The following is a 407,610-nucleotide window of genomic DNA, read 5'->3' as shown; positions in this document are numbered from 1 at the left end:
GAGCATACCATTAACCCCAACACTCAGAAGGCAAGGGCAGGCAGATAGACATGATGAGACTCCTGTCTCAAAAATAATTGTATACTTTTTTGTTGTGTGGGTTCTTTCGTGTATGTGAGTGATTTTGTGCCATGGTATACTTGTGGAGGTCCAAGAACAATCTTCTAGAAGGTTCTTTTCCTCTTAAGGCAGGATCTTCTTGCTGTTGCTGTGCTGTGTACTTCCTGGCAATTCCCCTGCCTCCATCTCCCATCTCATTTTTAGGAGATGTGTGACACCGCATCTGGCTTTTTATGAAGGAGCTTGAGCTCATGTTGTCAGGCTTCATGGCTGACACTTTTACTAATCTTATTAGCACTTGTTTTTGTTTATTTAAGACTGCATGTCACTGTGTAGCCAGGCTGAGATACATAGCTGAGGTATGGGACTCCCACAGGAGGCCACACCAGGCTATGTCAGGAAACTTTGTCTCAAAGGGGGTCAGAAAGTGAAAGAGGATAGAGATAAATCCACATTTTGGATTAGGGGATGTGGCTTTGTTGGAGGAGCTGTGTCACTGGGGTTGGCTTAGAGATTTCAAAAGCTCACTCCATTTCTGTTGGCTCTCTCTCTCTGCCTTTTGCTTGTGGATCAGATCTAAGCTCTCAGCTGCTGCTCTAGAGCCACTTCTGCCCGCCTGCTGCCATGCTGCTCAGAGTGGTGGTCGCGGATTCTAAACCTCTGAAACTGTAAACAAGCCCCTAATAAACTCTTCTTTAAGTTGCCTTGATCGTGGTGTCTCACAGCAACAGGAAAGTAACTACAACACAAATCCAGTGGCACAAAAGCAAAAGAGGACAGGTGAGACAGCTCATGAGGTAAAGTCCTGGCCATGCAAGCCTGGTGACCTGAGTCCAGTCTTTGGGACCTATGGTGGGAGGAGCAAGCTGACCCCTACGTGTTGTTCTCCACATTTAAACACACAGCCACACACGTAACACAATAATAAAAATCAAACTTTACTTTTGGACAGGTCTCACTGTTGCAGTCCTAGGTGGCTTGGTACTCACAGAGATCCACCTGCCTCTGCCTCCTGAGTGCTGGGATTAAAGGCATGTGCCACCATGCCTAGCAAAAAAAAAAAAATCAAGAGCTGTTTTTCTTTTAAATTTTTGTCTATTTCTGTGCTTATTTATGCATGCCATCAAAAAGCTGTTTAGTGATTGCTGTTCGGCACAAGCAGATGCTCAGCAACCACTTATAGCCAAGTGAATCTCTCCTGTGTCTAGTCTTTCCCTTCAGATTGTGAGAAAAGCTGGGTGTGGTGGAGCACGCCTGTGATCCCAGCACGCAGGAGGTCGAATCAGGCGGATCACTGTGAGTTTGAGGCCAGCCTGGTCTACAGAGTGAGTTTCAGAATAGCCAGGGCTACACAGAGAAACCCTATCTCAAAACAAATGAATACAATTGTGAGAAGAGGGTTTGGTTTTTGTTTCTGTTTTTTGTTTCCTATCAAGAGATGGTAAGCTCACAAACGGCCAATATTCCATACTCCCCACCCCCTTATAAAACTACTCTAGGAAAGGAATCCAAATTTCTTTACTCTCCTCTGCTTGGTTGAACTTTGTTTACAAAAAGCCTTGCTACAGTCGAAATACTTAATGACCCACAGTTGCAGCTGACCCTCTTTCTCTTCCTCTCCTTTTCTTTTTGAGGATTTTTTTTTTTGGTGTGGGGGGTGCGTTTCCAGACAGGGGTGTCCTGGACTCGATTTGTATGTAGACCAGGCTGTGTCTCTCAAGTACTGGGATTAAAGGCATGCTCCACCAGGCCCAGCTTTGAGGAATAGGAATATTTTTTTTTTCCTGAGACAGGGTTTCTCTGTGATAGCCCTGGCTGTCCTGAACTCTCTTTGTAGGCCTCCAGCTCCCAGAGATTTGCCTAACTCTGCCTCCCAGTATACTGGGATTACAGGTATACACCACTGGCTGGTTGAGGAATTTTTTTTTTAAAGATTTATTTATTTTATGTATATGAATGCTTATTATAGATGGTTGTGAGCCACCATGTGGTTGCTGGGAATTGAACTCAGGACCTCTGAAAGAACAGCCAGTGCTCTTAACTGCTGAGCCATCTCTCCAGCCCTGAGGATTCTTTTAAACCAGTCAATCTCAAAAGACTGTGGCTAAGCTCCCACAAGTGGAATAAGGCAGAGTCAGTCGCCACTTACATTTGAACAACACCAAGTGAACTTTCAGTTTAGGCTGTAACATACCCTTTTGCAAAAAAGAATTGGCTTGCCAGGTTACATTTCCTTTCTGATAAATCTCTTTGTGTAATGCTGACTATTCCATTCTAACAACATCAGCTAGCAGTGGCTATCAAATACTTAGGCTGACCAAAACACACTCCAAGCTGTCCCACAGCGCATTGGATAAACTAAGTGTTGCAGTTTCCTGGAAGTTTGTTCAAACCCTTCATCCTTGGGTTATTGTGTGCCCAAGGCAAGGTTCTGTTCACTGTTGTGGTCCTCTGGAACCCATAGTGGAAAAAGGCTGTCCATCTTTCAGACTGCCTGGGGGCAAGATGGAGGAACCCAGCCTGATTCAAGTAAAAAAAAAACATCTTGGATTGACAAAAATTGGATTTGAGTGGAGAGCAATTCTGACAATAATGAAAGTAATGCAAATGGAACACTCATACCAAACAGGGGTCTTTAATACAAACAAAGACCATGAAGGGTGAGGAACCTTCAGAGGAGTGCTGAGCCAGGCTCTCAGGACCCTAAACCTGAACCAGTGACACAGAAATCAACATATTTACATTAATACTTAAGTCCGAGGACAGTCTAAGACCTGAGATCCTTTCTGCTTCCTTTCTTCTTCGCAAACCCTTTTCACCTTCCATGTCTTTGATTCCTTCATCCTCCTTTTCCCTATTCCTTTCTTCCTTCCCTTCCTCCCACTCTCTTCATCACCCATGCATCTGCCCCTCTAGGTCCTGCCACAGTTCCTCCCTTCCACGGCCCCTCAAGCCCACCTCCCTCAGGTCTAGCTTCCAGGTTCAGGATGAGGCAAGAAATGTCCCTCAGCCCAGGGAGCACTTGTTGCTGTCCTTCTTGACAGACGTTTTCAGGTCAGTGCTTGAGGACTTGCTGTTGTTTCCCTAGAGCCAGGAAGGTAGAAGAATCAATTGTGTCAAAGCTGGCTGGAATAGGAGCTTATGAACTCAGGACAACCCCCTTAGTGAAATTGTGACATTGTTTCTCCTCCTCCTCAATTGTTTTCTTCCTTTCCTTTCTTTTCTTTCCTTTCTTTCTCTCTCTCTCTCTCTCTCTCTCTCTCTCTCCCTTCCTTCCTTTCTTTCAAATGAGATGGGGTTTCTCTGTGTAGCCCTGGCCGCCCTGGAACTCACTCTGTAGACCAGGCTGGCCTAGAACTCACAGAGATCTGCCTGCCTCTGCTTCCCCAGAAGCACTTTAATGCTGGCATTAAAGGTGTGTGCCATGGGCACGTATGTGTTTAGATAGAGCAGCTGAGGATGAACTTGAAGTCCTGGTCCCTCTGCCACCACCGATCAGTGCTGGGGACCATCTGTGCGCATCCCCACACCATCGTTCAGCTGCTTCAGTTCTTGGAGACACACACAGTGGTCCGTGGTCAGGTAGAACCGACTCACCGATCTCCTGCCTCCTGACTTGAGCAAGATGTCACGGGCCAGGGAACTGAAAGCCTAAAGGGGAAACGGGTTAGAACAGATTGAAGGAGCAGATAAATCTGTTAGTATTTTTATCTCCTGGAGAGTAGATCTCACCTCATCCACATTCATACTGGATTTGGCACTTGTCTCAAAAAATCGGATTCCGTACTCTTGAGCCAACTGTAGGGGCAAGGTGGGAAGGAAATAGCTGGTAAAGGGCAGAAGCCGCGCTCTCGGCAATCCCCCCGGCACTGCCCGCAACAAGCACAGCTGGCTTCTCACCTTGTCAGCCCTCTCTTTCTGCACCTTCCTCTTGGCCTCCATGTCACACTTGTTCCCCAGCAGGAGGCGCTCCACTCCAGCAGAGGCATTCTGAAGACAGGCCAGGAGAAGGAAAAACAAGTAAAAGTTGGGCTTGCATGTGGCCCACACCTGCAATTTCTGCACTTAACAACCTGAGGCAGAGCCAGGCATGGTGGCACATGCCTTTAACCTTGCATTCAGGAGGCAGAGGCAGGCGAATCTCTGTGAGTTTGAGGCCAGTCTGGTTCACAAAGTGAGTTCCAGAACAGCCAGGTGGTTATGCAGAGAAACCCTGTCTCGAAAGGAAAAAAAAAAGTCATTTTGGGGGGCTGGAGAGATGGCTGAACAGTTAAGAGCACTGACTGTTCATCCAAAGGATGAGGATTCAATTCCCAGCACCCACGTGGTAGCTCACAACTGTCTGTATCTCCAAGATCTGACATCCTCACACTGATGTCCATGCAGGTAAAACATCAATGCCCATGAAATAAAAATAACTAATGTATGTATGTATATATATATACATACATTTATATATATACATTATATATTATAATGTATATATACATTATAATAATGTATATAATATAATGTATATAATATAATAATGTATATAATAATATATAATATAGTGTGTGTATATATATATACATATATTGGACATACACGCGCAGACACACACACACACACACACACACACACACGTAGCTGAGGCAGAAGGATTACTGTGAGTTCAAGACCTGTTTGGGTTACACAAGTTTTACACTAGCTAGGGCTACAAAGTGAGACCATGTCTCAAGAAGAAGAAAAAAAGGAGGGTTTTGGGCTGGAGAGAAGGTTCAACAGTTAAGAGCACTGACTATTCTTCCAGAGGACCTGGGTCCAAATGGTGGCTCAAAACCATCTGTCCCAGAGGTCCACCATCCTCCTCTGACCTCTGAGAATACTAGGCAGGCACTGGTTCACAGATATACATGTAGGCAAAACACCCACATGTAAAATTAAGATAAATAAATTAAACTTGAACCCCACCCACTTTAGCACCCACCGTCCTCCAGGAGCTACTTTGTTCCCCGACTTCTTCTGGAGGCCTCTCACCTCTTTGATGCTTTTCATCCAGTTCTGAATGTTCTCGAAGGATTTCTCATCTGTGATGTCATATACTAGGATAATGCCCTGAGGGATAGCAAAGTTCACCTTGGATCACATTCTCACTTAGGTTTCTAGTGTCCTCTGGGTAACCCTCCAGGTCCTATCCACCAGTCTAAACACAGGCCATACATGGGGCTTTCTGCACACCGTGCCCTCCTTCTTTATCCCTGACCCTGAGCTTGTCACCCTCTGTCCTTGAGAAGCGAGCACTGTGGCCACGCCCAGACCCACACCTCATACCATGGCTCCGCGGTAATAGGCAGTAGTTATGGTCTTGAACCGTTCTTGGCCAGCTGTGTCCCTGAAACAAAAGCCTTCATAGAACGAAATAGAAGCAAGGGGTCTCCAAGGGAGAACGTCTCTTCCTAAGAACGCTGGGGGTGAGGGGTTCAAAGGAAGCAGGGTCAGGAAACAGTAGAGGGGAAAGGGACAAGGACGGTTGGGTTGGTACTCGGAGGCTCCGGCCTGGGAAACAGGATGTCTCTTGTTTACTCATAGATGCCAAGCACTGTCTGAAGTGTCACCTTATGTTCATCCTATCTAACCTCGCTGTATAAAAGTGAGGCATGTCTGACTGTCCCTGTTTTATAAATGAAACAAATGTGGGGAGGCTGGATAACTAACGAAGGTCAAGCAGAGGTCAAGTGGCGGTCCGGGGGCCTGCCGCAGCTTCTCTGTCACATCAGGATGCCCCAGTGAAAGCTCTGACACACTTAGAGCCCCCAGCCTTCCTAGCACAGTCAGGTCAGACCTCTGTATGTAACCTCCTGTGCTCGACAACTCTTTCAAAGTTATGATTATTATTATTTTGCATGTTTTTGAGACAGGGCCTCTCTACACAGCCCTGCTGTGCGGGAACACGCCACGCAGACCGGGCTGATCTCAGACTCCCAGAGCTCCACCTGCCTGTGCCTGCAGAGTGTGGGACTAACGGTGTGCACCACCCAGGTTGCTCTCTAAAGTTCAGAGAGAGCAAGAGGCTGGGAGTCAAAGCTGTAACTCTGCAACTTGTCTTTCAACCACTTAAGAGCCTGTTTCTACATCATAGCTCATTCATTTTCAAGTCCAGAGAATGCTCTGGGTGAGGAAAAAGACACAAACAGGCTGAAAGTGGGACACAGGAAGAGAAATGGAAGGACAGCTGATAGCTGTCTGAGCAAGACTGAATAAATTAGAAGAAGTACTGGATAGGGGGGATAAAGCAAATCAGACCAACATGGTGCAACATGCCTGTACATGTCTGTAAATCTCCAACACAGGAGACAGAAGCAGGGTTAGGAGCTCATAAAGGCCATCCTCAGCTACACAGGGGGTCCCAGGCCAGCCTGGGCTACATGACACTGTGTCTTAAGAGACAAAAACTATAACTGAGAAGAGAAGGAAGGAAGAAGAAATGAAGGGCGAGGGTGGGGTGGGAGGGTCCCGGAGCAGTCTGGACAGGCAGGCTAGCTTACTTACCAGACTTGCAGCTTGATTCTCTTCCCCTCTATTTCCACAGTGCGAATCTTGAAATCAATTCCTGGGGTGAGAGGTGTAACGACAGGTGAGCATGTATGCATTTGTGAAAATATGGTGGGGGAGAGCCAAGGCCGTGCCCAACAGGGCCTTGCTGGGTGTGTAAAATGAGAATTTTTCCAAAGCCTTATTCCTATGGCAAGCATACCGTTTTTTTCCTTAGACGTTCTGATGTTTTGGAAAGAGGTGGTGAAACTCTTCCGTGGATTTAAAAACATGCCAGCTGACAACTTTCATTGCGCTCTCACTTTCGTGGTCTTTCCCCCCTTCCCCCAACACACACATGCTACTGGCCCTCCGTCCACCCTGCCAGCCCTTCAGGGTAAAGAGGGTGGGAAAGGCAGCTGGCTAAGGGAGTCGGTATGAATTAACCAGCAGGCCAGGCTTCGAGCTGGCCTCCATCAGATTCCTCTGGAGAATTAGTTCTTCAGTGAGAAACAGTTTCTTTCCCGGTTGTCACCAGACAGGATTCTCAGTCAAGAGGGGAGGAAAGTTGAAGAGGGGAGAAGAAAAACATTCTCCTTACTGAAAGTCTAGGAACATCTCCCAGGCCTCTCGGGGTTCCCGAGAGAAGGGTGAGCGCAGAAGCTTACCCAGAGCCCCCAAAGTCTCACTGGCAGTATGCCCAGACACTCTGCAGGACCCTGTTGAGGGGAGGGAGGCTAGGAAGATGAGTCGAGGGTGGGGCGGATGCAGTTTGAAGCCCAGTGGGTCAGGAAGAGGCCGACGGAATTGGGAAGCAGGGAAAAGGAAAGTTAATCCCTAGAGTTAATCTAGGGAGTTTGGGTGGATGGAGTGAAGAAGGAAGTGGAGGGAAATGACAAGAGTCTGTGTGGATTTGGGGAGACTGGGGAGATAATACCGAGAAAGGGAGGGGTGGGGGGCAGCAGCTGGGGTCCCTGGTCTCAGAAAGGTCTGAAATGTTTTCTGGGACATTATGGGGGATGGGTCTGGGACAGGGGTCGAGAGACTGGAAGTTAGTGTCTTACTCTGGGTGGATCAAAAATTACGGTTCCTAGTCATTCAGGAGCCCGTGTAGGAGGGTGGGCGGGAGCAGGGGGTGGGTCTGGGGTCCGAGATCCAGCCAGCGGGCTCACCGATGGTGGAGATGTAGGTGCTGTTGAAGTTGTCCTCTGCAAAGCGAATGATCAGGCAGGTCTTGCCCACCCCCGAGTCCCCGATCAGCAGCAACTTGAAGAGGTGGTCGTAGGCTTTGGCCATGGCGGACACGGCGGACACTGGGGGCGCCGGGGGAGGGGTCGGGAAGGCTCCCACTGGTAGGCGGGATCGGAGGGCTAGCAGGCAGAAACTGCCGGAGTCCCAGCCAGGAAGTTTTGCCTCCCTCTCCGCCCAGGCCCCGGGAAAGAAGAGAGGCGGCCCTGCTTGCGGCTCCACCCCTCTCCTCCAGGGAAGAGGCCTGTCCAGCTCCCGCGGTCCTGACTCCCCGCACTTGGCGGGCCGGTCTCCCTGGCCCTTCCCGTTGCCTTTGCCCAGCCGTCTTTCCTCTCTTTCGACCAAAGCGGAATGGGGAATTTTAAAGAGATTAGAGGAAGAGGAAAAGAATTTTGCCAATAATGGTGGAGGTGGGGGGTGGCACTGAAAGCTGATAAAAAGCTGAGGCGTTTTCATGGGCTTTTGAGTTTATGATGAAAGACCTAGAAACTTAGTGTCAGCGCTTCATGACCTAAGTCTACTGATCCCAATTCCCTTTGAAAAGAAGCGGGTTGGGAGGTTAGTACGCTGGGTCCATCTGCCCCCTGGTGGGAATACAGTGAAAAATCGAAATAAAAATCAGCCTCACCAATTACACTCAAAACGCATACAGCCAATTGAGTCATGTTCTGGAGACGAGCTTGGAACTCAGTAGCTCAACCCGGCCTCCAAGTCCTGGTACTCCTCAAGTATGAACATTACAGATGGGAGCCACCGTGCCCAGCTTTCCACTTTTATCTACCTATTTTATTTACAAGTGTTTTGCCTGCGTGTGTCTATGCACTACAAGAGTAGAGTCCCTGCAGAGGCGACAAGAGAGCAAGGATCCCCTGAAACCTGAGCAACAGACTATCAAGAGGATGCTGCCTTATGGGCTCTGGGAATTGAACCCAGGCCCACGGCAAGAGCAGCCAGCTCATGTTTCAGTCCCATTGAAAGAAAGAAGGAAATAAAGGAAAAAAGGACGGAAGGAAGGAAGAAAGAAGAGATAAAGAAATTTTCTTTTTTCTTTTTCAAGACAGGGTTTCCCTGTGTAGCCTTGACTATTCTGTAGACCAGGCTAGCCTTGAACTCACAGTTATCCACCTGGCTTTGCCTCCCTGAGTGCTGGGATTACAGGTGTGCACTACCCCACCCCAAAAAGGTACTTTTCTAACAGGTGAGAAAGTGTCTTTGTTACTTTATTTCTGCCATAGTCTACGATTACATTTGTCCTTTCTCAAACACAATGTATCAGTTACCTTTGTTCTTCTGCAACAAAATACTTGACAAAAACAATGTATCAAAACAGGCTTGTTTTGGCTTACAGGTATAATCCATCGTGACAGTCTCAACATGGGGCGTCTGGTCACTTTTCATTCAAAATCAAAGGAAGGAATGCTGGCGCTCAGGTCATTTTCTCCTTTTCACTCAGGAGGCTGAAGGCTGCCACTCACTGTTTGGTAGGCTTTCCCACCTCGGTTGATACACTCGGAACTTCTCCAGACATGTCCAGAACACCACACAAACTAATGATTCAGTTTCTTTTATTAACTTATTACATTTATTTGTATTTGCCTGGGCATACACAGGGTGAAAGTGTGGAGGTCAGAGGACAAGCTGAGGATGTCCCAGCAAACTAACCCAGAGCCACCTTACCAGCTCAGTTCATTTGAGGACAGGTCTCTCTGGGTTGCCCAGATCCGTGTCAGATCATGTGACCACCTGGACTCAGCCTCCTCTAGAGCTACAACTACAGTCAGTCACGCACACGCGCCACTGTGCCTACCTCAGTACCCCACTCTGACTATTCTGGTTTATTTTATATTTTTAAACTAGAGCATTTATTTTATGACTGGTTGAAATCCTCAAGATGAAGCAGATGCTACAACAGCTGCCCTCTTGGGTTTAGATGTTCAGTGTCTGAATCTGCGAAAGACAGCATCTAAACCCAAGAGGGCAGCTGTTGTTCTTTTAATCACTCTGAAGGCCAAGTGTGGAGGCACAGAGGTGCTGTCCCCGTACACAGGAGTGAGGTGCACGTCAAGGTCAGCCTACTCCTGGTAGAGATTTCAGGCCAGCCAGGGTTACATGAGACCTAGTGATGGCTGGTAGTGACTGACAATTTGACAATCTGGGAAGATGGCACCTCCATCAGAATGGCCTGTGGGTATATTTGTGGGAGAATTTTCCACTTTTCTTTTTTTTTAATTATACAGGGTCTCTCTCTCTCTGTCTCTGTGTAGATTTATTGGTTGTTTTTTGAGACAGGGTTTCCCTATGTAGCCTTGGCTGTCTTGGTCTTGCTTTGTAGACCAGGCTGGCCTCAAACTCACAGGGATATGCCTGCTTCTGCCTCCCAGAGTGCTGGGATTACAAGCATGCATCACCACACCCAGACTCTATGTAGATTTATTTCTATGTGTGTGGCTACTTTATAATTGCATGCTTGTGTGTCATATGCACGCCAGGTGCCCTTCAGAGGCCAGAAGGTGTGGTAGCAATTTCCTGAAACTGGAGTTGATAACTCCATGTGAGCCTCTATGGTACTTAGCTACTATGTAGGTGCTCTGGAAGAGCAGCCAGGGCTGTTAATCTCAGAGCCATCTTTCTCCAGCCCCAGGTATTTTCCTGCTTGCTAACTGAGGTCAGAGGGCAACCCTGTGTGTGAGGTACCATCCCTAGCCAGGTGGGGCTGCTGTATAAGACAGGATGGGAGCTGAGTGTGAGCCTGGGAGAAAGGCAGCTTAGTTTCTGCTTCAACTTTCTGCCTTTAGTTCCCACAACAATGGGCTGTGAGGGGCATAGGAGAAGAAGAGGGAGGGAGGGTGGGATTGGGACAGGATGGGAGAGGGGGTTACAGCTGGGATACAAAGTGAATAAACTGTAATTAATAAAAATAAAAGTTAAAAAAATAATGGACTGTAACGTATAAACCAAATGAACCCATTTCCTCACCAAGTTGTTTTTGGCCAGGATATTCATCACAGCAACCAAAAGCAAACTAGAATGCACCCTCTCAAAATCAATGTTGGCGAGGGGTGGACAGTGTTAGAGTACACACCTTTAAATCCAGGGAATAAACTGACATGCCAGCTCCATGGTATTGTTCAGGGGAAAGTTTTATTGTAGATATGAGACAGAACAGCCAGGGGCATCTGGAAGAGTCCAGAGCAAAGAGAGGAACATGGCCAGGGCTATCTGTGAGAGAGGGAAGAACGATGTATCTACTCTAGATAGAGTACAGAGAAAATATCTAGAGAAAAGCAGGAGCAGAGCATAGAGAGAACACAGTGCGAACAGCCTGGTTATAGGAAGGATGAGTACAGCCAGGTGTGGTGGCTCACGCCTTTACCCCAGCACTCAGGGAGGCAGGGGTTCCAGACTGGTCTACAAAATGAGTCCAGCCAGCGCTGTACAGAGAAACCCTGTCTCAAAAAACCAAAAAAGGAGGAGGAGGAGAGTAGTTGGGGGAAGGAAGCCTGAGAGCTGGAGGGAGTTTAGGGTAGAGGAGGAGGTAAGAAAGGCTAGGATGCTAGGTTGGACTTTGAAATGTGTAATGGGTGCTTGTGATACTAAAGGAGCCTGGAGGCCATGAGGTCCCTGTGCCAGAGGTAAGGGAAATGGCTCCTTTTGGTAGAGGGAACCAGTTTTACTAGTTCCTGAGGAATGCTGGCTTTTAACTAACCACCAGAAACCCTTCTATAGTCCAGGTTGAGCTCATTTTTGGATATTTGGACTGCCTTATGGAGTCTGGGGAATCGGAGTTTCCTTTGGGCCTGATACTCAGCATTCTAGAGGCAGAGGCAGAAGGATCTCTTTGACTTCAAGGTCAGCCTAACCTATAATAACAAGTTCCAGGCCAACCAGGAATACACAGTGTTACCCTGTCTCAAATAAGTAAATAAGAATAAATAAGAACAGTGGACCTGTCAACATTCAGTCATAGATGGGGGACAGTTAAGGTCCATTGAGGAGAGCCAGCTCCTAACAAGACAGATGTTGGCAGTTGTTGGCTCCCTGGCAGAGAGGATGTTGTTGTTTTTAGTGGCACAGCTGCTGGTGAGGGACCTGAGTCCAGTGGACAGCTCTACAACCATGCCTCTCCTGGCAGTCCTGGTTAAACTCAGGCCACCAAAAAAAACCCCAAACCTGGCAGTGTTGGCACATGCCCTTAATCCCAGGCAGGGCCAGGTGGGTCTCTGTGAGTTCAAGGCCAGCCAGGTCTTCAGCTAGTTCCAGGGCAGCCAAGGATACACAAAGAAACCCTGTTTTGAAAAAAAACGAACTAACCAACCAACTAAAACCAAAAAACAAACCCCCAAAGCAAAACAAACAAAACAATCAACAACCAAAACTCAAAAGACATGACACTAAGGAAAGGAGCTAGTGGTGAGGGCAGCAGTTTGGAGAGAAGGCGGTGCATGTGTGAAAATAGTTATTTAAGAGAAGGCTGCTGCTCAGCGTGTTGGCTCTCGCTCTCAGGAAGCAGAGGCCTCCTGTGAGTTCGAAGCCAACCTGTTCTACATACTGGGTTCCAGGATAGCCAGGGCTCTGTAGAGAGACCCTGTCTCAGACAAAACAAAACAAAACTCAAAACTCAAAACAAACCAAGCAAACAAAAACCAAAACAGGAGTGCAGGGAGAAGCTGGTGACACGGCTCAGAGAGTGGACGAGGGCCTTTGCCACCGGGCCCAATGACTCAGGGCCCGCATGTTGGAAGGAGTGAGCTCACTCCTGAAAGTTATCCCCATATCGCCACACAGGCACTGTAGCAAGAGTGCACGTGTGTGTACAGATAGATTAATTAAAATGTAATAAAAGTTCAAAATTAATTTGTAAATTGGTAAATCACTTCAGTTTCATGATGGTTCTGATAAAAGCTCATGAATTCTCTTGTTCTCATCCTATTTTTTCTTGCGTCTGGCTGTTTAATTCCAAGCAATGTGTTCTCTTTGCTTTCTTCTCTGGTATTTTAGCCAGTACAACTCACTGCAACTTCATCTTACTTATCACATCTTCTTAGCTTCCAGAGCTTCAGCAAGGATGACTTTTACCCCTCTGTTATGCCAGACTCTTTCTGGACTTAGTTTTATTCATTTTTTATTTTCTTATTTTTGTTCAGTACTGGGACTCTTAACCCCTGACTTCATGAATGATAGGAAAGCCCTCCACCACCAATGCTACGTTCCTGGCCTCCCAAGATTTCTACTATTTGCATCACTGATTCTCAGAGAGTGAGGAGGGAATGATGACAACCAAAGCGTCCTCCTCCAGGACAATGAGCTGGGGCTAGAGAGATGGCTCAGCAGGGCTGATACTGCTTCTGCAGAGGACGTGAAAGTCCCCAGTGTCCACGCTGGGAACTTACCACCACCTGTAACTCAGCTGTATGGAATGAGAAGAGAGGCTTCTGGCCTCTTCCAACATCAGTACTCATGTGTCCCACATGGGTACATACAGACAATTTCTTAAAAGTGATAAAAATAAGAATCTTTGCCATGTCTTCTTGCCATATCGAGGCAGAAGATGATCAAATGGGACCTGTAGGCTTTGTTATCCTGAAGGAAAAGGATAAAGCAAGTTCCTGAATTCCCATGAGGAGTGTGCTGACAAAGGTTCACAAAGGAAAGCTATGTGCTTGCAGTTTTTGTTAATCTCAGTGATGTCATACTTTCACCATGTCGGATACCAAAGTAGTATCAATGAATATGGAATTGATAAAAATCTAGCCTTGGGAGTCAGTGAGAACTGTTTTTAGCATGTTATTCCTGGAACAGAGTAATTTCGGAGGGAATGACATTTAGGCTGAAATCTGAAAGACAAAGGGCCAATGTGCAAACAACTAGCAGAGAAGAATTCTTGGCTGAAGAAAGATAGTGTGAATGAAAACAAAAGACAGGGTGAAGCTCCAAGTAGAGCAGAGTTCCAACCTGTGACCTTTCACAGGGGTCATCTAAGACCACTGGAGAACACAGATACTTTCATTACAATTCACAACAAGTAGCAAAATTAGTTATGAAGTAGCAATGAAAATAATGTTATGGTTGGTGGGCACACAACATGAGGAAGTGTATTAAGGCAAGAGGTGAACCACTGGTGTAGAGTGTGGCCTACAAAGGACAAAGTCCTGGCTTAGATCCCTAACACTGCACCCTTCCCAGCACACACAATAGGTGTCGGAGCACACCTGTAACCTCAACATTGTCAAGTTGGAGGCAGAAAGACCAAGAGTTCAAGGTCAGCCTGGTACATGAGACACTACCTTTTTTTTTAGATCTGGCTGACCTGGCACTCTCTCTGTAGACCAAGCTAGCTTCAAACTCACAGACATCTGCCTGCTGCTACCTCGTGAATGCTGGGATTAAATGTGTGTACCACCACTGTCCCGGGCCAAGGCACTGTCTTTAAAACAGCCAGCCTGGTCTACAGAGCAGATTCCAGGACAGGCAGGGATACACAGAGAAAACTAGTCTTGACCCCCCCCACCCCCATTCTTGCTTTTGCTTGCAGGACAGGTCATAAATTGCAGATATACTACAAGTATTGTAAGAAATTATTTTCAGTCTATGGAGAGGAACAAATTTCATTTTTAAACCTAGAACTTACTTCCCAAGATAGCTTCACTATGTATATTGCAAACATGCCAAAATGATCCTGCTCAACCTTCATACACACATGAAGATAGGTACGCATTCACTTACGTTTGGACAATTTATTTGTTTGTTTTGAGACACTGGAATTCACAGATCTACCTGCCCCTGCCTCTGCCTCCCCAGTTCTGAAAATAAAGGTGCCACCATGTCTAGCTTGGGCAATTTAACTTCCCTGAGCAGCAACACAGGAATCTGAACAACGTGGTAACAGTTAACGGCAGCTTCATAGTTAATTAGCATACTTTTAATCTTGTTTTAATTTGGTTTTTAGATAAGTGATCTCTCTTCTTAGCTCTGACTCTCCTGATCTTAGATCAGGCTGGCTAGAACTCACAGTCCCCTCCAGCCTCTGTTTGCCAGAGTGCAGTGATAAAGGCATGACCAACCGTGTCCGAACTTAATTAATTAGCACGCTAAAAAATAATGCATATGTCAAGCACTGTATGGATATTTGATTTTATTCTTCAAAGGGAAAGTACAGAAAGAATACAAAATGGAGCTCTATTCATAGCACTGGAAAACAGCAGCAACATTAAAACAATGATAAACAGTACGGTCAGTTGCGGTGGAGCAAATATGAACAGGACTTTTTGTTTTGTTTTGTGACAGGGTCTCACTGACCTCAAATTTGCAATGGGGCCCAGGATGTTTTTGAACTTCTAATCCTCCCGCTTATCAGACTTCAAAGTGCTGGGGATTACAGCCTTGAGCCTCTGGCTGGTACCACCACTCCGCTGCCCTGGTGGACTCATGAAGCTGGGGTTTAAATCCAGCGCTTCGTGCGTCTATGCATGCACTCTACCAACGTAGCACACCCCAGGCTCCGCGCAAATACTTCATTTATAAACGTCGAGAACTGTTTAACAGGGTAAATTAAACCAACTGAAAAATGAACACGTCCTAGATAAAGCTCCTCGCCGGTGTTCACCTCCACTGTTCCCATTAGCTGTCGAAGCGTGGTCGGCAATTTAAAGTATCCATTTTTTTTCTTGACAGCAACTAAACCATGAACTCAACAGAGACACTGCTCTCTCACCACAGCTACGCATCCCCTTCCAGACCTTCTGAAAATGGCAGTCCGCAGCTCCTTCCACGGCATTCGAAGAGACGGCAGGACCTTCCCAAGATGGCGGAACAACACGCGCGCGTCACTTCCTGTTCCATACCCGATATAAGGAACAGGATTTCCGCTTTCGCTCCTTTCCGGCGGTGACGACCTCCCTACGAGAACATGCCTGTGAGTTGCTTGGTCCAGGTTTCGGGAGAGCCCTCGCTCTTGTCCGCACTTTGCACTCGCGCTAGTCACGGACCGTAGAGGGTCCGCATTTACGCCTCGCGTGTCTTAGGACAGTCACTCGGAAGCGCGGCGGCCTACCGGCCACCCGCTCGGCCGGGAACGGAGAGCAGATAAGATGGCGGCCCAGCTACGCAGACAGGGGCGGCGAGGGGCGAGTTGTCAGTGTGTTGCAGTGGGGACTGGTTTCCATCATCTCTCTTTACCGTTAGCATCTAAATCTCCATTTCTGCACCTTTTAGCTCGCAAAGGATCTCCTTCATCCCTCTCCAGAAGAGGAGAAGAGGAAACACAAGAAAAAGCGCCTGGTGCAGAGCCCCAATTCCTACTTTATGGATGTGAAATGCCCAGGTGAGGGAGTGGCTTGCTGGAGCGGGGAAAACACTGATTTAAGCAGTCGGGAAAAATTAGTGCTGAGTTGTAACTTGATTTTTTTTTTTTTTAATTAGAATTTAAATGAGATGTGTGAACATAACACATCTTGAAATAAATGCTTGAGTTAGTGGTACCGAAATGGTACTGTTTTGGTTAGGGAACATTAAAGGGATGGTAACTTGTAGAAAATGGAAATAAGTTAATTTTTTGTTGATTAATTTTTCTTTCAGGATGCTATAAAATCACCACGGTCTTTAGCCATGCACAAACGGTAGTATTGTGTGTTGGCTGCTCCACTGTTCTCTGTCAGCCTACTGGCGGAAAAGCAAGGCTGACAGAAGGTAAGTGTTCTTAATTTTGGAGCTTTTGCCTTTGGATCCTTTGGTAAAGAGATAATGTAGAAGCAAGCCTCAGGCTAGTAAAAGCTGCATTCCTGTTAAAGAGGTATGACTAATAGTTGTAGTGCTCTCAAAGCACTATTAGAGCTGGGGTGGGCTGCCTTTGTTAAATGGGTTTCTGGTTAGCGCCAGATATCTAGGAAGTGGTGAAAGGTACTTGTATAATTAGGAAGTAGCTAATAGAATTGAGAACAGATTGAGTATTGTGCAGATAAAGCAGGGCCAGTGGCAGGGTGATAACATTTGGACCTTTTTCTTCCAGGATGCTCCTTCAGGAGGAAGCAGCACTGAATGCGCCCGATTGAGGATGAGTGGGAGCCATCCCAATAAACACATTTTGGATATATAGTGTTTGTCTTGTTTAACTAGTAGGACGTTGTGTCTCAAGTAACCAGAAGAGTGGTCCTTTTGGGTCAAGTAAGTGGCCAGATATCCAAGAGTCCCTTAGGGGCTTATCTAGGTTCATTGGGCATATCTTTGGCTATAGTTTAAACTTGTGATACTGAGAATTAGTTGGGCTCTATTGCTCTCCTACTGTCCTCTTGGTAGGAACTGTTTTGAGGAAAGTACTTATTCTTAATAGGACATACTGTATCCTGCAGAGGTGTGTGACAGTAACTTCATTCAGGAAGTGGTGATAAAGAGCTTTAATTCCAGCACTTGAGAAGCAGAGGCATGCAGGTTCAGGACAGCCAGGTTTTTTTTTTGTTTGTTTGTTTGTTTTGTTTTTTAAATAATTGTATTTTATGTCCATTGGTGTGAGAGCATCAGACCACCTGGAACTGGAGTTACAGTTGGGAGCTTCCATGTGGGTGTTGGGAATTAAACCCGGGTCCTCTGGAAGAACAGACAGCGCTCTTAACCACTGATCCAGCTCCCAGGATTGCTGTTTTTCTGTGTTGTTGAGAACAGTGCCGTTTGCTTCAAGTTACGTAGCAGAGGATCCCTCCCAACTGATGGCCCTGTAGCTCACTATTCCAGCTTACACTGCCCTAGGAATAGAAACCCAGGGTTGGGGCAGTCTAGCTCCAGAAAAGTAGTCTTTACAACACATGTGATTTTTTTGTGTGTTTTATTTAAACCACTTAAGATCCTTTATTTACAGTTCAGAAACCTTGTTCTGGGGGTTAGTGTAGCGTTTGCTACTAGGCTTGTGCAGGATGGGTGTCTTGCAGTTACGGGGTGTGGCCATATTCGCGTTAGTGCTTTATACTCCATAGCCAGTGCTGCAGCCGGCTGTGCACTGGCGGTGGCTGTGGGCTCAGGAAGTGGGGGGAGCCTGTTGTGTAAGAGCCTACAAGGAAAGGGAAGATATAAAGGCAGGTAGGAACACACGCATCTGAAGTTTGAGTGAGGCCAGAGATTTTTACCTGGCTGAGCCGTCCCTAGAGTCGGTACGTAAACAACTGGAATAGTCTGTATCTTGTTGAGGAAGGCATTGTACGCTGGAAAAAAGGGATGCCACAAAAAGGTTTGTATTTTGATTGCAGGAAGGCCTTGAAGACTAAAGTCCATTCAAATAGGAGATTTAAGGGCCGGCGAGATGATTCAGCCAGCAGAGACCCTTGACAACAAGCCTGTCCTAAGCCCCAGAACCTGCATGGTGGAAGGAGAGGACAGACTACCCCGTGTTGTCTCTTCCACACTTGTGTCAGGGCATGTTTGTGCTTCCTCCCTGACCCAAGCAAGTGATTGATTGTAAGAAAAAAATAAATAAAATGAGATTTAAGTGTTAGTATAAAATAATGCTTCCAGTAAGTCTGCCTTCAAAAGACATTGTCTTCTATGTTAATACTAGTAATTTCCTAACCAGTATGCTAGAACTACAGCATATGTATGCTGTAGGTGTTACAAGTAACCTAGAGATTATTTAAGATGTGTAGATGGAAGTGGAAATGCTCAAGTGCTTGATTTATTTTTTGGTACTTCTGATGGGTCCTAGAACCAGCTTTCCCCATTTATTGGAGGTGACTGATAAGCAGATACTCATGAATTTTTTTTCAGCTTTTGGCTAAAAGTTTACATTTCGGAAATAGTGGTATCTTAGGTTGGTTGTGTGTCCCCCGTCCCCCCTCCCCCCCGACAGTTTTCCTGTATGTATCCCTGGCTGTTTACTATGACCATTTGTAGACCAGGCTAGCATCCTTAGCTTGTGAAAAGTCAAAACTACCATGCAGACTCCTTACCTAGAAAGATGAAAGCAGTTGATGCCAGCACAGCAAAGAGGGTAAACAGAAGGATCTGGTAAGAACCAACAAAATTCTTGAAGACACCTGAATCTTCGCAGTAATCTGCATTGCCATAACAGGATAATTATGTTAACATCCAGGATAGTGTTTTGAAAACCACCTAGGAGGGCTGCAATGATACTTTGTGCCTGGTCTTTAGTCCTAGCGCGAAGGCAGATGGATCTCTTGAGGTTCGAGGCTAGGCTGGTCTACGTGCTCTATGGTACCAGTAGTGACCCCTCACTAGGGGGATCTCAAGTTAGAGGACAGTCTATTTGACACTCTCACATACCCTGCTGCCTTACAAGTGGAGTTGAAAACCCAGCTCTTAGAAAATTGTTCTGATGTGATCCTGTTTGAATGAGTGTTATGTGCCTTTGTGGGTACCATGGAGTCAGATTGGGGTCATAGACTTATAGGGCAAGAGCCTTTTACCATCTTGCCAGTCTGTTGATTAAGTTTCTCTTAACTATCCTCAGCATGCCATATCTAGATAACATTCTTTCTGGTTTATGTCCTAACCATTTATAATAAAAGAGTGTAGGCTCATGACCTCCCCTCCTTCCTCCCATACATATTTACATATCCTAGATTGTCATATAGCCAAGAACAACCTTTTGATCCTTTTGTCTCTACCTTCAGTGCTGGGATTCTAGGCAGACCACTATGTCCAGTTCTATTGGGTGCTAGGAATTGTACCCAGAACTTTTAAGACAGGGTCTTTCAGCTGGGTGTGGTGGTGCATGATTGATTCTAGCACTGGAAGGCAGAGGCAGGCGGATATCTGAGCTTGAGGCCAGTCTGCTCTATAAAGCGGTCTAGGACAGCCAAGGCTACACAGAGAAACCCTGGCTGTCCTGAGTACTGGGATTAGAGAAATGCACCACCATGCTTGGACCCCTTGATTTTAAGCGTATTTGGTTCTTGATCTTACTCATTGTTGAAGGTACTATGAGTTGAGATAGCTGAGGGAAAATGTTTGAAGCATGAAGACCTGAGTGTTGGCTTTCTGAGAGGGTTTCTCTGAAGCTCTGGCTGCCCCAGACTCTGGACCACGTTGGCCTCTAATGCAGGAGATGCACGTCTATCTGCTTCCTAGTGCTGGGATTGAAAGTGCACCTCCACTGCCAGACCTGAGTTTTGTACACACAGCCCTCTTGGTTCCTGCTACATTCCAGCTGCACGCGTGCTTGTGATCCTTTTGCTGGGGAGTCAGAGGCAAGCTGCCTGACCAGCTAGGAACCACCCTAGAGTGCTCTGCTAGAGGCCAGTAAGAGCAGGTTGACAGTTGTGGAATGGCACTGAAGATGGACTGGTTCGGTACACACTCATATACTCTGTATATCCACACACGAATGACAAAAAATACTAGTTACCTTTGATCATGCACTTCTTTTGAAATATTTTCCAGATGAAGGTCCAAATAAAGTGAGCAGAATATCACCTGTGCCCATGTGTTCTGACTAGATATTGTGACCTAATACTTGATTTTTACAGGTTTTAATGCTTGTTCTGTATCAGGTATGTTCACATGCTTTAATGAATGAGCTGAAGATGGGGTTGGTATATACCTACAGTTGCAGCACTTAGGTGTGGGTCCTTAGAACATAAGGCTTTAAGGGCAGCTTCAGGGGAGGCCTTTCTGAAAACAAGCCTGGCAGAGTGTAGTAGTAGAGAGACAGGAGGGCCAGCCTGGTATGCATAGCAACTTCCAGACTGCAAAGCTTAGTGAGACTCAAACCTTTAGGAAAATACATTCCTTCCCCGTGTTGATTAAAAACAGTGCCCAGTGCTCACCTGTACCAGATACATCCCTTGCTCTGACTAACACGGCCTCATGTTGATTGGTGAGTGCACAGGAAACATTAATGAAGACGGGTGATGACATCTGCTGGAAGGCAGTGAAGTTGACTATTCTCACTAGGTAGATAGTCAGGCCTGTCATGAGGGTAGAGTGCTTATGGCCAGAGACTGCTAGAAATGGGGAGCTGGAGAAGACCTTGGAGAAAGGATAGAATACTTAGTTTGAAAGAAGATAAGGTAGTGTTGTCTCAATTCAGAATTTTCAAATTGAGCCAGCGAGCCTTAAGTCATCTATTCATTACTTCGGATGTATTAAAAAAGGGACAGGAGTCGTTGCTCTTCAAGCGTGAGGACATGTCTTTAATCCCTATCATTAGTAGGAGATGCTTGTGCTGCATGGCTTTCTTTTTTTTTTTTTTTTTATTGGTTTGGTTTTTTGAGACAGGTTTCTCCGTGTAGCCTTGGCTGTGCTGAACTCAATTTCTAGACCACAGAGATTGGCTTTCCTCTGCCTCCCAAGTGCTGGGATTACAGGCATGAGCACCATCGCACCCAGCCTGTGGTGTGTGCTAGCTTTAATCCCAGCAGAGGCAGTCGGACCTCGAGTCTAAGGCCAGCCTGCTCTACACTTGAGTTTCAGACAACCAGGGCTCTGTAGAGAAGCCCTGCTTTGAAATAAAGTAAAGGCTGCCTTTGCCAGTGTTTTGTATTGCTCTTGGGAGGTCCAGACAAGAGCATCCCTCAAGCAGGTTCAGTGGGGCCATTCCATAAAGCAAGGTGTCTTGGTGCACGCCTTTAATACTATCACTCAGGAGACAGGTAGGAGGAGGATGTCTGTGAGTCTGAGGGCAGCTTGGTCTGCATAGCAAGCTCTAGGACTATGTAGGTCCTGTTTCAAACTAAAAACAAGAGGTAAAGGGCTAGAGAGAATGCTCCACTGGTTATAGTCATGAGGACTGGAGTTTGGATATCCATGTATGTAACCCCAGCACTGAGGAATGCAGAGACAGAAGTTGGGGGCTTGTTCAAGAAAATGTCAGTTCCAGTTTTAGGAGGGGTCCCAGCTTCAAAGAGTATATGGTGGATCTGTGAGATGGTGTAGGTAAAGGTGTTTGTTGCCAAACCAAAGGACTTGAGTTCAAGGACTCATATGACAAAAAAATGACTCATACAAATTGTTCTCTGACTTCCGTATGTGAATGTGAGCATGGTGGCACACACTAGATCCCCATACTCCGGGGTAGAGGGGGTACATGTATGAGTTCCAGGCCTTGCAGGGCTAGATAGTGATTAAAAGGTATCCGGAGATGGGAACACACCTTTAATCCCAGCACTTGGGGGAGCATGAGGCAGGAGGAGCCAAGGCTACATAGATACTGTCTCAAAAGGGGGGGGGGAAGTGAGCAATTGAGGAAGGTCTCTGGCCTCCAGACTTGTGTGCATACAAAAGAATAAAATAATGTGAGCTAAAGGGCCAGAACATTTTCAAGTGTTATGTGGCCCAGGCTGGCTTTGAACTTAATTTGAAGCTACGGGTTGCTGAGTCTGGACTCTGGAGTTCTGATTCTTCGGCCTCGACTTCTGAGTGCTGGGGTTGGCACTGCATCCCCAGCCCTGGACTGAAAAAAGGTTTAAGGTGAGGGTATTCTTTGGAGTTGGTCTCATATAGCCCAGGTTGGTCTGCAATTCCCAGAAGTCCTGCTTTGGCCTCCTGGGTGTTGGGGTTTATGGCTCATGGCACCGTACCTACCTTTAGACTGGAAGTCTAATGTTTGTTTTTAAAAGAAGCATTTATGAGGCCAGAGAGATGGTTCAGCTGTTAAGAGCACTGGCTGCTCTTCCAGAGGAGCTGAGTTCAATCCCCAGCTCCCAACTGGCAGCTCACAGCTGTCACTCCAGTTTCAGGGGTTCTGACCCTCTCACACGGACACACAGACAAAACACCAATGCATATTGCAAGATCGTTAAATGACAAAAGTAGCATTAATGTTAACTGTCTAGACTGACTTGTACCTAACCTTGTGAAGAGAAGAGTTCATCATTTAGTCAGGATTTCCAGCAGTTGGTTGGAGAAATGGCTTAAAAGGTTAAGAGCATGTGCATACACAGAGACATAATCATAAATACGATTAAAAATAAAAACTTAGGCCTAAAAGTATTGTAAAGATTTTCCAGTGGTAATTTAAAAAGTTTATTTGTATGTATCTGTATGTGTGCATATGTGTGCAGGTGTCTACAGAGGCCGGAAGGCTTCAGATTCCCTGGAGCTGGAGATTGTGAGTCCTCTGAGGGAGGTCTGGAAGCCAAACTCGGGTCATCTGAAAACAGCCTGTGCTCCTAACTGCTCCAGACCCAGTGACAGCTTTAATTAGGTTACCCAGTAATATGTCCACCCTTGGAATGAGAGTGAAAAATCTTTTCAAATCTCTTGTCTCCTAGTCACACATGGTGGTACATATCCAGTGATCCCAGCCCTTGGAAAGTCGAGATAAGAGGTCTGGAAGTAAGCCAGGTGGTGGTGGCGCACGCCTTTAATCCCAGCATGTGGGAGGCAGAGGCAGGTGGATCTTTGTGAGTTCAAGGCCAGCCTGGTCTATAGGGAGAGTTTCAGGACAGCAGAGGCTACACAGAGCAACCCTGTCTCAATAAAAATACCTGGAATTCAAGGTGGTACACAGTTTGAGAGCAGCCTGGGTCACACTGTGTCTTAAACATAAAGCAGGACAAACTGAGAAGCAGGGGTGGGTTTTTCAGTTGGTGGAGTATTTGCCTTGCTGCACACTCAAGGCCCTGGGTTCAGTTCCCATCACTGATTAAACCCAGTGTATCAGCACACACCTTTTTCTGTGTAGCCTTCGCTGTCCTGGACTCACAGAGGTCCACCTGCTTCTGCCTCCCCAAGTGCTGGGATCACAGGCGTGCGCCACTGTGCCCAGCTGTCGACACACTTCTTAACTGCAGCACTTGGAAGACAGGCAGGAGGATCAGAATTTTGAGGTTCAGCTTGACTATGAATTTCACTACCAGCCCAAGGTAATGAGAGTCTGTTGGAAAAAGGTAACAAACCCCTACCCCAGGGCTGCTGTGCCTCAGACTTTCACACATACCTTTAGGCTCTCAAGTACTCTTTCCACTCCCAGGACTCTTAGCTCCCCCGTGTCTTTGTGGCTGAGAACCAACTCTGACTGATTCATGTAAAAGCCGGGGATGAAAGGAATGAGGATTCTTTGCATCCCATTCTTGCCACGTTCACTGACCAGAGTTGCCCACCCGTAGACTGAGGTGTCTGCCACACTGAGGACTTGGCGCAACTCCTCTGACTTCTGTCGAACCTCAATTAGGCAAACGTAGACCCCTAGAGAAGAAAAAAAAAAAAAAAAAAGGAAAGATTGAGCAGGAAGGCCCACAGACTCTATTGAGATAACACAGGTAAGTTGGTGATGGCACAGGCCTTTGATCCAGCAGAGAGGCAGAGGCAGGACTCTGAGTCGAGGACAGCCAGGGCTACACAGAGAAACCCTGACTCGAAACAAAAAAAGGAAAAAAGAAAAGATGTGAACTAAGTTTTGAGCATTCAGTACTATTGACTATTATGAGAAAAATACCAGAAAAAAAAGGGGGGGGGAGCTGTCCTGGGGAGAAAACCACAGACTCAACAGTGCTGTTCCCAGAAAGTCACCACTCAGTGAATATTAACAGTATGACACAAGCAGGTATGAAGTCTGAGGCAGAATGAAGGCGAAACCCTTTTGAGTGTGGTTCTGCCCCGCCTCTAGGACATGGTCTCTTTCCCTAGGCTTCACTAGGCTGCTGGCCTAGTGCCCCGCCTTAGAGGGAAAGTGCCAATCCATCTGCATCTTGTTCTGCTATTTTCTAAAGATCTATTCAGTGTCCAACAGTTTTCTGAATGAACCTTTTAGTGCTTGTTCATTACCCATACCATTCAAGCTGAGAGGCCTCAATTCAAGAGCTCAAATTGCATAGCATTATCCTGCTCATGCCTCCCCTCTTTTGCCTCCCTTTCTTTCTCTCTCTCTCCCCTTCTCCCTTCATCCCTCCACCCCCTTCTCCCTCTCTCACATAAACACAATCTTTTTTTTGACATTATACTGGGCCTACCACATTGCTAGATCACTCTATCACTGAGCAACCCCAGCTTTTTTACTTTTTATTTTGAACACCAACATCACTAGATTGCCCAGATAAACTCGATCTCACTCTGTAGACCAGGCAGACTGTAGATTTGTGATCCTTCTGCCACAACCTTCCAGTTAGCGGGATTAGAGGTTTATGCCACAAAGCCTAGCTAAATTTTCTCAGTTTAGGTTAGTTCATTTATATCAAGCCATCTGAATGTTAGCCTGTTTCTTTTTTATTTTTTTCTGTCCTCCCACCCCCTAGACAGGGTTTCTGTGTGTATCCTTGGCTGGCCTCAAACTCACAGAGATGGACCTGCCTCTGCCACCCCAAGTGCTGGGATCACAGGTGTCTGTCACTGCCCTGGCTTACTCTCTTTTTTGTTAATGATATTCCTCTGGAATATTAAAACACTGTGCTACATGTTGAATAATATACCTAAGCATGATGGTGCATGCCTTTAAACCCAGCTCTCAGGAAGCAGAATCAGGTGGATCTCTGTGAGTCTGAGGCCAGCCTGGTCTACATGGTAAGTTCCAGGCCATCCAGGGCTACATAGTGAGACCCTGTCTCAAAGCAAAATAAACAAACAATGAATGAGACACAATCTAACCTTTCAGAGAACAAGAACCAAAAAAAAAAAAAAAAAGTAAATTAGAGATAGAAAACAGCATTTTATAGGTGGCATATGTTGAAGGGCTGGAGAGGTGGCTCAGAGCACTGGCTGTTCTTCCAAAGGTCCTGAGTTCAATTCCCAGCAACCACACGGTGGCTTATAACCATCTATAAGGTGATCTGGTGCCCTCTTTGGCATGCAGGTGAACATGCAGGCAGAACACGGTTTATGTAATAAATAAATCTTTAAAAAGTTTGTTAAATAGGAGATACAGCTCAGTCGGAGTTTGCCCAGCATGCACAAAGCTCTAGGGCTGATCCCCAGCAATGCATGGTGGCATGGCTTGCAACCCTAGCTCTCTATAGGTGGAGATATCAATTCAAGGTCTCTTGTTTGAGGTCAGCCAAGCATGCATACCACCTCAAAACAAAACACAACCCTTCATCGAGTGGTTGAGAGAGGCTCCAGAGGTAGAGGAAACAAAAATGCAGTTCAACACGAGAGTGAACTGTAGAAACAGGACAAAAGAAAGCTACTGAGCTGCGGGACCCTACCTTTCTCCATGCTGAACGCTGAGTGGATATGAAAGACTTTACTTGCTGGTATGTCCAGTAAAGTATTACTGAACTGCACGTGGCATAGCATGAGGGTCTCAGGAAGAAGAACATTTGCAACAGCTGAAGCCTGACTCGGAGTACAGGACCCTGAGAAGCAAAGAGGGGTTAAATGACATTATGTAATGAACAGGGGTTTGTAAAAGGGAAAATTATGGGGATTAGAGAAATGGCTCGGTGGTTAAGAGTACTTTGTTGTTCTTGCAGAGGACCGGAGTTCAGGTCTAGCACCCACATTGGGCAGCTTACGACCATCTGAAACTCAGGCTCTAGAGTATTTGACATCCTGGAATGGCCTTTGAGGGAACCTGCATACATGGCAGGCACAGATACATGTAAATAAAAAAATCTTTAAAAACAAACCTAACATGTCTTTAATTCTAACACTGTGGAGGCAGAGGCCAAAGTTGAAGGCCAGACTGGTACACATGGTGAGTACTGGGCCAGCCTGGGTTATATAGTGAGACTTTGTCTCAGAAACAAAAATAAAAAACCAAACCCCATTAATCCAGGGACTAATCCAGGGTAGAGGTTTGCCTCAGCAGCACAATAGGATTCTTACTTACCTCGTATACACAGGACCCTGGCATTGCTATCCAGCACCACACACACAAACACACACACACACACACACACACACACACACACAGAATAAAATTCAAACTTTAATCCAGTGGTAATTTTTGAAATCTCATAGATTTCAGTTTATGTGCTAAGATGAAGTCAGGGCCAAAGAGATGGCTCAGCAGTTAAGAATACTCACTGCACTCAAGTTGAATTCCCAGCACCAGTGTCAAGCGTCTGGCCACCAAGGCACCGGCACTCACGTGCACATGCCCATACACTCAGAGGTTAAGAGCACTGGCTGCTCTTCCAGAGGACCTGGGTTCAATTCCAGCACCCACGTGGCAGCTCACAACTGTCTGCAACTCCAGTTCTGGGGGATCTCTACCCTAATAAAGACATATATGCAGGGAAAACACCAACGTACATAATATAAAAATAAATAAATTTAGAAAATAAAAATCTTTATAAAAACTGGAGTCAACTTTGACGTAAAAGGAAATGTTTTTGTCTTAGGTCTTTGAGGTAGGACCTTATATACAGCCCAGGGTGACACCACACTCACTGTAGAGCTGAGGATGACACTGAACATGCTGCAGTGCTTGTCTCTTAGCTTTTCTTTTTTTTAAAACAATGATTTTTGCCAGGCATGGGGTTACAGTCAGTTGTGAGATGTCATGTGGGTGCTGGGACTTGAACCTGTGTCCTCCAGTTAAGCAGCCAGTGCTCTTAACCTCTAAGCTATCGCTCCAGGTCATAGCTTAGCTTTCCACATGCTAGCATTACAGGCATGTGCTACTACGCACAGTCAGTAAAAGGAAACATTGATCCAAAGGAGTGAAATGGTTGAGGGCAGATAAGAAAGATGGCCATAATTATGAGGCCTGTGGAGAAATTCCTCACCTTTGAGGTTGACATTTTTGCCCGTGCTGATGAACAGTTTGAACACAGTTGCATTGGGGATGTTGGTGAGATAAGTTTTCAAGTCATAGCTGAGTGTTAATCTCGATGACGCATTGACTACCACCTGTCAGCAAACCAAAGGAAAAGCTGGATCTCCTTCATCATTACCCCTTGTGACTTATTCCAACCAAAAGTATCTATTTCATACAAATCCAAATAAAATTCTGATGTATTTGAGAAATACAAAATCTGTTTACTTGTAAAGATTTTTTTTTTTTTTTTTTTAATTTTGAGACAGCCATGAATCCCAGGCTGGCCTGAATCTCCCTTTATAGCCTAAGATAATCTTGAATTTCTGATCTTCCCACCTCTACCTCTACATGCCCAGTCTTGGGATTACAGGCATTACAGGCTTAATGGAACCCAGGACCTCCTGCATGTAAGTAAAACACTCTACATTCCCCAGCCCAGAACAAGTATTCTTCTTTTGTTTTCAGAAAAGGCCTCACACTGTAGCCTTGGCTGTCCTGGACCTTACTGTGCAGCCAAGGTTGTCCTTGAATTCTGGTTTCAGCAATCCTGTCTCAACCTCCTGTATGCTGGGATTCCAGGCATGGAGAACCATACTCACAATGGTCCACTTGACATGTATTTCATATGTGGGAATGTGGATGTATGCACGCCATTGCATGCCTATGGAGGTTAGAGGGCAGCTTTTCCAGAGTTGGTTCATTCCTTCCACCTTGCTTTGAGGCAGAGTCTCTCTTGTTTTTGCTGATAAGAGAGCATCTGGCAGATTCCTGACTCTGCTTCCTGTTTCACTAAAGGAGTGCTGGGGTTACAGGTGTGCATTACCACACCTGGCTTTTACATCAGTCCTGGGTTTTCTACTGAGCCATCTCCCAGCCCTCATACTGATCTTTCTTTCTCTCTTTTTCTTTTGGCTTGATGGACCCAGTGCCAAGAGCCATTCTGTTAAAGAAGTTCAATAGGCACATGGGCTTTTTAGAAAGACCCAGTATTTTGCAGAGTCTGTACTGTGATGCGCCCTCACTCTTGACACCTCATCCTTTCTGCATTGATGCTGTGTCTCTCAAAAGTCTGGCATGGTGTGAACCCTCACTTTATGGGTATTTATCCACTCTGTTTGAACAAACTTCCTGTGGGATCTTTGTGAGGATGCACTGCTGTTCAGATGAATTAATTTGTAATTATTAGAATTCCTGACTTGATTCAAACCATTTTAGAAGTTAAATTGTTTTAGAAGTTTATGGCTGCAATAAATACCTTTGTGAACCTCCACATACCTCACTAGGAGACAGGCTTGAGACAGATTTGTGGCTTCAGATAGCTTTCACTCAAAATGGCACCATGAATCCTGGTATACACCATAATTATAGGCAAGTTGGTTTAAACTTCCCATTAAACCCAAAATATAGTGGGGCTACCAAGAAATGTCTAAATTAAGTACAAACCTCAATGTCAAAATATACAAACTGTTCCATTGTAATTCCTTATATCTTGTCAGCTTACGGCATAATATACTATCATTCTAAATTTACTGTTTCTTGGAATGAAAGACAGATAAAACTATTGTCCTGAACTCACTATAAACTAAGAGCTAGCTGAAAAATGTGTAGCTTAGCTAGGTCAGTCTTAATTGAAAAGAGATCTAATTCTTGTAACTTCTTGGACCCTGTTAACCTTTAAGCCTTGTCAACCTTTGTCATTCTGAACTCATTAGGAACTTAGGCAGTGGGTACATAGATAAAAAAAAAAAAAAAAAAAAAAAAAAAAGTTTAGTTTTAAAACATGTAACTGGTTGTGTTTTAGAATTCATCTGTTTCTCTGTGTAGCCTTGGCTGTTCTGGACTCTCTTTGTAGAGTAGACTGGCCTCAAACTCAGAGATCCACCTGCCTCTGCCTCCCTGAGTGCTGAGTTAAAGGTGTGTGCCACCACACCTGGTTCATGATTAATTGCCTTTTTGACTATGAGGTAATTCCTTTTTTTTTTCTTTTTAAGATTTTATTTATTTACTTATTTTATGTACATGAATGTTCTATCTGCATGTACACTATACCTGCCCACCAGAAGAAGCCATCAGATCCTAGTATAGGTGGTTGTGAGCCACCATGTGGTTGCTGGGAATTGAACTCAGGACCTCTGGAAGAGCAGACAGTGCTCTTAGCCACTGAGCCATCCCTCCAGCCCTGGCAATTCCTTTTTTGAGTGCTTTGTCTCAGAAATTTAAAAGTTGTAACCAGACAATAAAGGTTGGTTGAAGCCCGCTGGAATTCACTTCATCCATGCATTGTAAATAGGTAACTATGTATATAGATAATGTATTTGCATGTAAATACTTCTGGCTGTCCTTTGTACATATGTTACATGAGTATATGTCAACTGTCTTCTGTATGTAAGGAGTTTTTTTTGTATTGTCCATTGACTGTGTGTATAAATATGTACTGGTCTATATGTCTGACTGTCTGTGTGTATGTATGGGCTGATAAAATGGAACTGGCAGCCTGAACTTGCTGCAGTTTCTCCAGAGGAGATGCTGGCTGAAATCAACATCACTGTCATATGTAAGCTTGTGGGAATTCATCTACCCTTTTGTCTTGAGTGTGTATGAGTGGTCATTGTTTACTTACTCTCCTCTTTCCTTTTTCTTAGTGATTCATAAATCAGTTAGTAGACTCAGAGCCTAATGGTATAATGTTCTTGTGGAATGTATACAATTTGCCCTTGTTAATTCAAATGCTACCCCACTATCTGGTTTCAAACCGGACATTGCATTGTGATGTTTATTCTAAGCATCACCTGTCTCAAGTTTGTGTAAACATGCCACCATTTGTTCTTGTATTGTCAATAAAACAACCAACCAATGCTGAGCAATAGAGAGACCAGGGTAGGACATCCTGGTTCGGAGGAGAGGAGAAAGAAGTGAGTGGGAGGGGCGTTTGGAGAAGAGAGATCTGAGAGGAGAGGACCTGGAAACACCAGGAGAGATGAACCAGACCTAAGATATGACTAACAGCAGGTATATGTGGGAAATCTGAATGGGAGGAAGCTCTGCCACTTGGAGGTTTAGGATGGAATAATTATTGCCCAGCATTGTGCTCTAAATAGAACCTAGTCTCTGTGTGGTAATTTGGGTATACAGCGGGTATGCTGCTGTTTAACTAAAAGACAAGTCAATAATAAATATTATAATCAACAATAGCCTAGCCATCAGTCTTCTAAGATAAGCAGGCCAAAGTTTACTTTAGCCTGTGAAATGCTCTGCATCAGCCTGCTCCCTTGAGGGAGCTAATCTCAAATTAAAGAGCCTCATTTTACAATCCCCTGCAGTTTTGTCTAGAAGTTGCTGCAGGAAAGTAGTAGTCCGTTTCAGTTTTCCTCAATAGCTGCAGTACAACCAGTCCTGAATCACTAGAGAAGGAATTCCGGGTTCTCTCCCCTCTTTCTTCTTCTTTCAATCATCTATCACGAACAGTTGCCTGAGCCATAAGCTTGTCGACCCAAGAGATAAAGCAAACACTGGATTTTACATCCCATCCCAGATTCTACCCAGGAGCCTGTCAAAGGTGAAACTTGAGCAACCCAGTTAATTTCTGAAGACATTTCCTTACAGTGGTGGCACAGGACAGGCAGAGGCAGCCAGGCTCTGCCCATGTTGCCCAAGTCTCTCAGGGTGGTAGTCGAAACAAGAATTTAAGTCTGGTCTGCAAAACAAGTCCAGGACAGCCAAGGGTACACAGGGAAACGCTATCTAGAGAAACCAAACCAAACCAACAAAACAAAGCAAAAAACCTGAAACAAAAATTTGGTGATATAAACATGGACTGCTCCTAGCCACCCCTCCAGTGACAGCGTCTGTCTGTACAACACTGTTGGTAGGAATCATCCACACCCTAGACTCACTTAGGAAAAGACAAGAAAAAGTGCTTGGCTGTAATTTCCAATATAATAAATACATTATTTTTGTGTGAAAAAATTTTGTGTGTGATCCTTGTGCAGGGGCCATGCTAGTCCTCTCTGGTCCCTCAGTTTTAGTGAAGGCACTACTGAACTGAGTGATCTCTTAAAACAGAATCAGGTTAGTCATACCTCTGGTAGGAATTCTAACTACTGATTATAAAAATGTCTTTTTTCTTTTGCTCTGCTTTTTAGGCGCTCGAGGCTGAAGCTTGGGCCTGTGCTAGCAGGTGTTCTAACACCGCAGTGTTTCCCCAGCCCGCTCACTGTCCTGCTGTCTGTTCAGCACGTGGACTTCCATTCTAGGATGCTTTCTGCGTGTACAGCCGGTGGACGCGGTCACTCAGTCCCTTCAGCCGTGGTGCAGTGAGAGGTACCTCTCACCTCTCGAAAGGTCCGCACCACTCCAGGGATGTCATGAAAAACGGTTGCAGTTCCTGGGCTCCTAGCCACTCCGACTCCAGTGACAGCGTCTGTCTGTACAACATTGTTGGTTGAAATCATCCACACACCAGGCTCACCTAGGAAAAGACAAGCCAGTGCTTGGCTGCAATTTTCAATATCAATTAATAAATTACTTTATTCAAAGTCTCAATCAGGAGGCACTTAAGACTCTCTTTGAGAATGTAGGTAGCTTTTCTGAATGTTAGCGTCCCCTTCAGCACCACATGAGCTAGTGAGGCAAAGAATATAACCGCTCTCTTTCTCTCTCTTTCTCTGTCTCTCTCTTCAGATTTTCAAGACAGGGTTTCTCTGTGTAGCCTTAGCTGCCATGAACTCACTTTGAGGACCAGGCTGGCCTCGAACTCACAGAGATCTGTCTGCCTTGCCTCCCAAGTGCTGGGATTGAAGGCATGCACCCCACTCCTGAGGTTAACTGTTCTTAGGAAAAACGAAAAGTACGCATAGGGAATGTATACTCATTAAAACTTCTTTAGAAGCAGGTCGGTGGTGGCACACACCTTTAATCCCAGCACTCCAGAGGCAAAGGCAGGCGGATCTCTTTTATTTCAAGGCCAGCCTGGTCTACAGAGTGAGTTCCAGGACAGTCTGTTACACAGAGAAACCCTGACTTGAAAAAAACCAACCAACCAACCAACCAACCAACCAAACAAACAAACAAAAAAACTTCTTTAGACCTTGCTAAGTGTGAATATACTTTGAGCTTCTATCACCAGGACAAAGGTAAGAAAGTGTAGATTGGATAAAGGCAGGGTTGGTTTGGTTTGGTTTAAATTGCACAGTGGCAAAAGAATGCCAAAGGAGCCAGACACAATGGCTCACCCCTGTAATCCCAGCACTCTGGGAGGCAGAGGCAGGTGGATCTCTGTGAGTTTGAGGCCAGCCTGGCCTACAAAGTGGTTCCAGGACAGCCAGAGCTACACAGAGAAACCCTGTCTCGAAAAATAAATGATAATTATTGTTTATTTAAACAATAATAAAAAAAAGAACGTCAAAGGTTAAGTTGTATTCCTAATCTTTTTTTTTTTTTTTCTTGAGACAGGGTTTCTTTATGTAGCCCTGGCTGTCCTAGAACATGCTCCATACACCAGGCTGGCCTTGACTTGAACTCAGAGATCCTTCTACCTCTGCCTCCCAAGTGCTGGGATTAAAGCTGTGTGCCACCATATCCAGCTTTCAATTTATTTTTATTTTTTATGTGTATTCTGCTTGCATGTATGTCTGTGTTATACGCATGGTTGGTGCCCTTGGAGGTCAGAAGATGGTACTGTTGGAGGTGATGGCACATGCCTTTAATTACAACCTGGTCTACAAATGGAGGCCCAGGACAGCCAGGGCTACACAGAGAAACGCTGTCTTAGAAATCCAACCAGCCAAAAAACAAACAACCAAAAACACAAAACAAAATCCCAAAGGAACCCAGAAGATGGCAATGGATTCCCTTGAACCCGAGTTATGGTTATGAGCCACCATGTGGGTGCTGGGAACACGAGAGTTGACTCTAGACACCCCAAGGCCAAGTTATCAGAACAAAGAGATTTATCTGTTACAGAGAGACAGAGCGCAGGGATAGAGAAACAAAGACAGCAGATAGATGAAAAGGAAGAAGGTGAAAGGAAGAAGGGGCAAGGGAGAGGGGAGAGGGATGTTTGTTGGGGCGGGGAGGTGGGGACAAAGGCAGCCTCTGGATAGAGAGGAGACAGACGCAGCACATAGAAAAATGGTAGACTATAATGGTCAAAGGGGAATCCCTGTGTTTGGTGAGGTATTTTATTTTATTATTTTAAGTTTTTAAAAAGTTTTTATTATTTTATTCACTTTACAAACCAGTTGTAGCCCCATTCCTCCTCCCCTCCCAGTCCCACCCTCCTTCCCCCATGGTGTTTCATTTTAATTGGGCATGTTAATTAGGTGAGCCAAAGTGGGCTTTTGTTTGTTGGACTTCAGTACTTTGAAAGCTAGACTTTGGTAGTTAACCTCAGGAGGAGGAAGTGTCCAAAGAAGGGAATAAACCTTGGTGGCTAGCTTTAGAAAAGTAATCTAAAAGTTTTGTTTGTTTGTTTGTTTGGTTGGTTTTTAATCAAGGCAGAGGGAAAGGGGGAGAAGAGCAAGGCCTGCCAATCTTCGCTATGTTTGCTGGGCTCCGGCCGGCCAGAATCCCTTCAAACTGAGCTTGGATCCTCTGGAGTAACAATGATTTTTTTTTTTTTCAACAAATGATCTTAACTGCTAAGCCATCTCTCCAGTCCCATTGCCATGTTTGAGAAAGGGTTTCATTGTATATCCCTGAATGGCCTAAAACTGGTATGTAGACCAGGTTAGCCTTGATATAGAGATCTGCCTGACTTTGCCCCTCAAATCCTGGGATTAACACTATACCTGACACCTACCGGATTTCTGATCCTGGCACATAGCCCTTCTGCTTCTTCATCCTTTGCAGTATTAACTTGGTTGTCTCTAAAAATTCCGGAAAGCAAAACTGAAGCTTTGCTTCTGGGGCCAGCGAGATGCTCAGCAAAGGTACTTGCTGTGATGACCTGAGTTAATTTCGAGAACCCACGAGGTGGGAGCAAAGAGAAAACTAACGTTCGAAAATTGTCCTCTGGTCTTCAGATGTATTTTATGATATATGCATGTCCCGCTCCCACTGACAAAGCTTCAAAATAAAGCTTGCTTCATCCAGTTGTGAAACTATAACTTTTATTACTGACTTTGAAGCAAGCTTCAGGCCTAGGATTACATGCTGATGACTGCATGCCAGCTCCAGGGCTGGATAATTTGATCACGGCTGATTAAAGCTCCCTCTGTAACCAGTATAAAATAATAACGTAAGGTTGTTAGAATCGGGTCTGATGTAGTCACACTTAACTTAGCACATATCTATCCTTCCCAGGAAGGAGGCCAAAGTTCTACAGCACCAGCCGGTCCCATGTGGATGGTTGCAGGAACCCTTCCCTGGGAAGACTCTGCTTCTAGGGCGCCAGTGATGAGAACTGCAATAGACGGGGCCCCTCCTCCAGTTCTCCTTGCACTGTGTATGCGCCCTAGCTCCTGCCGAGGCTGGGAGCGTGTGGGCAGAGCCACGGGCAGCCAACCGGAAGGTGCAGTTAGCTCACCTCTCCACCAGCAGTGGCCAGGGCTCACGTGGGGTGTGCCGGCATTCCCACGGATCTCGGGTGAACCATGGCTGCGTGCTTACAGACGGTGCTGCCTAACAGATCGCTGGGGCAGCATTACCGCTTTGCGACAAGCCGTCTGTAAAGCTGAAGAATTCACATTTTCTAGCCAGGGAGAAATTTATTTTTATTTTTGAATGCTAGGGATTGAACCCAAGGACTAATTTTCCTATCGTTTTTATTGAACTTAATAGAACTTCCTTCTAGCAGACATTTTTCGTTGATCAAGTGCTTGTTGCGCAAGACTGATGCCCCAAGTTTGATCCTCTGTATCCCCAGGGGAGGAAAGTTGGTCCTTTGAGACCAACTTGTGGAGTTGGTCCTTTCCAACTGACCTTCATTCACATGTGTGCTACGGCATGTCTCTCTCTCACACACACCATAATCTCACTGCAGTAATCTATCAGACACGGGCTTAGGCTTTGACTGCTGCTTCATAAAATAGCTTATATGCACTCGGTTCCTAGACTAAAGCCTCATTGCTTTTTTTTTCCCTTTTTCGTATTTCATCTTTTCTTATTATAACTTTAAATATTTTTAGACTTTGTATATGAATGTTTTCCTACATTGTATATGTGCACCATGTGTGTGCCTGTTGTCCAAGAAGGACAGAAGACAGAGTTACAGATGGTTATAAGCCATCATGTGGGTGTTGGGAATTGAACCCAAGTCCTTTTAAGAATAAGAAGTGGGGAGCTGGAGAGATGGCTCAGCGGTTAAGAGCACTGGCTGCTCTTCCAGAGGACCCGGGTTTATTTCCAGCACCCACACGGCAGCTCACAACCATGTGTAACACCAGTTCCAGGAGATCCGACACCCTCACATAGACATGCATGCAGGCAGAACACCAATTACATGAAATAAAAGTATTTAAAAAAGAATAAGAAGTGCTCTTAACCACAGAGCCATCTCTCTAGTCCAACTTTTATTTTTATTTTTATGTTTTTGTTTTGTTTGTTTTTTTTTTTTTTTTTTTGAGACAGGGTTTCTCTGTGTAGCACTGGCTGTCCTGGAACTTACTTTGAAAACCAGGCTCTGCTTCCTGAGTGCTGGGATTAAAGTCATGTGCCAGGGCTGGAGAGATGGCTCAGAGTTTAAGAGCACTGACTGTTCTTCCAAAGATCCTGAGTTCAATTCCCAGCAACCACATGGTGGCTCACAACCATCTATAATGGAATCTGGTGCCCTCTTGTGGCATGTAGGCATACATGCAGACACACTGTATGAATAATAAATAAATCTTAAAAAAAAAAAAAAAAGAAGAGCATTGTCTGTTCTTCCAAAGGTCCTGAGTTGAATTCCTAGTAACCACATGGTGGTTCATAACCATCTATAATGTGAACTGATTCCCTCTTCTGGCAGATGTGAATGCAGATAGAACACTCATATATATAAAATAAATAAATCTTCCTTAAAAAAAAAAAAAACTAGTCACGTACCACTGTGCCTGGCACGTTTATTATTTTGAACCTAGCAGTTACCATCCTTCAGAAGCCGGAATGATGACAAAGTACCCCGGATCGCCTGTATGTTATATAATATAAAGATGTGTTCAGTAGACAGTAAGTGCTACTAGTCAACTTCTAACTGGTTATTGAGGAAAATGGTCACTCAACTGAGAATTATCAGCTAATACACAAATTAACCAACATTTGGACCACTGAGATGGCTCAGCAGAAAACAGCTTCTGCTACCAAGCCTGGTGACTGAGTTCAATCCCTGGGATCCACGAGGCAGAAGAGGAAAATTAACTCCCTCAAACTGTTCTTGTCCCCCCACACAAATAAATAAAATGTCGATAAGAAATCAAAGAAGCTAGGTGTGGTGGTGCAGGCTTTTAATCCCAGCACTGGCAGGTCAGAAGCAGGTGGATCTTTGGGTTGGAAGCCAGCCTGGTCTACAGAGCAGGTGCCAGGGCAACACAGAGAAACCCTGCCTCAGAAGAAAAAAATCCTCTGCCTCCCTAGCGCTGGAATCAAAGGCATGCACCACCCCCAACTAACAGAACTGCCTTTTGTTTGGCTAAGGAGAAGTATACCCACCATGCTGATTGACGAGGTACGTGCTGAAGCAGATGACATCGCCCACAAAGGTAAGCTTGGTGTCTGGCTCAATGGCATGTTCTACAGCAACAGGAATATAATCTGCCATGCCAGGATGTCTTTGGTCCCAGAGCCCCACAATTGTCACCCCTTTGTTCACAGCCTGAGCCATATATGTATAGTTTCTGTTTCCTGGTCCAATCAGCAGCAAGTCATCTCTGAAAGCAGACGTGAAAGGCAGAGGTGCTGAAAAGGGCAGCTGAGCATGTAATTCAGTGGTGGGATGTTTAGTCAGCATGTAGAAAGCCTTGGCTGCCAGCAAAGAACAGGAACAGACAGTGTGGAGCTGGGTGTGGTGGCACACTCCTGTTTGCCCAGCATCTATGAGGCTAAGTTCCAAACTAGTCTGGGATATATGATAATTACCAGGCTAGCCAGAGCTACCAGACCCTATCTCAGACAGACAATTTCTGTAGAGAGATACTACCTAGGAAAAGGTTGAGGGAAGAGAAGACCCTACCACAAGTTTGTTTCCAAGTTTTTATTGTCCAGCTGGGCAGTGGTGGCTCACGCCTTTAATCCCAGCACTCAGGGAGGCAGAGGCAGATGGATCTCTGTGAGTTTGAGACCTGGCTGGTCTACAAGTGAGTTGGTTCCAGGACAGCCAGGGATACACAGAAAAACCCTGTCTTGAAACAAACAAACAAACAAAAAATTTTATTGTCTTTTTCTCTGTGTGTGAGGGTATGGACTACCTAAATGCTAGGACTGCAGGCACATCCGACTCTTCCTAATAAAATTTTGTTTGTTTAAAGACAGGGTCTCACTATGTAGCTCCAGCTGTCCTAGAACTTGCTATGCAGATCATGCTGGCTTTGATTCACAGAGACCTGCCTGCCTCTGACTTCTGAATGCTGGGATTAAAGGTTTTCCCCAGTACATCTGTTCACAGTAAGACTTTTTTTTTAAGTTTTATTTATTTATTTTGTATACAATGTTCTGCCTGCATATACACCTGCAACCAGAAGAGGACACCAGATCTCATTATAGATGGTTGTGAGCCACCATATGGTTGCTGGGAATTGAACTCAGGACCTCTGGAAGAGCAGCCAGTGCTCTTAACCCCTGAGCCATTTCTCCAGCCCCACAATAAGACTTTTTTGTCTTGTTTTGAGACAGTTTCATGTAGTATAAGCTAACTCAAACTCCTATGTAGCTGAGGATGTCACTGAATTCCTGATCCTTCTGCCTCCACCTCAACAGAACTGTGCTAGGATTACAAAACTGAGTCACAGCATATGGCTTGAGTAAAGGTATCTATTTTATTTTTAAAGATTTATTTATATATTACATATGAGTGCTCTATCTGCATGTACACATGCTTACCAGAAGGGGGCACCAGATCTTACTGTAGATGGTTGTGAGCCACCATGTGGTTGCTGGGAATTGAACTCAGGACCTCTGGAAGAGCAGCCAGAGCTCTTAAACTCTGAGTCATCTCTCCAGTCCCCTTTATCTTATTTTTAAAGCAAAATAAAATATTTATTAGGAAAAATAAGGAACAATTCCTGAGAGTATATGTGATTCCAAAGAAGGAATGCCCAGTAAAGATTTCTGATATTGCTAGTTAACTCCTTGTGCATATTTTGTAAATTAACACTTGAAGACTCAAAACCTGATGGAAACTTTCTTAATTAAAAGTATTCCTTTGGTTTTCAGACAGGGTATCTCTATAGAGCCCTAAGAAGGTCTTACAGGTCAGGCTGGCCTCAAACTCAGAGATCCAGCGTCTCTGCCACCTGAGTACCGGAATCAAAGACATTAGCCACCATGCCTGCTGGCAATACTCTCTTAAAAAATATTGTTATATGTGTGGGTATAGACACAGGGGCTGGAGAGCACTGGCTCTCCTGGAACTCGAGTTCCATGTGGTTGTGACTTCCCCATGTGGACACTGGGAACTAACCTCAGTTCTCCCCAATGCCATAAGCACTTGGAACTGCTCAGCCATCTGCATAATCCATTTTGGTTTTTTGGAGAGAGTTTCAGTTTGTAGCCCAGGCAGGCCTGGAACTGCCTGGATCTCATGGCAATCCTCCTCCGTCAGCCTTCTGAGTACTGTGATTACAGGCACCAAGTCCAACTGACAATACTCTTTTACTGGTTCTGGCTCCTTCTCTGTGTGTGTGTGTGTGCGGTTGTCGCTGAGAGTCAGACCAAGTGCCTTGGACATATTGGGAATATTCTACCCCTGAGCTATATTTTTAGTCATCCCTCAGCCCCCTGCACTCTAAAACAGGGTCACACTCTGTAGCCCATATCAGCCTGGAATTCATTGCTGTGCATGGAGCTCAGGCTTGCTTTGAGTCTGAGATTTTCTGTTCCTAATTGCACATGTACCACCACATATGGCTCATTATTATCATTTGGAGAAAAGAAATAAAGATCAGATTCCAAGTTCAGAGCGTGAGAGGTTCTGCTGAGAGTGCTGCAGAAGACTGACTTAGCCTGCGAGGGTCCCGTCTCGGTGCTAACACCCCTTTGACCTCCGTACCTGTTCAGTGCCATATAAAGCCGAGTATTGTGGGTGTGGAATTTCTCTCCAATGTTATTATAAAACTCAACAATAAAGGTGAGAGACATGCCCAAAGGAAAGGCTGACAGGGTCCTTCCTTGGGCTGTGTATAGCTTGGGGTAGCTGCTCAGTCGAAGGTATGTCACTGGTGCTACCTGTGGGAGACAGAACCCACGAGTACAGGCAATGCGGCACTGGGAAAAGAGCTGCTATCACACTCTAAGATCTGCAGGCAAGGCCTCAGGCCTCATGGGTGTGTGTGGAGCTCAGAGGACAGCCTGTTGCCCCCTGCCTTCCTGACTTGACCAGGCCTCCTCACTGCTACGTGAGCCAGGCTCCCAGGCCCTGGAGCTTTTGGAGTTTCTCCTGTCTCTCCTTCCCAGTTCTTGTAGGCCCACTGGCACTGCACTTAGCTCTTCTGTGGGTTCTGGGGATCTGAGCTTAGGCTTGTGCCTGTGCTGCTGCCCACTGAGCCATCTCCCCAGCCCCACTACTCCTTGGTAGGGAAGAGCTTTTGCATTGACATGCTCGTAGAAAGGAAATATGACAGCACAGGCCATGGCCACTTCATGAGTCCATCTGGCAGGTGAGGAGAGGTGTGCAGTTAGCCTATTCTCTGCAGAGCGCTTGGGGTCTGTCACCAAGTGACTGACTACCAGGACACTGTAGATTTCCCCATGGTATGAAGGCTACACTGCAGTAAGAGAAATACAATCTGATCCCAGCTTGTCCCTTCACAGCTTTGTGTAGTTCTGGGTCTCAGCCTCCTTCTCAGTTATATGCAGCCCATACAGTTCTTACAGGAGGTAATGCACAATAGCATGTGTGGTATCTGGGCTGAAATACAGTATATACCTAATGCCTAAAGGATTCATGTTAGGTTAACATGCCTCTGAGGTCCTTTCCACATTTGATCTGAGCCAGGAGGCCAACAAGAGTTCTGAGGTCCCTTTTCACCCTAAAATGTTTAATTTTACATCAAAGTCAGACATTTATTGACTTTTGAGGTACAGTCTCACTCTGTAGCCCATGCTGGCTTTGAACTTGTAGCAATCCTGTGCCTCAGCTTTCTGAGTGCCAGGATTAAAGTCACACACCACCAGACCCAGCCTCCACACCAGATGCTGACAGAAGCACGTCTCTACTCTGCTCTCAACCATCTCGCAAAGCTGCTGGGCCGATGGTTACACTGACACGGGGCTGATCCCTTTCATCAAGGGCACTACTGTCTGTTTTATCATGCTGCTTTGAGGCCACATCAGGATCTGCTCTGACAGGTTCATTTGTCTTGCAGAAAAGCTCCTAATTCTCAGGAGAGGACACACCTTCCAGGCCATGGCATTCCATCTGATTAAGTGTGTGAGGTGCTGGGGTCAGACAAGAGTTCCTGCATGCTCAGCAAGCACTCTACTTCTGAGCTAGATCCCGGGCCCCATCATTTACTGACTTAGTCCCTGACTCACCTGGACTCCAGTTACGGTTGTCTGATTGACTCCAAAAGGTTCTATAGAAGTGACTTCCAATACGGCAGTGCCCGCAATGGACCCAGATCTCAGGAGCCCTTCACCATCTTCCTCAATGACGGAGGAGTTAGGGAAACACTTGAGAACACGGGAACTTACAAAAGCTGCGCCTTCTCTAGGAGATAAACAGAGCAAGCAGGCAGTCCTGGGGACTGTCTGGTCAGAGGGAAGCAGGTAAAGGCTGACAAGGCTAAGATGATTTGTCTTACCTGTACTTCAGCATTGACGGCTAGGGAAAAGGATTGCCACGAGTTTGAAGCCAGCCAAGCCAGAGTGAACTCTAGGCTAGCTTGGGAAAACCTGTCTCAGAAGACTAAAAACTTAAGAAACAAACAGTGCACAGAGAATGCATCAGCTCATACAACTAGATACCCAGACATAAAAATATTTATTTTCATTTTATTGCTGTGTTCTTTTTGAGACAGGGTTTCTCTGTGGCCTTGGCTGCCCTGGACTCACAAGACTGGCCTCAAACTCAGAGATACACCTACCTCTGCCTCCCTGAGTGCCCAGCCATACATAAAAATTAACAAATAAACCAACTAAAAAAATAAAAACCTTGAGCAGGGCATGGTGGCCTTTAATCTCGGCACTCTGGAGGCAGAGGCAAAAGGAGCTCTGTGAATTTGAGGCCATCCTGGTCTACATAGCAAGCTCCAGGATATATAGAGAGACCTTTTAAAAAGAAATTAACCTTCCCCCAAAGTCATAAATTAAAAAAAAAAAAAAAATCACACACCAAAAGTAACCAGACCCAAAGATTATACAAGTGCGTTTTAAGGCAGGGTCTCACGTAGCCCAGGCTGGCTCACTGTGTAGCTGAAGACTGATGTGACACCTCCCAGTGCTGAGACTCAGGTGTGAGCCATTGTGCCTGGCTTTGGCTGTTTCCCCCTGGAGTCTCATGTACTCCAGGCTGACCTTAAACTCACTATGTAGGCAGAGATGACCTTAAATTCCTGATTTTCCTGTCTTATCTTAGTTAGGGTTTCTATTACTGTGATGAAACTCACCAAAAGCAGCTTGTGGAGGAAAAGGTTTGTTTGGCTTACACTTCCAGTAATAGTCCATCACTGAGGGAAATCAAGGCAGGAATTTAAGCGGGCCAGGAACCTAGAGGCAGGAGCTCATGCAGAAGCCATGGAGAGTGCTGCTTACTGGCTTGCTCTTCATGGCTTGTTCAGCTTGCTTTTTTATAGCACCTAGGACCACCAGCCCAGGGATGGCATCATTCCCAATAGGCTGGGCCCTCCCACATCAATCATTAAGTATGAAAACGCCCTACAGGCATGCCTACAGCCTGATTTTTATAGAGGCAATTTTTCAATTGAGGTTCCCCCCTCGAATGTGACTCTAGCTTGTGTCAACTTTATATAAGACTAGCCAGCGTGTGTGTTTACCTCCCGATGTGCTGTGCCTAGAAGCATATACCACTAACCCCAGGCCTATACTTTTCTCTTTAAAAATAAATCCTGTTGCATATTAGAAAGTTATTTGTTGGAATGATGTTTTTGTGCACTGTGTATTCAAATGCTGATTTCTGTTTTGGCAGAGATCTGGTCACAGGCCAGACTTTGGTATTGTCATTATTAAGAAGCATTTGTTTCAATGTGTAAATGTTTTTTTTTTTCTTCATCACCTTCTGATTGGTCAAAAGCTGGGCTGGAGAGTTTAGGCAGGACTTCCAGGCCCAGAGAGAGGGGGTCTCAGGTGGAGATGGGAGAGGGGAATGGGGATAGCCACCGGGACGTGGGTGAAGAAGCAGGTGCCAGGGTGAGACTAGGCTGGCAGGTAATTCCACGTGGCAGAGCGCAGGCCCATCGTTACAACAGCTGAGGTGCGCCCAACTGTAGTGCCTGAAGCTATTGTAAAGAAATATAAGGTCTCTGTGTCATTATTCGGAGCAAGGGCTGGCATAGAAAAACCAATGGTTGGGCTGGAGAGATGGCTCAGCCATTGAAGGCTAGGCTCACAATCCAAAAGGCCTACAGTTACAATTATTTGGACAAGATAACTGAAAACATATTTAAACAAACACTCATACATGAGTGATGTCCACAGCCTCAGGAGTCACAATAGTCCAGGAGAAAAGGTGACACCTGTGATTACAACACTTGGGGAGCTGGGGAGGAGGATTGCGACGTTGAGGTGCTGTCCCAAGCATGCATGGAAATCAAGCCTGGGCGCACACCATGCTCCTAGCACCAAGGAGGCAGCAGCTGGGACAGCAGGGGTCCCTCTGTTCCATAAGGGTTGAGGGACTCTATGGTCTCTGCCTCAGAAAACAAAAAGAAGGGCAGTTTCAGGCTTGTGAAATAGAAAATTGGACAAAAGTATTTGATTCAACAGCCTAGCTTGAGTTTGATCCTACAATCCCACCAGGGAAGGAGAGAATTGATTGCTGAAGGTTAAACTGTCCTCATATGCTCACTGTGGCATGTGCCGGACATACACACATACACATTTATACACTCACACATACACCCACACACTCATTCACAGACACTCTTACACACACATACTCTCACATGCACACATGTGCACTTACACTCATTCACACACACACACACACACATACACATGCATATACAAATCATAACAAGTAAACCTTTCAGTTATTTTTCTGTTGTATAATTATGTCACGTTTGAAAACATATTCACTTTAGAAAAGTCAATCAAGAGTAAATGATAGCTCTTTCCATGTGCAATTAAAAACATTAAAATGTGGGGTTTGTTTGTTTGTTTGTTTGTTTATTATTATTAGTTTTCTGAGACAGGGTTTCTCTGTGTAGCCCTAACTGGCTTGAACTCACTCTGTAGACCAGACTGGCCTTGAACTCACAGAGATCTGCCTGCCTCTGCCTCCCGAGTGCCCTATAAATGTTTTTAAAGTTATTGCTAATATGCGTGTGCAGGTGTGCACATGGCACCCTGCCGAGCTGGGTCCCATCCAAGCCGGATGGCACACCTCTTGCTTTTTCACTTTCCACGCTGACTGTCCCGCCAGGCCTAGCCTTCACTTCTGCGGGAGATGGTGGAGCCAGAGGACAGTTTTGTGGCCTGTGCTCCCGTGGCCTGCGGGCAGTGTTTATGCCTGACGCCTCTCCGGCCCTGGCACATCTTACTCAAGTTTCCTCAGTCTGGCCTGCTTCCCTTCCCTCCTCACACACCTGTTGGAGTGCAGCTTGAGCTGAGAATTCATCGGCATCAGGATCTGTTCAGGCTGGCAGTCTGAGTAGAAGAGCTGCAGTTTTTCAAACACCTACAGGGAGAAAAGAAGCGTTCCCTCCTTTCAGGGGAAGACAGCTTATGATAGTTATTCGGTGTGGGTGGAGCTCAGGACAACCAGCGGGGACTGTGAGTGGAACATGGAGCTACGGTCAACAGTCTGCCTGATTTCAAATTAGTCTAAACATTCCACAGCAGCCCTCCCTTCAACAAGCCGGGTACTTGGTACGTACTTGGTAGTCTACGACACAGAGGCCGTCAGATCCCCGTGAGTTTGAGGCGAGCCTGGTCTACATACAGTTCAGAACAGCCAGGGCTATGCAGAGAGACCTAGCTCCTAAAAGTAATATATTATTAAAACTATACATATATTCATTCAGGGCTTTAACGGCTCTATTCCTGAAGTACTGGCCATGTGGCAAATCCCACTGGCCGCAGCCTCTGTGGTAGACTAAAGCGTGAGAGCCAGTTTTAGTTCCGTTCACTGGACGGAGTGAGATCTGGGAGCAGAGCCTCTGCCGGAAGTCAGCAGAGGCCATCAGCTCTTCTGCTGCCCGCTCTACTGCCGCTTCCTCACTGCTCTACTGAATCAAAGAGTCAAAGGCAAAATAATTGGGGAAAGCTGGGCCTACTCAAATGATTGTCCTTCCTGATTGATTTGAACTTTTTTCCTTTTCCTTTTAGGTTTTTTTGTTTTGTTTTGTTTTGTTTTTCACTTATCTGTTGTGAGTATATGTGTGTGTGTGGCACGGAATGCACACATACACAAGTGCACCATTGTGTTTGTGTGGAGGTCAGAGAACACCTCTTTCTTTCTCTGTCTCTCCCTCTTTTTTCATTTTTCGAGACAGGGTCTCTCTGTGTATCAAAACCTGGCTGTACTGGACTTCACTTTGTAGACCAGGCTGGCCTCAAACTCACAGCGATCAATCTGCCTCTTCCTCTCTGAGTGCTAGGATTACAGGCGTGTGCTACCTCGGCTGGCCAGAGAACAGGTTTTGAGGGTGGGTTGAAGGTTCCCACCCCGCTGAGGTAGGGTTTCTCTTGTTCCACTCTAGGCACTGGCCCAGCTTCCAGACAATTGTGTCTTAATTGAGATGAACTGTCTCATCTCTTTCGGGGTACAAGGATCACAGATACGCACCACCATATCTGCCTTTTTTATGTGGGTTCCGGGAATCAAATGCCGGTTATCAGGCTTTTGCAGCAAGTACTCTCACCTTCTGAGCCTTCTTTCCATCCCCAGTGTGTCTTCAGGAATGCAGTGAATGCGTGTGTGAGAGCTTAGCTCCAGGTGGAGCCCAGAGACATACGCTCCCTGAGCTACAGAACCAGATTTAGGTGGGAGCTTACCAGGATCTGAATCTCATCCGACAGTTCCAGCACATTCCCCTCAAAGTGCCCAAAGGAGCTGTTCGTACTCCGGACTGTGACCTTGATCGTGGTCCTGCCAGCTGCTTTTGTGTGAACAACCATGGCAAAGTTGTGCTCGGCTGGGAGCTGGAGAAACACCTAGACGGTGGAGGGATGGGTTGGAAGCGCATCCCTGGGGACAGGGCTTGCTTCTCACAGGGAGGCCAAGGTTAACCTCCCAAGCAGCACATAAATGGGGAGTGGCTGGCAGATCTGTAGTTTCGGTGCTCAGGGGGCAGAGGTAGAAGGAACAAGAGTTCAAGGTAGCCAGTTGTGGGGGTACAGGCCTTTAATCCTATCACTTGGAGGCAGACACAAGTGGATCTCTGTGGGTTCCAGGTCAACCTGGTCTGTGCAGGGGTTTCCAGGACAGCCAGAGCTACATAAGAAAGAGACCTTATCTCAAAAAACAAAACAAACAAACAAACAAACAAACAAAAAGTCCAAGGTCGTTTTCCGTTCAGAGCTACAGCTGTAAGGTGTGGCATGCCTGTTGTTCTAGCACTTGGGAGGCTAAAGCATATGGACCATCACAGGATCCAGGCCAGCCTGGGCTACGTAAGTACAGACCAGCTTGTTCCTCTCCTCCCTGCCTTTCTGCTTTCCTCTTTCTCTCTTTTTTCCTCCTCCTTTCTTCCCATCCCTTCTCCCCCCTTTTCCCTTTCTCCTTCTTTTCTTCTCCTTTACTCTTATTTTTGAAACAGAATCTCTTTCTCTCTTTCTTAGTTATTTTCACTTTTATTTTATGAGTATGGGTGTTCTGCCTGCACACATGTCTGTGCTGTGTGTGGGCACTCCCTGTGCAGACCAGAAAAGGGCATCACATTTCCCGGACCTCCAGTTAGATGATTGTGGGCTGATACATGGGTGCTGGGCATCAAACCTGGCTCCTCTGGAACAGCAAGCAGTGCTCTGAACCACGGGGCCATCTCTCTACCCCCTCTAAACAAGCTCCCACATACCCCAGGTCAGTCTTGATTTTGCTATGAATTTCATGATGACCCTGAACTCTTGATTCTCTTGTCTCTTTTTGTTTTTGCTCATTTGTTCTTTCGTTCCTTTTTTTTTTTTTTTTAGAAACAGTCTCACTATGTTGTTCAAGTTAGCCTCATTCTCAATCGTCTTGCTTCAGACTCTTAAATTCTAGGATTACAAGTATGTTCTATGAAGGTTAGAGAGCTAACTTAGCAGTTAAGAGCACTGGCCGCTTTTCCAGAAGACCTGGGTTCATGGCAGCTCATACCTGTCTGTAACTCCAGTTCCAGAACTTCTGACACCCTCACACAGACATATATGAAGGCAGAACACCAATGTACAAAATTAATTTAATAATTATAATTTAATAACAATGCATACATTTTTAAAAATGTATATTAAACAACAGCAAAAACCCCAAGTATATTCTCTCACCCCTCATTTAAGAACTTGTTTTCTTCCTTCATCTCTCTCTTCCTATTCCCAGCAGCATAACCAGTCCTAGGGCAAGCCTGTGTGCTGGTCAGCCAGGGCTTCTAAGACTCCGGGTTTCCTTCTGTGTTAGCTCCAAGTCAGTTCAATCACCGGGAAAAATGGAAATGGCACAAGCAGCCTCTAAGATGAGTGCACACAGCACAGGATGAAACGGGCGAGAAGAAAGGCACCTTTCTGAAGGGCAGTGTTGGACTTCTTTGCCTTTTTCAGGCTTCAGTGTGAGGTGTGGGATGGGCATGAAAACCATTTTCAAAAATTTAAGTCTTTGTCTTTTTTTTTTAAGATTTTTAAAAATTTTGATGTATATGAATGCACTATTTATATGTACACCTGCAGGCCAGAAGAGGGCAATGGATCTCATTATAGATGGTTGTGAGCCACCATGTGGTTGCTGGGAGTTGAACTCAGGACCTCTGGAGGAGCAGCCAGTGCTCTTAACCTCTGAGCCGTCTTTCCAGCTCAGACCTTCTTTTTTATATTACTGAATTTTGAGAAAGGTATCTGTGTATAGCTCTGGCTGGCCTGAGATTTGCTGTGTAGCCCAGGCTAGACGAGAGCTCAGAATGCTGGAAATAAAGGCATGATGTACCACCAAGCCCAGTGCAGAGGGCCTCATGTTCTTCATGTGTGTTACCAAAGTGCTGTGGTTCTCGAGACACTAAAGTGAAGAAACCAGGCCAAGAAACGTCATCAGCAAACAAAACAGACTCTGGAAATTCTGATTCTCAGGTCTACAACAGAAAAGCTGATATTTACCGTCATTCCAGGTTGGATTTTAAGTCCTTGTGCAAAAATAAATTCAGGAAACAGAACACTTGTGTTACTGTTTTTGGTCTTTCACTTGAAGTACAAACAAACTCCATTTTTCCTGCTTCTGTTATAATTATTTTTAAATGATAAACTTTTACATTAATAAAATTATGTCAACTTTGGCCTAAGTAAGGAAAGAATAAGCAATTCATGAAAATCTTAGACAACGAAAAGATTCTGAAGGCAGGCCAGATATGATATTGTACCTGTAATCTCAGCACTCAGAAAGCAGAAGCAGGAGGACCACTGCAAGTCCAAGGCCAACCTGGTCCACATAGTGGGTTCCAGGACAGCCAGTACTAGACAGTAACACGCTGTCAAAAACAACGTGGCGGTGAAGGGCCAGAGAGAAGCAGCGAGGAACACTGGCTCTTGCAGAGAGCCTCAGCACACAGCTGCCAGAGGGGCCAGCTCCAGCGCCCTGAGGCTTCTTGCCTCCAAGGACACCTGCCTCATGCATCTCCCTCCCCCCGTAGTTAAAAAGTAAATCTTAGCACTCCCACGGCAATAGAATGAAAGATAGATTCGTACCTCTGAATGCCTGGGAACCAGGTCCAGCACGTCCCTTTTGCTCATGGACCAGTGGAAGGTGAGCATGGGCTTGGCATTGCTGAAGGAGAAAGGAGTCTGGGTGCTGGTCACCCCCATGACATAGACTGGCATCTGAAAAGAAAGTGTTGTGTTGTGCTGTGTGCCTTGCCTATCTAGCATTATCAGAACAGTGAGCCCACAACATGGCTCTCACACCAGCCTCAGAGTTGAGCATGATGGCACACACCTCTGAAGGATTATCTTGAGTTTTAGGCTAACTAGGTCTACATAAGACCGTGTATCAAGAAAACCACACCCGGGGCCGGAGAGATGGCTCAGAGGTTAAGAGCACTGTCTGCTCTTCCAGACGTCCTGAGTTCAACCCCAGCACCCACATGGGGGCTCACAACTGTAATAGGATCTGGTGCCTTCTTTTAGCCTCCAGGTACACATAGAGACTAATCATTGCATACATAATAAATAAATAAATCTAAAAGAAAGAAAGAAAACCACACACAAAAGGGCTAAAGAGACGGCTCAGACATAAGAACCCCTGGTGCTCTTCCAAAGGACCCCAGGTTCCATTCCCAGCACCCACACAGTGGCTCACAGCTGTCTGTAATTCCAGTTCCAGGGGATCCAATGCCCTCTTCTGGCCTCCACAGGCATTACGCATGCATGTGGAACACAGACATACATGTAGGAAAACACTGATACACATAAAATTAAAATAAATAAGTCTTTTTTTAAAAAGCATATTGGGGAGGAGGAGAGAGAAATGAAGAAGAACCCACGTGCACACTTGCTTTGTGTAACTGACCTCGGTGGCTGTGATGAGGCGAGTTGCAGCCGCGAGGATCCTAACAGCCCGGAGCTGGACAACTTCAACTTGGACTTCATCCTGCTCAGCAGGTGGAGAGCAAGCTTAGGTCGGGCAGTTTCTGTGGGCTGAAGAGAGGCTTACAAGAGCTCGTTACGTGGTTTCTCATGTTCAACAACAACAACAAAGCCTTAGGGTGTACGCTTGATCTTGTTCTTGTTTGTTTGGTGGTTTCTCTGTGTAGCTTGGCTGTCCTGGACTTGCTTTGTAGACCAGGCTGGCCTCGAATTCACAGAGCTCTGCCTGCTTCTGCCTAAAAAGGGCTGGGATTACAGGCGCGCGCCACACCACACCCAGCTTTGATTTTGTTCTTTAAAAATGTTTGAGAACAGGAACCACATCTCACAACAATACCAAGGGCTCCCTGGGTTCTCCACCAACGCCCGCCCACGCGATCTCTATACCAGATGAGGGGCATTAGAAGAACACTACTGGTCTGCTGGCACACTCATCGCCACCCCAGCGCAAGGGTGAGGCGGAGCACGGCGGGAGTACCTGGGAAAACACAATGACTTTGCCAGTGTCTTCGTTCACTGTCTGGATGGTGCCGTGGACCACAGCGGTGCCAACCACCTTCCCTGTGACTTGTCCCCTCCTGTTAACAGCAGCCACCGTCTGGTTGCTGACGGAGAAGTGAATGATGGACTGGGGCTGAGGGCCTCCTTCAGACATTATCTGGAATTTAAACACACAGTGAGTGCCTCGAACATAGCTAAGGAATCACATATCTTTTCTCGACATTTTTTCTTCAAGCAAGCTTGACACCCTCCGTTTCTTGGACAGCACACACCGCATCAACACAGTGTGTGTGTGGAAGAGATGTGTGCTGCAGATGAACTGCAGGACTCCCAAGGGTGTTTATGTCACATGCACTATGTGTCAGGGAATTTACTTTCTTTTCTATTAGACCCAGCTGTGCTGGGTGTACCGGAGAGACAGAGGCAAACCACGTTTTCTGCTTTAAAAGCACCTATATTATACTGGAGAGATGGCTAAGTGGTCACAAGTGCTAGTGGTGGCGCACACCTTTAATCCCAGTGCTCGGGAAGCAGAGGCAGGAGGGTCTCTGTGGCCAGCCTGGTGAGTTCCAAGACAGCCAGAGCTACACACAGAGAAACCCTGTCTCAAAAAACAAAAACAACAAAACAAAACAAAACAAAAAAAGGGCACTAGCTGCCCTTCTAGAGGACCAGGTTTGATTCCCAGAACCCACATAGCAGGAAGCTCACAATCCTCTGTAACTCCAGTTCCAGAGACGTGACGCCCTCTTCTGGCATCCCTGGGTATTTCACGTGGCGCACACACACACACACACACACACACACACACACACACACACACACACGGCAAAACACCCAGACACATAAAATACAATAAATCTCAAAACTGAAGAATCAGCTATATGCCGGGTAGTAGCGGTGAAGCACACCTTTAATCCCAGCACTCAGGGAGGCAGAGGCAGGTAGATCACGGGGAGTTTGAGGACAGCCTGGTCTACAAAACAAGTCCAGGACAAGCCAAGGCTGCACAGAGAAACCCTGTCTTGAAAAACAAAAAATAAAAACAAAAACAGAAATAAATCATCTATATCACTGATATAGATTGACACAGATCACAGCCATACATTTGCAAAGCCTGAGTTTTTAAGGTTTTGAGTTTGAGGTTAGCCTGGGCACTGTCGCAAAACCGAAACTAAGTGGTTGGAGTGATGGCTCAGCGGTTAGAGCACTTACTGCTTTTTCAGAGGACCTGTTTTCAATTCCCAGCACCCACAGGGCCACTCACAACTGTCTATAACTCCAGTTCCAGGGAATCAACACCCTCACACGTACATGTAGGCAAAGCACATAAAAGTAGCAAATAACTTGTTTTAAAAAACACAATTAAAAACCACAAGCCAGCCATAAGAAAGATCACCTGCATCATGTTGGTGGTAATCAGTGTCATTTTCTCAGGAACAAGTCTGAAGGGAGGAAACACCTGGAGGGAGACAAAGGGGAGCAGCAGTCAGTGTCAGCTCCGCTGCTCACAGCCTTATCCCCAGGAAAACTGCTCAGGGTGCACAGACAAGCAACACGGACATACACCTTTTGGTTTTATTTAGATCAGCAAAGCCATTCAGTCATGTTTAAGCAGCTCACTCTGCCTGCTCATTAAGATTGTATTTACAGGGCAAAAGGACGCGCCACCAAGACTGACAACCCAGGATTGATCACTCTTACCTCCACACACTGTCTGTGGCGTAAGTCCTCTCCCCCACACAAAATAAACAAAGTAAATGTAAAATAATTATTCTTGTAACTTCTTTGTTTTTTTAGCATAGAAAAAACAATGTATCTCATTCTCAGATGTGTATCACCCAGCTTTAAAAATGTAAACCTATGGGTCTGGAGACATGGCTCAGAAGTTAAGAGCATTGGCTGTTCTTCTGAAGGACCCACATGGTGGCTCACAACTGTCTGCAATTCCAGTTCCAGGGGATCCAACAGGCATGCAGAATACCAATCAATGCTTATGAAATAAAAATAAATAAATTATTAAAAAGGTAAAGGTGGCTAGGCGATAGTGGTGCATGCCTTAATCCCAGCACTCAGGGAGGCAGAGGCAGGTGGATCTCTGAGTTAGAGGCCAGCCTGGTCTACAAAATGGGTCCAGGACCGCCAAGGGTACACTGAGAAACCCTGTATCGGAAAACAAAACATAACAACACAACACAACAACAATAACAAAAAAGATGAAGATATGGCTGACAACCATCTTACTTTAGTTTTGGTCTTGTTTCATTTTTTGTTTTTTGTTTTTGTTTTTTCATGTTGGAGATAGAACCTAGGGTCTTATGAATGCTAGGCAAGCACTCTACCGCTGAACTAAACCTATTTCAGAGGCCAGAAGAGGCTGTCAGATCCCCTGAGATGGGAGTTATAGATGGTTATGAGTTCTGCTGTGGATGCTGGGACCTGTACCCAGGTCCTCTTGCAAGATCAACAAGTGCTCTTAATCACAGTGCCATTCTCTCCAGTCCTATAATAATCTTTTAATGGAATAAGAAATTACTTTGTACAAACATCACTGGATTGTTTAATTTACACGTCTTCATACTCACACATGTGTGCATACGTGCATGTTTGTGGAGGTCAGAGGTTAACTTTGGGTATCTTCTTGGCTCGTTCGTCACCTTATTTTTTTGAGGAAGAGTCTCTCATTGAGCTAGAGGAGCTAGCCAGCAAGTTCCAAGGACCGGCCTGTCTCTGACTCCCCAGCACTGCATGGCATGCCTGGCTTTTTATGTGCACACAGGGCATTAACCTCAGGTCCCCATGCCTGTGCTGCCATTTCCTCAGCCCGAAGAAGTTTCTCTCCTCTTGCCTAGCATGCATGAAGCCCTAGGGTTCAGTTCCTAGCACCATATACAACAGGATGTGGTAGTAGATGCCTGCACTCCCAGCACTCGGGATAATGAGTTCTAAGCCAGCTGGAGTACATGAGTACTACCTCAAAACAAACAAACAAGAAGCAAAAGAGAAAAGGCCAGTTGGGGGTGGTGAACTCCTTTAATTCCAGTAGAGGCTAAGGCAGAAGCAGGGGGATCTCTGTGAGTTTGAGGCTAGCCTGGTCTACAAAGCAAGTCCAGGACAGCCAAGGCTACACAGAGGAATCCTGTCTCAAAAAGACAAAAAAAAAAAAAAAAAAAAAAAAAAAAAAAAAACCAGAAGCAAAAATGTAGTATTATTTATTCATGTCAAAATATTAAAAGAAGACAGGCATGATGATGCATTTCTTTTTTTAAAAATGTATTTATTTATTATGTATGCAGTGTTCTGCCTGCATGTAGGCCTGCAGGCCAGATCTCATTATAGATGGTTAGGGGCCACCATGTGGTTACTGGGAGTTGAAGGACCTTTGGGAGAGCAGCTAGTGCTCTTATCCTCTGAGCCATCTCTGCAGCCCCCAATGATGCATTTCTTTAATCCAGGACTTGGAAGGCAGAAATAGGCAGATCTTTCTGAGTTCAAGGCCAGCCTAGTCTACACAGCGAGTTCCACGCCAGCCTGGGCTACAGAGTGAAACCCTGTCATAACTAACAAACATGGGAAGCCCTGGGAGCATTACTACGCACCTGTGGTTGTGTGCTCAGAGGGTTGAGGCAGGAGAATCACTGAAGTTAGAGACTCGAGGCCAAGACAGAGGGAGAGGGAGAGAAACTGGAGAGATGGCTCAGTGGTTAAGAGCACTGGCTGCTCTTAACCTGGGTTTGATTCCCAGCACACACGGCGGCTCCCACCTGTGTGTAACTCTAGCGTTTGACACTCTCTCCTGGCCTGTCTTTTGTAGCTTCTATGTGGTACACAGACGTACACACAGGCAAAACACTTACACACAGAGAAGTAAAAAGGCTGAGAGAAAGTGAATGTAAGAAAAAGGGAAGAGAATGTACTTTGTTTGCTTTTTGAAGCCAGGTCTCATGGTGAAGCTCTGGACTAGGCTGATCTCAAACTTGCAGGCTAATTTCAAACTTGATGCAATCCTCCTGCCTCTGCCTACTGAGTTCTGAGTTCACAGGCATATATGGCCACAAATGAAAATTTGATAATAGTAGAGTCACAGATTTTTCTATTCTGTTAATCAATTAATTAATTAATTTTAGTGAGTTTTGAGACAGCTCTGGCTGTCCTGGAACTTGCTATGTAGTCCAGGCTGGCTTCAAACTATGGAGATCTACCTGCCCCTGCTTCCTCAGTGCTAGGACTAAAGGTGTGTGCTACCATGTCTGGCTTATTAATTTGTTATTATTACTGTGTATGTGTATACACGTCCTATGTGTGGAGGTAATGAAGCTTTCATATCAAACACTCTACCAGCTTAGCCATCTCAGCAGCCCGTATGTATGTATGTTTATACGTGTCTGTGTGTTTATATGTATGTATATGTGTATAGATGATAGACAGTGTGTGTATGTGCCCACCTTGTACTGACATTTCTAAATCTTTAACTTTGTGCTTTCTAAATTTTCTGTAAGAACTGTATTCCATGTATTTATTTACTCTTAGGGGAAAGAAAACAGTTAACTTTAAATAGAAAAATCCCAAACAGGGCTTGAGATATGGCTCAGAGGTTAAGAGCACTGTCTGCTCTTCCAGAGGTCCTGAGTTCAAATCCCAACAGCCACACGGTGGCCCACAACCATCTGCAATGAGATCTGATGCCCTCTGCTGGCCTGCAGGTGTACATGCAGGCAGAAAACTGTATAATAATAAATAAATCTTAAAAAAAAAAGAAAAATCCCAAACAAAACATATCATGTATAAACGGAAAAGGACAAATGATGCTGAGGCGGAAGTGTGCTCACCTCAATGTGCCGAGGCGTTGATGTGAATTTTCTTCCCATCCTGTCTATGGCAGAGGCTACAAGTGTGGTTTGCCCAACAGTGACAGCACGGAGCATGTAGTTTTCAGAGTATTCATCCTGATCTTCCATTAATCTGCAAAGTTCCATGGGGTACTGGTGAGAAAGATCTGGCAGTTTTGCTTGTTTTTTTTTTTTAATTAATTTATTTTTATTTTATGTGCATTCAGTGTGAAGGTGTCAGATCCCTTGGAATTGGCATTACAGACAGTTGTGAACTGCCATGTAGGTGCTGGGAATTGAACCCGGGTCCTTTGGAAGAGCAGACAGCACTCTTAACCACTGAGCCATCTCTCCAGCCCCTGTTTGTTTTGTTTTGTTTTTCAGTTTTTCAAGGCAAGGTTTTTCTGTCCTGGACTCGCTTTGTCGACCAGGCTGGCCTCCAACTCAGAGATCCTCCTGCCTCTGCCTCCTGATGCTGGGATTAAAGTGTGCCCCACTAAGCCCTGCTAAGGTTTTGAGAAGGATCAGTAATTCATCTTTCTAAGATGCTTAATACGTTCTAACTCTGGCTAGAGGGACCTTCCAGAAAATTAATCTCCAGAGTCAAGACTAACTTCCTGCAATGACAAGTTTTTCTAAGGCTGAAAGGACTAAGTGAGGTAAAAAGAGTGACAAAATTGTGAATACCAAATCACTTAGCATTTTTTCTTCGTAGTTTGAGACAGGGTCTCATAGCACCTGGGATGGCCTTGAACTCACAACTCGGTCTCCACCTCCCAAGTGCTGGGATGACAGGTGTAAGCTACTGTGCCCATGGAATTTTTGTATATCTTCCTTTTCAAAGGAGAGTATCAAGAACATTTGTTAGTCAACAAAAATTTTAAAGGTCTTCCAGGCTTAGACATTCCCAGAAGATAACATCAAGGACAGTTTTAGAAAATAAAAATAGCAATGACATATTTTAGTGCTCAAACAGGCATTTAGGGACCCTGAATTTTTAATTTAATATTTAATTTTATGCTTTTATTTAATGTGTGTGTGTTGTAGTGGAACGTTTTGGTGTCTTTAACAGCTCAGTTACGTTATAAACATGTTTTGTTTTAATCCCAGGTATGGAATATGGGGCGGATTCAGACTGTCCATGGCAGCAACCTATACCCATCATGCTGGCTCTGAGGGGGGCTCTTTGCCAGTTGCAGAGAGTTTAATTCGAAGAACTCTGGAGAGGGAATAGAAGCCATAGCCCAGAGAAAGAAAGGGACTCCAAGGAAGAAAGCTGCTGAGGCTCCCACCTGCTGCTCCTAGTTGCTGTTGACGTAGTTTGACAAGAAGTTGGAGATCTCCAGAAATCAAGATTGCACTTGCCCCAAGGAACCCCACAACCTTAGCCAGCAGGAAGTAGCTAAAGAGAACTCTGCCCCTCTCCCCACAAACCTCTTTTCTCTCCTACATGCTGTTGGAGTGTTGGAAGGGATTGGGGTGGAGAAGGGAGAAAGAAGCATAAGAAATCAAAATAAAGCAGTTTTTAGAAAGTACACCAATGGGCTGGAGAGATGGCTCAGAGGTTAAGAGCACTGGCTTCTCTTCCAAAAGTCCTGAGTTCAATTCCCAGCAACCACATGGTGGTTCATAACCATCTACAGTGTGATCCTGGTGCCCTCTTCTGGTAGAATGCTTTGTAAATAATAAATAAATGATATTTGTTAAAAAAAAAAGTACAGCAACAAGTGGCACCCCATGTTGGGCGCCACCTATAGTGCTCGATTTTTAAACTGAGGTTCCTTAAAGCTTCTCCCTTCTAGCCCCCCAACCCTAGGTAGGAGAGAGAATGTTAATGGGGAGAGGGGGAGCAGACCCCTTTACTACTCTGGGCTGTTTAGGGTGGATGGGTTCCCCTGGGGCAAACACAGCAGGCTGTCTCCTCCAAGCCCCGTTGTGGAAATGTTTCTCTCCTTCCGTCTCTGGTCACTCCTAACTGCTACAGGCCGTGCACCAACACCACACATCACATTTCCTCTTTCTGGACTCTCATATTTATATCCTTCAGAGTCCTAGATGACGCCCCTCTCTGTACCAGCTGGCAAAGACCATGCCCCACAGAGGACAATTATCAGCTGTGGTCAATCTAAAGCCCAAACTAAAATCCCACACTTGGGATGAAACCAAAAACACATTTATGTGACATACTGAGTTTACAAAGAAACCAAAACTTCCATTACGATGGGTGTTTGGTTCACCTGCATGTCTGGGTTGTCACTGTGTGTCTGCTGTTCAAGGAAGCCAGAAGAGGGTGTTGGAACCCTTGGGACTGGAGTTAAAGATGGTTGTGAGCCACCAAGTAAGTTCTGGCAATCAAACCCAAGTTTTCTGGAAGAGCAGCCAGTGCCCTTACCCGATGAGCCGTCTCTCCAGCCCCACTTTTCTAGTTTCTGAGGGACTCCTATGTACTATAGGCTGGCCTTACACTGTGTTCTTTGTGCCTCAGCCTCCTGAATGCGGGGTTGCGGGTCGGGGTTACCTCAGCAACCAGCGTGAAGGAATACTTCCCAGAGACACTGACTGGGAAGACAGGATGGACTAAGTAAGCTACCGAAAGGACCAAAGAAAGAAACTGGACTAAACTAAGGAAGTTGAGCAGGCCACCGGGAGGGAGGCTCTCAGTATGCCAGCCTCAGAGACAGTAGTGAGGGGAACGTACCTCAGGGTTACGATGGCGGATGCCAGCTGCAGCCTGACGTCCATGTTTCTGAAGTACTTGTTCCGGAAAGGGTGTTTGGAAGAGCCAAGAACCCTCACGACCACTAACACAGTTTTGCCAATCTCAACCTATTAGTTAAAAAAAAAGGCAGCATGTAACAGATCCCACTAAGCAAGGGCAGCTAAGTCTGAGGGGCATGCCAGATGTTCCTGGTAGGCTTATGGTCATTTACCCTGAAGCTGTGTGTACTGTTTGTTTTTATTTCCCCTTGGATTCACTCCTTCCTTCCTTTCTTTTTAACCACACTTATTTATTTGTGTCTATGTGTGCATAATTGTACATACCATAATGAGGCAGGGAGGTCGGAGGATGACTGGCAGGAGTTAACCCTCTTCTTCTGCCTGAGATGTTGAGCTCAGGTCCACAGGCTTGGCAGTAGGCCCCCTTACCCTGGGAGCCATCTAGCTGTCTATCTCTGTCTCTGTCTGTCTGTCTGTCTCTCCTCTTCTCCCCTCCCCACTCTGTGGCCCAGGCTGGCCAGAAGCTCATTATGTAAAACAGGTTAGCTTTGAACTCAGAGCTCTGCCTGATTCTGCTTCTGTTGTGATTAAAGGCATATACCACCATGCCTGGCTCCTTCTTGGATATTTTAAAATTAAAATTTTTGTTAGCACTGCACCAGGCTTCTATTTGCCCTCCACGCTCCTTAGATTTTTTGAGTCAAGGTCTTCCAAGATAGCTTAGGGTGGCCACAATATCTTGATCTTGCTTCAGCCTCCTAAATGCTGGGCTTATAGGCACACATCACCATGCCTAGTTTAAGTGCTCTTTAACATTCTCTTTATCAGCTCTGAGTTAAGGATGACACTTAGCAATTGGGAGAATTGCTGAGACACGAAAACAGCATGGATTACACATAGTGAGCTCTAGGCTAGCCTGGGCTATACAGTGAGTGTCTCTATACAATAAATCAACCTAACCTTCTAAAAATACCCATTTCACTTATCTTAATTTTTACCGTTAATTAATTAATTAATATTAGAATGCTTTTTGCTGTGTGTAGAAGATGGTAGTTGTGGGTAGAGGATAGTAGAGGGGTGAGAAGGGTGAGGCTGGACAGTGGCTGAAGGGACCATTGAGAACAGCGCTCTTCAAAGACTGGTGTGTCAGGAACTCCAGCTGAGGAGACACTGCTAAGGGGAGTGCACAGTCTGCATCATTCCTGACATGAAAGGACTCTCTCACCTTATCAATAAGGTCCAACTCTACCTCTTGTATATCTGACACTTTGAGCTGGGCCGTTGCTGGACCCAGGAAAGCCAGGCACAGGTCGTACACTTCCAGGGTCAGAAATCCAGGATGTGCTGGAACTAACTAGAAGGAAGAAGCTGGTGTTTACTGCCAGGCAGAACCACAGATGGAAGCAGAGGTTAAGGAACTTGACATTTGGGGCTGGAGAGATGGCTCAGAGGTTAAGGGCACTGGCTGTTCTTCCAAAGGTCCCGAGTCCAATTCCCAGCAACCAAGTGGTGGCTCACAACCATCTACAGAGAGATTTGGTGCCCTCTTCTGGTGCACAGGCACACATGCAAGAAGAATGCTGTGTAAATAATAAATAAATAAATCTTTAAGGAACTTGAAATTCAGTAGCATCTAACATACATACATCTTAATTATCAGCAGAGAGCAGATCTCATGGGGAAAATCAAATACATGTGTGCTATTGTGGAGGTTTAAACAGATATGGCCCCCAAAGACTCATGTGTTGGGTGCTTGGCCCAGGGGGAGTGGCGCTCTTAGGAGGTGTGACCTTGTTGGAGCAGGTGTGGCCTTGCTGAAGGAAGTGTGTCACTGGGAGTGGGGGCTTTGAGGTCTCCTGTGCTCAAGCTAGGTCCAGTGTGAAAAGTCTCTTTTCTATGGATGTAGAACTTTGAGCTACCTCTCCAGTACCACGCCTGCCTGATTTCCACCATGCTTTCCCGCCATGATGATAATGGCCTAAACCCTGAACTGTAATGGAACGTTTTCCTTTATAAGAGCTGCCGTGGTCCTGGTGTCCCTTCAGAGCAATAAAACCCAAACTAGGACAGCTATGCTTGCAGGCGGTGGTGGGAATGGTTGGCAGACCCTTGGCTTCTGTCTTTGTACTGAAGCTAATGGTGACAGCACGCTCTGATCACCCTGTGTCTGCACCCTCCTGTCTCAGTCTTCACTTTTAAAAACAAGAGAGGTGGCTCAGTGATTAGGAGCACAGAAGGCCTTCCGGGGACCTCAGCTCAGTCCCCAGAAGACCTCAGCTCAGTCCCCAGCACCCATTTAGCATGGGTCACACTGCTTGTAACTCCAGCCCCGGGGATCACATGTCCTGCTCTGGCCCTGGTGTCCTCCTGGACTCATGTGCACAAACCTACACACTGAAACACATGTATACACATAATTTAAAAACTATTAATAAAATAAAACATATTTTTAAACACAAATATTGAAGGTAGGTATGGTATGCCTTTAGTGCCAGCACTAGCAAGGCAGAGGCAGGTGGATTTTTGTGAGTTCCAGGCCAGCCTAGTCTACATAGTGAGTTCCAAGAGAGCCAGGACTACACAGAGAAGCCCTGTCTTGGAAAAGCAAAAATCAAAGAACAACAACAAAGAACACATCAAGGGCTGGAGAGATAGCTCAGAGGTTAAGAGCACTGGCTGCTCTTCCAGAGGTCCTGAGTTCAACCCCAGCAACCACATGGTGGCTCACAACTGTCTGTAACTCCAGTTCCAGGGACTCCAACACCCTCATACAAACATAAATGCAGGCAAAATACCAACGCACATTAGAAAAAAAAAAAAGGAACACATCAAAAAGATTGTTCCCTGTAATCAAACTGGTTTCATTCTAGAAATGAACTGGCTTCATGTGCACAAGTTCATAAATGTCACACATTCCACATGGACTCAAAGACAGAAATCACATGATTATGTCAGTAGATGCGGAAAACACTTTTGACAAAATCCAACGTCCCCTCATGGCAACAGCTGTGATGTAAATTCTATTGGTAAATGGTTCTATGCTGTTTAAGCTTCAGAAGCCAGAGAAGTCCTGGAACTAGAGTTAGGAACAGCTGGGAGCCAACATGTGGGTGCTGGGAATTGAACCCAGGTCCTCTGGAAGAGCAGCCAGTGCTCTTAAGTACTGAGTTATCTCTCTAGACCCAAGGATAGGAACCTCTTAAGGGGGACCAACCCTAAGTTTCTAAAGAACATGCGTTTTGCCAAGAAGCACAGAAAAGGTGGAAGTCAGGCAAAGTATGGAAGGCAGTGGGTGGAGGTTCCAAGGCGTCGAGGCCCTTGCCAAACCTGAAGGGGCGAGTGCCCAACACCAAAGGGTCCCAACCACAAGCTCTGTCCAGTCCATTGACTTGTTTTACCATGTACTCAAAACATGAAAAATTGGGATTCCTGGTTACACAGCTAAGGGTCCAAGACTGTGCCAACCAAAGGCCAAGGCCCAAACCAAGACCGAGACACCTCCTGCTCCAGCCCAGGCTCCTGTAAAGACCCACAGTAAAGGGCTCTGTCTACCAATGTGAAGACTGATGGACTAGTATGAGCACTCTCTCATGGTTTGCAGGTAGCTAATGTGACCCCCACCCTATCCACAAGCACACAGCTTCCACATGGTTTGTGTCCTGTGCTATTTTCACAAATAAACTTGAGGCAGGAACTGTTAGAAATAAAACAAAACAACCTAGGAATATGTCTAACTAAGGAAGTTAAAGACCTCTAAAACACTGAAAGAGCCAGGCATGGTAGCACATACCTTTAATCCCAGCTCTTAGGAGGCAGAGGCAGAGGGGCAGAGGGGAAGAGGGGCAGAGGGGCAGAGGGGCAGGGTGTAGAGGGGAGGAGGGGCAGAGGGGCAGAGGCATAGAGGCGGAGAGGCGGCGGAGAGGCAGAGAAGAGGCAGAGGAGAGGCAGAGAGGCAGAGAGGCAGAGAGGAGAGGCAGAGGCCCTCTATTATAGCACTCCTGGGTAGTTACTCAAAGACCTCCAGGTCAGGGTCACAGACATGTGCACGTCCATATTTGCAGCAGCACAGCTAACAAAGCTGAACCAGTTTTGGAGTTCAGCAACAGGGGATGAAGAAAACATGCCATGTATACACAATGGATTTTTTTTTCAGCCATAAGGAAGAACAAAGTCATGTCTGCAGATGAATTTTAATTTAGAACATGGCTGCTCTGGCAAGAAATCACATCCAAAGACCTTCTAGGTCTGTGTGATCCAGCTAGAATACAAACACACCTTTAATCCATGAGGCAAGCAGATCTGAGTTCAAGGCCAGCCTGGGATAGAGCAAGTTTCAGGTAAAGAAAAGTTTAGGTCCAGGTGTGCTGGTATACACCTTTAATCCCAAACAATGAAGGTAAAGTTAGTTTGTAGAAGGACGCACCCATGTTTGAAAGTGATATTTAATTGAGTGGCAGAAACAGGATGAATCAGAGAAAGACTTGACAGAATAGAATACACCCAACTCTCCCGATAAGAGAAAGGAAAGGGAAGCTACTTAAGGGGCAATGAGAGAGAAAGAAAGAAAGAGAAAGAGAGAGAGAGAGAGAGAGAGAGAGGAGGGAGTTTTACCAGGACAATGATAGAGAAACAGGTTGCAGAGAGAGAGAACTCAGATAGAGACTGAATGAGCCAGAGAATGAGAAGGAGCCAGGAAGATTAGAGCAGATTGCTTGAGTTGGTTTGAGGCCAAGCAGAACAATTCAGGGGCCCAGAGAAAAGCCAGAATGAATAAGTCAGTTGAAAGAGGAGTTTCAGGCAGAACAGTTGAGTTGAACCAGCCAGTCCAGAGCTCAGTAAGCATAGGAAAGGGTGAATTTATTAAGCAGTACGTCTCAAAGGCTGAAGGCTAGATTATACAGAGGCCAGCCGCTTCCATGACTAGGCCCGGGTTAGCAGACAGTGGCAGTAATCCACGGAGACGACGGAAACAGGCAAGACAATGGGTGCATATGGAGACCTTCACCTAAAGGAGTCTCAGGAAGACAAAGACTGCGTGCTCCCTCTGTTTCTGAGGTCTAAGTTGTGTACACACATAGAATCTTTTTGTTTTCTTTTGTTTTGTTTTAAGACAGGGTTTCTCTGTGTAGCCCTGGCTGTCCTGGAGCTTCCTCTGTAGACCAGGCTGGGCTCAAAGTTGCAGATCCACCTGCCTCTGCTTTCTGAGTGCTGGGATTAAAGTGGTGCACCACCATCACCCGGCTAGAATCACGTATATATACCAAACCATCTCAGAGGCAAAGCAGGCACAGGAGGGGTAGGGCCAGGGGGAGGGGGGTACAGCGTACATTTGAACTGAAATGGCCATATGTGTAACACAATGCAAAGAAAAAAAGAGTGTCTCCAAGCTACAATACCAACACTCAGGAAGTGGAGTCAGAGGATCAGCGTTCAAGGTCAACCTTGGCTTCATAAGCTCCATGTCATCCTGGGCTACTGGAGACTATGTCTTAAAAATCTAGGGCCAGAAAGACAGCCCAGATGTAAGGGTGCTCGCTGACAGGGCTGACCGCCTGAGACTGACTCCTACAAACTGTCCTCTAACCTCCACTCAATGCACTGCAGCATGCACATTCAACGCGTACACACACCACACACAGAAACACACACTCATACACACAAACACACACGTACCACCACACACACACACACACACACACACACACACACACACACCATAAGTTAATACACAAACAAAAAGTGCTCTGACCTGAAACTGTCAGTTGAGAAGCTTCATCAACCTACCTGGACAGAGCTTTCTGATTCCATGTAAGTGATGGTGACAGTGTCTTGCTCACTGCTGTTGACCAGAAAGTAGCCAGATCCTTCCACAAGGTTAAATATTTCCTACAGAAAAGCCAGACAAACAATGCCGCATTCTTTCTGGTTTATGGACTAAGGTGATGACTTCTACCTAAATAAAGAACAGCGGACAGACAGACAACAGCATGTGAATTGCCGCAGGCTGACTCCAAATGATACTGCAATTCATCCTTCGTGCCGTGTGTGTGTGTGTGTGTGTCTGCATGTGTGTTTGATTTTTTAAAATAATTTATTTAATTTTATTTTATGTGTGTTGGTGTGAGGGTGTCAGACACTTGAAACTGGAGTTACAGACAGTTGAGAGCTGCTATGCGGGTGCTGGGAATTGAACCAGGGTCCTTTGGAAGAGCAGACAGTGCTCTTAACCACTGAGCCATTTCTCCAGCCCATGTGTTTGATTTTTTTAAAAATATTTATTTATAAGCTGGGCACAGTGGTGTACACCTTTAATTCCAGCACTCAGAGAGGCAGAGGCAGGAGGATCTCTGTGCGTTCAAGTCCAGCCTGGTCTACAAAAGTGAGTCCAGGACAGCCAGTGATACACAGGAAAACCCTGTCTCAAAAGACTAAAAATAAAAACATATATTATTATTTATTTATGTATTTTGTCTGCATACTGGAAGAGAGCATTGGATCCCATGAGACTAAAGTTATAGACGGTTGTGAGCAGCCATATGGGTGCTGGGACTTGAACTCGGGACTTCTGGAAAAGCCACCAGTGCTCTGAACCACACTGAGCCATCTCTACAGCAAGGTATTTGATTTTCAACAGCAGGTGAAGCATGTTGCTGCCTTACCACAGCAGTCTCCTGTGAGGGACCTGTGCACCTCACCTTCACGTCAGGATGGTTGTAGATGGTGGCATTCTCAGGCTGTATCGTGACGTCCTCTGCCAGGAGCAACTCCACCATCGCAGATCTTGGTGAGTTGGAAATGTTCTAGCCAGGGAGCGAGCAGAGCAGAACCTCTGACTCAGAAAGAGCATGCCAGCTAATGACTTAGAGAGCAGCTTTAAGCCTGAGTTAATTTCCATCTCTTCCTTTTTGTTCTCTTCCCTTCCTCCCCTTCTTTCTTTCCTTCTTTATTTTTATTAGTTCTTTGAGAATTTCATACATTTTTGATCCTATCCACCCCTCTCCCAACTCTCCCCAGACCCTCATGCTCACTCCACTTTGTGCTCTCTTTCTATCCCCCCCACCCCCCCAATCTGTCCGTCTCATTCTCTACCACCGAAGTTTTGAAATAGGATCTCACTAGCCCAGGTTAGAACTGCAGCCAGGTGCTGCCATGCCAGGCCCCAAACCTAGTTCCCACTCACGCCTGGGCTCTTCTTCCCTGCGTAGCCCACAAAGTTGACTCCGATGAGTACAGTCCCCTTTATCTGGTGCACTCTAAGGATCTGATGACCTAAAGCAGGAAGACACTGTAAGAAACTGTAATGCTCAGGGCAAAGAGACTCCAGAAATCTCAGGGTTGTCTCAGTTTTGTTTTTTTTTTCCAAATGGCATTTTATTGTGGAGAGAAAAATGCTGGAGGGGGAAATACACAAAAAATAGAACATTGGGTTTGTTCTGAACCTGCTAGGCGATTTTAAGCCAAAAATTGACCGCTTAGTTTCTTGTGAAATTGGGCCAGGCAAAACCTAAAATTCCTTCTTCCTGTAATGGCCTATAAATCCAAAAATGGGCTGAAAGCAAATACAGGAGGATATTTTTATGTGTAAAATTTCAATTTATAAACAGCAGTAAGAGAGGGACATTTTAGAAGGGGTTCTTTTTTAACATTATTTATTTTTTATTTTATGTGTATTGCTGTTTCGCCTGCAGGCATGTCTGTGCGAGGGTGTGGAAGTCCCTGGAACTGGAGTTGCAGGCAGTTTTGAGCTGCCATGTGGGTGCTGGGAAGTAAACCAGGGACCTCTGGAAGAGTAGACAGTGCTCTTAAGTGAGCCATCTCTCCTCCCCTGGGGCCGTTTCTTAGCTTCACTTATCTTCTAGGGAAGACCTGGCAGAGGAAGGCTCCAAACCTGCTTACAGCGTCAAAGCAGGGTATAAATAGGTGTGACATCAGCTGTTGTCACCCATCACCACTGTCCTCATCTTTATGTGAGCCTCAGGATTCCCCTCACCTCCTCCTTTGCATTTCCAGTAGCCTGTCTGTTGTGCATGATGCCCAGGGCTGGAGGACCTGACCCTCTGAACAAATCTTACCCACAAGCCTGCCTCAGCTGTTGCCGCTGAAGTAGTCACACATCTTCCTGTTTCTAACAAGTGACGGCATAGCTCCAAAACACAAAGACTTCATCGTCACCCTCAAACGCTAGAACCTTGCCAGCAGGAAATTTGTGAAGACATACAGCTGATTTAGCCAAAGTAAAGCGGGGTGGTGAAAGAACACACTGACCTGAGCCTGGCCAAGTGGCAGTAAGGGCCTACCAGGCCTCCAGTTTTCAGGATATGTATACATAGTCTTGGCCATCAAAGCAGAAAAAAGTATGTAGGACTATAGGTCCAGAGAACCACTTTGTGGAGTCAGTTCTCTCCTACCTTTCAGTGGGCTCTGTGAATCCAACTCAGGTCTCCAGGCTTCACCTGTAATTACTGAGGCATCTAGGTGGCTCAGGCCAGTGATCCTCCTGCCCCTACTTCCAAAGTGCTGAGGTTACAGATATGAGAGCCACCATGCTGTTTGTACAGTGCTAAGGATCGACTCCAGGGTGCCACACCCACGCCAGTGTCGCCATAGTAGCATAAGCTACAGGGCGGGGGATATGATTTCCCCGGAAATAATGCCCCCTGGAAGGTCCCTGGCAAACTCATCCCACTTGGAAAAGAGACGTGTTCTGAGATTTCTACGCTTCTTCAGTTGTGGCTCTGGGGCTGGAATAAGGAATTCTTTGATCTTTCCCTGTGACACCTAAAACAGCACAACTAACTTTATAAAGAAATTTATTATTAGTAGATTGTTAAAGACTTTAATAAAAATAAGTTTAAAGAAAGTAATGAATTAGATTTAGTATTAATAGGCATTAAGAATAGTAAAATAATAATAAGCTCCTTCTTAAGAAATAATAGCATGAGAGGTGCAGCTGGCGGGAGTTTCCCCCTCCCTTTAGTGCCTTGTTCCTAGAGAAGATCATAAATCTTGGGCAGGACATATGGGAGGAGGGTTAACAAAGGTGTAGTTAGATTTTGATATAGAGAGGGACTTTGGCAGGCATCTGACTTAGCTCCTGACTTTCCTCTTCATTGGTTAGCAATAATGAAATTATATTTGAGGTTTATTTTCCTTTGTTTGCTCTGATCAAAAAGTTTTTAGGCCAAGATTATTTGTGGGTACTGCTTTATGTTTGATTGTATTTTGAGTTAAAATGTAAACTTTGTATTCTTGGTAAAAGTCTGAATGTTCTGGGAAGTATGCCAATTTTAAGGTGCCTTTTGTGAAATCATTATAAAAATACTAGCTTGATTTCAGTAAAGTTGCAGCAGAGTCAAAACCATCAAGGTGTCTCTGTCTGTCAATTCTTCGCCGAAACCGTGTCTTCCTGTCTAAGCCTTGTTCTCCCGCGGACGACGGGAGCCCGACTGGGCCGGTCCGTGGCACCAGGGCTTCACGCGTAGTTAGAAAACACCACCAAATGGATAATGTTCCCAGCTACCCCCGCCCCCCTTCTCTTTCTCTCCCTTTCTACCAACCCCCTCTCCACTTCTCAATGCTGGGGATAGATCCCAGGGTCTCACACAAGCTATACACATGTTCTATCACCAAACAGCACTGTCAATCCTACCTATAAAAATCCTTTTCTATAAAAAAGCATAAACACGATAAAATTTAGAATCAAACAACTGCTCATAAGGAATCTGTGTGAACCAGTTAGCAAACATTTGCAAACTTTTTACGGTACCGTGCAACTGGGTCTGCCCACTGCCATCGTCTTTGGCCACCATCTCCATTGCCCTAGAATCTTCAAAGTGGGCTAGTGTCTCGTTGGAAGATTTCCATTCTAGTATCAATGAGCTGAAATTATCAAACTTCCTCCCGTGTTGATCAAATACTGCTAGTTCCAGGACAGAGTCCCTCAAGCTGGACACAGGAATCTGCATGAAAATAAAAGATAAACAATTAGGGCCATCAGGTCAACTCAGTAGATAAAGGCCTTGCCACAAAATCCTGGAATGGGTTCTGTCCCCGGAACTCACATAAAGGTGGAGGGAGAGAACCAACTTCACAAAGTTGTCTCTGACTTCCACACACAGACCATGACAAGCATGTGCATACATACACACACACAACACATGAACACATACAATAGTTAAGTTTTTAAAAACTCAGTAGGGGTGACAAGCTATCCTTGAAGCGGGGAATCATGTCTCGTCTCATCTTTCTCCTTTGACAGTTTTTAAACTTCACCTGGTCCAGCAGTTGTTAACATGTGGTGTCTATACTTTCTCTTCCCTTTCTTCCTCACAGTCAGGGGGTTGGAACAGGTTTTTGTTTGTTTGTTGTATTTTGTTTCCTGAATGATGTAGCCATCATGGCACTTTTCTCCCAACCCCCAAAAAAATTCCAAAGAAAGAGAACATTTTTCTATGTAAACAAACAAAATAATATTATTATACTTAAAAAATGTTTTTTAGCTTTATTTTTTGTTTTGCGTATGTCCCTGTGTGTATGCAGGTACTCACTGAGATTAGACAGTGTGCTGCTTTGAATAGGAATAGCGCCTATTCTTAATAGCCTCGGGTGTGTGGATACTTGGCCATAGGGAGTGGCACTGTTAGGAGGTGTGGCCTTGTTGGAGGAAGTGTGTCACTGGGGGTGGGCTTTTGCAGCCTCATATGCTTGCTCAAGCTACACCTAACGTGGCAGTCTCCTTCTGCTTCCTGTGAACCTAGTTGTAGAACTCTCAGCTCCTTCTCCATACCATGTCTGTCTGCGCACCATCAGGTTCCACCGTGGCGATAATAGACTAAATCTCCGAAACTGTAAGCCAGCCCCAATTAAATGTTTTCCTTTATAAGAGCTGCCGCGCTCATGGCGTCTCTTCACGGCGACGAAACCCTAACTAAGCTAGACATGGTCACTGGCTCTTCTGGAGCTGCAGTTACAGGTGGCTGTGAACTGCCTGATGTGGGTGTGGAAACCGAACTCAGTTCCTCTGAATGAGCAGCAACAACTCTTTTTTTTTTTTAAGTTTTATTTATTTTATGTATGAGTGTTTCATTTTCACGAATACCAGAAGAGGGAATCAGATTCCATTAAAGATGGTTGTAAGCCACCATGTGGTTGCTGGGAATTGAACTCAGGACCTCTGGAAGAGTAGCCAGTACTCTTTAACTGCTGAGCCATCTCTCCAGCCTGAGCAGCAACAACTCTTAATCAGTTATTTGTGGGTTTTAGAGTGCTTGTACTGCAAACAAAGGACCTGAATTCAGAGCCCCAGAACCTGCATAAAGCCTGTCATTCTCGCACCCTTGCAGTGACAGGAAAGAGAGACAAGACAATCCCTGAAGCTAGGAGGGCATCTATGCTACGGTAAAGAAGAATGTTTCAAACATGATGGATGGCAAGGGCTGATACCCATGGTTTTGCTTGGACCTCCCCTTCCACGCCCAAGCACACCTTCGGGCACATACACAAAGAAGAAAAGAAAAAGAGTGTTAACATTAATGTAATGTTATTAAGTACAGAGTCAATATCTCATTTTCTGAGAATAATCCCACAAATGTCTTTTACATCTTTTTAAGGCTTTTATTGATTTAATTTTTAAAAAATGCTTTCATGTTTGTTTATGTGTATTCATGTGTACCTAAGTGTGCATGAACCATGTGTGTGCAGGTGCCCAGAGAGGCCAGAAGAGGGTGCCAGAGTCCCTGGTGCTGGAGTTACAGGAGTGAGCCGTGGCTGTCCTCCAACTCAGAGATCTGTCTGTTTCTGCATCCCCAGTGCTGGGATTAAAATTGTGTTCTCCATTGTGGCCCTTTTCTTTTTTTCTTTTTTTTTTTTGTTTTGTTTTGTTTTTGTTTTGTTTGGTTTGGTTTTTTGTCGCTCCCTTGCCCTCTTACCCTCTTACTCTCTTGCTTTCCTGCTCTCTCCCCTTTCTCTGTTGGGGTGCCCCCTTTCTCTTCCCTATCACGTCTCTCTCTCTTCATCTCCATCCAATAAACCTCTTTCATATAAAATCTGTGCACATCATCATTTCATTGGTCCTAACAGGGACCAAGAGGTCTTGATTAAGCTGATGATGGTGCCAAGAAAGTTTATTAAGACACACAGCTTGTATATAGTATTTCTAGGAGTTGGGGTGGGGGAGAACAGCCAAGGTCAGCAGAGAGCTAAGCCAGACAGTGTTGGCCATGGATAACCATGGTCTAGCGGGAAGAGTCTGGTCCCCAGAAACTGCAACCTTGACTCCTTCAAGGCACTGGTCCCAGCTCTAGACCGGCCTTGCCAAGTCTACTCATGATCAGGGCCTCTGAGAAAGTCTTGGGTTGATCTGGCTCCTGATACTTGGTTCCCAGTTAGTGGAACTATTTGGGAAGGATTCAGAGGTATGGCCTTGTTGGAGGAAGTATGTCATTGGGGGTGGGGTAGAGCGCTGATGGTGCCATTCCCAGTGCTCCCATTCTGCTTCCTGTTTGCAGATCACGACGTAAGCTCTCAGCTCTTCCTGCCGCCATGCCTCTTTATGCCATCAAAATCCTTTCTGAATTACTTGATGATTTGTTCTTTGACCCATTGTATGAATGTTCCCTCACAGACCTGTTTAGAGATGTGTTTCTGCTGAGATTCTAAATCCTTTCAAGTAGGCTATTGCTATTGGTCATTACAGATCACAGCGGTCTCTGGCTGAGGGTTGTTTTGCATTACCTGGCTAGAAGTCATGGGTAGGCAAGAAGCTCTTCAAATGCTGGTCTCTAGTGCTTCATTCCCCTCAGGGGCTGATAGCTACACGTGAAAGGTGGCAAGGGACCCCTTCAATGTTACAGTTGCTGTGTTGGTGTTGGGTGTAGGCACACTTAGTCCCTGGGCTGCCTAGTTTTATGTCAACTTGACACAAGCTACAATCATTTGGGAGAAGGGATTCTCACTTGAGAAAATGCCTGTACTAAAACTTAGAATGCAGGAACAGAGTCATCTTCAGCTACATAGAAAATACGAAGAAAAAAAAAAGGAGGGGGAGCTGTGGTAGTAGACTCCTGTAATAGCAGCACTTAGGATGCTGAAGCAGGAGGCTTGCAAGTTTGAGGCTGGCTGTGTTCTGGAGAGGGATCCCGCCTCTGTGCCACTATGCCGGCTTTGTTCACCATCAGTCTTCATGGTGCATCTGCAGGAGAAGTGACTTTTCTGACTCAGTTAGGATGCTCACGAGAGAGCTGATAGGGAAGACGTTCATGAGAGACTCAGTTGGCTGCTGCCACAGTTCCCCAGCACAGTAAACAGCCAGGTCCCTAAATGTCCACAGTTGTAACTTAGTTACTAGCCCCAAAACCCGTCTGAGATGAGTAGCAAACACTCTCCCTTTGACAGACAGAAGCTGCATTTCAGATCCTGTATCCTGAAAGCATCTGACACAAAAGGGCCACGTGAATTAGAAGCACAGTCTGCACTTACCAGCTGCTTGTTGTACTGTGGCAGAGGACACGGCTGGGTGCCAGCTGCCACCTTATACACTGGTGTCACCGACATACTGGCAGGGTGGGCACAGATGAAACGCACCTGCACCGTTTCCACAGAGGGACTAGGGTTCAGGACACCGGGGTGATTCCCGATCCGTAGAGTGAGAACCTGTAGGGAAACATCAGTGAGTTATCTGTGTGCAGGCCTTTAATGTCTGGCGTGCCTAACCTAGTGTGTCACAGTTATTCTAACTCCGTTGCAGAGGAGCCCTTCTGGATATGATACTCAGACAAATACCTTAAAGGAATGTGCCATCCCCACTGTACACCAAATAATTGGATCTTTTAGATGGCAGAAAGCAATCAAGGCCCTTACACAATACACTTCAGGCTGGTCTCAAATCCGTAAGAGTTTTCCTGACTCAGCCTCCCAAGTCCTGAGATTCAGATATGAGCCACCACACCTGACTCGAGATGTTTCTATAACCACATCCACAACAGCCATTACTCTCAATAGCTAAAACGTAGAAGCAACCAAAGTGTTTATCCATGAATGAATTATGAACATTACATACACACATATACACAAACACACACACACATATATGAACACACACGCACTGGGATATTATGAAGCCTTCGAAAGCAAGAAAGCCAAGCACGATAGTATGCGCCTGTTATTCCAGCCCATTCCTTCTAAGGAAGGAATTCAAGATGAAACTTGGATCTAAAGTAGGTTGGAAGCCAGCCTGGTCTACCTGAGCTCCCATCTAAATAAGTAAATAATGCTTTTTAAGGAAGGAAATTCTGACATGGTACAACATGGGTGAAACTTGACAGCATTGTGCCAGCCATAAAAGAAAAAAATAGCTCATGATTTCATATACATGAGGTGCTTACATTAGTCCAAGTCACAGAAACAGACAGAAAAACAGTGGACGGCAAGGCCTAAGATGAGGTAGCTGTGTGGAGATGGCTTTTAATGGTTTGGGGCTTCCGTTCTGTAAGATGAGGGGATATACGGCTGTGGACTGAAGCATTAGTTCTGGGTTCTGTCCCCATGGCAGTGGCAAAGCACCCTGATAAAAACAAATTAAGGGAGAGAGGGATTGTTCGGCTCACAGTTGCAGGCGACAGTCCATCTCTCAGGGGACTTAGGGTGGCAGAAACTTGAAGCAGTTACATTAATTACATCCACAGTTGTGAGCAAAGCAGTGAACCCTTGTGTGTGGGCTAGCACTCAGCTAGCTTACTCCACCCCTTTTCCCTAATGTCGACAATTCTTCATTGAGACTTGTTATAAAAGAATGAAAATCCCAAACGTTCTATTTTACCAGATGCTGGGGAAAATCCTGCTAGCTCAGAAGGCAGAGAAAACACCCAGCTGGCCTTCTGTCTCTGCTCACCTCCTGATGAAAAAAGCCCAAAATGCTCACTAGCTTAGCTGACAGCCCAGGAGAAAAAAGGCCAAAAACAGAAGGCCAAAGACTTGCTAACTCAAAGCTCAAAAAGCTCAAAGAGCCAGAGAGCTAAAGCTCAAGAGCTAGAAAGCTAAAGCCCCTTCTACTTCTCCCGCTGTCTTAAATACCTTTCTCTCAAACTCCCTCCTTTCTAATAATCCCTGTCAGCTGGTTACTTGCTCTGCCTCTTGACCAGGGTTAACTTTATTAAATCCTGTGTACAGAAAGCTCTTGGATTAAAGGTGTGTGCTAGGGCTGAGCCACAACAAACAAAAGGCAGGTTTTTACTGTTCTCAGTCTTGGGGATCACAGCGGGATCAAATATCTTGCAACAAAGACTTTCCTCCTAGGTAATTCTCTGTTGAGTCATATCCACAATTCAAACTAACCACCACAGGGGCTAGACACATGGCTGAGCAGTGAGAAGTGCAGACTGCTTTTGCTGAGGCTACGAGTTCAGTTCCCAGAACATGTCAGGTGGCTCGAAGCCACCTATAACTGAAGCTTCAGGAGCTCTGAAACCGCCAGCTTCCGAGAGGGACCTGCACCCACCCATATTGACACCCACTGCACATTCCTTCTTAGAGGAAGGCTCACAAGACTTGGTGAACTCAATGACACTTACCAGGCCTGGGGCTGGGGAGACAGCTCAGTGGAGACAGCACTTGCTGTGCAAATGTGGGGGACTGGAGTTGGGATCTCTACAGCCTTCCTAAAAGCCAAAAAGGCATGACAGTCATCTGTAATCCCAGAGCTAGAGACGAGGGTCTCAGGAGCAAGTTGGCTAGCCAAACAAGCTGGGCTTAGCCAGCCCCAGGTTCAGTGAGAGACCTTGCCTCAATAAATAGGGTGGAGAGTGACTGAGGAAGATCCCCATGCCAACTTTGGGCTGCACAGGCACCTGCACAGGCACCTGCACGTGTGAGCTCACACATGTGAATACCCATTTATACATGGTACCACACGGGGGGCATATATGAGGAAGAAAACCAGGTTCAGAAAGCTTTGAAACTCACAAGGAAGTTATATGAGCCTGGCATGGTGGCACACACCTTCAACTCTCACTAGCTAGGCAGAGGCAGAGGCAGGTGGATCTCTGTGAGTTAGAGACCAGCCTGGTCTATACAAGGAGATCTGACACAGCCAAAGCTACACTGAGCAACCCTGTCTCAAAAAAAAAAAAAAAGAGTAAGTTAGTAAGTAAATTTCAAAAGTTAAAAACAAACAAAAACTGGAGACAGGGGCTGGAGAGATGGCTCAGTGGTTAAGACCATGGTGCTCACGTGTACGCACGCACGCACGCACACACACACACACACACACACACACGAAGGCAAACACACATACACATAAATAAAAACAACCCTTTTTTGGTTTTGTTTGCTTTGGTTTTGATTTCTCAAGACAGGGTGTTTCTGTGTCCCTTAGCTGTCCTGGACTCACTTTGTAGACCAGGCTGGCCTCAAACTCACAGAGATCCACCTGCCTCTGCCTCCCAAGCACTGGGATTAAAAATGAATCTTTAAAAAAAAAAAAAAAAAGAGTATTATACTGTGAGATCCTTCTAATAAGGTCTGAGTCTGGCATTTCCGGATCACCTCTGAGCTCTGTATAAAATGAGACTCCCTTTCCAGCTGGGTTCCCCCTCCACCTGACCTAGGACACCCAGATCCCCTCAGGAGCGTCACATAGCCCTCAGGGAGACTACAGGCCTTTCCTGACAAGAACCTTGTTCAGCAAGCACCCTGGGATTCCTGGAAACACCCACTCCATGCTCAGGAGATGTCTTGGTGTCTTGTCTTTCAACCAATAAGCTTTAACCATACCTGGAGTTCTTCCCCTACCTATGGGCTAATTAAGTACTGTTTTCCCCCTCTTATGGTGGGGGTGTGTTCTTACATGTAAATAAAGCATCCCTAGCACCTCAGGCCCCAGCAAATCAAACACTTTCACCCTTGAAATGCCTACCACTGCCCAAAGTTTCAAAGTCCTTAGTTTCACAAGAAATGAACGTGCTACTATCAGCTTTCTACAATGACCTTTTGATTCATCATTATTCTGGGGAAGGAAGGGCTCCCCTCCTGCCTGAAGAATTCACCAGGGGACTATTCACCAGGGGACTCCTAGTGCTTGGCTGCCGGCCAGCATAGCAGCTTGGCGCTCTGAGGAAGCAGCAGCCGGACCTGCGCCCCTGTGGAGCCTGCTTCTCGCCAGGTCTGCATTCTGGCCAGTCCCAGGCACCCTCTGCCATTAGCACAACAGCTTGACCTAAGAGCTGTAACTCTGCTTTGGAAGGCCGAGTTTCCATGGCCATCTGATACGAGCAGTCTCATTTTAAAAAACTAAATGTCGAAGGCAGAGGCAGGTGGATCCCTGTGAGTTCGAGACCAGCCTGGTCTACAAAGTGAGTCCAGGACAGCCAGGGCTACACAGAGAAGCTCTGTCTTGAAAGAGAGAGAGAGAGATAGAGAGACACAGAAAGAGATCGAGAGAGAGCACGTTAACTTTACCACAGTGGAAACTCATTTCCATACCCCAGTGAAACTGCGAGCCTTGCTTTGCACATGGATCTCTGCGTGCTCTAGCTACCCTGGAGAGAATCTGAACCCCAGACTCCCAGGTTCCACCCATTTTCTGAGCACAGTGCCTGGCCCTTCCCACTGGAGAGACACGCCTCAGGCGTGATGCTCAGACAGGCAGCAGCACCAGGGGAAGTGGAATGACATTATACTATTAGAAAAAAGTCTATTTTTTCTTACTTGTTCCCCTAACTGCAGGCACATGACTCGGTAGATATACTGGTTCTGCTTCCTCTTGGCTGGCAGCCGGACTTCGGTCACACTAATGTCCTCTGCCTTTTCCATACTCAGCTCCAAAAAAAATCGGGAAGGCTCCAAGATCCATGGATGAGGGCCCCCTTCAAATACCATTTCCTTCACAGAGTGCCATGTCACCAAGGCCACTTCCACGGGGTTTAGAGCCTGAAACAAATTCATCCCTATGTAGTTAGGAATTCTTTCATGCCTCCACCTTCCCCATGCCTGGATTGCCAGTGTGTCTTGCCATGCCTTTTAAAATAATATATTTGAAATGAGAATATAATTACATATTTCCCCCTCTGGTCTCTCCCTCCAAACCCTTCTATGTATCCCCCTTGCTCCCTTTCAAATTCATGACCTCTTTTTCTCTGTTGTGACACAGTTTATTTTTTTTCTTTGTTTGTTTTGTTTTGTTTTTCGAGACAGGGTTTTTCTGTGTAGTCTTGGCAGCCCTGGACTCTATTTGTAGATCAGGCTGGCCTCAACTCAGAGATCTGCCAGCCTCTGCCTCCCAGAGTGCTGGGGTTACAGGTGTGCACCACCGCACCCAGCAATTTTTATTGTTTTGATATTACAATCTTTTGAATTTATTTTTATTATTTGTTTATTTATTTTGAAACAGGTTCTCATTATGTAGCCTTGGTTGCCCTGGAGCTTGTTATGTAGACCAGGCTGGCCTGAAACACATAGAGACCCACCTACTTCAGATTTCTCAGTGCTGGGATTAAATGCATGTGCCATCAGATGTGGCTGAGATTATAATACAATTACATCATTTTCCTCCCTCCCCTTTCCTCCCTTTGGCACCACTCCTGTTCACTCTCCCTTGTTCTCTCTCCAATTCATGGCTTCCTCTTTGTTGTTACATACGTGTGTATGTGTATTCATATTCCTAAATACCTGTTCAGTCTGTATAAAGTTACCTGGATGTATGTTTTCAGGGCTGACCATTTGGCATTGAATAACTGTGCTGGATAGTTTTATAGCAACTTGACATAAACTAAAGTCATTTGAGAGAAGGAACCTCAATTAAGAAAATGCCTCCAGGCTAGGTGGTAGCTTCTAATACTAGCACTTGGGAGGCAGAGGCAGGTGGATCTCTGTGAGTTCAAGACCAGCCTGATCTACAGAGTGAGTTCCAGGACAATCAGGCTATACAGAGAAACCCTGTCTCAAAACAAGCAAGCAAGCAAACAAACCAACCAAAAACCAAAATCAACTAAACAAAAAGAAAGTGCCTCCATAAAATCAGGCTGCAGGAGGCCTGTCGGTGTTTTCTCAGTTGTTGATTGGTGTGAGAGGACCTTGCCCACTGTGGGTGGGGCCATCCATAGCTGTCAGAAAGTGTGCCCTTCCCCTGGAGAAGCCTATGTCTCCTACTCTAAACTTTCTTTGGTTGCCCGTAGTTCTCTGTCTAGGATTAAGGCTTCCCAAGCACTCCCCCTTAGCACATATACTAGTGTCATCCTCCTTTAGACAGCCATGTTGGTTGAGACTTTATGAACATGGCCAAAACAGTTTTATATGCAGCTGGGATTGAACCCTGGTCTTTGTTTACAGCTAGCAAGAACCCGCCTGCTCCACTAGTTCCCAGCTTCCTTCCCCAGAATTTTTAAATCAACTGTTCACCGTGTGTCTTTCATTAGTCTCAACCTTTTCTTTTTTCTAAGAGGCAACAGGTCAGGATTTGCCAGCAAGAAAGTACAGTTATTACTTTTAGTTTAAAAAAATATTCATTTTTATGTGCATTAGGTACCTGGCCCACATGCATGTCTGTATATTATGTGCGTGTCTGCTGTACCATGCTTGTAGTAGAAGACACAGAAAAGGACATCAGATCCCCTGGGGAGTAACAGACAGTTCGTCAAGGCACCATTTGGAGCTGGGAACCGGACCCAGGTCCTCTGCAAGAACAACAAGTACTCTAAGCTGTGAGCCATCTCTCCAGCCCCTCAGTTTTAAGTTCTGATGGAATTAAGACAGTAGATAGACCATACATGCTTTTATTTTGAACCATCTGTCATAATATTTGATGGACCAACCCGTATGGCCCCAAATAATGGCTGCTGTTCTAAAAATATATAAATGCATGGTGTGAATATGGCTGACTCCTCTTCTATAGGAGAGGAAGCTGCTGAGAGAGAGTTTTCTTCAAAAGGGACTCTGCTAGGAGTCTGTGTGGCTGGTGCCTACAGAGATATACACATAACACCAAAATTCAGATATTGCCATTAAGCAATGTACTTAATTTCCCACATCTTCTACCTCAGTATTAAAGACAAAAGGTAAGTATCTAAAGTTCGCTAATGCCGGAGAGACACAGTGCTGGTGGTCAGGTGGGGAGGTGGTTGTTTGCACAGGGAGCTTGCCTCCCGTGCACGAGGCCCTGTGTCCCCTCCCAGCAGAGCATGAGCTGAGTGTGGCTGAGTAAGTACTATTGTACTCCTGCACTTGTGAGGCAAAGGCAGGAGGGTCAGAACTTCAAGCTCATCCTTGGACAAGTGTCTAACTGAATGTCGGCGTGGTTTACATGAGACTCTGTCTCCAAAAAACAAAAGAAAACCAAACAAAAACATCCTGAATGAGTGTACCGAGGAAGCCTGAGGGATAAAGCCCGCTCCTGAGGCTTCCTGAGAGCTTAGATCTAACCTGAGACAACCTGAGTGAGAGCAGCTGTCGAGCACCCAGCCTTTCCCAGGCCTCCCGTGGGACAGCTCACCTGCAGAAGCTCATAAGCAGCGAAGGTGGCACTGCTCCACACGCGCTCCTCATGCCCAGTCACGCTGACTGTCACCACAGTGTGGCCTGGAGATGTGGCTGCTATGTGCACACTGGCACAGGAACAGTGCCTCGGTCCCAGTCTTTGAATACCTTTCAATCAAAAGACATGATTTCAGCCAGGCATGGTGATGTTCTCAGCACTTGGGAGGTGGTTGCAGAAGAATCAGCAGTTTAGAGCCAGCCCCAACTACAAAGCAACGTTAATGCAAGCCTGGGCTACAGGAAACCCCACTCCAACCACAAACAAACGAATGCCCACCCCAGAGCCCACCATAACTTCAGTAGAGTAATAAGAAGTCTATATTTAGTTTAAAGAAATTCGGATACAGGAACAGGATAAGTTTAACACATTGAAAGTATAACCTGGGGCTGGAGAAATGGCTCAGTAGTTAAGAGCTCTGACTGTTCTTCTAGAGGACCCAAGTTCGGTTCCCAGAACCCATGTATCCACTCGAAACCACTTCTAACTATAGCTCCTAAAAATCCAACACAGCTGGCCGCTGCAGGCACTGCAGCCATGCACGCACACCCGCATACTGGCATACACACAACGAAAAAGTATAAAAATACATTTGGCTGGGCATGATGGTGCACACCTTTAACCCACCACTTCAGAAGTTCAAGGCTAGCCTGGTCTGCATAGTAAGTTCCAGGCCAGCCAAAAGCTGGGATCTCAACAACAGGAAACAAAAAAATCTTAAATATAATAATCTTGTCTGGGTATGGTGCCATGTGCCTCTCATCTTAGCACTTGGCTTAAGCAGGAAGATTCCCACAAGCTCCAGGCCAGCCTGGGATACAGGGTGACATCCTGCCTTAAAACAAAACAAAACAAAACAAAACAAAGCAAAACAAAACATAGTACCTTGAGATTCCCACTAGGTTTCACTTTTTTCTATCAAGTTGATGCACACTCCCTCTGGAGCTCAGTGTTGGACTATTCATCTGTTCTCTACAGGCTCTGGGTTCAATTGCCCAGAAACAAACAGTAAAACCTTTCTTCTGATGATGACATTCATCATGCAAAACACAGTTCTATGTGCAGTGTGAACACAGGCTTGGGCACAGGCCCAGACACCAAGGGATGTGTAGGACAAAAAGGGAGAGTGATAATGCACGTAAACCCATGGAAAGCATTGACAATATTAACAGAAACCTAGAAACAGTCAAAGGGTACGGAGACAGGAAGAAGGGTTGTGGCTGGAGAAAACAGGCCTTGTTTGTTCTGAGACAGGATCTTGCTCTGTAGCCCGGTGGCCTGAATGGTTGTCCTGCTTTGACCTCCCTAGTGCCTGAACTACAGGAAGCTTTAGGGAGAGAACCTCAAGTGTAGGAAACAAGACGCACGGCAAAACACGCAGGAGGCATCAATGAACAGATGACAGAGGAAGAACTTAAGTGGTTGGTTTTGTTAGAGCCACATGAAGTCAAAGGAATGAAGTCATGGAAAGCAGATTGGGTTTTATCTATGTTAGGCGTGGGGACCAAGGAAAATGAATTTGTGGGGGGAAAAAAACCTCTTAAATTATTTTGGAATAAAAATATTAATTAAATGGGTTTGGTGGTTCACATCTATAATTTCAGATCTTGGGAAGCTGTGGGAGGACAGCCTGGGGTACACAGAGAGAGACTGCCTGTGACAGAGCCAGACAGGGAGAGCTGGAGCATGGCTCGGTGGTCCAGAGCACTGGCTTTTCTTCCAGAGGACTCAGGCTCCACTCCCGGCATCCATAGAGTGGAATGCAAGCCTCCATGCTCTAGTTCCAGGGGATCTGACGCCCTCTTCTGGCCTCCACAAGCACTGCACACACAGGTACATAGACGTGAGCAGGCAAAACATCCATACACAAATGATAATATATAATTAAAAACCACGGGGTTGGGCGGATGGCTTATCCAGTGAAGGCACCTGCTGCCAAGCTTGACAACTTAAATTCAATCTCTAGGGCTCACATGGTGGAGAGCGTTGTCCTCTGATCTCCACACACTTGCTATGGCGCACGTGCGCGCACACACACACACACACACACACACACACACACACACAAATAGTTAACAATGCACACAAACAAAAGTAATTTTGACATTCAGCTTCGAAAAGATCCATTTCGTAGCCATGGTTACCAGTCTAAGAAGTTAAAATGATGTTATCATACCCTACATAAGAGATGAGAGGGCCTAAAAGTTAGAGCTAAGAACAGAGGCGAGTAGAGAGCTGAGGGAATTATGTGCTGATGGACAGGGCAAGGGAGAAGTCCAAGCTGATGTCGCTCCTACAGAAACGAAAGAGTCAAACGAATTAATGTGGGAAAGTACTTACCGCAGAGACTAGCAAACACCGAATGCTACGAAACATTCCATGCGACTTCTGCATGATATTAGTGAAAATCAGTTGGGCTCAGAAATATGAACTTCAACAGCAGGAAGGATGCTGGTTTTCATAAAGGAAATGGTCATGTTTTCCTTTTCACTGGAAAAACGTACTGCCGTGACAAATAGTATGGCTGAGTTGGTAGAGTGCTTACTCTGCCCCCAGCACGGTGTAAACCGGGGATGGTAGGGCCTACTATCTCAGCCCTGAGGCAGGAAGACAAAAATTCACGGTCGTCCCTGGTCACAGAGCAAGCGCAAAGCCAGTCTGGGTTAAGTGAGGGTCTGTCTCAAAAAAGAAAAGGTGAATATACCGTCTCCTTTTGACTATGGCACACAGTCATGAAATGGCACTATGTTCCTCTTAAAGAATACGGTAGGGTGCCATGCAGTGGAAGAGCACGTGTCCAGCATGTCCACGTCCCTAGGATCAACCCTCACTCCTGGAAACAAAAGGATATCGATGAAAGAAAGAAAGAAAGAAAGAAAGAAAGAAAGAAAGAAAGAAAGAAAGGAAGGAAGGAAGGAAGGAAGGAAGGAAGGAAGGAAGGAAGGAAGGAAGGAAGAAAGGAAGAAAGAAAGAAAGAAAGAAAGAAAGAAAGAAAGAAAGAAAGAAAGAAAGAAAGAAAAAAGAAGAAAAGAAGCAGGGGCCCTGAAATGGAGGGCTGGAGGTGGATGGCTCAGCCACAGGGTTAGGAAGCTTAGCGTTGGGGATGGAGCGACGGCTCAGAAGATAAAGACTTCCCTCCAAGTGTGATGGTTCTCCCTGCAAACCCGTGACAGAGCCAGGCAGCAATGATGAGCACTTGGAATCCCAGCACCTGCGAAACAGGCAGAACCTAGCTAGCTAGCTGAGCTGGAGGCGGGGAGCTCTGGATTCCTCGAGAGACTGCTCTGACAAAGTCAACTCCAAATCCAGGCCACACATATGTGTGCATACATGCACTTTCATGTGAATATGAGTCACATATGCATACCACACACAAGGCACAACGTTCCCCCTGTGCTTTCTATATACATCTAAAATGAGAGTAGAGTGGACTCTGTTTCAAGGCAGTTGACAGAATATATAGAAGCTGGCCATGACAGCAGCCTTTCATGCCGGTTCTCAGGAGGCTCAGATAGGAATTATGTACTCAGGGTTATGAGTTCAAGGCCAGCCTTGGCTACATAGCAGGATCCTGTAGTGTGTGTGTGTGTGTGTGTGTGTGTGTGTGTGTGTGTGTGTGTGTAGAGAGAGAGAGAGAAAAAGAGGAGGAGAAGAAGGGAGGAAGAAGAATTAAACTACAGTAGTGGTTTGCCCATTATTAATTAAGAGATGAAAGGGGAAAATAAAGAGTTTAGCCTTGCCTTCTTTAAAAAGAGTGAAGACTCCTTGCTTGTCTGAGTTGAGATCCAGGGGTAAGTGAGAGCAGTCTGTAAAAGGGATAGCCTCTTTGGTCTCTGTATTGACATGATACATTGCAATGGGGACCTCAATAATGTGGCCAACTTCCGCATCAGCTTGAAATGGTAACAGTTCCATTCTGTTCAGCTTCATGACATATATCTTAAGGAAAAGCAATTAACCTTCAGGAAAGTCTTAGAAGAGACATTTAGACACATACATAATTATGTGCTGTGGGTATACATATGTAATAGGTACACAAATATGTACATTCTGCTGTGGTGGAGCATGCCCGATTTCAGCCCCCAGAAAGCTGAGGCCATATGATAGAGTCAAATTCATGCTGGGCTACACAGTGAGATCTTGTCTCAATAATCATATGTATATCCTCTCTCTATATTGTTATCTACATGTTTTACTTTGGTTCCTCTTTTCTTTCTTTCTTTCTCTTTCTTCCTCTTTCTTTCTTTCTTTCTTTCTTTCTTTCTTTCTTTCTCTCTCTCTCTTTCTCTCGGGGGTGGGTGGTAGTATTATGAGTTGAACCCAGATCCTTGTGCATACTAGGGAAGCACACTACCACCAAGCACAGTGTTTCTGTGTAGACCAGGCTGGCCTGGAACTCACTCTATAGACCAGACTGGCCTCTAACTCAGAGATCCACCTGCCTCTGCTTCCTGAGTGCTGGGATTTAAGGTGTGTGCCACCACTGCCGAACGAAGCCTGTCTTAGGTATCTATTGCTGGTATAAATACCATGATCAAAAGGGACTTGGAGAGAAAAGGGTTTATTTGGCTTACACTTGTAGGTAAAAGTTCATCATATAAAAAAGTCAGAGCAGGAACTTAAGCAGGGCTGCAAGTGGAGGCAGGAGCTGAAGCAGAGGCCAGGGAGGAAAACAGCTTACTGGCTTACTGGCCCTGGATTGTTCAGCTGGCTTTCTTATGGCACCTAGGACCGCCAGCCCAGGGACAGAGCCACCCACAATGGGCTGGGCCCTCCCACAGCCATCATTAATTAAGAAGAGCCCCACAGGCTTTCCCACAGACCAGGATGTTTATTTCTCAGTTGAGGTTCCCTCTTCTCAAATTCTAGCCTGTGTCAAGCTGAAAAAAAAAAATCCTAACCAGGACAATGCACAATCAGTGCTTAAGGTGCACAGGCTACACATCCACACATTCAACTGATTTAAGGTGCTTTGGGGAAAACATCTGTCCTGAACATGCACACTTCTTATGTTTGGCTCGAGGTAGGGTTTATGTAGCCCAGGCGGCCTTGAATTAACTATGTGGCTGAAGATAGTTTTGATAGTCCAGCCTCTGTCTCCTGAGTGCTGGGATCTCAGGTACACTTCTTGTCATGATTACTGAACAGGGAAGGATGGCTGGACACAGTGGCCCTGGCCTGGAATTTCAGCACTCAAGAGGTGGATGCAAGAGAGTTTCCATGAGCCTGAAGCCAACCTGGGCTACAGAGTGAGGTCCTGTGAAAACAAAAACAAGCCCATGAACAAAGCACAATACAGCAGAACAACCCACTGGCTGTGCAGTAGGAGTCAGTAATCTAGACCTTACTTAAGGTATGACTCACAGTGTTTCCCCCCTCCATTTCCCGAATTTCCTAGACACCTCGATGTCAGAACTAGCATCCTCCACACCATCCCCATAGCTTTATATCTTTTATTTCCTCTCTCCAAACACTCATCAAATCTTTAATCCTGCAATCCCAGCACTTGAGCTAAAGCAGGAGAATGGCAAAAAGTTTGAGGCCAGCCTGGGCACAGGTCTGTAATCCCAGCACTCAGGGAGGCAGAGGCAGGTACATCTCTGTGAGTTTGAGGCCAGTCTGATCTACAAAACAAGTCTAGGGGGCTGGAGAGATGGCTCAGTGGTTAAGAGCACTGTCTGCTCTTTCAGAGGTCCTGAGTTCAATTCCCAGCAACCACATGGTAGCTCACAACCATCTAAAATGTGATCTGATGCCCTCTCCTGGCCTGCAGGTGTACCTGCAAATAGAGGACTTATACATAAAACAAATAAGTAAACAAAGCAAGTCGGACAGCCAAGGCTACACAGGGAAACCCTGTCTCGAAACAAACAAACAAAAATACTGAAAGGAATGATGTCAGATTGGCCTGCAGGCAAATCTGTGGGGGTGCTTTCTTGATTACTGATTGATGTGGAAGTACCACTCCTGGGTAGGTGGTCCTGGGTTGTGTGAGGGGAATGATTTTTTTAAATATTTTATTTATTTATTATGTATACAATGTTCTATCTGCATATACACCTGCATGCCAGAAGAAGACACTAGATCTTATTACAGATGGTTGTGAGCCACCATGTGGTTGCTGGGAATTGAATTCAGGACCTCTGGAAGAGCAGGCAGTGCTCTTAACCTCTGAGCCATCTCTCCAGCCCAAGGGGAATGATTTTTAATAAGCCAGTCTGACTCCATTAAAGTCTTCAAAATTGGCTTCAGAATGAACAGGCCTGAGTTTCTGTTTCTCAGACTATGAAACTACAGTCCATGGAAACCAGATACAATGTGAAAACCAGAAACAATAACTTAGTAAAGTCCCCAATTGCTTTGTCTAATTAGTCAAAATGACACTTTGTTACCTGGGCACTTTCTGTTACCTGGACACACTGTGTTACCTGGACTTTCTGTGAATTCCCCTAACTGCAGAACCAATCACAAGTTCCTCATATCCCCTAGATCAGAACCAATGAATCAATGTAAAGATTACGCAACCACACTGGGAACCCCCGTCTTTAAATTGGGCCAGCAAGCTCACTTCAGGGTCGGGAATGATGGCTCCCGTGTGCTGAAAAGTTCTGCAGAATAGATGCTCCTTGTTTTTGCATACTACCTGAGTCTGAGGTCTTCCTTCAGCAATCCCCAGACCTAACATAAAAAAACAGGGTGTGTGAGCTTTGGGAAGGAAGCCAGGAGGTGATGCTCCTCCAAGGCCTCTGCTTCAGTTCCTGCCTTGAGGTCCTGCTCTGACTTCTGCCCACTATGGACTGTAATCAGTAAACTGAAATAACCCCTTTCTTTCCCAGCTGCTCTGGTCACGGTGTTTAGCACAGCAATGGAAACTTGGCTAGGACACGGCTGGACTGCTGTTTCAGCCTTCAGGCCATCACTGTTTACAAACCTACAGTGGCAGTGGCTAGCTTTTGCTCTTTAAAATAAGTACTATCACCATTATGGAATATAAAAGTACTTAGGTGTGATGGTGTGAACAGGTAAGGCCCCCACAGACTCAGGTGTTTGAATGCTTGGAGGTGTGGCCTCGTTGGAGGAAGTGTGTCACTGTGTGGGGGGGGGTGTGAGTTCCTTATGTTCAAGTTATGCTCAGTATGGTACACAGTCTCCCACTGCTGCCTGCAGATCCAGATGTAGAACTCTCAGCTCCTTCTCTAGCGCCATGTCTGCCTGCATGCTGCCACGCTTCCCAACACGGTGATAATGGACTGAACCCTGAAACTCTAAGCCAGCCCCAACCGGCCCCAGTTAAGTGTTTTCCTTTGTGAGAGTTGCTGTGGTCATGGTGTCTCTTCACGGCAATAGGACCCTAACTAGGACATTTCTAAGCACAAGCCTTGCCACACTAATAACCTGTTGAAGAAATATACAAATATATGTCTCTCTCTCTCTCTCTCTCCATATATATATATAGATTCCCCATTTTCTGTACCAGAAGCTACCAAATGCTGTGTTTGAAGCCAGAGAGAAAGTATTACTGTGAGTTCTCTGAACTGCCTACCCTGCAGCTATCTCTTGAAAGCAATGTCTGGAATATGTGAGTGAACAGGACTCCTGCTGAAACTCTATTTCTCCAAAGAGGCGAGGCCCTGCCATGGCTTCCGTTTGCTTTTCTCTATTGTCCCTAATAGTCACTCATCAGTCCGCCCACGAGGATTTTTCTCTTATCTGCCAAGAGTAGCTTTTAAATTTAGTTAATTAATGTTATTGATTTTTTTTTTTTTTGAGACAGGGTCTATTATGTAGCTTTGGCTCTTCTAGAACTTGCCATGTGGACCAGGCAGGCCTCAAACTCACTGAGTTATGGAATTAAAGGCGTGCTCCACCAAGCCCAGCTCACTTTTATTATTATTATTATTATTATTATTATTATCACTATTACTACTACTACTATGTGTGCATATGGTGTGTGTGTCAATGCCACGGACACGCGCCATAGTGTGCACGTGGAGGTGAGAAAACAGTTGTAGAGCTTTCTCCTGGAATGTGGGTTCCGGGGTTTGCCTGTCCAGGGCTTTCCAACCTGCTGAGTCAACTCACCGGCACATCAGTTAGACTGCATAATCTAAGTAGCAGTGAGCAGAGCACATGCTTGAAAGTACCTCACACGTCTTCCCTTGAGATATGACATAAGTTTTCATATTAATAAATCTTTCTACCTAGATTTTAGTTTCTTTAAGGCAGTGATGTCTGTAGAGGAGTTAATTCAGAACATGGATGCTCTGGCAGGAGATCACACCCAAAGACCTTCTAGATCTATCTGTTCCCACTGGAATACAGACACGCCTTTAATCCCAGGAGACGGAGCCATCAGAACTCTGAGTTCAAGGCCAGCCTGGTACAGAGCAAGTTTCAGGTAGAGAAAAGCTTAGATCCAGGCGTGGTGGTACGAACCTTTAATCCCAGCACTCAGGAGACAGAAACAAGCGCATCTCTGAGTTCTAGTCAGAGCTGTTCAGGCGGTTCAGGGGAGAGCAGTACAGTGGGGTTGAGTTTGTGGCAGCTCAGTTCGTGGAATTCAGAGGCAGCTCTTACTGGGAGAGTTTTACAGAGAGAGGCAAAAGAGAGAACGAGCTAGACATGGGTGAAGGCAGAATGAGCCGGAGAAGGAGAAGGAGCCAGAAGATTAGAACAGATTGCTAGAATTAGTTTGAGGCCAAGCAGAGCAATTCAGTGAGAAACTGAGAGAGAGCAGAATCAGTCAGCTTGGAGAGGAGTTTGAGTCAGAACAGCTGGTTGAAATGGCCATCCAAAGTTCAGAAAGAGCTAGAAAGAGTGAGCTTATTCAGCAGTAAGTCTCAGAGGCTAAAAAACATTCTAGGCCTTGATCAGATTGCACGGTGGCTAGAAGCTTCCGGCACTAGGTCAAGGTTAGTAGATGGAGGCAGTAAGGCTTCAAGATGACAATACCTCAGGTGAATAAAAATTACTTTAACAGATGTCTTGTATGGGGATCCTAACTAGGACTTCACTTATTTAGTACCTAGAGGCATTCAATAAACGGTCACTGTGTGATGGCCAAGTCACAAAGGGAAAAGCAGCATATGCCATAAAGTGGAGAAAAACAGAAAAAAATAGGTTTTTTTTGTTTTTTTTTTTTAATTCAGGCCTTGTTTTTTTGTTTGAAACAGCCCGAGGCTGACCAAAGTCCTAATCTTTCTGCTTTTAACTCCCAATTGCTGAGGTGACAGGTGTGTACCACCAAGACTGCCAACTATTCTTTTACAGGTAGATTAACTAGCCAAAATACAAGGCTAGTAATAAGGCTAGCATAAAAGCTAACCTAATTATCAATGGAAGCCACTGACGATTATGTGTACAGGGATCAACAAAGTGGCTCCGCAGATAAGAGCACCTGTGACAACCTGGTGACTCAGTTTAATCCCTGGTACTCAGGTGTGATGGCTAATTTTGGCTGTCAACTTGATACACCTGAAAAGACAGACCCTCAGTTGAAGAACTGCTTCTGAATTGTCCCACGGGCATGTCTGTGGGGCATTTTCTTGGTAGGTGGTTGACATGGAAGGGCCACGCCCACTGTGGGCAGTACAATCCCTAAGCAGGTGGGTGACGGTCTACGACCCGGAAGTGAAAATTAGCCCTTTCCTTTCCAAGTTGCTTTTGGTCAGGGTATTTATCATGGCAACAAAAAGTAAACTAGGACACAAGTGAAGGTGGAAGGAGAAAACTGACTTCACAAAGTCGTGCTCTAACCTCCACGTGGGTACCATGGCATGTGTGCCCATATTTATACATAATACAAACACAATGGTGATTTTCAAAAAGATGAAGGATACTGGCACTTGCCATGGAATACAAGCCTGTGACCTGAACTCCATTCCTGGAAGCCCTGTAAAGATGGAAGGAGAGGACCGACCCCACAAAGTTGTCTCCTGACCTTCACATGCACTGCCTGGCCCACACATCTCTGTCTACACACACTTCATATGCACACACAGTAATAAATACTAAAAAGAGTATGTACGGGGCTGGAGAGATGGCTCAGTGCTTAAGAGCACTGTCTGCTCTTCCAAAGGACCCAGGTTCAATTCCCAGCACCCACATGGCAGCTCACAACTGTCTGTAAGGCCAATTCCAAGGGATATGACACCTTCACACTAATGCACATAAAATAAAAATTAAATAAATTATTTAAAAAATATTATGTATATTTATACACATGGGAACATGGGCTCAATTGATAAAAAACTCGTCTCACAGGCAGAGGCAGACCTGTCTCTTTGATCTAGGCCAGCCTGGTCTATAAAGCAAGTTCCAGGACAGCAAGGGCTACACACAGAGAAACTCTGTCTCAACAAACAAACAAATGTGGGGACCTGAGTTTGGGTCCCCCAAACCCACATAAAAGCCAGGCACAGGGCTGGGTACCAGGGCCTTGCACAGCTAAGTGTTCTCAGCCCCTGAGTCACATCCCCAGCCAGGACCACACCATTTTACAAATGTGACAGCAAACACAGATGTCAAATACATGGCTCTTAAGCCAAGTAGAAGTCCATCCATACTCAGAAATTTTTAATGAAGATGTACTTCCTGGTTGAATTTTATAACATTTTAATTTAATTTACTTTTGTTTATTAAGACTGGGTTTCATGTAGTTGAAGATGATGCTGAGCTTCTGATTTTCCTGTCCTCTCCTCCTAAGTGCTGGATTTGAAGCCTGGCCTCCAGGCCCGGTTTTCTGGTGCAGAGGCTTGAACCCAGGCCTTTGTGCACAACAGAAAAGCTCTCTACCAACTCAGCCACATCCTCAGCTCTGCAGTCAAATTTTTAAATGCTCAAGTTGGATGTAGTTTCAAAAGTATTTCTGCACTTAAATTTAGAAATCACAGGGCTGGAGAGATGGCTCAACAGTTAAGAGCACTATCTGTTCTTGCAGAGGACCTGGGTTCAATATCCAGAAACCCTCATGGCAGCTCACAACTATCTGTAACTCCAGTTCCAGGTGAACAAATGCTCTCTGTGGCTTCCATGGATCCTAGGCACAAAAGTGGTGCACAGATACATGGAGGCAAGGCATTTGGACATATGGTTTTTAGACAAAAATAAGCAAAACTATACACAGCAGTGTCCCAGAGAGGTCCCATTTTCTCTGAAGAGACATTTACCTTAATTTCTCCAGATCGGAAAGGATTTTGTACATCTCGTGCCAAAACGGTGCTGTTTCCTCTCACCTGACCTGCGGTAACCACTCCTTTGGTGGTGACCATGGCCACCGTCTCATTAGAAGAAGTCCAGGTAAAGTTGCCACTACCTCCCTGTACCTGTGAAAAAAACCACAGCCTGGGATAAAGCGTTCTGGGAGGAAAGCAGAACGTAAGTGAAAAGGTGAAACTTGACTGGTGAGGTTGAGTTTAAAAAATAACACAACTATGTGACAGGTTATCTCTGCACATGATAAGAAACCGTGAATCTGCAGGGACGTTGAGAAGTGGGCAAGGGCAGCAATAGAGGGAGGTTAAGGAGCTGTCTCCCACAGAAGCTCACAGGGGCATCAGGACATTTGACAAAGTGTCATGAAACTCACAAGAAAACGACAGATGGCAGAGATGGAAAGCCCACCAAGTCTTAGGCTTGGCAGCCAGCAAACACTGAGTGATACCACTAAGCTGGCGATAAGGTGGTAAAAGGTGGTGATAAGTCTGGGGCTGGGGATGTGGCTCAGCCTGTAGAAGGAGCCCTGGGTTAGGTCCCCAGCACAGCATAAACCTGGTCTGGCACTGCAGGACTGTAACCCCACACTGAAGAGCTGAAGGAGAGGCAGAGGCTGCAGACTGAGTTCAAGGCCAGCCTGAGCCAAGTAACCTATTAGAGAAACTGATTGATTTTTGTGCCATTTCCGCTAGTAGAGGATACCATACCTGAACTTTGTAACGATTTAATATTCCCAGAGGATTATGGGGAAATGCCAGAAAGCTGGGTTTAAGCTGAATGGGAAAGTAAATCTTCACCTCCTGTTGGTGATTGATTTGACACGTTTTGAGCTGAGAACCATTGCCCTGTGGGGACAAGAGAAGATGGGTCAACACGGATTTCCTGAGACAGTTCCACTGACACTGAAAACATGAGCAAAATGAGGTATTGATGCAACCATCTTCTACTTCTGAAAGAAGAGAAGTGGGTGTGGTGGCACCCACTAACACAGGAGGGTCAGGAGTTCAAGGCCAGCTGAGGTTACCAGACAGGCTGTCTTTAAAGGGGGGAGAAAAAGGCCAGAAAAGTAGAAACCGGCAGATTTTTTTGTGTCTGCTTTCTACTGCCGTGTAAACACCTTGACCAAAACCAACATGGAGAGGAAAGGGTTTATTTCATCTTACAAGCTCACAGTCTACCCTGAAGGGAAGTCAGGGCAGGAGCTCAAGGCAGGAACACAGAAGCAGGAGCTGAAGCTGAGCTTCGGAGCAACGCTGCTTATCAGCTTGCGGCTTGCTCTCCGTGGCTTGCTCAGCTTGCCTTCTTACTCAAGCCAGGACCACCCACCCACGGATGGCACCATGAACAGACATGCTAATCAGTTAAACAATAAATACAAATTCTACAAAGCCTCAGTTCTTGCCTCTTCAACAGCACTGTGGCCACAGACAAGACTAACTCCAGGCTTCCAGTTAAGGTCTACACAGAAGCACATTTCTTTTTTTTTTTTTTTTTTTTTAGAAGCACATTTCTAGTATGGAAGTCATCAAAAGAAAAAAAATCTGCAAATACGCTGCTATCCATTTCCAGAGGTAAAAAACCAAATAAGCTAAAGTACTGGAAGGTAGGAATGTTGGCACAGGGCCGTGAGTTCAGCACTCAGGGGTCTGTAGGGGCAGGATTTTGAATTCAAGGCCAGCCTGGGATACATGAAGAGACTCTGGGTCAGAAAAACAAAGTTCGAAGTCAGGGACAGGGCTAAATGAATCAGCATGTTAACCATTTAGAATTTTTAGAATAAAAAAATTCCCTACGTGGGGCCGGAGGGCTGGCTGAGTTTGCGAGCTCTTTCAGAGAACCTGAGCTTGGCTCCCATTACCTCTGCCAGAAGTCCCACAGCTGCCTGCAGCTCCAGCTCTGGGCGTCCAGGGTGTTCCTCTGGCCTTGGAGGTCACCTGCAAACAGCTGCTCCCCACACCCACAATTTTAAAATCTTCTTTAAGCTCCCTGCGTGCACCTGAGGGCGCACGTTTCTTAAAGGAAGTGTGTGTTACATGCAGTGCGAGGATAGTCTGGAGAGATGCGCAATCCCAAGTGTGAAGTGAGCGAGGAAGGTGGTACCTCAGAGCAAGGCAGCCTGCCCGCCCTGCCACCTCCTAGGAAAAGACTCCTACCTTCAGAAGGCCAGAAGTCAGCGTTGCGTTTATCAGCACAACTCCGTCCTTCAGGGCTTTTACCACATGGTAAGATCCATTTGGAGAACTCAGCTGCCCTTCAAAGTACTCCTTCAGAAACTGGAATGTAATCTTGAGATTCTGGAATCAGTCCAATGGCAACATAACTCTGAGCACGTATTTTTCCCCTAAGACCATTTTAATGCCAAACCATTGATAAGACTGACGTTACGCAGTGGAGGGATGGAGACGTAAGAACAGGTTGGCATGTGTGCTGGGAGACAGATGGCTCAGTGGTTAAGAGACCTTGTTGCTCTTGTAGAAGACCCAATTAAAGTCTCAGTGCCCACAGAGCGGTTCACTCTAGCTCCGGGGATCCAAAAACCTCTGATCTCTGAGGGCACCCAACTCACATACACATAACTACATACACATAACTGAAAAGAAATAAACAGGAGCCAGGCAGTGACGGTATAGGCCTTTAGTTCCAGTATTTGTGAGCAGACGCAGGAGGATCTTTGAGTTTGAGGCCAACCTGGTCTATGGAGCGAGTTCCAGGACAGCTAAGGTTACACAGAGAAACCCTGTTCCCCCACACACACACTCAAAAAACCCACAAAAAACAAAAAGCAAAACAAACAAACAGGAGCCAGGAGAGATGGCTCAGCCCTCTGCTCGCCTAGAGAATCTCTTCAGTTGACACCCATGTGGCAGCTCACAACCACACGTAAGTCTACTTCCAGAGGATCCCACACCCTTTTCTGGCATCTACTGAGTATCAGGCATATTGAGGAAAACCATTTATACACATAAAATTAAAAATATATATTAAGCCAGGAGGTGGCAGCACATGCCTTTAATCCCAGAAGAGGCACATGGATTTCTATGAGTTCAAGGCCAGCCTGGTACACAGAGTGAGGTCCAAGACAACCAGGGCTAAGCAGAGAAACCCTGTCTCGAAAAACAAAAAACAGACAAAGAAACAACAACAAAAAATTATTTATTTATTTATTTATTTATTTATTTATTTTTGTTTTTTTGAGACAGGGTTTCCCTGTGTAGCCTTGGCTGTCCTGGACTTGCTTTGTAGACCAGGCTGGCCTTGAACTCACAGAGATCTGCCTGCCTCTGCCTTCCGGAGTGCTGGGATTACAGACATGAACCACCACACTTGTCAAATTAATTAATTTTAAAAAGAAGAAGAAGCAAAACTTTTGCTTTCCCTCATGGAAATCTTAGATTGGAAGAGATGTGATTTTGAAATAGTATTTTTTGAAAGATTCATCTATATGGGGAACAGAAATAAGTGAAACAGAAATTTGGGACAGCCCATGCCATTGCGTTAATGCTGGGTTCCTGATGATAAGCCCTGGCAGCCCTCGGCCAGGGCACACTTCCAACGCGATGTTCATGTGACTCTCGCCACCACAGAACTGTGGTGCGCATCTTTGTGGTAGATGGTGGGTCTGCAAAGGGAGGCTGTTCTCGGCTCTTTAACCCCTTCCTGCAATTCTCATCATATTATGACTTGGGTTTGGTGTGCCCCAGGGACAGCCCTAGTAAAGACTGGGAGTGAAGGAAAAGGGCTTTCTGCCACACAGAGGGCCCACGGCAGGAGCTGTCCACAGGGAAGCAAGACAAACAGGAGGATCGAGGGGTGGTTCTGCTGGGAGACTGTCTATCTTGCATGCTTCAGGCCCTGGACTGGATCCCTAGAAGCACATAAAACTGGACCCAGGGCACACATACTGTCATCCTTGCACTGTCCCAAGTAGAGACGGGAAGATTAGGAGTTCAAAGACATTGTCTGCTACAGAGCTACTTAAAAGTCCAGCGCGGGCTACGTGAGATCCTGTCTCAAACAGTGAAAGAAAATAGAACAAAAATCAAAGGAGAGACTCACGTCAGAAATATAGACCCTTGTGCTGCTTTTATCAAACACTTCGACCGTGATGACATACAGCTGCCCCACCTCTAGGCTCCACCGGCCTCCGGGGTGAACGGTGAGACCTGTGTCAAAGCAAAGAAAGGAGCAGGAGAATGACAGAGGCCAGCATCCCTCCCGAGAACTGGCAGCTACAAACGTGGGAAGCTGTGTGGAAAGCGCACTGGCTGGTGGGTGGAGATGGCTCTCAAAAGGGATCTCAGTTCTTTCCTTCAAACTGTGTCATTACTTACCATTCCAAAATGCTTGGTTGAATTATATTAAGTGTAAAGAAACATTGGCATATATGTGGAAAAGGACAAAGTACATTAGGCTCCTTCCTGGTTGCCCATTAAATCTGCTGTTTCTGCCTAAGGCCATTAACTTTTCTTGAATAATGTTTCTTTTTCTAAACTCAAGGACTGTATTACATAGATTATGGGATCATTTTATAACCTTGGTCCCCCCCTCCCACCCCTGCTTAGGTTTTGAGACAAGGTTTTATTGATCCTTCTGCTTAAGCTTGGGTTTTGTTTGTTTATTTAACATATTTTCAAAAATTTCTTCTTTCAGGCCAAGTGTGGTGTTTTGAATAGGAACGGCCACAACAGGCTCATATATTTGAATGCTTGGCCTTTAGGGAGTGTCCATACTTGACAGGGGTTAGGTGTGGCTTTGGTGGAAGAAGTGAATCACTGGGGGTGGGCTTTGGGGTGTCAAATGCTCAGGCCAGGGCCAGTGTCTCTCTTCCTGCTGCCTGTGGATCTGGAAGTAGATTCACCCCCCCACACCCAGCCGCCCCAGTAAGTTTCGAGCATGTCTTAGGCCCCAGTTAGCGGCTGTTTGAGAATAGTGTAGCCTTATTGGAGGAAGTGTGTCACTGAGGCAGGCTTCAGGGGCCTCCCACCTTCCTGAGTGCTCACTCTTGATTGCTCAGCTGCTGCTGCAGCACACGCCTGCCAGCTGCCATGCTCCCTGGTGTGACAATGGTGGCTCTCTGTCCCTCTGGAAATGCAAGCCCCAAATAAACCTTCCTTTTGTAGTTATGGTGTCTTGTCACAAAACAGACCCATCAAAGCTAGACATGGTGCTGCTCACCTTTGATCCAGCACTCAGAAGACAGAGGCGGGCAGATCTCAGAAGGGAGGGAGAGAAAGAGGAAAATAGGAAGGACGTCAAAGTCAGGTTGAATTCAAAGTCTCAAAATGAAGGGTGAAACTTTGCAGCCCTTTTATGTTTTACACATTCATTTTAGTGACTTCATTTAATGGATTCATTTAAATTATTCAGCTTTCTGAAAGCCATTATCTAAAATTACCTAAAAATCCAGGCTCTACAACACATATGGTAGAGTTTGGGAGTCCAGACACAAAGCGCATATGGACATCTTAATTTTTGCTTAAGGAAATTATCTGAGCCAGCATTGGGTACAGTAAGAAAGATGAGCCTCTGAAGAAAATAAATAAATGTGCAAACAAAACCACAGACAAAAAAGCCCATCTTTTATTTTCTTTAGAAAGTTAAAATTTAAATATTAACACTTCTCAGAAAAGCTTAAGGCAGGCCCAACAAGATGGCTCAGTCAGTAACGTGAGTACTGGCAAGACTGAAGAGCTAAGTTTGATCCCCAGGCTCACTAGTTAGAAAGAGAAAGCTGACTTCCACAAGTTTTCAGCTGAACTCCATACACACATACACATATTCACATAAACAAATGTAATAAAAATGTGAGGCTGGAGAGGTGTTCAGCCCTAAGAGCATTGGCTGCCCTTGCGGAGGACCTGGGTTCAGTTCTCAGCACCCACATGGCTCACAACTATCTGTAACTCCAGAACCAGAAAATCAGACACCCTCTTCTGGCCTCTTCAGGCAGTGGACACCATGGAACACACACACATGCAGATAAAACATCCACATGCACAGAGTTTCAAATTTGAGAAGAATGAAGTGGAAAGAAAATCATGTTCTGTGGTTTTAAAATTAATATAGCAGCAGAACCATTTTTTCAGATAAAGCCTTAGCGAGGAGCTCGACATGGAATGCAGGAAAACATGGGATTCAGGAGGAAGACAAGGACATTTGCCTGGAAGCAGGAATGCTGGGAGGCTTGGGAAGCAGGGCAGTCCTTGCCACCCAGCACCATGCCTGGAGCCGTGTAGCTTGACAATTGCTATAAATTGCAGCAAACAGTACCAGCTGCTTTTTCTTTGCCATTGAAATGCTTGTAGGAGCCACAGTGGTGGCTCTGTGGTCTGGAGCACTTGTTGCTCCTGCATGTGACCCAGGTTTGGTTCCCAGCACCCACATGGTGATCATAACCACCACAACTCCAGTTCCAAGGGATTCAATGCCCTTTCTGGCCTCCTCAGGCATCAGGCACATACTTGGTACACTTACATAGATATAGCAAAGCGTTCATACATATAATAAAACAAATACAGCTAAAATTTTTAAATACTTAGATATGCAGTAGCTAAAAATGATTAGTTCCTGAAAGAAACACAGATTTGTCCCATTATCAGGCCATCCATGATCTAATCAGGAGTACAATTCCTCTCAAAACTCTGTTGATAGAGAACTTGCCCAGCGTGTGCTCTGCCTGGTCCCATGCCCATTACTGAACAAGGCACAGTGTTCAGTACAGGAGAGAGTTCAAGGTCCACAGCACAAGTTTGAGGGAAGCCTAGTAATAGCAGGCCTAGTAAAAAAAAAAAATTAACGAATAAATAAATAAATAAATAGAATATATTAAAATAATGATATGTAAAAGCTACAAGGGATTAATGCAGATCAGTTTTAGAATGTGTTCGGTCCTCAGCACTGAGGAGCAAAAGTAGTCTGTCTTTTAGGTATATATTTAAGTAGGCTAGTGGCATAGGCCTGTAATTCTAGCATTCAGGAGGTGGAGGTAGGTGTATCTTAAGTACTTGGCTAGCCTGCCTGGGCTACTCAGTGAGTTCTAGGCCACTCCAGGCTATGCAGCAGGTTTTGTTGTTCAAAAAAACAAAACTACCAATTAAGCAAACAAAATTCAAAAAGGAAATTGCTCATTCACCCAAATGATGCATGTATGCAAATACGCATATTACGTATGCATGCGTAAGTGTGTGTGTGACCTGTGCACTAACTGGCAATAATTTGTACCTCTTCGCTATAGCAAATCCAAACACTGACTAGAGAACCGTCCAGCCTGAGCTGGCCTTGATATATGCTTGAATATAACAGCCATAAAATAAAAGCAGTAGAGGGAAGTTCAGAAGTGTGACATTCCCTTTGTCTTACAGGTAAAGACATACCAGACTGGCTTCTACACAAAGTTGTCGCTGCTACCAGAAGAGCGTGCACAGCCTCCTAACCCACGCTCCGCTGCTCCTCTCCGGTTCATTCCCTAGCAGCGAAGTTGCTGCCCTGCTCCGCTTCAGCTCAGCTTCCTTTAACTTACAGCCATTCGCAATTTTCTCTTAGCTTCTCTTGGGCTGGCGATGCAGATCAGCTGCTAGAAGGCTTGCCCAGCAAGATGAAACCCTGGGATCTGTTCCTGACACCATAAACCAAAACTGTGGTACCCACCTGCAACCACAGCACCTGGCTATCATCTGCTACACCATGAGTTTGAGGCCAGCCTGGGCTACACCAGACCTGGCTCAAAAAATAGTTCTCTTCACGTTGTTTACGGCTTCTTCTCTGCTTCTCTTTCTTGCATTTCAAAACTGAGCTGTTTTTACTGACAATGCTACTGGCTACTATTACAGGCTTTTAGTTTTCTTTTATTTTAAAATTATTTTTACTTTATTGCATGGGTGCCTGCATGTATAGTATGTCTGTGCACCATGCCTGTGCACAGTGCCTGAGGAGGCCAGACGAGATCATCAGATCACTCAAACCTGGAGTTATAGCTACCATGTAGATACAAGAATCGAACCTTGGTCCTCTGCAAGAGCAGCCAGTGCTTTTTTTTTTTTTTTTTTTAAGATTTATTTTATGTATCTGAGTGCTCTATCTGCATGTACACCTGCACACCAGAAGAGGGCATCAGATCCCATTATAAACGGTTGTGAGCTACCTTGTGGTTGCTGAGAATTGAACTCAGGACCTCTGGAAGAACAGACAGTGCTTTTAACCGCTGAGCCATCCCTTTGTTTTGTTTTCCATGACAGTCTTGCCATATAACAGTCCAGAATGGCTGATGGAACAGCAGTCTTTCTGACTTGGCCTCCATGATGCTAGGTGACTGGCACCACAACCAGCTCAGCCTTTCAAGCCTTTTTTGACTAGTTAGAAACTTGGCAGGGCTGGAGAGGTGGCTCAGAGGTTAAAAGACTGGCTGCTCTTCCAGAGGTTCTGAGTTCAATTCCCAGCATGGTGACTCACAACCATCTTTAATTATACGTAATAAAATTCAAAACAGGAAAAAGAAAAAAGAAACTTGGCATACCCCAGTCACAGTGGCACACTGCTGTAATCCCAGCACTTGGGGAGGAAGTGGCAGGTGGATCACCGTGAGTCTGAGGACAGCCTGGTCTACAAAGTGAGTCCAGGAGAGCCAAGGCTGCATAGAGAAACCCTGCTTTGAAAATCCGAAAAACCCAAAACAAACAAACAAACAGAAACAGAACTTGGCATACAAAAAAACCATTATCATAGAATTCTGCTAGGGAATCAGGGACCCACTGATGGTGCTCAGTAGACAAGCATTCAATGACTTAAATTTCTTCCATAGTTATGACATCCTAGACACCTTAAAATGACGAAAGGCTGAGTGTGCTGCCAAATGTAATCCTAGTATCCAAAAGGGTGATAAGAGAATTGCAAGAGGGTTACATAGTGAAGCCATGTCTCCAAAAGAAGATTGTGTGTGTGAGCCTGTGTGCTGAACTCAGGTCCTCATGAAGAGCAGCAAGTACTGTTAACTTCTGAGCTGTCTCTCCAGTGGAAACCCCCCCTACACATCAATCACTCTTAGTAAGGTGATTAATAACCATGCCTAGTGTGCTCAGAACAATTAGACTGGCCACTAAAACTTGAACAAAAGGATACTTTTGTGGACAAAGACAAGGTTAGTTTGGCCCAGCTGGAGAGCAGTCACCATGGCCGTTTTCTCATCCAGTAGAGCCACCTTTCCAGAAGGATGCCCTTTATCTGTAACTCTGTGGTCTTGCAGTTCTAACGTGTAATGTTCCAGGGGAAAATTCACCTCTGTAAGACACGAAAGGCAGACCCAGGTTAGAGCAGCAACCACTGCAGCCAGAGCGCTGGTCCAGCACTGTGTGAGAAGACAGGGCGTGGCTGTCGCAGGATAATGGATCTCATGGTGAACCTGAGACTGTGACCGGGAAAAACCTGTTTCTTGTTTGATGTGGCTCAGCCCTAACACACACATTTCATACAAGAACTTTCTATTTCTTGTAAACAGGTGATAATGGTGTGACTCGGCCCTAGCACACACCTTTAATCCAAGAGCTTTCTGTACACAGGATTTAATAGTTAACCCTAGGTCAAGAGGATTGAGGGACTAAGTAGAAAGGAAGGACTTTGAGAGAAGAGTATATAAGACAGTGTGGAGAAGAAGGGGGTTTTTTGCATTTGGTTTTTCCCTTCTGAGATGTGAGCTGAGTAGTAGGGTGCTTTCTCTGCCTCTCTGAGCTAGCAGGTTTTCACCCCAGCATCTGGCTCCTGAGTCTTTATTGGTAAAATTGAGCGATTGGGGCTTTCTTTCTTTAAAACAACACATTGGACCTGAAATCAATGGTAAGAGCTGTTTCTAATGCCTTTTCCCAATGGTGACTCTGTAGTCACTGGAGAAGAGGGATGTCATGACCCAAGCATTGACTTAGACACCTGAAAACCAGTGAGCTGCTGAGTGTGCTGCTGCACCCCGTGATCCCAGCAGAGGCAGGAAGATCAGGAGTTTGAGGCCAGCCTAGTTATCTGGGGACTTTAAGGTCAGCCTGAGTTTATCTGAGATACTGTCTCAAATGATGGCAACAGCCAGGCACGGTGGTGCATGCCTTTCATTGTCAAAGCAGTCTGGAGGCAGAGGCAGGTGGAGCTCTGTGAATTCAAGGTTAGCCTGGTCTACACATGCTTCCAGGACAGCCAGGGCTATAAACAGACGCGACCTAAGGGGGGAAACACACACATGAATAAAGAAAGAAAGAAACAAATAAAGGCAATGGTGGGGCTAAAGATAGGGCTCAGTGGTCAAGGTGTGCACTGCTCTTCCAGAGGACCGGAGTTCCGTGCCCAGCGCCCACATCAGATGACTCACAACCACCTGTTAATCCAGCTCCCAAGGGTCTACCACCCTCTCCAGGACTCTGTGGGCAACTGCACTCACACGTACACACAAGCACACACATGTAAACACAGTTAAGACTAAAATAACCTAGTGAGCTGGGTGCATGAGCACTAAGTAAGTATGGGAAGGACTAAGCGAATGGAGTTCATATAATTTGTTGGTGGGCTTGTGTAGCCCATAGGCTAGTAAGCTTAGCTAATGGGCTTATGGAGAAACAACTCTTTTTTTTTTTTTTTAAAGATTTATGTATTTATTACGTATACAGTATTCTGCCTGCATGTGTGCTAGCAGACCAGTAGAGGGCACCAGATCTCATTATGGATGGTTATGGGCCATCATGTGGTTGCTGGGAATTGAACTCAGGACCTTTAGGAAGAACAACAGTCAGTGCTCTTAACCTCTGAGCCATCTCTCCAGCCTGAGAAACAACTCTTGTTGAGAGCACCACAAAGGTCATCCCAGACCCTCTGAGAAACTCTCCACTCGCCCCATCAGCTGATAATTCTGGGCTGGTATCTTAACAGTGAAGGCAAGAATGCCAGTGTCTCCGGACCATAAGCATCATTAGCCAAGTGAAATAAAATCAATAAGCTCTTCAAAAATTGCAAACTCTGGGTACTTAGAAAGATAAACAAGTGGTTTTGCCTGTGGTGGGCGCAGCACAGGCAAAGGCTTTAAGGGGTGGGCCACGGGAAAAGCTAGGCCATCTTACCTGTCATTCTCCCTTGAATCATTTTTGCAACTCGGTATTTAATGTAGGCTCCCACTAAGAGATATGTATCGTGGGATGGTATGAGAAATATGTTCTCCAGAACAAGCAGCCGGATCAACGCTGCCGCCACCTTCTAAAAGACGAAAAGAAATTAAGCAAAAACCTCCTGCCTTGTTCAAAGCTTACTTTTTGTTGTTCGTTTTTGCTTTTACTTTTTGGGACGGGGTTTCTCTGTGTAGCCTTGGCTGTTCTGGAACTGTAGTAGCCTTGGCTGTTCTGTTCTGTAGTCCAGGCTGGCCTCGAACTCACAGAGGTCCCTCAGCCTCTGCCTCCCTGAGTGCTGGGATCAAAGGTGTGCGCCACCACCGGCAGGCAAGCTTACTTTTAATAAGCTAAAAAAATAGTTCTCACATTTATTTGTTTTGCATTGTGTGGGGACGTGACTGTCACAGGGCATGAGGGGAGGTCAGAGGACAATGTGCAGACGTCAGTTCTCTCCTCCCACTACGTGGCTTCCGGGGCTCAAGCACAGGCCGTCAGGCTGGGGTCGCAAACGCTCTTTCCCACGGAGAAATCTCACCAGCCCACTTTTCATAAGTTTAAAAAATGATTTCCTAATATTCACAAATCATTTCAGGTTAACCTGGAGGTGGTCACGGAAGCATCTGAGATGTTAATCAAAGGCTCTCCGGCTGCCCCTCTCTGTCTCCAGCTCCAGCTCTGCCCATGTCTCTGTCTCTCCGTTGCTTTCCTTTTCTCCCTCTCTCTTCAACTGACAGGCCCTGTTGTGCAGGTTAGCGCAAACAGGTAGCAGGTGCGAAAGCAAGACTCAATTATGTTCTTTTCTTTTTCTTCCTTCCTTTCATTCTTGTCTTCCTTCCTTCCTCCTCTCCCCCTCCCTTCCTCCCTTTCTTTCTTAAAATGTTTAAGATTTATTTTAGTTTTTTTTAATGTGTGTGTCAGTGAGCCATGTATGTGCCTGGTGTCTTTGGAGGCGAGAAGAAGGCGTTGGATCTCCTGAGAGTGAGACTGTGAACTGCATGTGGGTGCTAGGAATTGAACCTGAATCCTTTGGAGGAGCAGCGAGTGCTTTTAACTGCTGAGCCATCTCTCCATAATCAGGTTAAGGGCATCGCTAGGGAGCCTGCACAGTTGTTCTTTGGTCATGTAAGTTAAATGCTTCTCAAAGTCGATTGTTGTTCCTAACTGTATTTGTTAGCTAAAATCTGTAAGTACACTACAACAGGAAGCTGGGTAAAGTGTTACAAGTCTATAATCCCACAATTTAAGAGGCTGAGGCAGGAGGATCAGAAGTTTGAGGCCAGCTTGGGCTACAAAGAGGAACCCAGCTTTAAGAACAAAAGAGACCCCGAGCTGGGGAGATGATGGTCCCATCACTTCACTCCTTGCAAGACAAGCATGAGGTGGTGAGCTTGACAGGTGGATCCTCCAGGGACAACCTGGAGGATCAGCTGTGAGTGATCAGTTTGAGGCTCATTCAGTGAGCCTCAAAAAGTAAAGTGGGCAGCTCCTGGAGCGCAGCCAAGGTTGACCTCTGCTCTCCACAAACACATGTGCACACATATCAACAGAAAACTCCCACTAAAATAAAGAAATAAATGCAGAGTTGAGGATCTAGATACATGCATGTCATCTCAGCACTGAGGGGGTTGTGGTGGGAGGGTCCCTGTAAGCAGGAGGTCATCCTAGGCTACAAAGTGAATTCCAGGCTAGCCTACACTACAAAACCAGATCCTTTCTCAAAGTTGGGTGGTGGTGGCACATGCCTTTAACCCCAGGATTCCCAGGACTTGAGAGGCAGAGGCAGGCAGACCTCTGAGTGATAGGTCAGGCTGGTTTACAAAGTGAGTCCAGGACAGCCAGGGCTTCAAAGAGGAACCCTGTCTCAAAAACCAAAACAAAACAAATGTAAAAATAAGGGCTGGAGGTGGTTCAGTTGTTAAGCGCTTGCTGTACAAAATGAGGATCTAAATTCAATCCCCAGGACCCAAGTAAAACAGCTGGGCATGGTGGAATGCAAAGCTAGGGAATTAGACACAGGAGAATTTCTGGGCCTCGCTGGCCAGCCAACCTAGCCAACCCACTGAGCTCTAGGCTCAGTGAGAAAGACCCTATCTCAAAAATTAAGGTGGAGAAGCTGGGTGGTAGTGGTGCATGCCTTTAATCCCAGCACTCCAGAGGCAGCGGCCAGCCGGATCTATACAGAGCAAGTTCCAGGACAGCCAGGACTACACAGATAAAACTTGTCTCAAAAGAAAAAAAAAAAAAAAAAAGAAGAAAGAAAGAAAGAAAGAAAGAAAGGAAAGAAAGAAAGAAAGAAAGAAAGAAAGAAAGAAAGAAAGAAAGAAAGAAAGTAGAGCCAGGTGCAGTGGCACACACCTCTAATGCCAGTACTTGGGGAGGCAGAGGTAGGCTGACCTCTGGGAGTTTGAGGCCAACCTGGTCTACAAAGCAAGTCCAGGACAGCCACTACACAGAGAAACCCTGTCTCAAAAAACCAGGAAAAAAAAAAAAAAAAGGAGGATAAACAAATCTTTGATTAAATACAAGTACATCACAACAAAACTACGGATACAAAAGAGGTATGGTAAAGCTGTGAGATGGCCCAGTGAGTTAAAGGCTCCTGTCAAGCCAGCCTGGGGACCGCTCCAACCCACATACATGTGAACAGGGGGAGCGACTCCACCCCGCTGTCCTCTGAGCTTCGCAAGCACGTCACGGCCCGAGGCCACTAGTAAGTGAACGATACATTTAAAAATGTTTAAAACATAAGTTTGAAGAAAAAGAAGTTAAAGGCAAGTCACTCATAAGGGCTGGCAAATCAAAGGCAGGTGAGAAAGGCAAAGACTGTTCTTGAAAGATGCAGCACCCTTGTTAAAAATTAAGAAGAAGCAGGAGTCAACCGATATTCTCTTCGAGAGATTAGGAGGGAAGGGGGGGCAGGACATGGAGAGAGAGAGAGAAAAGGGAAGGGGATGGGGCACCCCAAGACAGAGAGAGACACACAGAGAGAGAGAAAGAGTAAGAGGGTAAGAGAGAGAAGTAAGAGAAAGTAAGAGAGAGACCACGTGTCGGGGTTGTCCCTTTAAGGGGCAAGGTAACCACGCCTTCCAGGTGTGGCCACCTGACTGGAGACACATGATGACATCATAGGTTGCTGGGTAACACAGGAGCAGGTTGTGTTCCAAAATACTAACAACCCCATGTTCCAAGTCCTTCTCACAGGTCTGGCATTTCCACTTGACCTTAAAAAAAAGTTGCGAACCGCAGTTTAGGGGAGACAGAGCATCTACACTTCTTCTGCGGTTCTTGTTTTCCGTGGGCTCTCGCTATGTAGGCCCAGAGTTCAGACTCGATATGCAGTCGACCAGCTACATTTCTGTTGTTGTTTTTGTTTTCAAGACAGGGTTTATCTGTGTAGACCAGGCTCGCCTCAAACTCAGAGATCCTCCTGCCTCAGCCTTCTGAGTGCTGGGATTACAGCATTGCGCCACCTCACCCTGCTGGCTGACCATCTGGATTTCTAAGATGGACCCAAGTTTAAAATGTGGGGGAGATAGCTCAGTCAGTAAAGTGCTGCTGCATTTGCATGAGGACCTAAATTTGACCCCCAGCATCTACATAAAAGCTGGGTACAGCCGCACACTTCCGTAATCCCAGTGCCGGAGAGGTGAAGACTGGAGGATCCCAGGAGCTCACAAGCTAGCCTGTACACTGGACAGGAGAGGCCTGGGCTCAATGACAGACCTGTCACAAAATAAGGTGGGGCACTCTCTTACTGTCTCCCTCTCACTCCCGGTTGTCATAAGTAAGCAGCCTTCTCCTTTAACACACTCTCCTGCTCCCATTTTCCCTCATCACAGGCTACAGAAATGAAGCAAGCTGACTGGAGACTGAAACCAATTTAACGGTGACCAAAATAAATGTTTCCTCTACTGAGAAATAAAAGGGGTTTGGATTGGTGTTCAGTGCTGCACTGGCTGGTTTGGGGGTTAACTTGACACAAGCTAGGATCATCAAAGAGGAAGGAGCCTCAGCTGAGGAAATGCCTCCATGAGATCCAGCTGTGAAGCTTTTCTCAATTAGTGAGCACTGGGGGAGGGCCCAGCCCATTGTGGGCGGTGCCATCCCTGGACGGATGGTGCTGGGTTCTATAAGAAGGCAGGCTGAGCATTCTAGGGGAAGCAAGCCAGTCAGCAGCACCCTCCATGGCCTCTGTATAGCTTCTGCCTCCAGGTTCTAGCCGTGCTTGAGTTCCTGTCCTACTTCCTCCAGTGATGGACTATGATCTGGAAGTGTAAGCCAAATAAACCCTTCCCTCCCCAACCTGCTTTTTGATCATGGTGTTTGTCGAAGCAATAGAACACTAAGACAAGTGGTTAAGAGTACTGGTAGCTTCTGCAGAGGACCTGGGTTCAATTCCCAGGAGTTCCTGGGCATCCAGGAGCATCTTCCAGCTTGCAAGAGCAGCAGGCACACACGTGGTGGGAGACACATGGACAGCCAAACACTCACACACCTAAAATAAAATTTTAAGTTTGAAGTAAGCTAAGCCTTGAGTGGGCTTGGTAGCGCATTTCTTTAATCCTAGCACTCAGGAGGCAAATGTTGGAGAAACTCTGAGTTTTGAGGCCAGTCTGTTGTCATAGTGAGCTCCAGGACAATAGAGAGAGACCGGTCTCCAAAAAGCCCCCAAAACTTACAAAATGCAGTTAGATTTTTTTTTTTTAAAGTCAGCAGATGGGGATAGCTCAGTGGTGAAGCACTGGCCTGCCCTTTGGAAGGCCTGGGTTTGCTCCTCAGCGTTACCTCACTCTTCAGCCCTGGTGGCACAGATAACCCTCCTGAGTGCTGGGATTAAGTGCCTGAGACACCACCACATTCTTGAACGGCTTTTTCTTTATCTTTTCATTTTGTTTTGGTGGTGGTGGTGGTGGTATTTATTAATTTCTGTGGTGAGGGGTTTGAGAAAGAGTTTCTCTGTATAGCTCTGGCTGTCCTGCAACTCACACTGTAGAACAGGCTGGCCTCCAACTCACAGCAATCCGCCTGCCTCTGCCTCCTGAGTGCTGGGCTCAAAGGTGAGCGCTGCCACCACCACGCAGCAAAATAACTTTTTCAAGCAAACGATTGCCTGTTGGCTCAAATAATAGCAGGCAGGGTTCTACTATATTCCCCAGGACGAGACTTCAGATGGCTATTTCTAGCACAGGCTGCTCACCTTGTAGAAGGGCTCATAAATGCGGACTTTTACCACAGCAGCTCCAGTTCTCATCCCAGATACCAGAATCACATCTCCTTGTCTCTCGTCTCTTTCCATCTCAGCTATGTAGTCAGGGGGAGAATATTCTGCTTCCGAGAATTTCAGAATCCTGGAGATACAAAGTCAGATTTGTGTCTAATAGGGCTAATGGTCTTCTAAACTTTGGTCTCTATGAAGCCTGTCTGTGTAGACAGCTCTGAAATACCTTTGCTTGCCTGTGAGCCTAAAACTGTCCCTTTCCCTCACTCAGCTCCCCCACCCCAGGGTTTCTCTGTGTAGCCCTGGCTGTCCTGGACTCACTTTGTAGAGCAGGCTGGCCTGGAACTCAGAGATCTTCCTGCCTCTGCCTCCCAGAGTGCTGGGATCAAAGGCATGCACCACCATGCCCAGCCACGAATTAAGTTTTTTAATTTCTGATTTCCAGAAGAACTAGCCCATGGCTAAGACTGCTATGGAACTACAGTTTGGGCTGTCTGTTATCTGTTCTTTGGTACTGAAAACAGAATCCTTTTTGTTGTTGATTTTATTTTATTTTAATATTTTAAGACGACCCCACTGTGTAGCCCTGGCTGGTCTGGAACTGACTAAATAAACCAAGTTGGTGTGGTAGTGCATGTCTTTGATCCCAGAACTTGGAGGCAGAGACAGGCAGATCTCTGTGAGTTTGAAGCCACACACACACACACACACACACACACACACACACACACACACACGGCTGTACTCACACATACACACACAAACTGACTTAGCTTTGACCTTAGAGATCAGCTTGCTTCTGCCTCCCAAATGCTGGGACTAAAGGTGCTTTCCTTTAGTCTAACACTCTAATTCAGCCTGAGCAGACAGCCTGACCTCAGAGATTCCCCAACAACTGCTCATCCTAACTCTCATGAAGAGTCCCACATTTATCTCCTGTCTTCTACTGAAGACATCTGCCCTAGTGAATATACTTATTTAAAAAAGGCCACACAGCAGGGTTATCAGGGTCCACACAGCTGGCTGAGGTCCAGTGTCACACAGGAACACTATTGTGGGCTTCTACCTTACCTGATCTTGCTTGATAGCTCTTCTCTTGCTGACTCCTTGTCCTGTGCAATGCTCCACTCAAACACCATGCCTGCCAGGGTACTAAATGTGTTTCCTGTAGAGAGCAAGTTAAAAGTCAGCAAGACAGAATCACATCTTCCAAAACATTCAAGTGTCTCCAACAAGAAAGGGAACTAACTAGAAAATAGTTTTAGGTATTTTTCTGTAACAACAGCACTTTTATTAATCAACTAAAACATACACTTGAGGAAGATCCTTACACAGACAATGTGAATGCTGTTCTACCAGGCTTTTTTTTTTTTTTTTGTGACCATGCTGGCCTCGAACTCAGAGATCCACCTGTCTCTGCCTCCCAAGTGCTACCACACCCAGACTTTTTCAAGTCTTAAAACCGAACCCAGTAGTCTTGGGCTACTGAGGTGGTTTAGTAAATGTAGGTGCTCACTGTGGAAGCCTGGCAGCCTGAGCTCCCTCCTGTAGCAGAGGTCAGAGGGCTGTCCTCTGACCTCCACATGAGTGCCACAGCACAGCACACATAGACAACCCAGTAAATAAAATTTCAAAGTCTGTATACTGAATAATTTACAAACACAATAGTGACGACTGGTTTTAATGTCACTTTATAGCATTAGGGTCTTAGAGTTAAAGCTACATAAAATCATCCTCAAGAAAGACTTAATAGCTTGGCAGCTGTGACGCACGCCTTTCAATGTCAGCTCTGGGAAGGCAGAGGCAGGCAGATCTCTGAGTTCAAGCCCAGCCTGGTCTACAGAGTGAGTTCCAGGACAGCCAGAACTACACAGTGAGACCCTCAAACAAACAAACAAATAAGTCAACCCTGCCTGCCATGCTTGAGGGCCTGAGTTTGAGCCCCAGCCATGTGATAGGAAGAGAGAACTGTTTCTGTTTCTGGATGGTCAACGTGAAGGAGCAGTGCTCTATTCTAGGCATGCTTTTTCTCAGATCATTTCTAGTCTCTTACCTTTTGCATCCAGGGCCCTCACCATAAGTTCCAGCGGGGCATCATCCACATACAGCTCCCGGGTTCGGGATACAATTTCAATGCTGTCTATCACATCTACCTTAACATCACAGCGTAGTTCATGGTCCGTCACTACAATGGAGCAGAAAGCTGCCTAGTTAAGTAAAACAGGGAAATGATTTATTAAAAGTCTCAGAAGGTTATAAAAAAATCTGGCAAGTGGGGTGCAGTAGTGTACACCTGTAATCCCAGCACTCAGGGAGGCAGAGGCAGAGGCAGAAGGATCTCTGTGAGTTCGAGGCCAACCTGGTCTACAAATGAATCCAGGACAGCCAAGGCTACACAGAGAAACCCTGTCTCAAAAAAAAAAAAATGAAGAATGAATGAATGAATACATAGATGAAAGTCTGGCAGCCAGAGCTATATAGAGAGACCATATCTCAGAAAAACAAAAAGGAGCTTCTGTTTTGTGAAATGGCTCTACGGGTAAATGTGCTGCCAGGTCTTGAGGATAAGAGAACAGAAGAGTGACTACTTTTTTTAAAGTGTTTTATATGTGTGTGGTCTTTTATCTGTATTTATGTCTGTGCACCGTGTTCATGCAGTGCCCAAGGAGGCCAGAAGAGAGCATCGGATCCCCTGGATGTGGAGTTATAGGGGGCTGTGAGCCACCATGCAGGTGCTGGGGGTTGAACCCAGGTCCTCTGGAGGAGCAGCCAGGGCTCTCCGCTTTTCTCAGGGCCAAAGAGCAGTAGGTTTTTCTTTGTTTTGGTTTTGGGTTTTTCGAGACAGGGTTTTGCCATGTAGCCCTGGCTGTCCTGGAACTCACTCTGTAGACCAGGCTGGCCTCAGAGATCCGCCTGCATCTCCCTCCTGAGTGCTGGGATCACAGGTGTGCACCACTGAGTCCCGGAGAGCAGTTTTTGGAGTTGGTTCTGGATGAGAGGCCTGCTAAGAGCTGTGTTTTAGCCACATCCCTGATTCTGTAGCTTTATTGTAGGATAACATCTCTTGTATGCCAAGTTTCTGACCAATCCAAAATGCCTGAACAACAAGGCTGCTTGCAGGGGCAAACACCTGGCATCACAGAGGCCAAGGCGGGAAGACTGCTTCACGGTCAGCCAGTCTGGGCTGCTGTATCGCAAGACCCTGTCACAAAAACAAAACCCAGAGCTGGATCTGTGTTATTCCTTGTCTTTTAAAGTAGCATTTTTTTCTTTTATCTTTTATAAAATTAGGGTAATAGGCTTTTTCTTTTTTGTTTTTTATTCAAGACAGGGTTCCTCTGTGTAGCCTCGGCTGTCCTCACCTGGGATTAAAGGTATACACCACCACTGCCTGGCTCCTGAAACTACTTTTGAAAATGTTTTATGTGCATGGGTGTTTGATCTTTGTGTGTATCTGTTGCAGGATATTTGATCCCATTGTGAGCCGCAAGTTTGTGAACTGTAAAAACCTGTTTCCAGTTGTGGAGCAGCTTAGCCCTCAAATACACCTTTAATCCAAGAACTTCCTTTTTCTTTCTTTCTTTCTTGTTATTTCTTTTTTTTTTTTTTTTTTTTTTTGGACACAGGGTTTCTTTGTGTAGCCTTGGCTGTCCTGGACTCACTTTCTAGACCAGGTTAGCCTGCCTCTATCTTCCCGAGTCCTGGGATTACAAGTGTGCACCACTGTGAGGCTCAATCCAAGAATTTTCTGTTTATTGTAACCAGAAGGTTGTGGTGTGGCTCAGCTCTAGCACACACCTTTACATAAAAAAGCTTTCTGAAAACAGGATTATATAAAGTTAACCCTAAGTCAAGAGGAAGAGCAAGCAAGCAGCTGATGGGGATTAAATAGGAAGGACAGACTTTGAGTTGAAGAGTGTTTAAGACAGCATGGAGTAAAAGAAGGGGCTTTTGGCTTTTGGCTTTTTCCCTCTGGGGCATGAGCTGAGTAGAAAGGCTTTTTCCTCTTGGGACATTGGCTGAGTCTGGTGGGTGCTTTCTCTTCCTCTCTGAGCTAGCAGGATTCACCCCAATATCTGGCACCTGAGTCTTCACTGGTAAAATCAAATGAGGAGATTTTACTGTTTTACAACAATATATGTCTGTGAACGATTTGCATACACTACCCTTGGGGGCCAGAACGGGGAAAAGATTCCCTAGAACTGGAGTTACAGAGGTTTTGACCAGACACTGAATCCTGGCTCTCTGAGCCACCTCCCCAGCCCCTGAAACTGCTTCTTATATTCACAAACAAGAGAATACATTATAGATAATGAAGGTCAGAATTTTAAAAAATTATTTCTTTCTCTCTCTTGGTGTGAGTGTACATGCATGCCATGCGAGGCATATGGATATCAGTAGACAATTTTGTGGCTCAATTCACTCCTTCCACCTTTACATGGGTTCCAGAGATCAAACCTAGGTCATCAGGCTTGGTGACAAGTACCTTTACCCATAAGCCATTTCACCAGCCCAGGTCTGTCTTTCGGAGCGCAAAAGTTGCAAACAAACAAAGTAAAAAAATCAAGAATGAGCCCAGATTAGAGTTAAAGCCATCACTATGAGTGCACATGCATTTTAATATATATGGATATATATATATAAACACACAGAGAAGTAAATGTAGAGATGTGTACACACAGGCTGGTGTGTGCTTGTTTCTCTCTTAGCTCTGTCCACTACCTTAGCACCAAGCACACCAGCATTTGTTTTCTAAATATAACTCTAGAGCTCAAAAAAAAAAAAAAAAAAAAAAAAAAAGGAAGTGCTATGCTGGGTCCATAGCTTAGTTGGTGGGGTATTGGACTAGCACAGAGGAAGCCCTGGGCTCAAACCCCAAAACTGCATAAGCACAGAATGGTAGTGCACATTTGTAATCCCTTCAGAGGTGGAGGCAAGAGGATCAGAAGTTCAGGTCGTGCACACTGACTCAGAGGCCAGACTTACCTTTAGAAAAAAAGCAAGGAAGTACAGTAGAAAATCACACAAATAAGGGCACATCCAAAGGCCATAGGAGCCAACCTGAAGGATACCACAAATATGTGGTCATGATGGTACACACTTTTAATCCCAGCACTCCAAAGGCACAGGACAGCCTGGTCTCCATAGTCAAGTCAGGCCAGCCACAGCTACATGGTAAGACCCTGCCTCAAGAAACAATAGCCACAAAACCCAAACGAACAAATCCTGTAACATACCCACTTCTCGAGCAAGAATAATACTGCTGAGACGTACAGGTTGGGTGGATTCAGAGACAAGAACAGCTCTTTGGGAACAAGAGGTACCATTTTCATATAAAGGCTCAATGGTAACTGCATCATGATGTGTGGAATGCCTGCCCCCCAAAAAAAAAAATAATGGTTAAGAACATATAATACATGGGTCAAGACAATACATGGAAGAAGTGTCTGTAAATCTCCTATGTTACATGTTGCTAGGACACAAGACCTAAAATGGAGACTGAGCAGAACCTTTTCCCAGTGAGCTCTGTGCAAAGATCTAAAATGTTACTGTATTTCTCCCACAATGTTTAAAGTAAGATTCATGCCAGGTGGTGGTGGCACATACTTTCAATCCCAGCATTGGAGAGGCAGAGGCAAGTGGATCTCTGAGTTTGGGACCAGCCTGGTCTACAGAGCAAATTCCAGGACAGCCAGGGCTGCACAGAGAAACAAAAATATAAGTAAATACACACAGTGTGGGATAACAGCATTGGGGCTGTTTGCAACAAGCTGTAAACCTAGAAGCTGAGCTGCTAAGATGGAAAGTTGCCTACATTCTGAGACCAAACAGAAATACAGAACCACACGCCTGTAATCCCAGGCAGATCACTGTGAGTTCGAGGCCAGCCTGCTCTACAAAGCAAGTCCAGGACAGCAAAGGCTACACAGAGAAACCCTGTCTCGAAAAATACCAATAAAAAAAAAATCATTATTAGCATCTTGGATGGATGGAAAGCTCTCAGAACGAGAATGATTCCCGAAGGATGAGCATCACCCGGGCTTATTCACAATAAGTTCCTTATACTTCATGAAACAAGAGTTGAAATTCTTGTACGCTGGGATAAAAACCTCACCGCTTCTTGTAGGAGGCAGGAAAGGGGCGGGGAGTAGCACCTAGCTGGAGGGCTTGCTGACCACGTGCAAAGCCCTTAGGATGAATGTTGGGTTATCTAAGGACGCCCTTTAGTTAACTCCCTCACGGATCAGGTAACCACATGACCTGCTACTGAGTTCTCTTTAATCAGGAAGAGCATCATCCCAGAGTTTACTGCCCAGGATCTTCCACTGAACCCCTGTACAGGGGGAGGGGCCCTCCAGTCACACGCGTGATGAATCGTGTCTTGTTACTCTGGTTTTGTCTTGCTGTCAGGGTCTTTTAACGTGGCTCTCATTTCACTCCATCAAATTAGGGAAAATAAACGCTGGAAGCGTCTGACACGGGGTGCTTTCCTGTGCCAGCAGCTGTTTACACTGACTAGCTGTCTCTCTGCTACTTACAGAGCCTCACAACTTAAGCTGTATCCCACCCACGGATGCCACGTCCGGGCCCCTCCAGACTGCGTGACCTTTTCCTCTTCGCTGTGGGGACAAGGTCGTGGGCTCTCTGCCCCGGGGCCCTCACCAGACGTAGCAGCCACGCTGGGCCTCCAGCAAGAAGGGCACCCGGCCTGGCTCCCGGCTGAAGGGCAGTAACACTTGTGGCACATTGAGTTTGTTGGCCAAGGTCCCAATCAAAAACAGGAAGTAGTGTGGAGTCAAGGAGAAAAGGAGCCCGAAGCCTTGAGGAAGAGGCGCCCCAGAGCCAACCATGGCGACCGCCTGGTCTCGGCTCCCACTCAATTCCACGTGGCCAGCACCAGCACCAACCAATCCTAAGCCACAGCGTCACGGGGGTGTCTTCTTGCTAGGAATTATGGGTACTTTCTAAATTCGTCAAAATGCTAATTTATGGAAATTTTGGGCACAGACTGAAAGGGTCACTTTACTGAATATTCAGTGGTAGACTTTTAACAGCAAAGAACCACATACAAAAGTCCAAAACAACTGGGCATCCCATTTCTCCTCCTGTTGTTTCTAGCGTTTGACTCCATTTTTACTTTTGTAATAAAACAGGGCAGAAAGACTGGGGTGAAACTCATGACTCGCATGTACAAAAGTCTAGGTTCAACCCTAATACTAAGAAACAAGTTACTTAATTTTAAAAATTGAAGTAATTTCCCTTCAGCATTAGTCTAGGGCATAAATAGGAAAAAAAAAAAAGTCCAATCTATAGGATAAACAGCTGTCCTTTGTAAAAGTAAATATGTTGTTCTTCTCTAGGAACCGAATTTATGTCCTGCTTTAAGACCACAATGCGGGAAACGCCAGACACTGGCCCCAGAAGCAACTTGGAAAGTCACTGTCTCATACAACACTACTTAGCAAAATAGTCCCTGGGAGCACTTGTTTTCTAGGGGTGTGGTGACCCATGGTAATCAGGAGCTAAGGCAGTGACACTCCCTGAGGTGCACCCACATAAAAACAGGCCACAGCCTGCCTCTCATCCCACGACACTGGGGAGGCAAGGACCAGGAGGGGTCTGAGTGCCAGCCAGTCTAGTGAGTTTGTGAACACTAAGTGCAACCGGACATCCTGCCTTAAAAAAAAAAAAAAAAAGTGAAAAGTGATCAAGAAAGACACCTGTTTCTGGGCCCCATGACCCCCCCCCAACAAAAACAATTCTAAATCTTTCCTCCAGGTATTCAAAAGAATCCTCAGGAGCATGAGCAACATCACATACTAAGGCGGCAGTCCATGGAGTTCATATGGTTGTACTGACGAATGTCCAGTCTGTTGGACATTACCTGACCACCACTCTATAGGGGATGGCATTACATCCGGACAAACTTCCACCCTACCTTTAAGATTCGGGTTTGCATGCTGAGTACATGTTGGCACAGTGCCACCGCATGACTGTGGCCGGCAGAGGCCGACCTGTGTCAGTCAGTCCTTTCACTGTGGACACCAGGATCAAACTCACATCTTCAGGCTCAGCTGGTTGGTCCCCTTCACCGGTCAGAGGAACTTTCTCTTTGCAGTCCAGGCTGCTCTGGAATTTATGCAGCCCAGAATGGCCTCAAATTTGTAGTATTCCCGTCTTTCCCAGGCCTCCCCACCCTTGCTGAAATTATGGTTTGAAGCCTGGCATACCCAGGGATTCAGCAGGAGCTAATCCTGCTGTTGTTGTCTTGTTCAAGAAATATTTTGAGCCAATGGTGGTATACACCTTTTAACCCCAGCAACCAAAAAAGAAAAAAGGATTTATTTTCTTTTTTTTGGTTTTTCAAGACAGGGTTTGTGTAACTCTGGTTGTTCTGGACTCAGAGATCCACCTGCCTCTGCCTCCCCAAGCGCTGGGATTACAGAAGTGTGCTACCACTCCAGGCTGAGCAGGAAACTTTAAAGCTGGGCATAGTAGCTTGTGCCTTTAATCCCAGCACTCGGAAAGCAGGTGCAGGTGGATCTGAGTGTAAGCCTGGTTTACATGTTAAGAACCTGGCCAGCCAGGGCTGCATACTATCTCAAACAAACAAACAAACCAAAAGCTAAATAATAATGCCTGCAAGTGTGTAGAAGCCAGAGGCGAAACTTGGATGCTTTCCTCAAATGCTTTCCACCTTAATTTTTTTAAAAAATTGAATTTTGCTGGGTGGTGGTGGTGGTGGTACACGCCTTTAATCCCAACACTCGAGAGGCAGAGGCAGGTGGATCTCTGAGTTTGAGGACAAAGAGCTACCCAGAGAAACCCAATCTCACAAATAAACTTTATTTTTCTTTTTGCACCAATTGTGGAGGTGAACACTTCTAATCTCAGCACTTGAGGAGCAGCAGAAGCAGGCAGAGCTCTTTTGAGTTTGAGGCCAGTCTGGTCTACACACTGAGTTCCAGACAGCCAGGCCTTTAGAGAAACCCTGTCTCATAAAACAAAAAACGAAAGAAAAAAAAATGTACTGAGTCTGTGCGTGAGCTTGCAGTTGAAGCGGACCACGTGTGCAGAAACCCTCAGGTGCCCTGGAACTGGAGTTACAATTGGCTGAGGCACAACTTGTGCTGGGAACTCTCTCCCTGCACCACCCCCTCTTTTGCATAAACAAGTGATCCTTGAGCCACCTGGGGCTGCTTGTTTTTCTAGACAGGGTTTCTCTGTATAGCACTGGCTGTCCTGAAACACTAGGTACTCAGAGATTACCTTGCCTCTGCCTGCTGGATTTAAAGTGTTTGACCTCACACATCCAACCAAGAGACAGGGTCCAGACTGAACTAACTGGCTGGCCAGTAAGCCCCAGGGATGCTCCCGTCTCACAGCAGGCTAGGGTGCTGGGACAACAGGTAATATGCTGTCCTTAGCTTCCCCCCACCCCCAAAGATTTATTTAAGCCAGGTGTGGTGGCTGACACTTGTAATCCCAGCACTCTGGGAGGCAGAGACAGGTGGATCGATGAGAGTTCGAGGCCAGCCTGGTCTACAGAGTTCCAGGACAGCCAGAATTACACAGTGAGAAACCCTGTCTTGAAAAAGAAAATTGTTTTTCAAAAAAAAAAATTACTTTTTTCTGATGCATGCACATCAGAGCACGTGATAGATGGTTGTGAGGCATCACGTGGTTGCTGGGACTTGAACTCAGGACCTCTGGAAGAACAGCCAGTGCTCTTAACCACTGAGCCACCTCTCCAGGCACATCCTTAGCTTCCTTATATGAGAGCTGGGTGAGCTCTTACCAAGGGCGCCACCTCCCAAACCCCACAGCCAGATTCTGAATCCATGTTTATTTTTTGTCTGCTTTCGATTTGTGCACTGTTTAATCCTGCTGTTGTCAACCACAGAGACTCTTAACCCTGGCTGTATAGCCCCTGTAAAGAAAGCACATTTTTGGTCTAATAAAGTCACGTAGGTCCGAGGGTGGAGGGACTGGTTCTTTATTCCAAAATGTCAATATTCAGTATCAAAACAGTTGCACTATGGGATTCTCTTCTTCCAGATGGAGAAGAATACAAACAAGCCAGGAAGCGGCAGGGTGTCGACCTAACAGGCCTGGAGGAACCACCTGAACATGGCGATTGGGTGGGGACACGAAAGATCAGCACACCAGCAGCCACAGACTGCAAGAATTTGGACAGGCAATGGGTTGGCCAAGGTAACCCAACCCCCCCCAAAAGCAAAATTTCAAAATAATATAAAATTTAAAAAGTTGTTTTTTTTGTTTTTTGTTTTTTTTTACATAAGCTATTCAAGATTTCTCCAGCACTGACTGACACAAAGCACAATGAGCTGGCACTTTAGAGACAGCAGCTTCAGGAAAGGGTGATGAGATGACTTTCCTGTGGCTAAATCAGTGGCACAAACATAATCTTCCTTCCCTTTCTCCCTCAGGGGTCACCTCAACACTAAGGGGCAACATGATGCATTTTGTGAGCAGCTGGAAAAGGGGTAGAGATGAGACAAGTCTGGGCTCACACCCAGGCTAAAGCAGCACACTTGCCTAACACCCACAGGGCCCTGGGAGCTGCGGGCATCTCAGACACCTCACCATCTTATTTGGTCACATCTGATGGAAAAGGTAAAAATAAAAACATGCGAAAAGTTGTTCACAGATATCAAAGCTGAAAACCTTCACAGCCCGGAACAGTTTTTTTGTTTTTGGCTAACTTCCTAGAATCCCCTGTTGTTTGGCTAGGCCTTGGTGCAGAGCACTGAGGTCTCCAACGGTGGAGTCTGTCTGGGTCTCAGCAAGGCAGGCCGGTTCCTGTGGTCCTCCTCTATGGAGGAGTCAGTATCCATTAGGCTGAAATGTCACCTTCCAACAGTGGAAGGACTGGGTTGCTGCTCCAAGCTGCAAAGTGCTGGGAATGTTACAAATGGTTGCTTAGACAAAAGTACTCAAATGTGCATGTCACAACTGCACTGAAGACACTCTGCATTGTGCTCACATTCCCTTAAATATTGTTCCCAAACATGTCAGCCCCTACAGCTGGAATTCTGGGAAGAGGCTGACACAGTTTTGTGAAAAAGACAGGAGGGGTAGAAAGGGTGGCAGGAGGGGAAAGCAGCCTTCAGTTAAAAAGATCAGCCCTCAGTTTCAAGGTCAGCTTCAGGCAGGCTGGCCTCTGGCGGAGTCAGGGTCAGAGGGAGGAGTAGCCATGGGGCGGGGGCTGGGGGTGCTCTACATCTCATTCAGGTCCAGCAGAGTCTGGTCCAGCATCCTTTGTGTACAGAGGTGTTCCTCTTTGGTGCACTTCAGCTTATCTAGTGGGAATAAAGAAGAGGAATTACACAATTTTCAAGCAATCCCCACCCTGAGCCTTGCTCCAGTTGCATGGAAGCTGCAGAAGCCAGCTACCGCAGCCCTGCGTTCTGTGGGCTCTCTGGCTTGCCAACTGAAGCCAAGGGAGTTTCTCTACTGCCTAGGGGAGGGAACTGGATTTAGCCATTTCCCCTCCTTCCAATAGGCAACCAAGAGACATTCAGCTTTCAGTCTCAAAAGGATCAGGCTGAAAGCATCTACTTTTTGACTCTGCCCACCTGAAATGCCACACTAGAGCGTGACCACTGCAGACAAAGGCAAACATCAAAATCTCAAGTAAAGAGCACAGGACAATCCTCCTGCAATAGGTATTTTTTCCACAAAGTGAAGGGGGCAGGAGTCCTCAGGTTTAAGTCAAGAATACTGCCCAGACACATTCTTGTAAGCAAAGCCCCACTGAGATTTTAGCAGAGTTATCAACAGAGCTGACCCGACAGTGACTTAAAACTAAACACAAAAGCAGCAAGAAGGAAAACTACCAGGCAGAAGGCCAGTGGTAAGACACCAAGCACTTCATCTGCTTAGACAGTGAACCACAGAGCTTCATCAGAACCCGAGTGATGGCAAACAGACCATCTCCACACTTCAGCATTCTTCCCACCCATTCCCACCCAGTCACAAAAGCCCAGCCCTGGGCCTGCAGATGGCGCACTTACAACACCTTGTCAAGCCAGTCTTTTTATTGTTAGAAAATATCCATGCAAGAGAGCAAACCCTACAGTTGGTGCACAGGTGAGAGGGCCGCAGCTAATGGCTTCCAAACTCCCCACTAAATCTCCCAGGCTCCTTCTTCATCACCCATCATCTCTTCTAGAATAGAAACAGCCATTGCAACTTCATGGGGGCCGCCAGGAAATCAACAGTATTCTAACTGCCCTCATCAGAAAGCAACCTGCTTAGGGCAAAACAGTATCTTTTAAAAAGGCAATCAATCAGCTTTTTGCTGGGGTCCAGGTCAGGAGTGTGGGTTTACTGGGCACCAGGGAGCCCTGCCCATCAGTCACACAGATCATGCAGCGTTAGCTTCAGCTCATTAGAAAGCAGGCGGTTTCGCTCAAGTTGGCTGTAGAGACGCTCTGCAGCGACAACAGAGAAGAGGGAAGAGGAAAGGAGAAACAGGAGGAGAGAGAGAAAAGGGGAGGTTAGTGGACAGCAGAGGCAAATGTGTCATTCAACTAGCTGGTCTACATAATGTGCACCACTCAGCAGCAGAGTGTGAGGGCCCAGAGCAAGAAGAGCCGGCCAGTTGGTGGGAAAACCAACAGAGGGATACAGCATGGAAGAATTTCAGCTGTAGGCGCATTCTGAGTGTGAAAAGACACTTCCTTCACAGTTATCTATGGCTGGGCTGAGACAGTCGCATGGCAGTACAGTGGACTTATAGGCAGTTAGCAATGAGGGTTCAGAAAAAGCAAAGGGCACACTATTTGAAACCATCTCACCCACTCAATCCTTCATTTCAAATGAAGTGTTACTGCAGTGCTGTACAGCAGACACCCTGAAGCTCTCCCCAATTCATGTTTAGGTTGCCCTTTATGTAAGAAACCATCTATCCGGGTCAGCAGCATACCCAGCAGTTAAAGGATACAAGCCAATTATGACTACTGTGAGGGTTAGAGAGGAGGCTCAGAGGTTAAGAGCACTAGTGCTCTCCCAAAGGACCTGGGTTCAATTCTAGCCCCAACACGGGAGCTCACAACCTGCTGTAACTCTAGTCCTAGGAAATTCAACGCCCTCTTCCAGCCTCAGGCACGAGGCACGCACGTGGTGTACAGACATACAGGCAAGCAAACACTCCCTCCCCCACCACCAGAAAATACAAAAACTCTATTAATTTAAGGAACATCATGCTGTCTCCTTGCCAAAGGTGATCACAGATTCCAGTCCAGGCCTGTGACCTATAGGAGAAGCTGGGGCTCATGAGAAAATTTTAGTTTTCTCTCTTGCTTTGAATATAAATGTCATGTCCACCACTATATATTTCAACCTTAAGAAAATCAAAGAAGGTGCTGGAGAGATGGCTCAGCAGTTAAGAGCACTGTCTGCTCTCCCAGAGGCCCTGAGTTTGATTTCCCCGGCAACCACATGGTGGCTCCCAACCATCTATACTAGGATCTGATGCCCTCTTCTGGCATGCAGGTGTCCATGCAGATAGAACACTCATAAATGAAATAAAAATAAGTCTGAAATAAAAATAAGTCTTCAAAGGACCTAGTTCTCATAGGCTACAGCTACTCATCAGTGGCTAGACTTGTTAGGTTTAAAAATAATCCCATGATACCAAGTTTTGTTTTGTTTTTCCTTATAACATTACTTAGATGTACATTAAACTCATGCTCAGGTCCACTGCCTTTATCTGCGTTTACAACTTAGAGCACATTTCAAGGAGAACATACTCCCCTCCCCCCAGCGAGAAAGATTCGTGCTCTGATGCTCTGGCTCAGCTCAAACCTGATCTTGCAGCTGTGGTCTCCCGAATGACTGTGACAACAGATGTGCACCACTCCACCCAGCTGTCGCTCACCTTATACCCAGAGATGCAGACAGGGAAGCAAAACTACTCTTGGTCCACCCCTACTATCAGCCCCTGAAGCTCAAGTTTATTTTGGTTATTTTTAATTTTTCTAAGACAGGCTCTCACTATATAGATCTGGCTGTCCTGGAACTCACTTTAGACGAGGTTGGCCTCAATCTGCCTGCCTCTGCCTCCTCAGCGCTGGGATTAAACGTGTGTACCAGCATGCCCGGCTTGAAGATCAAGTTCAACTTCCTATGTTTTTAGAGCCTTCTCTGAGTGTGGGTGCATATCCACATATAGAGATAGGGAGCTCAGAGGACGAGTAGGGATTGTTCGCCCCAGAGATCCAACCCAGGGCATCAGGCTTGGCAGCAGGCGACCACGGTGCTATCTTGCTGGCACTGACTACAGACAAATGGCCTAGCTAACGTTCTTGGTAAGTGGCACTGTCTCTCCTCTACCCCAGGGAAGAATATGGAAAACTGTACAGGGAGTCTGTTTTTCGAAGATTATGTATCGGGCTGGCTTCAAACTTGTGCGATCCTCCTGCCTCTGCCTTCCATGCCTCCATGACTGGCTACAGATGGGTTCTACTTTAACAGTGGCCAGAAGGTTCTGCAGGTATGTACTGGCTGGAACAACATGATTACATGCAGAGTCTTCCCCTGTCCTGTGACAGACGGGGAGTCTAAGCTAGTGGCCTGATGCCTGGCCTGGTTGAGTAGGAGACATTCTTGACCAACAGCAGGCACACAAACTCTCACCCCTCAACATATGTTGCTATGGATGTGTCTCATCCATATCCAACGTGGTTTTGTCCCCACACCGGTTTTAGGAAAGAAGGGTAGTACCCAGATCTTGTTCAACAGTCTGTTCCATTTAGAGAAATGATAAAGACTTTACCACTTAACAAAACCCCCAGTCGAAGCTCCCCTAAAGACTGCGGTTAGAAACCCAACTGCTCTCTGAGCCTGAGCTTCGAATGACTGAAATGTCGGTATTACATAGTATTAGTTCACGAAGGCCCTCCCTTCCCTGGGAAGCCCAAACAAGACTCCCTGGCTCACTCCAGCCATGCCCAGTTGAGGAGTTCTCTAGATAGGTCAGCAAGATAGCTCATGGTCACTTGCTGCTAAGCCTGATGCCCTGAGTTGGATCTCTGGGGCAAACCACTCCCTACGTGCCCTTTGACCTCCTATCTCTATATGTGGATATGCATGCTGCGCCTCACATTTGGCACCCACACACAATAAATTAAAAAAAAAAAAAAAATCCCAAGGAACTGTAGTATAGTCATGAAAAGAAGCTCCACCACTAGGTGACATCCGACCAAGCACAGTTGTTCCTCATTTCAACAACAGCAATGAGGGAAAAGAAACTCAGTTGGCTTTAGAGAGAAACACGCTAAGGAGCCAAGTGCTTTGCTCTGGTGTTGGCCCCAGCAATGAACACATACAGAAACAGGATGTGAAGCACAGAATTGAGAAGGACCTACCTGACACTAGTTCTCAAACTTCCCTGGGATAGTAGAAAGAGACCTACCAATAGGGTAAAGCAGAAGCCACGGAGAACGAGAAGCCACCTTTCCCTTTAGTCTGTTGCTCTTAACTCATTCTCTTTCCTTTGTAAACAACGCCACGGGTTGCTCCTCGAACCCTGTGCACACCAGGCAAACAGCCTACCGTTCAGCTATATCTAAGTCCCAGACTGCTTTCAGCTATTTACTTTGAGATAGGATCTCACTACATTCTCACCCTTGTGTTCTAACTCCTGTCCAATACCAAATGTCTTCAACTTTGCTGAGCAACAGCGTCATGGGACTACTTAAAGTCACATAACTATTTAAGACTGAATTCTAGCCTCACCACAGACATTTTCAACAGCCACAGAAACAAGTGACTCATACCAGACGTTACTCTACTGGGCACAACCACTTTAAAACATATTTACTGCTTTTCTTCTTTCACTAATGCTCTCCTGGCTCTTGAACGTTACCCCTTAACCCACCCTAATGCTCAACACATACCCTCAAACCGCTCAGCACTGGGAGCCCATCGCAGTTCCCTTCCCTCTCAATCTATCTGCTATCTATTCCTTCCATACTTCCAACTTCCTTCTATACTGCCCAACTAGGCTTTTCTCCTGATTTAACCTGTTCACACCTGCAGATGCTGGTTTTGTTTTCTTTTTTTTTTTTCAGGCTCTATGTAGCACAGGCTATCCTGGAACTAGCTATGTAGACTGGCCTCCTCTGCCCAAGTGCTGGGATTAAAGTTGTGTACCACCAAGGCCAACACCTGCAGATGTTCTTTATGGTTTTAAAGTGTTGGTGTAACTTAAAACTGCTTCCAATACCTCAGCATTCCAGATCTCTATCAGCCCCTCCGATTCCAGCCTCTGGATTTTGTTTTCACCTGCAAAACCTGTCAGTTTCTCAGACACATGCTTCTCTCGCTTCCCAAATCTCAAACCAGGACATTATTATGTCCCTACATCTTTAACACTGTCGCTTTCTTAGTCTCAAAGCCAGTAACCTAACTTCACTTCCATTTGCGTAGCTGTCAAAGTGTCATTTTACCAGACATGGCCGCACATGCCTCCCACACACCACTTTCAAGGCTGAAGTGAGGACTGCTGAGCCTTAAGTTAGCCTGGGCTACAATGTGAGACTCCAGCTCAGAAAACTAGCTAAACAGGTAAATCTGCAACCTAACCTCATATTTTCCAAAATACGGCATAGTCATGACTAGTAGTGTGCGCGGTACACGCAGTGTTATCTTGTGAACTTTAACTGGGATGTCTGCAACACGGGCTCAGCACAGTTGAGGATGTGTTCCCACTCCAGTGCACACATAAAACACACACACGTACTATTTTTTAATTGTAAAAAGATTATTCGTTTTGTTTTCTGAGACAGGGTTTCCTACATAGCCTTGACTGTCCTGGGAGTGGCTCTGTAGACCAGGTTGGCCTCAAACCCAGAGGCCATCTGTCTTTGCCTCTGTGCTGAGATTAGAAGTGCGCACACCACAGACCAGAAAAAGATGATGCTTTACAAGTTGATTTTTAAAGAATATCACTACACTGGCTGGCCCAGGACTGGATATGTGGACTGGACTGGCCTTGAACTCAGAAATCCATCCTCTGGGATTAAAGACATATACCACCCCCCCGGCCTTTTGATCAGGTCTTGCTGTGTAGTTCAGTGTGGCCTTAAACTTCTGATCTTCCTTCCCCAGTGTCCTGAATGCTGGGCACAGGCCTGCCCACCATGCCCAGATCCAACTTCTTGTCGCACACCTGCGCATAAACTACAGTGGCATCTCCACCACTTTTCAAACTCGAACAGAGCTTCCCAGGAGCACTTCAGCAACCATCGTGCCCCACGCCAACCGCCCTCATGGCTACTGTGTTTTTCTCTAGTTCTGCTTTTTTACCTTGTTTTTATTTAACTAGAATACTGAGTATCAACTATCTCAAACTGAATTCTGCTCATAAAAAGCCAAACCTGGGGCTGGTTATGTAGCTCAATGGTGTTTGCTTCAGCAAAATAAAGACAATGAACAAACCCCACCTAAACCAGGCAGAAGGAGGAATGCCATGAGCTCAAGGCCAGCTTGGGCACACACTGAGTTCTAGAATAGCCAGGGACAAGAGAGAACTGTCTTAAAAAGACAAAGAGCTCAAAAATTCCAATTTGGGGACCATCATGGAACCAGTGCCCCTCCCACTTAGCTCCCCAACCTTGACTATCTGCAGCTCACAGAGCAGCTTTAACTTTGTCCTTTAGATTCAGAGCAACCTGAGTGCAGGTGGCTCCTCAGCTGCATTCATGTCTACCAGGATAGGACAGTTAGAAAATATCAGTACCTGCAAATAAACCAACCTCTACCGAACCTCAGGGGCAGGAAGAAACACTATAGGTAGAAACTCAAGACTAGGGCAAACTTCTCTACCTAGCTGTATCTTTCCTTTCCTTTATTTTTTGGTTTTTCAAGACGGGGTTTCTGTGTAGCCATGGCTGTCCTGAAACTTGCCCTAGACCAGGCTGCCCTGGAACTCACAGAGATCCCAAACCACCCAAGCGCTGGGATTAAAAGGTGTGCACCACCACTGCCCGGCCAGCAATTTCTTAAACAAGATTTTATTTGTTTATTTTTTGTATATGAGTTGCTCTCTCTGCATGTACACCTGCACACCAGAAGAGGGTATTAGAGGGTATAGATGGCTGTGAGCTCCCATGTGGTTACTGGGATTTGAACTCGGAACCTCTAGAAGGGCAGACAGACTCTTAACCTCTGAGTCATCTATGCAGCCAAAATGACCCCTCTTTCCTTTCTTTCTTTGTGGTACTGGGGTTCAGACTAAGGGCCATGTTCTCTCCCTACAGCCCCATACCACATCCACAGCCCTGGATACTGAACAGAAAAGGCAAGTTTCAAATACACGCTGCTAAGAAACTGAAATACTACACAACATTTAGTTGTAATATCAAGTGTATCTGTTGTATAAACTCGAACAGCTCTGAAGTGTTGATATCCAAGAATTTTTCTAGTAGAAATTTAACAGTAAGTCATTACCCTCATGTTTGAACTATGTTTGACTGGTTGTTTTCATTTTTCCAATAATTTTTCGTGTTTTATATCTCATTAGAAACAAAGTTGAGGTAGCAGCCTTAAATAAGTGAGAAAGGTTTAAAGACCAAATGTCCATCTGATGAGAATTCAACCCACTAAGTTACACGGTTTTCTATGACTTGGGAGGATAGAATTGTTTAACTGTAAGGATGGATCCCACAGGCCCAGTGTGCTCAGAGGATGGAGTGTCTGAATCCCTGGCAAAGGACAGAACGCATTGACAACAACTCAGTATGGGGAAAAAGGCTTTAGGGAATGAAAATGCTCCAGGTAGACTATTTCAGAATTCAGAAGTAAAAGACTTAAGATGGTCTTAAAGGCTCGAGAAATAACTCTGGACTCCCTACCACGAGCAGCCTTTACTAGATCACCAGGCTGACAAGACTCCAATCAGCAAGTTTAAGTGTCAAGAAAAACACACACACAGAAGTAGCTTTGATTATACATTAGTCAGAAGAAGGGGAGCCTAACGCAGCTGTGCCCACATCACACTGGCAGGGCTCCTTCGTATGTGCACCAACAGCTTTGTCAACAACACAAATGCAGGAGGGCATAAGGCTTCTGGTAGCTTAACATTTTAATATGGGGTGAAAGCAAATATGTAAATTGCTTTGTGACCCCCCCCTCAAGCCTGCCCCCAGCCCTAAGGCTTTGGGAAACAGCCAGGCTGACCCAAATGGAATCCAGAGCGAGTAGGGTGTTGGGTTCCCCAAGGAAAGGGGGCAGATCCAGCACTGAGCAGAAACGGTGACAGTTTATCTGTATAAAAAAGGACACTCCAGGTGAGAAGGGCTGGCTCAACTGAGGCAGCAGCTTGAGAGGAAGGAAAAGGGGCAAAAGAGCAGCGGGAAAAAGAGAGCCAGACACTACAGGCTGCAACACTGGGCTGCTCCCAGGGTTAGCGCAAGGAAGCAGAGATTAGCATTAGGGATCAGATCCACAGCAAACAAATGAAGTCCCACAAAACTTTTGGTGCTGTTTACTGCTTGGCTTGCTTTGGGGCTCAGCTCAATTCTTAAACTGGCTGCTTCTCATCCCAGGGATGTCCCATTGTGAGCTTTAGTAGCAGGGCACAGATCAGGATCTCTCTCTCTCTCTCTCTCTCTCTCTCTCTCTCTGTGTCCTTGTTTGTTTTTTGAGACAGGGTCTCTCTCAGAAGCCCTGGCTATTCTGGAACTCACTTTGTAGTGAAGCCAGGCTGGCTTCATATTCAAGACATCCACCTGCCTATGGCAGGATCGAAGGTGAGCGCCAGCACACCTGCTGTGTTTTGCTTTTGAGACCCTGTCTTGCCATGCAGCATTAGCTGGCCTTAGCAGCTAGACTGTAAGGACTACCGCTGTGTGTCACCATACCTAGCTTTGAGAAACAAAAGTGAAAACTCAGTGCCAAGGAGAACTAGGCACAACGGCACGTGGTTGCAATCTTAGCAGTGGAGGGTGAGTCAGGACAATCTGGAGTTTGAGGTCACCATGGCTTACATAATTAGACCCTGTCAGAGCTCCATGGGAGAGTAAGAGAGGACACAAACTGCATCCAAGAGTAAACACCTCCCCAGGTTCTGCCAAACAAATAACCAGCACCAATGTTTCCCAGGCTGCACACTCTGCACCCTCACCCAGAGCCAGGGACCCCCCACTCAGCTGCCTGATAGTTACATAGAGGTCATGTCATTGAGGGCGTGGTCCAGCTCGTCGCTAATGGCCTTGTACTTCAGTTTCTGGGCATAAAGCTCGTCTGGACAGGCACAGGAACCACAAGGATAAAGTGAAAGGTATCAGAAGCAGATGAAGAGAGGGAGTCATTAGAAAATAGGAAAAATCTGTGTGAGTTCAAGGCCAACCTGGTCTAAAGTCCAGGACAGCCTGTCTCAAAAAAAAAAAAAAAAAAAAACAACAACAAAACAAACAAAGAGGAAAATAGGAAAAATGTAACTGTGGGTCTAACACCACGATGGGAAACAAAACAAAGCTTCTGGCAACTGTGACTGGCCATTTTCAGACTACTTTTCCCAATGGCCAACTGTACTTTCTAATGTCTCAAGTCAACTGTGGCAAGAACTGAGAACCTGAACATATGCCAGGCACCCGAGGACACCACTCCTGCACAGCCCAGAATCAGTGATAAAACTTACGGACGACAGAAAGAGAAAGCACACATGCGCGGTGACCAACTTCTGCCTAGTCAGCGTGATCAGTATTCACGGGCCCTGGGCTCTACAGGGCGCCTCCCCAAACCCTTTCAAAGAACATCCGGTCACCAAGAGCGTCTGTATCAAGGCAGTCCACGAGAAAAGACTTGTTTCCTTGTTAAGGTGGACAGACAAAACTGCCAGACTGCAAGAACAAGAAGGCCTGACGCTGTGCAACTGTGAGACGTGGTTACTATCTCCTGGAGCGGTGTCCCCCAACTTGAGTAAGAAGAAACAGCTCAAGCGGCCACAGGGTGACACACCGACTTCACTACCTTCTCAGCAGCGTGGCTTCCACTTTGACTCACAGACTCAAGAGTTGAGAAACTTAACATTACGAAATTGGGAGATAAATACAGCCATTAGATCTTTTTAGCGGAAAGGTGGCAGATTCTGGAAATAAGTGGCCTTATTAAAGGAAAAGATTAAAAATCCAACTCCACGGTTTGACCTACTTTCCCTCGATACAACACAGGGCAGGACACACCAAGTCACTACCAGTTCTCTGATGAACAGAGAAAAGGCTCAGGCTGGACGGGCAAGGCCTCCCTCCCGCACACACGCCATACCTTCCAAGTCATCAATGGTCTTTTCCAGCTTGGCTACCGATCTTTCAGCAAACTCAGCACGGGTCTCTGCCTGAGGAAATATAAGGCCAATCAGAATGAAAGATGGTTATTTCTTCCCCTCATGCCTGTAGGCCATTCAGAAGCAAGGCCAGCAAGGCAAATTACCAATGTAACATTAATGCTTTCTATCTCCCCACGTGTCAGCCCCTCAGCTCACCTCCTTGAGCTTATCAGTAAGAATCTTTATTTCTTCTTCATACTTGTCTTCTTTTTGAGAGTACTATTAAGAGAAGCAGAACACAAATGTCAGCGGAGAACCTGCAGAAAATCGTCATGTTACTCTTACATTGCTCATACACATTCTTTGATGGGGATTCAGTTTGGTTCTGGACTAAGAGCAAGGACCAGTTTTTGACAAAGGGTCCCAAGACCTAAACATTTCCAAATATAAAAATCGCAGAGTGAACTCCACTGGGACCCTCTTTTGCTTTTGTTAACAGACTTAACTTTTGACCTTACTCCTATCAACCCAAAGGGTTTTCTTTCTCCAACATCATCAGCAGAGATCCACAGTTAAAGCCCAATGATAGTAAGCGGCAGCCACCCGTCCTAACTACTGGGTGGATCGAGAGCTGGGGCTCTGCTTCCCCCAGCTGACTCTTCAGATTCTACAGAGCTCCTCTAACTGACCCGAGCACAGCAGCGTCAGCTCAATGAGCACACGACTGTAGGCCCCGGAGACCACAGAGTTAACTGAACCTAAGCCATGGAGGCAGACAGGAATTAGTACTAAACCTACACTCTGATGGACAAAGGTGGGAAGGAAGAGGACGATTTTCACTGGAGTATATGGAATGGGTATGCCTGTCATTAAGGGCAGGGCTGGGCCCAGGCCCCAAAGCCTGCCATCCTCACAAACCAGCCCTACCTTCTCCGCCTGAGCCTCAAGAGACTTGAGGTTGTTGGTGACATTCTTCAGCTCCTCCTCCAGCTCAGAACACTTACTGTGAATATTTTACATACCGCAGGAGAGGAAAGGGGAAAGAGGAAGAAATAAAAAAATAAAATAAAATAAAAATAAAAAAAAAAGGAGAGAGACACACAGATGTGAATTGAACCTATGTGTAGAGAGAGCTGGGCTGCAATCAGGGAAGAAAAGTTTCTGGGTAACCTGAGCAAGCATCAGCCCGGCCCCCTCTACCATGGCACATGTATGGCAGGGGCTGGACCCCCTGTGCTCAGAATGTTTTGCTCTGATAAAAAAAAAAAGAACACTTGAGAGAAATCACTCACTACCAGGAACAGGTTACAACTGCTCCTTGGGTGGTGGAGGTGGGGACAGATGCCCAACCCAAACAACCCCCCCAAATCACTGAAGGGAGGCAGAGGCCCTCTGGGGGAAGGCAGTGAAGCGATTAGGAAAGAAGAGATGAGAGATGCCAAGTGAGTGGAAAGGAATGGAGCATTCCATGGAGAAACGAGAAAGCACTCAACAAATCAACTGGTGGAGGGGAGGCAGCTGCAAAACCAAACCGAACTGAAAGAAAGCATACCACAGGCACGGAGCCTCTCCGTGGGCTTAATGGTTAGTACCTTTTCTTCAGCAGCACTCAGACACTTCAGGTTCTGGTCCATGAGTCTGATCTGCTCGTCCATCTCTCGGCAACGGCTGTTAGTGACAGTCACGGGAGTGGCACAAGCCAGGTTGTGGGGAAAAGGTTAAAAAAGGAAGAGCAAGAAAACAAGCCGCAAAATGGGGTGTGGGGTGGGTAAAAATAAACAAACAAACGGGAAGAAAACATCACCATGGTCATGATATGTCATGTCTGGAGGGAGGTGCAAGGAAAGCACAAACATACTCATCCATGCTGACTTTGTTACACAAGGCCAGGCTGGCACCAATGGGCAGCAGGTGATTTCTCTAAAGCCTTTGCTCTCAATTTCCCAGGCAGATTGGCAAAGTGGTAAAAACTGAGACCAGGTCTGAAGTCAGTACAGGCCAAGAAGGAAGAAATTCCAGGTGGAAGGACCCAATAGGATCTTCCAACTAGCTGTTTGCCATATTAGTCTCTATGTTCCCTCAATCTGAGAATCTTCCCGAGAATAAGCAAGCCTTGTTACCTGTTACTAGTCAAGATAAGAGAAAGCCCAAAGCCATTCTTAGAAGCTACCACCCTCCCGGGCCTGTTTAACAAGGTCGAAGGAATGCTGGTTTACTCGGATTAGTGCCCAAGCAGGAAGGATGGTCTGACAAGATCTGGAGACAAAATACTCACGACTCTGCCAGCTCGGCTCGTTCCTCCGTGCGTTCCAAGTCTCCTTCAATAATCACCAACTTCCGAGCCACCTAGAAGACAAGACCTTGGTACAGCTCAAGCAAGCAAGGGCAACAGCCCTTCATGGCAGTCTTTGCAGAGCCTCCACGTCACTGCAGAGGTGGCTCACCTCTTCATACTTCCTATCTGCCTCTTCTGCAATGTGCTTTGCTTCCTTTAGCTGGATTTCCTGGAGTTCCATCTTTTCTTCATCTTTTAGAGCCCGGTTTTCAATCACCTTCATACCTCTGCCAGAAACCGGATGAATACAGCAATGACTCTGAGGTCTGTATCAACTCCATTCTAAGAACTCAAAGTCACAGCCTTTAGAGTCCATTCCTGTTTGCCACCCAAATGGAAACTTGATAACACCCGAGTACATGCACCATTTAATTTAAAACATGGGCTAGGAATACAGCAGGTGTCTGGTATATGCAAGGCCCCAGTTCAATTCACACAGTACAAAATAGTACTAATATAAAATCACTACCATTTAAAAAGCAGATGTGGGGGCTAGGAGTGTAACTCGGTGGTAGAGGATGTGTCCAGCATAAGGTAGATGCCAGCTTCAATTTGCAAAAACAAAAACGGGTCTAGAACAGGATGTGGTGGCACAGGTCTGTAATCCCAACAACTTTGGAAAGTGGAGGCAGGAGGCTCAAGAGTTCAAAGCCAGTCTGGGCTACATGAGCTCACGCTTCAACAAAAAACCCAAACAAAACAAAAAAACAGGTCTAGAGAGAAATCTAGGTCAGAGCCACTATCAACTATTTTATTTGCAGTGCCAGGGATGGAACCCAGGGATGGAAGGAGAGTGATGCACCACTCAGCTACCCCACTGCCCAATTCTTTTGGAACTCACACGCCCTCGTGTCCCCCACATACCTCTCACTCTCATCAGCAGCCTTTTCTGCTTCCTCTAACTTCTGCAGAGCAGTGGCAAGGCGCTCCTGAGCACGGTCCAGCTCCTCTTCAACCAGCTGGATTCTGCGATTCAAGGAGGCCACCTCAGCTTCAGCCTTAAATCAATAGGAAAGGGAAACAATTGTGACAGCCCTGACTACTACGAAGAGGTTAGAGTCACACAGATCCTGTCTTGGCCCAAATGCTAAAAGATCTAACATACAGGAGTAGAAATCAACTTCCTTTTTTGCCATCTAAGAACTCCCATTTGTCCTACATGAAACGTTTTGTTCCTGCAAACCAATCTCATGTATCCCAAGCTGGCCACACAGTAACTCCCTGTGTTGGGATTACAGGTATGTACTGCAGTGTCCAGTTCATGCTGTTCCATGGATGGCACCCTGGGCTTCATACATGCTACACAGGTACTCTAATAACTGAGATGTACCCTCAGCCCTGAAGTGTGTTTGAAAATTCAGTTCCTTGTCCAGACAGTATTATCCTCTCTCTTCTGGACTCAATTCAAATTTCAGAACCTGGAAGAGTCAACAAAGCCAGGTGTGATGCCACAAACCTTCAATCCCAGCACACAGAAGGCAGAGGCAAGTGGGTCTCTTTGAGTCTGAGGCCAGCCTGGTCTACATGGTGAGATCCTGTCTCAAAAGCAGCTAGAGGGCTGGAGAGATGGCTCGGAAGTTAAGAGCACTGGCTGCTCTTTCCAGAGATCCTTAGTTCAACCCCCAGCAACCACATGGTGGCTCACAACCATCTATAATGAGATCTGGTGCCCTCTTCTGGTGTATAGGGTACACGCAGATAGAACACTGTATACATAATAAATAAATAAATCTTTAAGAACAGAAGTATGTGTCATTACTCAATAAATGACAGCTACTTCTAGCTTTCAACTCTAGATCCTCTGCTCCGGTCTTTACCTCCTGAGTGCTGGGACTATAAGCATATACCAGGCATTTAGTATTTCTATCATTTTATCATAATTCCTTCTATATTAACTAAATTTGCAGCTTAAGTTGTTAATCTTCTGATCACCTTACCCTAACACATCAGGAGGATGACCAACTAATGCCTTCCGGAATAGCTTTCCAGGCAAGGAAGCATAAGAATGCAAGATTGGGGTAACTGAGGCTGGAAAGATGGCTCAACAGCTAAAGGCGCCAGATGCCGAGCCTGAGACCCCAAATTCAATCCCTGGGACTCACATAGTAGACAGAGAACTGGTCCCCACAAGTTGATCTGACTACCACACATGCTCTGTTCATACACTCTTTAATTAAAAAAGAAAATAGACTGGGCTATCTTCCCCCCGCCCACCCTTGCAGTATTCCCTTACTGCCTTAACAAAGAATGCTATACTGTGATAATATGAAAACAAGCAAAGAAGAAACCTAGCCTCCACCTACTGCTATGCCTGTCTGTCTGAACTGCCTTTCTATTCCTCACAATCTCCTAAGCTTCACTGGACTTAGTACAATTCTGACAGTGATTTCTTCAGCTTCACAAACAATAAAGTACAAGCTCAATCCAAGTAAGTCACTAACTGGCTATGAGCAAGGAACAAACAGAAAGCTGTAGCTTGTGCACTGCCAGTCTACGGAAAGTGTCCTCATAGGTGTGATAGCACATGGCTACATGACATTCTGGAGACTGAGACATAGGGACCATGAGTTCAAGGCCAACACGGGTACACAGGGAGAGCCTATTTCAATAAACAAACAAGCCACCCCAAATTTAAGACCTCTGCTGCACATGGATGCATGCAGATGTTTCTATCCTGGTGAGCACTAGCTCTCCTTTCTAGCCCAGACTGTGCCTGGATTCTATTACCCTGGTTTCCTCTTAACAGGCAAGGGTGGTGGCAGCTGAAGAATCTGGGCCATTAGCCCTATGGGGAGGGATATAACCAGACAAGACTCCTGCTAACATTCAGGAACAAAAATTTCCACATACAAACACAGGAGATCAAAGAGACTGGGAAAGGAGGCAGGGGAGCGGGCTACAGGAAAAGAAGATTGACAAGTCTACACAAATTGACATTCCTAAGAAACCATTTGTGTCCCTAACTGTACCATTCAGAGCACCACAAAGACAAGCATTCTCCAGTTCTGTCTCTTCTAGGAAAACAGATGTCCCGGAGGATAATGCAGATTTATCCTCACAAACCCAACAAGGCCAACCAGTCCAGGGCAGGGCAGGGCAGGCCAGGCTATCAGGCAAGGCTACACACTCACAGTACTAGACAGTACTTACCCCTTCACATGCCTAAAACCCAAACACGAAAAATGCAGCTGGAGGTCGTTCAGCAGGTAAGAGCTACAAAGAATCAGGCTGATCCCCAGCCCCCACAGGGTGGTTCACAACTATCCATAATTCCAGTTTCAGAGGCTCCAAAGCTCTCTTCTGACTTCCATGGGCACCAGGCACATGTAGTTCACACACATACACTACACAGGCACAACATTCATATACATAAAATAAATAAATCTAAAGGGAAAAAAAAATCAAAGAAAAAGAAAATGCAGCTGGATCTGCAGGAAGCACTGAAATGTAAGCCCCCATCCAGCTCCAAGTTACCCAAACTGGAAAAAGATAACAGGCTATGGGGGCAGGGCAGTTTCCATGGCAACAAGCTGGCTCCCACACTTTCTCCTACAAAACAGCATTTACAATTGAATTCTTCACTAGGGTGAAAAAGGAGGAAGGGAAAATACATCTCGATGCTCTTGTAAGAGCAAGCCTGTGTTAAAACAAGAACTGCCAACTAAGGAGCCCCCGCAGAGGCTTCAGACAGAGCAGAGGGTGTTGGGTTCAGGACAGGAAGTTCTACTTCTTCCCCTAAAGCAGACCAGTTCTCTCTACAAGGAAACAAAAGGCTGCAAAATCAAGATCTGACACTCCCTTTAACTGAATATGGAAGACAGCTTACACATACCACGCAGGTCAGCAGGTCAGGTCAGCCTTTGTCAGGCCAGATTGATCCTGAGAAATATTACATTTTATGTTTTTCTTTCAGTTATACTACGTTTTACCTGAATGTCCAGTAGAGCCTGAAACTGGGAGGATACAGTGCTAGGTTTTCCGCTCAACAGTTAAGAGGATTCTCCATTGTTCAAGAGGCAAAATCCTGGTAGTGGAATGCAGCAGCCATTTGCTCACATTAAAAGATGGCCGACAGTAGCTTTGGCTATGACAGAAGTTTAGTCTAAATGCTCCATCGGGCTGTCCATATTGGCTCAGTGGGTAAGGGTGGTCTGTGTCCATCTATGCAAGCCTGACAAGCAGGGTTTTGATATCCTGAACCCATGTAATGGTGAGAATGGACTCCACAAAGCTGCACTCTGTCCTCTATGTGTGCTGACATCCTCATAGACACACAATATATGCATACTCAATAAGATTCCCCCCACACTTTTATTTTATTTTATTTTTTTTTTACTGTGGAAAGAGGCCCAAAGCGTACCACATCCCTTAATGTAAGATGCTGATGAGGAGCTGGTAGTCAGAGACAGAGCAGGGCCAAGGACAGAGGGGAGAAGTCTAAATCCGGCACTCTTCCCTGGGATTTCCCTTTTTAGATGAAAGTCACAGGTGTAATTCAAAGCAGAGATAGTACTAGAAAAGTCAGGCCTGTACTGAAGAGGGGAGCTGGGAGACTGTGTTTACACATGCCAGGGAGCTACTAGCGAGCTCTAGACTCTGTTCTCCAGGAATTTCACCGAGAGGGAGAAGGGCTGGAGACTGTAGGTATCTGCCCACTCCAGAGTCAATAAAGGTGGAGTCTAAGCAGAGGCACTTAGAGCAAAGGGCTGTTTGCTTCTCCTGTAGGAGCGTGCTCTGAAACAGGGGGGCAGAGAAAGGCAAGCAGCAGCCAAACCAATCCAAACCTCTACCACACAGAGGTCACAATGCTCGTTATGTGTCCACCAAATACAGGGACCTACGGCCAAACACCCTAGCCCCCTTCAGGGACCAAGAACTTGAGCTTAAGGCCAGAAACCCTGTTCAAAGGCCAGCCCCCTCAGTAGTACTTCCAATGTTTTAGGGTGGAACAAAATGAAAAATAAAAAAGACCATGGAAAACTTGGAGAGAAATCTTTTAAAGGGTAACATGAACCATTCACTTAAAATGGTTATAGCAGGGCTAGAGAGATGGCTCAGTAGGCAGGGCACTGGCAAGATTTTGGCTCCCAATACCTATACGGTGGGGATGGGGCGGCGAGTTCATAACTACCTGCAATCCAGCTCGAGGGTGTCTCACACACTCACACACACACAAGTAAATAAAATCAGTAATCAAAAAGAAATGTTCCAGTGGAGACCCTGGCATGGCAGTGAACATCAGGAGACAATTCCAGAGGCTGAAGCAGAAGGATCTCTTGAGTTCATCCATTCAAGGATGGCCTGGACAGGTATATGCATATATGTTACATATGCATTTATGGTAATACATCAGCAATAAACACATTTAAACTCTATACTGTCACCTGCTAAGTTTAGACAGAACAGGGTCAAGGGTGTAGGTCAGTGGTATAAAGCTTGTCCAGCATAAGGCCTTAGGTCTAATGCCAGCACCACTTAGGAAAACAAAGCAATAAAACTGTTTTACTAAATACAAAGGAAATTCCAAGCTAAAAGTAAGGCTTCACAGGGAGCTATACTATCAAAGGCCTGTCTCCAGCCAAGAACAGGATTGTCTGACCTGAGAACCTGCCTGTCAGCTTTGGTCTCATCTAGCGTGGATGTCCATACAAAGTAAGCAGAAAAAGATCAGACAGTCCACTAATATAGGAGCATAGGATTCCATCAGGTAGTGCTGGCAGGAGGAGCCTCCAAGACCCACATTCCACGGTGGCCCTAGAGCAGAGGCAGCCCAAGCATCCCCCTTCCCTCTGTGGCTCTTCAGAAGGGGCTCAAAGTTCAGAGTGCAGACAGTCAAAGGCTCACAAAGAAGACACTAGTTTCATCAATATTTAACTACCACCCTACTTCCCCATTCTGAGGACTTCCTCAGGAGACTTCGTGAAAAAGCACATGTGGTAAGCTCTGAACCTGTGAAAACACTCATCACACACAAGGAAGGAGCCAAATGTACCTATAAGGAAACTGACCAAATTCTGGGACAGACTGACACACCCCACCTTACCCTAAAACCAGTCCCAGGGCCCCACATTAAGCATCAGCCAATGACTCTGCAGCACATGGTCCATTCCTTCCACTGTACTCTCCATTTTTCCTTCTCAAGACTTCCTCATCTCTAGAACAATCTCACAAGAATTGATAAGGAGAAGCTGCAGGCTCGCCAGCAGTGGCCAAGCAAGCCTTTAATTCCAGCACTTGGGAGGCTTGGGCATACTGGGAATACAAAGGAACACCCTGTCTCAAAGCAACCATACTGGACGCCTAAGAAGGGTGAAGTTAAGATACGCTCTGACATCTCCATGCTCAGGTATAAAGTATTTTGATAATGTTAAAGGAAGGGAGCTGTGGTCTCCTTTTCCACTCACCCTTTTGGCCTCTCAAAAATATTATTCCCCAAATGAGCAGCAAAACGGAGGAAAAAAAAAAAGAAAGAAAAGAAAAGACACCAAAGGAAGAGCAATAAAGAACACCAACAGGCCACAAGAGTTCTTTTCATTAGGTCTTCCGTAGGAATCCATTCATCCCACCAACACTTTCAGTTGAACAAAAACCATTGTACTGAATAACCGAGAAAGCAGTCTCCCCAAAATCACCAGTGCCGCACACTAATGTTTCCATTCTCCACGGGGTTCAAACCAGTGAGGAACCTTGAGACTGACATGGCATCTGACTCTGCCATATACTCCCTTATCAGCCCTGCTTAAATGTTTTCCCTAAGTCAAATTTGCACTGCTCACTCTTCTGGCCTGAATCTGGCAGGCGTTCCTGCCTTCCAGGTCACGACAGGCGGAGTAAGTTTGCGAGCTCCGACATTCGCAAACCTCGGGAAGAGCATCATCTCCTCTCCCACTGCACAACTGAGGGGCGGAGGTACCAGTTAGTTATAAAAGGTCCCCACGCTCGAGGATGGGAGGTGGTGCTGTGGCCTCAAGCTCCGCCAGTGAGGGAGGGAACCGCGCTTCCTCTCAGCCAACTGCTGGCTCATTTCCTGAGCAGGAGGAGGGAGCGGAAAAGCTGCGAGCGGGCCAGGTCGGGGGCTTTCCGGCGGTTCCCACCTCCCACCCTCATTTTTCACAGGTTGGGTTCGGCCCCGCCCGAACCAGATCGGCATACACTTACTTTTACCCTTCTGGCCGGAAACCTCAAGAGAGAGCAAAGGATCCCCACCCTTCGCGGAGCAGTGGGGGAGGGAAAGGGCGCTGAGCCCCTCCCCTGGCCGCGCCCGGCTCCGAGGGACCGAATGAATGAGCGAAGGGAAAGGGCAGCCCGCGCCGCGCGGGGCTCGATGCTTTCCAGGGTCCAGCCTGCTCGCGCGAGCACCTACTTTCCTCTGTGCTCGCTAAGCCGGCCATCGTAATCGTGTCCCACCCAACCCCGGGGCTCCGTGTCTAGTCCGGGCCCCCAGGACGCCGAGCAGAGCCCCACAGCGGAGGGGCGCCTCGCCCTTCCCGGCTGCGCCTCGCCCTCCGTGCGTACCTGCTCCCTGGCCCGCCTCTCTCCCTCCACTTCCCGCTGGAGGCGCTCGGCCCTCTCCTCGGCATCATCCGCCTGCTGCTGCAGAACCTGGATCTTGCGCTTCACCGCCTCGATGGTGGTGATCCCGGCCATGGTGCCCACCCAGCTGCTTTCTGGAAATCGGGTCGCTACCTCCTCCGCTCGGCGGTGTAGCCGCTTCTCACCCTACTTCCGCCTGCTCCGCCCTGAAATACCGGAACTCACCCACCCGTCCGGATGTGACGCCACCGCCACCGCGCGTCCTCCCCCTGCCAAGCAGGCGGGAACGCAGTCCACTCGAGGGGCAGCGGGCAGAAAGTGAGGGGTGGAGCCTCGCAGTCGCCCTAGGCGACCACTCTCGGCGGTATTTCCTCAGACCAGTAAAGGGGGGCGGGGTTGGGTAAGGCTACCATAGTAACTGAGAGGCGTTTCGTGGGCTAGCCTCATCCACCCGGCTGCCTCCCAACAATGGTTGGCCCATTTACAAGTATGGTGCTATCCTTAACACTTCCGGAGTTGACCCCTCTCTTGTCAAGGGCCTTCCTACCACCGTGTCCTCTCCGCAATATAAAATATCCCACCTGTTTCCACTTCTGCTCAGTCTGTGACAAACTCCAAAACCAGATTCTGAGAAAAGCCGAAAAAAAACCTCTAGACTTCATCTTGCAAGGAGTCCCAGGGAACTCCTTTGAAAATCTCCTCAGAGCGCCGGTGGAGACTGCTCGGTTTTAGAGCAAGTAGCCTAGCACTCACCAAGCTCTGGGCTGGATCTCCAGGAACACATAAACTGGCAAAGTGGCTCCTATCTGTAATCTCAGTACTTGGGGGTGGAGACAGAAAGATCAGAAATCCAAGGTCATCCTTGGCTACATGGTGAATTCAAGGATAGTCTGAGCTACATAACACGCTGTCTCAAAACAAAACCAAAAATTGTTGAGCTAGGATCCCTCCCATTTCCTACTAGTTGATAAAGGAACTACGTGGTGAAAGAGACGGGCAAGTTGGCATTCTCTTAGGATCTGGTATGAACTTAAGTGTCTGTGCAGAATACCAGGCTTATCTCCTGTAGCTTTTGAGTCTGTATGCACAACCAGTTAACCTGGCAGCCCCTTTGAGCCTTTGGAATGATTTAGGACTTAATAATTTAATATTCAATTCATGTACAACCTCTTTCGTGGACAAGATATTTATGCTTCTATCAGGAAGAATTCCTTACTACGCTCCCCTTATGATCCTTCATGCAACAGCAAGATGTAAGTATCTGGAAAACGATTATGGAATTTAACCTCTAAACTGTTAGCGCTTTCATCTTTTAGCTTTTACTGACACTTCGGCTTTCAGGTACTCCAAGGAACTATCACATGAGCTAGGAACTACTTCTGCGGACGCTATTGTAAAAGAATTTCTGGAAGCACAACCGTAAAGTTTATTGTGTTTTTCTCTCTGCTTCTCTAGTTTTTGTTTAGTTAGCTTGTTTTTGTTTGTTTGTTTGTTTTTGTTTTTTATAGATGGTGTCTCAGGTAGTCCTGGCTGGCCTCTAACTGATTCTTGTAGCCCTAGTTGGTCTTAAGTTCTGGTCCCTTCTTTATCACCTGCCTAAGTATTGAAATTTCAGGTGTGAATTGTCACATCCTATCATTATTTCTCTGTATTTTTACTGCCTTCTCAGTAAGTAATAATGATAAATTCCTTTTTTAAATAAAAGTCTTCCCTTTCCTTGAGAAATAGGACATGGAGAGGACTTAGAACTAAGAATATTAACTTAGGGTTGGGGTTTAGCTCTGTGGAGTCTCTGGGTGCAGCAAAATAGTTCCTGCTCCCCATATCTGGTTCTGGTTCTCAGGATGTCCAAGGAGGGGGGAAAGACTGCTGAACAATGAGACTATTCAGAAGAAATAACTTGTTCAAACAATAATTTTCTCAGCAGTGTATCCTGCGCGCTTTGATTGCCGCCCACCTCCCCAGGAACTAAGGCAGAAGACAGAAGTTCTGGCACTCAGTACAACTGTCTTGATGGCGTAAATATTTTTTAAGTTTGCTTTGAGTAGGTCTCATCAGAGGAGTTGCTGGAGAGAATTCTGTCATCTGAGTGCTGACCAGCAGATGGCATTGTTGTACCTCCCTGTGCCCTTAGACCGCATCCCAGGCAAACCAAAGTGGAAACACGCTGCATTGCATTCCTGAGACCGGTCCCTTTGTACAGATAATCTCCTCTTGATCTAGGGAAGCAGAAGTTGACTCCTGAAGCATGATGAATTGGCAGCAAGGAGACCAACCAGTGCTATTGTTTTCCTGGTGGCCAACAATACAACGTAACAACAGGTGTCACTGTCATCTCTTCTTTGTCATCCCTCCCAGCACATGTTCCTAAAAAAGGATGTTGTGACTCTCACGCCTTGAGCCCTCTCCATTGCATTCCTCTTTCCTTTTGTCTCTCCCTAAACAGCTTCTGATTGCCTTGGATTAAGAGCATTTTATGGCTGAGAATGACCTGCTGCACAAGTATGAGGAACTGGATCAAGTTCCCCAACACCCACATAAAAGCCAGGTGTGGCTCTGTGCATCTCAGGAACAGGGGGATCCAGGACTTGCTGAGCAGCTAGCTAGCTCATCAAGGAGCTCTGGGTTCGGTGAGAGACCCCTTCTCAAAACACGAGGGGGAGAGCTACTGAGGTAGACCTAATGCCTACCTCTGCCTCTACACTCTCAGGCAAACATTCTCTGTGTGTCTCTCTCTCTCAAACACACACACATGCAAAGGGTTCTTAGACATTGTTGTACAAAAATGTAAATATATACTTTGCTACAACTTAAAATATAATAGTAGCTAAACTCTGGGAAGAAAAAAAAAACAGGATTAGATTGAACTTGCCATATCATTGCCCTTTCTTTGTTCAAGCAGTCCCCTAAAATTCTACACACTCAGGAAGGCTTCTAAGATAGCCAAAACTATCAGTGTAGACATGCAGTTATTGGTCCACTCACCCCATTTCCCCTATGTAGCTACATATTTTTTAACATCAAGATCAGAAGCTGAGCTGTCAGCCTTTCCGTATTAGACAAAACACCATCTCCACAAAGACGAACATACCATGATCTTCATTCTCTACTTTAATCTTAGCACCTTCATGGTTCACTCTTCCCAGTTCCTATGAACACCCTACTTCCTTTCTTCTACTCTTTGAAACAAAGGTGAGCAAGTTTTCAGTAATGGGGCCAAATAGAATTTCTGGCTTTACAGGTCATATGGACTGGACTCTGCAGCAATTATTTTATTGAACAGAGGAAACCACTAGACAATATATAAATGAAAGAGCATAAGTTTGTTCTAATAAAATTTTACTTAGAAAACCAGGCTGTGGCAGGCCTTAACCCACAGATGGTACTTTGAGAAAAGATGCCTTTCTTCCAGCTTCTGTCTCAACAAATTTCCCCCTCTTTTTTATTTTGTTTTGTTTGTTTGTTGTTTTGTTTTGTGTAGCCCTAGCTGTCCTGCATGGAACTCGCTAAGTAGACTAGGCTGGCCTCAATCTCCCAGCACTAGGGAGGCAAAGGCAGGTAGATCTCTGTGAGTTCAAGGCCAGCCCTGGTCTACAAATTAAGGTGCAAGACAGCCAGGGCTACGCAGAAAAAGCCTGTCTCAAAAACCCAAAATCTTGTAGATTTCAATATAAATACAAGGAAGCTTTTTGCTTTTTTTCAAACAAATATAGTGGAAAGAAGTGTGAGTGAGTGGTGTATGTGGGGGGGGGTGCGCTTGTCTGTAAAACTGATCCTAAACTGGGTGTGGTGATGCTCACCTGTAATCCCAGCACTCTGGAGACAGAGGCAGGCAGTTCTCTGTGAGTTCAAGGCCAGCCTGTCCTACAAATTGAGTCCTGGCCACACAGAGAAACCTTGCCTCCCTTGAAAAACAAAAACAAACACACAAACAAAAACAAAAAACCCACACACACAAAAAAACTGTTTCTAAGCTGACATTGGGCTAGTTGTTTGTGAAAGCATCTGTCCTCCTGCCTATGTATTTAGGACCATATCCATCTGCCCATCTGCACCTAAAAGCGAGGCTAAGCAAATCAAAGCAGGCCTTCAAGTACTTGCTCAGTTCTGGAGAGAACCTATTATTGTTTGTCTCGTTTTCCGACAATGGAGAGAGAGCAGTTCGTCCTGGACAGGCCTTTAGAATCTGTGGCTGTATTTATCAACAGTGGAGAGATAGCAGCTTGTCATAGACAGATGTTTAGAAACTGTGGCTGTGTTTAGTGCCTGTTGCCTGGTTTGCATCACTAATCTCTGGAGGTGCCTACTCTAGCACTCACTGTGCCTGAGCCTTTGAAGGCAGAGAAGAACCAAAGAGCAGAGCAGATGCCTTATGGCAAAGACCAAATGTGAGGGTCTAAAAGCATTTTTGAATGATCCACTCTATCCTTTAAGGTGCTTTCCAAAGCCAAATGCAACTTTGAACAACACCGGCTTCTATTTTTCTTCCTCACCTAGACGCGGAGAAATGCCTGTGTAATGGACATACCCTTTCTTGCTGTTAAGGTCTCAATGGGGTAGGTAAATGTAGTTTGAGGGGGTTAATCCCCGACACCCCAAATTAAAAAATAAAAAATAATGAATAAACAATCCTAAAACAATCCTTTTCTTAAAAACAAATGTCCTATATAGTCTCATTTCTCTTTGCAGCAAACATCAAGGTTGAAGGTGAAGGAAAGTGGGTGCTAACATGTGCTAGGAAGTGGGTAAAAGTGATTAATTTCAATTCCAAGAGGAAAAAGCCCTTAAAAATATGTAATTTTTTTTACATATTTTTTTTACAGGGACATAGAGTAATATGTGAGGATGCTTTCTTTGCCTGCTTCCCCGTTTCTCTTCTAGTTAACTCTTGATTCTTCACTGTTTTCCTATTATCAGGGTTTCCTGTAGTATCTCTATGGTATAAGGGCAGATGCCCACCTTGACCAGGATAAATAAACCCGTATAGGGACAGGGTCAATGTGACCTCCATTTTCTATTGTGAAACCTAAGCTGGCTTTGTTGGGTAAATGAGGGATGAGAAGCACCCTATTAATATACACATGCACATGCCAACCCTTGTGCACAAAAGCTAAGAATGTGGCATGGGGGGGGTTGGATACCTGATAGCATGCATCTAGACGTGGAGGGTTCTAGAAACATCATTAGATTACTGGGAAGAAGATTGATTATTACAGAAATGAGACTTCCATGTTTCTCTCTGTCTCTGTCTCTCTATCTCTCTTCTCTTTTTCTGTCTCCATCTCCCTCTCTCTTCAATGCTTGGCATATAATCCAGGGATGATTCATGCATGTTGGGAAAGCTTACTCCCACTGAACTATGCTCTCAGATTTAACATGCCTTTGAGTGAGAAAGTATATTCCAAAAGAAGAGCATGCCTATATATTGTTAAATGCAAAAGCATTATGTTGGCATATGTACCCATAGTATGAGCCGACAAGCAAGCCATCTTCCTGATACTCACATCAGCTGCCTTCTTCTCTGCTAGCTCCAGCTTCTCCTGGGCATCCTTTAAAGCTTCAGAATACTTGTCTAGCTCATCCTCGGTTCCTTTCAGCTTCTTCTGCATGGTTGCTAATTCATCTTCTAGCTGTAGGAGCCCGAAGAGTAACACACAAACACATAAACACAACCACATGTACTTGCATTCTAAAGACCTCTGAGCCTGGCCTTCATCTTAGCATCTCCCAAGAGAGACACACTTTTCTCCAGTCATGTTTCAGGCATTAGGCTGTGGCTTGACCGCAGACCCTATAATTTCTGGTCCTAACATGACAAAGTCATCTGGAATTTTCATCCAAGACTATTGGATGGTAAAGAAGATGTCAGTGATGCTACAGAAAAGAGAAAAAAAAAAGGAGCATGCTCTTCTTACCTTTTGCTCTAGAAGTGAAACAGTCTTCAAAAACATGGTCTAGTTCTACTTAAGCCTAGCAGGCACACTGTGGCACAGAGGAGGTCGCTGGCTTTCTCAGGGGTATACGGTCAGTCTATAGTAGATCCCCTAGAGCAGCGGTTCTCAACCTTCCTAGTGCTGAGACCCTTTAATACAGTTCCTCATATGGTAGGATCCCCAGCCAAAAAATTATTTTCATTGTTACTTCATAACCATAATTGTTATAAATTATAACATAAATATCTGTGTTTAAATATCATTCAATCCTGTGAATGAACATAAATATCATTCAATCCTGTAAAAGGATTGAATGACCCAAAGGGACCTCAACCCACAGGTTGAGAGGTTGAAGGTTGAGAACTGCTGCCCTACATGTTTTCTGCCCCTTTGTAGAGACTAAGGAGTTCCTCCCACCCAAAAAAAGAAAATGGTTTCTCTCTAGACAGGGTATCTCTGTATCTCTGGCTGCCCTGAAACTTAATATGTAGACCAGGCTGGCCTCTGCCTTCTGAGTGTTGGAATTAAAGGTGTGTGCCACCTCTGCCTGGCCCATCGCTGTCTTGTAACCTGCAAGTGAGGAAGACCAATGCCAGTGCCTACCTGTTTGCTCCTTTCTTCTGCCTGCTTCTGCTCAGCTTCAGCTTGCTCAGCCCGGTCCAGCACATTCTCCTTGTCTAACTTCAGCATCTGCATCTTTTTCTTGATGGCCTCCATCATGAGATGTGACTATTGGTGAGCTTACCCCTGGATACTAGAGAACTGGAGGCCAGGGCCAGAAAGGAAGGGCTGCCACCCAAGTCACTCAAAGTTCCCCAGGTTTGAACCTTTATCTGTGCTCACAGCTCCACCTCTTATTCCTAACATGGTCTTTCTAGCTCCCTCCCACCCCTTTCATTGTTCTCATGGGGGAACACAGGGTCAGACATGTTGATGGACTGACATCACCAGCAAGAAAAAAAAATCAAGGAACAGCTGAGGCTGATTTTAGACAATGGAAAGTGGGGGGGAGGGGGAGAAGGGGTGTTCTTCCTGACCTTGAAATTTTCCACTCGTTCTTGGCAGCATTGTGGGTCTTTCAAAAGTGGAGGGACAGAGGACGGGAGAACACTGAAATAGAGAGGGGTGCTTTGGCAAGTCTAGCCACCAGAGGCTCCTAGTTGTCTTCAGCTCTTATTTTCCCCTGGACCGTATTGGATATGGACCAAACTCTACTAGTTTCATCTTTTGATCCCTGGTATCTAAGGAGCATGGGCAACAGTGGAGAGGGGAGGCCATTCATGGTCCTTGACAATTCCTCCAGATTGACAGTTGGAATTACTGTGCTATTTTGGGATTTTCTAATTAGCAAAGAGACATCAGTCTGTAAGAGCCATAGGATAGAGTGGGCTTGGGATCTGAAAGGCCTAGGTCTTCAAGTGGGATAAGAAATAAGGGGGGTGGGTCACAGCACAAGATCATGTTTTCCCACAGTGATCTTAAAATATCAAAGTCAGTTGCTTTCTACTCCTCTTCAGCTGCTCCCTTTATAAACCCCTGCCCAGCCTACTGTCCACCATGCCATTATAATCATCACCACCAGCTCTGTTTTCCCCAGTGTAGTGCCAGCCATGTTCATAATTCCACTTGGAATCTTGCTATTGACAGGTGGCAATTGATCCCATGCACAGTTGCCATATACCCAACTATGCCAAAGGAGTGGACTCTGTTCAAGGTGACCGGAGCTAGCAGGGAAAATAGAAATGGTTCTAATTAGTTCATAATGTCAAGGATAGTTAGTGTCAAGGCTAAACCACAGCAATGTGGGAACTGAGTCAAGCGTCAGGGTGGGAGCAGGGCAGAGCCGTCTCACCCGTGAGAGCCTCCATGTTAAGAGCAGACTGCTACTAATAGACTGGGGAGGTGGACAGTCAGCTAACTGTTGGTAGAAAGCAAAGAAACCAAGCACCCCTGATCCAGAGACCAGTCAAGGAAAGGGGACTAAGGAACTAAAGAAAACCAAGGGAAGGAAATGGGTTAGTAGGAGCATAGAGAGGAGAAAAATCCAAGAACAAAAGAAGAAAAGGAAAAGCTATAAATCCTCTCTACTATAAGGGGCAAGACATATAAAAAATTGATCCCCAAATTTCAGCTTTCTCCCACTTGAGCCTTCCAGGTTATCATGGCCCCCATATACTTTCTTTCAGGAGAGTTGTGGAGAGAAATTTAGTTTAGGAAATATTGCAGACAAGCTCAGTGGTAGAGCACTACCACTGGTGCCTAGCATCTGTGATTGGGCTCAGTCACCAACATTTTAAGAACAAACAAACAAACAAACAAAGGAACAACAGACACTGGATATGACGGAGAATGTCTTTAAGTGCTCAGGAGGCAGAGGCAAAGGGATTCCTGTGAATTCAAGGCTAGTCTAGTCTACATAGTGAGTTCCTGGACCACCCAGGCTACATAGAGAGACCCTGTCTCAAAAACAAACACACAAACAAACAAAGACAGGCAAGAGTCTCAGAGTCCCAGAGTCTGAAAGATCAGAGGAGTTGATGCCAAATCTCCTCGCTGCTGTGAGAATGTTTGACATTTAGTTGGTTTCTAATTTAACAACCCAATATCAAACATATCACACAGAAGCAGGCAGGCAAGCTTTGGTAGTAATCTGCCTCTCTCCCCACTGTGAAGAAAGGTCAGAGGAGAGAAACCAGAGCCTAACCATGTACAGATGGAAACCCATCTTTTTCAAGGGCACTGACCCTTGGTCTTCCACTCCCCAAATATGGTCTTGCTTATCTGCCCTTCATGCCATCCCTGCCATAACCCCTCTTCTACTGTATCTGGTGTCTGCTGGATCATGTTTGCCTAAAGCAAGAACACTGGGCAGGGCTTCTTACCATTCCCCAAAGCTCTCATAAGAAGCTTCTTCTCCCTGTTGTGTGATGGTACTGGCTTCCAGAGGATCACCAGTGTCAGCAGCTCCTCAACAGCTTTGCCACCTTTCCTTCAGTGCCATCCCAGCTGTCCAGGGCTTTCCGGGGCTGGGAAGTAGGGTTAGGGGTTTGTCTCTTTTCTGCTGTCCCTTTCCAACCAAACTTCTAACCTTTCCAGATTTCTCTCATGAGACTGCTCAGTCTTCTTTGTGGACCCCAACATCATGGCTGCTAGTGCTATCAATAGGGGTCATGGGAAACTCCCAAAATGCTGCTGCTGCTTTTCACCATCTCCTGCCTTGTCTCCTCCTCCCCCGTCCGTCCTTTAGGCACCTCCTTCAAGTTACCTGGGTGTCCAGACAAGCAGGCTCCCAGCGTCTCCTGCCTGGCTGAATGGAAACTAAGGCTTTTAAATCAAGAACAAGAGGGAGCTGCCAGGAGGCAGCCCGCAACCCTCAGGACTCCCCTTCCCTTCTGCAGCTTTCTGTCACCAGAACTCCAGGGCTGGCTTCTCCAAGGCTCTTTCTTCACAAGGATTCAGCCTGGGTCTCTTGGGGTTTTTTCTCTTGGAGAGATTTGGGTCTGTTGAATGTCATTTGGGAGGCAGATATGTCACTCGTTGCGGCAGAAAGGAGCCTGAGTTATAGCTGCATGGAGGGTGGGGGTGATATGGAAGTGTAGGGTGGGCGGGTGGACACTATCAGTCCCCAGGCATATTCTGTGTGTCCTTGCTCCCAAATCCTGGCATCTCCCTCCCTCACACGCCAACTCCACAGTGACTTTGATCTAGATCAATAGCTTGTCCCTACAAGCAGCCAATTCCTATTGTGTGTGGCACTTGCCTTCCAGGGACTAATAAATGGACCTCAGCCCCAAGACAGGCACTTGTGGTATTGTCTTTTCTCTTTTGTAGTTCCTAAAGTCTCTCTGTCTATATAAAATATTCACATCCTTGTCCTCCATTTACCCCTACCTTCCCTTTTCAAGTTCTAATTTTTTTCTGAGCACCTTGGCCACGATGGGAAAACAGAAAAGGAAGAAGAGAGGCTGGAAAGAGACTAGCAAGAATGGAAGACTTGCTGGATGAGGTAGCTCACACTTTTAATTACAGCACTCGGGAGGCAGAGGCAGGAGGATCTCTGTGAGTTTGAGGCCAGCCTGGTCTGCATAGTGAGTTCAGGCAATCAGGGCTACACAGAGAAAAGCTGAATAAAAGGAACAAAAAACAAACATTAGTGTTCAGGGTACTATAGGAACAGAGGTGGTGCGGGAGGCGCAGCTCTCTAGGAAGACTTAGGATGGCACAATTAAAAAGAAGCATCACAGCTGGGCACAGTGGCACATGCCTATAATCCTAGCACTATGGAGGCAGAGTCAGGTGGATCTTTGTAAGTTTGAGGCCAGCCTGGTCTACAAAGTGAGTTCAGGACAGCCAAGGCTACACAGAGAAACCCTGTCTCGAAAAACAAACAAAAAAGAAGCATCACACTTGGTGAAAGCACATTAGCTCTCCTTTTTTTCTGTTTTCCTTTTTTAATGTTTTATTATACTTATATATGTGGGGTGTGTGTGTGTGTGTGTGTGTTGTGTGTGTGTGTGTTGTGTGTGTGTGTGTGTGTGTGGCTTAAAGGCCTGTACCACCACTGCCTGGCTACACTTTTATATGTTGTGTGTGTGGTGGTGTCATGGTGCCCATGCAAAGGTTAGAGGATAACTTCCAGGAATCTGTTCTATCCTGTATGTGGGTTCTTTAGATAAACTCAGGTCATCAGGCCAGGCAGCAAGTAACTTTACACACTGAGCCATCTCGCTGAACTTTGGAAGTGGTTTTTTTTTTTTTTTTTTCAGCTTTTACAAATAGGTCGAAGCCTTTCCGAGGTACAAGACCAGGGTATAACATGAGCTCCAGCAGCAGCAGCAGGGGCTGGAGGCGTACAATTGAGTGATGTGATGAGAGCACACAGAATTGACAGGGAAGGTCAGGGAAGATGGGTGCTATAGTGAGCCAACCTGCCAATAATGGAGCCAGCTCCAGCTCGGCACCAACAAGCCCTGAGGCAATAGGCCAGGCCAAGGTCAGAGATCCAGGCAGAGGGGACGCAGCAGTCAATGAGTCCAAATGAACAGAGGAGCGAAATCGTAGAGGTTGGTTATAAAGTGTGATGGCAATGGAAATAAGGAAAGAAAGCACCACTGTGTAGGGAGACAGCGTGATGGCTTCCTGTTTATATTAGGTATTATATTTGATTTCTTCTAGGTGTGTTATTTATTTCCCACAGTAACCCAAAAAGGTAGGGATTGTTTCCATTTTATAAATAAGCAACCAAAACTCAGACTTAATTTTTTTTTTTTAATTTTAAAAAATATTTTATGTGCATGGGTGTTTTGTCTGGTGTACCATGAACATGTCTGGTACCTGCCAAGGCCAGAAAAGGGCACTGGATCCTCTGGAACTGGTATTATAGACAATTGTGAGCAGCCATAGGGGTGCTAGGAATTGAATCTGGGTTCTCTGCGCTTAATCACTGAGCCTCTTTCTAGCAACCCCTCCCCCCACTCAGACTATGTCCATCATTCTCTTATCTCTAGGCCATATTACCTGTGAATAAGCAGGTGGCATGGAAGGCAGATCAGAAGGAAGCTTAAAAAGGTGAAGATGGCATAGACCAGACAGACCAGGAACAGACAGAAGGAATGAGAACTCAGTCAGCTTTGTTTGTCCTCATATCCAGGTGCTGTTAGTGGCTTCATTTCCTGCAAAGCTCATGCTAAGCATGTAATTGCTGTTGAAAGCCTGCTTTCCCCACCGGCCTGTGATCAGTTACTCACGACAAAAGATCAGGAAGCAGTGGTGATGAGGGCAGAGAGGGAAGAGTATGTGGTTAAAAACAAAAACAAAAACAAAACACCAACAACAAAACACCAAAAAAGAAAACAAAACAAAAAACCCAAAACAAACAAACAAAAAAACTCCCGACATTTGACTGGATGTGGGTTAGCCACAGGCCCACCAAGATGGGGCCTGGGTTACTGGGTTACAGCGAAATATAACGATATTTTAGGCTAATCGCTGCGATACTGGAGACGACCCTAGGAGGTGAGTCTGCCCTTTCCAGAAGAGGAAATAAGGTTTCCACACTGTGAACCTATACTGACCTGTGCTTTTCTCTTTCTACCCTGCTGTTTCTCCATGGTCTTCACGGGTGAGATGCGGAGGGGAAGGAGTTGCAGCAGCTGAAAGCTGAATGAAAAACACAGGCTTTTGTTGGGATGACATTGTTGGATTTCAGGCCCGGGACAAGCAGCCAAGGCGTCTAGTTAACATGTCAAAGGGGACCTGGCCTTTAGGTTCTCCAAGACCCTACCTTTTACAGGGCATGGTTGGCATACCTCACCCTCTATACTGAGCTATACTTACTATACGGGGCTTTCTCTCATCAGTCTCTTCAATATGTATTACAGACATTTTGGTTCTCTCTCTGCACGCGCTTTCTCTCCCTGCCTCCTGATTTTCTGTCTCCTTATTTGTATGGTGACTTCCCTGGCCTCCTGCCTTCGGGACCTGTGAACCAGCCTGGGAGCTGCCACCAATAAACTTGCATTTATATACTTTAATTTGCCTTGAATTGGCTCATTTCGTCGACCTGTTATCTGGTGCCGAGACTCGGAGGAGTCGAGACCCCAGTTTCTCTCCCCACCGGACACAACCAGCTTTGGACTCAGTAAGCCTTTCCCAGCTGCTGCCAAAAGGCACCTGGTGCTTCGGGTCTCCAGACCCCGGAGATCCCATGCCAAGAGTTGCGGTCACACAAGAGCAAGCCGGGTCGGGAACAAAGATAGTCTGTTCTGGGGAGCCTCAGCATGCAGAGACGTCTGACTTGTGGCCCCGCACTATGTGGCCCCCTCAGGCTTATGGGTGCTGCCCGCTGAGTCTTTCTTTGGGCTGGGAAAATGGACATCAATGGGTCTAAACTTTGGTTGCCAGACACCCCCAGGGGTGTCTGCTGCAAAATTCATCAAAATTGGGTTTCGAACGACTTCAGTCTGTATGCCATGAGTCCAGGTTTTTTTTTGTAAACTGCGCTCTTGTACCCTCTCCCTCTCCTTCATCCCGAGACAAATTCAGCAGCTGCGCTCTCGAGCTCCAAGTGTCGCTTAGCCCCTCCCTCCCATCCAATATGCAGCCCCGTAGTGGTGGATAGAGCAGCGTGGTTCCTTTAAATTGCCTGGGCTGGTCAATATCTTGACTATGGGATGAAGAAGATGGAGGCATGGCTTCGCCGTCATCCTCAGGGCAGCCACGTGGCTGGCAGGTAACTCTGCTATGGGGAAGACATACAGATTCACCACCATCTTAACCAGGGCTGCCAAATTCGTTCATGTACAAAAAGTACCTTGCTAACAGCCAAATTTTGTAATCGGTTTTAAAGACAGTATACTACTGTTAGAACTTGGTTTTGCCTTCTGAAAATTACGGTTGTGCTCTGTTGTCTTCATTCTTAAAAAAGACACTTTATACTTTTATTTATTCATTGTGGCACAAATGTTTATCGGGGGAGGGGGCACCTGTCCTTCTTGGCTGCTACCTTCCTTGTGGCTGCCAGCACGTTGCGCAGCTCCTTCCACTTCCTCCAGGAGCAGATGTGTGTGCCCACCTTCTTTTTGATGAACTTGAGTGCGTGCCTGTCGTCGGACACCAAGCAGCTCCGTGGCAGGCTGATCATAGCGCACGAAGCTGCTCACCTCCTTAACCATATCCTGCTCAAAGCCGGTGTGCTTGGGGAGGGGCCCATGATGCACCCGTGGCCCTTGTTGAGGTCCATGTCCATGGGACAGGGCAGGGCCATGGCTGCTGCTCTCCGAGGGGGCCACAACAGGAAGCATTACCTTACTTTAATATTACAAAATCTACTAAATTATTGCAAACTCTTAAGGATAATTAAGAAATGCAAATTGGTAGTCAGCCAGCTTATAAATGGTCATATCTTTTTTTTTTAAAAAAAGATTTATTTATTTATTACATATACAATGCTCTGCCTGCATGCCAGAAGAGGGTACCAGATCCCATTATAGATGGTTGTGAGCCACTATGTGGTTGCTGGGAATTGAACTCAGGACCTCTGGAAGAATAGCCAGGGCCCTTAACCTCTGAGCCATTTCCCCAGCCCCCTGATCATATCTTTTAATGTGTAAAGAAATATATTTGAAGTCATGCTAAGAACTGATGCAATTAGTGACAGGAAATTATTTAGCCTCCTGTTTTATGTTTGTAAGGTATAAAGCAAATAACTAAAAACAAAGATTTTTTAATTCATGTATGCTTGGTAGGTCCTGGCCCTCAAACCTGCCAGCAAATCTGCTGAATATGGCATTTAAGAGGGTGAAACTTGGGCTGGAGAGATGGCTCAGCCGTTAAAGGCTAGGCTCACAACCATAAATATAAGAGTTTGGTTCCGAGTACCCATGGCTGTCTCTCCAGCCACCTTTTTGTCCTACACCGCACCTGCGCGCACGGTCTACCGCTATCATAGAAAAACTACCCTAAAAACAAATAAATAAAATGAAAATAAAAGAAAAAAAGAGGGTTAAACTTATTACGTCAGACAGAGACTCCCCAATCCTCACGGTGACACTCCAACCTCTCCCCAGTGTCTCCAAGAAGATATGGCATAAGGACAAAGGACTCCACCTGGATTGTGGTACACTTACCACTGGGCAAGACTGCCCCAGTGCCTCACCCACTGCTAAGTCCTAGCCTGAACTGTGGACAAACAGGACACCTGGAAGGTTGATTGTCAGATGTTGTCTAAGACAAGGCGAGGTTGGTCTCTTTCCTGTTCCTCCTCCACAGAAAAAGCCTCTCATCTTCTGGGCCTGATGGCCAATGATGGCCTCTCCCTGCAGTGCCATGGAGACCATACAAGCCTCAGGTAACTGTTTAGGTAGTGGAATTTGGACTAGTCTCTGACATTTTAATTGATAACATAGGTCGTTGAGATTATAATTTCTTTTCAGGTCTCTGATGGGCTTGAAGACTAGACTAATGAAAGAAATAACTATTTACTATTTCCTTTATCTAAAGAAACTCACTTTACAGTGATTGCTCCCAGGAACCAACCACCTGTGTCTCATGGTGAATAATTTGAGAGGAAAAAGTGTGAAGTTTATGTAAGGTCTGAAGATATGAAAGCTTAAGTTATGAGGATCTAAGAAAGTGTCTGAGGGTCTAGGAAGGTGTTTCAAGGTTGGCAAATGCAAATATGAAGGTTGGAGGACATAAAAAAAAGACTTCAATGGTGATAAGAAAGTGATTTAAAATATACAGAAGGAATGAAAAAGTTTCTTCCCCTCACTATGTTACTGTTGTATTAAGACTGTTCAGAGTTTTGACTTAATCAATGGAGGTATGATAAATTATTAGTCTAGGGCTGGAGAGATGGCTCAGCGGTTAAGAGCACTGGCTGCTCTTCCAGAGGTTCTGAGTTCAATTCCGAACAGTCTATAATGGAATCTGATGCCCTCTTGTGGCCTGCAGGTGTACATGCAGATAAAGTGCTCATATACATAAGTAAATAAATAAAACAAGCAAAAAATTATTAGTTTAACTCTGGTAAAAACAGTCCATTATTTAGAACCACTATCATAATCACAAGCTCAAGATTTTACATTTTTCCCAAGCTTCTACTATGACACATTGCTCTTTCTACAATGTGGTTTTCTGTACAGATTACTAACATATCTAAAACTCATTTCTTTTTGTAAACTTAAAAACATCCTTGTAAGCTTTAGGGACCCCACTTGACTTTACCTCTCATGGGTCAATAGACTCCAGATGAGTACTGTCAATCTATAGCCTGTGTCCCTCCCCACCTGCCTATTCCTCAGGATCCCAACTGCCAAGATCAGGAACCTTTTCCCCTAAACTCCTTAACTTTATCTTCTGCCCCTAATATCTATGTTACAGCATCCTGCCTAGTCCAGCAGTTTCCTCAAAACCTGCACCCAGAACAGCTCTGAAGTGGCTACCCACAGGTGCCCCAGTCTAGCCTCAAAAACTGCTTCAACTGGGCCTTCACATCCCTAGCCCCCAATGGTCCTACAGAGCTTGGGAAACAGTCTGCCCTTCCTGGACTTAGCCAACATTCCAGCTTTTTGCAAACCCTCTCCCTCCATGTCATCAAGTAGTCAGAAAAGATTACATCGCCCTTATTAATTCATTATCAGCAAAAAGGCTGGAATGCTGTGTTTCAGACCTGGAACAATCTGTGAAGTGCCTACACACCAAAGTGAACCTGACCTCCAGGTGTCCCAGCATCCCTCAGTCCCTACCTATTATACCCCACCCACTATATTGAACTTTCTAGTCCAGCAGCGGGCTTCCTTTCACCAGTCTCTTCACTGTGTAATCTAGACATTTTGATTCTCTCTCTCTCCTCTCTGAAAGAACCCCTTTTCTCTGTCCCCCACATTTTTGCTTTTCTGTCTCCTAGTTTGCATGGTGACATCCCTGGCCTCCTTCCTTGGGGCCTGTGAACCATCCTATATTTTCCTATATTTTCTATATATATATAGAAAATCTATATATTTCCATCTATATATTTCCTATATTTTCCTATATATAAGTCCCTATATTTTCAGTTGTTGCTGTGCTGGTAGAACTAAGTGCTGGCAGATTGATTGTTTTTGCTCTCTCGGCTTTTTTTTTGTTTAAAACAAAGTTTTGTTTATTATGCATATGGTGTTCTGCCTGCATGACAGAAGAGGGCATCAGATCTCTTTACAGATGGTTGTGAGCTACCATGTGATGGCCGGGAATTGAACTCAGGACCTTTGGAAGAGCAGCCAGGGCTCTCAACCTATGAGCCATCTCTCCAGTCCCTGATATTGTCCTCTCAATAGCCCATTACAAGCCTTCTGTATATAAATGCTTGTCCTTCCTCACCTCAACAAAAGATGATTCTCTGAGATTATCATATTTAAAAACCAAGCTGGTGGGCTGAAGAAATGGCTCAGGGGTTACTGATAGATTAAAAAAAGCTGTATTATATAAATGCAGGTTTATTAGGAGTGGCAAAGGGGAAGGTAAATAAAAGGGGAGAAAAGCCTGAAGAGACAGAGACAGAGAAAGAAGGGGAAAGAGCAGAGGAGAAACAAGAGGGGTTGTGGGGAGAAAAACAGCAGAGAGAGAGAGAGAGAGAGAGAGAGAGAGAGAAAGAGAGAGGCAAGGGCAAGGGCAAAAGGGCCAGGAGAAAACAAAATGTCTGGACAATATAGCAAAGAGCCTCTGGTAGAGGGGAAGCCCTGCCCCTAGTCTGAGAGTAGGGTACGCCCGGTCTCTTAACCTAGCAGAGTGTTGGCTGCCCTTCCAGAGGACCAGGGTTCTATTCCCAGCATCTACATGGTGGCAGCTCACAGCTGTCTGGTAACTCCAACTGTAAGGATTTTTTGGTCTCTGTGGACACAAGGAATGCACATACTATACAGACATACATGCAGGCAAAATATTTATACAGATAAAAAAATTAAAAATATTTGCTAATCTTGGTAGCACATGCCTTTAATCTAGCACTCAAGTGGGCAGAGGCAGGTGGATTGCTGTGAGTTCAAGGCCAGCCTGGTCTCCAAAGTGAGTCCAGGACATTCAAGTTTATACAGACAAACTGTCTCACCAAACAAACAAACAAACAAACAAGCAAGCAAGCTGCTGTGGTGATGGTCGAGCAGCTCTTAATGCCAAAGAGAGAGATGCCCAGAGAGACAGATGTGCATTGTCCTGCTGCTGTTTGGTTCAGATTGGAATGTGGTTTTTTGCATAATAAAGAGCTGGCAGCTGAAGCTTTGGCACAAAGTAGGGGCAGAGACCCAGGCAGATGTGAACGGAGGCCGGAGAAGGAATGGAGCAGGGAGGTAGGCACTGAAACCTACGTGGAGGGAGGAAGTGCTGGAGAAGTCAGGTTAAGTCAGCAGCTAGTCAGCAGCTGGCTGAGAGACTGGCCCAGCAAAAGGCCAACAGCTTTAAACTATACACATGTTGCCATGTCCTTAGCAATTACACCTCAAGCAAGATCTGGGAAAGGCCTAAAATAGACTTTGATGAGACAAAGGCTTCAGATAGACTGGAAGGAGAAAGAATGAGTCTGAGCTTGGCAGTGGAGACAGCAACAAGAAGTGGAGGGAGGGAAAAGAGCCACCGGCACAGATGAGCGACCAGTGACTGTAATGATGAAAACTTAGAGATCAGACGTTCTGTCAGAGGGCATGCTCTCACAGCAGCCCAGTGCTCACAGTGAAATGAGCGGTCTCTCTGAATGTCATCTATTTTCTTGTGAACTTCAGGGGCATATGTTCAGTTGATACTTTCCAGGATTTGCAGTGTCAGGTATCTTGAGAATGGACATGTGTTTTCTAGCCCAAGCCCACCACTTGATACTTAACACCTGCTAAATTGCACATCCAATGCCCTGGGTAGGGGGAGGATGTTAAGAGTTTGGAATCCTCTCAATTTTATAGTGGGAAGAGTAGAAATTCAGGGCAATCTGCGGTTTCAAATAATGAGATGATTTTCATACATAAAATTCAGGCCTTCTGACACACAAGCACCACAGTTATCTACAGGTTAATAGCCATGTTCAAAGCTATTTGCCCACAGACTGAGAAAAGACCAGTGAAACTGAGATATGAAGTGCCCACAATCTAGGAAGTAAAATTATGGCAGCCAAGAATAAATCAAGACTCAAGGCGGAGAATAAATCCCATGGCCTATATCTGAACCTTTAAGAGCTCACTTTATTTGTTAAACCAAATCAGAGTTTTAAACCAGACATTGTGCATCCTTTCCCCTTATAGCAGTGCATATCGCACACTGACCACAAGATGTCACTCTTGCTTCCAGAGGCAACATTTGAGCTCAGAGATAATGAAAAAGTTTTAAGTCCCAGCATCAGGTATGTTTTGGGAAGCTCAAGGTAGAGACTGAAGGCTGGGTTGGCAGGCATGATGAGATGGAAGAGTGGTGTCTTGGCGGCTGTCAGAATCTTTCCTCATAAAAAGCTTTGCCCATCTGATTGAGTTCCTGCTGGTACTGTTGATGTTCCTTTTCAAACAGCTGGTTTAAGGCAGCTTGACGGACCTGGTAGGGAAGGCAGTAAAATGTATGGTGCTGGCTTCTTTAACATTCCTTCTCTGTCTGAATTCCCTGTCCCTGGACTTTGCTGGGACATAAAAGGGGGTCGTAAAAGAGTGAATCTAATTTCCCCTGGTACATTGCTGAGAATGTACCAGGAACTAGAAAAATCTGCTAGTACTCAAGAAACTAAGAGGTGACATTGCAATTGTCACCCAGGGGGAAGCTTAGGGTGTCACTGACTAAGCAAAGACTATGATTTCCACTGGCGATTGGAAATGCGTCACCTGCGCTTGATGGTAGGACATACTTATAATTCCAGCATATGGGAGGCTGAGACAGGATGTTTATAAGTTCCAGGCCACCTTGGGATGCAGAGCAAGACCTTGTCTTAAAAATAAATACATAAAGCTGGGCAAGGTGGTGCTCACCTGTAATCCCAGCCCTCGGGAAGGCAGAGGCAGGCAGATCTCTGTGAAATCAAGGCCAGCCTCATCTACAAAGCAAGTTTAAGACAACCAAGGCTACACAGAAAAACCCTGTCTTGAAACAGCCAACCAACCAACCAACCAACCAAAATACATAATGGGCTGAAAAGATGGCTCAGCAGTTAAGAGCATTGGCAGAGAATGTGGGTTCAATTCCCAGCACACATATGGTAGCTTACAACTGTAACTCCTGTTCCAAGGGATATGACACCTACACACAGACATATGCAGTCAAAAACCAATGCACATAAAATAATTTAAAAAATATTTCTGTGTACAGTGCTCTGACTGCACTGCTGAATGCCAGAAGATGGCACCATACCCTTTTATCGATTGTTATGAGTCACCACGTGGTGACTGAACTCAGGACCTCTGGAAGAACAGACAGTGCGGTTAACCACTGAGCCATTTCTCCAGACCAAAAATAATTTAAAAAATAGATAAAATTAAACCCTTGGCTGGGTTTGGTGGTGTATTTTAATCCCAGCATGCAGGAGTAAGAGGAAGGTAAAGCTCTGTATTCAGGGAGGCCAGCCTGGTCTACTTAGCAAGTTTCAGTAACCAAACCCAACTCAAAGAACCTAAGAAAACAAAGCTTCATTAAACCCAAAACTAAACAAAGTGCCATCTGCAAACAATGCAAAAATTTAAATAAATCACTTACTGAAAGAACTTTGACATTTGATGTTAATGTTCTGATAAAAGCATGAAGAAATCTGAGGCAGACAAAATGGGTACATCCCAAAGGAAAGGCTCTCTATGTCCCAGCCAGCAGAAACATGGCACAAGGCAGGGGGAAGCCTCCAGGCTGCCTCCTACAACTCACCATCAGAAGCTGTTTGTTGGACAGTGCTAATTCCTGTTTCACATCATTTTGCAGCCTTAGGGTAGCATATGTGTTTCTCCGTTCGTTCAATGTCATCTGCCACATACAATGATTCTGTAAATTCTGCCACCTGTCCCAGGTGTAGGGTGGGAATGAAATTCGTGAGTCAGTAGAGACCTTTATTAATGTGGTTGCTTTGTGACCAGACCTCTGCCACCGTCAAAAGATCACGATGTTCTTAAATGGGTAAGGAGAGCGGATTTATAGTATGCGAGTGCAGCTACTGAATCATCGTCACAAATGGACAGAGCTGTCAGCTGTTACAGTACACAGAAAAGAAGGCTTAAAGGTGTGTCCTCTAGGTCTGGGTCTCAGCAGCTCGATGCTCTACCTTTGCTATTTTTGTTTTTGGTTTTGAGACAGCATTTCTGTGTATAGACCTAGCTGTTATGGAACTCACTTTGTTGACCTGCCTGGCTCTGTATTCTGAGTGCTGGGATTAACGGCATGCACCACCACTGCCAAGCCAAAAAAAAAAAAAAAAAAATTTTTTTTTTCCAAGACAGGGTAGGCTTGGCTGTCCTGGACTTTGTCTGCCACCCCCAACTTTTAAATTAATTTAGTAGAAGTACTGTCTGCATGTACACCTACATGCCAGGTGGTATTAGACCCCTTTATAAATGGATGTAAGCCACCATGTGGTTACTGGGGATTGAACTCTCCCCCATCTTTTTTCATGTAGCCCAGAAGGGCTCCAAGTCACTTATGTAGCTAACCCTGAACCTCTGATGTTCTCCTGTATCTCCTGAATGCTGGGAAAGAAAAGAAAGGCTACGTATGCTAGGCAAGCAGTCTTTCAGTGAGCTGCTGTTCCTCAACTCCGTTTAAAAAGTTTCTCATTATATAGTATGGATTTTCTGGAATTATGTAGACTAGTCTGAGCTCAAACTCAAGAGACCCACCTGCCTCTGCCCTCTAGTGTTGAAATCAAATGCACATGCCATTACACTAGGTCTCCCTTTGGGGCTGTTTTGAGAGTGTATTAATCACAACACAGCCTAGGCTGGCCCCAGACTCATGTTTAGCCAAGTCCTGAGATTATAGGTATGAGTAGGTATGCGCTGCTTCTGCCAGCATTTTTTTTTTTTTTTAAAGCTTAGATTTGGAGATATAGCTAGCTGCTGGTGGAAGTTTCCATGCACAAAGCCATGCATTCAATACCCCAATGCAACTGAAATAAAAATCTTATTTCAGTTGTGAAATAAAAATCTTATTTCAGTTGTGATACACTTATTTCAGGGTGATACACACTTCAGTCTTTTGGGTATTCTGTCACTTGTTCACCAAATGTTGAAATACCTGTTACAAAGTTATTACAAAACCGGGCAAGAAACACATCAACATTCAAAAAAATAAAACCCCCATAAAACAGCAAAGGCTTCCCTCGCAGAGAATAGGAGCAGGAGCAAAATAAAACAAAGCTCATCAACTAGGTGATCAACTAGGTGATACCAGGCCCATCTCTGCTTGCTTCAAGAACAAGGCTGCTCCATGTTGTCCTTCTCAAGGAGTCCCCAAGGAGAGCAGATTTGGGCAGTGGGTCAGGCAGAGTAGAAAACACAAACTGATGGGAGGAGATGGAAACACAGGTTACCTGGTGACTATCTTCTTAAGTGCCACGGCTCTTTGTAAATTCTGCAAGAGAAGGGAGTTCTGTTGACCTCCTTGATTACTAGAATTACTAGCAGTGCCCACTTCTGAGGAATGAAGCAATTTCCCAAGGGAAGCAGGAAAATGCTACATTTCTCAGAACAGACGGGAGAAAATACAGGGGTTAGAGGAGACAGATGTAAACTGCTATCTGCTCTAGTAGTAGCTGCCCATTTCTGCTAACTCTCCCGCACCCTTCCAAGGGCCTTTTGCAGGAAAGCTGTACTCTGGGTAAAATCTTATCAGGGGAAACTCCTCCACCAACTTCCAACCCTCCTTCCAACTCTGCATACCTCTTCCACTTTTGTCATTTTTCCAAAGGACATATCTACAGAAATGCTTGCTAAGCCTGAGGACACTGAGAAGGCTCTCCTTTCTGTTTAGTTTGATCACCAAGGTTTCAGTAGTCATAGCAACATTTAGGAATCCAACAATGACCCTGGGTTCTGAGTTGACTGGTTACTTGGGCCTGCTGCCCTAGTACCGGAAGGAAATTCTGGTTCTTTAGCTTTCTGATAGTGACAAGACCAGGCTGTAAGTGTGAACCACACAAGTCCTTATTTCAGGATTTCTTCTGTAAGGGTTTCAGAGTATCTGTAGTCTAGATTCAGACACACAGTCCAACCAGTTTCTGGCAGCAAAGCTTTACACCCTATGTCCTGTAAGGCAAATGTAGACACAAATCAAAAGCCTGCTGTTCAAAGACCACTCTGAAGAAATGATTCATTTTCTTAATTAATTTTATTAAATAAATTGTAAACTGAGACTAAAATACTGACATCAGAGGAAACTACTTCTTGCTGTGTCTCACTATCTCAGCAGAGGTTATGCCAAGTACCAGAACACTCATTCTGACTTGTCATAATGGTATTGGGTGAAGGTGGGGACACATCCTCCCACTTCAGGAAAGTCATGTTCTCATATCAATACTGGTTTAAATGAGCACCAAAATTCCAGGGGACATTCTACCAGCTTACTCATTCCCTTTTCCTTATGAGGTCCTTGCCTGACTTTTCCACTAATCAAATCTGAGATCTCTAAACCCAAATATTTTGAGTGCAATGGGATAGATTTAGAAGACATCTCACCTCAATTTACACCTTTGGGACTAAACAGCATTGAACAGGGTAGGTGAATTACAGCCAAAAACAAAGGAAGATTTTCAAGGAAGCTCTGACAAACATTAAGAATGACATTTGAATTTAAATCCAGAAAAAGTGCTCCTTGGAGATAGAGGATCTTAGCCAACATAAGAAAGGGCTGGAAATGACCTCTCAGACCCAGCTCTGTGAGAACTCTGGACTCACAGAAGCTCTGGCCAATAAAGTCTGGGCCTCTGAGCCAGATATCCCGAATGCCGCACAGCTGGCTTCTGTGTAGCTCCATTACAGAGTACTCTCCAGTGTGTTATAGTTGTCCTTAAAGCTCTTCAGTTCGAGGAAGTGCTTAGGACGTTTGCTCTTCTGATTGGAGGGGAGGTATGTGACCTGGATGGTTGTTGGCGACATCTCAGGCGACTGGGTTAAGTCTTTGGCTGCTGACTGGTGTTGCCTCTGAGAGCTCCCAATTCGTGCTTTGACTCTGAAGAACACACAGCAGACATAGTTAGAATGAGAACTGGTAGGAAAGGGGCTGGAGACATGACTCTGGCTAAGAGCATGCACTGTTCCTCCAGAAGACCAGAGTTCAATTCCTGGCAGTCATGTCAGGCTTCTGTGAGTCTAGCTACAGGCCAGAACCTCTACAAATACTTACATGTAAGTAAAACAAGTGAAAAGTGAATCTTTTATTTTATTTTGTTTTGTTTTTTTTAGACATGGTTTCTCTGTGTAGCCTTGGCTGTCCTGGACTCAATTTGTAGACCAAGCTGGGCTCGAACTCAAAGATCCACCTGCCCCTATCTCCCAAGAGCTGGGATTACAGGCATGTGCCACCATGGCTGACTGAACAGTGAATCTTAAAATAAAAAACAAAAACCCCAGAATACAATTCAGAAATTACTCCACCCAATAAATGCAGCTAAAATAATCTCTGATTTTTCTTTAAGTTACTAAGCAAGGCAGGTAGCAAACACCTGTAATTTCAGAAGGCAGAAAGATCATCCCATTCAAGGCCAGTTTGGTCTAACCCAACCCCATGTACCACAAAACAAAATTCCCCACCTCCCAAAAGGCAAAAACCCAAAGAACTTATTACTAAAGCCATTTGGTAACTGAAAATTATCAGGGAAACCAGATTTTACTAAGTACTTATCTCTAGCATAATTCTTTTTTGGTGTGTGTTTTTGGGGGAGGGGGGGGAAAAAGGACAGAAAGGGTCTTACTATGGAGGCAAGGGTGTTCTCACACGAAGTGGGCCCTCACACCTGGTTACAGCTTTAATTGCGCTCCGCTTACAGAAATCTCTTAGCTTTGCTGACTGCCTTAACATGTGCATGCTGTAACATTCCCCGTCCAAAGAGAGGAAAATGAAGTATTACAAATAAAATCAAACTACTGAGTGCATAGCACGTTGGAAGACACAGAGCACTTGGTGACTTGCAAAGTCACTTACCAACACCCTATTATCTCCAGTATTATATAGTATCAGCTTTGCATGTTAAGAAACATAAGCCCAATAATTAACCTTTATGACATCATAAAGCTAGATTTAGTTATCAGATTTCAAAGCCTATATTCTTCCATTATTATCCATCAAACTTTTCTAGATACCAGTATTAAAAAAAAAAAAAAAGATAGAAAGATAGCCAAGTATGGTAGCATGTACCATTAAGACTCAAGATGGCCAAGGTAAGAGAATTACCTTGAATTTTAGGAACAAAACTGTATCTCAAGAGACCAAATCAAACAACAAAGTCTCTAATGAGATATACAGCAGATGTTTTCCCAGGCAGGGTTTTCTGGGCAGCTCTGGCTGTCCTGGGATTCACTGTGTAGACCAGGCTGGCCTTGAACTCACAGAAATCCACCTGCTGCTGTCTCCCGAGTGCTGGGATTGAAGGCTTGTGCCACCACCACCTGGCTCAGGCGATTTATCAGGCTTTCTGCCTAATTTCTTCCAAGATTTCTTCTTTGTGTCTATGTACCTGCAAGTTTATGTAGCCTGCACATGTGCAGAAACCTAAGACCCAGAAGGCAGTGCCACACTCCCTGGCCTGTGCATGTTTGGCAAGCATTCTACCACCTGTATCATCTCCTCAGGCCCTGGTAACTAACTCTGTATCGGCTTCCCCCTTTCAGTATGCATGTTCACTTACCTTTGCCTAAGTGGCATACTGAAACTATTTTAAAACATTCAGCAGTCAGATTCTTCTATAAACAAATACTCAAAAGCTATCTACTGATGTTCTTTCCTTAAAGACAGGGTTACATTGCTTTACATGGTTTAAAAAAAAAAATTGGGTGGAATTTTATTCTTATTTTTATCGGACCAAAGCACAAGAGGACCCTAGAACAGGAGTCCTTATGTGCTCAGAAACCACATTCCTTTGCTAGCTATAACATTTTTGACATTTTACCTTTTTTTTTTTTTAATTTAAAGATTTATTTATGTATGGGTGTTTTGATTGCATGTGTGTTGGCATATTATATACATGGCTGGTTCCTGTGGAGGTCAGAAGAGGGCATCAGACCCCATTGGAACTGGAGTAACATATGGTGTAAGATGTCATGTGGATGGTAGGGCTTGAACCCCAGTTGTCCGCAGGAGCAGCTAGTATTCTTAACACCTGAGCCATCTCTCCAGACCTTTTGTCTTACTTGCACTGGCCATCCAGGAACTTGCTCTGTAGAGTAGACCAGTCTGCTATCCAACTTACGGAGATTGGCCTGCCTCTGCTTACTGAGTGCTGGGATTAAAGACATGCACCATCATGCTCAGGCCAATTTGACATTTTGTGGAGTAGACACAAAACAAAATCCAATACTAAAATATGCATACAAAGTAGAAGTTTCTCTTACTAGCTTGTAGAGCAAATATCCTGGCAAGTTTTATGAGACCAGTATAGCACTTCTATATTCTTTTATACTTACTTTGCTTGATTATTTATTTAGAGACAGGGCATTGCTAGCCTAGAACTCGTGATTTTTTTTCCTTACTGTACTTCTATGTCTAACTAGCCCTCTTTGACACGCCCTACCATACTCACACAGTAGCCAGCTCACTCAAGGCCTCCTGATACCGCAAGTACTCGTTCTGGCCAAAAACCTTAGGAAACAGAAAGGAAAAATCAGCCTTTTTGTGTGGAGCATTCCATGCCTTTAGTTCTTTGAAGGAAATACTGACCTTCCAACTTACCCCTGTCCCATAGCGGGCTGTCTCATATCCATCCAGGAGAGTATCAATGAGGGCCTTGCGAACACCCTTAAAAGGAGTGCTAGTGTTTCGCAGATCTAGCAAGTAGGAGCGGAAATTCTTACCCATTAAAGAACAAGGGTGCCGGCCTTCAGCATGAAATGGGATCTCTGAGAAGAAAACAGCACAATGATAACTCTTTTCCCTGTTTTATTTTCTTGGTAATTTTCCAAACTTAGAAATAGCTCTAATTATCATCAAGAACTCCTGTATTCTGTAAAATTAGTATACACCAATAAAAACAGATTCTAGTAGAATTAAGCAGAGATAAACAGCTATGCCCACATAGTGATTTGGGTAGCTGAACAACTCTAAGCTTTATGTCAGTAACACATGTGTTCTGCTGTTGTACTGTTCTCCTAGGCCACCTTGGCTTTAAGATATAAGATAGGCACTCTTTCAATTAACCTAAGAACATGTAAGTAGTCACATAATGTGAAAAAAATATCCAGTAACTCTTGGGTTCAAGTGAAGAAGCAGACGCTACATTTCCCATACTGTTTTGTAGGAAACCAGTCATCATCACTCAACTTGTGAAACTGAAGGTCTCAAGAACCCCCACCCCCCCCGCCCCCAGACAGATCTTCTCTGAGCAGCAGCCCTGGCTGCCCTGGACCTCGACTCTGTAGAGCAGGCTCAAACTCTGAGATTCAAATTCTGAGACTCACCTGCCTCTGCCTCCAAGTGCTGGGATTAAAGTCGCACACCTCCACCAACTGGCTAAAAGAACTTAAAGATAAAATCAAATGCTGGTGTAGTGGCACATACCTAGAATCGCAACATTTGGGAGGCTAAGGCAGGAGGATGTTGAGTAAGGCCTGTTTGAGCTACAAAGCAAGAATCTGTGTCAAAAACAAAATAAAACTAAACATGCCAGGCTCAATGGCACATGCCTGTAATCCCAGCAGAGAAAGGCAGGAGGATCTCTGTGAGTTTTAGGCCAGCCTGGTCTACTAAGCCAGTCCAGGACATCCTAGGCTACACAGATAAAGCCTGTCTTCAAAACATCAAAACAAAAACAAACAAACAAACAAAAAGCCTACAATCCTAAGACAATACAACTCTCCGCCCCACACCCTCCAAAAAATAAAAATATAAACTGGGGTTAGAGAGGTCAGCAGCTACCAGCACTTGCAGTAGACCTGGGTTTAGAAGGTCACAGCTACCCGGAATACCAGGAGATCTGATAGTCTCTTTTGCCATCCTTCACACAAAATAGTACATATAAACCCAGGCAGGCACACACTACACAACAGCATAAAAATAGTAATTAAGGACAGAGTGTGGTGGTATACGCCTTTAATCCCAGTACTTGGAGGCAAAGGCAGGTGGAGCTCTGTGAGTTGAAGGTCTGCCAGGGTTAGTATCAAGACCCTGTCTTAAAAATAAAACAAAACAAGTTCCCCAAAATAGGAACTGAAAAGAAAGACACCATAAGCAGGGCCGGCTATGTAGTCCAGTTGTTTACATGCTTATTTAGCACACCAGAAGCTCTGGTTTTGACAGTTAGCACCAAATAAACTGGGTGTTGTAGCACAATGTCCACAATTTAGCATTTGGGAGGTAAAAGCAGGAGGCTTTGAAGCTCAAGTCTGTTCTTGGCTGTATGAGACCTTGTCTCTAAAAAAAAAAAAAAAAAAATTCAAAAACCCAAATCAATGTAATTCAGACTCTTGGGAGAACAAATAACTGCCAGGAAGTGGTAGCACTGGAAAAGTAGAGGCAGGAGGATCTCTGAGTGTGAGTCCAGCCTGGTCTACAGAGTGAGTTACAGGACAGACAAGGCTATCCAGAGAAACCCTGTCTCAAAAAACTAGAAAGAAAAGAAAGAAAGCAAACCAAGGTGATTTATCTCTGTTTTGAGACAGGATCTCTCTATGTAGCTAGCCTTGGCTGTCTTGGAATGCCATATGTAGATAAGGCTGACCTTTAACACAGCAATCTGCCTGCCTCAGACTCCTTCATTGTGGGATTAAAGGTGTGCATCGCTTCACCTGGATTCCCAAAGCGTTTCTTTCAGTATAGTACTCTCAAAACTCTAGGAAATTCCTTCTAGCCATAATGTGCAGAAGGACAAATCCTAACATTCCCTAGGTTTAGATTCTAGGGTGCACCTTATCAAGTAACTTACCAGAGGCACGGATGGCATCTAGAGCTTTCATCCTGTATAGATAGTTGTAGCAACCTGTTAAGAAAAAGACTAATTTCAGTGATTACTCTCAAAATACCCCAAGATTACAGGAAGTTAGTAAACTGGGTCCTTTTATCTGGCATATATACAGTAACTGAGGACTATGGAGGGTTGGTACAGGTGCAGAAACCTCTGGGATGTAGCTGGTCTTTGCTTGCTTTGTGGGTTTTTCTTTTTCCCCACGTTTCATACCTAACACTAGATAGGAGAGAAACTGATTCCTGAATCTAATTTCTTTTCTTTTGTTTTTTTCTTTGACCACAGCAACTAACAAACTATAAACAACCTCCTTAAATGACCAACAACAACTCACCCATGCTGCTTGAGGCTCTAGCATTTATAATTTATATACTGTCTGAAAAGTTCCCAGAATTCCAACTGTCACAACAATCACAGAAAATATCTGCATCTGGCAAAAACCCTGCTTCTGCTAGAGCACAAGGCAAATCATGGTCAGCTGCTGTAGACAGTTCAAAGTAGCCCCACACTCCAACACCAGGGATTAAAATGAAAGCACACTTTTATATTTGTGTTAAAAAAAAATTCCAGAATTCTTAAAAATGTTACCACATTGGGACTTGGTGAAACATCCTCCAAGAGCTTGCCACATACTTTGATTCCCCTGGGTTTCCAGCTGCAGTAGTCTGGTGTCATCATCTGCAAGGAGCTGGGGTTCATACTTGATATCCTGAACCCTGGACAGTCGAATGTCGATCTCCTCTTTCAAGTCCTGTGCATTCAGAGAGAATATACTGTAAATACCTTGTGTTCTGCTTCCCAGTAGACTGTAAAGGGGCCAGAGCATGTAAATGAAGATCAAACAGAGAAAAATCACAAACAGGTTTGGTATTCTCTAATATACACCTCTAAGGCATATCTCTCTCTCCCTTTTGATTTCTGAGACATGGTCTATGTATCTCTGGCTGCCCTGAAACTCTGTAGACCAGGCTGGCCTCAAACTCAGAGAGAACCATGGCTTCTACCTCTGGAGTACTGGGATTGGAGCGTGTCACATCACCTGGCTTTTCTCTTTACTTGTGTGTTTGCACGTGTGTACGTTGTACGTGCACCTTCGTGGTTATGCATACCTGCATCAGGTATCCTCCTCTAGCATTCACTCTTCCACCCACGGACTTGTGTTTTCTCACTGAGGATAGAAGGCAGCAAGACCCAGCAATCCTTTAGTCTCTACAACCTTCAAAGCTGGGGTTACAAGGGTACACAGGATCCCTGGTTTGTGTAACATGCGTTGTTCATCATGGATCAGAACTCTAGTCCCCCTGACTAGTCAGCAAGAGCTCTCAATCACTGAGCCATCTTTATCAGTCCCTAAACCAGATCTTTTAACTTGCCAGAATTTCTTTAGGCTGACAGTAGCATTATCTCTGATTTGAAATTAGACTAAAAAGAATCTTGGCTAACTATTATAAATAACGTCCTGAGTTAAAAACAAAACAAAACAAACAAACAAAAATACCAAGAGAAATCATAATCTACTCGCATGTTGTAGATTAGCATCTAGTCGCCTGTAATGATCTGGAGACTATTTCTTAAAGACTTTGAAGGCCAAAGCAGGAGGGTGGTTCCAAGTTCAAGGTCAGCCTGGGCTGACAGAGTAAATTACAATCCAGCCTGGGTTACAGAGTAAGACCTTGTTATGAAAAAGAAAAATGTGCTAAAAATTAGTTACTGTGCCAATTTTGATAAATTTAGAAGCAACCACTATTATAAGTTTGAATCTGTTCCAACTTAAGGGGATGCCAGATGCAAAAAAAAAAAAAAAAACCAAACCAAAACCAAAACCAAACCAAAACCAAAACTATTATAGGGCCAAGGAATAGGCAGCTATATATACAATCTCACACTCACTATATAATCTTCTATTTTCCCAAGTAGTTTTGTTTATACTTTCAGAACTTAGATTTTGCTGGGTGGTAGTGGTACACAGCTTTAATCCCAGCACTTAGGAGACAGAGGCAAACCCTGTGGGTTTGAGGCCAGCCTAGTCTACAGAGTGAGATCTAGAATAGCCAGGGATATACAGAGAAATCCTGCCTCAAAAAAAACCAAACCAAACCAAAACAAAACAAAACCAAAAACTAAAACCAAAACCAGCACCAACAAGCCCCCAAAGTTAGATTCTCTCTCTATGTATGTAATCAACTTTGACATCAAGTGGTCTAGACGCTACTAAATAGCTAAGCTTTAATTCATCATCACAGGCTAGAAACCAACCCCTACGTTCCTTTTATATGGCCACGTGGAAAGAGCACTGTGACCTTGCTGCCTACCGCACCCTCCTGCGGCCTTTCCGTTCTGTCAGAAGAAGCGAATGGGAAACATTTAATGAAATGCTATGCCTAGGAGTTAATGGGATGTGTGAGCTTTAGTTATCACCCATCTCTCACTGAACAACAGCGTATTGACCACCTCCTATGATAAGGACCTAGTATGAGCTATCACTGGGATATACCTCCAAATAAAGTGTGAGAAATCTTGAAATTTACAGTCTATTGTAAAAGAAAGTTTTAACCAATAGACAAACTATGCCAATGTTGTGATGAGAAATAAAGGTACCATAAGAATACAAAGAGGCTTGCATTAAAATATGTAATATATGCAGGGTATGGTGGTATATGCTTTCAATTTCAGCATTCAGGAGGCAGAGGCAGGTGGAACTCTTGAGTTCCAGGACAGCCAGGCTACACAGAGAAACCCCAAAACAAACAAAAAAACCCAAACCAAAACAAAAGCAAAAATATGTACTGTGCATTCCTCCCTTGAGGAAAAAACTTTTAAACTAAGATCTAATCTAAAGGAGCTGGGTATTTCCATGCACGCCTGTAATTCCAGCATTCAAGACACGGAGGTGGGACATACGGACTTCAATAACAAGGTTGGCTATGCAGTGAGTTCTAGGACAGTTTGGGCTACTGGAGACCCCTTGTTTCAAACAACCAAAAGGGAATGAATGAGGAAGCCAAATGAAGACCATTTTTGGTCAGTGACAGTAGGTGCAAAGTTATGAAATTCAATCAGTAGAGCCATGTTTATGTTGGTAATGGGGAGTCATAGAAAAGAAAATTGGTAAAGTCAGTTGATGTCTACAGGTGAAAGGCTGAAAAAGCAAAAGCATGACTGGGGATGGCAATGGGACATCAAGGGTTCTGATTCAGAACAGGGTATGTTATCTCAGGTGGTAGAATGCTTGCCTAGCATGCACCAGGCGCCTAGATTCAATCTCCTGCACCTTATAAAGCAGGAGTTGTAGTGCGTGCCCATAACCTATGTACTTGGGAGCTATAAGCAGGAAGATCAGCTCCACATAATGTTTATCTAGACGAAGAAGCAGGAGATCCTATCTGAAAAGTACTAACCACCAACAAAGGAAGTCAAAGATCGGGACAGAAGGCCAGCCAGTATAGCACAATTGGTAAATTCCAAGCTTAGTGGAGACCCCCCTTCCAAGACAGAACATGCCACCCCATGGCTTGCATTACAAACACACATACATATGTATCTAAACACATAAACACAAAAAGACTTTTGCTTATTTATATTAGGTTTGAGATGGCTATTTGAAATCTAAGTTTTTTTTTGTTTGTTTGTTTTGTTTTTCAAGATAGGGTTTGTGCAGCCCTGGCTGTCCTAGAACTCACTCTGCAGACCAGGCTGGCCTTTAAACTCACAGAGATCGGTCTGCCTCTGCCTCCTGAGGGCTGAGATTAAAGATGTGTGCCACCACTGCCCAGCCTTGAAACCTAGGTTTTAATGTCAGGTGGCAGTTATAAACCCCAACAGGTTTCTCATCTAAATAGTTTCCTTAAAGCCAAGAAAAGCACTAAAGAGAAAGTTTAGACACTGCTAGATTATTTATTACTTTCTATTTTGCTGTTTTGGTTTTTTAAGACAAGGTTTCTCTACGTAGTCTTGGCTGTCTTGAACTAGCTTTACAGACCCAGGAGAGGCTGGAACTCACAGAGATCTTCCTGAGTGTTAGGAATAAAGGTGTGCACTACCACACCTAGCATGATTATTTGCTTTTTAAATGTAGTCTGACGTGGCACATTTTTAAAGTAATCTCAGCACTTGTATGGTTCTGACAGAAGGACTGCTTTGAAGATACATGGTGAGAGAGCCATCTTAGGTTACAAAAGTGAGTTTAATATGTCTCAAAATATAGAACAAAGAACCATAACAAAATTAAAAGTTGTGAGGTAATTTCTTCTTCCTTAGGCTTGACGTGAAAGGTGGGATTATGCACAATTAATGTTTTTTCCTCTTTTTGTAGTGTCAGGGATCAAACCCAGAGTCTTTTGTTTTCAAGCCAGGGTTTTTCTGTGCAGCCCTGGCTGTCCTGGACTGTGGACCAGGCTGGCCTTAACTCTTAGCGATCTGCCTGCCTCTGCCCCCCAATAAAGTGTTGGGATTAACGGCGTGCACCACCTAGGCCAGCTCCAAATCCAGAGTCTTATGCATTCTAACACAACCGGCATCTTTAAAATTCTGGAAAGGCTACCATTCTTAGACCTATAGAGTAAAACTGTAATCATTCCCAATATCATGCTAAAATAAAGCAACATCAAACACTTGGTAATTTAAGATGGAGAAATATTTTATAGTTGAGTTCGTTTAGATCTTAAAGTACATGTTATGCAGCAAGAGTGAGCAAATGAGCCTCGTCCACAGGCAAATCTTGCTTAGTTTGTGAAGGGGAAAATTTAAGTAACTATATGAACAAAGTTATCTCCTTCTGCCAAAGAATCAAGTTTACCTTGCGCCCTAAGGACCTACCTTGGGGGCATTGTGTCCCACAGGGACGTGAGGTCCCCTTCTAGATTTCATTGCAAAGCGCATGATTTGTCTCTTCACAAAAATAAACAGCAGTACAAATACCTGCCCAAAAGATTAGAATCATCTTTAATAATAATAATTAAGTTGAAAAAAAAAAACTATGTTTATATTAGGCTTTCAGGGCTAAAACTTGGGCAAAACCTGGTCATTAAGGATGGGGGTGGGTCTAAGGCTGGTATCAAGGAGGCGTGATACCTGGGCTCCAGAACTTAAAGGAGGAATCTCAGGGGCGGGCAGCTTTGAATTTAAAGTTCTCGGCTGTCTACGGATACAAACCGAAAGGCCAGAAACAAGGCGAGTTAAGTGGCTGAGGGAAGGGCCCAGAAGGACGGTCTCTAACAGGGCAAAGGCTACAGCAGGAATGGAGTGGGGGATCTCCTCACCAGGCTCCCGTATGCCATCACAAGCACGACATTCACTCCGGACAGCCAGTTACTGCTAGACGCCATCGCCTCTCCGTGAAGGCCCGCTAGGATATTCCCGCCACGCTTGCGCGTCAGCCCAGGCTCGGCAGAAGCCGGGGCACCTAGGTTCCCCGGAGCTCTCCGGCCATTTCCATTTGGTTTTAGGGAAAAAAAACAAACTAGAGTCGGTCAGAAAACATGGTGGATGGGGGCGCTAGTCAGGCACAGAGCCCTCCCGCTCCACCCCCGCCACGTGACTCATGGCCGCAAAGGAATCTGGGAGTGCGGAGACGCGGAACTACGCCAGTAAGAGGAAGCAGAGGCCGTCTTGGAGTCACGTGATGGAGGCTGAGCCGTACGGGCGAGGGCGAGGGCGGGGCGGACGCGAGGAACTCCGGCGCTGTGTTTCGTGGCGGCGAGGCCGGCGCACGCTGACGTGCGCGGTCCTTTCACGTCACGTGCTGAGGGACGCAGGAAGGCAAGTGGGAGGGGGAAGGCGCGAGAGCGAGCGCGAGAGGGAAAAGGAGGGAGGGGGTGGGGTGGAGGGAATCTTATATCACGTGACAGGGGCGGCGCGGCCCGGGGTGTCAGTGTGGAGGAGACTGAGGTAAAGTTGGGAGCGCAGCGGCGTTGGCGGCGGCGGCGGCGGCAGCGGCAACGCGGCGGGGCCGGGTATTGTCCGCGGCCCCTTTAAATCCGCGATCCCCTTTTTAACCTCCCTCCTTCTCCTCTGTCCCGTCTGTAGTCCCCTCCCGCGGTAGGCCCCCCCACGCGTTGTTTCCCCACTGTACACCTTCCCTTCTAGGCTTGCGAGCTCGGGCGTCCAACCCCCCCCCTCGAGTTGGCCGCCGGGGGTTTTGTTTATAGTTGGGTTCGCGGCCTAGTGGGCCGCGCCAAAGCCGGGGCCTCGATTTGGGAGCGTGGCCGGGGCGGGGCTTGGGGCAGCCGGAGGGGGGGGCATGCGGCTAGAGCCTGAAGGGGGAGAGCGAGAAAGAGCGCGGGCGAGCGAGGCCTGGGCCCAGCCTGAGGTAGGGTTCTCCACTAGGGCCAGTGTCTATGGAGAAGGCCTCCTCCCTTCCTAGCCGTCTGTGGGCCTCTGGTCCGGATCCGGCCTGGTTTGGGGGCCGTGGGGGGGGGGTGCGATGGGGTGGAGCTGCCCCATACTCCCCCATGTGGCCCTCAGCTTGGAGTGCGGAGGATTAATTTGTTCCGGGTGGGAGGTAGAGAGGCGAATGGCCCCATGGGCTCTTGATGTGGCGCGGAGGGGGGTGAGTCTCCCATCCTCCGCGCGTGGGCTTCTGTCCTCTGTTCGTTTCCAGCCTCTTTGTCGGCTCCTCTTATTACCCTGCCTTCTTTCTTACCAACCCTGGTCGAGGAATATATTTTTGTTGCTGTCTTTGGCTTCCAGTTGTCTATACTGTAGTTTTGGGTATCCAAGCAATTACATTTTTTGGGAAGCTGGACATGGAGGCCCCCATGGCTTGCTACGCCTAAGGGACGTCACTAGATCACTGGGCATTTGTTCATTTTTCTCATAATGGAAATGGAATTCCAAATTTCTTGAGACCCTTCACCTGGCGGACAGCCCCTAAATTGCTTTTCAAAGTGATGTCACAAACAAGAGACTGCTTTCCACTATTCTTAAAATTTAGCAATTTCTGGTGTAGGTAGTTGTGGAAAGAAAAACACCACAGTTAAAAGGCGGTCTTGTTAACTATTTTTTGCCTTTGAGTCACTGATTATTAAATGGAGAAATCCTTTTTTGTCTCCACCTCCCATATTCTGTGTTGGGGATATCTGTTGTGACTTGCTGGGAGGGGATGTGGGTCACTTTGAAAACCAGCATTACCAGAGATCAAAATATTTAGATGTGTATCTGTTGATAAAACTGTTTTGTGGGTCCTACACCATTGTCTTTAATTATTAGATTCTCCCAATGCCTGTTTGTGTTGTGAATGGGAGACACTACTGTCGTGTGAAATAGTGATGGAAGGCTCAAATGTACTGCACCTCCCAAGTGTTTCTGACTGGAAAGGCTCCTAACAGAGTGAAGGTGGTTGGGATTGGGACACAGGACTTTTCAGTGAAGCATCTAGGGAAATTAGCTTCTCTGTTAGTTGTGGTAAGCCTTACCCATCCCAGTCCAACTTCAGAATGTCTGAATTGTTTCTTACAGTAGATTGTAAGCTCCCTGAGAGCAGCAACTAAGTCACAATGCTTTTGTATTTCCTGAAGTATTGGACACGCAGTAGATACTCAATAAATACTTATTGTTTATTTTTTTCAGTAAAATTTCTCTGGCTATTCTTTTAAGTAGCTGGCTCTCAAAAGGTAGTTAAGGGCATTTCTTTGTTGAAACCTATACTTGTTTCTCTAGTGTTCCTTTCTCATCCTACTTCCCTTAAGTACTTATGTTTTGTAAGAGTTAACAAACAAGGTCACACATTTCTACTGTATAACTCTGGGTATTTGTCTTTGTTTGCTATTAAAACACCACTAATTCTGTGTCCTTGAGTGGTTTGCCCAGATTATTTACTTTTGACCTGTTGCTCACTGTAACTAATTAGGGGTTAAAATTTTAGTTACACATTTCAGAGTATTTCCAAAGAAGGAAATGGAAGATAAAAGCAAGAATGATTGGAAGGATTTTTTTTTCTGGTTAATTATGTATTTTTAAATATGACTGTAATATATTTACAACTAACTTGAAAGATGTGCCATGAGGTACACAACCAGTCTTAACTTATATTTATGGCCTAATTCTTAAACATTGATATACATGGAGTAGAAACCATTCAGCATTTTTAAGCTACAGGAGTAGGTTGAGATTGATTACAGCCAGTTTTCCTTTCATCCCCCCCCCCCCCCCGCGCTCCCAACTATTGCTGCTTTGGATCCACCAGTACTTCGTTAAACAACACTTGTCCTTTTGTAAATTAAGTGTTGCTATGACTATAATGCTAGCTTGGGAAAGTAAACTAATACTATACAATTTACAGGTCTTTGTACATGTGTATAGGTACTGGTTAAAAATTAGTGCTTTGTCTTTTAAAATCCTTTTATTGGTGATAAGAGATGAAAAGTCTTTGTTCTTAATAACCACATCAAAAAAACAAAACAAAACAAAAAAAAAAAAAAACAAAGACCTGTGCGACCCATCAACACTTGTTGAAGGACTTCTACACAGGAATGTCCGATTTTTCAGTGCTATCTAAGAAACAGGTGAAGTGCATATCCCTAGTTAGTCCCTGCATGCTTCTTTAGAACTCTCCTGACCTCAAACTCCAGTGTCTGCTGGGCAGTCTAGAATTACCCTATATAATGTTTCGTTAGTGGAAAAAAAATGTAGAGAAGGAAAGTATAGATTTGTCTTTGGAAAAGAATAAAACCATGAAAAGTAACCTGCTTTTGAGCACTCTATCTTGATGATGAATGTTTTTGTTTATTCAAAGTAGCAGCTGAGATTACTTTATAACACAAAATGAAGAACTTGAATTTAGTAGAACAGTTATTTGGTAGAAAGGACAGAAAATATGTTCTAGTTTTGGGAAGGCTCCCGTGTTCTATGTTTCTTTAAGGAGTGAAGTCATCTTGCAAACAGTTTCAAATTTAAAGTCATTTCCTAGAAGCCCTTTGAAATAAAATTTATGATAGGTTCATTTGATTGGGGCCAGATTTGGGATTCTCTTTTTGTATTAAGGTGAGTGGTGCAGAGTAATTGCTATTCTGCTTTCTTGAAAGTGTGTATGAGACTGTAACAGCTGCAAAGGCAGTGTATTGCCATTAACTGTATAGGAAATGGATTCTGGGTAATCACTAGGGCTAATGCATGTCCTAGTAGAGTCATGAAGAGCTAAAACTGGAAAGAAAAGGCTAGTTATGAATTCTTGCCTTTTCCCAGGTAGTAGAAGTCACAGACAACTTGTCAAACAGTGTAGGGCAGGTAAGGTTATGACTGTTTCTAATGTGTAGTGGATATGTTTTTTTCCTTCTATCCCTGTTAAAGTTATGAACCTAGGTTCTTACCTGAGCCATGCCTATATTCTCCAATATTTTAAATTGCAATTTCTTTGGCTTAAAGGAGGCTTTCCCCTCTCCCCCCTCCCTTTTTTCCCTTCCTCTCTCTCCCTCTTTTCTCCCTCCATTCTTTCCTTCTTTCATTTCTGTCTATCTTTTGTGACAGGATCTTACTGTGTTGCCCAGGCTGGCCTCAAATTTATGATTCTCTCTGGTTAGCTTTCCAAGTGCTGGGATTACAGGTATGTTCTGTGCCCAACTCCTGGAAGGCATTTATTTTCCAGCGTTTGTTAATTGGCTTTCTTTTTGTCAGACACCAGATACTATAACATGTTTAGAAAGTGTTTTTAGTATTGATAATGATTTTGCTTATTTTTGAGATAACAGTAATCAGATTATGTTCCTAACATATTAGGAAAAAAAAATGTCACATAGGCCAGCACTTGGGAGGCAGAGGCAGGAGAATTGCCAAGAGTTTGAGGCCAGCCAAGGCTACATCGAGAGACTGTCTTCAAACAAACAAAAATTCATCACATTTGCTTTTATACATTTTTGGATGTAGGGTTTGATGACCTAGCCTAGGACCTTTATGCAAAGTGTATGTTTTATCACTGAGGCTTATGAATTAACAGCCATATTTATCACACTACAACAAAAAATGTTTCAGTGATACACACCTGTAGTCACAGCATTTGGGAAGTAGAGAATGATTAGGTTTTCAAGTTCCGCTTTGCTGCAGTGTGTGTTTGAGGTCAGCTCACACTAAAACCCAAAATAAATCTTAAAAGATTACTCTTGAGTTGAAAATGTAGTTCAGTGCTTGAGAGCTTGCCTATCACATATGAAGGTCCATGTTTGATTCCAGCACCAACAGAAAGAAATGAATGGTTTAAAAAAAAAAAAGTGGATTTCCTTTGTTCCTTTGACAGTAAAAAAAGTGATTGGTGGTAAAGTGTTGATAAAATAGAATTGAAAACATTTTATCTATGTCTAACGATCTCTTTTTTCTTCTTTAGTATTCTTTGTAAATACTGTTATTTGTATATACTGTAAATGATGACGTCGGTGGGCACTAACCGAGCCCGGGGAAACTGGGAACAACCTCAAAACCAAAACCAGACACAGCACAAGCAGAGGCCACAGGTAATGAATCTAGGGCTGTGAATCTATGAGTAATTATATCAAGCTGATAGTGGTTTCCATGCAGTGTAAAGCATTCTGTGCTTTGGAGTGCTGATTTAGGTTCCTTGTTAGCTATTCCTTGGCTCTTTAGTGTCAGGCCTGTCAGTGACACACTTTGACATAATGTGTTTACTTTTTTGTTTGTTTTTGTTTTATTTAGTTAGTTTTTCAAGACAGGGTTTTTCTGTGTAGCTCTGGCTGTCCTGGAACTTGCTTTGTAGACCAGGCTGGCCTTGAACTCACAGAGATGCAACTGCCTCTGCCTCCCAAGTGCTTGGAATTAAAGGTGCGTGCCACCACTGCCTGGCCACATGCTTATTTTTTTCTTGCTTAACATTGTGAGACTTAGGGCTTCATTTTGAATACTGTGCTAGGTATGTTGGTGTTTTCCTTCCAGATTCTGAGCTGATTGAACAGTACATTACTATTCTCTTTAGCCAATATTTGTTTTTCCTGAAAGATTTTAACTTAGCTCTTATTTTCTCCTAAGGTCTTGAGGCCTTACCTGAATTTCTTCCTTTCCAATGAGAAGCTGGCATCTTCACTGTAAACCTTCTAAATTAACAACTGAGACACCATAGAGCAGTGGTTCTCAACTTTCCTAATGCTATGACCCTTTCATATATAATTCATGTTGTGGTGACCCCCAACTATAAAATTATGTTTGTTGTTACTTCGTAACTGTAATTTTGATGTTGTTGTTACTATCTAATGTGCAGGATATCTGATATATAACCCCTGTGAAAGGGTTGTTCGATCCTCAAAGGGGTTAACTCATGTTAACCACTGCTGTAGAGCATCGCTAAGTTTTAGAGCAATAAATTAACCTTGGGTATTAAGTTTGATTTAGATGTGCTGTAAATCACAAATGTGTAACTAATGTTATGGGTATGAGTTAATTCCTTGAATGAAGCCCAGTGGCCCAGTATATCGAATACATAAGACTAGACTAATGGTTCCTGTATGTTTCTTCACTTTCTTTTTTAACTCTTTTCCTTCCCTTTTCTTTTTTCCTCTGGAGTCTTGGTTAGGTAGCCCTGGCTGGCCTGGTACTCACTGTGTAGGCTGACCGCAAACTTGGAATTTCTTGTGTGTCAGCATCTGTGTAAAGAATTTAGACTGCTATCTTCGTGGTCTGGTTGCTTTCTTTCTTTCTTACTCTTTCTTCTTTTTCTTTTGAGAAAAGGTTTCTCTGTTGCCCTGGCTGGCCTTGAACTCAGATCTCCCTGCCTCTGCCTCCTTCATGCTGGGAAAAAAAGGCTCCACCACTGCCCTTTATTAGTTTTTTAAATTTTTGTGGTGCTAAAAATTGACCCTACAGCTTTTAGTAGTCTGGGTAAAGATTTGATCAGTGGGCTGTCTCCCCAGCCTTGTTTTTATTTTTTATTTTTTTGAGACAGGGTTTCATAAAGCTGCCTAGACTGGCCTTGAATTAATTTTGTAGTCCAGGTCAGCCTTGAGCTTTCCATCTTCTTGCCTTCACCTCTCAAGTAGCAGGGATTACAGGCTTGGCTCACCAGACCAAGATGTTTTGAATTTTGTAGGGGAAGTTGCATTGCTGAAGACTAAACCTAGAGCTAGGCAAGTACCTTGCTATTGAGATTCATCTGCAGCCTACTGCTTTGGTCATTTTTTTTCTTTTCTTTTTTATAACAAAAAAGAGTTGGGTGGTACGAGATAAAAATCCATTACTTGGGTCCCTCTTGGTTAATTTCTTACCTCTTGATTGAGGTTTCTTGATCCTTTTTCAATTCCTAGGCCACTGCAGAGCAAATTCGACTTGCACAGATGATTTCGGACCATAATGATGCTGACTTTGAGGAGAAGGTGAAACAAGTGAGTATAACCTGGTTTTCTGTGAAACTCTCAGAATGAAAGCAGGATTCCATGTCATTAGTGCTTACATTGAATATAAGTGTACTGGGTAGGGAGATGGGTCAGTGGGGAAGAGTGTGTGAGGGCCTGAGTTGAGTCCGGTAAAGCCTGGAAGCCATACATAGAAGCATATATCTGTTATCCCAGTGCTCTCACTGTGAGATGGGTGATGGAGACAGGAGAATTCCAAGCCCCTTTATTTAGTGGTAGATAACAAAAGATAAACTTATCTCAAGGTAGAAATAAAGGACTGATACCAAGGCTGTCCTGTAAACTACTCCATGGTCTATGAAACATTCCTGCAGTATACACACACTCAACACCAGGAAAAGTAATCACATTCATTGAGAATTTAGATTGTTAAGTTGTGTTATATAGTGCATTCCTTTGGATAGTTACCTTGTCCAAAAAGTTTTATCTTAATCCTAACTTTTTTGTTTTGTGTATTTTTCTTCTGACACACCTAGAGTGTTGTGTGTACTAAATTCATACCATACCACTGGCCTATATCTTCAGTCCCTTAGATAGAGGAAGTTTGGAAATGATATATGGAACAGAGCCTTATATGTTTCAACGTGATTCTCCACTTGATACTTACTCTGAATATTTTTTACTTGGTCCCTAAAAATTTGCTTTTGTTAACATTTACTTATTAGGTCTGTTTTTTGTTTTTCTTGAGACAGGGTTTCTCTGTGTAGCCTTGGCTGTCCTGGACTCCTTTTGTAGACCAGGGTGGCCATGAACTCACAAAGATCTGCCTGCCTCTACCTCATGGAGTGCTGGGATCACAGCCTTGCACGGCCATTGCGCTCATCTACTTGGATGTGTTTATATGCTATGGTACTTGATGTGGAGACAACATGATAACTTGTGGGAGTTGGGTTTTCTCCTGCCATGTAGGTGCTAGGGATTGAGCTCAAGTTATCTGTCTTGGTGGCAAGTTCCTTTACTTGCTGAGCCGTCTCTTCAGTCTTTAAGTTTTGCTTTTGGAAGTACAATTATATTTTACATTTCTTGCTTTTTAAACTTGCTTCTTTTAAATGTAGTTGTTATCTCATTCCTTATCTGTTTTCCTCTTAGGTGTATAAAATTGCTTGTGGTTACTAATTTTTTTTTTTTTCAGTTGATTGACATCACAGGCAAAAACCAGGATGAATGTGTGATTGCTTTGCATGACTGCAATGGAGATGTCAACAGAGCCATCAATGTTCTCCTGGAAGGAAATCCAGACACGGTAGAGTGCTAATAAAGTTTTTTATGAGTGGGGTTCAGGGTTGGGAGGCTAGTAGTAATTTTAAAAACAGCCAGTGGGCAGATGGTCTTAAACAACATACTTTTTTTCTAAGTAGAATAAGAAGCAGCCATAGAGATTGTAGCAGGTTACAAATACTGTGCTTTATATATACACAGTCTCTTCATAAGAGTTTTACAGGGAAAGCAGGCGAAGTCAGTCTCTTCTCATTGGTCTGGAATAAGTTGTTCATTTTAGATGAATTCAAGGCTTGGAAGCTTGGGTTGCTTTGAACTAGAGATACTAATCAGTAAAGCCTTTTCTTGGTTTTTGTGCTGACAGGAAGTCACAGATTGCCAGCCTCTAAATTAAAAACATTCCTATATAATTATTATCTTTATATTAACATACTGTTTCATTGCTTGAACGTAGTTTTGTGCTAATTTAAAAAAAAAGAGCCTGTTTACATTCCTGGATTTGATAAAATATCTTAAAGGATCACTTGCCTTTGAATTAAGTCAATTGCCCTCATTTTTCTTTCCTTTTTACTAAGAATTCTTTTTCTGTGTTTGTCTTCTCTTCAACAACAGAACATTGCCTTATTACCTTTGTGAACAGATCATTTTGAAATCTTTTCACTCTACTGATCTTACACTGAGAATTTTTGATTGGAATACTGCTCATCCTTTAAGATACCAAGTTACGTTGTCATTGTGTTCTCTGCCCCCTTCACCCTCCCATATCTGGGAGACAGGGTTTCTGTGTGTAGCTCTGTTTGTCCTGAAACTCTGTAGAGCATGCTGACCTCAAACTCTGATTCAACTGCCTTTGCCTTCCAAATGCTGGGATTAAAGGTGTGTACCACCACCACCTGGCACAATGTATTTTATTTTAATTTTTATTTTTTATTTTTTTTCTGAGACAGGGTTTCTCTGTCTTGGCTGTCCTGGAATGTTTTTGTGGACCTAGCTGGCCTCTAACTCACAGAGCTCAGCCTGCATCTTCCTCCCCAAGTTTTGGGATTCCAGGAGTGTGTCACCATGCCTCGCTACCAATTTAAAGATTTTTAAAGATACCAACTGTCAGTAAACCACTAGAAGATTGTCAGTTTCCTTGGATGGTCGCAAATACTGGGGATATTTTTTTTTAAAGATTTATTTTATTTATTTATTACATATATAGTGTTCTTTCTGCTTGCACACTAGCAGAGGGCACCAGGGCACCAGATCTCATTATAAATGGTTATAAGCCAGCATGTAGTTGCTGGGAATTGAACTCAGAACCTCTGGAAGAACAGCCAGTGCTGTTAACCTCTGAGCCATTTGTCCAGCCCCAGGAATTTTTTTTTTAATTTATATTTATTATTGGACAATTTTATACATACGTAATATACTTTGGTCATATTTCCATTAGTTTTTCTTATCCCCTTCTGCCTCCTGCCAAAGTTATTTTCAACATGTCTCCCTCCTACTTTACTCCTTGTATGTGTAGCTTTAGTTAGCCTTACCATGTGTGAACATGGCTTAGGAGTTGCTTACTTAAGCAAGGGTAATTCTTCAGTGTCTATACCACTGAGCAAATAAGATCCCCCCACTTGCAGCAACCATTAACTACTTGTGTCTCCTTAGGCAGGGATGGAGCCTTATGAGCCCCTCTCCCATTCACAATGGAATGCTGATTTACCCTGTATTGTGCAAGGTTACTACTGCTGATAGGAGTTATTGGTGTACTTACCTCATCATATCTAGAAGACACTTTTTCAAGCTTTCATTCCTATCCTCTGGCTCTTAGATTGTTTTGTCTGGTTTTGTCATGTTCCCTGAGCCTTGGAAAAGGGTGTAGATGCCCTCCTTAGGACTAAGTACTCAAAAGTTACTTATTCTCAGCACTTTGACCATTTAATGAGTCTCCCTGTCAGCTGTTACCCACTACAAAAAGAAAGAAATGAACATGTGTTTAGAGGTTGATGTGATACATAAATCTAGCACTGGGGAGTCAGGTAGACAGTTTTCTATAGGTTTGTGGTCAGCTTGGTTTACATAGAAAGATCTAGGATAAGAGCTGTATGAGAGGGCTAGAGAGATGGCTCAGAGGTTAAGAGCACTGGATGATCTTCAAGACTTTCTGAGTTCAATTCCCAACACCACATGGTGGCCCACGACCATCTATAATGAGATCTGGTACTCTCTTCTGGCGTGCAGGCAGAATACTGTATATATATGTAATAAGGAAATAAACCTTTTTAAAAAAAGAGCTGTATGAAAAGACCCTGTCTAAAAAACAAAAAGTAAATATGTAGAAGGCAGTTTAATACCCTGTCCATTTAGCTGTTTTTTTTTTCTTTTCTCTTTCGTTCTTTCGTGTGTGTGTGTGTGTGTGTGTGTGTGTGTGAGAGAGAGAGAGAGAGAGAGAGAGAGATAGAGATAGAGATAGAGATATTCGATAGAAATCATAACTAGCCTAGGCTGGCCTCAACTCAAAACAGTCCTTCTGCCTTACCTCCTGAGAAATTAGTGTGTTTTTGTCTTAATTGTGTGTTAATATGTGTGGTGGAGTAGGTGCAAGTGTGAGGATGTGACACCAGAGGGCAACCCCCAATATTGTTCTCAGCCATTTATTTTCTATTTTTGAGAGAGGGGCTATTTTTGGGACCCAGGACTCGGTTAGGGCCACACTGGTGAGCCTGCAAGCCCCAGGGCTCTGCGTGTCTTCATCTCACCAGCACTAGGTTTACGAGTACATGTCTGGCTTTTTAATGTACATTCTGGGGATCAAACGCAGGTCTTCAGACTGTGTGGCAAGCACTTTAACTACTTGGTACAGCTCTAGGCCTATATGTTTACAGGAGTGAAATGTAAACCTCAGACTTGATATTCTCTTGCTTCAACCCTCCAGTGCTGGGATTACAAGTATATTCTACCAGGTCTGACCTAAACTTTTTGCCCTTGTTTGTGGGATACTCTTTATTATTTTATTTAAAAAAAAAAAAAAACTTACTGGCATAATGGCAGGTATCTTTAATCCCAGCACTTGGGGGGCAGAGGCAGGCAGACCTTTGAATTCATGGCCAGCCTGGTCTACAGAATCAATTCTAGGACAGCCAGGACTGTTAAACAGAGAAACCCTGGCTTGGAAAAACCAAACCAAAACTCACTGGTCTATTTTTTATTATGTTTATGTGATTTTTTTTTCCAAGGCAAGTGCCATTACCTTCTGAACTATCAACCTGTTGTCCTCATGCTTTTTAAAAGCTTTTACTATTTTTCTTTGTAGAACTTACATCTTATTTTTCTTATCTCATCTCTTGTGGCTTCTGTCTAGTACTACAAATCTAACTTCCCACTATATAAACAAAGAAAACAAGGTAGTGAATATAAGCTTAGGCCACATTTAAATCTTCTACTATAAACAAAGGCAGTGGGGATTCGGTACTGGCAGTGTTGAATGTTTTTTGTGGATGAGACTCACAGTGTTTAAGGACGATCATAGTAGTAATTCTTTCTCCTTATAGAACTTACTGGTGTCAGCAGCTAATACACACACCATAGATCTCTCTGTCTCTCTTGTGACAAGAGTTCTCTGCAGCTCTGACTGTCCTGGAAGTCATTCTGTAGACCACGCTGGCCTTGAACTCAGAGCTCCACCTGCATCTCCCCCTGAGTGCTGGGATTAAAGGCTCACACCTTAATGCCCAAACATTAACCTATACACCCAGGTTCCATATACTTAGAGTTTGAGGCCAGCTATGTCTATGTAGTAGATTCTAGGGTAGCCAGGATAACATTGTAAATTCTTGTTTTTTGTTTTTTTGTTTTGTTTTGTTTTTTAAAGAAAAAAACTAAGTAAAACTTTAAAGACCTATTAGAACTTGTTAGTCTAGTTTCCAGTACTCTGGTGCAGATTTAGCTGTAGGATTATTATGACTTATAAATGGAAGCTTCAGTGAGCATCGAATGGCATATCAACTGCACGGTTGGTACATATCAACATACAAGTGTTTTGGAAGAATGCATAGGGAGAAGCTGCTATGTTATAGGTTAATACTTGGCTTGGTAAAATTGCTATGTTACTTTATTTAAAAAACAAAACAGCTGGACGCTGTGGCTCATTCTTATAATCCTAGCACTCAGGGAGGCAGAGGCCAGTGGATCTCTGTGAGTTCAAGGCCAGCGTAGTCTACACCGTGAGTCTAGGACAGTCAAGGCTATATTCAAAGAAACTCTATCTTCAAAAACAAAAACAACTTTATGTGTATGGGTATTTTGCCTGCATGTATGTCTATATAATTTTCATGCCTGGGGTCCTTGGAGGCTAAGAGAATGAGACAGTACTTGGATTGAACCCAGGCCTTTATACTTGTATGTGTTCTATCTACTATTGAGAGCTTTGTACCCTCCAGCCCTATATTTAGTTTTAGTTTTAACTTAAAATCTTTGTTAAGATGTGCATGAGATTAATCATTTTCACCTGTTTTGGTATGTGCATACATGTAAAAGATAATTGTTTTCCTTCTTAATTTCTGGGTTTCGTAAAAGAATATGCTGTAAGGACAAATGCGGCTCACTCAGTTTACGTTCAATAGTAACATCTAGAAGCCTTCAGTTTTAAGTTTTGCTTAATGTGATAAGAAAGGAGCCCAAAGTAGTGTTTCAGGCCTTTAGTCCCAGCACTCAGGAGGCAGAAACAGATCTCTGAGTGAGAGGCTACCCTAGACTACATAGTAAGTTCCAGGCCAGTTATCGTGACATAGTGAGACCTTGTCTCAAAAAAGAATGTAAACTGTTGTGTGTTAATGAATCTTGAGGGTTCTGGGAATGTAGTTTATAGAGATCAGTCATTAGTTCTTAGACTAAAACACCTGAGCTGCTGAACGGCATAGAGTTTTTAGAAGTGATCCCTGCATCTGTTAGCCAGGCACAGTAGTAAACACCTGTTATCTTAGCTTCTGGAGCTAAGGCAGGGGAATTGGAAATTTGAGTGTAGCCTGTCTACTATAGGGAGACACCCCAAACCCTTACCTATAAAACAAAAATGCTTCAATTTTTGCAGCAGTAAGTATAAGGGTTGAAGTTCTATGTGTACTCTGCATTTAAACAGAAGTAAACTAAAAAATTTTTGTTCTTCTGTTTTTTGAGACAGTGTTACTCTGTGTAGAACTGGCTATTTTAGAACTTACTCTAGACCACACTGGCCTTTGAACTCACAGAGCTCCACCTTCCTATACATCCCAAGTGCTGGTATTAAAGGTGTGGGCCCCCGTTGCCCAGCTCAAAATTTCTTTCTTTCTTTCTTTATATTTAGTTATTTTGTTTGTCATGTACACCTGCATGCCAGAAGAGAGCACCAGATCTAATTATAAATGGTTGTGAGCCACCATGTGGTTACTGGGAATTGAACTCAGGACCTTTGGTAGTACAGGTAATGGCTCTTAACCTCTAAGCCATTCTCCAGCCCTCAAAATTTCTTAAACCATGCATCCTGAAAAAGTAGTTGTACCATTTTTCATCTTTAATGTACTAATTGTTATTCATATATACATGAGTGTTCTGTCTTTCTTTAGCATTCCTGGGAGATGGTTGGGAAGAAGAAAGGAGTCTCAGGACAGAAAGATGGTGGACAAACTGAATCTAATGAAGAAGGAAAAGAAAATCGAGACCGGGACAGAGACTATAGCCGGCGACGTGGTGGGCCACCACGACGGGGGAGAGGTGCCAGCCGTGGACGAGAGTGTATGCATGGGGCTTTATCAAAACCAGCTGTGGGTCAGTAATGTCTAGACTCCAGGGATGTGTCAGGACTCTGTTAGGGAGCACCCTGGAACTGTTATATTGCCTAAATCTTAACATCATCTGTAAAGATCTTGACAGTTTTTTGCATGTAGCCTTTCCTACAACAGTCACTTACACAGCATTAAACAACCATGTAGTCATTTTTAAATTTACTTCATGAGCTCTCTGTATGTCTCATCACAACATCACTCACCCCTGAATAACCTTCATGTTTCATCCTATCATGTCATGTTCTCTTAGCTTTGTCTCCCGGACAGTGTATTCAACATAATGTATACATTTCTGTCTATCCTAACTGACCTTGTTCTGCCTGTGTTTGTTCTGTATTTCAGTTCGGGGCCAGGAGAATGGATTGGATGGTACCAAGAGTGGAGGGCCTTCTGGAAGAGGCACAGACAGAGGCAGAAGAGGCCGTGGTAGAGGAAGAGGTGAAAGTTTTGAGGGGAAGTGATAAATAGCCATGAAAAAGTTACATTAGTAGAGCTGACAGGCAGATATGTAACAAAGTATATATTTGTGCTGGGTAGAATGGGAAAAAAGGGAGATGAATAACTTACTTGAAGATCTAGCAGTGAATGTGTATATATGTATGAGTGTATGTGGCAGGTGGAGCCTGAGGTCCACCTCAGGTGGCATTGTTCCCCAAGCACTTTTTATTTTATAGTTTTTGTTGCCTATCTTTAATCAAATTTTTTTTTCCAAGAAAAAGATTGCATGGTTATAAAAAATGAGTTTATAAATTCTATGTTACTCTTCTCCACTTCTTCCTTTTACTCATTTCCCTGACTTTGTTCAAAGTTTGTAAGATATGTTAAGGTATTTCGTTCATTTGTTAATATATATATATATATATATATATATATATAAAATTTTATTTTTATTTTTTTTCCCACATGTTGGGTAAGCACTCTGTCATTGAGGTACAACCCCAGAGGCCAATAGAGGCATTGGATCTAGACTTAGAATCACAGATAGCAGGATGTAGTAGTTTATTTAAGTTAATCCCAGTACTCTGAAGGTGGAGGCAAGTGGATTCCTTGAGTTTTATGCCAGCCTGGGCTATAGAGTGAGTTCTAAACCCTGTCTCAAAACAAAACAACAAAAAATAATCACAACTTATGAACCACTTTATAGGATCTGGGAACCAAACCCAGGTCTTCTCAAAGAGGTGGAAGCACCCTTAACCACTGAGCCATCTTGAGCCCCCTCATTTATATTATTTAATGCTAAAAGTGATATTGTAATAGACATCTTTATCCATAAATTTTATAAGCTATTATTTCTTTATATTTGTTTGTTTTTTGTTTTTTTAAGATAGGGCTTCTCTGTGTAACCCTAGCTGTCTTGGACTCACTTGTAGACCAGGCTGCCCTTGAATTCACAGAGATCTGCCTGCCTTTGCCTCCCATATGCTGGGATTAAAGCATGCATCACCAATGCCCAGCAAGAGATTATTTTTTTAGGATAGTATTTTAAAAAGTGGCTTATGATGGTCATGGTTTGAAGACTGTTTTTTTTTCTTATGGCACTGGTAGTGATGCTGGGGAATGGTAGGCAAATGTTTGTCACTGTATCACTTTGCAGCTCAAAGTTCATCCCTCCACTTCCTCCCTCAAGTTAAGAGATATAAGAACTTTTAATTGATTTTAATTTATTTTGTGTGCATATATGTGTGACACCTAGGTGGATGGCAGAGGACCTCTTTCCACCATGTGGGTCTTGAGATTTGAATTCCAGTCACTAGATTTGACAGCAGATATTTTTACCCCTTCAAGCCACCATCTCATTAGCCCTTTTGTTTTATGTTCATTTTCTTTTAAGGGTCTCACTCAGCAGCCCTAGCTATATAGACCAGCATGGCCTGGAACTCACAGAGATCTCCCTGCCTCTTCACGCGTGCTAGGATCAAAGATGTGTGCCATCATACCTTGCTATGTTACTTTACTAAGTAATTTCTGTAATAGCTTAAGCAGACCTACCAGTTATTTCAAGAAAGTGGAATTTTTTGGTAATTATGAAACAAATTATTATGAACTGTAAATTTTTTAATTCTGAAAACATTAAAAAATATCACACTAAAGAAATAAAGAGACATACTACTGGTAAGGAAAGAAAAAAAATTAAGTCTTTTTTTTTTTTTTTTAAAGCCACCTAGCTTTTTAAGCTTTTTATCAGTAAGATAACCACCAAAAATGCTTTGTGTAAAAAGTGAAAAAAACAAAACAAAAAACCCAAAGTAAAACCCTGAGATTGGAGAGATGGTTCAACCATTAAAGAGTATTCTTTCCCTGAGAATCCACTTAATGCCTCACAACCATCTGTAACTCCAGTGCTAAGAGATCTGATGCTTTCTTTGACCACCTCAAGTTTCTTCTGCACATATGTGATGGAGAAGTGGTGGTATGCCTTTAATCATGGGAGGTAGTGGCAGGTGGATCTCTGTGAATCTGAGGCTAGCCTATCTACATTGCAAGTTCTAGGTCAGCCAACGCTATATCGTGAGACTGTTTCCTAGGAACAATCAAATATGTAAAACTACTATTTAAGCAATCAAAAAACCCCTTAGGATGGTAGTACAGCTTAATCCCAGTGTTGGTCTGACATGCACAAGGCCCTGGGTTTTATGCTCTGCATTGAGGAGAAAGTCTGCAGTGTTTCGGCAAAACAAAAGTTAGAAGAGAAAAAGTACCAAATGTTCAAAATTTTTATTTCACTAAATTCACATTCATTGATAACGATGACAGTATGCCTTGCTGATCAGATTTTGGCCAAAGAATACAAACTGTGTTATACAGAGCAGTAAGAATGCTGAGGACAAGAGTAGTCTACGGCATCACTAAGAAGCTTTCCCCTGGACAGATCATCATAGGGTTTCAAAATTGCTTCTCTTAAGATCTTCAGTGCTGTCATCATTCACCCCTGGTTTTTTTTTCCCTGAATAGCATCAATCATGTTATCTCTTTAACTCACTACAGGAGAAATTTTAAGCAAAAAAAAAAGCCTTTGGTTTAAGAATTTCAAAACCTGTGAGATGAAATACTTTTGTCACTTGTTTCTTTGCTCTGGGAGTTTTGGCTCTAGTAGCCTTTGGTGGAACGGCCTTGTTTTAATTGCCCTCTTCAACTTTGGCTTTTCTTCTATTACTATTCCTTCTTAGGTAATTCCACTGTATATTCTGGGTAAATTTTTTTATGATGAGTTTGAAGATTTATTTGGGAAATTGTTCTTTACCTACATTTAGCAACATCAGGCGTATATTTATTCACAGTACTTTGTTGTTAGTAATGGATAGACTCCACAACCGAGGACTTGAATTAGGTAATTAACCTGTACTGTACATTCAGCCCCACTGGTTTTAGAATTGTCAGTAGCCATTTTATAAACCCAGGTAAAGGAACAGCTCCTACCAGCCAAAATGACACATGGAATTATTCTAGCTGTAGGAGTCCAAGAATCCATCTTGCCCCTCGTTTTTTTGAGAGAGTCTCATTAGCCTGGAACTCACCAGTGGTCTGTGTTTAGCTGGCCCAGGGATCTATCAAGTTGAATTTTTATGATTGAATATCACACACTTTATCTGAGCTACCTCCCTCCCCCATGACAGTTTCAGCAGCAAATAAACAGCTGATAACAGTATTGATTGTCCTGTGTTAGATTAACTGCTATGCTCCATGGGATTGAAAGAAGGGAAATTTGGCAGTAACACTTGCTATTCCAAAGATGCCTTGGCTGGCTAGGTGTTCAATGTCAACTTCTAAAATATCTCTCTTTTTCTGCAGGTAGCTCTGGTAGGCGAGGAGGAAGGTTTTCTGCTCAAGGAATGGGGTAGGTTTTACTGAAATTTTTTTTTTTTTTAAGTTTTTTACTCTGAGGATCAACAAAGAGAACCTTAGCTCAAATGAGATCAGAATGATTTATAAACTTCCTGTTTTGAACTGATCTCTGCTGTCTTTATAGCCAAAGCCAGCTTTAAGCTTACGGTTCTTTTGCCTCAGCCTTCCAAATGGTGCTATTATTTAGGTGTGCATTAGGACATCTGGCTGATTTGTAGGTTAGTTAGAAATTGTGTAAATTGTGTAGATTTGTGCTAATTTTTCAGAAAGAAACATTTACCTTCTGGATCATTTGTGCAATGTCATTTTACATTGGCTGATTTTAAAAAACATGAGATTATAGAATGGGTAGTGAGCTCTATTAGGAAGGAAATAATCAAGATTATGATTGTTTTGAGTTAATGTTTGCTGTGTCTGCTAATGAAGTTAGAATTTCTAAGGCTTCTCCCATAAACCCCCCCTTTTTTTTTAAAGAACCTTTAACCCAGCTGATTATGCAGAGCCAGCCAACACTGATGATAACTATGGCAATACCAGTGGCAATACATGGAACAACACTGGCCACTTTGAACCAGATGATGGAACGAGTGAGTGACTTTCTAAGAATTTTTTGTTTTTGGGCATGAGGTTGTGGAGTGAAAATCAGAATTTGTGTATAGTAGGCAAATGCTCTACCATTGGGATGTGTTCATTTCTGGAAATAACTGCATAAAGCATTTCTGTCATCTTATTTTAAGGTTGTACTTAGATTTAAAAACTGTAAGAGTAGTATTTAAGAAGAGATACAGAAGGTAATATAGGGATGACGATTTAATGTGTATCATGGTTTGCCATGAGTTTGTGAGCATATTTGGTGTACCAGTTCACTTGATCATTATTTTATGCAGTAGCCAAGTAGATATCATGTGTCCCAAGCTGGCTTTAAACTCACTATGTAACTGAGGATGACTTTGAATGAATGAACTGGTTCTCCTGCCTCTACCTGTCCAGGAATTATATATAGGTGCACACAGACCCCACATCTGGCTTTAAGATAAGCTTTATCATCACCATCTTAATGCTTAAGATTGAAAGAGAGATGAAATTACTAGTATTTGAATTCAGAACTATTTGACTCTAAAACTATATGTTCTTTGCATAATCCCATATGGATGCTTCTAGCACTGAGTGTATTTCCTATTCTATGTTAGGGTAGTTTCATCTTGTAAATATAATTAAATTAAACTGAGTAAGGTACTAGTCAAGATTAGCAGAGCCCAGAATTAGAGCTGACACTTGATTTGTTTTCTGATACTAAAATAGGCATGTCCTTCTTTTTAAGTTTCTTCAGACAGTGTTTCTCTGTGTAGCCTTGGCTGTCCTGGAACTCAGCTTTGTAGATCAGGCTGGCCTTGAAATCAGAGATCCACCTGCCGCTGCCTCTTTTGCACTGAAATTAAAGGTCTTTTTTTTAATTTTTGTTTTTTGATATATCTCAGTATTTTTTCAAGAGACTCACTGGAATTCTAGCTTTTTATTGAATAGTCTTCTTGGTGTTTGTCACTTGATGTAATGTTTATAGGATTTGAATAAAACCATTTTTGTTGGCTGTATCTAGGTATAGTGTAAATATTTAAGGATATGCTTAGGCTTATGGGATACAACAATATATCTTCAAGACTAAAAGCCAAGGTTCTTTTTTAATGAGAGCAGCATCAGAATCTGGAGTGTCTTCGTTTTTGTTTTGTTTTATTTTTCATGGGGATTGAACCAGAGCATTGTGCATGCTAAGCAAGAACTCTATTATCCTTAGGTCCTAGAGTGCTTTCCTTTTTTGTGATATCATTTCCTGTCTGAGCTGGCATTTGAGAGCTTGTGTGTTCTTTTTATAAAGAGGTTGGCTGGCTGACATGTTACCATTCAATTTTTCATATATATATATACATACATATACATATATATATACATACACATATATGTATATACATACATATGTATATATATGTATGTATATATATATGGTAAAACATATATATTAAAATGTGTTGTGTCATTTGCTTGCATGTATGTCTGTATACAACATGCCTGACTTTTGCCCGTGGAGGCCAGAAAAGGTTGTTTAGATCCCTTAGAACTGGAGATTGAATGGTTATTGACTGTTACGTGGAATTGAACCCTGGTCCTCTGGAGGAGGCCAGTGTTCTTAGCAACTGTGAGGTATCTCAAGCTCCCTCTGTTCTTTTAATTTTTAGTAGTTCTCATGGGTTAAGGCACGGAAATTGAACTGTGAAAAAAAAAATGTGGGCATCTTATTAAGTTTCTCTAGTCACTTGGCTATGAAATGAGGAATTTGTTTTGGTTTTTTTGTTGTTGTTGTTGTTTTTGTTTTTCAAGATAGGGTTTGTCTTTGTAGCGTTGTCTATCCTGCAACTCACTCTGTATACCAGACTGGCCTTGAACTCAGAAACCTGCCTGCCTCTGCCTCCCAAGTGCTGGGATTAAAGCTGTGCCACCACCGCCCAGCTGAAATGTTTTAACTTAATATGTTGTACAGATTTAAAAATTTGTTTTTTATTCCATTTTTTTTTGTGTTAGTTTTATAGAGGTAGTGGTAGCAGTCTCAATAAAAATAAGTTACTGGTTCTCACCTATAGTATAGTCTTAGTATAGTATAGTATAGACTATAGTATAGTCTTGGATATTTAACTTTTTAATCTTTTGAAGACAAGATAATGGAAGTTAAGGAATTAGCTTTTAGTTTAGAATAAAAACTTTGGGGTGGGTGTGAGGAGGTTGATTCCTAGACCTTATCTTTTGCTTTCTTTCTGTGGGGATGGGTTTGAGACAGGGACTGGGTTTCTGTGTATCTCTAGTTGTCCTGGAACTCGCTCAGTAGACCATTCTGGCCTCAACTCACAGATCCATTTGCCTCTGCCTCCCTAGTGCTAGAATTAAAAGTGTGTGCCACTACCGTCCAGCTTCCCTGCCCCACTCCCCATAGCTCTCTTAAATTAAGAATCTGGTTGGAAAAACAAGTACTGTTTTAATGATTAGAAAAGAGCAGATTTTAGAAGTCTGGAGTCACAAGTCGATGATGTGTGGCTAGAATGAAATGATAACATGATGCCACTGTTAACCTCTTTTGTGTGAAAGGATTGGTGATAGCTTCATGTGCTCCTGTTGTCAACTACATGATGTGACATACTTTTATGCATGATCTCTTTTATGTTTTCATAGAGCAAACTTCAAATTTCTTTTTTAATTTAAGAAATAATTCAAATCTACTCTTAAAATATCCACAGGTACAATGAGGTTTATGTATTGGGGGCAGATGTTCTCATTCACAAGCAAAATTTCACTGGTTGTTTTTTCTTTTCTTTTCTTTTTTGTTTCAGGACTTGATTTCATTGGGGTTGAGGGGTCAAATTATCCCCGAAAATTTGAGACTGCTCCTGGTATGATACATCCAGGTGCCTAATTGCCCCGGATATTTTTATAGATTTTTATGAATTGAAATATCTGTGGATATGTTATTTTCCCGTCTTTCTGCTTTTTTTCTTTCTACCTTTTTCATCTTCTGTGCCCACTTTTCCCTTCCCAAATTATATTCATTTAGTAAATATCTGGCATTTACATTTAGCTTTGTGCTGTGGGAATTCAAATCCTAATCTTTGAAGAACATTTTCATCTTATTGTTTCTGGCTTCCTTAGCCATGACCATACTTCTGGTACAGGAAACCATCAAACACAAGTATCCATAGCTTTCCTATCTTAATTCAGTTCACCAGAGGGGAGAAATAAAATTCTTGCACAAAGAGCCCAGGTTAGGTACCTTTTTACTTAGTTATAACTCCAGGAGTATATTAAGTGCTAACTCATTTAAGGTTCCCTTTATCAAGGATGAGGCAGATGTCAATGAGGAGTAAGAACAGAACCATAAGAGTGAGAAGATGTGATTTGTGACTTGTATTTCCATATAGAAGATAGTTTCTATTATTAAATGTTTTGAAAATATTAGGTGTTTTTGTACCTGTTAAACTATTTCATTTTGCTTTTTCTTTAATGAGATAAGATTTTAATATGTAGACCACTAGGTTGGCCTCAAAACTCTTGTGTGCGTGCATGTGTGTACACATCTTCATGTCTGTCTTGTGTAAATGCATGCACATGGAGCCTAGAGATCAACATTAGGTCTCTTCCTTAGTTTGTTGCCAACTTTTGTTCTCTGACTGCACCCTGAAGCTTACAAATTCAGGTAGACCAGCTGGTCAGCAAGCCCCTGTAATTCTTCTGTTCCTGCCTTCCTGGTGTTGGCATTAGTCTCATGCCTCTGTACTTGGTTTTGTTTTTATGCTGCTGGGAATCAAATCGAGGGTTTTGTGCATTCTAAGCAAGCCTGTTCCCACCAAGCCAAATACCTAATCTGTGCCCAAAAGCTTCTATGTGGATGTTGGGAATTGAACTCAGGTTCTCATTCTGTCATAGAAAGACCTTACTTACTGAACCATTTTTCCTTGCCCCATGCCCTCAAGTTTTTGATGTCTTTGTGTTACCTTTGAAGTACTAAGAGGAGGCATACTCAACCATTTGTTAATTCTTTCTTATTTTTACTTTAAAATTTTTATTTTATTGAGAGACAGTCTCACTATGTAGCCTTAGCTAGCCTGGAATTTGGATACAGACCAAGTTGCCCTGGAATTTAAAGAGATTCTCAACCTCCTAAGTCTGGCATTAAAGGCGTTTGCCACCATGCCCAGCAAACCCCTGTTAATTCTTATAGAAGCTTTCTTTAGATTAGCTAGAAGGATTCAAGAGTTACTCTTATACTATGAGTTTTAGAGTTTAAAAAAATGGGTAAGTTTCAGTTTCTGGTACAGGTAAATTCTGGCATTAGTGTTTTAGTAGAAGAGAAGAATCATATTTCTCAAAAATATGATTCCTCAAAAATGTACTTATGAGAGAGATTTCTGAATTTATTTGTGCTGGGACGAAAATTTTTGTGTTAGTGTTAGAGAGAATGTATAAAACTCTGGCTGTTCAGGCATAATGACTGGAGTTTGGGTCCACAGCCCCCATTTAAGAGCCACACAGATGTAGAGGCCTACCTATGACCCAGAACTTTGGAGAAGGAGATTGTATCTCCAGTGCAAGCTCATGGCTAGACTGCCCAAAGAAGATCAGCTTCAGTTGGAGCCAGGGACTCCAGTAAAACAGTGTTATAGATACCTAACATCAATACCAATGGAACCTCTTGGTTCCACATGCATTGTGCCTTCACATGTGAACATGCATAAATAACACAGAAAGATTGGGAGAGAGAATAGCGAAGTTGCCCAAGTAAATATCTGGAAGTGGGCTGATTGTGTATAGAACTTTCCTGTGCAAACTATTCCATCATAAAAGAGGAGGAAAATGATTTCCAATATGATCTGTGCGATGACCTTGGCCAGTCAGATTCCATAGTTTCTTTGAATAGGATTAGGGTAGTAGCTGTTGGTACATAATTGATTTTAATTTCATCTTGTATCTTTCAAAAGAACAGGTCTGTGCAGTGTTCTCTATACTTACTGGTTTAGACCAGTAACACGTATGAACTTAACCTGTGCTGGCTACTTTTTTATTCATTTATAATAGCAGATAGGTCCTTTGTTCTCTGTTCAGCTTTTAAGCCTTCTCATTCCCCTTTCACTAAACATGTGCCAACTTTTTATAGTTCTCTACCCCTGGTAGCATTTCTCTTCAGATTACCTTGAGTTTTGTTTTGTTTGTGTGTTTATTTTTATACAAAATAAATAGATGTAGCTTGCATGTTCTGGTTTGAATTACTTGCTACTATCTCATTAAATGATTGCTAAGACAAAGATACTGCATGACATGTTGAATCTTGGTGGGGAGGAGTGTTTTTTCCACTCCTGTTACAGCTCTAACCCAATTGAATGTGAAATCCTAATCTTGTTAAAGCCTGTTTACTTCAGTATTTCTAAAGAGTCTTCCCTATCTGAAGTCAACGAATTCTTTCTGATTGCTAAACTGTAATACTATTGCTTGTCAAAATGTTAATGCAGTAGGATTGTCTGAATGTGTTTTATAATGACATTTATTTTAAACCCCCCCACCCCAATTCCTAGGTGCATGGAGAACTGCAACAGAAGAGTGGGGAACTGAAGATTGGAATGAAGATGTAAGTATCCCTAGGCTCTTCCTTACCTAATATATTCTATTCCTAAGTTGTGTTTTGGAATAGAAAATGGAAATATTTCTACCTTTCAAAATGTACTGCTAAGATTCTGACTTAAAACTTTTACCTCCAAAATTAGTGTTGTTGTTGTTATATGATGGAGACTGGGCATCGATAGGACTCTGGGGAACCACTGTAGAAAGGGCAAGTGCAGGTGTAAGTCCACTACCTGATGGTCAGATTAACCCAGGAAGATAGAGTGGTTGGGTAGAGAATCAGTATTGCAGTTAGGACTAGGAACAAACCAAGTAGTAAAATACTTGCCTAATATGTGTGAGATCTTGCATTCAGATCCTATCAGTGCAGAAAAATTGGTTTTAGTTAAGCAGATAGTACGTAGTACATTGAGTAACCGCTGCTAATAGCATACAACCTTACTTGATATCATTATTTGATACTAAGTCCTATAATGAATTGACAGTGGATAGTTATGGTACCTAAGCTTTAAGATTACAATCCAGTTGGCTGTGAAACTTCTGTTTACCCAAACAATGTCCAGCTCCGCAATTGAAGTGACTATCCAGTTGGATATCTGCTAGCTTGACTCAACTTGGAAAACTTACAGATGGGTGGTTTGTAAGGAACTTTTTTGAGTATTACCTAAATAAAAAGAATTACCTGTTCAGACTCAGACTTTTACTGTGAATTGTGGTTTTCAGTGATTTTAGATATACTTACTTTTATATTTTAAATCTGCTTTCTTTTATATAGTTAGGTAAGGTAGCTTTGTCAGATTGTTTTGGTTGTCAGTCTTACATTTCTTAACTCCAGTACACCAACTTCATAGAGGGTGATTAATGAGTTTCTTTTATAGTTAAGCTAAACTGCTTTGTGAATATGAACAAATTCTACTTTCTGGAATTTGGTTTGTATTCATGAGGAGTATATTTGAAAAACAATGGGTTTTCTGTTTATTAGAGATTTTAATCAAGTAAAAGAAACAAACCTAATTCAATAAATAAAATAAACAATATATTTAGGAAGAAAATTTTTCCCCATAATTGGTTACCTAGTTAGATGCCTTGCAAGTATAATGTAGTCATTATTAACGCAAAACTCGGGTATAGTTAAAATTCCCGAAAAAAACATTACTTGACCAGCACTTGGACTTGAACTGCTCAATAGCCAGGAATTAACATTATTTATTTCTTCATCTGGTCATGCTTTTCCTTTCATTGAGGGAGAGAAAATGGTGGAATATCAATGTAGGAGGTAGGAGTTGGGATTTATAATGAGAAAACAGAAAGGAATTTCCTCAATAAATGTGACTAGCACAAAGATATCCTTCCTGTGATTTCAGCCTGTATATATATGGTATGACTTTTTGTTTGTGTTCCTTAGTTCTAGTTTTTGCTTGGATAAACCATTGAGCAGACTTGAGATCAACCCATTCAGGATTCTTCGGGATAGATAGTACATTTTTTAATAGAGTTTTTCTCTTTTCTTGGTTTTGAATTTACCTTACCTGTGGCAAATTTCTGTCTTTAACCTTTGTGATACCAGAGTAACTGATTCCTCTCTTTCCAGCTTTCTGAGACCAAGATCTTTACTGCCTCTAATGTGTCTTCAGTGCCTCTGCCTGCGGAGAATGTGACAATCACTGCTGGTCAGAGGCAAGTGTGTAATAAAACTGAGTGCCTTTTTAACATATAGGGATTCTCCATATAGCCCTGCCTGTCTTAGAACTTACTCTGTAGACCAGGCTAGCCTCAAACATAGGGTTCTCGGCTTCCCGAATGCTGGGATTAAAAGGGTGGCTTAGAACAGTTTTCAGTGTAAAAATAGTTCATATGCTGTAGTATTAAACTTGATTCATCCCTGAAATAATTTTAATTTATCTTTATGTGTGTATGCCACATATGTCTGTCTGGGTGCTTTTGGAGGCCAGAAAGGGGTGTAAGATCCTCTGAAGCTGTAAGTTGTTTTGAGCTTCAAGACATGGGTGTAGAGAGCTGAACTTGAGTCCTCCAAAAGAGCAGCAAGTGTTCTTACTTAAGTACTTAGTCATCTCTCTAGCCCCCAAACTAAAATAGTTTCTTAATTATATGGATCAGTTAGTCTTATAACCACAAGAGCTTAGGAATTTTTTTTTAAATAAACTTCTGAATTTTGCAACTCTGTTTAGTAGCTTATTATAATAATGGTCTTTATCTGTTCAGCCCATTCAGTACAGTCCAACATTCATATTCATGGGTTCTTCATTCACATAGTCAGCCGACCATAGTTTGAAAATGGTGATGTGGCTGTTCTTAGTGATGCACTCCTTTAATGCCAGCACTTGGGAGGCATAGGTAGGGTTGCCTGTGAGTTTAGGAGTCAGCCTTGTCTACACAGTGAGCTCTAGGACAGCCAGGACTATGAAGAGTCTTGCCACTAAAAAAAAAGCGTGAGCAGGAAATCACCAAGGTTACTTGATATGGCTGTGAGGAATTAAATCAGGCTGCTTGGAGAGGCCACGGCAAGATTGAGACTGTGACAATTTTATTGAGAGCAATCAGACTATACCTTTATCAGAAACAATGTAATGACAATTGCCAGGATCAATACAGTTGTAGTTGCCAGGACACAATGTTTACAAGCTATATAGAGCACATGAGGTAATGTCTAAGCCCATAACTACTAACGGAACATATAGAGAAACACAAAGCATTCTGCCTGAGAGACTGTATTGGTCTCTCAGAAAATGTAAGGCGCATAGTATGAGAAAGCTATGATGCATGCCTCTCAAAGCAGCTAGGTCAGGCCAACTCCATGGTTCTCTGCAGAGCCATATGTGTACTGAACATAAAAGTAATGTAAAGATGACTCAAGCTGTTGCAGAGAGCCCTACGTGGTGTCAACAAGCCTTTAATATCTGCATTCAGGAGGCAGGGGTAGACAGAACTCTCTGAGTTTAAAGCTAGTCAGGTCTACAGAATGTGTTCCGGGATAGCCAGGGCTACATACAGAAACCCTGTCTTGAAAAAAAACAGTCAAACAAAAAAAAAATATGTGATAACAGGGCTGGAGAGAGAACTGGCTCATTAGTTAAAAGTAATTGAGGGCCTGGGTTCAATTTGCAGCAACAACATGACAGCTTACAATATCTATAACTCTAGTTCCAAGGTTATCTTCCATCTTCTGCCCTTTGTGGGCACAAAGCATGCATATTCTACAGACAGACATTTATGTGTATGCAAAATAGTCATACACATAAATTAAGTGAATTAATTAAAAAGAGAGAAGTATAAAAGGAACATAATGTTAGGAATGTCATGACACTAAATACTTGTTATTCCTAACAGTTGTACAAGTCTGTGATAGTAATTCAGTGTTCAACAGTTTAGTTTGTAACTATCTGGAATTGATATAGACTAAAAAGCTGAGGTCTCTGCCCTCTAAAACAGCCTCTTCCTCAGAGCCTCTGGTCAAATTGCCAATTACAAACTCAGGATCCCATGATCTTCCTAAAGTTTGATAATTCACTGTAATGATTCAACTCAGTAAAGTGTTATAACTTGTTATTGCTGAATTATAATCTCAGAAATAGCCCAGTATGGAAATACACAGGGCAGTGAAAGAGAGAAAGTATGTGAATGTGTGTGTGTCTTGTGTAGTGGGGCAAACAAGCATTCTCCTCAGGCTCTTAGAAGCTCTCTATATCTGTTTTTTGGGTTGTTAGGTTTTTTTTGTTTTGTCTTGTTGAAACAGGGTTTCTCTGTGTAACCCTGGCTGTCCTGGAACTTGCTCTGTAGACCAGACTGTTCTCAAACTCAGAGACCCGCCCTCCTCGGCCTCCCAAATGCTGGGATTAAAGGTGTGTGTCACCACTGCCCAGCTTAGTTTTGAGTTTTTAATAGATGTTTAGCTAATGTAAGCATAATCTGCTAAACCATTGGCCATTGGTATTTTATTTGTTGGCTTGTTCTCCCTTGGGAATGGTTGGTACTGGGAGAAGCTGAATATTCTGTTTCTCCCTTGGTTTTAGTCTTTCTAGTGGTGGCATTCCTTACACTATGCCCTATCCTGAATCACTACTTGAGCATAAACTCAGGTGTCAGTGAAAGTCATTGTGAGTAACAGCACAGTATGTTGAATTTTTTTTTTTTTTTTCTTTTTGATGAGATGCTGGGAGTGAATTTAGGGCCTTGTGAATACTAGGCTTATACTGTAACACAAGTAACTCCATATTTTGTATCACAAGTAAAATTTTTTATAAGTTTAGAAAAAAACTTCTACAGCCTTCTTTGTTAAAAATCTATTTGAGGGTATTAGTAATCTAATATAAGGTCTTTTTGTAGTTTTGAGACAGGATTTTGCTATATAGGTCAGGCTGCCCTTGAACTTTAATGTAAGAAGTAGTCCTCTTACATTAGCCTTCTGAGTGCTGGAGATTGCAAGTTTGCACCAACATGCCCAGCAAAGTTTATGGTCTTATATCTTAGAAATTAGTTAAGTATTATGTATTAAAATTATAGTAATTTTATAGTAATTGGTAAGCAAGTTTAAACCTAGTATTTGGGAGACAGTAGCAGCTGGATCTTTTTGAGTTTAAGGCTAGTCAAAGCTACATAGTAAAACCTTATCTCAAAAAAAAAATTCTGAATATGTCATGGCCCATGCTTATAATATCAGCACTTGGGCCACTAAGGCAAGAGAATCAAATATAAGGCAAGTCTTGACTACATAATTAAACCCTGTTTTAAAGGGAGTAAGCCCTGAAGATTTTGTTTTATTAAATTAGTGCTATAATTAAATTAAATGTTTAACTGTTGTTATTATTAGTATCAGTGTAGTATTTCCCTGAATGCTGTGGTGGCTCTTAGACCGAAGTTATTTTGGTTAAGACTGTAGCATTGGGAAATTACCTTCATGTTGTTCGAATTATGATCTGAGGTGCTAAGATTCAGTCATTATTCATGAAGATCCATTTCTTTCTCAAACTAGAATTGACCTTGCTGTTCTGTTGGGGAAGACACCATCTTCAATGGAGAATGATTCATCTAATATGGATCCATCTCAGGCTCCTTCCCTGGCCCAGCCTCTGGTGTTCAGTAACTCGAAGCAGAATGCCATATCACAGACTGCTTCAGGGAATACATTTTCTCATCATAGTATGGTAAGTAGGGACCAAATCCTTAAACTAACTCCAGCAAACACATACATATGGTCTTTCCTTTTCAAGGACTGTTAGAGTCTCAATGTGTAGGCAGAGATCTGGCTACCTCTGGGATTGTAAACATGAGCACCATGCCCAGCTGCTTGGCTTATTTTCAGTTCTGAGATCATATACTTCATTCCCTAATCAAATAATCATTCCAGTATATATAAATATTTCAAGCGGAAGTTTCTGGGTTTGTTTGGATTTTTGAGATAGTCTTTCTGAGTAGGCAGGCTACCCTTAGACTCAATTTTAAAAGTCAGTCATGCTTCCATGTTATGGTGATCTTCCTATCCATTGGGTTCTGGAGCAGAACCTTGAAAAAAATGTGGTTTTATAGCCTGAAGGGGTTAATAAAAATAGAACAACAACGAAATTCATTGGTTTTTTTGAAGTTATTTTCCTTAGGGGATGAGAGAGAACAATAGGAAAGTAACAGTGTATTTTTATTTTTCTGCAAAAGGGTCAAGGCTTAAGGAACTTGATTGTTGATTGTACTAGTCGGAATCAGACTAAGAAACTTGGTTCTGATATTTCAGAAGGACAATGTAGTTTTAGTTTGGAAACTTGGAATTTAGAATAAATTATTTTTTTTTTAATTTAAAACATTTTCAAAAGTAGCCAAGGTTTATAGCAGGGGAAAGCTCCTTTGTCACCTATGAAAACACTTCATGGATAGAGATGATGTTGGGTAGTAGTATCTAACTCTAGGAGAACTTGCCTGAATTGTCTTATGGAATGAGGTATTATTTATTGACTATATATAGTGCTAAACACTTTCCTCCAGTGGTGTTAAATCTGTCAACAAGTTTGTATCTTTTTTGTAATCCTAACTAAACTGAGATACAGTTGTAGCAGTCTCCTATTTCTAGAAAATGCCTCATATCTTTACTTATACATTTGTAGACTAGCCTTTCAAAATCCTAAGGTCTTTCCAGATCTGCCCCTTGTTATATGTATTGTCTCTACTTGACCTGTAAATGGGAATGAGAGTATTTGCTTGTCTGTCTTATTAGATCTTAGGAAAATGAGTAAGGTTATAGATACCAGTAGTGGTTTTTTTGTTTTGATTTTTGTTTGTTTGTTTGTTTGTTTTTTGCTTTTTGCTTTTTGATTCAGCTTCTCTGTATGTAGCTCTGGCTGGCCTGAAACTCACTGCCTAGCCCAGATGGCTTCAAACTTGAAACAATTTTTATTCCTGGATGCTGAGATTATAGACATGTGCTCCATGTCCAGCCTAGTTTCTTTTTTTCTTTCACTGTTGCTTTAAAATTTTAATTACTGTGTCATGGTCTTAAATGTCTCATGGTGTTCTCAGACAAAGCAGGTTGTGTTGGCACATGCCAACACAACCTGCTTTGTATGGCGCTGTGGTGTGTGCTTGTCAAGCATTCATTTGAGCTATTCTCTTCTATGTTAATTTTTCAATTTTTCCCTAAAAATTTTTCCCTAAAAATTAATAACTGTTGTATGATAGGCATTAGTTTATTTTATTTCTGTATGCTGATGTCCAAGGAAGCTAGAATCTGGAATGTTAGGTCCCTTGGATCTGGAGTTTTTATTTCTGTGGGGTTTTATGTAAAATCTACATACTTACACATACTTTTTTTTTTCTTGGACAGTGTTGCCATATATATGCACAAACATCAGGCTAGTCTTGAACTTCATTTCAGATTTTGCTATAATTACAGATGTAGCACATGCCTGGCATTTTTCTGGGTCTTTAGTGCTTTGTACTTGAAGAATGATTAAGTACATTTTTTGAGGCCTGGAAGGATGGTTTAGCAGTGAAGAGTGCTTAATGTTCTTCCATAGGAACTAGAGTTCAGTTCTTAGCACCTGCAATAGCCAACTCACAGCTGCCTGTAACTCCAGTTCCAAAGGTTCAAATGCTCTCCCTTATCTTCTGTGGGCATCCACTCTGATGGTATTCACTTATTTACAAGTCAATACACATAGCTAAAAATAAAAATAGTTACTTTTCAGAAGAATTTGATAATAGTGTGAGGCCATTTCTATGCCATAGTTTCTTATTTTTAAATATACTTTTGAGAGTTTTCCTACATTTTAAAAAAATTATGTTTAATTATTGTTTGTAAGTTTGTATATGTACACATACCATTCCATCCGTGCAAGCATGTGTGGGACTAAAAGGACAACTTGTAGCATCCATGAGAGTCCTGGCAATCAAACAGGTCATCAGGCTTGCCATGGTAAGCACTGTACCAGTGGAGCCATCTCAGCAGCCAAACTTCTGAGATTTATAGAGATATAATTTGATGTGGAGAAGAAAACGTCTTTCCTTGTGTATCAGTCATTTATCTTTTTTCTTTTACAAAATACCTGAGTAAATCAACCTAATGGAGGAAAGTTATTTTGGCTTGTCATCTTAGAGAGTTCTATCTATGGTTAGTTGGCTTTGTCATGGGGATTGGAGAGAATTATTAAGATGAAAGTGTGCTTAGTGTTAGCATGCATTCATTTGTATACATAGAAAATCTTCCAAGTCATATGGACTTATTGTTGATCTCGTTTAAAATTTGGGATTGCTCTATAATTTCTCTTTCTTTCTGCTAGTTATTAACATTCAAATGAGTTTCCAGTTTTTTGTTGTTTTTTTTTTTTTTTTTTTTTTTGAGTGGTTTCATTTAAATTGATTTTGACTGTTTTGTTTTTGGGGGACAGGATTTCTCAGTGTAGCCCTAGCTATCTTATAACTTACTATGAGTGAGTTCGACCAGACCACCCTCGAACTCAGAGAGGTCCACCTGCCTCTGCCTCTCAAGTGCTGTGATTAAAGTCATGTGCCACCACCACCTGTCATTTTGTTTTGTAATGTTTTATTAACAGGAATTTACATAGTAGACTTTATGACATTTTTATACATGTATAATTCATTTGATATTATTTGTTCCCTTCCTCACCCTCTTAATCATCTCCTCCCCCCCCACGCGCCCTTTTTTGTTTTCTTATTTTGAGACCTAATCTCTATGTAGTTCTGGCTATGTATTGAAAGTCCCTATGTAGACCAGGCTGGGCTCAAACTCCCTGAGATCCTCCAGCCTCTGATTTGTGCCTCCTGCTTTAATGAAAGGTATGCCCACCATGCCCAGTGGTTTGTTTGTTTGTTTTTTGAGCCTGGATTACTCTTTTTAGCCCTGCTGTCTTACAACTGACTATATAGACCATGCTGTGTTACCCATGCTGGTCCCTGATGCCTCTGGGGGAACGGGAGGGGAGGTTGCTCCTCATCCCTTTTCCTGGCTCCTGTCCTTTTTTAACTAGTCCCTTTTGTGCTATTGTGTCTTTTTTACCACTCCCCAGTATAGGAACCTAATAGCATCCATACAGTTGTATAGTTCAGTATGACAGATTGATTCAGCAAAACAATAGTTCTCTCTCTTGTGCCTTCTGAACTCCCTGACAGCTGGCTTGTGACCAGGTTTATGGTTACCTTTCTTTTGTTCTTTTGGTTTTGTTTTGTTTTTGAATCAAGGTCTCATAGTCCAGGCTGGCCTTGAACTCACCATATAGCTAAGGTTGACCTTGGATTTTTTTTTTCCCCATTCCTTTTGTTTTCAAGACAGTGTCTCATTATATAGCCCAGGCTGGCCTGAAACTCACAGAGATCTGTGTCTGGCTTCCAAGTGCTGGGATTAAAGGCAACATGTGTCATCACACCTGAGGAGCTTGAACCTCTAATCTTCTATGTGTCTTAGCTTGCAAGTTTTAGTATTCCAGGCATGTGCTCAGTTCATACAGTGCTAGTGACCAGTTCCAGGTCTCTCTGTACTATAGTACCTAAGTTATAGACTTGGGTCACCTTCATCTTATTCTGATAATCATGTACTGGTTGCTTTGAAAATAATCATGTACTGGTTGCTTTGTAAGTTTGGAATATTCTCCTCTTAATAGAGGTTTGTCCCTATGGAACGAATAGTATTGATAGTTTTTAATGGCTCTCGTTCATTTGTTCATATGTATCTCACATTGGCTATAAGCTCATTATCTTCTTGCATCCCAGGTGATCAAATTTACTTTTATTTTCTTTGAGATGGGGTCTTGCCATGTAGTCCTTACTAGCCTTGAACTAATGTACCTTCTACCTCAAGTTTCTGAGTACCAGGATTTCAGACATGTACTGCCATGCTTGTCCTTAAATTTATTTCATAACTGACACGTGAACATATTAGTGAGGCGTATCATGCTTTTCTTTAAACCATGTGTGCTATATATATTGAAAATAAACTTCTACAACTTCATGATGTGTATGTACTACATTTATTCCTGTCAGATAGGAATTTTTCAAAAAAGACACAGATTTTGAATATAGGTTTGTGACTGTAGAATGTGTACTCATAACAACGCAACAAAGTTGGTCTGGGACAAGGCTGGTCTTAAACACCTCTTTAGTACCTAAGCCCATAGGCATTGGCTGTCCTTCTTTGCTTGAGAGTATCCCCCCAAGTTGTTGTTTTTTTAATTAATTTATTTTTATTTATTACAATTTATCCACTTTGTATCCCAGCTATAGCCCCCTCCCTTGCCCCTGAGAGAAATCTTTATTTGAATTGCCTTATTTATTATGTGGACTTTTGGTATATCTTTGTGAGTAAGCTAAACAGGTTTACTAGCCATGAACTTTTCTAATCTCTTTGTTGATCTGCAGGTGAGCATGTTGGGGAAAGGATTTGGCGATGTTGGGGAAGCTAAAGGTGGCAGTACAACAGGCTCCCAGTTCTTGGAGCAATTCAAGACTGCGCAGGCCCTTGCTCAACTGGCAGCTCAACATTCTCAATCTGGAAGCACCACCACCTCCTCTTGGGATATGGGCTCAACAACACAATCGCCATCACTGGTGCAGTATGGTAAGATGATAACTAACTTAAATCTTTTCCACATAAGTTGTTTGTTGTCTAGAAGGTAGCAGAGGACTACACAATATATTCTGGGTTCAGAAAGTTATAGAGTAATAACAATGTAAGGCTATATATCATTGAATTCAGCTTTTGTTTCTGTTTCCTTATTGATCTGGGATTTTTGAGAGAATTTTCTTTACATTCTGTGTGTTTGTGTGATGATGTCCTGGCTGATCTAGGACAGCCTGTGTAGACCAGGCTCTTCTTTGCCTTCTGAGTACTGGTATTAAATGCAGGCACCATGAAGACTCTCTACCTGGATAGGTGGTCTCTTGAATCTTACTCAGCTGAATAACCAGCAGTCCCTAAGGATCCTCCTGTATCTGCTGCCTCAGCACTAGGTTTACAGGCATGTGACACCATGCCCATCCTTTTTACTTGGATACTGGGAATCAAACTCAGGTCCATTGTTGTTATAAATGAAAAGGGGGCTGTTGGGCTATATATTAATTATTTTTATTGGCCCTATGATTATCACATTGGTATTATTTAACCCACTGTCACAATTAATTAATAAGACACAGACACCTGTTAATTGCCTATTACCTTAGGCTGGGCAGATATTTCACCTATGCTGTCTTAATAACCTTACTATCTATCTCCTGGCTCCCATCCAATGCCATCTGCCTTAACCATCTTTATCTGGGCTACCTTCCATCCATAATCTTATAAATATTTGCTTTTATTTTTCATCTTAGTGTTTTCTCTATCCACACCATCCTCAGAGTCCTTCCTTCTGGCCCATGTGGTTTCCTCCTCCTCCCTCTCTATCTATCTGTTTCCTGTGATTCTCTTGAACCCAAAGCCTGGGAACCATAGCCATGCCTACCTCGTTCTGCCCTGCCCAGGGTTTAGGCCTTTAATCAACCAATCTGGTATAATGACTTAAGCAGGTTTACACAACAAGGATAGGTTTATCCAGGCAGCAAGCAGATTTTGAGGGCCAGTAATTAGCATCAAAATAGAAGCACCAGACCAACCCCAACAGTCCACATACTTGCATAGCACTTTACTGACTTACCTAATTGTTCTTATATTTATCTTCAGTTTTGAAAGTAACATTTCTTTTGGTCTCATGGCCATGGCCATCTTAGAATTTTATACTTTAAACTTGGGTGGTTTATAAATGTCTGGCGAATATGTAATTACACAGGCAGGGCAGTGGTATTGACTTTTCTATTTTCCATTTGGGTTTTTTGAGACCAGGTTTGTCTGTAGCCTTGTCTATCCTGGAACTCACTTCATAGACTAGGCTGGCCTCTTGCCTCCCACTTCCTGGTTGATGATTTCATTACACTGCACTGAAGTATGGAAATTATTCAGTTGATTGTCACCTGTAGATGTGAAATGAGATTCTGTCCTAAAATGACCTGATTATGTGCAATTTGGGTGGCTTGATGGATTGTTGGGAGGGGGTGTGTGCAATGGAGCATATCTTAGTGCATTTGTTTCTGTGGTAAAGACATGACCAACAGTGAGTTGTAAAAGAGTTTAACTTGGTTTACATTTCCTGAGGGAAGCCAAGGTAGAAACTTGGAAGCTGGAACTAAAACAGAGATCATGGAGGGATGCTCTTGAGTGGCTTGCTGTCCATAGTTTAGTCGGTTTTCTTATACAGCCTTTCACATCAGTTATTAATCAAGAAAATACTGGCCAGAGTTGAGGCATACCTTTAAATCTCAGCATTCTAACACAGGCAGGTGGATTTCTATAAACTTAAGGCTAGGGCGGCATGGTGTACACTGAGAATTTTAATTAAGACATCCAGTGCTATAGTGGGACTGTCTCAAAAAGAAAAGGTAGGGGTGGGGAAGAAAGAGGAGAATATGCAGGGGCTGGAGAAAAAGCTCAGCAATAAAATAGTGGCTGTTCTTTCAAACACCCTGGGTTCACCCCACTTGGTGGGTCACAATAATAGGTAATTGCAGCCCCAGGGTCTCAGAAGGAATCAGGCACGTAATACACAGACATGCATGCATGCAAAACATCTGTGTGCATGAAACAAATGATTTTGTTTTTAAGAAAATGCCTGCTCTTACTGTCTACTCTTACTTTCCTTTCTTAATGTCCTCTCTTCCTCTCTCCACCTTGCTTTCTTTCCTGGGGGACCCCCACCATGTCTCTCTCTTTCCTTTTCCTCTCTATCTCTCCACCTCCATCCAATAAATCTCTTTCATATAAAAAAAAATAATAAGAAAATGCCCTAAAGACTTGCCACCAGTGAGTTTACCGGAGACATTTTCTCAACTGAGATTCTTCCCAGATAACTCTAGCTTGTGTTAAGTGAACAAAAATTTCAAGTGATAAGAATCTTTATTCACTGAGCCATTTATTTTGCTAGCTGGAGTTCTTGAATCCTAGTATTAGTATAGGACAATAATATTTTTTTGTAACTAATCAGTATCACTGGCTCATACTTACTGTGCTTCTTCTTGCAGATTTGAAGAGCGCAAATGATTCGACAGTGCATAGTCCTTTTACAAAGCGCCAGGCATTCACCCCATCTTCAACCATGATGGAGGTGTTCCTTCAGGAGAAGCCACCTGCAGTGGCTACCTCAACAGCTGCACCTCCCCCCCCCTCATCTCCTCTGCCAAGCAAATCCACCTCTGCTCCACAGATGTCTCCGGGATCGTCAGACAACCAGTCCTCCAGCCCTCAGCCTGCTCAGCAGAAACTGAAACAGCAAAGAAAGAAAACCTCCTTGACATCTAAGGTACTTGAACTTTTCAGGGAGATAATTGTTTAGGGCAGGGAGGTTATGGGATTTAAGGATAGATATTCTAAGTGTATATTTGGAAACTTAAAGTTGAAAGGAATAACTTTTTATTCTACAAAAAGATTGTATTAAACAATTACATTTTTCCCCACCTTTCTTTGTAGATTCCTGCTCTGGCTGTGGAGATGCCTGGCTCAGCAGATATCTCAGGGCTAAATCTGCAGTTTGGGGCATTGCAGTTTGGGTCAGAGCCTGTCCTTTCTGATTATGAGTCCACCCCCACCACGAGCGCCTCTTCAAGCCAGGCTCCTAGTAGTCTGTATACCAGCACGGCCAGGTAGAGGAATCAGAAGATCATTTTTGGTAGCTTAGTTTTGTGTTTATTTCTTCACTTCCTGGAGAGGTGGTTTATCTTTTTGACTGGATAAAAGTAGTCAATCATAGCATTTTGTTGTGTGCTTTTAAAGAAATATATGGTTACTAGATTTAGCTACGACTTTAAACATTTAGGTAAATGTTTAAACTTAGGTACTTCCAGAATATTCAGGCTTGGGTTTTTTTTGTTTGTTTTTTTATGTTTGCATGTATACACATGTGCAGACACACTTATGTATCTGAAAGCCAGTGGGCAATATCGTTTGTCTTTCTCAGTCACTCTCCACTTTATTTTTTTTTTTAACCAAGATTTCTCACTGAACCTGGAGCTCAACAGATGATTTTGGCTGTCCACTAAGCTCTAGAAAACCTTCTGTCTCCACTTCTTCATGTACTGAGATCTGAGATTATAGGTGTCTTCCTAGTTTTTTGTAGGTGCTTAATATCAGATCAGACTTTCATTGTTGGATGGCTAACTGAGCCATCTTTGTAGCTCCTTAAGCTTTATTTGGTTCTGAATGATATAATATAGTTCCTCTTACAGTCCCTTTGCATCTGCTGCAGTGAAAGAGCTTTATTTCAGGCCTTTGCTGTTGAACTGTGGATGTGAAAAAGAAAAAACATGAACTAAGGAAGCATTAATTTAAAAAAAATTATAACCATTAAAGGAAGTGAAAATAGCCTTTTCTATCTTCTTTGATAAGTAATCAAGGAACACCATCTTACACAAACAATCTTAGAGGAACTTCAGGGGGACACTTTTTTCCTTAATTTAAAACAATTAATTTAAATCTGGCTTTAGTCTAGATCAGACCAATTGAGTCATAAATGCCACTGGTGCATATAAAGATTTTATTTAAAAGGAAAATTTGGAGGGCAGTTGTGGTTCATAAAAGGGAATAGGGGAAGTATGTGAGATGAGAGCAGATGCTGTTACAGGAAGTAGTGACGATCTGCTATTGGAATAAAACATTTCAATTAAACTTTTTCTCTTTTGTTTTTAAGAAGAAAATTTCAATAAAGACAGGCTGGGCATGGTGGTGCAATCATTTAGTCCCAGCACTCAGGAGGCAGGTACATTTCTCTAAGTTCAAAGCTAGCCAGGACTACTATTGATAACCTGCCCAAAAAAGGGGCTGAAGAAATGACCTAGTGATTAAGTTCACTTGTTGTTCATGTAAAGGACCTGATTTTCAGCACCACATGTTGATTTCAACTATTACACAACCCCAGTTTCAGGGTACACATGACACACAGACATGCATGTGAGCAAAACACTGGTACACATAAATCTAAGAATTATTTTGTTTTTCTTTTTTTAAGATAGGGTTTCACTGTGTACCCCTTGCTGTCCTAAATCTCACTCTGTAAACTAGGCTGGCCTTGAATTTAGAGCTTTTCCTATATCTGGCTCCCAAGTGCTAGGAATAAAGGTTTGTGCCACCACAACCTGGCTAAGAATATTTTTAAAGTATAATAAAAATTTTTACCAATAGTCTTTGATAAGGTTGTCATGAGATCCTAGAACTTAAAATTTCCTAAGATGAGATTGATCAAAAGTTGACATTTTTGTGCCCGAGGTTCATATTATGAGGGCACCTGAGTTTTTTTGTCTCCCAAGTGTCTGATTTTGTGGGAATTTTCTCTTCTTGTCTTTGTTAAGTTTCTTCTTAGTTGAAATTATTTAATTTCAGTTGAAGATTGCTGCCATTTCCTAAGGTTTTTTTTTTTTTTTTTTTTTTTTTTCATTTCCCACAGTGAGTCTTCATCTACAGTTTCATCTAACCAGAGTCAAGAGTCTGGTTATCAGAGTGGCCCGATTCAGTCAACAACTTATACCTCCCAAAATAATGCTCAGGGCCCTCTATATGAACAGAGATCCACACAGACGCGGCGGTATCCCAGCTCCATCTCTTCATCACCCCAAAAGGATCTGACTCAGGCTAAGGTAGTAGCTTCATAATTCCCTGGGCCTTGGTTAGCAGAGTAGTGGGTAAAAGTCCCTTGAATATTATTATTTCACTTTTCTGGAAATGGTGCTACAGTCTTGGAGGTACCGACTGAGATGCTGACAAAGCACATTTTTGTGATTGGTAAACTAAGAGTTCTTTTCAGCAAATGTGGAGGATACTCAAGAGCCGGAACATTCCTTTTTCTTTGCAATAAAGATTTGTTGGTTATAGCAAAAACTGTCTCAAATACCTGTCCTTTCCTCATGGAAGATGTGATTACTAGACTTCAGCGTACATATATACTAGTAAATCTACCTTACTCTGGTAAAAGGGATAATGTATACCAAAAATGGTGTGGAGGATGGTCTAGCAGGATAGGTCTTTAGAATTTTTATTTTAAATTATTGGATGGGGCAGTGTCCATGTGCACATGCATGTTGTTGCCCTATGAAGCCAGAGCCATTAGATAATCCCTGGAGCTCGAGTTATAGAGGGTTGTGAGTTGTCCAGTATGTGTGATGGGGACTGAACTGAGGTCCCCTACAAGGTTAATACATGCTCTTAACAGTTGAGCCAAGTGACTCATGACATCTCTTACAAGTTTGTCTGTTCTTGCTCATTTTTTTTCCTTTTGCTCCAGAATGGTTTCAGTTCTGTGCAGGCCACGCAGTTACAGACCACGCAATCTGTTGAAGGTAAGTGTTTTCTAGGCTGCTTCTCAGTTTTAGTGGGTTTCCTCAAAGTGGAGTGTTTTGTTGTTTTTTTTTTATAAGATAGGGATGTGCTGTGTAGACCTCAAATTTACAAGAGAGGAGTACCCACTTCTGCCTCCCAAGTGTTGGGATTAAAGACATGTATTTGTTTTTGTGTTTGCTGATATGTGTACATGTATAATGTGTGTACCTGGTATTAGAATATGCCAGAAGAGAACACTTGATGCCGTAGAACTGGTGTTGCAGACAGTTGTGAGCTGCCAAGTAGGTGTGAGGAATGCAGCCTAGGTCCTCAGTAAGAGCAGCCTTTGTTAACCTCTGGGCCATTAATTTATAGAGAGTCTTGCTGTGACACAAACTGGTCTCAAGTACTTTAATTCAGCCTGACAAGTGCTGGGTTCATAATCAATGTACCACCATAGTTGGCTTTCACTGTATCTTTTGAGGATTATTTTTTTATACGTATGGGTATTGCCTGTGTGAATGTGTGCACCAAGTATGTGCCTAGTGCCTGTGAAGGCCAGTCGATGCTATGTGGGTTGTTGGAAATAGAACTTGGGTTCGCTGTAAGAATTGAGTGCTCTTAATTGCTGAGCCATCTCTCAGTCCTATATCATTTTTTTTTTTAAATACATACATTGGTGTTTTGCCTGCATTTATGTCAGTGTAAAGGCACCAGATCCTCTGGAATTGGAACACACATGCCATGTGGGTGCTGGTAATCAAACCCAGATCATCTGGAAGAACAGCCTTTACTCTTAACTGCTGAGCCATCTCTCTAGCCATCTTTGATTTTTTTGAAACACACTTTGACTCTATAGCCACAGCGTGTCTCAAAATCATGGTGATTATTCTATGTTCACCTCCCATGAGTTAGATTATAGGCGCCATACATAACAAAGTCTGTTTTATTTATATATATATATATACATATATATATATATATAGAAATCTAGTTTTAATTTTATTATTTTTTGAGTGTCTTGTGATTACAAACATGTGCATGCCACAGCTCTCATGGATGTCAGAGAACAACTTTTACAAGTCTGTCCTCATTTTCTACTGGGATACTGGAATTAGATGGTTTGTGTGGTGCTAAGAATGGAACCCAGGCCCGATTTATCATATGCAAGCACTGAGCTGTCTCCACAGTCTAGAATTTTTGTTAGTTTTTTAGGTTTTGTATTTTTGTTTTTCCTTTTCCTTAAAAATGGTAATTCCATTGTTTTCCTTCACTGGGCAAATGAAGTTTGTATTAACAACTTTTGTCAGTTTTTAAAAATTGTCATGGTATTGACTCCCACCAATTTTTTTTTTTTTTTGAGTAATTTTTCTTTATTCACAGACATTCCCTATTTTCTGATGAAGGGAAATCTTTTTCTCTCTCCAGGTGCTACAAGCTCTGCAGTGAAATCTGACTCACCTTCCACTTCTAATATACCCTCTCTCAATGAAACAGTACCTGCAGCTTCCTTATTGACGACAGCCAATCAGCATTCATCCTCCTTAAGTGGCTTGAGCCATAGTGAGGAGATTCCAAATACCACCACCACACAACACAGCAGGTGATTTGGGTGGAAAATTTAGGTTGGGATTGAGTGTTTCAATAACAGCTATCTGGCTTGGTCTTGATTGTTCTGCCTGTCAGAGATGACATTAGCCCAGCTTCTGTGGGAAGTGAAGACAAAGGAATCTTTCTGCTTTTAGAATCTTTTCTTGCTATGATTGTTCATGACCCTGAACACTAGCCATTGAATATGTCAATATGATCTCAGACATCTTGTTTCTGTGTTCTGGGTTTTGTTAGTTTGTTCTTTTTGTTGTGGTTCTTAATTGGAGCTCCAGGTCAGGTAACCATAGCATTGTGTTAATGGCAACTTTTTCTTCCTTACAGTGCGTTATCTACACAGCAGAATACCCTTTCTTCATCAACATCATCTGGGCGTACTTCAACATCCACTCTCTTGGTAAGTATGGTGCTTTCGAGGAAGTAATTCGTGATCTTAATATTTTAACCCCAAGATTGTCCCAAGTTATAATTGTTCTTTTGTTTCTTTGGTTGGTTTTCCATCTCTTTAGTCATGGTCTTGCTATGTAGCCGGTCTTGCTATGTCTGGCCTCTAACTCAGTGTAGACCAGGCTAACTTTGAATTCATGGAAAAGTTCCCCTTGTTTCTGTCTTTTTAGTGTTGGCATTACAGACATGGATTTAACACACCTGGAACAGCCAGTAAGGGATTTCTTGAAATTTTCTCTATGATGTAACTGAGGCTGTAGGAAAAGGAGTAAAAGGATATCGGGAAGCCAAAAGAATCCAGAACACTTCCGGAACAAAACTAAAAGTATCAGCCTGTTTCTTTTCACAGAAGAAAATATGTAGGGGCTTTATGTTCTCTGTAAATGCAAAAGAACATACACCTTTTTAAAACCTGGTATACTTGACAGGCAGTGGTGGAATCCCAGCACTTTCGAGGCAGAGGCAGGCAGATCTCTGAGTTCAAGTCCAGTCTGGTCTACAGAGTGAGTTCCAGGACACCCTGGAGTTCTCAAATCCTATCTCCAAAAAAGAAAGAAAGAGAGAAAGAAAAGGAGGAGTGAGAGTGATAGTGTACATCATTAACATTCATAAGGGCCCTGGATTAAATTCTTAAAACTATAAAAAAAGAAAATTTAAAAAGCCAGCAACAAAACAATGATAGAATGATCTCTGTTCTTAGCCTGGGAAATACTAAATGTATCTTTAAAATATTGTGAAGTAGGACATCTTTATCAAAGTGTCCAGATGAGAGCTCCAGGTCAAGGAATTACTTTACAGTTTGTAACTCCATTTGTGAGGTATTAAGCTGGGGTTACTTATGATTAGGTGTTAAGTTACAGGAGCCTATGAAAAGTTATGAGGGCTAAAGGATTTTTAGACGTCTCTCTCCAAAATTATTCAAATTTGTTTTAAAGTCAAAGCTGGTACTTTCTCCTAGTTCATGAATTGGTTGTGTGAGTTTTACTGTTAAAGTGTGGAAAGAAAGACTGTGATGAACTTTTTAGTTCTAAGCTTTTCCTCCTTACTAACCAGTGTTGTTAGTCCCTATGGAATTTGTCTTCATTTATTTTGCTGTTTTTCTAACAGGCTGATGATGGTCAGTGGGCAGTTGTGAGGAGCATGTAGCTAGTTCTTTTTATCTTAGCAGCAGGAATCCTGGCTGCCTTTTTATTTTTTTATTTTTATTCTTTTTTAAATTTTTTTATCTTTTGATTGATTGATTTTGGTTTTTTGAGACAGGGTTTCTCTGTGTAGCCTTGGCTGTCCTGGACTTGCTTTGTAGACCAGGCTGGCCTTGAACTCCAAGCAGTTGACCTGTGTCTGCCTCCTCGGGTGCTAGGATTGCAGGCATGTGCCACCACCCCCAGCTCCCTGGTTGTCTTTTTAAATTTCAGATTTTATGAGATCATGAATTGCTTATCTTTCCTGGCCTGTTGCTAATCATTGTTTCCCTCTATCTTCCACTGCTCCTCTTTGAAGCACACAAGTGTGGAGAGTGAGGCGAATCTCCATTCTTCCTCCAGCACTTTCTCTACCACGTCCAGCACTGTCTCTGCACCTCCTCCAGTTGTCAGTGTCTCCTCCAGTCTGAATAGTGGCAGTAGTCTGGGCCTTAGCCTGGGCAGCAACTCTACTGTCACAGCCTCAACTCGAAGCTCAGTTGCTACGACTTCAGGTACCTTTGCCTAAGTGGGTGGCATTCCTCTAGGATTGAGAAGACAATAAATTGTATAACAGCATAAAAATGTTCTGTTTTAGGAAAAGCTCCTCCCAACCTTCCTCCTGGAGTCCCGCCATTGTTGCCTAATCCATATATTATGGCTCCAGGGCTGTTACACGCCTACCCGGTAAGTGGGACTGAAGGCTCTTCTTTACAGAGCAAGGATGCTGGGACTCTTCCTTCTAGCTCTGGCTTCAGATGGAAGACAGTAATTAAAGCAGAATAAATGAGTGGTACCCACGTTTGGGCAAAAAGGTTTTTAATTTGTGTGTGCGTGTGTGTGCGCGCGAGCGCGCACGCGTGCACATGCTATGTGTAAGATAAGAGGATTTAGCGTTTTTCTCTCCTTTTCACCTCTATTCAGGTTCCAGTTAGGCTTGCATCATTGGGTAACAAGCACCTTCCTTTCTAAGCTATATAATACTAGCCAGTAAAAGCAGCAGTTTGTGTCTTTGTTTGCTTTTGTGAATCTGGGAGTTTTGTTTACAAATATGTCATATACACCATAGTGTGCTTGGTGCCTGTGAAGGCCAGCATTCGACCATGGTACTCAGATTACAGATATTTGTAGGTACCCCTGTATGAGTGCTGGGAATCAGATCTGGGTCTTCTTAACTTCTGAGATATCTCTCCTGGCCCCATCCTTCAAAATGTAATAGTTTTTGTAGAGGAAGAACTAAACTTAGACAAGGCCCTTTGCTGAGTATTTCTTCTGTGTAAAATACAATCTGGATATCGAGCATCAAAGGCAGAATACATAGTTTCTAGGTTATTTTCTATAGTGCTATTGATTCTCTACCACTGTGGATCTTTACTTTCTCTAACCTATTTAGAACTCAAATTTAGTACTACCTGAAAATAAATGACTGACAGTAGTAGTATTTTACCTGGCATTCCTTGTCACCTTCAAGTATTCAGTACCCACTAAAATGTAAAATATTAAAAATTTATTTTAAAACATATTTTTGCTGGGTGTATTGTCAAATGCCCTTAATCCTGCCACTTAGGAGGCAGTTGCAGGTATGTATCTATAAATTTGAGCCCAGCCTTATCTACTTAGAAAATTTCAGGACAGACAGAGCTAAGTAATAAGAGCTTGCCTCAAAAATTAATTAATAAAAATTTTAAGGGCCCCGTTTTCCTGGGCATTTCAGCACTTGGGAAGCAGAGGCAGGCAGATTTGAGTTCAAGACCAACCTGGTCTACAGAGTGAGTTCCAGCACAGTCAAGACTATACAGAGAAACCTATTTTGAAAACCAGATGTGGTGACATGTATTTAATCCCAGAGGAGGCAGAGGGAAGGCCAGCCTGGGTTACCCAAGTGAGTTTGTGTAGGCCACCTAAGCACTACACAGTGAGACCCTATCTCAAAATGACAAAACAAAAAAAGCCACCTATTCTTAGGGAAGAAGTTTAGATAATAGACAGATGGAATATCAAAATAGCAGTCTTAAAATATCCAAATAGCACTCTTTTGTCTTTTTAGGTAGGATCTCACTATGTAGCTGGCCTGGAACTCTCAGAGATTTTTCTTTGTTTCCTGAGAGTTGGGTTTAAAGGCATGGGCCTCCCAACTTGGCTTTTTTGTTTTGTTTTTGTTTTAATAACTTATTAGTTGGCAGGTCCATACATGTGTACATGTGTATAATACATTTTGATCATATCACCCTTCCATTCTTTTTTCCTTTCATTACTTCTTGAACTTCTTTCTTCCCAACACTTAATCATTTTTACATTGCATACTTTAATTTTTTTTTTTTTTTCCTCTTCTACTTGCATGAATCTTTTGCTGTGTTTATATATGTGCTCTTTGTGGTCAAAAGAGGACATCAAATCCCTTGGCACCACTCATGGTAATGAGTTGTTGTATAGCCTGAACTCATGTCCTTTGGGAACCAAACAAGTGCTCTTAATCACTGAGCCATCTCTATAGCCCCACATTTTGCATACTTTGAAAAAAAAAAATGTTAGGCGAGCACAGTGGCACATGCCCGTAATCTCCACACTCACAGAGTCTGAGGCAAGTGGATCTCTGTGAGATTGAGGCCAGCCTGGTCTACAAAGGTAGTCCAGGATAGCCAGGAGTACACAGAGAAGCACTGTCTTGGGGGAAAAAATAAGTTATTTCATGTGTATGAGTGTTTTGTTTGTGTACCGGATGTGTACTTGGTTCCTCTGTTGGGCAGAAAGGGGTCCTTGGGGACTAGAGTTATAGATAGGTGTACATCACCTTGTAAATGCTGGGAATCAACCCTGGGTCCTGGAAGAGTAGCCATTCCTCTTAACTGTTGATCCACCCCTCTAGCCCCCATACTTCATACTTTGTTTTCTCTGTGTAACAGGTCATACTGCATACTTTTTAACAGTAACACTTTTTACCTAGAAATATTGGGAAATAAGAATAAAATGTGAATTCTTCCAGGAAAGATAAATTTCAACCCAGGTTTTAAAGTCTTCAAGAGACAGTTGACTACTCAATACAAATTAAAGCTTACTGCTCATGGATTTGATTCTACCCATTCTTCCCTACTGTGCCCTGATGTCAGCCTTACTTTCCATGTTAAGAAAACAGAAAGAAATATTCTGCCTTGTTCTAAGAGGATTAATGTTCTTTTGAATTTTATCTTGCCTTTTGCTACCATCATGGCTAATTCCCATTAATATTGTTAAATGTCTGTTTGCAGCCACAAGTATATGGTTATGATGATTTACAGATGCTCCAGACAAGATTTCCATTGGTGAGTATATACAATAAAAATTTGGAAAAAGAACATTAAATTGAGGGTGGGGGACAGTGAGATAGGGTTTTGCTGTGTCCCAGTGGTCTTGAAACTTGCTCTGTAGACCAGGCTGGCCTCACACTCATAGAAATCCACACTCACAGACCTCTGTGTCTCAGCGCTGGAATTAAAGGTGTGTGCTACTACAACCTAACAAAAACATTAAAATTAATGTTGAAATCGGTTGTGTCTCAGGCCCATAATCCCAGCTTATGAGAAGTGGTAGCAGTAAAACCAGGAGTTCAAACATGCCTCAGCTACATAGTTTGTTCAAGGCCAGTTTAGGCTACATTAACTCCTTTCACAAAAGAAAAAAAGCTGAACAAAATCGATGGACTCTCAGATGTTCGATCAGTGTCATCTGGTTTTCCGTCTGTCTGCTTTTTTTTTCCATGTATATATTTGTATAAATACTAGGAACTGAATCAATATAGCAAAGTATATATTGCATAGCTGCAGCTCTAATGGTCTAAGAAAACTGTTACCATGCTTCCTATCAACATCAATTTCCTGTTCTATCTTATTATTGTTATTTGAGACCCTTCTGGTTGCACCTAGGACTTTATGCATGCTGGGTAGGTACTCTACTACTAAACTGTATTCTTACCCTTTTTTAATAATGGGGGAGGTATCCTACCATGGTTTTCAGGATATCTTCAAACTACTGGGCTTCATATTTCCCTGCTTCAAACAAACAAGCCAGGGGTAGTGATACATGCTTGTAGTCCTAAATACAAGCATGTATCACTACCCCTGGCTTGTTTGTTTGAATAAGGGGATCTCTATGTAGTCCTAGCTATGTATACTGGGTACTGGTATCAAAGGCATGCACCACCACACTCAACCTTTGTGGCTTTTCTTGATTCTCTTTGTTTTGTTTTGTTTCTCTGACTCTCCTCTTTTTATCTTTATTTACTGATGAGTTTTCCTGAATCCCCAGAATGGTATACTTTATGCCTACTCAGCTCATGGCCAGGTGATTTTGACAGTATTACTGGAATTAATGGGAGCTCTAGCCAGCTAATTCAGATAAGATATTTTCAATGTCCTAAGGTATTGGTGGTAGTGGTGGGTTTTTATTTTGCTTGTTTTTGTTTTTGGAGACAGTTTCTCTGTGTTTCTCTCTAGCTGTCTTGGAACTCCATTTGAGACCAGGCTAAACTCAAACTCACAGAGATCCACCTGCCTTTGCCTCCTGAGGGCTGTGATGAAAGGTGTGCTCCACAATGCCTGGTCAGTCTTAAGACTTTTATAGTGCCAGGGATCAAACGTAGGGCCTCTTGCACTTCAGGCAAATGCTGCACTTCTGAGCCTTAAGTTTCACTAACTTGCTTAGGGTGGTGTTGAAATCCCTTTGTATCTTAGGAAGGCCTAAGACTTGACTTGTGCCTCCAACTAGTTAGATTACAGGCCCAGCTTTTGTTGTTGGCCTTAGTGATTGTCTTGCTTCAGCCTTCCAAATCTTAAAGTGCTGGGATTTTGGGTAGCACCACTATACACAGCTTTTTGTTTTGAGACAGGAGCCTGGGTGTGGTGGCACATGCCTTTAAATCCAGCTCTCAGTCTACATAGCCACGACTAGGTAGCCTTGGCTAGCCTGGAATTCGATGTGTAGTTAGACTAGGCTGCTCTCAAACTTTGAAGATCCACCTGTGTTATGGATTTAAGCATGTTTTTGTTTTGGTCCCAGGTCAAAATGTTTTGGGACTGATTCAGATTGTCCACAACAGCAAACTATTTGCCTCGTGTGGGGTCTGAGAGGGCCTCTTTCCCAGCTACAGATATTTTAATTCTGAAGACCATGGAGAGGAAATAAAAGCCAGAGCACAGCAAGTGTTGGGAGCTCTGAGAAAGAAGACAGCTGTTGATGTTCCCCCTGCTGCTCCTGGTTACCATTGATATAGTTGGATGAAAAGTTGAGAGAAAGCCTGAAACGAAGATTGGACTTAACCCAAGGAACCAGTGATCCTAACCAGCAGGAAGTAGCTAAAGAGGACTCCGCCCCTTCTCTCCACTAACCTCCTTTCTCTTTTACCTGGTACTGGGGTGTTGGAAGGCATTTGGGTAGAGAAGGGAGGAAAAGGTATAAGAAACCAAAATAAAAGAGTGCTAACAAGTGGTGTCCCATATTGGGCTCCAATTGAAGGCACTGCTTTTTATACTATTTTGAGTTTCTTATGCCTCTTCTGTCTCTACCTCAATCCCTTCCAACACCCCAATACCGGGTAAAATAGAAAGGTTAGTGGGGAGAAGGGGTGAAGGGGTGGAGTTCTCTTTAGCTACTTCCCTGCTGGTTAGAATCAACAGGTTCCTTAGAGAAAATCAAATCTTCATTTCAGGATATCTCTGATTTCCTCTCCTCAAAGTGCATCAACAGCAGACAGGAGCGGTGGTGTGGGAGTATCAGCAGCTTTCTTCTTTCTCAGAACTCCCCTTTCTCTCTCTCTGGGCTCTGGCCTTTATTTGTTCTGAGAGTCCTCAGAATTAAATTATCTGCAGCTTACAAAGAGTCCCTTTCAGAGCCCACATGAGGCAAATAGTTTGCTGCTGTGGACCATCTGAATCAGCCCCCTATCATATACCTGCAATCAAAACAAAAACATACTTACATCTATAACACACTTGCCTCTGCCTCCAATGCAGTGTATATGCATGCAGGAGCCAGAGGAGGATAGTGAGTGTATCCTGCTACCACTCTGCCTTTCCACACGCAACCTTCCTTGCTACTGTTACGGTCATGCCATGACGATACCTACCTTTTTACATGGATGCTGAGATCAAAGTTGCAAGTACTCTCTGGCTCCACACTCAGCTTCTTAAGCGCTTGGACAGAAAGAAGAAACTGCTTTTTCAAAATTAGCTGTGAGGATCTATATAACATTAAACCTTTTGATCCTGCTAGACCTTAATGTGTACTTCAATGATCATATCCGTAGAACTTGTCTGACTACTCAGGGCCAGGTAGGTGGGACAGTGTATGAAAGATTAATTGGTTTTCATGTGAGCTCTAACCTGTGTAGTCAGTAACTGGGTAAATTGCAAAACACCAGCATTCTCCTGCTTCCTCTGATCTTGTAGTTTTCATGCTGGAGAATAAGTGGAATTTAATCTGTGCTCTTTTATTTTGGTTCTAGGATTACTACAGTATCCCGTTTCCCACACCCACCACTCCACTTACTGGGAGGGATGGTAGCCTGGCCAGCAACCCTTATTCTGGTAGGATTGGGATAGAGTTGAATATAGGGACATGTATTAGGATTGCAGGTAGAGATGTGATTAGTAGCAAGAAGGGTTCCATAATTAAGATTTTTGGCAGAATTGTGGGTGGTTTTTTTTTTTTCTCCCCACAACCCATTGGCATGGATATAATAAATCAAGGCTAGGAGAGTCATAATCTCATTACATATGTGCCTGTGACATCGTTTTCTTTTATATATCACTTTCTATCACATTATTTCCAGGCATTATGGTTCTGGGTTTTACCATGCTAAGCATATGCTAAGGACTATGAGCTAGATACCTAACTTTGGTGGGATTTTTTTGTTGTTGTTTATTTACTTATTTATTGGCTTGTCTCCACCTTCTCCCAGGAAGTATGATTGAACAGCCCTTCAGTATGCCCTGTACCACTTTACCCCATGTACAGTGACAGTCTCATTGCCTTGCTAGTCTTTAGATTTTTGTTTTTGCATGACTGATCAGTGTCTTATTTTCCCACAACTATTATTGTCCTTCAAGCCTTGGATTAGCAAGGGATAGCAAAAGAGGGTGGAATGGAGATGAAAGAAAACAAGTTGGCAGAGGAACACGGGGAGGTTTCATTCTGCGAGTCTCTTTGCACATTATAGTTTACAGCTAGTCCTTTTTGTCATAGGTGACCTCACCAAATTTGGCCGTGGGGATGCCTCCTCCCCAGCCCCAGCCACAACCTTGGCCCAACCCCAACAGAACCAGACGCAGACTCACCACACCACGCAGCAGACATTCCTGAACCCGGCGCTGCCTCCTGGCTACAGTTACACAAGCCTGCCATACTACACAGGGGTCCCGGGCCTCCCCAGCACCTTCCAGTATGGGCCTGCTGTGTTCCCTGTGAGTAACTGACTGGCTGTGGTCTCCTTGTTGTAAAGGATCCCAAATTCTGGATACCATCCTAGCTGCTTTCACTGCTATGTAACTCCTTAATAATACATGAGGATAACTTGTATATAACTTTTATCTTTGGCCCACTTCTGGCCTGAGAAGAAGGGTTAATGGGATTTTAATTAAGAGTAATGATTGGATGATATTAGTGTTAGCCAACAGAGGACTTAATATGCTGTATCTTTGCTGCCTGCTTCTTTCCCTGCAACCCATTGTCTATTTCCAAACCACTCTACTTGACTTCTTGGGTCAATTCTGAAAACATTAGTGTATCAGTTGCTTTTCTGTTATTTTAAAATACCATGACCAAAAGCTACTTAAAAAAGAAAAAGTTAATTTTTGGCTTACATTTTGAAGGGGGAAAGTCCATAATGGTGAGGTGCCAGGAGCAGGAAGTAGAGAGAACAGGAAGGTGGGGCAGGGCACAAACTCTTAAATGCTGTTCCACTGATATGCCTCCAAGCAGCAAGCGACCAAATACTTAAATACATGAGCATTTGGGTGGGCAGTTCTCATTCAATCACAGTCAGTAAGGATCACAGTTCACTGTTGAATCTGTGGCCAGGCTACCTTAGGATAAGTATCTACCTAAATCTGCAGTCTTTGGATTAAGACAAATGAGACAGATGCTGCTTATTCCTGTTTCATTCCATTTCTGTCCATTTTGCTCTTCAGGTGGCTCCTACCTCTTCCAAGCAGCATGGTGTGAATGTCAGTGTGAATGCCTCAGCCACCCCTTTCCAACAGCCAAGTGGATATGGGTCTCATGGGTACAACACTGGTAAGTTCTCTTTGGCCCTTGCTTAGTGCTCTGTGTGGGCTACTACTAGATGGGAGAAAGACTTGGTACTTGAAAGTCAGTGAGGATATGCTAACTCTCCACATACGACTATCATTGTTTGGCTGGCTGAGGTGTCTGAGGACAGTAACAGTGAAGAGCTTATGGTAGTACTTGTATCCTGTATTCACAGTGGGAATGCTCAAAGGGCATGTATTGGCTGGTCTGAGTTTGAGTGAGAAGTAAGACAGGGCCCCCAGGAAATCATTGAAGTGTCTTTGAGGGAAAATGATAGTATGCATGGCACTAAGAGTGGAAGAGTATTGAAGAGTTTCCTAATAACAGATTGTAAAGTAGGTTTGCCATAAGTGTGTTGTAGCACTACTTTTGTTACATGACTCCCCTTTTTAAATTCTCTATCTACAAGACCTACAGTGTGGAGAAAAATGAGTAGTCATGATCGGCTACTCATTAGAATGAGACTTGAGCCCTTAGGTTTCTTCATTTGTAGAGCTAGTCTTCTTCCAAAGTCCTATTGCACATTTGATGACAGGGAACAAAGTGTAGAGATTTTATGGACATGTGTAGCGTAGGTCCTTGCTTCTATACCTGATATCTGTGCTTTACTTTTGAAGGCTGTAAAAGTTTTGGCTTTGTAGGTGTTTTTTTTTTTTTTTTTTTAATGTTTTAATTTATGGGTTTTTGTTTGTTTGTTTGTTTGTTTGTTTGTTTTTATATTTTGAAACAGGGTCTCTCTATTTAGCCCTGTCTATCCTGGAATTCAATTTATAGACCAGGGTGATCTGGAATCCACAGAGATATGTCGGCCTCTGCCTCCAGAGTGCTAGGACTAAAGGTGTGCGCCTCCACATCTGCCTTGTTTGGTTTTTTTGTTTTGTATTGTTTTTGATACCAAGGTCTCTGTGAAGCACAGGCTTGCCTCAAATTTGTGGCAATCCTTTTGCCACTGTCTCCTGAGTACTGTAGTAATAGGTATACTATATCTGGCTCCAGGAGACACTGGAAACATCCCGTGTAATTTTTTTAATGACTTTTAGGTGAATCTGGGAGGTGGTTGCTGCCGTTGCTAGGGGTTACAGTTGAGGGTTACCTTTAACACTTTGCAGCCTTATTATTAACAGTTTGGGGGGACTTAGAGGGATCAACTAGTGCTCCTCACTATTTTATGGCTTTGGGTGGGTAAATAGCCAAGCTTCTTAGTAGTTGGAGAACTGAGCACAGAAGCCAACAAATAGGTTTAGGAATAGATAGGTGGAGATTTGAACCTTTAAGACTGGGTCATGATAACACATTTTAAAAATCTTGAAGAACCTCTTGAGAACTAATACCATACTTCTTAAGGCTACTGAGTAAGGCCTAGCCTAATTTTTAGTGGCTAGAGAGGTATAAGCTTTTGACTTGGAGTGGCTTCATCCCAAAATTTAGCATTAGGTTTAAGTACTGTGTGGTCCAGTTTCAAATATTTTTAAAGGTATGTGATTGACAACAGTTGGAAACTGACTCTGAAACTCTTAGCTTTTTACCTAAGATTTTAGAAATTTGCTATAGCAGCTTTTTGAGAATCCCCAGTTCCCAACCCCCAACAGAGGGCTCTTGTCATTCTGTTCCTCATCAACCTCTAAATTCATTTATCTTTATGTATTTGATTCCTTTTAGGAAGAAAATATCCACCCCCTTACAAGCATTTCTGGACGGCTGAGAGCTAATTTGGCCCAAGCCTGGGGGCTGTGTTTTGTGTGTGTGTATAAATTTGCACTGAAGTCTTGTTTCAGAAACCAGACCACTGAGGAGAGCCTGCTGAGCTGAGGCCATGGCCTGCGTGGCTTGGGGAAATGAGTTGGTGGATACCTTCTGGGCTTTTGAACTTGCCCCTCCCCATTTCCCTCTCCCCTATGTGTCTGACCCTGTCTTACCCATTTCGAGTTCGAGCGGTGCAGCACCTCCGAAGCATCAATGCACACACCTGCTGTTGCTTTTGATTTCTGGAAGGCATGTAGTTCCAACTTGTAACAAAATATTTGTAGTCTTCAATAAACTGTGGTATTTCTTTAGCTAACTCTGCGTTCTTTCCGTGCATGTCTTTCTGGACACTAGGAGCCAATGCTGTATTGTGGATAAAGGGTGGAGGGTGGCCTTTTTAATCAATCTCCAGTATAGCCAAAGAGCTGTTAGTGTTTCAGTATAGTGGTTTTAATTTGGGTGGAGGGAAAACAGCCTGTTTCCAGCCTATTGATTGGTTGGTAAAGCTATTTATAAATAAACAAAACAACAAAACTGATTTCTCATGCTCTTATGTCTTTACTTTTTCATGTAGATTATTTCTTTGCCTCTGATATAGGCTGAGGGGAAAGGACAAGAAGTTAGTGTCACGTCATGGTGAAAGGCAAAGGAGATGGTGTTCAAAGCTGTTGTTAGAGAAGTATCATCCAAGGCTTAATATCTACATCTGGTTCTCAAAGGCTGAGTGGCTGATTGATAGCTGACCAGGTCATTAAGGAGCACTTAGTTGATGACGCAGGCTCTGTGGAAACTGTGCTAGCCTGGAACATTGTTCATGGTCCTTTGATGACTTTTCAGAGATTGTGAATTATTAGTTATTTTTTATTCGTGGATGTAGCCAAAGATGTGTGGGACATGTTTGGTCAGACATTCTGGTGGAAATGTTGATTCCATGCACTCACTGACCAGTACACTGTCTGGTTTATAGCATAAATTTGAACAATTAGACCACCACCATTGGTTAACTGAAAACCAGATACTCAGCTTTCCTTTTGTAGTTCTTACACTTTGTGAAACCAATTTTCCAAGTTGCTACTATGTTAAGTAAGAGAAATGGTTTCTTGTTTCTTCTGCTTACCACCTACACTGTTTTTGTAATGATTTTTATATTATATAACTTGAGTTTGGTTAGGCAGGACATGTGGGCTAGGAAAAAGAGCAGAACTCTATAATTTGTGGATCTCTGGAATAACTAGGGAAAACAATACCTGATATATTTTAGGTTTTCTATTACATAGAGGCTATTATATCTACCATAGAGGATTCTCTCTTCCCGCCCCTGCATTTCTAGTTCTTTCTTTCTTCTATAAACAATTTTAAATCTCTGCACCTAAACTGTGTTTAGGTAAAAAAATGAAACAAGGTAGGAGTTTGTTAAAACTAAAGTTACTCCTTACTACCCAGGTGGAGGATCCAGTTAATTTCTCCCACCCTGTGTAAGCACAGTAGTTTCTCATTGGCAGAGGGCAACCAAACCAGCTGTATGCACTTATCTAGTAAAGATAAGTCGTTGTCTCTTTGGTTTTTATCTTAAAAATTAAGAATAACTTGGCTCGTTTCCCTTCCACATCAAACCTCTTACTAGCTTTAGCCCCCTTTCATAACTGAACTTAAAGTCATACCTGTTACCCGTTATTCTGTCAGGCATCTGAGAAAGAAGAAAAATCTCAGCTATCTCCAAAAGAGTGATTTATTGTTCCCTTTGTTTACCTTCCAAATAGCTAAGGCTTTGAAGATGGGGAAATATTTTTTCTTTATTTCTGTGGTTCTTCTCCCCGCCCCCCCAAACCCTCAGATTTTATTTATTCCTTCTGAAGGGCACTATCTTGACTTAGGATGTGGTGGAGTTTAATAGTTAAATTTTTTTTCCCCTTGGTGCTAGAGGTCAAGCTTTGGTCCTTCTGCTGGCTAGAAAAGGACTTAATTGCTGACTAAGTCTTTAACCCATAAAGGAAACCCCATCTATTGGAAGATTTTAAAGTGATTGTGAACTTAACTCCTAAAGACTGCCTTTGTTTGAAGCATTGGTTAGGAGGATTTTATTTCTGGAATTTGTATGGAAAATTGTGAGTGAATGGAGGATTCCTTGTGATTTTTACATTGTGATTAATACATTGCTTCTCAGAAAAAAAGCAAAACAAAACTCCATCTGAGTGCTCTCCAAATAAAAGAATAATGAAACTCTGGAAGCTTCTTTCTAAGAGCATAAGAATGTAGTTTTTCTGGTTTCCTTTTTATCTTTACAGGAACTAATAATAATGTCTTTTTTCAATTGTGAATTAAATCCTAGTAACTTATTTTTCACATTTTTCTTTAAAATGTCTCTAATGAGGTGCTAGCTGATCCCATGCCTTTTTCTGTACCCTCAGGAAGGAAGAGTGTAGTGGTAACATCTTGAGAATATATCAAAACATTATACTACACTACTCCAGGCTCCTTGAAATCAGTGTTAGGGAAGTTAGGTATGGATTGTAACTGTTACTTCATGGACAAGCTGATGTAATGAAAATGACATTGTTTAAGTTCTATATGGGCTGAGACTGTTCCTTACTATGTCCTCACCCCTCATATCACTAAAACTATAGAAGTAGAATTTCATTTTGTGTCAGCCCTTTAAGTCACAGGATATAAGCTTACTATTTTGACAGCCAGAAGAGTGAGACTAAGTGAACTGATACTAATAATAAATGCTCTGGGGACTGCACTGGACTGTTCTAAACACCATGGTGACCAGGATTTTGAACCACAAAAGTGTCTATAGAACAGAAAGAGCCAAATGGCCCAAGTCTTAAATGGCACAACCAAGTGGAGTCTGGGCAGACTGATTGACAATGAACACTAAATTTATTACATCCTTTTGCTTTGAAAGCATAAGCTACTGAGATTTTGCTAATGCTCCCTTGCTCCCCTCAAAAAGCAGCTCAGACGTATCTATAAAGGGCAAAAGAACTCTTGGCAGCATTTGTGTCATGAATTCTGACATCTCAAAACTGACGTAAAAGTAGAAAAAATATACTAAAATTCCTTTGCAGTGCCATAGCTAGAAAGGCTGCAGCCATCACTTTGTCCTAGGAACAGAGACTAGGCTGATAACAGAGCTAATCCTCTCTGTTTCCTCCTCCCCTAGGTGTATCAGTCACCTCCAGTAACACGGGCGTGCCAGATATCTCGGGTTCTGTGTACTCCAAAACCCAGGTAGGTGCCTGGTCTGGATGGAAGTAGAGATGGATGGAGTTAGTAGAGGTAGAGTTGAAGTTAGAACAACCCAGAAAAGTGTCAGGAATCTATCCTATCTTTTCTAAAATGAATTGTCTCTAGGTTTCAATTTTTGTAGGACTTTAAATTTAGTCCTCTGAGGGGGAAAAAAATGAGAAATGTTGAGGACAAGTATGGTAAATTGTAATGTGATGTCAGTGGCCCTGGCCCCTTGACCAACCAACTTCCTTCCTACCATTTTCATAACCTCACAGGAGAATATAGAAATGAAGGGAAACTAGTTAACTTCACTGTTTATAAGTCCATAACTAACAGTGGGAATGAAGTTATTTCTTCCTGAGTTATCTACAGGAATGTCTGTTGTCATTTTTTATGGCTCAACACCTTCCATGCTCAATATATCTCACTTTGTATTCATTTCTTCTAAAATATCTAAGGAGTTTTAATTTATACTAAACCATGAAGGGAGGAACGCCCAAACTAGTCAGCAAATGTCCCTATATTCACATGAAATTATTTTTATTTATTTTGAGGAAGGGTTTCATTTTATAGTCCTGGCTGACCTGGAACTTTTGTGTAGACCAGGCTAGTCCTAAACTCCAGAGATCCACCTGAGGCTAAGTGTTTGACTTGCTAGGGCTAAGACTTGAATATTGACCTGAAGTGTGCTACTGCTTTTAACCATGCTACTTTCTGAGGATATGAGGGGTTTTGGGTCAGAAAGTCCTAGGATTCTTTTGATGATTCCTTTTTACTATTTCTCCTATTATCCTGGGATAGCAGTCCTTTGAGAAGCAAGGGTTTCATTCCGGTACTCCTGCTGCCTCCTTCAACTTGCCTTCAGCCCTAGGAAGTGGAGGGCCCATCAATCCAGCCACAGCTGCTGCCTACCCACCTGCCCCCTTTATGCATATTCTGACCCCCCATCAGCAGCCACACTCTCAGATCCTTCACCATCACCTGCAGCAGGATGGCCAGGTAATAATAGCCTTTTCCTTTCCCTTCCTCTTCCTTCCTATCCCTTAAAACTACCTCCCTTTTCCTTTTCTTAACCTTCCTTACCACCACCTTCACCCAGCCCTCACCAGTGCCAGCCAGGGGCACACAGCACATACAGACACAAGCGCACATAACACAAGCATTTAGCAAAGGAAACATGAGAGAATGGGCCAGACTGAAACCCTTTTGTCCAGTTCCTTTGGTACCTTTCTCCTCCACCTCTCATGGCACAGTTGTCCTCATCCTGTCAGACCTGGGTCACACCTTCCCTTTTAACCTCTCCCAGCCTTCTCCCTTCCCTGACATTATAGATTTCCCTTCTAACTGTAGAGTTCTATTGTCAAAAGTTTGTCCCTTTATTTTCCATATATCCTGGTTCTGCCTCAGCTACCATATTTGCAGATGATTCTCTGTTGCCAGCGCCAGCAGGAGGAGCAGGTAATGAAACTGACTGATAATATGCTTGAACCAACTTTTTTAGTCCCCATTTCATCTCCACAGTCTCAGATAACTTGAAAAGCCTACCAAATCACAAATCGGGATACACAAACAGAAACACTATTCTAAGCTCTCTGGCCTCCCCATCCTCTCTCTTCTCCCCTCAACACCCTCTTTATCTTTCTACCCTTCCCCAACTCTGGAAAACATTTGGTTACCAGAATGGAAAAGATTCTTGGGGCAGCATCTGGAGCCTGATGCCTCAAGTCTTTCCTGTTTCATCTGAATTGGTTTCACATTAATGTGTGGTGGTGGGTGGATCTGAAGGGTGGTAAAAGAGACCTTTTAAGAGCTCCAACATAGGTGGTTGGGCAACTAGAAGAGGGCTTTTTTGCTCTCAAAGATAGCTTTTTATATTGCGGCAGCCATTGAGATGAGTGAAAATGTAATCACCTGTGATCACTCACTTTAAAGAGGCGAGGATTCTCATAGTTGACTTTTTTTAGACCACGGCATTGGATTGTGGGGAAGACAACTGAACAGGAATAGAACCAACTCACCATCTTATCTCCAAAGTTTTCTTGTCCACTTTTCATTTTTCCTCTATTTTAAGGTTAAAAAAAAAAAAAAAAAGTCACCTTGTAAAAGAGGCTATGTTGACCAAATTTTCTATGCTTGAAAAGTAAACTTCATAGTAGGTTCTAAGTAAAGGAAATGAGAGAGCATGACTATTTGCACATTTCCACTTGAAGATGTTACAGATTGGTCCCACTAACTAGACACCTTTTTCCTTCCCCATAACCTTCCCATTCCCCTGCAGACGGGCAGCGGGCAACGTAGCCAGACCAGCTCCATCCCGCAGAAGCCCCAGACCAACAAGTCTGCCTACAACAGCTACAGCTGGGGGGCCAACTGAGGCCCTGACCCTCTTCTCCCGGTCCCATCTTCTGAGAGGGCTTCTCAGCCTGGAAACTATGGAAACAGCATCAAAGAGAGAAAAGAATGTGGGGCGATTCCGATGCTCCACACCCCCAGCGGCCCATCCCACACCTCAGCTTCATGTCTTTCCCATTCCTATACCATCCCACCCTATTGTATGTATTATAGGATTTGTATTTTCTCCCTCCCCACCCCCCCCCTTCCTCTTATTCCTTCCTCTTTGCATTCAAGATTATGAAACTTTGCTGTGGGCCCTGCCTTTCATTCACTTCTTCCTGTTCACCCTGGTGGTGTATGGGTGAGGTGGGAAGGTGAAACCCCTCCCCCAAATATATATCAGCCCAACAGCCCTAAGTCTCCTCCTTTATTATTAGGAAAACCAAACCAAACCACACACACACACACACACACACACACACACACACACATATACACACAAACACACACACAAACACACACACACACAAATGGCGTCATAAATATGAACAGCATTGTCAGATGAATTAGTTGAAGTGTTTTTTTTTGTACTGTGTCCTCAAATTTAATGGATTAATGTGTCTTGTATATATATATACATATATATATATATATATATAAAAGGAGAAAAAAAACCAAACCTCTACCTTCAGCCTCTGCCCATTCTTGCTCCGTCTAGGATATCCTCACTCTCGTCGATGACCAGCTTGGTGAATAAGTATTCCCGTACCAACTGGGCCTCTTCTAGCAGGCTCGAAGGCTGTGGAATAAAGTGAAATCTTTGCCCTTTATGAACTCTCACCTTAATGTGCTAATAGAACCACTACAAACCTTCATTTCTTCTAGAAACTGTCTTCTGCAGCAAGTTTCAGGAAGAGAAGGGGGAAGGAGCTAAGGACATTTAAAAGAAAAAAAAAAGACAAGACTGGGATTCTAAGGATTTTAAAGGATTCTGAAGTCTGAAGCCAACATTAGCTGTTGGCTGACAACACTAAAGCTTAGGCCCTTTTCCCTTTGCAGAACTAGACGATAGTAGGTCTTGTTGCTTGGGTTTTGTTTTTGAGACAGTCTCACTGTATAACCCTGCTTGGCCTGGAACCTGGTATGGATACCAGGCTGGTCTCAAGTTCAGAGGTCTGTCTCTTGAGTGCTGAGGTAAAAGGTTCTCAGCACCACACCTTTCCTTGCCTGTTTTATATGGCTTAGAAATTTCCAATTTCTTGGAAAGGGGCTGATAATGGTACAGCTAGACCTGGGGTGAGGACATGGTGCAGTAAAAGATTTTGGACTTCATTACATGGAAAGAGGAGTTTCCTTTTTCTTTATAAGAGCCTGAGACTCAACATATTGCCAAGGATTCAGGAGACTCACTTTCAGCCTTCCAAAACTGCAAGTACCCTGGCTGGGATGGGAAGGGTGGGTGTGTATTTTGAGTCAGGGTCTCACTGTAGCTCTGTGGCTGGCCTGAAACTCATTGTGTGGACCAGGCTGGCCTCATACAGAGATCCACCTGCCACTGCCTCCAGACTGCTGGGATTAAGGATTTGCACCACCGTAACTGCACAGTCTTGGTTCTTGAGCAGCTTCTCTTCTTTCCTAGTCCACATGTCTTACTTTAGTTTAAAGCCTTTAAAAGAAAAAAGCGCAGATGTCTATGGTGTCAACTGCCTTTAATCCCAGCACTTGAGGAGGCCACCCTGGTCAACAAACGAGTTCCTGGACAGCCTACAAAAAGCCTGTGTCGAAAAAACAAAAGTTGAAAAAATGTTTATGGCCGAGACTACTTAAAGAGATTCCTAGCATTCCCGTGTCTTTATTCAGCAGTAGAGAATATCTACTATCCTATCACGCTGATGGCTAGGTAAAACACTTTCCAACTTATGTTGGACGTCAGTCACCTCAAGAAGTCTAGAAACAAAACACGCGGGGGTTGGGGAGGTTGTGCTGTTTTCTTAGCCTGGGGTGAAGCGGCCCTCCAGACAGGCCGCTCCCTCTGGCGGCTACCTGGGACCATCCCTGAGAGAAACGGAAACGCCCCTTGGGGGCTGTCAGACCCGCAGGAAGGAGAATCACCTAGATGAGATGTGATCCGTGATTCCGCACGCCCACCCTTACTCAAAACTGAAAGGTAGCTTATACAAGCTTCGTATCTGAGGAGCGCCGTCAACCCCGCCTCTTCCTCCTCCGGGTTACAGCCCTTTTACGACAGTGCAGTGTCGTGTGCTTGCTTTCCGGCAGCGAACGCTGAGCCCTGGCTGTATCCGTCAGCGCAGCGCAAATTGGGCATTTTCTCGTGTCTATGGGCTGCAGAACGTTAAAGTTTCTAGTGCCCCTACGGGAATGAGCTTCTTTGATCTTTTCCGAGGCTTTTTCGGCTTTCCTAGACCTCGGAGGTGAGAGTAGTTCTGGGCTGGACATAGGGAGGGGTATTCTGGGGGACGCTTTGCTCCTTCCTTTCCCGAAGCTCCCTACAATGCCTGCTTAGAGGACAGAAATCTCAGCCTTGAATCCTCACCCCGCCCCACTAACCAAAGTGGTGGTTAAGAGCACAGAAACGGTACCTTTTTCCAACTGGGGTGATGCAACAGGGACCTGGGCGGAGAAGACAATGGGGGTCTGAGGAAGAGGACCATGAGCAGGTCCTTGGGCAGTGGGCAAGGGGGGAGGAGGGGCTGAAGAAGAACCATGGGGCGTCTGTTGGGAGGTGCGGAGAGGCTCTGTTTAGAAACAATACAAAACACTAATAGATCATCGGCGTTGTTTTGAAGCCAGCTCTCCAGTTTTCTTCAGCTGGCCAGACCTCTGCCCTTGTCCCGTTTTGCTGCCCGTGGGTTGATTTTTTTATGGCTTAGACGGTGTTGAAATCCTCGTGGCTTATCTGCCTCCACTCCCAGCCACAGAGATCCTTTTTTTGGAGGGATGACTCGAGATGGTGACGATGATGATGATGATGATGACGAAGAGGAGGAAGGCAGAGGCACCCGGGGTCGAGAGAGCTATAGATTTGATGATTTTCAGCCACCGGAGGAATTCGGTTTCAGCTTCAGCCCCGGAGGAGGGATGCGGTTCCACGGCAACTTTGGCTTTGATGATCTAATACGAGATTTCAATAGCATCTTCAGCGAGATGGGGGCCTGGACCTTGCCTTCCCACTCTCCTGGTGTGTGGATTTCCCTGAGGGAGAAACTGAGGGTTTCTAGTGGGTTAGTGGGTAAAATAACAGACTTTGCATAGTGGGGAATGAATAGTGTGCAAAAATTGATTTCAAAAAGATTTAAAGTGTTTTAAGTTCTTTCCTATCCCAGCATCAACTACCAACTTTCTACAGAACTTCCAGGTCCTGAGTCAGAAACACCTGGTGAGAGACTGCGGGAGGGGCAGACATTGCGGGACTCAATGCTTAAGTACCCAGATAGTCATCAACCTAGGATCTTTGAGGGGGTCTTGGAGAATCATGCAAGACCTGAATCCCCCAAACCAGCTCCAGATTGGGGGTCCCAGGGACCTTTTCATAGGGTAAGTACTCTGTCTGCACCTGAAATGCAGTGACTAGAACTCCTACTGGAGTCTTTTAGAGTCAGAACTGTAGTCTCCCCAGTTAGTGCATTCATCTGGATTTTCTTTGTTGGGCATTTTGTTTTGAAACTTGGAACTCATTGTGTAGATTTAGAGATCTGCCTGCCTCTGCCTCTGGATGAAAGTGTGTGCTACCACACCTAACCTAAGATTTTTAAATTTTCTTTTATATGTATGAGTATTTTGCCTCCTTGTATGTCTGCACCACATGTACCTGGTGCCCACAGAGGTCAAAAAAGGACTTTGAATATTCTGGAACCCAAGTTACTATGGCTGTGAGCCACCCTGCTGTTGCTGGGAACTATGAACTATGGTCTTCTGCAAGAGTGACTCCTCCCCTCTCTTCCTGTTTTGTTTATGTATGTGTTTTGAGGCAGGGTCTCTCTGTAGCATTGGCTGACCTGGAACTTGCCATGTAGACCATGCTGGCCTCAAATTCAGGGATGTGCCTGACTATGCGTCTGAATTTGTTACCTGGGATTTTTGTTGTTTTTTTTAAATATTTGTTTGTGTATGTCTGTGTACCTGTTTGTGTATGTGCATATCATGTGGGTGCAGGTGGGTGCAGGTGCCCGCAGTGGTGAAGTATCGAATTCCCTGGACCTCTGAGCTGCCTGATGTCCTCTGGATGAGCAACAGCTGTTCTTAATTTTGAACCTATACACCATCTCTCCAGCCCTGTTGCTTCTGTTTTCTTTTTGTAGTACTGGAGCTAGAATGGAATACAAAGGGAAAATACAAAGGGAAATTTTTGTTGTTGTTTGGTAAAGTCCATATAAAACTAAGGAGGAAGGTGTGTGAACCCAAGCTTTCCAAATGAAAGTATTTCTGGGGTTTTGAAACTTAGGAGGAGTCTGGGGTCTCTGACCCTTTAAGTTTCAGATTGGAAAGTGTCATTTCATCGACTGTGTATGGCTTCTTCTACAGTTGGATGATATATGGCCTGTGACTCCCCATTCTAGAGCCAGAGAGGACAATGGTGAGTCTGGAGGGAGGGCATGTTTACCATGTCATTTTCTTGAAGACGTTTCTTCCTGACATACTTGTCCTATTTCTTCCACTCTCCTGGCTTTTCATCTCTCTGCCTTTCCCAGATCTTGACTCCCAGGTTTCGCAGGAAGGTCTTGGTCCACTTCTTCAGCCCCAGCCCAAAACATATTTCAAGAGCGTCTCTGTGACCAAGATCACTAAGCCAGATGGGGTGAGTTGAGCTAGAGCAGTTTAAAAACTGGCCAGAGAAGCCTTCTACGGGTTACTCATACTTTTAATCTCAGAAGGCAGAGGCAGGTAGATCTCTCTGAGTTCGAGGCCAGCCTGGGCTACAGAGTGAGTTCTAGGACAGCCAAGGATATACAGAGAAACCTTATCTTAGAAAACAAAACAAAACAAAACAAAAAAAAAGGAAAAAAAAAAAAAACCTGCCCAGATAATGCTCAACATAGCTCAACATAGTTGTGTTAAGAATATATTGGGGTGCTCGCCTCGGCAGCACATATATTAAAGTTGGAAAGAATATATTGGGTCTTCTCCTTGCAGACAGTGGAGGAGCATCGCACTGTAGTGGACAGTGAGGGCCAGAAAGAGACCACAGTGACCCATCAAGAAGCACCTGGCAGTTCCAGAAGTGGTAAGTTAAGAGTATGACTCAAAAGGGGCCATCTCTTAAGTCCTTGGGGAAAGAGCATGCCTTCCTTTTGATACTTTCTTCTGGGTTGTTTAGTCTGTCAATATATATGACTTTCTTCCTTAGATCCGGTGTCCCAAAGATCTTCAGCTTTGGATGATCCCTTTTCCATCTTGGATTTGCTCCTAGGACGTTGGTTTCGGTCCCGGTAGCCTTGTTAACCTTCAGAAGCCTTCAGGTTCTTTCCACTCCCTTCCCATTGCCCATTGCCTATAAGCTTAGCTTTTTCTGTCATCCTAGGGTCTTGAGTGTGTGAAACAATTAATTAAGCTTATGCAGTCTGTCATTCATCCAAACTGACCAATAAAGCCTTTATTTATGCTAAAGGTCTTAGTCTTGGTTTTGTCAAGGTTCTTCTGATTTCCAGACCCATCCAGAGTTTCCAAAATTTTCTTGGCTTACAATTTTATTTTGTGAGTGTACACCAGGGGTTGTATGCACATGTAGAGAAGTCGGAACAGTGTGTAGGAGTCCATTTTCTTCACAGTGTGGGTATGGGAATCCAGCTCAAACTCTCAAGCAGCAGATGTTTTTACCCACAGAGGCATCTCACCAGCCCTTCAATTATTTTTTTTCCATTTCCAAAATAAGATTTAATAAATGAGAGTTAGACATACACAAAAAATGATTTTTATTACTGAGGAAATAGAGATAATTACAGAAACATTTCTAGAAAAGGATATTTTAGTTTGCTGAAAGGTACCTTTATAAAAGTTGGGTGTGGTGGTGCATGCTTTTAATCCCAGCACTCAGGGAGGGAGAAGTCGGCAGATTGCTGTGAGGCCGGCCTGTTCAACAAAGCTAAGACTATACAGAGAAACCCTGTCTGTTGGTATAATGTTCTTGTGGGATGTATACAATTTACCCTTGTTCATTCGCATGCTGATTCTCTACCCCACTATCTGGTTTCAGTCAGGACATTACATTGTGATGCTAATTCTAAGCGTCACCTGTCTCGTTTGTGTAAACATGCCACCATTTGTTCTCTGTATTGCCAGTAAAACAACCAGCCAATGCTGAGCAATGGTCCAGAGGGAAGGAGAAAGAAGCAAGTGGGAGAAAGGCTGGGTGAGAGATCTGAGAGATGAGAACCTGGAAACATATCTAAGATATGACTAAAAGCAAGTATAATTTTGGAATGAATGGGAGGGAACTATGCGTGCTTGGAGGTTTAGGATGGAGTAACTATTGCCCAGCCTGTGTTCTAGGTTAATTAAATAAATCCTAGTCTCATGTGGTGATTTGTGTATACAGCTGGTTTAGGAATAACCACTGTTTTAAAGATAAAACAATAATAAATAGTAATAATCAGCAACATCTGTCTCAAAAAAAATCTATTTTTGCTTCTCTTGTTTGTTTTTGGTTGGTTGGTTTTGGTTTTGATTTTTAAGGCAGTTTCTCTGTGTAACAGCCCTGCCTGGCCTGGAACTTACAGAGATTCGTCTGTCTCCTGAGTGCTGGGATTAAAGGCATTTGTCATCTGGTTTAGATTTTTTTTTTTTTGAATGAAAAAAATCAAAAGTTTTTCTTTAAAAAAAAAAGTAATAATTTATAGCCCAGCTGTCTTCGAATTCACTATGTAGTTCCAGAACAGCCAGGGCCGCAAAGAGAAACCCTGTCTCAAAACAAAACAAAGCATAACAAGAGGTAGTAGTTTAAAGGATGGAGGGATGGAGAGATGGCTCAGAGATTAAGAGGTTTTGGGTTCAGGTCCCAGCAACCACTTGGTACCTCAAAGCCATCCGTAATGTGATCTGGCGCCCTCTTCTGGCCTACAGGCACATATGCAGGCAGAACACTGCATAATAAATGAAATCTTTTTTAAAAAGAGAGAGAGAGATAGTAGTTTAAAAAGAAAACTTTGTTGGGGTTGGGCAAGGTGGTAGTGCCTGTTAGGCAGATCTTTGAAGCCAACCCAGTCTACAAAGTTCCAGGGCTGCCAAGGCTACACAGAGAAACCCTGTTGCAAACAAACAGTCTGTTACTTTGTTTTCTTACATTTTTTGGTAATAAAGCTTATTTCTTTCTCTTAATATCTTTGGTTAGTATGCATTATTTTTTGTTTTTTAAATGTCTTCTAAACCAAGATTAAAACAATACTCTTCTGTGTTAGCTAGTTGTTTTTAAAGACACATGAGCCCGGTGGTGGTACAGGTCTTTGAGTCATGAACCTTGAATCTGAACCATGTTTCCAGACCTGATACATCTTTTATACTTGTACTTTTCCTTTTTTAGGTTTTTAAATTCTGGATTTGATCTTTATATATGGCATAACTGAAGAAACCAAGTTAATTTTTTCCCCATGTGGAAAAAAGTATATTGTTGATTATATAAATATTTACAAATATCTTACCTGGTGGCAATATGATGGTGTATGCCTTTAATCTCAATTTGGGAGGCAGAGAAGCACACATATGTGTGAGTTTGAGGCCAGCCGGATCTACATGGCCAGTTCCAGGACAGTCTAGAGCTACATAGAGAGACTGCCTCATAAAACAAATAAAAATATGCACGCAAACATGCAAACACACCTGGGGTCTTTTGGTTCAATAATTAATCCCCTTGTCTACTCTGTGCCTGTATCCCACATTTTTTACTATGTGCATGCCTGGTGCCTGCAAAGATCAGAGGTGGGCATGGGTTTCCTTGGAACTAGAGTTGTAAGCTACCATGGGTGCTAGAAAATGAACCCAGGTCATTAAAAGAGGGAGCAGTCAAAGCTCTAAACTACTAACTCATCTCTCCAACCATCTTTTATAAATTTTAAATATGATAGGGCCAGGTGTGATAGTGCCATCTATAATCCCAGGCACAAAGACAATTACTAAGTTTGAGACCAGCCTGGCCTGCAAAGTGAGACCCTGTCTCAAAAACAGAAATGCCATACTTTTGTTTAGTATTTCTTATTGTTCTGCTCCTCTAAATTTATATAAGAATACAACTGAGGGCTGGAGAGATGGCTCAGAGATTAAGAGCACTGTCTGCTCTTCCAGGGGTCCTGAATTCAATTCCCAGCAACCACATGGTGGTTCACAACCATCTATAATGAGATCTGGTGTCCTCTTCTGGTGTACTTGCAGACAGAACATTGTATACATAATAAATAAATCTTTAAGAAAAAATACAGTTGATGTTTTTTTTTTCAACTAGCCTTCACTGTTTAATCAGAAATAGATCACCAGATACATGAAGAAAAGCTTCTTACATAAGTAATGAATACTCATACAAACAGAACTTAGGAAAAGTTCACTATACAGAGTAAAACTTGGTGAGCAAACATGTCTATGGTTTTAGAAGGATAATGTATGAAAATGTCATAATAGAGCTGCCAGATTGTCTCAGTAGGTAAAGATTATGCCTGGCCATCTTAGTTCCATCTTCAGGACTCATGTGGTAGAAGACTGATTTCTATAAGTTGTTTTCTGACTTTTCTCTGTGACACATATGTATCCATAACATACACAACTATAATGTAATAAATAAATTAATATCATAATGATCCAATGAGATAGTTCAGCCAAAAAACAAAGCAAAAGCATTGAGGCTGACAACCGGAATTCAATTCCAGGACCCACATGGTGGAAGGAGAACCAACTCCCACAAGTCACCTTCTGACCTCTGCTGTATAGGCACCAAGGGGCTTCTCAGCCATGCAAGACTTGCTGGTTTTGCAAAGGCTCTGAGAATCCTTCAAAACAACCCCATAAATCCTCAGATAAAAATCACCGACAAAAGAATACTTGAGAGCCTTGGCACCATCCTCCGGAATTCATGCCAGATAAAATGGTTCTGCTGACCTCCTACATTTTACCTATAAGTATGTGAATGCCTACTGCAGGCAACCTGGTGCCCAGTGATCCTACCCTTACACCAAGACAAGAAGTCACATTCCCAGTGGCTCTTGCTAACATTTTGGGAGTATATGGGACTGCCCTCCTTCCCACTTCATTACATAGCCTGGAGCTACACACACACAGAAGCATCATCATCCAAATATAACAGTGCCCAAGAGGCCCATTGACTTAAACTGCAGGGGTATTCTGCTACAGCCCAGCTCAATTGCCCTCTTCCAGTGTACTCAGTAAAATAAGATTTCTAAAAAAAAATTAAAGCAAATAAAAATATCTGTCAACTGGGGCCTGGAGAGATGGCTCAGCAGTTAAGAGCACTCCTCTGGAAAACCTGGGTTCAATTCCCAGCACCCAGATGACAGCTCACAACTGTCTGTAATTCCTGTTCCAGGGGATCAATACTATCCGGCATGCATGTGCATGCAGGCAAAATACCCATACACATAAAAGAAATCTTTTTTTTTCAAGATTTATTTATTATTCATACAATATTCTGCCTGCATGTACACCTGCATGCCAGAAGATGGCATCAGATCCAGGTATCCCAGACCCCAGTGGTTGCTGGGAATTGAACTCAGGACCTCTGGAAGAGCAGTCAGTGCTCTTAACCTCTGAGCCATCTCTATGGCCCCATAAAATAAACTTTAAAAAAAAAATACCCATACACATAAAGTAAATCTTTACAAAAAATACCCTTACATATAAAATAAATCTTAAAAAAAAAAAAAAATACAACTGGGGCTGGAGAAATGGCTCACCGGCTAAGAACATTGGCTTCTCTTCCAGAGGATCTGGGGTCAATTCCCAGCAACCACATGGCAGCTCACAACTGTCTATAAACTCCAACTCCAGGGCACAGACATACATGAAGGCAAGACACTAGTCAGTGCTCATAAAATGAAAATAAATTTGTAAATACATAAACATCTATCAACTAAGAATGTTTTAACACTTGCCTTTGAGAATAAAAAGTACAAGCCGGGCATGGTGGTACATGCCTTTAATCCTAGTGTTTGGGAGGCAGAGGCAAATGGATCTTTGAGTTCGAGGCCAGCCTAGTCTACAGAGTGATTCCAGGACAGTCAACGCTACAGGGAGAAACCCTACCTTGGAACAAACAAAACACTAAAGAATCAAAGGAAAAATAAAAACTAAACAAAAAGAACATGCCAGGAGGCAGAGGCAGGCTGAGTTCAAGTCCTGCTTGGGCTACACAGAGAAACCCTCTCTATCTTAAATTAATAAACAAACAAACATGAATAAAAGCAGATTAGACATGCTTGACAAACATAAGCAATTTGTTGTAAACAGACCTGTGCTATAAGAAAGAAAAGCCAGACCATGGTAGCTCATGACTATAATCCCAGAATTTGGAGCCTGAGGTCAGATAATTACCAAGAGTTCAAGACTAACCTGGGCTACAGAATAAGTTCCAGGTCATACTGGGCTAAGTGAAATCCGGGGGGGGGGGGGAGAGAGAAAGAGAGAGAGAGAGAGAGAGAAGTAGCTGGGATGCAGTTTGGTTGGTACAGTGTGTGCCTAGCAAGTACAAAGCCCTAGTGAGGATGAATGCAGGGTTAGACTCAAGACCAGACTGCTACTGACGTTACAGTATCTTTAGCCATTTTTCCCAATGAACACTGACTCTCCTGCTAAAAGACTTGCAGGTACCAGGATTCCAGACACTAGGAAGCATGGTGTTAGCAGATAGACAGCTTTCTGGTCTGGGTTTCCTAGTAACCTATGATGCCGTCTTGTGCCACGGGCCAGGAGTGTGGCAGAAGTATCTGGCAGATGCAGTTCAGCTGTGCACAAGATATAAAAGGACCAACCAACCCATCAACTTGTCTCTCTGTCAGGGTGCCTCCCTCACCCCCATCTCTGTCTCTCTGTGTCTCTGCCCTCATCATTTACTCAGGCTCTAACTCTTCTGCTTCCCTTCCACCTAATAAAACTTTCATATCAGATGTTGTATATGCATGGCATTTTAAAATAAATACTAACACATGGGTGGTCCTGATTGACTAAATAAAACAAGCTAATGGAGAGATGAAGCTATATTATATAAATGCAGGTTTACTGGGAGCAGTGAGGGAGGAGAAGGGAAACCCCCACTAGGAAAGAGGAGGGAGAGAGACAGTGGGAAGGGGGGAAAGGTGGAGAAAGGGCACAAAAGGGCTACAGAACCAAGATGTCTGGTTACAGTGAAGGGCCTCTGGACGAGAATCCTTGCCCCTAGGTGGAGGGCAGAGTATGGCAGCCAGGCCCTGCAGCAGGTCTTTCCTGCCTCTACCCCTGTCCTTTGTCTGGGGATCAGAGAACCTGACTGTGCAGGTTTGTGCTGTGAGCCATGCTCCCCTTTCTCAGCTATTATAAAGGACTCCCACTCTGCAAACCAGCCCTGCTTTCTTTTCAAAGCACTCCTATGCTGTATTTTTCTGGTGCTGGGGCCTGCCATGTTGTTGTCTGTCTGTCCATAGCATTAATTACTTTTTTAAAAAGAGTGATTTATTTTAACTTTATGAGTGATTACCTGTATGTATGTACGTTACCATGTGTGTGCCTGGTGCTTGAAGAGGCCAGAAGAGGGTGTCAGTTCCACCATGAACATGCTAGGAATGGAACCTTGGTTCCCTGCCAGAGCCTTGTCTCCAGTAAAGACTCTTCTAACAATGTCTTCACTCCCAGCAATCCGTCTTGGTTTCCCCTCGAACCTTGAACCTGAGACCTTCCATGGTGACTCCCCACAGACCTCCCCACTTAAGGCTCTAAGGAGTTGCGTGTGTCCATGTGTAACGGGAGCTTTTATTCGCCTGCTTCAGTTGTCTCCGAGGCGTGCTGCCCCCGTCTGCTAACCTAGGCCTAGTCCTGGACGCTTCTAGCCTCTGTACAATCTAACCTAGGCCCAGAATGTTTTCAACCTCTGAGACTTACTGCTGAATAAACGCACTCTTTCTCGTTCTTTCTGATCTCTGGCTTGCTGGTTCAACTCAGCTGTTCTGGCTCAAACTCCTCTCCCAATCTGGCTTTTCTCTCAGCCTCTGGATTGTTCTGCTTGGCCTTAAACTAACTCCAGCAATCTTCTCTGATCTCCAGGATTCTCATTCTCTGGCTCATTTGGTCTTTACTTGAGTCTAGCTTGTTCTCTGTCAACCTCTCTGTAAATCTCTCTCTCTTTCTTCTCTCTCTGTCTTGTTTGTAAAACTTAAGGTGTCTCTGTATGTTTTTGAGCAAAAACAAAACAAAACTTTAAAATGCTTATATATAAACATACCTATGACAGTCATACACATGTATGTAGAGGAACTTTAACTCAGAACATGGCTGTTCTGGCAAGAGATCACATCCAAAGACCAACTACGTCTGTGTGATCTGACTGGAATATAAGCACGCCTTTAATCCAGGAGACAGAGGCAAGCAGATCTGAGTTCAAGACCAGCCAGGTATAGAGCAAGTTTCAGGTAAAGAAAAGCTTAGGTCCCGATCTGGTGGTACAGGCCTTTAATCCCAAATAATGAGGGCAAAGTTAGTTTGTAGAAGGAAGCACCCATGTTTGAAAGCAGTGTCTAATTGAGTGGCAGAGAAAGTGATGACTCAGAGAAAGAGACACCTTAAGTAATACAAACAAGTTTTAAATATATCCTCTCTCTCACAATGTATTTGGGCTAACTAAACTGTGAGGTGCAGTGTGACTCCCTGCTTCATGTATTTGTTAAGAGACTGAGGACCTGGACTGAACCGCACACACATTCTGCATAGATATACATGCAGGGAAAACATCCATATGTATAAGAAAGAAAAGATTTTAAAAAGCAGCTATAGATACAAAGTATACTTTTTGTAAAGGAGGCACTTTTTTTTTTTTTATGTACATTGGTATTTTGCATGTATGTAGTCTCTGTGAATGTGTAAGATCTTGGAGTTAAAGACAGTTGAGAGCTGCCGTGTGGGTGCTGGGAATTGAACATGGGTCCTCTGGAAGAACAGCCAATGCTCCTAACCACTGAGCCATCTCTCTCCAGGCTACCCTTTGTTTTTTTTTTTTTTTTTTTTTTTTTTTTTTTTAATTTTTGTTTGTTTGGTTTGGCTTTGTTTTTTGTTGTTGTTTTTTCTTTTTCAAGACAGGGTTTCTCTGTATAGCCTTGGCTGTCCTGGACACCTTTTGTAGGCGAGGTGGGCCTCAAACTCACAGAGATTCATCTGCCTCTGACTCCCTGAATGCTGAGATTACAGGCATGTGCCACCGTGCCTGGCTGCTTATTTTTGATTATTTTAAGACAGTGATCGTTTCTCTGTAGATCTGGCTGTCCTGGAACTCATTTTTGTAGACCAGGCTGGCCTTGAACTCAGAGATCCAACTGTTATGTCACCCAAGTGCTGGGATTAAAGGCCTAAGGGCATGTGCCACTACACCTGAGAAGAGAGGCACTCTTTTATTTATTTATTTATTTATTTATTTATTACAGTTTATTCACCTTGTATCCCTCCCCATCTGTCCCCTCCCAATCCCGCCCTTTCTCCCTCTTCTTCTCCTATGCCCCTAAGAGAGGCATTCTTAGGAAAGAAAAAAAAAAAAATCCTTACATGGAACTTTGTGAAATGATGATTGCAATACAGTTATAATTTAATTTTAATTTCTAGTGTCAAAATTGTGTAGCACTGATTTTCGGGTCACAATAAAGGATTCTCAAGACTTTTATCTGATGTTATTGATATTCACAAAAACTGGCTTAGAAAACAAGGGATTTTGTTTTATCCTTTTTCTAAGAAAGACCTTTAAAACCTGTGGTTAGAGCCAGGCGTGGTGGCACAGCCTTTAACCTCAGCATTCTTGGATTAAAAAAAAAAAAAAAAAAAAAAGAAAAAGAAAAACCTGTGGTTAGATTTCTCCAAATGGTGGATGTCTTTCTTTCTTTCTTTCTTTCTTTCTTTCTTTCTTTCTTTCTTTCTTTCTTTCTTTCTTTCCTTCCTTCCTTCCTTCCTTCCTTCCTTCCTTCCTTCCTTCCTTCCCTTCCTTCCTTTCTTTCTTTCTTTTTTTTCTTTCTTTCTTTCTTTCCAACCCCATCATCATGTTTTGCTGTTATTATTATTTTTGTTTTGTTTTGTTTTGTTTTGTTTGGGAGGTGGGGGAGGAGGATCAGCTAGAGAGGCTGGCTCAGCTGTTAAAAGCACTGGATGTTCTTGCAGAGGACCTGGTTAGGATTTCCAGCACCACATGGTGGCTCACAGCCATCTGTAAGTCTAGTTCCAGGGAATCCCATGCCTGTGGCCATCAGGCACACAAGTGATTTACATACATATGTGAAGGCAAAAACAAAACAAAACAAAAACAAACAAACAAACAAAAACGCCTTTTTATTTCCCCTCTGTGTAGCCCTGACTGTCCTAGGACTCAATTTATAGACCAGGCTGGCCTTGAACTCACAGAGATCTGTTTGCCTCTGCCTCCAGAGTGCTGGGATTAAAGGTATGTACCACCACTGCTCAGCCTCACATTTTTTTCTGTTTTTGTTTAGTTTTGTTTGTTTTTTGAGACAGGATTTTTCTGTGTAGTTCTGTCTGTCCTAGAGTCACGCTGTAGTTTGAGGCTGGCCTCAAACTCATAAAGATCTGCCTGCCTCTGCCTCTGTGGGTGTACAGGGTGTACCACTGCACCCAGCCACAAAAATTTTCTAGTTAAAAAGAAAAAAAGAAAGAAGGAAGGAAGGAAGGAAGGAAGGAAGGAAGGAAAGAAAGAAGGAAAGAAGGAAAGAAGGGAAGAAGGGAAGAAGGAAGGAAGGAAGTTGTTCCTCCCAGAAGAGGCTACAGGCCCAGAACATAGCTGTGACAAAGTAATCTCTTGAAGCATGTGGTCCAAGAAGATATTACAGAGATACCTGTAGGGAGCCCATATTGGAGCCTTTTACCAAACAGGGGACCACAGGGAAGGCTACACAGTGAGCACCCTCAATGAGGCCATTTGATGGGTCGCTTTCCCTCGGGGTCCAGGCTCAGCTGGCAGAATTGGAGCTCAGCAAAGACCAGGGCATCGGCATCTATAGAGACCCAGGGTGTGCCTTCCTAGCTGTTTGTGGCCACTGTGTGGATGGACACATCGTCCAGCAGTACACATCACCGAGAAACTGATCAACTTTTGGTCGACATCCTTCTTCCTTCCAAGATTGTAGCAACTCTCTGCAAAGGAAAAGAGTATGGGAAGGAATGTCAGTGGGGAGCAGACTCGATGATCAAGCAGTTAAGGTTGCTGCTAGGACTCTTCCCTCACAGCCGACAGAGGCCTGCCTGACCTGGGACTCGCTCCAGAGGGAATACATCTATAAAATCACCAGGAGGTAAAGAGCACAGAGTAGTTCAGAGAGAGAACAAAATCACTCTTCCCTGAAGCTAACCAGTGGGAAATTCCTAAAACACTTCACCAACCCATCTATCAAGGACAAACTAGGCCCATCAGATGGCCCAATACACTTTATAAGGAAAAAAAATTTTTTTTGAAAAGATTTATTTATTTTGTGTACATTGTTCTGCCTGCATGTACACTGTCAGGCCAGAAGAGGGCACCAGATCTCACTATAGATGGTTGTGAGCCACCACGTGGTTTTTGGAAATTGAACTCATGACCTTTGGAAGAGGAATCGGTGCTCTTAACCTCTGAGCCATCTCTCCATCCCCCAGGGGGAAAAAAAAATTTAAAGATCATCAAACAGTTGCCAGAGAAACAACTCCATTCGCATTAGTGTACTGGGAGGTACCAGGTGACAGACATAACCCACATGCCCAAGCCCAGGGACATAGGATACCTCCTGTATTAGGAGGCACTTTCACCATTGGTGCAAATGCTCCCCTGAAGAACAGAAAAAGCTTCAGAGGTTGCAAAGGCACTAGTGACTGAAATTACTCTCAGGTTTGGACTCCCCAAAGCTATAGAATGGCAGGCCCTTTCTGCAAGATGAGCATCATTCAAGGATACAGTATAATATACAATATAATCCATTACCTGACACCACAGTCCTCTGGGTGGGGGTGGATGAAAACTAGTGAGATCCTTAAGAGACATCTGGGAAGACAAAACCTTCCTTTCGTGGACTGTTTTGCCACCTGTAACTCGGCAATAAGCCAAGAACACCTGCCTCAGGTACACCTGCTTCAGCCCACATAAGTAGCCATCAGAGTGACCATTTCCCACTGATGATTTTCTTCTTGATAAGCTGCCACCCAGACATATAACAAACACTCCAGTGTCTGTGTAGTTCACCGAAATGTCCACCATTGTTCCATCTGGAGAGCAAGTAATGCTGGTCAATTCACCCTCTTCCCTCTAGAACCTACCTGGAGGGATCTTAAACCTGTGATGCCAGCTCCATCAACAGCTATCAGTCTGGAATGGAATCCTAGCTTCATCACTCTTGAGTAAAGCTTTGGAAGCCAAAAGAGGAGCCCAATAAGCTAGGTAGGGACAGATGTTGCTGTGGCCTCTTCAGGAGTTGAAGTCCCCTTTTGCGGCTGGAGACGTGATTCAGTGGAGACATTCCATTCTTGGGAAGTACAGGAGCTGGTTCTCAGAACTCAAGTAAGTGCAGTTCTGGAGGCTCTGAGGCCTCCACTCTCTGCAGGCACCTGCACTCCTCCTAAATGTGTGCATACTTCCTCCACAGATCCACACACATACTCACAATTTAACTTTTTCAATTACAATAAATAAAATGTAAAAGTTTTTAAAAGGAGAAAATTCCTCTTCAAAAAGAGAAACCGATAAGGGCTGGGAATATGGCTCAGTGAGCAGAGGACTGTAGTACCAAGCCTGGAGAGCTGAGTTCAATTCCCAGAAACCTACATGAAGGAAAGAGAGAACCAACTCCTACAAGTCATCTTTTGACCTCTGGACAAAAACTGTAGCATGTAAACACGCACACACAATTAAACAAGGAAGGAAGGTAACACAGGTAAGTTGGTTTACTCCTCTGTCACAATACACACCTCATATTCTGTCCTTGATGCTGGTTAGCTTTTTGTTTCTGCCTGCCTCTCCTCGGGATGAAAATATATTCCTGGAATAGTAAATGGCAATGGCTGGGTCTGTGAACCCATTCCCACTTCCAGCACTTTAGACTTTTAGGTCTATTGTCTCATCTTCAAGGGATGATTTGGAATTAATGACAACAGCACATTAATTAGACCAGAATTAGCTCCTCACCTTAAGCCACGGTGCTAGATGAGATGTTTTTCAACAGCCTATTAACTCAGTTTGAATCAAAGGGTGTGCCCAGGGATACACACATTTGATCCTAGCAATCAGAAGGCAGGGCTATACTGTAGAAACTGATAAAACCGTAGCCTAAACAATCATTGATATCAAGGTGGATATTTTCACATTTGGGATATGGCAGATGACCCCCTTATGTTGGGGACAGCAAAACCACGCTTGTTCAGAGTAACCCACATCTAATATGGGTACCTCCTGACTTATGGCAAAATATTGTTTCCCTTCATGCATCAGAATGGTTTGCTATAGTGGGTCCTGAGGCCAGGCATATATTGGGCAGTGTCTTCCTCAGTGTTTTGTTGTATGATGAGGCAGCAGGACTAAGGAAACTCTTATAAAAGAAAACATTTAATTTGTTGCTTGCTTTAAGTTTCAGAGAGTTAATCTGTTATCATTATGTCTGGGAGCATTGCACACACATGGCACTAGAGCAGTAACGGAGAGCTACATCCTGATTCACAGGCAGAGAGAGAGAGACTGGGGCTGGTCTGGTTTGGGATTTTAAAAGTGACACACAGCTGGGTGTAGTGGTGCCTGCATATGATCCCAGCACTCTGGGAGACAGAGGCAGGTGGATCTCTGTGAGTGTGAGGCCAGCCTGGTCTACAAATAGAGGCTAGGATAGCTAAGGCTACCCAGAGAAACCCTGTCTCAGGAAAAAAAAAAAAAAAAAAAAAAAAAAAAAGAGACTGACACACTTCCTCCAGCAAGGCCACACCCCTTAGTCCTTCCAGCCCTTTCATATAACCACTCTGTGGCGAGTAGGCATTTACATATGAGCCTATGGGGGTCATTCTCATTCAAACAACCACATCTCACTCCCCGGTTCCCATAGGCTTGTGTAGTGCTCCTGGACTGTGTTGGATGGAGCTTGTTCAAACCCCGAACATTTCAAATTTGAGATTTAAAATCTCATCCTGAGAAGGGAAGGTGTGGGACAAAGCTCTCTTATTTCCAAGTGACACAACCCCACGGTGGTTAAAGGGGGTCAGTCAGATGAGCTTGTCATCAGTTATCTTTCCTCTTGTAAATAGGGCGTTGCCAGCATCTTAGTCCCAGCCAATGAAACGCATTCATCCTCAAAACCCTCCCACTGTCCAAGGTTATAAGTCGCTGTTTCACATTAAACACACATGAGTTGTAGTACTGGGCAAAGAAAGGCCCCTTTTCTCCCCAAAGAATTCATCGCTGGAAGCCAACTTGGAACACTGCCCTTCACCCTTTTCTGCCCAGAGATGGATGATGCTAGGACGTTTCAGCCGAAAAGCGTGCACTCCCAACTCTGTGCCCAGCAGCCTTTCTGGGAGACTTGGACACAGGCTTGTAGCCATATCATAAGGAAAAAAAAAAAAAAAAAAAAAAAAAAGCAATCGGGGCTGGAGAGATGGCTCAGAGGAGAGAAACACTCGCTGTTCTTCCAGAGGTCCTGAGTTCAATTCCCAGCAACCACATGGTGGCTCACAACCATCTATAGTAAGATCTGGTGTGTAGGCAGAATGTCGTATAAATAATAAATCTTAAAAAAAAAAAATGCATTTAGTCCAACTTCGAAAGGCCCCATAGTCTATCTCAGTCTCAACACTTTAAAAGTTCGAAGTTGGGGACTGGAGAGATGGCTCAGTGGAAAAGAGCACTGTTTGCTCCTCCAAAGTAATCCGGATTCAATTCCCAGCAACTGCATAGCAGCTCACAACTGTCTGTAACGCCCATTCCAAGGGCTCTGACACCTTCACACTAATGCACATAAAATAAAGTTAAATAAATTATTTTTCAAAAAAGTTCAAAGTCTCTTTTGAGACTCCTGGCAATCCCTTAACTGAAACCCTGCTGTAAAATCAAAATAAAAAAGCAGATCACATACTTACAACATACAATGGCACAGGATATACATTACAATTCCAAAAGAGAGGAAAGGGACCTTGGAGAGGAAATATTGGACCAAAACAAGAACAAAAACCAGCAGAGCAAACTCCAGACTCTGCATCTCCATGTCTGATGTCAAAATGCTTTACAGATCAACTCCTTTCAGCTTTAAATACAACATCACTCTCTCTTTCTTGGGCTGGCTCCACTCCCTGTTAGCAGCTCTCCTTGGCAAGTAGCCCATGGGTCTGGCATCTCTAACATCCTGGAGTCTTCAAGACAAATCCAGGCTTCACCTTCACAGTTTCACACAATGGCCTGTCTGGGCCTCCCTGAGCTACATCTCTGACACACCCCTGGCCTCAGTGGTTTTCCTTAGTCATGGAGGGAGATTCCATACCCCCTTTTTTTCTATCCTTGACTCTAAAGCCAGAACCACATGACTGAAGCTGCCAAGTTCGGCTGCTTGCTGGGGCTGGAATATGGCCCCTTCATATGGACTTTTGGCAGCAGCTTTCTTTTGTAAATGGTTTCCTTCACTGCTTAAACTTTCCTTTAATTCCAACCAGGTGGTGGAGGTACATGCCTTGAAGGAGGCAGAGGCAGGAGGATCTCTGAGTTCGAGGCCATCCTGGTCTACAGAGTGAGTCCCAGGACAGCAGAGCTACACAGAGAAACCCTATCTTAAAAAAGCAAAATAAACAAATTTTTTTCCATTAATTCCTTTTCACAAGTTGGAAGCTTATCTGGGTGGGGTCTTACTCTGAAGTTACCATTTATTCTACTTAGTGGTGGGCTTTTCTTTAAACTTAATCTCCTTGAACTCTGGACTTGGCTCCATTACACTTCCTGGTGCTCTTTTTATCTTTAAACTGTACATTTTATATTTCTTTCTGTCCAGTTTGCTCCTTTTCATTATAAATCTGCATAAGAGTGATTATTACTAACCACAGGACAGAGCCAATACTAGGCTGTCTTGAAATCTCTTCTGCCAGCAGGATTAATTCAAAGGTCTTCACTTTAGCCTCAGCAGATTTTTAGGACAAGGGCAAAGAGCAACCACATTCTTTGTCAAAATATTACAAGAATGGCCTCTAGGCCACTTACAACATTCTCCTCTGAAACTATGGGGTCCACATTGCCTCAGCATCACTGATAATGCTCCTGCAAGGATGGACCATTGAGCCCAGCCACTTTTCTAGTCCCAAATCCCAAAGTCTTCCACATTCCTCTAACAAGAAGAATGGTCAGGCCTAGCAGAGAAATATGCCATTTCCTGGTACCAACTTCTGTCTTAGTCAGTGTTATAAATATATGAGCCTATCAAAACCACCATTGGAAGCCCCTAAATACACTAATCTTTGGTGCTGGCTACCACCCTCACCCCAGCATGGATTGGCAGATGTACTGTAGGATTTTCTTGGTGCAGAAAAGAGAAAGGTAAGTAAAACCTCCAGATCACCCTGCTACTTACCAATGTTAGAGCATTGCTGAACCCAAAGTGTTTACTACTGGCATGACCATACAGCTTCTGTTTTATCTCCTGCTACAGGTCTAGAGGTTGTGATTTGGCATATAGAAACTCTAACTAAGTAGACACAGTAATCTTTAAGTAACACAGCTCAAGAAATTTCCCTTCTTTTAAAAAATTTAGATTATTATTTATTTTATGTATGAATGTTGTGTCTTTGGGTATATATACATACATGCCTGGTGGCCCTGGAAGTCAGAAGGGGGCATTGGACCTCCTGGTACTGGAGTTATGAATGATAGTGAGCAACCATGTGTTGAGAGACCAAAAGACTTAAAAATCAGTGGCTATTATTTTAAAGTTTAAAAGCACAAGCCTGAACTAAGGCCAGTCAAGTGGAAACATATTCAGCCACCTTCAGGGAAGAACTAGCCTTACTGTGTTCTTTCCTGCCCATTAGAGATACAGTTGCTAGGAAACCGGCCATCCCCCTAGGAAGGGAAGCCAGACCATTAATGGTTTGGGGGAGCCTTCCTACAGCCAATCAATTAAAAATGCAACATCCCTTTTGTGTTTCGACCAATAGATGCTTGCCAGGCAGGAATCCCCTGGTTTGGGTGTGTTGAGAGGGACCAGACTCTTTAAATCACCCAACTAACTTGAGCACAAAGCTCTCAGTTCTCACTGCTTTTGTGGTGGGAGTGTGAGCTCCAAGCTGCAGCTTGTAATAAAAAGATCCTCATGTGTTTTGCAACAGACTTGATTCCTGGTGGTGGTCTTTTGGGGGCTCACAATTTGGGCATAACATACCTGGGGGCTCTCTGGGTTCCCCAAGACTCCCCAGGACTCCTGAGCCGGAGGACCTGAACCCTGGGTAAGCGCTTTTGTCTTGGCCAAGTTCTGTGTCTCTGTGCAGTATTTATGTTTGCATCTTCTTTCTGTTTTCTGTCTGAAAGGCCTTGAGGTGTCTGTATTTGTAGGAGTGGTGAGACATGACTGAGTGGATGCACTTGAGAGTCACAGCCGTGGGGGTCAAGTGGAGCAGTTTAGAGCAGATGATAAAGATGGACAAAGAGTAACTCAGATATGCTGGCCCTCAAGCTTGTTAGAGATCTGATGACTATGAAATTTTAACGTGTAAGCTTATTGTGACAGAGAGTCCCAAAATCCTGGCAGTAGCTCCCCCAAGGTCTCCGAGAAGATTTGGGCACAACACGACTGGATTGTGGTATGCTAACCACTGGGCAAGACTGCCCCAAATGGACCACTGCTAGGGCCCAGAAACTGTGGACAAAGCTTGGACACATGGAGAGTCATTGTTTCACATTGCAGGAAGCAGAGTAAGTCAATCTCTCAGTTCTTTTTTTTTTCCACAGAAGCAGTCTCTCATCTGTGCCTGGCTGGACTGCTTTTGCTTGTGGTGCCATGAGACCACAGGAGTCAGGGACACTGCCTAGGTGATGGACTAACTAGTCATCTCTGTCATTTTGATTGGTACATTTCCTTAGCTTAAAATTTATCCTCAGGTCTCTGATCACATTGATGGCTAAGCTAGGCTAACAGTAACTTTGCAGCTAAAGAACAGACAATTAGATCCACTGTTAACTCATCGGTCAGTTCACTAGCTAGTTAGAACTACTGGGTACTAGATATTTTATTTAGAAAGGCAAACAGATTTGCCTTACAGGCTTCATGTTCGTTGCCTGTGTATTATGGTAAATAGCTGGATAGAAAGATGTGGAGCTTATGTAGGATCTGAGGATACAGGAATTTAGATTGTGAGAATCTAGAGAGTGTTGTTTGATGGCCTGGGCCAAGTTAGTAAATGCAAGAAAGGTTGGAGAGTCTATGTAGGTGTTTTAAGGTATGTGAATGTAAGTTGTAATGATATAGAAAAATGATTTAAGGTATATTGAAAATGGGAGATATTTTAGATTTCTCCCCCCATCTGCTATTGTTGTGCTTATGTTGTTATAAAATTTCAGAAGTTCAGGGTTTTGACATTGATCAATAGAGTTCTGATAAGTTGATGGAGCACTGGCTGCTTATTATTCAGTCACAAGCTTGAGATTTTAATTTCCTCTTGGTTGTCTTCTGGAGATAGACTTTAAAAAAATTTTTTTAATAATATTAGTTATAGTTTATTAACTTTGTATCCCAGCCGTATCCCGTTCCCTCATTCCCTCCCAATCCCACCCTCTCCTAGAGACAGACTTAAAAGTACATCTCACCATACTAAAAACATCTGTCTGCCATACATATCTGACCCAAATGCCATAGCTTTTACTATGGTATTCTTAATATCTGCCATTTCTGAAGTAGACTTTCACACAGGAATATCTTAAACCTATTTCTTCTAGTTGCTTTGTTAAGGAAAGTCCAAAAATCCAGGGTTTAGCACTAAGGCCTTTAATGTGTTTCTGCCTAACTTTCCAATGTGACATGGAGGTGGGGGCTAAAAGTAGATGCTGAGTGTACAAAAAGTGGCCGAGCTCCATTGGTGGCTGATTACCAACAGCTGTGGCCACAGGAAAAGTGTTAAAAGTTTCAGACTGTGGACACACTTAAATTGTTTATAAAGGTTACAAAACAAACAGCTGAGAAGAACTGGCACTTATTCAGTTGGATGCAGTTTTACCTGTGACTCTCAGAATGTTATTTATATTAGATTTGCTGATATGCTACTTTTTCTGAGTTTTTTTTTTTTTTTTTCATGTGTATAATCCTTATGAGACAGTAAATGCTTTGTTCTCCCATATTCAGTTGATGAGTTTTTCCCTTGGTCTTGGGATTCCTCACTTTTCCCATTTAATAGACAAATTTTAACTTCTGTTTCTAGTCTGAATTTGTCTCATCAGATTTTCACCTGGTTGACTCTATTCAGGGATCAACTACGACCTTCAAGCTGAAATCTGGACTTGCTGGAAGCTGACATGATTTCTCCCTGTCTCTTCAGTTGGATCAACTAACCAGATGCTCCTGAGGGCTGCCCCATTGCCCGGCCTCTGGCTGGCATTTCAGCATTCTTAGCCCCTGATGCCAACAGTCCTATTGTTAACACTGAAGCAATTTCAGAAGATGAGACCTTTGGCCCAAAGTCCCACCTAACAGGCTGAAATGCTAAGTCAAAGGGGGCTCCCTGACATTAGCTATTATCTTGGGGATCTGCTCATCTGGAATAGGAACTAGTATTATAGCAACTGGACTAAAAGCTTGGAGAGATGCTAGAGAAAAAAGATTCCAGAGGATGGTTTAAATCCTGATACAATACTTCTCCGTGGCTTACTGCCCCTATATCCACCCTGAAGGGACACCTACTCATTTTTATTTTTACCTTTGGGCCTTGTATTTTAAATCGCTTGATGGATTTCATGAAGGAATGCTTGAGAGCAATATAGCTACTGGTATAAGTATTTAGGCACCTGTTTCTGGGTTGTCTAGCAACCTGTGATGTCATCATGTGTCTTCAGCCAGGTGGCCACACCTGGCAGGTGTAGTTACTTTGCTCCTTAAAAGGATCAACCCACTACTTTGTCCCTCTCTTGGCTTCTCTTGCCTTCTTGCCCTCTGCCCTTTCTCTGTGAGAGTGGGGTGCCCACTCTCTCTTTCTCCCCATCATGTCTCCCTCTCTCCTTCTCTCCCTCTTTCTTCATCTCCATCTAATAAACCTCTTTCATATAAAATCTGTTGTGTGCCTCATCATTATTATTTAGTTGGTCACAACATTTGGTGCTTTTGGCTGGGAAAGGGGCTCTCCTGGCACCTCGTGTCTTCATGCCAGGATCACTTTTGGACTCCTTTAAATCTTAATCGGACAATGGATGGCTGCTACAGATTTTTTTTTCTGCTCTATCTATCTTCCCTAACCACCTATGCCTGAAAATCTTTACTTTCTCTCAACTGCCCTTATGTGCACACCAGCTCATGGCTACTCCCCATGGCTCCTCACCGCAGGTGCTCAGAGCCCCGGAGCCCCTGTAACTCATGCAGCACCAAAATCGGCTTCAGACAGACACAGCCTCCTTCTAGGTAAGCAATTACTGGGGACCCTGTGCACCCACAGATTGCTTTAAATTGCCTCAGGTCCCATGGGCGAAATTTTAAATTTCCCATGGAATGCCTGCTGCCATGTTGGTTTTGGGAAAAGGAGGGTGAAGCTATGGCTTCACTGCCATCTCCACATGGTTTCAAGGTCATCTTAATTTAGGGCAATTCTGCCTCTATCCTTTGCTGTGGATGAGATTCCCTCTATGAGAACTCATCCTTATTGCTGATAAAGCCCTGGTACCAGGAACTGATGTTCTCAGGCTTATCTGGGCTAAGCCCATGACCTGCTGTGCTATTTGGTTGATGAACCCCTAGTCGCACGGTCCATTTCCATTTCCCCTTTCTTATTCACAGGAACGGCTTCCTCATAACTCTCCTCTTAGGAAAATCTATATTTGCCCTACTCAAATGTTTAATGTCCAGTAACACTAAGAGCGATCCGTGAAGCAAAGTCTTGTCTGTTTCTCTCTGCCTGCTATCTCACTAAATATACTCTCTGGTTTCTTTTTATACTCTCAAAAAAAAAATCTTAAACTAAACAATTTTAATCATAATTAATTGTTTATTTTATCTCCTTTTAGACTAGGACATCACAAGCCTCATTTTAAATTGGTATGGATTTTTATAAAAATTCAATGTATATATATATGATTCAACCCTGCTGCAAAATAAATTTTATATAATAATAAAATTTCAAAGTTATAAATTTCTATTCAAATTAAGTTGATTTAAAATGTATGTCTAAATGCCTATGTCTTTATCAATTCCTAAATTAATAAATACTGTTTCTCCTGCCATGAGCTGCCCATGATCCAGATTCACCACTAGGCTTTCTGGCTAATGGGTTTGATATAATAAATTCTAATGTAATTTTAAAATTGCTTTATGCTGTTCTATGATATTTTTGGTTTTAAAATTTATAACTCAGGGGTTGGTTACTATATACAGGTTTTTACCAATATTCTAAATTAAGATCTATCAATTTTATAGGTATTTATGTTAAAACTTGGTCAAAAGGTTAATATATGTTTGGTCTTATTTTCTAAGAATGATATTATTATTAATCTATACTATAGCCTTAGACTTTTATAAGCTATAAACTTTTTATATACTAAATCATACAAAAACTGTTGTGCTCTCACTTTAATGGACTATATTTATGACTTTTAAGGCTCCAACTTAACAGGGACAAAACCTAAAGCCCTAATATTTAATGGTTAACGAATGCAAGTGAATAGTCATCCAAATATATACTTATAGCCCTACAGATGCAAACATGGTCTCACTGCCATCTTTTATAAACAGCTGAGGATGGTCCTTGAGTCACTATACAGAAGTTGGTAAAAATAATAAGAGAGGAGCCTTCCCACAGGCTCATCTATAGCAAAAACTATGCTCCAGACCTTAGCTGCTGCTCTGAGGTTGTTGGCATTCCCGCACAAAAAACAAGTCTGCAATGCCCCATCCCGCTGGGGTATAGCCAAAAGTCAATTCTGCCAAGGTGACTGTTTCAAATGCAGCCAAAGGGGATGCTGGTCCCACAGCTGCCTCAATAAGCCATGGCTGCCTGCTGGCAGACTGGCCTCTGGAAGTCAAAATACTCCCATGCAGGTTGTTCCTCTGTGCCCAGCCATGGAGGCTCAACCAGCACAAGAGCCATAGACACTTCCAGCCTTCCAGCTCTTTGGCCTGGTGGAGGACAAATGGCTCCTTTATTCAGCGACCTTCACCACCCTCGCCCAATTTCTACCAATAAAGACTCAGTAGCCAGATACTGAGGTGAAAACTGCTAGCTCAGAGAGGCAGAGAAAACACTCAGATGACCTTTCTACTAGGCCAACATCCTAAAAGGAAAAAGCCCTTACTCCTTCTCCACTGTCTTAAATACCTTCCAATTCAATGTCTCTCCTTTCTGTTTACTTATGTTTGCTCCCAGTCGACAGGTTCCTTGCTCCACCTCTTGACCTATGGTTGACTTTATTTAGCTCTTGGATTAAAGGTGTGTGCTAGGGTACATACAGGTAGAACATTATATACATAATGAAATAAATAAATCTTTTAAAAAAAGGTGTGTGCTAGGGCTGAGCTATACCATAAGTACTTACTTGTTTACAGTAAACAGATGGATCTTGGGCTAAAGGTGTGGGCTAGGGCTGGGCCACACCGAAACAAGAAACAGGTTTTTCCAGTTCACAATCTCAAGGTTCACAATAGGATCAACTATCCTGCAACAACACAGTGTATTCAGATCATGACTTCTGTCCCCCGACATCTGAATGCAGTCTGGATGGGATATGAGCATTGTTATGTCTATGAAGAACCTCCTGTTTCTATGTTGTGTAAAAATTATTCTCCATCATCTCTGATTGATTAATAAAGAGCTAATCAGCCTTTATTAATCATTAAAGAGAGGGCAGAGAGGACAGGAGGCAGACTTCCAATCCCAGTCAAGGTAGGGACCAGAAGAAGAAAAGGAGGTCACCAGGAGCCATGAGGGAGTCACCATGAAGACAAAGATGAAGCAGGAGCTGTCAGGGCATGACTAGATGGCAGGTAAAAGGGCATATGGCTGGGAAATTGTCCAGACCAGCATAAACAGGTTAGAATAAATGAATATCTGCCAATCTTCGTGCTTTAAAGCTGGGCAGTTAGTAATATAATAGGTCTTTTTGTCATTATTTGGGAGCTGGAAATAGAAAAAAAAAACCCTTTATTTTACACTTAACACATTTAAAAATTACATTTATTTACTGTTTGAGAGAGAGAGAGAGAGAGAGAGAGAGAGAGAGAGAGAGAGAGAGAGAGCACCATGGTACATATGTAGAGGTAAGAGGATGTGCAGAGGAACTTTAATTCAGAACATGGCTGCTCTGGCAAGAGATCACATCCAAAAACCTTCTATGTCTGTGTGATCTGACTGGAATATAAACATGCCTTTAATCCAGGAGACAGAGGCAAGCAGATCTGAGTTCAAGACCAGCCTGGTATAGAGCAAGTTTCAGGTAAAGAAAAGCTTAGGTCCAGGTGTGGTGGTGCAGGCATTTAATTCCAAACAATGAAGGTAAAGTTAGTTTGTAGACAGAAGCACTCATGTTTGAAAGTGATGTCTAATTGAGTGGCAGAAAAAGTGAAGAATCAGGGAAAGATTTGACAGAATAAGATATGCCCAACTCTCATGAGAAGAAAAAGGAAGCTACTCAAGGGGTAATGAGAGAGAGAGAGAGAGAGGAGGCAATTTTACCAGGACAGTAATAGACAGGTTGCAGAGAAGGAACTCAGGTGAAGACTGAATGAGCCAAAGAATGAGAAGCAACCAGGAAATTAGAGCAGATTGTTAGAGTTGGTTTGAAGCCAAGCAGAGCAATTCAGGGGATGAGAGAAGCCAGATTGAATCAGTTAGCTGGGAGAGGCGTTTGAACCAGAACAGCTGAGTTGAACCAGCCAGTCCAGAGCTCAGAAAGAACAAGAAAAGGTGATCTTATTCAGTAGTAAGTCTCAGAGGCTTAAAACATTCTAGACCTAGGTTCGATGGTAAGGAGACTAGAAGCTTCCATGACTAGGCTTGGGTTAGCAGTCAGAGGCAGTAATCCTACAAGACAACAATTGAAATAGTCAAATAGAAGTTCCTTTTACAAGGATGTTTTGGGGAGTCAATTCTTTCCATCAGTTTTAATCTCTGAGTCCTAGGGATTAGAATCAGGTCATCAGATTTGGCAGTAAATGCCTTTACCTCCTGAGCCATCTCACTAGCCTAAATTTCTCTTAATTCTGAAGCTCATGATGAGAAAAACAATTATACAAACAGTATGGTATTAGATTCCCCTACATTAGGTGGCATTTGTGGTATTATCAAGGTTGAATGTTGTGTATATATTCCTGATAATTCTGCCAATGTATCATCTGCTTTATAGGCTCTTCAAAGACAGGTTTAGACCATTTTAGACAGCATCATGCTATCTAGTGGACAGCTTTGGAAGCTGATCCCTGGATCTTCACAGTAGAGAGAGGTTACTGTCTTAATATGATTCTATTCATCTTTAGGCCTTGTGTACTCAGCTGCTGTCTTAATTCCATCTCTTCCCATATTCAGTTCATCCCCATTCAGATAGTCCTGTGACAGCCTGACTCCATCTAGAAAGGTCTCTCGATTGTCCTCCAAGGCCTGAAAGTCAACAAGAAGTGAACACCAAACCTATCTATGCCCCAATTTACATGGCATCATCTCTGTCTGAGAGTTCTCTCACCTTTATTCCTCCTCCCTCAATCCAGGCACCAGGCAAAAACTTTCTGATATGCAAGTGGCACCACAATGCACTTCTGAGGTCCCTTAGACAGGCATATGGGAAAGGTACACAGTCACTGCAGTTGTCCTCTCCCAGTTGTAAGCAGTTATATGAGTCATTACCCCAATTCTCTAATGGCAGTTAGGGTTAGCGCTTCACAGAGGGAAGTGAAGAGGAGAAAGAAACTAGTCAGGGGTTTCCTGAACTGGTACTACATTAGTCAGGGCTCTACATAGATATAGAAAAGGAATTTGCCAGAGTAGTTTACAGGCTGTAGTCCATCTGGACCAACAATGGACCAACAGAAAGTTCAAGAATCCAGTACTTCCTCAGTCCAGCAGGCTGGGTATCTCAGCTGGTCTTCAGTATACACTGGAGTCCTAAAGAAATAGGGTCTCATATATAGAAGGAATGATCAAACAGAAGGAAGCAAAAAAAAGTGCTTCCTTTTTCCTTAGCCTTTATATAGGCTGCCACATGAAAGTGTGACCCAGACTGAAGATAGATCTTCCCACCTCAAAAGATCTGGATCAAAAGTGTGTCTTCCCACTTCAAATGACTCCCTCACAGGTGTACCCAGCTGCCTGGATTTTAGTTAACTCCAGACATAACCAAGTTGACACCAAAACAGCCATCACAGGGGCCTCAAGAATGAGCAGTTTTGATTCCTATCCTTGGTCAGATACTGAAAATGTCTTTGGTTTTATTGTCAGTGGCCAGAAGCACTGAGTGTTTTGGGGACTTGTCCCTGCTCTGGTCTCTTGCTATTTTTCTTTTTTAACATAACAGTGAGAATGAGCATGGCCACCTGGAAGTTATGTGTATGGTATGACTGAAAGCCCTTGGCACAGAGAGGCCACTGGCACCCCATGGGCAGGATAACTGGAGTGACCACTTTACATCCTTGCCTCCTCACCATTGGACAGTGCCTTCCAAGACAGGGCATTGCCTTCCCCATTTGCACTGGGGCCATGTGCAATGACCGGTTGAAGCAGTGAACAGAGGTTGCTGTGTGGTCTCAGCAGCTGGTATTCCCAGAAGCTAGGAAAGGGGCATGTTCTTTCTGAGAAGGGATCTGTTTGGACTGCTGTTAAACAGTACATACCCATGATCTTAACACTCATGAGGCCGAGGCAGCACAATTTAGAGTGCTAGGCCAGCCTGGGCTACCTGGAAGGACCCATCTTACCCCTGCACCCAAATTAACAATCGTTACCATAACCTATAGTCTTCAGTCCCAAGTCTCTAGATGCTGTTGAATTCTTCATTCACCCAAGAAGCTCAGGGAAACATCACATTCCATATGAGAGGCACGGAGAATCCAGGCAGTGGAGACCTGGCTATGACTTCACTTAGTCCCTGTGTGATCAGGAGGGGATACCCAGGCTCTGTGTCTTCATCTGGAGAATGCATCTGCCAGTGCATCTGTCAGCTCCACTTGGCCACTCTCAACAACACGGGGAGTTCTCCCTGTTTTTAGGGACCTTGACTAAGCGAAAACCAGGATTCATGAGGTTTTTTGTTTTGTTTCGTGGGTATGTTTTTGGTGTTTTGAGATAGGGTTTCTCTATGTGTATCCCTGGCTGTCCTGAAGCTTACTTTGTAGACCATGCTGGCCTCAAACTCACAAAGATCTGCCTGCCTCTGCTTCCCAAGTGCTGGGATTAAGGGCACGTGCCACCATGCCTAGTTAGCATTCATGGTTTTGATACAGAAAAGAATTTCAGATGGTCATGGTGGTGGCAGCAGGTGGAGTTCCAGGACAGCCAGGGCTACAAAGAGAAACCCTGCCTTGAACTTCTTCCTCCCCACCCCAAGGCTCTGCCCCTCTCCTCAACAACAACAAAAGACAGGATCTCACTATGTATCCCTGGCCGGCCCAGAACTTGATACTTGGACCAAGATGGCCTCAAATTCACAGAGGTCTTTCTGTCCCTACTGGAATTAAAGGAATAAACCACTATACTCAGTGAGTTGAAGATTTCATTAAATATTTAAAATTAATTAATGTATTTTATTTTTTGAGCTAGGGTCTGTGTACCTTCTTTCTGGCTGGCCTGGAATTCACTGTGCAGAACAAGCTGGCCTTAAACTCAAAGATCTACTTGCCTCTGCCTCCAAAGCACTGGGATTACAGGTGTGTATCACCATGCCTGGCTATTTGATATTTTAGCATGGATATGGGCTTCTCCAATAGAGAGTCACAGAAAGTAAGGCATGTTTAAGCGTGGGCTCCTCAAGATAGAGTCATAATTAATTGTCTTGGCATTAGCCACAACTCCCTGTGGTGCTCATTTTATATCTCAAAATGTTGCTATAAAAACTGATATTGATATTGAGGTTAGAGCGCAGAGGTACATTGGATGGAATTATAATCCGATACAGTATAGTCAGGGGCTACCAATGCTACACAGCAGTCTCAAGAGTCCTAGAAAACAGCAGGCTCTCAGCTGGGAGAGCAGAAAGGTCTCAGGCAGTTGCTAGTTTTACCGCATTCTTTTTTCTTAGTTGTTGAGAAGATCCAGCTAGAATCCTGGGTGAGGGGTTGCTCTCCTTCTTATGCCCTTTGCCTTGCCAGGTGACTCAGTGTTGACTTCAGGACCACCAAGAGAATTGATGTGTGAGGCAGAGCCCTCCCATCAGCACAGGGGGAAGCCAGTCCTGTGAGGAATGGGGATGAAGAGCAGAAGCAATGGAGCTTACACTCTAGCTTCTATGTAGAGAAAGCCCCATATGTCACAGAGGTAACTGTTATTCTAAAGCTAACTGGTTTTAAAGCCTCTTCCTAATCTTTTCCTCTGACCAGCAATAATTGTATGTGTCATAGCTGTGTGTCTGAGCAGACAAGGGCAGCGGTGAGCAGTGATAGCCACTGTTCAGATTTTGGGTGGAATACAGGGTTGGTTCTACCTTGGCATCCCTAGCTTCTGTTGGACAGATGGCACAGAGGTGGTGGCATGGAGTGTTTGAATGAGGGTGGGCAGATGAAATGGATTGGTTGGTTTCCTTCTATCCCCGTCAACCCCAAGGTTCTGGGTATCTGGATGCTGATTGTGGGGTTGTTAGCCATCCTAGACAGGGGGAATAAAGGGGTGCCTGCAGGTCTGGTGACTGGTTGGGGGACTGCTGGTCCTCACCATTATACTGTCCATATGTGTTAACTGTGGCTTCCCACTCAACCCTGCCTGGGATCTGGGCCCACATCTGCTTTGCTGGCTGGGCCCTTAAGTCTTCAGGTAGGAGACAGCGTCCCTTGTAGAGTCCTCCAGTCACCTGTATTAACAGCTTTGTTCTCCACCCCACCCCCCTTTTTTTGAGACAGGGTCTCCATATTTAGGCTGATCTCTCTCACAGAAATCCTCCTCATAGAAATCTTCCTGCTTTCCAAGTGCTAGGATTAGAGGCATGCCCAGTCCACTTATACAGTTCTCTTAAACTAGTGATCCTCCTTCAAGTGGCAAGTTCTCCCTTCCTTCATGGCTCTCCTGCTCCTTACTCCTCTCATGGATAGATGTAGAGGTGCCCTTGAGCACGCTACACTACTTCTTTGGCCTTCAGTGATTCATCCATAAAACAAGCCTACTCAGCTATTTCCCCAAGACTCCAGACTGGACTAAGCTTTGCTTCCAGTTCCTTCCTAAGTGTCTCCTATTAACGAATGTGACCCCATGCTCCCTGTGGGGTCTGTCAGGACAGGGACGAGTGTGGAGACCTGCCTTACTACTCCCAGCTCAGGGGGAGAAGTGTGTCCAAGAGCCACCTGTGACATCTCCTTTTTGTTCTTCCGTTGCAGTGGTGGTAATGGCTGGTGGTGGGTACCTGTGGTGGCTCCTACAGCGGAGTCCACCCTGGGCACATACCAGCTCCTGGTGGCTCTGCACCAGGCTGAGGATTCAGAGCCATTTCCAAAGGTGACTGCAGCTCAGCTCAAGACTTCAGACTTGGGAACTCTAGCTCACTGGAGTGTTAGGCTGTGATGATGACCTACCTTATCTCACCCGCAAGAGCACCGTAAGTTGGCCAGCCCACAAGACAGATATTCTCTGTATTAATTTGCCAGACCCTGGGACACCTGTTTACCCAGTCCTGCTAAGACTGCAGAGAACAAGAACAAGCAGATCTTCCTCCTCCAAACGGGTCTTCTCACCCGACGACCTCTAGCTACGGAGTGGCTAAAAGCAGCCGCCGGAGGGTGGGCGTAACCGGTGCTGGAAGGTTTCTAGACTCTGCTAGCATCCTTTCAAGGCTAGGACCAGGGAGTTTCCCGAGAGGCTTGTTTCCACCGCTCTGAATCCATTCTCCTTTCCTCCTTTTAACCCTTGAAGACAAGATCCCTCTGTGTGGCCCTGTAACTTTCTATGTAGACCACAGTGGCCTTGACTTCAGTCTCGGGAGTACAGCGTGTGACCCAACACGCTCAAGGAACAAACAAACAAACCCAACAAAAACTAATTTTAGTTCGAGTCGGAGTGGTGCAGCACGTCCTTCAATCCTAGCATCCAGGTCCCCGAGAGTTCTATGCCTGTTATAGCTACATAGTAAGACCCCGTTTCAAAACAGCAACAATACCACCCCCAAACACACCAAAACCACTTAAAATGTGCGGTACTAAGGGACTGAATTCAGTGCCTAGGCAAGTGCTCTGCTTCGGAGCTATCTCTGTGTCTTCTGGCTGCCAGCGAGGGCAATCTCAGCGCTTCCTACCTTAGGCGCCTCCCCTAAAGTCCAGACGGTTCTTCGAGGTGTGTATGTGTGTGCGTGTGTGTCCGCGCGCTCGCAAGCGTGTACCACCCAAGAGGCACGGTAAGGGGCAGAGCCATCTTCTCAGCGTCAGGAGAACCAAGCAGAGAAACTGAGGCACAAGCCAACACCCAGTCAATGCATAGCTGTGCCTTTTCAGGAGGGTGAATGGCCATGAGATGAGCCAGAGCGAGGAGGGAAGCAGAGCAGAGACTCGGGCTAAAGAGAAGCGCGCTAAGGGGCTTCTTCATCTCTTCTCCCGTACCAGGCTCCTCTCCGCAGACGTTCTCTGACAGAGAGAGCACCATTCTAGCATTCTCCCGGTTTCTGGCTCCCAAAATAAAGAAACAGCCTGGCAGCGCCCTCCAGCCCAGCCGAACGTCTGCGCGTACGGAACTGGCGCGCGGGACCCTCCCCTCCGCGCCAAGATGGCGCACGCCGCGCCCCTCACATCCCCAAAGCCCCTCCCGCCCCCCGCCCGTGGCCGCCTCCGTCACTTCCGCCCCGCGGCAGAAACTGACACAAAGTAGCGGGCCGGGGCCCCGGGGGCGGGGGGAGAGCCGGGCTGCCGCTGGGGGGCGGGAGCCTGCGGGCCGCGGAGCCGAGCGCCCCCGCCCCAGCCCCCGGCATGGGCCGGACGGGGCCGCCGGGCGGAGCGCCGAGCGCTGCGCGCTAAGGTGAGGCGCCGTCTCGGGGCCGGGGGTGTGGACCGGGAGGGCCGGCTGTGGGAGGCTGGAGAGAGCGGGTGGCTGTGCGCAGACTGGGAAGATGGGCGCCGAAGGGGCGTGCGGAGAGTTGGGGCGCGAGGGGTAACCCTGGGCTCAGCCTAGGGCGCTGATAGGATTTGTCCCGCGAAGGTGGAGGTCTCTCTGTGTCCCAAGAAAATCAAGGGTGCCGGAGGTGTTAGGTTTGGGAGCTCAGAGCTGTGCAGTGGGTCCTGGATACTGTCCTTGGCGAGGGAAGGAAGGTGGCCCCGGGTGTTAGTTTTCTCCTGTCTCGCTGACCTGCTGGCTTCCTCTGTAGAGACTCTTGGTTGGAAACAAGCAGAGGCCAGACCCAGAGGAGGAGCCCTTTTCCTTCGTGGAGCGTTGCCTCCTTCCCAGGGCTGGCTATTTTTATCCCAGATGTGGCTGCAGAGGGGGCTGGGGTAGGGTGACGGGGCAAGGCGACGTGGCTGATGGGCCTAACGGGTTTAAGAAAACCCAGGATATCCTGAGAGGGGGACCTTGTTTGCAGTGATTTCTATTACTGCGCCCCTCTCGATGCTTGGGGGCAAACACGTTTTCAGTCTGCCCAGGGTCTTCGAGGTAAAAGAACTTTCCTGATCCGTGTCCAGACTTGACTTTTGATGGTCAGCTAGCTCCGCTGTTAACTCTTTCAAAGGAGGAAGAGCGAGATCTTAGGGCTTAGGATGCTTGATAGCCTTCCACTAGGGTGGGGCTGGGTGGGAGCCAGTACTGCCCACCCTGCATCCTCTGCTTTAACCTCTGGCTCCACACCCCACCCTCCCATGACTCATGCTCTAGATTGGGTGGAGACCCTGGCTGGGGCCCTGGAAGAGGGTTTGGCATCGCCAAAATGTGCATGAAGTTTTCTTCCTGAGCCAGGGGGCAGGCAGCACTGTTGTTTGCCACAGTTGTGGAGAGTCAGGAGTGAAAAGGACTTATGCCACTCAGGATTGTCTGCTCCGAGGTCAAGGAGGGAGTGTGTGTTAGTGAAGGGATGGCTGGGGCCAGAGTCAGTAATTACAGAGTTTGAGCAGACAGGCAATTAGTATCTCTTGGGGTTGACAGGCTGGAGGCATGGGAACTAGGGAGGGGGAAGGCTTTCCATCTAAAGGAAGAGGGATTCGCTGCGGCCTGGACTTATACCTTTTCAGGAGAAAGTACATGGGAGGCGGATGGAAGCCGACACTTTCTGAACCTGTACCTAGTGTCATACCGACTGGACTAGACTTAGGTCAGAAAGAAAGGTGGCTCCTCAGCAGGGTTGGGAAGACCTCCCTGATGGCCCCAGGGGGTGGCTGGACAAGGTTGAGAGGAAGTGGTTTGGGGACTGTCCGCAGGAAGTGGTGGCCCTGCTTCTGATGAGCACTGCTCTGGGGAGGAGGTGATAATGGAAGTCCCAGTAATGAAAGTGGGGGTGGGGAAAATTATGAGCTCTCCAGAAGGGTGGAACATGCCCACCCTGTTTCCTGGTGAGCCAGGTGTTTCCTGGCGCATGCCGTCTCCACCCAGCCTACGAGGGGAAATGCTGCTTTCTAGGACAGGCAGCATTTGTCGCCACCAGGGGGGCACGCAGGACACCCATTGCACCTCAGGTGGATACCTCGAGAGCTCTCATTTGTCAATATCTGGTCTCTTCCAGGCCCTTTCCTATATGGATTCTGTAAATTCTCAGGCCCCTTATGTTATCTAGTTCAGAGGGAAGACCCTTCTTTCCTCTCAGGTATCCACATCAGGGCAGGAAGATGAGTGTTGCCGGAATTGGAGGCGGTGGGGAGGACAGGGGCAGAGCTGGGGTAACAATCTTCCGAAGGGGAAATGAAGAGTTCTCGACCACGTGTGTCTGTTGCTTTCTTGCAGGGTCTCCCATGGGAGTGCTGGAACCTTGCTGGGTGAGATGGCACTGTGTGCAAAAAAGCGCCCCCCAGGTAAAGAGAGGCAAGAAGTGGGTTTCTGGGACCATGGTGAAAATGGCCGTTATTATGACTTAGGGAGCCAGGGGAAGAGGGCCGACTAGTATGGTTCTTAGAAAAAGGGGATTAAGGCCCCTAGGCGTCCTGAGTGGGTAGCCTAAGAAACTGAATTCTTCGTTTCATCATTGGGCTGGTGCTCGGCCCTGGCTTAGATGCACCTGCAGCTCCTACTCTTTGGCCTGGGCACTTGGACTTAAGCCTCCTTTGCCTACCCACCGGAGTCCTTCTCGGTTTCCCGCGGAAGGAGGAGGGTGTGTGTGGGATGAAAGCCGTTGCCCTGGACAACGCGGGCGGTCGGCTCTCCCGCATTGGCTGGGGGAGAGGGCGGGGCCGCGCGCTGGCTTTCGCCTACGCGGCGCTGGCAGGCTTCGGCTCTGCAGTGGGAGCAGGTGGGGCGGAGCCTGGGGCGTGGGCACTGAGTCCCCGCCACTCGGAGCTCGACTGCCCGTCCTGAGACTCGGGAGTGGAGCTCCTGCAGAGCTGGTGGTCCCAGGCGCAGGTGGCCGCGAGGATGGCTTGGGCTGCGGGTGGCACGCACGCCCAGCGGCCGGGGCTCCCCTCTGCGTGGCCGCAGCTCTTCGCGCCTCCCTGGGGGGCCACCCCGTAGGCGCCGCTGAGGCCAAGGACAGACAGTGCGCCTTCTTAAAACGGGATCATGACGGTCCCCAAGGAGATGCCCGAGAAGTGGGCCCGGCCCGGGGCGCCTCCGTCTTGGAGCCAGAAGAAGCCTTCTTGGGGGACAGGTAACGGGAGGCAGAGTCCGGCAGCTCTTACACATCCGTGATTTGACTCCCTGTGACCTCCGCATTCCCTTGTCCTCAGCGTCCCTTCCTCCCCATGCTCCTTGTGGGGCCCTTTGGGATCCCCCTTCTTCTTTTGTGTGCTCCTTGGGGATTAGCATCTCAGTAGGAAAGGGGACCCTCTGAGGGAAGTTTTTGCGTGTTAAGTGGGCTCATTTGTCTGAGGACTCCGTGGCCTGGGGTTTGTTACTGCATTGTGCTTGTTGGGGGAAGAGGTCTGGAATTCTGTCAGATGTAAGGTAGCAAGCTTGCTGCATAACCAAGTTAATACTCTCTTTTAAGTCTGAGGAGGGAAGCCTTCACAGGGCTCCTCTTATTCGTGGCCCCAGAGTCTGCAGGGTTTAGGTTAAGTACAGCGAGGTGAGGGCCATTACTAGTGACATCCCTTTTAAGGGAAATATCTGTAAATGGTAGGGAGAAAGATCGCAGTTGCACCTCATCCTCTCTCCGTTTCTGCTCAGTCTGCATGACCCACATCTCTGACACACACACCCCCACACTTGAAGATGAGCTTTGCAATAGGATGATGTCATTGTCCACCAGTCAGAAGCTGCTTATGGTGACATGTGACAAGAGGCTCCTTTAGAGACACGTGGGCCTGGGATGCTGCGGCAGAGCCCTTCCAGGGCACTGTGACCCTGTGTTGGCAGCACCCACCGAGTTCCTCCTGAGATTAGGGTGAGAGCAGTGCTGTGAGGAGGTTTGCAGTGGTCTCCACAAGGAAGGTAGCTTTGTACTACCTCTCCATTGTGGTGGTGGATGTGTTAATAACAACAGTAAAGGGAGCTGGTTACAGGAGCGGTGGGGGAGGGCCTGAGAGCTCTGGGTGGACGACCTTGGCTGTTGATAGTCAGGAACAGAGGATGTGTCCTGTGCTGTGAGTGTAACCTAAAGAGTGGTAGCTCAGCACTTGGAAGGCTGAGGAGGACCAAGGCCAGTCTTCAGCACATAGAGAGACTTTGTTTCAAAAAGGGAAGTGGGGGAGTAGCATGCAGGGCCATGTGGCCTAAGTGCTGGCAACTGTGGACTAGAGCAAAGAGTTTAATGACACCAAAGCTGCATTCCGTGGAGAGAAGCAGTTGCTAAGCAGAGCCCTCACAGTGGTTGAGTAGAGCTGACTGAAGTTTGCTCCTCCTGACTTCACCTAACCTCTTTCTATTACAGAAGAAGAGCGGAGGGCACGAGCTAATGACCGTGAATACAATGAGAAATTCCAGTATGCGGTAAGTAAGCCCTCTTTCAGAGCTGGAAGGGAAGAGTATTGGAAGATTCAGTCTGAGGCTGGTGGCTGACTGGGAAGGGTGCTTGGGGAGTCAGAAAGACAAGGGCAGTTTCCATCTGCTTCTGGGCTGAACTTTTCAGGCTGTCAGTGAAGCAAAATCATTATCCTAGAGGACAAATGAATTGTCCTTGGAAGGCTTTCTTCCCTCTTCCTCTTCCCTGTGGTTGTTAGCAGGGTGTGTGTATGTGTGTGCACGTGTGTGTGTACAGGAGGTTTGGGAAGCACAGCTATGGATGAGGGAGTCTGGGTCAGGCTCTAGGTTGGGTTGAGGGGTGCCTCATTATCTCTCCTCCTGTTGCCGTAGAGTAACTGCATCAAGACCTCCAAGTACAATATTCTCACCTTCCTGCCTGTCAACCTCTTTGAGCAGTTCCAGGAAGTTGCCAACACCTACTTCCTGTTCCTTCTTATTCTGCAGGTAAGTGACCTCTCTTATATCTTCTGTAACTCACAAAGCTGAATAGAGCAAAGAAGAGGAAGGATTAGGGGCAAGAAGCCTCTGGGTGAGGGTCCTAGAAGCATACCTCTCTTTTCAGTTGATCCCCCAGATCTCGTCCCTGTCCTGGTTCACCACCATTGTGCCTTTGGTTCTTGTCCTCACCATCACAGCTGTTAAAGATGCCACTGATGACTATGTGAGTTGTTTACCTTCTGCTCTCCCTGCCCGCCATCCCCTCCTGTTCCTTCCCCATAGTCACTTTGGTGGTTTTGGTGTCCCTCATGCTCCAGCTCTATCTGGAGTACTTAGGCTGAGGGGTAGGCAGGGGCACTAGGGAGAGAGTCAGTCTGTGAACAGGTGTATGTTCCGAGAGTACTCTGAGTTCCAGGTGTAGGGAGAGGGGTCTCACTTCTCTGAGCTCTCTTTCAGTTCCGCCACAAGAGTGATAACCAGGTGAATAACCGTCATTCTCAGGTGCTCATCAACGGAGTGTGAGTGACTGTTAGCCCAGGGATGGGGGAGGAAGGAGGTTCCCACGAGAGCCTCTGTAGTTAGTGACAGCCTCTGTTGTCTCTTCTTTGCCGCAGCCTCCAACAAGAGCAATGGATGAATGTCTGCGTTGGTGATATTATCAAGCTAGAAAATAACCAGTTTGTGGCGGTAAGAGACAGGGTTCTTTTTCAGCAGTCTTCGTCTTTTGTGGAAAGGGACAATTCCTTCCTGGTTTTCTGTTGCCTCTTAACAATCATGGAAAGAGATTTTCCCGATGTTGAGCTTCTGTGTCATGTTAACATGGCCGGGACTACTTTTTCATGCTTCCCAAATTCAAAACAAAAAGAATACACCTGAATGCCAGCCATAATGCCATGGGCCTTTAATCCCAGAACAAAGGCAGAGGTAGAGGCAGATGGATCTCTGAATTCAAGGCCTGGTCTACATAATGAATTTCAGACCAACGTGACTATACATTGGAGACTCTGTCTCAGAACAGCCCCCCAAAAAGAAAGCCCTGGAGGGTGCCTCCCACTGAGAGCACTGAGGCGGGGCTTCGTGTGTGTGAGTTCTCATCAGGCTTTCTTGTAGGCGGACCTCCTTCTCCTTTCCAGCAGCGAGCCCCATGGGTTATGTTACATAGAGACCTCGGAACTTGATGGGTGAGTGCTTGTTGTCAGCTTTCTGCATGCATCTTTAGGGGAGGAGAGTTTACTTTGTATTTATTTATTTTTTTGAAGAAGGTTCCCAGGTCTGGGATCTGTACCTTTTAGGAAACTGAGGAGTAAGAAACTGTTAGACTTTCGCTGGGCCGAGCTGTGTGGGGTCAGGTGCCCAAGGATTGATCCCAGCTGCTTGGGGAGAGGCCAGAACTCAAGGGTATTGGTTGTTCTTCCAGAGAGACCAACATGAAAGTGCGCCAGGCAATTCCAGTGACCTCGGAGCTGGGGGACATCAGCAAGCTGGCCAAGTTTGATGGTGGGTAGTCCTGGCACAGCCTGGTTGGAGAAGGTGGGCTGGGGTTGGAGTCCAGAGCGGATCTCTGCTGTTGGCTTCTGGTTGCTGTGATCGAGCAGGGGTCTGGACATTGTCGGGAGGGACGTGACTGAATGGTTGGTGGTCCCCTTGGCTTTTGAACTGATGGTCATTTCAAGGGAGCTTTGTGGCTGATGGCGTGCTGAGAGAGTCAGCACATTCTTTCTGCTTATCAACTCAGAACAGTGGTTATGTCCCTCATGAGAAGTCAGCCTGTGTAGATGGGCTCTGCCCTCCTTAGGTAGCCATATTAGCTCATGGTTCCCTACAGATCTCTAACCATATGTAAGTGTGATCTTAGGAAAAGCTCTTCAGCACACCCTTTGCCTGTTAATACATCCTAAGTCTTATTTACATGTTTTGTGATAGTCCACATAGACCAGGCTGGCCTGGAACTCAGAGAGCTGCCTGCCTCTGCCCTCTGACTGCTGGGACTGTAGGTGTTACACTGCCCAGCCATCATCAGTATCCTCCCACCATATAAGGAGTTCGCCTTGTCCTCTTTAGTGTATTGTAGCTCAGTGCTATTCAGCCACCCATTGGCCATTTAGTCTTTAGTTCCAGTGATGCTTAAGTGAAAGTGTAGCAACCTATTCTGTATGTATAGCCTCAAGGTTGTGATTTTGGGAGCTGAGGACATGAATCAGCTGTCTAGCTGAACAAGCTTGAGGACCTGAGCCCAGCTGCCCAGCACCCATGTGAAAGCCAGCTGTGGAAACATACTGACAATCCCAGGGCCAGGAGGCAGACAGAGGGCGAGTCATGGGTTTCAGTGGACATTTAGGCTGACGAATCCTTGAACTCCAGGTTCAATAAGAGGGAGACCCTGTCCCAAACAATAAGGCAGAGAGGCTGGTTAGATGGCCCAGTGGATGAGGGCATTTGCCCAGCTATTTGAGTTGAATCCCTGGGACCCATAAGGTAGAAGGAAAGCACTGAATTCTGCAAAGTGTCCTATAACCTCCACACGCACACCCTGGCGCGGGTGTGTTCACGTGCTTGTGCGCACACAAGTGTAATAGGAAAGAGTTAAAGTGAGAGTGATACAGGGAGGATCCCACATGCATGTATCAAACACAAGTGGTGTTTTGGAGTCTAAGTATGGACTTTGTTGTGTTGTGCTAGGGATGAACCTAGGACCTAGGCAAGTGCTCTTCCACTGAGCTACATCGCTCTGAGAGTATGTGTTTAATAGTTCACACCACCTAGTTTTTCATTTCCCTTTCTGTGTAATGGAGAATGACCTTGAACTCCTGACCCTTCTTCACCCTCTGGAGTTCTGGGTTCCAGGCAGGCACTGCCATACCCAGTTTACACAGTGTTAGTTTTGCGCCCAGGGCTCCAGTGCCCTCCTCTTTTTTCTTGACAAGTTCTGCCAGCAGTGTGCCAGTATCCCATGTCCTTCTAGCACCCACCTACATGCACCATACACACAGCGCCCCTTCTCTGTTTGTTTGTTTGTTTGTTTGGTTTTTGAGACAGAGTTTCTCCGTGTAGCCCTGGCTGTCCTGGACTCACAGCAGTCTGCCTGCCTCTGCCTCCCTCAGTGCTGGGATTAAAAGCATGTGCCACTACACCCAGCTGCTACTTTTTCTATTACAAAACTTTTTGTTTTCTGAAGACAGGGTCTGAGTATGGAGCCCTGTAGCCAGAATTCTTTGTAGATCAGGTTGTTCTCAAACTCAAGAGCTCTACCTGCCTCTTTTTCCCCAGTGCTGGAGTTAGAGATGTGAACCACTAAGCCTGGATGTTTAAATTCAAAAAAATTAATGTTATTTTAAAATTTATTTGTGTGGAGGGGGTTGGAGAGATGGCTCAGGAGTTAAAGAGCATTGGCTGCTCTTCCAGAGGATCTGGGTTCAATTCCCAGCACCCACATGACAGCTCACAACTGTAACTCCTGTTCCAGGGATCCAACACCCTCACACAGACACACATGCAGTCAAATACCAATGTATTTTAAAATATTTATTTGTGTGTGTGTGAGCCACATGTATGCAGGTGCCTGTAGAGGCCAGAAGGGGGTATCAGATGCCCTGGATCTGGAGGTTTAGGTGGTTGTGAGCTGCTCAAGAATCCTGGGAAACAAACTTAGGTCCTCTGGAAGAACAAGAAGTTCTCTTAACCCCTAAGCCTCTGCCTAGCCCTGTAACTGCCTGTCTGTTTCCTTATGAGACTGAAGCCCGAGCGGTAGCACCTTTGTCTTCCACCCAGGCGAAGTCATCTGTGAACCTCCCAACAACAAGCTGGACAAGTTCAGTGGAACGCTGTACTGGAAGGAAAACAAATTCCCCCTGAGCAACCAGAACATGCTGCTGCGCGGCTGTGTGCTGAGGAACACCGAGTGGTGCTTTGGGCTCGTCATCTTCGCAGGTGAGCCTCCTGGCCTCCCTCGGGGTGTGGACAGAACTTTTGGGGGTGGGGGTGCTGGAGGTAGTGCCCCTCCATCCCTGGCTGTCTCTCGCCCGCCTGGTCTTCTGTTATCATGCCCTCGGATTGTTTATCTGGCTTCCCGTTATTTTCAAGGTCCTGACACTAAGCTGATGCAGAACAGTGGCAGGACGAAGTTCAAGAGGACAAGTATCGACCGCCTGATGAACACTCTGGTTCTCTGGGTGAGTCTCCCAGCTGCCCCTACAGCCTTCCCTGAGGTCTTCCCTTAGGTCTGTCTGCTCCTTTGGTTCTTCTCTAGGCAGCAGCCAGGCGTGGCTGCTCAGGCGTGGCTGCTCAGGCGTGGCTGCTCAGGGGTGGTGTTTATTTCAGACTTGTGGGTGTTTTTAAAAGCCTTAGGGACATGCATAAATCAACAACTTAAAGAGAGCTAAAACAAACCACCCCTCTGTGGGCTCTGTTATGACTGCATCGTAACGTGCGTGTGAGCTGCTAGCTATTGCCAGGGACAAGGAGGCCTTCATAGAGATGGAGTCAGAGTTAAAAAGAAAAATTTCCATGGAGAAGATGGTAAGCAGGGTTATTCTCCAACTTCTAAGGATGAAGGATCCCAAGGGGAAAGTTCTCTTTGCTCACTTTGGCAGTTCCTGAGCCCTTCTCCTGTTTGTCTAGAATTGGAGTTGCTTTTTGGACTTTCTCCTTCTGCCCACAACATGCTAGCTTCGGCAGCCCAAGGGCAGCCACAGTTGAGTTTTCCACCCTAGCCTTAAAGGGCATGCAGAAACTCAGGCTGCAGTAGGGTTAATCCCACATACAAATGCTCTTCTTGCCCCCTGGTGGCCACTGCCCAGGATGACATCTGTCTGTCAGAGCTTCAACATAGGAGCAGTTTGGGAAGTAGTTGCTGGAGACCAGACAGTTGTCTCCATTATTCCCTTCCTGTGTTCTTTCTCACTCAGATAAAGTTGAGTTCTGTAGCCCAGACTAGCCTTGAACTCAGGGTCCTCCCAAGCCAGGCCTGGTGGCTCATACCTGTAATCTTAGCATTTGGGAGGCTGAGGCAGGATGATTGCCACAGGTTTGAAACCAGCCTTGTCTCAGAACAAAACAAAAAAAAAAAAGTGAAGGAAGGCCTTATGATATAACTTAGTAGTAGATTGCCTAGCACGCAGGGGGCTCTGGGTTTAATTCCCAAGAAGAGAAAAAGTATTCTATACAATACATATGTTCTGTTGGCCTTGTGTGGGCCAGCACAGCAGGTAGGTCGCTTACAATAAGCTTTTTTTTTTTCTTTTAATTTCATGTGCATTGGTGTTTTACCTTTTGTCTGTGAGAGGGGGTCAGATCCTCTAGAACTGTAGCTGCAGACAGTTGTGAGCTGCCATGTGGGTGCTGGGAATGGAACCCAGGTCCTCTGGCAAGAGCAGCCAGTGCTCTTAACCACTGGGCCAGCTCCCCAGCCCCTACAATAAGCTTCTTAATCGTGGAGAAGTAGCTTACACCAGCCTCGCCCTTTAAGGACTCCAGGGAGTTCAGATTGGAAGCTACTTAATGTTTCCGCTTCCGTGACCTAGGGATGAGAACATGCACAGAGAAAGGGCCACGTGCCCCAGTGGCAGACAAGCACCTGCCGCCCATCCTGGTCCCTTCCAGCCTGCAGCACAGCAGTGCTGGAGCTCTTACGGGCTCGACATGTCAGTCGGCCTCTTCAGGGAACTCTCTAAGCCCCTGTCCCATCTGTGCTTTTCATTCCTCCTCAGATTTTTGGATTCCTGGTCTGCATGGGGGTGATCCTGGCCATTGGTAATGCCATCTGGGAGCACGAAGTCGGGACACGCTTCCAGGCCTACCTGCCCTGGGACGAGGCGGTGGATAGTGCCTTCTTCTCTGGCTTCCTCTCCTTCTGGTCCTATATCATCATCCTCAACACCGTTGTGCCCATTTCACTGTATGTCAGGTATGTGTTCTCTCCAGGGAGCCCTCAGTGGTGCCTTGCTCACTTTTCCAGGAAGGCAAAGCCTTGAGAAGGAATATGGAGTCCTTTCTATACTGTGACCATTTTATGTTACCTGTTAATTTTTTGTATCAGTCTCCTGGCCTCTGGATTATATTGAAGTAGAAACTACATTGGTTTATTCAGCACTGCATGCTATTGTATACCTATTTTGTGACGTGCCTACAAAAGTGAACACTGATCTCCTTCCCTTTTGAAGCTTCAGTATGATAGAGGAGGAAAACCCTGAACATGTCACAGAGTAGAAGTTGTTCTACCTTGAAGCGTCTGTGGAAAGCTGGGGCTACTGAGTTGTGTAGGTTGCTTTTGCCCTCAGTGTAACAGATTGGCTGACCTGGGGCTAGAACCAGTGCCAGCCCCTGAAGCAGCACGTGCTAGGCACCAAGTTCTCTGAGCAGTTTAGTTAGGAATACTTCTCACATGAGGAGAGGGCAGCATGGGGTAGGTGAAGTTGGAGGAGAAAGAGACCAAGGACAGGCAGATGAGAAGCTGGGAATGACATAGGGGCAGTCAGGAGCTTCAGCCGTGTGCAAGAAGCCACAGGGGAGAGATCTGAAAATGGAAGCATTCTCTGTGTTGTTAAGGGTGTCTGTGCACCTGCAGGAATGGCTCTTGAAAACACCTGAGGAGTAAACAGTCTTTGGGAGTGCTTTAGCAGTCGCTGGCTGTTGTGTGCAGTGTGCGTGGGACATTTGCAGTCAGGAGAATGTTAACAAGCAAAGGCCAATGAGGACAAAGGAAGGAGGGGGCAAGAAAGGGGAGGACAGAACCCAAAAGTCTTTCCTGCTTAGCGCTTGGCATCGAAATAAGGAAGCCTGGGACTTGAATCAGTCACTGTGTATCCAATGCCAGTTTGGAACTGGTACTCCTCCTGCCTCAGCCTCTCCAGTGCTGGGACTGCAGTTTTGCACTGTTACAGCGGGCTTAGCCCATGGCCTTTTAAAGGAAGTCCTTGTGCAGATGCTCCAAACTCTTTCTCGCTTTCATTTTCAGTTAACAAAATGCCCGGAATTGTGCTCAGCTCTCCTCATTAGCCCAAATCCTAGTGATGATGGCTGTGAGAGAATGAATCACTTCTGCCTGGTGGGCTTCAGAGCAGGAAGGAGGGGATCGGAGGTTCTGGGTTGATTGTCTTGCCGCCTACTGTTAGCCATGTGACCTCAGACTAGCCCACAGTCACTTAGGGCCTCACTGCTGTCTGTCTTCCCTTCCTGTCTGACACCTGTGTTCCTTCATAACGATGTTTCCAACAAGGCACCAGATTGGAAAATACATTTGGCCTGGCATCTTTTGCCTGTATTCACAGCACGTGGAAAGGCTAAGGCAGGAGGACTGCCACAAATGTGAGGTCAGCCTTGGCTCCAAAACAAGGCCCTGGCCCCGCTCCCCCCCTAAAAAATAACAACAACAAAAAAAAAAAAACCAAGCACAACAGTAACAACAAATTCCTTTGCAAATATTGGGTACTGCACCTGACACTGTCTTGATCACTCGCTTCTTTGCTGTTATTTAAATGTTTTCTTGCTTACGAGCTAATTTTGTTCTTCCGCTCTTGCTGTACCTGCTTTGTATCTAAGTTCACTTGGAGCTCTCCGTCGCTGCCTAAGATTCAGGCTGAATCAGCATTCAAGTGTGGGGGAGGGTGGGAGCAGGGTTGATTAGCTGCCTGGCAAAAGGCCGTGACAACATTCCCAGGTATCTCATTTTTGCTCAGTGACAGGATCTTGATAGGGCCTCAGTCAAGTTGAAGCAGGGTTTCAGATGTGTGGCCCACTGCTGGGCCATCCTGGACCCAAACATAGAATTCTTTTCTGGGAATGTTAACAGCACACACCCTAAAATTAACGAGCTGACAGTCCCTTGCCCTGTGACTTGGTGTGAGCACGCTCCCCTGTTCATCAGGCCTCTGCTTCCCAGTGTGCAAGCAAAGCCCTTGCCTGTGCTGTGCAGTGAGGATGATGGGGTCCAGAAGCTTCTTGGGCTCTTTCCCCGTGTGACCTCTTGGAGGTGACTGTTGCTGCAGCAGCCACAGCACCCTCATTATTAATCTCTTTTTCTCTCCCTCCCTCTTGCATTTTCTCTTATATTTTTCTGCATGGTTTCTGTATTTAGTCCTGAGGTAAGAACTGGCCGAGTGCCTTGTGTGCAGTTCCTCTTCCTTCGCTGCCTTTGCCATCCGTCCTGTCTCCCCAGAGCCTTTGCGCCTTTCTGTGTGGAGAGCATCAGGAGGGCTGGGGCGGGGAGCTTTGTCAGCGGTACACCTGCAGGCTTCCCTTTCCCCTCCCAGCCAGGTTCCTGTGCCCAGGTGTCTTCTCCATTTCTGTTTCTCCCCAGGCCAAGTGCCTGCCGGCAAGGCGGGTGGGATGTTTTCTTCCCTCCCTGCTGCCCAGCCCTCAACCTCCTGTCCCCTGTGCAGTGTGGAAGTCATCCGTTTGGGCCACAGCTACTTCATCAACTGGGATAAGAAGATGTTCTGCATGAAGAAGCGGACCCCTGCAGAGGCCCGCACCACCACGCTGAACGAAGAGCTGGGCCAGGTGGAGTACATCTTCTCTGATAAGACAGGCACGCTCACCCAGAACATCATGGTGTTCAACAAGTGCTCCATCAATGGCCACAGCTACGGTGAGGCTTAATGCTGAGGGCGAGGGCTTACATTTTGCCTGGAAGGACAGTGGCACTGGGGCTCCTTTAGCTGTCCTGACCCTGGGTTTTACCTCTTTCCTGTTTGGGTTTGAAGGAGCTAGAAAGGCTATGCCCTGTATCCTGTTCTGGGAACTGTACTGAGAATCCTTTCCTTGCTCTCCCTTGGAGCCCTTGCCCTGATCTCAGCTCTTCCACCAGGGTGATGCCTTGTTTATATGAAGTGAGCCCCAAGACACTTGCCTGTGGGCATCCCCCTGGGGTGTACCTCGGCTGCCCAGTGAAGTACAGCTTTCCCTGCTGCTGCAAGGGGTCCTTGTGAGTCTCTGGAATGCAACTGTAGGCTTTCTGGTGTGGCCGTGTCACAGTGGCTTGAGGCTGAGCCGCTGGGATGGTGTGGGGCCGCGTGTGTGCAGGTGTGAGAGACCCTTCAGTAACTGGTGTTTTGTAATAACCTAGACTTCATGGCCAGGGTGTGAGGCATCTTCTGCTTTCTGGGCCTGGAAGGTGCCAGGCACCCAGCAGGAATGCTGGGAGAGGCAGGCAGAGCGTTGGAGTCGCCCTTGTGGGGAGAGCTATAGGGAGGTGGCTGGGGTGGACATGCTGAGCAGTGGGCACTATGACCCCTGTGGCCAGGCTCCTAAGGTCTGCAGGATGAGTGTGGGGGGCATCTCTAGGGTGAGTAGGCCCAAGTCTGCACTAGAAGCTTTCCCGTGCTGCTCTGGGGAGTTGCAGTGCTGATAGCACCTTTCCTTCTGTTTGGATACGTGTAGGTGATGTGTTTGATGTCTTGGGACACAAAGCCGAATTGGGAGAGGTAAGATCCAGTCTCCATGAGTATTGTTTATGCCAGTTAGACACAGTCAGGACAGCTGGCCAGCAATAGCTGGCGTAGATGGGAACAGCGTGTCGTCTGGGCACGAAATGGAGAACTGCAGAGAAATGGGTGTTTAAGGAGAGCGGGCAGCAAGGTGGGGAACTGCTGGATTAGGCGCATGCACATGTGTAATCTCACACTTGGGAGGCTGAAGAAGGCTCACAGCCTTGAAGCAAGCCTGGCTTATAAACAGAATTCCAGGTCATCCCAGGCTGCATATTGAGACCCTTTTTCAAAGATACGGGAAAAAACTAAAAATAAAAAAAGCTCAGCTAGACTTCCGAGGCCCAAAGTATCCAGTATCCAGGATCCTGGGCTCTTTCTGAGAGGTGGGAGACCAGAGAGTGATTTTTCTGGGGTGTGGCCTGGCAGCTCAGGGTTCTCTTGTCTGTTCCAGAGACCAGAGCCTGTTGACTTCTCCTTCAATCCTCTGGCCGACAAAAAATTTTTGTTTTGGGACCCAAGCCTCCTGGAGGCTGTCAAGATGGGTGACCCTCACACACATGAATTCTTCCGTCTCCTTTCCCTGTGTCACACTGTCATGTCAGAAGAAAAGAATGGAGGTGAGCTGAGGAGCTCCTTGCTGCTGTGCTGGGGCTTCCTAGGAAGGCAGGTAGCCGGGATGGTGGCCACCTACTGCACATGCTCCTTTTCCCTTCTAGGAGAGCTGTTCTACAAAGCTCAGTCTCCGGATGAGGGGGCTCTGGTCACCGCAGCCAGGAACTTTGGTTTTGTGTTTCGCTCTCGTACCCCTAAAACAATCACTGTCCATGAGATGGGTACCGCCATCACCTACCAGCTGCTGGCCATCCTGGACTTCAACAACATCCGAAAGCGGATGTCAGTAATAGGTGAGTGAGGCCGGGACCAGGAAGTTGAGATGTGGGGCAGTAGATGGCCCCGGTGAGGATGGTGCTAGGGGCACGCTTGTTGATATATTTAGTGGGTATTCTGTCTGAAATTTTCTCCCTGTGCCATTCACAGTGCGGAATCCAGAGGGGAAGATCCGACTGTACTGCAAAGGGGCTGACACCATCCTGCTGGACAGGCTCCACCCGTCTACCCAGGACCTGCTCAACAGCACCACTGACCACCTGAATGTAGGTGTGATGGCCTGGGCTTCTGTGCTTCTCAGCACTGTGGGCTGGCAAGGGCATGTTTTATGTGCGTTGGTGTTTTGTGTGTATTCATATCTGTGTGAGGGTGTTAGATCTCCAGAACTAGAGTTACAGACAGCTGTGAGCTGCCATGTGGGTCCTGGGAATCGAACCTGGGTCCTCTGAAGGAGCTGCCAGTGCTCTTAACTGCTGACCCATTTCTTCAGCCCCATTTTGTCCTTTTGAAAATAAAAGTGTGTGTGTGTTTATGTGTGTGCATGTGCGTAGTTGATAATGTATGTGGCGTGCACACCATGGTGTGTGTGTGGAGATCAGAGAACAACTTGAAGGAATGGGTTCTCTCTGCCTTGTGGCCTCTGGGGATTACGCTCAGGTCTCCAGCCTCGGCAGCAAGCACTCGCTGCCACCCCACCAGCCCACGATGTCCTTCTTCTTGGTGGGTTTTCATTTTGTTTTATTGAATACATTTGATCTCAGTATGTGGCATAGGAGGATCAGGAGTTTGGGGCTAGCCTGGGCTACTTGAGACCTTGTCAACAAACCAACCAGGAAGGTCATCAAAACGGTTCATCACATAGAGGCACTTGAGGCCAATCATAATGACATGAGTTTGATCCCAGAACCTGTATGGTGGGAGGATATAGCCAACTTCTGTTGACCTCTTCCTATGTGCCATGATATACACCGATACACACACAAATACAGAATAACGTTAGACATTTAAAACATTCCCGCCAAAGATTATCTGAGCTATCTGTTGAGATCTGAGTTTCACTCCTCTTGCTGTGTTTTCCAGAATCCTAGAATTTCTAGCATTCCCTTGGCTTTCCCTACTCTTCCTCCAGGAGTATGCGGGGGACGGGCTGAGGACCCTGGTGCTGGCCTACAAAGACCTGGATGAAGAGTACTATGAGGAATGGGCCAGGAGACGCCTTCAGGCCAGCCTAGCCCAAGACAACCGAGAGGACAGGCTGGCCAGCATCTATGAAGAGGTTGAGAGTGACATGATGGTATGGTCAGGACAGGACAGACTGGGGCAGGCCGTGGTGACGCAGCGCCCACAGCTCTCCTCAGAAGCCCCTGTGATCTTTTCAGCTGCTGGGCGCCACAGCCATCGAGGATAAGCTTCAGCAGGGAGTTCCAGAGACCATTGCCCTCCTGACTCTGGCCAACATCAAGATCTGGGTGCTGACTGGGGACAAGCAAGGTGAGTGCTCACAGGGCAGAGTTGGTGGCAGATGTCCTGCGCTTGAGTGGAGCAGCCCCCAGGAGGGAAAGCACCCCGACCTGCGGCACCTTTGTTTTCTCTTGGCAGAGACAGCTGTGAACATTGGCTACTCCTGTAAGATGCTGACTGATGACATGACAGAGGTGTTCATTGTCACGGGCCACACTGTCCTGGAGGTGCGAGAGGAGCTCAGGTAAACGAGAGCCTGGGGAGGCAGATGCCCAGAACTGTGCCCAGGTACTAGCAGGCTAGATTTTTCCTTCTGCCGCTGTCCTGGAGCCTCCCACCCTACCCCCCCCCCCCCCCCAGCCCACACACACCCACACACAGTTTCTTTCCTGCCCTCACAGGAAAGCCAGGAAGAAGATGGTGGATTCATCCCACACTGTGGGCAACGGTTTCACCTACCAGGGGAACCTTTCTTCTTCTGTCCTGGAGGCTGTTGCTGGGGAGTACGCCCTGGTCATCAATGGGCACAGCCTGGTAATACTTGCCATCTTTAGTTTGGAACAGGCTACCAGGCAGGGGAATGTTTAGACCTTGTTGAGTGTTTGCCCATAGTTGCTCTGTTCCCTGTTGGCAGAGATGCCTATAAACCCTGGCTATGCTTTCTCTCGGTTTGGCCTTAGAATCTTACCTTGCTTTAACTTCCCTTGACAAGATCAAGGGACCAGAAGAGCTGAGGTGTCCCCTGGGAAGACTTCGACTTCGTGTTTCTCTGTTTCAGGCTCATGCCTTGGAGGCTGACATGGAACTAGAGTTCCTGGAAACAGCATGCGCCTGCAAAGCTGTCATCTGTTGCCGGGTGACACCCTTGCAGAAGGCACAAGTGGTGGAACTGGTTAAGAAGTACAAGAAGGCAGTGACACTTGCCATTGGGGATGGAGCCAATGATGTCAGCATGATTAAAAGTTAGTGTGGGGACCCTGAAGTGGGCTCAGTGGCTGTTCTTCCAGAGGTCCTGAGTTCAATTCCCAGCAACCACCTGGTGGCTCACAACCATCTATAATGAGATGTGGTGCCCTTTTCTGGCGTGCATGCACACATGCTGGCAGAACACTGTGTATCTAATAAATAATAAGTAAATCTTAAAGAGTGTGGGCTGGGCTATCTGTGAGGTCTCAGGACTAGGGAGGAGTGAGCAGGGCCAGGGCTGTGACTAGGTGGGAGGAGCGAGCAGGGGTGGGGCTGTGGCTGGGTGGGTGGGGTGGGGTGGGACTGTGACTGAGTGGGAGGAGCAAGGGGCGGGGCTGTGATTGGGTGGGTGGAGTGGGGGTGGGGCTGTGACCGGGTGGTAGGAGTAAGAGGTGGGGCTATAACTGAGTGGGAGGAGCAAGGGGCTGGCAGGGCTGTAACTGGTAAGATCTGAAGTATATGGTCCTCATGTTTGTGTTATCTTTTGTCTCTGCAGCTGCTCACATTGGCGTGGGCATCAGCGGGCAGGAAGGGATCCAGGCCGTCCTGGCTTCTGATTATTCCTTTTCCCAGTTCAAGTTCCTGCAGCGCCTCCTGCTGGTGCACGGTCGCTGGTCCTACCTGCGCATGTGCAAGTTCCTCTGCTATTTCTTCTACAAGAACTTTGCGTTCACCATGGTCCACTTCTGGTTTGGCTTCTTCTGCGGCTTCTCAGCTCAGGTAGCAAGCGTTTCTAGACCTCTGTGTAAGGCCGGCTGGGAGAGCCCAGTGCTTGTTGTGTGTTCTTAAAGACTTGAGTTCAGATCCCTAGAATCCATGTAGAAGTCACACGCAGCACATCAACCTTGTGACTGTAGGAACTGGAAATGGAGATGAGAGAATCTCTCGAAGCTTGTGGTCCAGCTAGCCTGGCTTACATAGTGGCGGGGACTATGTCTCAAACAAGGACCAACAGCCAATGGTTGTTCTTTGTCTTCATGAACACCATAGCACACACAGGCTCCCCAAACAGGCACACCCTCACATTGAGAAGTAAATAAATGTGAAGTAAATAATTGACTGGTTCCATTATTTAGTACATATGTTTAATAAATGTTGGTGTTTCTTTTTACTCTTTCTTTTGGGGGGCATGGTCTCATGTAATACAGGCTGATCTCTCTCTTATTTTTTAATATATAGAAATCTTGCTTGTTTTTAAATTTATTTATTTATTTATTTATTTTAATGTAGGAGTGCTCTGTCTGCAGGTACACCTGCATCCCAGAAGACAGCATCAGATCCCTTTGTAGATGATTGTGAGCCACCATGTGGTTGCTGGGAATTGAACTCAGGACCTCTGGAAGAGCAGCCAGTGGTCTTAACAGCTGAGCCATCTCCTCAGCCCTGAGGCTGACCTCTTATGTACTGTGTGGCACCACTTGGCTTTGTTCTCTGAATCTGGGTGGTGCACACTTATCCCAATACTCAGGAAGTAGAGACGGGGGGGGGGGTCTCTACTTTCTTTTGAGGTCAGTTTGGACAGGTCAACCTTAACTACATAGGAAACCCTATCTTAAAGTGAACAAGCGAAGAGTAAAGCGTTTGTTGGAGAGTGGAAAGCCTAGGACCTGAGGGACGTTGGTAGGGCTGCTGGTGCTGGAGCCTCTTTCCGTGCCTAATTCCTAGAGAAGGCTCATTGCATCCTCCTGCCCTGTTCTCTTGCAGACTGTGTATGACCAGTATTTCATCACGCTGTATAACATCGTGTACACTTCCCTCCCGGTCCTGGCCATGGGGGTCTTTGACCAGGTATGGGGAGTTCAGAGGTCAGGCTGGAAGGGGAGAGTACTGCCGTGAAAGGGCATCTGATACCACAGCAGGTGTGGGGCGGGCCCTGCTGCCAGCTGGAGAGGGAGTAGGGCTATTTCCCCTGTGGCTCTGGAACCTGTAATTGCCCTGGGTTGCTGAACACAGATAGATTGGGAGAATCTAGCTTGAGCCTGGATCTGTCCTGGACGGGAGAGCATCTGTGCGGCAGCTTCTGGGGCCCTCCTCCACAGGATGTCCCGGAGCAGCGGAGCATGGAGTACCCTAAATTGTACGAGCCAGGCCAGCTGAACCTGCTGTTCAACAAGCGGGAGTTCTTCATCTGCATCGCGCAGGGCATCTACACCTCCGTGCTCATGTTCTTCATTCCCTACGGGGTGCTCGCGGAGGCCACGCGCGATGACGGCACCCAGCTGGCCGACTACCAGTCCTTCGCAGTCACCGTGGCCACGTCGCTGGTCATCGTGGTCAGCGTGCAGGTAGGGGGCCGTCTCTCGGCCAGCCCTCCCGAGGGCTGTCCCCACATCACATGCTGTTTCTGATGGCGGGACATTCCTACTTGTGATAACTATTTTTTGCAGATTGGGCTAGATACAGGTTATTGGACAGCCATCAACCACTTCTTCATCTGGGGCAGCCTCGCCGTTTACTTTGCCATCCTCTTTGCCATGCATAGCAACGGGCTCTTTGACATGTTTCCAAACCAGTTCCGGTTTGTGGGTAAGTGCCTGCAGCATCCTTTTTAATCAGTGATGAATTGTATGTGTTCTAGGAACAACAGGGTAGACAGCTGGCACTTATCAGTACTCCACATGCCAGGTACTTTGCAGGCCCTGCCGCCAAGGAGCGTCTATGTCTGTGAGAGGGATGGATAACCCTTTCCTGGCTGTGGAGGGTCAGAGCTCCACGGAAGTCAGGGATGGCAGGCTTCGTGGTCAGCAGACAGCCACTGGGGATGGCCAGGCACAGTCCTGTAGAGGAGAGTGCTGTTAGTGAGCAGAGCCAAGCATGTGAAGGGAGAGCCTGTGTGGGGCAAGAGGCCTTGGGAAGCAGGGGGAAAAGAGAGAGGACTCTGAGTGCTGGGCTGCTAGTGTGCCTTGCTTTGCCCTGTTGGAAGTCTTCATTAGAGAAAGGAGGTAGATGGCATCAAAACGTTTTCCTTTTGTTTGTCTGTTGTTTCGTTCTTTTCCAAAGCTAGCTTTTGAATATAGCAAATACAGGCTGCCACATGTCTCCAATTCCAGTGCCTGAGAGGCGGAAGCAGGAGGGTCAGGAGCTCACAGTCTTTTCTCTGTTGCTTAGCAAGTTTCAGAATAAAGCCTGAACTACACAAGCGTCTGTCTCAAGACAAAAATATGTAGAAAAGAGGGTTGTGGGCTCGGGGCAATCACTCAGCAGGATGCTTGCCTTCCATGCATAAAGGCCTTGGTTCCATTGGAGGGTTTGAGCAGGAAGTACATAAACCAATTTCTGTTTCTAAAGGCTCGGTGTTACCATATTTGGATAACAAAGTAGAAGGGTGCAGGTAGAAACAGGTTGCTTAGGACCTCTGTCAGGAATCGAAGTAGGACTATGGGCTCTTGAAATTCTTTAGGTTTTTAGAATATGGAGCCAGTAGACTAGATTGTGAGTTTGAAGACGAGAGAGGAGTGAGGTGGGCATTGTAGTTTTAGCCTAGGTGAGTGTAAGTATTTCCTAGCTTGAAAAGGCACAGAGCAGATCTGGGGTCCATCACGTGGGCTATATCAGCCTGGAGATTCTTTGAGACCAGAGACAGTTTTGGAGAAAAGCATGTGGGTGGCAGACAGAAAGAAAAAAAGAAGTCAAAGGTGGCTTGGGTTTTGAGGTTGAGGACATGGAACCTTCAGAAATAGCAACAGGGAAGTGAAAAGATCCCCTGTGTCAACTGCGTGACTCCTGTCCCTCAGGGAATGCCCAGAACACCCTGGCTCAGCCCACCGTGTGGCTCACGATCGTGCTCACCACAGCCGTCTGCATCATGCCCGTGGTAGCCTTCCGCTTCCTCAGACTTAGCCTGAAGCCGGATCTCTCCGACACGGTGAGAAGCCAGGCAAAGCTGGCGGTAGGCCTTGGGGGGCAGCTGCGATGGGGCAGGAAGAGCCTCTTTTGCTTGGGTGCTATAGAGCTCTGTCTGGGCTGCAGAACCCTGGGGGCTCACGCCGCACATGGCTACGGAAGTTCCTGTGCTGATCTGCTGTGGTTCTGCGCCATGGCCGTGCGAGAGGACACTGAAGGGCTCCCCTTCCCTGTGCCCTCCTCAGGTCCGCTACACCCAGCTGGTAAGGAAGAAGCAGAAGGCACAGCACCGCTGCATGCGGCGAGTGGGCCGCACTGGCTCCCGGCGCTCCGGCTATGCCTTCTCTCACCAGGAAGGTTTCGGAGAACTCATTATGTCTGGCAAGAACATGCGGCTCAGCTCCCTGGCCCTGTCCAGCTTTAGCACACGCTCCAGCTCCAGCTGGATTGAGAGCCTGCGCAGGAAGAAAAGTGATAGTGCCAACAGCCCCAGCAGTGCGGCTGAGAAGCCGCTCAAGGGCTGAAGACCTGGGACCGGCTGTGCCAGGGACCAGAGCTCATAGGGCCGCTGTCTGCAAACTGCTGGTCCTCCCTTCATGCAGCCTGCCTCCTCTGCCTGGTGGACTGCCCTCTGGGTCTCGCCAGTTTGTAGGAGTGAAGGGAGTGGGCCCCAGGGGCAGAGCAGGGGTTCGGGCCTTGGATAGGGGCCGCAGTGAGGGACCAGATGTGGAACCAAAAAACATGAAAAAAACCCTATAAGGTTAGGTCCACCCCTGTCCTACTTGGAACCCACAGGGAGACTATAATCTCCATATTTTTTTACTCCTGTTCTCCAGAGGCCCTTGTGCCCCTGTTCCTGAATTACACAAGAATGTATCATGCTGGGAAGCCAGAGTCCCTCACATCATCGTATGTCCTCTTGGTTTATGTTTGTGTTGTTCGGCTCTGTCTTTTTTTATTTGGTAAGTGGAGGAGGCCTTTGTGTGACTTCATGTTGTGGTTAGTGTCTTAACTGTCTTGGGAAGAGGGGGCTGGCACACACTGGGATGCCCTACCTGGTGGAGTGGCTGGGGAGGGGCCACGTTTCGTGGGTCACCTTTAGGGTGCTAGTGTCCTTATGGGGTACAGGAGCCACCAGATAGGGAAGGACTGTCAGTGGGAGGCTGCTGAGAGAGCGGGAAGGAAGAATGGTCCTGGCTCCTTCCTCACCTGTGCTGTGGCCTCTCCAGGGCACACATACGGGTTCTTGGATTTCCTAAGTCCTGCTGGTGTTGGGCTAGAGCCCAGATAGTGGCCCCATGGTTCTCAGTGAGCTAAAGCTCAGTATAAAGTGTAGTGCTGGGACAGGGAAAGCCGATGATTCCTCAGCGCACTTGCTTCCAGCCTCCCTCTCTCCCTCCCTCCTTAGCCGGTGCTTTTTCTGCCTACCCTGAGGTGGGGCTGAAAGGGAAGCTGGCCGCAGCTGCTTTGACCCAGTAACCTAGGACCCTGTCCTCTGGCTCTGCTGTGGGGGTGTGTGGGGAAACCTGTGCAGCCGGGGAACTGCTGGCTCCATCTGTACCCTCTTCACACCCGGCTCCTGAAGTCAGGTACTTCTTGAGTTGCTGCCTTGCCAACTTCCAAAATAATCCTTTCCCTTTGTTTGCTAGCAGCAGAGTAAGGGGTGGGGAGTGGTGTGGAGCTGGAGGTCAGGGCACAGGAATCTAAATGTTCCATGTAGGAGTCCCGAAGGAGCCAGAGGTCAGCTGCTGTGAAGCAGGGCTGCCAGTGTGGGGAGTAGGAAGGGGAAGACGTGATGGGGAAATCCCTTTTGGCCACACAGTTTACAAGCCCAGTGTCATGTCTGTTTGTGTGTCTCTTAGGAGGAAAGTGATTTTTATACCAAAGAGGAAATGATTTTTTTCGTATTTGGTTTGTCTATATTATATAAATACATATTATATATATATATGTATATATATATATAGCTATATATTATTTTTTTTGGTTCTCTCTCATTTTTTTTAGGGAGGGAGGAAAGTACCACATTGCATTAAGCTGTAATTAAGGAACATTCTGTATAATTTATGACGTTTATATAATTGCAAAAATTATATCATTTTATGGATATAAAAATGCCTTTTTATAAAATTCCAATTTCTGAGAGGTGGGTAATTTGTCTCTTTTTTTTTTTATATTTAAACAAGATCAAGGGTAAAAGCACCAGCAGAAAACCTCCAGTGGGGTTTTGTGGGTGGGTCTGGTGGAGGCTGAGCCTGCGGGAGCAGCTCCACACACTCCCGTGGCTTCAGCTTCAGCAGGACCGTGGGTGGTGCCAGGACAGCGCACGTGGACCTTGTGTTTAGTTAGTGCCTATGTGATGCTTACTTAGGACCTTGACTTACTGTTGTTTTCATTGTTTTAAAGATTTATTTATTTATTATCTGTACAGCTTTCTGCCTACATGTGTTGTCTGTGCACCAGAAGACAGCACCAGATCTCACTATAGATGGTTGTGAGCCACCATGTGGTTGCTGGGAATTGAACTCAGGACCTTTGGAAGAGCAGCCAGTGCTCTTAACCTCTGAGCCACCTCTCCAGGCCGACTTACTGTTGTTTTAAATGTAGGCCAACATATTCTGGGTACGTGCCAGATGCCCATGCTGATGAGTGCGTGTGGGAAAATACCTACTCGGCATTATGAAGCTTTATTTCTCCACTACTGAGGATGAATGACCCTAGGGTCTCAGCACAGAGGGCAAATGCTCATTTATTTTATTTACTTTTATGAGAGGTCTAAACATTTTATGATCATGTACACATACCCACATGAGTGCAGGGGTCCGAAGGGCACCTTGGATCTGTGGGGCTGGAGTTGAGGTGGTTGTGAGCTGTCCAGCATGGGTGCAGGGAAGTGAGGTCATGACCTCTGGGAGAGCAGCAGTGGTGCTGTGAACCACTGAGCCGTCTCTCCAGCCTCTGACTCTTGGTTCTCTCTGCCCGCCCGGAGGCACGGTGAAGGTGACGTAGCTGTCTTCTTCAAGGCCATCCTTGTCTGCCCCTCTTGGCACTTTGGCCAGGTATGAGTTTCTGTGTTAACCACCACCTTTAAAAAACAAAAGCAACAGGATCTCACGTACCCTAGGCTGGCCTCCAGCTCACCTCACAGCTACAGGTGATGTTGAACTTGGTCTTGCCTCTCCTTCCCCAGTCCTAAAACATAGACCACATCACTATGACAAGTTAATGTGTGGGGAATTGAACCCAGGGCTTGGTGCGTGCTAGGCAAGACTCGACTGAGCTGCATCTGCGTCCTCCAGCCTTTCTTTTAATTTTTAAGACCTTTTTATTTTGAGATAGATGGAAATTCACCGAGTTGCCGAGATAGCTCTTAGACCTGCTCTGCAGTTCGTGTCAGTCTTGAGCGGTCGCTCCCCCTGCCTCGGCCTCTGAGTAGCTGGGATGGTGGCCTTCACTGCCATGTTCTCAAGATTTTTATTTTTTAATTTTTAAAAAAGATTTTGTTTTGTATTTTTTAATTAAATTTTTATTTTTTTAAATATTAATTACAGTTTATTAACTCTGTATCCCAGCTGTATCCGGCTCCCTCATTCCTTCCCACTCTCACTCTCCCTCCCTCATCTCCTCCCTGCCCCTTTCCAAGTCCATCGATGGGGGGAACCTCCTCCTCCCCTTCCGTCTGACCCTCGCTTATCAGGTTTCTTCAGGCCTGGCTGCAAAGTCCTCCTCTGTGGCCGAGCAGGGCTGCTCCTCCCTCGAGGGGGGGGGGGTGGTCAAAGAGCCAGCCATTGAGTTCATGTCAGAAATAGTCCCTGTTCCCCTTACTAAGGTACCCACTTGGACACTGAGCTACCATGGGCTACATCCAAGCAGGGGTTCTAGGTTATATCCATACATGGTCCTTGGTTGGAGATACAGTCTCATAAAAGACCCCTGTGCCCAGATATATTTGGTCCTTGTGGCACTCCTGTCCTCTCCAGGTCATACCAACTCCTCCTTTCATATTATTCCCTGTACTCTGCTGAAAGTTTGGTTATGAGTCAGTATCTGCTTTGATACTAAAGAAGTTAAAAAGCAATAAATCAAGCAATCCAGTTAAAAAATGGGGTACAGAGCTAAACAGAATTTTCTGTAGAAGAATATAGAATGGCAGAGAAACACTTAAAGAGATGCTCATCATCCTTAGCCATCAGAGAGATGCAAATCAAAATGACCCTGAGATTTCACCTTACACCCATCAGAATGGCTAAGATCAAAAACTCAAGTGACAACACATGCTGGAGAGGTTGTGGAGAAAGGGAACCCTCCTCCATTGCTGGTGGGAATGTAAACTGGTACAATCACTTTGGAAATCAATCTGGCACTTTCTCAGACAATTAAGAATAGCGCTTCCTCAAGATCCAGCTATACCACTCCTAGGCATATATCCAAAAGATGCTCAAGTACACAGCAAGGACATTTGCTCAACCATGTTTGTTTTGTATTTTTTTTATTCTTTTTTTTAATTTTATTTTTCTTATTAGTTACATTTTGTCAACTCTGTGTCCCAGCTGTATCCCGCTCCCTCATTCCCTCCCCAACCCCACATTGTTTTGTATTTTTAAAACGGTAACAGTGTTCTGCCTGCACATACACCTGCAGGCCAGAAGAGGGCACCAGATCTCATTATAGATGGTTGTGAGCCATCATGTGGTTTCTGGGAATTGAACTCAGGATCTTTGGAAGTGCAGCCAAGTGCTCTTAACCTCTGTGCCATCTTACTAGCACCCAAGGTTTTTATTTTTTAATCTCCCCCTCCTTCAGTTTCTTTTCCTCTGAGAGATCATCATAGCCTCACAGCTTCCTGGCTTCCAAGCATTGTAGACTATGATGTAAGACTGAGGTAGTAGTAGGCAGGTGCTGGGCACCCTGACCTGCCTCAGGGCTGAGCCCAAGCCTGTGCAAATTTTATCTGTGCCCTGAGGCAATGCTTCCTTTCCTCCTCCTGCTTCTCTTCCTCAGGAGTTCCAAGCAAATGTTCGCTCAGAGGGAAGACATGAAGAGTATCCTTCTCCCTCAAGAAGAGAAAGAAAAGCTGAGGCAGGAGGAGTGCCTTGAGTTTGAGACCACTTTGGCAATACAGAGAGATGCTAAAGCGGACGTGGTGGCACATATCTATAATCCCAGCACTCTGGGAGGCAGAGTCAGGTGTATCTCTGTGAGTTCAAGGCCAGCCTGGTCTACAAAGTGAGTCCAGGACAGCCAAGGCTGCACAGAGAAACCCTGTCTTAAAAAAACCCAAAACAACAACAACAAAATACTGTGGCCCTCATGCTTGCAGAACACCTGGCAAGGCCCCCTCCCCCTCTATTTTGGCAGGATCTTGGCTGGTCTTGACCTCATGGGCTTAGTATTCCTCCTCCTTCAGCTTTGGTGTGTCAGCCATTCTTTAACTGCCACACTTAGCAATTTACTTCTTTCCTCAGAGTCCTTCCAGCTTCTCATCCGTCTTCCAAGCTGGGATTATGTGGTGTGAAAGTACTGCATTGCTGAGGGCAGAGGAGGCCCAGCCCAGCTGTGTTCCTGTGCCGGGCTCCCCTCAGCTGGCTTTCGGCACAGTGGCATTCATTCTCCTTTCTCCCCATTCCCCCCTCAGTCCTTGCTCCATTCTGTCTCCTACTTTGCAGAAATAATTGTTACAGTTTCTACACCACTATCTCAGTGATAAGGACCAACTAACATTCTGTCCCCAAAGATGGAGCTACTAATTGAATGTGTGCTGCTTATATGTTTTTGTTAGCTTGATACCTCAGCTGAGAAAATGCCTCTATCAGATAGATTGGCCCATAGGCAAGCCTGTGGGATCTCTCTCTCTCTTTTTAGTGATTTGGGAGGGTCTGGACCACAGTGGACAGTGGCCACTCCTGGGCAGATGGTCTTGGGCTGTGTAAAAAAAGCAGACTGAGCAAGGAATGGGAAGCAAGCCAACAAGCAGTGTTCCTCTAGTCTCTGCTCTAGTTCCCACCTTGAGTTCCTCTCCTGACTTCCCTCTATGACCAACTGTGAGCCAAATAAACCTTTTTCCCCCCTCAGGTTGCTTTTTTCTCTCTCCCTCTTTTCTTCTCCCTCTCCCTATCCTTCTCTATCTCTGTCTCTCTCAAAGACAGGGTTTCTCTGTAGCCATGGCTGTCCAGGACAGAGATCCTGGAGCCTCTGCTGAAGTGGAGTGCTGGGATCAAAGGAGCAAGCCACCACTGCCCAGCAACAGACAACAGAATTCTCAAAACCAGGTGTGGTGGCTCTACCTGCAGTCCCAGCACTCAGGAGGTTGAGCCAGGAGGAGCACTCTGAGTTTAAGGACAGCTTGGGCTTTATATAGTGAGACCTTGTCTTAGATTAACAAACATTACTAAAGGGTCAGAAGGACTTGGTATACCACCTTTTCACCTTTTGCAAGAGAACAGACTAGAACACCCAGGCTAGCCAGGCAGGCACCCACTGTTGCTATCAGGTATGGCACAGGGAGGGGAGCCCAGAGGAAGAATCAGGATGGTAGATCTTGCTCTTCACCTTAGAGGGAGCTAGGAATCAGGAAGCTCCTGTGTCGGCCACTGGAGCTCTGGGGGAAGAGAGATGCAGAATTCTCCCTCATCTCTGCAAACTACATGTGCATTTCTGCCATCATGTGGCAGAGTTTTCAGATCTGTACCAGAAGCTGAGGTGAGGGAGACTGGCTCTGCCCAGCAATAGAGGAAGGGTCCTGTACTTGACTCAGGAGAGCCTTGGCTGACCTACCTCTCTTTGAGACTATGTCCTAGCCCCTGATCTCTGTGAGGACGTGGACATGTCTGACCCTCCCAAGCTTCCTGCAAGCTCTCCAGTTCACAGAATTGCCAGGAGCTGCCCTGCCCCGCCCCCAGCTGGGGTGGGCTGAGAAAGCCTGTTGCCACTGGGATGTAGCGCACTGGGCTGGTTTATATCAGGTACTGGGTTTGATCCTCATACATAAAACAACAGCAAAAAACATGGGTGTTTCTTCTGTAAAAAGGGTGTTGGTGGGGCATGGTCAGTTTCTAACTCCAAGAGTTAGGAACTTGAGGGAGAAGGGTCAGAAGTTCAAGGCCAGCCTCCTCTACTATGTAGTGATTGAGGAGTTCAAGGTCAGCATGTTTACATAAGGATCTGTCTCAAAACAGAATGAAACCCACAAACAAAACAAAATGTGTGTGTGTTTAAGAAAGAACTGGAGCTTTTTGCTCCAGTTGTCCTCATTTGTAGTGTAGCTCATCAGTAGACCTAGATTGAGCGGGGTCCTGGGTTTTATCCCCAATACCGCAAATACCAACAAAAATGTTTGTGGACAGAGAACAAGAGTTTCCCTTGGGTTAGAAGACCTGAGGTTTGCAGGCAGGATGAGGCAACCCAGTGGAGGAAAAGGGTCCCCAGAGCAGGCAGAAGAGTAAAGGATACTCCCACAATTAAGAGTCCTCCCCAAATGCAAAGCTAACAACCACAGCATATATGCGGGAGACTTGCGGGGGACCAGCCTCAGGCAATTGTGGGTCTCCAGATTGGGAGGACTGGATTGGCCTGGGAGAAAAATCACACATTGGGGCAGGTCCATGCTGACATGACTCATTTCAAGAGACTGTTCCTGGGCGTCCATCTCTCTGCTGTCTGCTCATGCTCTCTTTGCTCTGCTCTGGAGCAGAATCAATCCCAGTTTCTTACTGTTAAATCATTTCCTTATATATTTTTTTCTACATGATCAGAAACCTTTTTGTCTTTCCCCATAATATTGGCTTTTCTCCAAGGACCCAGAGATGAGGGTAAACACAAAATAGCAAGCTGTGCTCTACCTACACGGTACAGTAACTGTACCCCAAAACTCACAGAACAGAATATAGCAAGCTGTGCTCTACAGACATGGTACAGCGATCACACTGCAAGCAAGCAAGCGTATTTAATCATTAACTCAGTGCTCTTCTCAGACAAACCTCACATCGTAGGTCATCTGGGCAAGCTCTTGCAGTTACGATAAGTGGCATAAGAACAAAGAGGTGCTAAACAAACTGGACTGTTAATTCTCCACTGCTGTTTGTAGCTGAGCAAGTTCTTGCTGAGCTCTTTCTAAACATCTTTTGTAACAGGAGTGATCATTCAGAGGGTTTCTAGCCCCTTCCTCATAAACTGTGCAAAGCTCCTGTAATTTCTCTGTCCTATCCCAAGGAGGCATGTCCATGTGACCAGGTCTTTCTAGAAAAGGTAGTTAGTATGAATCCAGTAGCTTCTCTAGGGTCTAATTCCTTTCGACTGCAGCATTCTGTGGGCCGAGTGTGGAAATTCAAACAATTCCTGATATCGTTTGATATCTATGAGCTGACTAAAGTTTTTCAGAGAACAATTAGCATAAAAGGCCTCTATGGATTCAATTTCTTGTTCAGATAATTCAGGGTCCACCGCCTTTACAGCCAGGAGGAATGCTTCCTCCACAGTGGTTGTTTCTGAGCCATTTTCTTCAACCCCAGTCCTCCTAGAAATCTTAACAGTTGCATTGACTAGGACTGAGTTAGAGGAAAACGATGGAGTCACAGTAAGAAACAAAGCAAGCAGGCATCTAGGAAAAAGCCGCAGTATTTGTGGACTGGTAAGCCAGAGATGTTTTCTCCAGGGTGACAGTGTGCCAGCAGCAGAACTGTGTCAGGCCGCTGCTTCCACAACCATGTTGTTCCTGACAGGGGACCTAGCACTAGCATGCAGGCTCCGAGACTGCCACTTGAGTCTCTGTGAGGCCTGCTTTGCTGATTCTGAGGGCTATACTCTCCAGCTGCCCCTACCCCTCTAGCTTCCATAATTCCTCCTCCCCATCTTCTGTGTTCTTCCCTGACTTCTGAGGGGAGGCACCTGTTGGAGAGCGCCAACCTGGGCTCTTTCTCCCACTAATGTCTCTGCACCCACTCCCATCAGCCTCCCACCATCTGCCACGGGGGCAGGCCTGGGAAGTTTGAGCATTTTAGGAAAGACCTCTCTTTTGTCTCCCAGGCCTCAGGAAGACAGAGATAAGGGGTGAACACGCTAGGTTTACTCAGTATCCCCGCAGGAGTTGAGATTAGGATCAGAAGGTGAGGTGTGGCTGCTGGTGGAAGGAACAGACCTGTCCCTCCACCCGACAGGCTGTAGGGCTGTGGGCATCCCCTAGGCATGCTGTGGGCTGCTGGTGGCGCAGGAAGAAGTGGGCATCTGGTTGTCCATCTGCAGGGTGGGAGGTCACAGCCTGGCTTCCCCAGGCCTAAGTGGGGCATCTCTACTTTGATTCCCGCACTCTTCCCATCCTTCCCCACATGTGGCACTGTGAGGCAACCTGCTCCTGCACAGTCTCACACTAGTTCAGAGGTTCACATCAGCAGCCCTCACAAATAGCTGTGTCTGACTCCTATTGTTGCTAGGTATACTGGCCGCAGAGGCTCTGAGAGTGGGCACAGGTTATCTAGGCACAGAATCTCAGAGTCTAGACCTGTGCCTTCTGTGGACCTCCATGATATTGTAAATGATTCGTTTCCCCCATGCTCTGTCAACCCAACGGGTTAGATTTCTCAAAGAACAAAGCCCTTTCCAGCTGGGGAAGAGGTGAGGATATGTCCACATCCCACACAGGATAAGGAGGCCTGTCTGAGATCTGCACTACAGCTCAGTTCCCATTTGTTTGAATTTTAAATCAATGGTCCAGTTACATATACTCTGTTTTAAGTTTCTTTTTCCAATGGTCCCTTTGGGAATTTTGAAATACCCAAACAGACATGATAAGTTCCTTTAACTGTGATCCTAGTTTGGAGTTTTATTGACTTATACCTCCTTTTACAGGGGTGGCAGCAAAATTCCACTCAGGGATGGTGTGATGGCTATTTTTTGGTTGTCAGCTTGAATACATCTGGAATTAACTTGAATCCAAGAGGCTGGTACACCTCTTACAAAGAGGGATTTCCTTCCTCCCTTTCTTCCTTCCTCCCTCCCTCCCCCTCCCTTTCTTTCTTTTGCTTTGCTTTATAGAAAAATGTGTTGCAACATTCCAATCGCGCATTATGGGTTTTTTTTCCAAAACCTTTCTCTGCACCTTTCTCTGATCTTTTTGCTTGGATGCCAAAGAGCTGGGCATTGGCCCAGGCCATGCGAAGACAGGCAAAAGCCTTGAAGTTATTCTCTTCTTCTGTGGTGACTCTGGCTCTCTCCTTTTTGTGGACATTCCAGATGGGCATCACAGGTCCCATTAGCGGGGTGGGCGAGTTAAGCCCTTCAGCAGAACTATCTCCCTTCTTTGGAGCGGAAGTCTTCTGGGGAAAAGTATGAGCTTGGAGCGGTGCTCCTTGCAGCACTGAACACTGACCTGTAGTGACTCAGTAGATTTGTTTCGCCTCGTAGGGTCCACAGAGATGCCGATGGTGCGAGCCATTTTCTTACAGATACCAGACACACGGAATCCTTCCACCCACGCTGGAGCCCCTGCCAGCTCGGACCTCAGAGTGGTGTCTACCTGCAGTGCACCTCGCTATAGGCCTGATGGGACCAGATGAGGGGCAGTGTGGCGCCTGCCGAGCCTTGTGTAGGCGGATCTTGAGTGCAGGCTGGTTGAACGGCCACTGAAAATCCTTCCGGAAGCGGGGCTTCAGGATCAAGCCGTCCCGGCTGGGCGCCCTGGCTGCCTCCTGTGCAGGAAACAGCCATGATTTTTTTTTTTCTTAATTAATTAAATCATTTGAATTAGCAAGACTCACTATATTTTTGAAAAGATCTATTTATTATGTATACAGTGTGCCTGCAGAAGAGGGTACCAGATCTCACTATAGATGGTGCAGGTCACCACGTGGTTGCTGGAAACTGAACTCGGGACCTTTGGAAAAGCATCCAGGGCTCTTAACCTCTGAGCCATCTCTCCGGCCCGACTCACTCTTTTTTGTATGTAAATCAAGCCAAAGCTGCCCTGATCTTGCTTTTTCTCCCAACAGGAAGAGACAGACAGGATGTAGGATGGCTCAGCAGCACCTTCATGCTTAGGGGATGGGTGGTGGGCAGTGCGGGTGCATGTCTGACAGAGCAAGCTCCCACAGGTCAGCGGGTATGGACCATCATTTCACACCCAGGCCAGTACGCCAGAGGATGCCCATCTCCGTGAGCTTTAGTGTGTGGGCCTCTCTGCAGGCGTGTTCTTAGAAGTGGAACAGCACCTGGCCTCATCCTGCGTACCCAGGACAGGCACAGTGGTGGCCGGAGTGGGAATACACTAACTATTTATTATATATATATATATTTTTATGTATATAGTGTTCTGTCTGCTCCTAACCTCTGCTCCATCTCTTCAGCCTCCGGATAGACCCATTTTAACCTGGATCTTTTGAGATAGGAAGGTTTACCTTTAACCTGGGCCACATCTGCTGGTGACAGCCTATACAAAAGACAGGACAGGAGGAAGCTTTGGCTCTCTGCCTGCTTGTTCTCAATCTTACAGGCAAGTCCATTTCATCACTGGCATCAGAGCCTGCTTCTTCAGGATTCTGGCTTATACCACGGACTGGATTCTTAGGCTTTTTCTGTTAGTAGACAGCCATTGTTGGACTAGCTGGACTGCAACCCGCAAGCCATTCCAGTAAATTCCTGGGCTGGAGCGATGGCTCAGCCGTTAAAGGCTGGGCTCCTAACCAAATGTGTATACGTATATATGTAAATTCCCTTTCTATAGCTCTCTATAGATCCATTCTATCAGTTCTCTTCTAGAGCTGTCTCAGTAGCCCAATAATTCTTCATTCTTGGAATTTCCCGTCTGGTACTTTTTCCAGGCAACAGAAGCTGCAGGAAGGGAAGCTGTGCATGGCAAGAGTCCCCTTACCTTGAAATACCTATAGTGGTTTGCTTTGTTTTATTGTGGTTCTGGGGACTGAACCCAGGCCTCTCCCGGGTCAGGTGAGTTACCACTGAACATTTCCCCCAGTGCTGGGTCTGTTTTTCGTTGCTTCGTGTGTGATGACTCAGATGGGTGGTGACCAAATGCTGTACTGAAAAGGATGTAATATTTTTCAACACTTCCAGATTTTTTTTTTTGTTGCTGCTTCTGGTCAGAATCTTTCTCTGCTTTTTCCACCCAGTCCTGCAGATGGAAATGTACCTTTAAAGCTGTCCCTGTGCCACCTCCATGCAGAACCTGCCACGTCAAGCTGAAAAGGAATCCTGAAAAGCTAAAACTCTTGCAATGGCCTCTTTGTTCCCACCTCTATTTCTGCCTGCCTGCTTTGGTCAAGGTTCTGCAGAGAATCTCTCTCTTTCTCTCTCTCTGTCTCTCACACACACATACTCCCTCAAGTGCACAATAAATTGGCTTCTCTGACTTCAGAGCTAAACCTGGGTACCTTTAGTGTGAGTCAGCATAGACAACACATGAGCACATGACACAGGGAGTCATTTCAGGCAGGTCCAGAGACCCGAGTCATGAAAGCAGACAGTCCCAGTCTGAGGACCAGCAGGCTTGACACCCTGAAATTGCTCTTGGGTCATTTCAAGGCAGTCACGGGTGGAGGAAGCCTTTGTCTCAGCGCTAAGGTGCCCAGGCAGGAACAATTCTTTTCTCCTTGGGGTGGGGGTTCAGCTTCCTGCCTGCAGTCTCACAGACGCTCAGACCTTTCATGGGCTGGATGAGCTACATCCACAGCAGGGAGACCCGCTTCACACCTGCTAACTTACACACGCACCCCAAACACCCCACAGAAGCCCAGCCTCTGGTCTGGGCGCCGAAGGGCCTGCTGAGGTAGACATGCTCTGTGCACAGCAGGATCTGGGAGCCCTTGTGCAACTTTCCCTTGACTCTTTCCAGCTGGCTTCTGCTTAAGTGCCATCGGTGGAAGTCATGCCAGAGGCTGGATGGAGATCCGGAGGAGGACAGTGTGCTCTTCTCTTCTTTGCCTCATGGTGTGCCTGAGCTGGGGAAAGCGTCAGGGGTGGTAAGAGTGACAGGCGAGCGTGTTCTCAGCACAGGTGCAGCAGGGGAAATGGCCTTTGCCATCCAGCATCACAGTGATTGTGTGGAGCCTAGGCCTGAAGGACGCAACACTGGCAGACATTTTGGGTCCTGTGTCTCTGCAACGAGAGCAGGAATGCAAGGTGACAGCCCATGAGTGCATCAGAACTAGCAACAGTGGAGGCCCCAGAAGCTTTGATGGTGCAAGCTTCATTGGCCTTGGCGAGCACCGTTTCCTCTTCATCTCTATAGTCCTTATGGTAACACTGGGACTTCATTATAACTGTCCTTCTTAAAATGGGGGCATAGGTACCAAGACCTCATAGATGCCCAAAACTCATGTGTTTGAGTTCTTGGCTCATAGGGAGTGGCACTATTAGGAGGTGTGTTTTGCTGGAGTAGGTGTGGCCCTGTTGGAGAAAGTATGTCACTGTGGAGGAGGGTTTTGAGGTCTCATATGCTCAAGTCTGGCCAGTGGCACAAAGTAACCTTCTGCCTGTGGATCAAGATGTAGAACTCTTGGCTCTTCCAACACCGTTTCTGCTCGCAGCCATGCTTTCCACCATGATAATAATGGACCAAACCTCTGAAACTGTAAGCCAGCCCTTGTTGGCGTTACCTTTTATACTATTTTATTTTAGTTTCTTTTAAAAAAAGATTTACTTATTATTTATATAGTCTTATGCCTGCATCTATGCCCGCTTACCAGAAGAGGGCACTAGACATTTATTATAGATATTTATTATAGATGGCTGTGAGCCACCATGTGGTTGCTGGGAATTTATTATAGATGGCTGTGAGCCACCATGTGGTTGCTGGGAATTTGGACCTTTGGAAGAACAGCCAGTGCTCTTAACCTCTGAGCCATCTCTCTGCCCCCTTATTGGAGTTTCTTATGCCTGTTCCTCCCTATGATATCCCAATCCCTTCCAACACCCCAATACTGGGTAGGAGAGAAAGGAGGTTAATGGAGAGAGGGGGCAGAGTTCTCTTTAGCTACTTCCTGCTGGCTAGGGTCCTCAGGTTCCTTGGGGGAAGTCCAGTCTTCGTTTCAGGGTTTCTCCAAATTCTTCTCATTCAACTGTATCAACAGCAACCAGGGGCAGCAGGGGGAGCAGCAGCCAGCTTCTTCTTTCTCAAAGCTCTCTCTCTGGGCCCTGGCATTTATTCCCTCTCCAGAGTCCGCAGATTTAAACTATCTGCAGCTGGCAAAGGGTCCCTCTCAAAGAGCATTAGGAAAATAGTTTGATGCTATAGACAATCTGAATCAGTCCCATATTCTACACCTGGGATCAAAAAACAAAAACAAAAACAAAAACATCTTTCCATCCACAACAAGCCCCAGTGAAATGTTTTCCTTTATAAGAGTTGCCTTGGTCATGGTGTCTCTTCATAGCAAGAAGGCCCTAAAAAATGAGCCTTTACAGGTTTGAAAAAACTCCCAGAAGTCAGTTCTCTCCTTGTGGAGAACTCAGGTCATGGGGCTGGAGAGATGGCTCAGCAGTTAAGAGTACTGTCTGCTCTTCCAGAGGTCTTGAGTTCAACTCCCAGAAACCACATGGTGCCTCACAACCATCTGTAAGGGGATCTGATTCCCTCTTCTGGGTGTGTGTGAAGACAGATCACTCATATACTTCAGGTCATCAGGATGAGCCATCTAGCTAGGCCCAATGTGGCTTCTTTCAAAACTGTCTCATGACGTTGTACTTACTCATGTTCTTGTGAGTCTATCCCAGATGAGGAGATAAGGTGACTGGAGTGACAGAGCCCCAAGGGCTCTGTTTGAGGTCTGTTGAGGCCTCAGATTTGAGGTCTGGGCTCTCTGAATGTCTGTTGCAGAGTGCATTGCACACAGCTGGGATGCACTGTACACACGGAAGACTCTCGTACGGAATGAGTGGCAAGGGATGGAGAGATCCATCTTATTTACTACTTAAGAATCATTTATCATCCAGGTGTGGTGGTGCACACCTTTAATTCCAGCACTTGGGAGGCAGGGGCAGATGGATCTCTATGAGTTCCAGGCCAGCCTGGAATATAAAGTGAGTCCAGGACAGACAAGGCTACACAGAGAAACCCTGTCTTGAGAAAGCAAAACAAAACCAACCAAGAGAGTAAGATCTGACATGACATGGTGACACGTTTCTAACTGCAGCATTTGGAGGTAGAGGCAGGGTGATCAGGAGTTCAAGACCATTCCAATGAAATGGAAGAATAAAGAAATTGCTTATTTCAAATACATTATTTGGGCAAATGACACACTATCATTTTAAAAATAGTAACAATTCAACATATATCAAATCTGGTTTTTGAATGTTTATCCAATGATTATGACCTATTTTCTTAAGAATAATTATATGAAAAATATTAGCTTTTTTTCTGTTTGTCTGCTTAGAGATATAAATGATTTTAGGCTGTGAGAATGTATTTACTGATACCTTTGACCTAGACAGAAACAATTCATGGTGGACAGCAGTATTTGGCTTCAGGTAGCAAACAAATCTGAACACATGCTCACTCCTACCCAAGGAAACACAGAAGCACACAAAACCACATCCCAGGGCAACATCTAGTTCCGAGGATTATAGCACATTAGGTGCCTTTGTGGTTGCTGTCACCAACACCTGACAAAAAGCACTCAGAAGAAAGAAGAGATTTTCTTTTTCTTTTTTCTTTCCTTTTTTGGCCTCCAATTTGAGGGTACAATCCCTCAGGATGGAGAAGGCATGGGGCAGGAGTGTGAGGTCACACTGTAACAACAGTCAGGAAGCAGAGAGAACAGCCAGGCAGGAAAGGATTTCTTAATTTTATTCACTCTGGGATTCCCATTTCATGGAATGATGTGGCCCACAATTAGGGTGGATTTTTCTTTCTAGAAATGCCCTGTTCTTACACACCAAGAGGTGTGTCTCCTAGGTCCTTCTAAATCCCGTCAAGCTGACAATCCAGATTAGCCATCCTTGGGGCTGGGATGAGCTTGGTAGAGTGTGTGCCCTCCCATACGGAAGGCAGAGGTGCCAGAGCCCGCCAGCAAAGTTGAACAGTACTGAGTGGGGAGTGAGGATTGAAAGAAATAAAACAAGACACAAGGAATCAGCTTGCGAGGACTGTCAGTAAAAACAGCAGCCATGAGTTTATTCCACAATTCATTTTTATAGGCAAAGCAAAACAAGTCACATCATGGAACTGCCAAACTTGTTTTCTTAAACCACTTCCCTGTAGCAGATATGGTCCAAGTGTCACACAAACAAGTTAAAGCAACTTGGAAAACATCCTGCTTATCTCTGTCTCAAGGGAAAGGCCAGGGTGAAAACCTGTTTTTTTGCTTAACAACACAGCAGCTTGACAAGCAAGCAGCTCTTCCCCACAGAGGCTTGAAGATCAGAAGTTCAAGGACATACTTATCCACATAGGGAGTTTGAACATGTTTGCTGAGGGATCAAGATTATATATGGTTAATTCGGCTTCCTTTCGAAACAGAGCCAAGAACGCCACATGTTCTGACCGATCTACTTGTATGTCCTTGTGGCCTGTGCTGGACACAGTGCCAGACATTTACAACGCCTGTGCAACCAAAGCCCTTTGCAAAAGCAGACACCACCTAGCATTCTTTCTCAATCATTAGGAAATCTGGAGCACTCTGTGAGAGAGTCAGACCCCCAAGGCAAAGGTAGCAGGTACAGAAGCTGTTAAAAAGAAAGCATTCAGTCGGTCCATTTGCCTTCAATGTTCCGTGTTCATCCTCTTGAAGGTTAGACTGGTTTCTGCAAGTTGTAAATTGAAAATCTAAGTAAAAGGAGGAAGAAAGAAATGACTTCTTGAAGATTCCCATGGTCCAATCTAGAACTCTATTCAATGAGTCAACATACAGTTACAAAAATTAAAAAAACATTTTTAGATCTATTTTATGTGTATGCGTTTTTTGCTTGCATGTATGTCTGTGCATTACATGCATGCAGTGCCCAAAGAGGACAGAAGAGGCCGTCAGATTCCCCTGGAGCTAGAGTGATGAATAGGTTGGAAGTCACCATTTGGGTGTTGGAAACTGAGTCTGGGCCCTCTGTAAGCTGGGCATGGTGGCAAACACCTTAGTCCTGGCACTCAGGAGGCAGAGGCAGGTGGATCTCTATGGGTCTGAGGCCACCCTGGTTTATGTGGTTGAGTTTGCAGGGTAGCCAGGGTGTTGGGAACAAACAAAAGAAATTTATTCTAAGTATTACCATTTCATTTTCAGACTCCATTTAATCATGGGAAGAAACTAAGTTCAAGGTCCCAGGCCTTGGGGGTGTTATGCCCAGATTCTAAGGTCCCCAAAGACCACCAGGAGCTGGACCATGTATGTGAGAGCAAAGAGCTTTATTCAGGCTTAAGCTTGGTCTCTCCACCATCAATGCAGAGAGGAGAGCCCTGAGCAGCTTCAGGGTTTTTATTGAGGTTTGAGCAAGAACCGGGAATAAGATACCTTCCCATTCTTGTGGTTATCCTCAGGCTGTTCCTTGGGTAGGGAATGTTATGATCTTGTTTCTGGAACTGCTAACATATGGCCTAATTCCTGGTGACTTTGCGGGGCAGGGGGAGGTCACTAGTTCCTAGTGTCTTTTGGGGCTTTCAGGCCTGTTTCTCTCAGGGGAGCTGGGGACTTCCCAACAGCCGAACAGCTTCTGTTGTAAAAGGAAAACAAAATCAACAACAACAAACCCCCACAGTTGTCTGAGTCCAGGCATCTCAGGGATAACCTGTAAGGAGACAGTTGTCTGAATCCAGCCATTTCAAAGACAACTTCTCCATCTTGCTGGCAGGATCAAACTAAGCTCATGTTGCCAGGCCCAGGAACCAGCTCCTTTCCTGATTGATGGAAACTCCCCTGCTCAAGCCCTTATGTCAAAATATGGCTGAACAAGGCTACAGCCCACCCCGTTCTCCCTCATTTTATGGTTTCATCCTTTAAATGTGCTGTTCAACGTCCTCCCAAGACTTCTGCAGCCCTGATCAATCAGTAGTGGCTTACAGTAAATTATTGTCATCTCCATTGACCTGGTGTTTGAGTTATTTAAGCAGAGCCCACAACAGGGCTATACAGGAAGACCTTGTCTCAAACAAAAACAGAACAAAAAAGCCAAGAGAAACAAGTGCTCTTAACCTCTGAGGCATTTCCCCAACTTCCACTCCTAAGCATTTTAAAATAGTTCTCTTTTTGTTTTTTTACCAGAAACTTCTATTTTATTATGAGAAAAAGTTTGTGACCTCAAATGAAAAGAATATAATTTTATTTTAATAACTGATCATTTAAAATATCTTTAAATTTTCATTCTTGCTTATTTAAAATTCATGTTCCTAAAAAAATCATAATTTGTGGGAGATTAAAATGAAATATAATTTCAAATGTTCTATTTATATCCGTCTTTTTCTGTGGGGAAATTTGGCATGAGTTCAAGTTAACTCAGAAGACTCTTTTTTTAATCCCAAAATAATATTTTTCGTTATTCCATTTTTACTACATTTCTTATATTTTTACAACAGTTTATATTTATCACTTTTTTCCAATTTTTAAAAATTTTTATTAATTACAGTTTATTCACTTTGTATCCCCTCCTGTACCTCCCTCCTCCCCTCCCAATTCCACCCTCCCTCTTCCCCACCCAAGATCATCCTGAGTGAGGTATCCCAGAAGCAGAAAGACATGCAGGGTATATACTCACTCATAAGTGGATACTAGACATATAATATAGGATGAACATACTAAAATCTCTACACCTAAGGGAGCTAATCAGGAGGGAGGACTCTGGCTAAGATGCTCAATCCCCATTCAGAAAGGCAAAGAGGATGGACATCGGAGGAGGGAGAAAACAGGGAACAGGACAGGAGCCTACCACAGAGGGCCTCTGAAAGGCTCTACCCTGCAGGGTATCGAGGCAGATGCTGAGACTCATGGCAAACTTGGGGCAGAGTGCAGGGAATCTTACGAAAGAAGTGGGAGATGGTAAGACCTGGAGAGGACAGGAGCTCCACAAGGACAGCGACAGATCCTAAAAATCTGGGCACAGGGGTCTTTTCTGAAACTGATAGGCCAGCCAAGGACCACTCATGGAGATGGCCTGGAACCCCTGCACAGAGGTAGCCTATGGCAGTTCAGTATCCAAGTGGCCTCCATAGTAATGGGGACAGGGACTGTCTCTGACAGGAACTGATTGGCCTGCTCTTTGATCACCTCCCCCCGAGGGGGAAGCAGCCCTACCAGCCCACAGAAGAAGACAATGCAGCCAGTCCTGATGGGTCCTGATAGACTAGGGTCAGAGGGAAGGGGAGGAGGAGCGCCTGCACACCAGAAGAGGGCACCAGATCTCACTATAGATGGTTGTGAGCCACCGTGTGGTTGCTGGGCATTGAACTCAGTACCTTCGGAAGAGCAGCCAGTGCTCTTTACCTCTGAGCCTTCTCTCCAGCCCTCTTAAATAGTTCTTGCAGAAGATTTCTAGTTAACAGTGAATCTTCTCCATCGCCAGTGATGCTGAACTCAAGATGTCAGTGTCTTCGTTTGTTTTCTATTTCCAATCTCTGAGAGTAGCTTTCCCTAGTTCTCGGCTATTGCAATATGGCTGTAGGCCACTGCTCCCCGGTCTCAGCTAAGAGCTGGCCTCTGAGATGGAGTGTCCAGTGACTGTTCCACAGGGGGGAGGTGCTAGCTTTGGTATGAACAATGGCTTCCCAACAGCTTCTGTGGGAGTCAGGCCTTGGTCTTGGTCATTTCTGTTACCACCTTCAAAAAGACTTATTGCCAAGTCAGAAGAGAAAACCAGAGTCAGGCTGTTCCAGCTGTGCAGCCTGTGCCTCGCAGACATCCCATTATCCCCTGGAGACCAGGCTGGAGAGCAGACAGCACCCAGCTGTGTGTGCCCTTGGTCTCACATCTATTGCAGCTCTCTGGGGATGGCTGCACTGAGAGCCAGGGTAGAGAAAGCAGGTGAGTTGGTCCAGCGGACAGGATAAGCAGAGACAATAATAAGCCAGGCCTTGGCAGTTGGCTTTGTCCTTGAGTGGCTGTCTGTGGGAACAGGGACTTTGAGAATTGCTCACTGGGACAGAAAAGACAGAGATGTGAGAAAATCCCTAGCTGGGATGGAGGATCTGAGTACTGTTGGCAATTTAACCCTTGCCTAGCCGCTGGAGAGTCCTTACCTGGCCCTGACCAAGAAGAGGGCAGGACTGACTGGGCTACAGGGAGTAGCAGCAGCACACCCTGGGCCCTGGAATCAGGAGGGTGGACAGGGCAAGAAGAGTGGGCCCACACGCTCATGTGGACTAGAAGTGAGGCACAACAATGGCCCCTAGTGTGTGATTTACAGGTTAAAAATGGCCTCTGGCCCCTGAGTGCTGGGGGTTGTGGGCAGGCCCATCTGACTTCTGTTCTGGCCTTCCATTTGTTAGTGGCTTCTTTCATTTAAGTTAATGTTTTCAAAATTCATTCATGGGGACTGGCACAGACAGCTGGCTGTGAGTAGCCATCTCCAGGCTCAGGGGCTTGATGACCTCTGCTGGTCTCTACAGGTTCTAGGCACACACTTGGTGCACAGACATACATGCTCCCATACACATAAGCAAATAAATAATGAAATGAAAAGAATCTTTCATGACTCAGTATTATCCTGCAGTGCACGTCTCCATGGGCTCCTGTTTTGAATGTTGTGAGCAAGACTGCTCTAGGCAATCTTGTGCAAGTTAGTGTGGATCTCTGTTTTCTTTCCTCCTGGGCATATACCTTGAGATGGACTTGCCTGGTCATATGGTGACTGACAGCACTTCCACTGTTTTCCAAAGTGGCACCATTTTGTATTTCCACCAGCGGTGGATAAGGCTTTCAGTTTCGAACTTTTATTAGTTGATTTTCTTTTTCTTCTTGGTGCTATGGAACCAGGGTCTTGTGGCAGCTAAGCACACGGTCTGACCCTGAGTCCTGTCCTCAGATCCTATGTGACCCTGCTTAGCGTCTTACCTGACTTTTTGATTCTAGCTGAGTGAAACATTTTTAAATCCTGCCACCCGTTACCGCAAAGTGAGAGAACTTACGCTCAGCAGGACCATTTTATGAGTTAGAAAAGTAGACAGTTTAAGAAAAACACTTCTGATAATGATTAATCCATTTTTAAATAATGGGTAATGTAAGTGACAAAGTTCTGTCTGTTTGACTTTGTGTTTTGGGGTTTTGGTGGGTGTTCTTGTTTTCGAAACTGGGTCTCGCTCTGCAGTCCTGGCGGCGTAGAACTGCTGCTGCCTGAGCATGGAAATAGAGGCTGTCATGCTCGGCTCCTTCGTTCCTCTGAAACTGTTTGGGAAGTGGAAACCGGAGACTCAAGAGCTCAGGGTCATTCTCAACCACAGAGTGAACTCAAGAATAACATGACATCTTATTTCAAAATTCATAAATAGATATTAGAAAACAGTTTTTTTCTGATTAAAAAAAAAAACAACACAAAACGCTGTGTACCTTCTTCTGCTCATTTCTGGGATGATGTTTTCATAAGTGCAGATTTCTCTTGGAACCAGGTGGCATTTATGGAACATTTGCTGGATTCCAGGACTGTGCTGCCTGGGCTTCAGGTAGGTTTGTTGTTTGTTGTTGTTTTTGTTTTTTTTTTGAGACAGGGTTTCTTTGTGCAGTCTTAGCTGTCCTGGAACTTGCTGGCCTTGAACTCAAAACTCAGAGATTTGCCTGCCTCTGCCTCCCTAGTGTTGGAATTAAAGGTGTGTGCCACCACCACCCTGCTGCTTCAGGTAGTTTTTTAATGACTCTCTTGTGGGGTCCCCTTAAATCCAACATAACTCAAACACCAGGTCAATGGAGATGACAATAATTTACTGTAACCAAGCCACTACTGATTGATCAGGGCTGCAGATCAGACTTGGGAGGACATTGAACAGCACATTTAAAGGATGAAACCATAAAGTGAGGGAGAACGGGGTGGGCTGTAGCCTTGTCCAGCCATATTTTGGCAGAAGGGCTTGAGCAGGGGAGTTTCCATCAATCAGGAAAGGAGCTGGTTCCTGGGCCTGGCAACATGAGCTTAGTTTGATGTTGCCAGAAAGATGGGGAAGTTGTTCCTGAGATGTCTGGACTCAGACAACTGTTTTGTTTTGTTTTTAAACAACAGAAGCTGTTCAACTATTGGAAAGTCCTCAGCTCCCATAGGGACTGGGACCTTGAACTTAGTTTCTTCCTATGATTAAATGGAGTCTGAAAAGGAAACGGTAGTACTTAGAATACATTTCTTAAATTTGTTCCCAACAACTCCTTACAAGAAGCCTAGGCAGGGAAGTAATCTTACTATCTCCCTTTGCAGACAGGAAAGTGAGGCTTAGTGAGTTTGTGAGGTATGCGAAGTCCTCAGCGGAGCAGGGCTGGAACTCAGTCAGGGCTCAGGCCCAGGCTACACAGGTACCAGGACTGCTGAGGAACCGCTGATGAGCAGCAACAGGACTGTGATTATTGTCTAGTCCTTATTCTCACAGGCCACAGTATAAGGCAGCCTCTCCTGGAAGGTACAGGAAGAACTCTCCAGGAGAAGATGGCAGTGAAGGAGGGAGCTGGGAACTCGGCTCTGGCACTGCCAACTGAGGCCGACAAAAACAAGCAGCCAGTGGAAGCGCCCAGTTCCTTGTCAACACATTTATTTTTGCAGTTGATGAAATGCACTGAAACTTAAGTTTGAACAGATTCCTCTGTATGAAAGAGTAGGTGGGGAAAACTTAACTCCTTTCAGTTAATGAACACACAGGGATTAGCACACATGAGCATTATCAACATTTTGTATTGAGTGAGTTTATTATTTTTTTAAGATTTATTTTTATCATTTTAATTATGTGTGTGTAGGTATATGAATGCAAATGACTCCAGGTTACTCCAGCCCTTGGTGCATTAAAGATGTGCACCAAGGGCTGGAGAGATGGCTCAGTGGTGAAGGGCACTGGAGCTTTTCTAGAGGACCTGGGTTCAATTCCTAGTACCCATATGAGAGCTCACTCCTGCATATAACTTCAGTTCCAGGGGATCTTACACCCTCACACTCACATAAATGCAAACACCAATCAACATAAAATAAAAATAAATAGATCATTAAAATTGTGCTAGGTGGCGGAGGTGCACACCTTTAATCCCAGCTCTGGGGAGGCAGAGATAGATCTCAGTGAGTTTGAGGCCAGTCTGGTCTGCAGAGTGAGTACCAGGACAATTAGGACTGCACAGAGAGACCTTGTCTCAAAGGAGAAATAGAAAACCAAACCAAACAAACAAAAACCCCAAAACATACAAAAAGCCAAACCAAAACTAAACAATGTGTACCACTATGCCCTGCTCAATATTTCCCTCTTTTAAAGATGAGGTGCCAAGAAGTTAAGTCATTTTTAAAGAAGCACTAGTAAGTGGCAGAGTTGAAATTTTAGCAAGGGTAGTCTGGTTACTAAGAATTATATTTTTTTATACTAAAAATTGTTCTCCCCTTGCCCCCCTTTTCATTTTTTTATAATTTTTTTTGAAACATGGTCTCATCTCACCCTGGCCTTGAAATCACTCTGTAGATGAAGACAGATCTTAGCATAACTGACTCCACAGTGGTACATTCAGGCTGTAAAACTCAGCACGTAGACAGCACCATCCAGCAAAACTAAAACAAAGACCTAATCCATCAAAGTTCCTATAGTTCTGGGAAAGTCTCTAAATGTACTGACCTTGCTTTTTAGCTTCTATGGTTCTGATTTTGGCTAACTGTTCTTGCTAAGGGAAGTATGTCAACCAAGAACATGGTTTTTGTGCTAAAGCCTTGCCCTGAGAAAGGCTCAGGATCCCAACACAATCAGTGTAGTTGCCACCAGCTAATAAAGACGCCTATCAGCTTAAATCTGTGTCCAAGCAGTCTTCTCTGGTGAGTACCCTACAACATTTGACTGTCCTACCTTTACTCCCAAGTGCTTCCAGTACACAAGTACAGCACTATTCTCTCTCTCTAATGTTTATTTTGAGGCAGTGTCTCCCTTCGTAGTCCTGGCTTGCCTCACATAGGCTTTATTTTTAGTTTATGTGTATGAGTGTTTGCCTGCATGTATGTTTGTGTACCACATGCATGCCTGATGCCCTCAGAGTCCTGGTTCCATTGGAGGTGGTTGGATCCCCTGGTGCTGGAGTTATAAGCAGCTGTGGGGCAAAGCCCATGCGAATGCTAGGAAACAAACTCTCAGCTCCTCTTCAAGAACTTACACAGTCTTAACTGCTGACTCATCTCTCTAGCCCTACACCTTATTTATTATTATTATTATTTTTTTTTGAAACGGTTTTTCTGTAGTCCTGGCTGTCCTGGAACTCATTCTGTAGACCAGCCTGGCTTTGAACTCAGTGATTGCCTTCTGAATGCTGGGATTAAAGGTGTGTGCCACCACCTCCCAGCTCACCTTATGTTTTGAGACACTGTCTGTCATTGAAGCCAGAGCTCACTGACTAGCAGGCTGTTTCTGCCTATCCAGGGCTAGGTTACAGGTGTGTAGGCAGGCTCTCACTGTGTAGCCAGAATGTAGCACTTTATGAGTTTGGGGCTCTAACTCTGGTCCTCAAGCTGGACAGGTAAGCACTTTAGTGCCAGAGCCAGCCCAGGACATCTACCTTTAATTTTAGTTGTGATGCTTCTCTGCAGATATAAAATTCTGATAGTCCAGGCAGTGAGACCCTGTCTCAAACAAACAAAATAAAATGATGAAAACATAACATTCTGGAAGCATGATAGGAGGGCCTTTATAGCAACATAACATTCCCTGGGGATTACGGGGCAGTGGGCCTTATAACTTCTTTTTGAGAACTTTTAACAGTCCCATCTCTGGGGTGGACAGTGCTGAGGACACAGCAAGCCTCTGTTGTGAGCTTGTGTCTCTGAGGTGGGCACTGAGCTGTGTTGGCGGGGTGCTGCGCAATGTTTGCCCATGTGCCCCCCTCCGAAGGAGAAGCCTCAGAGAAGCTGAGCCTCCTGTGCAGGGTGTGCTCCAAACTGCAGAGCCAGAGGCCAGGGGGCAGATCTGCCAGTCACCCTAACTTTACCTCTTCCTCAGAACCATGTGGTCCCTGCTACAGACCTGCAGCTGAGCAGAGAATACAGTGTTGCTTGTGGAGAGTAGGACCAGGCCTGGACTTCGGTGGGAGCTCTCAGCAGAGCTCAGACCCGGCCTGGAGGTGGGTCTTGGGAGGAGATTTATTTAAAAAACAAAAACCTGGTTGGGTAGGGTGTGGTGGTGTATTCTGGGGAAGTGGAGGCAGGAGGATCAAGAAAATCTCAAGGCCAGCCTTAGTGACAACAAAACAAAACAAAACAAAACAAAACAAAACAACAAAAAACTGTCCCCCAAACAAAGAAACAACAAAACAAAAAAAGCAAAGCACCTTCACGTAAAGCAACACCCTCACCTGCAACAGGGACGGCCAGGATCGCAGATCTGTTGTCCACACTGTTCGCCATCTTTAGCAAACAGCTCACCTCTGGAGGTCTCGTTTTCCTTGTCTAGAAAGCAAGAGAGGCAACGCCCATGACTACAAAATTCCCTTTGGGGTGGACTCAAAGCGATCTTATATCTTTTATTTTTGTTTTTTTTAAAGAGCTGTGCAGTTCTCCAGGGCCTGCTGTGATGGGTAGCCAGGTGTCCCGCAGTCAGTCCTGGGTCTACTGAGACCTTCCTCAGTGAGAGTCCAGAGCCAGACCTCAGAGTTGACAGCGGCTGTGGAGTCTTGACTAAATTACTTCACCCCTCTTGGCCTATCTGGGGTTGTGACAGTGCTTCCCAGCTCTCAGGGCTGAGGGCTTCAGAGGCCGTTGTGTTCTTGACGCCCTGGTTGAGATTCAAAGTCCTGTGTCTCTCTGCTGCAGTCATGGTGGCTTGTGTGAATTCCCTACACAGGGCTCTCTGGTCTCACCTGACACTCATTTCTGCTTCCAGGAGGCCAGATGTCTCCACTCCAGGGTTGAGATTTACCTGACGCACCACTGCACTGATGGGAGAGTCTCTTCCTGGGGTTGGCAGCCACCCAGGAGGAGCTGCTAACTCCTGGGACTGGCAGCAGGCATGTGTGATTCAGTGGGTAGGAGGCTGGGGGGTGTGGAGTTGTCAGCAAGGCTGACATGCTCAGGTCTGTCTTCTTCCTTCCTTATCAGTGTTTGTCATAACCTGGAATGTCAGCTCACAAACTGAACTTCCACTAAGTGCAGAGTTCAGGCAGCCTCGAAGGTAAAAGACTCTCAGGGCCCTGAGGAATCTCTTTTCTCACCTAAGACACAGATCTTCAGTCTTAGTTAGGCCCCACTCAATAGAAGGTTGCAAAGATGAGTTCTTCAGAGTGAAAGGGTGATAAAGTCTCAGGGGGTTTGGGAGGAGCACAGGGATTTGACGCTTGGGTTACCCTGTGAAAGGGCTTCTAAGAATCAAGGGAAGGGACCATTTGGTTTTCTGGAGAAGACAGCCAAGTCCACACTTGGCTTTTTTATTTTTACTTTTATTTTTGTTTTGAACTTGTCATGTAGATGAGGCTGGCCTCAAACTTGGATAGCTTGGCTTTTTCTTTTTTTTTTTTTAAATAGGGTTTTGCCCAGCTTGGCCTTGACCTTGCCATGTTTATTTATTTATTACTTAAACAGTGTTCTGCCTACATGCATGCCTGAACGCCAGAAGAGGGCACCAGATTATAGATGGTTGTAAGCCATCATATGGTTGCTGGAAATTGAACTCAGGACCTTTGGAAGATCAGCCAGTGCTCTTAACCTCTGAGCCATCTTAAGAGACATGCCACCCCCCCACCCCCGCCCCAGCCTCTTGAGTGCTAAGATTAGAAGCATCCAACACCTTGCCTGTCAGAAGCAGTGTGAAGGCTGAGTAGGGTGTAGGACGAAGTAAGGGAAGGCCTGGTTTGAACAAGGCATGGAGATGAGACACCATGAACATCGGAGAAACTTAAGTTCATGCAAGGCTTTGAAACAGGAAAGGGTGGAAAAGAAAAGATGGTCTACGTACCTTTGGATGACCTGGAACTCAAATATAGATCAGGCTGGCCTTGAACTCACAGAGATCTGCCTGCCTCTGCCTCCTAAGAGTTGGGATTAAAGGCAGACGCCATCATGCCTGGCCTTGAAACACAACACTAATAATTTGTATATCATAAAATCTTAATTTACAAATCAGTAAATAAGGTTCAGAGAGATTAAATATAACTTGCCCAAATGCTACAGCAAGCAAGCCATGGAATCTGGGATGGGGATTAGACCTGTCTGACTGTAGAACCCCCACCCAACCCCCCTGCCCACACCCCTTCCACCCCATCCAGGATCAAAGCTGGGGGAAGCCAGTTGGGTACAGTTTCGAGGCTGTGCCTGAGATGCCTGCTCTTGCCTTCAACATTCTTTATTAAACTCTATCTGAGCGGGCAGCCTGCTGCAGTCTTCCTGTTTCAGGCCGGCAGCTTGCCTCTCTGCAGTTATTTTCAGGTCTCCAAGCACCACAGAAAGGAAGAAGCCACCACAAGGGGAGTCTGCTGGAAATTAAGTAAGAGTTAGGAGATTCTCACTATTCTTGCCTCTCTCTCCCTGAGTGCTGGGATTATAGGCACACCCCATTTGAAATAGGAGAAAAGAAGAGCTTCTTTTCTTTTCTTTTCTTTTCTTTTCTTTTCTTTTCTTTTCTTTTTCTTCTCTTCTCTTCTCTTTTCCTTCCTTTCCTTCCTTCCTTTCTTTCTCTTTCTTTCTTTTCTTTCTTTTCTTTCTTTCTTTCTTTCTTTCTTTCTTTCTTTCTTTCTTTCTTTCTTTCTTTCTTTCTTTCTTTTCTTTTTTCTTTGACAGTGTCCCTCTATGTAGCAGGCCGTTCAGGCATTTGTTGTGTAGACCAGGTAGACCAGGCTGGCCTCAAACTCACAGATATCCACCTGCCTCTGCTTCCCAGGTGCCTGCGCCACTATAGAGAGAGGGGGGCAACCATGCCTTTCTTTCCCTGTCTATGGGCACGACTGAAGCAAGGGCCATTCAAACCAGTCCCCTTGTGGTGGGCACAGCTTAGTTTCTGCCATTGCTTATGGGCGGTTCACACGGGGAGAAATGGGTGCCTCGGTCCGAGGCCGCATGTTCAATGTTGTTGCCTAAATGAGGCCATGTCCTATTTAGAGGTTCAGCCAGAACACACCCGTTCCAGTTACCTCCTGGCTGCTAATCAGTCTGAAGCCCCAAAAGGGAAGAGCACGTTATAGCATGCAGGCCCAGGGCCCCTCCTCTAAATCTTTTTTTTTTTTTTTTTCCCCTCCTCTAAATCTTATTTTCAGTGTTTTTCCTTTCCTCCACATTTGCGTGTGAGGCCGCGCTGCAGCTTCAGGCTTTGTGGGGAACCTTGGTGTGTTCTGGTAAATGCCAAGTGTCTTTTCCTTTGCGTCCAGTCACAAGGGCAGTCAGGACCCGACTCCTCGTTGAGTACTTGGGGTCTGGGTACTTAGATGGCGTTCCCAGTAATCTTCATCATGAGTTTTAAAAAAAATCTCTAGGCGGGCACAGTGGCGCACGCTCATAATCCCAGAAGACCTCTGTGAATTCGAGGCCAGCCTGGTCTACAAAGCAAGTCCAGGACAGCCAAGGCTACACAGAGAAGCCCTGTGTCGTTCCAATTTTAGTATAGGTGCTGCAGAAGTGAGCACAAGAGAAACCCTGTCTCTCGAAAAACCAAAAAAAAAAAAAAAAAAAAAAAAAAAGAAACTTCTAACAGGTGGGAAAACTGGGACTCCCGGATTCGGAATAGCATCCACATCCCGGTGTTCCAGACCCCAAAAGCTCACTGTTTTTCGTTGCCTCTGCTGCAGCCTTCAAAGGGCCGCTGGGCTGGGAGGCCAAAGGAAGCCTTTTCCTCTGTCAGGTTTCGGATGCCTAAGTCTTCGCTCAGAGCAATTAAATCACAGCCTCTGGGGTCGACGCCGACACCGGCGTGCTTCCGGACTCTCCGGATGGTGTCTGTAAGGACCCGGGGTTCGCCCTGCGCTGTTCAGCAGCCAGAGCCGCTCGACCTCCCTCCGCGATCGCACTCAGGAAAGCAAAGGCCAAACCCAGCGCCCCTCCCCCGGCGGGGGCGGCGGTGGGGTCCTCCCCCTTCGTCCTGCATCGCGACTCCGGGAGGGGCCGGGGGGGGGTCCCCCGCGCCTCGGCCCAGGTGTGGCCAGGCTGCAGGAAGCCGCCCCTCCGGTGGCCCGCTGCGCTGCGCGGTTGCGCCATCCAGCTTTCGTAACCGCGAGCCGGGGCTGCCAAGAGGCGCTTCGGCCCCGGTTCCTCAAACGTTTCGCGGTTGCCAGGGCGGCCCGCGGCTCCGCGTCACGTGCGAGTGGGAAGTCGCGCCGTCGCCGAGCTGAGCCGCTCGGGGCCGAGCGCTCTCAGAGCGAGCTGAGCGCGGGGTCAGAGCGAGCTGAGCGCGGGGCCGCCGGCCACTGCTCCCGGCCGCCCGCCGCCCTCCCGCCCCGCCCCGGCTGCGGAGCCGAACATGCTGGCCGTCGGCTGCGCGCTGCTGGCCGCCCTGCTGGCCGCGCCTGCGGTCGCGCTGGTCGTCGGGAGCTGCCGCCCTCTGGGTAAGACGGTGTGCGTGTGCGCGCGTGAGTGTCACTGTCTTGTTCCGCGGGCAGCGTGGTCCCCGCGGGTACCGGCTGCCAGCCCGGGGCTGACCCACCTGTGCTGTCGCGGTGGTGGTTCGCGCGCCCCCTGGTGCGTCTGGCGCCTTTGGCTGTGGGCCTGGGTGTTTGGGCAGGTACATGAAGTCTGAGGACAGGACTGTGTGTTTTCCCGAAACCTGGTGTCTGGTTCCCAGTGTTCCCAAAGGTCTTACTCAACTGCACCCTGGGTCGTCCCAAAAGGAAATACCCAGAGGGCAAGCCCTAGCGGACTAGTAGTCCTTTCTGAAGAGTCCTTTGTGCCCCCAGCTCCCCCTGCTTTAGCTGTGGCACTTGGCTTGGTTTTCCTCAGCTCCACTGCGTGTCATGTCGTGTGTAAGGACAGTGGCCGGACTGTAAGAGTTCTGACATCATGGGCCCTGAGTCACGGTGCTTCTGCCCCACATGCTTAATCCTTTAGCAAGCGCTAGCCCTGGCACGCAGTGCCAACACCCATCTCAGTCCCGCGAGTGGGACGGTGTGGGGCCTCTTAGAACTGTGTCCCTGTCCCCCGCCCCACAGATGGACCAGGCTCGGGGCAGCGCACTGTGCTGGCCCTCGATGCACTTGGCCTCATGGGTCTAGGCCTGTCTGTGGGTTCTGGCTTCGGGTCCAGCAGCCTGCCTGGTCTCTTCCGGAGGAACTGGGCAACCATTTCTCTACAGGTTATTTTAGGGGCTGAGGACTTGGAGGACATGGAGAGAGCCAGCGGGCACTGAAGAGATTTCTTTTGTGATGGTTGCGGAGACAGTGGCTGGAGGACACACTGTTGGCTCTCTCTCTGCCTGGAAGACAGAATTTGGTATCCCTGTGTGTATTTTCTTTACTTTCTTTTTAAGGCAGGGTCTCACATAACCCAGACTGGCCTCAGACGTGCCCCTCTCCTGCCTCCATTGCTTGAATGCTGGAATTTCTGGCACATGTATCTTTCTACACATATTTTTAATCCCCCGTTGGATCTGAGAGGAGCCTGAGGCTCAGAGAGGCGTGTCGGGAAGATGGCATCCAGTTGCTGAGTCCCCAGCCCCTCCTTGTGTCAGTGTTCCCTGTGGTAGATCCTCGGGCTTCTCGGTGTTGAACGAGGCCGGTGCGCAGAGCTGAGTGCATTTGCGGCAAAACTGAGCATCACTCATCTGGTGGGATTCAAGGCGCCGAGGCGGGACTGAGGCCTTCTCTGGCATCTTGGGGAGCAGGAGTGGGCCTCTGTGCCTAGCTCAGATATTACGCCATCGCTGAACACCCCTCCACCTCTTCCCTTCCTTCCTAAGGAGCTGCAAGGCACTTTGGGACGAGTTCTGTTTTCCTGTGGTTTAGAAAGGACACCCAAAGGTGGGGTGTCTTCTGACCTGAACAGCCTTCAGAAGGCAGAACTGGGAGTCTGGGGAGGAAGTGAAAGCCTTTCCAGCTCAGAAGGAAAATGCAGAGATAGAAGTCCCCAGCCCAGCTCCCACACCCACACCCGCACAGGCACAGACTGGGGAGTAATAATCAAGAAACAAGCATCAAACAGGAAGCGCGGAGCAAATGACTGTAAGATGTTTGGCTTTAGAGAAGTGAGGCCAGCTGGAGCTGGCTCCAGGGGAAACCCATGGGTGGGAGGTGTGTGTGTGTGTGTATCATATCTATATTTATATATTAACATTGGTGTTGTGCCTGCATGTATGTCTGTGTGAAGGTGTCAGAAGCCCTGAACTAGAGTTACAGACAGGTGTGAGCTGCCATGTGGGTGCTGGGTCCTCTGGAAGCGCAGCCAGTGCTCTTAACTGCTGAGCCATCTTTTCAGCCACAATTGGTGGGATTTTTAAAGTCTTCCAGGGTCTGCTGGACCCCTTTGTGTCTTCAACCCAGGGTCCTGGACCAGTTGGCGTTGAGGCTTCTGTTAGGTCAGACCCTCTAGGTGTTGCTGGCTTCAGACAGCTGGGGCGTGAGTGGCTTCAGTTTCTCTTTCCTTCTGCAAGACAAGAAAATACATGTAGCAGCATAGATGCCCAAGTAGCTAAGTCTCCTCTTGACTTCTGAATTCCCTTTGGGGCCACCTGCTTCTGTCCACAAAACACACCTGCATTCCTGGCCTCACCCTGAATCAGTGCTTTTCTGAAGGGTGTGTTTTCATCTAACATCAGATTTCAACTAGGAAGGGTGGATCTTTGTAAAAATGACAATTTTTAAAACATAAAAAAATATTTTTGAGGTTATTTTATGACATGGTTTCTCTGTGTAACCCTAGCTATCCTGGAACTCATTCTGAACACTAGGCTAGCCTCGAACTCACAGAGATCTGCCTGCCTCTGCCTCCGTGGTGCTGGGATTAAAGGCAGGTGCCACCACCATATGGCCAAAAATGACAAATCTTGACCCCTGGCCATTCATTAAAATGTTTCAGAGAATCAGAGAGTGAGTTCTAGACTTAAAAAAAAAAAGTGTTGCTGTGATTCTTGGGTGCTGCAGGGTTGAAGGCATTTGCGTAAGGGGTTGAAGAACTGGGTAAGGGACCTCCTTCCCTTACCAGGGTCCCTGTTACCAGAAGCCTCCCCACCGTGGCTCTGCCCCTTGTTTAGTCATTGCAACACTCATTTATGGATTCCCTGTAAAGCCCTTAGGGATCGCGTGGGATCAGTCATGCAGACTCCACCCTACAAGGATCCTGAATGAGGCCAAAAGCAACTCCTGAGGACAAAGACAGTTCAGCCTCTCTGACTTGTACAGTGGGTTCTAGCTCTCTAGGGTCAGATTGTCTCAGGAGGCGGCTAGACAGAGGAACCATCTCTGATTGGGACCCCAAGGCAACCCTCATCAAACTGTGTATACAAGTGTGGCCCTGGCTGGGTTACATAAATAAAGTGACCTCAGAGCTCCTGGCTGTAAACAGATGCTCCTTCCCTTTGCAAGCCTTTCATCGTCCCTGCATGCCTGAGTGCCACAAACCCAGTCGCCAGATAGAATCCAAAGCTAAAGCTGTCTCAGATGAGCCAATGGCCCCATTGGTAGCTATTAAAACTTAATAGAAAAAGTTGAATGGACTGGTGAGATGGCTCAGCAGGTCAGGAAAGGCATTTGCCGCCGAGCCTGAGGATCTAGGGAGCCCGACAGTAGAATTACTCCAAGGGTTGTTGTTTCTCTGGCCTCCACATATGTACTGTAGCTCGTGCAGAAACAAGCAAATAAATGTAATAAACAACCCCCAGCTGTGTGTGGTGGCACAGCCCCTTAGTCCCAGCACTCAGGAGGCAGAGGCACATGGATCTCTGTGTGTTTGAGGTCAGCCTGATCTCCACAGCAAGTTCAGGAAAGAGAAAAACAAAAACAGAAACAAAAGGTGATTTGGAGATGTGCTTGATGGTACAATTCCTGCATATAGGAAGATACAGGAAGTTGATCCAGGAGGATTACAAGTTCTAGGTCAGCCCAAGCTACCTAGACGGGGGCACGAGGGAAAAACCCTCAAAATAAAAAGCAAAACAAACTTTTGTTTTGTCATCACACTGGTCACTTTTCAGTGCTCAGTGGCCAGCTGTGGCTGGTGTGGCTCTGCTGGTCTGCTCATGGCTTTCCCATAATCAAAGGAAAGTGTGTGGGGCAGTGCTGGGCACATCCTGCTGCTCTTGGCACCCTGCCCTGGCCCTTTCTGTCCTCCATCTGAGATCAGCAGTACTTGTGGTGGAGGATTTGGAGCCAGACAGATGTCACTTCCCTATGACTATATGTGGCTTTGAGGTATAGTTACCTTTATTTTGTGTGTATGGATGTTTTGCCTGCATGTATGTCTGTGTACACATGAGTGTCTGGTGCCCTGGACCTAGAGGTACAAACAGATATATGCCATCATGAAGGTGCTGGGAATCTAACCAGGCCCCCTGGAAAAGCATCTAGTGCTGTAAGCCACTGGGTCATCTCTCCAGCCCAGGACCGTGTTTTCATTTCGGGAAAAAAAGAGAGATAGATAGACAGATAGATAGCAAAATTTGGACTTGGAGGGGGCTGGAGAGACAGCTCAGCACTTAAGATCACTTGTTGCTCTTTCAGAGGCCACAGTTTGGTTCCCAGCACCAACATGGCGGTTCATAACTATCTGTAACTCCAGTTCCAGGAGATCCAATGCCCTCTTCTGACCGTCTCAGGTAGCAGGCATACATGTAAGATGAAATAAACATTAAAAATAGTTTATTTTTATTTTATGTGCATTGGTGTTTTGCCTGTATGTGCATCTTTGTGAGGGTCTCAGATCCTGGAGTTACAGACAGTTGTGAGCTGCCACGTGGGTGCTGGGAATTGAACCCGGGTCCTCTGGAAGAGCAGCCATCATTTCGTATGGGGTCAAGAGCATTCTTGTGCTTTGGTATCTGAGGGGCTTCCTGAAGCCAGTGGCAACCCTGAGGATGCTGTGCTGCCCTCAGGTGGCCGTGAGGATAAAATGGGCTAAGTAAGTGTTTAGAGCAGTCGGTCTCTGCTACAGAGCGCAGTGGTCTGGCCGAGTGCAGGCTCAAAGGTGTGTGGCTAAGAATCCTTTTGGTCTTAAAATATATTTTGAATTCCTGCTGTGTTGCAGAAACTATTATAGGAGGCCTGACGTAGCAGTGAGCAAGATAGACAGAACCCCTGGTTTACGGAAGCAGCCTCCTAGCAGAGCAGCAATGGGGTAAAAGTTTGGGGTAACTAGTTTGGAGAGTGGGAGTCAGCGATTGGGAACCTCGGCCCTGTGTGTGCCCGCTAAGTCGGTATAAAGTAGACTCTATCTAGTCCCAGCTTTGATGTTTTTGCTGAACCTCAGCAGCTTTCTCCGCCCTGCTTGTCTCTTGCCAGCCCTGCCTGGCAGCTTCTAGCAGTGTGCTCCTGAGGCTGGAATCCAGGGGCCTGTCCTCTGACTCACTTCTTTCCCTTCCTCCTTCCAGAAAATCATTCTTTGGGCTTCCCTTTCTGTGGTGGTTACAGTAACAGTGACACCGAGTGTCAACTTCATGCAAGAAACTGTGTCAGACCCTTGGCAGAACAGGGCAGCTTTAGGTGAGTGGAGTGCCAGCGAGCTCTGGCCTGGGCAGGGTAGCTTCAGGACAGCAGGTGGTGTTGGATGTGTGGGTCAGAGGTCACTCTGGGCACATGGGAGCTGAGATATCTATAGAACACCAAGGAAGGATGCTGAACCAGGTCTGGTGGATTGCATGTTTGCAATCACAGTGTGAGAGTGAGAGAAGAGCGGGACAGAAGTTCAAGGCCAGCTTAGGCTTCAAGAGACCCCCGGAGGTGGGGTGGGGTGAGAGAATGACTATGGATCCCGAGAAGGAGTCCACAGCAGCTTGGGAATGATACCTGAACTTAAAATCACCCCCAGAGGCCCCCCACCCCCCACCTTTTTTCTTTTCTGAAACAGTGTTTCTTTGTGTATCCCCTTGGACTGGCCTTGGACTCATTATATAAACCATACTGACCTCAAACTCACAAAGAGCTGAGTGCCTCTGCCTCCCAAGCTCTGGGATTAATGGAGTGAGCCGTAGCCACCTGGCAGGAATGCGCATTGTCAAATCCTAAAAAGTCAGGGACGGTGACCCAGACTTGACCAGTGCAATTTCAGAACAGGCAGGCAGGCAGGCAGGCAGGCAGGCAGGCAGGCCTGCATTGGTGGCGACTTTGGCCCATGGAGCTTTGGTGGAATGGTGGAAGTCAGAGACTGGCAGAGGACAGCAGGTCTGGTCAGCTCTTTTGACGTTTTAGAGCGTATTTGTTGGCTAAAGTTCAGTTGACAAAGAGGAGTTTTAAAAAAGGCTTTTGAAATATGTGTGCTTTTACATGTTGATGGGAAGGAGCTAGAGACCAAATAATTGAAAGAAACAAAAACTGGTGGGCAAAGTCCTTGAGGGAGTAGTAAGGAGAAAGAGGACCAGAGAGCCTCAGAACTGGCCCACGAGCATACAGCAAGCATGGGGCCAAGGTCTGGGTTTGCACTTTGAGTTTTTATTTTATAATATGCTTGCCTGTGCTGCTGGTCCTTGCACCTCCACTTGAATTTCAGACACCCGCCCTGCCCTTGTCTCAGCGTTTTGCCTGAGTGCGGGGGTTCTGAAATCACTTCTGTGGCTCACTTTACTGACTGAGCCTCTTCCCCCACTCCCTTTATTGTCTGTATGCTGTCAACAACCACTACCCTTCTCCGGCTCAGGTCATTTCTCTTCCTCATTGGAGACTCAGGAACATTGTACCGATTAGCGTGACCAAGATGCTCCCCCTCCTGCCCCAGGGAGCTCCTACTGCCTTCTAAGAACTGAAGACTGCAGGCTGTGGTCTAAGCCAGTCCAATGTGGCCTCTCCTCACCCGCCCCCTCAATGTCCATTCACATCCCTTTTAGGCTGAGGAAGGTTTTGCAACCACGTTTCACTCGTCTGTCTCTAAGAGAGGCTCCTGGGCTTCAAGGCTAGGCTATCAGCAGCCTCTGGCAACATCTCTGCAGACCTGAAAAGATGTAACAAACTGTACTTCCTGATACAGTGGCAAGAGTGGCGGCTCAGCTGCTGCTGCTAGGAGGTCTCTTGACAGGAGGGGGAGGCGGTGGTGTGAAGGCTTTGTTTCTGGAGTGGGAAAGAGGCCAAAGTGCAGGGGATAATAGTTACAGCTCACAGCAGCTGGGGTTGGTGAGATCGGGTGTGCTCTGAAAGCAGCACCAGGCTTTCACCTCAGATGCTGCATGTAAACCTCCCAGCAACGTTGCTGGGTGAGTGCAGTGGTTATCTCCAATCTAAATGGGAAGAGCATGGCCTAGAGAGGTTGAGAAGTCCTAGAACATGCTGTGGAAACCAGGAGGCCTGTCTCTGCTTCCTAAATTCTGGGACCACAAGTGTGTGCCACCTAAACAGTTTATTTACATATTCTCTTTGGATATTTCACTATGTGAATACACCCAGGTTTTTTGCCCAGCCCCCTTCCTTGGGTTCTGGGCATGGAAACCAAGGTCTTCCTTATACAGGGCAAGCATTCTACCAGCTGAGCTATATCCGTACACCCATTCTCTTTTGATGGACGTTTTACCTCATCCCAACTTGCTGTTGCAGACAGTACTGTGAGGAATAGGTTCAGCACCCCTCACACTCCAAAAGCACACCCACAGGACCAAGTCCTCCAGGGGGGCTGTGGGCAAATGCCATGAGCTTTGAAAAATGAGAAGTTGTGCCAGTTTATACTCTAGCAAAATACAAGCATGTGTATGTCTGCACACTCTGTCAGCACGTTCTTAAGGTGGCATCTGGCCAGGTTTGGTGGCACACCTTTAATACCAGCACTCGGGAGATAGAGGCAAGCAGATCTCTGATTTTGAGACCAGCCTGGTCTATACAGTGAATTCCAAGCCAACAGGGCCACATAAAGACCATGTCTCAAAAACAAAACAACCCCTCCCCAAACAACAACAACAACAACAAATCAAATAAACAAACAAATTAAAAATGTGTCGAGGAGGTGGTAGCACATGCCTTTAATTCCAGTACTCAGGAGGCAGAGGCATGTGAATCTCTGTGAGTTCGAAGCCAGCCTGGTCTACAGAGTGAGTTCCAGGACTGCCAGGGCTACACAGAGAAACCCTGTCTCAAAAAAATCAAAACAAAAACCAACCAACCAACCAACCAACCAAGCAAACAAAAAGGCCTCTGCAAAGAACATTATGTCTGTGTGGAGTTTATTTGCACACGCCTTCTCTGAGGGAGGCTGGGTGGATTGTTCTGCAGCCAGCATTTCATAATTCATTTGTATTATCTGTCTGTTTATAGTGTTCATTTTTCACCGAGCTGTTAATCTTCTTAAGATTGCTCACAAAAGCTCTTACTATATAAAAGAACTTAGTCTTCTCTGATACAAGTTGTAAATAGTTTTCTAATTTGTCTTTTATTGTTTTGGTGGCGTTTGTTTTTGTTGTTGCTTTTGCCACACAGATTTGTTTTGCTTTCTTTAATTTTGTTTTTGAGACAAAGTCTTGCTGTGTAGCCCAGACTGGCCTCAAACAACCAAGGTTCCTATCTCAGCCTTCTAAGTATTGGGATCTGCAGGAATGGCCCACCATTCTCAGCAAGTTTTTTTTTTTTAACTATAGTTGAATTTACATGGTCTCTGAGTTTGTGTCCTAGTTAGTGAACTCTCCTTCATGCCAATAGCATTTTAAAAGATTCTTCTTTTGCTTTTATTTTCAAGAGTTTAGAATTAAAAAACAAAAAACAAAAAACAACAATTCACATCTATACTTCTAGCACTTGAGAAATAGGATTGCTGGAAGTTCAAGGCCAGCCCAGTTACAGTGTGAAGCTCTGGCACCAAAACCTAAACAATGTATTATATTTTAAAGAGACTGGAGTGAGTGACTCAGTGGTCAAGAGAACATAATGCTCTTGCCAGGACCCAAGGTGCTAGCACCCGTGATGAGTGGCTTCCAACTCCAAGGAATCTGACGATGCCCTCGTCTGGAATCTGTGGGCACCTGCACTCATGAGCACGAACACACTTGCACATATGTGTACAGGCACACACAGACACTTACAGGCACACACATGGCTCAGTGTGTAGATGTACTAGTGACACAAACCTGACGCCCTGAGTTCGATCCCCAGAACTCACAGAGAGGTGGATGGAGAGAACTGACCTCTCACAGTTGTCCTCTGACCTCCACATGTGTGCCATGACATTCATACGCGCAGCAGCACACACCCCTTACGCATATAATAAGTAAATGCATTAAAAATAATGTAAACATTTGGCTAGGTGTGGTGGTGCACACCTTTAATCCCAGAACTCAGGAGACAGAGGCAGGTAGATCTCTGAGGCCAGGTGGTCTATATGGTTAGTTCCAGACAGCCAGGCCTACGTAGAGATACTGTCTCAAAACAAAACAAAACAAAAAAGTTTATAAATATTTCATTCATTTTGAGTTAATCAGGAATGAGGTATGAAGCTTGCCCTAACTTTTAACAGTTGAAACTTGATATCCCTTTATTGTTTATTGAATAAAGTGCTTTCCATCCACTGATTTTAATTAATTGCAGTGCTGGGGAGTATGAATTGAATACTAGGCAAGTACTCTGTCTACACTGAGATATATTTCCACATCTTTTTTTTTCCTTCCTTCCTTCCTTCCTTCCTTTCTTTTTCCTTCCCTCCCATTCTCCCTCCCTCCCTCCCTCCTTCCTTCCCTCCTTCTTTTCCTCCCTTCCTTTTAAGACAGGGTCTTCTGTAGTCCAGGATGGCCTGAAACTCACTGTGTTCCCTTAACCACTTTTAAAGTGAGCCATTCAGTCATACAGAGTCCCCCCACCCCCGCTGGTGTTTGAACCCAGGGGTTTGTGCATTTTGAGCACACCAGGTAAGTGATGTATCCCTGAGCTGTATCCTCAGCCCTAGTTTTTATTTCTGTGCTTTCTAGTCTCTTCATGTGACACTACCACACTATTTTAATTATTACATCTTTATAATATGCTATAAATTAGGCAGGACTAATCTCATTCTCATTTTTTTTTCTTTTTCAAGTTTTTCCTGGCTGTCTTGACTTGCTTACTTTTTCCATTTGAACTTCAGAGTCAGCTTGCCTTGCCTACTTATACCCTTTAAAAAACTCCAGTTGTGTCTTCCCGCTCTACCCACACAGGTCTCATTATGTAGTTGGCCACAAACTATGTAGAGCCAAGTGTGGGGACACATGACTGTAATCCGAGCACTCGGGAGATACAGGCAGAGGATCAGGGGTTTAAGGCCATCTTCAGCTACCTAGCAAGGCCAACCATGAAATCCTATGTCAGACAAACAGAACTTACTTTGTAGACCGGGCTATCCTGTACCTTGGCTGGACTTTAAGTGAGTGTCACCACATTCTACCTTTTTATTACTATAAACTTTAGAGATTAGGGAACACTGCTGTTCTGTAACGCAGAGTCTTGTTTTTAGAGACCTGCTAGATCCTATTCATAAAGAGGTGGAGACAGGCGGCAGAGAAGGGCACCTGGATTCTACCAGGGGCAGACATGCTGAACTGCTGCTTCTGCCTCCCTGAGTGCTGGGATCAGAGGTGTGTGCCACCACACCTGGCTTTTTTTTTTTTTTAAACAGACTCATGCTGTGTATTGTGACGGGGCTGCGTTGATGTTGGGACACCAGGACTCTTCTGTGGGCTCCTAGGGCCCTGGAGGTTGAGAGGAGCCTCCTGCCGAGCCAGGGAGGGCTTCTTGATGAGGGGAATCAGGCAGCGTGAGCAGGGAAGGATGGACCTCCTCCAGGGGCACTCATCGCTTTCTGACTCAGCTCTGGAGCTTGGCTCCCCGTGTCTAAGGGGTGGGGCACGGGCGCTGGGGAGATTTGCCTTGGGGTTGCCTAAGGGAGATCTGGGAAGTTCCTCCTTAGCGCTTTCTGCCCACCTTCCGGAAAGATGAAAACCGTGGCTGTGGGCCAGGCTCCTGGCTAGGCCCTAAGGCTATGGTCAGAAATGGGGAGAAAAGCCTTTTCACCCCGTACTGCTGGCAAGGCCGATGGCGGCAGGGTGGACTCGAACTGAGAGCCCAGAACCCAGGGCTTACTTAGTTTTGGCTGCACTGGTCTGGCTGGCTCGCTATGGATGGAGCAGCAGGTCTGAGTCCCACAGAGTCCTTAGGTGCCTCAGCACCTGCTGCTTGCTGCAACACCTCCCCGCTGGACTTCCAGACCAACGTCCCCAGAGACTCTGGGGACTCAGTGCCTGGGAGGGCCTCCTCTGGCCTCGAACTCTTCATTGCTTACTATGGGGCAGACGGGGGCGGGACAGCAGGCTTGCCCTATCTTTCCTCTAATTAGTTCATAAGCTCTGAGAGACAACCTGCCCAGACCTTCTTGGCCTGGGGCCATGTGATTTTTCTCTGAAGGAGCCAGGAAACCCAGCATTTCTCTGTCTTGGAGCTGGTCATATTGCGGGTCTCTGAGTCAGCTCGCAGAGTTACCTTTCTAGGAGGCCACAGGAGCTTCTTTCGTGGGTGTATGGTCCACTGGGTAGATGGAGAGGAAGGCTGAGCCAAGGTAAATACTGACTCTGCCAAATACAAGGCAGATACAGGCAGGTACAAGGAGTACAGGCCCATTAGTGGGCTGCAGGGCTGATGTCCTGCCAGGAGCCGTTCATTTGAGAAATGTTTGGGAGCTGACTCAGAGCAGGGGCTAGGGCTATGACACAGTCTGGAAGTATGGTCTGGCTGTGCCCTGTGGGCCCTGTCTTGAGAAGAGGTCCAGGTGTGGGCCAGCTAGGGAGCGGGAGACTCGGAGGCAGAGGGGGAGGAGTCCTACAGTTGGCATGGTTACTACCGGGCAGAGGCAGAGCACTCTAGCCCCACTACCAGGGCCCACTAGGCGTGGTGGGCACTGAAGAGGAGGTGCCCTCCCTGTGACCTGTCTTCCTTAGAACTCAGGCATCAGCAGGTTCTGTGAAGCTGGGAAGGCGTGAAGAGAGCTCACAGGGGAGAAGAAATTAGGTCAGGGAAACAGGGTGGTGAGCAGCCTAGGTGTGTGTGTGTGTGTGTGTGTCAGGGACAGAGAGAAGCTCTGTCAGGGTCAGGTGGGAGAGGCTGGCTCCCCAACCCACCATGCTTATTGCACATGCCTTACTCACTAGCTGTGGGATTTGGGGCCACTTCCTCATTTTGAGGCAGGTCCTCACTATGTAGCCCAGGCTGGCCTCAGCCTCCTGAGTGTTGAGATTGTGGGCTGTACTGCGTGGTTCTTTAGCTTCTCTGATTCTTGTTGTCTCAGCAGTGTGACCGGGAATGGGAATGATGTGATGACACCATGCCCCTGCAAGACTCCTGAGAGCTCAGCAAAATACCCAGTATGCAGTGAGCGCTCTGTAAAAGAGGCTTAAGTACCGCCACCTCAGAAGTTGGGTGGCCGGTTGTGTGGAGAATGTAAGGCGGGTGACTGAGAACCCCGGGGACTTGTTTAACCAGTGAGACCTAAGTTTGTGTTTGTCTCTGCTTGGATATGAGTTGTCCACAGGCTCTTGGCAACCCCTCCCCCCTTCCCCTACCCTCCATCCTCCCCATCCCTCCACCCCTTTACCCCTCCACCCCTCCACTCCTCCACCCCTCCACTCCTCCACCTCTCATCCCTCCCCACACTTCCACCCCTCCCCACCCCTCACCCTCCCCACTCCTCTCCACCCCTCCCCACCCTTCACCCTCTCCACCTCCCAACCCTCCCTACCTCTACCCTCTCACCCCTCCCCATCGTCCCCCCTCCACTGGAGAAGGCTAATGTTTTCCTTGCGGACAGACACTTCTTAGTTAGAGGTGGGAGTGCTGTCCACTCTCCTCTCGGCCCTGGGACCCATCAGGCTTGATGGTGCAGGTGTGTGCTGCTGTCATGTCTCCTGGGTCCACATGTACATCAGTCCTGCTGTGTGTGCACGGCAGTGTTTCCTCGGAGTCATCTGCCACCTGTGGCTCTTACACACTTTTCACCATCTCTTCCACACAGCTCCCTGATCCCTGAGGGGAGGGCTTTGATCCCAAAGTCTCTCTCTGCCACCTTCTTTTAGGTCAGGACTTTGGTACCTTGAGAGGACTTTCAGCGTTGTGCCCCACAACCCCAGAGGCCCCCGTGAGCTGCCTGAAGCAGGGCAGTGGGCTGGGATTAGGAGGCACATGTTAAGCCCTGTCCTCACTGACAGGCCAACAGCTGGTTCACTGCTTACATAAACAGGGCCAGGAAGCTGAGCTTGTTTTTGCTGGCAGGAGCAGCAGTAGCTTCCAGAGAAGTTGAGAAATATGTCGTGTGCATACTTTTCTCTCTGTCTATTGACATTTGCAAGTTTACATGCGGAGGGAAGAGGAACGGGTGGGGGTGGGGAGGGGACAACAGCAAAGCTCCTTGCTTTCCTGGAGAGAGCCCCACTTCCCAGAACTATGCTGCGAGGTCCTTAGTAGAGGGATGCCTGGGAGATGGTGGGTGGGCTAGTGCCGCAGAGAGATAATGTAGGCTGCACGGGCTGCGAAGCGAGGAGGGCAGGCGGGAGCTCTCCCTCCCAGAGCTGTCAAGGCAGGGAGAGAAGAGCCTGAGTGAGGGTCCTGGGATGGCCTCAGCCGCCACCCTGGCCCCTACCCAGTGATCACCCAGCACCATCTACACATGGTGTGTATGTTCCAAGGTGGGCATTGCCTGTGGGAAACAGAGGTGCTTCCTGCCCTCTGAGAAGCAATGACTTGGGAATGATGGGTTACTAGAGGTCAGGGTCCTCCAGACCACAGTCAGAACTCTCATTGCTCAGAGAAGGCAAGTGGGCCCTGCCATGGAGTACCCACACTGCCTATGACTCATGGGTAAGACCAGGTGCTACACGCTTACAACTTCAGTCCTGTCAAGCCTGAGGCAGGAGGAATACTATCACTTTGAGGCCAGCTTAGTTAGTCTTTATAATGAGTTCTAGGCCAGCCAGAGCCACATAGCGAGAACCTGTGTCAAAAATGAACAAAACCAGGCAAGACACTATGGAAACCTAACCCCAAACAGCCAGCCAGCAGCTAAGCTGTGGCTGCGTCACGCCTGAGGGGCAAGGACACGCTGGTAGATTGGTGGGGACATTCTGCCTTCTTTCCTGATTTCAGTCCCAACTGACTGCTTCCAGCAATATAGGAGCCTGGGCTGAACACCCTTCCTTTCTGCATGTGGCACGCGTTGGCAAGGACCAGGAAGACTCACAGTCCTCAGATGCTGCTCTTCTCTCCTGCTTGAGCTTCATGACGCCCCAGGAGCTGGTTCCTTCTCAAGGTCATTTCAGGAGAAGCAGAAGCAGGAAAAAAAGTGACCATTTTCTTGACTCTCGCTTCTGGGTGCCTTAAGTGTACTGCTCCCTTTTTATGGACGGGTTCTCTGTAATCTGCCTAGCAAATGCCCAGGGATTTGCCAAGGCCTCTCTCACGTTTCTCTTTGTTCTTTATCTGTCCTTTTTGTTTGCTACATCAGGAACATTTTATTTCAGGGTAGGCAGGATTATGGGTAGCTTTAAGGCCCCCAGGAGTCTGGAGATTAAGAAAGATAGCAGCTTTGAAGGAGAGGGGGGGACACAGTCCAGAGCAGATGTCCAGTGGCTGCCAGTTCTCTCTGTGAGTGGGAACATGTAGACTTGCATGTCACACTGCACAAAAAGTTTTGAATTCTTCAGAAGCGGACAGGCACAAGCTTGCTGCCTGACTCTCAGGGGCTGAGCAACTGCTCAAGGGCAAATGTTGTATGCTTTTTGCTGAATTTCATCCTGTGTAGAAGCTGCCACACCCAAGGCTGCCTGCCGGGTTTGGGAGGGAGCCTCTGGTCAATGGGGCAATTTCTCAGGAAGGGTGTTCCTGGAGTACCTACCCACCCAGTTCTCTCCTGCACCTCCTCCAGTGGGGCCCATTGAGGCGGAGACTTGGCCACCTTCAAACGTTGATACGTCCAGATGGAAAAAATGGAGGCTGAGTTCCAAGATGGTTCCTTGTGTCCCCTCTGGAATCAAACCAGCTGGGAAGGGTGGGCTGAGGGGGCAGAGTCTGGTCAGCGACAAAGAAGAGTACAGGGTGGGGTGGAGACCCTGGGCTGAAAGTGTTTGCGAAATTGCCTGTTTTGAGGCCACCTCATCACTGGCACTCCATGCACCCCTCCTCTATACATAAAACTCAGTTATGTAGTGTCTTCTTTAAAGAAAAAACTGTATTGCAAGAGTAAGATAAGACTCTTTAAAATTTGGAAAAGCCAAATTTCATGTTATTCCTGTTGTCTTAGCTCCTACTGAAGGAGGAGAGTCTCCTTAGCTACGGGTTTGAAACTAGCTTGGGGAATGACACTGTCTCAGAAGACAAAGCCACAGCAAAGCTGACTGTAAGAAATCACTGGTATTGCATCCTCTGGCTAGGCAGACAGAGGTCCAGGGAAGATGCTTCCAAGACCATCACTTCCTTCCCTTCGGAGAGCCGCTTCTGAGACCGTGCCTCCACTCTGCAGGACCTAGGCACTGACTCAGAGCTGGGTTGGGAGGCAGAACACTGGGTGTGTGGGAGGTCAGGCAGCACCTTGGACTGGCACTGGGTCCCTTTGTCCTGGCCTCCCCAGTGTTAGGTACGCCGTGCTTCTGAGATCAAAGTTAATACAGTGTTTTTGTTTTTTTTTTTTTTTTTTAAACACAGTCCCAGAGGAAATGTTTTGAGGGCTGACTGGCACCATGTACAGATGGGTTTTATAATTAATTGTTCCTGATTAAAAAAAAAAAAAAAAAAGCAGAAGCCAGTGGCTCAGTTGTAAAGATCCGGAAGACCATTAGTCAAGTTCCTTGGCAGAGGAAATGACCATTATGTTGTTCTTTACAGCTCTGCTTTTGTGGAAGAGAAAATAAAGATTTTTTTTCGGGGGGGGGTAGGGGTAGGGGCTGGTGTTTCCCCAAGTTGCCTGAATATATTTGCCATTGTTTGCAAGTGCAGTAACTGAATTGTCCTGGCCATTATTCCAGCTAGTCACCAAGCATGCAAAGGTTTGTACTGGGAGGGAAAGGGATGGGGAGGCGGCCATGACAAGGCGGAAGAAGAGAGCTCCCTCCCACACTCATGTGGCTGCTGCAGTGCCTCCTGGCTGGTGCTCAGCGCAGGGCCTGCCCACTCAGCGTGAACCACTGTGACATCCACCCCTGGTGTGCGCTGTGGGAGTGCGCCGTGGAGACCCTGTCCGTGAGAGCCCTGCCCATTGTGGTCGCTGGCTCGAAGCAAACAGGACCTTGCAGGCTTGCAGCCTGTGTGGTGGCCTGCACTGTCAGCCACGTCTCACTTAATAACGGGGCCTCGTCTGAGAGATGTGCTGTTTAATGATTTTATTGGTGTGCACATGCAGTAGAGTTACACGTACCTACATGTTATAGGCCAGTCACTTGATACTGTCAAGAGGTGAGGTAATGGAACTGTTTGGGAAGGGTGAGGTCAGTTCTCTCTCTCTCTCTCTCTCTCTCTCTCTCTCTCTCTCTTTCTTATACACCTAAGGTGTGACCTTGTTGGAGGAGGTGTGTCATTGAGGGTGGGCTTTGGGGTTTCAAAAGCTCACATCAGGCCCAGTTTCTGTCTCTGTCTGTCTGTCTCTCCCCCTCCCTTCCTCCTGAGATCAGGATGCGAAGCTCTCAGCTACTGCTCCAGTGCCATGTGCCGTGCCTGTCTGCTTCTGGATTAGGCCTCTGAAACGTGAGCAAGCCCCCACTAAGTGCTCTCTCTTCTAAGAGCTGCTTTGCTCATGTGTCTCTTCACAGCAGCAGAATGGCATCCAAGATAGCACTGCAGTGCTGTGCCCGGCTAAAACTTAAAGGAAAGAAGCAGGAGTACATTCTAAACGAACCACAACTACAACCCCATCACTTAGTCACACCCAGGCCCTGCACTGTGACTTTATCTGACTCAGTAGGCTGGTTCGCACCAGCAGCACTTTGCAAACATGTGCCCGTCATGCCGTGCTGTGATCTCATGGTGGCTACCTCACTGGCCATGAACTGCGCCAGAATTAGTGCAGTTCTAGTCTCATGGAGCCTTACTTTGTATGTGGCCCGTGGTTAACCAAAGCGTCTTGTGTCCGACGCTTTGTTCAGAGCAGGTCAGAGCAGTGGCCTATGCAAATGCCAAAGAAAGCATGAGCTGTCCATGGTTGTTGGACTTCCGTGAAAACTGCCCCGCATCTGTTGAGCATTGGTGTGCCCACGCTGCCCTGTGAATTCTGCTATTCATTCTTCAGCTGGCAGAGGGCTGTGGCCAGTGCTGGGTGGAGCCACCGGCCAACAGAGCGCTCTCTATTGTCAGTATTTCTACCTAAGTTCCTACATGTTCAAAATATAGACCTGAGCTGGATGCCTGTGATAACTTTTATCCTTATACTGCTCTGTCCAGTGGGAATGGGAGGGTAAGGATTTTATTTTTTTGAAACAGGGTCTCTCTATGTAACAGAGCCTTGGCTGTCTTGGACTCATTTTGTAGACCTCAAAGCCTCAGTGACACACTTCCACAAACACAGCCACACCTCCAACAAGGTCCTACCCACTCCAGCAGGGCCACATCTCCTGGTCCCAGGGACCAAACATTCAAACACTTGGGCCTATGGAGCCATTCTCATTCAAACAACACAGCACTGGAGACGACGTGAAGCCTCAGGCAGCGGAATACTAAGCTGAGCTGAGTGTGAGCCTGAGCCAGCCATACCCACATCCCGTGAAAATCCCACACACTGTGAAAACATGACTGGGAAAAACACGGCATAGGAGAATACATATAAACCGTTTTATGAAGCTCCGAGACTAAGCTACAAAAGATGAAGAGGCCTGTGGGTAACCAATTTATTTATGAGACAGGGTTTCTCTGTATAATCTTTCCTGTCCTGGACTTGCTTTGAAACACAGAATCCACCTTCCTCTGCCTCCCCAAGTGCTGGGATTACAGGTGTGCGCCACCACACGCGACTAACCAACTTATTATTTTTTTAACTAGGGAAGGAAGGAAGAGGGCTGGCAGGATGGCTCAATGGGTAGAGATGCTTGCTGCTTAGCTGACAACCTGAATTCAATCCTCAGGCCCACATGATAGAAAGAAAGAATGCTCACACATTGTCTTCTGGTTTCCACGTGTGCCCTGGCAATGCAGCCCCCATGATAGATAGATGATGTAACACAACATTTCAAAGTAAGGGAGGATAAATGGCCAAATGTAAAGTGCCTGTAGTCAGAAAGTTGTAGATCAGGAAAATCAGAACTACCTTCAGAGATAACAAAGTGTGCTGGTTTCTTTCGGGGGTGGGGGGTGGGGTGGGGTGGGGCGCATGGGTGTTTTTCGATTTACAGCTTTTATGAGTGTTACATGGATTAATTTGCATATGTTCAACAGCGTTTGAAGTAGTTGAAGAACAATGAAATGCTTAGCGTATGTCATTGAAGAATATGTATCAGTGCTTTCGGGAACCTTTGAATACTCTCGGAAGCTGCCCCTTCCCACCATCTGAGGCCTCGGGCTTCTGGGGCTGTGGAGCCTCCACTCAGCTATTGCTGTGGATGCTGGGTAAAGTCTGCTATAAAGGCTGTGCTTCTCACAGATGGGGCTCTCTGGTGCCCAAGAATGATCCCTCCTCCATGTTGGAGACTTGGAGCTGATGGGGGGAGAGTGAGAGAAATCTAAGATGCCTCCTCAAACTCACCTGGTTACAAGGTGACACACTGCTGTTTTTATTTTATTGAGACAACGTCCGACTTTGAAACCCTGGCTGTCCTGAAGTTCACAGAGACCTGCTTTGCCTGTACTAAGATTAAAGGTTCTCTGCCATGCCTGGCCATTCCTTAAAAAGAAAAAAATTTTTGTTTTATTTTATTTATTCATATATGTCTATGTAAGTCAGCGGTTCTCAATCTGTGGGTCAGTGACCTCTTTGGCAAACCTCTAAATCTAAAAATATTTACATTATGATTCATAATAGTAGCAAAATTACAGAAGTAGCAATAAAAATAATTTTATGGCCAGAGGTCACCACAGCATGAGGAAGTGTATTAAAGAGTTGCAGCATGAAAGGCTGGGAACCGCCGCTGTAAAACTGTGCCGCTGTGTATGGCTTCTCTCTGAGGCCAGCTGGAGTTATCAGCAGTTATGAGCTGCCCGATGTGGGTGCTGGGAAAAGAACTCGGATCCCCCGAAGAGCAGCGATCATTCTTGACCACTGAGCCATCTCTCCAGGCCCTGTCATTTTTTTTTTTTTCCCACCTAAAAGCCCAGGGCTCTGGGGGAAAAGGGAGAAAAACAGTGACCACCATTCTGGCACTGCAGGTGTCCTGCCATCTTCCAGGAGGTACAGTGAATGGGGCACCTGAAGGTCATCCATGTAGCCAGGCCGACGCCCTGCTTCTCTGATGCAGTGTGTCTGAAAATGGCCAGTGGGGGCAGTCGGGGTTCCTGGCGACGTTTGTGATCTACCTACCGCCTCCTCTCGGATGGCCATTGAGGATGGACGGGAGAAAAAACAGGCCAGGTACTGGGTCAGACCGCTTTCCAAGCAAGAAGGCTTCAAAGGTCAAAGAGAGACTCTTGTGCTTACCCTCAGTGTCAGGAACACACGTGGGCACGAGGTCAGGCCCTCTGGCAGCAGCTGGCTTCTCTGAATCCAGATGTGTGGCTGCCACTCGCTGTTCGAAGTCAGATGTCTGGTGTGAAGAGCCACCTGTGCCTGACCTGAACAGTCATGTTCCCTCGGCTGTTTCCTCAGCCTGTGGGATTACTTTTATACAAGGCTCTAAACTCACACTTCAGAGCTTGTGAGTCTATAATCTATAATCTGTGTCGAGAAAAGAATGGATTTGCCTCTCTAGTCTCTTTTGAAGTTCCCAGGCTGGCCTTAAGCTTTTGGTGATCTCCCTGCCTCAGGCTCCCGAATGTGAGCTTGTCAACATGGATCACTCTGGCTGACTCAGTGGTCCTTGAATCTTTAACCTCTGTTTTCCTTGGGTGTACCCATGATTTTTTTTTTTTTTTCAGGGGATGAAGACTATTTGTTTGTTAGTTTTTACTTTCCAACTTGCTTTCTAGAATTAAAAACAGCTGTGCCTAGATTTGATATGCTAGATGGATATGTAGGGTCCTAGCCCGAGCAGAGCGAGCCTGAAGCCTTGGCTTTATTTTCCTTCTGCATAGTAACCCTCTATGTTGGTTACCGCCTGTAGAATGTCACTCCGAGACTTCTTGTGCACGTGTATGCTGGTGCTGGGTCCCTGCTTGAGACCCTGGCATTCATCTCTAGCTGAATTCATTTGTTCACTTGTGTGTTCAGTTGCACAAGGGTGATTGCCTTGTGCCAAGCACCATTCTAGGCACTGAACTAAAACAGGGTGATGGTTTTTGTGTGCCTGGGGTCTCTTTTTTTCTTTTTCTTTTGTTTTCTTTCTTTCTTTCTTTCTTTTTCTTTTTTTAAGTTAGGGAAGTGGTTCTCTCTTATTGATTGGTTGGTTGGTTGTTTGGTTGGTTTTTCAAGACAGGATTTCTCTGTGTAGCTCTGGGTATCCCAGAACTTGCTCTGCAGACCTCAGAGATCTCGAACTCAAAAGATCTGCCTGCCTCTGCCTCCCTGAGTGCTGGGATTAAAGGCATGCACCACCGCACCTGTCTCTCTCTCTCTTTTTATTGTTCTCTCTGTAGCCTTGGCTGTCCTGCAGACTCACCTTGTAGACCAGGCTGGCCTCGAAATCGCAGAGATCAGGCTGCCTCCTCTGACTTCCTGAGTGCTGAGATTACAGGCATGCATCACTGCCAGTTCACACCTGTCCCTTTAAAGGGTTTTCTATCGAGGGAGCTGGGTTGCCAGATCATGCACTCTGGCAGACAGCTGGAGGCCAGCTGGCTTATGGGAGACTCCAGAGGTGTTACTGTGGAGGCCTTTGACTTCTCCAAATCACAAGTCCTATGTTCAAGTTGCTGTGACTTACTCCATGTTTTTTCTTCCCCAGAGGTGGCAAATGGTACGGTGACGAGCCTGCCAGGGGCCACTGTTGCCCTGACCTGCCCCGGGAAGGAGGCAGCAGGCAATGTCACCTTTCACTGGGTGTACTCCGGCTCACAGCACAGACGGTGGACCACCACGGGAAACACCCTGGTTTTGAGGGCAGTGCAGCTCAGCGACACCGGCGACTATTTCTGCTTCCTGGACGGTCACCTGGTTGGGACTGTGCCCTTGCTGGTGGATGGTGAGTTGTGCCTTCAGTGTCCCCGGAAGCGGCTCCCAGGGCAGCTTCAACGTCTGTAAGAAACATGTCCCTGCATTCCAGAAAGAGTCCCTGATTGATCCTTTAAGCTTGTCACTTTGGGCTCACGAGTTTCCCTTTTGGAAAAGGGCCACTGCTCTGCCTGTGGCATTCAGACATGTGGCTCGCTGTGGAAGTCATCTGGCAGATTTCATAGCGCTGGACTCCCAGCCAGGCACCTAGTCTTAACTGTGGCTACCACCCTCAGATCCCCTGGCGAAACAGAGGGAACTTTATCATGATTCCTTGCTGCAGAGATAAAGTAAGTGTTCGAGGGCTGAAAACTGCACAGCGCAAGTGAAACACACATGGAACTCGCAGGTGGCAGTCCGACAATAGCAGGCCAAGGGCCTCCTCAGCTCCGGAGAAGGCGACGGGGCCTGCGCCTTGTGTGGGAGCCCTGCTCTCAGCACGTTCTTCCAGTGTCCCTGTTTATTACGTCAACATCAGTTAATTTTAGGCGAGGAGGCTAAGGAGAGACTTGCCGACTCTGTGGGAGGCCAAAGGGGCTAGTTTTGCATCATCTTTTCATTCTCTTAGAGCAGCGGTTCTCCATTTTCCTAACGCTGGGGCCCTTCAGCACGGTTCCTCATGTGCTCACCCCCAACCATAAAAGTATTTTTGTTGCTACTTCCTAACTGTAATGTTATGAATCGTAACATAAATGTTCTTGGAAAGTTGAGTTTTGTTGGAGGGGTCCTGACCCGCAGGCCGAGAACCACAGCTTTAGACAGACAATGCCGCTGTCTTTCTCCTTGCTGGGGTCCACTGGCCAAGATGTCCCTGGGGAGTTGTGTCATTTGTGGCTCCCAGCTGAACCGAGAGCCCCCTCAGCATCACACAGGAGTGAAGCACACAGCAGGTGCTCTCAGGGAGCCTCGCACCCCCCTCACCCTGCTGAGCTCTCTTTCAGTTCCTCCAGAGGAGCCCAAGCTCTCCTGCTTCCGGAAGAACCCTCTCGTAAATGCTATTTGTGAGTGGCACCCGAGCAGCACCCCTTCTCCAACCACGAAGGCTGTGCTGTTTGTGAAGAAGATGTAAGTGCCAAGTGGGGCCGTGTGCCATGCTCAGCCGATGCTCCCCGCCTCCCCGCCTAGCTGGGGAACAGGGTTGGAGGGCATCGGTAACTGTTGGACTGACGGGACAGGGACCATTTTTCTTTTTAGATTTATGTTATGTCAGCCACACGCCTGTAATCCCAGTACTTGGGGAGGCAGCGGTAGGTAGATCTCTGAGTTTGAGTCCAGGACAGCCAAGGCTGCACAGAGAAACCCTGTCTTGAAAAACAAAACAAAACAAAACAAAACAAGATGTATTTTACTTTATGTGTATGAATGTTTTGCCTGCCTGCATGTATGTGCAACACACATATTTTGGATTGGATCTCCTGGAGCTAGGGTTATAGGTCTGTGAGCGACCGTGTGGGTGTTAGGGAAGTTGAATCCAGCGTCCAGCCCCAGGACCAATGTTTTATCAGTAGAAAGTTATCCCAAATCTGACACATAATATGTGTAAAGCCCCATTTTTTTGTTTTTGTTTTTGTTTTTGTTTTTCATGACAAGGTTTCTCTTTGTATTATTGGTTGTGTTATACTCCCATTGTAGACAAAGCTGGCCTCAAACTCACAGAGATCTCTCTGCCTCTGCCTCTTCAAGTGCTGGGATCACAGGCCTGGGCCACCTTGCCAGGCTAAGTTCCTGTTTTTTGATACTTGGTTACTCTAAACATTAACACAACAAAGAAAAAAAGAGAAGAAATTTGGGATTGAGGAACTGAGCCCTGTGTTGCAGCCTTAACTCAATTTGCCTAACACAACAGCTCTGGTCCTTTAGCCAGGAAGTGGTTCTAAGTGGTTGGGAAGAGAACCCAATCCTAGGATGAGCTGCCTAATTTCCATCACGGTTCAAAGGTTTGGGGTGTTGCCCTAAAGAAGAGCACAAATGGCCCTGGGGGCAGGAGGGGTGGGGGTGGGTGGAAAGGCTGTAACCAGTGCCTTGACTCTGTGAGCATTATGAAGGCAGGATACAGGAAGAGGTCATGGTTGGGGTGAGGGGCTACCCATCCATACCTCTGCCCTAAGAGCAGGAGGTTTGAAGATGGTGGCTTCAGCCAGGGAGGTAGAATGAGTGTAAGGGATAGTCTCCATCCTCAGTCTAGATATTTACAATGACGTTTGAGTGCTCAGAGGATGGTAGTCCTCTCTATGAGTGTTTTCTATGGGTTCGGTTACCACCAGTCAAACACGATCCCAGAGTATTAAGTGGACATTTTCTGAAGTAAACATTTAGATGCTTTAGAGCGTGTCATTTAAATAACCTTATGGAACCCTGTGCAGTCCCGCCCAGGTTGTGGGTGAGCTCAGGCTACCTGTGCTGTTCCGCAGAACTCAAGCCTGGCCCTAGAGCGAATAGCAGGCAGTGATCAAGAGCAGTCAGCAGAGCCGAAGACATGAAAGCAGATTCTCCTCCGGGCAGGGCACTACTGCAGGGCACCGGAAGCACAGGCTAGGGTCTGCTCCTCTGAGGTCTTAGGTCTCTCACTGAAGGGTCTTGGATAAAACGTTTAGCAGATGGAGGAGAATTTCCATGTAACAAAACCAGTGTGGCGACCAGCTCGGTGGGCCCCAGTTATATCTGAGTCGAGGTTGGCCACTTGTTTTCTCATGGCAGGAAAAGTGGAAGTGGGAGAGGTCAGGTTCCCAGGCCTGGTGGGATAGCATCTGTCCCTTGACCGTCTTCAGTCTTCTGAAGTCTTGTTTAGTCTGTCCCTCTCTTCTATTCCCCTCTTCTAGTGCTTTGGTAATGTGCGAGCATTTGTGCTGTATCACCTGAGGGCAGGTCTTTTGTGCCCCAGGATGGGCTTTCCTTAGTCACTTCTGCAACCTTTGTGTGTGAAGGATAAGACCCTGGAAGGAAGGCAGAGGTCAAGACACAATGACAAAAGAGAGGCCCAAGTGCCTTCCTCCGCCCCTTCTGCATTGCCTGGGTTCTGTGGTGAAATCCTATCTGAAGGCTTTAAAGCCATTAGCATTCTCTTTCTAGGGAGAAAACTAGCTGAAAAGTCACAGGAGCAGACCCTGGCTGAGCTGAAGCCAGACTTATTTCTCTTGAAAAAGAACAGAATTTGCTAGAATGTTTGTGCACTTCTTCTGTTGTACAGCAACACCAACAATGCAAAGAATGAATTCCAGGTGCCCTGCCAGTATTCGCAGGAGCTCAGAAGCTTCTCCTGTCAGGTGGAAGTCTTCGAGGGTGAGAAAGCTCACCACGTAGTGTCCCTGTGCGTGGCGAACAGCATGGGAAGAAAGTCCAGCCTCAGTGTGGCGTTTCAGAGCTTGAAGATTGGTGAGTAACCCTGCCCCCTCCCCCTCCCCCCACCCTTTCCCCCTCTCCCCTCCCCCCTCCCCCACCACAGCTGACTAAGGGTGTATTCCTCATCTACCCCTGGGAGAGGCAGAGAAGATGTGGCTGGGGCCTTGGGAGCAGAGCGTTCTGGTGCGTTGCTGACAAATGGATGGGGGTCTTCTCAAGATGAACATAGGGGTGCTGAAGGGTGACCCAGTGACTAAGTTCTTGCCTACCAGGTGCAAGACTATGTGTTCCATCTCTTCCTTCCTTCCTTTCTTTTTTTATACATTATTTGTTTTATTTTATGTGCATTGGTGTTTTGCCTGCATGTATGTCTGTGGGTGTCAGTGAGAGAACCGGGCCTGATACCCCCAAAGGTCACCAGGAGCTAGGCCTAAACAAGGTCACCCCAAAGTCACCAGGAACTAGTGATCCCACCCCAAGGTCACCAGGAACTAGGCCATAGGTCACCAATTCCAGAAACTAGGTCATATGTTTCCCTACCCAAGGACACGGCAGCCTGAGGATAACCGCAAGAGTGGGAAGGCATCTCATCTCTGGGTGGGGCGTCTGTGCTGGGCAGCCCACCGACCTCATAGTAGAACATTCACGGCACAGAAAATACCTAATATTCCTGAGGTCTGTAGATAGCTTGCTCAGTGTTATGTTAGTTAGCCAATCACTCTGTAACAAGCTTGCCCTTGCTGAATGTCACCCAGTTGTGTAACTGTCCTTCCTCAAACTCCAATAAAAACCCTACTGTGCAGCTGCTCAGGGCTCTCCTCACTTACCCACTGCACTGGTGCTGGTGGAGAGACCGAGCTTAAGCCCAAATAAAAGCTCTTTGCTCTTGCATACAGGGTCCGCCTCCTCGTGGGAGCCTTAAGGGACTCCTTTGGGGACCTTAAGATCTGGGCATAACATCAACTCTTGGAGTTGCAGACAGTTGTGAGCTGCCATGTGGGTGCTGGGAATTGAACCGGGGTCCTCTGGAAGGGCAGCTAGAGCAGCCCGGACTCTGGCTTCCATTTCTATTAAACAAATATAATTTAAACTTTTCTGGGGAGTGGTGTCCTCCTGGAGGCAGGGTGTCTGAGGCTCTGTACCTTGCTCGCTGCAGCACAGAAGGCCTGTTCCTGTCATGCTCAAGTCTCGAGGACCCCAAAGACCACCAAGGAGCTGATTCCTATGCAAACACAGTAGGGTCTATTTAGTACACGCTCCAGCTCCAGCCCACACCCTCACTGACACAGTGGTTGACTGTAGAGGCCCGAGCTCAGTGGGAGGAGGGTTTTTATTTAGGGCTATAGCAAGGTTAATTGGGAAATTCCAGCTAGGCAGTTTTAGGATTGATTGACATTTAGCAAATACCGGGTTTCCAGAGGAAATGTTTGCCTGGAAGGCCAAGCCAAACCGTAATTGTTTCACTCATCCTATTGTAAAGAACACCTGGGTAGGTTCCAGGTCTTCACTGATTAGCCCTTGCTAGGGGTGATGGTTAAATACTACTGGGTTTTCTCCAGGCGAATCCTTGGGTAGTGGACTCCATTGTCTTCCTTCTGGAATTGGTATTCTATGGCCTAGTTCCTGGGACTGGTGGCTTTTGGGGTGGCGGTGGGTCAGACGTGGTTCTTTCATTCTTTCTCCACAGTGAAGCCTGACCCACCTGCCAACCTTGTGGTGTCAGCCATACCTGGAAGGCCTCGATGGCTCAATGTCAGCTGGCAAGACCCGGCGTCCTGGGACACGCGGTACTACTTGCTGCAGTTTGAGCTTCGATACCGCCCTGTGTGGTCAAAGACGTTCACAATGTGGCTGGTAATTCCTTTCCTTTTTATGGAGACAAACTTCACCCTTGAGCTGTAGCCGTGAGCTCTAGACAGCCCTCCTGCCTTAGCCTCCTAACTTCCCAAGCGCTATAGTTATAAAAGTCGTCCTTCATGCCCAGCTCAAATCTATATCTAAACAGAAAAATGCTCCTAGATTTTCTGGGGAAGTAGGACACTGAAAAAGAAGTAGGTGGCGCACGCCTGTAATCCCAGCACTCAGGGAGGCAGAGGCAGGCAGATCTCTGTGAGTTCAAGGCCAGCCTGGTCTACAAAGGGAGTCCAGGACAGCCAAGGCTACACAGAGAAGCCCTGTCTTAAAACAAAACAAAACAAAACAAAACAAAACAAAACAAAACAAAAAAGTAGGTTCTGGGTCCAGTTTTGCGCCTTCCATCCTTCATAGTCTTGGGTGAGACATTTAGTTTTAGGAGGCCTGGCTTTGTCTTTATAAAACGAGACTAATAAGGCCGGGCCAGACTCCTTGTGAGAACAGGAAAGGAGAATGCTGGGTTCCGTGTAAAGCCAGGGCTGCAGTGTGCTGGCTTCAGTCACCTACCGACACTTCAGCCTGTGCATCTGAGAAGGGCTCCATCTCACACTGCCTCCCAGGTGGTGTGAGCCCCTGCCACGTGGAGATCAGGGTGGTCAAGGGTGCCCGCCCCTTGTCGCATCACCCTATCAGGGCCACCGGCGCTCACCCTGTCTCCCTCCGCAGCTCCCGGTGGCCCAGCATCAGTGCATCATCCACGACGCCTTGAGAGGGGTGAAGCACGTGGTGCAGCTCCGAGGGAAGGAGGAGCTGGATACCGGCCAATGGAGCGAGTGGTCCCTGGAGGCCACGGGCACTCCGTGGATAGGTACCTGGGTCCACGCGAGGGAGGGCGGGACACAGCTGCTCATGTCAGCGGTCTAGTGCCGTGGGACAGACCGGGTCTGTCTCCCTTTGTTTCATGTCATCGAGAGAGTACTCCATTCAGTCCAGGTGGGCCCAGAACTTACCATGTGGTCAAGAAGACCTTGAGTTTCTGATTCTCCTGCCTTCATCTTTCAAGTACGGGGTCACTCTACTTGCCGGAGTCGGTCTGTGTGTCTTACCTGATCACTAATGCAGCTGCTCTCACACCTGGGAGGGGGGGGGTTACCTGCGCTCATGTGTTTGGTGGAGCTCACTGGGCTCTTTTCTCCTTACCTTTCTTCCTTCCTTCTAGCAGGTGAGTTGAGCCTGCTAGAAGTTGAGGGCTGCAGGGAGGAGGTGAAGGCAGAGAGGTGGGAGGAGCTCCAAAGAATTATAGGTGCGGTTAATTGACTAAGGGTATTTATCTCCAGAAAATGACAGGGTGATAGTGCTTTGGGGGAATTGTTGAAATCACCACTCACTGCTGTGACAGAAGGCATCAGCTTAAGGAAGAAAGGGTTTTTTGGATTCAGGGGTCCAGAGGACTGGTTGGCTGAGCTTAGGCAGAGCATCACAGTAGAGAAGGTGGGACAGCCCTGAGCTGTCACCTCTGGGTGTGGAAGCCGAGAGTCACTTTCAAGGGTGTACCCAGTGACATGCTTCCTCCAATTAGGCGTCACCTCTCAGTTCCCACCTTCCACTAATATCAAATTATGATTCCAGGCTAGGCATGTTGGTGCACACCTTTTATCCCAATACTTGGGAGGCAGAGGCAGGTGGATCTCTGTCAGTTTTCAGCCAGCCTAGTCTACATAGTGAGTTCTAAGACAGCCAGAGCTACACAGTGAAAAGCAACAACAATTTCACCAAGAGATTAACCCAATGTCTCTTCAGTACACTGCACTGTATTAAGATGAAGCCTACAAAATCTGAGTGTCGGGTGTATTTCAGATGCAAGCCTAATGCTTTGGTTGTGCTCGTTTTTAAATTCTATTTTATTTGGGGTTCCTTAAAGCGTCTCCCTTCCAGCCCCCAACCCTAGGTAGGAGAGAGATTAGTGGGGAGAGGGGTCACGGACCCCTTTACTTCCCCTGGCTGTTTAAGGTCGATGCAAACACAGCCAACAGTCTCCTCCTCCAAGCTGCTGTGCCACCTAGAGTCTCTCCAGACTGCCACCTCCTCTGTCTCTGGGCTTTCCCTACTTCTCTTTCTGGGCCCTCCTATTTGTATCCCTCAGAGTCCTAGATCACGCCCTTCTCTGCACCATGAGGCAGGCCCTTACCAGCTGACAAAGACCACGCCCCGCAGGAGGCAGTTACCAGCTGTGGACAAACTAAAATACCACACTTGGGATCAAAACAAAACCTATTTACATAACATAAGTGAGTTTTTAAAGAAACCAAAACTTTCATTACACACCTCTGATAAAACAGAAATTCCAGGAAGATAATAATTTTCAGCAGTTTTGCTTTGCTTTAGGGTTCAGTAACTAACCCAAGCTGGTCTCGACCTCATCCTCAGCCTCCCAACTTCAGAGATCACAGGCATGTGCATCTTCTGCAATCTTTATGAATTAATACATGTCCATGGGAAGGAAGTACAAATGGACTCGTGATTCTGCCCATCAGCTGCTGTTCCTTTCCCTGCCTAGTCCCATTTGGAGTGCTTTTACTTCTTTTGCTAAGTCAGATTTAACATATGTGATTTCTCTTTTTTTTTTGCTCCCATTTGAGATATTATCTGCTGGTACTTTCCTGTGAAGAGTTAGGACTTGGATTTAGAAGGCAGGAATCTCCCTTGCAGAGAGCCAAGCTCGCTTCTTCGTGGAAGCCTGCAGCCTCTCTGTGTCCACGAGAGTTTACCACCCTGTAGCACACCTCGCACACCCCAGCATTTCCTCTTGAATGGTGCCCAGGCTCACTCTAGGCTTACATCACTCCAGTCTTGTAGTAGACTTGGACCAAACTAATCATTTTTACATTTTCGGCAAATACAAAGAACTGTATGTTGATTTGGCATATGTGTCAAAAAGTGAAAGAAATGACATCACTTTCTTGGTCCTTATTCCGCTCTCACTGCTTTCCTGACTCCAGGGAGAAAGAGGACTCCTCTATCAGTGTCCACACTCTGTCCCCATAGATGTGCTATTGGAGAATACAGTTCTTCTCAAGCTCTCTACTGTGGAGTTCCTGTCCCTTCCTGTCTTGGGAGAGCTCAAGGAACTGGCTTGGGGCCTCCCTCCATTGCCATATTTGTCAGATACAGGGTTGTCAGGTGCAGCTTCAGCTCTTAGTGGGGTCTTCTCTGCTGCTAATCCTCAAGAGCTGGAGGTGGCTTTCTTACAGGGTTCTCTTCTTCTAGGCTTGGATAGGACACACCTAACTGCTAGAACTCATTTAATGAAGCCATTGAAATCAGAGCATTTTAGAAGTTAGATTGTGTTATCCTCTCCTTAGTGTGTGTGCGTGTGTGTGTGTGTGTGTGTGTGTGTGTGTGTGTGTGTGAAAGCCCTGACACAATTCTTATGTAAAGGTGAAAGACAATATAGTAAGTTAAGGCCTTGTGCAAAGAACACCTTCCCATGGAGGCCAACAGTTGTTTGCCTCCAGTTACCACAGCTTCGTTTACTTGATGCAGTCTCAAGTGGCCTGGGTCGATCTTGAACTTGCTATGGAGCTCAGGATGATGCTGAACTTGCCATTCTCTTGCTTCCATGTTTGAAGTGCTGGAGTCGTGAGTGGCGTCACCACAGCTGCTTCACATGGTGCCGGCTATTGAATGCAGGGCCTCATGTATACCAGACAAGAGCACTCCAGCTATGTTACAGTTCTGCCCCAGTGATGTGCTTTTGTATAAGCAGCTTTAAGGATTCCTGTTTGGGGGCTGGAGAGACTGCTCAGTGGTTAAGAGCATTTGCTCTTCTGGAGGACCCCAATTACCAACATCTATGTCTGGTGGCTAATGACCACCTTCTTCTGCATAGCATGGACATGGACTATGGTAGACAGACAGACAGACACACACACACACAGACACACACACACACACACACACACACACACACACATGCTGTTTTGTTAGAACCCTGTTTTCTTTCCTGAGGCTTAATATACACTAAAACACTAAAAACTATTCTACCAGTGATCTGCTTCCCTGGCCCAGCCCAGAAACAGCTTCTTCACAGAAATTGTGTTGGCTGAGTGTGGTGGAGGCAGAGGCTCTGAGTTCAAGGTCAGCCTGATCTACATAGTAAGTTCCTCTTTTAAAACAAACAACTATAACAAACCCCCACAATTTACAAATTTCTTTTTGATTATGATACAGCAATGTTCATGACGTAAGATTTACCTTTAACACGGTTTTGCAGGAGATGTGTGAGGAAGGGCCTCATGTCTTCTGCTCTTCAGCACTGGCTTTATGTCACCTGAGAACTATGATTACAGGCATCACCACCACGCCTTGTAACCACTTCTGTTTGTTCTGCGTTTGGAGGCCGGAGGTCAAGCTGCTGTGTTTTTCCTTGAGTGCTACCCCCATCAGTTTTTGCTGGGAGCTTTCCTCTTGGCCTGCTGCTTGCTGGGCAGAGGAATCCTGGGATGCTCCTGGCTCCACCTCCCTACCCTAAGATCACAGGGTGGGCCTCCCATGCCTGTTTGTGTTCTAACAGGGGTTCTGGGGATTGAGCCTGCAAGGCCAGCCCCGATTTTAACCCTTGTTCGGTTAAGAACATTCATAATGCTGCCCGCCAGCCTCCACCTCCATCTCCAGATCTTTTGCATCCTGCAGAGTTGGATCCTGTGGATCTTAAGCAATCATTTCCCATCCCGCCCCTTCCCTAGCTCCTAGCAACATCCATTCTACTTTCTGTTTCTGAGTTTGACTGCTTTAAAGACCTCAAGTAAGTGGGTTGTACGGAAACCTTTTGGGTCTGACTCATCATCTGTCTTAGCAGTGTCTGCGAGGTCCACTTGGACTGGCTCAGGTTAGAGCTTCCTTTCTGCTAGAGGCTGGGGCGGGTCCTGCTGTACACAGGCATTTGACACTTGGGCTGCCTCTGCCTTCTGGTGTGTGACTGCTGCTGCTGTGAATCATCCACTGAGCACTTGAGTTCAATCCCCTGTGTACACACACAGGCGTGGGACAATTTACAGTGTCACAGGGTAACTGGCTGCGCTGCTTTCTGTAGCAGCTGTACCTTGTTTGAGAGCTCACAAAGATTGCTCTTCCCCCCCCACCCCGCCCACTTTTTATTTTTTATTTTTCTAGAAACAGAAAACAGAAACAGGGTAACTGTTTCTGTCCTAGAATGCACAATGTAGACTCTGCTGGTCTCAAACTCACAGAGATCTACTTGCCTCTGCCTCCCAAGTGATGGGATTAAAAAGGTTCTATTTTCTCTTCAATTCACCAACACTAGCATTCTCTCTGTCTCGTGTGTATGTGTGTGTGTGTGTGTGTGTGTGTGCATGTGTGCATTTCCCAGGTTGGCCTCAGTCTTCTCACCTCACTCCCTGTAGCTAGGACAACAGGTATCTACCCTGTACCTGGCGTCCACTTTTCTTTAATACCTGCTGTTTCTGATTTGTTTTGTTGAGACGGGGCCTACAAGCATGCACTGCCACATTTCACTATTGTCTCCCGAAATGTCTGTTCGGGTGGAAAGATCGTTCTCACGTGAGCCCATCACTGGCCTGGATGCTCTCACTCTGCCCCAGGCAGCAACCTCACTGAGCCTCCCAGGACGCTCTGCGCTCCGAACTCTCCTGGGGTTCCCAGAGGCCCTGCGTTGCTTGGGCTGCTCCAAGTCGCAGGCTCTGGCTGTAGGGGATGGTCGGTGGGTTCCTCTCCCATCTAGTGTCCTGGCCTTGAATCTCTGGTAGAAGGTGGTGTCCTGGAATGTTGGGGTGGGGGCCACCTGGCCTACCCTGGGTGCAGTCTTAGATTTCCCAGTTAAGGGCTTCACACGCAAGTGGCCAACGTGAGTCTATACAGAGCCCTTGCCTCCTCACACAGAGGACGCAAGCCAGAGACCAAATTGCTCCTGCGTGGAGGTGGGATGCAGGCGCTGTAAGCCATCAAGGTGGCTAAGACTGAATGGGGTGGGGTACAAGGCAGGGGGCTCGGAGGGTCTTAGGCTACAGGGCATAGGTTGGAGCTTGGCAACTGGTTCTGTAAAGTGAGACAGGCTAGAGTTGGAAGTTAGGCCCACTCACGTCATAAAGCGTTCCTTGGCTGTTGGGCTGCTCCTAGCTTAGTGATAGCTGAGGACTCTGGGACACAGAGGTCATAGGAAGCACACTGGACATGAGAATCAGGTTGGATGTTGTTGTTAAAGGTGATTGACATCCTGAAGCCTCAGTCTTGGATCTGTGAAGTGGAGATGGCCCCTCAGGGGCTTCCGAGTCCACTGTCAAAACAGTCTTCATAGACCACGAGTGGAAAGCATGATGCAGTTAGCAAGGTGGGATGGGCTGGGACAGGTCAAGGGAACCCTGTGCAGTGGGGGTTGGGGTGGGGACGGAGGACCAGAGACCCCTCAGAGGTGCTCTCCCGATGGCCATCCTGAGCCTGCTGAACCAGAATCCAGAGGGGTGAGTGAGGTGGGTAGTTTGAAGATCTTTTGTGGTGATCTTAATATGGCGGTGGTGTGAGGAATGCTCTTGGATGGGATCATGGCTCAGAGTTCTGTTACTGGGCTGGGAGGTGGCCATGGGTGGCTCTGGCAGAGGGGGCTCAGGAGCTTGGGAGTCTGTGGCAGCTGCACGTCAAGGCTGTGGACCCAGCACAGTTTTCTGTGGACAGGGACTCCCCAGAGCTTCCAGAGAGGGAATGCCCTAGGATTGTGGATTCCCTACAGCCCGTTTCTAAAGGAATGTGAGGCAAAGTGGCTAGGAAGGCCAGTTAGGGAGCTGGACATGGTCTGTTGTCGCTTGGTTGAAACAGGGGGATCGGGAGTTGGAAGCCATGCACAATACAGTTATTTTATACTTCAAGAAAACTCCCTAACTCTCTGTCATAGTCTCCAAGATGGGGACTACATAGACTGGAGGTTAGTACTTCAAGGCATGAGGAAGCAAGTAGTCTATAAGCCCACTGCCTCAGTTTCCCTGCTTTAGGAAACAAAAATCAACAGAGGAAAATGGCGAAGGGGAGTCCAAATCCATGCCACCCCTAGTACCTTCATAGAAGGCCGTGAGGTAAAGTGTAGAACAGGGTTGTAAGTTAACCGAGAGAGACTATAGCCGCTGGAGGCTATAGAAAGCCTGGCCATGTCTCCTCCGTTGTCTCTGGTTTTGTTACAGAAAGTGTTTTCTGTTGAGTCTGGCCTGAGACAGTCGGGTTTTAAAGATGCTGAAAGAGGAATGGATCAGGTGGTTTGAGGAATGTAAGGTCCCCATTCACTGGTGCCTGTTGGAGTTCTTTGCCCCTTGGTCCATTTTGTTGATTGATGAAGAGTGGAAGCTTTGTGCCTCCTTCCTTCTTTCTTTTCTCCTTCCCTTCTTCCTTTTCTCTTTCGTCCTACCTTCCTGGTCTTAGTTTGGTTTCTGTTGCTGTGCTAAAACACTGACTAGAAACAACTTGAGGAAAAGGGGTTTATTTGGCTTTCATTTTCAGGTCACAGTCCAGCGTCAAGGGAAGCCAGGGCAGGAACCTTGAGGCAGACACAAAGCAGAGGTTTGGAGGAATGGTGCTCACTGGCTGGCTCGCCATGGCTTTTCAGCCTGCCTTCTGACCGCCTGCCCCGCCCTCCCACATTAATCAAGAAAGTGTCCCCACAGACTTGCCATTAGGCCCCTCTACAGAAAGCATTGTGTCAGCTGAGGTTCACTTTTCCCAGATGATACTGACTTGTGTCAAGTTAACTTAAAGAATTAAATTTGTTCTTTAGATAAACTCCCTGCGTAGCCCAGGCTGGCCTGAAACTTGCTATTGCTATGTAGCTTGAGCCAGTCTTGAACTCTAGATCCTCTTGCCTCAGCCTCATGTAGTTATTAATCTACTCACGTCTCTGGGGCCAAAGGGCAACTTGTGAGTGTTGGTTCTCCCCTTCCTCTGTGTGGGTTCTGGGAATCGAACTCAGGCCCACCAGGCTCGTTAGCAAGCATTCAATCCGCTAGGTCGTCTTGCCTGTATTCCAGGCATAGGCCACCGTACCTGGCTTACTGTCCTTTCTTTGGAGGTCAGCTTCAGCCCTGACTCCTGTGTGCCTGTTAAGCACACTAATTTTTTTAAGTGAAAAGGATGGGGGCGGGACCTTCAGCAGGAGGTCACAGTGGCTGTCAGGGCTGGGGCTGCCCCAGAAAGCTGAGTCCCCATGGCCTAGACTGCTGTAGCTCCGGCTCCCCATAGCACCCTTGCTGGAACTTCTGCAGGTTAAAAAGTGCTCTGGGGGGCTGGAGAGATGGCTCAGAGGTTAAAAGCACTGGCTACTCTTCCAGAGGTCCTGAGTTCAATTCCCAGCAACCACATGGTGGCCCACAACCATCTATAATGAGATGTGGTGCCCTCTTCTGGTGTGCAGGCACACATGCAGGCAGAACACTGTATACATAGTAAATAAACAAATGAATGAGGTCTTCTGGGCTTTGATCTCCAGGGAGGTCTTACCCTGCTGTCTCCTCAGTGTGCCCTTCCCCACTTTTTTCTTCCCTTTGTGCCTTTTCTGCACTTTTCTCTAACCTTCCATTCCCCTGGTGTCTCAGCTGTCCCTACTGCGTCACCTGCGCCTGGCACACATTGCTTATCTGGAGTTAGACGGTCATGCGTGTAATGCTGGCTTTGTCCCCTGTCAGTGTGACTTTGGGGAAGTCCCTAACTCAGCTCCAGTTTGGTTATTTGTCCCTTAGGAGTACTAACAGCTGTCTAAAACTCAAACCCAGAACCTGTCTCTCAGAGCCTTGAGCCTTCAGTGACATGGAGAGTGGAGTTACACAGAGCAGGCTGTGCACTGGCTTTCACCCAGGACCCCACCGTACCTTCCCAGCTCCTCCTGCCTCCAACCTCCCCAGTGTGGGATGAAAGGAGTGTCCCCAGGCAGGTCACCATGCCCAGTTTATCCAGGACCCCAGATCTGAAGTAGACATTTTAAAGCTTTAAAAAATGTTCGTTATGGAGATAGGCAGGCTTGGTTTAAATGCCACTTTGGGAGCGAAGGGGACACTTCCTGGGGAGAGACAGGGTTGTTGGGGCCTTCAGGCTGTCAGTCTAGTTCCAAGTACAGTAGAAGACCCCATCTCAAGGGACGGAGACAGTGACAGAGCAGGGGAGGGAGGGAGTAGGAGTAGGGGAGGGTGCTTGATGTTTTCTTTCCTCCACAAACTTGCATGGGCGCGCACACATACACACACACACACACACACACACACACAGAAAGAGAGAAGTAAATATACAAAAATTACAGCTTTGCTGCTTTTTGCTAACTTTGAGAAAATTATTTTCCTTTTTCTTGCCTCAGTTTTCCTATCTTTAAGTTTTCTTCCTTCCTTCCCTTCCTCCCTCCATCCCTCCCTCTCTTCCTCCCTCCCTCCTTTCTTTCTTTCTTTCTTTCTTTCTTTCTTTCTTTCTTTCTTTCTTTCTTTCTTTCTTTCTTTCTTTCTTTCTCTTTCTCTCTCTCTCTCTCTCTCTCTCTCACTCTCTCTCTCTCTTTTTCTTTTTTGAGATAGAGTTTTTCTGTGTAGCCTTGGCTGACCTGGACTCCCTTTGTAGACCAGGATGGCCTCGAACTCACAGAGATCCACCTGCCTCTGCTTCCCTGAGTGCTGAGATTACAGAGCCTAACTCTATCTTGAAATTTTAAAAAAATGTGTTTAGGGCTGGAAAGATGGCTCAGTGATTAAGAGTGCTGTCTGCTCTTGCAAAGGACCTGGGTTCAAGTCCCAACACCCACGTGGCAGCTCACAACTGTCTGTAACTCCAGTTCCAGGGGATCTGACACCCTCACACCAATTCACAGAAAATAAAATAAAATAAATAATTAAAAATGTATTTACTTTCAGTATTTGCTATATGTGAGTGTAGGTGTGTGCAAACCACAACACACATATGGAGGTCAGAGGACAACTTCCAGGAACGGATTCTTTCCTCCCCCGTGATCTCTGCAGATGGACCTTCAGGCTTACGTGCTGGCAGTCTCCTGCTTGTTTTAAATTTTATTTGATGTGTATGGGTGTTTCCTGCACATATGTGTGTGTACCACGTGGGTGCTGGTGCCTATGGAAGTCAGAAAGTACATTGGATCCCCCGGAACTGGAGTGACAGTTGGGTGAGTGCTGGGAACTGAGCAAACAGGTTCCCTGCAAGACTAGCCATCTCTCCAGCCTCATGCCCTATCTTTAAAGGGAGGATTCCCGGTGAGGTGATGGCTCACCTCTGTAACCAAGCACTTGAGAAGCTGAAACAGGAGGATTGCTGTGAGTTTCAGAGCAGCCTGGGCTCCAGAATGAGACTGCGTTTCAAAGATCAAAACGATAAGGACAGAAATGCCAGGCACGATGTCCTATGCCTGAAATCCCAGCACATGGGAGGCAAAGGCAGGAAGATCAACCCAAGTGAGTTCCAGGACAGCTGAGATAAAATGTGGGACTTTGTTTCAAAACCAAACAATAACCAGAAACTAACCCCTTGAATGCACATAACTGTGGGGAACCCAGCATGTGGTGGTTCAGACCTATAGTCAGGGAAATTGAATTAGCTTTGATCCTAGCACTCCCGAGGCAGAGGCAGGTGGAACTCTGTAAATTCAAGGTCAGCCTGGTCTACAGAGCAAGTTCCAGGACAGCCAGAGCTACACAGAGAAACCCTGTCTCAAAAATAAAATTGAATTTAAGGTCAAAGGTCAGCCTGCTGTACATAGTAAGTTCCAAGCTATCATAGGCTATAGAGAGACCCTGTCTCACAAAGCTAATCCGTCCATGCACACATGTATACAGTCCCTGGTGGGACATATTGTCAGGGTTCTGAGGCCTGTCGTGATGGGATGGGGCCAGAAACATGCCATGTGTTGAACTCGCCTGGGTCTGGGCTGAATGGCCGGCAGCGCTTGGGTGTACTTTTCTGTTTACTGCTGCCTTCATCTCCTGGTTTTAACTGCTAATCTAGCACCTCTTGACCCCGTGCTCTGTTTGTTCTTCCTACCCTCTTCTGAGGGTTGAACTGTTCTTATGCTAACTTGGGAGGAGCAGAAAGGTATGAGATGGCGTGTCCTTGCCACAGTTTGAAGTTCAGTTTTGAGTTAATTTGCTGTGTGAACTTAGATAAATCGCTTCCCTTCTCTGGGCCTATTTCCTTTTTCTACAGTGAGGAGGGTGGGTGGGTTCTTTCTTTCAGGCTTCCAGTGTTGCTGCGTGCTTGTCTCTCCTTCTGAGGATGGCGTAACCCACTGTAATTCTCTCCCAAGCAGAAACAGGGTCACTCTGTCCTCTACCCCTTAGTGATCTGTTATTCTGCTCCTGAGCTGGGGGGCTGAATGTTTTATACTTGGTGTTATTTTTAACTTCTTAGTGGAAAAATGATGCCATGACAAGAAAATCTGAGTCATTGCATCTCGTGCCCAGTGAGGTTCAGAGCCGGTCCCACAGGCCCAGCTCAGCCTTGATCCTGGTCCTCCTCTTAATTCAGGGATTTCTGTGGAAGGCAGTTCCCAAGAGGCCGTGGCCTCTGCCACAGCTGTCCCCATCCTTCTTTATCAGGGTGTCCTTGGTCCTAGTTACTGATCTTTTATATCAGTTACTGATCTTTTATATATTTTATGAATTGAGCTCAAAGAATTGCTGTTAGAGTGCTTATATCTTGCGATGTGTACCCTGGCCCCCTTCCTGTGTGTCTGTTATAATATATGATAATATGAACATGAGTTTCAGGAACTATGGGTTAAAGAATACATATATCGTTTTCCCATACACTATGTTATGTCTTCAACATTTTTCTAAAGTATCTATTTTCAGTTTTATTTACTTTTAAAGATTTATCTCTTCTTTTTTTCATTTTAATTTCATGGCTGTTCTGCCGGTGCCTGTGCACCGTGTCCCTGCAGAGGCTGGTAGGATGGACTGGAGTTAGAGGGTTCTGAACCAACATGTGGGTGCTGGGAATCAAACCCGGGTCTTCTGGAAGAGAAGCCAGTGCTCTTAACCACTGAGCCATCTCTCTAGCTCCCTCAAAGTTTTATATTTGAGACACTGTCTTATTGTGTAGGCCTGGCTGGCCTGGGTTGCTCTATGTAGACCAGGCTGGCTTTGATTTTCTAAGTTCTGGGTTTAAAGGGGTGAACCCTGATGTTTTATTTTTAGTAGATACAGAATAGTCAGGTATATTTGTGGGTACGTGTAACGTTTTGATACACATTACATCAAGCAACATGCAACAGATTTTTTTCCAGGCTACTGTCTCATATGGCTCTATCATAATTGACATAGCTACTCCTCTAGTGTTACAGAGTTCCTTATTCCTAGCATTTTACTCTGAAAAACAGTAACATTGTAGATTATATTGAATGTTTGTTTCTGAGACAGGCTCTCCTGTACTACTCTCAAATTTGGGGCTCCCCTTCCTCTCAGTTTCCTGAGTGTTAGGATTGCAGGTGTGCCACCATACCCAGCTCACTGTGATGCTCTGTGTTGATCTGACTGGGCTCCAGGGTCCTTGAGTCACTAACTCAACCCTTACTTCTACCGGCAGAACCCAGGAGCACTCCCGCAGGGATCCTCGGGAACCCCACTCAGGTGAGCTTGCCTTCAGAAAGGGCCAGGGCAGGAAGGGTCCCTAGAGTCTGGTTTCAGTGCCAGCTGGGTCTTCTAGAGGTATGGCTGGGCCAGTTCTCTGTCCCTCGAAGCTGTAAATCGTCCTCTGCCTGGCTCTGGTGGCTACTGTCTCATCCTGAGCTCTTTGGACACCACCAACGGCTTAGTCTGAGCCCTGATTCAACTTATCTTCGTTCTCCCTTGTGGCAGCCTGGTATCATGAAGTATTGGAAAGAGGATTACGGCTGAAGCTGCTTAACAAATTCCTTTACTAATCCAATTTCCCACCCAAGTCTATCTCCTCTCGGTGGTCCTTACTTCCCACAACAAGAAGCTGGAATCTTTGTTCCTCTGCCCCCAAAGCACGAAGAAGGAAGCAGGGGTCTGGGCTTCACATGCAGGCTTCACAGGGCTGTCGTAGAAGGGATGTCCTCAGGGGCTGTCCTTGTGGGGCTTTCTGGTGCCTTCATGGGCAGAGGCGAGTGAGTCTTTGCTTCTCAGGCTAGAGAAGCTCCAGGCAGGTCTTGGGGAAACTGACACTAGCTGAGTACTGGCCACTCACCCGTTCCACTATATGGGTAAAAATCTCTGAGATGCAGAAGTTCAGAGTAAGTCTACCTGGACTCAGAAATCTGCCCATCAGGTGGCTAGCTAATGAGAGGTGGAGTTGGGATCCTAGGATGGGCTTTCCCAGCTGCTGCCACTGTGCCCAGCAACAGACCACGGGCAGCTGCCATGTTTCCTGAGCATGTCCTCTGTGCCTTCGGCACAGCCAGGGGTGGCAAGAACTCTTCACCTGGGGTAGGGAAAGTGAGCGCAGGACGAACACCAATGACAGGTAGATGGTTGATGATGGCCGGCACAGGGACGGTCAGGACACAGAGAGGAGGTGATGGCTTGCAGAAGACACGTGGAAGTGAGAATGAATGTCAGGCAGGCTGACAGTGAGGGTCATCTCTCCTAGATCTCTGATGAGGACTATTTCTATGACGATGACGAATATTGGTACAGAAATTCTATGGAAACAACAAACAGCCCGGGTAAGTGGTATTCCTCTGGCCAGGAGAAAAGCTCACTTGGGAGTCTTAGCAGAGGATGAAAGGGCCTTGAGCATGCTAGGCAAACCTGCTACCAGCGAGCTACACCACCAGCTTGTCTTCCGTTACTCCATAATTGTCATTGTTTACTAAGACACAATGAGGCCCAGGAGAAGAGTGGGCTATATCAGAAAGCTAACAGTATGCTTGAGCAGACTAGGAACATTATTTCTGGACACTGAAATGGAGGCTCTGTGCATGGAAACTCCTTTGCATAGCTGCACTGGCCCAGCCATGGGTGTGGCCTCTCACTGGACTCATCAAGGTTCCTAGGGACTGGGAAGCAAAGGGGCTTAGCAAAGGTAAACAGGACATTCTGAGCAGGAAGGGAGATCCATGGAGAGCCCTGAGGAGAAGGGACACGGCATGTCTGGAGCTTGAGTGCCAAGTTGGGTGTAGGCGAGAGATGACACTCCAGTGGAGAAATGGCTTCCAAATGCTTATTGAGAGCCCCTGAGCCCCCTGACCCAGTCCTAGGGCCTCCACCAGCATGGAGCCCTCAGAGCCTCTGTCTCTCATGCCTTCTGTCTGGAGCTAGGGTAAAGGATACAGGAGAGCTACTTCGGGAGAGAATGGCTCCTGGGTTGGCTACCCGCTGGAATCAGCCCATGTGAGCCCATGGGTGGTGCAGTCACCGTGCCTGCAGTGGCTCTTCAGAGCAGGCTTTGGCCAACCAGATGGCAGCTTTGCTGCCTTCCAGAGCTGCCTCTGCTTCTAGTACCCACCAACTGACCCTCTTTTCTCTCTTTCCTTCTTTCTCTCCTGCCATCCTTAATCCCCTCCCTTCCTTTTCTCCATCACTCCCCTGCTGCCCACAGCTTCAGTGCAAAAATCTTCCTCCATATCCCAGCCCACGTTCCTGGTAGCGGGAGGAAGCCTGGTGTTTGGGTTGCTCCTCTGTGTCTTCATCGTCCTGAGGTGAGATGGGGCCTGGGGCTCGGTGCTGCACTCTTGTGGTTTTCATCCTTCTGCCCCTATGGTTGTCAGAACCTAAGGAGCTTTGCTCACTGGTTTCATAATGTGTGTTAATTCAGCAGATGAACCCACAGCACATGTTGAGTCCTGGGTCAGGTGCTGCTGGAGGCCAGGGCACAGGACAGGACAAACAACATCATTCTGAACTAGTTACAATATTTCATTCTGATAATTTTTTTTTTTTAACCTCCCTTCAAGACAGGGTTTCTCTGTGTAGCCTTGGCTGTCCTGGAACTCACTTTCTAGATCAGTCTGGCCTCGAACTCACAGAGATCCGCCTGCTTCTGCCTCCCTGAGTGCTGGGATTACAGGCATGTGCCACTGCTCCCAGCTCTGCTATTTCTTAAATAGCTGATGCATCCCAGGCTAAGGCAGGAGGAACCCTGTGAGCTTAAGGCCAGCCGGAGCTACAGAGTGAGACCCAGTCCTCAAATAAAAGATCTCACATTGTTTTGAGTTAGTTTACAATTTTGTGTTGGGCTGTGTTTGCAGCTCTCCTGGAGACCGCGCTGCCCGCAGGCTGCAAGTTAGACACTTGTGTTGGCCATGCTGGGGCCTCTGCGTCCCGCTCATATGCACCACGCTGGGTGTGATCGCCTTCAACTGGATGGCCTCAAAGGCCCTGGGCTTAGTGTTTTCAGAAAGACTATTTTAGAAAGGAAGCTCACTTTCCTCGTTTATCCTTTGTCTCACTTTTTCTTCTGTTACTGTGATGAAACACCATGACCAAAACATCTTGTAAAAGAAAGCATTTAACGAGCAGTTTCCTTACAGTTTCAGGGGCTTAGTCCATCACGGTGGGGAGCATGGCTGGCAGGCAGGCATGATGCTGGAGCTGGGGCTGGAGCTGAGCGCTCACATCTGCTCTGCAGGAAGTGAAGGGTGGGGGTGAGGTGAGGTCTTTTGAAACCTCCAAGCCCTATGGGAGTAACATACCTTCTACAACAAGGCCGCACCCCCTAATCCTTACCAAATAGTTCCACTAACTGGGGAGCAGGCATTTAAACACATGAGCCTGTGGGGGTGGGGGTTATCTCATTCAAGCTTCCACGGTCCTTCCAGTTGATTTGGGGGAAAACAAAAAGAAACAAATCAGAGGTTGTTTCCATGTGGTGTTTAAAAGATCAGTAAGAACTGTGCTTTATAATAGGTAATTTGCTAAGTACTGACAAAGAGAAAAGAAAAAGATCACAGCCATTGTACAATTGAAGCCAGGCACAGGGCAATAGTTACAGGATGCAGCTCCATCGATTTTCACCAAATACACACCAAGCACTCAGCAGCACTTCATGTTCAGAGGAATCATCTTTGAGTTCTGCTCTGCTTTTTTCTTTTTAGGATAGTCTCATGTACCCCAGGCTGGCTTCAAACTTGTGATGCAGCTGAGATCACAACTTCTGATTTTCCTGTCTCTACCTCCTAGTGGGGTTACAGTATCTGCCCTCACACCCAGTATTATTCAGTGCTGGGGATCAAATCTAGAGCAAACGCTAGGCAAGTGTTCTACCACAGAGCTGCCTCTACAGACCCTCTGCATATTTGTGTGTGAGTGTGTGTGTGTGTGAATTTTATATGTATAAATTCTGGGCTCAGCAGTTAAGAGCACTTAATGCTCTTGCCTAGGACCCGACTTGGTTCTCAGCACCTCATTGGGTGGCTTACACCACCTGTAGCTCTAGCCCCAGGGAATCTAATGCCCTCTTCTGGCCTTTTCAGATGCCTGCATTCACATACACACACCCACACACAGGCACACACCTCTAATTTAAAATAATTTTTAAAAATTATGTATACAGTGTTTTGCCTTCATATCTACCAGCATGTCAGAAGAGGGAACCAATGGCTGTGAGCCACCATGCGGTGCTGGGAATTGAACTCAGGACCTCTAGAAGAGCAGCCAGTGCTTTTAACCTGGGAGCCATCTCTCAGCCCCTTAAAATATTTTCTTAAAAATCCCCTAAATCCTACCTATTAAAGAAAATTTTTATGTACTTTGTAAACCTCACATTCATTAGCAATAGGCTTCTCTTGTAAGAACATATACCCAGGTTAACTGTTATCAGTAATTGGAAGATGTTTTGCTTTTATAAACAGCATTGTGTTAGATATCTTTTTTGTTATCCTTTATTTGTTGTTGTTTGTTTGTTTTTGAGACAGGGTTTCTCTGTGTGGCCTGGGCTGTCCTGGATTCACTTTGTAGAGCCAGCTGGCCTCAAACTCAGAGACCTGCCTGCCTCTGCCTCCTACAGTGCTGGGATTACAGGCGTGTGCCACCTTGCCCGGCTTTGTTGGATAGCTTTATGCTTAAAGTTCTTCCATGTTTACATCATTGTCTTGGTCACTGTTCTGTTGCTGTGAAGAGCTACCAGGACCCTGGCAACTCTCATAAGAGAAAGCATTTAATTGGAGGCAGGGAGCATGACAGCAGCAGGTGCTGGAGAAGAAGTCAAGAGCTACGTCCTGATTTTCAGGCAGAGATAGAGAGAGGCCCTGGTCCTGGCTTTTAAAACCTCAAATCCCATCCCATAGTGACACACTTCCTCCAAGGAGGAATGTCTCAATCCCTCTAATCTTTTCATACAGCGCCTCTCCCTAGTAACTAAGCATCCAGATATCTGAGTCTGTGGGAGCCATTCTTATTTACACCAGCACAGTCATTTCTGGGGTATATTCTCAGAGCATGAATTCCTGGGTCAGAGTGTCTGAATGCCTTGTAGTCTGTGGGGTAGCATGTGTGTCCTCAAGCTTTTCACAGGCAGAATTCCACTCAGTGACTGGGCACACTTCCCTTCGAGTCCCTGCTGTGCTCTCTTCCTGTATCCAAGTAGCGTTCTGCAGACTGTTGATGCTGCTTGGATAGCAGGCCAAGAGCCAACGGCAGATTGAGAGCCAGCTGTCAATCATCTCATAACAAGAACAGGAATAATCTGCTGACAGAAAAAGCCCAAGAAAATGCCCAAATCTTGTCTATGACACTGGCTTCTGCTCTACTGTTACAGCCTTTCCTTGTGAAAGTGGCAAGGGATGGAACTGAGGAGGAGGAGGTCACCTTACTCCCACTTCGGGGTCAGTATAGCAAGTCAGCCATAGAGAAGCAAGTCAAAGTGAGGAGAGGAGGCTCTGGTCCAGAGTGTCCAGCCAAAGGCCCTGTGGGCAGGAGCCCCCCTCGTACCTCATACAGATCTTCGTGTGCTTTCTGCATGCTGTCAGGTGACTTCCTCAAGGTTACTGAACCCTGGGCCCAGACAGCACACTGAGGAGGCTGTGATCAGAGCGATGCCTATCTCTTTCCTGCTTACCATTGACTTTCCTGTCAGATGAGTCAACACGTGCCCAGTGGGCCCCCACTGTCAGAGTGTGCCATCTCTCCCTGCTGGGGGTGGGGTGGGCAGAGGTGTCTAGAGACCTGAGGATGGGAGTACTGAAAACAGGACAGGGTAGAGGACGGCTCAGGGCCCACGCAGCCTGTCTTTGGCTGGTTGCTGCAGGCTGGGTGAATGATCTGCCTCCTGTCAGCCTCAGCTGGCCAAAAGTTTCCTTCCCCACTGAATGGATAGAGAACTGATGCTATGTGCCTAACGGGCAGCCTCTGGCACAGGGCAGATTGAGGGGCTGACAGGTGACTCTTGGCATATTTAAAGGAACACTCATTTCTTTTTGTAAACGAGACCAGTGAGATACAGTCTTGAGGTGATTTTGAAACTCACAGCTCTTCGGGCTGTTGTGGGACCTCTGGCCATGGACTGGGAGCCAAGTAGTCAGCCTTCTGTAAGCCGAACCTAGGCACAGTTAACCCAGCAAGGCAGCCCACTGTGGCCAGTGTTTCTCACCAGGATGCTGGCCTGGGAGGGTGCTAACCTCTGCGTGTCTGTTTCTGTGGGTTTTTCTTAAAGGCTCAAGAAGATGTGGAAGTCACAGGCTCTGAAGGAAAGCAAGACGAAGTCTCCCCCGACGTCTTCCCTAGGACAGCTGAAGCCGACCTTCCTCCTGCTTTCTCTGCTCACACCAGCGAGGCCCCACAACAGCTCTGGGTCTGACAACACCTTAAGCCACAGCTGCCTGGGTGTGAGGGATGCAGCTTTTGACACCAGCAACACAGACTACTCATTCCCCAGATAGCGTGTGGATGGGACCTTGGCAGCTGGCACCTTGGCAGCCGGCACGGTACCGGGAGATCAGCACAGACTTCCCACTGCCATTCCCGTTCCAGGGTTAGGGGTGGGGGTCGGGGCTGAGCTTCACTCTCCCACGAGAGCCTTGCAAAGGTTCTGCGTGGTGAAGCCTGGTGTGCTGTGCAGGCGCAGATGGAAGGGTTGCGAGGACCACAGCCAGCATGGAGAGAGCCTTGGAGGGCTGGCTGCAGAGAGGTGCTCCTGTCTCTGCCCCTGCTGGTGGTTGGCGAGCTGCACCCTCGGGATAGCCTCAGGGAACGGTGCCAAGGTCTGCCCGGCTGCCTAGCGCAGGCTCCCGCCCCAGCCTAGCTTTCAGCTTGAACTTTTAAAATCCAAGCACCTTTGACATTCTCTTTTCCTAGGCCAGCAAGGCCGGGGAGGAAGGAAGCTCATTCCTGCTTTCCTTCTCAACGCCACCGTCGAAGCCACTTGTGGTGGTTGCTGTCTCAGGGCCGGATGGTTTTAAGTGGAATGACAGTTTCTCATAAGTGTCTTTCAAATGTGAACAGTGATCCTAGGCACTGCTGACTGCAGGGGTTTACTCCTTTGATCTCAGGACTTGAGCAGAGAAGCAGAAGGAGGTAGAAGAGGGCGGGTGCCCACCGTCTGTGTTGTACCTGAGGGAGACACAGCCTCTGAAAACATGTTTTCTGTCCCCCTGCCCTCAGCGGAGACAGCACAGAGGCCCAGAAAATAGCTCCTCCACTCCAAGCTTGCCCATACTGGTTTCAGCTGGACTTGAGCTACTAGGAAAGATGACACTCATACAGAAAGAAAACCCTCACTGGCAAGAAGGCACTTGGAGTTTGCTTCTTAGAGAACCGTTGGCTGTTCTCTTTCCATGCTGGAAGGTCACTGCTCTCTGCAAGCTAGGGTACCCCTGAGGGGTGAGTGCGCATTCAAGTCAAGTGAAAATCGAGAAGAAGGACTGTTTCCTATCACAGAAACGACTTTGGTTTCGTTTTCTTTTTTTTTTTTTCTTTTTCTTTTTTTTGTCTTAAAAGGCATAAAAATAGCCTGTGTGTACTCTGCTTCAGGGAATGAGCCATTGTGAATGCTCCCCAGGCTTAGGCAGGAAGGGTGTTTGCTTCCTGCTGCTTCTCACTGCCATCTCAGTTCAGTGGCCCTGAAGCAAGGGTTGCCTCAGTAGCTTTGCCCTGGGTCTCTGAGAATCCAGTGGTGTTAGTGGTGACCCAGGAGACCACAGAGTGGCGCTGTGATTAAGGGAGCTGGGCAGCTAAGAGCCCCTGACATTTTCCATGTCACAAAACTGCTGGTAGCTTACCTTTCCAGAAAATGACACAGCAGAGCACAAAGGCTGTCACATCGTGGGGTCTGCTGGCCAGCTCCGAAGGGCCAGCGACTAGAGCTGGTAGTTATTTCTTTTTGAGCTTTGTACATTTCAGGGTCTGTTGCTGGTTGCTGTCTTAGAAAAGCGCTGTTAAATGGACAACAATCAAGCAGGTTTTTTTTTTTTTCTTCTTTATTAAGTTTCTGGGACTCAAGAGTAACAACAATAACAAAAAAATGCTGTGAAAGGGAAATATTAGAATTAGTGTTTTGCAGGGGAGAGGTGACTGTGCCCACGCACAGTTCTTCAGTTCTTCATATGGCTTTGCCCGTACGCTGTTACCAAAGCCAGGCAGAGCAGGCTGGCGGAAGATTGAAATCCAGATAGCTCATTATCTCTGAAAGCTAGGTAGCTTTGATCTCCACGTTGTTATTGCTTTCACTATTATTGTAACAGCACAGCCCCCCCCCCCGCCCCTCATCAAAAGGTGCTTTTTCCTTTTGACTTTTCATAAGCTAATGTCAGGGAAGTGTGTTTCATCTGGGCCCCAGGCTTGCTGCGGTACACAGGTGTACGCCCTCAGCTGCTTCTGGCCTCAAATCTGTGCCAGCTGAATGGGTGTCCCCATCCTTTGGGCATTCTTAATGGAGTTTCTGCAGCCCAAAGGCTGCTTGTTAACAGTGACATCATCATTAACACACTGGGTCAGCCACCTGGCAGCCAGATGTGCAGGGTCCCGGAAGAGCAGAACACACTGGCTCAGGTTCTAAGGTGATCTTTGGTTCTTATGGCATTAGCAAAATAGCTTTAGGATATTTGCAAGGAGAAGCCTTGGCCACACCCACGATGTTTGGTGACAGTGCTTTCTCTCTGAGATCTCACATTTACACCTCTCCCCTAGCTGAAAGTTCACACTGAATCTGTCCTATGTCTCTGATGTCTCAGGAGAAAGGAAACTAGTGTGGGATTGGGTTGTGTGGAGTGGAGTGCGGCAGGGTGGGCTAGGGTTGGCTACAGGAGCAGCTTTAAGGAATGCCTGGCTGCCTGGGTTCTGAGCTGCAGGGTTCCCTAGCCACTCTTAGTGGCTGACCTAGTTGGGAAGGCTTCATTCTCACACTCAACTGCAGGTGGAGGTGGTGAGAAATGTGTTTTCATCTGGAGAGGCAGGAGCATCCCAAGAGCCTTTTCCATGCTCCAGCCTGCTGCTGGGGATGGTGTGTGGAGAGGGCAGGCCAGCTGGCTCAGGTCCGAGGGCTGGTAACTGTCTACCAATGGTCTCTCCAGCCTGTAGTCCTGGTGCGGTTTCGTGCCAGTTCCAGGAAGTTTCTATAGCAACTGTACTGCTTATTATGGAACACTGCCAGCTTTGTGAAGAAACACTTGGATGGAGATCCTGTTTGCAGGAATGGGGATGGTGTGCAGCAAACTGAAACAGACAGAGACTTTTTTGGCTAGAGATCACATCTGTTAAGCAGAATACCTCAACGCTACATGTTCTTCTTCTTCTTTTTTTTTTTTAAACAATATTTTTAAGGATTTTTTTTTTCTGTCTGTGTGACCCGCAAGCTAGTACCTAGACTGTTTTTGTAAAGTACCCCCTCCCTTTTGGCCACTATTTGCTTTAAAGTGAAAAGTGTAACTGTTTGAAATAAATATTTTTTTAAAATTGCACTTGAGATGTACTTTTGCTTTGGGATCCTTTTCATTAAAAGGAAGACCTCTTATGATTAGTGAGGAGTAAAGAATGAGGAAGGCTAAATAATTAAATAGGACTATTTTGAGGGGCTCACTCCTATAATCCTGACACTAGGAAGGTAGAGATGGGAGGATTTCTCCAAGTTTGAGGCTAGTGAGACCCTCTACTTCACATACATACACACACACACACACACACACACACACAGCCATGGAGTAGCAATTTCTCAAAAGGCTTTAGTTAAAGTTTTTCTCAAACAGAGCCCTGGGATTTCTGGAAGGGGACTACATGTCTGTCACATTTACATCACTCAGCATTACTGGGTGGTGGGCATGTTGGAAGGGAGAAGGAAGGGCCACTACTTGGGCATCCACTGAACTGTAGAGGTGGTAATGGCATCCGGAGAGCTTCCCTGAACCCGTGGTCATCAGATGGCTGAGTCTGTCCCCCACTCAGAAGGATCTTGGGCAAGAAAAACCTGGGCCCCAGCTGTATCTGTGGTCCAAACAATGGTTTGGTTTGCTATCATATGGTTGCTTTGCAGGTAAGAGCAGGCTTGGGGAGAGGTCACTTTGGGCAAAGGCCCCAACCCAGACAACGCTGGAGTTGGGTAGCACCCTGGACGGCTCAGGGAGAGCATAGCTGCTCTTCCCTTGAGGCTGCTCCTTGCCGTGTAGAAAGTAACACAGACACCAGCTATCTCTGGGGTGGCCAGGCTGTGTGGGTCGTGTGGAGATGGGGCCATGGAGCCAGGAGTGGAGAGAGCTGCTTCCCTGTCATGCTGTCAATTACCAGAGCTACGCTTTCCAGAAGACACAGCGAGAGCAGATGGCGATTCTTGTCAGGGACGGAAGGTGCACTCCAGTGCTGGAAGTCTCTACAAAGAAGCATTCTCTTTAGTTCTGGAGGCATGAGGGAAATGAAGCTTCCACAGGTCTCCAGGGAGTGAGGGCCCTACTGCAGAGGCTGCGCTGGGGGTGAAAACACAGAACTGAAGAAAGTGGTCCTGGGCATGTGACCCAGTTGGTAGAATGCAGTTCTAACATGCAGCTACACACACTGGGAGTGGTGCACAGCCACAGACACACTTCATGGAGGGTGTTGAAGGTCAGGAATACTCACAGCATAGGTCTAGGAAATATGTGAGTAAGAGTGCTACAAAGCGCTTGGTAAAGCTACCCAGTGTCCTTGGGGAAGGAGCTATGCCCCAGTGGTGGCTACAGTTCGGTATTTCATTATAAATCTTTTAAGGAGTAAAGTTTAGGCCTGGAGGGGGCTCAGCAGTTGAATGCTTATCATTTTTAAAGAGGAGCCAAGTTCAGAAGAGGACCCAAGTTCAGAAGAGGACCCAAGGACAGTGGCCAAAAGAGATGACTCACAACTGCCTGTAACTCCAGTTCCAGTGAGCTGATGCTCTTCCTTTCTGGCCCCCACAGGCACTGTACACGTGCGTACACACACACACACACACACACACACACACACACTGTGAATTACATGCCAGCCTGATCTAGATTGTATGTTCCAAGTCAGTCAGGGTTATGCTTTGAGATCCTGTCTTGATTGGAAGAAAAAAAAAAAAGCCCTAAATTTTATTTGGTCTGGCAGGAGCACATACCTATAATCCCAGTGTCCAGGAGGCTGAGGCTGGAGGAATGGGGAGAGGGAAGCAGTTCCTGACTTGGTGTATGATTCCCTGGGTGGATCTGGCTTTTCAGGACAGGCTTATTTTACCCCCAGAATTTCAGCAGCAGGGATATCACTGCCTTTATGTCTCCACAGGTTGGTGGCCAGCTTGACATTGTCTGTGCTGGACATTGCCGAGGCAAGCTGCTGTGTGTGTGAGTTCTGTCCTGTGAGCCAGGCAGGAGATGTTTTGGGAGTTCAGCTGTGCTCCCATTGCAAATGCTTTGACACCCCACTCCAACAGAGGCCGAGAGTCAGACTCATGACTCTCATCTGAGTATCTGGCTGCTCCCAGCCACCTGGTAAACTGCTGTGGCCAGGAGGAGAGCTACAGTGTGTGGGGAAGTCCATATGTGCCAATTGAGTGGAAACCCTTAGGAGTGATGGGTAAGCCTTCCCAGGGTTAGCTGATTAGGGCAGAGGTGTCCACACCCCTGCAAGCACCCCTCCCCTCAGCTCTGCAGGGAAGCCCAGTGAATGAATGTGTCCTCAGAGTGGACTTCAGCCGGCTCCTGCACGCTTGGTTTGGGTTCGTGACTGGGACCTGGAGAGGAGAGGCAGACATTGCTTTATAGCCTCCCAAGAAAGGAATTTTAGCAACAGTTGTCAGTTAGGAAACATCAGCAGACATTGGAAAGGTACAGCAGCAGCTCTGCTGGCTACCAAGAAGTCTACAGACCTTCAGTATAGCCGACCTAGCAGAATCCACTCAGAAAGGCTGGCGGTGTAGCTCAGTGGTAGAGAGCATTCCTAGCCCTGGGTTCCAGCTCCGCCTTATAAAATAATACAATACAGAAAGTTATAATATAATCATTATCTAATGGTAATGGCTGCTCTATACCAATTCCTCTCTGTTGTTTATAAACAAGCTCCTCTGCCTCAGCCTGGAATTACTTCACACAATTGAAGGTGGGCTGCTGAAGCTCACGCAGGCAAATCCAGGATATCCAGGCCAGTTAAGGAGCAGAGCTGAACTCCAAGCTTGGGTCTTCTCCACCCAAGGCAGATGCGGTTTCCTTGCAGGAGCTCAGGTCCCATAGCTGTTGGTGACCATGATGGCCTTTTCTGCAGGCCGTGGGCTCTCCTAACCTGCTGGGGTGGGACACTCCACCTGCACACTCACTCCAGCAAGGGTCCCTGTTTCCTCATTTGGTTAGAAAGCTTCTGTATGTCCACTGAGACTGGCAGCCAGCCAAGTGGGAGACTGATCCCATGGGTGAAGGCATGGTGCAGGGACTTTCAGGGGTGACCTTGAAGAAGACAGAGCACAAGAAGGGGAAGGAAGAGAGCACAGAGAGGAAGAGCAGAAATCAGTGCTTTAACCTTTTTTTTTTTTCCTTTTGTTTTAATTTTTATTTTTCCTGAGAAAGGGTTTATCTGTGTGGCCTGGGCTGTCCTGGATTCACTTTGTAGAGCCAGCTGGCCTCAAACTCAGAGACCTGCCTGCCTCTGCCTCCTACAGTGCTGGGATTATAGACATGTGCCACCTTGCCCGGCTTTGTTGGATATCTTTATGCTTAAAGTTCTCCCATGTTTACATCATTGTCTTGGTCACTGTTCTGTTGCTGTGAAGAGCTACCAGGACCCTGGCAACTCTCATAAGAGAAAGCATTTAATTGGAGGCAGGGAGCATGGCAGCAGCAGGTGCTGGAGAAGAAGTCAAGAGCTACGTCCTGATTTTCAGGCAGAGATAGAGAGAGGCCCTGGTCCTGGCCTGAGCTTTTAAAACCTCAAATCCCATCCCATAGTGACACACTTCCTCCAAGGAGGAATGTCTCAATCCCTCTAATCTTTTCAAACAGCGCCTCTCCCTAGTAACTAAGCATCCAGATATCTGAGTCTGTGGGAGCCATTCTTATTTACACCAGCACAGTCATTTCTGGGGTATATTCTCAGAGCATGAATTCCTGGGTCAGAGTGTCTGAATGCCTTGTAGTCTGTGGGGTAGCATGTGTGTCCTCAAGCTTCTCACAGGCAGAATTTCACTCAGTGACTGGGCACACTTCCCTTCGAGTCCCTGCTGTGCTCTCTTCCTGTATCCAAGTAGCGTTCTGCAGATTGTTGATGCTGCTTGGATAGCAGGCCAAGAGCCAAGGGCAGATTGAGAGCCAGCTGTCAATCATCTCATAACAAGAACAGGAATAATCTGCTGACAGAAAAAGCCCAAGAAAATGCCCAAATCTTGTCTATGACACTGGCTTCTGCTCTACTGTTACAGCCTTTCCTTGTGAAAGTGGCAAAGGATGGAACTGAGGAGGAGGAGGTCACCTTACTCCCACTTCGGGGTCAGTATAGCAAGTCAGCCATAGAGAAGCAAGTCAAAGTGAGGAGAGGAGGCTCTGGTCCAGAGTGTCCAGCCAAAGGCCTTGTGGGCAGGAGCCCCCCTCGTACCTCATACAGATCTTCGTGTGCTTTCTGCATGCTGTCAGGTGACTTCCTCATGGTTACTGAACCCTGGGCCCAGACAGCACACTGAGGAGGCTGTGATCAGAGCGATGCCTATCTCTTTCCTGTCAGATGAGTCAACACGTGCCTAGTGGGCCCCCACTGTCAGAGTGTGCCATCTCTCCCTGCTGGGGGTGGGGTGGGCAGAGGTGTCTAGAGACCTGAGGATGGGAGTACTGAAAACAGGACAGGGTAGAGGACGGCTCAGGGCCCACACAGCCTGTCTTCGGCTGGTTGCTGCAGGCTGGGTGAATGATCTGCCTCCTGTCAGCCTCAGCTGGCCAAAAGTTCCATTTTCCTTCCCACTGAATGGATAGAGAACTGATGCTATGTGCCTAACGGGCAGCCTCTGGCACAGGGCAGATTGAGGGGCTGACAGGTGACTCTTGGCATATTTAAAGGAACACTCATTTCTTTTTGTAAACGAGACCAGTGAGATACAGTCTTGAGGTGATTTTGAAACTCACAGCTCTTCGGGCTGTTGTGGGACCTCTGGCCATGGACTGGGAGCCAAGTAGTCAGCCTTCTGTAAGCCGAACCTAGGCACAGTTAACCCAGCAAGGCAGCCCGCTGCGGCCGGTGTTTCTCACCAGGATGCTGGCCTGGGAGGATGCTAACCTCTGCGTGTCTGTTTCTGTGGTTTTTTTTTTTTTTAATTTTAATTTTTATTAATTACAGTTTATTCACTTTTTATTCCCCCCATAAATCCCTCCCTCCTCCCCTCCTAATTCCACCCTCCCTCCCCCTTCTTCACGCATACCCCTCCCCAAGTCCACTGATAGGGGAGGTCCTCCTCTCCTTCCTTCTGATCTTAGTCTATCAGATCTCATCAGGAGTGGCTGCGTTGTCTTCTTCTGTGGCCTGGTAAGGCTGCTCCCCCCTCAGGGGGAGGTGGTCAAAGAGCAGGCCAATCAGATTATGTCAGAGCAGTCCCTGTTCCTATTACTATGGGACCAACTTAGACACTGAACTGCCATGGGCTACATCTGTGCAGGGGTTCTAAGTTATCTCCATGTATGGTCCTTGGTTGGAGTATGAGTCTCTGGGAAGACCCCTGTGTTCAAATTTTTTGGTTGCTCTACTTGTGGAGCTCCTGTCCTCTCCAGATCTTATTATTTCCCACTTCTTTCATAAGATTCCATGCACTCTGCCCAACAGTTGGCCGTAAGTCTCAGCATCTGCTTTGATAGTCTGCAGGACAGAGCTTTTCAGAGGCCCTCTGTGGCAGGTTCCTAACTTGTTTTTTGTTTTCTTCTTCTTCTGATGTCCATCCTCTTTGCCTTTCAGGATGGGGATTGAGCATTTTAGTCAGAATCCTCCCTCTTGATTAGTTTCTTTAGGTGTACAGATTTTAGTAGGTTTATCCTATATTATATATGTCTATACGAGTGAGTATATACCGTGTGCATCTTTCTGCTTCTGGGATAGCTCACTCAGGATGATCTTTTCCAGATCCCACCATTTGCCTGCAAATTTCATGATTTCCTTATTTTTTTTTTTTATTGCTGAGTAATATTCCATTGTGTAGATGTACCACAATTTCTGTATCCATTCTTCAGTTGAGGGGCATCTGGGTTGTTTCCAGCTTCTGCCTATTACAAACAAAGCTGCTATAAGTATGGTTGAGCAACTGTCCTTATTGTGTACTTGAGCCTCTTTTGGATATATGCCTAGGAGTGGTATAGCAGGATCTTGAGGAAGCGCTATTTCTAGTTGTCTGAGAAAGAGCCAGATTAATTTCCAGAGTGGTTGTACAAGTTTACATTTTCACCAGCAGTGGAGGAGGGTTCCCCTTTCTACACATCCTTTCCAGCATGTGTTGTCACTTGAGTTTTTCATTTTGGTCATTCTGATGGGTGTAAGGTGAAATCTCAGGGTTGTTTTGATTTGCATTTCCCTAATGGCTAATGAGGTGGAGCATTTCTTTAAGCGTTTCTCTGTCATTCGATATTCCTCTACAGAGAATTCTCTGGTTAGCTCTGTTCCCCATTTTTTAATTGGATTACTTGGTTTGCTCTTTTCAGCTTCTTTAGTTCTTTATATATACTGTATATTAGTCCTCTGTCAGATAGAGGGTTAGTGGAGATTCTTTCCCAATCAGTAGGCAGTCATTTTGTTTTAATGATGGTGTTCTTTGCTTTACAGAAGCTTTTCGATTTCATGAGGTCCCATTTATTGATTGTTGCTCTTAGAGCCTGTGCTGTTGGTGTTCTGTTCAGGAAGTTGTCACCTGTGCCAATGAGCTCTAGGGTCTTCCCCACTTTTTCTTTTAACCGATTTAATGTGTCTGGTTTTATGTTTAGGCCTTTGATCCACTTGGACTTTAGTTTTGTGCAGGGTGATAAGGATGGATCTATTTTCATTTTCCTACATGTAGATATGCAGTCAGACCAGCACCATTTGTTGAAGATGATATCTTTTTTCCATTGTTTGGTTTTGGCATCTTTGTCAAAGATCAGTTGTCCATAAGGGTCTGGGTTTATTTCTGGGTCTTCTGTTTGGTTCCATTGATCCACCATTCTGTTTCTATGCCAGTATCATTCAGTGTTTATTACTGTTGCTGTACAGTACAGCTTAAGGTTAGGGATGGAGATATCTCCAGAAGATCTTTTATTGTAGAGGATTGTTTTAGCAATTCTGCTTTTCTTGTTATTCCATATGAAGTTAAGAATTTTTCTTTCCAGGTCTGTAAAGAATTGTGTTGGTAATTTGATGGGCATTGCATTGAATCTGTAGATTGCTTTTGGTAAGATGGCCATTTTTACTATGTTAATCCTGCCAAGCCATGAGCATGGGAGATCTTTCCATCTTCTCATATCTTCTTCTAATTCTTTCTTCAGAGATTTGAAATTTTTTTCATACACGTCTTTGACTTGCTTGGTTAGGGTTACACCAAGGTACCTTATGTCATTTGTGGCTATTGTGAAGGGTGTTGTTTCCCTAATTTCTTTCTCAGTTCTTTTGTCTTTTGTATACAGGAGGGCTACTGATTTTTTTTGAGTTAATTTTGTATCTGGCCACTTTGCTGAAGGTGTTTATTAGCTGTAGGTGTTCCCTGGTATAATTTTTGGGTCACTCATGTATATTATCATATCATCTGCAAATAGTGATAATTTGACTTCTTCCTTTCCAATTTGTATCCCCTTGATCTCCTTCAACTGTCTTATTGCTCTAGCAAGGACTTCCAGAACTGTGTTGAAGAGATATGGAGAGAGTGGGCAGCCTAGCCTTGTCCCTGATTTCAGTGGGATTGCTTTAAGTTTCGCTCTGTTTAGTTTGATGTTTGCTGTATATCGCCTTTACTATGTTCAGGTTTGTGCCTTGTATCCCTGATCTCTCCAATACTCTAAACATGAATGGATGTTGGATTTTGTCAAATGCTTTTTCAGCATCTAAGGAGATTATCATGTGTGTGTGTGTTTTCTTTCAGTTTGTTTATATGGTGGATCACATTGATGTATTTCCACATATTGAACCACCCCTGCATACCTGGGATGAAGCCTACTTGGTCATAGTGGATGATATCTTTGATGTGTTCTTGTATTCAGTTTGCAAGTATTTTGTTGAGTATTTTTGCATCAATGTTCTTAAGGGAGATTGGCCTGAAATTCTCTTTCTTTGTTGGGTCTTTGTGAGGTTTAGGTACCAAGGTGACTGTGGTTTCATAGAATGAGTTTGGTAGTGCTCCTTCTGTTTCTATTTTGTAGAATAGTTTGAAGAGAATTGGAGTTAGCTCTTCTTTGAAGGTCTGGTAGAATTTTGCGCTGAAACTATCTGGTCCTGGGCTTTTTTTTGGATGGGAGACTTTCGATGACCACTTCTATTTCCTTAGGGGATATAGGCCTATTTAATTGATTTACCTGGTCTTGATTCAGCTTTGGTAAGTGGAATCGATCAAGAAAATTGTCCATTCCATTTAGATTTTCAAATTTTGTTGCATATAGACTTTTGAAGTAAGTCCTAATGATTGTTTGGATTTCCTCAGTGTCTGTAGTTATGTCCCCCTTTTCATTTCTGATTTTGTTGATTTGGATGGTGTCTCTCTGCCTTTTAGTTAGCTTGGCTAAGGGTTTGTCTATCTTGTTGATTTTCTCAAAGAACCAGCTCTTGGTTTCATTGATTCTTTGAATTGTTTTATTTGTTTCTAATTGATTGATTTTGGCTGAGTTTGATTATTTCCAGCCATCTACTCCTTCTTGGTGTGTCTGCTTCTTTTTTTTTCTAGGGCTTTTAGGTGAGCCATTAAATTGCTTGAATGAGCTGTCTCAAATTTCTTCTTGAAGGCACTTAGTGCTATGAACTTTCCTCTTAGCACTGCTTTCATTGTGTCCCGTAAATTCGGGTATGTTGTGCCTTCATTTTCATTGATTTCTAGAAAGACTTTAATTTCTTTCTTTATTTCTTCCCTGACCCAGCTGTTATTTAGTAACAAGTTGTTCAGTTTCCATGTGTGTGTAGGCTTTTTGCTATTTCTGTTGTTGTTGAGGTCCAGCTTTATTCCATGGTGATCAGACAAGATACAAGGGATTATTTCAATCTTCTTGTATCTGTTGAGGCTTGCTTTGTGACCAACCATATGGTCTATTTTGGAGAAGGTTCCATGAGGTGCTGAGAAGAAGGTAAATTCTTTTGTGTTTGGGTGTAAGGTTCTGTAAATGTTTGTTAGGTCCATTTGATTCATGACCTCTGTTAGAGACATTGTTTCTTTGTTTAATTTCTGTTTTGTTGACCTGTCCTTTGTTGAGAGTGAAGTGTTGAAGTCTCCCACTATTAATGTGTGGGGATCTTTGTGTGGTTTAAGTTTTATCAATGTTTCTTTTACAAATGTGGGTGCACTTGTATTTGGGGCATAGATGTTCAGGATTGTGATGTCTTCCTGGTGGAATTTTCCCTTGATGAGTATGAAGTGTCCTTCCCCATCCCTTTTGATTCATTTTGGTTGAAAGTCTATTTTAGCAGATATTAGAATGGCTACTCCTGCTTGCTTCTTGGGTCCATTTGCTTGGAAAGCCGTCTTCCATTACCTTTACCCTCAGGTAATGTCTATCGTTGTGACTTAGATGTGTTTCTTGTATGCAACAGATTGCTGGGTTTTGTTTATGCATCCATTCTGTTAGTCTGTGTCTTTTTATTGGAGAATTGAGTCTATTGATGTTGAGAGAGTAATGACCAGTGGCTGTTAGATTCTTTGATTTTGATGTTGGCTGTGGTCATAAGTTTGTGTGCTTGGTTGCTTTTTGTTTTACTGTAGTGAGGTTATTTGTTTCCTGTGTTTTCCTGAATGTAGTTAGTTTTCCTGGGTTCTATTTTCCCTTCCAGTGTCTTCTGTAATGCTGGATTTGTGTATAGGTATTGTTGAAATTTGTTTTTGTCATTGAATATCTTGTTTTCTCCATCTATGAGGACTGAGAGTTTTGCTGGGTATAGAAGCCTGGGCTGACCTCTGTGTTCTCTTAGGGTCTGCATGATATCTGTCCAGGCCCTTCTGGCTTTCATAGTCTCTGTTGCGAAGTCAGGTGTGATTCTGATGTGTTTGCCATTATATGTTACTTGGCCTTTTTCCCTTGCAGCTTTTAGTATTTTTTCTTTGTTCTGTATTCTTACGGTTTTGATTATTATGTGGCAGGAGGATTTTCTTTTCTGGTCTAATTTTTTGGGTGTTCTGTAGGCCTTTTGTATTCTTATTGGCCTCTCCTTTAAGTTGGGGAAATTTTCTTCAATAATTTTGTTGAAAATATTTTCTGGGCCTTGGTGCAGGGAATCTTCTTTTTCCTCTACACCTATTATTCTTAGGTTTTGTCTTTTTATGTTGTCTTGGATTTCTTGGACGGTCTGTGTCAGGAATTTTTTAGATTTAACATTTTCTTTGATGGATAGATTGATTTCTTCCATTGTATCTTCCACACCTGAGATTCTTCCATCTCTTGTAGTCTATTGGTTATGCTTACCTCTGTAGTTCCTGTTTTCTTCCCTAAGTTCTTTCTCTCCACAATTTGCTCCATTTGTGTTTTCTTTAATTTTTCCAATTATATCTTCAGATCTTGAGCCATTTTGTTGATTTCCTTCACCTGTCTGACTGTATTTTCCTGTTTTTCCTTCAATTCCTTCAGCTGTTTGTTTGAACAATCCTCTGATTCTTTTATTTCTATCAGTGATTTAAGTATTTCCTCTCTAAAGGCCTCAAACTGTTTGGCTGCAACTTCCTGTATTTCTTTACAGATGGCCATAATCTGTTTGTCTTTATCTTCCTCTAGTTCTTTACTCATTTTATTTGTTTCCTCTATTATCTTCTTCATAAGCATAGATGTTAGGTCATCTTCTTGAATTTCAGTTATGCTGGGGTGTCCAGGGCTGCTTGCTTCTGGATAACTGGGTTCTGGAGATGCCATATTGCTCTGTATTTTGTTGGTTGAGCTTTTATGCTGGCCTCTACCCATTGGGCTGTCTTGGGTGCTGGGTGTTAGTTTCTGGTGTTTCCTGGAATCCTCTTGGCAGGAAGATGGTTTTTCCTGAAGGAAGCCTCCTCAGCCTTTTGGGTATGGTCACTGAATGGTCAGTGTTTTTCAGGAATTGCCACAGCTTACCTCAGGCATAGAGACCTGAGTGGTAACTGTGGTCCTTTTCGGTCGAGAGGGCTGTCCTCTCACCCAGAGAAGTCTTGGAGACAGCTGCCCTGCTTCTGGGTTTCTTGCTGTAAATTTAGTGATCAGCTGCTGTAACCTGTGTGTCCTGCTTTGGTCAGTTTTATTAGGGGTAACTGGTTGCCCCTTGGAGCAGTATCTGGGGGTTGATCTCTGGGATCCCAGACTTCTGTAGGTCTGAGGTTGGGGCTTTGTGCCCCAATACCCAAGCAGTAATCTGTGGTGGGTGAGTCCCGCTCTCCTGGTAGCTGTAGGCTAGTTGGTGCACAGCAGGTCCCTGGGATGGGCCGGTCTGGGGGACCTTTTCCAGGGATATACTGGATGGCCTAAGTCCATCCCCGTTAGCTTTTTTCCCTGTGGGGTTTTCTCCCGATAGGGACTCCCAGTCTCTGGTGCCCTGGGGCGCACAGTTCTGTACATGATGGAGAGCTGGTGCGCAGCAGGTCTCTGGGCTGGCAGCGTGTACCCCTGCCGGTCTGTGGGACCTTTCCCTGGGATGGACTGGATGACCTAATTCAGACCCCATTTCCTTCCTTCCCTGTGGGGTTTTCTCCCAACAAGGACTCCTAGTTTCTGATGCCCTGGGGCGCACAGTTCTGTCTGTGACGGGGAGTTGGGTGGATGCGCAGCAAGTCTCTATGCTCGCAGTTGGAACCCAGGTCAGTGCTGGCAGCGCACACCCGCCCTTCTGCGAGACCGTTCCCAGGGAAAGACTGGGTGACCCGAGGTCAGTCCCGTTTCCTCCCTTCCCTGTGGGTTTTTCTCGCGACTGGGACTCCCAGTCTCTGGTGTTTTTGTGCCCACCGATCAGCCTGGGAAGGTGACTGGGACACAGGACACACTCTGGTCTGGCGATCTAGTGCCTGCACGACCTGGCATCTCTTCCGGGTTCTGGCTGGGTGACCCGAGAGTGGAGCCGACTAATTCCCACACTGTGAGGTTTCCTCTCACCTGGGAAACACGATCGCTGTTGTTTTAGGGCCCAGAGTTCAGTCTCTTGGTCGCTGCACAGAAAATGTTGTCCTGCTCCTCAGACACAGTGTTCTCCTGGCGCAGCCATCTTGTCGAATCCTCTGTGTGTTTGCTAAAGGCTCAAGAAGATGTGGAAGTCACAGGCTCTGAAGGAAAGCAAGACGAAGTCTCCCCCTGACGTCTTCCCTGGGACAGCTGAAGTCCACCTTCCTCCTGCTTCCTCTGCTCACACCAGCGAGGCCCCACACCAGCTCTGGGTCTGACAACACCTTAAGCCACAGCTGCCTGGGTGTGAGGGATGCAGCTTTTGACACCAGCAACACAGACTACTCATTCCCCAGATAGCGTGTGGATGGGACCTTGGCAGCTGGCACCTTGGCAGCCGGCACGGTACCGGGAGATCAGCACAGACTCTTCCCACTGCCATTCCCGTTCCAGGGTTGGGGGTGGGGTCGGGGCTGAGCTTCGCTCTCCCACGAGAGCCTTGCAAAGGTTCTGCGTGGTGAAGCCTGGTGTGCTGTGCAGGCGCAGATGGAAGGGTTGCGAGGGCCACAGCCAGCATGAAGAGAGCCTTGGAGGGCTGGCTGCAGAGAGGTGCTCCTGTCTCTGCCCCTGCTGGTGGTTGGCGAGCTGCACCCTCGGGATAGCCTCAGGGAACGGTGCCAAGGTCTGCCCGGCTGCCTAGCGCAGGCTCACACCCAGCCTAGCTTTCAGCTTGAACTTTTAAAATCCAAGCGTCTTTGACATTCTCTTTTCCTAGGCCAGCAAGGCCGGGGAGGAAGGAAGCTCATTCCTGCTTTCCTTCTCAACGCCTGGAAAGCGGCTGTCGAAGCCGCTGATGCCACTTGTGGTGGCTGCTATCTCAGGGCCGGATGGTTTTAACTGGAATGACAGTTTCTCATAAGCGTCTTTCAAATGTGAACAGTGATCCTAGGCACTGCTGACTGCAGGGGTTTACTCCTTTGATCTCAGGACTTGAGCAGAGAAGCAGAAGGAGGTAGAAGAGGGCGGGTGCCCACCGTCTGTGTTGTACCTGAGGGAGACACAGCCTCTGAAAACATGTTTTCTGTCCCCCTGCCCTCAGCGGAGACAGCACAGAGGCCCAGAAAATAGCTCCTCTACTCCAAGCTTGCCCATACTGGTTTCAGCTGGACTTGAGCTACTAGGAAAGATGACACTCACACAGAAAGAAAACCCTCACTGGCAAGAAGGCACTTGGAGTTTGCTTCTTAGAGAACCGTTGGCTGTTCTCTTTCCATGCTGGAAGGTCACTGCTCTCTGCAAGCTAGGGTACCCCTGCAGGGTGAGTGCGCAATCAAGTCAAGTGAAAATCGAGAAGAAGGACTGTTTCCTATCACAGAAATGACTTTGGTTTCGTTTTCTTTTCTTTTTTTCTTTTTTGTCTTAAAAGGCATAAAAATAGCCTGTGTGTACTCTGCTTCAGGGAATGAGCCATTGTGAATGCTCCCCAGGCTTAGGCAGGAAGGGTGTTTGCTTCCTGCTGCTTCTCACTGCCACCTCAGTTCAGGGGCCCTGAAGCAAGGGTTGCCTCAGTAGCTTTGCCCTGGGTCTCTGAGAATCCAGTGGTGTTAGTGGTGACCCAGGAGACCACAGAGTGGCGCTGTGATTAAGGGAGCTGGGCAGCTAAGAGCCCCTGACATTTTCCATGTCACAAAACTGCTGGTAGCTTACCTTTCCAGAAAATGACACAGCAGAGCACAAAGGCTGTCACATCGTGGGGTCTGCTGGCCAGCTCCGAAGGGCCAGCGACTAGAGCTGGTAGTTATTTCTTTTTGAGCTTTGTACATTTCAGGGTCTGTTGCTGGTTGCTGTCTTAGAAAAGCGCTGTTAAATGGACAACAATCAAGCAGGTTTTTTTTTCTTCTTTATTAAGTTTCTGGGACTCAAGAGTAACAACAATAACAAAAAAATGCTGTGAAAAGGAAATAATAGAATTAGTGTTCTGCAGGGGAGAGGTGACTGTGCCCACGCACAGTTCTTCAGTTCTTCATATGGCTTTGCCCGCACGCTGTTACCAAAGCCAGGCAGAGCAGGCTGGCGGAAGATTGAAATCCAGATAGCTCATTATCTCTGAAAGCTAAGTAGCTTTGATCTCCACGTTGTTATTGCTTTCACTATTATTGTAACAGCACAGCCCCCCCCCCCCGCCCCTCATCAAAAGGTGCTTTTTCCTTTTGACTTTTCATAAGCTAATGTCAGGGAAGTGTGTTTCATGTGGGCCCCAGGCTTGCTGCGGTACACAGGTGTACGCCCTCAGCTGCTTCTGGCCTCAAATCTGTGCCAGCTGAATGGGTGTCCCCATCCTTTGGGCATTCTTAATGGAGTTTCTGCAGCCCACAGGCTGCTTGTTAACAGTGACATCATCATTAACACACTGGGTCAGCCACCTGGCAGCCAGATGTGCAGGGTCCCGGAAGAGCAGAACACACTGGCTCAGGTTCTAAGGTGATCTTTGGTTCTTATGGCATTAGCAAAATAGCTTTAGGATATTTGCAGGGAGAAGCCACACCCACGATGTTTGGTGACAGTGCTTTCTCTCTGAGATCTCACATTTACACCTCTCCCCTAGCTGAAAGTTCACACTGAATCTGTCCTATGTCTCTGATGTCTCAGGAGAAAGGAAACTAGTGTGGGATTGGGTTGTGTGGAGTGGAGTGCGGCAGGGTGGGCCAGGGTTGGCCACAGGGGCAGCTTTAAGGAATGCCTGGCTGCCTGGGTTCTGAGCTGCAGGGTTCCCTAGCCACTCTTAGTGGCTGACCTAGTTGGGAAGGCTTCATTCTCACACTCAACTGCAGGTGGAGGTGGTGAGAAATGTGTTTTCATCTGGAGAGGCAAGAGCATCCCAAGAGCCTTTTCCATGCTCCAGCCTGCTGCTGGGGATGGTGTGTGGAGAGGGCAGGCCAGCTGGCTCAGGTCCTAGGGCTGGTGCAGGGCCGGTCTGCCAATGGTCTCTCCAGCCTGTAGTTCTGGACTTCTTGTGATTAATGAGGAGTAAAGAAAGAGTGAGGAAGGCTAAATAATTAAATAGGACTGTTTTGAGGGGCTCACTCCTATAATCCTGACACTAGGAAGGTAGAGATGAGAGGATTTCTCCAAGTTTGAGGCTACACTGAGACCCTCTACTTTACATACATACATACAAACACACACACAGACACATGTGCGAGCGCACGCACACACACCACACGCACCACACACACACACACAGTCAGGGAGTAGCAATTTCTCAAAAGGCGTTAGTTAAAGTTTTTCTCAACTTTCTTGACTATCACCAAGAAATTTAAATATACTTTTGATGAAAAGTCCTTTATTATTTTCCAAGAAAACAGAAAAAAAATAAATGGTATTATTGAAATAAGGCTGTAATTGAAGGTGGAAGGATCAAACTGTTACTGTTAGGTTAAGAGGAACCCATTCTGACATAATCCTTTTGCTAACGGAGCAAGTGTCCCTGAGCGGTGCTAAACATGCTCTGAGAGTACAATGTGTGTTTCTAATCAGTGAGAGACAGAGTTAACAGTCACACAGACACAGGCTTTTTGTGAAATATCTTTTGGCCAAGTCTGCAAAATAATGGGTGGAGGGAAATATCTCAAAACACTAAGACAAAAATCTGGGAGTGGAGCTCAGGGTTAAAGCACTTACCCAGCTTGCATAGTGATTTGGGCTCAGTGCTTAGCACTGAAGAAGAAAATTAATGTAATTATTATTAGAGCTTCCAAGAAATATATATATTTCTTGGAAGCTCTAATAATTACATTATTAATTATCTTGGAAGCTCTAATAATAATGTAATCTAATAATTACATTAATATATATATGTAATATGTAAATACAATACACACAGATATATACTTTTTTTACTTCATGTATATGAATCAATTAATTTTTTCTGGTCTTATTCCTGATGTAAAGTTTTATAAAAAAATTTTAGTAAGTACTAGGGAGATGGGTCCCTGTTGTAGGAGAAGGCAAATGATTCTTTTCTCTCTCAGCCTCCAAGTACATCCAAAAAACCAAATCATTACAAAAGAGTCTAAAGGGAAGGATAGAGAAAAGCTGAAAATGGAAGTAGAGAAATAGGGTGCACCAACTCTTAAAATCAATAGGAGAGTTCTTCCTCTTCTTCCTCCCCTCCTCTGATCTTCTTTTCCTCTGTGGTGGTTTGAATGAAAATGGCCCCCATTTCCTAAGGAGCGGCACTCTTAGGAGTGTGGCCTTGTTGGAGAAAAGTGTGTCACTGGGAGTGGGCTTTGGGCTCTCAAATGCTCAAGTCAGGCTCAGCCGTTCTCTCTTCCTGCTTACTGTGTGTGGATCCAGATGTAGAACTTTCAGCTGCTTCTCCAGCACCATGTCTGCCTTCATGCCACCATGCTTCCCGCCATGATGAGTGATCTAAACATCTGAACTGTAAACCAACCCCAATTAAATCTTTTCACAGCAATAAACCTCTAAGACACTGTCCTCTTTTTTAGTTTCCCCTCCTCCTGAAAAGTGTTGTACAGTAAAAAATGGTAGGGGAAATAACAACTGAAGACAAGTTCTCACAAAGTTTAGTGTAACAGATCTCTGAAAACTAATGCTAAGGTGGCCAAGTAAAAGCAATGACCGGAACAGTCTAAAGGGAAGTGCTGTGGAACTTAGAATTAAACAAATTATTGACAGGGGTGAGACCAAAATGTAAGAACTAAGCCATTTTACAAAGGCACATACCTTCTATGTAAAATCTCGTTTTATCTTAATTGTAACATAGAAGTAAAGGTGATAACTGGAAAATGAGGCAAAATATCTGAGTATACACTACCATGAAAGAACAGAGAAAACCAGAAAGAAATTGACAACATACATTAGAAAAGTTTATTATGTTTTCATTTATTTGTGCATGCATTTTCTATTATACTTTTAAATAAGTGAAATCTAGCACCTAAGTTATGATTCCTGCAGCTTCCAGGAACAAAGCTAACATTAAGTTTATCCAAGCGATAAAAGGCTTATTTTCTTCTCTAACAAGAAGTCCAGAGGTCAGGTATTTCCAGAATGCTTGCCTTTGTTGATGTTTTTTAGATAGTTTTCTTGACTGACCGCTCTCTGTTACAGGCTTTCTTCTCTGGCTGATAGTAACATGATAGAAATGTTACCTGCTATTACATGTCCATGCATTCATTAATGAAGAGATGACTAACTGGGTTAGGCCAGATAATAGTATGGCGGATCTGGTTATTTCTTCAGAATAGAAGAAGGAAGATACCTAGAGAAACAGAACCCAGTATTAAAGAGTAATTAGGGTGTTGGAGGGAACATTTTTACATGCCCCAAAACGTTGAATTCTGACACTTTAAAGAAACTTTAGGCATTTATAATTTTTATCTTTTTTTTTTTTTTAAGACAGAGTTTCTCTATGTAACAGCCTTGGGTGTCCTGGACTGTCTTTGTAGACCAGGCTGGCCTTGAGCTCACAGAGATCCAACTGTCAGGATTAAACACTGGCTTTTATCTTATGTTAGATTATGTGTTTTTTTTAAAGAGCGTCAGACTTTTTTCATTGTATCTCTATCTGATTTCCATGGTGGCTTTAGCTATTCTGGATAGATCTTAATGTTTTATGACATAATAATTTATGACTTTTCTGAAGTGTAGTTGCAAGCCTTGCCTTGTTTGTTGCCTTGGTAGTTTAATATCTATTTGAGTAGTAAGTGAACCTTGCTGCCTATCTCATATCTATGTATCAAAATACCTTTGAGTGCTTGTAAATAAGGTAATTATGTAGGGATTTTAAGAGAGAAACCCAATTCCTACTTACAGAATACTGTCACCTAATTGGAGATTTTTTTTTTTTAAATCAAAGTCAAGGTTATTACTTTTTGCCTGGAACTGATTTTTCTAAGCAAATGTTTTGCTGGCAATCCATTCTCACTTTGCTTCACTGTGACACAATCAAAACTAAATTCCCTTAATTAATTTGAATATTGACCTTGAATTTCAAACCATAGGCCTTTAGACAGTCAGATCTACATCTGGCTTATTTCCCTTAGCCTTGACCCTACAAACTTGTTTTCATTCTTTTCTCATCTATTTGTGTTTTCCCAGGTCCGAAGACTGAAATGCCTTATAATAGGTAGAGTCTTTTTGCTAATTGCATCTAACGTAATTATCACTCACTATATTAACAGTTTCAAACACTTTACTCAATTTTTAAACTTAACTTCACATTATTTAAATATAATTTCACATGATAATTACTTGAAGAAGCAATACATGACTCATTACATATATTAGAGAAAAGTCATTAAAAGTGAAATTTTCATTCCTACCAGCAGTGGAGGAGAGTTCCCCTTTCTCCACAACCTCTCCAGCATGTGTTGTCTCTTGAGTTTTTGATCTTAGCCATTCTGATGGGTGTAAGGTGAAATCTTAGAGTCGTTTTGATTTGCATTTCCCTGATGGCTAATGAGACTGAGCATTTCTTTAAGTGTTTCTCTGCCATTCGATATCTGGAAATCAATCTGGCGTTTCCTCAGACAACTAGGAATAGCATGTCCTCAAGATCCAGCTATACCACTCCTAGGCATATATCCAAAAGATTCTCAAGTACACAATAAGGACATTTGCTCAACCATGTTTGTAGCAGCCTTATTTATAATAGCCAGAAGCTGGAAACAGCCCAGATGCCCTTCAGTGGAGGAATGGATGCACAAATTGTGGTATATCTACACAATGGAATATTACTCAGCAATAAAAAACAAGGAAATCATGAAATTTGCAGGCAAATGGTGGGATCTGGAAAAGATCATCCTGAGTGAGCTATCCCAGAAGCAGAAAGATGCACACGGTATATACTCAGTCATATAGACATATATAATATAGGATAAACCTACTAAAATCTGTACACCTAAAGAAACTAATCAAGAGGGAGGATTCTGACTAAAATGCTCAATCCCCATCCTGAAAGGCAAAGAGGATGGACATCAGAAGAAGAAGAAAACAAAAAACAAGTTAGGAACCTGCCACAGAGGGCCTCTGAAAAGCTCTGTCCTGCAGACTATCAAAGCAGATGCTGAGACTTACGGCCAACTGTTGGGCAGAGTGCATGGAATCTTATGAAAGAAGTGGGAAATAATAAGATCTGGAGAGGACAGGAATTACACAAGGAGAGCAACAGAACCAAAAAATCTGAGCACAGGGGTCTTTCCTGAGACTGCTATTCCAACCAAGGACTATGCATGGAGATAACCTAAGACCCCTGCACAGATGTAGCCCATGGCAGTTCAGTATCCAAGTGGGTTCCATTGTAATAGGAACAGGGACTGTCTCTGACATGAACTGATTGGCCTGCTCTTTAATTACCTCCCCCTGAGGGGGAAGCAGCATTATCAGGCCACAGAAGAAGACAACGCAGCCACTCCTGATGAAACCCAATTGACTAGGATCAGAAGGAAGGAAAAGAAGTCCTCCCCTATCAGTGAACGTGGGGAGGGGCATGCATGCAGAGGGTGGAGGAAGGGAGGGATTGGGACGGGAGGAGGGAGAGAACCACAGGGGGACACAAAGTGTAATTAATAAAGAAAAAAAAAAGTGAAAAATTCTGCTTACATTTCACAATTTACCTATAGTTATAACTTAAATTTATTAATACTGAAGTAATTATTTAAAATGCTCCATCATCTTCTTATTTAAGTTTAAATAAATTTTACATTAGTGTTTTTTTAATGGTTATTCTAGAATCATTCTTACATTATGTATTTCATAACTAGAGATAGGAAGGACTGCTAATGAAGGTTATTTGGTTATTTGTGATTTCTTACCATGGGGTAGTGTGGTGGTTTGAATACGAATGGACCCCATAGGCTCATATATTTGGTGCTTGGTCATTAGGGAGTGGCGCTACTTGGCAGGGATAAAGGAGGTACGGCCTTGTCGGAAGTGTGCTGATGGGTGTGGGCTCTATGGTTTCAACTGCTCAATCCAGGCCCATTGTCTTTCTCTGCTGTCTGCTCATCCAGATGCAGGACTCTCAGCTGCCTTACCAGCACCATGTCTATCAACATTACCATACTTCCCACCATGATGATAATGTGTAAATCTCTGAACTTGGAAGCCAGCCCCAATTTAAATGTTTTCCTTTGTAAGAGCTGCCATCATCATGCCATCTCTTGGCAGCAATAGAAACCTTAATTAAGAGAAGTAGTACTGATTCTTAGTCCTTGATACATAGATTAGTCATATAGGCTCATTGTGTTTCTTAGAGATAAGATATGGAGAAAGACGTTTTTCTTTGCCCTCTTCTCCGTACAGTCAGTGCTGCAACAGCCACCCATAGCCTTAGTGACGTAAGTCTATCTTCCAAATATGTCCAGGTGTCTTTCAAATGATGAGGTATTCATGCTGACCCGAGAACTTGCTCTCACAATTTTACGTAAGGCATCTTTGGTTATAAGGAATAAAAACAGAGTCTCTTGGGTTGTAGAGATGATTCAGTCCTTAAGAAGATCCATTTCTCTTGTAGAGGACCTGTTAGCTCCCCAGTGGGTTGGTTAGCCTTTGCCTCTGTCTGCATCCACACACATGCACACATACCCATATTCATACAATTAAAAATAAAATAGCATTTAAATAAAGAAGTAAAAATCTCATTGTCAAATTTTCTGGCCCAGAATTAAAATATATACTTTGTGTCACTGGTCAGCTGAGGTCTTATGATTCAGTCTAAGATAAAAGATCTAGAAATCTAATCTTCCACGAGGTAAACCAGAGCTATATAAAAGCAAATGTTAGCAGTATTGACTTCAGGAAGGCAGTTTGAAGATCATAAAAATTCTTTAGGAGCACAATCTGTTCTTTCAGCACTCAATGTACTCCTCACCATCTCTCTTTGAGAGCTGATTGGTTGCACCAGTGGACTGTATGTGTTTCCCATATAAGAACTGAATAAATAACTTTACTAGAATATGCCAGAGTAAAGTGTACAGCACATTAATTTTTTTAAGTATTATAATAATACTATCAAAACATTTCAAATAATTTTACTATATAATACTGTATTTTTGTATAGGAAAAGCTGTAAACCATCTTTCTCCTAAGTTGTTATGTTTTTGTTAAATGAAAAGTAAGAATTTCGTAGTTGATGATAGCAAACATTGGCGTTCAGAAGGTGCCTTATTATTCAACGATTTCTCAAAGTTTTTAATATGCTAATTTACATTGGCCATCTTCAAGAAGCAGATATAGTTTTAGGCATTTATAAAATATACTATCAAGAAACTTCTACTAGGAGTGTCTCTATGGACCAATTAAGAAGAAATCTGCATGTGGTTCTTTGGAAACTCTGGACTAGAAATTCTTTTAGAACTAATTAAAGAACAAACTATTATGGAAAGGCAAACTTCAACTTTACACTAAAATCATGTCAGAAGCAAGTGCCTCTTAATGTTCCCTACAGAGCTGAGCACTGAAGAAAAATTTCCAGAAGATAAATACAAAGAGAAGATGATGACCTTAAAGAGGCAAAATTCATGTAGTGTTATTTTGTTACTCTTTGTTATGAACATTAGGAGGCTCCAGAATAAAGATGAATGTTTGTAGGTATACTTTTCAGGCGATTTTTTTTGGGTTTTTATATTTGCCATCCTTCTTAATCTCAGCCCCTTCCAACATCCCAACACCAGGTAGGAGAGACAAGGTGAGTGGGGAGAGGGGCACCGAGATCTTTTTACTACTTCCTGCAGATTAGGGTCATTGGGTTTCTTGGGGCAAGTCCAATCTTCATTGTGAGGATATCCCCACCTTCTTGTCAAACTGAAACAACCACAACCAGGACCACCCACCTTCTTCTTCTTCCTCTTTTTCTTTTCCTCCTCCTCCTCCTCCTCCTCCTCCTCCTCCTCCTCCTCCTCCTCCTCCTCCTCCTCTTCCTCCTCCTCCTCCTCTTCTTCCTCCTCTTCTCCTTGTCCTTCTCTGGCCTTTGGCACTTTATATTTATACCATCTCAAGAGTAACTAGAATTCCAAATATAAACTATCTGCAGCTGGCAAAAATCATGCCCCTGCTAGTGCATGAGGCAAATCGTAGTCAGCAGCTGTGGACAATTTGAAGCGCCACCATATCCCACACCTGTGATTAAAACAAAAACATTCACATAACTGGGTGTTTAAATCAACCAAAATTCTCACTACAGATGCTCATCATAAGTATATAATATTCATGATTTAAAACATGTAGTGTGTGTGTGTTAGCAAAAACTCTAAATATCATCCTTTGATTTTTTAGTTCCAGAGGACTCATTGACTTTTGTAGTTGGCTGCTACTTGGAAATTGACATAGAAATGTGAATATCAAAGAAAAATACTTTTACACCTTCATGGAAAAGAAATGAAAAGATAAACATTTATTTATAGTTGTGATTTTCCTTCATTAAGGAAATTGCAATCTGGCATTTTCTTTGCCTTTGAGTGGACCCACTACCATCAACAAACCCTCCAGTTCCCACCTACAGTTAACCCTTCCAGCTGTGTACTGGACCACATTGGTAAGATTCAAAGACCTTTCTCCAGAGTTTCCTACCTTCTTGTCTGTCACCAGTTTTCACTCTCTTTTTAATAATTCACTCAGAAAACAGATCTGTTTCTGTTCATTTTTCTCCCATATTAAAACAAATCACTTGGGCTCTTTTTTCTCCCACTAACTGCTGTCTCATTTCTTTGTTCAGCTTTATAACAAAACTTCTAGGACTTTTTCGTTTTTAACACTCTTCTGAAATTTCTGTTGGGCTTATCAGTGACCTATACACATTGTGAAATTATCAGAAGGCAAGTTGGGATTTCTCAGATCTCATTATCCACCCAGTTCAACACCCTCTTCCTTGATATTCTAACTTTACTCTTCAAACACAAAACTTTATTTTTTCAGTGACTTATGTTGACTCCCATACTCCCTCAATTCATCCTCTCCATCCTGGTCCTTCCTTCCTCCTCTTCTCTCCCTCCTTTTCCTCCCCTCTTCCCCTTTTAGAGCTTCTGTTCTACTTCTAATTTTAATACTTTCCTTGGTGAGTTTTTTTAATCTCATCATTTTCATAATATTAATGTTTGCCAGTTAGAAGTTTCTATCCTTAGCCAAGATTCATATGCTCAGGGCTCCAAATTCATATACACCAACTTCTAAATACACCTTATCATGTCTAATAGGGTACTAATGTTCAGATAGCAAAGCTATCTTTCAGGTTGTTCATGTTATAATCTTGGACCAATTCTTAATTTCTCTCACCCTCTTGTACTTACCCTCTATAGCCAATCCCATGGAGTATAAATTTAGAACATTTCCTGAACTTTACAGCTTTTTATCTCTTACAGTGCTAATGCCACCATGGTTTTCCATACAGATTACTGGGTAAAAGTAAATATCCTTTACCCTTTACATTTTGTCACAGTCAGCGATTAGATTTACCCTTTTAATAGGTAAATCAAAGCTTGTTTTTTTCCCTCTGCTAAAGCTTCCATTTGCTTCTCTATCATTCACGTTAGAGCTAGGTAATTTACAGTGATGTATGGAATCAACCCACACACTTACATCATGTTATTATCTTCTAATCTGATTCCTCTGGTTCACTCTGATCTTGCCATAAAATGGTTCTTTTTCTTCCAGTAGCATCTCAGTCGGCTTCCTCTCTAGGGCTTTTGTCTTTTCTGTTCCCACTATTTGGACCATTCTACTGTGATATGACCAGTCTCTTCAAATTCTACCTTCTAGTTCACTGGGACCCCCCCTTTGACAGTTTAATAGATCTATACAATCTATTGTGATTATATTTGGTTACTATAGCCCTCTGCTACCTCCTTTCCCCCTCTGAACTCTTTCTTTTTCTCCCCCTACTTCCCCATTGAGGAAATTGCACACCCCCATACTACAACAACCATTAACAGTCATTAGCTCTTTAGAAAGGAATGGAGCCTCATCGGTACCTCTCCAATCAGTGGTGAAAGTAGGAAGGCCTATTCTTCTTTAGCCTAGTTGATTTGTGTTCATGGTTGTAAAGGCAATGTCATATCTGGATAACAGCATTTTGTGGCATCTATCCCTATCCTCTGGCCCTTAAATTCTTACCTCTTTCTTCTGGGATATCCCTGGGATCTTGGTGGGGTAGTATCGGTGACAGTGATACAGATGTCCTGTTTAATGATAAACACTCATCAGTCACTAATTATCAGTACTTTGGCCAGATAAGAGTCTCTCCATTAACCATTATCTTCTGCAAAAAGGAATCTCTGTGTGCTGGTTTGAAAGCCACACTAGTTCAGTGATATAAATATTTAGACAGTAGTTTAATAACATACTCATTTAAGGAAGCAACAATAAAGTATTGTTGGGCATACAAAGGCCTGTGCACTAACAAATTGCACCAGGTAAACCAGGAATCTTAAAACATGCAGGCTTGTCTTTTTAAAAAGAAAAGTTGTATAAACCATTTTCAACCAGCAGGCTGTTAATGGAGGTAGTTAATTCCCTAGGTAATCCTTGTGCGATCTGTAGGGCCAGGCCATATCTGCTTACACACAAGCTTTCACAACCAGAACCAAAGGTGGCTAATGGTCTAGATGACGTCTGTGCTATCTGTATGCCCAGGGGTTCCCCCAGGCTCTCACAAGTAGGACTGGAGGTAGTTAATAGCCTAGGTTACTGTTGTGCTACCTGTACGGCCAGGGTCTCCCCCAGGCCACAGTGTACAGGATCAAAGATAATATTCTACATGACCATTGTGCTAACTGTATAACGGAGACCACACTAGATCCTCCCCTAAGATAACACATGTAGCCTAGCTGTAGAACCACCTTCATGGAAGAAGTGAAATGTACTTTGAGAAGAGTTTTGATGTAATCATGCCTCCTTGTATGCATGCATTTGTGTTATACCAGGAAACTTTTTTCCAAATTGTACTAACCTTAAATATGCCTGAAATAAACTACCTGATGTCAGACGCTAAAAGTTTGAACCAACAGTGGCTACTGATTCATGTTGAATTAGATTTCCTTCTTGTCACACATAGATCATTATTCTTCCAGTTGTAACGTTTGCAGAGACCCCCACATTTCCTCCTTGGACCTATATGCTCCACAGCTATAGGGCATGGTTATGGGATCAGATGAGAATTCCCTTCCAAGATACAGGCCACACATCTAATCACAGAGCAGTTGGTTTCTCCCAAACAGATGTGCCAATAGGTCTATCTTGTCTAGAGGGTACCTATGTAACACACATGCTTTATTACAATTGTGTGAAACCACTGATGAGATTTTTCTCCCCAGGAGCCTGACTAACACCTTCAAATACCATGGATGCTTGCCAGAAAGGCAGGGATTTCTAGCTCAGTGCCATCTTGGCTTCTCAGTGTCCCTGAACAAAAGCATGTGGTATCACTAATACGTATCTTACAATCCGGTTCTGATGGTCAAATAAGAGTTATATCACAGCCTGTATTCTTTTGGGGGCCTCTGGGAATTCTCTATGCATAGAACTATTTCCATGGGCTTCCTTCCCACACGTTCTGCATTCCCAAACTCCACATCTTTCTCTTACTCCAAGGTTCATACACAGTACCTATTATATTACTTATTAAGCTATTGCCATTTTTCCTTCTTGGAATAAGACCTGTTTTAATTTAGTGTTGTGTCTTAAGTGCCCTATCAGTGACTGGCACAGAGATTCTCAATTATGATTTGGTGAATGAATGCATTAGTAGTCTTACATCTATAGTAGTATAGATATAATAGTCTTATAGTAGACATGCATATATCTAATAATTTGGTTTTCTGAAACATGACAAACACTATTTATGTGATAGATTTTGTTACTGTAAATCAGGATGTTGTGTTTCTACTAAATACATTACATATTTTGAAGACATTACTATGCTGATTTGACTATCAATATTTTCTGAGACCTTCAAATAGCATTTCTTTGCTATTGGTTTTCCACTGTCATGCCTTCTTATACATATTAATATGAGAAAACAACTTTCTGTTTAAATGCAAATGTCCAAACTATCTAAAACACTTACTTAGATGATATTATGGCTGAAAGAAGACAGTACCAGTTTACAGTGAGTCACTAGCCCTGGCTTGAGGTTCTGAAACTTCTGAAACTTCAAAGCCCGTTGCTCAGTGACACTCCTTCTCTAACAAGGACACACCTATCCATGATGACGACACCAGTGATCCCCAAACCAGGCCAGTGGGAGATCCAAGCAAGAATTATTTTTTGCCAAGGCTCTGGATTAAATTCATGAAACCAGAGTTGCTGGAAAATGCTCCGCCACTGACCTAAATCCCCAACTAGCCCCAAACCATGTTTAATATGATTTAGAAAATCCCCAGGATGTTATGGAATAATTTATATCCAATCATTTCCCTTCTCAGTTCTGTAATATCACTTCTGAGTTTTGTTAACTTGCCCTTTAAAGTTACCTTTTGAAAGAATTATGTTTTGACAACTCTGTCTCTTCATGTAGATTTCTAAAATGAAGACAATGGCCAATTACTTTTTGAAATGCTAATGTATATTTAAAAAATAATTTCTTATTTATTTCTGCATGCGTAGTGTATTTGCATGCGTAGTGTATTTGTGAGTGGTATATTACCATGTATGTGCAGATACTCATGCATCTGTACATGGACAGAGGCCAGAAAAGGGCATCCTGTGTCTTCCTTTACCATTCTTCTGTTATTCTTTTGAGGCAAGTCTTTCCCTGAACTTGGGCTCTCATTTCTCAGCTAAGTAGGGAACCAGCAAGCCCTAAGGTTCTTCCTGTCTTTGCCCACCTCAGAGCTGGGATTACAGATGTGTGCAGGACTCCTGGCCTGTTATATGGATGCTTGGATCTGTTTGGATCTCAAGATTGTATTGTAAGTGCATTTAACTGCTGGTCCATTTCTCCAGCTCCAGATTCTCCCTTCTGACACTCTCCTCCTCAGTGACAAGTACTACTTTGTTTTTGTTGATGACCATCACTAAACATCTGCAATCTCATTTTCAGCTTGCATCTTCTTTGAGCAGTAGCCAGCTAACCATGAAGCATGTATCTCCCTTGGCTGCCTTCACTACATCAGCGCATGTCACAGGATCAGGGTCTCCTTATCTACTCTCCTCTCAGGATATCCTGTGCTACCTTACAGGCACATTTCATCATCAAGGATTAATAATTTAGTGTGGCTCTAACTAGCGTCCCACTCTGTGAGCCTTGCTGGTGGCGGCTTGTTGAAAGCATTTTTTTTATCCCATTCTTAGATATACAATTTCTTTGACATTTTCTAACAGACCTCTGACTATCACATTACTAAAAACGATTGTCAATTGCTCATCAAAGATTTTAATTAGAACTCGAAGTAGTTTCTTCATGTAATAGAAATTTCAGTTCAGATAGAGGCATGATCCTGATTGGGCTAATAAGACAGCATATTAAGGGCGTTCGGTTTTTGTGAGGCCATCTTTTTTTCTCTTGCCCAAGCTACTCTCAACGGTCACAAGAAACTGGGGGCCCAACTCTCTTAACTGTGACTCAGTGATTGGGTGGAATATATATATTTTTAAATCTCTTGAAGAGTCTGCTGGAATGTGGCTTCACAGACTTTGACGCCATCTTTATTTCGTGTAAAAGCACTTGCTACATACCAGTTGAATTGCACATCTAGCTTAACATTTGTTTTAATCAGAGAGGGTAATAGATACATTGCTCCAGGCTATTAATTCTTTTCTTTTTTTCAAAATAGCCATTTTGCAACAGATTCTTCATTCCCACCACTCTGACTAGAAGCGAAGATAATATACCCCCTTATTCTATCTAGCTGACTGCCCGAGGGACAGAGATTTTTTTCATTTAGTTTTGCTGGTACATTAGCATTTGTGACACGACAGAAGCTGGAGCGTTACAAATGTCTGTAATTGTTTGCATTGCTGTAGGGAATATAATGTTGTTAATATCTATTACTGAACTAAATGAATGAATTAAGTAGCCAGAAACAAATATGAGTGTCAAGCATGATTTAGTTGGCGTATAGCTTTGAAACAGCTGCCAAATTTAATGTGGAGGAGGCAAACACCAGTAGCTAACGTCTCTGCTTCCCACTAGGTGGAGCTGTTGTTTTACTTTAAAGCTACAGACAGCCAAGGACCTGCAGCGTAGTTTGAGAGCAGAAAGATTCTACTGGCTTTCACTGCCATTCTGTTGTTGGTTTGCGGATGCCTTTCCCTTTAGAGTGGGCGATAAAAACAAGGGGTAGAAGATCAGAATTGGGCAAAGGTCAGAGAGGCCAGAGAATGAGCTTGCTGGAGCATGCTGAAAGAGAGGCGGAGGCTTGTTAGTTCTCCAGACTTTTACTGTGTGCTCCCTGCTATGCCTTTGTATTCCTAGTTACACATGTTCTGCCTGGGGCTTCTTCTTTGACCATTCCTGACATGCATAAAAACATATGTTTACAGTGTCCTTTTTCTTTCATTTAGTGTTAGATTTGTATTTATAACCTACAGCAGTTTGGAACAGCTTTCATTCATTAGTCAGAGAGCCAGGCGTCAACCATTTTATCCTCACAGCAGTTCTGAGGGCAGAAGAATCATCTCTCAGCTGCTGTGCAGTTAGCTAGCTGAGACTGCAGTTTGCAAAAATGTTTAGTATTGTGGTTTAATAAATTTGGAGTACATGGTGATAAACATTATTACTGAGGTGTTTTATTAGGAGCCTTCTTTGACTATTCAACATGGATTCTAGTTTTGGAATATCCTCATGCATCAATAACAATTCTTCTGAGTATTTGAAAATCTCTATTAGATTTTTGCAGTATCTACAGAGCTCTTGATATGGACAGATTTTTATTTAAGGCCAATCATTCCATTAAGATGATACTTAAACTGGGAATGGTGACATGTGCCTGTGATCATAGCACTTGGGAAGCTGGGTTAGGATTGTTAGTTCAGGTCAGCCCTGCTTGCATCTCTGTTGCAATTAGCGGGGGGTGAGGGGGCCAAAAGATGACACACAGATAAGGAGCCAACAAAATCTCCAGGACAGATGAGCGGGCAGCCTTTCTAGCAGGAAGTACAATGGAAGTGACTTTTATCACATATGAGGGGTTGGTACCTTCTGGAACTCTTTCTGGTTTAATGATTTGGAGAGTTCTTTTCTACCAATTCCTAGACTGTGGATTGTGGTTTTCAGTTGTTCCATATTGCTTCAAATTGAATGGGTCGGTAAACTGGCTCAGTGGGTAAAAGTGATTACTGCTAATCCCGACCATCTGAATGGGAGGCCATGGAAGAAGGAGAGGATAAATTCCCCAAAGTTATCAAATTGTGGTCATTAGCACATAATTTCCTACAAACAGTGAAAGATTAATAAGTCAATTGCCCCACTTGTGGGCTGATAGATATGGGAGGAATGAACTTTTGAGTTTCACAGTTTTGCAAAGACAAGGGTCTGTGGAGCTCTGCTCTGAGAACCATGAGTCGCCCTCAGGCAAGACCTACCACCATAGCCTTATAGATTAGCTGACTGCTGCTGGGCAGGGGTCACTGGCTCCTTCCCTTTCTCAGTCAAGAGCCTTTCAGCCTTCCCCACTCCAGACTTTGGTCAGTACCAAGGCATTCCACAGATACTATTGGCGGAATCTTGAGTAAAGGGCTGGGTATTGATTCCTTTTTTCCCAGGAGACTTCTGTGCTGCTTATTAAGTTCGCTGGAATGCTCCCGCCATTTCCTCATTTATCTTGCATGTATTTTATTACATTTCTGCATCATTACATACTATCAGCAACCTAAACCGAAGGGAAGTCCCTTTGGTAACAGGAGGCCGAATGGAACCATCCATGAGTCTCAGAGGAAAACAGACCTCAACAACTGGGAGCCACACAGTCGGTGCCAGGTAGCACTGTATTTGGAAGAGCTAGACATTGAAGTCTGTTCTCCTTGCAGTCATGTTTCAGTGCGTCCATAGCTACTTCAGGGCATAGGGTACCTGTTCTCAGTTTCCCTGAGTAACCTCAGTCCTGCATTCCAGTACCCAGCCTTTCCATGGTGTGCTTCAGGAAAATCTCTAGGTGTTAGCAGGTTGGTGTGTACCTCTCAGAGTGTGGGAGTCGGCAAGCCTGCTTCTCAAGCTATGTAGAAAGAGGAGGACGGCATGAGAGTGTCTTCTTCCAGGGACCTGGAGCAGGGACATGACACTGTATTTATTATTATTATTATTACATTTTATTAACTCTGTATCCTAGCCGTATCCCACTCCCTCATTCCCTCCCAGTCCCTCCCTCCCTCCCTCATCTCCACTGTGCCCCTTTCCAAGTCCACTGACTGGGGAGGACCTCCTCGTCTTTCATCTGACCCTGTTTTATCAGGTATCTTCAGGACTGGCCGCAAAGTCCTCCTCTGTGGCCTAGCAGGACTGCTCCTCCCTTGGGGGGTGGGGAGGTCAAAGAGCCTGCCATTGAGTTCCTGTCAGATATAGTTCCTGTTCCTCTCACTATGGGAAACCAATTGGTTACTGAGCTACCACGGGCTTCATCCGAGCAGAAGTTCTAGGTTGTATCCATACATGGTCCTTGGTAGAGTGTCAGTCTCAGAAAGACCCCTGTGCCCAGATATATTTGGTCCTTGTGGAGCTCCTATCCTTTCCATGTCATACTAACTCCCCTTCTTTCATATGATTCCCTGTACTCTGCTGAAGGTTTGGTTATGAGTCTTAGTATCTGCTTTGATATACTGCTAGGTAGAGTCTTTCAGGGGCCCTCTGCGGTAGGTTCCTGTCCTGTTACTTGTTTTCTCCTACGTCCAATGCACCTCCCATTTGTCTTTCTAAGTGAGGATTGATCATCTTAACCCAGGTCCTCTTTCTTGTTTATCTTCTTTAAGTGTAAAGATTTCATTATGTTTATCATATCTTATAGGTCCATATAAGTGAGTATATACCATATGTGTCTTTCTCCTTCTGGGATACCTCACTCAGAATGATCTTTTCTAGATCCCACCATTTGCCTTCAAATTTCATGATTTCCTCATTTTTGATTGCTGAGTAGTATTCCATTGTGTAAAAATACCACAATTTCTGTATCCATTCCTCCGTTGAGGGACATCTGGGTTGTTTCCAGGTTCTGGCTATTACAAGTAAAGCTGCTACAAACATGGTTGAACAAATGTCCTTGTTGTGTACTTGAGCAAATTTTGGATATATGCCTAGGAGTGGTATAGCTGGATCTTGAGGAAGCACTATTCCTAATTGGACATAACACTTTTTAGTAGGTACTGAGAAAGGCAGCTGGATGGGGTTGTTTTAGGAAGATTTCATGGAAGTCAAATGGTCCCATCCTAAGAGTAGATAGCCCTGTGGGACCAGGGTACGAAAGCAAAAGCTAAAAAGCTTTTCAAGAAGACAGCTTCAGAATCTAGGCGTGGAAGATGTGAGCCTTTGTGTCAGCATTTTCCCTGAGGAGTGCTGTCTGCAGGACTGTCAGGGCTCTCCACCTGCTCAGCCCGGTAGGAACCAATATGAGGTACCCACTGCATGAGCTCCTCTTTCCCCTCTCATCCTGTCCTGTCTTTCTCAGTCTAGGCATCCTAGCAAACAGCACAGAGAAAAGAAAAGGAAGAACTTTGCCTCATTCTTTTCTTTTGAAGGTTTCTGCCTGAGGGAGGAAGCAGGGATGAAACTGGATAAACCGAAGCTTAGGGTTAAATGTGGTTAGATATTTGATTGCTTAAAGCAATCAGAGAACTTTCTGTGATATGAGATTGGCTGGAAAGTAGGTGGGATCTGACCATAAGTTTTCTAAATGTCTGGGAAGAGCAAATGGTATGACTTGATGAGGGGTAAGGCTAGCTCCCTTCTGCTTGCACCCTACACTCTATAGGTTCTGGGTTCTAACAGAATGGTTCCGAGAAGACCTAGTCAGGTGGCTGTTGGCAAACTGCTGAGGCTGGTTTATGATGCCCAGGAAAACTTCTAGGAAGTAATTGATAATTACCATGACAATCACGTGTTGGGATACATTCAATGTCACAAGACTGCACACATTCAGCAGTTCTTTGGGTATCAATGGTAATTTAGTAAAATGGGTTCAAAAAGCAAGCCAGCAAACAAAGCAGCTAATTCCTGAGACTCTAAATCTTTCTTCTTTGGAATTAAGAGTTAGAAAGTCTAGAGCTCTGTCATAGTCTGTGTTCATAATCTTCCACAATTACCTGTAGATTTCAAAGGAAGTAAATTCAGAGCATGGATGTGAGTTCTTTTTTTTTTTTTTTTTTTAATGCAGTTTATTCAGGAACTTTGAACAATCCTCGGACCCTGGGGAAAGCCAGCCCACAGCTTAAATAGCCTCTGGGTAGCCAACCCAGGTGTGCCACGTGGGCAATGCAGATAGGTCCACATACATGGAAGCAAGCCAGATCCTCAGCCTTAGCCAAATGTGGAATTGTTCGTGACAGAGAGCACTCACCATCGGGAAGGTGGAAGGCGGAAACCAGCTCCATCTTTAAGGCATAGCATTCCACAGCTCTTTACAGTTCCCCCTTTTTGTTGTGAGTTCTTTTTTTTTTTATGTGCATTACTGTGAAGGTATCAGATTCTTTGGAATTGGTGGTATAGACAGTTGTGAGCTGCCATGTGAGTTCTGGGAATCCAACCCGGGTCATTTGGAAGAGCAGATAGTGCTCTTTTTTTTTTTTTTTTTTTTAAATTTTTTATTATTAGTTACATTTTTATTAACTCTGTATCCCAGCTGTATCCCACTCCCTCATTCCCTCCCAAGCCCTCCCTCCTTCCCTCATCTCCTCCCTGCCCCTTTCCAAGTCCACTGATTGGGGAGGACCTCCTCCCCTTTCATCTGACCCTGTTTTATCAGGTATCTTCAGGATTGGCTGCAAAGTCCTCCTCTGTGGCCTAGCAAGACTGATCCTCCCTTGGGGGGAGGTGGGAGTCAAAGAGCCTGCCATTGAGTTCTTGTCAGAAATAGTCCCTGCTCCCCTTACTATGGGAAACCAATTGGTTACTGAGCTACAACGGGCTTCATCCGAGCAGAGGTTCTAGGTTATATCCATACATGGTCCTTGGTGGAGTGTCAGTCTCAGAAAAGACCCCTGTTCCCAGATATATTTGGTCTGTGTGGAGCTTCTATCCTTTCCACGTCATCTTTCATATGATTCCCTGCACTCTGCCGAAGGTTTGGTTATGAGTCTTAGTATCTGCTTTGATACACTGCTAGGTAGAGTCTTTCAGGGGCCCTCTGCAGTAGGCTCCTGTCCTGTTACTTGTTTTCTCCTACGTCCAATGCACCTCCCATTTCAGACAGTACTCTTAACCACTGGAGCCATCTCTCTAGCTCCTTGAATGTAAGTTCTTAAATGTTACATAGATTGTTTGTTCCATTCTTCCAAAAAAAAAAAAAAAAAACTGAACTATAATATTTAGAAGTTCAAAGATACTGCCATCTTATCAACTCTCCCACCAGAGTGGCTTCTAACTTCTCTGTGTCATATGCCAAGTTTTCAGTTCAGTTAGAACGAAGAAAACTATGAAATAGCTTAAGAATGCCCAAAAGTTCTTTCCCTCTTGTTGCCTAAGTATTTCTTCCCTGGAGTTTCTTTTAGGTACCTAGTGGCACATAGGGGCCATCTTCTAGTTTCGTGGCTTTCTCAGTGGTGGAAATTAGCTTTAGTTTAGCCATTTTTATGAATTTATTCATTTGTTCATAAACTCTCCAGACACAGTCCACACTTAAGCAATTAAAGATAGCTAAAGGGAGCTTTTGCTGGCTAATGCTAACTGAATGACATAGCTTGGGCCCAAGGTAAAAGCGAGGCTTCCCTATCCAACATTAATCATTAATACTAACTGATCATCTGTAACGTTGCCCTTACCACTTCACAGACATTAACCTCCGACGCTTCAGTGAGGCAGATGTTGTCATCTCTGTTTTTACCAGCAACAAAATTACCTTTAAAAATTAAGAAGCAAAATACTAAGAGAGTACTTGTCTAAGACTTTTTCTTGTCCTAGTCACATGTAGTGGGAAGGAAAAGTGCATTGCCCTTTCTTTTTCTGCCTTCCCCTCCCCCAACCAAATGCTATACAGAACTTAAATTACATTTTTGCAACAATGTTAGTACCTCCCCTTTTGCTCATGTTTTAGAAGAATTTAGACATTAAGAAAAATCTAGCTCTGTAATTAAAATGTGAAAGCAAAAGCTATTTGTCACAGAAAAAAAAAAAAAAAGCCCTCATCCCATTAATGTGATTTCCTTGTGGTGGATTGACAAGTTCAAAGCAGTAATGCAGGTTGCCATGGGCACCAGAATCTATTTGCTCTGCTGGTTCATTTTACTTAGCTACTAAAAAGAAGGAGGGTAGCATCCAGCCAGGCCTCACTGAGCATTGTTAGAATAGGTTTGTAATTTCTGTGGAATACCTTCTTTTTATACATCTATTCAGATAACAGCTACAAATAGTGTATGGTTGCTTTAGGGGCAGAATTTGCCGAATTTCTTAGAAATATGGGCAGCAGAAGGATGCATGGCAGAGTGAATTTTCTCTCTTCACAAATATCTCATCCATCACAGGCTGTAAATGAATATTTGTCCAAAAGATGGGGGAATGGATGAATGGGTAAATCATTATCATGTGCTTGCTGCCTGCATTAGAATTCAGGTTTGTGAGGAGAGGAGCTTGGGCAGAAATTGCAACAAAGAAGTAGCAGGGAATGTCAGGAGAGAGAAGCAAGTTGACATTCTGGAGTGCTTTTATATACATACATATATACACACACACGAATAGAGACACACACACACACACACAGACACACAGACACACACACACACACACACACACACACACACACACACACACTTAGGCACAGGGGTACTGAAAGAAATCTGCACTTTTCAGAGCCTGGGATCTGGGAGAGAAAGCAAGGGAAAGAGAATGAGAAGAGTTACACTTTTCCAGAGACCACCACAGAATACTCAAGAAACAGTCAATGCATAAAACTTCCTGACAATGTCCTGTGTCACCCTCATCTAACTCTATTCCTTCGTTAGGTGTGTGGTGCCTCAAGGACGAAGAGAGAAATGGTGAGGTTAACTGGCTGTGACTGGAGGAACAGGAGTGGTTCCCTGGCCCTGAATCAAGGATGCAGTTTTGTTTCATTTGTTTTAAGTTCTCAGGCCAGGTGGCTTTCATTTTGAATTATGCCCTTTCCTTCCCTGACAAATGACACCTCCTGCCAAAGCCTTCAAATCAAGAAAGGCCCCTGCTCCTCGGTGTGCAAAAACTGTGGCTCACAATTTAAAAGGGTGGTCCTAGGACTGCAACAGACATGGCAACATTTCACAGCCATTCCTCCTTCTTCTCACTCCTATGTTGTCTAAGCAAATTCTGGTAGCGTCTTTTGTATTTGCCCAGTGCCTAAGTAAGCAAAAGGCAGGATATAGTAAATGTCTTTCAAATCTCCATTTGTCATGAACACAAATTATAGCTTCAGCTTTTTTTGCTATATGCAAATCAGCTGACAGATGTACGCATTGGCAGCATATCTTGTGAGGGACATGGCCCTGTCTGCTGCTAAATATACATCTCCAGCTCTCCGGGAAGGAATACAGTTAGGAACTGTAATTAATGGCTGTTAATGTTCCCTGACTTCTCATTCTGTGCCCCCAGTAGCCCCTTAGATAGTCTTTTTCAGTGCTCCTACAGGACCGATGATGGCTTGGTGGCTCCCTGGGTTCAGAGAACCTCTATGAGTTTTAGGTACTTCTTCATACATTGCCTCCGCTCACCCATCTACAACAAGCAGCCAATTATCCTTCTGTGCTTACAGGTAATTGTTTTGATGATGATTTCTGATGGTTCCGATAACCTGATTCATAACAGATATTAACAGACAATAATAGAACACAACTCACTGAAAATTCCAGTTGAAATTCTCTAATAATAGAGAAAACAAGAATGTCATTGAAGTGGCATAAAGATGGGGGTTGAAAAGTAGGTGAGCTGGACTAGGTAAAAGGAGAAATGAGGATAAAATATTGCTAAACAGATTAAATTTTCTTACAAAATACCTAACAGTATTTAAGAAGATACTTTTAAACAGTGTTCCATCTCTAATCAGCACAAAGTATTGATTAGCTAACCTTTCACACTTTGGTAAAGATAAACATTGCAGAAACGGCTTGAGTGCCACATTCTAGACCTACTAAAATCCTAACAGTTATTTATTTTGCTCTTATAACATATATTGGAAATGTTTTTTTATTAGCAAACCCTGTGAAGTGTCCTGCAGCATTGCACAGACTCTCCTGCCCTTGAGCAATAGGAAGCAAAAATTTAGGCAGGGCCAATAGTAGCATACATCTCTGGGGTATAGCACACGAAGCCAAGGATCCCTTTCTGTTCTGTGTGATATAAATGAAACCTGATTGTTCCTTTTTGGTTACAGCTACTAACTCCTATGGTGAACTGTTACATACGCCCCTGGAGATGCTTTTCACTCAGGGTTGGTCACAGCGCCTTAAGGAACAGAGAATCGCCTCTTCCTGAAAGAGATGATGACTGCCTTTGCAACTACCTACGGATAAATCTTTGTCTCTGCTACAAAAGTTCATCTGAAATTGTTTTCATTACATGCCTTTGCTAGTTGGTGGCAAAGAGACAAAATGTCACCACCTTTAAGCCACCAGAGTCTAAAACTGTCTTGCAAAAAAGCCAAATGACTGTGAACAAGTTGGATATGATATGGGTAAAATATGACATGGATAAAATAATTATTTTAAAATACTCTCATTTGTAGAAACAACAAAAACAACAAGTTTATGGAATCTTGTCCAAAATATATTGTGAGGTATATTTCTAATATGGTAGTTTTGAGTGCCTTTAAGATACTAGTGGAAGACACTTTTGAGAAAAAATGAACTATTAAAAAAATCTCAAATTTATATTGCACAAATTAATGTTTGTGTTATTGCAGTATGTCTTCATAGGGGGCTAGATACTTGAAAACATTTGTTTATTTTCTAACTTTAATAGTAAAACACTTTGAAATGGTTGAATTAAAAAAAAAAGAGATTGGAAAGCTGTTTTCAGCTGGTAACACCATGTACTACTCTTGCTGAGGACCCTGGTTCAATTCCCAGCATCCATATGGTGACTCACAGCCATCTGTAAATCCAGTCCTGACAAATCTGGTCTTCTGGCTTTGGCAAACAAAAAACATTAATGTGGTACACAAACATACATGCAGGCAAACACTTATACACACAAAAGAAACAAATATTGGAAAAAGAAAAAAAAATACAGGACAACTAAAATCCTCACTAAACCTCTTATTAATGTATAAACTGAGGACATGACAGCTCCAAGGTAAGGTTTAGGGGAAAGTTTTTAATTGTAGATATGACAGAAAGTAAAGCCAGAGGCATCCAGAAGAGTCCAGAGCAGAAAGAGAAAGTAGCAAATTGAACATGGCCAACAGACTGGACTGGGTCATGAGGAGAAAGAAGAGAGAGGGGAGAGAGGGAGCATGCTGAGAGAGAATATAGATGAAATGGAGCGTTATATGGGGATGAGAAGGAGCAGCCATGAGCTGGAGAAATCTCTGACAGGGGCAGGGTGAGAAGAGCTGAGAAGAATAGTTGTGACACTGAGTGAGTCTGGAGACCAGCAGGTACTTTGGTATACTAATAGTCATCACAGGTAGCCCTTTGTCCAGATTTTCCTTTGGACCTGACGTTAGGAGATAACTTGTTGGCAATTGGTGTGTTTTTTTTCTAAAGTGAGAAAGTGTACAGACATTGACACATACACACTGTAAAAAAAATCACATTGTGATATTATTTAGTGTCATAATTCTTTCAGATAATATTGTATAGTGGTCTCTCCTTCAGATCATTGACTTGAAAGCATACTTCTATGTTTGTTTACTAATTTTGCCATATTAATAATCTAGAACCAAACCACTGAACATTTAGATATCTCTGTTTTCTTTTGTTCCAGTTTTCCTGTTGTGACATAACTTAGTGTGGAAAGCTTTGCTTTTGTATCTCATACTAACATTCTGGGTGTTATGTGGAAAGCATAGTTTACACATAGCCTATTTCAACGTGCATATTCATCTCCTAAAGTAAAGAAACAGACCACTCGGTGACCTCATGCTCTGCTGTTTAAAAATATTTGAAAGATTTTCAGAGAAAAATGTAAAATGTCCTCATAAAGGTGTCGTAGAGAAGCTTTGTTTTGGTTTTGGCAAAAGGAAAACAGTCTTTTTATTCTCTCTTTGATGATTGGCTTTATTAACTATGACTTGGGGACTCCAACCCAGGGTTATCCCTCAGTAATCCATTGCATCCAGCCTTGATAGCATAATCCACCGAAGCATCACTCCTTCATCAGTGAATTCACATTACCCCCTTTCCTTCGCTGCTATTGTCTGGAGGGGATTTCATCAAGTAAAGCATTTGCATAGCAACAGCAGATGTCTGTGGAATCCATGAATCTTTCTCATCTCAAGCTGCACAAACAGAGGTGAGATGGAATTAGCCACCGTGAGACTCTACAGCTGTTCTCTAGTAACCTGTCTCATCTCATGAGTCTGTGAAGTGACAGCTTCCGTAGCTGGAAGTAGATCTTGGGAAGCTTTCTAGAATTCTCTGACCCCAGAATGTGCTAATTAAAGTGCCACCTAGATGCCTCTAGTGACTCTGAATTAGTTACACACACATTTTAAAGAGTTGACATTTCCACCTTTCTCTTTTACGCCCCATTATGGGTGCTCTAGGTAGTCAGCAAATAACAGATAGTAAACCTCTACAGAAATGCAAATTGCTACCTTCAGGAAAAAGCACACAGGCATATGAGTTTTATAGCAGCAAGGTTTGGCAATGAGTCATAGCTAATGTTGTAAAAACTATTCAAGTAGGAAGGCAATAAGCAAATAGCATGAGGGGTGCCTCCCTTTCCTGAATTTTCAACCCTAGAAGAGTGCAAAACATCATCACTCATTTGTCTCTTAAAATATGATTACATATTTTTTCTCCCCAAAATCACCACAGGAAGGTACATTAAACTCCCCAAAATACAGATGGCTATTGCAATGCCAGAGAGTAAGTATCTAAGGTGGAAAGTTGGGTTAATATGTGGACAAGTGCCAGACTCATACAGAAGTGTGTTATGTATGCCTTTAATTGTTATATCTGGTAACTGTCTAGCTGCCAGTGGATATGACTTAACTACTATAAAATAACAGATGTCACACATCTCAAGAACAACATGGAGTCAATATGAGGGGCAGGGAAAATCTGATTACCCGAAATACTAAGCAAAAGAAGAAAAAGCACACAGGAGCAGATGAACATATAACTGCAATTTATGAAACTAGTTCTCTCATTGTGATAGACAAAGCAATGAGTACACCAAGAAAGGCGTACTCTTGGGATAACAGTCTGTCTAGGAGGAGGGAGAGGGGGGAAAAAGGTGTGAGAAAGTGTAGTCGCCTGTAACTGCCTGCACGAGGGTCTGAGAATGAAAAGAGACAGAGAACACAAAGAAGTGATGCCAAGACAGTGCTCTGATCTAGGCGCCATCTTTATTACCGAGCAAACCACTTCTATAGGTTTCCAAGTAAACATATCCAAGCAAAACAGGAGGCTTAACTGAGCAAAACAGGAGGTGTCTGCTGAAAATAACAAGAATAGCGAGCCAGCGTGACTTGCACACACGTGACCATCTCAGGTCCAATGGAATGGCTACCTCAAGAAAGATGGAGAAAGAGGTGGGTAGAGAGAGGGAAAGAAAAGGAGAGGAAAGAGGAGTGTGGGAGGAAAGAAGAGGGAGAGGGGGAGAAAAAGGGGAGGGGGAGGGAGGAGAGGGAGGGAGGGGGGAAGAGAGAGAGAGAGAGAGAGAGAGAGAGAGAGAGAGAGAGAGAGAGAGAACAAATTGTGGCTGTAAAAGCTTCCTGACAGGGAAATATGTAGTACGGGGACTTACAATGTAGCGCCTACAGACTGGGATGGTTTACAGAGGCTTAAGGAAACTTGGAGATTTGACAGGATTTTTTTTTTTTTAAACAAAACAAGATTCAGCTGAGAAAAGCAAACTTGAACACATCTGGGGAAAATAATTTTGAATAAAGATACCCAACTGGAGAAACAAAATGTGTAAAGCTTGGATCTGGAGTGAAAGCAGAGAGCAAATTCTATCTGGATTGCAAAGTATTACAGCAGCTACAGAAGGAAGGCAAGAATTCCCTTTTGGGGTTTCAGATGCAGAGCTGCCTCATTACGAGACACTGACAAAGGCATTCGTGCCCCTCTTTACAGCTAGAACAAGGCCCTCAGTGTGTATGTGAATGAATGAGTCTCATCTGTGCTAGCGAACGCATTCTGAGGTAGGTGAATGTGCACATGTGACTGCACCTGTGGCTCCTCTAGCATTGCTAATTGTACAAAGTGACAGGAATTTGACATTAGAAAACTAATCTTCAGATCTTGAGGAACCACTTAATGGTAGACCGTTTTATGTACCTGACAATATTATAAAGCACTTCACATATTGAAGTTGTTAAATGTTTGTAAGAAATTCTTGCCTACCTGACAGATGAAGAAACCAAGCTGTGGAGAGCTTTGAGTCCTCCCCAAGGCCACACACTGAACAAATGGTGATTTTGGGCTTCAAACCCATGAAAACGCTTCCTCACTTTGTGCCCCTTCAGTGCAAAGTAAGTGCCTTGACTTTCCCATCTTATGACGAACAGGAGGCTAACTTGATAGTTATCTACAACTTGGCAGATAAACTTCATCTATGAATGAGATCAGAAGAATAAATGACCCATTCCCAGCCCCTACTGCTTATGCTAGCATGCCTTCCTGTCAATTCAGCTTCAAAGAGCTGGACTCTTGTTAGACAGGGGACCCACATTATTTCACGTGGCCCCTGCCCCTGGACATTTGTGGGATTTGGTCTGTTGATTCTCAGTGGCCTTTGAAAAACAGGATGAGATGAAACTATGTAGAGCCTGCAGAGCTCCAAGAATCCCTGTGTCATTGTAGGTGAGAACTAGAGCTGTAGTTAAATTTAGGAGATTTTTCAAAATAACTACAGTCAATAATTTCTAAAAATTACTCTATGGAAATATATGTTATTTATGAAATGTTGGTTTCTCAATGTCTTCTGGACATGACAGGACCACTAAATTCATTACTCACAGCAGCTATGGTTGCTTATCGTAGGATTCTGCATATCAAGACAGCAACATTCTAGCATGGAGGAAGGAAGGACCTTATAGGTCTTAACCCCTAACTGAGGAGTTATTGATAGTTGATGGCTTCTTTGAAAGGGAGACTCAGTTTTCTTTGAGGGTATGGCCCCTGACAAGCCAACCACACTCCAGGGGAAGGGCCCATGCCCATGAACATATGAGTAGCACAAATTGGATGCAGTAGGTAATTAAAAGGCTGGAGTGGGTGGAGAGATAGTCCAGCAGTTAAGAACTTGCAGAGTACCCCGGCTCAGTTCCCAGCTTTCACGTGGTGGCTCTCGGCCATCCAGAATTCCAATAGCAGGGGATCTGATGTCTTCTGAATCCCTTAGGCCCTAGGCATGTATGTGATGCATATACATACACATAGTAAAACAATTTGTATGTGTAAAATAAAAGGCAAACAAGAATTTATTTAATAAAAAAGAGGATAGGAAGTTGGGATGGAGTTGGAAAGTGGGGGCCAGAATCTGGGAGGAGTTAGGGCAATGAGAGGGAGTGAGCATAATCAAAATCCACTTGTCTGCATGTACGAAATGCTCAAAGACTTGTTAAAATTTTGTATTAGAAATACCCAGTTCTCTAATGATACCCTTTGCCTCTTCAGAATCTCACTGATAGGTGTCCCCAAGACTAAGTGCTGAAGGGATCTATAAGTTTATGTTGATGCTAAGATTTCTGACCATGCTGCTGTGGTTTTATGTTTTATTTTTCCTGGCGTGAGATGCTCTCCATTAGAACTGCTGCTTTTATCACACAACAAAAGCATGCAGCATCTGGAAGCTTCTTATCCAAATCCCAGAGCAGTGTACCATGAGCCTCTGTCCCAGTACTGGCAACTTAGAGACTCACAAGGTCTGACATGACGTTATTATGCCATTGCCCTTCAGCCCTTTATCATCTTATTCTTCTCACTTGCCAAACTATTTATTTTACTGTTATGTGCTGAATTATGTTTCCCTAAGGTTGAAGTGCAAGCCTCTGTTGGGAATTATTTTTATTACTACAGAGTTGGAAAAAAATATTCCGGGACCACCATGTTTTCTTTATTTCCTTAAGGAACCCAGTAAATTAACCACTTCTTAATTCTGCTAATGTCCAGCCTTGCTTTGGGCGTTTCCAAGCTATCATGGAGAAGGGAAAATGATGTCAAGCAAGAAAAGAGGCCAAGCTTCATTTGGCTGCACAGCACATTCTGTGCCTTCTGGGAAGAACTTGGGAAGGATCCATAGGAAGGCTGATTCAAAGGGCATTGTGCTAACAGATCACCCAGCACTCCTTTACCACAAGAGGTGTGTAAGCATGGCCTTATCCTTTTTGTAACTCTACAGTGAGCCAGACCTAGCACAATAGACTGAGAGTTTAAGATGAGAAACAAATTCATCCGGGAGCAGTTTTAGGTAAACTGTAAACTGATTGGAAGTGATTATTGTGTACTCAACATTTTACACATTACCATATCCCTTTATTTACTCAATTTATCTGGCAAACATTTCTCGGGGAACATTTGGGATAGGTGCTATGCTAGATATTAAAGATTATAAATGATTAAGATATGGTTTCTCTCTTAATGAAGTCAGAACCTGATAGGGAAGACAGATGGACACATGATAATCTTAATGTGTATTGTTCATGAGGAAAGGAAAATTTATTGCATTTGGCTTTGGAGACATGGGCATTTGAGGTTGGCCTTGAAGGACAAGAAAGTTTCTCAGTCTCTCATTAGTTTGGCATCCTGAGTATAGCAAACAATTAATAAATGCTACTGCCTAATAATCCCAGATAAAGGAAAATAGGATGTATTGAAGGCTGAGTCAGTTGTTGTCCCCAAGTGTGGGGATTGATCAGACATGTTTTTAACATAGCATCATTTGGCCCATATGAATAACTAATATTACTGAGACCATTATACAGATGATATATAGGAGGAAACTTGACACATTACAAAAGCCAAATTAATTTTTGAAATTGTCATCTTCCCTATATTTTTTTAATGAGGGTTTTATATTTTTAGGCTTGGGGCCTTGAGATCACATTTAAAATCCAGTAATACAACCCAAACTACGTTCTGATGAATGACTTCAATTTATCACTGTGGTGACACTTAATTTGGGTTCAGTGAAAAGTCAACTTAGAGCTATAAGTTTTAGATTTTATAATGAAATTTTGATTAAACTGGGCCTTTTCCCTAGTGCCATTTATTTTGTGAACTAGCATGGTAGTTGGAAAATAAATGGTGGGAACACCACCACAAATCTTGTGTGTAGTTATTATCAAGTCTATATTTAGTAGCAATTGTTGCATTTTCTTGCTGTATTTAATTTCTGTTGTCAGGCATCGTAAGGAAAATAACGAATAGTTTAATGTTTGAAAAAAAAATCGCTACTTCCATTGGCTATTCTTGTCTGGCTCTAGATAGTGTTATATATGTGGATGAAAAAGGAACAAATTATATCATCCATTGATCATCAAAAAGACCTGTGTTTGGATGACTTTATAGACTATCAAGTGACTTTGTCAGTTGCTATTTAAATTCATCCCTGGGTATAAAGCTTTGGTTAATAGTAGAAAGTAGTGTGTTCTAATTTTCACCACCAGGTGGCAGGATAACACTGAAAGAGCATGAAATAGAGTCACGAAAAGGCACGTGTTAAATATATATTTACGAGAAAAAAATTCTGAAACAAGAAATAAAAATACTATAGAAAGAGTCAGCTGATAGCTAGTAATCTTGATGGCTCTGCATCCCACTATTTTTATCTGGTCTATGGTTGGTAAGTTACTTGCAAATTTTGTCTTCAAACTAAATATGTAGTCTATAAAGCAGACAAACTAATGGAATAGCAACTGTTAGTGAAGGGAAATAATGCTGTATTTCATTTTCAAAGATAACATGGAATCTTAAGCATTTGGTGTAGATTATGTCTCCTCAGATTGGCTGGCTGGCAGGGAAATAGTTATTTCAGAGGCTATAGAAAGTAGAAAAGAGATGGGTCCAAGCGCTTGCTTATGCTTGGGTACGTATATAGTAAACTTATTTGAACAGGTAAATATTTAACCTGCATCTCTGAGCCTTTTATCGACAAAGAAAATCAGGTAAATCTACTTTTCATCAAGTCTGACTCAAGACTCTGTCCAGGAGACATTTTCTTTCACACCTACCTGGGGCAGGGCCCTTTTCTTTCACAGGCATAGAAGCCTCTGGAGAAGCTGTGCAACATACACGGAAGGGCAGCAGTTCAGAGTTTCTGATTTCATAGGGTTGGAGGAGAGCTGAGATACCGACTTCACGTAAGTTCAGCAGTGATGCTGAGGCTCAGGTACGACTAAAACTTTTGAAAACTACTGGCTTTTTGGTTGTTTGTGTGTTTAGTGTGTGTGTATTTATGCAGCTCATTGATGAATGCACTTAGAAAATTCTCAAGGATGTTCTTCATTCGTTATAAAAGAACCCGTTTATTTGTGGAGTTTGGACTGGGAAAATACTGCTTGAAACTAGGTGGCTGGGCTTCAGAATGGTTTCTGTTCACAGCCTAGCAATTGGATTTATTTATTAGAATTTGACCTGGCTATTTCCTTACAGCTTAGAGTACACTAGCTTTTCATGTTGCTTTGCTTGTGTGCACTGTAGCTTTGTGGGCTCACTGTCACAGCTATGTCTTGGGCTGTGGCTCCTGTGCTGAACTTTATTTCCCGTTGGGCTGGAGTAGTGTAACGTATACAGCTCATGAGCACCTGAACATCAATAATCAAAGACAGACACACCAAGATCTTCCAAACGTGTGCTACTAGCGAGTAATTCTTCCAATTTACTGATGTAAAATGAAGATCAGGGAAGGAACTGTCCTAAAACTATTCAACTGTGTACATTAGGCATTGTTCTCCAGAGAGATAAAACCAACAGCATTCAGGTGAGATCTAAGAAAGTCAATGAAAGTTCCAGCTTCAAAGCAAAAACAAAACAAAACAAAAAAACAACAACAAAAAAAATCAAAACCAAAAAACAAAAAAACAAAAGAAAAACACCAAACCAAACCAAAAGACAAAACCCCACAAATACCAAAAAACAAAACAAACAAACAAAAAAGCAAGCAGTGATGCTTAATATGAGTGCAAGGACAAAAAAAAAAAAAAAAAAGGCAGACTCCTCATCTTACA

The 407,610-nt window shown here is 45.1% G+C and overlaps 11 protein-coding genes, 2 non-coding genes and 1 pseudogene across 61 annotated transcripts; 6 read left to right on the top strand and 8 right to left on the bottom strand.

The window, feature by feature from the left end:
- Positions 1 to 2,679: 2,679 nt before the first annotated feature.
- Positions 2,680 to 8,053, bottom strand: Rab13 (RAB13, member RAS oncogene family). 2 transcript variants are annotated; one of them, XM_021646809.2, is made up of 8 exons: positions 7,746 to 8,053; positions 6,592 to 6,652; positions 5,374 to 5,434; positions 5,080 to 5,157; positions 3,961 to 4,050; positions 3,793 to 3,858; positions 3,658 to 3,711; positions 2,680 to 3,144 (listed from the first exon to the last, which is right to left on the bottom strand). In XM_021646809.2, the coding sequence occupies exons 1-8, from the start codon at positions 7,867 to 7,869 to the stop codon at positions 3,067 to 3,069; spliced, it is 612 nt and encodes a 203-aa protein (XP_021502484.1). In that variant the 5' UTR covers positions 7,870 to 8,053; the 3' UTR covers positions 2,680 to 3,066. The 2 variants fall into 2 exon arrangements, with proteins under 2 accessions (XP_021502484.1, XP_060223784.1); XM_060367801.1 differs by lacking the exon at positions 7,746 to 8,053 and adding an exon at positions 6,797 to 7,645.
- Positions 8,054 to 15,577: 7,524 nt separating this feature from the next.
- Rps27 (ribosomal protein S27) lies at positions 15,578 to 16,911 on the top strand. The gene is made up of 4 exons (XM_021646720.2): positions 15,578 to 15,733; positions 16,033 to 16,141; positions 16,396 to 16,506; positions 16,826 to 16,911. The coding sequence occupies exons 1-4, from the start codon at positions 15,728 to 15,730 to the stop codon at positions 16,852 to 16,854; spliced, it is 255 nt and encodes an 84-aa protein (XP_021502395.1). The 5' UTR covers positions 15,578 to 15,727; the 3' UTR covers positions 16,855 to 16,911.
- Positions 16,912 to 17,691: 780 nt separating this feature from the next.
- Nup210l (nucleoporin 210 like) lies at positions 17,692 to 112,531 on the bottom strand. Its single transcript, XM_021646719.2, has 40 exons — positions 112,331 to 112,531; positions 110,905 to 111,041; positions 107,721 to 107,852; positions 106,739 to 106,832; positions 105,647 to 105,797; positions 100,405 to 100,537; positions 98,432 to 98,590; positions 94,713 to 94,781; positions 93,374 to 93,480; positions 91,471 to 91,611; positions 90,025 to 90,162; positions 89,272 to 89,427; positions 81,844 to 82,042; positions 78,062 to 78,213; positions 75,283 to 75,504; positions 71,059 to 71,232; positions 67,349 to 67,541; positions 64,763 to 64,851; positions 64,278 to 64,382; positions 63,367 to 63,468; positions 58,808 to 58,936; positions 57,563 to 57,690; positions 54,865 to 54,997; positions 51,435 to 51,497; positions 50,013 to 50,192; positions 49,458 to 49,538; positions 48,638 to 48,769; positions 45,767 to 45,925; positions 44,356 to 44,447; positions 41,126 to 41,300; positions 39,642 to 39,817; positions 37,088 to 37,305; positions 31,792 to 31,928; positions 27,429 to 27,552; positions 25,902 to 26,051; positions 23,702 to 23,949; positions 20,589 to 20,790; positions 18,750 to 18,854; positions 17,934 to 18,008; positions 17,692 to 17,857 (listed from the first exon to the last, which is right to left on the bottom strand). Exons 1-40 carry the CDS (start codon positions 112,516 to 112,518, stop codon positions 17,763 to 17,765), a joined length of 5,643 nt encoding a protein of 1,880 aa, XP_021502394.1. The 5' UTR covers positions 112,519 to 112,531; the 3' UTR covers positions 17,692 to 17,762.
- Positions 31,403 to 31,509, bottom strand: LOC132651364 (U6 spliceosomal RNA). Its single transcript, XR_009589072.1, has one exon. It is a non-coding gene; the product is annotated as a U6 spliceosomal RNA (small nuclear RNA).
- Positions 112,532 to 115,648: 3,117 nt separating the features above from the next.
- LOC110554253 (tropomyosin alpha-3 chain) lies at positions 115,649 to 137,164 on the bottom strand. Of its 8 annotated transcripts, none has more exons than XM_021646796.2 (9): positions 136,816 to 137,052; positions 130,165 to 130,298; positions 129,410 to 129,527; positions 129,241 to 129,311; positions 128,558 to 128,633; positions 127,182 to 127,244; positions 126,965 to 127,034; positions 125,863 to 125,941; positions 115,649 to 116,991 (listed from the first exon to the last, which is right to left on the bottom strand). In XM_021646796.2, the coding sequence occupies exons 1-9, from the start codon at positions 136,945 to 136,947 to the stop codon at positions 116,988 to 116,990; spliced, it is 747 nt and encodes a 248-aa protein (XP_021502471.1). In that variant the 5' UTR covers positions 136,948 to 137,052; the 3' UTR covers positions 115,649 to 116,987. The 8 variants fall into 8 exon arrangements, with proteins under 8 accessions (XP_021502471.1, XP_021502470.1, XP_021502474.1 ...); XM_021646797.2 differs by lacking the exon at positions 115,649 to 116,991 and adding an exon at positions 124,752 to 124,963; XM_021646795.2 differs by lacking the exon at positions 125,863 to 125,941 and having other exon boundaries at positions 136,816 to 137,049.
- A 1,750-nt stretch (positions 137,165 to 138,914) lies between these two features.
- LOC110554244 (tropomyosin alpha-3 chain-like) lies at positions 138,915 to 143,598 on the bottom strand. Its single transcript, XM_021646784.2, has 3 exons — positions 143,370 to 143,598; positions 142,338 to 142,463; positions 138,915 to 139,052 (listed from the first exon to the last, which is right to left on the bottom strand). The coding sequence occupies exons 1-3, from the start codon at positions 143,484 to 143,486 to the stop codon at positions 138,915 to 138,917; spliced, it is 381 nt and encodes a 126-aa protein (XP_021502459.2). The 5' UTR covers positions 143,487 to 143,598.
- An 11,855-nt stretch (positions 143,599 to 155,453) lies between these two features.
- Positions 155,454 to 159,461, bottom strand: Cfap141 (cilia and flagella associated protein 141). Its single transcript, XM_060367746.1, has 4 exons — positions 159,125 to 159,461; positions 158,776 to 158,816; positions 157,122 to 157,251; positions 155,454 to 155,813 (listed from the first exon to the last, which is right to left on the bottom strand). Exons 1-4 carry the CDS (start codon positions 159,155 to 159,157, stop codon positions 155,712 to 155,714), a joined length of 306 nt encoding a protein of 101 aa, XP_060223729.1. The 5' UTR covers positions 159,158 to 159,461; the 3' UTR covers positions 155,454 to 155,711.
- Positions 159,462 to 159,553: 92 nt separating this feature from the next.
- On the bottom strand, positions 159,554 to 170,906 carry C1H1orf43 (chromosome 1 C1orf43 homolog). 4 transcript variants are annotated; one of them, XM_060367718.1, is made up of 7 exons: positions 170,613 to 170,903; positions 170,170 to 170,271; positions 165,943 to 166,105; positions 165,316 to 165,369; positions 163,128 to 163,294; positions 162,979 to 163,037; positions 159,554 to 160,412 (listed from the first exon to the last, which is right to left on the bottom strand). In XM_060367718.1, the coding sequence occupies exons 1-7, from the start codon at positions 170,676 to 170,678 to the stop codon at positions 160,217 to 160,219; spliced, it is 807 nt and encodes a 268-aa protein (XP_060223701.1). In that variant the 5' UTR covers positions 170,679 to 170,903; the 3' UTR covers positions 159,554 to 160,216. The 4 variants fall into 4 exon arrangements, with proteins under 4 accessions (XP_060223701.1, XP_021502413.1, XP_060223712.1 ...); XM_021646738.2 differs by having other exon boundaries at positions 165,988 to 166,105; positions 170,613 to 170,902; XM_060367729.1 differs by lacking the exon at positions 170,170 to 170,271 and having other exon boundaries at positions 170,613 to 170,906.
- A 182-nt stretch (positions 170,907 to 171,088) lies between these two features.
- Ubap2l (ubiquitin associated protein 2 like) lies at positions 171,089 to 230,214 on the top strand. 34 transcript variants are annotated; one of them, XM_060367532.1, is made up of 29 exons: positions 171,089 to 171,111; positions 175,667 to 175,793; positions 177,591 to 177,668; positions 178,831 to 178,941; positions 184,499 to 184,700; positions 185,060 to 185,155; positions 188,507 to 188,552; positions 189,035 to 189,147; positions 191,935 to 192,009; positions 194,668 to 194,720; positions 196,305 to 196,390; positions 199,704 to 199,875; positions 204,587 to 204,785; positions 207,275 to 207,552; positions 207,720 to 207,892; positions 209,689 to 209,878; positions 210,523 to 210,577; positions 211,986 to 212,160; positions 212,490 to 212,562; positions 214,113 to 214,308; positions 214,392 to 214,480; positions 217,039 to 217,092; positions 220,269 to 220,350; positions 221,009 to 221,226; positions 221,953 to 222,058; positions 226,983 to 227,050; positions 227,852 to 228,049; positions 228,458 to 228,508; positions 229,329 to 229,797. In XM_060367532.1, the coding sequence occupies exons 2-29, from the start codon at positions 175,704 to 175,706 to the stop codon at positions 229,422 to 229,424; spliced, it is 3,423 nt and encodes a 1,140-aa protein (XP_060223515.1). In that variant the 5' UTR covers positions 171,089 to 171,111; positions 175,667 to 175,703; the 3' UTR covers positions 229,425 to 229,797. The 34 variants fall into 34 exon arrangements, with proteins under 34 accessions (XP_060223515.1, XP_021502415.1, XP_021502430.1 ...); XM_021646740.2 differs by lacking the exon at positions 171,089 to 171,111 and adding an exon at positions 171,124 to 171,240; XM_021646758.2 differs by lacking the exons at positions 171,089 to 171,111; positions 229,329 to 229,797 and adding exons at positions 171,183 to 171,305; positions 230,103 to 230,214 and having other exon boundaries at positions 184,499 to 184,667; positions 191,935 to 191,994.
- LOC132651510 (small nucleolar RNA SNORA58) lies at positions 220,057 to 220,189 on the top strand. Its single transcript, XR_009589139.1, has one exon. It is a non-coding gene; the product is annotated as a small nucleolar RNA SNORA58 (small nucleolar RNA).
- A 1,413-nt stretch (positions 230,215 to 231,627) lies between the features above and the next one.
- Positions 231,628 to 235,009, top strand: Hax1 (HCLS1 associated protein X-1). 3 transcript variants are annotated; one of them, XM_021646804.2, is made up of 7 exons: positions 231,628 to 231,816; positions 232,318 to 232,583; positions 232,752 to 232,939; positions 233,927 to 233,978; positions 234,094 to 234,200; positions 234,536 to 234,626; positions 234,750 to 235,009. In XM_021646804.2, exons 1-7 carry the CDS (start codon positions 231,764 to 231,766, stop codon positions 234,833 to 234,835), a joined length of 843 nt encoding a protein of 280 aa, XP_021502479.1. In that variant the 5' UTR covers positions 231,628 to 231,763; the 3' UTR covers positions 234,836 to 235,009. The 3 variants fall into 3 exon arrangements, with proteins under 3 accessions (XP_021502479.1, XP_021502480.1, XP_021502481.1); XM_021646805.2 differs by having other exon boundaries at positions 231,655 to 231,816; positions 232,276 to 232,583; XM_021646806.2 differs by lacking the exon at positions 231,628 to 231,816 and adding an exon at positions 231,837 to 231,980.
- Positions 235,010 to 263,723: 28,714 nt separating this feature from the next.
- Positions 263,724 to 287,116, top strand: Atp8b2 (ATPase phospholipid transporting 8B2). Of its 2 annotated transcripts, XM_021646735.2 has the most exons (28): positions 263,724 to 263,875; positions 265,784 to 265,851; positions 267,861 to 267,919; positions 268,283 to 268,396; positions 268,515 to 268,613; positions 268,847 to 268,908; positions 269,005 to 269,077; positions 269,501 to 269,571; positions 269,808 to 269,887; positions 272,159 to 272,317; positions 272,471 to 272,559; positions 274,096 to 274,292; positions 276,766 to 276,974; positions 277,766 to 277,809; positions 278,267 to 278,432; positions 278,532 to 278,720; positions 278,854 to 278,969; positions 279,833 to 279,997; positions 280,083 to 280,194; positions 280,303 to 280,408; positions 280,566 to 280,698; positions 280,943 to 281,126; positions 281,627 to 281,850; positions 282,835 to 282,918; positions 283,170 to 283,415; positions 283,518 to 283,656; positions 284,865 to 284,995; positions 285,219 to 287,116. In XM_021646735.2, the coding sequence occupies exons 2-28, from the start codon at positions 265,821 to 265,823 to the stop codon at positions 285,495 to 285,497; spliced, it is 3,561 nt and encodes a 1,186-aa protein (XP_021502410.1). In that variant the 5' UTR covers positions 263,724 to 263,875; positions 265,784 to 265,820; the 3' UTR covers positions 285,498 to 287,116. The 2 variants fall into 2 exon arrangements, with proteins under 2 accessions (XP_021502410.1, XP_021502409.1); XM_021646734.2 differs by lacking the exons at positions 263,724 to 263,875; positions 265,784 to 265,851 and adding an exon at positions 266,272 to 266,639.
- Positions 287,117 to 294,067: 6,951 nt separating this feature from the next.
- LOC110554247 (large ribosomal subunit protein eL13-like) lies at positions 294,068 to 297,830 on the bottom strand (annotated as a pseudogene).
- A 16,539-nt stretch (positions 297,831 to 314,369) lies between these two features.
- Positions 314,370 to 362,392, top strand: Il6r (interleukin 6 receptor). 2 transcript variants are annotated; one of them, XM_060367483.1, is made up of 10 exons: positions 314,370 to 314,558; positions 335,084 to 335,320; positions 336,291 to 336,414; positions 338,537 to 338,721; positions 340,376 to 340,542; positions 341,269 to 341,410; positions 353,125 to 353,168; positions 354,151 to 354,226; positions 355,102 to 355,201; positions 359,152 to 362,392. In XM_060367483.1, the coding sequence occupies exons 1-10, from the start codon at positions 314,474 to 314,476 to the stop codon at positions 359,375 to 359,377; spliced, it is 1,386 nt and encodes a 461-aa protein (XP_060223466.1). In that variant the 5' UTR covers positions 314,370 to 314,473; the 3' UTR covers positions 359,378 to 362,392. The 2 variants fall into 2 exon arrangements, with proteins under 2 accessions (XP_060223466.1, XP_060223471.1); XM_060367488.1 differs by lacking the exon at positions 314,370 to 314,558 and adding an exon at positions 319,577 to 319,637.
- The last annotated feature ends 45,218 nt before the right edge of the window (positions 362,393 to 407,610 follow it).

The sequence above is a fragment of the Meriones unguiculatus genome, chromosome 1, assembly GCF_030254825.1.
Source record: "Meriones unguiculatus strain TT.TT164.6M chromosome 1, Bangor_MerUng_6.1, whole genome shotgun sequence".
Classification (NCBI taxonomy): Eukaryota; Metazoa; Chordata; class Mammalia; order Rodentia; family Muridae; genus Meriones; species Meriones unguiculatus.
The sequence above is the reverse complement of the archived record's forward strand: the minus strand, read 5'-3'. Positions and strand labels throughout refer to the sequence as shown.

Excerpts from the sequence above, each read along its gene's own strand:
- Atp8b2 (XM_021646734.2), top strand. The coding sequence starts at position 266,552 with ATGACGGTCCCCAAGGAGATGCCCGAGAAGTGGGCCCGGCCCGGGGCG. Across the intron at positions 267,920-268,282 it reads ATGAGAAATTCCAGTATGCG|AGTAACTGCATCAAGACCTC; the intron begins GTAAGTAAGCCC and ends CTGTTGCCGTAG. Across the intron at positions 281,127-281,626 it reads TGATGTCAGCATGATTAAAA|CTGCTCACATTGGCGTGGGC; the intron begins GTTAGTGTGGGG and ends TTGTCTCTGCAG.
- Ubap2l (XM_060367532.1), top strand. The coding sequence starts at position 175,704 with ATGATGACGTCGGTGGGCACTAACCGAGCCCGGGGAAACTGGGAACAA. Across the intron at positions 185,156-188,506 it reads AGGCCGTGGTAGAGGAAGAG|GTAGCTCTGGTAGGCGAGGA; the intron begins GTGAAAGTTTTG and ends CTTTTTCTGCAG. Across the intron at positions 228,509-229,328 it reads AGCGCCAGCAGGAGGAGCAG|ACGGGCAGCGGGCAACGTAG; the intron begins GTAATGAAACTG and ends ATTCCCCTGCAG.
- LOC110554244 (XM_021646784.2), bottom strand. The coding sequence starts at position 143,486 with ATGATGGAGGCCATCAAGAAAAAGATGCAGATGCTGAAGTTAGACAAG. Across the intron at positions 142,464-143,369 it reads CAGAAGAAAGGAGCAAACAG|CTAGAAGATGAATTAGCAAC; the intron begins GTAGGCACTGGC and ends GGGCTCCTACAG. Across the intron at positions 139,053-142,337 it reads CAGAGAAGAAGGCAGCTGAT|ATCAAGAGGAGATTATCTGT; the intron begins GTGAGTATCAGG and ends CTGCTTCCCTAG.
- Il6r (XM_060367483.1), top strand. The coding sequence starts at position 314,474 with ATGCTGGCCGTCGGCTGCGCGCTGCTGGCCGCCCTGCTGGCCGCGCCT. Across the intron at positions 354,227-355,101 it reads GGAAACAACAAACAGCCCGG|CTTCAGTGCAAAAATCTTCC; the intron begins GTAAGTGGTATT and ends TGCTGCCCACAG. Across the intron at positions 355,202-359,151 it reads TGTGTCTTCATCGTCCTGAG|GCTCAAGAAGATGTGGAAGT; the intron begins GTGAGATGGGGC and ends TTTTTCTTAAAG.
- C1H1orf43 (XM_060367718.1), bottom strand. The coding sequence starts at position 170,678 with ATGGCGTCTAGCAGTAACTGGCTGTCCGGAGTGAATGTCGTGCTTGTG. Across the intron at positions 165,370-165,942 it reads TTTCACCAAGTCCCAATGTG|GTTGCTACAACTATCTATAC; the intron begins GTAACATTTTTA and ends TTTTCTTAACAG. Across the intron at positions 160,413-162,978 it reads TTGAGTGAGCTGGCTACTGT|AGTCAAAGCACGAATTGGGA; the intron begins GTGAGTATGGTA and ends TGTGTTCTTCAG.
- Rab13 (XM_021646809.2), bottom strand. The coding sequence starts at position 7,869 with ATGGCCAAAGCCTACGACCACCTCTTCAAGTTGCTGCTGATCGGGGAC. Across the intron at positions 3,712-3,792 it reads CCAGTATGAATGTGGATGAG|GCTTTCAGTTCCCTGGCCCG; the intron begins GTGAGATCTACT and ends TTTCCCCTTTAG. Across the intron at positions 3,145-3,657 it reads AGTCAGGAGGCAGGAGATCG|GGAAACAACAGCAAGTCCTC; the intron begins GTGAGTCGGTTC and ends TCCTGGCTCTAG.
- Hax1 (XM_021646804.2), top strand. The coding sequence starts at position 231,764 with ATGAGCTTCTTTGATCTTTTCCGAGGCTTTTTCGGCTTTCCTAGACCT. Across the intron at positions 231,817-232,317 it reads GGCTTTCCTAGACCTCGGAG|CCACAGAGATCCTTTTTTTG; the intron begins GTGAGAGTAGTT and ends CTCCACTCCCAG. Across the intron at positions 232,940-233,926 it reads CCCAGGGACCTTTTCATAGG|TTGGATGATATATGGCCTGT; the intron begins GTAAGTACTCTG and ends CTTCTTCTACAG.
- Rps27 (XM_021646720.2), top strand. Across the intron at positions 16,142-16,395 it reads TATGGATGTGAAATGCCCAG|GATGCTATAAAATCACCACG; the intron begins GTGAGGGAGTGG and ends TTTTTCTTTCAG. Across the intron at positions 16,507-16,825 it reads AAAAGCAAGGCTGACAGAAG|GATGCTCCTTCAGGAGGAAG; the intron begins GTAAGTGTTCTT and ends TTTTTCTTCCAG.
- LOC110554253 (XM_021646800.2), bottom strand. The coding sequence starts at position 136,947 with ATGGCCGGGATCACCACCATCGAGGCGGTGAAGCGCAAGATCCAGGTT. Across the intron at positions 129,312-129,409 it reads CAGATAGGAAGTATGAAGAG|GTGGCTCGGAAGTTGGTGAT; the intron begins GTGAGCCACCTC and ends CTTGTCTTCTAG. Across the intron at positions 127,969-129,240 it reads CGAGCCGAGCTGGCAGAGTC|TAAGTGTTCTGAGCTGGAGG; the intron begins GTGAGTATTTTG and ends AAATATTCACAG.
- Nup210l (XM_021646719.2), bottom strand. The coding sequence starts at position 112,518 with ATGGTTGGCTCTGGGGCGCCTCTTCCTCAAGGCTTCGGGCTCCTTTTC. Across the intron at positions 67,542-71,058 it reads CACAGTACAACAAGCAGCTG|ATTCCTGTGTCCAGCTTGAG; the intron begins GTAAGTGCAGAC and ends ATTTTCATGCAG. Across the intron at positions 26,052-27,428 it reads CAAAAATGTCAACCTCAAAG|GGTCCTGTACTCCGAGTCAG; the intron begins GTGAGGAATTTC and ends TTTGCTTCTCAG.
- Cfap141 (XM_060367746.1), bottom strand. The coding sequence starts at position 159,157 with ATGTCCTTTGGAAAAATGACAAAAGTGGAAGAG. Across the intron at positions 158,817-159,124 it reads AAATGACAAAAGTGGAAGAG|AATTTACAAAGAGCCGTGGC; the intron begins GTATGCAGAGTT and ends CTTCTCTTGCAG. Across the intron at positions 155,814-157,121 it reads CCAACAAACAGCTTCTGATG|GTCCGTCAAGCTGCCTTAAA; the intron begins GTGAGTTGTAGG and ends CTTCCCTACCAG.